Here is a 576,716-nt window from a genome sequence, read left to right as displayed (position 1 = left end):
CACCCTCCCTGTGCATCCTTTCCGTATTCTCACGCTGCGTCTTCCACCATCCTTCCTTTGCTTTATTTTACCAAGTTTCTTTTGCTTTAGTTGTCGCACGCCTCAATTTATTGTGTATTTCTTTGTAATTCATTTTGCATAATTCTGTATTCACATTCTTCCATTTTCGTCGCTCTTCCATCTTTGTAATCTTCTCATCCTTGGACCGTGGTTTCCTTGTCCTTTTATCGTTGACGGTTCCAATAGTGTCTTTTGCAGGCTTTAGACAACCCTTTCTTGATACTTTCCCATTTTTCTTCGGAAGTGCTTAGCTCTTTACCATCCTCCATGATTTCCTCTACCACCTGTATGTATTTCTTCCTTTTCAAAGCATTTAATGCGTCTACATTCCATTTTCTGACACGCCGCCCGTGCCTTATCTTTTTGAAACGGACGCTACATTTCATTAGAACTAATTTTTGGTCATAGTCCGCATCCGCTCCCGGGAAGCTGTGCGAATTTATCACGCTGTTCCTAAACCTGTGACTAATCAGGATATAATCTGGCTGTTACCTTTATGAGTTACCTGGTACTTTCCATGTATACCTGCGTCTTTTATGGTGTATACATCCTGTGTTGGTGATGACCTACCCCTGTCTGCTGCGGAACGCAATTGCTTTCTCCCAGGGGTCATTCCTCGTGCCTAAACCGTAGTCCCCGACCTCGTCATCATCTCCTCCTTCGCCTACCGTCTCAATTTAATCCCCCATTACTATCAAATGTTTCCCTGCGGGAACACACGCTATTATGTCCTCTTCCTGATCGAGTGTCTTATCGGCTTCTTCCATCTGATGGTTGCTCGGTGGCATGTAAACCTGAATAATAACTAAGGCCGTCGGTTCTGCTTTTTTCTCTACAAGTAATAATCTATCCGTTACTTGCTCTATGTTGACTACGCTTCTTCCTACCTCTTCATTTAATACTATGGCAACTCCTCGTTGTCTTTCGTCCCCGCCGTGGTATATTATTCTATAATTATCACTCCAGTAATCCGCGCTATCCTTCCATCTCATCTCGCGCAGATCTAAAATATCTATTTTTCCCCTTTCCATCTCTCGCTTAACATTCTCCAATTTCCCTGTCCTCATCATTGTCCTAAAATTCCACATCCCTATCCTAAGTAATTTGGTTTTCTTTTTCTGCGTCTTCTTTCCCGCTGCTGCTGGTTTTCCCTCGCAAGTGTTTCGTGGGATTACGACCGCGTAAGCTTTGCCTTCCCCGCTGCCAGGCAGGAAACAGACGGGGCTGAGCCCGGTAGTTGCCAGGACTCAAAATCTCCGTATTGTCCGTCATATTTATCTTGGGAATGATCATTGACGTGGTTCCCCGTTGCCTTCCTCAAATATATGATATATATATCCTATCGATGGCATCCCATAGCTGGTCCGATGTCTCATGCCAAACCACACGCACCGCCTGGTGCAGCTACAAAAAGGGGTAATTCCTGAGTATAGCCCTAGTGGCGTTCAAAGTGAAAAATCCGCTGGAATATGCTGAAGAATCAATAATGAGGTACAAACCCGGCGTTTGGGAGAAAGGAATTATAATGGCCTCACACTACTTAGGTAGATCTGACCACAAAGATAAACTAAGGGAGATAGATTCCAAGACAGATAGGTACAAATACTCATTCTTTCCACGAACAATCAGAAATCAAAATAACAAGAAACCGAAGTCACTTTAGAAATAATAAAAACGTGTAATTTACAAGTCGGAACAAAATTAAACACTGCAAAGCTGTTAGGTATACCTTCAGGTGCATGTATATGTAAGATGTAGATTGAGTGTTTGCATGTGTGTGGGGTGTAAGTGTTCATGCATGAATGAATGCCATGTTTTTTTTATATATGATTTTGGCGTTATTGCATGCGGTTTTTTTTTCTAAATTACGGGTGGTGTCCTAGCACCCCCCACCACACGCCCTTGCGGCGGCTTGCGGGGTATAAGGTAGTTGTAGATGTAGATGTAGATGTCGACCTATACGCTATATATATCCTATCGATATATATATATATATATATATATATATATATATATATATATATATATACACATTCAAACACGAAATCCCGCCAAACGGCGAATAAATACTCATATATACAGAAACAGATATAAGGAAAAGGGATAGGAACACATATAAAGGACGAACACAAGAGAGGTGGGGAAGGCGGAATCGAACGGATCACAAGAGTAAAAATATTTCCTCAACCGGGACTCGAACACCGGATCTTTCCACTTGCCGGGCGGATGCTCTTAACCACTTGAGCTATCGAGGATAGTCAATTTACCCTGAGATCCGTGGGTCTAATATAGTATGTCGCCAAGCGCCCCGATTCTTTCAGCCAAGAGATGGCGTCAGGGGGCAGTTTCACCCACCAAAGGAGAAAATAGACAATACACAAGGAAAGGAAAGGACAGTGGGTTAGAATTCATACAACATCATACAGGAAAGGAACAGTGCGTTTCGTGGCACGCATAGCCAGAAGAAAGAGATGAGCCACATTGGCCAAATACACATTCAAACACGAAATCCAGCCTTCCCCACCTCTATTGTGTTCGTCCTTTATATGTGTTCCTATCCCTTTTCCTTATATCTGTTTCTGTATATATATATATATATATATATATATATATATATATATATATATATATATATATATATATATATATATATATGTGTGTGTGTGTGTGTGTGTGTGTTTGTGTATGTGTGTATATATATACATAATCTGTGTCTTTATAAGTATGTATTTAGTGGTATTAATAAAATAAACGCTTTTAAGAACTTATTTTTAATTTCGGTAGTCGTAAAATTTAAATGCCGGGAATAAATTTATTACATATCCTCTGCAAACAAATTAACAAGTATTATTCCATCAAGTCACACCTGGGGATTGGAGTTCCCTCAATTCGGCTTCATAATCTTGGTAATTTAACCTGCTGTTTGAAACATATAAAATGATATGCTATTATCCTGTTTGGACCCAAGTGGCCTACAATTGGGGCCTGTGACGACCCCTTAGCACTGATTCCCTCTTTTTCCCTTAACTTCAATGGGGATTATTGTCTGTGTCACTGGAATTCGTTCCCGGGCTATCGGAAATTTCTCTTGCCGCTGTTATTTAACCACCATTTTCAAAAAAGGGAAGGAAAAGAAAAGAAAATTTTCATATATTTTTTTAATGCAAAATTATTTTCTCACCAACTTCTCTTCTTTATGGATTACATCTTGCCAATAAATTTGATACAAAAAAAATTAAAAATAAAAAAACATTTGTTTAATCATCTTCAATGTTCTTTGGTTATTTTGCGTTTTGATTTTTATAATTTTTTTAAGTAATTCATAACGGATGTCGCAAAACACCGTCGGCTTCGTTATTTGATGCATGGATTCATCGCACTTTTATTGCATGGTACCCCTCGACGACATCTGTACAGTTAATTGGATCAAATTACCAAATCATCCACTGAAAACTATTAAAGGGAAGATTTATGAAATTTATATGAAAATGGGAGATGATCAGTGATTTCGTGCCGTTTGAAAATAATATTCTGTCAATAACGTACAAGGAGAAATTTGATGCAATGAATTTCACATAAATATCTCTTTATTGTCTCATGTGAAGGAGTAGTAGTTGATGAAGCAACCGGACAGTAGATTGGATCTCATGACCTGAAAACAAACATGGCTGACTTCTAACACATTACTATTATTGCTCACCGCAAGATATTATTCACAACAAGGAGCAGATATGCTTCCATTGAATGGCCTTGCTGAGGGTTATTAAACCTAAACGGAAATACACCCAAGAGTGTCCATTCGAGGAAAGCATGTCTCTAACTTGGAGAAGGTCTTGAATACCCCATGCTTCGGTGACTATTTTGTTAAGCCATTAGATTTCCCTCGAGAACTGCTTCGGTAGTGAACTGACTCATACCGATGGACAGAGTACCCAGGCCCTTTATGCCTTGTCGTGGCACTTCGGCACCTTCAGGCAAATTTTCGGTGGCCGGTGTGGGTTCTCGTGGCTGTCACTGGAGTCGCTGGAATCGTGGGATGAAGTCGAAGTTGACGAATCGTGAGAGCTGGAATCGCTGCTGTGAGAATGCGAGGGTTTATGCGGCTTGTGGGGTTTGTTTTTTTCGCTGGAACTGTCTGGGCTGCAGTTGTGGTGGTGGACCTTTTTGTGATGGTTTTTTGCGTGCTTCCAGTAACCGTCCAATAACCGGCCAATTAAACCTTCCACTGCTTCCACTTTCTCCGTTACCTTTTTATCCTCTGAAAGAACAACAAACAATGGATTGGTAAAAAAATCATTCAGCTTTACGTCTCCACGAAAAAATTCCACCGAGGTTCCTTCAATGCTTTAAAATTTTAATTATAATAATGTTACTTAAGAGGTTTGTTTAAAGTAATCCTATGGAGGCAGGAAAAGTGGCTGAAGGGGGTATTGACCGGTAGAGGGACGTTGAAGACTGTAATAGAGGGGAGAATGTTAGGCAAACGAGGAAAGGGAAGGAACAGGATAGGGATGTTGGACGGGATGAAGGGAGGAAGAAAGTACTCAGAGCTGAAGAGGGACCTGATGTAAAGTAGGATGTTGTGTTTTGCTAGGGGTCACAAATTATTTAATTAGTAATTATGTCCATCCAAAAACCTACCTTAACCGGTAGATTACCTAATAAAAAAAGAAAAATGTAACGTAAATGCAAACATTGAAAAGTAATCGTTGATTATCGACTTTCTGCATTAAGGTTTCGAATTCACCAATCATGCAACGAAATGAGTGATTATCGATCGAATTTGTTGGCCAAAAAAAAAATTGCCAAATTGAGTAGTCTTCAGCGTTCAAGGACTAAATACTCCGTTAAGCACTCATGATACTTTTTTATACTTCCTAACTCTCCCATCGCACGAACGCCGTGGGCTGCGGCGGAGCAAACAGCGAACTAGGACAGCCTCAAATATGAGGACGAAGTAAACTCACGCATTAACCTACTTATTGTGAAAATGGAGGAAATTTGGCTTGCCAAACCAATATTTTAAATGTATTTAGCTATGTTTGATTCCTTCTACGCCAGAAAGAATCGGTACTCGAACCTGATGTCCGATCGGCGGAATCTTATTTACGGACCCTCGATCACGGAGATTCAATACTTTCCTGATGTTCCGGATAAAAGAGCGACAGCTAGCTAGTGCCAGCACTGCTGTCGGCGATGAAGAAGAAGCCATGTCTAGTAGGTTATTCGAAGATTCAATCATTATATAAGTCTCTCGAAACTGATACGAATATTGTTTTTAAATGTCGTCGATAGAACCTAAAAGGAGCTTTCATTGGATGAGAATATGTCGTCGAACAAAATAATTCCCTATCAGTTCAGCCCTTAAAGCAGGCACCGCAGAATAAGAAAAGAAGAATTAACGTTTAAGATGATTGCCTTGCGTCCAAACACACCGGCGACTCCGGACGCATATTCGTTGGATTCGACACTTTTGACCATGGCATGTGTAATAAGACTGGACCTTCTGGCATAAGACAAAGTAAGGCGAGTGGCTAGTATTCGCGTTAGCCTTGGAGTTAGTTCATCAATGCATATAAAATTCGGGAAATAGATGCCAGAACTAGCCGACTCAAGGACTCCTTCTTCCCACGGACAATACGGGATAGCAACTGCAGGGTTATAGATAGCAAAAATTCCACTTGCCACCCTCAGCGTCTAAAAAATAATTAGTTGTATGCATGTTAAATGCATGCTCTTCCACTAACCTTGTGTGTTTTGTTATAATAACCCATTCTTTCCGAATGACCTCATTCGTGTTCTGTTCATCTGTTTTTAAGTTTCCCTTTCAACCCCTCGTCCCTCTCCGCGGCGGGAAATTCCTGCTACCTGCAACGTTGGGTCGCATTCCCTGCCTTTTAAAGACTCTTTGGGGGCAGAGTGTTTCGTGGTGCATTTTCATGTGGTGTTTCAATTTCTTGCTTGTTGTGTCCTGGCTTCCGTGTTGTAGGATGGCTTTCGTGCCGCATCATGGGGTGCAGTTTTTTAGTTGTTTTGCGGTATATGTGTTTGCATGAGTATTGGATGAAGGGATTTTTGCATGAGCGTGTGCGCTGCTGTGGGTGTAATTTTCCGTGTTGTTTTTTTGCATGTGGTATTTTTCTTTTTTACGGTTGGTGACCTAACACCCCCCGCCACACGCCCTTGCGGCGGCTTGCGGGGTATTATGTAGATGTAGATGTAGATGTAGATCAATCCGCTTGGGTTCCCTTTACAACTGTAGCCACGAGGGTCTCTAGGATTGGAACACTTCGAGAGGAACTTGTCTCCTGTCTTATGCATTACATTGCATTTGAATCGGAACACCAATTAATTTGAATCTAGCTCAAATATTTTTTTAAATCTTATGTCAAGGTAGGTTAATGTTAATTCTTCTAGTGACTCTTTCGAAGGGTAATGCGTCCCACTCTTTACCTCTCTCTTGATTTCTCCTCTCTTGAAAACCGAATTCCCTCCCTTCCTCACATCCCCCCTCAATAACTCAATATTCTCTCTTCAAATTCATGTCCGTACCCCATTCTGCCTTTCAATACTTCTGAGCATCCCATAAGTCTTTCAACTACCGCTATTCCTCGTTAGACTTCACAGGTAATAAGGGCTGTAGCCCAATGACTGTATTTTTAATGGAATTGATAAAACTATATCATTACTTTGGTAGTGTGTGCGTCTATGTTTAAGAATAAATTATTAAACAGTTACACATAAAGATTATTAATACTCACCTGGAACTGGCAATGCGTTTATCTCAGACAGAACCACTCCCGCCAAGAACACGATAAGAACCAAACACCACTTCATTGTGTGAAATCTGGAAGAAATGAAAAGTGAAATAAATTATATTCGCATAATTAAGCCTACTGATTGGAATTGCACAAATCATCGGCCTTTGAAACCAAATGAAAAATACGGCAACTAAATAACCGGGTGGCCTTTGATAAAGTATTGACATCCATGGCCTTGCTTTTAATGCGTGAAAACTAACTTGTACGAAAGTCTATGTTATAGTGATAAATTATTTAAATAAATAGACGTCTAAGATGCCAAAGAAAGATGTCGGCTAAATAAAATATTGCAATAAACACCTAGGTCTCTACTGGAATAATACAAGAAGTCATCTTCCGAATGCTATATAAAAGTTTACTCGTGATTTGGACTCACCAAATGACTGCTCAACTCGAAGAACGTATCGGCTTCTGACACTGGCATTAGAAGTCCCAGCTTTTATATCAACCGTCTCTTCGGTGGCTTCAGGGAGGACTAAATTGGTAAGGGAAAGCGATACTTTCAAAGTTAAATAACAGCGACAAGAAAATTTTTCGATAGCCCGGGAAAGAATTCCAGTGAAACCGACCATAATCTCCATTGAAGTTAAGGGAAAAAGAGGGAATCAGCGCTAAGGGGTCGTCACAGGCCCCAATTGTAGGCCACTTGGGTCCAAACAGGATAATAGCATATCATTTTATATGTTTCAAACAGCAGGTTAAATTACCAAGATTATGAAGCCGAATTGAGGGAACTCCAATCCCCAGGTGTGACTTGATGGAATAATACTTGTTGATTTGTTTGCAGAGGATATGTAATAAATTTATTCCCGGCATTTAAATTTTACGACCACCGAAATTAAAAATAAGTTCTTAAAAGCGTTCATTTTATTAAAACCACTAAATACATTCATATAGAAGACACAGATTATATATACACACACATATATATAATTTATTATTTTATCAAAATATATATTTATATCTTTATATAACATATGTATATATATATATATATATATATATATATATATACAAATATATAAAAACACAGATGTAGATTTTTAGAATATAGAGACACAAAGAAAGGACACTCACAAATTGTTATTTTACGTTTCGACAGCACGGCTGTCGTCTTCCCGCCTTTAGGAAGACGACAGCCGTGCTGTCGAAACGTAAAATAACAATTTGTGAGTGTCCTTTCTTTGTGTCTCTATATTCTAAAAATTTACAACTGTGTTTTTATATATTTGTGTGTCGCCGATGAGCGTTCCATTTCGAAGATATTTTATATATATATACACACATTCAAACACAAAATCCCGCCAAACGGCGAATAAATACTCATTTATATAAACAGATATATGGAAAAGGGATAGGAACAAAGATAAACGACGAACACAATAACGGTGGGGAAGGCTGAATCGAAAGGATCACAAGAGTAAAAATATTTCCTTTACCAGGATTCGATCACCGGATCTTGCCATTTGCCGGGCAGATGCTCTTAACCACTTGAGCTACCGAGGAAAGGTAATACACCCTGAGATCCGTGGGTGTAATATGTCGCCATGCGCCCCGATTCTTCAGCGAATAGATGGCGTCACGGGGCTGTTTCACCCACCAAAGGGGAAATGCACACGACACAAGAGGAAAGGACAGTGGGTTGGTTGGAATTCATACAACATCATACAGGAGAGGAACAGTGCGTTTCGTGGCACGCATAGCCAGAAGAAAAAGATGAGCCACATTGGCCCGAGGATTTCAGGGTAAATAACGTTTCCTCGATAGCTCATGTGGTTAAGAGCATCCGCCCGGAGTGGAAAGATCGGGTGATCGAATCCCGGTAAAGGAAATATTTTAACTCTTGTGATCCGTTCGATTCTGCCTTCCCCACCTTTAATGTGTTCTTCCTTTATGTGTTCCTATCCCTTTTCCTTATACTTGTTTCTATATGTATGAGTATATATATATATATATATATATATATATATATATATATATATATATATATATATATATATGCTGCACCAGGCGGTGCGTGTGGTTTGGCATGAGACATCGGACCAGATATGGGATGCCATCGATAGGATATATGTATCATATATTTGAGAAAGGCAACGGGGAACCACGTCAATGATCATTCCCAAGATAAATATGATGGACAATACAGAGATTTTGAGTCCTGGCAATTACGGGGCCAATTAGTAGTGTTTCCTGCCCGGCAGCGGGGTAGACAAGCCTTCTGCGGTCGACATCCCACGGAACCATTGCAAGGTAAAACAGGCAGTAGCAGGGCAGAAGACGCTGGAAAAGAAGACCAAATTAGTTAGAATAGGGATGTGGAATTTTAGGACAATGATGAAGACAGGGAAATTGGAGAATGTTAAGCGAGAGATGGAAAGGGGAAAAATAGATATTTTAGGTCTGCGCGAGATGAGATGGAAGGATAGCGCGGATTACTAGGTGTGATAATTATAGAATAATATACCACGGCGGGGACGAGAGACAACGAGGAGTTGCCATAGTAGTAAATGAAGAGGTAGGAAGAAGCGTAGTTAACATAAAGCAGGTAACGGATAGATTGTTACCAGTAGAGATGAAAGCAGAACCGACGAACTTGGTTATTATTCAGATATACATGCCACCGAGCAAATAGATAGAGAGTAGAACAAATGATTACTTAGGGGATGATCAGTTTGGGTTTAGGAAGGGGAGAGGTACGCGTGATGCCAGAGATGAGATTATTAATCGAGAGGAATATAGAAAACCACCCTAAGGTATTTTCCTGTTTCGTAGCTTTCGAAAAAGCGGTCGATAGAGTGAATTGGGAAATACTAATGAGTATATTGCAGAACATAGGAATAGATTGGAGGGAAAGGATGCTAATCCGCAACCTTTTCATGTCTCAGACTGTTCAGGAGGGAAATGGATGAACACGCAAGAAGAAGGATACCATTAGGGCGTAGTCAAAAATGTTAATTTCAGAGCATTCATTGGCGCCTATAGCCTGACTAAATAGTTAATGTGCCACATTCGAAACATAAAGCACCCCAAAAGAAAGAAACCCTTGAAATGGTAAGATAATGGCATTTTGGTCTACTGGGTTTGCGGATAGGAGGGTGTTGGGTTGACGGATTGAAAATTTTACTGTTCAGTAGTATTTCGGGGTACCCACATTATCTGATAGACATGTCACTGGTCCAAGTATTTCTGTTAGGACGGGGTGTTGTTGTAGAGACAGAGGCCCCGGATTGAGAGTGATAAGGGGATGGAGCGTTTTGTAAGCGATGGACGGCAGCTGTGAAAATGAAGATACTGTGCTTATTGGTTGGTTAAATGTGGACAGGGGTGTAAAACCTAATATTCTGGAGGTGAATGTTGATATCTAGGAAAGTGATGTTCGAGTCAGATAAAGATGAAGTGAAAGATACCGAGGAGGAAGAATTGAGAGGGGAAACAAAGGAGGAAAAGGTTTTGCGTCTGTGGGACCAAAGAAGGAAAATGTCATCAATATTTTGGGCCCAGAAGAGTGGTTTTAGGGTTTTCTGCTGGAACAGGATATGTTCAATTTCACCCATAAAAAGATTGATATTTGCATTAGCCATGCGCGTGCCCATTTCAGCGCCTATTATTCGCAAATATATCACCCCGTTTTTTGTCGTTAAATTTGAAATTAGTTTTGATGAGGACGATTTGGCTCGATTTATATACCAATCGCCTCTTCTTGATGGTCTACTTTTCACCTTCGGCTATTCTTCACGTGGTTAATGGCTAACTTATCCATTTCGAGTTCCCCTCCAGCAAAGTAGATGTAGAACTCAACAATCTTTGGATGCATTCTTGGAATTAAAATGTCGCCCTTTTCATTTTTCTTCTGTGGTCCATGTTACACTTCGATTTAAATACTCTGTTTAATTTTTTTTACCTTGGTGGACTTTATGGAAATAATAGGGAAACATGAAATGCATTTTGATGAATGGCGGTTATTGTTTACGAATGACCTCATTCTCAATTTCGTTTGGTGAGTGGCCCTGAGACTATTTCCACGCACAATCCAAAACAATTAAAGGCTAAACTTATCGTTTGCCAGTAACGACGACATTTCATGGAACACAATGGCCTTATTCGTACATCGCACTCATTTTTGGAAGTATTATCTACCCTTTTTTAGTGAATGTTTTTATAGTTTTACTCATTCAAAGGCTAAAGGAAACAAAATATTTTAAGTACGGTGAATACATTTGTGTCAACGCGAAAATGATGATTCCATTTTTTTCCTCTTCCACGGATTATTTGGTGTCAGTGACTTTTTAAAAAATTAATGCCAAAATTAAGTCATATTAATATTTCATCAGTATGTTTGTAAAAGTTTATTATTAATAGGGTTATTAAAATTCTCTGCCGCAACTGGTAATGCATATAGGTTGGATAAAGCCACTTTGGACCAAGGCACGTTGACCGTAGAAAATCTTATTTGAAATATGGAAAACTTTTGAATAGCAAATTGAACAGCAAATTTGAATATTACTTATTTCAAAATTTGTGGTATCCAAGCTAACTTCATCAGGGTTCGGTGGAATTGCTATAATTATACTACTGTCTAATTATAGCAATTACTAGTATATATTATGTATATGTATATATATAATTATATACATATATATATATATATATATATATATATATATATATATATATATATATATATATATATAATTATATATATATATATATACACATTCAAACACGAAATCCCGCCAAACGGCGGATAAATACTCATATATACAGAAACAGATATAAGGAAAAGGGATAGGAACACATATAAAGGACGAACACAATAGAGGTGGGGAAGGCGGAATCGAACGGATCACAAGAGTAAAAATATTTCCTTGACCGGGACTCGGACCTCGGATCTTTGTATTTATTTATAAATAAAAAAAATATACATACAGATATATATATATATACATACAAATAAATAAATAAATAAATAAATATATAAATATATATATATATATATATATATATATATATTTATATATATATATATATATAAATATATACATATATATACAAATATATATATATATATATACATACAAATAAATACATATATATACATAAATATATAACATATGGCGAACTGGAGGTAAACATAAATATTCAATGTTTCAAATAAATTTGAATTTAATAAGCAGGTCATCGAAGAGTTTTAATCTCTGGCAAATGCATTCGAAGGTCGATGCGAAAGGTATGTGATGAGGTCAATACAAGGAAACTAAATGCCTTGTAGTTGTCATTAAAATAAATCCAGCATAAATGAATGCATGTGTGACTCTTAAAATTTTCATCATTTATGCCATAGTTTAGATCATTTGCCAATCTGATCATAAAACATCGCGCTTAGTTACTAGCTTAGTCTATTTTTCTCTCTCTAAATTTGTGGTGATGTCATCAGAAATCTTTGAATGGATGCTCAAAGAAGGGTTTTACAATAGAGTAATGAGAATTTTCTTTTCCAAATGTTAACGTCCCCTTCGAAATATGATTGTTCCTTCACTAGCTAGATCGTCAATTTCATTTTATACGTGAAGCGTTAAAATTCAACAGTTCGATGTAAAAGCCAAAATGTGCTGTTTTAGAACTTTTACTGAATGAATAAATAAATAAATAAATAAAAATAAATAAATCGACATTTGACCGCGTGTAAAGAGTCTTTTAGTAATTTACTCTGTCATGGATAAGTTTCACAAAAGGATCATTACTGCTTTCCGGCCATATGTCATGAATTTATTTTATCTCGGTTTTTACTTTTGTTTAACCTCCCCATTTTGGTCGACGTATCGGCGAACAATTCTGCCGGCAGCTTCAGGAGTTCATAAGCCTGAAGAAGATAAGTGATCGTGCAACGGGGTGGAAATTCGTTCTCATGAATATAGAGTCGAGAGATTGAAACACAGGGGAGGGACATAGGGAACGTGTGTGGGATATTGCAAGGAAGGTGTATGGGTGGGTGTAAGAAGAAATGAAAGAATTAGGTTTAGAAGACGGCAGTCTCCACCTACACAATAGGAATTAGGATGTCACAAGGTAGTTCGGTAGGGGTTTGTTTGTCACCAGGCATTCCCTCTGCATACAATTCCATTTGGCAACCCGCGATTAACCTAGAACCGAGTGGAAAACAGGTAATCGAACGCCATGCATACAGCATGCCTATATATGCACATATATATATATATATATATATATATATATATATATATATATATATATATCCGCAACTCCTTTTCTTTCAATAATAACCATTACCTTCAAATAAAGGGCTGCGCCATGGGTAGCAGATTCAGCCCTTCATATGCAAACCTCCACCTCGGTGTCCTGGAAGAGAATTTCCTTTCCAACTATCCTCTGCAACCTCTCCTGTGGCTCCGATACATTGACGACATCTTTCTACTATGGCCACACAGCATAGATTCCCTCAATTCCTTCATCTCCAAACTCAATGATTCCTCATCTTTGTCTTTCACCTCGACCATTTCATCCTCTCAGATTACCTTCCTCGATGTTAATATTTCCCTCAGCAACAGCAAATTCCTTACCTCTGTTCACACCAAACCTACTAATAAGCAGCAATACCTTCATTACAGCAGTTGTCATCCCTCCCATACCAAGCGCTCCCTCCCTTACTCTCTTTCTATCCGCGGTCACCGCATTTGCAACCATCCCGAATCCCTTAACAAATACCTTAACAACCTTCACCACTCCCTCCTCCAACGTGGATACCCTGATTCTCTCCTCCATAAAAAAATACTTAAACATTCCTACACCCCCAAGCCTGCGTCAACCACAGACTCCCAGCCTCTCTCAATCTGTACTACCTACTTCCCAGGCATTCAGTCTCTCAAATTCATCCTCAAAGACCTATTCCCCATCCTCAAAAATCACAACACTTCCTCCAACCTTCTCCCCAATTGCCCCTCTGTCACCTTCAAACGTCCCGCCAACCTAGCAGATATCCTCAAATCCACCAGGCCACTCTCAAAATCCCCTCACACCCCCAGAGCCATACCCACTCCATGTCATCGAGCAAGATGCAAAACCTGCCCTATTTTCACCACTCCACCCCACTCCATCCCACCATTCAACTCTCTCCCGCCCTTCCCCTATTCCTCTTGCACTTCCAAGAATGTTGTTTATCTTCTCACCTGTAAACTCTGCCTGGACTTTTACATAGGCCAATGTTCCACACCACTTAACATTAGGATTAATAACCACCGCGCCTCGTGCAATCCCTCCTCCCCGTCCGCGGGTCTCCCCATCCCTAAACATGCTTCCCATCATAATACCCCCTTCAACCAGTGCTACAATGTTTCCGTCCTAGCGTCCCTTCCTACATCCGATAACCCTATAGAATTAAAAACCCTTGAATTGGCATTCATTTACATCTGTATGGCCTATCAGCATCCGGGCCTCAATGTCGTTCACTGATGGGAGTGGCCTAAAATTGTTACTTCCACCCCATCCCTCTCCCTTTCCTCTCCCCAACCTTTCCTTCCACCCCTCCTTCGCCTCCCGTTCTCCCCTTCCCCTGGCCCCCTTCCCTTTCTCTCGCACCCCTAACCTCAACAATTCCAGCAGTCAGTACTTCTATATCTTCAGAGGAAGACGGATTGTTTCCGTCGAAATATCAAGAAATTACGTGTGAGTGTTCTCTTTTTTTGTGTTTCTATATTATGTGTTACTGTGTATTGGACTATATATATATATATATATATATATATATATATATATATATATATATATATATATATATATATATATATATATATATATATATATATATATATATGCATATATATTATATTTAAAAAATAAATAAATAAATATATATATATATATATATATATATATATATATATATATATATATGCATATATATATTTATTTATATATAAATATATATACATATATATATATATATATATATATATATATATATATATATATATATATATATATATATATATATATATATATATATATATATATATATATATATATATTTATATATAAATATAATTATTAATATTATTATCATTATTTTTATTTGGTAATCTATCGGTTAAGATAGGTTTTTGGATGGAAAGAATTACCAATTAAATAATTTGTGACCCCTAGCAAAACACAACATCCTACTTTACATCAGCATCTCTTCAGCTCTGAGTACTTTCTTCCAACCTTCATCCCGTCCAACATCCCTTTCCTTTTCCTTCCCTTTCCTCGTTTGCCTAACATTCTCCCCTCAATTACAGTCTTCAATATCCCGGTCAACTGCCCCCGGTCAATACCCCCTTCAGCCACTTTTCCTGCCTCCATAGGGTTTCTCTTAAAAATCCCCTCTCCTCACCCACCATACCATGTACTTCCTCGTTTGTTTTCTTTTCTGTCCATTTCACCTTTTCCATTCTCCTCCGCACACACATTTCAAAAGCCTCCAGTCTATCCTTCTGTTTCAATAACCACGTTTCCGCGCCGTACATAGCTACGCTCCATGTCACTTTTTTTACGAGTCTTTTCTTAATATCCTTACTCAACGTCCCCGTCATCAACTCCCTCCTCCTTGTGAAAGCCTCTTTCCCAGCGCAATTATTCTCCTTACATCCCTACTACTTTAACCGTGTTGGTCCAAAACACTTCGAAGATACGGAAACTTTTCACCTGCTCTAGTTTTTGCCCTCCTATTTTAACGTGAAGCTTAGCCTTTTTCTTTCTAGAAAATCGCATAACCTTTGTTTTATTAATATTGATTCTCATCCCATTCCTTTCGCACTGAATTTCCAATTAACAAAGCTATGCTTGCAGCCCCTTGGCTGACTGACAAACTAAAACCTGGTCATCAGCAATCCTAACTGATTTCAAGAATTTCCTGCCCACTTTCATTCCTACTTCCAGTTCTTCCCATGCCCCTTTTTTCATTTCCTCGGCATACTGGTTGAACAGCAACGGTGATAATAGGCAACCCTGCCTTACACCTCTTCTTAACACCGCCCAACCGGACTCCTCGTTCCCCACTCGCACCTGAACAGTCTGAGACATGTACAGGTTGCGGATTAGCCTCCTTTCCCTCCAATCTATTTATATTATATATATATATATATATATATATATATATATATATATATATATATATATATATATATATATATATATACTATATATCGGTATATAAATATATGAGTGTGTGTGTGTATAAATATTTTTGACCAAGAGAAAGTGCGTTCTTTCACCTGCTAGCAGACAAATTGACAAACGCCGGAGAGGAAGGTCACATGGGAAAGCAGCGTCGCGCCTTGGTGTAAAAGGTTTCAAATCTTTTAAAGGCTAACACAGCCTGAAGAAAAATGATTAACCCTATTTTAAGTTTCATGTCTTACAGGACTACAGTTAAATTTTCATCTATCTGTATTCGTTACTTGGTATCATTTTCATATCCAAGTTAAAGCAAGAAACGTATACTCATTTGGAAAATTGGGAAAAATAATCATTCGTGCGGTGAGGAAACATTACTTTGTATGAGAACTCAAAAAAAATGAGATGGCATTTGGATGGGACCTATGGCAGACATGCTCCAGTGTCTGCGTCTGAATACAATTGGGTAATTGGGTTTAAACGTTCACGTAGAAATTATGAGCCTCGTTTGGGGCATCGGGCGGGAGTGACTTCCTGCAAATTATTGAAAAAGTCCACTATATGTTTCGAATTTTTTTTACAGATAAACGTTCGTACTTTGACCAGGACTTGAGCACCGGCTTTTTTCCACTTGCTAGCCGCATTCCCTAACCAATGGAGCAATCGAGGAAGGGTAATTTACACCGAGATTTCTGGGTTTTATATGTGACCAAAACATACATCAGCTCTAAGTCCTTGTAAGCAGTTAAAATTAGTGATTACGATTCCTCGATTGCGTAATTGGTCGAACATCGGCCCGGCGTTTTCAGACATTCCAACGTTTAGCAGGCGGGATCGCTCATCTTCTCTAGGCTTCTGATTCCATGAAGCAGATGATAAATTCAGTCAATAAATTCCGAGTTCACATATCCAAATTACGGTGTTCCTGCTATTGTACATTTACTTGAAGCATAGCTTTCATCATACAATTGGCAATATTCGCATTAATTCTTTGAACAAAAAGAAAACTTTTGAAATACTTTTCCTTTACGAGTAAATTGAGTACCAAATACACATTTTCACGGATGCTCCCTTAATTACGTGTCATCGAATGAATAGGGGGCGTCGCTAAGGAATAAACTGTAGTTGAGCCAGCGCCAGATGAAACGGAATATGGTTATTAGTAACTCTATTTTAAAAAGCACCACTGCAGCATTGAATCCACCTTTTATGAATAACTCATGAGAGCATTCATTTTTAATTAATACACATGGTACATTTTATTTTAGAAAATTTTATATTTGAACTTTTCTTGTAGGAACAGAATGGCGGGAAATTACTCATCAAAAAAGACATGTAGAAGTTTTTATGTGGAATTATTTGAGTAAGGATTATTTGAGTCTCTTATATACAAGCACATTATTATATGCGATAGGGTGCTTCCGGATTGGCGGTATACCCTTATAGTCTCAATTAACATTTAAGAATAGAGCGACCTGACAAGGAAGAAAAAACCTTAACATTTTTCAGTCGCTTTGTGACAGAGGGCAACATTGTGCTTCCTAACATTGAAGTAAGTTGTGAAATGCTTAAAAAATTCCTAATGCGTTGCGTGCATCATTAAATATTTCAATATAAATATCCAAATTTGGAAACTTGGAAGAACTCATTTTATCTGAAGTAAGTGCAGTCTTGAGTACTATTCTGCATTAGTCACTGTATGATACAATAATAATTCTTCCCCTAACCTACAATTCAGTTCCAAGTTTAAGAAATAACGATCTAAACTATATCATATTACGAAAACGATTAAAATTTAAAGAAACACTCATAAACTCATGCATAAGGGATATCGCATTATACCGCCGGCGTCGATATTTGATTTAAGTACTTTCCGTACTTTAAGGTAATGTTACAGTGCGACGAAATTTATCAAAGGTTAGTTGACTCAAGTTACGATGTCCACTGTTGCTGAAAGTTGTCGTGGCGATGCATCATTACGGGAGTTCTCTGAAAATAATATTCCGTCAAAAAGGACCCAGAAACAATTCGAAGCAAACAGATGTCAAGGAAATGTCTCTTTATTTTCTCAAGTGAAACAGTAAGAGTTGTTGGAGAAACAACAGAACAGTAAATGGCGCAAAACGTTGGCACGTATGGGCTAATATCAATCATTAATGACCTCTTGCATATTGTGAGATAACATTGACCACAGATAGCAGATTGGCTACCATTGAATGGCCTTGCTCTGGATTAAATACCTCTCCGGAAATGCACAAGGCAAGAGCCATTTGTGTCCACCTGTTGAAAGTATTTACAACCCATTGCTTCGGCGACTCCTTTGTGGAGCCATAAGATCTCTCTTCGGTATCGATGAATAGGGATATCCAGAGTACATTGACTTCCTATTCTTTGCCGTGGAACTTGGGAAACTTCAGGCAAATTTTCGGTGGCCGGTGGGGGTGCTCGTGGCTGTCACGTCTGTCGCTGGAATCGTGAGAACTGGAACTGCTGCTGTGAGAATGCGAGGGTTTATGAGGCTTGTGTTCCTCGCTGGAACTGCCATGGCTGGAGCTACGGTGGTTAGGCTTCTTAGGACGTTTGCTGCCCAATCCGTCGAACAACCGGGCGGTCAAACCTTCAACGGCTTCCACTTTCTGCGTTACCGCTTCTTCCTCTGAAATATCAACGAACAATGACTTGGTTAGGACAAGGATATCAAGTTAATACTTCTAGGAAAATAAGTTTTTACTTTAAACTAAAATGGTTCCCCAACGTTCCGTCAGTGCTTCAGCATTTAAATAACAACCATAGAACCCCTTAGCCAACATTTAAGAGTAACCGACGATTATAGACTAGTAGCATATGTTTTTGAAATCACTAAAATATATCAACATGACTGTTTATCGTTCGCATTTGTTGCCGAAAGAAATACAATTGCCAAATTGAGAAATGTTCATCGATAAAGTTAACGTAATGCGGCGTTTAGCACAGATCATGCTCCGTTTAAATATTCCAAATTTCCCGCTACACGAACCCCGTGGATTGCAGCCGAGCAAACGGCGAACTACGACGGACTACGAGGAGGAAGTAAACTCGCGCTTGCGCACTAGCACATTAAATTATCGTTTTGAATGCGAGAATTAAAGAACTGTAATACTAGTATTCGTAAAGATAAATGTTGCTCTATATCATAGAAGATATAATGAACAGTGTAAAACTTACTTATTGTGAACATGGAGGAAAATATCCCACCGGGTCAGGTTGCAGCACACCGACGTTTCGATAGCTCGATTCAAAACGTCCTCGTACTGCAACCTGACCGGATGGGAAACCCGAGAGAACTTCTTAAAAGCCAGACCGTTTCAGCTGTTGTGTCGGGGATGAGAAAAAAATGTATGTCTGGTATATAATTCGAAAATTCAATCATGATATTATTCTCTGCATACAGATGCGTACATTTTTTTAAATGTAGTCATGAGAGGTTAAAATAAACTTTTATTTAATCAGAAAATATCACTGTACCTACGTATTCCGTTTTAATTCGCACCATCACTAAGGCAAAGGGGAATAAGAAAAGAAGAAATAACGTGTAAGCTGCTTGCCTTGCGTCAAAACACATCGGGGACTCCGGTTGCATATTCGCTGGAATCGACTCCTGGGACCATAGCATGTGTATTGCCTGCTGGCATAAGACTAAGTGGAAGCGTGTTGGCTAGGACCCACACTAGCCTTGGAGGTAGTCCTTGAATCCGTTTTGCGTCTCTGGGCAATCTACCCATGGAGTTCCCTAGGATTGGAACACCGCCAGAGGAACGTGTCTATTCCCTTTTCTTAACATTTTATTTGAGGCTGACCATTTTGATTCACCATATCAAATATTGGTCACAAAAATGTTATTCTACTCTCATTAGAGAGCGTACCCTTGTTGAATAATTTATCAAAGAGTACAATATGGTGTGTTCTGCTTTTTTCCGGACACAATGCTGCGAAAAATTTTAGTTTAAGAAAAACGAATAATCATTGCCAGAAAACCTCGAAGTAACGCAATCTATAAAGGTTAATGTCAACTAATGCATGCTTTAAACACCGCAGTAGGCCTACGTAAACATGGGAAATAGTGATGCATCTGGGCCGGTATTAATAAGAAATTTTATTTGATAATATTAACTTAGGGCTATTTGGAATTATATTGATAAAATACATGCAGAGGGTGAGGGGAAGGCTATAGCAGAAGGAAGACGGTGATGCAGGTAAGAAGCAGAAATACATGGGGTTGGAGGCAAGAGATAATGCATTCACTGCGAGCAGTAGTGGAAGGTAGATTGGAATATGTCAGAAAGGCACCAACGAAAGCAGCGGAGGAAGCATTCTCAAGAAGAGGAGGCTTTGATTTGACACAGAATGTGAACCGCTACAAATCTTGAGCGAAAGAAATTGAACGCAACATGACACCCTATATTTTTATCGACTATTATTACATGATACAATACAAGGCAGCGCAAGAGTATATGGTGGGGGATGATAAAACAACAGACTAATTTTTACAAATAGTACATCCCCCCCTCCTCCCCTTGTGCGTTCGGGCCACGTCAATTACTGCATTCAACTCTTGTTTTATTCTTATTTATTGCCAGTTTCCCGACTTAATCTTTTATATTTCCTTTCTTTTCTAATAATTGTATCTGCACCTTGTTGATACTAGATTAATGCGTTGAAAATCGGTCACATTCCAATTCCCATATTATTTCCCCAGCCTAAAGACCTATGCTCCCAATCACTTAAACGTGATATCACTTTACGTTGTTATAAATTTCACAGGAGTAGTTACTCTTCTGAGGGCAGCCATTACCTGCTTTAACGTATATATTCTATTGGACCGATCTTGATTGGCTGAAAAAAGTTCATTTAAACTACGGTTTCCTTGTCACCCTTAATACATACATTGCAAATTGGAGTATGGAATATAAAAATTGGTTCTGTTGGGGATTGGGACACAGGCAGAAATTATGAGAAGAATTAAAGCAAAAAGAAATTATGTCTTAGTGAATGTTCCCGAAGAGTTAACAGCCTAAACATTTGAGAAATTAAAATGCTTTTGCATTTATTTTCAAGTTAGGGTAATGCTGCTTCTTCTAAGGACTCCTTTTAAAGGTAGTGCGACCCATTCCTTGTCATTCTCTTACATTCTCATCTCTAGAACACAGAATCCTCTTCCTTTCTCATATACTCCAAAAATTAACTCAACATTCTCTCTTAGACGCCATGTCCCTATCCCATTCTGCCTTTCAACACTTCTTAGGATCTCAAAATTCTTTGAATTCACCCCGATCGTCTTCCAACTTAAAACTTAATGAGCATTGTAGTCCTATGACTGTATTAAAAAAAAGAATTCTTGGACCTAAATTAATATTTTGTTGGTATTTGAGTGAGTGTTTGAAATTATATTTTAAAACGGGTTAATTTTAAATACTCACCTGGAACTGGCAAAGCGTCTATCTCGGACAGAACAACTCCCGCCAAGAACACGCTAAGAACCAAACACCACTTCATTGTGTGAAATCTGGAAGAAATGAAAACGTTAAATCATTTAAAGTCGAGTACTGAACTCTACAGGTTTGAATAACGCAAATAATGGGTAATTGAAAAGTATTTAAGTATTAGCATGTATGACCTTGTTATTAAGAGTAAAAGCAAATTTTTTTACCCTATGTTAGAGAGAAGCATTAAATACATACATGACGGCTGGGGAGCTAGAGGAAGGTAAGGGCTAAAAGAATAATTAGAGTCAACACCATTATGTTCTTAAGAACAGTGCTAGAAGTCTCCTTCAGCTTCTGACACTGGCATTAGAAGTCCCAGCTTTTATATCCACCGTCGCTTCGGCGGCTTCAGGGAGGACTAATTTGATAAGAGAAGGCGATAATTGCGGGGTTTAAGAACAAGAGCAAGAGAAATTTACGATAGTCCAGGAATTCCTGGTTTGAATTCGCACGAAAACTTTCCTTTTAAAAAGAATGGAAAATACGTAACCAGTGCTTAGGGGTCATTTGTGGCCCAAATTACTTACACATTGGCTTCTAAGAGGACCAAGGCAAATGATTCGAAAATTTCCAAAGAGCAGGTCAAAGTACCAAGATAATGAAGCTGAAATAAAAGACATCCATTCTATAGGTATCCATTGTTGGTGTAACCATGTTGATTTCTTTGTAGGGGATGATGGGCGCTTTTTTAATACGCACCCAACACTAAGGACTACTAGCATAGGGAATACTAACCAACACTATTGTAAATTGCCATACCCTCTTAATTGTGTTTATGAAATATAAAACTGCAAAGTAACATCCTTTAGAAATGCTTATCTGTGCTACCATACGCGTTATTTTGGTATACACACATATGTATGCTATATATATATATATATATATATATATATATATATATATAGTAGTTATTTGATATGTGTATGATAAATATGTTATGTATATTTTATACATAAATATATATATATATATAATTTTAAATATATATATATACATATATATATATATATATGTAGTAGTATATACATATATATACACATACATATATATGTACCATAAATTGGACAACAATAAACAATAAACAAACACATAAAAAGATCACTCACACGTTATTTATTGATCATTCTGCTCCGACTTCACTGGAAGATATACAAGTAGAATTCGTTCGAAATGATCAAGCAATTACGCGTGAGTGATCTTTTTGTGTTTCTTTATTGTTTGTTGCTATCCAATTTATTATTCGTCACTTTCATCTTACGACGACGAAATCATATGTATAATCCTATGGAGGCAGGAAAAGTGGATGAAGGGGGTATTGACCGGCAGTGGGATGTTGAAGACTGTAATAGAGGGGAAATTTTTTAGGAAACGAGGAAAGGGATGGAACAGTATAGTGATGTGGGACGGGATAAAGGGAGAAAGAAAGTACTCAGGGATGAAGAAGGACCTGATGTAGATATTTTACTAGGAGTAACAAAATATTTATTTAGGAGCTGCGTCCATCAAAAACCTACCTTAACCGGTAGATTACCTAATAAAATAACTAATAAATATACATATATATATATAAATAATCGCGGGTTTCCAGATGCAATTGTATGCAGAGGAAACGTACGAAGGATGCCTGGTGACAAACAAACCCCTACCGAGCTACCTTGCGACAGCCCAATTCCTATTGTGTAGGTGGAGACTGCCGTCTCCTAAACCGTATTCTTTCATTTCTTCTTCCGCCCACCCATACACCTTCCTTGCAATACCCCACACACGTTCCTTATGTCCCTCCCCTGTGTTTCAGTCTCTCGACTCTATATTCATGAAAACGAATTTCCACCCCATCGCACGATCGCTTATCTTCTCCAGGCTTCTGAACTCCTGAAGCTTCCGACAGAATCGTTCGCCGAAACGTCGACCAAAATGGGGAGGTCAAACAAAAGTAAAAACTGAGATAAAATAAATTCATGAAATATGGCGGTAAAGCAATAATGATCCTTTTGTGAAACTTATCAATGACAGAGTAAATGACTAGACATACTCTTTACACGCGGTCTTATGTAGATTTGAACGCATTACGTATATAATGCAATTGACGATCTAGCGAGAGAAGGAAGCATCACATTTCTGAAGGGGACTTAAACATTTGAAAAAGAAAACTCTCATTACTCTAATAGAAAACCCTTCTTTGAGCATCCATTCAAAAGATTTCTGATGACATCACCACAAATTTTGAGACAGAGAAATAGATTCAGCCAGTAACTAAGCGCGGTGTTTTATGATCAGATTGGCAAATGATCGACACTATGCCCTATGGCATAAATGATGAAAATGTTAAGAGTCACACATGCATTTATCTATGCCGGATATCGCAAATTTCCCCCGGCTTTGTTATCCGATCCAAGTATTAATTGAACTTTTGCACCACGTTAAGCTACGACAGCATTTGCTCCCTGGTTCATTGGCTTACACTACAATGGCATGAATATCCAAAAAAATCAAATAGAGGGAAACTATTTCACATCCTTAGTTGAACACTCTTGTTTTAAAGGTTATTATTGCTTCCCATTTTTATGACAACCACAAGGCATTGAGTTTCCTTGCATTGACCTCATCACATACCTGTCGTATCGACCTTCGAATGCATTTGCCAGAGATTAAAACCCTTCGATGCCCGGATTATCAAATTCAAATTCATTTTAAACAAGGAATAATCATGTTCACCTCCAGTTCGCCATATGCCTTTTGCATTATTTACTCCTTTTCCTGCGTGGAAACACGTAAGTGATGATCTACTCCCTTGTCTCACTCATCGTCACAAATAATCCTTTCCCTGGGTTCTACAACTTGCTTCATTTCCATTTCTCGTCTGCAATTCCCTTGTACTTCACCGATATATATAAATATATATATATATATATATACATTCAGAATCCGAAGACGACAGCCGTGCTGTCGAAACGTCAAATAACAAATTGTGAGTGTCCTTTCTTTGTGTCTCTATATTCTAAAATCTACATCTGTGTTTATATATATATATGTATATATATATATGTATATATATACATATATATATATATATATATATATATATATATATATATATATATATATATATATATATATATATATATTGGAGCGAGTAGTCATCGAGCCAAGATTAGTTTAATTATAGCAATTATACAGAACCCTGATGAAGTTTGCTAGGACATCACAAATATTAAAGTAAATAATATTCAAATTTACTAAAGGTTTTCTAAGCTATCCAGATTGCAAATAAGAATTACTACGCACAACGTGCCTTTGTCCGAAGTGGCTGTATCTAACCTTTATGCATTACCAGTTCCAGCAGAGAATTTTAATAACCCTATTAATAATAAACTTACACACATACTGATGAAATATTAATATGACTTAATTTTGGCATTAATTTTTTAAAAAGTCACTGACACTAAATAATCCGTGGAAGAGGAAAAAAATGGAATCATCATTTTCGCGTTGACACAAATGTATTCACCGTACTTAAAATATTTTGTTTCCTTTAGCCTTTAAATGGGTAAAACTATGAAAGAATTCACTCAAAAAAGGGTAGGTAATACTGCCGAAAGTGAGTGCAATGTACGAATACGGCCATTGTGTTCCATGAAATGTCGCCAGTAATGGCTAACGATAAGTTTAGCCTTTAATTGTGTTGGATTGTGCGTGGAAATAGTCTCAAGGCCACTCACCAAACGAAATTGAGAATGAGGTCATTCATAAACAATAACCGCCATTCATAAAAATGTATTTCCTGTTTCCCTATTATTTCCATAATGTCCAACAAACTTGAAAAAATTAAAACAGAGTAGTTCCATCGAAGTGTGACATGGACCACAGAAGAAAAATGAAAAGAGAGACATTTTAATTCCAAGAATGCATCCAAAGATTGTTGAGTCCTACATCTACTTTGCTGGAGGGGAACTCGAAATGGATAAGTTAGCCATTAATCACGTGAAGAATAGCCCAAGTTGAAAAGTAGACCATCAAGAAGAGGCGATTGGTATATAAATCGAGCCAAATCGTCCTCATCAAAACTAATTTCAAATTTAACGACAAAAAACGGGGTGATATATTTGCGAATAATAGGCGCTGAAATGGGCACGCGCATGGCTAATGCAAATATCAATCTTTTTATGGGTGAAATTGAACATATCCTGTTCCAGCAGAAAACCCTAAAACCACTCTTCTGGGCCCAATATATTGATGACATTTTCCTTCTTTGGTCCCACAGACGCAAAACCTTTTCCTCCTTTGTTTCCCCTCTCAATTCTTCCTCCTCGGTATCTTTCACTTCATCTTTATCTGACTCGAACATCACTTTCCTAGATATCAACATTCACCTCCAGAATATTAGGTTTTACACCCCTGTCCACATTTAACCAACCAATAAGCACAGTATCTTCATTTTCACAGCTGCCGTCCATCGCTTACAAAACGCTCCATCCCCTTATCACTCTCAATCCGGGGCTTCTGTCTCTACAACAACACCCCCACCTAACAGAAATACTTGGACCAGTGACATGTCTATCAGATAATGTGGGTACCCCGAAATACTACTGAACAGTAAAATTCTCAATCCGTCAACCCAACACCCTCCTATCCCTAAACCTAGTAGACCAAAATGCTATAATCTTACCATTTCAAGGGTGTCTATCTTTTGGGGTGCTTTATGTTTCGAATGTGGCTCATTGCCTATTTAGTCAGGCTATAGGTGCCAATGAATGCTCTGAAATTAACATTTTTGACCAGGCCCTAATGGTATCCTTCTTCTTCCGTGTTCATGCATTTCCTTCCTGGCAGGTGAAACAGCTCACCGTCTCTTGGACAAATAATCGAGGTATTTAATTGCACAAACAGCTAAACCGAGTGATTGCGATTCCTCGATTGCGTAATTGGTCATACATCGGCCCGGCGTTTCGACGCACGCCGACGTTTAGTAGGCTGGATCGCTCATCTTCTCTAGGCTTCTGAGGTCCTGAAGCGAAAGAGTGAGTCGGTCACCGAAACGTCAGCAGAACAAAAAAGGTCAAAGGTAAGGAAGATGCGAGAAAAATTGATCCATCTCATTTGGTAAGAAAGCCGTAATGAATTTTTAAAACCCCCTTGCAATGAGTGTGTCATTGACTGAAACCCCATTTCACACGCTATCATAATTAAATTCCAACGGAACACGTCTTGTCTGCTGGTAACAATCTAGCGGTTTCAGGGAGGGCCATGTTTCTGATGAGTAATTTAATATTTGTAAAAGAAAATTGTGATGAATATGAACATTAACTAGGCTTTGAGGCTACTTTATTCAAATATTATTCAAATGATTAAACAACGGGTTATTCTACCATTGACATGGACTCAGTTTAGCATCGAAGCGTTTAATTTTGTGACGAGACTGGCATATGAACTACACCAGCGGTACCCAATGTGAGTGCTACTGCCCTCCGTGGGACGTTGCTGTAGGCTATGGGGGCGAAACGAGGAGAAGGAGGCGTCAGGGCGGCCCCTGAGCGTCTTGATAAAAGGGACATCTGTGAAGGTTCGTTATCCATCCTTTACCCTCCGTTCTTAAGATTCGTTTTTGAAGGTTGCATCGTCTCTCGTATCTTAAAGTGATTTAAACCATATTTTTGCTTACATTTTAAAGGAGTAACGGCTGAATAGTATTTCAAAGTCTTTCTCGTGGGAGGGAAAGTGTTAAATGAGTTACAACCCATATGGCCTCTCTTTGGCACAATTCCACGGCAATAAGTACTTAGTACACGTCCCTAAGATTCAATATGAATAAAACAGGTGTGACATTGGAGAGTAATCAGCTCATCTGACGATTAGATTCGGTGTTTTTATATTAAATATTTACCTTGATATTCGTTTTGTTGACAATTAACTTTATATGATATTATTTAGCTTTATTGGTAAGTTATTTTTTGTTTCATGCATAGATACCTTAATTGTTACATTGTAACAAATAATTTTTTTATTTATCCATCATTGCGAAGTATATAACAGAAAAAGACCAACTGATTCTTTTTGATTTCATGAAATGCCAATAATTAGTCTGAAAAGAGGACCTTTTCACTCATGCTTATTCATGCATATGACTGAAGTGTTCCTTTGCTTGCTAGTTATTAATTTGGTAAATACCTAGATCACTGATTTAAGTCACGGTTGTTGCCCCCTGCCATTGTGCATTACTTGGAGAATAACATTTTTCAACAAATGGGTAATCTTTACAAGAGCTCTTTGAATAACAAGAAACCATTGGAAATATTTTGCCCTCACGATTTAATTGCGTAGTAAGCATATTTCTTTACTAAATGCCGCTAAATAATGCATCATCAAATTAATAGGGAGCTTTGCTGTAGAATAAATTTTTTTTTACCAACGCACTCAAAAGTATCCGAAAATTAAACCAAAGCCCATTTCATGGCAAAAGTCCCTTGAGCTGCCTTTCCTATGAATACAATTTAGGGAATTGCATTGACTAAATTGTTACATAACCACAGAATAGGAGCCATAGTAAAGTTATTTCACCCTCAACCCACTAGACCAGTATAATGCATCAAATTCAAGAGAAGGGTACTTTGCAGTCGAGCGTTTGGTTTCTCTATTAATTACGTCATAAGTGGATTAGCTGACCTCGGGCACAAACGCCCTACGCACCATATTCCATATGGCGCTCACGTGATAAACATACTTCATTTGATTATCTAATGCAAAACGATTATCAAAATAAATAAACAGAATTAATATTGCCCTTTTATTCAGAAAGAAACCACTATCGTGAAAGCCCAAAAAAGCGTCTAAAAATATCCTTTTTTATACCAGGCATACAGAACAAATACATACAATCAACATTGCTTAGATATATTTGAAATGAAGCCCCAAGAAAATAAATATTCTGTTTTGATATTTTTCAAATGACTAATAGAAAAAGAATGTAAAAAGCTACCACTTAAGGGTTTCGTTCTCAATCTTTAAGTGCTTACATATGTGTATTCTATTCATGAATATATATTAAATTTCATTTTAACCGAATATAATATTCACTCCATCATTGCAGAGGAATATTGCAGGAAATGACTTTTTGAAGAGGAGCTGCAAGCATTATAATGTAGATTATCTTAATTTATGGATGCAGCACCTTATGGATGGAGCACCTTATAAAAAAACACATGATTCTCAGTGTGCCCCGTGTGCGAAGGAGTGTTTTCAAATTAGGCGGTGAAACCTTCCAGTCCCATTGACCAATGTAGAAAGGCCCATCTTGGCAAAGCGGAAAGGACTTAAAATATTTGTCAGTCACTTTTTGACAGAGTGGTATATGGCTTAACAATTTTAATGCGTGTTGTGAAATATTTCAAAGCATATCAATGATTATTTGCGTGCATAATACGAGGGTCATCCGGAAAGTAGTACCCGTTCGTGAAATAAAGACACAAAAGTAAATATTAACAAACATAAAAAATTTTATTTGAAAGAGGATACTTTAAACTACTTCTCAACATAATCTCCAAGCAAATTAAGGCATTTGTCATAACGTGTGACAAGTTTCTGTATTCCTGCTGCATAGTCCTTCGCCGCCAGCTCATTGAGATACGCGAGGGACCCATCTTGCACAAATTTTTGCATAATGCAGATGGTGTTTAACAATTTCATGAACAATTGTTCGAGAAACATTGGGAAAATGCTCACAGATGTCATCAATTGTGACGCGCCGATCGTTCCTCACGAATTCGTCAACTGAGCTCACCAGTTGGTCTATAATGACAGACGGTCTCTCCGAACGCTCATCGTCGTGTGTGTTCCCCCTCCCCATGTTGAAGTTGCGACACCACCGCCGAACAGACGACTCGTCCATTACATTGTCTCCATACACCTCCTTTAATTGGCGATGAATATCACATGGGCGAACGTTTCTTGCATTGAGGAATTTAATCACTGCCCTCACTTCACAACTGGCGGCGTTCTCAATTTTTTTAAACATTGTAAACAATCACAGAAACAACACAGGCAATGCTAGCGTCACGCAACTTGGCTCAGAGAAGGCAGACAAGCCACTGAAGCTATCTGACCTCGTCCAGCGGCTACTCGCGTCGTCAGCACTTCATGCGGCACGAACGGGTACTACTTCCCGGATGACCCTCGTACAATATTTCACTATTAATAACCAAATTTGGAAAGCGACGTACAATTGGTAAAGAGCCCATCTTTCCGCCAGTAATTGAAGTCCTGAGTACTGTCCCGCAATTAGTCACCATATAATGCAATAAATATTAACCCCCCGCGCAACCACAATTCAGTTCAATGACGAATGGATGAAATGGCTGAAAGCGTGGAAGATATACTTCGGTTCAGCATCCAGAGAGCAAAATAATTTTCATTGCAGTTGGACGAGTCAGCTTTGCAAACTGAAGAATCTGTTTTCTGGCTAACGTGCGCCAAAATAAAAATGAAAATCTTCCTGAAGGGTTGTTGCTTGAAAAAGGATAGCAAACATACAGTAAATGACCCGCTAATAAAAAAATTGCCAGCAACAAAAAATATAGAAACACATAAAAAGATCGCTCACACGTTATTTCTTGGAAAATTCGACGGAATTCTGCTCCGTTTTTATCGGAAGATAAAGATGTAATGACTCTATATATATATATATATATATATATGTGTGTGTGTGTATATATATATATATATATATATATATATATATATATATATATATATATATATATATATATACATATATAAGGTAATCTACCGGTTAAGGTAGGTGTTTTGAATGGACACCGCTCCTAAAAAAATAATCTTACTCTACATCAAATCCCTCTTCATCTCTATCTTCATCCTACCTTCATCTCATCCAACAGTCCTATCCTGTTCCTTCTCTTTCCTCGTTTGCCCAACATTCTTCCCTCTATCACAGTCTTCACCACCACACTGCAAGTCAATATCTCCTTCATCCACTTTTCATGCCTCCATAAGATTTCTCTTAACAAACCCCTGTCCTCGCCCACCATACCAAATACTTCCCCATTTGTTTTATTCCCTGTCCATTTCACCTTCTCCATTCTTCTCCACAGCCACATTTCAAAGGCCTCCATTCTACGTCTATCCTTCTGCTTCAATGACCACGTTTCCGCACCGCACACACATGTAGCTACGCTCCATTACAAAGTTTTTACGAGTCTTTTCTTAATATCCTTATTCAATGTCCCTCTCATCAACTCCATCCTCCTAGAGAAATCCTCTTTGCCTAGCACAATTCTTCTCCTCACGTCCCTACCACTTTGATCGTGTTCGTCCAAAAAACTTCCGAGATTCGTGAACTGTTCTACCTGCTCTAGTTTTTTCCTCCTATTTCAATGTTTAGCTTAACCTTTTTCTTTCTAGAAAATCGGATAACCTTTGTTTTATTTAATATTGATTCTCATCCCATACCTGTCGCACTGAATTTCCAATTCACCCAGCAATGCTTGCCACTCCTTGGCTGACTGTCAAACTAAAGCTTGCTCATCAGCGAACCTAACTGATTTTACGAATTCCCAGCTCACTTTCATTCCTAACTCGAGTTCTTCCCATGCCTCTTTTACCATTTCCTCTGCATACAGGTTGAACAAAACGGTGATAATGGGCAGCCCTGCCTTACTCCTCTTCCTAACACTGCCCATCCGGACTCCCCGTTCCCCACCCGCACCTGAGCAGTCGGAGACATTTACAGGTTGCGGATTAGCCTCCTTTCCCTCCAATCTATTCCTATTTTCTGCAATATACTCATTAGTTTTTCCCAATTCACTCTATCGAACGCTTTTTCGAAATCTACGAAACAGGCAAATACCTCCTGGTTGTGTTCTATATTCCTCTCGATTAATAATCTCATTACTGCAATGGCATCACGCGTACCTCTTCCCTTCCTAAACCCAAACTGATCATCCCCTAAGTAAATATTTGATATACTCTCAATCCTTTTGTTTATGATCCTGAGAACTACTTAAGCTGCGTGGGATATCAAACTTATCGCCTTGTAATTCTCACATGAGATAGCCTTTACCTTTTTCTGAATGGGAAATCAAATTGATCTCACAGTCCTCCGGCCAGATTCCTTCCTCATCAATACTGCGAATTAGCCCATGTAGCCTCCTCCTTCCACATTTCCCTAAACATTTCAATAGTTATGCGGGAATGATATCTACCCCTCCGGCCTTATTTAGTTTCATCTCCCTTAATGCACTGGGCGTTTTCCATGTATACCTGTCTTTTGTGGTGTCTAAACCAAATGTTGGTGATGACTAACCCCTGTCTCCGACAGAACTCATCTGCTTTCTCCCCGCGATCATTCCTCGTGCCTAAACCGTATTCCCCGACCTCATCACCATATCTTCCTTCGCCTATCGTCGCATTCCAATCCCCCATCAATATCAAATGTTTCCCTGCAGGAACACACGCGATCATGTCCTCTAACTGATCGTATATCCTATCGACCTCGTCTTCCTAATGGTTTCTCGCTGGCATGCATACGAGAATAATAACGAAGTTCGTCGGTTCTGCTTTTATCTCTACCAGTAATAATCTATCCGTTTACTGCTCTATGTTGACTACGTTTCTTCTTAACTCTTCATTGAATACTATGGCAACTCCTTATGGGCTCTCGTCCTCACCGCTGTTTATAATTCTATACTTATCACTCCAGTAAACCCCGCTATCCTTTAATCTCATCTCGCATAGACCTATAATATCTATTTTCCCCTTTTCATCTCTCGCTTGATATTCTCCAGTTTCCCTGTCCTCATCATTGTCCTAACATTCCACGTTCCTATTTAACTAATGTGGTCTTCTTCTCCTGCGTCTTCTGTCCTGCTGCTGCTGGTTTTTCCTTGCAAGGGTTTCGTGGGATGGCCACCGCGGAAACCTTGACTCCGCCGCTGCCGGGCACGACTCATTCCCGCAGACGAAAACGCACACCCCACATTCCTCTTTTCTTCCACCAACACATTATACCGAGGGCTTCTTCGCACCGATTTCTTGGTGTCATTCTAGACAACCAGCTCACTTTTCAGCCGCACCTCGCCTTTTGCCGTCAGAAGGCAATGGTCGCAAGGAGCCGTCTCGGCTGCCTTTCCTCCGTGATTTCTCCCCTGAATCACGCCGACAGGATGCAACTTTACAGGTTAATCATTCGCCCGCAGTTTCTGTACGCTTGCCCCGTGTTTGCCATCCGGAAAACGCTCTGGTGTCACCTTGAAACCATCCAAAACAAGGCTGTTCGGTCGTTACTCCAAGTAAGTCGCTTCACTAGGATGGCCGACGTGCGAGCGGCGCTTAAACTCCCATCCGTCGCGGAATTTATTCGCTCGCAAGTCTTGTCTTTTAAATCCCGCCTCGCACCGTCTGGAAATCCGCTGCTACAAACCATCTGGGACTATGATCCCGGAGAGAAACACATTTATACACTGCCTAAAGATATTACTCGCCTATGAGTCTTTACTATGTCTTTTAATTTTAAATTTTCTTCATAGTATTAAGCCGCTTCACGGCCGGACGGATCTCTTCCTCCATCCTCTAAGTTATTTTAGTATCATTTTATCCGCTTCACGGTCTTGATGTCACCCGCTTCCTCAAGCCCAAGTGTAATTTCCCGCTGTGGGAAATGGGCGACCCTCGCCTCCGCTTCCATTTTGTGCCGCTCTATGCTCAGAGTGTGCCGGTGGGCATTTAGTGCTGTTAGTGACGTACTTTTTTTTTCTTTTTTGTAAAAAGCCGTTCCCTGTCGGCTTTCCTTTCTTGTTAGATTAAGAATTCATATTTTATTCCTAGTTTTAAGTTTCACTTTCTCGCAAACCGCACTTCCACCTCAGCCATGTTTCTTTCTTCGATGCCATGCGTTTCTTATGTACAATGACCGGTAAAGGTGGGACTTCACTCACCGGGACGGTTTATACTTGCCCGCTTGGGCAGTCAATGAACTCTTGTATGTGAAGCCGATTGGGCCGAGCCCCGTAGTTGCCAGGACTCATAATTCTGTATCCATCCAAGTCCATCATATTTATCTTGGGAATGATAACTGAGGCGTTTTCCCCTTTGCTTTCCTCAAAAGTGTTTTTAACGTGACATCATCACTTATTGGCCGCCCCCCCTAGGGTCTGACGTCATTCCAACCGCCTTACTGAAAAACAGACGTTGCGTGGACTACCTTTCGTCTTGCTCCTAACCTTCGACCTATCTGGCATGGGTGACCCTACCAGGAGCAATTTTTATTACTCCCGCCAGCACAGCTCTAGGGGTCATCGGGACGCACAAGCCCTTCCACCACGTCAAGGTTGTAGTCCGGGGAGGGATACATTATATATATATATATATATATATATATATATATATATATATATATATATATAAATTTCTGTGAATAATTTTTTTTTAAATGTATTTTTTAATGCAACATTGTTTTTCACCCAAAATCTCTTCATTATGGATTACATCTTGTTAATAAATGTGATGCTACAACTATAAATCTAGTCCATAGAATAAAAAAAATATTTGTTTAGACATCTTCAATGTTTATTTTTTGGTTATTTTACGTTATCATTTTTATAATTATTTGAAAGCAATCGATTGGTCCGCGTTCATTTTCAGTTAATGGATTCAAGGAGGCGGTGGCTGGATAAAGGATGGGGAAAATTGATCAACGCTAAACACGTGAATAATGGAAATTTAAAACACACCCATGGGTTCAAACACCGTCGGCTTCGTTATTTGATGCACGGATTCATCGCACTTTTATGGTATGGTACCCTTCGACGACAGTTGTACGGTTAATTGAATCAAATTACCAAATCATCCACTGCAAACTGTTAAAGTGAAGATTTATGAAATTTAGACGACAAGGGAAGAGGATCAGTGATTTATAAGGAATATTTGTGCCGTTTGAAAGTAATATTCTGTCGATAACGTCCAAGGAGAAATTTGATGCAATGGATTTCACATAAATATCTCTTTATTGTCTCAAGTGAAGCAGTAATAGTTGATGAAGCAACTGGATTGTAGATTGGCGCTCATGACCTGAAAACAAACATGGCTGACTTCTAATAAATAATTGCTTCCCGCAAGATATTATTCACAACAAGGAGCAGATATGCTTCCATTAAATGGCCTTGCTGAGAGTCATGAAACCTAAACAGAAATACACCCGGCAGTGTCCATTCGAGGAAAGCATGTCTCCAACTTGTCGAAGGTCTTGTATACCCATTGCTTCGGTGACTCTCTTGTTAAGCCATTAGATTTCCCTCGAAAACTGCTTCGGTAATGAACTGACTCATACCGATGGACAGGGATATCCCGAGCACCTTGGCCCTCTATGCCTTGTCGTGGCACTTCGGCACCTTCAGGCAAATTTTCGGTGGCCTTTGTGGGTTCTCGTGGCTGTCACTGGAGTCGCTGGAATCGTGGGATGAAGTCGAAGTTGACGAATCTTGAGAACTGGAATCGCTGCTGCGAGAATGCGTGGGTTTATGCGGCTTGTGGGGTTTGTTTTTTTCGCTGGAACTGTCTGGGCTGCAGTTGTGGTGGTGGACCTTTTTGTGATGGTTTTTGGCGTGCTTCCAGTAACCGTCCAATAACCGGCCAATTAAACCTTCCACTGCTTCCACTTTCTCCGTTACCTTTTTATCCTCTGAAAGAACAACAAACAATGGATTGGTAAAAAAATCATTCAGCTTTACGTCTCCACGAAAAAATTCCACCGAGGTTCCTTCAATGCTTTAAAATTTTAATTATAATAATGTTACTTAAGAGGTTTGTTTAAAGTAATCCTATGGAGGCAGGAAAAGTGGCTGAAGGGGGTATTGACCGGTAGAGGGACGTTGAAGACTGTAATAGAGGGGAGAATGTTAGGCAAACGAGGAAAGGGAAGGAACAGGATAGGGATGTTGGACGGGATGAAGGGAGGAAGAAAGTACTCAGAGCTGAAGAGGGACCTGATGTAAAGTAGGATGTTGTGTTTTGCTAGGGGTCACAAATTATTTAATTAGTAATTATGTCCATCCAAAAACCTACCTTAACCGGTAGATTACCTAATAAAAAAAGAAAAATGTAACGTAAATGCAAACATTGAAAAGTAATCGTTGATTATCGACTTTCTGCATTAAGGTTTCGAATTCACCAATCATGCAACGAAATGAGTGATTATCGATCGAATTTGTTGGCCAAAAAAAAAATTGCCAAATTGAGTAGTCTTCAGCGTTCAAGGACTAAATACTCCGTTAAGCACTCATGATACTTTTTTATACTTCCTAACTCTCCCATCGCACGAACGCCGTGGGCTGCGGCGGAGCAAACAGCGAACTAGGACAGCCTCAAATATGAGGACGAAGTAAACTCACGCATTAACCTACTTATTGTGAAAATGGAGGAAATTTGGCTTGCCAAACCAATATTTTAAATGTATTTAGCTATGTTTGATTCCTTCTACGCCAGAAAGAATCGGTACTCGAACCTGATGTCCGATCGGCGGAATCTTATTTACGGACCCTCGATCACGGAGATTCAATACTTTCCTGATGTTCCGGATAAAAGAGCGACAGCTAGCTAGTGCCAGCACTGCTGTCGGCGATGAAGAAGAAGCCATGTCTAGTAGGTTATTCGAAGATTCAATCATTATATAAGTCTCTCGAAACTGATACGAATATTGTTTTTAAATGTCGTCGATAGAACCTAAAAGGAGCTTTCATTGGATGAGAATATGTCGTCGAACAAAATAATTCCCTATCAGTTCAGCCCTTAAAGCAGGCACCGCAGAATAAGAAAAGAAGAATTAACGTTTAAGATGATTGCCTTGCGTCCAAACACACCGGCGACTCCGGACGCATATTCGTTGGATTCGACTCTTTTGACCATGGCATGTGTAATAAGACTGGACCTTCTGGCATAAGACAAAGTAAGGCGAGTGGCGAGTATTCGCGTTAGCCTTGGAGTAAGTTCATCAATCCGCTTGGGTTCCCTTGACATTTGTAGCCGCGAGGCTCTCTAGGATTGGAACACTTCGAGAGGAACTTATCTTCTGTCTTTTGCATTACATTGCATTTGAATCGGAACACCAATTAATTTGAATCTAGCTCAAATATTTTTTTAAATCTTATTTCAAGGTAGGTTAATGCTAATTCTTCTAGTGACTCTTTCGAAGGGTAATGCGTCCCACTCTTTACCTCTCTCTTGATTTCTCCTCTCTTGAAAACCGAATTCCCTCCCTTCCTCACATCCCCCCTCAATAACTCAATATTAACTCTTCCAATTCATGTCCGTACCCCATTCTGCCTTTCAATACTTCTGAGCATCTCAAAAGTCTTTCAACTACCGCTAATCCTTGTTCGACTTCACACTTAATAAGGGTTGTTGCCCAATGACTGTATTTGAAATTGTATTGGTAAACCTATATCATTAATTTGGTAGTGTGTGGGTCTGTGTTTAAGAGTAAATTGTTAAACAGGTTGGTTATTAATACTCACCTGGAACTGGCAATGCGTTTATCTCAGACAGAACCACTCCCGCCAAGAACACGCTAAGAACCAAACACCACTTCATTTTGTGAAATCTGGAATAAATGAAAACGTGAAATAAATTGAATTCGCATAATTAACCCTAATGGTTGGAATGGCACAAATCATAGGCAATTGGAACTAAATGATAAATACGGCAACTAAATAACCGGGTGGCCTTTGGCTCAAGTATTTACATCCACGGCCTTGCTTTTAATGCGTGAAAACTAACTTGTATGTAAACTCTATGTTATAGTGGAGAATAATTTACATAAATAGAAGTCTAAGATGCTAATGAAAGATATCGGATAAAAGAAATATTGCAATCAACACCTAGGTATATACTGGAATAATGGTAGAAGTCTTCTTCCGAATGCAATACAATAGTTTACTCGTGATTTGGACTCACCAAATGACTGCTCCACTCGAAGAACGGATCGGCTTCTGACACTGGCATTAGAAGTCCCAGCTTTTATATCAACCGTCGCTTCGGTGGCTTCAGCAAGGACTAAATTGATAAGGGAAGGCGATACTTTCGAAGTTAAATAATGGCGGCAAGAAAAATTTCCGATAGCCCGGGAAAGAATTCCAGTGAAACCGATCATAATCTCCTGTGAAGTTAGTGGAAAAAGAGAGAACCAGCGCTAAGGTCGTTACAGGCCCCAATTGTAGGCCACTTGGGTCCAAAGAGGATAACAGCATATCATTTTAAATTTTTTAAACAGAAGGTAAAGATACCAAGATAATAAAGCCGAATTAAGGGAACTCCAATCCTTAGGTGTAACTTGATGGAATAATATTTGTTGAATTGTTAACAGTGGATGTATGCAGAATTGGTTCCAGGCAGCCAACTGTTAGGACCACTTAAATATTGAAATTAAATTTAAAATACTTCGCCTTACACCAAACCGAAACCTTAGTAGTAATAAAAGTGGTTTATGTGGAAAGACGAAGGATTTTAAATTTAATTTCAATACGAAGAATTTCCACCAAGTGACGCCAGAAACTCTTTCATTGTTACGACTACCGCCAATTAACAGTTCTAAAAAAATAAGTTCTTAAAAGCGTTCATGTAATATAAAAGTTTCAAGGGCATTCATTTAGAAGACACAGATATAAATATATATATATATATATATATATATATATATATATATATATATATATATATATATATATATATTTATATATACATACACACGCACACATATACACACATATGTTTGTGAGAATATGTATATACATTTATATTTCTATATACATATATGTATATATTAGGTAATCTCCCGGTAAAGGTACGTTTATGGATGGCCAATGCTTTAAAAAAAATATTTTGTGACTCCTAGCGAAACACAAAATCCAGCATCCTACTCTGTATCAGGTCCATCTTCATCTCTGAGTTCTTCCTTCCTCCATTCCTCCCGTCCAACACTCTTATTCTGTTCCTTACCTTTCCTCGTTTGCCTAACATTCTTCCCTCAATTACAGTCTCTAACATCCCACTGCCGGTCAACACCCCCTTGTCAACGTCACCATCCCTACTCAACGTCCCTGTCATCAACTCCCTCCTCCTTGTGAAAGCCTCTTTGGCTAACGCAATTCTTCTCCTTACGTCCCTACTACTTTGACCGTGTTGGTCCGAAACACTTCCGGGATACGTAAACTGTTCTACCTGCTCTAGTTTTTGCCCTCCTATTTTAATGTTTAGCTTAGCCTTTTTCTTTCTAAAAAATCGCATAACCTTTGTTTTATTAATATTGATTTCATCCCATGCCTGTGGTACTGAATTTCCAATTCACTCGGCATTGCTTGCAACCCCTTGGCTGACTGACAAACTAAAGCTTGGTAATCAGCAAACCTAACTGATTTTACGACTTCCCCGCGAAACTTTCATTCCTACCTCCAGTTCCTCCCATTCCTCTTTAATAATTTCCTCTGCATACTGGTTTAACAGCACGGTGATAATGGGCAACCCTGCCTTACACCTCTTCCTAACACTGCCCAACCGGACTCCCCTTCCCCACTCGCACCTGAACAGTCTGAGACATGTACAGGTTGCGGATTAGCCTCCTTACCCTCCAATCTATTCCTATTTTCTGCATAATACTCATTAGTTTTTCTCAATTCACTCGATCAAAGGCTTTTTCTAAATCTACGAAACAGGCAAATACTTTCTGGTTGTGTTCTATATTCCTCTCGATTAATAATCTCATTACTGCAATGCCATCACGCGTACCTCTCCCCTTCCTAAACCCAAACTGATCATCCCCTAAGTAATCATTTGCCTCACTCTCTATCCTTTTGTTTATGATCCTGAGAACAACTTTAGCTACGTGGGATATCAATCTAATTGTCCTATAGTCCTCACATGACGTGGCCTTTACCATTTTCGGAATAGGAACTAAAACTGATCTCACAAAGTCTTCCGGCCAGATTCCCTCCTCATAAATACTACGGATCAGCCCATATAGCCTCTTCCTCCCACATTTTCCTAAGTATTTTAAAACTTCCACGGTAATGTTATCCACCCCAACAGCCTTATTTAGTTTCATCTCCCTTAATGCCCTTCCTATCTCATTGTCTAGTATGCCTGGACCTAAGTTATCTTCCTCTACGTCATGTTCCTTTTCAATGTCTAACTTTATTGGTCTAAGCCCTTTACTACACAGTTCTTCCATATATATATATATATATATATATATATATATATATATATATATATATATATATACACACTGGTAACATAGTCAGTCGTTTGTGGATTCTAATCCTCCTCTGTGTCCTCTGGAAAAGTGGAAAATAAGATGGGATAAGTGCCTAGCTTACGAATGGAGAGTACTTTTAAGAGGAATAAATCGATGCAGTCTAATTCTTTCTAAATTAGGTGTTTTGGCTTGTTTCGCTTATATATATATATATATATATATATATATATATATATATATATATAATTATAGCAATTACACCGAACCCTGATGAAGTAAGCTTGGTCCAGCTTGACTGAAGTAAATAATATTCAAATTTGCCAAATTTTTCTAAGCGATCCAGATTTTAAATAAAATTTTCTACGCTCAACGTGCCTTGGTCCAAAGTGGCTGTATCTAAACTTTATGCATTACCAGTTGCAGCAGAGGATGCTAATTACCCTATTAATAATAAACTTTGGCATATATATGCCCACGAAATATTACAAGGACTTAATAATGGAATTAATTTTTTTTAACAAGTAACTGGCACTAATTATTCCATGGATAAGGAAAAAATGGAATGATCAATTACGCGTTGACAGGAATGTATTCACGGCACTTAAAATATTTTGTTTCTTTCAGCCTTTAAATGGCTAAAACTATAAAAGCATTCACTAAAAAAAGGGTAGATAATACTGCCTAAAATGAGTGCGATGTACGAATACGGCCATTGTGTTCCATGAAATGTCGCCAGTAATGGCTAACGATAAGTTTGGCTTTTAATTGTGTTGGATTGTGCGTGGAAATAGTCTCAAGGCCACTCACTAAACGAAATTGAGAATGAGGTCATTCATAAACAATAACCGCCATTCATCAAAATGCATTTCCTGTTTCCCTATTATTTCCATAAAGTCCACCAAGGTAAAAAAAATTAAACAGAGTATTTCCATCGAAGTGCAACATGGTCCACAGAAGAAAAATGAAAAGAGAGACATTTTAATTCCAAGAATGGATCCAAAGCTTGTTGAGTCTAACATCTACTTTGCTAAACGGGAACTCGAAATGGATAAGTTAGCCATTAATCACGTGAAGAAGAGCTTAAGGTGAAAAGTAGACCATCAAGAAGAGGCGATTGCTATATAAATGGAAAAAAAAATGATTTCAAATTTAACGACAAAAAACGGGGCGGTGTATTTGCGAATAATATGCGCTGAAATGGGCACGCGCATGGCTGCTTTAAATATCAATCTTTTTATGGGTGAAATTGAACATATCCTGATGCAACAAAAAAACCCAAAAATCACTCTTCCGAGCCCGCTATATTGGTGACATTTTCCCCCTTTGGTCCCACAGACGCAAAACCTTTTCCTCCTTTGTTTCCCCTCTCAATTCTTCCTCCTCGGTATTTTTCAATTCATCTTTATCTGACTCGAACATCACTTTCCTAGATATCGACATTCACCTCCAGAATATTACGTTTTACACCCCTGTCCACATTTTACCAACCAATAAGCACAGTATCTTCATTTTGACAGCTGCCGTCCATCGCATACAAAACGCTCCATCCCCTCCTCACTCTCGGTCCGGGGCTTTGTCTTTACAACAACACCCCCTCCTAACAGTAATACTTGGACCAGCGACATCTCTATCAGAAAATGTGGGTACCCCGAAATACTACTAAACAGTAAAATTATCAAACCGTCAACCCAACACACTCCACTCCCCAACCCAAACCGCCAAAATGCCCTAATCTTATCAACACTTTCTTACTCGGAACACACACAATTAAATATTTAATCCGTGAAATATTGCAAATTATTAATCATAGTCAGTCGACATCGTTTTTGTTCCCACATTGTCCCTCGGTGTCATTTTAACGCCCGTAGAATTTGCATGACATCTTAAAGTCGACAAAACTTGAGAGTCCCCCCATCTTTTCCCCTCCCCGGTCCGTCATCTATTTAGTCTCTTAAAATTATTTTACAATTCCATGATTTCATTTCGTCTCCTGCTGAATGAAATTCCTTCCTCCTCCCCGTGGTCATTCCATTCTCATAAGCCTTTCCTCCCACCTAGTTTTCCTACGCCCAAACATACACCGTCTTAGCCATTTACCACCAACCTTCTTTTAGGCCTAAATACGCGTTTCAATCCCTTGTCCCTTTATTCTATGTCCGTGTGAAAATATTTCGCAACAAAGCGAGTGTTTTGTGTTTCCTGTGTGCCTCATTAACGTTTTAGTCTACATCTAAATTTACTTAATTCACGCACACATGCAAACACGCACCAACTACAAACTAACATACACATGCACCTGAAAGTATACCTAACATCTTTGCAATGTTTAACTTTGCTCCGAGTTGTAAATTCAACGTTTTCAATATTTCTAAAGTGACTTTGGTTTCTTACCTTTAGGATTTCTGATTGTTCGAGGAAAGGATGAGTATTTTCTATCTACCTGTATTGGAATATATCTCCCTTATTTTATCTACATCTACATAATACCTTCCAAGCCGCCCCAAGGGCGTTTTTCGGGGGGTGTTAGGTCACCAACCGTACTTTTATCTTCCTGGTCTGATCTTCCTAAGTAGTGTGGGGTCATTTTAATTCCTTCAGTGTCTTAGTTAAACTCGTTTGATCAAAGCAAACAACAAGTCAGGCTATAGGCGCCGATGAATGCTCTGAAATTACCTTTTTTGACTTGGCCCTAATGGTATCCTTCTTCTTCCGTGTTCAACCATTTCCTTCCTGGCAGGTGAAACAGCTCGCCGTCTCTTGGACAAATAATCGGGGTCATTAATTGCACAAACAGCTGAAACGAGTGATTGCGAATCCTCGATTGCGTAATTGGTCTTACACCGGCCCGGCGTTTCGACGCACTCCGACGTTTAGCAGGCTGGTTCGCTCATCTTCTCTAGGCTTCTGAAGTCCTGAAGCGAAAGAGTGATTCGGTCACCGAAACGTCAGCAGAACAAAAACGGTCAAAGGTAAGGAAGATGCGAGAAAAATTGATCCGTCACATTTGGTAAGAAAGCCGTAATGAATAAATTAAACACCCTTAGCTACGCTCCATATCAACGTTTTCACGAGCCCTTTCCTATGGAGTATTAATATCCTTATTCAACGTCCCTGTCATCAACTCCCTCCTCCTTGGGGAAGTCCCTTTGCTTAGCGCAAATTTTTTTTCCTTGTGTCCCTACTACTTTGACCGTCTTAATCCAAAACACTTCCGTGATACGTAAGCTGCTCTCCCTGCTCTAGTTTTTGCCTTCCTATTTTAATGTTAATCTTAGCCTTTCTATTTCGAGAAAATTGCATAACCTTGGTTTTATTAATGCTATTTCTCATCCTTAACCTGTCTTACTGAATTTACAATTCAACCTGCAATGCTTGCAACCCCTTGGCTGACTGAGAGACTAAAGCTTGGTCATCAGGAAACTTAACTGATTTTACGAATTCCTCGACCACTTTAATTCCTAAGGCCCATACCTCATCACCATCTCTTCCTTCGCCTACCGTCGCATTCCAATCCCCCATCATTATCAAATATTTCCCGGCGGGAACACACGCGATCATGTCCTCTAACTGATCGTATATCCTAACGACCTCTTCTTCCTTATGGTGGCTCGGTAGCATGTATAACTGAATAATAACCAAGTTCGTCGGTTCTGCTTTTATTTCTATTAGTAATAATCTATCCGCTACATGTTTTATGTTAACTACGCTTCTTCCTACCTCTTTTTTTAATACTATGGTAACTCCTCATTGGCTCCTGTCCCTGCCGCTGTATAGTATTCTGTTCTGATCACTCCACTAATCTCCACTATCCTTCCATCTCACCTCGCATAGACCTAAAATATCTATACTTCCCCTTTACATCTCTCGTTTAACATTCTCCAATTTCCCTGTCCTCATCATTGTCCTAACATTCCACGGTTTTCTCTTGCAAGGGTTTCGTGGGATGGCTTCCGTTTCTCTGCGTCTCATTTCAATTTACGATAATCGCAATAGTTGGCAACCCAGAAAAAATTCAGTTTATATTATCTGTGAAAAATCAACAAATATCATACCATTAGTGTATACCTATGGAATGGATTTCCCTCAATTCGGCTTCATGATCTTGGTATCTTAACCTTATTTTTAGAAAATTTCAATTGATTCGCCAGAATTATTTTAAAAGCAAATTGGTAAAAAATTTGGGACATTCATGACTCTTTAGCACTAGTTTCCTCTTTTTTTCCCTCTCTTCAACGGAGATAAGGGAAGGTTTCACCCTCATTCCTTCTAGGAATTTCCGGAGTATCGTAAATTCCTCTTGCTATTGTTCTTAAATGCCGCAAGTATCGCACTCTCTTATCAAATTAGTGCTTCCAGAAGCCACCGAAGCGACAGTGGATATAAAAGCTGGGACTTCTAATGTTAGTGTCAGAAGCTGATCGGTTCTTCGAGTTGAGCAGTCATTTGGTGAGTCCAAATCACAATTAAGCTATTGTATAGCATTCAGCAAGACAAATTCTTGCATTAATCCTGCATAGACTTAGGAATTGATTCCAAAATTTGTTTTAGCTAATATCTTCCTTTAGCGTGTATATATAAAAAAGATATATATATGTGTGTGTGTGTGTGTGTATATGAGTATATTTTTCTATATTGACACACACACATATTTATATATATATATATATATATATATATATATATATATATGTGTGTACATATATACATGTGTATATATATATATATATATATATATATATATATATATATATACATGTAGGTAATACTCATCTACAAAAAAGTTTTCACGCTTCAAAGCAATGTCATGGGTGTGACTAGTTTAGCCAAACGCCACCAGTTATTAAGTTGCCTTTTTTCATTTTGTTTCAACGGCCTATGATATTTGACATTTATCACCGGTAGGGTTAAGTATACGAATTTTATTGATTTCACGTTTTAATTCCTGCCAGATTTCCCACAATGAAGTGGTGTTTGGTTCTTAGCGTGTTTTTGGCGGGAGTGGTTGTGCCCAAGATAAACGCATTGCCAGTTCCAGGTGAGTATCGATAAAACCACTACTTAATAATATAGTTTCAAACACACACCCATCCACCAACAAATTATTAATATAGATCCATTAAATAGTTTTTCAAAATAGACGGTCGTAATAGGACTGCAGTGCTTATTATATTTGAAATCGAAAGAGTAGTTGCGTGGATTTAAAGACTCTTGAGATGCTTAGAAGTATGGAAAGGCAGAATTGGATATGGACGTGGTATGGATGAGAAAATATTGAGCTATTGAAGGGATCTACGCGGAAGGAAGACAAACCGGTCTAATAGAGAGGAGAATTAAGGAGAAAGACCAAGATTGAATCACACTACCCTTAGAAGGAACTTTAGAAGCCACAAAAACCTACCTTGGAAGATGACGCAAAACCCTTTTTCATTCACAATATTTTAGGCGGTCAACTCTTCAAATACATTCATTTAAACATACGAGTATTAAACAACTCTTTCCAATTTACTTGACAATATCTTTATTCAATGCTCTCTGATATTTTACGCATCTGCACTTTTTGTCACAGAATTCAGTCAGTGAATGATTGATCAGATATTCAAGTGCTCATATTCGTGCTCAGGCAATAGGTTATTCAATCACATCCTTTAAATGTATCTGCTAACTACAGGGTACCTCTACTCTATGCCTTTTTTTTGCATTCCATAATTTCTTTTACCTAAAATTATTAATATTATTCCCCGCCAGTGCCCCAATACCATGGAAACCCTATTCTGTCCCATACTCCCATTGGCATAGCACCTATTCACCTCGCACCCGCACCTCCAACACCATAATACCTCTCATTATCTCTCTCGATATAAGAATGCATCTAGCAATCGGTGCATTGAGATAGTGTACAAGACTTCTTCAGCAGTAAGGCTGCATCTCTGACACACTACATTTGTGGGTTACAACGAACCATAGCATAAATAAACTGTTTTCAACCAAAGAAGGTCGGTCCAAAAGAATATGTTCTTTAAACCATGTAATAGATGCCCACAAAAAAAACAAACACCCCTGTGAAATTTATATCTACGTAAAGTAATATCCTGTTTAAATGATAGGGCGTATAGTCCTTTAGTTTCAGGAAATAATATGGGAGTTGGAAGGTGACAGATAAAAAACATGAAAATAATTTCGGAGTTTTACTTCTTAAAGAGAAGCCGTCGGTGCCCGAGGAGGATTTTAAGTCATCCACTAAACCTAGCAGTATCATTTATAAAAACTCGAGAGAGTTGCCGAGTCTTTGAAGACGAGGTGATGATAAGAAGGTATCTATGGAGTCCCATATGTGTTTTCTAATGTTCATCAGTAAATCACCTTTAGTAAAACCTACTCATTTATATTCCAACATTTCGGTGAATTATTATTTTTTTGTTTTGCATCAGTCCGAAAATATCCTTTCGACCTTTAAATTTGGACTTTGATTAAAATTGATATAATAATAGCACAATTCGCAATATTATACCGCCAAGCCCAAAGTTGAGTAAAAAAAACAACTTGTCGGGAATCGAAACTGCGACCTCTGGATTGGCTGACGAAGACGTTACGACGCCACCGAGTGGGGAGGCGGACTAACGGCAGTATTATTGTAGCAGTCATCGTTATTATAGTCTTACGGGTTAGAGAAGGAATAACCGTACGTACAATTACACCATGCGTCCTAATATCCCAAATTACAGTGTATTCTTGTATCTCTGCTTGTTTTCTATATCCTCTACTTCCATCAAATATAACATTCATTTTCTCACTCGCACCTCGGATATCTCGTCAGTCCCTTCTCTAAATACTTCAGAGCATCCAGCATCCCAACGCCTCTCTCAGAATCTCCTGTATCTGCGTGTCTCACCTTATTTGAATATATCCCAATAACCAAGTCAGCCATATAATGTTTATTAATGAGTACCCCGTTTACTCAGTCAAATACCTTTTCATAATCAACGATTCCCAAGTAAATAAATGTGAACCAAATTGAAGGCTGATTGAAATGAATTGGTGTTCGGGTTCAAATGCAATGTAAAGCAAAAAAGGGAAGACAAGTTCCTCTAGAGGTGTTCCAATCCTAGGGATCCCCATGGGTTGAATTGTCCTGGGACGCAAAACGGACTCAAGATCTGACTCCAAGGATAGCGAGGTTACTCCCCATGGATTTGTATTATTACTGATTGCAAAATCATTTGCAAAAAGTCGATAATTGACGGATACTTTTCAATGTTTTTGTATATTTCAATCTTTCCAATTGCGAGTGAGCTTTAAGGTTTTAATTAAAGTCTTGAATTGTTGACGGACCCTTTACGTTGAGACGTAAAACCAAATGATTTCCTTGTCCTAAACAAGTCATTGTTCGTTGATATTTCAGAGGAAAATCAGGTAACGGAGAACGTGGAAGCAATTGAAGGGTTGACCGCCCGGTTGTACGACGGATACGGCAGTGACAGTCACCAGAAACCTTACCATCACAGCTCCAGCCATGGCAGTTCCAGCGAAGAACACAAGCCGGACAAATCCTCGCACTCACACAGCAGCAGTTCTAGTTCTCAGGATTTGTCATCGCCGTCGTCAACGGCGTCAGCATCTCACGAGTCCAGCGACCTCAGTGACAGCCACGAGCACCCACACTGGCCACCAAAAATTTGCCTGAAGTTTCCCAAGTTCCACAACAAGGATTAGGAAGCCAGTGTACTCGGGATAGCCCTGTCCATCGACACGGGTCAGTTCCCTGGACAGAAGCAGTTCGGGAGGGAAATCTGATGGTTCAGCAAGAGAGTCGCCGAAGCAATGGGTTATCAATACTTGCAACAGGGTGGAGACAAGCTTTCTCAAATGGATACTGCCTGTTGTATGTCCTTTGAGGTTTCAAAATACAGAGAAAAGCCATTCAATTAAAGTATATCTGCTCCTTATTGTGAATATCATTTATCTCAATATTTTCAGCCTCAACTTTGTGGAAGTTCATTTTAATACGAGGGTCATCCGGAAAGTAGTACCCGTTCGTGAAATAAAGACACAAAAGTAAATATTAACAAACATAAAAAATTTTATTTGAAAGAGGATACTTTAAACTACTTCTCAACATAATCTCCAAGCAAATTAAGGCATTTGTCATAACGTGTGACAAGTTTCTGTATTCCTGCTGCATAGTCCTTCGCCGCCAGCTCATTGAGATACGCGAGGGACCCATCTTGCACAAATTTTTGCATAATGCAGATGGTGTTTAACAATTTCATGAACAATTGTTCGAGAAACATTGGGAAAATGCTCACAGATGTCATCAATTGTGACGCGCCGATCGTTCCTCACGAATTCGTCAACTGAGCTCACCAGTTGGTCTGTAATGACAAACGGTCTCCCCGAACGCTCATCGTCGTGTGTGTTCCCCCTCCCCATGTTGAAGTTGCGACACCACCGCCGAACAGACGACTCGTCCATTACATTGTCTCCATACACCTCCTTTAATTGGCGATGAATATCACATGGGCGAACGTTTCTTGCATTGAGGAATTTAATCACTGCCCTCACTTCACAACTGGCGGCGTTCTCAATTTTTTTAAACATTGTAAACAATCACAGAAACAACACAGGCAATGCTAGCGTCACGCAACTTGGCTCAGAGAAGGCAGACAAGCCACTGAAGCTATCTGACCTCGTCCAGCGGCTACTCGCGTCGTCAGCACTTCATGCGGCACGAACGGGTACTACTTTCCGGATGACCCTCGTAAATGAAAAAGAAAAACTTTGTTCCAATCCACCACTTTATTTCAGGTACGACTAGTATCGACGCTACGGCGTCATCCTCAGGTACCTGGATTGGAACAAAGTTTTTCTTTTTCATTTACTGTGAATATCATCATGCGGAAAGTGACACTATGTTAGAAGTCAGCCAAGTTTATGTTCAGCCCACGCGCTCAACTACTTGTACGCTCCATCTACTGTTCCGTTGCTTCTTCAACTCTTACTGCTTCTCTTCAGACAATAAATATAAATTGTTTTGAAATCTTTTCCAAATTTTCTGGGTTCTTATTGACGATTTATAGTTTTCTGTTGGCTCCAACACACCTTAGACACCCCTTATCCTCTCCCTATTTCTTTAAATTCTCATAAATCTTCAAGATAACACTCTCTAACATATGACATAGAAAATTGAGCTCATGAGCTATACAAATGTTGTCGCAAGGTACCATATTAAAGAACTGCGATGAATACTTTCATCTAATATCAACGCCGGAGTTGTTTTGAAGCATATGTTTTGCATGAGTCTATGAGGATGTCTTAAAATTTTCATCATTTAAGTCTTAGGTTATAGTTTTGATCAATGTTTCCCAAACTTTATTGGGCCACTCCCCCACACTTGGATCTATGAACTCATTACCTAAGGCCACCCCAGTCGATGGCTTTAAAATAATAATCAAAAACATAACGCAAAATGCCAAAAAGGAACATTGAGGATGACTACATAACCGTTTATTTACAATCGAATTGACCTTAGCTGTCGGTCGCCTCCCCTCAAAACTACTACTCGAATTGATGTAGAGTTTTCATATCACATTCATGCTAAAGAGTTTATGAGGAATTAAGAGAACCTAGGTGAAGAGTTTGATTTTTGCATTAAAAATATTAACGGAAACAAATAATAATGGTAAAAACCTGTTTTAGAATATTGAAATGAAATAATTTACTTTGTAATTCCAACACTAATTTAAAAAAAAACGGCCAAGGTTTAGACATTGAACGTCATCATCAGGTGGTCCTCATAGGAGCAAACTTGTTATATATACCTTCTGATCAAAGGAGGGGGGTTGGTCAGAGTGAGAGGTTGGAGGGGTAAAAAGGTTACAATATAGCAAGGAAGAAAAGAGAACTACATCTTTTACTTAGAAGAGTGGTAGATCTGGGAGTGGGGAGTGGGAGGGATACAAAATGTCGTTGGCAAGTTCATCTTTCCAAAGGACACATTTCAAAATTTCTAACTACTCCAAAGCATCGAGCCTTTGACCTTTATTTTAAAAATGAATCATTTTTGGCATTAAAAAAAATATTTAAAAATCTTGGAAAAGCTTTCACTGCCAGAAATTACAGCATTTTAATAAGTATATATATATATATATATATATATATATATATATATATATATATATACATATATACGCTAATTGCCTCTCAAAAAATATTATTTATCTTTTATCATGCAAGCATTGCACTTCCTTTTACGTAGGTGAATGCATTACCCCCTTATCCATCCGAATGAATAATCACCGGTACTCCTGCAATTCTGCCTCACTCTCTTCTCTTCCTATCCCTTCACACGCCAATTCCCACAACCTTTCATTCGACCAGTGTTTTGCTCTAAGCATCCTAGAATCCCTACCTGATTCAGCCACCAACATAGAGGTGAGAACTCGTGAATCCGCCTACATACTATCCTTCCGTTCCTTTAAAATTCCCACCCTAAACCGCCATATTTAATTTCCCTCCCAGCATTCCCTCCACACCTCCCCTCCACGCCCATAGCTCTTTCCCCTCTCCTCTGCAATAGCATATTTTCAGTCTCTCTTGAAGAAGGCCTCTGAGAGGGCCGAAAGCTCGAACAATTTACCGTGTGAGTGTTCTTTTAAATGTGTCTATTCTTTTCTATTTGTGTTATATTGTGTCAGCCCATTATATATATATATATATATATATATATATATATATATATATATATTCCAAAGTGGCTGAAGGGGGTTTTGACCGGCATCGGGATGTTGAAGACTGTAATTGAAGGGAGAATGTTGGGCAAGCGAGGAAAGGGAAGGAACAGGATAGGGATGTTGGACAGGATGAAGGGAGGAAGAAAGTACTCAGAGCTGATGAGGGACCTGTTGTAAAGTAGGATGTTGTGTTTGTGTGTCACAAATTATTTAATTAGTAGTTATGTCCATCCAAAAACCTACCTTAACCGGTAGATTACCTAATAATAAAAATATATATATTCCAAATATTAGAGAGCAAAGAATAGATCCTTGTGACACACCCGAATTTATATCATGATGTTCAATTTCATCAGTATTAAATTTAGTAACTTTATTTTAACTTTTGATTAATTAAAAACCAAAGTCTGATGGAGCCACGTCTGGAGAGTATGTGGGTTACGGGATCACGGAAGTTCCGGTTCGGGCGAAAAACTCCGCCACGATCAGGCCGTACGGGCCGGCCCGTTATCGTGGTGGAAACGCCATGCATTGTTTCTCCACATCTCCGGCCTCTTTCGACTCAGTGCGACCCTCAGCCTCTTCATAGCCTAAGTAGAAATAATCGTAAACGATTAGACCGTGAGGGACGTATTCGCAAAGAATCAGCCCTTACCAATCGAAGAAACACCTTTGGGTCGATCCTTCGGGTCGATCCAGGGCATTGACCCTTTGATTGTGTTTGCCAGAACTCCTTTGGTGAATATTTCACATATATGTAGGTGTAAGCACAAAGGACTCCCTGATTTGACAGGTAAATTGTAAATAAGTCAACGAAGATAATTAAAATAGGTTTTCAGTTCTGAAAACTACTTATTTCTTTATTTTTATTAGGTTTTTAATATTGTTTTATCAATTCAAGTGCCTTAGTGAGCGATGCATATTTTGAGTCTTTGAAAGACGTTTTAGAAAACTCTTCTCAGCATATCTTTTTTTATTCCAGCGATGACATCTGTAATTGCCTCCTGTAAGAGCTTCCGAGGTCCTTGGTCTAACTTTGTAGCCTCAGCTTTGAGATGTTCCCAAATAAAAAAGCCCCATGAGCTCAAATCCGGGGAGGTAATTGAACATTACGGTAAGGAGATCCGGCGGCCGGGAAATTGTTCTTGCAGGATTTGGCGTGACCGACCAGCGGTATGAGCCGGGCAATGTGATACGTGGCCCCATCCTGTTAAAACCATTATGCTCCTATTTTATATTCCTCGAAGTTATCTTCCATTTAGGGGGGTTAGACGTTTTCCGGTATCTCACCATACCGCACTGAGTAAACAGAAGCAATTGATCAAAAAGATGTCAAGATTTACTCAAAATTTAAAAAAATAAGGCCATAAAATACCTTTGGAGGACACAGAGCGCCCAACTGTTAATTTGGGGCTATGAAGTGGTAGAAGGGGAGAAGTTCACGGGTGTGTGTCTTGGAATAATATTCTCTGCATTCGGCTTCCTATTCTTGGTGTCTTACCCTGTTCTTAAGAAAATTTGAAATAATTTGTATGGATAATCTTGTATGCAATTCGGACGCTAAAGAGTGGTTACCTCGTTTTTTCTTCCCTTCAACGATGATTACGGGAGGTTACACGCCAATTCTTCCCCAAATCCCCCGACTATCGTAAACTTATCCTACCATGGAACTGAAACCCCGCCGGTATCGCCTTCCCTTATCAATAGAGTTCTTCCTGAAGCCACTGAAGAGGCGGTGGATATAAAAGCTGGGACCTAGAGTGGCCGTGTCAGAAACTAATCGGTTCTTCGAGTTGTACAGTCATTGGAAAGTTTTTTCGGTTAGCTATTATCTAACTACAGCGCGTCAATAGCCTATTTACGTTTATTCTGCTCCTCAATAACATAGTTGTAAATAATTTAATGAAACGCCAGCCGGCATAAAAAGTTTCAATAATTGACTTTTTTACTTTTCGTTTCAATGGTCTATGATTTGTGTGACTATAACCTAAAGATCAGACTCAAATTGCGCCTTTAAATGACTTCACGTTTCCATTTATTCTACATTTTACACAATGAAGTTGTGTTTGGTTCTTAGCGTGTTCTTGGCGGGAGTGGTTCTGTCCGAGATAAACGCATTGCCAGTTCCAGGTGAGTATCAATAATCTAACTGTTTAGTAATATACATTCAAATGTAATCCGAAAAAAAGTAGGCTCATAAATTCGTTTTTCAAAAAATAGGTCAAAGAACTGCGGTGCTTGTTATGCTTGAAGGCAAAATAGAATTGGCGTGGATTTAAAGACTTTTGAAAATTTTAGACTTATTTTAAAGACAGAATGGGATATTGCCGCACGATAGCAGAGAATTAAGGCTTATTTAGGGGGTGCAAGAGGCAGGAAGAGAATTCCGTTTTCCTCGAGAGAAGAAATCAAGGAAGAGACAAAGAAGGAGCTCGCACTATTCATAGAATGAGTCCTAAGAAGTAACATGTACCTGCCTTGAAAATACATACGAAGACCTTTTTCATTTAATAATATTTTAGGCGGTCAGCTGATCGGATATATTTATACGTGAACGTATAACTTTCCTATTTCCGTGGAAATATTTTCCATCAACAACACTCTGATTTTTTTATGCATTTGCAAATTTTTCCCCATAATTGAGTCAGTGAATGGCTGATAGGATATTCGAGTAGTTTATATTCGTGGCCCTCCCCGAACTAAAACATTGACGTGGTGGAAGGGCTTGTGCGTTCCGATGACCCCTAGAGCTGTTCTGGCTGGAGCAATAATAAGTGAGACTGGGAGTGGATGCGGACTCTGACCACAATTTAGTTGTATTGAAATGTAGCGTCCGTTTCAAAAAGATAAGGCAGGGGTGACGGGTTAGAAAATAGAATGTAGAAGCATGAAATGGTTTGAAAAGGAAGGAGTACCAACAGGCGGTAGAGGAAATCATGGAGGATGGTAAAGAGCTAAGTATTATCAAAGAAAAATGGGAAAGTTTCAAGAAAGGGTTGTCTAAAGCCGTAAAAGACACTATTGGAACCGTTATGCATTATTGTACCCTTATTCCCAATTCCATGATGTAGTACAACAATTATCTTTGCCAATACTAGGAGTATGATGTTCTAAATGCCAAATTCAAACGGTCATTTTTTATGCTAGTACGCATGAGCGAATTTACTTCGTCCATGAATTCATATCTTTCGCAGTTTTCCGTTTGTTCGCCCTGCATTCCACGGCGTTCGTGCGGCGGGAAAGTTGGGAAATATCAACAGAGTATCATGGGTGTTTAACGGAGAAATTAGTCTTTGAACGACGTACAATTCACAATTTGGCAAATGTTTTTATTTCGAAAACAATTGCGAATGATAATCAGTCCTGGCGTTGTATTTTCAGTAATTTCCAAAAAATATGCAACGAGTCGATAATCGATGGTGAGTTTGGAATGTTGGCAAGTGGGTTCTTTGATTGTTATTAATGCGTGGAAATATTGACGAAACGTTGCCCCACCCTTTTCATTGAGACATAAAACATGATGATTTCCTTGTCCTAAACAAGTCATTTTTCGTTAGTATTTTAGAGGAAAACAAGGTAACGAAGAAAGTGGAAGCAGATGAAGGGGTGGTAGATAGATCCCACCCAGTTGGACGACGAATCGGCAGTGACCGTCACAAGAAGCCTTACCTTCACAGCTCCAGCCAAGACAGTTCCAGCGAGGAACACGGCCAAGAAAAACCGGTGCGCTCCCACAGCAGCAGTTCCAGTTTTCACGATTCGTCATCATCGTCCCACGATTCCAGCGACTCTAGTGACAACCACGAGCACCCACATCGGCCACCGAAAATATCCTGAAGTTGCCCAAGTACCACGACAAGGAATAGGAAGCCGGTTTACTCAGGATTTCCCGGTCTATCGACTCGGGTCAGTTTCTTAGACAGAAACAGTTCGAGAGACAAGCATTCTCAATGGGTTTCTGCTTTTGCATTTCCGGAGAGGTGTATAATCCAGAGCAAGGCCGTTCAATGATAGCTCATCTGCCGGTCAAAATATGTTATTTGAAGCCAGTAACAGTTGATATCAGTCCAAGTTTACCAACTTATTCGCCACTCACTGTTCTGCTGTTTCTCCAATGTTACTGCTTCACTTCAGATAATAAAGAGACATTTCCTTGAGATATATTTTTTTGAATTTTTTCCTGGGTCCTTATTGGCGGAATATAATTTTCAGAGAGCTCCGTTCCGCTTCATATATCCCTGATCCTCAACCTTTTACATCAAATTCTCATGTATTTCACGATAACTTTCTGCCACAGATGACATCGTAACTTGAGTAAACTAACTGCGGACAAATGTCATCGCACGGTTACATTAGCTCAAAGTACGGGAATCATCCAAGCCGTAGCTGTCCATTCGCTGTCCAGTCCATGCGCTGAGTCCATTTAACGCTAGCAGAGTCCATTTCAGTGGAACCGAAACGCGTGGTTTTATCATTTAGTACCCTTTAATTTAAGTCTCAAAGACTAGTTTTTGTTTTATTCATGACAATTTTCTTTTTCAAATATTAAATTACCCATCAGAAATAAGACACTCGGTTTAATGGCTAGATTTCCACCAACAGGTGAGACGTGTTACAGTTGAATCTAATTATGATTGCGTATAAAATAAGGTTTCGGTTAATTACACAATAGAGTGAAAGCTTATTACAGGAATTGCCTTGCCTTCCAACGAAATGTTATGAATCAATTTTTCTCCAGACTTTCTTCGCTTTTACCACTCCATTTCCATCAATACATCGGTGACTGATTTTGTCGGCTAATTCAAGACTTGTGGAGCTTGGAGAAGATGAGCGTTTCGCATAGTGAGCGTCTTTGGGACTCGACAGGCCAATGTTACACCAATTAAGCAATCGAGGAATCGTTATCGCTCGTTTTCGCTGCCCGCAAAGAGGTGTAGCGGCGGCCATTAAGTAACCAAGCATTTTATCTACTCTCTGCTATGTACCGGAGCAACTAGCACACCAATTTCCACAAAACACCGCGTAAAAAAATATATACATATATATTTATATAGATTTTGTGTATATTATTATTATCATTAGGTAATATACCGGTTAAGGTAGGTTTTGGATGGACACAGCTCCTGAAAAAATATTTTGTGATTCCTAGCAAAACACAACATCCACCTCTACATCAGGTCCCTCTTCATCTCTGAGTACATTCTTCTCCCTTCATCCCGTCCAACATCCCTATCCTGTTCCTTCCCTTTCCTCGTTTGCCCAACATTCTCCCCTCAATTGCAGTCTTCAACATCCCGCTGCCGGTCAATACCCCCTTCAGCCACTTTTCCTGCCTCCATAAGATTGCTCCCAGCAAACCCCTCTCTTCGCCCACCATACCAAGTACTTCCTCATTTGTTTTCTTCTCTGTCCATTTCACCATCTCCATTCTCCTCCACACCCACATTTCTAAAGCCTCCAATCTACGCCTATCCTCCTGCTTCAATGACCACTTTTACGCGCCGTACAGAGCTACGCTCCATGTCAAAGTTTTTACAAGTCTTTTCTCAATATTCTTACTCAACGTCCCCGTCATCAACTCCCTCCTCCTTGTGAAAGCCTCTTTGCCTAGCGCCATTCTTCTCCTTACGTCCTTACTACTTTGACCGTGTTGGTCCAAAACACTACCGAGATACGTACACTGTTCTACCAGCTCTAGTTTTTGCCCTCCTATTTTAATGCTTAGCTTAGACTTTTTCTTTCTAGAAAGTCGAAAAACCTTTGTTTCATTAATATTGATCCTCATCCCATACCTGTCTGATTTTACCTAGCTGATTTTACGAATTCTTTCTCGCTCAGGTGCGATTGGGAAACTAATGAGTGTATTGATGATAATAGGAATAGATTGGAGGGAAGGGAAGCTAATCCGCAAGCTGTACTTGTCTCAGACGGCTCAGGTGCGAGTTGGGAACGGGGACTCCGGTTTGGCAGTGTTAGGAAGAGGTGTAAGGCAGGGTTTCCCATTATCGCCGTTGATGTTCTACCTGTATGCAGAGGAAATGATTAAAGAGGCATGGGAAGAACTGGAGGTAGGAATGAAAGTGGGCGGGGAATTCGAAAAATCAGTTAGGTTTTCTGATGACCAAGCTTTAGTCTGGCAGTCAGCCAAGTGGCTGAAAACACTGCTTAGTGAATTGGAAATTCAGTGCGACAGTTATGGGATGAGAATCAATATTAATAAAACAAAGGTTATGTGATTTTCTAGAAAGAAAAAGGCAAAGCTTAACAGTAAAATAGGAGGGCAAAAACTAGAGCAGTTAGAACAGTTGAATTGTAGTAGAAGAATTGGTCTAGGCAAGGAGGCTTTCACAAGGAGGAGGGAGTTGATGATGGGGACGTTGAGTAAGGATGTTAAGAAAAGACTCGTAAAAACTTTGATATGGAGCATAGCTATGTGCGGCGCGGAAACGTGGTCATTGAAGCAGGAGGATAGACGTAGACTGGAGGATTTTGAAATGTGGGTTTTGGAGAAGAATGGAGAAGGTGAAGTGGACAGAGAAGAAAACAAACGAGGAAGTACTTGGTATGGTGGGCGAAGAGAGGGGTTTGTTGGGAGCAATCCTATGGAGGCAGGAAAAGTGGCCGAAGGGGGTATTGACCGGCAGCGGGATGTTAAAGACGGTATTTGAGGGTAGAATGTTGGGCAAAAGAGGAAAGGGATGGAACAGGATAGGGATGTTGGACGGGATGAATGGAGGAAGAAAATACTCAGAGCTGAAGAGGGACCTGATTGAAAGTAGGATGTTGTTTTTTGCTAGGGGCCACAAATTATTTAATTAGTAATCATGTCCATCGAAAAACCTACCTTAACCGGTTGATTGCCTAATAATAATAATATACATATAAGAAAGTCGTAAATCCTGTTAGTTACACCATTAATAAATGGAGAATGGCCGAAACGATTTTCATGGTCCATGGTTCTTTCGATGCGACACATTCCAGAATAGCAGTGTAACCGATAAATATCCTAAAAGTTACCTATAGTAATATTGTATCGTAAAAAATCGTATCGCATCATTGAATTTAATGATATTTGGTTTTTTGGATTCGTCTTAACCCAGAATTGCAGTTCGTTTTCGTTATCGTACAATATCGTTAAAGTATCGCATAATTACATCGTATCGTAAAATATGAAATCGTATCGCTTTTTTTAATACTTTTCAGCGTCGGAAGCCAGGTGACGCGGTTGTTCGTGATCCGGAATTGCGTTCTACTGATGCTCTTCTTTTGAATCATTCGTCTTGGAATGAGACCTAAATTTGTTGAGATGGTTTTTGGGTAAACAAATTCCTCGGCAGTTGCTGACCATAGCCTCTCACCCAGAATAGCATTCTGTAGTAGTTTGTGGGAATATTACTTCCTCGCCAGTGACAAACACAAAAACCCAAACCAAAAGTGGAATCCTTCACAAGGTTACAGGGACTCCGTTAAGGATACCTGGCTTTATGAACACATTAAAAGTATCGCATGGTAACGATACATTGAAGAGAATTTAACGTCGGTAGCAAGGCGACCCTATTCTCTATTAAAACATTTTAAAAGTATCGTATCGTAAAATATCGTATCGCATCGCTTCATCGAAGAAATTTAAACGTCGGAAGGAGGGCGACGCGCTTCCTGTTATTCGGGACACGGCAATGGCTGAAGCAACTATGCCAGCATCTCCAAGTCAGATACGCACATTATTTGCTATCACCCTTTCGACATGCCTCCCATCCAATCCACGTGACCTGCCAGAAGACATTTTACATCGAAATCTGGTAAGTTTAAGAAATCTCGGTATGGCGGAAAGAGAGGAGATGCATAACCAGGCTTTGCTGTAGATTGAAGACGCGTTACCTCATGAGCGGCAGTTTAGTAGTAGTAGTTTTGAGGGGAGGCGACCGACAGCTAAGGTCATTTGCGCCATAGGGGATGGACAGGAAAGGATGAATGGTGGAGAGAAACCCGGCGTCGGCATTAGCCTACTCTTTACGAAAGGCGCCAAGGGGTCAACAGCTTAACGTCCCATCCGACGGACGGCGTACTCACTCAAAGTCCCCTCCACAAAGCACCTCAAGTAGGGATCGAGATACCTCTGAAAAATATTCAACAACGCCGGGATTTGAACCCGCGCCCTCAGGGTGGGAAGCCAGTACGTTAGTCCCCGCACCATCTTGATCCCCGCGGCAGTTTATTAGTGAAATTAGATCCACTATACCGATGTATATGATATTTGGTTTTTTGGATTCGTCTCAACCCAGAATAGCAGAATAACTATTAAAATATCGTAGAAGTATCGTATCGTAATATCGCATCAATGATTTATTTATTTTTAGCAATTTATTGACTGAACTTCGTAACAATTTTAAAAACATTGAGAGAATTTTGGAGAATTCAAATCGAGTTAATTCGAGCTAAGCCCAGCTCGAGTTGACACATGACCATAGTGCCTGTAAACAAATCACAGAAAGCAAACATTTCATATTATTATTCTGCGACGCAGAAGATCGAACCTTTCCCAACAAACCCGTAATGCCATTAGGCTTCGGAACATAATCAGCTCAAACGAATGTACCCCTGCTGAACCCCCAACGGAAAGAACTATATGATACATTAATGAAGGCAATTGATGATGGAAATGGTGGCTTATTTTCCTTGGATGCCCGGTGAGATCGGACATTATGGTAGCAGTTGCCTCTTCTGGAAAAGCGGCCACATTGTTGGAAGGATGCCGTGCGGCTCATTCAGCGTTGTAGTTACCCTTAAACCTACAAAATTCTGAACACGTGACAGGTAACATTTCGAAACAGTCCGTAATGGCCAACATTTTAGTAGCGTATATATATATATATATATATATATATATATATATATATATATATATATATATATATATATAATATCTTCGAAATGGAACGCTCTTCGGCGACACACAAATATATAAAAAACACAGATGTAGATTTTTAGAATATAGAGACACAAAGAAAGGACACTCACAATTTGTTATTTTACGTTTCGACAGCACGGCTGTCGTCTTCAGAATGGCGTTCTCGGGGAAGAGCGGAGAGGATGTGCGGGGGAGAGGTGGGGGAAGGAGAGGTAAAGGGACCAATAGGAAATGAACAAGGGGGTGGGGGGGATATGTAGGCAGCCAATTGATGCATTCAGTGGGCTTGGTTCAGCCCGGGCGGTTTGAATGATTGGGCCACCCAGATATGCGCCATCTCGCGGGTTCTCACTTCTATTATACTCGCAGAATATTCTGAAGACGACAGCCGTGCTGTCGAAACGTAAAATAACAAATTGTGAGTGTCCTTTCTTTGTGTCTCTATATTCTAAAAATCTACATCTGTGTTTTTTATATATTTGTGTGTCGCCGAAGAGCGTTCCATTTCGAAGATATATATATATATATATATATATATATATATATATATATATTAAATATCTTCGAAATGGAACGCTCTGCGAAATCGAAGGTCGAAATTATATATATATATATATATATATATATATATATATATATATATATATATATATATATATATATATATATATATATATATATATATAATTTTAAATATATATATACATATATATATATATACATATATGTAGTAGTATATACATATATATATATACACATACATATATATGTACCATAAATTGGACAACAATAAACAATAAACAAACACATAAAAAGATCACTCATACGTTATTTATTGATCATTCTGCTCCGACTTCACTGGAAGATATACAAGTAGAATTCGTTCGAAATGATCAAGCAATTACGCGTGAGTGATCTTTTTGTGTTTCTTTATTGTTTGTTGCTATCCAATTTATTATTCGTCACTTTCATCTTACGACGACGAAATCATATGTATAATCCTATGGAGGCAGGAAAAGTGGATGAAGGGGGTATTGACCGGCAGTGGGATGTTGAAGATTGTAATAGAGGGGAAATTTTTTAGGAAACGAGGAAAGGGATGGAACAGTATAGTGATGTGGGACGGGATAAAGGGAGAAAGAAAGTACTCAGGGATGAAGAAGGACCTGATGAAGATATTTTACTAGGAGTAACAAAATATTTATTTAGGAGCTGCGTCCATCAAAAACCTACCTTAACCGGTAGATTACCTAATAAAATAAATAATAAATATACATATATATATATATAAATAATCGCGGGTTTCCAGATGCAATTGTATGCAGAGGAAACGTACGAAGGATGCCTGGTGACAAACAAACCCCTACCGAGCTACCTTGCGACAGCCCAATTCCTATTGTGTAGGTGGAGACTGCCGTCTCCTAAACCGTATTCTTTCATTTCTTCTTCCGCCCACCCATACACCTTCCTTGCAATACCCCACATACGTTCCTTATGTCCCTCCCCTGTGTTTCAGTCTCTCGACTCTATATTCATGAGAACAAATTTCCACCCCATTGCACGATCGCTTATCTTCTCCAGGCTTCTGAACTCCTGAAGCTTCCGACAGAATCGTTCGCCGAAACGTCGACCAAAATGGGGAGGTCAAACAAAAGTAAAAACTGAGATAAAATAAATTCATGACATATGGCGGTAAATCAATAATGATTCTTTTGTGAAACTTAACAAAGACAGAGTAAATTACTAGAAATACTCTTTACACGAGGTCTTATGTAGATTTGAACGCATTACGTATATAATGCAATTGACGATCTAGCGAGAGAAGGAAGCATCACATTTCTGAAGGGGACTTAAACATTTGAAAAAGAAAACTCTCATTACTCTAATAGAAAACCCTTCTTTGAGCATCCATTCACAAGATTTCTGATGAAATCACCACAAATATTGAGACAGAGAAATAGGCTCAGCCAGTAACTAAGCGCGATGTTTTATGATCAGATTGGCACTATCAGATCGACACTATGCCCTATGGCATAAATTATGAAAATGTTAAGAGTCACACATGCATTTATCAATATAAGATAGAGATACAAGGAACAGACATACAGATATAAGGAAACTATTGCACCTCCTTACTTGAAGAACTCTTGCTTTAATTGTTATTCTTGCTTCCCATTTTTATGACAACCACAAGGCATTTAGTTTCCTTGCATTGACCTCATCACATACCTGTCGTATCGACCTTCGAATGCATTTGCCAGAGATTAAAACCCTTCGATGCCCGGATTATCAAATTCAAATTCATTTGAAACAGGGAATAATGATGTTCACCTCCCGTTCGCCATATGCCTTTCGCATTATTTCCTCCTTTTGCTGCGTGGAAACGCGTGGGTGATGATCTACTTCCTTGTCTCACTCAACGTCACAAATAATCCTTTCCCTGTGTTTAACACCTTGCTCCATTTCCATTTCTCGTCTGCAATTCCCTTGTCCTTCAGAGATATATATATATATATATATATATATATATATATATATATATATATATATATATATATATATATATAAAATTATATACATATATATACACACATACATATATATATATATATATTTATTTCTTTATACATATAGTATATATATACACTGGTAACATAGTCAGTCGTTTGTGGTTTTCCAATATTCTCTTCTTCACGCTTTGTATTTAATCCTGCTCTGGGTCCTCTGAAATAGTGGAAAACAAGATGGCATAAGTGCATAGTCTATGAAGGGAGAGTACTTTTAAGTGGAATAAATCGATGGAGTCTAAATCTTTCTAAATTACGTTTTTTGTCTTGGTTCGCATATATATATATATATATATATATATATATATATATATATATATATATATATATATATACATATATATATATATATACATACATATATATATAAATATTTATATTTGTATAAATATATATATATATATATATATATATATATATATATATTTATATATATATATATATATATGTATATATTGGAGACAGTAGTTGTCGAGCCAAGAGTAGTTTAATTATAGCAATTATACCGAACCCTGGTGAAGTTTGCTTGGACAACCCAAATATTAAAGTAAATGATATTCAAATTTCCTAAAGGTTCTCTAAGCTATCCAGATTTCAAATAAGATTTTCTACGCTCAACGTGCCTTGGTCCAAAGTGGCTGTATCTAAACTTTATGCATTACCAGTTGCAGCAGAGCATGCTAATTACCCTATTAATAATAAACTTTGGCATATATATGCCCACGAAATATTACAAGGACTTAATTATGGAATTAACTTTTTTAACAAGTCAATGACACCAAATATTCCGTGGAAGAGGAAAAAAATGGAATGATCAATTACGCGTTGACAGGAATTTATTTACGGCACTTAAAATATTTTGTTGCTTTCAGCCTTTAAATGGCTAAAATAATAAAAGCATTCACTAGAAAAAGGGTAGATAATACTTACAAAAATGAGTGCGATGTACGAATACGGCCATTGTGTTCCATGAAATGTCGCCAGTAATGGCTAACGATAAGTTTAGCCTTTAATTGTGTTGGATTGTGCGTGGAAATAGTCTCAAGGCCACTCACTAAACGAAATTGAGAATGAGGTCATTCATAAACAATAACCGCCATTCATCAAAATGCATTTCCTGTTTCCCTATTATTTCCATAATGTCCAACAAACTTGAAAAAATTAAAACAGAGTAGTTCCATCGAAGTGTGACATGGACCACAGAAGAAAAATGAAAAGAGAGACATTTTAATTCCAAGAATGCATCCAAAGATTGTTGAGTTCTACATCTACTTTGCTGGAGGGGAACTCGAAATGGATAATTTAGCCATTAATCACGCGAAGAATAGCCCAAGGAGAAAAGTAGACCATCAAGAAGAGGCGATTGGTATATAAATCGAGCCAAATCGTCCTCATCAAAACTAATTTCAAATTTAACGACAAAAAACTGGGCGATATATTTGCGAATAATATGCGCTTAAATGGACACGCGGATGGCTAATGCAAATCTCAATATTTTTATGGGTGAAATTGAACATAACCTGTTGCAACAAAAAACCCAAAAACCACTCCTCTGGACCCGCTATATTGATGACATTTTCCTCCTTTGGTCCCACAGACGCAAAACCTTTTCGTCATTTGTTTCCCCTCTCAATTCTTCCTCCTCGGTATCTTTTACTTCATCTTTATCTGACTCGAACATCACTTTCCTAGATATCAACATTCACTTCCAGAATATTATGTTTTACACCCCAGTTTACATTTAACCAACCAATAAGCACAGCATCTTCATTTTGACTACTGCCGTCCATCGTTTACATACGCTCTTTCCCATTCTCACTCTCAGTACGGGGCTTCCGTCTCTGCAAGAACACCCTCTCCCGACAGAAATACTTGTTCTCATAGCTACATTACTCTCTCAGAAAAGGTGTGCACCCTGAAAGACTGTTGAACAGTCAAATTCTCAATCCGTCAACCCAACACACTCCTATCCCTAAACCTAGTAGACCAAAATGCCATAATCTTACCTCTGAAATTAACATTTTACACTACGCCCTAATGGTATCCTTCTTCTTGCGTGTTCATCCATTTCCTTCCTGGCAGGTGAAACAGCTCGCCGTCTCTTGGACAAATAATCGGGGTCACTAATTGCACAAACAGCTAAACCGAGTGATTGTGATACCTCGATTGCGTAATTGGTCAGACATCGGCCCGGCGTTTCGACGCACGCCGACGTTTAGTAGGCTGGATCGCTCATCTTCTCTAGGCTTCTGAAGTCCTGAAGCGAAAGAGTGAGTCGGTCACCGAAACGTCAGCAGAACAAAAACGGTCAAAGGTAAGGAAGATGCGAGAAAAATTCATCCATCACATTCGGTTAGAAAGCCGTAATGAATTATTAAAACCCCCTTGCAATGAGTGTCATTGACTGAAACCCCATTAACACGCTATCATAATTAGATTCCAACGGAACACGTCTTGTCTGTTGGTAACAATGTAGCGGTTTCAGGGAGGGTCATGTTTCCGATGAGTAATTTAATATTTGTAAAAGAAAATTGTGATGAATATGAACATTAACTAGGCTTTGAGGCTACTTTATTCAAATATTATTCAAATGATTAAACAACGGGTTATTCTACTATTGACATGAACTCAGTAGAGCATCGATGCGTTAAATTTTTTGACGAGACTGGAATATGAACTACACCAGCGGTTCCCAATGTGGGTGCTACTGCCCCCGTGGGACGGTGCTTTAGGCTATGGGGGCGAAAAGAGGAGAAGGGGGCGTCAGGGCGGCCCCTGAGCGTCTTGATAAAAGGGACATCTGTGAAGGTTCGTTGTCCTTCCTTTTCCCTCCGTTGTTAAGATTGGTTTTTGAAGGTTACATTGTATCTCGTATCTTAAAGTGATTTAAACCATTTTTTGCTTATTTTTTAAAGGAGCAACGGCTGAATAGTATTTCAAAGTCTTTCTCGTGGGAGGGAAAGTGTTAAATGAGTTACAATTCATATGGCCTCTCGTTGGAAAAATTCCACGGCAATGAGTACTTAGTACACGGCCCTAAGATTCAATATGAATAAAACAGGTTTGAATCTGGAGAGGAATGAGCTCATCTGACGATTATATTCGGCGTTTTTGTATTAAAGATTTTCCTTGATATTCGTTTTGTTGGCAATTAACTTTAAAAGATATTATTTAGCTTTTTATTATTATTTTTAAGTTTTTTATTGTTTCACGCATTGATATCTTAATTGTCTTATTGTAACAAATAATTTTTTTTATTAATCCATGACTGCGAAGTATATAACAGAAAAAAGCAAACTGATTCTTTTTGATGCCATGAAATGCCAATAATTAGTTTGAAAAGAGGAACTTTTCACTCATGCTTATTTATGCATATCATTAAAGTGCTCCTTTGCTTGCTAGTTATTAATTTGGTAAATACCTAGGTCACTGATTTGAGTCACGGTTATCCTGCCATTGTGCAGTACTTGGAGAATAACTTTTTCCAACAACTGGGTAATCTTCACAAAAGCTCTTTGAATAACAAGAAACCATTGGAAATATTTTGCCCCCACGATTAAATTGCATAGTAAATATATTTCTTTACTAAATGCCGCTAAATTATGCATTATCAAAATAATAGGGAGCTTTGCTGTAGAATTAATTTATTTTTACCAACGCACTCAAAGGTATCCGATAATTAAACCAAAGCCCATTTCACGGCAAAAGTCCCTTGAGCTGCCTTTCCTATGAATACAATTTAGGGAATTGCATTGACTAAATTGTTACATAACGACAGAACAGGAGCCAGAGTAAAGTTATTTCACCCTCAACCGACTAGACCAGTATTATGCATCAAATTCAATAGGAGTGTACTTTGCACCCGAGTGTCTGGTTTCTCTATTAATTACGTCATAAGTGACCTCGGGCACAAACGCCATACGCACCATATTCGATATAGCGCTCACGTGATAAACATACTTAATTTGATAATCTAATGCAAAACGATTATCAAAATAAATAAACAGAATTAATAATGCCCTTTTATTCAGAAAGAAACCATTATCGTGAAAGCCCAAAAAAGCGTCTAAAAATATCCTTTTTTATACCAGGCATACAGAACAAATACATTGCTTAGATATGTTTGAAATAAAGCCCCAAGAAAATAAGTATTTTGCTTTGATATTTTTCAAATGACTAATAGAAAAAGAATGTTTAAAAGCTACCACTTAAGGGTTGAGTAATCAATCTTTAAGTGGTTACATATGTGTATTCTATTCATGAATATATATTAAATTTCATTTTAACCAAATTAAATGTTCACTCCATCATTGCAGAGGAATATTGCAGGAAATGACTTTTTGAAGAGGAACTGCAGGCATTATAATGTAGATTATCTTAATTTATGGATACATAGAGCACCTTATTAAAGAACACATGATTCTCAGTGTGCCCCGTGTGCGAAGGAGTGTTTTCAAATTAGGCGGTGAAACCTTCCAGTCCCATTGACCATTGTAGAAAGGCCCATCTTGGCAAAGCGGAAAGGACTTAAACAATTTGTCTTAGCGGAAAGCGGAAAGGACTTAAACAAACAAAAACCTCTATCACAGTCTTCAACATCCCACTGAAGGTCAACACCCCCTTCATCCACTTTTCCTGCCTCCATAGGATTGCTCCCAACAAACCCCTCTCTTCGCCCACCATACCAAGTACTTCCTCATTTGTTTTCTTCTCTGTCCATTTCACCTTCTCCATTCTTCTCCACACCCACATTTTGAAGGCCTCCATTCTACGTCTATCCTTCTGCTTCAATGACCACGTTTCCACGCCGCACATAGCTGCACTAAATATCAGCGTTTTTACGAGTATTTTCTTAATATCCTTACTCAATGCCCCTCTCATCAACTCCCTCCTCCTCGAGAAAGCCTCTTTGCCTAGCGGAATTCTTCTCCTTACGTCCCCAATACTTTGACCGTGTTGCTCCAAAACACTTCCGAGATACTTAAACTGTTATAACTGCTCCAGTTTTTTGCCTCCTATTTTTATGTTTAGCTTAACCTTTTTCTTTCTAGAAAGTCGGATAACCTTTGTTTTATTAATATTGATTATAATCCCATACCATTCGCACTGAATTTCCATTTCCCTCAGCAATGCTTGAAACCCCTTAGCTTACTGACAAACTAATGCTTGCTCATCAGCAAACCTAACTGATTTTCCGAATTTCCAGGCCAAATTCATTCCTACACCCGGTTCTCCCATGCCTCTTTTATCATTTCCTCTGCATACAGGTTGAACAGCAACGGTGATAATGGGCGGCCCTACCTTACACCTCTTCCTAACACTGCTCATCCGGACTCCCCGTTCCCCATCCGCAACTGAGTCGTCTGAGACATGTACAGGTTGCGGATAATTCTCCTTTCCCTCCAATCTATTCCTATTTTCTGTAGAATACTCACTAGTATTTCCCAATTCACTCTATCAAATGCTTTTTCGAAATCTACGAAACCGGCAAATACCTAATGGTTGTATTCTATATTCCTTTCGATTAATAATCTTATCACTGCAATGTCATCACGAGTGCCTGTCCCCTTCCCAAACCCAAACTGATCATCCCCTAAGTAAATATTTGATATACTTTCAATCCTTTTGTTTATGATCCTGAGAACTACTTAAGCTGCGTGGGATATTAAACTTATCGCCTTGTAGTTCTCACATGATATAGCCTTTACCTTTTTCTGGATAGGAATTAAAATTGATTTCACAAAGTCTTCCGGCCAGATTCCTTCCTCATTAATACTGCGAATTAGCCCATGTAGCCTCTTCCTTCCACATTTCCCTAAACATATCAATAGTTCCGCGGGAATGATATCTACCCCCCCGGCCTTATTTCGTTTCATCTCCCTTAATGCCCTGGGCGTTTTCCATGTATACCTGCGTCTTTTGTGGTGTCTCAACCAAATGTTGGTGATGACTAACCCCTGTCTCCGACACAACTCAACTGCTTTCTCCCCGCGATCATTCCTCGTGTCGAAACCGTAGTCCCCGACCTCGTCACCATCTCTTCCTTCTCCTACCGTCGCATTCAAATCCCCCGTTACTATCAAATGTTTCCCTGCAGGAATACACGCGATTATGTCTTCTACATGATCGTATATCCTATCGACCTCTTCTTCCTAATGGTTTCTCGCTGGCATGAATACGAGAGTGAAAACCAAGTTCGTCGGTTCTGCTTTTATCTCTACCAGTAATAATCTATCCATTTTCTACTCTATGTTGACTACGCGACTTCCTACATCTTCATTTAATACAATGACAACCCCTCGTTGTCTCTCGTCCTCTCCGCTGTATATTATTCTATACAGATCACTATATTTATATATATATAATACTTTATGAAAGTATATATATATATATTTAAATATATTTATAAATATATATATATACATAAATATAAATATATATATATATATATATATATATAACACTTTATGAAAGTCTCACGGACGTGAATAATAATGTATAACACTTAGCACTAGTGGACACCGACAAAAACACACAGATACACACAAAAAAGAGACTCACTATTTTTCGAATTTTCGGTGGTCGTGACCACCTTTATCAAGGTCTCAAAGTCTCTTTTTTGTGTGTTTCTGTGTTTTTGTCTGTGTCCACTAGTGCTAAGGGTTAGACATTATATATATATATATATATATATATATATATATATATATATATATATATATATATATATATATATGTATATATATATATATATATATATATATATATATATATATATATATATATATATATATATATATATATATATGTATATATATATATATATATATATATATATATATATATATACATAAACACAGATATAGATTTTTAGAATATAGAGACAAAGAAAGTACAATCACAATTTGTTATTTGACGTTTCGACAGCACGAAACAGCAAATAACAAATTGTGAGTGTCCTTTCTTATGTCTCTATATTCTAAAAATCTACATCTGTGTTTTTATATATTTGTGCGTCGCCGAAGAGCGTTCCATTTCGAAGATAGTTTATATATATATATATATATATATATATATATATATGTATATATATATATATATATATATATATATATATATATATATATATATATATATATATATATATAAAAATATAAATATAAATATATATACACATATAAATATATATATATTATTTATATATATATATATATATATAACACTTTTTGAAAGACTCACGGACGTGAATAATAATGTATAACACTTAGCACTAGTGGACACAGACAAAAACACAGAAACACACAAAAAAAGAGACTCACTATTTTTCGAATTTTCGGTGGTCGTTGCCACCTTTATCAAGGAGGAGAGGGACAGAACTGAAGGGAATACGAGGGCTGGAGCGATGGATGGAAGGGGAAGGTGGGGAGGGAATTCCGAAGGGACGGGTTTGGAGGGGCAGCGTTAGAAGGGTGGGGAAAATGTAGAAGGTGATGGGGGTGGAAGGGGGATGAAAATATAATTAGAACAGGGTAATTAGTGCCTAATATTGATTCCTGGCCAGTTCCAGGACTCCAAAAGCCAGATGAAGGATTGCTCTAGTGTTTTCAGTTTCAGAGGAGGATCAGAGGGTGGGAGGGATGCTATGATTGATACACTATAGCATTTATCAAAGGGAGTGTTGTGTTCGGAGGCGTGTTTGGGGATAGGGAGCATGTCAATGAAGGAAGAGTTTTTGCATGAGGCTCGGTGGTTGTTGATTCTGATATTGAGGGGTGTGGTGGTTTGCCCAATATAATAGGCAGGGCACAGTTGGCACTTCAGAAGGTACACTACATTGCTAGAAGTGCAAGTAGAGGAGGGAATTGGTGGGAGAGAGTTAAAAAGCGGGTGGGAGAGGGATGGGATTTTGGTTTTGAAAATAGGGCATGTTTTACATCTGGGTTTATTGCAAGGCGTTGGAGTGGTTTTAGGACGGGTTGGGGATTTAAGGAGTGGATTTGTTGATTTGAGGAGATCGGATAGGTTGGCGTTTGAAAGTAACTGAGGGGCATTTGGGAAAGAGGTTGGCGGTGGCATTATGATTTTTTAGGATAGGGTAGAGGTCTTTCAGGATTGATCGTATAGATTCTAAGCCCGGGAAGTATGTAGTGCAAATTGAGAGAGGGTGGGGTTCTGCGGTGGAGGAAGGTTTGGGAGTGTACGCATGTTTTCGGATTCTTTTGTTCAGGAGGGATTCGGAGGGAGGGAAATAGTGTAAATCATTGACTTCACCCACTTTTCCTGCCTCCATAGGATTTCTCACAACAAACCCCTCCCCTCGCCCACCATACCAAGTACTTCCTCGTTTGTTTTCTTCTCTGTCCATTTCACCTTCTCCATTCTCCTCCACACCCACATTTCAAAAGCCTCGAGTCTATCCTTCTGCTTCAATAACCACGTTTTCGCGCCGTATATTGCTACACTCCATGTCAAAGTTTTTACGAGTCTTTTCTTAACATCCTTACTCAACGTCCCCGTCATCAAATCCCTCCTTCTTGTGAAAGCCTCTTTGCCTAGCGTAATTCTTCTCCTTACGTCCCTACTACTTTGATCGTGTTGGTCCAAAACACTACCGAGATACGTAAACTGTTCTACCTGCTCTAGTGTTAGCCCTCCTATTTTCATGTTTTGTTTAGCTTTTTCTTTCTAGAAAATCGCATAACCTTTGATTTATTAATATTGATTCTCATCCCATTCCTGTCGTACTGAATTTCCAATCAACTAAAACGCTTTCAGCCCCTTGGCTGACTGACAAACTAAAGCTTGGTAATCAGCAAACCTAACTGATTTTACGAATACCCCGCCCACCTTCATTCCTACCTCCAGTTCTTCCCATGCCTCTTTTACCATTTCCTCTGCATACAGGTTGAACAGCAACGGTGATCATGGGCAACCCTGCCTTACACCCCTTCCTGACACAGCCCATCCTGACTCCCCGTTTCCTACCCGCACCTGAGCAGTCTGAGACATTTACAGGTTGCGGATTAGCCTCCTTTCCCTCCAATCTATTCCTATTTTCTGCAATATACTCATTAGTTTTTCCCAATTCACTCTATCGAACGCTTTTTCGAAATCTACAAAACAGGCAAATACCTCCTGGTTGTTTTCTATATTCTCTATCTCTATACCTTATCCTTTTTTTTATTATCCTGAGAACAACTTTAGCTGCGTGGGATATCATACTAATTGTCCTGAAGTCCTCACATGACGTGGCCTTTACCTTCTTAGGAAAAGGAACTAAAACTGATCTCAACATGTCTTCCGAACAGATTCCTTCCTCATAAATATTACGGATCAGCCCATATAGCCTCTTCCTACCACATTTTCCTAAGCATTTCAAAAGTTCCGCGGGAATGTTAGCCACCCCCACGGCCTTATTTAGTTTCATCTCCCTTAACTTCTTATTGTCTAGTATGCCTGGCCCTAAGCTATCTTCCTCTACGTCATGTTTCTTTTCTTTGTCTAACTTAGTTGGTGTAAGCTCTTTACTATACAGTTCTTCTATACATTCCTTCCATCTCTCTTGGATCTTCCCTGCATCAACTATTACCTTACCCGCCTTATCTCTAACTGTTAGCATAGCTCTTCCTTTCTTACTTCCCGATAACGATTTAACTTTGCTGTACAGCGCACCGATTTCACCCTTCCTCTGCAGACTTTCCATATCCTCGCACTGCGTCTTCCACCATGCTTGTTTTGCTTTATTTGTTGCCCGCCTCAATTTATTGTTCAATTCTTTGTACTTCATTTTGCCTAATTCTGTATTTATATTCTTCCATTTTCGCCGCTCATCCATCTTTGTAATCATCTCATTCGTGATCCATGGTTTCCTAGTCCTTTTAGCGTTAACGGTTCAAATATTGTCTTTTGCGGCTTTAGACAACCCTTTCTTTATCCTTTCCCATTTTTCTTCGATAGTACCTAGATATTTACCATCCTCCATGATTCTTTCTACCGCCTAGTTGTATTTCTCCCTTTTCAAACCATTAAATGCTTCTACATTTCATTTTCTGACACGCCGCCCCTGCCTTATCTTTTTAAAACGGACGATACATTTCATAACAACTTAATTGTGGTCAGAGTCCGCATCCGCTCCCGGGAAGCTGTGCGAATTTATCACACTGTTCTTAAACGTGTGTTTAACAAGAGTATAATCTGGCTGATACCTTTCTGAGTTACCTGGTATTTTCCATGTATACCTGCGTCTTTTGTGGTGTCTAAACCACGTGTTGGTGATGACTAACCCCTGTCTCCTGCAGAACTCAACTGCTTTCTCCCCGCGGTCATACCTCGTGCCTAAATCGTTGTCCCCGACCTCGTCACCATCTCTTCCATCGTCTACCGTCGCATTTTAATCCCCCATTGCTATCAAATGTTTCCCTGCAGGAACACTTGCGATTATGTGCTCTAAACAATCGTATATCCTATCGACCTCCCCTTCCTTATTGTTGCTCGGTAGCATGTATACCTGAATAATAACTAAGGTCGTCGGTTCTGCTTTTATCTCTACAAGTAATAATCTATCCGTTACCTGCTCTATGTTGACTACGCTTCTTCCTACATCTTCATTTACTACTATGGCAACTCCTCGTTGTCTCTCGTCCCCGCCCATGTATATTATTCTATAATAATCACTCCAGTAATCCCCGCTATCTTTCCAACTCACCTCGCATAGACCTAAAATATCTATATTTCCCCTTTCCATCTCTCGCTTAACATTCCCCAATTTCCCTGTCCTCATCATTGTCCTAACATTCCACATCCGTATTTTAACTAATTTGGTCTTCTTTTCCAGCGTCTTTTGTCCTGCTGCTGCCTTTTTTCCCTTGCAAGGGTTTCGTGGGATGTCAACCGCGGAAACCTTGCCTTCCCCGCTGCCGGGCATGACACACGGCCGATTGGGACGAGCCTTGTAGCTGCTTGGACTCAAAATCTCTGTATTGTCCATCATATTTATCTTGGGAATGATAAATGAGGTGGTTTCCCGCGGCCTTCCTAAAAGAAATATATACGAGGGTCATCCGGAAAGTAGTACCTGTTCGTGCCGCATGAAGTGCTGACGACGCGAGTAGCCGCTGGACGAGGTCAGATAGCTTCAGTGGCTTGTCTGCCTTCTCTGAGCCAAGTTGCGTGACGCTAGCATTGCCTGTGTTGTTTCTGTGATTGTTTACAATGTTTAAAAAAATTGAGAACGCCGCCAGTTGTGAAGTGAGGGCAGTGATTAAATTCCTCAATGCAAGAAACGTTCGCCCATGTGATATTCATCGCCAATTAAAGGAGGTGTATGGAGACAATGTAATGGACGAGTCGTCTGTTCGGCGGTGGTGTCGCAACTTCAACATGGGGAGGGGGAGCACACACGACGATGAGCGTTCGGGGAGACCGTCTGTCATTACAGACCAACTGGTGAGCTCAGTTGACGAATTCGTGAGGAACGATCGGCGCGTCACAATTGATGACATCTGTGAGCATTTTCCCAATGTTTCTCGAACAATTGTTCATGAAATTGTTAAACACCATCTGCATTATGCAAAAATTTGTGCAAGATGGGTCCCTCGCGTATCTCAATGAGCTGGCGGCGAAGGACTATGCAGCAGGAATACAGAAACTTGTCACACGTTATGACAAATGCCTTAATTTGCTTGGAGATTATGTTGAGAAGTAGTTTAAAGTATCCTCTTTCAAATAAAATTTTTTATGTTTGTTAATATTTACTTTTGTGTCTTTATTTCACGAACGGGTACTACTTTCCGGATGACCCTCGTGTGTGTGTGTGTGTGTGTATATATATATATATATATATATATATATATATATATATATATATATATATATATATATATATATATATATATATATATAGTACATCACGCAGTAACACACAATATAGAAACACAAAAAAAGAAGAACACTCACACGTAATTTCTTGATATTTCGACGGAAACACTCCGTCTTCATCGGACGATATAGAAGCACTTCTATATTCTTGACCTTCGAGTCACTTTTGCCAACAATGCGTTTAATGAATCCCAATTTTTTATATGCTTGACCGCAGATTTTACGTATGAGAGTCCCCCAAGTTAAGTCTTTTGTGAATGTAACGCCTAGCTATTTTACCGTCTCAACTACTGCTAGGTCACCTCCAGCTAATTTATAAGCAAATTCAGTTGATCTTTTAAAGAAATTTACCACTGAACATTTATTATAATTTAGTGTCAATCCCCAGTTAGAACACCATTTAGTAATGCAATCTATATCCTACGCTAGAATAAAACGATCCTCATCCCCAGATATCTCCCGATAGATCACCGTGTCATCCGCGATCATCCTAATTTTACTTTTCACTTCGCGGTTCAAATAGTTAACAAAAATCAAGAAAAGCAACGGCCCGATTACACTTCCCTGAGGTACACCCGACGTGACTCGAACGCTGTCGGAACTAGCGCCATCAAGGACTACCCTCTGTTCCCGCTCTGAAAGAAAATCTTTAACCCATTTTATGGCGCCCTTGTTTATACCCGCGACCTTTAATTTATAAATGAGTTTACAATGTGGAACCTTATCAAATGCCTTTTGAAAATCTAAGAAGATGGCATCCACTTGCCTAGCTCTCTCCAGATAAAAGTAAATCATGTGTAAATAATCCTAATTTGGTTTCGCAGGAGCGGGTTTTCCTGAATCCGTGTTGATTGTCACTTAAAAAGTTAATATTGTCAAGGTGTCTCATTATTGAACTGACAATTATGTGCTCTAAGATTTTGCAACAGATAGAAGTAAGAGATATAGGTCTGTAATTACTGGGATTCTCCCTGCCACCACTTTTAAAAATACATCTACATCTACATGATACCCCGCAAGCCGCCGCAAGGGCGTGTGGCGGGGGATGTTAGGTCACCAACCGTAAAAAAGAAAAATACCACATGCAAAAAAAACACGGAAAATTACGCCCACAGCAGCGCACACACTCATGCAAACATCCCTTCATCCAATACTCATGCAAACACATATACCGCAAAACAACTAAAAAACTGCACCCCATGATGCAGCACGAAAGCCATCCTACAACACGGAAGCCAGGACACAACAAGCAAGAAATTGAAACACCACAAGAAAATTCACCACGAAACACTCTACCCCCAAAGAGTCTCTAAAAGGCAGGGAATGCGACCCAACGTTGCAGGTAGCAGGAATTTGCCCCCGCGGAGAGGGACGAGGGATTGAAAGGGAAACTTAAAAACAGATGAACAGAACATGAATGAGGTCATTCGGAAAGAATGGGTTATTATAGCAAAACACATAAGGTTAGTGGAAGAGCATGCATTTAAATACAACTAATTATTTTTTAGACGCTGAGGGTGGCAAGTGGAATTTTTGCCATCTATAACCCTGCAGTTGTTATCCCATATTGTCCGTGGGAAGAAGGAGTCCTTGAGTCGGCTAGTTCTGGCATCTATTTCCCGAATTTTATATGCATGATCCAAGCGACTAATGTATGTAGGAGTACGAATAATTTGCGAGACCTCGGTGCTGAAACATGCGGATCTAAATTTATTTAATAATTTCAATCTTGCATTGAATCGTCTCTCAGCCAATGATTCCCACCCCAAATCCATGAGCATTTCGGTGACGCTTTGCGTTTTATCGTAGGAATTTTTTACAAAACGGGCTGCCCGGCGCTGAACCTTCGAAATTTCCCGAATGAGACCTTTTTCACTCGGTTCCCACACGCTGCATGCGTATTCTAAATGAGGCCTTACAAGAGCGTGGTAACAACGTTCCTTGACCTTCGAGTCACTTTTGCCGACAATGCGTCTAATGAATCCCAATTTTTTATATGCTTGACCGCAGACTTTACGTATGTGAGTCCCCCAAGTTAAGTCTTTTGTGAATGTGACACCTAGGTATTTTACCGTCTCAACTACTGCTAGGTCACCTCCAGCTAATTTGTAAGCAAATCCCGTTGATCTTTTAAAAAAATTTACCACTGAACATTTATAATAATTTAGAGTCAATCCCCAGTTAGAACACCATTTAGTAATGCAATCTAAATCCTGCTCTAGAATAAAACGATCCTCATCCCCAGATATCTCCCGATAGATCACCGTGTCATCCGCGAACATCCTAATTTTACTTTTCACTTCGCGGCTCAAATCGTTAACATTAGAAAAGCAACGGCCCGATCACACTTCCCTGAGGTACCCCAGACGTGACTCGAACGCTGTCGGAACTAGCGCCATCAAGGACTACCCTCTGTTCCCGCTCTGAAAGAAAATCTTTAACCCAATTTATGGCGCCCTTGTTTATACCCGCGACCTTTAATTTATGAATGAGTTTACCATGTGGAACCTTATCAAATGCCTATTGAAAATCTAAGAAGATGGCATCCACTTGCCTACCTCTCTCACCCGATAAAAGTAAATCATGTGTAAATAGTCCTAATTGGGTCTCGCAGGAGCGGGTTTTCCTGAATCCGTGTTGATTGTCACTTAAAAAGTTAATATTGTCAAGGTGTCTCATTATTGAACTGACGATTATGTGCTCTAAGATTTTGCAACAGATGGAAGTGAGAGATATAGGTCTGTAATTACTGGGATCCTCCCTGTCACCACTTTTAAAAATAGGCGTTATTTGCGCGGTTATCCAAATCTTAGGTACTTTACACTCTGTGAGGGATTTTTTAAATATAAATTCAAGGTACGGGGCAATGTTTGGAGCTAAATGTTTTATCACCCTAGCTGGTATATTTTCGGGACCCTGGGATTTGTTGGGTTTAATCTCGTTAGGCAATTTTAGAAATCCTTGTTGGTCCACTGCTATTTTTTCCATGGGTGGAGTATGTATTGTTTCTTGGAGATATGCGGTGGCAACATCATTCGAGAAAACGCTTTGGAAGAATGAATTTAGGATGTTAGCTTTACCCTCACTGTCTGTATGAATTATATTGCTACAATCCCTTAAGCAAGCCACGGTTTGTTTACTCCCATTTACTTCCCTAACATATGACCAGAAAGCTTTGGGGTCAGTGTCCAAGTGCTCGCAAAGTACTTTGCGTTTAAATTACAGTAAAGCGCTACGTAATTGTGTTTTGGTTTCAATTTTAGAGGATGTATAAGTGTCCCATAATTGTTTATTCTCAGGGGATGATGTGTTCACGCCTGCCCTCTTTACCCTAAAGTGTAGCATTCTCTGCTTTCGAAGGGCTTTTCTAACGTCTTTATTGTACCACCTGGGGTCGCGATTTGCTTTAACGTATTTTATAGGTATGAAATCTACGATTCCTTTTTGCATAATATTGACAAATTCTGTCCAAGTTTCTTCCACGTTGACATGACTTAAGCGGGTTTTGAACTTGGGTAGTGAAGAGTTTAATTGATTGGCAAAAGATTCAAAGTCTGATTTATGGTAATTATAAATTTTTCTTTTTGGTTTAACAATCATTTTTAGTTCTATGTCCAAGTGGACATTAATTGCTTTATGGTCACTCAAGCCCTCATCAGTTGATACACTAATAATACGTTCAGGCGTGTTTGTAAGAAATAGATCCAATATGTTCTTTCCACGGGTGGGCATGCGTACTGCTTGATGGAGGGAGTTTCTTTGAACCAATTTTACCATGGAATCGCAAGATTCGCGATCGTGGGTCCCAGATTTACCGATATTGTTGTCCCAATCTATACCAGGGAGGTTAATGTCGGCACCAATTATGTTGATGCTGTTATTATATTTACGTGTAAAATTGTAAATTTGATCGTTGAGGGTGTGAAGGTTTTTCAAATCTGAGTCTGGAGGTCTGTAGAAAGAGCATAAATTTATGTTGGGTTGGTCCGTATTAAGGTGCACCAAACACTTTCTATGTTATTATTTTCAAATGAAACTTGCCTGCTTTCAAAATGACTTTTAACTGCCACGAAAACCCCTCCTCCGGGTCTTGTATCTCTATCGTGTCGGTAAACTTTGAAATCTATTGGGGAAATTTCTTGGTCGTTTATGTCATTGCACAGCCAACTCTCTGTGCCTAATACTATATCAGCGGAATGAGTTTGGATTATGTGTTCTAGATCCGCTGATTTGTTCTTGATTGACCATATGTCGAAGGTTCTTCATGGTGGCACCATCCGTTGTGTTGTGAAAGCCACTAGAAGAGATCCTCCTCATGTCCGCTGATATGATATTGGCGGCCAACTGTTTCAACCCCCTTGGTTGGTTCACTAGTGAAACTTCAGAGTCCACCGACAAGTTTTTATAGAGATTTGAGGACATAGGGAGGGGCGGGGAAAATTTCAAACCCTTGCTCAAAAGCAGAAGAACGGAGGAGGGAAGATCACAGGAGGATAAATTAACCACTCTAGGGGCTCCAAACTTCACCCTGCTGAATTCCAGGTGTTCAATTTCTTTTTTTGAAGAAAAGCTGTTTGATTCCAACGAAAAACTTATTAAGAACATCGTCTATTGGTATAGGTATGTGGACGACATACTATGTTGTTGGTCTGGTAGTGAAAGGCAGTTGGGCCAATTTGTGCAGTTCTTAAACAACAGGCATAATTCTATTAATGTCACTATGGAAATGGGAGTGAACCACTCAATAAATTTCTTGGACCTCGGGATTGAAATCAAAGACAGCCAACATGTCTTTTCCATCTATAGGAAACCCACGTATACGGACCTAGTGATTCCTTCTGATTCTTGCCATCCCATTTCCCATAAGCTGGCAAGCTTCCACTGCATGCTTCACAGATTAATCAGCATTCCAATGCCTAAAACTTCCTTTGACCGAGAACTCACCACCATCAAGTTCATTGCAGAGAGGAATGGCTACAACGGCGACCTCATTGATTCCCTATTAAGGAAAAAAAACTGAGAAAAAGTGCCGTCGAGCTCCACACAACCCTCCTGCCATACTCCAATAACCCCTCGCGTAAATGGTGTAAAATCCCCTTCTCAAACTCTTTGTCCTATAGAATTGCCAACATTCTACCCAAGAATAAATTCCGTGTTTCATTCTACACCCCTTTTTCCATATCCAAAGCACTCTGCTTTAACAAAGATAAATTTGACATCGAAAAACAGTGTGGTGTTTATGAATTAAAGTGCCAATGTAATGCGACTTATGTGGGACAGACTGGACGAAATTTCGCCACACGCATCAAGGAACATCGGAAATGTTATACGTTAGGCTGTAAAGTGACTTCGGTTTCTTGCTATTATGATTACTGATTGTTCGGGGAAAGAATGAGTATTTGTACCTATCTGTCTTGGAATCTATCTCCCTTAGTTTATCTTTGTGGTCTGATCTACCTAAGTAGTGTGGGGCCATTATAATTCCTTCAGTGTCATATTTAAACTCGTTTGTTCTGAACCTTTCTAAAAGTCTAAGCCTCGCTTGTTCTCTCCGCACTTCAAGTGGTTCCCAGCCTAAATCCCCTAAGAGACCTGTCACACTTGTGTTTTTATCATAACAATTTTTAACGAATCTAGCGGATTTTCTCTGGACTTTATCTAATTCTTTTTGCCAAATTTTCTCCCACGGATCCCAAATACTTGCGGCATATTCCAAATGAGGTCTAACTAGAGCAAAATAACACCTCTCTTTAACTTTTTCATTACATTTCCCCACCACCCGTTTTATGAAGCCAAGTTTCTTTAAAGCTGATCCGCATATTGTCCTGATATGTGCTCCCCATGAAAGGCGTGGTGTTAGAACAACCCCCAAATATTTAACTTGATTTGCCGTAGTCAATACTGAACCCTCTATTTTGTAGTTTATATCCTGTTCCTCGCTTCCTTTATTCCAAAATTTCAAAACTGCACATTTATCTATATTAAGTGTTAATCCCCATTTATTGCACCATCCCGAGATATTGTCTAAGTCTCTAGAGAGTAGCTCGCGATCTAGTTGGCTCCTTATTTCCCTGTATATCACCGTGTCGTCAGCAAATAACCTTAGATTGCTACTAACGTGTGTGCTTAAGTCATTTATGTATATTAAGAACAGAAGAGGCCCTATTACACTTCCCTGGGGGACGCCCGAAGTAACATCTCTCTCCGTTGAGCACAACCCATCTATGACTACTATTTGTTTGCGGTTTGACAAGAAGTCCCTAATCCAATTAATTATTTTCTCATTGATCCCATAGTATTTAAGTTTGTGTAACAATTTATTGTGTGGGACTTTGTCGAAGGCTTTTTTGAAATCCAGGAATACTGCATCGACTTGGGTGTTGTTTTCTCCCGATCTAAGTATATCGTGAATGAAGAGACCGAGTTGTGTTTCGCAAGATCTGCTTTTCCTAAATCCGTGCTGGTTGTGGATTAGTATTTTCCTACTATCAAGAAATTTCATAATGTTAGTGACAATAACGTGTTCCAATATTTTACAAGAGATCGATGTTAAAGAAATGGGTCGGTAATTGGTTGGTTTATCCCTATCGCCGCCTTTATAGATGGGAGTTATATGGGCTAGCTTCCAGTCGCGAGGCACTGAGCCTTCTTCTATCGATTTTAGAAAAACAATATGTAAAAATGGGGCAATGTCGTCAGCTAATTCCTTTAATATTCTAGCAGGCATTTCTTCCGGACCAGGTGCCTTGTGTGCTTTGATACTACGGAGCAGATGTACTATTCCCTGCTTGGTCAGTGTAAGATCGCTCATGTGTTCCCCGGGTGGGTGTGGAGGATCGTTTGGTGCGTTTGTGTTTTTGTTGTAGACGCTCTGGAAAAAATGGTTTAAAATATTTGCCTTTTTCACGCTATCTGTAATGATTTCTCCATTTTCCGTCTTCAAAGAGTGAACAGTGGGACGTTTACCCTGTATTTCCCTAACATAGGACCAGAATGACTTTGGATTTTCCTCAAGATATTCGCTTAGCATTTTAGGTTTAAAAGAGTGTAGTGCTGTGCGCATAATACTTTTCGTCTTACTACGACATTCTTTTAATAGCTGTTTGGTTGTATTCACAAAACTTATATCGTCACTTTTTAAACTCTTTTTGAAATTTGACTGTAGCTTTCTTTGCCTTCTTAATGCCGATCTGACTTCCCCGTTGTACCATCTAGGTTCCTTACTGTCGCATTTGAGTTTGGACGGGATGTACGTCTTTATTCCTTCGCGTAAAATATTTAAGAAATAATTCCAAGTGTTCTCTGTATTTGTTGTCAGTGTTTTTGTCTTGTATTCCGGTAATTTTATCTTTAAATATTCTCTTAGTCCGTTAAAATTTGCCTTGTTGTATAGGTATATTTTACGCTTTTCTTTGTTTATTTTGACGAACTTAGTTTTTAACTCCACAAGAATAGCCTTATGGTCACTGATTCCGTCTATTATTTCAATGTTAGTAATGATTTCGGGCATAGAAGTCGCAAAGATGTCTAGTATGCTTTGGCCCCTTGTTGGTGATTTAACTATTTGTTCTAAGGAGTGTTTTGTGAATATATGAAGGAGTTCTTGGCATGAATCTCTGTTTTTGGCAGATTTTCCCACGCAGTAGTTTTCCCAGTCAATTGACGGTAGATTTGTGTCACCAGCGATTATAGTAATACTGTTGCTTTGTCTGCTGCTGATAGTGGATATTTGTTCGTCGAGCTTGTGTAGGACATCTGTGTTAGAAACTGGGGGTCTATAAAATGAACACACGTATAGGCTTCTGCCGTTGTAGTCCTTAATGTTGCACCAAACGCTTTCTATGTCATCTACGTCGCATTCATATCGTTGGCTACTAAGATGTGACTTTACTGCAATGAATACTCCCCCACCCAACCTATTTGGTCTGTCCCTTCTGTAAATTGTGAAGCCGTTTGGAAAAACCTCATTGTTTGCTATATCTCCCGTGAGCCAACTTTCTGTTCCAACTACTATGTCTGCGTTTGTACTGACAAAAATATGTTCAATATCCGATATTTTGTTTCTAATGCTACGGCAATTTAATGTTATAATTTTAATATGGCTAATAACTTCTTGTTTTTCGGTTTTATGTACGCTAACAAAACTGTTTTGAGACGATTCGTGGTGAACAGAGACAAAAGAATTACATTCACTTGCATTGCTATCTGTTATGTATGTAGAGGCACCAATTTTATTAAATTTACGTGGGTTATATGTTGTTTTAACGCAAGTGCTTGTTTGTTCAATATTTTTGGGGATTTGAGAGGCATTACCTGAACTGAATTGACAAAAAGCGCTGGATTCTACTTTATTTTTCCCAATATATGACCTACGCTCTTGCCTACCAGCTATGCTAAACCCTCGACACGTGTTCGTGTAACCTACGCGCTACCAACTGCGATGCCTCGGCAGTATAATGGACCCCGGAGCGATTAAGGGGTACCCGACACGATGAGAGGACGGGCCTCAGATCAACGAAGTCCGCTCCGATTCCCCGGCAAAATCCCAGCAATCTCTCATTTAAACCCTCAATGCGGCTCCAAACGAGCCTTCCGCGGTCTGAACGCGGCACAATACTACATATACTTAATTTAATTGGGACCTTAAACTCTGCCTCGACTCGTTTCACCTCCGAGTGCATCTCCTTAAAGGAGCGCAGGATCTCTTCAGATCCACGTTCCGAGGCGTCGTTTGTCCCGACATGAGCCACAATGCGTAGCTTGGAGCAGCCCGTATTACTGACGGCCGCATTCACCGCCAGCGTCGCCTGGGGTACCCCGCCGCCCGGTATACACCAGGACGACAAGAATCCAACACCTCGCTCCTGTTGGACTCTGCGGCGCAGCGGGTTCATTATACGCCGGACATTTGAACTACCTAATATAACGGTTCCCTCCCTCCCCGACCGCTGATGCCTTACCCTAGGCAGTGCCCTCGGAGTAGGGATAGGGGCTGCAGGTACGGTGGTGCTGTCATCCGACAGCACCTGGTACCTGTTGGAGACGGGGATGGTATCTGCCTCCGCAGAGTCCAATCCTCGCCGCAGCGTTACCTTCCCCTTGCCCCGAGAGACGACCCTCCAATCGTCCGACCTACGGACGCGAGACACTCCCTCGTTGAGAGATGGGACACGGGGTAGGTCTCTAATCGCCCAGCCACGTGTTGCATTCGGACGAATCCGTGCACCCCTATGGGCGTGGCGGGTTTTCGAATTCCCACCCTGAGCACCATCTCTCCCGAGGGGAGCCCTCCGGCCGGCGATCTCCGATCGAAGCTCCCGCACCATTCTCTCCAGCATGACGATACGGGCCCTTAAAGCCGCGCATTCGCCAGTGCCTTCGAGCATAGCAACAGGGGACCTGGATGAAGCCATCCTAATTTAATTACCAAGTTCCCAACAAAAGCTAACCTGTATACACTATGCTAAAATTTCTAGAAGGGGTTAGCTAACTTTAGCTCAAACAATAAGTTACGATTTGGAATTGAATATGAAGCCTAAGTGGAAAAAACGTTGCTTGAGTAAGGTCTGGTTTTCGGAGGACCAAAAGAAAGAAAAAGGAAAGCACTCACCGGTCACCAATCAGAGTCGAAAGACAAAAACCACCACAATCCACTAAATAAATTATTACTACCACACACAGGTTAACAAGCCACACACAAAACGAAAACTATATAAACGAAGCAACGTATACGTTGACACTACACTGCACTTCACTAAAACCAAAAGCACCAAGAATCGAGGTGGCAGGCAGGTAGTCTCTGGTGGGTCAAACCGGTTACCAGGAGCGCTCAGTAGGCAGGTCCGCTCAGGTTGAGGGCTAGAGAGAGAATGACATAAACTGTAACATGAATGATATAAACTGTACGACACTAATAGGAAATGAACTGTACGGAACGTAAAAGAACGGAATGGAACGGACCTAAACTGAACTTAACCTAACAGAACTGAACTGTAACGAACTGAAAAGAACTGAAATGAACTGACATGAACTGAGGTGAACTGAACTGAAATGAACCTAACTTAAATGAAATGAAATAAACTGAACTGAAATGAAATAAACTGAACTGAACTGAAATGAAATTAAATATACTCAACTGAACTAAATTGGACTGAACTAAACTAAACCGAGCTGAACCGAACTAAACTGACCTAACTGATCGGATCAGATAATACTGAAGACAACAACGAAAATATGCGAAGATTAACTGAAATGAACGGAAGTGAACTGAGCGGAAATGAACTGAACTTACTTAACTGAACGTAACTGATTTAAACTGAACGAAATGGAATTAAACGGAACAGAACGGAACTGAACCGAGCTGAAGGGCACGCTACTAAACTGAACTAAATTGAACTGACCATAACTGAACATAATCGAATAACACGGAACAGAACTGAAATAAACTGAGCTAAAGTAAAAGGGACTGAACGAAACTGAACTGAGTTAAAATTAACGGTACTGTACTAAACTGACCTAAATGAACTATAATGACATAAACTGACGTATACTGAACTGGACATTATTTAACTTAGCTAAATTGAACTGATTAGAACTGAAGAAACCAAACTAAACGCAACTGAACTGAAGGGTAGAGATCGGAAGAGACCTGAACGAAACGAAACTGAAATTAAAAATAATTGACGGAACGGAATAAATGGACTGAACGGAATTAAATTGAGTTGAACAGAACTGAAAAAACTTAACTTAACTGAACCTAACTTAATTACACTGAACTGAACTGAATTTAAATAACTGAACGGTAAGAAGTGAACTGATTAGTATTATCCAAACTAAAATTAACTGAATTGAAATATTTTGAACTGAACTGAACGCACCTAAACTGAACGGAACTGAATTTAATGAACTTACCTGAACGGAAAAGAACGGAGCTGAGCTTAACAGAACGGAACGGAAGTGAAGGAAACAGAAGGCAACTTCATTAACTTTTATGAACGTAGCTGAACCGCATTGAACTGCACGGATCCGAACGAAAAGGAACTGATATAAACTGACCGAATCTTATCGGAACTGAACTGATCGGAACGGAACTGAACGGAAGAGAATTGTACGGAAATTAAAAGAACGGAACAAAACGGACTTTAGCTGAACTTAACCTAACAGCACTGAATAATATTTAACTAAAAAGAGCTGAAATGAACTGACATGAAATTACATGAACTTAGCTAATCGGAACTGAACTTAACTGAACTGAATCACACTGAACTGAACTTAACTGGTATAAATTGATCGAACCTAACTGAACTGAAGGAACTGAATGGAACGGAGCGAAACGTAACTGAAATGAACGGTACTGAACTGAACTTAACTGAACTGAACTGAACGGAACTGATTTTATGGGAACTGAACGGAACCGAACGGAACTGATTTTATCTAAACTGAACGGAATTGAACTGAACTAAGCTGTACTTAATTAAACTAATATGAACGCACCCGAACTGACGGAACAGAACGGCACGGACCTAAAGAGATTGGTTCGGAAATGAACTTTACGGAAATGAACTGAAATGAAGGGAATAAACGGAAACAAACTGAACCAAACTGAACTGCACTAAACTGAATGGAACAGAACTGAAATAAAATTAAAAGAAATGAGCTAAACTGAACTGAACTGAAATAAACTAATGAACTGAATTGAGCTGACCTAACTGAACTGAACGATATGGAACGGAACTGAACTGAACTAAACTAAACTGAACTGAACTTAATTGAACGGAACGGATCAAAACGGAACGGAACTAAACGGAGCTGACCTGAACTGAACTGGAGTGAGCTGGATTAAACTAATTTGAACTGATCGGAACTGGTGTAAACTAAACTGAATGAATTGAGCCGAACTAAACGGAGCTCAATTGAAGAAACGTAACTGAACTGAAGAAAATTGAACTAATTTGACTTGAACTTAACTAACGTGAACTGAACTGAGCTGTACGGTACTGTACTATGCTGTACTCAACTGAACTGAGGTTAAATGAACTAAACGGAATTGAAATTATCTAAACTTTAATCAACTGACTGAACTAAACTCAACTGACCAAAAATTAAATAAAATGATATGAACTGATCTAAAATGAAAAAAATCAGAAACGAATTGAATTGAAATGAACTGATCGAAACCAAATAGAACTGAACGGAACTGAACTGAACGGACCGGAAGCAAACGAGATACAGAGGAACGTCGCAGAAATGCACTTAGTTGAATTTAGCTAAACTGAACTGATCTGACTGGAACTGAACTGAACGAAACCGAAATGAAATGAACCTAACTTAAATGAAATGATCTGTTCTGTACTGAACTGAAATGAACTGAACTAAACCGAAATGAAATGAACCTAACTTAAATGAAATGATCTGTTCTGTACTGAACTGAAATGAACTGAACTAAAATGAACTAGACGGAACTGAACTTAACAGAACTGAACTGAACGGAACTGACCTGAACCGAACGAAAGGGAACTAAAACACTAAGGAAAAAAACTGAATGGAACTTAACGGCACTGATCCTAACTGAACGGAACGGAAAAAAACGGAATGAACTTGAATATTCTGAACGGGAATGAAATGACCTAAACTGAACTTAACTGAACCAAACGGAACTGAATAAAGCTGATATTGAATTTAACTAAACTTCACTGAATCAAACGAAACTGAAATAAACTGAACTGAGCGGAACGGACCTGAATTAAACTGAACTTAATTGACCTTAAATAAAGGGAACTGCCCTGAACTGCACTGAACTGAACTAAGCTGTACTGAACTAAAATGCCATGTAGTGAACACGAAGGACCGGAACTGAACGGAAGTAGAAGGAACTGAATTTAAAGGAAAAAACCAAACTTAGCTTATTAAAACGGAAGTGAGCTGAATGTAACTGACGGAATTAAAAAAACTGAACTGATAGGAATTGAACTAATTTGAAGAAACTGGGACAAAACTGAATATAACTGATCATAACGGGACTGACCTGAACTAAACTGAGCTTATCTAAACTGAACTGAACTAATTAGAACTGAACAGAAAATAACTGAATGAAAGTAGGTTTTACAAAACTGGATTGAACGGAATTGTAATGAGCTGAATGGAACTGAAATTAACTGAACTGAACTGATGAAACTGAACTGAATCTAAATTAAATGAAATGATCTGTTCTGTACTGAACTTAAATGAACTTAACTCAATTGAACAGGACGGAACTGAGCTTAAGAAAACTGAACTAAACGGAACAAAACTGAACGGAACTTAACGGCATGAAGGTGAATTGAATAAAACTAACGAAACTATAAAAACGGAACTGATCTCATTTGGACTAATTTCAACAAAAAGAAACTAAGCTGAACTTAACTGGACAAACCGGAACGCAACATAAGTGAACCGAACTTAAATGAAATGAACTGAACTGAACGGAACCAGATTGAACAAACATGAAATAAACGGCACTGAACTGAATATAACTGAATGGAACTGACCTTAACTGAAATGAACTTAACGTAACTGAATGGAACTAAAATGAAGCGAACTGAACTGAAATGAACTGTACTGTGCTGTAGAACTACACGTAATTACACTGAAAGGAACTGAACTTAACTGAACTGAACTTTACTGAACTGAACTTTACTGAACTGAACTTTACTGAACTAAACTTTACTGAACTGAACTTTACTGAACTGAACTGATCTTAACGGAGTTTAACTGAATCAAAACAACTGACGCAAACTGAACAAAACCAAAATAAAATTAAATGACATTAGTGAAATTTAACTAAAGTGAAATGAACTGAACTGAAATGAAATCATCTGATTTGAATTGAATGGAACTGAAATTAACTGAACAGAATGAAACTGATTGGAACTGAACTTAACTGTACTGAACTGAACTGAACTAAATTGAACTGAAGAGAACTGAAAGACACTAAACTGAACTGAACTAAACTAAACGGAACTTAACTGAACCTAAATCAATTGACATGAACTAACCTGAAATAAAATGAAATTAATTAACATGAAATGAACTAAAGAGAAATGAACTGAACCGAAATAAAGTAAAGTGAACAATACTGAACAAAAGGGACCGAAATTATGCGGAGATTAACTGAACTGAACGGTACTGAACGGAACTGAACGGAAATATGAGGCGATTAAATGAAATGAAAGGAACTGAACTTAACTCAAATGAGCGGAACCGAACGGAACTGAATTAAAATGAACGGATTGGAACTAAATGGAACTGTACGGAACGGAGCTAAATTGAACTGACCTGAACGGAACATAATCGAACTAAACGGAACGGAACTGAAATAAATTGAGTTAATGGGAACTACTCTGAACGAAACTGAACTTAGTTAAAGTAAACGGAACTCTACTGAATGGAACGGTACGGAACCGAACTGAAGTTGAGTGAACGGAACTGAACTAAATTGAACTGACCTGAACTGAACATAATCGAACTAAACGGAACGGAGCTGAAATAAACTGAGTTGATGGGAACTCAACTGAACGAAACTGAACTTAGTTAAAGTAAACGGAACTCTACTGAACTGGACAGAACTGAACTGAACTGACCGGCACTAATCTGAAATGAACAGAAATGCCATAAACTGACGTGAACTTAGCTGAACGGATTTTAACACACTGAATTGAACTAATTTGAACTAAAATGAACTAATCTTCACGAAACTGAACTGAACAGTCGTGATCCGAAGAGTTATCAACTGAACGGAACTGAACTTAAAATGAACTGGCAGAAGGGACAAACAGACTGAACGGAATTAAACTGAGTTAAAAAGAACTGAAAAAATGACTTAAATGAACTCAAATAAATTGCACTGAACTCATCTTAACCGAAGTGAACTGAACGGTACGGAACTGAACTGATTAGTACTAGAATAAACTAAGCTTAACTGAATTTAAATATTTTGAAATGAACCGAACTCAACTGAAATGAAAATACGTGAACAAAACAGACTCTGAACTGGACTTATCTGAACTGGACAGAAACTGATCTGCACTGGAAAGAACTGATCTGAACTGAACTGAATTGAACTGAACTGAACAAAACTAAACTGAACAAAACTAAACTGAACAGGAAAGACCTGAAAGGAAGAAAACGGAACTGAACTGAACAGAACGGAAGTGAACGAAACGGAAGGGAAATTACTTTAACGGATATGAACTAAACTGAACTAAATTGAACTAAACGGAAGCAAACGGAACTAAAAATAACTGAACTGAACGGAACTGATACAAAATGAACGAAACCGATTGGAACTGAACTGATCGGAACAGATTTTAACGTACACAAGCGGAACGTAACAAAAATGACCGGAACCGATATTAAAGGAAGTAAGCTGAACCGAACTGAACTAAAATTAAGAGAACTTAAGTTAACTGAACTATAATGAAAAGAATTAAAGAAAAGGTCTAAACTGAATTGAGGTGAAATAAATGAACTGAACGAAATGAACTAAACTGAACTGAACGAAACCGAATGGAGCAGAACGGGTCTGAACAGACCTGAACGTAACTGAATTGAACTGAACTGAACTGAACTCAACGCCCCAGAAATTACCGAAATTGATCAGAACTGAACTCAATTTAAATGATCTCAACATATTGAAACAGCATGGAATACAATTGAACTGAACTGAACTAAACGGAACTGAACTGAACAAAACTGGACTCAGCTGAACGTAACTGAACTTAGCTGAACTAAACCGAACTTAACTGAACTAAACTAACCTGAAATGAACTGAAAAAAAACCAATTTAACTAAACATACCTGTGCTGAACTGAAAGAACTGAACTGAACTTGACTTAAGTTAACTTAAATGAAATGAACGGACCGTAGCAGAACGGAACTGATCTTAACTAAACTGAACGGAACGGAACTGCACTTTTCTGAACGGGACTGAACTAAGTTACACTCAACGGTACTGAACCAAACGGATCTGAACTAAACTGAATTGAAATTAACTCAGCTGCACTAAACTAAACGAAACCTAACTAAACTGAACTTGACTGAACTGAATAGAACTGGAAGGAACTAAACTGAACGGAAGTAATTCAAATGGAAGCAAGCCGAATGAAACCGATGAAACTTAAAAAACGAAACTGAAAGGAATTGAAGTGATTTAAATGGAACTAAACTAAACTGATCAGAAATGAACTAAACTGAACTATACTGAATTGCATTCAACTCAACTGAAATGAACTAGTATGAACTGAACGGAAATTAACTGAACGGAAATGGATTGCATAAAACTGAATTGAACGGGATTGAACTGAGCTAAATAAAACTGAACTGAAATGAAAGGAACTGAAAAGAACTAAAATGACCCTAACTGAAATGAACTGATTTGTACCATACTGAACTAAACTAAAATAACTTAACCACACTGAATGGAGCTGAACTGTGCTTAACTGAAATTAAATCAACTGACCTGAATGAAACTAAACTAAAATAAAATGAAATGAAGTGAATTGAATTGAACCTTTATAAAGCGAAATGAATTGAACTGAACTTAACTCAAGTGTTTTTGCACTGAACGGAACTGAATTAAACCGAACGAAACTGATCAGAACTAAACTGAACCGAACTGAACTGTCCTTCACTGAAATGAAATGAAATTAACATAACTGATAGGAACAATACTGAGCTGTTTTAAACAAAGCCAAATGGAACTGAAGTGAACTGAACATAAATGAACTGACGTGAAGTGTACTGAAGTATAATGAAATGAAATGAACTAAAGTGAATTGGAAATATGATGAAATGAACGAAACGGAATAAAAATGAACGGAACTGAACTAAAAGAAACGGAAGTGGACGGAACAGTGCAGAACGTAACTAAAAATGAACGGAACTGAACTAACGGAACTAAACTGAACTAAACTTAACTGACCTGATCTGCACTTAACGGAACTAAACAGAAGTAAACTGACTTAAACTTAACGGAACTGAACGGCATGGAACGGAACGGAACTGAACGGAACTGAACTGACCGGTACGGAATGGAATTTAACTAAACGGAACTGAAATAAACAGAAGTGAACGGAAATGAACTGAACTGATCAAAATGGAACTGCTAGAGACAGGACTGATCTGAGCTGAAAAAACTGAAGTGAACTGAACTGAACTAAATTGATATAAGCTGAACAATACTGACCTGAAATGAACTAAACTGAAATAAACTGAACAATAATGAAATGAAAGGAGCTGAACAATGCGGTACACAGGTGAATGGAACTGAACGGAATTGAACTGAATGACAGGGAACCGAACTGAACTAGATGAACATGCACGGACCTGAACTGAACTAAACGGAACGCATCGGAAATAAATGGAAGTGAAAAGAGCGGAACTGAACTGTGCTGAAGTAAACGATACTGAACTAAACTGAAATGAACTAAACGGAAGTGAACAGAAGTGTAATGAACGGAACAGAACTGAACGGAGCTGAGACGAAAGTTACAGAACTACTCTGAATTGATGGAACTAAACACATGAAAGTGACAAAAATTAAACTGAACTGAACGAAATTTAACTGAAATGAAAAGTTTAATTATGAGCTGAAATGAACTGAACTGAACTTAAGTAAACGATACTGAACTTCTAAGAGCTGAATTGAACAAAACTTAACGGAACTGAACTTCACCGAGGTAAACTGGACTGAACTGAAAGAAACGGAACTGAACTGTGCCGAAGTAAACCGGACTGAACTGAAAGAAACGGAATTGAACGGAACTGACCTAAACTGAACTGAAATATCACAAACTAACCTAAACTGGACTGAACTGAGCTGAAATGAACTGAACTGAAGTAAACGATACTGAACTGCTAAGAACTGAATTTAACACAACTTAAGTGAAATGAACTGAACGAAAGATATATGAACGGACCTGAACGGAACGCAACTGAACTGAAGACAAACAGACTGAACGGGTTAAATGGAACTCAAGGGAATTGAACTGAGTGAAACAGACCTTAAAAAACTGAATTGAACTATACTGAACTGCCTTGAACTGAACTGAACCGAATGGAACGAAACTGAAATGAACAGCACAAATCTAAACTAATCTGAACTGAAAGTAAAGGATTTGAACAGAACTGAACTCAACGTAAATGAAAAAGAAGTTGAACTGATGGCACTGGAACAAAATGGACCTCAACTGAACTGAACGGAACTTAACTGAACTAAATTGACCTGAACTGAACTGAAATGAAATTAACGGAATTAAACGGAACTGAACGAAACAAAACTGAACGGAACTGAACGTAATCGAACTAAATGGAACATAAAATAACTGAACTTAAGAAAATCGAACTAAGCGAAACAGAACTGAACTTAGCAAATTGAAACTGAACTGAACGAAACTAAACTGGGTTAAATTAAACGGAGCGGTACTGAACTTAACTGAACTGAACTGACCTAAAATCAACTGAAACCACATAAACTAACGTAAACTGAACGGAACTGAAAGGAACTGAACTAATGGGAACAAAACTGAAAGGAACGGAATTGAACTCAATGGAACTGACAGAACTGAAAAAACGGAACTGCTCGGCATTGTACTGATTTGAACGGAACTAAACCTAACCTAACTGAATTGAACAGAACGGAAAGAACTGGACCAAACTGAACAAAACTGGACTAACCTGAACGAAACAGGGTTGAAGGAAACTGAATTAAACTTTACTGAACTGAACTGAGCTGAACGTAAATGAACGAAACTAATATGAACCTAACTAAACTGAATTTAACAGTGCTTAACTTAACTGAAATGAATTGAGCAAAACTGAACTGAACCTAGCAGACTGAACTAAATGAAACTGAACTCAACTGAGGCGAATTAAACCGAACTTAAAAAAAACTGACCTGAACAGAACGAAACTAAAACGAAATGATATGAAAGTTACTAAATTTAAATTAAGTGAAATGAACTGATGTGAACTGAACTCAACTGATTTGAACTGAAGGGAACTGAACTGAACTGAACCGAACGAAACTTTTTGGATCTGAACTGAATTTAAATGAACTGGGTAGAACGAAAGGAGCTAAACGAAACTTAAATGAATTATATTAAACGGAACTACACTGAACTGATCTTCAACCAACTGACGTGAATTGAACTGAATTAAAATGAAATTAAATTAACTAAAATGAACTGAACTATATTAATATAAACTGAACAATACTGAACTAAACGGAATTGTACAGATCGGAACAAGAGTGAACGAAACTGAATGAAACTGAACTGAACGGCAAGGAGATGAACTAAGTTGAACGGAACTTAACTGAACTTAACGGAACGGAAATGAAAGAAACGGAACTGAATTCTGCAGAATTAAAACCTAACTGAACTTAAATAAACGGAACTGAACGGAACTGACCTGAACTTACCTGAACTGAAATGACATAAACTAACCTAAACTGTATTGAATTGATTTTAACTGAACCGAACAGAACTGGACGTAGCTAAACGGAACGGTACTGAAGTTAATTGAAGTTATCGAACTGAACAAAAGGAACTGAAAAAATTAAACTGAACCGAATGAAACTGAACTGAACTGAAAAGTTTAATTATGAGCTGTAATGAACTAAACTGAACTGAAGTAAACTATACTGAACTACTCAGAACTGAACTGAACAAAACTTAAGTGAACTGAACCGAAGGGAACGGAACGCAACTGTGCTGGAAAGAAACTCACTGACGGAACAAATATTGAACTTAGTGGAAAAGAACTGAGAAAAACTGAACTGACCTGGACTGAATTGCACTGAACTAAAGTTAACTGAACGAAACGCGGCTTAAGTGTAGTAAACGGAACGGAACTGGGTTGAACTAAGCTGAAATCAACTTAACGGAACTAAAATGAACCACACTGAGCTGAAATGAAATGTACTGTGCTTTATTTAACAGAAATGAACTTAACTACATTGAAGGGAACTGAAGTGAACTGAACATAACTACACTGAACTGAAATTATCTCAACTGAACTGAACTAAAAACAACTGATTTAAAATTAATTTAAAACAAAATATAATGAAATTAAACTGAATCAACTTAACTAAAGTGAAATGCACTGAACTGAATTAAAATCAACGGATTTGAACTGAATGGAACAGAAGTGAACTGAACCGAACGAAACTGATGGAAACTGAACATAACTAAAATGAGCTGAATACAACGGAAAGGAACTAAACTGAACTGAACTTAACTAAACGGAACTAAACTGAACCTAGATATATTGGCCTAAACTAACCTAAAGTAAAAGGAATGAAATGAAATGAACTGAACCGAACTGAAGTAACCTGAAAAGTTTTGAAAAAAGATAAGGATTATGCGCAGGATAACTGAACAGAACCATAAGGAACGGAACTGAACGGAAATATGCGGATATTAACTGAAATGAACGAAACTGAACTAAATGGATATGACGTGAACTTAATTGAACTGCACAGAACTGAACGGAACTGATTTAAACTGAACGAAATTGAAGTAAACGGTACTGAATGGAACTGAATGGAACGGAACTAAACTGAACTAAATGCACCTGAACTGAACTGAAATGAACGGAACTGAAATAAATTGAAATTAACTGAACTGAACATAATCGAACTAAAGGGAAGAGAACTGAACTATACTGAGCTAAAGGGAACTGAACGGAAGGAAACTGAACCGAGTGAAAATGAACTTAACTGTACTGATCCAACCTCAACTGACCTGAAAAGACCTGAACTTACCTGAACTAACCTGAACTGACCTGAAATGACCTGAACTGACGTGAACTGACCTGAACTGACCTTAACTGACCTGAACTGACCTTAACTGACCTGAACTGACTTGAATTGACCTGAAACGACCTTAACTGACCTAAACTGACCTGAAATGAACTGAACTTACAAATATTAACGTAAACTGAACTTAACGATTTAACCTGAACTGAACGATTTAACCTGAACTAAATTGAACTGATTAGAACTGAACTGAACTAAACTTAACGATATTGACCTGAACGGAATGGAACTGAACTTTAAGGGAACTTACGGAACGGTACAAACGCGCTGAACGGAATGAAACTAAGTTGAACAGAACTGAAAAAAGCTTAACTGAACTAAATGTATCTGAATTGCACTCAACTGAACTGGACTGAAGTGAACTAAAATGTACGGAGCTGAACTGAATAGTAAAAGACTAAACTAAACTTAACTGGATTGAAATATTTTGAAAAAAACCTAACCCAACTGAAATGAAAATCCGTGAACAAAAAAGAACTTTACTGATCTGAACTAAACTGAACTGAACTGATCTGAAATGAATTGAATTAAAATGAACTAAACTGAACGGAACAAAAGTGAACGGAACTGATTTTAACGGAACTTACCTGAACGGAACTAAACTGAACGGAACGGAAGTGAACAAAACGGAAGGGATCTAACCCAAACATATGTGAACGGAACTGAACTGAATTGAACTGAACGGAACCGAACGGAACTAAACCAAACTGAACTGAACTGTACGGAACGCATAAGAACGGAATGGAACCAAACTGAATTAAACTTAACCTAACAGACTGAACTGGACTGAACTGAAAAGAACTGAAATGAACTGACATGAACTGAACTGAATTAAGCTTAAATATACTGAACTGAACTGAACCGACTTGAACCGAAATAACCTGATGTAAACTGATCGAAACTGAACTGAGCGGAACGAAACTGACGAGAACTGAACTGAACGGAACTGGGTTAAGATAAACGGAACTAAAAGGAACTAAACTTAACGGAGCAGCACTGCACGGAACTGAAGGGAACAACAGTGGACTCAATGAAACTGATGGACCTTTAAAACTGAACTTATCGGAATATAAATGCTTATAACAGAACCAAAAATAACTGAACTGAAATGAACCAAATATACCTTAACTAAACTAAACTTAACTTACATTGAACGGAACTGATCTGAATTAAACTAAATGGAACTAAACGGAACAGAACGGAAATGAATTAAATTGAACGGAACGGAAGACTACGGAAGGTAACTTAACTGTACTGAACGGAACAGAACTTACCTAAACTGAACTGAACTGAACTGAACCGAAAAGAACTGAAGTAAGCTGAACGTAAGCGAACTAAACTGCACTTAACTGTACAGAACTGAAATAAACTTAACTGAACTGAACGGAGCTACACTGAACTGAACTCTAATTCACTAAAATATTTTTAAGTGAACTGAAATGCACTGAACTTGAACTGAAACGAACTGAAATAAACTGAAGTGAACTGTACTGAAGGGAACTGAACTTAACAGAACTGAAAAGAACTGAACTTATCGGAAAAAAACTGAACAGAACGTAATTGAACTGAATGGAACTGACAGAACAGAAAAAACGGAACTGCTTGGAATTGTACTGATTTGGACGGATTTGTACTTCACTGAACTAAAATGAACAGAACGGGAAGAACAGGACCGAACTGAATTTAACTGAACTCTTCTGAACGGAACTGGGTTGAACTAAACTGAATTAAACATAACTGAACTGAGCTGAACGCAACTGAACGAAACTAAAATGAACCGAACTAAACTAAACTGAACTAAACTATGCTAAACTCAACTGAAATGCACTGAACAAAACTTAAATGGACTTACTAACTAAACTAAACTCAATTAAACCCAATTGAACTGAACTAAAAAACTGACCTGAACAAAACGAAACTGAAACGAAATGGAATGAAAGTTACTAAACTTAAGTAAAGTGAAATGAACTGATTTTAATTATACTCAACTGATTTGAACTGAACGTAAAAGAACTGAACTGAACCGAACGAAACTGTTTCGAACGGAAGTGACTTCATGGAAATAAACTGGGCAGAAGGAAACGGAACTAAACTAAACTGAACTGAATTGAACTAAACGGAACTAAACTGAAATGAACTTAAATCAACTGACCTGAACTGGACTGAAGTAAAATGAAATGAAATGAATTTAACTGAACCAAAATGAAATGAACTGAAATGAACTGAATTGAACTGAACTGAACTGGTATAAACTGAACAATGCTGAACGGAACTGAACAAACTGGAAAAAGAGTGAAAAGAACTGAATAGAACTTACCTGAACGACAAGAATCAGAACTGAACTCAAATAAACTAAACGGAACGGACCTGAACTCTACTGAACTAAACCGAAATTATCTTAAATAAACGGAACTGACCTTAACTGAACTGAAATGACTTTCAATGCAACAATTTCAGAGTGTAAAAATCATTCGCCTTGACTGGGATCCCAGTCAAGGCGAATGATTTTTACACTCTGAAATTGTTGCATTGAAATGCACATTAGCGGATGACTCCGTTAAAAGTTACTGTTCATCTACATCTACATCTACTCAATCTACTGTTGCGGCATCTCCCGCAGTTTCTTTGCAATTTGAAATGACTTTAACTTACCTAAACTGTACTGAACTAAATTGAACTGAACGGCAGTGAACAGAACTGAACTGAACAGAACGGAACTGAACGAATTGGAACTGAATTATGCCAAAGTAAACCCGTCTGAACTTAAATAAATGAAACTGAATGGGACTGAAATGACATAAACTAACCAAAACTTTACTGAAATGAATTAAACTGAACGGAATTGAACAGAACTGAACTTAACAGAAGAGAGCTGGATGGTGGAGAACGGAACAGTACTGAAATCCGAACTGAACTTATGGAACCAAAAAACCGGAACTGAAAAAATTAAACTGAACTAAACAAAACTGAACTGAACTGAATTGTTTGGATATGAGCTGAAAAAAACTGAACTAAAGTAAACGATACTTAACTGCCCAGAGCTGAACAGAACATGAACAGAATCATGGTATAAAATTTTACATGACCAATGACCCAGACATTAAGGCAAGTATCGTGGAACGCTATAATCGAACACTTAAAACTAAAATGTACAAGTACTGCTACAGAAACTCAACATTCAACCTTGGCGGCGACGAGGTCGCAAATCCGTGAGGAACAGAAGGGAACTCACGCCTTGAAGCAATCGCTGACCGAAGTTAAAAGAATTAATACGGATTTGGATGACACATGGGAGCGTAAGAGCAAGAGACTAGGAGCGATTGAAAGCGTTTCTCCACCCAAAAATCGGAGAAAAGACAAAGCTACCATCCCCAAGAAAAATCCCGAGACGATGCGAGCGCGAAAGAAAAAAGAAATACTTCATTATGGAGTGGGACACGACATAATAGGTAGAATATACAACGATCCAGGTCATCCAGCTAGTTTTTACCCCGTTGAAAAAGTATACCAGGCAAATGGGGTCGGGCGAAATGAGATATGGTAATGGCTCGAGGACAGCAGACGTTTACCCGGCACAAACCTTTGAGGATAAGGTTTCACCAGAATCAATACATAGTATTATACATTGACGAATGCTAGAAGGTTGATATAAATGAATTGATATCTTTGAAAAAATTCAATCGTTGGTTTGCATGTATTTTGACGGTAATCGATTTCTTTTCGCGATATTCGTGGGCAAGAGCTTTACGCTCGAAGAAACCGGATGATGTAATTTAAGCATTCGAGGATATTTTTCGCGGGAGACGTATAACTTTAAAAATGCAGAGCGATAAATGAGGTGAATTTGTAAATGGTAAATTTAAAACTTTTCTCTCGAATCACAGTATAAAATTTTACACGACCAATAACCCAGATATTAAGGCAAGTATCATGGAACGCTATAATCGAACACTTAAAACTAAAATGTACAAGTACTTTACCATATACTCAACATTCAACTACGTAGTGGTTCTACCTAAATTAATTCAAAGTTATAATTATAGCGTTCATTCCGCAATAGGCATCGCACCCGCGGACGTGAATGAGAAAAATGCATTCCTAATAGCGAGTCGTCAGCGACGCGACAAGTTTGAACACGTTTCTAAATTTAAAATAGGAAATTACATCAGAATCAGTTAGGAGCGTCTCCCATTCACAAAAGGATACACGCCAAATTACACCAGCGAGATATTTCAGGTAAAGGGTGTGGATCGTACGAGAGAAATACCAACAAACGAGTTGCACGACATGAACGGAGAGAATATAAAGAGTAGATTTTGTGCGCAACATTTAGTCAAGGTGAAAATTCCTCCCGAAACGGAATACAGAATTGAAAAGGTTTTGAGACGTAGAGGGAGTGGACCTAAATTGGTGTATTTTATCAAGTGGGAAAGATACTCATCCCCATTTAATTCTTGGATTCCTTCCTCTGTGCGTAATAAATGAACGAATTTTATCTAACACTACCTAGCGATAGTTAGAATAGATAGCTATAGATAGCTAGCGAGAGAAGAATATAAAGTCCATTTGGGCAGTGCTAACAAGAGGTGTAAGTCAGGGTTGTCCATTGTCACTGGTGCTGTTCAACGTATATGTGAAGGGAATGATTAAAGAGTTACAGGAAGAGTTAGATAAGAGGTAAATTTGGAATCTCATTTAGGTTTGCCAAGGACCAACTTCTAGTTTGTCAGTCAGTTAAGCAGTTATAGTATTGCTGAGTAAATTGGAAACTCAGTGTGATATGGGATGAGAATCAATATTAATGAAACAGAGATTATTGAATTATTCGGAGAGGAAAAGGCAAGGCATTGGAAAAGGAATGCAAAAACTTGAGCAGGTAGAAGAGTTTTGGTATCTAGAGTGTTTAATACTGATATTGTCAAAGCAGCAGGGAGGAGAAAAATTATGCTAGGAAATGAGGCATTCTCAAGTTGGGAGTTGATCACAGAGACATTGAGTAAGGATGTTGAGAAAAGACATGTTTAAATTTGATATGTGACATAGTTGTGTATGGCATGAAAACTTAGTTACATAGGATGAACGAGGTAGATTAGAGACTTTTGAAATGTTGGTATGTAGGAGGATAGAGAAGGTGAAATGGACCAAAAAGAAAACAAATGAGGAAGTGCTGGGCATTGTGGGCAGGGAGTTGGGAGAAATCCTATGGAGGCAGGAAAAATTGGATGAAGGGCATATTGGTCGGCAGTGGGATATTAAAGACTAATTGAGAGGAGAATGTTAGGCAAACGAGGAAAGGGCAGGAACAGGATATGAATTTTTGATGGGATGAAGGAAGTACTCAGAGATGAAGAGGGACTTAATGCAGAGTATGTTACTGGATTTTATTTTGTTAGGAATTCCAAAATATTTATTTGTCAGTTATGTCCATCCAAAACCTACCTTAACTGGTAGATTACCTGAACAAAATTATAATGGATATGTAGTTAACACTAGCTTGCAAAGTATACAGCCTAAGTTGATGACTCCTCATTCTCTATTTAGAGGGCTGAGGCCTTGGTAATATTAAGTCTCAAGATCATTTTCTGTTCATATCATATTTTATTCTTTTTAATGGGAGCGGTTTAAGGTGTTTTCCAGTGTGTTGAATCATATGCAGTTACATCACTAGTTTATCTCAAAAAATAGGCTGATATACAACTTGACAACAAGTTACTCTTAGTCTCTGCATACATCAATCCTTCTCTCATCCTAACCAGCATCCCTATCTTTCATGTTCCTGCCATTACTTCCTTCATTGAGTAATATTTTAGACCGTCCTCTGACTTGCAATCAGAGAGCCGCTATCTAAACTGCGTTAAAAAGGTGGGTTAAAATAGGTTTTAAAAGATCCCAGTATGCTAAATAAAATTCAAAGGGTAGGCCGTCCAAGCCGGGTGCCTTGCCCTTTGGGAACATGGAGGAGACGCAGTCCAGTTCGTCTGAACTCATGTCTCAACAAAAATCGTCTTTTTGATCTGTGGAAAGCGTAGGGAGAGGGGGTGTGTCTCTCTCCTCGCATGGAGGATACCTGTCAAAGGTGTTTAGAATGTGCCAGCCCAGGTCGGTGTCACCGGCGGCAGACTCTGACAGGGATTCTGTCTATATCGGAGCCAGAGTTGGTTTTCATCAGCGCCGAAGCTCAGATAGCGTTAGGGGGCCCCCTATATCCGTGTCCAGTTCTTTTTGTCACTTTTGGGGAGCGTAATTTTGGAGCTCGCGGCCCAGGATAATTTTTTTTAGGGACGACTGTTGGGCGTGGAAACCCTCCGGCGCCACATCCTTACACAGGAGCTCTTCCAGCGCTCGGCGGTAGAAGGTGTAATTTTTTTCCCCATGCCACTCAAAAGTTTGCCTTTTGATGTGGGTGACAATGCGGGGTTGGGGGAATGCGTCGTTGGCGTGGCCAGAGACAGGAAGGACGCGGGATGATCCGTCCTCTTTTGACGGGGTCACGGAGATAAGGGCCGGTGGTCGTAAGAGTATATCCGAGCTGGTAAGGACCGCAGCTTGATCGATGTTCGAAATCAGCAGTGCAGTGTCGTCCGTCCTCTTCTTTTTCGGATCCCTTTCTTCCGTTAACGACTTTCGCTCCCTCTAAAATTTCCCTCCTCGTGGAGGGGGATGCGGGGGTTCGGCGGGAACAGATGGGGGCGCACCATCGATAAGTATCAGGGACCGCGCCCTCTCCTCCAGAGCCATCTCGGGCTCATCTATCTCCTCGGCGGTGTTCGGATTGGAGGCGAAAAACATTGCCTCTGCATAGCTCTTCCATCCCTGGTTCCGAGGGGAGGTCTTGCGCTCGTGGACTTCTTGGTTGCATCGGGTGCAGGTGCGGCGCTGACCCTCGTAGATGATGATGGCCCGGTTGCCGCCGATGTGGAGGTACAAGGGGATATTTCTTTCGACCCTCATTCGCACCTCTCTCTACCCTGACAGCACGCGCGCCATTTTGTCGCCCTCCCACCTGTTCTCCCACGAGCGATGGATTTTTCCAAAACGTTGAAGCTCGCCTTTTATATCTTCCAATGGGGTCTCCACGGGGAGACAAAGAACCCTGACATTACAAGGGTTACCGGACGTCTCGTCAATGGTAATCGTCGTCCTCGGATCATTTTGGGATGGAAACGGTAGTTTTCGTGGGATATTATCTAGAATCCTCTTCATAGTAGCTTCAGTTGCCAACTTCAGGAATACCAAATGGCGGTTGTATCCTAATTGGATCGCCACAATCTCTTCGGGTGTGAGGCCCAGCGACTCTAGTGTAAAGAGGTGGACAGAGGAGGGGGCTTCGCCTTCTCATCAACTTGCAAGGCGAGCGTGTTTACGCGACGTACGACCATTTTGAAACAAATCAATTGGAGCCCACCAGCGCGAAAAAAAAGAAGAGCGCACTGAAGGTACTCCAAGAAAGAGAAAAAAACACCCTCCCCGCTACACGCACCCGGCGGTAGCAAATAAAAAGGAGCCTAAGCTCTACACCAGGAGTCAAGGTGAGTCTTGATCCAGTAAACAAAACAAAGGCACGGCCTTCCCGGCGGAAGTCGAGAATCAAACTGCACACTTCTTGATGAATTAGGCGGTCAACCGCCGCTCGAAACAAAACACGATCGGAACCTCGATTTCCGAGAGAGTCCGGCAGTGCCACTCTCCGACTTCGGCGGCCGAAGCCTCGGACGCCGGCGAAATTTAGACCCTCGGTGAACACAGGCACGTCCTGCTATCGAGGCGTCCTCTTAAACTCTGAAATTTTGGGGCTTTTAAAGGAACAAGATGTGACGAAATACCGTACATATAATGTCACATGCATTCGTATTCGTGCGCGACGCGCCAAAGTCCACGAGGTTAAAGCCAACTTTCAAACACTTATGGTGTTTATATTTGACAAATTCCAAAGAAACTGCGGGAGATGCCGCAACAGTAACTTTTAACGGAGTCATCCACTAATGTGCATTTCAATGCAACAATTTCAGAGTATAATAATCATTCGCCTTGACTGGGATTCGACCCAGATGCCTCATTGCTTTAGCCACTTAAGCTATCGAGGCGTCCTCTTAAGCACTGAAATTTTGGGGCTTTTAAAGGAACAAGATGTTGTGACGTAATACCGTACAAAAGACATATTTGCTGGTGGTTCAAAATCAAGGACTTGTAAATAAAAGGTATAAGAGTCCCCCAATGTACAGGATGAATTTGTGGAAAAGTTAAATATCAGTTCAAGAAATGACTATTATTGACAATCCAATTTTGTAAGATATTTTTGATTAAAATTCATATAATAGACCTATCTTTTAAATTTTGAACTGTTAAAGAGGGTGCCTATTCTTGTATGTTTAAACTGAAAAGCATTTTAATCGAAAAAAAGAATGATTCCATAAATGATGTAATTTGCTGCTAAGCCAGTTTAGTGTTTCAAGTTCCTTCTAAATTTCATATGCCCTTGAAATATTTTCATACATTTATCATACACAAGGTCCATTATGAAAGTAATGTCCATTCTTTTTATGGTTAGGTGACTACAGGTACTGTGAAACCAGACAGGTAGGAGATCTGCCATTCAACTGGTCACAATTTTGCTCCAAGCAGTCTGAGTGGAAAGATGTTCCTCCATGCATGAAGTGTGTTTTTTGACTTTGTGATGCAGTGTACGTTATGGTCAAGCTCCAGCATGACAATACTCCCAGCCACACGTCCTTTAACAACACATACTTCCTTGCCTGAAGTACCTAGTCCCCAAAGCCCCCTGACAGTCCTACTTTGCCTCCGTTCAATTTTTTTTTCTTTCCCTGCTTACTTATGAGAGAGAGAGAGCTCAAAGGAGTCAAGCATTGGAAAAGACTGTGGATAACATCCTAAAGCATGCTAAAACATTCCTGAGAGAGATTTTCCTATCAAGAGGAGTTTCAATGTGACATCCAGGTGTGGCAGACACATCTCTACAAGAGTGTAATTAATACATAGAGAGAGTACTTTCAAGAATTTTAAGCTTTTGTACGAGTCCGATTATAAAACCAATTTTTCCCATTGAATGCACATTAGTTTTATATTGAACCTAAAATTACACCATAAAATCATTAACACAGGATTCCATCCAAAGATTTCAACGGTAAAATGAAAAATTAACAAAAATGAGTACTTTTTCGTGCACAAACCAAAGAACATATGATGTTTAAATTATTTCACCATATTTTGAGATGAAGAACTCAACGAGTGGTGAAATAAGTAGGTAAGGATATCGAAATGAAAAAGATTGAAAGAAAAAAACGCGATTTCAACAGAAACAAGAAAAAAAAATAAAAACGAGTAGACTTTTGTGCACAAACGATCAAGGATACGTTGTTAGAATTAAAACAATAATATGCGATGGAAACCTCAACGAATGGTAAAAAACGAGTTGACATTACCGAAATTGAAAAAATGCAAAGAAGAAACGCAATTTCAACTGAAACACGAAAAATGAATTTAAACTAACAGATTTCGTACACAAACCATAAAACAAACGCTGTTGCAATAAATACACTATATTATGTGATGAAAAGGTCCACTTTTGGTGAAAAAATGACATTATGGAAAAATTAGAATGAGAAATCACGATTTCAACAGAAACACGAAAAATTTACGAAGACGATAATTTTTTTGGCCACAAACCAAAAAACATATGCTGTTGGAATTATTTCACCACATTTCTGCGATGGGTGGAACAGGAGGTAAAAATACCGAAATTGAAAAAATGAAAGAAAAACCGAGTATCTTTATAGAAAAACAAAAAATTATATAAAACGTGTAGTCTTCTTGCACAAACAATAAAACATACGGTGCTGTAAGTAGTACACCATATATTGCGACGTAAAACTCAACGAATGGTGATAAAATGAGGTTAAATACTTAAATGGAAAACTTAGTAGAAAATACGCGATATCAACGGATCCACGAAAATTAAATAAAAACTATTAGTTTTTCGTGCGTGAACCATAAAACATACTCTTAAAACACCATATTTTGCAATGACAAACTTAACAAATTGTAAAAAAGGAGGTAAAAATGGGGAAATGGAAAAAATTGAAAGAAAAAACGCGATTTCAATGGAAACCCGAAAAATAAATAAAAAATTAGTATTTTTCTGCACAAATCATAGATATACTCTAATGGAAATAAAATGCCATAAATGGTGAAGGAAATCTTAACGAATTGTAAGAAACGAGGTAAAAATAGCGAAATGGAAAAAATTGAAAGAAAATACGAGATTTCAACGATGACACAAAAAATGAATAAAAAGGAATACCTTATCTCGAACAAACAATAAAATACCCTTATGAATTATTACACCATGTATTGCGACAGAAAACTCAACAAATGGTGAAATAAAGTAGAAATACCGAAACTGAACAAATTGAAAGAAAAAACGCAATTTCAACGCTAACACGAGAAATGAATAAAAACTAGTACTTTTTCGTGCAGAAACCATGTAACATACGCTTTCGGAGTTAAATATCAATGTTTTATGATTAAAAACACAACTAATACTTAAAATAGGATGTAGAAATACCGAAATGGAAAAAAAATTGAAAGAAAAAATGCCATTTCAACGGAAATACGAAAAATGAATAAAAACGAGCAGATTTTTGTGCACAAATCATTAAGCATTCGCTGTTCGAATACAAACACAATAATTTGCGATGGAAAACCTGAGCGAATGGCGATAAAATGAGGTAAAAAAATGATATGGAAAATTTGAAAGAAACAACGCTATTTCAACGGAACCACGAAAGTTAAATAAAACCGAGTAGTTTTTCTTGCGTAAACCATAAAATGTATGCTATTGGAAATAAAACACTTTCTCTTTATCTTTCCCGATGAAAAAAGGAAGAAATTTTAAAAATACAGAAATTGAAAGAAAAAACGCGATTTCAACAGAAACACGATAAATTAATAAAACAAGTAGTTTTTTTGCACAAACCATTAAACGTATACTTTCCAATTATTACTACATATTTTGCGATGCAAAGCTAAACGAATGGTAAACAATATAAGTAAAAATACCGAAATGGGATAAATAAAAAAAACGTTGTTTCAACGGCAACATGAAAAATTAACAAAAACGAGTACTTTTTTCTGAAGAGACCAAAAAACAAATGCTGTTTAAATTATTTCACCATATTTGGAGATGAAGAACTCAACGAGAGGTGAAATAAGGAGGTAAAAATGTCCAAATTGAATAAAATGGAAGAAAAAACGAGTTTTTTTACTGAAAAAGAAAAAATGCATTAAAACGAGTAGTCTTCTTGCACATACCATAGAACATACGGTGCTGGAATTAGTACACCATATATTGCGATATAAAACTCAACGAATGGTGATAAAATGAGGTAAAATTCTGAAATGGAAAATTTAAAAAAGAGCGCGATTTCAACGGAACCGTGAAAAAACGAGTAATTTTTTGAGCACAAACGATAAAACATACGCCATTTGAACAAAAACACCATATTTTTTGATGAAAAACTTAACGAAAATTAAAACAACTAAGCAAAAATACAGATATGGACCAAATTGAAATGAAAAACGCCATTTCAACGGAAACACGAAAAATTAATTAAAACAAGTAAATTTTCGTGCGCAAACCATAAAACATACGCTGTTGGAATTCTCTCACCAAATTTTCGATGAAGAACTTAACGAGTGGGAAAATAAAAAGGTAAAAATACCGAAATGGAGTTTTTTTAGGAAAACGAAAAATGAATTAAAACGAGTAGTCTTCTTGCTCAAAACATACGGTGTTGGAATTAGTACACCATGTATTGCGATGTAAAACTCAACGAATGGTGATGAAATGAGGTAAAAATACTCTAATTGAAAATTTGAAAGAAAGAACGCGTTTTCAACGGAACCAAGATGAATAAATAAAAATGGGTACTTTTTGGTGCGCAAACCATATAATATACTCTTAAGGAATTAAAACACCATATTTTGCGATGGAAAACTTAACGTTATCTGAAAAAACGAGGTATAAATAGCGGAATGGAAAAAATTGAATGCAAAAACGCGATATCAACGGAAACACGAAAAATAAAATACGAGGGTCATCCGGAAAGTAGTACCCGTTCGTGCCGCATGAAGTGCTGACGACGCGAGTAGCCGCTGGACGAGGTCAGATAGCTTCAGTGGCTTGTCTGCCTTCTCTGAGCCAAGTTGCGTGACGCTAGCATTGCCTGTGTTGTTTCTGTGATTGTTTACAATGTTTAAAAAAATTGAGAACGCCGCCAGTTGTGAAGTGAGGGCAGTGATTAAATTCCTCAATGCAAGAAACGTTCGCCCATGTGATATTCATCGCCAATTAAAGGAGGTGTATGGAGACAATGTAATGGACGAGTCGTCTGTTCGGCGGTGGTGTCGCAACTTCAACATGGGGAGGGGGAACACACACGACGATGAGCGTTCGGGGAGACCGTCTGTCATTACAGACCAACTGGTGAGCTCAGTTGACGAATTCGTGAGGAACGATCGGCGCGTCACAATTGATGACATCTGTGAGCATTTTCCCAATGTTTCTCGAACAATTGTTCATGAAATTGTTAAACACCATCTGCATTATGCAAAAATTTGTTCAAGATGGGTCCCTCGCGTATCTCAATGAGCTGGCGGCGAAGGACTATGCAGCAGGAATACAGAAACTTGTCACACGTTATGACAAATGCCTTAATTTGCTTGGAGATTATGTTGAGAAGTAGTTTAAAGTATCCTCTTTCAAATAAAATTTTTTATGTTTGTTAATATTTACTTTTGTGTCTTTATTTCACGAACGGGTACTACTTTCCGGATGACCCTCGTATATTGAGCAGTTTTTTCGTACAAACATAAAACATACGCTATGGAAATTAAAATACCATATTTTGCGATAGAATACTCAACGAATGTTGTAAAAACGAGGTATAAATCCCGAAAGGGAAAAAAATGAAAGAAAAAAAACCATTTCAATGGAAAAATGGAAAATGAATTAAAACGGGCAGTCTTCCTGCACAACCCATGAAACATACGCTGTTGAAATTTAAATACCATATTTTGCGACGAAAACTTCAACTAACGGTGAGAAAAGGAGGAAAAAATACCGAAATGGAAAAAATCAAAAGGAAAACGCGATTTCAACATGTCCACGAAAAATGAGTAGTTTTTCGTGTACAAACCATAGAACATACGCTATTGGAATTATTACACCATAATTTGCGATGGAAAACTCAACGAATGGTGGGAAAAGGGCATAAAATACCGAAATGGAAAAAATTGAAATAAAAAAGGCGATTTCAATAGCAATACAAAAAATTAATAAAAACTTTAGATCAGGCATGGGCCTTTGTTTTCGACCCAAGTACAATCCCAGTTTGAGTACCATTTTGGCATATGTTAAAGAGGCCATGACGAGGTACCTTAAACCATTTGATGCCTTACAGAACGTGTACCAGAAGTTTGGCAGAGGAACTAAGATGACAATTGTGCGTCGATGCACAAAGGGTACTATTTTTGAAGAATTTTAGTGTTCTTTACTTTGATCAGAATTAACTGTTTTCCAAGATTATTCGGGTCTCCCACCGGGTCCACGTTCGTAGGGTTGCCGACATTTCGATGGCCGAGTCGTCCATCGTCTTCAGTACCAGACCATTCTTAAAGTACCAGATCATTCTTCAGAATTAACTGGTTTCTCTAGTTTTGTTCTACTTATTTTTGAGATTGACATTATTCATAGAGGTGTGCCCACTTATGAAATAATACATCAGAGTATGTTGTAATAAACGTTAAGTCAAATAGACATCTTACATACAAATAGACATAGACCTCTTATGGCTAAAATGGAAGCTTTTGCAGATTTATGGTAAAAAAAGAATTTGATAAATCAAATTTATTACGTGATTCTACTCATCTGAAGCATAATTTCTTTGTTCTTTCTTTTATGTTCCAACAATGAACGCTTGTAACACCGTCAACCCCATTTGGTTCTATTTTTAGGCATTATTTTTTCGTGTTGTAGCCCAAGGGGGGTGGGGTTATTGCAACTTTTCAAGGAAAAACGGGAAAAACTAAATATTACAAAAATGGAAGATTTGCCTTTTCAAAACCTTTAATGCTTAATCGTGAACAAAAAAGAACCTTTAATGGCTAAAAAATGGATTTATTGGCAGATTTATAACGCAGGAAAAATTTGATGAATCATCTTTATTACGCTATTCTACTCTTACGAAGCATAATTTCTGGGTATTTTTTGTTTTACCTTCCAAAAATGAAACCTAATAACACCGTTAACATAATTTGGTTCTATTATTTACAATTTTTTTCAAGTTGAAGCCACAAGTGGGAGTATTGCTACTTTTAAAGGAAAAAAGCGAAACATGAAATAATGCAAAAATGGAATATTTGCCTTTGAAACATTTTAAATGTTTAATCTAAAACAAAAGAAAGACCATTCATGGCTAAAAGAGGAAAATTTGGCAGATTTATAGTCCAGAAAAAGTTTTGTGAATCATATTTATAACGCCATTCTACTCTCCTGATGCATAAATTCTGGGGGTTTTTATTTTAATATTCCAGCAATGAAAACTTAGAACACCGTTTACACCATTTGGTTCTATTCTAATGGATTTATTTTTTCGTGTTGAAGCCCAAGGAGGGCATGACCATATTTTTGCTTTCTAAAAACCCTAATGCTTTTATCTAAAGCAAAAGAAGGACTTTTTTCAGCTAAAAAAGAATTATTGGCACATTTAAAGTCCAGAAAAAATTTGATGAATCATATAAATTACGTGATTCTACTCTTACGAAGCATAACTGCTTGGTGTTTTTTGTTTTATACTCCAACGATGAGCGCTTATTACACCGTTTACCCCATTTGATTATTTTCTGTAGTATCTACCCTTCGGAGGCATATATATTCGGTGTTTTTCTTATAAACCAGCAATAAACTCAATATCGTTGACACCATTTGGTTTTTTCTTTAGTAGTTTTTTTCTTGTTGAGGACCAAGGGGGAGGGGTTATTGCTACTTTTCAAGGAGAAACCTGGACAAAATTACGAAATGGAAGCTTTTCATTCTAAACACGTTAAATGTTTGATCTAAAACAAATGAAGGACCTTACATGGGAAAAACTGGAAGTTTTGGCCGATTTTGTAGTAAAAAACGTATATTACGTCATTCAACTCTACCGAAGCATATTTTCTGGGTGTGTCTATATATATATATATATATATATATATATATATATATATATATATATATATATATATATATATAGTGTTAGGAAGAGGTGTAAAGCAGGGTTGCCCATTATCACCGTTGCTGTTCAACCTGTATGCAGAGGAAATGATTAAATAGGCATGGGAAGAACTGGAGGTAGGAATGAAAGTGGGCGGGGAATTCGTAAAATTACTTAGGTTTGCTGATGACCAAGCTTCAGTTTGTCAGTCAGCCAAAGCTGCAAGCACTGCTGAGTGAATTGGAAATTCAGTGCGACAGGTATGGGATGAGAATCAATATTAATAAAATAAAGGTTATGCGATTTTCTAGAACGAAAAAGGCTAAACTTAACATTAAAATAGGAGGGCAAAAACTAGAGCAGGTAGAACAGTTTACCTATCTCGGTAGTGTTTTGGACCAACACGGTCAAAGTAGTAAGGACGTAAAGAGAAGAATTGCGCTAGGCAAAGAGGCTTTCACAAGGAGGAGGGAGTTGATGACAGGGTCTTTGAGTAAGGATGTTAAGAAAAGACTCGCAAAAACTTTGATATGGAGCGTAGCTATGTATGGGGCGAAAACGTGGTCATTAAACCAGGAGGATAGACGTAGACTGGAGGCTTTTGAAATGTGGGTGTGGAGAAGAATGGGGAAGGTGGAATGGACAAAGAAGAAAACAAACGAGGAAGTACTTGGTATGGTGGGCGAAGAGAGGGGTTTATTGGGAGCAATCCTATGGAGGCAGAAAAAGTGGCTGAAGGGGGTTTTGACCGGCAGCGGGATGTTGAAGACTGTAATTGAGGGGAGAATATTAGGCTAACGAGGAAAGGGAAGGAACAGGATTGGGATTTTGGACGGGATGAAGGGAGGAAGAAAGGTGGAAAGGTGGTTAGAAAACCATTACTGAATGGTGTTCTAACTGGGGATTGACACTAAATTATAATAAATGTTCGGTGGTAAATTTCTTTAAAAGATCAACGGGATTTGCTTTCAAATTAGCTGGAGGTGACCTAGTAGTAGTTGATACGGTAAAATACCTAGGTGTCACATTCACAAAAGACTTAACTTGGGGGACTCACATACGTAAAGTCTGCGGTCAAGCATATAAAAAATTGGGATTCATTAGACGCATTGTCGGCAAAAGTGACTCGAAGGTCAAGGAACGTTGTTACCACGCTCTTGTAAAGCCTCATTTAGAATACGCATGCAGCGTGTGGGATCCGAGTGAAAAAGGTCTTATTCGGGAAATTGAGAAGGTTCAACGCCGGGCAGCCCGGTTTGTAAAAAATTCCTACGATAAAACGCAAAGCGTCACCGAAATGCTCATGGATTTGGGGTGGGAATCATTGGCAGAGAAACGATTCAATGCAAGATTGAAATTATTAAATAAATTCAGATCCGCATGTTTCAGCACCGAGGTCTCGCAAATTATTCGTACTCCTACATACATTGGTCGCTTGGATCATGCATATAAAATTCGGGAAATAGATGACAGAACTAGCCGACTCAAGGACTCCTTCTTCCCACGGACAATACGGGATAGCAACTGCAGGGTTATAGATAGCAAAAATTCAATTTGCCACTCTCAGCGTCTAAAAAATAATTAGTTCTACTCAAATGCATGCTCTTCCACTAACCTCATGTGTTTTTTTATAATAGCCCATTCTTTCCGAATAACCTCATTCGTGTTCTGTTCATCTGTTTTTAAGTTTCCCTTTCAATCCCACGTCCCTCCCTGCGGGGGGAAATTCCTGCTACCTGCAACGTTGGGTCGCATTCCCTGCCTTTTACAGACTCTTTGGGGGTAGAGTGTTTCGTGGTGCATTTTCATGTGATAGTGATGTTTCAATTTCTTGCTTGTTGTGTCCTGGCTTCCATGTTGTAGGATGGCTTGCGTGCTGCATAATGGGGTGCATTTTTTTTAGTTGTTTTGCGGTATGTGTTTGCATGAGTGTTGGATGAAGGGATTTTTGCATGAGTGTGTGCGCTGCGGTGGGTGTAATTTTCCGTGTTGTTTTTTTGCATGTGGTATTTTTCGTTTTTACGGTTGGTGACCTAACACCCCCCGCCACACGCCCTTGCGGCGGCTTGCGGGGTATTATGTGGATGTAGAAGAAAGTACTCGGAGCTGAAGAGGGACCTGATGTAGAGTAGGATGTCGTGTTTTGCTAGGGGCCACAAATTATTTAATTAGTAATTACGTCCATCCAAAAACCTACCTTAACCGGTAGATTACCTAATAATAATAATAATATGTGTAGATGTATATACACACACACATACACACATATATATATATATATATATATATATATATATATATATATATATATATATATATATATATATACATACACATATATACATATATATACATATATACATATATATATATACACACACACACATATGCATATATATATATATATATATATATATATATATATATATACATACACACACACACACACACATATATATATATATATATATATATATATATATATATATATACATATATACGTACATATATATATATATATATATGTGTATATATATATACACATACATATATATTCATATATTTCTCTATATATGTACGTATGTATACATATATTATTATTATTAGGTAATCTACCCGTTAAGGGAGGTTTTTGGATGGACACAACTGCTGCACAACTGCAAAATATATTGATTCCTAACAAAGCAAAAAATCCAGCATTCTACTCTGCATCAGGACCCTCTTCATCTCTGAGTATTTCCTTCCTCCCTTCATCCCGTCCAACATCCCATTCCTGTTCCTTCCCTTTTCTCGTTTGCCAAACATTATCCTCTCTATTACAGTTTTCAACATCCCACTCCCAGTCAATACCCCCTTCATCCACTTTTCCTGCCTCCATAGGATTTCTCCTAGACAAATCCCTCTCTTTGTCCATCATGCCAAGTACTTCCTCATTTTTTTTCTTCCCTGTTCATTTCACCTTCTCCATTCTTCTCCACACACATTTCAAAAGCCTCCAGTCTACGTCTATCCTCCTGCTTCAGTGACCACATTTCCGCGCTGTACATAGCTACGCTCCATATCAAAGTTTTTACAAGTCTTTCCTCAATATCCTTACTCAACGTCCCTCTCATTAACTCCCTCCTCCTTGTGAAAGCCTCTTTGCCTAGCGCAAGTCTTCTCCTTACGTCCCTACTACTTTGGCCGTGTTGGTCCAAAACACTACCGAGATACGTAAACTGTTCTACCTGCTCTAGTTTTTGCCTTCCTATTTTAATGTTTGGCATAGCCTTTTTCCTTCTAGAAAATTGCATAACCTTTGCTTTATTAAAATTGATTGTCATCCCATACCTGTCGCACTGAATTTCCAATTCATTCAGCAATGCTTGCAACTCCTTGGCTGACTGACAAACTAAAGCTTTGTCATCCACACACCTAACTGATTTTACGAATTCCCCGCCCACTTTCATTCCTACCTCCAGTTCTTCCCAAGCCTCTTCAATCATTTCCTCCGCATACACCTTGAACAGCACCGGTGATAATGGGCAACCCTGCCTTACACCTCTTCCTAACAGTGCCCATCCGGACTCCCCGTTCCCCACTCGCACCTGAGCAGTCTGAGACATGTGCAGGTTGCGGATTAGCATCCTTTCCCTCCAATCTATTCCTATTTTCTGCAGAATACTCATTAGTTTATCCCAATTCACTCTATCAAACCCCTTTTCGAAATCTATGAAATAGACAAATACGTCCTGATTGTATTCTATATTCCTCTCGATTAGTGATCTCATTACTGCAATGGCATCAGGTGCACCTCTCCCCCTCCTAAACTAAAACTGATCATCCCCTAAGTAATCATTTCCCCTACTCTCTTTCCTTTTGTTTATGATCCTGAGAACCACTTTAGCTGCGTGGGATATCAAACTTGTTGTCCTGTAGTCCTCACATGATGAAGCCTTTAGCGTTTTTGCAAGAGGAACTAAAACTGATCTCAAAAAGTGTTCCGACCAGAATCCTTCTTCATAGATACTACAAATCAGCCCATATAGTGTTTTCCTCCCATATTTTCCTAAACATTTCAGTGGTTCTGCAGGAATGTTACCTACCCCCACGGCCTAATTTAATCTCATGTCCTTTAATGCCCCTTGTATCTCATTGTCGAGTATGCCTGGACCAAGGATATCTTCCTCTGCATGATGTTCTTTTTTCTACATCTAACTTTGTTGGTCTAAGTTCCTTACTAGACAGTTCTTCTATATATTCCCTCAATCTCTCTTGGATCTTTCCTTTGTCAACTATTATCTTACCGCCTCATCTCTAACTGTTAGCATAGATCTTCCTTTCTTACTTCCCAATAAAGGTTTAACTTTGCTGTATAACATGCCAATTTCACCCTTCCCCTGCAAAATTTCCATATCCTCCAACTGCATCTTCCACCATACTTCTTATGCTTTATTTGTTGCCCGCCTCAATTTATTGTTTGACTCTTTTTGCTTCATTTTGCTTAACTCTGTGTTTAAATTCTTCCATTTTCTCCTCTGATCCATCTTTGTAATCATCTCATCTATGATCCATGGCCTCCTAGTTCTTTTGGCATTTGGTCTTTAGTGGTGTCCTAACCAATTGGTGTTAGTCATCACCAACTGGAATTGGTGATGACTAACCCCTGTCTCGTGCTGAACTCAACTGCTTTCTCCCTGCAAGTGTGTGTGTATATATATGAAAATGTATATATAAATATATATATATATATATATATATATATATATATATATATATATATATATATATATATATATATATATATATATATATATATACATACACACGCACACTACATCTATTGACAGGTTATGCTCGAAATTATAACCATCGAGAAAAATATTTGTCAAACATATGCAATACATATATGCCCTAGTGGGTATTGGATGAAACAATAAAAATGTGACTAGTTGATTTCTTTTGGAATGGGATACCTTTTTTTTAAGGGGAAGGTAAAGACGCTTAAGGGGTTTGGTACATGGTTGAAAAAATTTAAATTGGACTGGGTGCATTCACCCAATGAATGGGAATAGTTTGTGCAGTGAGGGATGTTAGGATCTCGACCATCCTATAGAGTTCATTATCTACTGATTGACAGATTAAGCTACTAGTTTACTAGGCTCATTAAGAGTGTGACACAGTGGCATATGGACTGATGGATATACTGATTGATGGACTGACTTAGCGAACAATACAATGACTTGCCCACCTTCCAAAATAGTATTCACTGACCTTAAGACTGCCAGATAGACCTGCAAACTGACTGTCAGAGGAAGCCACTGACAGATTAACAGATTGTCCAACACACTTACTGGCATAATGACCAACCTATAGGTTAACAGAATATCCCACAAACGAAATGCTCAACAGACACATCAAATATGCAGGCTTTTAGACCAACCTACACTCTGACAGTAACCTACACTTTCATAGACATGGTCACACAGGCACCAAAAAATTGTAAAGACACTGGCACTTGCATAGGGAAATAGAGTAATGCTCAAAAGGCAAGAGTCATTTGATGACAATTACTCATAGAAAATGCTCATACAATTGGTTATACAGGCATGATATGACATGTTTGAAGACTGGGTATAAATTTCTGAGAAATGTAAATATAAAATATTCATACCTACGGTCTTAAAGCAATGAAATTTTTGCTTTCAGGGATATTTTAATCCAATGACCTAAATGAATTACAGTTCACCTGAATTTTGATTGGAATCGCTCATTAATAAATCATGAATTTTTTACAAAACTCTAGAATTCTGGAATCTCAGATCGTTTAGCTGTGCATGAGTTCTGCAAATGTTAAAATAAAACAACAAATACATTGTGAATAAAATATAGACATTTATTCAGAGTAGGTATGCTCTTATTGAATGGGGAAAGACAATAAAAGTATTTTTAAGTTAGTGGAAAAAAGGTTTTTGGTGCAAATGTGAAGTTCCCTTCCCATTAAGAGTATTCTGTATATTTCATTTTTTAAATAATATTTTCACAGGAAATCATGAAGTCCCTTGTTGCAGCTTAACCTGGCAAACTATGGAATTATTTGTTTCCCAGGAATTATAATTCCAAACAAAAGTACCACAGAAATTCAAATTTTGTCATATAAAAGTGTTTCTAAATGAGACATTTCTTATTGCATGATTAACGCAAGTGCTTTTATCATTTGCATCAATTGGAAGATAATCAGGCTGGATTTATTTCACCAAGCACCACCCAAATGTGGTTTAGATCAAGAAACCTATTCTAAATAATGATTTTACGACTATCAAATGCATATTCTTACTTGTACATGAAAACTTAATTCTGCCGGAAGAAGAAAATTAACTTTGCTTCCTTAAATGTAACTCTTGAATCCATTAGGAATTGATGTAATTTCTAAAAGATCCACATGAAGATTACATAGGTGAAATAAACCATTTGAGCATAATTTAGTACCCAGAGATGGAAGCATATTAAGTATATATATAGTAATTAAATGGGCGGTGCTTGGGTCTGGTGAGGTATGTTTTTCATATTGAGTTTCTTCACTGCTAATCCCCATTTTTTCCATTTGTCTTGTACTCCCGTCACCAGACTGCCAGAAAACCCTGGAATACTTGGACATGGCACATGCTGGCTGCAATAACTAAATACTCATTTTCATAAAGTAATGTGTAATTTAGTGAAATACCTTTACTTTCGTTCATTGTACTGAAACAGTTTAAACAGCATGGACATGGCTTAGGAAGTTTTGTTTGCACAAGAGACATCAAAATAAAATCAGAAGAAATTTTGTCTTCTGCAAACTGCACAATTTTGCTCATAAATCACTCGTAGTAAATATTTTGATTTGAAAGGAAAGAGTCACGGAGGTGGTGATGTCGTATTTTTAATGACCACTTGAAGACTGTGATTCTTCTCATTTATTTGAGGCACACCCACCACAATGTCTGCAGATTCTTCCAATGCATTGCAAATTTTCCGTCTCATAAAGTTCAATATGTTTATTAACACTCTTTAGGGTCATGGTTGCCTTCAAAATAACAGTAAATACTGTTAAATGCCTGTGGATGCTTTGCTCTGAAAGATGGTTTCCACCCACAAAATTCAATTCATTAAAGGGAACACACAGCATGAGAGACAAGTATTTGGGGAAACACTAACAAATTTAACTCACATTTCTGATCACTTAAGAGATATGACTGATCTGGATCTCTGTGGTAAGATGATTAAAAATCAACAATATCATACTTACATATGTATGTAACACAAAATCACTCCAACTGCACTTGAGTCCCAAGTTTTAAATGTAAATGGGAGGATTCATTGAGTGTTCTTTTGTAGGATATGAAATTTCACTGATTGAAGACATGCATTCTCTCTTTCTCATTCACGCAAAACATTTGTGCAACCCTGGCACTGAATTGTTTCTCATATTTTATATTACAATTGAAATATCTTCTTTTTTTTCTTTCCTTCTACTCTTACAATAAAAGATGATATTACTTCATGCCTTAAATGGTTTGAAAAAAATTCCATTGTTTGTTTGGATTGAAAGCAGATGATCACATATTCACATATGCTTACTTAAACACCACAATTCATGGGCAAATATATTCTTTTCCAGGAGCACTTTGGAGGGGATCATGAGACATAACATTTTTAAATACAAAAAAGTGAGCAGAAACTCATGAGTAACTCCAATGAGGTCACCCATATAACATCTTTACATTTTACCATTCCTTCATGCAATTGTGTCCAAATGCACTCTGTGTACTTCCATCAAAGGTGCCATAGGGTCACCTAACCCTTACCCACAAAGCTCATTTGAACTATATAATACACACTTTTCACTGTTGGAGAAATCACCAAACAGGGCAAGGAAAAGCAAGATAGTATTTCTTGTTTTCTCTGATTTACTCATTATCTGCCAGCCCTAAAAGCCTTGTCCAATTCTTCTTATGTAATAGGTTAACATGAAAAAGAAATTGAAAGTCTTGTCAACTCATTATTCAGTTTTTTTGGTCCTATCTTACCTTGAAACATGAGAATATTAAATTAATTTGGCAGCATTGAAGGAGTGCTATTAAAAAATTGCCCTGGAGTTACTCGTTCACACAACTTTCATAATTACTTATATTCATCACTAATAATGGTCCACTTCTATGAGAATGCGATTTTTTTAAATAATTACCACTAATGTTAAAGAAATGAACATTATTACAGCATACAAAAATTGACTCCTGGGGTTTGGCGACCCACTGTTCAATCTCTAGCGACATGGATGGAATTCAGTGTAACCACTGTTTAACAAGAGCATATACTGTGAAATATATGTGGATGTGAAACAACATTTCCAGCTTATTTATACTTTCATGTTCATAGAATTGTTGACTTAAATATGCATTTTTTGATTAATCAATAAAAATAGTTAGTAAAAATAAATGTTAAGTTTAAGAAACAAATTTTTTCAGATGAATGAAAATAGTGAAAATGCATAACTCACTGGTGATTAATCCTGATTCATATTGCTTTGGAAATTTGCTGTTTCTTCTCATGATCTATAACCTTTGCAAACTATCTACTTCCATTGTAGTACTTCTGTATTAAGAGGTATTGTGCATTCCATGTACAGGAAGAAATGCACTCAAGTCCTTCCATATCATAGTGAGCCTATGTTTTCATGTCGAGAGTCCTATGCCTACTGTCAGAAACCACAATAGCAATTACAGGTATATGGCAAGTGAAGTTGTGAGACTGGAGGTGCTGGTGTATGGTAATATTCTGTCACACTGGATAAGATAACTTAGCTCTGTAAAAAATGAAAATACCTTTCTTTTTACTTGAGTAATGATATTAATACACGCTAAATGTACATGAGTGGTTCATCAGCAATGTACTCAGATGAAACAAGATTATTAACGGGAGGGTGTTTCAATGATCCAATGTCCACCAAGATCACAAGCAGTTTTCACTTCTGAGATATGAATGATTTGCAAACACTGAAAACTCAAAGTTATAATATTGCTAATGATCCAACATGTGTATTCTTACCTTGAATGAGTTTTTTCATTACTCAAAACTGGTTATTTAACATGAATGCTCCCATGATATTAGTTGGCCATTTATAACTCAATCTTTATCCTTTCTTATTAAAAATAATGCTGTTTACTGGAGCATACATGATGAGGTAGCAAGTGTGTGTACCAACACAAGTAATGGATAATGAAAAATGTTAGTGCAGTTCAAAGCATCACTGGCATTTTGTGTGCTCGCTGCCAAGTGCTTGAAAGAAGCACAGGGGACTCATGAAAGATGAAGTGAATGTATTTATCAGTGAGCCTTTCAAATTGAAATGAAATAAAATTGTCGGGGGGGTTCCTGAACCAACCTGGGCAAATGGTTTTACCACGTTTATACCAATAAATATCTGGGTTCATAGGAGTTAATAGTTGAGGCATCATCATATTTTAACATATATATATATATATATATATATATATATATATATATATATATATATATATATATATATATATATATATATATATATATATATATTATTGGAAACAATTCATTGGCCCTCTGATTGGAAACAATAACTGCATATTAGATTGAATTTATTAGTAATTGATTTTTTGATACTACTCAAAGGTGTTAAAAAGTGGTTACACTCGAAATTTGTATGCATCAAAGTTGTCCTGTTTGAAAATATTGCAAAAAACTTATGACGCTCTATGTGATGACGCTCCTAACTTTGCAGATTGAGTTGAGATCTTCATTCCAAAATATCAAATAAAAAAGAGAAAAAATAATGCCAGCTATAAAAACTTTTTACTGCAATCAAAACTGCATTCCCATGACCGAATCTTTAATATTGAGCATGCTATCTTATAAAATCTCTAAACTGTGAGTATGCACTCTTCTTTTTTTATAAAAAATTCCACTGATAATACATAAAGGCAAATGCAGAAAAGAGTTCTTTTTTAAATAAAGCACTCTACTTTAAATAGTAGTGGATTTCTGCTGCTAGAATTGGGAAAGATAATTTAACTAAGATGCTACCTACTGCCTACGAGGGGATGGTATTCTTTTTTAAGTGAGCCATTGTAAACAGCTTACAATTTCTCTAAAGAAAATGTACATCCATGCAAAAATACCCAATTAACACTCTTTCACTTGCTTAATAACGTCACTCACAAAACTTGAAAGAAGAAAATAGTTGGACAATAGTGGAGAGGTATATTATTATGCGGCTAAGAAGGTGAGTGGGGGGGAAGGATGGAACATCAGGAAAGGAGATGCTGAAAGAATTTCATGGTCATATTTTTTTAAGTTTTCCACTCCCTTTTGTTTGCCAAAATCTACTACCATTTTAATAATTTTTTTCGTCTTCTTTTTTTTCTAATGGTTATGGGCCTAAAAGGGAATTTAATTAGGGAAGTAAAATGCAATCAAATTATTCCCTAAGGATGTCTTTTAAGAGAATGAAGTGCCCAAAACCACACTCTGCATCCCCATTCAAACCTGCTTCCAACTCAATAACCACCACCACTCTGCTCGTAAACACACATTTTTCTCACTCCTTTCTGTCCATCCTACTCATTCCTTTTACTGCACCATCTTCTTTGACGTTTGAAGTTTATTGAGAATGATGCTAATCTGAGTAAATTCCTCCTTTGAGGGATTGTTTGCCTGGGGACTGGGAATGGAGAATTTGTCTGACTTATTCATTCATTACCAATCATAGTGAAAACAGACCTAATTTCTGCTCTTGAGCTAGTTCCCAAGATAACATAATATAAACACCTCTCTAAGGAGAAAACAGGAAACTAAAATTCTCTGTATATACCTTTTTCCAATGTTTTTCAGGTACATTGTTGGTCCATGCATTCGTCAATGCACACCCATACACAACTATTCAGAATATTCTACATTCACCTTGTGCCAGTTAATTCAATTTACAACATTTGCATGAATTGCATCTCCCTCTCATAAATTTGACAGAGAATACTTCTTGCAAATGCTTTGAATGATTTCCCTCTCTAATGTTTTGCATGCATGGGGATTCTGAAGAGATGGATCATTTACAACGGTGAATATTCCGCACTCACTTCAAACCAACAAAGTCCAAACAACATAATATAACATGGTGGGTGGCAACCTGCACAGCCTCTTTCAACCACCCTAACATTGTCAAGTAATAACACATGGTAAGTTTTAAAAACTGAAAAAAAGGTTTTAAAACTGAAAAATCTGCCTCAATGAAGACGTCACATTCAGATCAATAAGTGCGCAAAGAGAGATGACACATTTCATGGGGGATTTCTGATGTAGACCCTTCCTCCATGTAAGGAAGATTCAAACACAGTCGTTGGTGCACTTCCACTGAGGGAGGGCCACTTTTACCCAAACTGGTCACTGCATGTTATCAACTTTCCCTGCATCTATTTTCTCCTATTCTCCAGCATGATCATATGTGGTCATCATGGTAAACTTTTACTGCAAGGATAAGTTTTTGAAACTGCAAACTACAACAAAGTTTAGTGGTGGTGGTGGTGGGGGAAAAATAGAACACAAGGGAGGAGAGGCTAGCCGAGAATACAGCTGCAAACATCCTACTCCCTCTGCTGAGCAACATGGGCTCCTGTCCTGCACCATTTCATTTTTCTCACTCTCACACCATCTGTCTGTTGATAGTGATCATTTGTTTCCAGTTCCATCATTGAGTAACGACACCAAATGATGGGAACCAGCATAATTAATTGCCCCTTCCCATCAGCCAGCCCTCACATGCCTCAGTAGCCCAGGGGAGAGGAGGAATGGCAGGAGGCTGTAGAGGAGGAGAGATAGATCTATGATACGAGGCTTCTGATCCCGTGGCAGGAGCCAGGAAGTCGCCCCAGACCCAGATGTTGTCTTCCTGGGCAGGATGGCAGCCATCTTGTCGGCTGTAACAACAGATGAGGCAAAAGGGAAACAAAAATGGTGATCACAAAGACTGTCCATGAATGGCAGCCTAATACTCGGAGACTAAAAAGTAAAAAACATTCCTGCTATTTACTAAAAATGTTTTCTGGATTTAAAAGACCTTGGTGCATTCATTTTCATTCATCTCTTGTAGAACACGTTGTTTGTAACTTTAAGGAAATGGTAAGTACTCAAATTGAATTTAAAATTACAGTATAAAAACAGTAGGTAAAAGTCAGAAATCTAATATAATCCATCACATATCTCTGCCTAGTTTATTTAGAACACTGCTTCCTATTTGGCAGTAGTCTTGAGGTATGGAGCTGGTCTATGAAGATTATGAGAAAAGTGCCAAATTTCCGGGACATAAAATAATATTAAATTCTCTAAAGATCAATTTTCTTATTTTAGCATTGTGAGGGAATGGGAAAAAAAACAATCTCTCCAAATAAATTATGCTGCACCAACAGAGAAAACTGCTTAAGGTTTCTATCAAAAACTGTATAAAAATGCAATATAATTAGTTATAGTCTTTCATTTTCAAGGCTGTCGAATTAATCATGTTAAACTCCTTGACCCTTATTAAAAACCTGTGAATGCTGCAAAGGCTAGGGACAATTCCAAAGACACCATAGAACATTGCAAAATAATTGAATGAACAATCCTGCTAAATGAAAAGTGCTTATTTCCAAAGAAATCATAAGCTACAAATTTGAAGTAATAGATTTCAGGCTCTCAAAGCTTTGGGACTACAGGAAAGAAGGTAGCAGAAGCTGTGACTTTAATAATAAAGAAAGCAGGAGCCCTGATTGGGTCATCAGACACATAAATTTGCTCTTCTACTTTGAGTTATTACTGACCTATCAATCATATATAACTCCAGTTTTTTACAGGAGAAGGATTAGATGATTTTGAACAAATAAAAGCCATATTCTCCAAAGCCATAATCTAAGAAAACACATTTAAGTAAGAAGAATATTTTCTTCTTAAAATATCCAGCATGACAAAAGAAATAGCTAGTAATGTAGCCTAATAGCAATCACTTCCCTGTTTTAACTTTTTTTGAACAAGAAAAATCATATTGCCTGCCATGTGTGCATCTCCGCCAGAATTTATGTGTGTAAATCCATGATACATGGTGACATGGAAATACTTTCATCTGATGCGAAAAGTATGGGGTGATAGTTGTTAACCTAATATATTGGTTTTTAGAGCAATTATTTATAATTAGTGATAAAGTAAAAAGTTATAACATGTTTCAATTGTTTCTAAGTAAAAGATTAACGATAAAAATTAGATATATAAGGACATATGACTAAATAAACTTCACTAAAACAACATGAATACCAGGATATTCCTTATTTATTATGAATAGATAAGGAATATCTGGGTATTCATGTTGTTTCATAACAAATATTAATTCAATACGTACATATAGGATTCAATTGAAATTCTGATTTTGCTATAAAAAATAGTTTTCTTTCCCAAAACATAACAAATTATAAATGTTCTCTTAATTAAAATTAATTGGAAATAACTCAGTTGCTTTAAAGAATATAATTATTTGTAAAATTAATATGAAAAAATGCCTGAAAAAATTCATCATGTCTGAAGATCATTTTCTTAGGCATAAAGGTTAATTGTGCATTCATCTGTTTAAATTTGCCCTTACCTTCAAAGGTTTATTTCTTACCTTCTGAAACAAACACGAAGATGGATGCAGGTTCTGTATTTGAGGCTGAGCATGTGTAATTCCCTGAATCACCATCAGAGGCATCTCGGATAGTGAGACGTGAGTGCGTTTTCGGCCCAGGCTCCGTCTCCACAGTGATCCCTCCACGAGATGTGTCATAGTTGATCATCCTATCGTTGTGATACCAGAAAACATATTGGGGTGGCGCTGGTGACTGAAAGGTAGAAAAAAAGAGAAGCTCATTTTCAGTTGAAATAAAATGTCATCAGGAAGACTTTTTCAGCATATTGTAAAGCATTTAGTACAAAAGTTTTTTTTTATGATTCATTAATATAGTGAGAATTGCAGATAGTAGTAATGTTTGTAAATGACTCCAGCAATCATCAAGTACTGTAGGAAATTCAGAGCTCAAGCTAATAAACTTTCATTTCCTGTATCGCATTTTATTTCATTATTTCTCAATTTGCATTGATGTCTTAACAAGCCCTGCCAATGTGGTACAAAATATGCATGATGCCCAAATGGGAGCTCTGTTGAAGCTAGTTACACCACCAACCAACCAAGTAACCAATCACCTCCTGAATAGTGAAAACTGGTCCATTTGCACCTACAAAAACAATGACTTTAACAATATGATAACAATAGGAAACTTTTAAAAAAATACGTATGAAATTAGGTAAATCATAACTAAATATGTTTAATTTACAAGTCAGATAAGGGATTGAAATTATTACTTAGGCCATTGTCATAGGAATGGGATGAGAATAAATCAAAGGAAAAGTAAGGTAATCTGAAGAAATTTTACAGTTGTAGTAATATTAAATTAGGGAGACAAACCGGAACAGGTGTTGCAGTGCACCCATTTAGGAGGCATTTTAGAAGAAGGTGGGCTAAGTAGTGAGGAGATATAAAGAAGGATTGCATTAGGTAAAGAAATTTTCACCGGCTCAGAAACTTGGCCATTGTGGTAAGAGGCATGAGGTAATAATGTAAGATGCATACATATGTTGGATGAATTCCTGAATGAATCCTTGGGATGTGTGTGCAAAATATTGAAAAAAGAAAATGTATGTAAAGAAAAACAATCAATGAAGTTTTAGCCAGAGCAGACAGAAGAAGAAATGCCTGTAGGGAGACATTCAAATCAGGCAGATGCTGGAGATACAGAAAGGCTAGGGAGATACCTAAAATGGTGGAATGGATTTGAGAATGCAGAAAAATGTTGTAGAGGGAGGGAAGGAATATTCATTTTTGATAAAATTTAGCAATTTTGTATGAAGAACAAAAACTATGGTATTAAAAATAACAGTGGAGGATTTCATATTGTATTGATAGTACAGCAGTTGACATATAGTGTCATGGCACATCAAATCCCTTCTTTGAAAGAAAACTACTGAAAAATATGCCGTCAGGATTTGAGCCAAATTCATAATCGTCTTCAGTTTTCCATTTACAGGAATAAGTTATTATTCCGACATCTTTTGCAGGAAAAAATTGACTTAATTTGGGATTATGGCGACAACTTTCTTAGCCATGCATTTATTGACTTCACATGGCAACGTACCTCATGTGTCCAGTTTCTCAAATTGTATAGTCCCTTAAATCAATCAAAATATCCATGAGGGTGTAAAAAGGAACTTCACACTTCCATATGAAGGTTTAATACTTCACACAACCATGGTTTCAATGCTGCCCATCATCATAAGGTGACAGAAAAGACATACTATGTTTACAAAATGACCATTATTTTAAGGGGTTTGGTCTCTCATAAAAAGTTGCAACACCTATACCTTGAACCACAGACATTTCAAACTACCAGAAAGTTATTCACTAAATTGGAAAAACTGACCGTAAAATACTAATCCAAATCTGAAGGGAAGAATTATGAGTGCAGAGTCAATCTTTTTATCAGGCACTTCCCAAGTAAATAAATCATAATGATCCTTGATAAGGAAAAAACCTGGTAAAAGAGGCTGGTAACCTTACTGCCCCAGATTTATTTGGAAACTTGGCTTGGTGATTCATAAGAGGGGGGAAATGACAGCCATGGTGCATTTACCCTTTTCAGTCTTGGGGCACAAAAGCAAACAATGATCTATATTATTATTGTCTTGATTCAAACATATTATTATACTGATTCAATCGAGAAAAAGGGATGTTTATGATTTGGAAAAAATATATATTTTTATCTATTTATTTATTTCATTGTAAGGAGGCTAAAATCATGTTTTCAGATGATGTTTAACTTCATAATAAAAGCATTTTGAGAAAAAGATTTTTTGTGTTTTGAAAGCAATAGACACCCTACAGACTACTATGAGAGTCCTTTCAATATAGGTATTTTTGTCATTATCAACATTTATCAGAGGTTTTCTTAGCATAAATGAATAATGCCTTCCAAGTGCATAATGTTGTCACATCATTACTGCTGTCCATTCTCCTAATTTTTGGATGCGTGTTAATTTTTAAGGGCTATATTTTGGAGTTTCATTTCTTCACTAGTTTATACTTGCCACTGTTCTGTATAAAACATATTGCAAAACTGCAAAGGAATTACCTTCATAAGAGATTTTAGCATAATTTCATCATCCCCCCACTGAAAACAACCTGATTTACAATTAGAAGAAAGTGCATGCCACAGTGCATTATTATTATATAATGTGAATCAAAGTAACAAATTGTAGAGCATTAATTAATTTGTAATCACAACATCCTATATGAATAATTAATTATTTAGATAGCACTAAGGAACCTCTGAGCTTCGACACTGCTCTAGCCAATGTAACAGGAAGCATTCAGGCCATTATTGAACTGGTAAACCTAAAAAATATCTGTTGATTGGCAGTCAAGAAAGAAAAATGATGAGTCAAATACATTAAAAATGTTGGCAAAATGGTGACCAAGCAAAGAAGATACACCAACTTTTAAAATTCTCTATATAATATAGGTATGTATGCACACATCTCACATAGCATCTAATGAGAATCTAGACACATAACTTCTGACCAGTACACATGCTTCTTGCCTTCTCTCAATTTCTTATAAAAGAAATTGAAGTAGCTTGAGCAAGTAGGAATCAAAGATCAAGATGAATGCCGATATATATCTAGATGATAATGACAAATGAGCTAGAAGGTATTATAGCTGTTAGCGGTTAGTTAGTGGTCACTAGTTATTGAGATGAAAACTACTTAGAAGAATGTTAAAACCATTGATTTTACTAAGAGGTTGGACCCTTTGAATAAATTTTTTTTAATATCATATTGGTAATTAAAAAGAGATAGGCAATTGTGTTGAGTAACACGTTACCAAAAAAATGAATGGGGCATATTCATACCGAAAATGCAAAATGCAATCACACATATGAACATGCATAAATGTTCCAAGAAACTAAGAGATGCCAAAACAGTAACTTTTACCGGAGTCATCTTTTCATATGCATTTCAATGCAACAATGTCAGGGTGTAAAAATCATACCACTTGACCGGGATTCGAACCCAGATCCCTTGATGTCTTGCCGAGAGTTTAATTTAAATTTAATTTTTATTGATTTCATTTTAGAAAAATTTTAGAGTTTAAGAGGACACCTCGATAGCTTAACTAGCTAAAGCTTTTAGCCAGAGCCCAATCTGGCTTTTTTTGGTTTGAATCCCCATCAAGGCGAATGATTTTTACTCTCTGAAATCGTTGCATGCATGAAATGGATTACCTTTCACCCAGTCATTACCTTTTCTATGATACAGACAAGTGATATAGCACTGCCGACATCCACATGATGCTCCCCACTGCCGAGAATGAAAGCCTCAGGCACTACTATGTGGAGGTTGACAAAATGAGACATTATCCCAGTTCCAGTGGACACCTACAGTTTGGGACAAGATGGGAAGAATTAAGAAGATGTAAACACAAACCAATAAATCCAGATATAATTACAATAAATGTAAAGGAAAAACATAATTTATCAATAATTTTATATGCTTAAATATTCTTTTAATATGTATTTTCTATAAATCTAACTGATATTTATATTAAATAACCTACTTTATCTAAACTTAACTGTATGTAACACAATTAAAATGAAATTTAACTAGTTTTGACACAAAAGCTGCAAGGCATATTCATAAAATAAGAACCATTTGGTCATTTAAAACATATTTTTGTCAGACAAAATTTTCACGGACAGTTCTAATTCCCTCCAAACTGAATTCACTTTTCCACATAATCACAGTTTGCTTCTAAATACTTTTCATTATAATGCATCAATTTTTTTAATCCCTCAGCATTAATGTTCACCTCTTGGGAATTGAACCAGATGACAAGGTGACAACATCAGTCTTAGTCCCATATGGTCTTCAAACTGTTGTTCAACAAGACTCTGTTTCAAGTGCAGGAAGAGGTAATAGACACTAAGTGCAAGGTCAGGACTGGTTGTGTTTTGGTCGCCATGACCAAAAAACACTCACCTACTCAACATTCTTTGTGTTGATCAATGTGCACTATTGGTGCCCACCTAGCACACAACTAGTGACATCTGAGCTTTTCCATAGCAATCCGGTAAATAGTTGTATATTGAACAAGAGGAGGAAATTAATCAGCCAGAGCAGTCAGTTAGTGTCAATCATTGGTGAGACTCTAGTTCTTGGTGCACTTGTTGAAAAATGCCATGGGTTTAAAAAACTGGGCATGCCACTCTACTCTCCAATCAAGCACATTTTTTAACCATTTTTAAGTTTAACACCATTGCTTATCTTTCTTTCACTCATTCTAAGATGTATTGGTTCATAAATGAGACACAACTCCCAAATGGGTTTTGGGTCTGATAATCCCGTAGCAAATAAAAATCAAAGCACAGCACACACTTTGCAAATGGTAAGAGCAACAACTATTGTGGGTATTGTTAACTTATTCACTGACAGGTAATCGACTACAATCATTAAATGAAGAACACAATGTGTTTTTATACTGTTCTTTATTTTCGTACTGCTATGTAGTTTTAACACTTAGGCATCATCATCAGGTACAAATTAGTCAAGTTTTGGTCCATTTATATACCATTCATGTGGGAGAAGGGGTGAGTGATGGAGGGGGGGAAAGGAGAAGGGGGAGGGAGGGAGAAAAGGTGGGGTTATGATCGACGCAGATGGGAAGGAGGAGAGGGGTGTTAAGCATCCAGAAAGGCGATTGGTGGGCTCACAGGGGAGGGGGATAGTTAGAGGTATATGAACAATAAATTGTTAACCAATTAAACCGGTTTTCAAATTCTTTCTGATTTTCAGCTCTTGTTTCTGTTACACCCAGCACTTGTCCATCTGGTTCATTAGATCTGGGTTGAAATCGCTCCCATTTCTTCACATAGATACTTGGTGAAGTGAGATTGGTCACAATAAGAGGTCACAATATCTAAAACAGTATTTATATTCCTCTGCTCGTGTTGCAATGATCTCCCTGTTTGGCCTATGTGGTTAGCACTACAGTCCTTGCAAGTTAACTTACAAATGTCCCTCCTATTTTGTTTTTCCACTTTGTCTTTCATACAATTCATGAATGATTTTAAGTTGTTCGTATTGTAAATACTACTAAAAATTGTACCATTTGAAATTTTTCCTAAAGGTAGAGGTGGGCTATCTTTTGTGAAATCAATCCATAGTAAGGGAGTCTACACCATATTTTTGATCTTATACATCCACATTAACTGGTTTAAACAAACGATTGTTTGTTTTAAGGAAACGTTTTCTGGGCAGTATTTTTTCAATTAAATCTTCTTTGTAGCCATTTTTCAGTGCTATAACAGTCTTTGATTGTTTTAAGTTCTTCAACAAAATCACTTTTGGAGAGAGGAATGGCCAACAGTCTATTTAATATTAAATGAAAAGTGGAAAGCTTTTGAGATATGTGATGGCGGGAGTTGGAGGGGATGATGTGCCCTGTGGCAGTACTTATCTGGAAAATTGCAAATTCAAAACCCTGTCCCTTTGTCGGCACTTTGATATCTAGAAAATTGAGTTTATTATTTTGTTCTTTCTCACATGGGAAATTGATTTCTTTGCATTGGAAATTCAAGGTGTTCATAAAATTTTCCTACTGTGTTTCTGTGCCTGTCCGCATAGCAAAGATATCGTCTACATAAGGTAACCTCCAGTGAATGCAAAAAATGAGGGACTGCTGAGTATTTTTCTTTCAAATTGGTTCATGCAAGGGCCACAATTGAATACATGAATGACTACTAAATGAAAACAATACCTCCAGCTGCTTTGAAAACAATCAATAGATGGTGCTACATGCATACAACTTTGTTCTGGACCCACCAATAGTTCAATATAAGAAAACAGCCAATACTGACCTTGTACATTAGTAACAATAAATTTCAATTCCTCGCTCTTCCTTTTACAGAGTTTCCTACAGGATATCCTTATTAACATGAAAATATTGGGCAAACCATTCAGTAGGACACATCACTCTAAACTTAAGCCAAAACTTGGCCGAGAGTATTTATATACAAATATATATTTATATATTCAGCCTATTATTGTGCCGCTCGAGTGAGTTTTTCTGTACAATCGTTATATATAAATATAAATATATATATATATATATATATATATATATATATATACATATATATATATATATATATATATATATATATATATATATATATATATATATATATATATATATATATATATATATATAAATAAATATATATATATATATATATATATATATGTATATATATATATATATCTCTATTGTCCATCATATTTTTCTTGGGAATGATAATTGAGGTGGTTTCCCGTTGCCTTCCTCAATAGTGTTTTTAACGTGACACCATCACTTACTGGCCGCCCCACTATGGTGAGACGCCATTGCAGCCGCCTCACTGAGGAACAGACGCTGCGTGGACTACCTTTCGTCTGGCTCCTAACCTTCGACCTATCTGGCATGGGTGACCCTACCAGGAGCAATTTTTATTACTCCCGCCAGCACAGCTCTAGGGGTCGTCGGAACGCACAAGCCCTTCCACCACGTCAAGGTTGTAGTCCGGGTAGGGTACGAGGCACGAGGAATGACCGCGGGGAGAAAGCAGTTGAGTTCTGCAGAAGACAGGGGTTAGTCATCACCAACACTTGGTTTAGACATCACAAAAGACGCAGGTATACATGGAAAATGCCAGGTGACTCAGGAAGATATCAGCTAGATTATATCCTGGTTAGACACAGGTTTAGGAACAGTGTGATGAATTCCCACAGCTTCCCGGGAGCGGATGCGGACTCAGACCACAATTTAGTGGTTATGAAATGTAGCGTACGCTTCAAAAAGATAAGGCAGGGGGGGGGGAGTTAGAAAATGGAATGTAGAAGCATAAAATGGTTTACAAAGGAAGGAATACAATCAGGCGGTAGAGAAAATCATGGAGGATGGTAAAGGGCTTAGTACTATCGAAGAAAAATGGGAAATGATCAAGAAAGGGTTGTCTAAAGCCGCAAAAGACACTATTGGAACCGTTAACGCTAAAAGGACTAGGAAACCATGGATCACGGATGAGATGATTACAAAGATGGATGAGTGGCGAAAATGGAAGAACATAAATACGAATTAGGCAAAATGAAGTACAAAGAATTAAACAATAAATTGAGGCAGGCAACAAATAAAGCAAGAGAATAAATAGATAAAGAACGTACTACGGCCGAGTGCATGGAAAGAAAGTAAAACCCAAAGCCGTACACTTAAGGGCACTTATAGGTGGAATATAGAAGGGGGTGGGAAAGTTATTGTTTGGCGGGAAGCCAGAGGCCCGTGACCCGTCACTCAAACAAATGAAAAAATAAAATAAATAGTTCTACCAATTACTCCCTTGATCAGGTATTTGCACACCAAATTGACCTTCACAAGTCGCAACCACACACACACGCAGGGTTTACGGGGCGGGAAGCCCGAGCAGTGCTGGAGGGGAAAGCACTGTACTTTTGTGTCGTCCGAGTTTGAGTGACGGGTCACTGGCGCCGGGTTTCCAACCCCGTAAACCCTGTGTGTGTGTGTGTTTGTGACTTGCGAAGGTCAATTTGTTTGCAAATATCTGAGCGAGGGAGTAAGTGTTATATAATTTTTATTTTATTTTTTCATTTGTTTGAGTGACGGGTCACTGGCGTCGGGCTTCCCGCCCCGTAAACCCTGCGTGTGTGTGTGGTTGCGACTTGTGAAGGTCAATTTGTGGTGCAAATACCTGATCAAGGGAGTAATTGTTTGAACTATTTATTTTATTTTTTCATTTGTTTGAGTGACGGGTCACTGGCGTCGGGCTTCCCGCCCCGTAAACCCTGTGTGGGTGTGTGGTTGCGACTTGTGAAGGTCAATTTGTTGTGCAAATACCTGATCAAGGGAGTAATTGTTTGAACTATTTATTTTATTTTACATTTGTTTGAGTGACGGGTCACTGGCGTCGGGCTTCCCGCCCCGTAAACCCTGCGTGTGTGTGTGGTTGCGACTTGTGAAGGTCAATTTGGTGTGCAAATACCTGATCAAGGGAGTAATTGGTAGAACTATTTATTTTAATTTTCATTTGTTTGAGTGACGGGTCACGGGCCTCTGGCTTCCCGCCAAACAATAACTTTCCCACCCCCTTCTATATTCCACCTATAAGTGCCCTTAAGTGTACGGCTTTGGGTTTTACTTTCTTTCCAAAGCAAGAGAAGCATGGTGGAAGATGCAGTGCGAGGATATGGAAAGTCTACAGAGGAAATGTGAAATCGGTGCGCTGTACAGCAAAGTTAAATCGTTATCGGGAAGTAAGAAAGGAAGAGCTATGCTAACAGTTAGAGATAAGGCGGGTAAGGTAATAGTTGACGCAGGAAAGATCCAAGAGAGATGGAAGTAATATATAGAACTGTGTAGTAAAGAACTTAGAGCAACCAGGTTAGACTTAGAATATGAGCATAACGTAGAGGAAGATAGCTTAGGTCCAGGCATACTCGACAATGAGATAGAAAGGGCATTAAGGGAGAAGAAACTAAATAAGGCCGTTGGGGTAGATAACATTCCCGTGGAACTTTTAAAATGTTTAGGAAAATGTGGGAGGAAGAGGCTATATGGGCTGATCCGTAGTATTTATGAGGAGGGAATCTGGCCGGAAGACTTTGTGAGATCAGTTTTAGTTCCAATTCCGAAAAAGGTAAAGGCTACATCATGTGAGGACTACAGGACGATAAGTTTGATATCCCACACAGCTATAGTTGTTCTCAGGATCATAAACAAAAGGATAGAGAGTAGGGCAAATGATTACTTGGGGGATGATCAATTTGGGTTTAGGAAGGGGAGAGGTACGCATGATGCCATTGCAGTAATGATATTATTAATCGAGAGGAATATAGAACACAACCAGGAGGTATTTGCCATTTTCGTATATTTCGAGGAAGCGTTTGATAGAGTGAATTGGAAAAACTAATGAGTATATTGCAGAAAATAGGAATAGATTGGAGGGATAGGAGGCTAATCCGCAACCTGTACATGTCTCAGACTGCTCAGGTGCGGGTGGGAAACGGGGAGTCCGGATGGGCAGTGTTAGGAAGAGGTGTACGGCAGGGTTGCCCATTATCACCGGTGCTGTTCAAGGTGTATGCGGAGGAAATGATTGAAGAGGCTTGGGAAGAGCTGGAGGTAGGAATGAAAGTGGGCGGGGAATTGGTAACATCAGTTAGGTGTGTGGATGACAAAGCTTTAGTTTGTCAGTCAGCCAAGGGGCTGCAAGCATTGCTTAGTGAATTGGAAATTCAGTGCGACAGGTATGGGATGAGAATCAATTTTAATAAAACAAAGGTTATGCAATTTTCTAGAAGGAAAAAGGCTATGCTAAACATTAAAATAGGAAGGCAAAAACTAGAGCAGGTAGAACAGTTTACGTATCTCAGCAGTGTTTTGGACCAACACGGTCATTGTAGTAGGGACGTCAGGATAAGAATTGCACTAGGCAAAGAGGCTTTTACAAGGAGAAGGGAGTTGATGACATGGACTTTGAGTAAGGATGTTAAGAAAAGACTAATAAAAACTTTGATATGGAGCGTAGCTATGTACGGTGCGGAAACGTGGTCATTGAAGCAGGAGGATAGACGTAGACTGGAGGCTTTTGAAATGTGTGTGGAGAAGAATGGAGAAGGTGAAATGAACAGGGAAGAAAAAAAATGAGGAAGTACTTGGCATGATGGACAAAGAGAGGGATTTGTCTAGGAGAAATCCTATGGAGGCAGGAAAAGTGGATGAAGGGGGTATTGACTGGGAGTGGGATGTTGAAAACTGTAATAGAGAGGATAATGTTGGGCAAAAGAGGAAAGTGAAGGAACAGGATAGGGATGTTGGACGGGATGAAGGGAGGAAGAGAGTACTCAGAGATGAAGAGGGACCTGCTGTAAAGAAGGATGTTGTGTTTTGCTAGGGGTCACAAATTATTGAATTAGTAATTATGTCCATCCAAAAACCTACCTTAACCGGTAGATTACCTAATAATAATATATATATATATATATATATAATATGTATGTATATATTTCTACATAAATATAATATATGTATACATATATATATATGTATATATATATATATATATATATATATATATATATATATTTATATATATAAATATATATATACATACATATATATATATATATATATATATATATATATATATATATATATATATATATATATATATATATATATATTTAGCATACATACATGTATAAAATCATAACATGAGCTTATGACATGACCATTGCCATTGATATTGTAATTTTTTCACCATTTGTAAATTGGCTTAAAATGTATTTTAATTTTTCATTAGGTGTACTCGGTACATGTTATTTTTTCATTTTGGCAAAAATATGCCAGCTTGAAAAATGATAGAATCCAATAAATTCATGCAGGGTTTTTTTCTAGTTATGCTTTCAAATATTCTCTGTAAATTTATCATATTGCATTAAGGTATACACAAAGTCAGTAGGGTTTCAACTTAATTCTACCTAAGTTGAAAAGTTAGGCCGTAGAAAAATTTATCAGTGGGGTGAGAACTAACACAAAAGCCTTTTCATTTCTATTGTTCTTAGCTATCATATGAATATCTTTGCAGCTGTTGTGGATGTCTTCATGGAATGAGACACGTTAGTGTCCTAAAACTTGTTTCTTGGAAAATAAGTTCACCTGCCTATGTTGCCTAAAATATTTCTCCCTAATGCTTTCCTATTACGATTTTCCATCTGATCTTCTCCAAAAGTTCATACTTGTTGTCAGAATTAATTTTTTCTTTCATTGGATATATTTCATGGCTGTCAGTTGCAATACTTTGTAAGATGTTATTCTGTGTTTTCTTTAGAGATAGGCCTATCCCACAGTGAACTTTTCATTAGGGCGATTGCCTTTACCTTGAATAAACTTTTCTTTTAAGGCTGCACCTAGGCTGAAATTTGCTCTAGATGGTTTTCTGAGGTGTTAATGTTATTAACAGTGCCTAATATGTTGCGCAGTTTATGAAAGAGAAGATTATAAATGATTTTGGTGAAAGCATCTCAAGGAAGGACTCCTGCCCTTTTGTGAATCTGCACTGGATCAGTTTTGCCATTTTCACCAAAACCATTGCTTCACCAGTTGATGGCAAGGTTTTGGCCAGGAGGAATGCTTCTGCCAAGGATTTGGGATACTGTTGGCCAACCACCTTTCCCCCTCCCTGGCTACTCACCCCATCTCTCCTCCTGTCCCCTACCTACACCTGAAGAAGATTCTCCTGATGTGCAACCGAGCACCAAAATTGTAAGAGAAAGCCCTGAAAAACTCATTTCAGGACCTAAATAAATACCCCACTGCAACTTTTGAAGGTGGTTTGGGTTCATCCACTTTGTCCCATGAAATATCACTTACCCTTCCTAGTGCCTGGGTCCTATGGGGGTTATAATGCATGCTTCAGGTGTGATGGCAACAGTATTTGTCATATATTTATGTTTACACTTCAAAGAGGAAAAACGAATATCTAATGAAGAGCTCGGATGGAAAACTCTTTGGATGTGGAGCAGAAAAAAAGGTTTATGTGAAAAACCTTAAATTCTTTTAAAAGCAAAATGTTATGCAAATTTTTAGAGGATAAGCCAAAATGATTTTGTTTAATATCAGGAGAACCCTAAGGGAAACATCTAACTGCCTTAAGGCAGAAAACGGTCTGGGTTTCACAAGCAGTGTAAATGGTGCCAACAACATAAGCAATTTTTCCAGAACATCCAAAGCAAACAATATAATAATTATAAAAATTTATTGATCTGTTGCTCAAGTATATGTCATCGAACATGGTAAGCAGGGTAAGGAAAAGAAATAAAATAGAAATAATTCACAAAAACTTTACCACACAGAACACAACATCAGACAAAAAACATCATTCCAATTATAATTTGTCAATTAAGAGTTCATCTATACTGTAGTAAGTCATGAGGAGTATTTACTTCAAAACTTCAATTTCACAGGCAATCACATTGGACTTAATTTTTATGCTCATTGGTAGTTTCTTATGAATAAGTGAGGCATCATGATGTGGGTCTTTCTTCAATCTACTAAGCAGTTGATTTTTCAGGTGCACATTCTCCGTTCCACGTCTCAAGTGATCATGCACAGTTGAATTTCTTGGAAACAAGCATAAATTATTGCTTACAAGTAAAGAGCCATGAAGAAATATATGTATGGCAGTGTCATTAAGTTCAGTTCCTTAAAGCGATGCCGGAGACCTTCTTTCCCATCCCCTCTCATAGTCACTAGGAACTTGGTATGGGGGGCCCCCAGATCCCATATTTTGCGTGATATGGCACACTCTCACCCTGGAAGAGAGAACATGTACAGCCACCAAACTGAATTTCCTACTCCAGAACACCAAACATAATTTTTTTCCCCAACTGACTTAAAATTGATCACTCCTGATGCTAATTTGAATATAACCAAAAAGGGTAAGTTGGCAAATATATGCTAAATTAATATGGGTAAATTTATTGAATGGCCCCAGATTCATAATATTGAAAATAGCCTCATCTCTTGAGATGAGGTTTTTTTTATTTTCACATGCAAAACACCACCTTGAGTGCCTTGAGAAGACTTCAATGATGTGATCTTGTTTGTTTGTTGTACTGGTACCTGTACTTCAAGAGGTCAGCATTACAGTCATATCAAAAGGAATGCTCTTCTTTTCGACACTACTAATCCTGAACTGACATTTACAGGTTGGCAATCTCCTATGGCTCACACACCTTGGCTACTTGCAATTTCTCTTAAGCTCCCATTCCTTCCCTGCAGTACCTCATAGTCAGCTCATGTATTTCTACTTTGGAATCATCTTGAAGGAGACAGACTGACTCCAGGCTTTCATTTTTCTAATTTTCTGTGAGAACAATAAATTTCAAGCATGTCCCTTGGTTTTTAATTGCATGGGAGGCCAGACAGTGCGCTGAGATATAAGTTAGTGATAAAATGTCCACCATCTTCTTTTCATGACCTACAAATTTTGGTCGTCTCAAATTTATGCCAAAAAAAAACCCATGTCCCTCCTCCATTTGTGCCCTTTTGTTTGCTGTTCCTACACTTTATTTGCCTCAAATATCATGCCGTGCCAATAAAACAATCACAGTAATGCTAACATGCTTGTTCTGTTTTATATTGTATTACATTAGGTAATTTAATTGCTGACCGCAAATTATTCCAATATAATACATTTATCATTGGGTTTCACGGCAATAGATTTATGGCAGACATTCTGCACAAAAATGAATTTAAAGGAAAAGAAGTGATCTGGACAGATTGAAAGACTTACCTGGCACTCATATGTCCCATTGTCCCTCTTCTGCACATATTTTATTTGCAATGTCCAATCATCAGATCCCTCTGCATGCAGCACCTGGAATCTTTCATCATTGGTGTATGTGAAGAGGCCTGAGGTGAGAATGTGCCAATCTCGCCGCCGCACCCATGATATCTGCAACACCAAACAATAAGAGGGCATTTTAAAAATTTACTTTACTGCACTTTATTAATATCTAATAGCAAAATAAAAGGGCAAGCACCATAGTATCATTAAAAGTAAAGGATAATCATTATATACTAGGGTCACTCAAAGGAGTTTTACTCAAATTGTGAAAAATCATGGCAAATTCAAGGAAGTGTAAAATCTTTCAAAAAATGAAACAGTTTCTGGCGTCACTTGGTGGAAATTCTTCATGTTGAAATTAAATTCAAAATACTTTGCCTTTCCACATAAATAACTTTTATTACTTTTATTATGGTAATAACAGTGATTTATGTGGAAAGGCGAAGTATTTTAAATTTAATTTCAATCTTTCCAAAAGGTTATTTCCAAATGGTATTGCTTATCATGACAGTGTAGTTATTTATCAAAATGCTGAATACAAGGTTTGCATGAAAAGTATCGGGGGCAATTTTTTCCTAACGTGACCGTACGCGCTCGCATTGCACCGGCTCGGTGAAGGAAATCTGACCTTCAATGCGCGCCAAGTTCCAATCACTCGGGAATATTCCTTCAGGCTAACATCCTGTTTTTAGTGCATCCCTGTCAAGTGACTCGGTGCCAGATTAAAATGCAGCGAACGATTGATCAGCGCCCTGCCATCGAATTTCGTATTGGACTGGGGAAATATACTATGGACACCTTGGCCATAGTTTTACAGGAGTTCAAGAATGAAAACATATCACAAACTGCAGTTGTTAAATGGCACAAGCTCTTCAAAGATGGTCGAGAGAGTCTGGAGGACGAGCCCCGGACTGGATGGCGGTCGATGTCAAGAACCGGTGACAACATGCAACGTGTACGTGAAGTGCTGAATACAGACCGTAGGTTAAAGGTGAGCATGATTGCAGATCGTATTGGCATTGATAACATGGTAACAGTGTACACACCATTATCACTGAAAATTCGGCGATGCGAAATATTTGCAAAAAACTCGTACTGGAGATCTTGACAGACGACCAATAGCAGAGTGTCTGCTTGCGAATACCCTCTGCAATTCAATTCAATTCAATTTATTCATTCACCATAAGCATAGAATTATGTATGGCTTTGTCAATACATGTTTTACACTTCATATCAATAAAAAAAAATTATGCAAAATATCAAAACAATATGAAAAATAGATACAATTTACAATTTTTTTGGGATTAACATAGGTCAATTATACATTTAAAATGGTATGCATTAGAAAATCATCTACACTATAGAATAATTTACATGAAAGTAGTTTTTTCACGGCACACTTGAATTTAAAGGAACTTTTGATATTTTTAATATAAGCAGGCAATTTATTGTACATAAGTATTCCCTGATGATCTATCCCTTTAATCGTTTTATTTACTCTGTGCTGACTTACATGGAATGCATTTTGGCTTCTCGTATTATGACTATGAAGGTCACAATTTTTAATAAACATGTCTTGATTTTTGTTAATAAGAGACACTGTTTCAAGAATGTATATACAAGGAAGAGGTAAGATTTCTAGTTTTTCAAAAATAGGTTTACTGGGAGCTCTATTATTAGAATAAGTTATTATGCGAATAATCTTATTTTGCATTTTAAATAATTTTGGAAGGAAGGTAGAGGAGCCCCAAAAGGGAATACCATAATTGAGAAGTGACTGCACATGGCCAAAATATATAGTTCCCTATACCTGAATGGAAATGATTTCCTTGAGTACACGGAATGCATAACAGATTTGTGCCAGTTTTTGAGTTAAATCATTAATAGGTTCCTCCCATGAAAGATTAGAGTCAATCCAAATACCTAAAAACTTTGTTACCTTTAGTTCTTTTATGGGGCAACTGTTAATTATTGGGTTAAAATTTATTAACTTCTTCTTGAGATTGAAGTTTAAATAATGGGTTTAACTAATATTTAAAGATAGCTTATTGTCAGTGAGCCAGTTCATCAAATTGTGTGTAGTTTCTGTTACCTGGTTCATTAACTGAATGGGATTATGGTTATTAAAAATTAAGTTAGTATCTTCAGCAAATAGTAATGTATTGGAGAGTGGTAAATTTAAAGGTAAATCATTTATGAAGACTAAAAATAGTAGTGGCCCAAGAATGGAGCCCAGCGGAACTCCACAAATAACAGAAGTTGTACTTGATACAGATGAATTCATTTCAATATATTGTGACCCATCAGTTAAATATGATTTAAACCAGTCCTTTGCATTGCCTCTTATACCATATGTTTCTAACTTTTTTAAAAGAATTCCATGGTTAACTGTAGCAAAAGCTTTTTTGAAATCAATAAAAAGCCCTGCAACATGAATATTACTATCTAAGGCATTCCGTATATTCCTTGTAAATGAGAAAAGGGCATCATTAATGGACTTATTCCTTCTGAAGCCAAATTGATGATTTTCAATGACAGAGGATTTATCGAAAAAGGAAATCAATCTCAGATACATGACCTTCTCCAAAATTTTGGAGAAACCTGAAAGTAAGGAAATTTGTCTATAATTCTCAATGTTTTCCTTCTCTCCTTTTTCAAACAGAGCTTTAATTTTATCAACTTTAAATTTGGAGGGGAATTGACCAGCACTTAGGGAAAGATTACAAATTTCAGTCAGTGGTTCAGCAATAAAGGTGGCACAACTTTTTATAACAGCATCAGGTATACCATCAGGGCCACATGAATATTTATTATTTAACTGATTGATTATCCTCAATATTTCATTTTTAGTAACAGGTTCTAGATATATAGAGGAGGTATTGATGACCATTTTAGAAGTACCTGTGTTAGTGGGTGACTGTTTGGGAGTTTGATTGACACCTACTCGGGCAAAGTAATCATTGAAAATGTCTAAAATTTTTTGGACACTTGTTATTGTTGTGCCATTATAACATATTTTATACATTGTGTTGCTATTAATTTTATTTTTCCCTGTTTCACTACTTTTCAGATAGTGTTAGATTTATTAGATGATGTTGCTATCAATGAGCTGGTATACAGCTTTTTTGCTAGAGTAATAGTAGTTCTCAAAATTTTACAATAACTTTTGTAGTATTTTATTAACTCTGGATCATTAGAATCAATGCATTGCTTATACAATGCTCTTTTTCTATCACAAGAAATAATTATTCCTCTTGTTAACCAAGGAGTATTTTCATGTTTACTTTTATTATGCTTGACAATTTTTTTAAGGAGAAATGCTAAATCATGGTAATAAGTAATGATATTGATAAAGCTGTCAACTTTAGTATCAAGATCAGTAGGGTAATTAATATCCTCCCATGTTTCTTTTGACAATAATATATTAAAATATTGAAGACTATAAGGATCATATGTTCTTTTATAAATAATTTCTGCATTTAACTTTTTATGGTGTCCATTGCCATATGATAGGGATAAGAGAATTGCTTTGTGATCAGAAAGTCCTGTACAAATAACTTCAGAGGTCTTTTCATAAAAGTCATTCCCAATAACAAATTGATCAAGACATGAGTTGATCCTTGTTGGGTCTTTAATCGTTTCTGTCATATCATGAGAGCACAGAATAGCAAGTAAATCACGTTTAATGTAGGAATTTTTCAAGAAATATATATAGTACTCGTATTAAAATCACCACATATTAAAACTGGTTTCTTTTTGTTTTTAAGTAACCCAATAAGAGTATCTAATTTATTTAAGAATATATCTTCAAGGCCGCTTGTAGATCTATAGAAACAAACTATAAAAATACTACCATTGGGAAGATAGATTTCAACTACAGAATGCTCAAAGTTTTTTTCCTCATTTAGAAATGAAGTAAAGGATTGTGTTTTGGCTTTAATATTATTTCTGACAAGAATAGCTGTACCTCCATTTTTGCAATGTGTTCTGCAATAAAGAATAACTAGATTATAATAAGCTAGACAAAAATGCTCACTTTCTGTCTTAGATAACCAATGTTCAGATAAGCATATCACATCAATATTGGTTTCTAATGTGGATAAGATTGCTTCCAATTCAAACACCGTATTTCTGACACATTGAATATTTTGATGGAGTACATTGAGCTTCTTGTTTAGTCAAATAGACACAGAGTTTGATTCAGGTCTAGCGCCAACACATGCAGAGTAGGAGCTTGCAATAGGTATTACTTTTGTCAAAACCTTAATTATTTCATTGGAAACAAAACGTTTTCCCTTCTTGTTTAAGTGTAAACCATGAGTTGTATGGAACCTGTGATCAAGTTTACCACTGCTAAGGATCCATACATTTTTAAAACTTTGGCAAATTTTAGAGATCAGTGCATTTACCTTTTCTATTTCTATATTTACACAAGAAGTTTTCGGCAAGTCGTACCGATATGGTAAATGGCAGACAATTACATTCGTGTGTGACAACTTTGGAAGCAATTGCTTCAAGGTTTCAATTACACAGTTGGATTTGTTATGATAGATATCAATTGTTCCCCCTAGTAAAACCATGAAATCACTTCCAGTAAGTTGTCCACCAATATTCTCACACCCATTAACCACATCTTTAAATTCAGCTCCTGGTTTCACCGAACCATAAAAACACAAATTTTGGTATCCATTAATGCCATTTAGCATACCCGCTATACCTCGACCGTGACTGTCGGAGTAAATAGATACCTTCCTTTTTGTCGCGGGCCTCTTCCTTGTCCCAGAAGCTCTCGGTTTGAGTTTCACGTGATGTGCAGTCGGAAGAAGAAATCCCTCTTCGGAGTGATCAGCAGTACTTAGAAAATCAGTTCCAAATTCGTCACTTAGAAGCTGGAATTTATTTTGAAGAGAAATACTGCTGACGATTGTTTGGAATTATTTTTCGTCGCCGCTTTAGTTTTCGCGGTAGTCCATGCAGGCTTTGTAGTTGAATCGTTTGAGCGCGCACTGTATGCACCAGATATAGATCCACTAATAATACACTCGAGCTCATTTAGCCTTTGAGTTAAATTCACATTTTCTTTCACCAATTCATTGTTAATTGACTTTATCACAAGCAATTCATTTCTCAATGTCTCGAGATCAATTTCCGAGACGAGAGACGCGCACTCAGGATTTTGTTCATCAACGTGGCTTTGTTTACACCTATCACTGCAATACCACGCTTCAGGAAATGTAGCTTTTGGATCCAATTCTGTACATTTGTGGTGATACCAATCACCACAAAGACGGCAAATTATACCAATTGTAACATTCGTACGACATTTTCCACACTTAATATTAGTTACAATATTATTTTTACGGGAGCTACTTCGTAAACAGTACATTACCGGTGCCATGGCATCGTGACGATTCCCAAACTCCCTTACAGTCCCAACTTGGCACCAGCAGACTATTCCCTATTTCCACAAGTGAAATCCTCCCTCAAAGGACATCACCACAGTGCCTAAGTGCCGTCAAAGAAGCTTGCACGCGTACCCTTAAGAGTACCCTTATCCGGAATCCGCCTGCCAGGGCGCCTTCAGGTCATAGAAAAGCCGCTGGAAAAAGTGTATCGACTCTCTCAAGGGAAATATTTGAAGTTATTTGAGGTATTGCAGCAATATCTAAAATAATTCTTTTTTCCGATTCTTTTAAACAAAAATTTTAGCGAGATATTTCACATTTTGGAGTACATTTATTTAAAAACCATCTCATCAACTCTTTAAATTGATAAACCTCTAATACGAGGAATGATCTTCGTCTTAAATTCTTTTTGTCAGTCAGTCTCTTGGACATTGGCTCACAAACCACTGTTCAGAGGCACAACCATCAACTGGTTCTCTTCTCCTCAGTTCTTGTTAGATTGAGGATGAAGGTATTTAATAGTTTGAAACACCTTATCAACCTGAAGTTTGATTTGATTGGTGAGCGTAGATTTTACTCAATACTTTAAATGCAATTGTGCATGAAAATTCACCCAGTACATTAAGCGATGTTCTTTTTCCCCGTGGGTTCCCAGGAGTACCAGGCAAATCATACAGCTTGGATGCACACAGTTTTTTGCCTTAGTAATTCCATATTACTCTGTCTGGATATCATGCTACAACTACCAAAGGTTATGACATGGAGGCATTATCATGGGACTAAATTATATCGGTTGATTCGACCGCCAGAATAGAAGAGATATGGACTCCGCCGTCGCGGGCAGATACAGAACACTCATTCTTTCCTTGTACGATACACTGTTCGGGACACCCGAATATAATATATTAAGAAATAAAATTTAATAATTTAGTTAAAACCCCAAATTATTGGTTGATGAATGTATATAGGGACGTATGTGAGTGAGAACACGAGTGTTTTTGTTCATTAGCCAACATACCTTCAAATATGATCTGATAGATCTGCATACATGGCTGGTGCCCTCACATCCTCCGCCACACGCCCTTGCGACGGCTTGCCACATATTGCGGGGACGTAGGCCGATTTAGAATTACAATTTTAAAGACCCCAATCATTTCCCTTCCACTCTTTTTGCATCAAATTGACCTGCCTCATCCGAATTTCTCCCAACGCCCTCCCAATCTCTTCCCCTACCATACCCAGAACTTCCTCATTAGTTTTATTTCTGTCCACTTTATTTTCCTACTTCTCCACACCTTAATATCAAATACCTCCAATTAAAGCTTATTCTCTAGCCTAAACAGCCATGTTTCCGAGCCATATAAACATCTAGATTCAATTTTACTCTAGCGTTTTCTTTTCACTGGTAAGTCTATTAAAAGCGGTCACGCCTTGCTCCTTTAATCTTTCGCTTACCGTTTCATCACCACAGAATGAAGGCCCACATTCAGAAGTACCACCACGTCAGTATTTTATGTCAAATTAGGCTATTGGACCACCTACACACACTATTCTTAGTAGCTATTTATTGGCTAGAGTGTTGCTGCCCCTGCAAATATGTAGTAGTGTCGCCTAACGAGTTCTGCACCCTAGACAATGATGGCGGCCGAAGCTCGTCTACTTTTCTCCTCGACGATATTATCAAGGATATTACGCGTCTGACGAAAATTAAAGTATTTTATAGCATTTCGTTATTTACGGAAATGTAGCAGAAATGTTTTGAAGCAGCCGTTAGCACCGATAACTGACCACGTTTACTAAAACATGTTTTTGTCACTGTCTAAAAGTGCTCTTTCATGTTATTGAGAAATAACTTTTTAGTTCCAAGAAACTGCGGGAGATACTGCGACTGTAAATTCTTACGGGGTCATCCGCTACAATGCAACGATTCCAGATTTTAAAAGTCGTTCGCTTTAACCGGGTCAAGGCAAATGATTTTTACACTCTGAAATTGTTTCATCATAACTCCATACTTTTGATTTAACAACGTTTATTTGCATTGTAATTCGTTGTTTTACACAAATGTGATCGTATGACAAACGAACTCAAATGTTTTCTTCGAAGTTGTTGGCTAACAATGGGTATATATATAATAATAGTAAGTTAGCCTGTGCCTAGTTTCTCATGATAACTATCTCATCTAAATATCAATTGTTAGATGCATTGTATTATTACTTATTAATTATATGAGTAGCTTTTGACGTCATAATGTTTTTCTAACATCCGCATGGTACCATTTACATTCCGTGTTATCTTTTATGAATTTACTTGGAATGAACTTGACAGCTGAGCGTGTGATCTCAATGAAGTGATTCCATGTATCCTCAGTAATTTTATGATTGCTATAATTCTTAAAACTACCTCATTCATTCCGTAGCACCCACTTTAGGTCATTTTAGTCCCCATCTTTAAACAGATAAATTTTGCTTTTAGGCTTTTTTATTTCGGAGCCCATTTAGCGAGAACATAGCATTTACTGCCCTATGGCTACTAATTCATTGAATGGTTTCTATAGTTAAGACTTTTTCGTTAATATTCGTTGCTAATAAATCAGCAATATTATCACCCCTATTTGGTGAAGAAATAATTTGATTCATTTAGCTCAGTGTAAAAGAATTCAATAGCAATTTGTAGATATCTTTGCCTTAACCCCTCGTTTTAAAACTATATGTGCTCCAGTCAATAGAGAGGACATTTAAATCTCCGACGGTTATAACGTCGCGATCTTAGTGTTGGAATAAGAAACCTTAGATTTGCTGATATAATGCTGGCATTGAATTTTCTCTACCAACTGGCGGTCTATAATATGCTCATACATAAATTCCTTTGGATTGAGGACGTTCAATTGAGCACTAAACGCTTTCCAAACCATCAACTGGAATTATCTCAGCCTTTATCTAGAAAAATTATCCTCGTTTCGATGACGCTTAATTTTATGTTGAAATGATCACTATCAGCAAAATATCTTCATTCACGTGTTACATGTTACATTAGCGTCCGTTTCATTTACCCAGCTTGACCGTAGTAGATACGAAAACGACCAATTTTAAAGAAATGAATGGAATTCTTCAAATCTTACTCTCGGCAGTAAATTTGCATACTCCCATTTCATATCTCAATGGTATGTTGACAATTTCAGGTTGGCTTACAATACCTGGAATAAGCAGACGTAAAAGTAAAGTACTTTTTACTTTTTCGTTCTGGCACAATACACTCGTTGGCCGCGCCAGAGGTTATTCATGCATCCTGGATAACGTGTTTTCGTGGATTGCTTTAGTACTTGGATTTAGTCTGTTAAAGCAAGAATTTGCTTCCATCCCCGACCTTTCTCACACAGGGATCCGAGCGCTTTGCATTGATGCTGCCACAAATGGGCCCGCTCCTGAATTTAACATCAGAAAAGCAAGGAGATACGTCATGCCACTCATCACTTGCTGGCAATTTTCCCATGGCTGATGCCAAATTCAGCCATCGCCACATTGATTAGGTGTTGCCACTTCCCAGCAGCCGAGATTTCCGTCATTTATTGACCTCCGTGGACCGAATTACCAGAAACAGGGACGGCACACTCCTAAGTATCCTCTTCCGCCAGCTGAGGAAGCTCACCGGGGTTAGCCACAACAGGACCTTAGCTTATCGCCCGGAAGCCAATGGTATCAATGCAATGCTTTGACTGCCAATAGACTGAAGGCAGCAATTAGGTATCATGGTAGGCAACAGTGGGCGGACAGTCTTCCAGCAGCTCTCTCAGGCTCATGTTCTATTTGGAAAGGGGACTTCAAGGCTACACCGGCGGTGGTTAATGGGCAGTCTCTGCGGCTTCCTGCAGAGTTCCTTGCCCATCTTCCAAATCCAGTCAGCCACATGTGACTGCCGTGCGGAACAGCCTCAGTAGGTTTCAGCTACAATTAATTACCATGGTCCCAAAAAAATTAATCTTAAAAGTACTGCTGGATAGTGCATCACATGGGTTATTCTTTTTAAATTATAGGATACACAGTTCTTAGGATTCCCCTTCTGATGGACCATTCCCGAGCATCTGTCGTGGACCCAAAACATTCAAATTTATATTAGTGGACGTAATGTCTGTATCCATTGACTTGTGATACCATTGAGGAAGAGGTGATATTAATGCCGCGAAATGCAAACATTTCCACACGCAATGCACAGTGCAATGTTAATAACTCTTCCATTACAAGTCCCTGGGCAATCATCAGGCAGAAGAGTTCTTGTTCCTCGGAATCTTGCAGATTATATAGCATAGCATTACATGCTCCACTTGACTTATTTATTTCACTCTCTTGTTTCTAAGTCAAGGTAATGCTGAATTATTTTGCGGCCTTTTTCAGATTTTGTTCTTTATTTTTGCCAGTTTTGTTTTCTCATGTCACAAAATTAACGACATGCTCCGCTTCTGCCATGCGATGGTCGAATTGTTATTCATTTTGGTCGGGCAGACCAGACTTCGCTTGTTTCGATTACAGCTCAAGATGGACAAAAGTGGAAGGGCCCAGGGTCCGGAAGTCAAGTCTGAGGGGGTCATTTCCTGTGTGCACGATCTCTTGTTCGGCAGCAGCGGAATTACCATTAATAGGAGCGACTTCCATTAAAAACAATCCTCTTCTCAAATATTTGATTTCTTCCAACCTCAATGAAAATGGTACACAATAGGTTTTAGACAATTTTAACGTCAACATAACTAGAATCTCTAACCAGTCACATACGTAATTTGCTAAGTTTTGTCTATTTAATCTAAGTCAGCGTTTACTACTTTGTGGTTACCCTCAGTAATGCCGACCTCTAAGACTTTTTCAGGCATTATTGCTCCTAGTAAATGGGGAATGTTCTTTCCTCTAGTTGGCGAGGAAACTAACTGATGCAGGAAATTCAATGTCTACGTATCCAGTGAGTGACTCGCACTGCTAGTATAGCTCTTTATATTTTAGTTAATAGATCATTGGTATTAGACCTTAGTGTCTACCACCGGATTTATAAACCTTAGTGATCCAATCTACAGAGGGAACATTGAAATCACTAACACTACAGCAGCTAACTACCACTACGGAAACTCTTTCCTCTTTTGCATCTTGCTCGTTAATTTAATTTGATGCTCCATGGGTCTCTCATTAATCACCTCGGAATAAAATATATGACAACACAAAGACTTGTTTTTAATCCAGTGAATTCTAAACAGTGCAGCATATGACACAATTAGCCGTGACTACATTGATGGCGCCAACCTAAAATCGGAGCCATTCCGCCAGTATTTAATGGAATGCATATAAATTATTCATTTTTATGCTTTTTTTAAATTATAAATTATATCAACGTCCTCGATATATTGAAGGAAAAGCTAACCTCTAAGTTTATATGATCGCTGGATTGGTAAGGGAGAAATAAGTAATTCGACTTGTCAGTACATAAGTTTATATGATCGCTGGATTGGTAAGGGAGAAATAAGTAATGCGACTTGTCAGTACATTGTTCTATTCCTCTTTCTTTATCGGGCTATTATAATCTAGCGACAGTTTGTTCTCTAAAAATTTCTTGGCATTCTGAACCAACTAGAATGACGTGTGCATTCCTAAGATAATTAGCAAACTTTTGCACTTCCTTGAAGCACGTCAGATTTTATAACTGCATCCTCCTCTTTTGTGCTCTTAGCGTCGCCTTTCCTTCCTCTGATTTCAAAATAAAGCACACAAAAAGTTGCAGTTGTTTAGTGCGATTCACCTTTTCTAAATACCTTCTGGCGTCACACATCGGCCTGTAATCCCTGTATTTTCCTTATTGATACCTTTCTTCTATGGGATTAATATGACCTAACACACACTAACGCGTGATCTGGACATCGATGTTTACACTGTCGAAATTTGAAAAACCGATATCCGCAAGCTGTCTAATATCGTCAGCATCAGCATATCAAAAAGGGTCGGCATTATAATAAATAGAGGTGGTAGATTATAGAATTATTTTCCCTGGAAGTAAAAGTTGAAGCAACGAACTTGAACATTACTTAGGTCAACATGCCAACAGTAACAAAGGGTATGAAGTGATAGACACGGAATACAATAAATTATGTGCAAATGCACGAAGGTAGGCTGAAAACTAATGCACTTATGCTTGGAGACAACAAACAAAAGCAAAGAGCAAGCTCGGGCAAAAAGTATATCAAAGAAAAATTCTTAAGTTTTAAAATTATTTATTTACTTTTCAACATAGTCAGTGTTAAGGCTAACACATTTCTCCTAACGTGTAACAAGTTTTTTCATTCCGTCAATGAAAAACTCTTCCGACTTTTCTCGAATCCAGGTCTTGACAGCTGTCTTCACCTCATCACCCGAGGTGTAATGATTACCCTCGAGGTGACACTTTGAGTTTAGGAAAAAAATTAAAGTCGCAAGGCGCAAGATCGGGGGAATAAGGAGGGTGTGGAATCGATTCAAATTTCAGGTTTCGCAGAGCCTCTCCAGTTGCGGGGTGTGGGGTGTGTGGACGAGCGTTGTCATGTTGCAAGATCATTAGCGCCAGGCTGCCTTTAACACGACAAACTCGACGTCGGAGGTAGGTAGTGATACTGAGAAGAATTTACCGTTGCCCCTAGTTTCAGAAAATCGGTCACATAAACTCAGGGAGCATCCGAAAGCGCAGTCAAAAGAAGTTTAATCAACAATTATGGTATTTCCAAGCTCGCAACCACGAAATTTTACTACCCATCGATTTACAGTAGATTTATCAACAGCATCGTCAGCATAAACGGCCTTTAAAAGACGATGAATGTCAGTAGGAGTCACTTTTTCAATAGTTAAAAATTCGATAACAGCACGCTGTTTAACTCGCGTCGACATAGCACTAGGACACGTCTCCATACTTCCGCTTCTTGTAATACACTGGGTGAATGAAACGACCTCAAATCTGTGCATGCATGTTAAAGGGGAATGTTTCTTCCACATGCTATACCATGAGTGCTTCTGAAGGTAATTTAGTTTGTGTGCACTAGTTTTCAGCCTACCCTCATATATGTCACTGAGGAGTAGCATTTGATAGTTTGAGTATCAGTTTCTGGCAAAAATTCAAACACCATCTTTGATTATCCTCCTAATTTGCTAGATATCGCCCCCTGTGACTTTTTCCTATTCCCCCAAAATGCAAAAAATGTGATGAGGGGACATAATTGGGAAGATGTGGACACAATAAAGTAAGAAACGACGAAAAAACTAAAACTATTAAGGAGGACTTCCAAGGATGCTTTAAACAGGGAAAAAGAAGATAAAATAAATGCATAGCAACGAATGGAGAGTACTTAGAAGGGGTAAAAATCGATAAGGACTCAATTTTGCAAAATAAAGTTTCTATGGCCCCAGTTCGCGTATCTATTGGACAGAGTAGTTTATGGGCGGATCTGCATGGAAAAACAGCTGGAGACATAGAAATAACATATATAGAGGATGATGAGAGCGGGCATTATTTTTATAGCCTGGTAGAAAAAGCATTAAGGGAACAAATGGGGTCTGCGGATGCACGAAACTTCCGCAGAACTCCTCAATGGTTTAGGAAAACTTAGAAGGAAGAGTGAATGGACTGATTCATAGAAATTTCGAGGGAGGAATTAGCTTGAAAAAGTTTTCCAAATCAGTGCTACTGCCTATTCTTCGGAAGGGAAACAGCTGTATGTGATTAATACAGAAAAATAAGTTTGATTTTGTAAGCAGCCAGAGTGATTCTCAGGACCATCAACAAGAGAATGGAGAGCAGGACAAAAGAATACTTAGGGGGTGATCAGTTTGGGTTTAGGAAGGGGAGAGGCGAGCGCGATGCTATTGCATTAATAAAATCACTATTCGAGGGGAATAGAGAATTCAATTAGAACGTATTTGATCTGTCGAATGCCAAAAAATCCACAGAGAACACACATACACCCACTTCATGAAATCCTAGCCTCCTTTCCACTCATGACTTAAAAATTGCTTTGGCATCCCCTTTCCAAACCCAAACTGATCTTCAACCAGGAACTCATTTACTCTCTTCCTTATTTTTTGTTGACATACTAGTATATCCTTATTTTTTTCCACGATCTTTGCCATAAAAGAAATCAATCTTCCTAGTCCTATAGCCCTCTACAGCCGCTTTCTAGTAGCTAGTTAGCTCCAGCCTTACACCTGCTTTTCCCTTTGTTACGACCGTATTGAACCATGTCTGACAGTCGAATACCTCCATTTAAAATGGCACAAGCGAGCCCATAGAAAGTTTTTCTTCTCCATTTCCCATAAATATTGAGTGGTTATCGCGCATTAAAGTATTCCTGGTCCCAAGGTCACCCTTTCTATATCAAAATACACTAGTTCGCCACGCTGCTCCTTTATGCATTATGTAAAGGTTTTCGGAATCTCCTATGCTTCGAATAACATTTTATGTACAATAATCTCTAATAGTAGAAGAGGATTTCCTTTCTTGTGTCCTGGGGACAGTTTATACAGATTTCAGTATAGGGCCCCTTTCTAACCATTATTCCGCGAGCCCTTGATCTATCTTTGCACTGCGTCTTCTACTGCGCTTCTTCCTCCCAATCAGTTTCTTACTTCGTGATTATGTTAGTATGGTCCCCAGAAATGGGTGTCCACTGTTACGCGCAGTATTAAATAAAACGCATTATATATGCGTTAGAAAAGAGTGTCACACATTTGGAAAGCATTTAGGTCGCCACAAAACATCGACTGAGCCATGAAGAATACGATTACCACTGTCATTCTTCACGGAGCATTACCCTCCGTCGTTAATGTTCTTCTTTCTCGTTATCCGCCATTATTCTGTGTCTAGGAAATATAGGTGATATATAAGAACGTCTTTTCTCTCGATAATTCGAAAGGAAAGGCGTTCAAATGAGACCCTATAGTTCATTAAAAACCCATCTGAAATTTCTAAAAGGATTAACTAAAAAACAAATTAGCAGAGAATGACAAATGAATTCTCATAGAGACGCATGACTGAGATGACGATGGCCCTGTAATACGGGCAGGTCATCATCATCACTATGTATCACATTCACTTTTATTCAAAGTATTCTTAAAGGTAATTTTTGGGCGGTTTATAACGACTATTTATTTGTACGTATTGCGCGAACGTCCTCTTCCTTTGGTCCATTATATTTCTCCCTCCGTTTCTTCGTGGCGCCTTCTCTCCCGTGTGCTGCTGCCCACATCTCTTGTCTCGTCTCCGCTTCCCCTCTTGTCCGACGTGCTCCCTTCTACCTCGACCTTCCTCAAATGCACCGCTGCCTCACAATACTTCCCCTATTCTTTTTCTCAGCCTTTTTCTGATCCCCCCGGCCATTTCCTCTCCTGCTCCGCCCCATTTAAATCCCAGCCATTCGTCATCCTCTCTCCCCAACTTATTATTTTCTTTTCCCGCCATTACCACAAAATATCACTATCCACGTTCATCTTCTTCCCTTAGAGACCATGTCTTGTATCCATAAAACACTGCTCTGCTCTCAACATTAAATAAGAAAAAAAATCTTTACATACAGGGTTTGTTCCAAAAGTAAAGCTTATGTTTTTAAATAATTTATTGAACAGATTTGCACAAACACTTGAAATTCTTCAAAATACTGTCCTTGGGCCTCTATGCACACATTTTTCCAGCGTCTCTGCATTGACCGTCACGCACCCTGGAAGGCGTCCTCGGGGACCTCACGGAAGTTCTTCGTCACGGCTGATTGGATCTCTTCTATGGATGAAAAACGGGTTTCCTTCAGGACTGCCTTAATTAAAGGGAACAAAAAGAAGTCTGCTGGGGGGTGGGGCAGGGCTGACACTTGACCTTTGGCCAAGAACTCGCGGACTATTAGCGCGTTGTAGTAAGCCGCCTTGTCGTGATGGAGTTGTTAGGTAACGGAGATGTCTGTTCTCGACCCGATGACCCTTTATCGGAGTCTTTCCAGCACATCCACGTACTATGCATCATCGACTGTTTGTCCTTGGCGGAATAAACTCCTTAAGGACCATCCCTTTACTGTCAAAAAAGACAATGAGAATTGTTCTCACTTTTGATTTGCTCATCCTTGCCTTTTTGGGCTTGGTGAACTGGTTGGTGTGCCGCTCAGAGCTTTTACGTTTTTTTTCTGGGCCGTATTGAAAAATCCATGTTTCATCGCCAGCGATGACGATGTCCAAATAATCAGGTTCATTTACAATATGTGGTAAAAGTGCACTTGACATTTCCGCTCGGTTGCTCGGGATTAGAACTGGGTGATTTCTATCACCACACATAAAATGGAACTTTGACATTTTTCGTAGAAAATGATTAATTCATCCTTGGCAATGATGCCATTACATAGTCTTGATGTTTCGCTGTATAATTGAAAATGTGCTCATAATAGGGCTGGGAAAAAAAATCAATTCGTATCCTGCAAGTTGTACTATACGGCGAGTTTGTTAAGTACTGCAGGGAAAAATACATAAAAGGCGTTGGTAAAAGAACCTCAAAAAGTTCACTTGAAATTTCCGTTCGGTTGGTCTTTCGTGACACGGTCGGCGCGCAGAGGTTTACAATAACTAACATCCTGCCACTTCAACAGCTTGGAGAGCACTGAGACCAATTCTTATGTGAAGCATAGCGTTTCCTCCACCTTATCCAAGTGCTTTGATTCCACTCTGACCAATACGAGCGGCGCAGGATATTAAATTGCATTACCTTCGGAACTCATCCTGATTGATGATTTCAAAGGGAAATAGGCCTGGAATCTTGGGATCTAGGGAGAGCCTCATTTAGACCGTCCTGTCTGAAAAACACCTCCACATACAAAGTAAATTGACTGAAAAATGTTTCCTTTGAGGTGTCTTATAGTTAGTATGGATGCACTTGCTCACATGGAAGACTAAATCTCACACTTTCCTTCCGCGTGGCTAGCCAACAGTTAAGTTGCTGTGAATATGGTTTTCAAATTGGCGTTTGGAAGACACTATTCTTTCTATATTACCTTATCTGACGAGGTGCGCAGGCGCGGAATCTGCTTCAAATCGTCTTGCTCTGAATGGCCAACATATCAAATATCATAACATCTATTGATTCAAGTTCGTTGACTTCTTTGGTATCTATTTTTTACCGTAATTGTGTTCCGAGCAAATTGCGCCGTGCAAGGATTTATTTCGTTCGGGCATTTATGATTTCAGCACTAATTCTCCAAGATTGGCGAAAGTAATTGTATGCGTTTAACACAGTGGCATTCGTGTTGCTTGATCAGAGATTTTTGAAAAATATTTCAATTCTACAGAGCCTGAAATGTGTGCCCACTGGACCAAAGAGGACCAGATCAGATCAGTATCACACCTTTTCATAAGGGCGTGTGGTTTTTGGCATTCTGTCCTTCACCTGACACGCGCGGCCAGTTGATCTAATCTACTTCAGATCAAGTTGCGCGAGCTATAGAGTAGTGATTGAAGTTAATGCACTTAAGTATGGCACGGGTTCACCCCTACCAATTACATTAAAGACACTTATATTCTAATCAAATATATGTGCAACTGTTAGCACGTATTCGCTGATGGAACGGTCACGTTCCAGGCAATCATTGTGAAACCCACTATTTATAGATGAGAAAAATAGAGATAAAATATTTCTGTGAGTATTTAGTTTGGGTTTTAGGATTTTACGCGCATTTATGGAGAATTAATTCGTACTCAAGTTTACTCCGGTGATATTTGCCATTTGATAGAAAAATAAAAAAAAACCTTAAGTTTACTTAAAGAGATTTACAGACCTGACAAGTTTATAATAATACAGACGTTGAACTGTTAGACAGCTGATCCTTTCATATTTATGAATGAAGCTAGTAAATATGTTACACTTTGTGAAGATTTAAATAACATATCATCCACATGCATGTATATATATATGTATATATATATATAGGTATATATATATGTATATATATATATAAATATGTATATATATATAAATAAATAAATAAATATATATATATATATATATATATATATATATATATATATATATATATATATATGTGTGTGTGTGTGTGTGTGTGTATGTATGTATGTATACAACAAACCATTTTTTCTAAAACCACAGCCATATTTCCATATATAACTGAGGTTTTACAACACATATTAGCATTTTCTCAAACGTTTTTAAGTATTTAAGGTTGATTATTGACGATAAGGGAGAATGTCACAAACTATTTTTTTAATTGCAGAAACAGATACTTTGAAGGAATTGAATTAACCATCTTGGACATATTTTACAAAATTATTTAACAATTTTTCCACTACTGAAGTAATTTTTACGAGCGTATTTAGCGGAGAGGCTGATCGAGAGGGTCGATCACCTTTCCTTTCCTTGAGCAACCGTGGTCCCCGCCCAACATTGGCATCACGACCAAAGAAACTGCAGGAGATGTCGCGACAGTAACTTTTAAACGGATTCTTCCACCAAGTGTGCATTGCAATGCAACAATTTCAGAGTGAAAAAATCATTCACCTCGACCGGGATTCAAACCCGGATCCCTCCATGTCCTGTCAGTTAAGCTCTCGAGGCGTCCTCTTAAACTTTGAAAATCCGGGTTTTAATCCCAGTCAAGGCGAATGATTTTTACTCTCTGATAATGTTGTATTGCAATGCGCACTTAGCGAAATACTCCGTTCAAAATATACTGTCGCGGCATCTTCCAAAATTTCTTGGAATATTTCAAAGGTAAAAACAGCCTAAGTGTTTAAAGTTGGCTTTAACCTCGAGGACTATAGCGCATCGCGCGCGGCTACGAATGCCTGCAGCATTTTATGTACGGTATTTCGTCGCAACATCTAGTTCCTTTAATGCCCCCAAAATTTCAGAGTTTAACAGGACGCCTCGATAGCTAGATTGGCTTAAGCACTCGGCTGGAAATCGAGGAATCCGGGTTCAAATCCCGGTCAAGGCGAATGATTTTTACACTCTGAAATTGTTGCATTGTAATTCATAGTTAATCACGTCCCATTTGGGAGCGGAGTCGAGGGTGCGCCCCACTCTGAAGATTGCGGAATTGACCCCATTCGGCGTTTACTTATGTCACCATGGCAACAGATTCTCTACGGGTTTCTCTGCTCAATTATGACACGAATCTTCTACAATTGTGGCCGCACATAAACTTTGCCAAAAATGATGTAAACCTTAATGGATTTGTAATAACTAAAAATATGCTACGTTTTACATAAATCTTAGAGCAGTATTCGAGATAAAACGTTTACAAATACATGCCATTTTTGTTTGCATCAGAGTATAAGATTGAAAGTAGGTGAAAAAATGTTTTAATTGAAAAATTTTGTTTTTCCAATTAGTTTCTATTTTTAACATTGCTGAGTACGAATATAAAGAGTCAGCTCGCCATCAACTTATCCTCAACACTATAAATTAAAAAAAAATCACCCGCTATAATGCACGCAATTACTGCTTAGCTGTCGCTATCGATTCAGAATATGCATTTCGGCCACCCTTGCTTGCGGCATGGAATTCCAATTCCCCAGTCGCCTCTCCTTCCTTCCACTCCCCATCTACGTATGCTTACCGAAATTCCCACCAGCTTCATTAATTATATTCTATGAAACACACTGAAAATTTGGTATGTGCACAAAGACATCATGGGTATATTCCACATGGCATTCTATTATATTCTTCTCATGACTTCAATCCCCTTTTACACTAAAATTATCCACGCCTTGCCCGCCAACCGCGGATAAATTTAAAGCACGCAGTAACAAATGCGGCACAAAATTTTGGCTATAAAAATTTTCCTATAATAAATTTGTTTCTGTTACCATTTTATTATAGTTGGAACATTTTCAACCATATTTTCACTGAGGTTTTTAAATATGTTGAAACGTAGGCGTGGCTTTCACAAACTGGCCAATGGCAGCGAGGGAGTTTTGATTCTAAAAGCCTCTCATGGCAGTAATGGCATTTTCTTCTGTAATCACACTCCACGGACATTTTCACCGCCAGGGCCCATCTCTATAAAGTTTTGAATGTTTCCCACTAACATGATACTGCAGAAAGGTTTCAGGTCTCCGCCATTGCCGTGATTTGGTTCATTGAAGTTCGCGACCCAGCTGTCATCGATATGCGAACTCTAACCTAGTCAACCGTCCCAATTATGCAACGACTATTTGCAAATGGACATTAAAAGGGATTTTTCTTTCAAGTGAGTCCAACCATTTGCATTTTCGATCCATTTTAACACGATAATCGTGACTATAATTCGTGGAAGTGGTCGCGCTCGGGAATCCCATCTTGAATAGTAAATCAAAATATTAACAATTTTCACGCTTTGGCCGCTTATGGCCCGAGATCGTATCCATTCTCTCTCTCTCTCTCTCTCTCTCTCGTGCATTCGGCGACTGTTACACAATACTAGATTCCTTTGAATGCTAGAATCATTAAAATTAAACGTCCATAATATTACATACGTATATGGGAGTGATACGCACTTCGGCTCCACTCACCGTCCGCTCCCCGAGGTTCCGCACCCGGCAGTGTAGGAACGCCGTGCCGCCGAGTTGGACGGTCACGTTGGACACCGTGTTGTTGTCGAACGCCGGCTCCGTCAGTCTCTGGAACTCCTCGAAGTTGGAGAACCACAGCTGTTTTGGTTGCTGGGCGCCCAGCGTGGGGCCGACCTCACCTCCTCCTCCTCCGCCGCCCCTGAACACCACCCCCGCCGTCGGCCCGAGAGGCTGATCCCCTTGGTACGTCTCCTCCTCGCCCCCCTCAACCTCCTCGCCCCCCTCCTCCTCCTCGCCCCCCCCTTCCTCCTTCGCCGCGTGCGTCGGGCCCGCGCTTGACACCATCGACGTCGACACTATCGCCGCCGTGGCCGGCATGGAAAACTCCAGCTCGGGCACCTCCTCCGAGAAGGCAGTGTCCTCCAGGGTCCTGACCTTTGGAGGCGTCTCGCCCCCCGATCCAACCGAGGGCCTCTCCAGGTGGTCCTGGGCAGCATGCCGGTGCCAAACGGTCGGCTCCACTCTCCGTGGAACTGTATCGGGAGAGAGAGAGAGAGGAGGGACGTCAATGCAGAGAGACGACCACACAATGCATACATACACCCTCAAAAAAGGGCGTGGGACACCTTAATGACTATGATCTTTTTACGAATTACCTGTCGCGGTAATTAGCGTTATAATGCCAATGAAAATGTAGCCCGTAAACATGTTAACTACAAATGGACTCACTCATGCAACGCCGCATATTCCTGGGCACTCAACTCTCTAGTTGGAGACTTATTTTCAAAGTAGTTTCCTTGTCAGCAATAGAATACAAAAAACATTCATTTTATTGCTGAAAAACTTTCAATCTTCATGAACTCTCACGTTAAATACCGTAAACCTAATAAGAGTAATGCTTGAATTATGAAAACTGAGAAAAAATTACTCTATTTCATTCCGAGTAATCTTTAACTTGAACGCATTATCCGTAATTTACGCCATTTTACTATAATTATCCGTATTTATATAAAAACAACGTTAGAGTAAAGTATTCTGACTCATTTTTATGTCTTTCCACATCTCGCTGGAAAAATCGACTAACTTCTTTGAAAATGCGAGTTTCTGGCGATTTTTTCAATATTACATACAATATTAGTACGGTCATAAGTTGCAGCCATAGGGGTGTTATCTTTTGTCATTTTTAGGGAAACACAAACTAGGAAAGACTTCAATCGAGTGTTGCCGCCAAACTTTAAAACTACATGAATTTTTACACTACCTATTGTGAATTTGTTAAATGTTTCCATGAATATGAGAATCAATGTGAATCGAATTTATTATTTTAGTAATGCGTATTAAGTTTGACTTATATTAATATAAATAGGTATTCCGATTCGAATTAATTTTAACATTCATGGAAACATTTAAAAGAAGCTTATTTAACATAGATTAAGCACCTAACAAAATATTTCCGGGAGAAAAAACAGCGCAACTAACGATTGGTTATTTTTCGAGTGTTACATGTCATAAATAAGGAAGTAGTATGAAGGAGGAAGGAGAAAAGGAAGAAGAAGTCAATAGAATATACGATCAGCTAGAGGACAAAATCGCATGTGTTCCTGTATGAAAACATTTGATAGTGATGGGGGATTGGAATGCGACGGTGGGCGAAGTAAGAGATGGTGATGAGGTGGGGGACTACGGTTTAGGCACGAGGAATGACCGAGGGGAGAAAGTAGTTGAGTTCTGTAGGAGACAGGGGTTAGACATCATCAACACTTGGTTTAGACACCACAAAAGGCGTAGGCATAAATGGAAAAAGCCAAAAGACTCAGAAAGGTATCAGCTAGATTATATTCGGGTTAGACACATGTTTAGGGACAGTGTGATAAATTCCCACAGCTTCCCGGGAGCGGATGCGGACTGTGATCACAATTTAGTTGCTATGAAGTGTGGCGTCCGATTCAAAAAGATAAGGCAGGGGAGGCGGGTTAGGAAATGGAATGTGGAAGTATTAACGGAATTGATAAGGAAGGATTATCAGCAGGCTGTAAAGAAAATCACTGGTGAGGTAAAAGAGCGGAGGACTATCGACAAAAAGTGGAAAAAAATCAAAAGGGGAATTCCAAAAGCCGAATAGAAACTATAGGAGCTGTTAATAGGAAAAGGGCAAGGAAACCATGGTTCACAGATTGGATGATTAGAAAGGTAGAAGCGTGGTGGATGACAAAGTGCCACAGCTTCCCGGGAGCGGATGCGGACTGTGATCACAATTTAGTTGCTATGAAGTGTGGCGTCCGATTCAAAAAGATAAGGCAGGGGAGGCGGGTTAGGAAATGGAATGTGGAAGTATTAACGGAATTGATAAGGAAGGATTATCAGCAGGCTGTAAAGAAAATCACTGGTGAGGTAAAAGAGCGGAGGACTATCGACAAAAAGTGGAAAAAAATCAAAAGGGGAATTCCAAAAGCCGAATAGAAACTATAGGAGCTGTTAATAGGAAAAGGGCAAGGAAACCATGGTTCACAGATTGGATGATTAGAAAGGTAGAAGCGTGGTGGATGACAAAGTGCGAGGACATGAAAAAATTACAGAGGAAGGGCGAAATCGGTGCGCTATACAAGAAGTTCAAAACACTATCATGAAGTATGAAGAAATATTTTGAGTTAGCAATTCGAAATATGCTGGGAAAAATACTGGCTGAATCAGAAAAGATCCATGAGGAGCGGAAGGAATATAAAATGTACGAACAATAAATGATGAGCCTGGTCTTTTTCCGCGCAAATTGCCTACTTGAAGATGAGACCACAAAAACGGAAAAACAAGTCTTGGTGCTTTCATCACGACAACGCACCAGCACACTTATCATTGATTATTACGGAGTTTTTGACGAAAAACCGAATACCGGTGTTTATCCAAACACCCTACTCTCAGAGTTTTGCTCTAGCGGACCTTTTCCTAAATTGAAATCCACCGTGAAAGGAGGCCGAAATGAAACTATTGACGACATCTAAAATATGTTACCACAGAAAGAAAGACTATCCCGATAGAAGCGTCTCAGGCAGCATCCAAGGGCTGGAAAAAACTTGGGTATCGTTGAACAAAGTTTGTATAAAAAATCGGGAAATGTTTCGAAAAAGTGGATTTCATTCACATATTTCTAAAATGCCGCAATATTATTCAAAGCAAAGTCCTTGAGCGTCGAGGCACATTTGCCAGCAACTTCCGCGACTCGAAGGCTCCCTGGTAGGTCCTTAAGGTTACGCGTACAAGCTTCTATGACGGTGCTCAGGTTCCCATTGTGGTCGTGTCCTTTGAGGGAGGATTTCACTTTAATAGGGAATAGGAAATAGGTGCCAAGTTGGGACTGTAAGGTGGTTGGGGAAACGTCGCATACAGAAGGTCTTCGGATAATGGAGGTCCCTGCTCTTGGTCGTCCTTCCAAGGACCTTCGGGACGAGTTTAGCGCAGGTTATTTCAGTGATAATGGTGAGTACTATCATTTCATCTTGCATATGCATATGAGCTTCAGTATGGTGAAATGGTATTTGGCAAATTATGTGATTCTATTATGAGAATCTCCAGACAACCACAATCAAGTATAAAAGCTTTTATAGAATTTGTTCATTCTTTTGTTGATAATGAAGATCTGAAGTAATTTATTGTGGGAACAAATTGCTTTATTCGCATTTTAACTAAACGAATGCGGATTCAGACCATAATAAGCAATAATGAAGTGTACCGTCCAGTTCAAGAGATAAAATTTGGGAAGGCGGTTTGGAAAATGTAATTTTGAACAATAAAAGGAAACAAAGAGAGAGGAGTATTAGGAGGATTAGAGAAAATTATAAATAAGGACAAGGAGCTCGATAATATTGAGGAAAATTGGAAAAATATGAAACAATATATATCGAAAGCCTCAAAAGAAACTATAGAAATTGTTAATAGGAGATGGGTAAGGAAAAATGGGTCACGAACGGGAAAGATTAGAAACACAGATGAGGGAAGGAAATTGACGTATTTGAATATATTTTTACGAAGAAGAGACGTTGTCACGAGACAAATAATAACCTGAGCCAGGTAAAAATAGAGCAAAAAGAGCGTGGTGGGAAATCACAGAGCAAAGATCGCAAAGGAAGGGTGAAATTGGCGCGCTTAACTGGGAGATTAAAAACCTGTCAGGAAAAGTAAACTCCAAAATCCGTGATAAAATCAGAGAATAGTAAGGACAAATATTGCTCTAGCCCGAGAAGATCCAAGATAGTTGGAAGGAAGACATATGATGTATGAAAAGATTTAAACCAGTGCTAAGAGGTCTGTTAAAAAAATTCCCGAACATTTGCTCTTTGCAGGAGTATTGTTATTCTGTAAGTTCTGCTTTAATCTCTGCAAATCCTCCACAAAAAATTTTACGTTGAATACAAAGGCTAATATTGAGGATGCCATGAAACGTACCACGCCTTAAAAGTGGTATGCCCGGCTCTAAAAGGGGCGGCAATCCGTGGAAAACGACGAGCGTCCCGGAGGGCCATCAACGTCGACTGATGACCCCCACATTGAGAAAGTTCGTGCAAATCGACGCTTGACTGTCATGGAACTTGCAGAACAATGTGGCATCATCTCGATTGGTTCGTACTATGCAATCCTGACTGATAAATTGAGGATGCATCAAGTCGCCGCCAAATTCGCGCCTCGCCTGATGATAGCAGACCAGAAACAACATCGAGTTCAAGTGTTTACTAGGAACTGTTTGATGGAGCTGAAGAGGATGAAACCTTCTTGTCCAGGGCCATAACAGGTGATGAGTCGTGGGTAAATGGATATGACATCAAAACAAAAGTGCAAATTTCACCATGGATTGGTAAAACATTCCCCCTCCCCAAAAAAGGTCGCCAAGATGGCTCGAATGTCAAGGTGATGCGCACTGTTCTTTTTCGATGAAAAGGGGGTTGTGCATCGAAATGTCCTCAGAAGACCGGCCAAGGAACCAAGAATACTACAAGGGGTTTTGAAACTTCTAAGAAAGAGAGAGAGAATCAGGCGAAAACGGCCCGAAATTTGGAGGAGCGGTCAGTCGTTTTTTCACCACGACAGCGAGCCGGATCATTCATGTCTCAGAACTCGTGAGTTTTTAGCCAAAAACAAGACCGCTGTTCTTCCCCACCCTGCCTATGCACCCGACCGGGCCCCATGAGACTTTTTCCTGCTCCTTAAACACCTGCTCAAAGGAAGAATATTTGCCGCAATTGCAGAGATAGAGAAAAATGCAACGCAGGAGCAACATTCAGGAAGAAGTGATCCAGAACTGTTTCAAATAGTGAAACATCGGTGAGATAAGTGTATATGATGAGAAAGAGAGTACTTTGAACGGGACTCAGACCACTAATTTGATATTGGAATATTTTTTCGTAGTAAATACAGTTCGGGAACTTTTTGAACATACCTCGTATTAGATATAGAGACAACATATGTCGTAGATGAGGATAATTTAGGTTACGTTTTACTCGATGGTAAGAAAGAAAGGACATTGAGGGAATTAAAATTCACTAAGGCCGTGGGGATACACAACATTAACAGGAAAATACTTTTAAGAAAAGTTTTTAAAGAGTTTAAGAAAAATGCGGGAGGGAGAGCTTTCATGAACTAATTCGTAGCATTTCTGCGGACGGGATTTGACCGGAATATTTTTTAAAGATCAGTATAAGTTCCTATTCCAAAATAGAAAAACGCAGCAATATGGAGGACTACAGATCACTAAGTTTGATTTCGAATGCAAATAAAGTGGTACTCAGGATCATCAACGGAAGGAAGAGGAGCAGGGCAAATGATTACATAGTGTTGTAATCAGGTTGGGTTCAGGAAAGGGGGAGACGCGCACGATGCCATTGCAGTAATGAGATCACTTATCGAGAGGAATATAGAATACAATCAGGACGTATTTACCTGTTTCGTAGATTTCGACAAGGCGTTTTATAGAGTGATTTTGGAAAAAACTAATGAATATATTGTGGAAAATAGGAATACATTAAATTAGGAAGAGGTGTAAGACAGGGTTGCCCATTAACACCGTTGCTGTTCAATTTGTATGTAGAGGAAATGATTAAAGAGGCATGGGAAAACCTGAAGATAGGAATGACAGTCGGTGACTACTGCATGGCCCCTATCGGCTACTGGTCCCCTCCGCCGATGGTCATGCTTTACTTTGTCAGTAAGCCAAGGCACTACTAACTCTGCTGATTGCAGTGAAAAGTCAGTTTAATTGGCATGGAATAAGAACACAGCTAAATAAAGCAAGGGCTATGCGGTTTTCCAGAAAAAGAAAGGCTATGTTAATATAGAATATAAAAATGGAAATTCATAAACTTGTTGGTCAAAACTTTGAAATGGAGCATGGTTATGTAAGGCGAAGAAACAGGGCCATTGAATTAGGATGATAGACGTAGATTGGAGGTTTTTCTGATGCATGTGTGGATGAAGATGGAGAAGGTGAAGTGGACAGACATGAAAACAAATGAGGAAGTGCTAGGTATGATGGTTCGAGGAGAGGATATTGTTGGGAGAAATCACAAGGAGGCAGGAAAAAAATGGATGCAGAGCATATTGATCGGCAGTGGGATGTTGAAGACTGCAATATAGAAGGGAGGATACTCAGGGAAGTATGGCGTGAAACCATTGACATTTTCATCCTTCATAATACTACCTATTCGCACAATGTGTCCGCTGTAGCTACAAGAGCTTGCAACAAGATCACGCCCAAATGACCTCTGCTGTCGGTCGCCTCCTTTATTCTACAAAACAACCTAGAATACTATATGACGACGTTTCAGTGGAGATCGGAGTTGACTATAAAATTGTTGCTCAATCGGAATGGATTCAGCTCAAGTCTAAGCGATAAAAATCAAACGTGTCTCAGCAAACTACTATTTGCTATCAACGGATCGTCAATCTCATGCTCTGACAGTGCCTGACAGGCCATCCTGAGAAGCGATCGCCCGGGAAGCCATGGTCAATGACGCTCGCAACCGACTTGGAGGGTGTTCCGCGGTGCTTGCGTGGCGCACGCCTCCATGCCTATGCCTCCCAACGCGGGAAATTGATTGACTTCTATTCCCTTTGCACTGCAGACTCCCATACATTTAAGGAGAGCTTTTATTTGACGCCGCGAAGCGACAACGTGAATGGAAAATAAGATTGTCCGCTGCCTCCCCTCATGAATGTGACACCGACCCTGTCTCTCACCCCTGCCCGAAAAATGGAAATCCAGGCGATCGGATTTGGCGCCCCACCCACCCCCGCTACTCTTCTTGTTCAGGATGCGAAAATGCCAGCCACCCAAAGCATAGATGCTATAGACGATCACATTAATAAGTTCCGGTCCTTTCCTATCAAACATAAGACAATTTTCTTCGATTGGTGAGTGTTAATTGGCGAAAGTATCGTTGTACGCACGACACATGGCTTTATGAATTCCTGGAACTTTAACGATAGTACTAAATGTCATTGTTCATTTGTGTCATGTATTATCTAGGATAAAATATTTGCTCCAATTGAAACCAGAAGCTCAAGGCCTACACAAACAAGATTAGGTAGACCATATGCTACACTTGATATGATATTAGAAGATCCAAAAAGCATTTTCGTCCCGCAATATGAAAATCGCTCAAAGGTGCCTTAGCGTTTCATGTAAATGATAATTTTAATGGGAAAATTTTTGGCTCTCATTTTGAGAGATAGAAAGGGTGTCTGTGTGTGCGTGTACGTGCGAGTATCGTTTCAAAGTTATTATTAATGATAAATAACCAATATATCTGGATAAAATTTATTATGCATATTACTTTATGCTTAGCTACATAATGCTGTAAATTATAGTTGTTAATGTTGATTTGTTTAGTTTCCGGCAGCCGTAGACTGAAGTGACTCGCAGCACAGAGAAGAGAGAGACTTGGAGTGTGATCGAATTCCTTCATTTGAAAGGCTACAGTGCCACGATGAAATGATGCCTGTTTAGGGAAATGATAGCTCATCATTATTCTACGCATTGGCGGGATGGAAAATGAATTTCCAAACTGACCACATATCCCTCACAGACGACCCGAGATGTGAAAAACTATCCCTCATGGATGATGCTGCCACAGTGAAGACAGTGGAAGACTTTATCTTTATATTAGACCAGAGAGCGACTGTCCAAATGATCATGAATGAGACTGATCTTAGCTACAGCAATATTGTGGAAAATTATTCACAAAGAACTGCACATGTCAAAGGTGTCAAAGGCTCTAGGTGTGATTCATTTCATACATTTCAAAGGTTATAGTGTCCGGTAAATTTACGATCGAAGGAATGATATGTGTTTATGGAAATGGCAGCCCGTTGTCATATGGCACCGTTGTGCTGAGTGGGAAAGGAACTTCCAACACTGGCCGTTCCTCACCAAGGACGATCCAAGAAGTGGGAGACGACCACTGCTCACGGTCGGTGCTGCAGCAGTGAAGAGGATTCTATCCTAATAGTAATTTACCGAAGAGCAACCGTGCAAATGATCATGAATGAGGCTGAACTTAGTTTGGGAGAAACTATTGAAGAAGAACTGCACATGTCAAAGGTGTCAGCACGCTGGGTCCCACGACTACCGACTCCTCCTCAGAAGCAAACAAGGCGCGGCCTGTCAATGGAGGATCATGTGGAGCAAGATGAGGAGGATGTGTTGGGTCGCCTGGTAACAATGGATGAATCTTTGATCAATGAATATGCTCCAAAGACCAAGGTGAATAGCAAGGAGTGGATTCACAGCGACTGCCCCTCCCTCCCCCCAGAAGACTAAGGCGCAGAAGTCTGCAGGGATGGTAATGGTGTCTGTTTTTTTGGAACTGCCGTGGAGTCATCTTAATAGAATACCTGGAGAGGGGTCAGACCGTCACTGCTGCCTTTTACTGCGCAGTGCTGGACGAATTGCGTGATGCCCTGAAGAAGAAACAGCGCGGTATGATCACCAAACGCATCCGTCTTCTTGCCGACGATGCACCTGCCCACTCATCTCGAGGTGCGGTTGACGATTCAGAGGGATGTGGCGCCGAAATTTTTAAAAAGACTAGCGGCTCCTTCTTATTCCCAGAACTCAAGAAACCATTGTGCGGTCGGAGATTTGACAACATAAATGACGTCATTCCAGAGTTGTAAAAAAGGTTTTCAACGCAATATACTGAGACAATGACGGTCACGAGACGCCGGGAGTAATTAAAAACTCTGGATGGTGACCGCGTACAGAAGTTTTCGGTAAAAAATAAGTAAAATTTCCGTTTTGTTTATCTGTTGAAACGATTGAAGGTATGTAATTCCCCTTCGTATATGGCATAAAACTGAGATATCCATAAATTTCAAAGACTAGCAGAAAACGGATCGTAGTCACTAAGCTCTTGGAGTCGTTCAGTTTCCTTTTACCACATAGCGTGTGAAAGAAATTAGATCATGACAAAATGAGAAGAGTGGCGAGCAATTGAAGAACTCCCTCTTCGAGAGGCCAATAGCCGTGGTGGTTCCTCCCGATAACACACTTAGGTGCAAGGCTGTTTTATTTTACGGTATATGACTTGACGTTTTTGCTGTTACAAAAATAGAGTTTTTCTAAGGGCTGGTATAATAATATGCGAGGGCAAGTCATTTCTATAAAAAGAACAGAGAGGGCTACTTAAGAATTTTCTTAGTCACAAGATTAGGAAAAAACTATTGCAAGGCTGTATTTCGCATTTCTCCGTTTTTTTTGTTATCCCATTAAACCAAACCTCATGAGTTTACACATTTAAGCAGAAAAGATACAGTATTTGAGTTTGACGCCCACGAAACCCGCCAAAGCAAGCGTGTTGATTAATTTTAGAATTTTGATTTCATTTAGATTAAAATGGCATTAAAACAGACACTTTAGAAATAGCTATATGTGAAACTCCTGCTTTACGGATGTTTTTCGGTGAATAGAAAACAAAAAGGAATATAAGGCTTGCCTAAATAGCTCATAAGCGATAAAGAACTTCATGAGCATGACAGCACCAAATAGCTCACTGCCCTCGGCAAACGGTATTATCGTGGAGGACACGTATTTTGTGTAAAAAATAAGTCAGTGGGTTCGGACAATTTATCAATTGAAATTCTAAAACTGGGTGATACCGCAATAGCTTTGTACCTGAGTCATCTATTCAAAGTAAAGTTAAATAATGATACCTTGCCCAATGCTTGTAAAAAGCAAATATTACACCAATTTTCAAGAAAGGGGATAAAACAATAGCCAACAATTATAGACCGGTAAGCATAACCTAAGTTGCTTGCAAAATAATGGAAAAAAGAATCGCTGACTACATTCAGAAATTTTACTTCAGTTAGTTGGGGATTCCTTTGAATCTTAGTTCCCCTTTTTACAAACAATAACCAGACATAAGGAAACAACTTAAGTTATTCTTAAATTTTAACATCCACAGGTGCTTATATATGTTAGGAGTTAAACTAATGATAAACAATTCAAGAATAAAAAAATCACTCAATAGACAAATAGGAGAATACATTGCTACATTTTACACAAAATATTTTCCAGTTAGTTCACTTGTTGTGGTTCAGTATTTGCCGGTTTTCTTATTGTAAACTTTTCAAGCAGCTTATTGTTGTTCTTTAGGCAGAATGTTATCATTTCCCTGATGCTCGTTAGCTTCTCTTCCATACTGTCCCATAAGAGTTGTCGCTCTGTCTCATAGAATACACAATCCTCCACTCTATGTTCTGCTGTGTCTTCTTTTCCACAGTTACGCTGGGGAGTACAACATTTCCCTATCAAGTGTAAGTAAGAGTTGAAGTTCCCATGTCCAGTTAACACTTGTGTGCTTGCTGAGGAGTGTTTAATATTTGATTTTACCTGGTCATCTATGTTCGGAAGTATACGGTGCGTATGGGGGACAAGAGATAGATGGCTATTCAAACCCCAACATGGGTTAAGAACGGGATACTCGAGTGAAATGCAGCTTTTGGGATTGCGTGGTCGCGCGACCATGTCAATTTTTCTAAATATTCGAAATGATGTTCTCGTTAAATCCGACTTTTGGTGACACTTCTTGACATGCGCAAAGACCGAATCTTCATACCGTTGCAAATAAAATTCATTAAGGCGTACTACACGATCGATACAGTGCAAATATTATATGAGTTTGCTCATTGACAGTGAGTTTTACCACTGAACATTCAAATACCTGTTCAGTGTTCATGGACTGCAGATTTATCTTCGGTTTTTCATGCACAATAGTGTTTTTTACATAGATCACCACTCCACCATGGCGTTTCACTCTTCGACAATAACAGTCCCCTATCACATATCCTGGAATTGTGACATCCAGTACACTCATCCAATGCTCACAAAGGCAGATTACGTCCGGTTTGTCCATTAAAGTTAAGGCTTCAAGTTCTTGTAACTTATTATATAGACACTGTATGTTGAGAATTAGGATCCTGATCTTACTCTCCCCACTGAAATGAGATTTATTGTCTTTGCCACTTCGTATTAATTCAGTTCCACTACAGTCCGGCGCTTGAATAAAAAACGCCACAGGGTCAGGTCACATGGCCACTTATCGCTCTATAGCACTTCATCTCGAGTATGAAAAGGCATTCCAATTTTAAAGCTTGCATTTACACCCTTTGACTCAAGCTTACTCACCGTTATAGGGATATGAGGAAAGTTCTTTCTCAGAAAGCAGTCTACAGTATTTTCCGTAGTCCCACCTGCCAGTTTGCCAAGATGTAACCACGCTCTTTTTACACCAACAAGATCCGTTGACGACGTATTTTTTCCAACCACCAGTTCGCGATAGCACTTGCCAGGTTTTTCGTGGTACTCAATCTTGTGGTGGGCACGATGTGTAGCCGTCATTTTGTTGGATTGAGAGATGGAGATACTGTTGTCTACCTTTTCACTATCCACCATCCTAAACTTAACTGATTTTTTTTACCATTCTTTGTTACCGTTACCCAGTCATCAATTTGTTTGTCGCCAAACACACACCACTGCCCTCTGGACTCGTGATTACGTCTTAACGTTCGTCTACGAGAGATGCATCTCTCGAGACAATGCTGGATTCTGCTCAATTTTCACTCGTGGGTTTGCAAGATGAATCATAATCGATTCGAACCATTGATATTGCCTTGGAATCAACCTTGGGCATGCAGCTTTCAGTGGAAATACTATTCACAGTATGGCCTTCAAGCGTCAGTTTGGTGTCAATTGGGTCATCAACTAAGTTAAATAAAATATTTATTATTCAAAAGAAATTGCTTAGGTCCATGGGCAATAAACCCTATAGAGCCCACTGCAGACCTCTCTTTCAAAGCCTTGGCATCTTAACAGTCCCTAGTGTTTTTATTTATAATTCGATAATTTTTGTAAAAAACGACATGCATCTATTCCCATCAAATAATGGCACGCACGCCTATGGGACTAGGACAAGAAATCATCTGTGTGTAGTGTCTGCTAGCATGGCAATGATGTCCAAGGGACCTCGTTCTCTGTGCATCCAAATATTCAACAGGCTTCCTATTAGTTTAAAAAATGAGAAATCCCTCTCTATTTTTAAAAATAAGTTATTTATATACTTAAATGAAAAATGTCTTTACAGTGTGCACGACTACTTCAATTCTGGGTAATTTTGAATTTTATATTGTGTAAATCCTTATCTATGTGTGTAGGTGTAATTTTATTTTATTTTTCTTTTTTCTGGCTAGTAATCCAGTTACTGTACTTCTTGGCGTAGCCTATACGATTACATAATTGTATGATATTCTGTACCATACTATGTGCTTGTCAATTGGGGAAATAAAATTATTATTGTTATATTATTATTACAAAAAAGCTGAAGAAATAGTTCAATGCAGCAAAGGTATCAATGAATGGATGATTTCTCAATTTAGACAATGCATACGAGGTCTGTTCAAAAAGTATCACGACTTTTGTGTTTTTTCAAAAAAATATTCATTAATTCATGAATATCTATTTTGTCCCCTTCAAAGTAATCCCCATTAGATATTATACACTTGCGCCAACGTTTTTTCCAATCATCGAAGCATTTCAAAAATATTTTTTTGTGATTTTGTTCAGCTCCTCCTTCCATGCAGTCTTTATCTCGTCAATCGTAGCGTAGCGTCGTCCTTTCATTGGCCTCTTCAGTTTCGGGAACAAGAAAAGTTCACTGGGACAGATCTGGGGAATACGGTGGCTGCGGCATCATTAGTGTGTTGTTTTTGGCCAAATATTTGCAGCGCACAAGTAATGATTTGTGAGCAGGGGCGTTGTCATGGTGCAAAAGCCAATTTCTGTTCTTTCGCAAATCCGTGCGGGTTGCTTGGCAGATGGCTTCGCGCAAATTGCGCATAACTCGCAGATAATATTTCTTATTTACCATTGTACCCTGTGGAAAGAGCTGATGATGCACCACGACCCTGCAATCAAAGAAAACTGTATATAAAACTTTCTCATTCGACCGATCTTTGCTCGTGCTGCAGTTTCCATTGGGATGATTGAGCTTAGGTTTCCATCTCATAGCCACAAACCCATGATTCGTCACCAGTTATGACCCTCTGGAGCAAATTTGAGTCATCGTAGACAGAGTCATTAGCAATGTTACTGCGTTGTTGTTTTTGGTCAAAATTGAGCAATTTTGGTACAATTTTCGTGGCGACCCGTGTCATGCCTAAATCATTGGTAATGGCACGAGCCAATCGATATGTTTAGTCCTCATAAACTTCTCTAACGGTGATTCGACGATTGGCCAATGCTATTTTCTTCACTCCATCAATGTTTTCGTTTTTTTTTTTGACGTGCTTGGGCGTCCGGCACGCTCTTCGTCCTTCAAATCTTCTCGGCTCTCTGAGAACATTTTTTACCCCCAATAAACGTTGCTTTGGTCCAAGGTAGTTTCTCCATATGCCACACTGAACATTCGGAATACGTCCACGCACTTAATTTCGTTTTTCACTCAAAATTTGATACAAATTCTTTGATCCATTTTTTGGAACAGGCAAAAATCTAGGACAAGCCAAAACACGTCCAAGCAAAATAGCTGTCAACAATTAACGGAACATTCAAAATGGCCGAACTTTTCGGCATAACTGAGAGAGGCATAAACACCAACATAATGCCACAAAATAATCAAAAATCAAATTACTTAACCCGCGAAAATTCATAACTCGCGATACTAATGGAAGAGACCTCGTAAATACTATGATTACATCCACGTCAAAAGTGTATAGCTGAATACGACCACTGCGAAGCCGATTTTCCGCCTCGAGGACTGGGCGAGGTGGGAGAAGAGATCGGCCATTTGCCTCTGCGGTCCACTTGAATGAAATTGCACCCGCAAGTAGGAGGAAATCTGCGCTTCTCTAACACCTAATTTCCCAGAAATGTCGGCAATATAAGTTTCCGTAGAACCACGTGCTTTCGTGCTGTCAAGAGTGTTTGGGAGATCATATATGACAACAAGAGGGCATGAGTTTAACCAAAGGCAGTGAGAATCATGGAAATTACGGGCTATGAATTCAGGAACTTATACAAAATTTGTATAAAAGGAATCGGGAAGAATTTTTTCCTGAAGTAACTGCGCGTTGGAGTGCGCTCGCACGGCGCATGCTCGGTGGAGGACGGTCTGACTTACAACGAGCGCCAATCGCCAATCGCCCGCGAGCGCTCGTTTAGGCTAGGCCGTGTTTTTAGTGGACTCCTGTCGAGTTACTCGGTGACATGCGGCGAACGATTGAATAGCGGCACACCATCAAATTTTATTTTGGACTCGGGAGAAATCGGATGCGGGAAAATTGGGTTGATTCACGAAGTTTTCAAGGATTAAAGCATGTCACCAATTGCACTGCAACGAGCCCCACATCGGACGGCCGTCGACGTCAAGAATCGACGATTACGTGCACGTGAAGTGCTGAATTCAGATCGTTTCGGTTAAGGGTTCGCATGATCGCAGATTGATTTGGAACTGATACGGTGACGGTGAGAACCATGATCAATGAACATAGTATGGCGATGCGAAAGACCTATGTTAAAGTCGTTCTCCCGAAGAGAGCAGAGTCAAGTGCCTGCTTGCGAATACCTTCTGCCACGGTATCGTTACGCTTTCCCAATACCCCTTAAGTCCCGATTTGGCACTAGCAACCTATTTCCTATTCCCTAAAGTGAAATCCTCCTTCAAATGACACCATCATGGGACCCAAAGTCAAGCCGTTAAAGAAGCTTACACGCGTATCCTAAAGGACATTCTGGAGTACGCCTACGATGGAGCCTTGGAGTCGTGGAAAAAACAAATGACATAAGTGTGTGTCGACACTCTCAAGGGATACACTTTGAAGAATTCTGAGGCCTTGTAGCAATATCTGAAATGAATCAAATTTTCCGAAACTCATCCCGGTATTTTCAACATATTTTCATGTCAATATTCGTTTTTTTTAACTTAAAAACCATATTATTTTAATTAATATTCCTCCAAATAAAATGCAAACCTTAAAAAAATGTGAAGTGAAAAAAATATTGTTTACGAAATTCAAATATTTCCCTCATTCCGGAATAAAAAATGGCTTGGATGATTGCGGTGTTTGGATACTCAGGAATAAACACTTCCCACGGAGAGCACTCTCGAAAGGGGTTGGGGGGAGCGAATACTCGGTCGTCAACTCCATTTGGCCGTAATTGAGTTTTTGGCCGATGCGATTGATTACGCTGTTTTTAGCCAATTGAAACGCCGCATAAATCCACTGAAAAGAAGAAGGAATAGAAAGAGAATGAGAATGAAGCACAAAGTTGGAAGGAACGCGAGATGGACGAATGGGGTGGACTTGGAAAGATTTAAAGAGGAACCGTCTGAATAGCGTGGGAATTGCATTATGGAAAAGATGTCACACTTCTAGGGTCCAGTTCTATTTGTTATCAGTTTAGTTCGGCTACATTGAGAGTGGCAGGGTTTCGTGTCAAAGGAGTTGGAGATGGCGACCTGGTACCTTCGCGTGTGGTACATTCGCCGTGCCGACGAGGGATTGCCCCATGAGGGCAAAACTTCGAAAACCTAGCCCCGATCGGATTCCGTCGCCGTTCAACTATTGCCGAAGAGCTCGGCGGTCAGGGACGGAATCGGGTTGCTGACATCAAACATGGCGCAGATCTGCGGCCGTCCGATGCGCAAGACCCGCGTGGTCATGATATGCCAGTGGAATCGAATTCATTACAGCAATTGCGCGCACTTGGAGGGCACTGGGGAAACGACAGCGAGCAGCGATGCAGGAGAACACGGGAGAGGCAGTTTGTAAATCACGCCCCTTTTTCTCTTTCTCCCGCTAATGTTGTCTTGGTCGTTAATAGAGTACAAGTGAACGGAATAAAACGTTGGATTTATGATTTTAGAGGAGAAACACTAACATCTAAAAAGATCTTGAGAGGTGACGGTGAAAGTGTCAGAAGATGGAAAAACATGAAACAGTTATGTAGGTGAAGGTCTGTACCTTCACCTACATAACTGTTCATCCGGTCGTCACGCTTTGTAGGAAGAAAAATTCCGTTTCTATATATCTCAGACGAAGGTTTCTGTAGTTGTGTAAGAAAAATTCCTAATGCAATATGACTACAGCGAGGAGACCAGCACCTCTGCCGATATTACGGTCAACTTGGTGACCAACTACACGCAGGGAAGTGGTATGCACTCAATTGGAAAGAGATCGATCGTGGAGAGGTCAGTCGCCACGAAGGATACCCCGCGATTGCATCTGTAGGAAGTGGGACCATGCTTCTCCTCCCCTCATATTCGTTTAATGCGTTTGAGTTGGGTAATGTGGCGTTGTTTTTAGGGGCACTACGAGTAACCTATTTTTAACGAAATTGAAAGACGTCATTTCCCGTAGAAAGCGATGTTGTGAGTCTGATTTGATGCAACTGTCAGCATATTTATTCTGCACACCTCGAAATCTAATATGCCCTGGTCTTCAAAGCACGAAGGATATCCAGAAAGAAACCTCCGTTTTCGTGGGCCTTAGTGGAGAGGGTCAAATGGTCGCTGCGTTGACGTGCGCAGGAGGTGAGTGCGCCACGACTTGCAGTGGTTGAAAGGTCAGGCCGCCTGTCGTTTGTTTACAATAGCGAATCAAAAATGTTTAATACAATAGGAATTCCCGCCAAAAGTTAATTTCGTCCAGTGATAAAAAACTTCAAAGCTACTGGCATTCATCATTGGGAAATTTATGCTCCGTACGGACCCAATGTAATGGGGGACGAGAGTTGTGCGTCAGTGTTGTTATTCGTTTAAGAGTCAACGGACAAATGTCCCTGATGAAATAGAAGTGGCCGCCGGTCTGTGGTCGTGGTGAATAATGAATTGTACCTGAAAATTAATGAAAAAGGTCGTGAAAACTGGCGTTTTTCGATATCAGAGATATTAAGAAAATTTTCCACAGATTTCTACGACACTGTTGCATGAAAATACGACTTAAAAGTTAGACTAATACATGTTTTGCGCTCGCCTCGATGAGGATCTTCAAGTAATGCCGGCGTCTGTTGGCTGCGATCTCAGGCGCTACAGAATTTATAAGCTGAAGGAATTTGAAAACTAATTCAGAGATATGATAAATGCTTAAATCTGTTAATCGAATACGTGTAGATTAATAAAGATATTTAGTTTCGAGATGAAAATAATAAATTTATTACACCAATATCTGTGTATATTTTATGGCATCACGAGATTACTTTCTGGACAGGCCTCATAAGTATGCCTAAAAAAGGAAGGGCGTCATTTTGTTACTCTTCATACTAATATGTGTGCAGTATTTTTTTAAAGTAATCTACCGGTCAAGATAGGTTTTGGATGAACACAACTCCCAATTAATATTTCGTCATTCCTACAAAGCACAATACAGCAACCTACTCTACATCAAGTCCCTCTTCATCTTTGAGTACTTCCTACCTCCCTTCATCCCGTCCAACATCCCTATCCTTTTCCTGCCCCATTTCTCCCCACAAACCCCTTCGCTCACCATACCAAGTACTTCCTCGTTTGTTTTCCTTTCGGTCCATTTCACCTTCTCCATTCTTCTTTACACCCACATTTCAAATTTCTCCAGTCTACGTCTATCCTCCTGCTTCAGTGACCACATTTCCGCGCCGTACATAGCTACGCTCCATATCAAAGTTTTTACAAGTCTTTCCTCAATATCCTTACTCAACGTCCCTCTCATTAACTCCCTCCTCCTTGTGAAAGCCTCTTTGCCTAGCGCAAGTATTCCCCTTACCTCCCTACTACTTTGGCCGTGTTGGTCCAAAACACTACCGAGATACGTAAACTGTTCTACCTGCTCTAGTTTTTGCCCTCCTATTATAATGTTTAGCATAGCCTTTTTCCTTCTAGAAAATTGTATAACCTTTGTTTTATTAAAATTGATTCTCATCCCATACCTGTCACACTGAATTTCCAATTCACACAAGGAATGCTTGCAACTCCTTGGCTGACTGACAAACTAAAGCTTTGTCATCCACACACCTAACTGATGTTACCAATTCCCCGCCCACTTTCATTCCTACCTCCAGTTCTTCCCAAGCCTCTTCAATCATTTCCTCCGCATACACCTTGAACAGCACCGGTGATAATGGGCAACCCTGCCTTACACCTCTTCCTAACACTGCCCAACCGGACTCTCCGGCCCCACTCGCACCTGAGCAGTCTGAGACATGTATAGGTTGCGGATAAGCCTCCTTTCCCTCCAATCTATTCCTATTTTCTTCAATATACTCATTAGATATTCCCAATTCACTCTATCAAACCTCTTTTCGAAATCTATGAAACAGACAAATACGTCCTGGTTGTATTCTATATTCCTCTCGATTAGCGATTTAATTACTCCAATGTGATCGTGAGTGCGTGTGCCGTGTATGCTATTTAAACCGTCTACAACGTCGTCAATGTTATAATTACTTTTATTAATTATAACAGAAAAGGAAATATTACATCTGAGATTGGTAGTCGTGTTTTGGGAAAAATAAGTGAAGAGAATTCTGCAAATTTTCTTTCCCAATAGCGTAAAAATATTTGGCCACAAATCAAGGTGAAGCGTTTGCCTAGCCTTACCTTGTGTTTGTTTGTGCGTAGTATTTTGATAAAAATTTGTTTACACAAACTTTGTTGCGCCCATGGAAGATTTGTGAGGCATGAGGTGATTAATTTGTTTTTCAGGGACATATGTTTAGTTTAGGTTAGTTATTGATATGTTCCCTAGCGCTGTCATTAAAGGAACGCTGGGAAATCATTATTTCTCATCGAAAGAAGCCTAAATTTCATCTTGGGGAGCGTTTTAAGTATCGTAAGTGTTCGATTCAGTTTATAAAGGTTATGACCCCTTAGGTGTTTCAACGGGGTCAAAAACGGGGCTTTTTACTCTTTCGCGAGCCATTTGGAGAGTTTGTGGGTGGGGGAGTATGAAATACATAAACAGAGAAGAGAAACTATTACTATAACGTGGTGAAAAACCGAGAGGGAGGATATGAAGATTTTACACAGACTAAGCAAAGTGGACGCACCATAATAGTAGTATTTTAAAACCTGCAAGACACCGCTGGAGTGGGTGGCAGGGAGTGAATACACACCAGACTAATTTTTACCCGAACATGACCCTACCGTGGTCGAATAATCTTATTCTGATCCCTTTTCGTTCGTGGAAAAAGTGACATCTTATATCGATCTGTTCCACACTTGATCCCTTCAATTTTATTTACATGACCTCTCCTACCGTAGTATAATGGGGGTAATAATATATTTTCAATATGACTGCTAAATAAAAGTACTTCCAATTATACAAGAGCTTCAATCGGTAATTTAACCTTCGCTCCATTGAGTGATTTCCAGCCTAGCTGCTCTAGTATTTTGTATATACTACTAAGTTTATCATCACAACGTTTTGCAAACGTAGCTCCTCTTTGCTGCACACGTTCCAATTCGGCAATTAATCCAACTTTATATGGAACTCACACAATAACAGAATATCCTAAATAAGACCTAACCAGCGAAGATAACATTCCTCTTTGACCTAAAGATACCTTTAATAAAGGTAAAGGGACTTGAATCCCGACGACTTAAGAAAATAATTTCGTGTACACAATCAAAGATGCAATGGGAAATTAATTTATCGAAGCAGAACGAGGTTCTGAGAAGTTGGACAAAAATATATGAAGGGGTTAAACGGTGTCGTTAATGGGTTGCATATAGGAAGAGAATCATGCAGTGTAATATACAAGTTGGCTGATCCCCGGTAGTGGCGAGTACCTTCTCCTTCTGCCAACCCAGAGGTCGCGGGTTCGTTCCCTGGTTTTCTCCACTTAGGTCTTGGGTATTTGTAATTGTATTTGTTGCTATTTTCAGAGTCTAGAATACAATTTAAAGGCAAAAAATGGCTATTTTCAGATTAATTATAAATAAACTGCAAACTCTGTCCCTCCTTCTACGTTAAGTAGTTCACCATACTCCGTATCAATATTCGCATCCACGATCACCGCGCCTCATTTCAACCTTCTTCTGCATTAGCCTCTCCTCCAGTGCCTAGAAATGCCTTCCTTAGCAATTAAAAGAGCCGTTTCAGGCGTGATATGGTGTAGTATCATGATTATTAAAAATTGGAAATTTCCCCAAAAAATATTTGGTGGAAAATTACCGATTTAAAATTCCTCAACAGTGTTTCATTAATCATTTAATGATTGCCTCCCTTCCCCCCTCTGAGACTCCTCATTTAAAACTCGAAACCCCCGAGTCGGCATGCATTTGGTTCCTTAGTGCCAGCTCGAATCCAATCCTTAACGCTGCCCAGCAGGGGGCACACCCTTCTTCCTCCCGTCGACTCCCACCCCTGCCGATCACCCCCAAAGCCCTCCCTTCCCACTTTCCTTCATCCGTTCGCCCCATGTCCGTCCTGCCAATTTCCATCGCCCGTATCATCATACTTCTTCCTGCCGTTGAGATTGGTGGTCGGGCCACTTAATTATTCAAAAACCAAAACTGTGAGTGCCTCTTTGTTTTGCTTTTGGGTGCATCTGCTGCCCCCCCCCTTCTCCCTCTCTTGGTACGCCCTTGGCATAAGAACAAGGCATTTTAGGTGGTATGGAGACGTATTATGGAGAGAATCCCGAATAATACCAATAGCGTATTACGCAGATGGAAGGTAAAGAAGATATAAACCGAGGAAAACTTTAATAGGAGGAATAAAGAAGGCGATGAGAGGGAGAGGATGAAGACCTTGGAATGACCGCGAATGATGGAGATTGGGACGTATCGTAGCACCATCTTAGACCGTCATTAGTGGTAATATTAATATTTTTTTTCATTTTTTTGAAATAGCTAGGCAATCAGCATACTTAAGATGTATCTACGACGCATGCCTATTTATCTCAAAGAAAATAACTACATACTTTTAAGAAGAATCTATTCTGAAAGTTTAAAAATAACGAGAGTAATATTTGTCATTAAAATCTGTATAGCTAATTGAGTTTCAAAGGTTAATAGAAGACACGTACAAACGCCCGAATTTTATGTGGGGATAAAACGGGGAACTATCGACTGATCCTCTTAAGAAATCCATTCCTCTCAAGAAATCATACCAAATTGTAAGTTGGAGAAATTCAATTCAGAATTACGTGACAAACCAGAAGTATAAGGAATGAATCAGAATACGTGGTCTGTGCAATGAATGCGCGAACTGGCCCAATATAGTGGCCATGACGCGGACTATAGCCCCGCCCACAAGCGGCGCTTGTTGCATGAGACCCAATGAGCCGTCTGTGCTTGGCGGATCGTTGAGCTTTGCGTATGGTGCCAGTTATATTAGTTTCTGTTGTCCTCGTTTTTACTATTTTTCGAAAATAGAAATTGAAACAATCACGGCTCAACGAATCAACATCAGGTTAGTTGGTGAAAAGCGGTAAAATTCATCAAGAAAGTAATGAAATGTTGACCGCTGTTTACAATGATAATGCTCTGAGGAAAAAATCGGTTTTCAAGTGGATTGAGCGTTTTAAAGATGGCCGACAAGATGCCACGGATGATGCAAAGCCTGGACGGCCTTCAACCACCTGTGTTGACGACAAAATTGATCGTGTGCGGTCCCTTGTTCTTACAGATCGTCGAAAAACTGTCCGAATGATAGCTGATGAACTGAATTTAGGAAAATCAACAGTGCACACTATTTTAACCAAACGTTATGGATGTATTCCTTCAACATGACAATGTACCGTCACATTCAGCATTGATTTTTCGCCAGTTTCTGTCATAAAATTCAATTACCATCCTTGGCCATCCACCTTATTCGCCAGATCTCGCCCCCTGCGACTTTTACCTGTTCCCAAAATGCCAAAATGTGAAGAGGGGACATAACTGGGAAGATTTGGACACAATAAAGCAAGGACCGATGAACTAAAAAAGCCTAACTGTCGAGGACTTCCAAGGGTACTTCAAACAATGGAATAGAAATATATGGCATAGCCATACGTATGGAGAGTACTTTGAAGGGGACAGAACGATGTAGGCTAAATTTTGCAGAAGAAAGTTTTTATGGCAGTAGTACGCACATTTATTGGACAGAGTAGTATAGCAGAAAGTCAAAGTTCTACGCTGCATAGTTCATCCATTCAACCTGAAAAGAAAGGCAACGAATTGAAACCGCAGTTAATAGGGAAAAAAACTGCTATTTCCTTGAGCACGGGTCCGCGACATGGCGGCTTACCCGGCTCTTCCGGCATCACTCGCACGCGAAGCGCACGCACGTACTCACTATTTCGATTCGGTCACCGCACGCATTATTTTCCCCCCAAACGAAGATGAGATTGAGGTCTCATGGTCCCCGGTGCACGACCTCCGCGACATAATACTATGTACTTAATTTTAGCTAAAGACGTACTGGATAATTTATGGACCATTTAATACAATACGACCCATAAACGCATCAGTATTCTGTCATCATATCCATCGTTCATTGCATGGGGTCTCCTACAACAGTTCGCCTACAAGGAGGTGTTCTTCGCAGGGGCGGTTTTCGACAAACAGAACTCGTAAAACGCCGCAGGGAGGCGCCAAGCACTCCCAGATTGTTGTCGAACGTGACCACGCACCAAGAGACGAATGGCGCCTGTCAGAGTGGGCACCACACGTATCCGTCGCGACAGGGGAAATCATCTTGAGGTTTGAAAACATGAGTAGCGAAAACATGAGGAGCCAACGTCTTCTTCTGTTAAATCGGCGACGCCTTAATATTCCAACGCTAAATATTCGGTTTCCTAAAATTCTCTTAGGCTGCTCATGCGCAAATCCTTATTGGGTGAATGTGACCCGTAAATATAACCTGCTCCGTAAATTATACGGCCCGTCCCCGCAATTTTCAAAGTGAGTGAGTTTCGCTTGCTTATATATATAGCATGTTTATATAGCGAGGGTGATTCCGCGGGGAGTGCCATCCTTCGCACTTCCTTGATTAGCGGCCTCTCCCGCCACGAGATGGGCATCAGAGACGGTCGATAAAGTCCGAGAGTGTCCTTTTTGTCCTCTCCCTCCCGCCGCGCGTGTCACTCACCCATCCACGGCCCCCACCCCTGCTGCACAACAACTTGCGGAGGCGGTCGGTTAAGTTTCGGCAGTGGCAGGGGGTAACCTGCCGGGACGAACTCTGAATTCTGAGGACGCCCTCCGGGACGGCCTGGATATTGATATTGACACATCGGAGGACAGAGAGAGAGGGGGGAGGGGGGCGAGCGGAGAGGGCGGTGCCCTGCAAGCGGAAGATCGCAGAAGAGAGATGGTGGCACGGGGCTACTACCAGTGAGTGCCCTCTGGAGTGCCCCCTGTCCAGGCACAAAGGGCGGAGAGGGTAGCGGGGGGGGGGGTCCCCTCGACATATTGGGAGCGAGAACTAATGGGTTTGAAACTAGCCATTGCGAAAAGTTATATTGTTCAGACGGTCGTGGCATTTGATTCAGTCGTCAACGCTTTGCTACCCTTCATACGCTCGCCGGCTGACAGCAGCTGTACGTACATCAATAGATGGGGACCACGTGGACTTTGCGAACAAGTTTATTAGGTGGGTGGTTTATTGGTGACTTCAAGTCATATTTGGACCTCTCTTCCTGCCAAATTCTCATTCACCTTTCTGATTTGAATCGCCACACGTTTGGTCGGTGTAAACCAACGATGACTATTAGCAGGCGACACACGTCATTGTTCCTCTCGAAATAGCACTGCCATCGCACAGATGTTCTCTGGGAAGGCACTCTTTACGACGTTGAAAGGAGCAAATGGGAGGGAGTCGTGCTCACACGAATTTCGTCGAATGGGGCCTCCGCTTTAATCCAATGAACAAGCGTTCCGTTATCGCCACCGATCGAGAGCGTTCGGGAGAGGCGTCCGCATTTAGCGCCCAATAGTACTGCGCAGCCAACCTAGGTAGTACGTTCCATTTTCACATAGACGCTAGTGTCGACCTCCCAAGATCTCCCCTGATCAACCACCTTCCATCTTAGACCTCGGGACCCCTGACTTCCCTCTCCCCGCACGGGATCGGAACTTAACACCGACCCCAACCATCGATGCCTCTCTAACCGCTAAGACTAGCATAAGATCGCGAGGGGGAGGGGAGGGGTCGGCGTGAGTGCGTCAAATGTCGCGTAATGTTTTCTATAATTGTAAATAAAGCAAGAAAAAGTGATCTCAAAGTATTTCTAGCTGTCTCTTCAAATCCTACGCCCGTGTTAACATTAACCCGCTCAGCGAAGCCTCCCTTCGAAGAAGTACCATTATTGTTTCTCTTCGGAAATGCATAAAAAATTATACATTTCAAACCTTTCTACAAGATCAAGTACCCGGAAAATAATACCAAACGGTTCAGTAATTAGACCTTTTGCACAATTAATCGTAGTGGTATACTGACGAATGGGTGGGCATTGATGGACCTCTGCAATACTGTAATCCTAATCCCGGGTTGCATGACAAAAATTTTCTTAAATATCATAGTACATGATAAGGGTAGAGAAAACAACTTTGCTGTTCCACATAAAAAGGTTTAATGTATTACACGACCGTGGTTTCAATGCTGCACAACCTGATGATGATCCACTTTGAAAGAATTGAAACCATGGTCGTGTATACACTAAACTTTTTTACGCGGAAAAAATGAGTGGTTTCAGGCGTAAAGTAGTGGAAATCGAAAATAATGAATAACTGATGGTTGGACTATTCCACTGCATAAAATATATTATACAACCGAGTTTCAATGTATTACATCATCATCAGACCTGATGATGATGTAATACCCCGAAACCCGGTCGTATGATAAATGTTATCCAGTGGAAGAGGGCTACTATCAGTTATTCATTTTTCTGTCGAATAGGAAAGTTTTTTTTTCTACCCTTATCATAAAGGCATTCCACCTGAAACTGAAACTGCTATGCTGACACTACATATAAAAATAACTCATTCTTATGTTCTGCATTTTCCTTCATTTCGTCCAAAATGCCTATTCTCTCTTCCTCCCTTTCCCAGAATTATCCCCTCTCTCCTCATACGATATATCACCGTCTCTTGCTTCACCCCACTACCCCTCCTCAGTCCCTCCTCCCTTCGCTTGTCTTGCCCACTTCGAATTCATCGCAACGTCACTTACCATGCCTCGAACTTCATCGTTTATTTTGCTCTATGGTTTTTTTATTTTCTCCAATCTTCTCACAACCTATGTCTCAAACCTCCAATGTACACTTGCCTTGATGACCAAGTTTCAGGGACATGTAAAAATACTACTATCGCATTTAAGTTTAGTTTTAGTTTAGTTTTTGCTAGTCTTTTAGTAGTGGTAGTAGCGGTATTTAGGGGACACGACCGACAGCTGAGTTCATTTGCGCCATAGGGGATGGACAGGAAGGGATGAAGGGTGGTGAGAAACCCGGTGTCGGCATTAGCTACTTAACGAAAGGCGCCAAGGGGTCCGCAGCTTAACGTCCCATCCGACGGACGGCGTACTCACTCAAAGTGCCCTCCACAAACCACCTCAAGTAGGGATCGAGATAACTCCGAAAAATATTAGACACCGCTGGGATTTGAACCCGGGCCCTCTGGGTGGGAAGGCAGTACATTAGCCCCCGCACCATCTCGATCCCCTGCTAGGTCTCTGGTAAGGGAACACGCGCCACTATCTATAGAATCGAAATCGTGACGGAAAAATTAGCAACCATCGGATATCTGAACCCAGGCCTTAGAAGTGGAGTAACATCCCTTATTTCACAAGCGAGAGGCTGATTTATTGCGCGGATATCTCGGAGGCATCACGTCACACTCGGCACGGGAATCAAATAGATTCATGCAAATATGCAAACGAAACACACTCGTGGTGTGTGGGATTCAAACCCCGGACTTCCAGGATGGACGGCGCCCGTGTTTCCCTCGCAGATCTTGGGGAGGTGTCTGGATTGCCGGTTCTCAATACCGACCAATAGATGCCTTTCGGCAAGCACTTTTTTTGTCCCAAGCAGAGCAAATATAATAGCGTCATATTTAAGAAAGCAACGTTGAACAGGAGAAAGAAATGGCAATGAGGATTGCCTTCCATCCAGACACCAAGTTCAACGTCCGATGCCCTTCTTCTGCAGCCGCCCAGAGTCACTTGTTTTCGGAGTTCTCTCGAAGAGACGCTAATCTAAAATGGGGCATTTGATTCCTTTAAGATTGATTGATGATGGTATTCTGCCGGAACCACGCCGGACCGCAGGGCGCGACGGCCATGACCACTGGAAAGACAGCCACGCGACACCCCAAAATGCTCCATCGACGACCGTCCGTCTAGTTCCAATTTGCAGTCGGATCACCGCGGTCAGTGTTCGTTTGGTGCTACGATTTACGATCGACACTTGCCGCGAGAGGGCCCTGTATCAGCAGAGTGACCCCTTCTTTCCCCCTCCACCCCCCGGAGCAGGAGGCGACCGCGAAGAGGAACACGGAGATGGCGGGAGGGGGGGGGGAGGTGCGTGTTGCCCCTTCTACGGACCATATGCCCTCTACGCGTCGCACCAATGCGCGCAGAGGGCATGGGAAGCATAGTGCACCCAAGCGCCCACAGAGTGCAGCCCATGCTGCCCCGCGAGGATTCTCGGGAAATGAGGTCGCAGCTAAGCAACAGTTGTCGAGCAACAAACACGCTTAATAGAAGAGTATGGCTACTTACTACAGACACCATGCCGGATATTTACTCGTATGCCAAGAGCAAAAGTTAGGGCTGAACGCGCAGGCGACGGGTGAAGCCTCACTGGGCAACATGTCACACAAGATTTGTTTTGGAGAGCCATCTTATAAAACATAGAAAGAATTCATAAAACTGCGTAAAATAATAAAAATAATTTTAAAAAATATTCTCACCAAAATCGACAGTTGGGTGAAGAAAAACCACATGATTTTGTGTACAGCCTTCATAGCCGTATGATTACCCTTCAGCTATAATATCTGGAACTCATAGCGTTCACATAAGAATTATTCATTAAACGCCATTAGTATAAAGCAGATTATCGAAAGAGAATATTATAAAAATGACTTGAAAGACAATGCTGAAATATTATTGATGAGAAAATTCGGATATTGAAAATTCTGCAGAAACTGCCCTACATGAATTAATCCCGCAGGCACCCGAGAACTCAAGCGAAGCAAATATGTTGCTAAACACGTCCCCCACTACTACAGAAATACATGGTTCTTTAAGAAAGTAATGTGCATGATTTTATTGTGACGCGACTATCCATGACAGCGCAGTTAAACTGGTGGGGAAATGTGGTGGGGGGTCTGCCCTTTCAACGCAACCGGTCGCCAGTCGCTCCGAGAAGTCTAAGCGGGAAAACGTGCCTCCGCGTGAAGTGTTTTTTGGCTTTTTAAAACGGCGCGATGGAGCGTTCACTTGAACAGCAATAGGCCCTCAAGTTTTGTGTTCAGCTTGGAAAGAATGCTACCGAAAAATTCCAAATGTCTCAAGAGGCCCTCAAGGATGGCTGCATTTCAAGGCCACGGTCCGGGATGTGGCACAAAACGTTCTAGAAAGGCCGGAAGGAGGTCGCCCAACCACGGCCAGAAGCGGTGAAAACGTGAATCGTGTGTGCGAAGTTTTGAGTTCCGACCGCCGATTGAGAATCCAGCAAATTTTTGACACCCTACACATGTGTGGACATTTATGGTACATTGGATCGTGAGCAAGGATCTGCAAATGCGCAAGGTCTACACGAAGCTTGATGGGCGATCAGAAAGAACTTCATATTCTGTCAAGAATTGTTGAATTTTACTCCAAAAGAGCTGGACTTTCTTAACTCGGACGTAACCGGGGACGAATCAAGGTTGTTCGAGTACGACCCAGAATCGAAAAGGCAGAACAGCGGGTGGCAAACAAAATCATCCCCCCACCCCAAGAAAGCGCGAACAAGCATGTCTCGCATCAAAACGATGCTCATTGTCTTCTCTGACGTCCGAGGAATCGTCCATTTTTAGTTTGTACCGCAGGGAAACTCTGTCAACTCAGCCATTTACCTGGAGGTGTTCAAGAGATTGAAACGACGGGTCGCGGGCGTGAGGGTTGACATCAAAGACACGATCAAGCTCCACTATGACAATGGCCCCAGCCACTCGTCCTTCATCGTTACCGAATTTCTGGCCCAGGGATCCCCCGGCCCCATTAGAGTCCCGACTAGGCTCCGTGAGACTATTAGGCAAGTCTCCGCAAGTGTATTAATGCAGGGGGAAAGTATTTTGCAGAATTTTAAGCATTTGTAAAAGTGCGATAAATAAATATGTTTTTCCCAGAGAATGTGCATTACTTTTATAGTGGACCTTCTACGACTTGAACGCTTTAGGGCCAGTGCCCAAACACTCGCAATATTTTAAGTTTCAAATCTCGTAAGGTGCTACGTATTTGTGCTTTGGTTTCAATTTTTTGAAGATCTATACCTATCCTATAAATGTTTATTCGCCAAGGAAGATATGTTAACGCCTACTTTCTTTACCCTAGAGTGTAACATTCTCTGCTTTTGAAGGGGTTTCCTAATGCCTTTATAGTATCACCTTGAGTCGCGATTTGTAACGTATTTTATAAAATGAAGTCTATGATGTCTCTTTGCATGATATTGGCAAACTGTGTTTATGCTTCTTCCACGTTTTCAAGACTTAAGCACATTTTGAACTCGGGTAGCGAAGAGTTAAATTGGTTGGCGAAACTTTGAGTCTACGTTATGGTAATTATAAAGCTTCCATTTCAGTTTAACGCACTTTTTTTTACATCAATGGCAACATGAACGAATTTATGATCACTAAAGCCCTCGTCATTTGATACTTTCATAATATGTTCTGGTGTGTTCGTAAGATATAGGTTTAATATGTGTTTTCCACGAGTGGTTATTAGTACTTCTTGATGAAGGGAGTTTTTCAACATCAATTTTAATTCCAAAGAAACTGCGGGAGATGCCGCAACAGTAACTTATAACGGAGTCATCCGCTAATGTGCATTTTAATGCAACAATTTCAGAGCGTAAAAATCATTCGCCTTGACTGGGACTCGAACCCAGATCCCTCAATATCCGGTCGAGTGCTTTAGCCACTTAAGCTACCGAGGCGTCCTCTTAAACTCTGAAATTTTGGGGCTTTTAAAGGAACTAGATGTTATGACGAAATACCGTACATACAATGTCACATGCATTCGTAGTCGTGCGCGAGGCGCCACTGTCCACGAGGTTAAAAGCCAACTTTAAACACGTATGGTGTTTTCCCTTTGACAAATTCCAAAGAAACTGCGGGAGATGCCGCAACAGTAACTTATAACGGAGTCATCCGCTAATGTGCATTTTAATGCAACAATTTCAGAGCGTAAAAATCATTCGCCTTGACTGGGACTCGAACCCAGATCCCTCAATATCCGGTCGAGTGCTTTAGCCACTTAAGCTACCGAGGCGTCCTCTTAAACTCTGAAATTTTGGGGCTTTTAAAGGAACTAGATGTTATGACGAAATACCGTACATACAATGTCACATGCATTCGTAGTCGTGCGCGAGGCGCCACTGTCCACGAGGTTAAAAGCCAACTTTAAACACGTATGGTGTTTTCCCTTTGACAAATTCCAAAGAAACTGCGGGAGATGCCGCAACAGTAACTTATAACGGAGTCATCCGCTAATGTGCATTTTAATGCAACAATTTCAGAGCGTAAAAATCATTCGCCTTGACTGGGACTCGAACCCAGATCCCTCAATATCCGGTCGAGTGCTTTAGCCACTTAAGCTACCGAGGCGTCCTCTTAAACTCTGAAATTTTGGGGCTTTTAAAGGAACTAGATGTTATGACGAAATACCGTACATACAATGTCACATGCATTCGTAGTCGTGCGCGAGGCGCCACTGTCCACGAGGTTAAAAGCCAACTTTAAACACGTATGGTGTTTTCCCTTTGACAAATTCCAAAGAAACTGCGGGAGATGCCGCAACAGTAACTTATAACGGAGTCATCCGCTAATGTGCATTTTAATGCAACAATTTCAGAGCGTAAAAATCATTCGCCTTGACTGGGACTCGAACCCAGATCCCTCAATATCCGGTCGAGTGCTTTAGCCACTTAAGCTACCGAGGCGTCCTCTTAAACTCTGAAATTTTGGGGCTTTTAAAGGAACTAGATGTTATGACGAAATACCGTACATACAATGTCACATGCATTCGTAGTCGTGCGCGAGGCGCCACTGTCCACGAGGTTAAAAGCCAACTTTAAACACGTATGGTGTTTTCCCTTTGACAAATTCCAAAGAAACTGCGGGAGATGCCGCAACAGTAACTTATAACGGAGTCATCCGCTAATGTGCATTTTAATGCAACAATTTCAGAGCGTAAAAATCATTCGCCTTGACTGGGACTCGAACCCAGATCCCTCAATATCCGGTCGAGTGCTTTAGCCACTTAAGCTACCGAGGCGTCCTCTTAAACTCTGAAATTTTGGGGCTTTTAAAGGAACTAGATGTTATGACGAAATACCGTACATACAATGTCACATGCATTCGTAGTCGTGCGCGAGGCGCCACTGTCCACGAGGTTAAAAGCCAACTTTAAACACGTATGGTGTTTTCCCTTTGACAAATTCCAAAGAAACTGCGGGAGATGCCGCAACAGTAACTTATAACGGAGTCATCCGCTAATGTGCATTTTAATGCAACAATTTCAGAGCGTAAAAATCATTCGCCTTGACTGGGACTCGAACCCAGATCCCTCAATATCCGGTCGAGTGCTTTAGCCACTTAAGCTACCGAGGCGTCCTCTTAAACTCTGAAATTTTGGGGCTTTTAAAGGAACTAGATGTTATGACGAAATACCGTACATACAATGTCACATGCATTCGTAGTCGTGCGCGAGGCGCCACTGTCCACGAGGTTAAAAGCCAACTTTAAACACGTATGGTGTTTTCCCTTTGACAAATTCCAAAGAAACTGCGGGAGATGCCGCAACAGTAACTTATAACGGAGTCATCCGCTAATGTGCATTTTAATGCAACAATTTCAGAGCGTAAAAATCATTCGCCTTGACTGGGACTCGAACCCAGATCCCTCAATATCCGGTCGAGTGCTTTAGCCACTTAAGCTACCGAGGCGTCCTCTTAAACTCTGAAATTTTGGGGCTTTTAAAGGAACTAGATGTTATGACGAAATACCGTACATACAATGTCACATGCATTCGTAGTCGTGCGCGAGGCGCCACTGTCCACGAGGTTAAAAGCCAACTTTAAACACGTATGGTGTTTTCCCTTTGACAAATTCCAAAGAAACTGCGGGAGATGCCGCAACAGTAACTTATAACGGAGTCATCCGCTAATGTGCATTTTAATGCAACAATTTCAGAGCGTAAAAATCATTCGCCTTGACTGGGACTCGAACCCAGATCCCTCAATATCCGGTCGAGTGCTTTAGCCACTTAAGCTACCGAGGCGTCCTCTTAAACTCTGAAATTTTGGGGCTTTTAAAGGAACTAGATGTTATGACGAAATACCGTACATACAATGTCACATGCATTCGTAGTCGTGCGCGAGGCGCCACTGTCCACGAGGTTAAAAGCCAACTTTAAACACGTATGGTGTTTTCCCTTTGACAAATTCCAAAGAAACTGCGGGAGATGCCGCAACAGTAACTTATAACGGAGTCATCCGCTAATGTGCATTTTAATGCAACAATTTCAGAGCGTAAAAATCATTCGCCTTGACTGGGACTCGAACCCAGATCCCTCAATATCCGGTCGAGTGCTTTAGCCACTTAAGCTACCGAGGCGTCCTCTTAAACTCTGAAATTTTGGGGCTTTTAAAGGAACTAGATGTTATGACGAAATACCGTACATACAATGTCACATGCATTCGTAGTCGTGCGCGAGGCGCCACTGTCCACGAGGTTAAAAGCCAACTTTAAACACGTATGGTGTTTTCCCTTTGACAAATTCCAAAGAAACTGCGGGAGATGCCGCAACAGTAACTTATAACGGAGTCATCCGCTAATGTGCATTTTAATGCAACAATTTCAGAGCGTAAAAATCATTCGCCTTGACTGGGACTCGAACCCAGATCCCTCAATATCCGGTCGAGTGCTTTAGCCACTTAAGCTACCGAGGCGTCCTCTTAAACTCTGAAATTTTGGGGCTTTTAAAGGAACTAGATGTTATGACGAAATACCGTACATACAATGTCACATGCATTCGTAGTCGTGCGCGAGGCGCCACTGTCCACGAGGTTAAAAGCCAACTTTAAACACGTATGGTGTTTTCCCTTTGACAAATTCCAAAGAAACTGCGGGAGATGCCGCAACAGTAACTTATAACGGAGTCATCCGCTAATGTGCATTTTAATGCAACAATTTCAGAGCGTAAAAATCATTCGCCTTGACTGGGACTCGAACCCAGATCCCTCAATATCCGGTCGAGTGCTTTAGCCACTTAAGCTACCGAGGCGTCCTCTTAAACTCTGAAATTTTGGGGCTTTTAAAGGAACTAGATGTTATGACGAAATACCGTACATACAATGTCACATGCATTCGTAGTCGTGCGCGAGGCGCCACTGTCCACGAGGTTAAAAGCCAACTTTAAACACGTATGGTGTTTTCCCTTTGACAAATTCCAAAGAAACTGCGGGAGATGCCGCAACAGTAACTTATAACGGAGTCATCCGCTAATGTGCATTTTAATGCAACAATTTCAGAGCGTAAAAATCATTCGCCTTGACTGGGACTCGAACCCAGATCCCTCAATATCCGGTCGAGTGCTTTAGCCACTTAAGCTACCGAGGCGTCCTCTTAAACTCTGAAATTTTGGGGCTTTTAAAGGAACTAGATGTTATGACGAAATACCGTACATACAATGTCACATGCATTCGTAGTCGTGCGCGAGGCGCCACTGTCCACGAGGTTAAAAGCCAACTTTAAACACGTATGGTGTTTTCCCTTTGACAAATTCCAAAGAAACTGCGGGAGATGCCGCAACAGTAACTTATAACGGAGTCATCCGCTAATGTGCATTTTAATGCAACAATTTCAGAGCGTAAAAATCATTCGCCTTGACTGGGACTCGAACCCAGATCCCTCAATATCCGGTCGAGTGCTTTAGCCACTTAAGCTACCGAGGCGTCCTCTTAAACTCTGAAATTTTGGGGCTTTTAAAGGAACTAGATGTTATGACGAAATACCGTACATACAATGTCACATGCATTCGTAGTCGTGCGCGAGGCGCCACTGTCCACGAGGTTAAAAGCCAACTTTAAACACGTATGGTGTTTTCCCTTTGACAAATTCCAAAGAAACTGCGGGAGATGCCGCAACAGTAACTTATAACGGAGTCATCCGCTAATGTGCATTTTAATGCAACAATTTCAGAGCGTAAAAATCATTCGCCTTGACTGGGACTCGAACCCAGATCCCTCAATATCCGGTCGAGTGCTTTAGCCACTTAAGCTACCGAGGCGTCCTCTTAAACTCTGAAATTTTGGGGCTTTTAAAGGAACTAGATGTTATGACGAAATACCGTACATACAATGTCACATGCATTCGTAGTCGTGCGCGAGGCGCCACTGTCCACGAGGTTAAAAGCCAACTTTAAACACGTATGGTGTTTTCCCTTTGACAAATTCCAAAGAAACTGCGGGAGATGCCGCAACAGTAACTTATAACGGAGTCATCCGCTAATGTGCATTTTAATGCAACAATTTCAGAGCGTAAAAATCATTCGCCTTGACTGGGACTCGAACCCAGATCCCTCAATATCCGGTCGAGTGCTTTAGCCACTTAAGCTACCGAGGCGTCCTCTTAAACTCTGAAATTTTGGGGCTTTTAAAGGAACTAGATGTTATGACGAAATACCGTACATACAATGTCACATGCATTCGTAGTCGTGCGCGAGGCGCCACTGTCCACGAGGTTAAAAGCCAACTTTAAACACGTATGGTGTTTTCCCTTTGACAAATTCCAAAGAAACTGCGGGAGATGCCGCAACAGTAACTTATAACGGAGTCATCCGCTAATGTGCATTTTAATGCAACAATTTCAGAGCGTAAAAATCTCATGCATCTCCCGCAGTTTCTTTGGAATTTGTCAAAGGGAAAACACCATACGTGTTTAAAGTTGGCTTTTAACCTCGTGGACAGTGGCGCCTCGCGCACGACTACGAATGCATGTGACATTGTATGTACGGTATTTCGTCATAACATCTAGTTCCTTTAAAAGCCCCAAAATTTCAGAGTTTAAGAGGACGCCTCGGTAGCTTAAGTGGCTAAAGCACTCGACCGGATATTGAGGGATCTGGGTTCGAGTCCCAGTCAAGGCGAATGATTTTTACGCTCTGAAATTGTTGCATTAAAATGCACATTAGCGGATGACTCCGTTATAAGTTACTGTTGCGGCATCTCCCGCAGTTTCTTTGGAATTTGTCAAAGGGAAAACACCATACGTGTTTAAAGTTGGCTTTTAACCTCGTGGACAGTGGCGCCTCGCGCACGACTACGAATGCATGTGACATTGTATGTACGGTATTTCGTCATAACATCTAGTTCCTTTAAAAGCCCCAAAATTTCAGAGTTTAAGAGGACGCCTCGGTAGCTTAAGTGGCTAAAGCACTCGACCGGATATTGAGGGATCTGGGTTCGAGTCCCAGTCAAGGCGAATGATTTTTACGCTCTGAAATTGTTGCATTAAAATGCACATTAGCGGATGACTCCGTTATAAGTTACTGTTGCGGCATCTCCCGCAGTTTCTTTGGAATTTGTCAAAGGGAAAACACCATACGTGTTTAAAGTTGGCTTTTAACCTCGTGGACAGTGGCGCCTCGCGCACGACTACGAATGCATGTGACATTGTATGTACGGTATTTCGTCATAACATCTAGTTCCTTTAAAAGCCCCAAAATTTCAGAGTTTAAGAGGACGCCTCGGTAGCTTAAGTGGCTAAAGCACTCGACCGGATATTGAGGGATCTGGGTTCGAGTCCCAGTCAAGGCGAATGATTTTTACGCTCTGAAATTGTTGCATTAAAATGCACATTAGCGGATGACTCCGTTATAAGTTACTGTTGCGGCATCTCCCGCAGTTTCTTTGGAATTTGTCAAAGGGAAAACACCATACGTGTTTAAAGTTGGCTTTTAACCTCGTGGACAGTGGCGCCTCGCGCACGACTACGAATGCATGTGACATTGTATGTACGGTATTTCGTCATAACATCTAGTTCCTTTAAAAGCCCCAAAATTTCAGAGTTTAAGAGGACGCCTCGGTAGCTTAAGTGGCTAAAGCACTCGACCGGATATTGAGGGATCTGGGTTCGAGTCCCAGTCAAGGCGAATGATTTTTACGCTCTGAAATTGTTGCATTAAAATGCACATTAGCGGATGACTCCGTTATAAGTTACTGTTGCGGCATCTCCCGCAGTTTCTTTGGAATTTGTCAAAGGGAAAACACCATACGTGTTTAAAGTTGGCTTTTAACCTCGTGGACAGTGGCGCCTCGCGCACGACTACGAATGCATGTGACATTGTATGTACGGTATTTCGTCATAACATCTAGTTCCTTTAAAAGCCCCAAAATTTCAGAGTTTAAGAGGACGCCTCGGTAGCTTAAGTGGCTAAAGCACTCGACCGGATATTGAGGGATCTGGGTTCGAGTCCCAGTCAAGGCGAATGATTTTTACGCTCTGAAATTGTTGCATTAAAATGCACATTAGCGGATGACTCCGTTATAAGTTACTGTTGCGGCATCTCCCGCAGTTTCTTTGGAATTTGTCAAAGGGAAAACACCATACGTGTTTAAAGTTGGCTTTTAACCTCGTGGACAGTGGCGCCTCGCGCACGACTACGAATGCATGTGACATTGTATGTACGGTATTTCGTCATAACATCTAGTTCCTTTAAAAGCCCCAAAATTTCAGAGTTTAAGAGGACGCCTCGGTAGCTTAAGTGGCTAAAGCACTCGACCGGATATTGAGGGATCTGGGTTCGAGTCCCAGTCAAGGCGAATGATTTTTACGCTCTGAAATTGTTGCATTAAAATGCACATTAGCGGATGACTCCGTTATAAGTTACTGTTGCGGCATCTCCCGCAGTTTCTTTGGAATTTGTCAAAGGGAAAACACCATACGTGTTTAAAGTTGGCTTTTAACCTCGTGGACAGTGGCGCCTCGCGCACGACTACGAATGCATGTGACATTGTATGTACGGTATTTCGTCATAACATCTAGTTCCTTTAAAAGCCCCAAAATTTCAGAGTTTAAGAGGACGCCTCGGTAGCTTAAGTGGCTAAAGCACTCGACCGGATATTGAGGGATCTGGGTTCGAGTCCCAGTCAAGGCGAATGATTTTTACGCTCTGAAATTGTTGCATTAAAATGCACATTAGCGGATGACTCCGTTATAAGTTACTGTTGCGGCATCTCCCGCAGTTTCTTTGGAATTTGTCAAAGGGAAAACACCATACGTGTTTAAAGTTGGCTTTTAACCTCGTGGACAGTGGCGCCTCGCGCACGACTACGAATGCATGTGACATTGTATGTACGGTATTTCGTCATAACATCTAGTTCCTTTAAAAGCCCCAAAATTTCAGAGTTTAAGAGGACGCCTCGGTAGCTTAAGTGGCTAAAGCACTCGACCGGATATTGAGGGATCTGGGTTCGAGTCCCAGTCAAGGCGAATGATTTTTACGCTCTGAAATTGTTGCATTAAAATGCACATTAGCGGATGACTCCGTTATAAGTTACTGTTGCGGCATCTCCCGCAGTTTCTTTGGAATTTGTCAAAGGGAAAACACCATACGTGTTTAAAGTTGGCTTTTAACCTCGTGGACAGTGGCGCCTCGCGCACGACTACGAATGCATGTGACATTGTATGTACGGTATTTCGTCATAACATCTAGTTCCTTTAAAAGCCCCAAAATTTCAGAGTTTAAGAGGACGCCTCGGTAGCTTAAGTGGCTAAAGCACTCGACCGGATATTGAGGGATCTGGGTTCGAGTCCCAGTCAAGGCGAATGATTTTTACGCTCTGAAATTGTTGCATTAAAATGCACATTAGCGGATGACTCCGTTATAAGTTACTGTTGCGGCATCTCCCGCAGTTTCTTTGGAATTTGTCAAAGGGAAAACACCATACGTGTTTAAAGTTGGCTTTTAACCTCGTGGACAGTGGCGCCTCGCGCACGACTACGAATGCATGTGACATTGTATGTACGGTATTTCGTCATAACATCTAGTTCCTTTAAAAGCCCCAAAATTTCAGAGTTTAAGAGGACGCCTCGGTAGCTTAAGTGGCTAAAGCACTCGACCGGATATTGAGGGATCTGGGTTCGAGTCCCAGTCAAGGCGAATGATTTTTACGCTCTGAAATTGTTGCATTAAAATGCACATTAGCGGATGACTCCGTTATAAGTTACTGTTGCGGCATCTCCCGCAGTTTCTTTGGAATTTGTCAAAGGGAAAACACCATACGTGTTTAAAGTTGGCTTTTAACCTCGTGGACAGTGGCGCCTCGCGCACGACTACGAATGCATGTGACATTGTATGTACGGTATTTCGTCATAACATCTAGTTCCTTTAAAAGCCCCAAAATTTCAGAGTTTAAGAGGACGCCTCGGTAGCTTAAGTGGCTAAAGCACTCGACCGGATATTGAGGGATCTGGGTTCGAGTCCCAGTCAAGGCGAATGATTTTTACGCTCTGAAATTGTTGCATTAAAATGCACATTAGCGGATGACTCCGTTATAAGTTACTGTTGCGGCATCTCCCGCAGTTTCTTTGGAATTTGTCAAAGGGAAAACACCATACGTGTTTAAAGTTGGCTTTTAACCTCGTGGACAGTGGCGCCTCGCGCACGACTACGAATGCATGTGACATTGTATGTACGGTATTTCGTCATAACATCTAGTTCCTTTAAAAGCCCCAAAATTTCAGAGTTTAAGAGGACGCCTCGGTAGCTTAAGTGGCTAAAGCACTCGACCGGATATTGAGGGATCTGGGTTCGAGTCCCAGTCAAGGCGAATGATTTTTACGCTCTGAAATTGTTGCATTAAAATGCACATTAGCGGATGACTCCGTTATAAGTTACTGTTGCGGCATCTCCCGCAGTTTCTTTGGAATTTGTCAAAGGGAAAACACCATACGTGTTTAAAGTTGGCTTTTAACCTCGTGGACAGTGGCGCCTCGCGCACGACTACGAATGCATGTGACATTGTATGTACGGTATTTCGTCATAACATCTAGTTCCTTTAAAAGCCCCAAAATTTCAGAGTTTAAGAGGACGCCTCGGTAGCTTAAGTGGCTAAAGCACTCGACCGGATATTGAGGGATCTGGGTTCGAGTCCCAGTCAAGGCGAATGATTTTTACGCTCTGAAATTGTTGCATTAAAATGCACATTAGCGGATGACTCCGTTATAAGTTACTGTTGCGGCATCTCCCGCAGTTTCTTTGGAATTTGTCAAAGGGAAAACACCATACGTGTTTAAAGTTGGCTTTTAACCTCGTGGACAGTGGCGCCTCGCGCACGACTACGAATGCATGTGACATTGTATGTACGGTATTTCGTCATAACATCTAGTTCCTTTAAAAGCCCCAAAATTTCAGAGTTTAAGAGGACGCCTCGGTAGCTTAAGTGGCTAAAGCACTCGACCGGATATTGAGGGATCTGGGTTCGAGTCCCAGTCAAGGCGAATGATTTTTACGCTCTGAAATTGTTGCATTAAAATGCACATTAGCGGATGACTCCGTTATAAGTTACTGTTGCGGCATCTCCCGCAGTTTCTTTGGAATTTGTCAAAGGGAAAACACCATACGTGTTTAAAGTTGGCTTTTAACCTCGTGGACAGTGGCGCCTCGCGCACGACTACGAATGCATGTGACATTGTATGTACGGTATTTCGTCATAACATCTAGTTCCTTTAAAAGCCCCAAAATTTCAGAGTTTAAGAGGACGCCTCGGTAGCTTAAGTGGCTAAAGCACTCGACCGGATATTGAGGGATCTGGGTTCGAGTCCCAGTCAAGGCGAATGATTTTTACGCTCTGAAATTGTTGCATTAAAATGCACATTAGCGGATGACTCCGTTATAAGTTACTGTTGCGGCATCTCCCGCAGTTTCTTTGGAATTTGTCAAAGGGAAAACACCATACGTGTTTAAAGTTGGCTTTTAACCTCGTGGACAGTGGCGCCTCGCGCACGACTACGAATGCATGTGACATTGTATGTACGGTATTTCGTCATAACATCTAGTTCCTTTAAAAGCCCCAAAATTTCAGAGTTTAAGAGGACGCCTCGGTAGCTTAAGTGGCTAAAGCACTCGACCGGATATTGAGGGATCTGGGTTCGAGTCCCAGTCAAGGCGAATGATTTTTACGCTCTGAAATTGTTGCATTAAAATGCACATTAGCGGATGACTCCGTTATAAGTTACTGTTGCGGCATCTCCCGCAGTTTCTTTGGAATTTGTCAAAGGGAAAACACCATACGTGTTTAAAGTTGGCTTTTAACCTCGTGGACAGTGGCGCCTCGCGCACGACTACGAATGCATGTGACATTGTATGTACGGTATTTCGTCATAACATCTAGTTCCTTTAAAAGCCCCAAAATTTCAGAGTTTAAGAGGACGCCTCGGTAGCTTAAGTGGCTAAAGCACTCGACCGGATATTGAGGGATCTGGGTTCGAGTCCCAGTCAAGGCGAATGATTTTTACGCTCTGAAATTGTTGCATTAAAATGCACATTAGCGGATGACTCCGTTATAAGTTACTGTTGCGGCATCTCCCGCAGTTTCTTTGGAATTTGTCAAAGGGAAAACACCATACGTGTTTAAAGTTGGCTTTTAACCTCGTGGACAGTGGCGCCTCGCGCACGACTACGAATGCATGTGACATTGTATGTACGGTATTTCGTCATAACATCTAGTTCCTTTAAAAGCCCCAAAATTTCAGAGTTTAAGAGGACGCCTCGGTAGCTTAAGTGGCTAAAGCACTCGACCGGATATTGAGGGATCTGGGTTCGAGTCCCAGTCAAGGCGAATGATTTTTACGCTCTGAAATTGTTGCATTAAAATGCACATTAGCGGATGACTCCGTTATAAGTTACTGTTGCGGCATCTCCCGCAGTTTCTTTGGAATTTGTCAAAGGGAAAACACCATACGTGTTTAAAGTTGGCTTTTAACCTCGTGGACAGTGGCGCCTCGCGCACGACTACGAATGCATGTGACATTGTATGTACGGTATTTCGTCATAACATCTAGTTCCTTTAAAAGCCCCAAAATTTCAGAGTTTAAGAGGACGCCTCGGTAGCTTAAGTGGCTAAAGCACTCGACCGGATATTGAGGGATCTGGGTTCGAGTCCCAGTCAAGGCGAATGATTTTTACGCTCTGAAATTGTTGCATTAAAATGCACATTAGCGGATGACTCCGTTATAAGTTACTGTTGCGGCATCTCCCGCAGTTTCTTTGGAATTTGTCAAAGGGAAAACACCATACGTGTTTAAAGTTGGCTTTTAACCTCGTGGACAGTGGCGCCTCGCGCACGACTACGAATGCATGTGACATTGTATGTACGGTATTTCGTCATAACATCTAGTTCCTTTAAAAGCCCCAAAATTTCAGAGTTTAAGAGGACGCCTCGGTAGCTTAAGTGGCTAAAGCACTCGACCGGATATTGAGGGATCTGGGTTCGAGTCCCAGTCAAGGCGAATGATTTTTACGCTCTGAAATTGTTGCATCAATTTTAATAATGAATTACGAGAATCACGGTCATGGGTGCGAGTTTGAATGCTATTGCTGGCCCAATCTATACTGGGGAGGTTGAAGTCACACCAATAATATTGACGCTGTTATTATTTTAACGTGTAAATTGCCATAACTGTTAATTGAGTGCATGAAGTGATTTGACGTTGACTCTGGATTCCTAGAGAAGGAGCATCAGTTGATTCTGGGTTGATTAGATTGCAGTACGGTGCACGAAACACTTTCAATAATATTATTATTAAACACACGTAGTCTGCTTTCAAAAATACTTTTCACTGCCACTTAAAGTTCTCCTCCGAGTCTTGTACCTCTTTCGCGTCGGTTAACTGTGAAACCTATTTGAAAACTTTCTCGGCCGTTTATTTCATCATACTTTGTGCCTAATACTATGCCAGCGGAATAACTGTCGAATATATTCTCGAGGCGCGCTGTTTTGTTTGTGAAGCTCATACAATTTAGCACAAGGATAGATTATTTTTATTTCGAAAGACAACCGTATTTATGTCTAACTGTAATTTAATACGCGTTTGCGCAGAAGTGCGGGGCAAATATCATTATAAATAATTATCAGAGTTGCCCGTTTATTTGTATGTTTATTAATGATTTTATCGGCGCTAGCCCTAAATATTAGCAACCCACTATATGACCTACTCTCTATCCTAAAAACGGCCTACAAATGTCGAGTATCCTATCCGCTGCCTTACTCACCGCTTCCGCCGTGTAATGGACCCCAGATCGGTTACGGGAAGTCTTGCACGATAGGATGGTGTGCTTTAGGTTGAAGAATGAGGCTCCTATGTCCGAGCAGAATCGCCAAACTCTCTGGTTGATGCCTTCGACTAGGCTGCAAACTAGAATACCGCGATCCTTCCTCGAAACAATGCTGCAGACCGTTAAACCAAGCTGTACACCATTGACACCCTGGACACGCTTCACCACGGAGCTAAGTTAAGGGAGCGAAGGAACTCCTCGGATCCACGGTCCGTGACGTCGTTGGTGCCCACATGGGCCACGACCTGTAGCCTAGAGCACTTCGTGCCGCTGACCGCCGCCTCGATCGACTTCACCAACTGAACGAGTGACCGCTTAAAATACACCTGGGGGTGACCCGTTGATCGACGGCCACACAGCGTGTTCTTTCGCTCAATGGGACCATCACACGGCCGACATTCGAACTACGTTTCTCCCTTATGGTGCGTGCACACGACTTGAGGCAGGGAAGGGGTTTTGTGCAAACAGTTCGGGTGAGTCTTCTTCTCAGGCAGTTCAACGAGACCTTCGGAGGCCACTGAAGATGGCGGCAACACATCACATGCGATCCCTCTCAATCCGCTCCTCGCGGTATACATGTTTAAATACCCATTCTTTATTGCCAATGCCCTTCTTTTTTTTAAAGAGTAGGAAAATTTTCTGATTTTTCCAAAAATTTTCGTAATCTCCATGAATATACGAAAACGAGCATGGAGGTTTTGCAATTCGTGCAATCTGGTGAGAGAGGGAACTGCAGGAAAATATATAACTGTCACTGCAGCCAATAAAAAACAGAAAATACTTTGGAAAACATATTCGCGAACAGTCGACACATCATTTCCCATAAGCGGAGGGTAAAATTCCCTGGCAATATCAATTAATGTAGTAATATTGGTGTATCTTGCAAGAAGAATTGAGAAAACGATATGCAATTTTATGCATTGAAAATGAGAACACCTAAACATTGCATATTTTTAATCACAAAATATGCCAAACTCATTTTGTGCAGTGTACTATGCCTCCCTGTTCCACGTTACAATCCCACCCACGCCCGACGTTAGCAACAATCTTAGTCCATTTTCGGTTGATACAGCTATTTACAGAGGGATATGAACACTGGCAGGTTACGGGACTCTCTCCAGCGACCTACACAAATCTGCAAGGAGTATATTTATTTATTTAGGATAAATTGCTGTTAGGCGATAAGCCGGGTGGCAATGACATGATATAACAAGAGCTATAAACTATGCAGTAGTCAGTCTTAAAACATATCATAGTGTCATTTAGTCATATAGTAGACTTACATAATAAAAAAAATTAGAAAAAACAATATATTGTGATACAGCCATACACCTTCTGCCGTATTGCATTGAGCAATCCCATCATGTATACCTTTTGCATTCACGCCTAAATGATTTAATGCTTTTGGGTAAGGGCTTAAAGAGTTCATCAGGCAGCTGGTTCCACTCTTTGATTCCCATATTTAGGAACGAAAACTTGGCGGTGTTTGTCCTTTGGGGCATGTATTTGATTTTAAGCGGGTGATCATTCCTGCCGAGATAACACGTATATAAAACGTATTTGGAAAAGTTTCGGAAAATCCATTTATTTCAGATATAACTACAATGCCGCAAAATTCTTCTCAGTACATTCGCAAATTATGCCCGACGTTTCCGCCCCCGATTTCTTCGGTCCAACACAAAATGAATGATTTACTCGACAGGGGTCCACTAAAAACATAATACGGCCTGAACATACGCTCGCAGGCGATTGCGCTTGATGAATATTAGACCTCCACCCCTCCAATCCCTGAATACTGTGCGGCACGAGTGCGCTGAGACGTATTGCCACGTCAGGAAAACATTGTTCCTGATACTTTTTATACAAACCTTGTCTATGTAGGCATGGGTACGCGTTCTTATGCATATGAGCCAATATGTATTCGAATGAATCTATGAGCGATTTTAATGAATGCAATAGGCTTGCATGCGAGGGGGGACCCAAAAATAACAGGATTGTTGTCATAGATTCTCTAGTTCTCAATATATTTACATTGAATTTTGTTCCCCTTCAAAGTATTCCCCATTGACCACAATGCACTTCTCCAAACAATGCTTCCATTGTTTGAAACATTTCTGGAATTCATTTATCGGGATGTCCTTCAGGCCTTCTAGCGATTTTCTTTTACCTCCTCTACAGTGTCAAAACGCTTTCCTTTCATGCCCCTTTTGACTCTGGGGAACAAAAAGAAGTCACAAGGAGCTAAATACGGTGAGTAGGGGGGGAGGTGGACAATCGATGTCATACCGTGTTTTGTCAAAAACTGCATCACGGAGAGGGCGGTTTGAGCCAGCGCGTTGTCATGATGAAAGAACCAGTCGCCTGCGTGCCAAAGATCTGCTCTTTTCTTCCGGACACTCTGCCTCAATCTCTTCAAAACCTCCAGGTAAAACTTCTGGTTGACAGTTTCACCCGGGGGAACGAACCTTGAGTGCACAATACCTCTACAATCGAAGAAACAAATGACATTGTCTTCATTTTGGGCTTCACTTGGCAAGCTTTTTTGGACGAGGAGAGCCAGCTGTCTCCCATTTGCTTGATTGCTGCTTCTTTTCAGGATCGTGTCCATAGCACCACGACTCATCACCAGTAATCACCTAGGAAAAAAAATTAGGGTCCTCTTCGAGCTGATTTTGAAGCTCAAATTATGAACTCGATTCGAGTTGAGCTGAACTCGACGCTCCCTTTGCTCGTTAGTGAGATGGCGAGGGACACATTTGGCTGCAACCCTTTTCATATGCAAATCTTCAGATCGAATCCTCTGAATTGAACTCAATGACGCTTCAGACATCTCACACAGCTGAACAATGGTTCTGCGACGGTCTTCACGAATGAAGGCATTGATTTTGTCGACGTTTTCGTCAGTTGTTGATGTTGAAGGGCGACCTGAACGGGGTTGGTCTTCAATTGACATTTCACTATTTTTAAAACGTGTAAACCACTCGTAGACTCCGGTTTTGCTTAGGGCAGCTTTCCCATACGCAATCTTGAGCATTACATTAGTTTCCGCGGTCGATTTCCCCAACAGGAAAAAAAATTCACAGCAGCACGTTGCCCTTGATAATCCGCCATCACGTTTTACGCCGAAATGAAAAAAGTTGTTTCACTGAAACAGCTCTCATGGACGGACTGATACAGTCACAGCGACGGCGCTGTGTATACTCACGCTGGTAGCGTGAGCCTGACGCACGGCCGGCCAAACAAAGGCTTTCCCCACTCTCGCTCCCCACTGCAGCCCAATGCCCGTTACTCGTGGGTCCCCCCTCGTATTCTCTCCGGAAAGGCAAATGCCTTGTTTTTCTGTTAAATCCACTTTTAATAAATATATGTACATGGAATTACCAATAAAGGAAAATCAGTCACATGCAGTGACCTGGTCACTGATCTCCACACATGATAACCTAGCCGATGGACCCTACCGGGTCGTGCCGCCTACATCCAGTACTATGCAAGCATCGCCATGTTAGCCGAGTCGAGCATATATAGTATAGGCGGGTGGGTGCGCGACTCGGGAGTCGGTTCAATGCAATAAAAGGGAAAGCATTCGGTGGAGATCGGTGGCCAGCAGCAGCTGAAATCAAATATATCTTCGATCCGGCTGAAGCCACGTGACGTATATGCAGCAGAGTTCGTCCAGCATGTGGGGTCCGAGTACGAACAACTTTCTGAATCTCTTAAAAATGTACTCTATAAAAGAGCCCGGTTATTGCTCACGGTGGCCACATACGGCTGGCCGGAGGCTCTTTGATTGACACCCACTGCTCCCGCCGGTTAACTCACTTCACTCACGGTTTATGGTGCTCCATCGCCACTGCACCTTGCGACAGCTCAAGGGCTTATGCGCACATTTGCACTTTAAATGGAAAGCTATCACAAATTCTCTGTCAATCCTGATTCATCGTCCGCTCTGTCGCCACATATTTTCTTCCTTAATTTACATATCCGAGTGTTTACCATATAGCAACCCGAATTAAGAAACTTCAGTCAATCCCAATACCCTAGTCGTCCACAATTTTCTTATCCGCCTTTGCCCTCATCTCCCTGTCGCGGCAGTCTTTTATCCCGCAGTCGCGTAACTTTCTCGACGTATTTAATCAGAAGTTACGTTTTCCCTTTGCTCCACGTGACGACTCATCTTAAACAAAAGTGGAAAAGAGTCTCAAGAGAAGATACTTATAGTATACTGTTCCGGTCAAATCGAAAGAGCAAGAGATTTTTGGAGTCAATGGCCTTTCCTTAACGTTATGAGGGATGAAGGTAGGATACATTTAGTTTGGCAGAGGTGCGGACCGGATTTGAAATATTATTATTATTTGTAATAATGTGATCGGCGGAATTCACCGAATGAGTCGGAAGAACTCAGATCAAGGCATTGCTCCAGCTGGACCGTGTGGTCTCTTCTCACCCCGGGCGGAACTCCACCCCTCCCCCGAGGGAAACCCAAGGCTCAAGGCTCGAAGGATTCATTGGATTTATTAAGACCGGAAAAAATTGAACGAATCTCAACATTTTAAAATCCACGTTTTTAAAAGAAATGATCTTTCAAAACTAATCGCATCCTTAGGCAAGAAAAGAAACTTACGAGGTATGTCCAGAAAGTGACCTCCGTTTCCCTGTGGCAGCGTGAGAATTTGTGGAAGAGGGAACCGAATGGTCGCTACTCTATTGACACGCACACAGTCTAGGTCAGTGCGCCTCGAACGGCAGTGGTGGGGAAGGTCGCGCACCTTGTCGTTTGTTTACAATAGCGAGTCTAACTGAGCAAGATAATTGTGATTCCCCCAAGATGTGAAGTCCGTTCAGTGATAAGGTTTTTTACTGATAACAAATTTCAAATCTGCTGAAATTCATCATCGAGAAATTTGTGCTCTGTACGGACCAAATGTGATGATTGACAATGAGAGTTGTGCGCCAGTGTTGTCGTTCGTTTAAGAGTGAACGGACAAATGTCCATGATGATGATGACAGAAGTGGCCGCCCCCCGTCTGTGGTGAACAATGAACTGCACCTGAAAATTAATGCAAAAGTTCGTGAAAACCGATGTTTTACGATAACCGAAATCTTTAGAATGTTTTCCACTGATTTATACAACTCTATTGCTTGGAAACACGACTGAAAAGTCAGGCTACCACTTGTTCTGTGCTCCTCTCGACTCGAGGAACGTCAAGATGCCGGCGTCGGTTGGCTGTGGTCTCAGGCGGCAAAATTTTATACCGAGGAAATTCATAAACTAGTTCAGAGATACGGCAAATGTTTAACCCTGTTTGGCGAGTATGTATAAAAATAGAAGAGAAATATAGTTTTGAGATGAAAATAATAACTTTTTTGTATCTATTCCAGTGTATTTTTTGTCGCATAACGGAAGTTACTCTGTGGAAAGCCCTCGTAAAACACGGGATATTTTTTGCACCAGGCCCGCCACTGGTACTCTTTGGGTCCATAACCCATACCCGTCAGCAGCAGCGCTCCTAATTCATTCCTCCGTGGTCATCTTCGATTAATTATATTAAAATATTCCAGCCTGAAGTGTTCTCTTAGTTTTGGTAGATGAGATGATACTTTCGGGAGATTTTCGGATCAGGAAAACGTGGAGTGGCATTCTCATATCCAGCATATTTTCGCGAGCCCCTTGAATCGAAAATCTATCGTATTCGTAGAGAGTCGGGAAATGCGCAGAGTTTGTGCGACAGGGCAAAGAGGTGGCGTGGTGGGGTAGGGAGAGGACCGGGGGGGGGGCAGGGGAGAGAAGACCGGGGTGGAGGAGGCCACGGGCCCCAAATTACTCCTAATTCAATTTAGAACTCGGAATAAGAAATTATTTCGGAGGGAAATTCGGAGACTCCAGGAGGGAATGGGCTGGGTGGGTGAGCGTACGGGGAGAAGAGAGGTGGGGGCGAACAGAGAGAGGAGAGAGACCCGTGAACGACATCTCCCAGAACTTCTACCGGGCATTCCCACGGGGCTCTAGAGGGACCTTGTGGGGGGCGGAGGTAAAGATCGAATTTGGGGCGCGGGGTGGAAACGCGCCTCTATTTGTGCGTGGGGGGGGATCCCTACTCGAAGGAGAGTGTGAATGCCCATGGGGACTAGGCTCTAGATATCTCTTAAGAGATTATTACAAGAAAATAGTTATTCCTAACCATTCCCCTTACCTCCTTTTCCCTTACTTTCCTCCCCAATCCCCTCACTTTCCCCCTAAGTTCAGTGAAGCACACATTTTTGAGACCACACCAGTATTATTGCATACATTGCAACTATCAACACCAATAGTACACATTAAGAAAAACTAAGTAAAATTACACCGAAGCATTTGCCCATAATACGTAGCTATTCCAAAAAAATAAGCCCGAACATTTTAATGACTACCTCTCCACTACCCGACTCGGTTTCAACGAAACACTGCCATCGTCGGAGAGGCCCTACAAAGGAAGGAGGACGCAAATATTTTGATGGAAAATAGCCTCTAAACGTGTAGTTCTAGGAAAAGATACTAAAGTATTCTCCCGCCGAATGACGGAGGGGTCCGTAGTTAATAGTCCCATCCGACGGACGGCGTACTCACTCAATGCGCTCTCCACAAAGCACCTCAAGTAGGGATCGGGATGCTACTGAAAAAGTTTGCCGTCTCCGGGAGTCAAACCATACACTCTCAGTAGGAAGCCAGTGTGCTAGCCACTGCATAATCCCAATCCCCTTAAACTGTATACATTTTCATTTCCGTCTTCTTTCATGGATTTGAAAATGATCCACCAAATTTAGCTGGAAACCTACGGTTGGTTATATTATAATTGGATCCACATGTTTTCTATGATCCTTCCACCTTGGTGCGTTTTAAAGAAATATACGTATGGCAGTTGAAGTTATAATATGTGGCCTTTTCATTAAGTCATTAAGTGCTCATACAGTATGACTAAAGTAATTGAAAACATTTAAAGCAAGCTGGTGAGGAGCTAATGAGAGTGCGTTAAGTAATTGCTAACAGTGTAAGAACGAATGCAAATTCGGATGACTCGTTGCTCTAACGCCCGCTTTGAATCAATGTTTGGCTTTATGTTCTTTCATATCCACATTTAAAATGCCAGCACCTAAAAGCTCATGTTCAATTCCTTCGGTACATCACCACGCACCGTCAAGTGAATTTAAAAGTATTTATGTGACTAGAGAATAGTAGAATTGCATAATTCCAGGGCCGTGAAAGGCTCGCGCCAATTGCTTTAGTCGTGAGACTCATATAATATAACCATTAATGAGTGAGTCGATTTGACTTACACCTTAGGCAGGTAGCACGAACATTTCAATCCAGACGATATCATTTGAGCTAGACGCAGTTGGAAGTCAACCCAAACTTAATGTACCACTTCTTAAAGTAAGCATTCATTATGCCTGAAATAACATAAAAAATATATAGGCAATGATGTGATAGATATATTTATCAGATATAAGAACTTCCTTTCCAAGAACGAAGTATTTTGGATAGGTTTGATTGAGAAAGCATTACTAATACGATAGTAAGTAAGATAACCAGGTCGGATTTTTGTTTTTCTTTTTTGAGATAACATTTTAAAGCATAACAATTCTAATTGTGAGTTGGGGTTGCAATTAGTTCACTTATGAAATAAAGAAATATAGAATATAAAATATGGTGTGCGGTATTTCCACTTGAGTTGATAAGTAATATATGCAAAACAAATTCACGCAAAAACAGCGCGCAATCGAAGGGAACGGAATAATTTCGGTTCGCGCCGCTCCATAATTCGCAATACTCTTACTTTACCTACAGCTGGGGTGGGGTTAAAAATGTACCAGCTTACCCGAAAAAAGACCAAAATGAATTTATTAATGAATATTAGTCCTATAAATCAACCTGCATATACAATTATATTAACAGGTTTATTCCGGAGAAACGGAAGGAATTTCTTCCTTCCGTTGAGAGAGGAGATTGTGCCACCAAAATACTTAAATAGCAAAACTAGGAGTCCCTTTATTACGATTCCAAGTTTTATAAATCTACGTCTGATATGTATATATCTATATATATATATATATATATATATATATATATATATATAATGAATTGGAAAGCAACAAACAATATAGACACACATAAAAAGATCACTCACACGCTATGCCTTGGTCATTTCGATGGAATTCTGCTTCGTTTTCATCGGAAGATAGAGAAGTAATGACTGCTGGAATAGTAGAGGTGAGGGGTGCGAGAGAAAGGGAAGGGGGCCAGGGGAAGGGGAGAACGGAAGGCGGTTGAAGGGTGAGAGGAGTGGTTGAGGGAGAGGAAAGGGAGTGAAGAGGCTAAACGGGAGCGGAGATAGGTTAGGAGGGAGAGGAAGGAGGTGGAATTGACACAGAATGGAAAAGAAAACAATCTGCCCACCGCAACTATTGCAACATCCGAGACCCAGGTTCGAACTTACAAAGTCGTGATCAAGACCGATCAAGTCGAAATAAAAGCCACGCACACCAAAAATCATGCGGAAAAACAAAGTGTTCAACTCTCTGATATGCATCGCTTCCACAAAGTGACAATTCAGGTCATTCCCATCAGTGAACGACATTAAGGCCCGGATGCTGATAGGCCATACAGAGGTAAATGAATGCCATTTCAAGAGTTCTTAATTCTATAGGGTTATCGGATGTGGGAAGGGACGCTAGGACGGAAACATTGTAACACTGGTTGAAAAGGGGTATTATGATGGGAAGCATGTTTAGGGATGGGGAGACCCGCGGACGGGGAGGAGGGATTGCACGAGGCGCGGTGGTTATTAATCCTAATGTTAAGTGGTGTGGAACATTGGCCTATGTAAAAGTCCAGGCAGAGTTTACAGGTGAGAAGATAAACAACATTCTTGGAAGTGCAAGAGGAATAGGGGAAGGGCGGGAGAGAGTTAAATGGTGGGATGGAGTGGGGTGGAGTGGTGAAAATAGGGCAGGTTTTGCATCTTGCTCGATGACATGGAGTGGGTATGGCTCTGGGAGTGTGAGGGGATTTTGAGAGCGGCCTGGTGGATTTGAGGATATCTGCTAGGTTGGCGGGCCGTTTGAAGGTGACAGAGGGGCGTTTGGGAAGAAGGTTGGAGGAAGTGTTGTGATTTTTGAGGATGGGGAATAGGTCTTTTAGGATGAATTTGAGGGACTGAATGCCAGGGAAGTAGGTAGTACAGATTGAGAGAGGCTGGGAGTCTGTGGTTACGGCAGGCTTGGGGGTGTAGGAATGTTTGAGTATTTTTTATGGAGGAAAGAATCAGGGTATCCTCGTTGGAGGAGGGAGTGGTGAGGGTTGTTGAGGTATTTGTTAAGGAATTCGGGATGGTTGCAAATGCGGTGACCTCGGATAGAGAGGGAGTAAGGGAGGGAGCGCTTGGTATGGGAGGGGTGGTAACTGCTAAAATGGAGTTATTTCTGCTTATTAGTAGGTTTAGCGTGAACAGACGTCAGGAATTTGTTATTGCTCTGGGCTATTGACATCGAGGAAGTTGATCTGAGAGGCTGAAAAGGTCGAGGTGAAAGACAGAGATGAGGAATCATTCAGTTGGGAGATGAAGGAATTGAGGGATTCTATGCTATGTGGCCAAAGTAGAAAGATGAAATCCACCAAGCCAATAATATTCCAAATAATAATAATAATTAAAGAGCATTATGTCACCGTCCGTGATGAAAGGATAAATTCCCCGAGACTGGAAGAGGGCACTCTTCTCCGCAATCTATTAATGGTGACCATCTGAGGACTCGAAGCTAATTACGGGCCAATATCTCATAACATCAAACATCTACAGGCAGCAACACATTAGAGCATATAACATAGCACATAGTTGATGACGCGATGAACTTCCTCCACATGCTCTGCCGTAGGGTTTAGAAAGGGTACATCAAGTGACAAACGGTTGTGTCATAACCAAATAAAATCAGTATAGCAGAGTACTCAAATGGATGTGCAATGTTCCTAGAATTCAATAAAGCCTTAGCACGACTCACTAATAGCTAAACAGATGCATTACGGTATTAGCGAGAAGGCAGTTAAATGGATTTGGCAATACCATCTTACATAGTAAACAAAAGGTCGTTGCGTGACTTCAGAAGAGGTAGCTGTAACTTTTGGGATGCCGCAGGGAAGTGGTATAGGCCCCGTACTCTTCCTAATCCTCAAAACCGACTTCAATTCCAGCGTAAAGGATATGGGTATTTGCAGAGAGCAGATTTGTCCAAAGTGAAAAAAAGTCAATAGCTCATCTTCGACTACTTTCCCACAATTCTGACAATGTTTCGGAATCGTGTAAGGAATTATATTTGGATTAAAATTTAAAACATGTGGAATAATTACATTTTTGGGATAAAAAAATGGGAAACGATACCACGTGAAAAGCTGATGATGTGGAAACACAAAATTCGAAATGAGCAAAGCAATGATCGTGGAGAGAGTGAAAAGGCGAGGAAGATTTGTTGAGCGGTTTTAAATAATCTTGAGCTCAGTCGACGTGTTTGAAGGAACAATTAAGGAGGAAGTATTCAGGATCCGTTGGAGACGATAAAGGAGTAGGTGCAGATGAGGAAGCTGTTGCTTAGGGTAAGAGAGCGATGTTGACAGAGAGTGAGCGTGCTGCAAAGAGGAGGCGAGACGTACGTATATGACGCTCGATTTCACTCACGCCATCCGGAGACGATTCCTCAAGGTTACTCAACTTATAGTTTTCTTAGATTCGACCATTCAGGTGGCAAAAAGGAGATGAGGACCGTAACGGTAATTGATTCTGGGATATTTCTTTCCACAGACGTTTCGAGATCACTACAAGGACCAGGCTAAACAGTACAATGACTACGGGCGATGAATCTTGCTGCTTACCTCGAAAACTTATCCATTTACTTATTGAAGGATAGTGACCTGATAAGTTCTCTCTGCAACACTGCAAAACGGCTTGCAGGGCACTATGTTGATAACTTGAGACGAATTGCATAAACGTGGACGGATGTGATGTAGGCTCTTCGCGTTCATTGGTGGAGAGACCGTGTGGAGGGGAGGGCCTGATAACAGTGGGCATGTCCAGAGCGGTGATTAACTCAGTCCGCTTTAATTCGCCCCGAGACCTTCTTTACAGGGTCGCGCCCAAAAGTGGTAGGACTGATTTTTTTACAAGAATTTTATTGACGATAAACTTACATCGAATTAATAATCTTCAAAGTATGCTCCTTGAGCTGCTACACACTTAGTATAACGTTGCTCCCATTCCCCGTACGCCCGCTGGAAATTTTCTTTGAGGATGACCCTCGTCGAAGCCTCTTGAACGGCCTTTATCGAGTCAAAACGTCGTCCCTTGAGCTGTCTTTTCATCAGGGGGAAGAAGAGGAAGTCCGTTGGTGCCAGATCAGGAGAATAGGGCGGGTGCGGCAACGTGGCAACGCCGTATTTAGCCAGGAGCTGTTTGACGACGAGCGCGCCATGGCACGGCGCGTTGTCATGATGAAGCACCCAACAGTTTGCGATGGCCGGTCGGACTCTTTTCACGCGTTCTCGACGGCGGGTGAGCACCTGCACGTAAAAGTTCGCATTCACAGTCTCTCCTGGCGGGACAAACTCCTCGTGAACCATTCCATGACGGTCGAAAAACACAAACAACATCGTTTTGATTTTTGATTTGCTCATGCGAGCCTTTTTTGGATGTGGGGACGCGGAAGTGTGCAATTCCGCGGATTGTCTTTTCGTTTCGGGGTCATATGTAAAAACCCATGTTTCATCACCAGTTATCACATTGTCCAAACAATTTTCATCTCGGTGCAAATTGGCTAACACTTCTTCGGAAATGCGCACACGCGTTGCCTGTTGGTCGACACTCAGAATTTTCGGCACCATCTTGGCGCACATCTTGCGCATGGCCAAATCTTGTGAAATAATGCGTTGGACGTTGGATGCAGACAGACCCAACTGGTCTGCAATTTCTTCACTGGTTAAGCTTCGGTCTGTATTCAGCAGTGTCCTCACTCTGTCCACATTCGTGTCGGTTCTTGCCGTCGACGGCTGTCCGGAGCGATGGTCGTCTTCAACGAGCTCCCTACCCTCTTTAAACAACTTGTGCCACTCAAATACTGTGGAACGGCTTAAGGCAGTGTCCCCATAAGCCTGCTTGATCACATCGAGGGTCTCAGTTTCCGTCTTCCCGAGTTTCGCACAAAACTTCACGGAATAACGTTGCTCTAAATTCAGATTCATTTTGTTTTTCGACGCGGACAAAAAACTTGCTTCACTAAAAACGGTGTCCTCATTCAACGAGAGCCCGCAGGCGACTGAGGTTGGTGTCGGTCTATTGCTAAGAGCCCCCTCCACCTTACCCTGCCAGGCAGACCCCCCTCCACCGCTCCGTTCGCGCCAGAGAAAATCAGTGCTACCACTTTTGGGTGCCTCCCTGTATTTCGCTCGCTAAGGATAACCCCGGCGCCCAAAGTACTCCCCTCCTTGCCTTTGATTGAGAAGGCCTCGCATGCTTTTAACAAAAGGTGGTAATTTTTCAAAGCCGTCGTGGCCACCACACGAATTTAATTTTAATTTAAAAAAACGGTGTATTATGAGTAGCATTAGCAAGATTCCAAGCAAAGGTTACGCCATTAGGGACATCTGCTCTGCGATCGTCCAACGCTTGTAATCAACCTGCGAAATCAAAGGCTGCAACTGTGCCAAGGAAACGCTCTAGTATCCCGGGAAATTTCGCGCGCTGTATTCCAAAATGATCAAAAGCTCCAACCTCGACTGCTAACACAACCCTCGAGGAGTATTTTTATCGCTCAATAAGGCTGTACTCCTAGCGACGCACTTCATTTATTTTTCAATTAAAATATGAAGCAACATGAACTATAAGATTGAAGCCATAACTATTTACTTTGGAAGCCGGAAAATAGCAAATGATCTTAATAAATGCTATTGGAAGTTTCGTTTTAATTGCACAGACTAAGAGTAGATCTCAACAAACAGCCTCCTGAAGTAAGATTTGGTGCTTGAAAAACAGCCTCCTCATTCGGCGAAGAAAATGGTCATCTTCAAATTCCCAGAAACAGCGGGAGATGCGAATTAAAATAGAACGATTTCAAGGTGCAAAAGTCATTCGCTAAGACCGGGATTGAAACTCATATTTCTTCACAAACATCTTGTTCCATTGAAGCCCTTAAATTTATTGAGTGTTAGAGGATCCCTCGGTAGCTTGTCTGGCTAAAGCACTCGGCCGGACATCGAGGGATTTAGGTCAATACGAATAATTTTACACTCTGAAATTCCTTCATTGTGTTCGTCTTCAATTAAGAAAATGCACGGATGCACGCCTGATAATTTTTGACTAAATTTTTGAAATTATAGATTTTCAGTTATACTTACCAAAACATAAACTTCATTCACCAGTTCCAAAGAAACTGCGGGATATGCCGCAACAGTAAATTTTAACGGAGTCAGCATGCATCAGATTTGACCTCCATCTTTTGATTTCCACTCTTGAAAATGACTCGGCGGAAAACAATATGCGTCAAATGATGCAGTCATTGCCAATACGGACACCGACACCTTTGAAACCCTACTTTTTGGACGGCCGAAAAAAGTTAGAGAAACGCTGGCAAAGGTGTTTCGATTAAAAACGCTAATATATTGGAAAATAAAAATTATTTACTCTATACTTTTTGGTTTTCCATATGTTCCTAAGAGCATATTGAACGACCTAAGAATCATGTATGATGGAAACTGACGTCCATAAATGGAAAATAGAGGCGTATCTTCCGCGGTCGGGGTATCGTCGGCGCCGCATTGTGGGCGGATCGGATGCGAAAGACGGCGAACACCGAGAGCTTCGAAGTCTCGTCGTAAACCCTTATTCAACCGGATTTCAAGGTTGACCGCGCACAACTATTGGCGCAGTCTCACAGTAGATGGCATTGCCCTCGCCTTGCTAGGGTGGAGGGAATGAGAAGAGGGACTGATAAGCACGGCGACTGGAGCCGCGACGATAAACACGGGGTGCCTACGGAATCGAGGTCACGCGCAACCCCCTGCCCCCCCCCCTTCACCGCCCGCCTTTACCCGCAAGTAAATGCCCTCGTGACAACCGAAGCGAGAGCGGCGGCAGGGCGAATGACGATAAGACTTGGTCCCTTGCGGTGGCCCATTTGACCCCGGGGCAAGGCGACGCCCAGGTGACCCCGACTGACCCACCCACCAGGTCGACTTCAAACCGATCGGAGCATCATCCCGGAAATAAACCCCGAACTCTTGGTTGTTTTGTCCAGTTTTCCGAAATCACAATCTTGGCGGTGCTGAGAGAGAGAGAGGGAGGAGAGGGGGCTTTCGTGAGGTTTCGGGGGGGGGGGGGTGCGTCTTCGTGTGCGACCGCTGGGGGAGCATATGGCGCGGCGATCGCATTCGCGCATTCGAGCGTGCACGAAACAGCGCGAGGTCGACTTGAATGCCATCTCGTCTCAGCTCCGAGAACTGCAGCCCATCCGAAGCGTTGACTTCGATTGCGACAATAATAACAAGTGACCAGCGACACCTATGGCTGGCGTGGTCTAGCAGGAAAATTCTCTGAATGCATTTAGTTCCTGTTGCGTAAAATCGACAATGGTCTCCGGTATTGACTTGGGGTCAGCTTCGGGAAACATGTCCCCCGAGAGGCGAGGTTTGAGGCCTCGCGCCTCGCAGCCGCACCAACCTGGGTGCGGGGGATCTCCGGGGGGCAGGCTGGGGGGTTGCGGGGAAAGGAACAAACGATTGAGGCAAACGCAGGTCTCACGAAATACAATGCTCACACGTTTGAAATGAAAGAGCTTCCCAGTGCTACTAGGAAAAAAACAATAATACGAGTGCTCTACAGCCAAGTTAGTACGAAATAACGTATTGATTAATAGGAAGTATACGGAAATACACGAGAATAATATTCAAAATACTAATCCCACTGCCAACAAACATTGTTAGAAAGTATTGAAATGGTCAAATTAAATTTCGCAAGCCTAAAAAGTGGGAGGCAACGGGAAACCACCTCAATTATCATTCCCTAGAAAAATATGATGGACAATAGAGATATTTTGAGTCCTGGCAACCACGGGGCTCGGCCCAATCGGCCGTGTGTCGTGCCCGGCAGCGGGAGAGGCAAGGCTTCCGCGGTCGTCATCCCACGAAACCCTTGCAAGGGAAAACCAGCAGCAACAGGACAGAAGACGCAGGAGAAGAAGACCAAATTAGTTAGAATAGGAACGTGGAATGTTAGGACAATGATGAGGACGGGGAAACTGGAGAATGTTAAGCGAGAGATGGAAAGGGGAAATATAGATATTTTAGGTCTATGCGAGGTGAGTTGGAAAGATAGCGGGGATTACTGGAGTGATAAGTATAGAATAATATACAGCGGTGGGGACGAGAGCCAACGAGGGGTTGCCATAGTATTAAATGAAGAGGTAGGAAGAAGTGTAGTCAACATAGAGCAGGTAACGGATAGAATACTACTAGTGGAGATAAAAGCAGAACCGACGAACTCAGTTATTATCCAGGTATACATGCCACCGAGCAACCATAAGGAAGAAGAGGTCGATAGGATATACGATCAGTTAGAGGACATGATTGCATGTGTTCCTGCAGGGAAACATTTCATAGTGATGGGGGATTGGAATGCGACAGTAGGCGAAGGAAGAGATGGTGATTTGGTGGGGGACAACGGTTTAGGCACGAGGAATGACCGCGGGGAGAAAGCAGTTGAGTTCTGCAGGAGACAGGGCTTAGTTATCACCAACACTTGGTTCAGACACCACAAAAGACGCAGGTATACATGGAAAATGCCAGGTGACTCGGGAAGATATCAGCTAGATTATATCCTGGTTAGACACAGGTTTAGGAACAGTGTGATAAATTCCCACAGCTTCCCGGGAGCGGATGCGGACTCAGACCACAATTTAGTTGTTATGAAATGTAGCGTACGTTTTAAAAAGATAAGGCAGGGGCGGCGAGTTAGAAAATGGAATGTAGAAGCATTAAATGGGTTGAAAAGAAAGGAATACAAACAGGCGGTAGAGAAAATCATGGAGGACGGTAAAGAGCTAAGTACTATTGAAGAAAAATGGGAATGCATCAAAAAAGGGTTGTCTAAAGCGGCAAAAGACACTATTGGAACCGTTAACGCTAAAAGGACTCGTAAACCATGGATCACGGATGAGATGATTGCAAAAATGGATGAGCGGCGAAAATGGAAGAATATAAATACAGAATTAGGCAAAATGAAGTACAAAGAATTGAACAATAAATTGAGGCGGGCAACAAATAAAGCAAAGGAAACATGGTGGAAGACGCAGTGCGAGAATATGGAAAGTCTGCAGAGGAAGGGGGAAATCGGTGCGCTTTACAGCATAGTTAAATCTTTATCGGGAAGTAAGAAAGGGAGATCAACGATAGCAGTTAGAGATAAGGCCGGTAAGGTAATAGTTGACGTAGGAAAGATTCAAGAGAGATGGAAGGAATATGTATAAGAACTGTATAGTAAAGAGCTTAGACCAACAAAGTTAGACATTGAAAAGGAACATGACGTAGAGGAAGATAGCTTAGGTCCAGGCATACTAGACAAATAGATAGAAAGGGCATTAAGGGAGATGAAACTAAATAAGGCCGTGGGGGTAGATAACATTCCCGTGGAACTTTTGAAATGCTTGGGAAAATGTGGGAGGAAGAGGCTATATGGGCTGATCCGTAGTATTTATGAGGAGGGAATCTGGCCGGAAGACTTTGTGAGATCAGTTTTAGTCCCTATTCCGAAAAAGGTAAAGGCCACGTCATGTGAGGACTATAGGACAATTAGTTTGATATCCCACGCAGCTAAGGTTGTTCTCAGGATCATAAACAAAAGGATAGAGAGTAGGGCAAATGATTACTTAGGGGATGATCAGTTTGGGTTTAGGAAGGGGATAGGTACGCGTGATGCCATTGCAGTAATGAGATTATTAATCGAGAGGAATATAGAACACAACCAGGAGGTATTTGCCTGTTTCGTAGACTTCGAAAAAGCGTTTGATAGAGTAAATTGGGATAAACTAATGAGTATATTGCAGAAAATAGGAATAGATTGGAGGGAAATGAGGCTATTCCGCAACCTGTACATGCCTCAGACTGCTCAGGTGCGGGTGGGAAACGGGGAGTCAGGATGGGCAGTGTTAGGAAAGGGTGTAAGGCAGGGTTGCCCATTATCACCGTTGCTGTTCAACCTGTACGCAGAAGAAATGATCAAAGAGGCATGGGATGAACTCGAGGTAGGAATGAAAGTGGGCGGGGAATTCGTGAAATCAGTTAGGTATGCTGATGACCAAGCTTTAGTTTGTCAGTCAGCCAAGGGACTGCAAGCATTGCTTAGTGAATTGGAAATTCAGTGCGACAGGTATGGGATGAGAATCAATATTAAGAAAACAAAGGTTATGCGATTTTCTAGAAAGAAAAAGGCCAAGCTTAATATTAAAATAGGAGGGCAAAAGCTAGAGCAGGTAGAACAGTTTACGTATCTCGGTAGTGTTTTGGACCAACACGGTCAAAGTAGTAGGGACGTAGGGAGAAGAATTACGCTAGGCAAAGAGGCTTTCACAAGGAGGAGGGAGTTGATGACGGGGACTTTGAGTAAGGATGTTAAGAAAAGACTCGTAAAAACTTTGATATGGAGCGTAGCTATGTACGGAGCGGAAACGTGGTCATTGAAGCAGGAGGATAGACGTAGATTGGAGGCTTTTGAAATGTGGGTGTGGAGAAGAATGGAGAAGGTGAAATGGACAGAGAAGAAAACAAATGAGGAAGTACTTGGTATGGTGGGCGAAGAGAGGGGTTTGTTGGGAGCAATCCTATGGAGGCAGGAAAAGTGGATGAAGGGGGTGTTGACCGGCAGTGGGATGTTGAAGACTGTGATAGAGGGTAGAATGTTGGGCAAAAGAGGAAAGGGAAGGAACAGGATAGGGTAGTTGGACGGGATGAAGGGAGGAAGGAAGTACTCAGAGATGAAGAGGGACCTGATATAGAGTAGGATGATTGATTTTGTGTTTTGTTAGGAGTAATAAAATATTTGTTTGGTAGTTGTGTCCGTCCAAAAACCTACCCTAACCGGTAGATTACTTTAAAAAAAAAGCCTAAAAATTACATAAATTTAAGAGTTAAATATATTAGAAAATATGGAAATTAATTTTAAAATGCTTCGCCTTTCCACCTAAGAAACTTTTATTGACGACCTAGGTTTCGTTATGGCTTAACATCATCCGGTAAAAATGCAAGTCAAACACAGTATATATAGCTCTAGACGGCGGGGAAGATGAAGGAGGGAGGAAAGCAAGGATTGGTGGAGGTAGGAAGAGGGGGCGGAGGAGGAGGAGGAATGGTAACATTGAAAAAATAGCAGGCTGGGAGAAGGAATTAATACATTGCTGAAAAATATAAAATAACAAAAAATACATTGTTGAAAAAATAAATTGTTTAGAGAGAGAAGAAAATATACATATATTGTTGAAAAAAAGAAGTTTTGCTTGGTGTCGATTAGTTGGCAGAGGAGTGGGGGAATGGGTATTGCGAACGGCACTGGGTAATTAGGTGATTAAGTAGCAGGCTGGGAGGAGTTAATTCATAGTTGAAACGGCTTTGCTTGGTGTCAGTTTAGTTGGCAGATGGGCGAGGAAAATACAATAACGCGAAGGGTCAAGAAATTCGTTGGTCAAAACATCTCCTCCGTAATCCATGCGCTGAAGTATTTCTAATTGCTCCAGCACATCGAGGCGGTGGCCTTTCTTCTCAAAGTGCAGGATTTCGGGGATGGAATCGCTGCAGTGACCACAGTCTGTCAGATGTTTGGCGAAGAGTGACGCGGAGATGTTTTTTCTAAAGCATGCTCGGTGCTCCTTTAATCTCGTCTCAAATCTCCGTCCCGTCTGGCCTATGTAGATCCGGTTACAGTCTTTGCAGAGGAGTTTGTACACCCCACTCTTGTGTATAGGTTTAACTTGGTCCTTCGTGTGACATAACAGGTTGATTAATTTTAATTTATTGTAAAAGGCCGGTCTCACCTTTTCTTTTGGGAGGATTCTTTGTACTGCTGATAATTTCTGAGAGAAGCAGTGCCTAGAATTATGGTGAATGACTTCGTCTGTATAACACTTCTTCCTGAAAATGGAAAAATCAAACCTATTGTTTTTAATTTTAATAGAAAAATCTAGAAAGTTGAGGGATCCATTCGCTTCTAATTCCTAAGTAAATTTTATATGTTTATCTCTAGAATTAAGGAAATTTAAAAAAAACTATCTAATTGTCTGTAAGAACCCGTCCAGACGCAGAAAACATCATCTACATATCTATACCAGCAGAGAATATTCTTTAAGAGGGGATTCTCTGAGGACAACATTAGTTGCTCAAAATTGTCCAGGTAAATGTCTGCTAGTAGCTGGGAAAGCGGAGAGCCTATAGCCAAGCCGTCTTGTTGTTGGTAAATTTTACCGTTAAACACACTTTTAAGGAAGAACACAATTCAAAAATCACTGGGGTGAGAACCTTTGCTTTAACAAGGGTAACTTCTGCAAGGTTAGCTTCTGATCTTGGAACACTGGGGAATAAATTTGTAACATCAAACGATACCATTATGCACTTGGGGGTTACTATTTCTTTAGACAACACATCCACCAGTTCTTATGAATTTTTTGTTCCAAATTTCGGGGAAAATTTGGAAAAAGTTTTGAATAAGAAGTTTAACTTATTAGCTCATAAGTGATTTGGGGCTAAAACATTGGAAATCACATGCCGAATAGGAAAACTACCACACAGATTGTTCACAATGATTTTGTGGATTTTTGGCAGACCAAAAAATCTGGGCTCTAATGGATTCATTTGCATTAGGTTGCGTTTCTCCCGGGGGCTTATTATCACTTCACATGAGTTGAAGGAAGCTTTGCACACTTCCTGATATTCGGGTGTGGGGTCCTTAGTTAAAACTATTGCTTTGTTGTTCAAGATGAAATCTTCGCACTTCTTTACGCAGTCACTTCTATCCAGGACAACTACTGCGTGACCTCTTGGAAACAATAAGGTCTTTTTCGAAATTGTGTCTTTGATTGACAGCAAGGCATTATAGTCTTTTGTATTTTTTAGCATTTCATTAGATGACTACAAGTTGGTAACAAAGGATTTGATCTGTGAGGTGATACATTCTTTCGCACCGGAGACATCTTTCCGAAGGGCTAAGTCTGAATCCACGGCTAGATTTTTAAAATTACGAATCGTAATGGGAATATTCGGACAATATTTCAGTCCTTTGTGCAATAAACTAAGTTCTACAGGTTTGAATTTATGTTTGGAAAATTTAACCACTCTGTCGTTGAACACATGTGGGGTCGTCGTCGTCGCTGGGGGTTGTCTGTCTTGGGTCAGGGCAACTAGCTTTCTGGAGATAACCTCCTTTTTCTTGAAGATGATCTCACTTGCTCTTTGGCGGACAATATTATCCAAAGCGATCCATTCAGCCCAATGAAGAGAGCTAGTCAATTCTTGATATAACAAAAAGAGGTAATGAGAGATAGAGTCTCTCTTGACATACCATTCGTGAAGCTCTCTTTTAATCCATATCCCTTTCGCGGCTGCTTCTGCGAATATCCCGGTCGAAGACGAGCTCTTACACTTGATGTTCACGTAGTTAGGTATGACTCCAAGGGCTAGGCACTGGCTGTTGAAATAGATGTTTGTTGATGCAATTCGGTATTTGATGGTCAATTGCCGGTAAAGACTGGCCTTAATTGCGTTGCTCGCGCAATTGATAAATGAAACAGTTTCTGGCGTCACTTGGTCGAAATTCTTCATACTGAAATTAAATTTAAATACTTCGCATTTCCACATAAAAAGGAGGGAGCAACGTTATACTAAGTGTGTAGCAGCTCAAGGAGCATACTTTGAAGATTATTAAGTCGATGTAAGTATATCGTCAATAAAATTCTTGTAAAAAAATCAGTCCTACCACTTTTGGGTGCGACCCTGTAATAGCATCCTCGGCATGTTGGAGACTAATTCATTTGAGATTATTACAAAGGAGGGCATAGGTAAGACATCAACCACCACACAGGTATATTAGTAAAAATGAAAAATAAGTTCACGTAAGCGATTAGGAAACATGGAAAAAGATGTTCGGAAACGTTATTAGGATTTGGGAGAAATTGATACACGAACTGCAATAATTCACGTTAGAAATTTACTACACTGACACCGAACACACTTTAAAATATTCAAAAGAAATATACCGAAAGAAATTGAGAATATGTTGCACATAAGCGAAAGAAAGGTTATGAGGAATCAAAATGGAAAAAAAGAGAATTTAGGGCGGTCTTCGGGAGAAAAAGAAAAATTCACTTTATAGTATGTTTTTAGATACATTCAAAGTAAATTTTGAAAATTGCAATGAAAACTTCGGTAAGGGAACTCATAAAATGTCGCCTGAAAACAAGGAATATATTGAAAAACGCCATACTTTTCTAAAAACAATGCCTTGCAAATATATAAAGGATAACTCAAAAAATGTTGAATTTACGTCAGTGAACATTCAAGGGAGCCTCTCAAATGTTCATTCGAAACTGTGGAAATATGCAAAAAAGTTACAAGCAGAGCAACAAAATATAAATCCTAAAAAAATATCTCTTAACGTATGACAATATGTGAGCAAATAACAAAGTCCGCCACAAATATATGAAGGACTCAGGGGAGCTATTTTGCAAAAACAATCGTATCGTATCGACCGTCGACTCAGAAAATGAAGCGAGTTGCGGTCGGTCGTTCACGCGGTGCTACTACGGCCTCAGAAGATAAGTGGGAGACAGTTACCGCCGCTTTCAGTTCTTAAGTATTTATCTGTTCAAAAATTCCAATTTTGGAGTACAATAATAACAATGGGTGCAACTTATTATTATTAAGTCTGTCCAGATTCTTATAACAAATAATAAATAAATCTAAGGATGCGCATAACTAAGTTCCATAGCGAATAATTGTTTCCGAACGTAAAATATAACTGATTTTCGGACATCATATTTTTATACTCAGTTCTTAACCACCCACGATAAATGTCAGTGGCGTTACTTAAAGTCATAACTTCACTTATTAAGCGAAGGTTGTCCAGATAGTAACTCACGTCTCGGCCCAGCATGGCGGTGGGTTGGTCTAGAACCACTATCTTGGTGTCTTAATGTCAATACACTCAGTATGCATCCTGCTGTGGTAGTTTGAGCAGACTGTGGTTATTCTACTTTGATCTGTGTGAAGTGCCGTCTGTGATTAAGGGTTTCTACAGGCAAAACACTAGCGCAAACCAATTGTAATTCATAGACAACTTCGTGAACTCTACGAGGAGACGGAATAATGAGTGAAGGTGGAATGAGGCAGTGGTGCATTCAATTGAAAAAATAGCTACAGCACCAATTTTCACATGACGAGAGGACACCGCAGTGATCGGCCTATACTTCCAGGGACAAATGAACTCACAGTGGAAATCAACGAATAAAATTCGTGAAAATCGCCGATTAACGATTACGGATTTCTTGCTTCATTTTCCCCGGGTTCCACAAAGTCTACTGCTTGAAATGATGGCGGGGAAGCTGGGCTATCAAAGCAAAACAAAGATGGTCACGCACTCTTAGATCGTGTCGCAACTGGCAATGAGAAATGGGTGAAGCATATCAATTGTGAGACAAAATGACAGACTATGGAATGGGGACGCGCAGGTTCACCCAAGAATGTAAAAGGGCTGATCCCACATCACCACCCTTACAAAAAGGGTTTGCGTGATCTTCCAGGCGAAGTATTCAAACTTCTTGCATAGTGTAACAAACTTTTTTCAAAAGGATGTCATGAGTTCAGCAAGTTCCTTTAGTATTTTTGGCGGTGAGTTCTTCCTGACCAGAAGTTAATATTTTATGTTGTGGAGATTTTTTCTATTCACTCCTGGGGCGAAAATCGTTTGTTCCACAGATCTTTGGAAGACTTGGCATTGCACACCCAAATTTTTGCTGTTACTGGTCCAAAAGAAATCGCTTAGAATGTAACCATCTTTTACGCTGCATGTGGCGTCATCATTGCCTTAACAGAGTGTACAGTCGGGCTTTTCCCTTGTATACCCCTGATGCCAGACCAAAATGTTTATGTATTCCATGAATATTTCTATAACATTTTTCTATGCTTTGAACGCTTTCGCATAATCTTTTTTCTGTTTGCTTGAAATTCTACGGGTTTGCGTACCAGACAAGATCTCACGTTGGGAAATAGTGTCATCACAGGATTAGCCATTGGAAGTAGTAGTAGTGGTTTTGAGGGGAGGCGACCGACAGCTGAGGTCATTTGCGCCATAGGGGATGGACAGGTAAGGATGAAGGGTGGAGCGAAACCCGGCGTCGGCATTAGCCTACTCTTTACGAAAGGCGCCAAGGGGTCCGCAGCTTAACGTCCCATCCGACGGACGGCGTACTCACTCAAAGTGCCCTCCACATAGCACCTCAAGTAGGGATCGAGATACCTCTATTAAAAAATATTCAACACCGCCGGGATTTAAACCCGGGTCCTCTGGGTGGGAAGCCAGTACGTTAGCCCCCGCACCATCTCGATCCCCCATTAGCCGTTGGAATACGTCAGTTTATGAATATCATATTTCCAAACGTTATTGAAATTTCTTGTTTTAGAAAAGTTGATATTTAGGCGTCTGTGAAATTGTTGAGCATCCGGAGACCTCCAGACCTTATGCAGATAGACAAATGGCGATTGAAAGATGAAAAATACGCAGCACCTATTTATATGCTAAATCTTTCGGTGGCGTGGACATCGGAAAATCTTTAATGAGAAAAATAGAAAAAGAGTAAACCCTCGCCCACCAGAGGAATTAATCTTCAAATTACAATCCCGAAGACAAGACATAAGTAAGATAGACCAATCCCTTGGATCCGGGGGAGATGTTCTCTACAAGTAGTACAAAAATTACATTGGAAAAATTCCTTCCTTAAAACTTCAGGAGATTTAAGACAATGGCTTCCCTGGGCCATTTTCGACCGCTAGAACTTTATTCACACGCAACAAGACCGCGGAAATACAGGAAGCCGTTAGGTCCTTCGGATGAACATGGAGCATTGAGCACTAATAGGCAAACTCCTATTATTATCCTTATTGTTTAATGACTGCGTACACGAGTCTACGCATCGTTTCGTCACGCATTCCGGGCATCTAAAGGTGGCCAGCTACCGTGAGGTGCTGCCGTCCCTTCCCCATGAGATCGATAGAGGAACATCCCCTGACATGCGTGAGGCGCCCTCGGTGCAAACAAAACAAGACTTGGACTCTTTCCTGGAGCAGTCTCCCCTCGTTCGCTGCATACGTGGGGATAGCGTACAGTTTTCATTATTATTGATAAATAACCTTGACATCAGAATAAAATTATTTATGCACATTATTTGATCCTCTTGTACAGAGTCCTCTTGTACAGAATTAGAGCTCTTAATGTTGTTTTCTTTCAGGAAGTCGTAGATTAAAGTACTTTTTCTCGCAATATGAAGGAGATTAACAGGCTCATAGTGTGATTCATTTCGTGCATTCGGTAGGTTACAGTGTCCGGCAAATTTACGATCGAAGGAATGATGTGTGTTTATGGAAATGGCAGCCCGTTGTCATATGGCACCGTTGTGCTGAGTGGGAAAGGAACTTCCAACACTGGCCGTTCCTCACCAAGGACGATCCAAGAAGTGGGAGACGACCACTGCTCACGGTCGGTGCTGCAGCAGTGAAGAGGATTCTATCCTAATAATAATTTACCGAAGAGCAACCGTGCAAATGATCATGAATGAGGCTGAACTTAGTTTGGGAGAAACTATTGAAGAAGAACTGCACATGTCAAAGGTGTCAGCACGTTGGGTCCCACGACTACCCACTCCTCCTCAGAAGCAAACAAGGCGCGGCCTGTCAATGGAGGACCATGTGGAGCAAGATGAGGAGGATGTGTTGGGTCGCCTGGTAACAATGGATGAATCTTTGATCAATGAATATGCTCCAGAGACCGAGGTGAATAGCAAGGAGTGGAAGCACACCGACTGCCCCTCCCTCCCCCCAGAAGACTAAGGCGCAGAAGTCTGCAGGGAAGGTAATGGTGTCTGTTTTTTTGGAACTGCCGTGGAGTCATCTTAACAGAATACCTGGAGAGGGGTCGGACCGTCACTGCTGCCTTTAACTGCGCAGTGCTGGACGAATTGCGTGATGCCCTGAAGAAGAAACAGCGCGGTATGATCACCAAACGCATCCGTCTTCTTGCCGACGATGCACCTGCCCACTCATCTCGATGTGCGGTTGACGATTCAGAGGGATGTGGCGCTGAATGTTTGCCGGTGGTTTTAGAGGAAAATTCTAGAGTAACCAAACACAATCTTTGCCAGGTAAAACCTTGAGGGTAAATAAACTGTTTCTATGGTAAAACTCACTATTCTTTCGCATTATCAACCTCTTCGATGGAAATAAGTCGCCCTGGTAAGCCTGTCCTCGCTCTTCTCGGGAGCGAGGTTGCCTGCCGTGAGCGAGAAAGGGTTGTATTCGCTGGGAATTTGCCCTTTGCAGGAGCAACGAAGTAATACGGGTCAGCTATCTTCGTTCGTGGGTGACGTCGTTACGACTTTGTCATGAAATTTGAACAAAATGGGAGGAGAATCAAATAAATGAAGATAGAAAAGCAGAAGCGCAAGAATAGAGTAAGGTAGGTTTTCATAGCGTACGTAAGTTCGGGTTCATGATCTCTTGGTTCAGTTGATGTTTTCCCGCTCAAAGCTTGCATATATCTACTCAATCTTCGACTTACTGCAACTTTTACAGTGATTTGCATAATAGTGTGTATATTATTCACCTTAATCGAGAAATCTTTAATTGTACCGGACGATTGGAAGATTGTAATAGTCGTCTTTGTTTCAAGAACAAATGAGTAAAACACAGTGTAAGAAATAAAGAGCCCTGTGCGATTGTTCTTAAATTGTTTGTTGCTGTCCAAGTTTATGTACATATGAGGGTCGTGGTAGTCCAGGGGGTAGAGCGCTGGACTGCCGACCGGAGGGTCCCGGGTTCAATTCCCGGGAGAGGCACTCTGAGTACCTGCAGCTCCGCCAAAGCTAAAGTGAATTTTCGGGTATCAGGTGTCCCTGGGAAACCATAACCGGCACAGGGAAAGGAACTGGCCCCCCTACCCTGATGTGTGAATTTCACACGCCGCATAGGGCTTAGTACTGCGTGAACTCTACCATCACCTACTAAACCGACCTTCGGGTTGATTACTGCGTTTATGGTTTTTATATATGTATAAACACAGATGTAGAGTTTTAAACCATAGAGACACAAGAAAGGACACTCACAATATGTTCTCTTGACGTATGAACTGCTCGGCCGTCGAATTCAGAATGGAGTTCTCGGGGAAGAGCGGAGAGGACATGTGCGGGGGAGAGGTGAGGGAAGGAGAGGTAAGGGACCAATAGGAAATGACCAAGGGGGTGGGAGGGTATATGAAGGCAGCCATATGATGCATTCAGTGGGCTTGGTTCAGCCCGGGCGGTTTAAATGACTGGACCACCCAAATATGCGCCATCTCGCGAGTTCTCACCTCTATTATACTCGCAGATTTGGGAAGGATTTCAATCACCGAAACGGAGAAGCAGTCATCAAAAGATTGATTGTGGGAAGCAGTATGAGTAGGGACGGAATAATTAAGGAAGGTGGGAGATTTGGTGGAATATCGGTGGTTATTCATGCGGAGGGAAAGTGTGGTCGTGCATTCGCCCAGGTAGAAGGCAGGGCAGAAGTTACAGGAGAGGCGATATGTAATGCTTTTTAAGGTACAGGTGGCGACCGGTTGGGCGTTAGTACTGAGTGAGGTGAAGGGTCTTAGAAGATGACCACATTTGCAGCGTGGGCGGTTGCATGGTGCGGATAGGGGCGGGGGTGAGACGGGGGTGCTCGCAGTTGGTTTTGTTGACTTAAAGGTGTCTCGCAAGTTCGACGGGCGTTTAAACGACGGCGTTTTAGGTCATCAGCAAACCCAACTGATTTTACGAATTCCCCGCCCACTTTCATTCCTACCTCGAGTTCTTCCTATGCCTCTTTAATCATTTCCTCTGCATACAGGTTGAACAGCAACGGTGATAATGGGCAACCCTGCCTTACACCTCTTCCTAACACTGCCCATCCCGACTCCCCGTTCCCCGCCCGCACCTGCGCAGTCTGAGACGTACATATTGCGGATTAGCCTCCTGTCCCTCCAATCTATTCCTATTTTCTGCAATATACTATTTAGTTTTTGTTAATTCACTCTATCAAACGCTTTTTCGAAATCTACGAAACAGGCAAATACCTCCTTGTTGTGTTCTATATTCCTCTCGATTAAGAATCTCATTACTGCAATGGCATCACGCGTACCTCTCCCCTTCCTAAACCCAAACTGATCATCCCCTAAGTAATCATTTACCCTACTCTTTATCCTTTTGTTTATGATCCTGAGAACAACTTTAGCTGCGTGGGATATCAAACTTATTATCCTGTATTCCTCACATGATGTAGCCTTCACCTTTTTCGGAATAGAAACTAAACCTGATCTCACATAGTCTTCCGGCAAAATTCCATCCTCATAGAAACTACGAATTAGCCCATAAAGCCTCTTCTTCCCACATTTTCCTAAACATTTCAATAGTTCCGCGGGAATGTTATACACCCCCACGGGCTTATTTAGCTTCATCTTGCTTAATGCCCTTTCTAGCTCATCGTCGAGTATGCCTGGACCTAAGATATCTTCCACTACGTCCATGTTCCTTTTCTATGTGTAACTTTATTGGTCTAAGTTCTTTACTATACAGCTCTTCTATATAATCCTTCCATCTCTTTTGGATCTCTCCTGTGTCACCTATTACCTTACCCGCCTTATCCTTACCCCACCTTAACTGCTATCATTGATCTTCCTTTCTTACTTCCCGATAAAGATTTAACTTTGTTGTACAGTGCACCAATTTCATTCTTCCTCTGCAAACTTTCCATATCCTCACACGGCGTCTTCCACCATGCTTCTTTTGCTTTATTTGTCCCATCTCAATTTATTGGTTAATTCTTTGTGCTTCATTTTGCCTAACTCTGTATTTACATTCTTTCAATTTCTTCGCTCATCTATCTTTGTAAACATCCGTGATCCATGATTTTCTAGTCCTTTTAGCGTTAACGACTCCAATAGTGTCTTTTGCGGCTTTCGATAACCCTTTGTCGATCCTTTCCCATTTTTCTTCTATAGTACTTAGCTCTTTACCATCCTCCATGATATCATCTACCACCTGTTTGTATTCCTTCCTTTTCAAACCATTTAATGCTTCTACATTTTCTAACCCGCCGCCCCTGCCTTATCTTTTTCAAACGGACGCTACATTTAATAACAACTAAATTTTGGTCAGAGTTATATATATATATATATATATATACATACATATATATATATATATATATATATATATATATATATATATATATATATATATATATATATATATATATATATATATATACGCTCTACCCCTTTGACTATTGTGACCCATATATGTGAGTATGTGAAAATTATGTCCTGCATATTATGATAATGCGGGGAAAACTTTCATGCGAAACATATGAATTCATTTGAAGCCTTTCAAATCTCATCAAACCTTGTTGGTGCGTCCTTGTTTGAACTATATCAACTCAGTTAATTGTCAAGTTCCCGAGTTCTAACTCAATTATTATTTGACATATTTTCCCTAATGAATCATATGGGCACTCTCATTCTGAAGTAATTTTGAAAATATTAAAAGATTGCCGTTTGTGGTAGAAACACTCGATTACTAATTGAAAGTCCCTTAAATTAACTTAGGATTAACAAAAATTAGTATGAATTAATTTTCAATTAATGTACGTATACTCCATTGGTAACGAAGTTCGTGCATTAATGTTTACTGAGTGGTGAACATGTGTTATTCTCCAATTTACAGATTAAAATTTTGGTGTGGGTAAGATGTAAAATTAAGTTAAGGTGCATTTCAAAGAATCTAGTAAATTTTCTATTTAAAATCCATAATAGCCTAAAGTGCATAAAATATGTACAACTATCAGCACCAAAATATTACTAGTTAACACAAAAAATGTTTTCAGCAAATAATAAATACCCATTTTAGTTTTTAGAATTTCAACTAAAGTGTAATGTGTCACTCTAAAAATGTGATTTGGGTGATTAAATCACCCATATTCAATTATTGGCAATAATTATAAAGCAAATCTGCGCAGTTAAAAAAACGGCTTTGCTTTATTCATTCATTTCGAACGCATTGGCTGAAGTAATCGAATTAGTTCGTTAGAGTGACAAAAAAACGTTGCGTTTGTTTCGCTAAATTGATCGCAAAATGTTAGTGATCAATATCGAACCGTTCCTACTAGCCACGTTTGGTAAAAGTGTTTAATAATCATCATAGGTCATATAGCATAATTCCAAAATAATAGAGTGGTAATCGTGATATTAAGCACCAATGGACATGTTGTCATTTCACCGTTGGTTAATTCCCACAGTGCATATCGGAATTTCATTTTTAATGAACGACAATGATTAAACTGAGTGGACCGCAAAAATAAAGTAATAGTTGCAAATACTTAGGTGTATATTTAACTAAGGATTTAGGATGGGAGCTAAACGTGGAGTACAATTTTAAGAAAGCTTTCAAAACTCTTCATTGGGTGATGAGAAACCTCAAAGGGAGCGTAAGAGAACTAAGGAAAAGGGGTATTAGACCCTGGTAAGACCAATTTTAGAGTACGCATCTCTTGTATGGGACCCTTATGAAGAAGAACATATCAAAAAACTGGAATCGGTGCAAAGAAAGGCTGCCCGATATGTACTGGGGAAGCATAGGAGGATGGAGAGTGTGTCTGACATGCTAGAAACGCTGGGCTGGGAACCTCTACAAACTAGAAGAAGAATAAGCAGACTTTGTGGAATGTTCCGCTTTCTGAAGGGGGAGCAAGCTTGAGCAGATCTTAGGAAAGAGGCGAGGAACCCAAATTTTATAGGGAGAAAAGACCACAAGTTGGCACAAAGAACGAATAAAAAATTTTTTTTCCTAAATAAAACAATTGTTGATTGGAACACCTTACCTGCAAAACTATTCGAGCTCTTTCCTAACAGAGTGTATACTTTTAAGAAAAGATGTAAGAAATATATGTAATAATTTGATTAATGCGTGGTGTAAAATTATATGTAACAGCTTACTTTTTTAATTTATCTTTTTTTTTCTTGCTGATTGTATGATGTTAATGAGATGAGGGGTTTTCTTGCTTTGTGGAAGAGATTTGTGTTTTGGGGTTCCCTTCAAGCGTACTTTCGTTTAATGACTGATTTTATCTATTATCTTTTGTGATTACTTGGGATTTGTATGCCACCTGACACTATCTTTCAGCGCATGTGGATTTTAATAGTAAAAAAATCCGATTCCCTATATTCACAGTCGTGTCCGAAGCAGCACTGTCACATGGCACCATCAGAAAACGCAGCCCCAGGTGAACTGGCAATCAAGACGGAGACTACTCCTCTCGGCGCCACCAGGCTTAACTTTAACCTTGCTACCCTACGCCAATGGGGTCATCGTGACGCGATGCCTACGTGCGCACATCCGGGAGGGAGGAGAACCCCGACGCTCAGCCGTCGTCGCCCCACCATTCCACCGCCCCCACTCCGATTATCCGGCGTCACTGTGTACTCTTCGCTCCCCGGGAATGCGCAAGTCGCCCGTCGACTACTCACCGCCGCCGGTCGCGCAACAAAAGGGGGTGGGAGAAACGGGGGGAATTGTTGGCGGCTGAGTTGAACCAGCTTCCCATTCCCTCCCTGCCTAAACTGGCAGATCCCTTCGCAGCTACCGTACCCGCTCCGCGGCCATCGACCCCGTTACGCTGGCCCCATCCTCGGCAGAAGAGAAGCGGCGGGCGTCGAGGGAGGGCGTACTTCATTTCGCTCGGAGGAAAATGTAAATGCTTGATTCATCTCCGAGAATATACCCATACCGATACCAGCTATAGATTACAACCTACGTGTATCTCGCTAGTCGGTATGGAAAATGTATTGAGGCTATCCATTAAATACAAATGTATAAAAGGGGAATTGACGGGAATAGGATTTCGGAGAAGCGAGAAGGATTTATACGAGTAGTTCGCTTTGAAAACTAGTTCATACTGAATCGGCAGTGATTGTATACGAACATTTATTACGAAATTCTATCTTTGAGTTCACTTGCGGAATATTCAATGACTAATTTCATTTCTACATTCAAATAACCGTTGACAGAAACTTTGTACTTCTTTCTTATATTGCATCCCATGAGAGAGTTGTTCAAACACAGCGCTGTTACAAGGTAAAGGGTCTGTCCCTAAAGTAGAAGTCGATTACAAAATATTACTGCCAGAATGGATACATTCACTCAAAAGTCTTCCAAGCAGCGCCCTTGGGCGTCCACACACCGCTGCCAGCGGGTTTACATTCTTCGTACGCCTTCTGGAAGGCGGCGCCCGGAATTCTGCCAAAGTCCCTCTTCGCGACCTGATGCAACGCATACACCGAGCCTTGGTTAAGTGTCTTCAGCACAGATTTGAGGCGTGGGAAGAAGAATAAGTCTGGTGGGGCAATGTCATGGCTGCAGAGTAACTGGGGCAGGGTGAAGAAGCTCTTGGAAGATCCGCTTGCGTATTTCCTTTTTTCGTCCGAGAGCACTCGCGGCACCAACTTCCCTCGCACACCTCTCTCTTGCCCATGTTTTCGCTCACAAGTCGATGTACATCACTTTTAGGGATGCCAAGTTCATTAGAAACCATGGACACACATCATTTGCGATCCCTGTCCTAGAAGGCCTTCATTCTTGCAATTTTCGTCCATTTTTGAGGTCGAAGGGCTTAACATACGTTCGACGCCTTCCAAAGTTTCTCTACTCTCCCGAAACAATTTTTTACAATGAAAAAATCGATTTTCAATGGTTAATCACCATAAGCTGCCTTTAGCATGTCATGAGTTTCTTTCCCGGTTGTGTCCAGCGTCGTGCAACATTTGATGGTGTAGCGCGGTTACAATAACTGAGTCATGATGGGGCCTTACTTTATAGAGGTTTCGCAAATGAAAGATTCGCACGTCGCAAAGGTAGGGAATCAACTTCTCCCGGCCTCCAGCCTTTCCTGAGACTCCCGTCCCTCAAACCCAGCCAAAGAAACCGCCGCCCGTCCGTCCGTCTATTCGGGAAAAATAAGTCCTACTACTTTTGGGACAGACAATGATATGTAGATTTTTTCACTGAAGAACCAAAGTTATAACCCCGAGGTTGATTTGACAGACAGAGGCTAGAGCTTTCTCACCCAATGCCAAGCTCAACGGTGTGTGAAATTCACACATCCCCTGAATAATAAAGGGGGGGGTCAGTCCCTTTTCCTGTGCCGCCAATAGTATCCCAGAGGCCTTCCTGGGAATGAAGTTTGGGCTCTTCAGTTCGTAGCCAAGCGCTCTATCCACTGGACTACCACGTCCCGTAGTGAACTAATTCTTACTAATTAATTCCTCGGTTTGTTTCAAACGACCCTCAGACCTGCACGAAGCATCGTAACACTCCGCCACCCCCCTTCTCGTTGTCCCGCCCCTCTCCCTCACATTCCTCACCCTGCAGCCACTTCAAGCGTTAATGCTCCCTCTTCTCCACTCCACAGTTCCCAACAAGCCTCAGAGGACACTCGGGCTTCGAGAAATATCATACATATCATTTTCCCGCACCGCACCTATTGATCAAAATGAGATCAAACGGCTTGAAGTAGGTGGCTGAGACTCTATGCTTTGCCAACAAATCGGTTTCGGTGCTCTTTAAGTAGTGGAAGTGGCAGGACGTCAGTAATTGGTGTCAAGCGTGTCACGAAAGACCAACCGAACGGACATTTCCAGTAAACTTTTGCAACGTATTAAAATGAACCTGATTATTTGGACAACGCCATCACTCGTGATGAAACCTGGGTTTTTGAATGCGACCAAGAAACAAGACGCCAAAGCTCTGAGTGGCACACCGACCAGTTTCCCAAACGGCAAGAATGAGCAAATCAAAAGTGAAAACAATACTCATTTTCTTTTTTGACACTAAAGGAGTGGTCCATAAGGAGTTACGAACTACTTGTCCGCGAGTTCTTGGCCAAACACCAGGTGCCAACCCTGCCCCAGCCCCCGTCACCCCGTCAGACTTCCTTTTGTTCCCTCATACCAAGATATCTCTAAGAGGCACCCTTTTTCCGTCCATTAAAGAAATTCAATCAGCCGTGACGTAGACCTTGCGAGAGGTTCCCGAACCTTAGGCAGCTTTACCCTCCTCCTCTTTGAGTTGCCACCCGCCAATTGTCCCATCACCTCTCCGTTTGTGACCACCGCATTGCAACAATCCCTACTTCCTAGAGAACTAAGCCACTCAATGGCGTCCTAAATTAACACGGACATCCAGAAACTACTCAAATACATTCTCTCCATCTCTAATTGCACTGAAAGAGCAACAATACTGTAAATAAAATTGTAGCGTAATCACCACTGGGTTCCTCGCAAGTAACTCTGGAGGCTTATATGGTCCCAACGGGCGGATGAATTCCCTCGGCCCATTCGACGATTGTTCCGCCCCTGGAGCGAGCGGGGGAGGGGTGCAATTTGGCGAAGTATATGAGGGGCGGGGTAGGGGCGCGCCACGCAGGGCGGAAAGGGGATTAACAAATAGAGCGACAGACGCGAGATACACGCCAGGGGAGAATATTTAGGAGATCCTCGTGTTGGCGAGAAGGAAGACAAGCGGCAAGAGAAGCACTTCACTTTTTTTTCATGCCGAGGACGTTTGCTCCCGACACCCTTTGCCGCTCCCCGGGTGCGGGACGAAGGAAAAGGGCGGGTGGGTTGCTCTGCCCCACCCCGATTACACTTCCACCAGAGACGCCCTAAGTCCTTTTTAAGGGGTGGACGGGCAAGGCGGCCTTGAGTGGGCGACATGGCTCACTCAGGGTCAACTTTGGATGTTTTTCGCGGGGGAAGGTGAGCGATGGAGGTCGAGGGAAGCGGCCGCGGGGATTAAGCGCTCTCCCCCGTCGCTCGTCGTCCTGACGTGAGAGGGGAAGGAGGAAGGGGGTGGGTGGAGGGATTGGATTGGTTGCCGTGATAAATGAAGAGTAGCGTGACTGACATGTGCGCGCGTTGGCATTTAGCACATCACGTTATGTCACGAGGCGAAATGTCTGCAGGATTGATGGGGCCGCGACAGTTTCTGTGATTTCTGCGCATGCGCACGAATCTCTTCCTGCACGCCCCTGCAGGACACCCCTGGCCAACGGTACACCTAGATGCAGAGTGGAGAAAGGTGTTTCGAGGGGTTCTCACCTCCGGGGCAGATTCATTTCCGAGGGATGGAGCCCGTGGATTGCAAATATCAAGACCGGCGTCCGTTTGGGCAGAGAGATAACTCGACATTCACTTGGTTTAAATTTACGTACTCTAAAATATTGTAGTTTTAACTCTGGCTCCTGGAACTAGGTTTAAGTCTTGGAAAATGTGTCGCGGCGATGGACCTTTAAACTAATGAAAACTCCTGAGGTGGCAGAAAACTAATGGGATGTATTACTTGAAAGTCATGAAGTGCATTATAGTAAAACGCTAAATTACAAATTGAGTTTGAAAGATGTAAATTCTTCGACCGATATATTAAGGTCGTAAAAGCCGAAATCGCATGCCGTTAAAACATCATTTAAGTAGTTCAATCAAAAATGCAGTAATGGCTATCTCCAAAAAATATCGATAGCACACGTTGACGACCAAAGGGTTCAGTTGCGTTCGGACACCGTACGAGGTGAAGTTCAAGAACTTCGTTAAATATGCATCCGCTATTTACTGCCACCGATATTGGGGAAGAGGTCGCAGGAATAATAAGGGCAGGGTTAAAAATAGTCATATTTAATTAATCAACTAGATGCAAAAAAATATTTCAGTGCACGTGAAATTTTAATACAATTTAAACTACCGCATTTTTATTAATAACCCTCCCTCTTTTACATTTCCAGTGCAAAATTCTGAGTCTCGCTGATTTCTTTGTTTATTTAGGGTTCTGAATATTTTTATATAACCCAATTCACCGAATATGACAAGCCTTGGGAAGTGGGAATATTAATCGATTCTCTCGTAATGGTATCTTTGAAAAGGGTCGCGACATCAAGTTACCGTCTTACTCAATTCTAGCACAAATCAAGACACAATATTGTTTAGTTTGGTATACCATCAATTCTTCTTTTGATTTTTCTCTTATTTTTCATGCATTGCTTTATTTTAATTAACATTATTATTTTTATTAAATTAATTAGTTATGATATTAGAATTATCTATCTGTAGGTTTTCGCATGGTTTTTCACTCGCTCCTTGTTTGGGTGTTTTCTCAGTCTGGGGTTTTTTTCGTCCAGGATAATAGCCTTATTCTTTACGATTCACTCACAATTGTGCATATCTTTCTACATTCTTTGTACTCATGAATATTCAATGAAGGTCGATTGTCATTATCTAGTTCTTTTTGATATTATTTAGCGCTCAAATTTAATTATATTTTTATTGACGTATGTATTTCACTATGGGTTAGATTGAAGAAGGCACTGCCACAGTCTACATTTCACCGAAATACTGTCAAAGTATCCAATTATTATTATCCATTTAAGGACGAGAGACAGATGAGATGATGCCGAATTTGCAGGCCAATTTATTCCCTCGCATCTTCAATCACTTTGATCATTTTTCGCGGCCATTAAGTAAAGAAACATACATTATTCCCTATTCTATTTTGGCAGCCTGCCGTTTAAAGTAGGTTAAAACAGGGAGAGTGATCTTCGCAACATTCCATAGCCTTACCTAACCAAGGCACATCCTGACGCCCTACTCTCCAAATCTACATGTGCTCCATCTCCACTCATTCCGTTAAGGACACGCGGACCTTTTTTCCTCCCAACACTTTGCTTTTTTCTCATTTCATCGCCAAAGAAATGAAAATTTTGCCTCATTTTAATTGCTTCCTGAAATCCTCTCTACTGCCCCACCGTTTCAAGTAGTATTTAACTCAGATCTGGTGCTTTCCCGGAGTATTTGCTTCATGAAGTTTTCTCGGGTCTTCAACCGGGTCAGGGGTTCCATATTGGCCGACGTTTCGATGCTCGACTCGTGCATCGTCCTCATGGTATACACTGCATCGATCTACCCTGAGGATAATGAACGAATCGCGCATCAAAACGTTGGCCAATATGAAACCCCTGACCCGGTGGAAGACCCTAGAAAACTTCATCAATACCACTTAATTCGTTTTCTCTTTGCCCATTTTACTTTCTCCATCAGTCTCCACTCCATTATACGAGGACCGCCATTTATTTTTTCAGACTAATAATGAAAAGACAGTATTTTATTGTTGAAAATGGCTTTATTGTTTTTCGAAGTATTCTCCATGATAATAAATGCACTTTAACATGCGCTATAACTACTTTTCATAACAATTTTTCCACTCGGATTGAGATGCCTCCAAAACATGGTTTTTGAATGCATCAACGGCTTCTTCAGGCGCCGAAAAACGCTTGCCACGAAATTTTTTCTTGATGAACAAACATAAAAAGAAAGTCATTTGGAGCTAAATAAGGGCTTTACGGAGGATGACTCATCAATGCGACGTTTTGGCCAGTCAACTAGGTAGTTGTTTCAGCCGATCTGTGAGAGCTTGCATTGTCATGATGAAGACTGATCCTTGGTTGCCGATTCTTTCTCCGTATTTCACCGAGCACTTGTGGCAAATAAATGCTCGAGTCCTGCCATTCATAATTCACGGTTCTAAATTGCTCTTACGGTGCGGTTGCCACATGCCCAGTTACTCCGAGGACAGAGGCGATCATTTGCTTCGATGTGCTTCGTGCAACGAATCACTTTTGTCGGATTTGGCTCGTCTTGGAAAAGCCCATTCAGTGGATTGCTGTTTTGTTTCGGGCACATACGCATTAGATCCAAGATTCGACACCTGTTTAGTTGCAATACACAGCTTTTGATGCTTCGCGATTGTAGTATTTGTTGAGCATTTATTTGCACCAATTGGCACGAGCATCTTTCCGAGCTTTTGTCAAATTATGCGTGACCCAACGCGAACAAATTTTTTTCACAGCTACATGTTCAGGCAACATCCTATTGATACTCGTCATACTAATCCCAAAGGATGCCTCAATCTCACGATAAGTCACATGACTATCTACCTCGGCTAGTTCTTGCACAGCATCAATGTTTCCAGGCACAGCAACTGATTTTGGACGACCTTCACGACTTTCGTCGCTGAGCGAATGGCGGCCATGATGGAATTCCTTTTACCAGTGTATCACAGTGGCAAAAGATAGGAATTCATTGCCAGAAGTTGAAGTAATCGATGCACTTTTGTCTCGTTAATTCATGTCGAAAGTCATAAAAAATCATCGCACAAAAGTGTTCACGAGTTTACTCCATTTTTTTGCTGAGATCAAATTTTCCAGTCACTGTAAACAACACAACTTATGATCAAACGACAAAATGATCTGAAGAGAGTTAGGGTTGAAAGGGTCAAACTTACAGATGTAAACGTCAGATGACGCCTAAAGCAGTAATTGTTGTCAAGGCTCTAAGTAAAAATAGCAACCCTCGTGCGACACAACATCAAAACGCTACCTCCGTAAATAGAACTGTACTTGATCGGGCCTCAAGGATTTGTAACGGCTAAGGGTTTACAGTGAACGTTCTATTTCCTCAAATGAATGTTCAATTTTGGGCCTCCCTGCAAAAGCTTTTTCGACTAACGCAGGTGTATTTCTTACTTTCCCTTTCCGTTAACCACCTTGATTATGAACACTTCCTACATACGTACACCATTCTACCTGCCTGATTTAGTTTCCGGCATCCTTGTTTCAACATTTAACTCAGCCTTCCTCTTTCTTGAAAAACTCATTATCTTGGCTTTAGATACACTGAGTGTCACACTTAACCTACCAACTATGTTGCTTAATGCATACAACACTGAGTGTTTCCCTAGACCGAGTGGCTAACTGAAGATTGATGCCATCCTAACTCGGCTATAAACATCAAACCAACTGAAGCTATGAATTCTCTACCAATATTTATTCTCAACACATTCCTTTTTACCTGAATATTTAATGCTCTAAAAAATGGTTGCAGCCCATTGGTCGGCAAGTTAAAAAACGCCTGATAATCCACAATCCTATGTAATTTCATGAAAGCCGACTTCCACTCATATCTCCGTCTCTTCCGATGCCTCTTTAATCATTTCCTCCACGTCTACGTTGAAAATCACGGGAGTTATCCCATCCACGATATATTCTCTTTATTCCCCTACATTTTATGCGCTTAAATCGTTATCATAAATAAACAAACCACACACTTTATATTCTTTTCATCTCTCTTGAAATTTCTGTGGCTCAGTTAATATTATTACTGCCGTATTTTTAATTATCCTCGGTACTTTTATCTTAAAAGGCATTTGCATTTAACGTTTTACCGCTTCTCTGGATGTCATCCTTCATAATCTCATTGTTACAATTTTCAAGTGGACCGAGTACCGAAGTTGTCAAGACTCCTTCTTGTAATTGGGTCTAGAGTATTTTCTTGGGATAAATAATAGCGTCAGCTTCCCGCCGTCTTCCTCTATATTTTTTTTAACACAACATCACTCAAATGATCATACCACTGGGACAGGTTCCCTTTTAGCCGCATCACTGAGGGTGTGGGAAGATTACATTTCGTCTGGGTCCTAACCTTTGACTTATCCGGCATAGGTGACCTTACCAGTGGCAATTATCATTGCTCCCGTCAGCACAGCTCTAGAGGTGATCGGAATGCCCAATCTCGTCCACCACGTCCACGTTGTGGCCCATGGGGAGGATCATTTCAACTTTAGGGACCTCTAAAAGTCCTCATTCTGCGGTCGAAACATCGTGTGCAAGTTGGGTCTTAATTGAATTTCATTATTTTCATAATTTATCCATTTATTTTGAATATATGTCTAATGTCTTCTATTTCTTTCAATTCATCGAACCCCGTGTTTATGTTCTGATTCTATTTTAATTTAAGAAAAAACTAAATAAAGTGGAGGGAATGGAAATAAAAGGAGATCCTTGCGAGGACATGGGTTGGGTAAAGGTGGCTGTTGGGAGAAATTCGAAGAGATCAGGTCCAGCGGATGCTGAGAAGCCGTGAGATGGGAGAAGGGACGGGTCGGTATGAACCCGGGGAAATTCCGTAGTTTCCCCTGAAATGAAATCACTGAAATGATTTCCTATTCATTTGGATATAACGAGGGGCGTGAAGCAGCGCAGAAGAGAGAAGCGTAAATGATGGGGCCAGGCTTGATTTTTTGGAATCATTCAATGCCATAATGTGCCCAAGCAAGGAAAGTCGAAACGAATGACAAATTAGTTTAAGTTTTACCATAGGAAAGTGTGAATTCTTATTGATTAGGATTACGTAATTTGAAATACACAACTAATTTATTAATAAAAGATAATTTAAATTCAATTAATAAGAAATTTTATTCAATCATATGCTCATATATTTTTTCGTAACAGGTAAAACTTTGCGAGCGTTATTATTGGAGTTAATATTTTTTTAAAATCTTACTCTCCCGAGAAGGGGAAGTAGTGTTGCTCTCACCCTCCAATTTGGTACGCACCGCCCGCACGCACACACGCTCGCAACCCGGGGAGTGTGCGAGGTGAGGTCACACGAAAAGGATTCGACAGGGGTGTCCCCAGGGGGTGGGAGGGGAGGGGGAAGTGTGTTGCCCCAAAGGTGGGAGGAGGGGGCGGCCAATCGATTGACCAGATCCCTATCCACGCACTCGGGCGAACTCCGCGCCTGTGTGTGCGTCGGAGGCCTGGTGATGGGGCAGGTGGCTCTTCGTGTCCCGAGGGCGACACCACTCGAGCAGTACCCGTCCCTGCACCACCCAGCCGGAAGGAGGGCAGATAAGCACCAACACGGCCCGAAGGCAACAAATGAAACCACGTGGCTCATATCGGCCACGCAGCATTGCGTCTCTTCAAGAGATCAATTTTTATCCCAGTGTTACGATATTTTCCGAAGTCAAAAAAATCATAGCAAATGTAAAATGAAGATTTTTATCTAATCTACTCATTATCCGGTACGCCGAAGAAAGACCGTGTGCCGGGGGCTCGGGAATCCCCCCCAACCGCGTACACCTACGATTGGGTGCGCGTAACTTTAAGCAGGTTAAGGGTGTTGGTGTTGCTCGTCTTGCAATTTGCAGACGATATAGAACTGACTAGAACGCAGGGAAGCTTGAGAATAAGAATAAAGATACCACCTAAAGATAAATAAGATTGCAGCTACTTTAATAATATATGGAAACACTCGTACGTACAAAGGCATATGTACTATATATCCCTCCCCGGACTACAACCTTGACGTGGTGGAGGAGCTTGTGCGTTCCGATGACCCCTAGAGCTGTGCTGGCGGGAGTAATAATAATTGCTCCTGGTAGGGTCACCCATGCCAGATAGGTCGAAGGTTAGGAGCCAGACGAAAGGTAGTCCACGCAGCGTCTGTTCCTCAGTGAGGCGGCTGCAATGGCGTCTCACCATAGTGGGGCGGCCAGTAAGTGATGGTGTCACGTTAAAAACACTATTGACGAAGGCAACGGGAAACCACCTCAATTATCATTCCAAAGATTGAAATGATGAACAATACAGAGATTTTGAGTCCTGGCGACTACGGGAGTCGGCCCAATCGGCCGTGTGCCGTGCTCGGCGGCGAAGAAGGCATGGCTTCTACCGTCGTCATCCCATGAAACCCTTGCAAGGGAAAGCCAGCAGCAGCAGGACAGAATACGCAGGAGAAGAAGACCAAATCAGTTAGAATAGGGACGTGTAATATTAGGACAATGATGAGGACGGGGAAATTGGAGAATATTGAGCGAGTAATGGAAAGGGGAAAAACAGATATTTTAGGTCTATGCGAGATGCGATGAAAGGATAGCGGAGATTAATGGAATGATAATTATAGAATAATATACAGTGGCGGGGACGAGAGCTAAAGAAGGGTTGCTATATTATCAAAGGAAGAGGTAAGAAAAAACGTAGTCAAGATACAACAGTTAACGGATAGATTATTACTGTTAGAGTTAAAGCAGAACCGACGAACTCGGTTATTATTCAGATATACATGCCACCAAGCAGCCATAAGGAAGAAGATGTCGATAGGATATACGATCAGTTAGAGGACATAGTCGCGTGTGTTCCCGTAGGGAAACATTTGATAGTGATGGGGGATTGGAATGCAACGGTAGGCGAAGGAAGAGATGGTAAAGAGGTGGGGGTATACGATTTAAACACGAGGAATGGCCGCGGGGAGAAAGCAGTAGGGTTCTGCAGGAGACTGGGGTTAGTCATCACGAACACTTTGTTGGGACATCACAAAAGACGTAGGAATATGTGGAATATTCCAGGTGACTCAGAAAGATATCAGCCAGATTATATTCTGGTTAGACATAAGTTTAGGAACAGTGTGATGAATTCGCACAACTTCCCGGGAGCGGATGCGGACTCTTATCACAATTATAATTGTTTTGAAATTAAGGGTCCTTTTAAAAAAGATAAGGCAGGGGCGGCGAGTTAGAAAATGGAATGTAGAAGCATAAAATGGTTTATAAAGGAAGGAATACAAACAGGAGGTAGAGGATATCATGGAGGATGGTAAAGAGCTAAGTATTTTCGAAGAAAAGTGGGAAAGTATCAAGAAATGGTTTTCGAAAGCCGATAAAGACAATATTGGAACCGTTAACGCTAAAAGGTTTAGGAAAACATGGATCATGGATGAGATGATTACAAAGATGGATGAGCGGAGAAAATGGAAGAATGTAAATACAGAATTAGGCAAAATGAAGTACAAAGATTTAAACAATAAATTGAGGCGGGCAATAAATAAAGCAAAGAAGCATGGTGGAAGACGCAGTGCGAGGATATGGAAAGTCTGCAGAGGAAAGGTGAAATTGGTGCGCTGTATTGCAAAGTTAAATCTTTATCGGGAAGTAGGAAAGGGATATCTATGCTAACAGTTAGAGATAAGGCGGGTAAGATAATAGTTGGCAAAGGAAAGATCCAAGAGAGATGTAAGAAATGTATAGAAGAACTGTATAGTGAAGAACTTCGACCAACAAAGTTAGTAATTGAAAAAGAATATGACGCAGAGGAAGATAGTTTAGGTCAAGGCATACTCCAATGTGAGATGGACAGAGCATTAAGGGAGATGAAACAAAATAAGGCCGTGATGGTGGATAACATTCCTGTGGAACTATTGAAATGTTTAGGAAAATGTGGGAGGAAGAGGCTATATGGGCTGATTCGTAGTATCTATGAGGAAGAAATCTGTCCGGAAGACTTTGTGAGATCAGTTTTAATTCCTATTCCGAAAAAGGTATAGGCTACATCATGTGAGGACTACAGGACAATAAGTTTGATATCCCACGCAGCTGAGGTTGTTCTCAGGATCATAAACAAAAGGATAAAGAGTAGGGCAAATGATTACTTAGGGGATGATAGGTTTGGGTTTAGGGAGGGGAGAGTAACGCGTGATGCCATTGCAGTAATGAGATTCTTAATCGAGAGGAATAAAGAACACAACAAGGAGGTATTTGCCTGTTTCGTAGATTTCGAAAAAGCGTTTGATAGAGTGAATTTGGGAAAAACTAATGAGTATTCTGCAGAAAATAGGAATAGATTGGAGGGATAGGAGGCTAATCCGCAACCTGTACATATCTCAGACTGCTCAGGTGCGGGTGGGGAACGTTGAGTCCGGATGGGCAGTGTTAGGAAGAGGTGTAAGGCAGGGTAGCCCATTATCACCGTTGCTGTTCAACCTGTATGCAGAGGAAATGATTAAAGAGGCATGGGAAGAACTCGAGGTAGGAATGAAAGTGGGCGGGGAATTCGTAAAATCATTTAGGTTTGCTGATGACCAAGCTTTAGTTTGTCAGTCAGCCAAGGGGTTGCAAGCATTGCTGAGTGAATTGGAAATTCAGTGCGACAGGTATGGGATGAACATCAATATTGTTAAAACAAAGGTTATGCGATTTTCTAGAAAGAAAAAGGCTAAGCTAGACATTAAAATAGGAGGGCAAGAACTATGCAAAATATATGCATATATAAATATTAATTTATTTATAAATATATATATATATATATATATATATATTTACTAAATGGATGAATTGCGTTTTATCAAGATGCCGTATCGTTCAAGGGAAGATCGAGGACTTGAATCTGCCTGAGACGGTGCCCTTACTTTATCCTGGTCGCCGATAAAATTCTGTGGCATGTAGTAAATTCCCTCGGTGTAACAAGGAAACTAGGGTGTCCAGTACCATTCTCATACCTGTAGACTCGCCTACTCCAGTTAGTGGATCAAGGGACTCCCGATTTAAATTCATGCAGCGTACTCATTGTATGTTGCACCAGTGTTGTATAGCATCAAGGTGGTCTGTAAGAGCTGCTGTGTCCTCAGAAGCACGGCTATCACGGTAAATCCCTTGAAGTAGGAATAAAAGTCGTCCGATTGCACTTCCCTGGGGAACACGCGAAGTAAATTGAACTTCATTTGAGACAACTCCATCTATGACTACCGTTTGTATGATCATTCAACAATTCTTTGATTCTAACCTAGATATTATTATCTATGCCCTATGCTTTCTATCTTTTGAGTAGTATAACATAAAATAATTTGTCGGAGGATTTCTTGAAATCTAGAGAAAATGCGTTCATTTAAACATTACTCCCTCCCAATATAAAGGTATCGTGGACAAAAAGCACAAGATATTTCTTGCATGATTTCTTTTGCCGGAAACCGCGCCCGTTTTTCATTAATAATTCTTTGACAATCGAGATGTCTCATTATCAAACTTCTCATTGCCTTCCATGGCCTTGTATAATATGTGAGGGAAACGGATGTCTCAACTTTCAAATATAGACGTTACATTGGCCGTTTTCCAATCACTGGGAACATTGTGATCTATGAAGGACTTTTTAGCTATGATTTATTGATACAAGTGGACTATTGATTTTTTCAGACTAATAATGAAAAGACAGTATTTTATTGTTGAAAATGGCTTTATTGTTTTTCGAAGTATTCTCCATGATAATAAATGCACTTTAACATGCGCTATAACTACTTTTCATAACAATTTTTCCACTCGGATTGAGATGCCTCCAAAACATGGTTTTTGAATGCATCAACGGCTTCTTCAGGCGCCGAAAAACGCTTGCCACGAAATTTTTTCTTGATGAACAAACATAAAAAGAAAGTCATTTGGAGCTAAATAAGGGCTTTACGGAGGATGACTCATCAATGCGACGTTTTGGCCAGTCAACTAGGTAGTTGTTTCAGCCGATCTGTGAGAGCTTGCATTGTCATGATGAAGACTGATCCTTGGTTGCCGATTCTTTCTCCGTATTTCACCGAGCACTTGTGGCAAATAAATGCTCGAGTCCTGCCATTCATAATTCACGGTTCTAAATTGCTCTTACGGTGCGGTTGCCACATGCCCAGTTACTCCGAGGACAGAGGCGATCATTTGCTTCGATGTGCTTCGTGCAACGAATCACTTTTGTCGGATTTGGCTCGTCTTGGAAAAGCCCATTCAGTGGATTGCTGTTTTGTTTCGGGCACATACGCATTAGATCCAAGATTCGACACCTGTTTAGTTGCAATACACAGCTTTTGATGCTTCGCGATTGTAGTATTTGTTGAGCATTTATTTGCACCAATTGGCACGAGCATCTTTCCGAGCTTTTGTCAAATTATGCGTGACCCAACGCGAACAAATTTTTTTCACAGCTACATGTTCAGGCAACATCCTATTGATACTCGTCATACTAATCCCAAAGGATGCCTCAATCTCACGATAAGTCACATGACTATCTACCTCGGCTAGTTCTTGCACAGCATCAATGTTTCCAGGCACAGCAACTGATTTTGGACGACCTTCACGACTTTCGTCGCTGAGCGAATGGCGGCCATGATGGAATTCCTTTTACCAGTGTATCACAGTGGCAAAAGATAGGAATTCATTGCCAGAAGTTGAAGTAATCGATGCACTCCTGTCTCGATAATTCTACATCTACATAATACCCCGCAAGCCGCCGCAAGGGCGTGTGGCGGGGGATTCATGTCGAATCATAATTCATGTCGAAAGTCATAAAAAATCATCGCACGAAAGTGTTCACGAGTTTACTCCATTTTTTTGCTGAGATCAAATTTTCCAGTCACTGTAAACAACACAACTTATGATCAAACGACAAAATTATCTGAAGAGAGTTAGGGTTGAAAGGGTCAAACTTACAGATGTAAACGTCAGATGACGCCTGAAGCAGTAATTGTTGTCAAGGCTCTAAGTAAAAATAGCAACCCTCGTGCGACACAACATCAAAACGCCACCTCCGTAAATAGAACTGTACTTGATCGGGCCTCAAGGATTTGTAACGGCTAAGGGTTTACAGTGAACGTTCTATTTCCTCAAATGAATGTTCAATTTTGGGCGTCGGTTGACAGGAATGTTTAGGGAATCTAACAGAGACGTTCGGTGAGACACTGGTGGAGAAAGAAAGAATTCAATCTAACTGCTGTTTCCAGATCAACCGTCTGTCAGCAATAACCAGCATATACCAGCGCTTGAATCACTTGGATTCATCATTTGAAATCATCGTGAGCATTTGGAAATAGGTCTTATTTTTGGCTGTCGTAATTCCCTCACGGTGGAATGCTTTGCCCAGGAAGGCACACTTATAAAGCCAGATCTACTGCCATCCTTTAAATTTGGAAAGCATTCGTCTACATCTCCACGAAAGGACGGGTATCGGGGGATGTAACGGCTATGTTAGGGCACCAATTATTTGAGCCGATTACCCAATGCGACGATAAACTACGACCCTGGAATGACAAGCTCAAATAATTAAATAACATTTGTCGGAATCAAGAGTTGGCGAAGTAAGCTTCGTTGTTTCACGTGACAGCGACTGACGAGGTGGAGCGGAAGGGAAGAAGGGCGCCAGTTCGGATGACGTGTGGGGAGGTTGGGCCGGCGGTTAGCCCTCGCCCTCCCCCTCGCCACCCTCATTGACGTCCCCAGCGAGGCCGCATTCCAAAAGGCGCCCAGCGCCGTGACGCCTGCCCACGGTTGGCCGTAATTCGAGGCCCCGAGGAATGCCGGGCCCCCGCCACCCAATCTCATAAAACTAATTACCATTCCGCCAGCACCGGCGGAAGGGGGCGCGCGCTGTATAGCAAACCACCCCAGGATAACTAGGGGTGGAGTGGGGGCGATAAAAGCGCTTGAAGGGGAGGGGCAGGGAAAGAGGGACGCCTAACCCTCCTCAAATCCAACGCCCCACTCTGACATACCCTGCACGCTAAACGGAATTTTTCCAGCTGGGGGTTCCACACCGAAGTACCTGCTGCATTTCATCTTGCGCAGACATGAGGGAAGGAAAGAGTAATGCACCCACGTTGGGGGGGGGGGGGTTGGTAGCACAGCATAGCTATGGTCGTTGAGCGATATCACTGTGACGAATACAAATGAGTGAGCCTATAAAAATAGGGACTTGAAATGCTAATAAATATTGAGGAGAAGAATATTAGAGAATATAAAGCGAGATATGGGAAGAGGAAATTTATATATTATTAGTCTATACGAGGTGAGGTGGAAGTAAAGTGAGGATTAATGGAGTGATAACTATAGTATAATATACAGCGGCGAGGACGAGAGCCAACGAGGGGGTGCCATATTATAGAATAAAGAGGTAGGAAGAAGCGTAGTAAACAAAAAAGCAACGAATAGAATATTATTAGTAGAAATGAGAGCAGAACCAACGAACTTGGTCATTGTTCAGGTATACATGCCACCGAGCAACCATAAAGAGGAGGAGGTCGATAGGATATTCGATCAGTTAGAGGACATAATCGAGTGTTTTCCCGAAGGGAAACATGAGATAGTAATAGGTGTTGAAATGCGACGGTAGGCGAAGGAAGAGATAGTGATGAAGTGGGGGACTACGGTTTACGTACGAGGAATGGCCGCGGGGAGAAAGCAATTAAATTCTGCAGGAGACGGGAGTAAATCATTAGGAAAATTTTATTTATTTATTTTTTTAATTCTAATCCGCATGTTTCAGCACCGAGCTCTCGCCAATTATTCGCATTCCAACATACATTGGTCGCTTGTTCATGTATAAAAAATTCGGGAAATAGGTGCCAGAACTCAAAGACTCCTTCTTCCAACGGACAACACGCGATAGCAATTGTAGGGTTAGGTATAGCAAATATGCCGCGTGTTACCCGCAGCGTCTAGGGAATAATAAAATACGGGCAACTGCACTAATCTCGAGTGTTTTCTATGGAAATCCATTTCCGCATGACTAAATGGACTACTGCTTAATGACTGTCGTTCTCGGTAAAGTGTTACCTGCCTTTCTTTGTTGTTTTGAAGCTTCTACTCCCATCCCTCGGCTTTCTCTCTCTCTCTCTGAGGGTAGGGGTTGGGGAAACGCCTCACCACGTCCGCTTCCTACGGCGGTATGTAATCACCTTCCCTACTATTCTGACTTTAGGGGCAGAGACTGTGTTCTCATATCAAAGCATTTTAATAGGTTTTCCTCTTTTTACTTTTCAGTTCCGCATTACCTGTCATATTATCGTAGAGACCTGTCGTATAAATGGTTGTAGTCCATTTTCAATCCGTTTTTTGCATAACTAATAACTTATTTATTAGGTGAATTAACCCTTATTTTGAATTGTCTTCCTCAAGCATGTATACTTATTTGCGAATTTTTGGATATTTTTAAAATAATATTTTTTCCTTTTTCCCCCATACCCTCCCTTATCGCTCACCATTCCAACCTGGTGCTTGCACCCCTTGCCACACACCTTTTGGATGGATCTTAGGGTATTTATGTCGCTGTATAACACATGATTTAAGAACCACTAAAGGTAAAGTTTATCATGGACATGCCCGGGGATTCAGGAAGACACCATCTAAACACATACTCAGAAAAAGCGTAATTTCTTCGGTTTCCCAGAAGCAGATACGAATCACATTTCGGAAGTTATAAGGTGTAATGTTCAATTGATTAAAAGAACACAATGAAGGTTGTTCGGGAAATGATGCGTGGAAGTATTAAGCGGTTTGACAAGGAACGTGTATCAAAGGCATTAGAGAAAATTATGAGTGATGCCAGCAGAACTATAGAGGAAAAATGGGAACCTATTACAAACAGTTAATCAAAAATTGCAAACAATAGGAGCAATACTTCGGAAGACAAAAAATTTAACGATTTACGGAAAAAATAATTACCAAGATAAAAAAAGGAGGTAATGGAGGAATATAAACGAAGTCTTAGATAAAAATTAGCACAAAGAGTTAAATAGTAAACAGAGGCAGGAACACAAGAAGCGAAAGATTATTGATGGAAGACGACATGTGAAAATTATGTAAAGGTAGGGTGAAATCGGCGCACTGTGTAGTAAGGTGACCAGTTTGTCATTTCCTTAAAACAGTAAATATATATAAAAAATCAAAAATAAATAGAGTCTCACTTGAAGAAGGCCTCTGAGAGGACCGAAAGCTCGAAAAATTTACCGTGTGAGTGTTGTTTTAAATGTGTCTATTCTTTTCTATTTGTGTTATATCGTGTCAGCCCATATATATATATATATATATATATATATATATATATATATATATATATATATATATATATATATATATATATATATATATATAATTATATAATTATATAATATATATATATTTATATATATAAAATATATATATATAACCATTAATACAGTTATCAACCCAAATGTCGGTTAAGCAGGTGACGGTAGAGTTCACCCAGTACTAAGCCCTGTACGGAATGTGAAATTCACAATTCAGGGTAGGGGGGTCAGTTCCTTTCCCTGTGCCGGTTATGGTTTCCCTGGAAGATCTGGTACCCGAAAAATCACTTCAGCTTGTGTGGAGCTGCAGGTGCCCAGAGTGCCTAGCCCGGGAAACAAACCCGTGACCCTCCGGTCAGCAGTCCAACGCTATACCCACTGGACTACAGCGACCCACATATATATATATATATATATATATATATATATATATATATATATATATATATATGGATTGTCATACGGATTTCGACGGATTGTTTCCGTCGAAATATCAATAAAATACGTGTGAGTGTTCTTCTTTTTTTTGTGTTTCTATATTGTGTGTTACTGTGCATTTTACTATACATGTATATATATATATATATATATATATATATATATATATATATATATATATATGGTAATCTACCGGTTAAGGTAGGTTTTTGGATGGACATAATTACTAATTAAATAATTTGTGCCTCTAGCAAAACACAATATCCTACTCTACATCAGGTCCCTATTCAATCCTGAGTACTTTCTTCCTCCCTTCATCCCGTTCAACATCCCTATCCTGTTCCTTCCCTTTCCTCGTTTGCCTAATATTCTCCCCTAAATTATATTAGTGTTAGGAAGAGGTGTAAGGCAGGGTTGCCCATTAGCACCGTTGCTGTTCACCCTGTATGCAGAGGAAATGATTAAAGAGGCATGGGAAGAACTGGAGATAGGAATGAAAGTGGGCGGAGACTTCGTAAAATCAGTTAGGTTCGCTGATGACCAAGCTTTAGTTTGTCATTTAGCCAAGGAGTTGCAGTCATTGCTTGTGTTAATTGGAAATTCAGTGCGACAGGCATGGGATGAAAATCAATATTTATGAAACAAAGGTTATGCAATTTTCTAGAAAGAAAAAAACCAAGCTAAACATTAAAATAGGAGTGCAAAAACCAGAGCAGGTAGAACAGTTTACGTATCTCGGTAGTGTTTTGGACCAACACGCTCAAAGTAGTGGGATGATAAGGAGAAGAATTGCGCTAGGCCAAGAGGCTTTCACAATGAGGAGAGGGTTGATGAGAAGGAGATTGAGTAAGGATGTTAAGAAAAGAGTCGTAAAAACTTTTATATGGAGCGTAGCTATGTACGGCGCGGAAACGTGGTCATTGAAGCAGGAGGATAGACGTAGACTGGAGGCTTTTGAAATGTGGGTTTGGAGAAGAATGGAGAAGGTGAAATGGACAGAGAAGAAAACAAACGAGTAATTACTTGGTATGGTAGGCGAAGAGAGGGGTTTGTTGGGAGAAATCCTATGGAGGCAGGAACAGTGGATGAAGGGGTATTGACCGGCAGTGGGATGTTGAAGACTGTAATTGAGGGGAGAATGTTAGGCAAACGAGGAAAGGGAAGGAACAGGATAGGGATGTTAGACGGGATGTAAGGAGGAAGAGAATACTCAGAGATGAAGAGGGACCTGATGTAAAGTAGGTTGCTGGATTTTGTTTATTACGAGTCACAAAATATTTTGTTTAGTAGCTGTGTCCATCCAAAAACCTTCCTTAACCGGTATATTTCCTTAAAAAATATATACATATATATATTCAAACACGAAATCCCGCCAAATGGCGAACAAAGACTCCTTTACATAGAAATGGATATAAGGGAATACACACATATAGTATAGGGCGAGCACAGGAGAGGTGGGGAAGGCGGAATAAAGTAGATCATGAGTGTAAAATTGTCATATAATTTTACACTCTTGATCTGCTTGATTCCGCCTTCCCCGCCTCTCCTGTGTTTGTACTTTATGTGTGTTCCTATCCCTTTTCCTTATATCCATTTCTATGTAAATGAGGATATATATATATATATATATATATATATATAGTAGTATATAAATGTTTATGCATATGTATATATATATATATATATATATATATATATATATATATATATATATATATATATATATATATATATATATATATATATATATTAGTGAGCGTAGCTATGTACGGTGGAGGCTTTTGAAATGTGGGTGTTGAGAAGAATGGAGAAGGTGAAATGGACAGAGAAGAAAACAAACGAGGAAGTACTTGGTATGGTGGGCGAAGAGAGGGGTTTGCTGGGAGAAATCCTATGGAGGCAGGAAAAGTGGCTGAAGGGGGTATTGACCGGCAGCGGGATGTTGAAGACTGTAATTGAGGGGAGAATGTTAGGCAAACGAGGAAAGGGAAGGAACAGGATAGGGATGTTGGACGGGATGAAGGGAGGAAGAAAGTACTCAGAGCTGAAGAGAGACCAGATGTAGAGTAGGATGTTGTTTTTTGCTAGGGGCCACAAATTATTCAATTAGTAATTACGTCCATCCAAAAACCTACCTTAACCGGTAGATTACCTAACAACATATACATGAATATATATATATATATATATATATATATATATATATATATATATATATATATATATATATATATATATATATATATATATATGTGTTCAAATACATAAATATTTCTATGACCTACACCCTGCCATCCTCAGCTGGGGTGTGGGCCAGGAGGTTGTGCAGTACAATGAATGCAGCGACAGAGATGCAGTTTTACTTGAGTACGCGTATTTATATGAAATGTTTGGACTGGTTCTAAGTAGTTTTCCGTATATACCCGGCAGTATATGTATGTGCAATATATCATTGAATGTGAGTCAAGCTACTAATTAAAGAATATGCTTAGAACAAAAACTATCGAAAAAATTAATTGAAAATTCTACGAGGAGATATTAACTATCACGCGCATGCTTAATACTTATGACTGCGATCCTCGTGGTTTTCGAAGTCAAGCTTTTGAATTTTGGAAAGGCACAGGGAACCTGGGGTTTATGGCGAAACAGAGTGAATTATTAGGGCGTCATATAATACATGTATTGCTATATTTGGGCATCGGATTCGAATAAGAACGCCGGGTTACAATGCGAGTACAGCAAGCAATTATCTATATTACTGCACTACAGATACATAGAGATAGAGAGGCAGATGGATGAGGCTGCTCTAGGAGGATGTAGCTTTGTCTCCAACTGAGAAATGGAGCAGGAACAGGAATGTTATAAGAGCGCATTTCTTGAAGAAATGGAAACGGGAATGGGAGACATTAGAAAAGGGGAAAACAACTCGACATTTTCTGCCTAGCGTGAAGGTAAAAATGAAGATCTTCCTTAAAACTTACAAAGAAATATCGCAAATTTTAATAGGACACGTGGAGTTTAGATCAGGCCTCAAGAAAATAGGTGAAAAAAGGAGGGGATGCGTGAGTGCTTGATGGGGGGAGGACAGAGCAATGCACAAAGAGTCCTTTATTGCCCAATTCATGCCGAGGAAAGACGCGAACTGGAAACTATCCTTGGATATAACTTCCAACAAAGGGGGAAATATCTACGCGAGGAACTGATCAGGAAAATATTGGATAGATTTATCAACAAAAGATGAAATGGGAAGGGAGAGATTGAGGGAAACGAAGGGCATGCAACTCATATTTAGTAAAATATTAACGAAATATTATGTAGGGTTTAAAAATAAGGTACTCCAAAAAAATGAAACAATAAGCTGCTCAATTCTAATCGAAAGGAACAAATTATAATAATTATTATTAGTACTGCCCTACTAGGCCGTGGGTGAAGAGCAGCTGTGGAGAAGACGTTTTGGAAGAATCTCGCCGATGCACATCATTTCACCTCAGCCGTCGGGCGGAGAACGGGAGTTTAAAATGCCACAGTAGCCAGGCAGATAATTCATGTCCTTATTAATTCAAATCAATTGTACACAAGAACTGATAATTTTGGGAAATGAGGCGTTAGGATCGGTCACTAATTGCTCTTTAAAACCAATATATCATTGGATATTTACTGATGCGTGGAGGATGTCGTTGATTCGTCATTTTTCAAGCTCCCTTCTTTATACCGTTCCTCCGATAAGATCAACGGTAGTGCTCCTTTGGATTACGATTTATTACTTGTAATGTATATTTTCTGAAAGTTTTCGGTATACTGCATGGGATGAGAAGGACAACTTGACCTTAAATCCATATCCTTACATAATGTTTTGCTCTTGTCTTTTTGGATAAATGTTTCCTTAAAAGGATATTTTACAAAAAGGGCTACTTCCTTTCCTAACATCTTTTCAAGATGCATCTGGTATCTAAGGAAGCGCAGACCTGATCAAGTACTCGTAGTTAGGGGCAGAACTGTGCATAATATTGACTTTTTGATGGCGCGGCAGGACATCAGATCAAAGTTGATCCCTTTTCGAAATATCGATGTAGAATATATTAAATGCTATGTCGATGTCTGCTTCGCAAATTTCAACAACGCTGAGGACGACACCTAATGTCGAAATCGATTTCCAAAATCGCGTTGACGTGCAGTGTCACGTTGAAATAAAAGTCCGCAATGACATCAAATGTCGCATCGTGACCGCTACGTACATTTCCATTTCCCTTCCCGTCGCCTCAGCGGTTACATGGACCTTTAAACCCATCGCAAAAGAATTTAACTTCGAACTACGAATTGTGTTGTCTGGATAAGTTCAAAGATGCCTTTTAAACTCATCCCGAAATGATTCTCACAGGGTGAGATCAGACGGGGAGGGGTTAACTTATTACACGTAACGTTTATGAAAGAAAACATTTATCAGGGCCAGCAGATGTCAGGAGTCATCGACGTACGTGGAATCTCGTGATTCTTCTTACGTGTAATGAAGCATAAATATACAGCAAATTTGTCGTACACCTCGAAAACATACGGAAAAATTTAATTTTCTCCCTCGCTTTTTTGCAAAAGTTTCGTAACAGAAGAACAAATGTTCATCTCCTCCAAGATCACATCAACTTCTTCCTCGGAATTAATATCGACGTCGAACCAATAACACCCACCCCGACATTGACCACACCAAGCCAGTGTCAACACATTTAAGTTAAAATAAACACCTCGATACATGCAAGTGTCGCACAGCCCCAGTTGCGATGTATCCGAGTGAGACGAGGGTTTATTTTGGATTTTTGCGGAACATCTCTCTACAGAATAAATTTAACCCCACAAGAATGTATTTATAAGGTTAGATGAGGATATTTTTTTAGAAGGAAGCTATTAGTTGATTTGAAGGCATAAACCCTCAAGTTTCGGCCACGGATCGGATTCGCTCGATTAATGAGATTCACAAACTAGTTTTCCCTCTCTCGAGGCGGGGAGGAATGATGGGAGGGGGCTGTGGGTGTGAGGATTGAGTGCGGAGGATGGGAGAGAGCAGCTCATTATCTCCGGAGGAACCAGCAGCAACGAAGGAGGAGAAGGCATTCACTCATTTTCTGTGTCTTCAACTCGACGGGCAATGGCTCTCTTTCTCCACGAGGGCGCGGGTGGCGCTGCCATTAAGGATGATTGGGACGCTGATAGAGTGAGAGGAGGAAAGGGTTTGCGGGGGGTGGCAGGGGGTGAAGTTGGCATCTGCAGGTTTTGGGGGAGAGAAGGAAAAGGGAATATTACTTGAGAAGGCTCATGGAGTTTTCGAAGAGGGGAATAGAAATGCTTCCAGCCCCTCTCCAGTCCTCCATAACCCTTTCCCTCTCTGCCCTTGACTTTTGCCCGCCGGATAAATCGACGCGGTGGCCTCCTTGATGCCCTTCACCGAATCCTCACTGATCTCTTACACGAATCCCTTTCTCGAGGTCCAAACTTAAGACTTTTCCATTAAATGCGTCACTCCATCTCATTAAGCTTTCCGACAAGACAAATATCTCGGCTGCAGATGCAAATACTGATCGAATCGTTAGGCAGAATTCTGAGTAACTGCTGGTCCATAAAACCAAAAAGCTTTCCTTAACTACATATTTTAACGGAAGATAAATAACCTCGCACGAAACATTCTTGCTACTGTGTATTTCCTTAGCTACTAATAATACCGGTCTCTGAGAACATTCCTATTCTTACACACACGTAAGCGGCCTAAAGAAATGAAAATAATACGAAATGTTCTTAAATACGTATCTATACCCTCTGCATACCCCGGTGGCCATCATAAATGCATGTAGTGGGGAGGTCACGTTAACGACATTAATGCCGTGCATAAGAGTGAGACACGTTTGTTTAGCGATGATGCGATGGTGTCCAGGGATATGCGTAGTACTGAGGATGAGGTAATTTCAGCAGATGACCTCAATGCTGCACAGCACCAGTCGAACATTTGGCAATCATAGTCAAATATAAACAGTGGCAAGTGGTGATGAACATATGGAATAGGTGCGGTTCCCTCTCGAGCGCCTTGGTAATTGGCTTAATTGCGTTAAGCACGCGGCCGGATATCGAGGGATCCGGGTTTGATTCCAAGTCAAGGGGAATGATTTTAACACTTTTAAATTGTTGCATGAAATAGGAAGTTTAGAGATGAATTAATACTTGGGGCATTACCCTTACTCGCGATCACTCCACAAATGAACACGAATTCAATTTTACTTTTTCCATTCCATTAATTTCTATTACAAGAGGCATTTTCATAAAATAAGGGCCATTTGGTCACAGGGAACAATATACTCACATGAAACACATTTTGTTGACACTTTTTGTTAGCTACCAACCTACTTCACTTCTCTACATAATCGCCGTTCACTTCTAAGCATTTTTCGTACCGCTACACCAGCTTCTTCAACCCCTCTGCTTAGAAGCTCGCCGCCTGAGAGTTGAACCAATTGACATTAACGCCGTTCTTGAGTTCGTCTTCGGTTTCGAAACGTTGTCCAACGAGTCACTGTTTCAAGTGCAAGAAGAGGAAGTAGTTGCTAGGTGAAAGGTCAGGACTGTACGATGGGGATGGGGGGGGGGCCAAAAACTCTGGCCCACTGGACATTCTTCGCCCTTTGTGTCGGTCAGTGAGCATTTTCTGTACCCACCTTACACACAATTTGTGGTATCCGAGGTTTTCTGTGACGATATCGTAGACAGTAGCGAGTCCAAGTTGAGGAAATTGTTCAGACAGGCCACTTATCGCATATTTTGTTTCACTTGCAAAACAATTTCATCGGTTAGAATACTAAAATATACATAATTTAAATATGAGCAAACAGCCCTAACTTTATGAATATGACTCGTATATATCATCCTGAGTGACACAACTTGAGTTACTAGCATGGGGTCATTACACCAAATTCAATGAATAACACTAAATTAATTACATAACACCAAAAAGAATATCAATTAATAATGGCCAAAATGTGAAAAGGGAAAGATTTCATCTATATCAGTGGGCTACTTATGGCTTATTTCCACCAATAGCACAATTGATAATGGATTTTCCATTTTGGATTACATTTTCATGTATTATCATTTGATATACCAATGGTTAAGGTAACTTACGAACGGAGACACCCTCCAAAACGGTACACAATGTATTTACTTGCCTGCACTAACCAATAAACATAGCCAGACATCTGAAAATACAGTCGGTCCCTATTCAATTCCACATACTTTCATCCTCCCTTCATTCCATCTGACATGCCTTTCCTGTACATAATTCTTATATCTCACCTAGCATAGACCTAAAATATCTACATACCTCTCCATTTATATTATCTAATTTTTCTGTCTTCAATATTCTCCTAGCATTCCAAGTTAATTTTTAAACTAAATCGGTCCCCTTCTTCTGTATCTTCGGTCCTGCTTCTGGCATGGGCAATTCTGCTACCGAGGGCAATTCTTATAACTGCCGCTAGCACAGATCTAGGGGTCATCGGGACGCACAATCTCTTACAGTGAGTTGAGATTGAAGTGCAAAGGGAAGAACATTTCCCCCTGCATACACAAAAAAGATTTTGAAAGTCCTTTCCAATGGATTAACTACTTGTTTAGTGTTTCGCCTTAATACGAAGAAATTCCACAGAGAAATATTTTTAAAACTCATTCTAGATTATTTACTTCCAACACAATAAAAAGTTATTTTCCCTTTCAAAGTTTTTTAATGTATCTTGAATTTCTTTTGCATTTCACGTACACAATAGGAGATATAGGTTACAGGATAATAACTATATCCAGATGAGAAATTGATAATATAAAAGTATGCCTATAATGGAAAAAGAAGATTCTTTTCCCCTATAGCGCAATCAGATAATGTTATCGAGATTCTTTACAGTTCGTAGGACAAATGACATCTCAAATATATCTGCACTGCAATTTATTTGTAACATTTTATTTACATAGTCTTTCCTAACGTTATCGTTTAGTACAAAATCTGCAAGGGAGGGAAATCAGCTACAATGGGTAAAGTTGGAGAAAATGAAGTAACAAAATACTGCTAGTTGAAATATTTGAAAGAAATGGGTAACAGCACCACTCTCGAAGGCGCAGAAGGCGAAAAGAACGACTCGGGAAGTGGAGTGGAGCGGGTGGGTGTTGTCGTGCGAGTTGATGTGACACTCTCGATCTTCAGCCCTGTCCTCTTGAGGATTGATCGTGGACCTCTGGTTTGGAGCCAAGTGGAAGGCTTCAATCAGAGTTTGCGTCTATTCTGCAGGACATTGGGGAGTCCTTCTTCGACTTTCAGACGGCAATAGACTCGTGTAATTACACGTCTGGGGCCACCAATTGAGTAGCAAGTAGGATATACGAGCCCTTCAGTGCATTTTTAGTTTAAAGTGCAGAGCAGTGTATGTGCCAAAATGTGGGACTCAAACATCATTTTTCCTATTAATTCAGCTTGAAATGAGATAATAGTCACTGATAGAGATGTAGATATTGAGTCACTTAACGTGAATGAGATTGCATCGCAAGAAAAACTATAACAGGGATTCGATAATAATAAGATCATCCCCTCTCAATATTTAAGAACCACTGTTTCAATAAAGAATTATCTGGATCCGAAGTTAATTACTGAAGTTTAAAAATAAAGTCGCTGAATACCACCTTATTCAAAGCAAAGGTGTAGAAATACAAGGTTTTTTTGAAAATAAGTTGAGCATGCTTGAATAAACTCTTGATTGTATTAGTTACCCTTCAATCATGCTAAATACCTCCAAAATATATCCCTTGACTGCCAAAACAACGCTCTCAACGTTTTTTCCAGCTTTCGAATGCCGAATGATTCTTTCAAGAGAGCATTTCAGTCTGCGGTACGATTTTGTTGGATGTCTTCAACAGTTTCAAATCGGCGTCCTTTCAAAGTGGATTTAAGTCAATTGAAACAGGAGAATGACCACTGGAGCACGATCCTTAGGTAAAAGTGGCTATTTTTGGCCACTGCTGTGCTGTTATAATCGGGGGCGGTGTTTCCATTGAATTTAAAAACGCTAGCGTTAATAGGGCTGAAGTGATTCCAGTTAACGGTTTAGAAAATGCTCACCATTCACTAAATAGTTCTCAATCAAAAGAACCTCCACATGCATATTTTAAAGACCGAAGGCAGGGATAATTCCATACCATTACTAGAGTAGGAAATCAAAAGTTTCTAATCCCAATACAACGATCGGGAAATTGTAATCGGCACTGATTTCAATGTCCCATATTTTGATAGGAGCACAAAAAGGGTGGTATAGAAAAAGATAACTACGAGGGGTCACTTAACCAACTGCAAGCAATAATCTTCTTGATTGGTTTTCAACTAACATACCCGAAAAAATCATAAATATATAAATTATTGCGGAAATAATGACCGAGGAGAAGACAATAATACGTTTTACCTATCAAGCGACCGAATGAAGTAGCTAGCTCAAAAGAAAAATATACTAGTTTGAAGATGTGGACTATAATAGCTTGATGTGCGTGTTACAGAGTTCATTTGGTGTTGCAGATACATATACATATACATATATATATATATATATTTATATATATATATATATACACATATATATACATATATATACACACACATATATATATATATATATATATATATATATATATCTATACACATATAAGAGAGTCATCCGGAAAGTAGTACCCGTTCATGAAATAAAGACACAAAAGTAAATATTAACAAACATAAAAAATTTTATTTGAAAGAGGATACTTTAAACTACTTCTCAACATAATCTCCAAGCAAATTAAGGCATTTGTCATAACGTGTGACAAGTTTCTGTATTCCTGCTGCATAGTCCTTCGCCGCCAGCTCATTGAGATACGCGAGGGACCCATCTTGCACAAATTTTTGCATAATGCAGATAGTGTTTAACAATTTCATGAACAATTGTTCGAGAAACATTGGGAAAATGCTCACAGATGTCATCAATTGTGACGCGCCGATCGTTCCTCACAAATTCGTCAACTGAGCTCACCAGTTGGTCTGTAATGACAGACGGTCTCTCCGAACGCTCATCGTCGTGTGTGTTCCCCCTCCCCATGTTGAAGTTGCGACACCACCGCCGAACAGACGACTCGTCCATTACATTGTCTCCATACACCTCCTTTAATTGGCGATGAATATCACATGGGCGAACGTTTCTTGCATTGAGGAATTTAATCACTGCCCTCACTTCACAACTGGCGGCGTTCTCAATTTTTTTAAACATTGTAAACAATCACAGAAACAACACAGGCAATGCTAGCGTCACGCAACTTGGCTCAGAGAAGGCAGACAAGCCACTGAAGCTATCTGACCTCGTCCAGCGGCTACTCGCGTCGTCAGCACTTCATGCGGCACGAACGGGTACTACTTTCCGGATGACCCTCGTATATACCTATATATATATATATATATATATATATATATATATATATATATATATATATATATATATATATATATATATATATATATATATATATATATATATATATATATATATATATATATATATATGTATTTATTACGTAATCTACCGGCTAAGGTAGGTTACGTAATAAAGGATGTACACAGCAACTAAATGAAACAGTTTGTGACACCTAACAAACACAAAATCCAGCATTCTACTCTACATCAGGTCCCTCTTCATCTCTGAGTACTTTCTTCCTCCCTTCATTCCGTCCAATATCCCTATCCTGCTCCTTCACTTTCCCCGTTTGCCAAACTTCTCCCATCAATTACAGTCTTCAACATCCCACAGCCGGCCAAGACCACTTTCATCCACTTTTCCTGCTTCTATAGGATCTCTCCCAACAAACCCCTCTCCTCGCCCACCATACCAAGTACTTCCTCATTTGTTTTCTTTTCGGCCAATTCACCTTCTCCATTCTTCTCCACGCCCACATTTCAAAATCCTCCAGTCTGTCTATCCTCCTGCTTTAATGACCACGTTTCCGCGCCGTACATAGCTACGCTCTCTTATTATTAGGTAATCTACCGGTTAAGGTAGGTTTTTGGATGGACACAGCTCATAAACTCCCTTCTCCTTGCAAAAGCCTCTTTGCCTAGTGCAATTCTTCTCCTTACGTCCCTACTACTTTGACCGTGTTGGTCCAAAACACTTCCGAGATACGTAAACTGTTCTACCTGCTCTAGTTTTTGCCCTCCTATTTAAATGTTTAGCTTAGCCTTTTTCTTTCTAGAAAATCGCATAACCTTTGTTTTATTAATATTGATTCTCATCCAATACCTGTCGCACTGAATTTCCAGTTCACTAAGCAATGCTTGCAGCCCCTTGGCTGACTGACAAATCAAAGCTTGGTCATCAGCAAACCTAACTGATTTTACGAATTTTTTGCCCACTTTCATTCCTACCTCCAGTTCTTCCCATGCCTCTTTAATCATTTCCTCTGCATACAGGTTGAATAGCAACGATGATAATGGGCAACCCTGCCTTACACCTCTTCCTAACACTGCCCATCCCGACTCCCCGTTCCCCGCCCGCACCTGCGCAGTCTGAGACGTACATATTGCGGATTAGCCTCCTGTCCCTCCAATCTATTCCTATTTCCTGCAATATACTATTTAGTTTTTGTTAATTCACTCTATCAAACGCTTTTTCGAAATCTACGAAACAGGCAAATACCTCCTGGTTGTGTTCTTTATTCCTCTCGATTAAGAATCTCATTACTGCAATGGCATCACGCGTACCTCTCCCCTTCCTAAACCCAAACTGATCATCCCCTAAGTGATATACATCTACATCAATACCCTGCAAGGCACCAAAAAGGTGTGTGGCAGGGGGTGCAGCACCTGGAGGAAAGGGTAAGGGATGAGGGGGTTAGAGTTTTGAAATGGATGGGGAAAGGTGGGGGGAACCTGCAAAAAATATATATAAATATAATCGTATAACCATGCGCAGCCGCTACCATGTAGGTTGATACTTACTATGTCGAGCCGACTCCAGGGGGATTTCAATTACAAGTATTTTGGTCTCTTATTGTTCTTGGAAAAAATGACCATTTAAATCTGTCTGTCTTGCAGTCAATCTCTCTAATCTTATATTCGTGATCCCTCCGCCCGTAATACGTTGGGGTTCGTATTATGTCCTTGATGTTATCGGAAAAGGACCCATCTTTAAATGTTTAGAATAAGTTTAATTTATATTGTAAACGCCGCTGTGTAAGGGAATCCCAGCCTAAATTTTCTAGCAAAGTAGTTACGCTCCTGCGTTGGTCATAACAATTTTTGACAAATCTAGCCCCCCTCCGCTGAACTCGATCTAATTCTGAAATCAAATTTATCTCTTGAGGATCCCATATACTGGCTGCATACTCTAGGTGGGGCCTGACTAGGGCAAAAAAACATCGTTCCTTCACTTTTTCGCCACATTTACCTAGCACTCTTTTTAAAAAATCCCAATTTTTTATTAGCAAGACCGCATATTTCCCGTATGTGCTTTCCCCAGGACAGATCGTTAGTAATTGTCACACCCAAGTATTTAAAGGAATCTACCCTCGCGATTTCGGTTTGCTTCACTTTGTAACTAAATAGGAGGGTGTTACTCTTTTCCCAACATTGTAATATTACGCATTTTTTCAAATTTAATTCCAATTGCCATTTATCGCACCAAGTCTGAATTGCATTTAGGTCGTTAGCTAACGTGACTCTGCCATTGCGACTTCGAATGTCCCCAAAAATCACCGCATCGTCAGCACAAAAAGCTCATAATCATTATCATTTGCCCTACTCTGTATCCTTTTGTTTAAGATCCTGAGAACAACTTTAGCTGCGTGGGGTATCAAACTTATTATCCTGTAGCCCTCACATGATGTAGCCTTCTCCTTTTTCGGAAAAGTAATTAAAACTGATCTCACAAAGTCTCCCGGCCAGATTCCTTCCATAATAGATATACGAATCAGTCCATTAAGCCTCTTCCTCCAAAATTTTGCTAAATATTCCAATAGTTCCACGGGAATGTTATCCAACCCCACGGCCTCATTTAGTTTCATCTCACTTAATGCCCTTTGTACCTCATCGTCAAGTATGCCTGGACCTAAGATATATTCCTCAACGTCCTTGTTCCTTTTCTATGTGTAACTTTATTGGGCTAAGTTCTTTATTATTACAGTTCTTCTACATACTCCTTCCATCTCTCTTGGATCTTTCCTGTGTCAACTATTACCTTACCCGCTTTATCTCTAACTGATCTTCCACTGCTTTGCTTCCACTGCTTTGCTTCCACTGCTTCCACTGCTTTCTCTAACTGATCTTCTAACATTGATCTTCCTTTCTTACTTTCCGATAAATATTTAACTTTGTTATACAGCGCACCAATTTCACCCTTCCTCTGCAGACTTTCCATATCCTCGCAGTGCGTCTTCCACCATGCTTCTTTGCTTTATTTGCTGCCCGCCTCAATTTATTTTTTAATTTTTTGTACTTCATTTTGCCTAATTCTGTATTTACCTTCTTCCATTTTCTCCGCTCATCCATCTTTGTAATCATCTCATCCATGATCCATGTTTTCCTAAACCTTTTAGCGTTAACGGTTCCAATATTGTCTTTATCGGCTTTCGAAAACCATTTCTTGATACTTTCCCATTTTTCTTCGAAAATACTTAGCTCTTTACCATCCTCCATGATATCCTCTACCTCCTGTTTGTATTCCTTCCTTTATAAACCATTTTATGCTTCTACATTCCATTTTCTAACTCGCCGCCCCTGCCTTATCTTTTTTAAACGGACCCTTAATTTCAAAACAATTATAATTGTGATAAGAGTCCGCATCCGCTCCCGGGAAGCTGTGCGAATTTATCACAATGTTCCTAAATCTGTGTCTAATCAGAATATAATCTACCTGATACCTATCTGAGTCACCAGACATTTTCCCTGTCTCCTTCAGAACTCAACTGCTTTCTCCCCGCGGTCATTCCTCGTGCCTAAATCGTAGTCGCCCACCTTATCACCATCTCTTCCTTCGCCTACCGTCGCATTCCAATCGCCCATCACTCTCAAATGTTTCCCTGTGGGAACACACGCAACTATGTCCTATAACTGATCGTATATCGTATCGACCATTGCTTCCTTATTGTTGCTCGTTGGCATGTATACCTGAATAATAACCAAGTTCGTCGGTTCTGCTTTTATCTCTACTAGTAACAATCTATCCGTTACTTGCTCTATGTTGACTACGCTTCTTTCTATCCCTTCATTTAGTACTATGGCAACCCCTCTTTGGCTCTCGTCCCCGTCGTTGTATATTATTCTATACTGATCACTCCAGTAATCCCCGCTATCCTTACATCTCACCTCGCATCGACCTAAAATATCTAGATTTCCCCTTTCCATCTCTCGCTTAACATTCTCCATCCATTCTCTTCCTATTTTAACTAATTTGTCTTCTTCTTCTGTGTCTTCTATCCCGCTGCCGCCGTTTTTCTCTTGCAAGGGTTTCATGGGATGACGACCTTGGAAGCCTTGCCTTCCCCGGTGCTGGGCACGGCACAGGGCCGATTGGGCCGAGTCCCGTAGTTGCTAGGCATAAACATCTTTCTAGTGACCATCATTTGTAACTTAGGAATGATAATTGAGGAGGATTCCCGTTACCTTCCTCAATAGTGTTTTTAACGTGACACCATCACTTATTGGCCGCCCCAATGGGATCAGACGCCATTACAGCCACCTCACTCAGGAGCATACGCTGCGTTGACTACCTTTCGTCTGGCTCCTAACCTTCGACCTATCTGGTATGGGTGATCCTACCAGGAGCAATAGTTATTACTCCCACCAGCACAGCTCTGGGGTCATCGGAACGTACAAGCCTTTCCACCACGTCAAGGTTGTAGTCCGGGGTGGTATGTATATACATATACATACATACATATATGAATATATATATATATATATATATATATATATATATATATATATATATATATTTTTTTTTAAGGTAATCTACCGGTTAAGGTAGATTTTTGGATGGACACAACTACCTAACAAATATTTTATTACTCCTAAAAAAACACAAAATCCATCATCCTATTCTATATCAGGTCCCTCTTCATCTTTGAGTACTTACTTCCTCCCTTCATCCCGTCCAACATCCCTATCCTGTTCCTTCCCTTTCCTCTTTTGCCCAAAATTCTACCTTCTATCACAGTCTCCAACATTCCACTGCCGGTCAAAACCCCTTTCATCCACTTTTCCTGCCTCCATAGGATTTCTCCCAACAAACCCCTCTCTTCGCCCACCATACCAAGTACTTCTTCATTTGTTTTCTTCTCTGTCCATTTCACCTTCTCCATTCTTCTCCACACCCACATTTCAAAAGCCTCCAAACTACGTCTATCCTCCTGCTTCAATGACCACGTTTCCGCACCGTACATAGCTACGCTCCATATCAAAGTTTTTACGAGTCTTTCCTTAACATCCTTACTCAAAGTCCCTGTCATCAACTCCCTCCTCCTTGTGAAAGCCTCTTTGCCTAGCGCAATTCTTCTCCTTATCATCCCACTACTTTGACCGTGTTGGTCCAAAACACTACCGAGATACGTAAACTGTTCTACCTGCTCTAGTTTTTGCCTTCCTATTTTAATGTTAAGCTTGGCCTTTCTCTTTCTAGAAAATCGCTTAACCTTTGTTTTATTAATATTGATTCTCATCCCATACCTGTCGCACTGGTTTCCAATGCACTCAGCAATGCTTGCAACCCCTTGGCTGACTGACAAACTAAAGCTTGGTCATCAGCAAACCCAACTGATTTTACGAATTCCCCGCCCACTTCCATTCCTACCTCGAGTTCTTCCCATGCCTCTTTGATCATTTCCTCTGCATACAGGTTGAACAGCAACGGTGATAATGGGCAACCCTGCCTTACACCCCTTCCTAACACTGCCCATCCGGACTCCCCGTTTCCCACCCGCACCTGAGCAGTCTGAGACATGTACAGGTTGCGGATTAGCCTCCTTTCCCTCCAATCTATTCCTATTTTCTGCAGAATACTCATTAGTTTTTCCCAATTCACTCTATCAAACGCTTTTTCGAAATCTACGAAACAGGCAAATACCTCCTGGTTGTGTTCTTTATTCCTCTCGATTAATAATCTCATTACTGCAATGGCATCACGCATACCTCTCTCCTTCCTAAACCCAAACTGATCATCCCCTAAGTAATCATTTGCCCTACTCTCTATCTTTTTGTTTATGATCCTGAGAACAACCTTAGCTGCGTGGGATATCAAACTAATTGTCCTATAGTCCTCACATGACGTGGCCTTTACCTTTTTCGGAATAGGAACTAAAACTGATCTCACAAAGTCTTCCGGCCAGATTCCCTCCTCTTAAATACTACGGATCAGCCCATATAGCCTCTTCCTCCCCAAATTTTCCTAAGCATTTTAAAAGTTCCATGGGAATGTTTTCTACCCCCACAGCCTTATTTAGTTTCATCTCCCTTAATGACCTTTCTATCTCGTTGTCTAGTATGCCTGGACCTTAGCTGTCTTCCTCTACGTCATTTTCTTTTTAATGTCTAACTTTGTTGGTCTGAGTTCTTTACTATACAGTTCTTCTATATACTCCTTCCATCTCTCTTGTACCTTTCCTGCGTCAACTATTATCTTACCCGCCTAATCTCTAACTGTTAGCATAGGTCTTCCTTTCTTACTTCCCGATAACGATTTAACTTTGCTGTACAGCGCACCGATTTCACATTTCCTCTGCAGACTTTCCATATCCTCGCACTGCGTCTTCCACCATGCTTCTTTTGCTTTATTTGTTGCCCGCCTCAATTTATTGTTTAATTTTTTGTACTTCATTTTGCCTAATTCTGTATTTACATTCTACCATTTTTGCCGCTCATCCATCTTTGTTATCATCTCATCCGTGATTCATGGTTTCCTAGTCCTTTTAGCGCTAACGATTCCAATGGTGTCTTTTGCGGCTTTCGACAATCCTTTCTTGAAACTTTCCCATTTTTCCTCGATAGTACTTAGCTGTTTACCATTTTCCATGCATACCTCTACCGCCTGTATATATATATATATATATATATATATGTGTGTGTGTGTGTGTGTGTGTGTATAAACACACATTTGTAGATTTTCAAGCCATAGAAACTCAAAGAAAGGACGCTCACATATTTTGTTTTGCCGTTTTTATGCGTATGCATTATAATTTTGTGAAAGTCTCGCGGACGTGAATAACAATTTATATGAATTAAGCATTAGTTGACGAATAGAAAAGCACAGAAACACACAAAAAAAGAAAAGAAACTCAAGCGGTTTCGAATTTTTGGATTATATTCTCATTTACACTATAGCATTAAAGATTGTAAAAATTTTTTTAGTTTAAATTTTTTGAAAGGTTTCTGGAAATTCAAAAATACTGCATTAATTTCGGTTTTGTTTTCTCCCGATCCAACTAAATCGTGAATTAAAATACCCAATTGTGTTTTGCGAGATGTGCTTTTTCTAAATCCATGCTGGTTGTTGCTTAGTATCTTTCTACTATTGAGAAATCTCATATCGTTACTAAGAATAATGTGTTCAAATATTGTGTAAGAAATTAATTTTAATGAAACAGGTTGAAAATTAGTTGGGTTATCCCTGTTGCCGCCGTTATAGATGGCAGTGGTATGGAAAGCTTCCAGTCGCTAGTTAGTAAGTCTTCTTCTATCAAATGTAGAAAGACTGTTCCTGTAAACGGGGCAACATCTTTAGTTAATCCTTTAATATTCTATGCATGTATTTTTTCTGGATCTTGGGCTTTAAACGACGGAGTAGATATTTTATTTCTTTCTTGGTTAGCGTAATGTCGCTCATGCGTTCCCTGGGTGGGTGCGGAAGCTGTTTCAGGACGTTTGTGTCTTTATTGTGTCTTTAAAAAGAAAATAGTTTTTTCTTCTGCATATATTTTATTGCTCAGGACCTAAGTTGCGACTTACAAAGCAAATTAACTTTACCTGATGATGACTTTTTAAGTCGACACCGAAGTTCTGAATAATAAAATATGCGTGGAAAAACAACGGCTTTTCTTTTTCGGTACAGATGGACGTTTACCTTTTATTTCTCTACAATAGGACCACAGGGACTTTGAATTTTCCCCGATATTTCTAGATATTTTCAAGATATTCGCCTAGTATTTTTGATTTGAAGGATTTAAGGACTTTGCGCATGATACCTTTTTTATCACTAAATTATTTCAGTTTCTGTTTGGATGTGTTCATATAAACTACATCGTTAGTTTTTCAACTCTTTTCTAAATCTGATTGTAGCCTTTTTGCCTTCTTAATGTCGACGTGACTTCCAGTGGTACAATCTAGATTCCTTACTATTGCATTTAAGTCGGTATGGAATATGCGTTTCCATTCAATATTTCCAAGTTTTCTCTCTATCGGTTGTCAAGGTTTTTGACTTAAATTATGGTAAAGGATCCATGCTGCTTCGGGAATCACTCCTGGGTTGCGTCGCCTAGGTTGATTTTCAGACAAAGTAGGTCTAGCAATTAAGCTGTACGACGGCAATCATTCCCGGAAGCAGCATGGATCCTTCATCAGATAGACAACGCGGAAGCCTTAGGATTAATTGAAATCTGGCTTTGTTCTAAAGAGTTTTTGCGAATATATGAAGGAGTTCTTGGAATGAATCTCTTTTTTTTTGCAGATTTTCCTACGCATTACGCGTCCTAATCAATTGACGGTAGATTATAATCACCAGCGATTATAATTATACGGCTGCTATTTTTTTGCTGAGAAAAAATATTTGACCATCTAGATTGAGTAGAAGATCTGTGCTAGAATGTGAGGGTCCTTTAAACGAGCCCACGATTAGGCTTCTATCGTCCTAGTCCTTTATGTTGCATCAACTGCTCACCATGTCATTTCCGTCTTTTTCATATCGTTGGGTCTGACATGTGATTTTACTGCAATGAATCCTCCTATTAAGGCTGCCCCTTCTGTAAGTTGTGAAAGCGCTAGAAAAAACCTAATTGTTAGCTATATCTTCCGTGAGCTCTCCCTCAATTCCAGCTACTATGTCTGCCTTTACAATAAGAAAAAAATGTTCAGTATTCGATCTTTTTTTTCTTAAGCTACGGGAATTCAATGTTGTGATTTTTATTTGGTCTATCACTTGTATTTGAGGGTTTTCTGCACGCGCACAAAACTGTTTGGCGAGGATTCGTTGATCCATATTTCATTCACTCACCTTACTATCTTTTATGTATTTTGAGGCACTTAAGTTATTGACTTTATGTGGGTTGTACACCGTTTTAACGCAAGTTTTTATTTGTTCTGTTATTTTTGAGACCTGAGAGTCAAAGCCCGATCTGAAGTGACAAAAAGCGCTGTTTCTTACTTCATTTTCCCTAATATATGACCTGCGCTCTTCACTACCAACTATACTTAACCCTGGAAACGTGTTTGTGTAACCTACACGCTACCAACTGCGATGCCTCGGCAGTCAACGCCTTGGGACACATTATTGTTAGTAACGTGATGGAATTCCTCGACACTCCCGTCTATTCTTCCATCTAGTAGAACAAACGGATCCAGAAAGAAGAGATGATGTGAAACGCAGTTGGGTCATGGTGTTCTATAATTGGGGGAAAGAAAGAAACAATTAATGCGATATTTTTGGATTTCGAACAGTCCTATGATAAAGTTGCACTTACTGAATTGATTCACAAACTGCAATGGTACGGAATTAATGACAAAGTAATACACTGGTTTCGGGACTTCCTTACTGACCGTATACAAAGGGCAGTGATAGATGGCTATACCTCCAGTTGTTTGATTGTAATAGCCAGTTTCCCATTAGGTAACGTCATAAGACCACTTGTATGTCTTATATGCAACAATGATATCGCGTGTAAAACAAGAAGCAGCATTTGCTGACAGCACTGCAATCTACACGGAAAAAGCGAATGATTCACATCGTCAATCACTTATTGCTGACTTAGAAACATTAAAATATAGTGTAAAGAATGGGGGCTGGAAACATATACGGAAAAATGCTCCGTCAATCATTTCTTAAACAATAGAAAACACAACCAAACTTTACCAACTTACAGAGTCAACTAAACATGATCCGATAAAATGGAACGTGCATAGGATAAAGTATGCCAAAGGGTCAAAGCTGGATGTATTACTAAAAAGCTGGATATTACTAAATATATTTTTCCCCATTCCCAATTTAGCATGTGCTCACACTTAGCATTTTTCAATTCTGAAAACAAATTCGTATCCTGAGAAATTTAGGTCAAATTAATTTCATTAATTGGTAATATAAATGACTACGAAAAAATTATGCGTATTATTCAGCTTTCATTAAGTGAGCAGTCATATTTTATCCAAAAGTAACTTCTTAGAAAAATCGCAAATGTTTTACGGAGACCAATTTCTAACATGGACAATGCTAAATGCTTTCACAAGGTCTCAGACAATAACCTCCTAATGCTTGTTCCTATCAAATGACATCCATGTTTTAACTAGCTATCATATCATGGAATACATTTTGCTTTTAAATTAATACACACAACTGTTTAACGTAAAGATGATATTTGAAACACATATCCCTGTTTTTATCATGAACTGCCGACTCAGTCTACAATCTGCAGTCGGCGAATTCGTTAGAATACGTTAAATTTGACAAGGGCTTCAAGCGAAACGACCGTGATTTCAGATGCTCCGTGACAAATATCGTGATAGCACTTTTCAAGGGAGGTGACCAGATGGAGGATCCTAGGATCCGAGGGGGAAAGGACCATTCGAAATCGGGAAAAGATGTGCAAAATGAGGTTAACAAGACAAGATTCAGGGCAAGTTCCCATCTCCCTCGCGAAGATAACTCTTCCCTCCCTCCCGCCATCCCCTCTCTTCTTTATTTTTGCGATTTATATTATGACGCGGCCATGATCCATAAAAGAGTGGACGATTTCTTCTTCGCAGGAGAGAGAGTCATTCGAACATTCTGAATTGTGTTTTATTTTTACGCCCTTGCGACCTAAAGTTGTCTCCGTCGCTCGGCCGTAAAGGGAAGCTGGCTCTCCCGCAGAAGTGCGCCCCCGGGGCCGAGGGACAGAGTCATGATGCGGCGGGGGCAATATAAATAAATAAGAACGAGGAGCGCGCGTGTAAATAAATGAGAAGGAAGCTGGAGCGTGCTGCGAGGAGAGGGGAGGCATGCAAATGGAATGGGGGCGGTGGGGAGGAGGGCGCCATTCGGCCTCCGGGGCGCACAGCAAAGAGCTGAGAAGCCAGCCAAGAGGATTTAACGGATATAGCATTGCCATTTCCACGAGGAAGTCGCTGTTTCTTGAGGAAAGTGCAGTGTTATTTCTGCTGAATCGGGAAGAAGTCCCGCAGAGTGGGCCCATCAGCAGTTTCTCACAGGGAAATATATCTCCCCACACAGACTCGTATTTCTTCGAGGAATTTCGCGGCCCTCTAGAGCAGGGAGGGATTCGGAGCGTGGATTTCGAGTGGGTGGTTCGAACCCCGAGGCCACTCCCTCTTCCAAACAATGCCCTCCTGGCCGATCGGATCTCCCCGGCCGCATCCATCATCTTCCGTCGGCCGCTGGGGTTGTGCGCCGTTGTCCGCACAGCTGACTGACCGGCCGCCTGCCTCTTTATCGCTCCTCTCTTTCATATCGGTGCTTTCAAAAGTATCCCAAACTTCACGATAATCTGATCATGTTAAACGCAATCGCTGCTGCAGCTGGGAAACGTCAGAGTTGACCGGTGTCCCACGGTGAATTTCCTCATCAGTTCATTCGTGAATAATAAATGAAATTCCACAAAGACGAAGGGCGCATTCAACTTCCACTTTTCCATGGAATTGTGAATTATACTTCCTTTGCAAATTATTAATGAGAGGATGCAGCCGATTGGTTCTTCTATCGGCTGTTTCCGCGCTAGACCGAGAAATTGTGCAAACGATTCTTCGAATTTGATCGTTCAAACGGCGACCAAAAGTGTGACAATCGTCACAGGCGACGAAACCTGGGTTCAGGAAACGAAACCCGTAGAAAAACTGAAATCATTGAAAGTCACGTCGGAAGAGGGGGGTAACTCAAAGCAGTTTTAAATCACCGAGTCCGTCATTCAAATCACATCGATGAGATGGAAAACAGACGCCACTCGAAATTACGATTCCACAGCTGTCTTTTGAGAGAAACCCTTGCCGTTTGAAACCGTTGCCGGTAAAAACACTGCAGGAGAACTTGTAGAGGCATTTATCAATGAAAAATGCCGCATTTCGAAGCGAGCCCTACTTCAATTATTATTCATTTCACGCACGTTGAATATCTGAAGTTACATTGAAATATTTAGGGCTTCTCTAATTTCTTCAATAGAGATAATGAACAATAAAATTGCGCTCTTTTTAGAAATTGTAATTGCGATCACGCTTCGCGGGAGCGGTCATTTGGAGTGAGAACAGGCCTTCCTCGATAACCAAGTCACCAAAAGGTAATTTGATGTACGTAACCGAGGTCGACCACCCCGCGTCGCTCCTCCCAGCACTCCGACATCCCAGTCCCCCAGCAGGCGAGGAAAGGGTGGCACTCACTCTGGCTAGTGGCTGTGTATAGGGTAATCGCCAAGCGAGGAGGCGGCGCAGAGTTGTAGTAGAAAGGAGTTAAGAGTACGATGGAGTGAGGGGCGTAGGCCAATGGAGAGCGAATGTCTTGCCCGCGTGCTTACTACGATTGGGGGCGGGTTCCGGGAGGGTGGGAAGGAGTATTGGCACAATGGGCTTGGTGAAGAAGTCGTCATTCTCGTTAAAAGAATTTCACAAATTGATTTTTCCTCATTTTCGTAAAGAAAATATGTCTCGCTTCACGCAAATGTATCAAAAGCCTTGTGTTTAGGAACATACGAGAGGTTGTACAAAAAATTGAATGGAAATATGTACTTATTGGTTGGTTTAATCGATCGAAATCGATTCATTTCCAATAGTCAGATGCTCTTAGATTCGGAGTAATTCCTTAGAGAGAGGTGGCAGCAGGGAGTATTGACACCATTAGAATGCTCTTATGGGAACGAATGGCGTCTTGGGCGCAAGAAACGGGCCACCTCGTGAGCCAACGGGGAGGGGCGGGGCGGGAATAAAAGAGGGCGAAATATGAGCCGACGGTGTTTCCAAAGATCACATATCATTCCAGCATCCACGACGCGCGGGTTGCTACGACACGCCGAGAGAGAGTGGGTCTCATCACCGTGCCTCAGAGGATGAGGACCTCACGGCAGATGTGGGCGCTGCTAAACCAACGCCATTCACGTCTAGATGTGCCTCTCAATAAAGTCAAAACTGTACAAATTAGGACGCTACACATCATACGACACTGCACTCGTAAATAATAATGCCATAAGTTTCTGTTCAAATAAAATAACACACACTCTGAGCAAAAAATGCTGTTCTTCTTTTATTATTGTTACGTGGCAGTGGTAATAGTTATTAGGTAGGTGGTTGCTCTTGGAGATTCCTGTCAGTAACTAGCGGTAAACCTCGGGAACGAAATATTTAATCTTGTCAATTAGTAGATCAGTCATAAAAAATAATGGGATAGCCTAATAATATAGTCCTCCGCAATTGCACTGCTAATTCTCATTACTTGCATCCATAATAAAATAGAAACATCGTGCAAATTTGCTGACGGAAGTTGCAACTAACTCAATGTACTAGCCGATTCCAAAAATAAATTCTACCGCCACTATTAATAATACAAAAAGACTACTGGCTTTGATAGAGAAACTTTTTCAATCCATCGAAATCGTCACAATTACATAAACACTTGCGGTAAACATGAAAAGTAAAAACGTAAAAATTGAAAGAAATATGTGTATTCTATTTTATGTTGAAAAAAGAGGATAATTAAACATGTTGAGTTCATATTCAACTGCAAAAGTAGATTGAATATGACGCAGTACATTTTAAAAAACACTTTGACAAATTTCTCTTACTACTCTTAAGAAGGGAAACGGGAAAAAATCATTTTCTTGATTCCATTTGCTGATAAACAGACGCGCGAGTCATTTTTTCAGAAAATAATTCCGTCTGATTTCAATATTTTTCCCAATTTTTTGGATAATAGATACTTTTACGTAGTTCATCTCACATTGCGTAATTTTTCCCTTTCACCACTTGACTACGTAACTCCGTCTACCACCACCATTCTAAGTCTTTCCCAAGTCTTGCATGCGCGGGGGCCAAGAAATTACTTGTACTCATCTCTCAACAGAAACTTCCCTCTCACTGAGAAATCTTGACAATAATATCAAATGGACCTTTTTAAACTACATCCCTATTTCCTTTTATTTTCACAACTTCGAAGACAATTATCGATTACCAGACAGGTTTCCGAAGGAGTGGTCCTTATGTAGAATGCAAATAATAAATAACATGTTTGCATATCAAGATTTTCCTTGCTATATAGTTTCTAAAATGCGCACGCATATTTAATTGGCATAAGAAGGATGGGGCATTTATCAAGAGATTTCAATTAATGTACCATCTTTTACAAAAGGTAAGATGACAATGATACAGTCATCGCTATCATTATGAACTTCCGTTGTCACCGTTCCCCAACACAAAATAGCATCACAACTAGCAGTAATTTATGGAAGGTAAATGAAGACCTCTAATATGAGTTCTGGTATAATTAGCACTTCCGATTTAGCCTAATTAGCACTTTTGCATAACTGAAATTAATGAAATACTTTATACTTCAGCAATTGATAAAACATTCAGAGGATAGACTTGTCGTAGATGCATTAAAATATCAATATTTTTTCCAATGCACGAATTTCAAATTGTTAATATCATTCACCTTGACCGGAATTCAAACCCAGCTCCCTGGATGCCAGGCCGAGTGCTTTAGCCAGTTAGAATACCGAGGCGACCTCTTTTACTCCGAAGTTTTCGCGGCTTTAAAAGAGCAAGACGTTAGGACGAATTGCCGAGAATCCCATTTTTTGCGTTTTTAAATTAATGCCAATGAAATTCTTCTTATTTGGGCTTACTGCATTCATGAAATAGAAATGCGATGCCCTAATCCACGGCTGCCCCAAGGTTGTTGATTGTAAAGAATGGGCAATAGTTTGTGTTAAGAAGAGACAATCTTGTGACGAATTATTTTTCAAACATAAACAGTAGAATATTCCTCCCTTCAGACTGTAAGCTTGTGGTGGAAGGGGTTTCGTACGTTCCGATGACCCAAAGTGGCAAATGGATGCAAAATTACTCCTCGTAGGGTCATGACAAGAGCAATGGGTAGCAATATTCCCCGAAATTGATCGAATTAAAAACTTTTTATCAGAACGCAGTTACAAGAAAATATAACAAGATTTAAAATTCGAAGATTTCCGGAACAAAATGATGGAGACCATTAGAATTGCAATATTCCGCAAAGAAATTCCGTATATTAATTGCTACTCAGTCAAACCCAGGCAGCCCGTTATAATCTAGATTAAACAAGTCCATTTTTGGGTGCGTAACGTAATTTATTCAAGGTGTCAACTCCACGAAATATATTTCTCATTCTAAAATCGATACACAACCCGTCTGGCATTCTCATTGGTGTAACACTGTACCTAACGATCATCTCCGCGAGACTTCTGGATTAATAATGAAACCCGCGCGGTGCACTTTATTTATTTATAAAAAGAAATACGTTATTACTAAACTGGAACATTAATTAGAGAAAATTGGTCACTGACTCCATCGGCCAAGGGACTTTCCTTATTTTTTATAATACTCCTCTCCGCGGGAGAATGAGAAAGCGGAATAAATCAGTAACATTCCTTGCATTTACATTGAGCGAAAAAAGGATCAATGAATCACCGAAAAACATAGGTTTCATTACGTCTAAGTGATCGCACATGTTCGCAGGGAGATTTCCACTACTACTCCTTTCTTTCTTTTGAATTACAAAAATTTTCAATTTGTGGTACTCTCCGATCACCGTTAAAGTAAGTACCAAGTGCTACATAATTCACAAAGAAACCTTTTAATTAATATAATCTATATATACTCGACTTCTTGAGTGATAATTGAATGAATAAATCGCGAAAGGAGTTTCAAACCCTCGTCATAAAGTATTTATGACGTTTTCGTTTACGATGCGAATACCAGAAGCTCAAGAGACCAACCAATTCAAAGGCATTTTTGTCAGTAAGTTTTTTTTAATTGGCAACTGAAGATCGACGTTGCCATAGCCCCCTTTTAAATACCTTCTTTAAAATGGATCGTTTTCAATGGGAGATTTGCCAGATAAGATTCACATGAAATTTCCGGACACAAATATATCTCAAGCTTTCTTAACACATGGTCTTATGTTTCGAAATACCTACAAGCTTGTTTTCAACTAGTGTGATCCAATTTCTCCAAATATTCTCATAATATTTTTTTAATAATCTTGCTAATATTCTCCTAATTTTCTATTAATATTTCTCCGAATAACTTTCCTAATTTAGCACACTAAGTATTATATTAATGCCAAAGAAACTGCGGGAGATGCCGCAACAGTAACTTTTAACGGAGTTATCCGCTAATGTGAATTTCAATGAAACAATTTCAGAGTGTAAAAATCATTTGCCTTGACTGGGATTTGAACCCGGATCCCTCAATATTCGGTCGAGTGCTTTAGCCACTTAAGCTATCGAGGCGTCCTCTAAAACTGTGGCGCGTCGCGGACGACTACGAACGCCTGTGACATTGTGTGTACGGTAATTCATCATATCTTGTTCCTATAAAAGCCCCAAAATTTCAAATTTTAAGAGGACGCCTCGAGAGCTCAACTGCTAAAGCGCTCGACCGGATATTGAGGGATCCGGGTTCGAATCACGGCGAATGATTTTTACACTCTGAGATTGTTGTATTGAATTATACTAATTCTTTGTGTGGTAAATATGCTCGGCATTTTATGCACACAACGATGACTTTCTGCTGAGATAACTGTGCTACATATAACATACTATTCCATAACACCTTTAAATGGTACATAATCCAAGTGATTACTTGGATTATGTACCATTTAAACGTTTCCACCATGATTTACCAATCATGGTGGAAACGTTTCACTAAAATCATTTTACGTTTCGTGGACAAGGCAAATTCATCGTCATGCGACGACCTTGGTCTCGATCGTGGGTTCGCTTCATCACGAGCCAAGTAGAGAACTGATCTGTTTCATTGTGGTAACTTGGTTCGTTGTGAGTGATTTGAATGATCTATTCATTTCCATGAACCAAATCCCGCAAATCGAATCATTTGAAATGATTTTAAATTGCTCTACACGACACTGGGACTAATATTACAACGAGCAATAGCATCAGGTCACCTCGCCAGAAAATCTGTGGATATCTCCCGTCTCCCAGGGACCTATGCTGATTGTCGCCCGACAACTTTTTGCTCCTCGATCATGTCCACGGTTCGTTCGAACGAAGAAGGGAGAGCAACAAAACATTTCACAAAAGAGAGACCAAGGCTTCCGAGTTCCGTGTGTGGGTCTCCTCCGAACGTGGATTGGGGTTTGCCTCGCGGAGGATTTTTCCCTCCCAAATCAACCCCTCTCGCCACAGAGGGGGTGGCACGCCAAACAAAAGAGTGTCTCCCTCCGGGAGAGAGGGAGAGGCGGGGGAGAGGGAGGGAGGGAACACACACACGAAGAGCGATCTCTCGGGGATGGAGTATAAAGGCGCTCGCGGAAGAATGGGGAGGAGGATAATGAATGAATGGGAGGCACTTTCTCGTGAGATGAGGGAATAAAACGAAGGGAGTGGAGTTGGTCTCTATTGCGGAAGTTTCCCGACGAGGGAAGCTATCATGAGGATGAAGGGGCAAAGGAGAGAGAGACAAAAGACTTCTTCGGAGAATTCCTACAATTATTACTCGAGAAACGAATGCCCCGGGAGAACAAAGGGAGATGGCTCGCTAATGGGGTGCATGACATTTGGTGCGCTCCACTGCAGCAACGGCGATGCACGGGATTAAAGGACACACACACTCATCTCCAGGCAACGAATGAAACACATTTTGATTTTTACCGCTTATAATCTAGAAACGGTGGTGATTTTATTTTCTTACTGAGTGTTCCGACGTCTAGCCTGTGACTTTAAAGCCAGGGAAAGATAAAATACATCAGACGAATATGAATGAGGAGGGATTCGAACCCGTGCCTTCAAGGTAAACGGCCAAGCACACCTCCATCGCCTTCAGTCGGCTCATGGACCAATTAGTCCCGAAAAGGGCTTGGGATTGAAGGCACCGCATAGGTTTTTAAATATCAAATTTATCACTTTAAGTTCTTTGTAGAGGTAATCTTAAAAGTTATCTTGTGTGTAAGAACTCCAAGATGGGAAGCAAAGAGAACAGTACGTGCGCAAGCAAAGGACGTACCAGAGTATACAGAGGGAACAACGAAAAAATGGCCATGAAAGAGCAACCCTTTTTTACGGGAGAAATCCTGTTTTACAATCAAACATTGATGCTTCACCACAAAGTAACCGAGATAATAACTCGAAGAAGCAATTGCTTGAGTAATTATAATTTATTTTAATCAATACCAGTAATACCGTAACATTTTATTGAGGAATACACCTTGTGTACACTTATATTGAGTGAAGTTTGCATGTAGATGTATCCGGAGAGAAATTTATAAAGTACATTAAGTATAACTTATAAATCCAGAGAGAGATTAATAAAGTATACTACGCGTACTTTATGAATTTCTCTCCGGATACGTCTAAGTCTACAAAATACCCTACAAGCCGACGCAAGGAAGCATACTCGCGAACTATAATTTATTTATGAATCTAAATATAAAAAGCTCATTCCCAAAATACCCTTACCTAAGATCACATATCGAAATACACCTCGCCATAGCTGACTAAATATAATTAAATCTTGGGCTTTAATTCACATTCGTAGGCGTTTGTGCTCGGTTTGTTTCGATTGCGTGCGGTGCGAGGGAAGGACGATTATCTCGGCTTAAATTTTTCGCTATTTCTTTTTCTCTCGCCCCCTAATTCCATCCCGAGTTTCGAAGCCATCGGTATGACTTGTAGCGCCTTAATCATTCACTTGAGATTCTGGCAAGAACACTCGAGCTTCCGGCAACATTCTTAAAGTATCGTCTGTCCTCTTTGAGAGTCAACAGGCTACTTCAGCTTAGCTCATCTAACGTACTCATCACGCCTACACTCTTCCCGTTGCAAGAGCCTAGTGGATTTTCTCTAATCCATTTCCTGAATTACTCTTGACTACCATGGATCCAAAATGCCTCCTATCCCAAATAAGACCAAGCTAATGCGGAGTGTCACCTTTCTCTTACCTTTTCATCACATTTACAATGAAACCTTGCTTTTCAATGCAACAATTTCAGAGTGTGAAATCATTCACCTTTGCCATTGAAATGCATATTAGCGGATGACTCCGTTAAAAGTTACTGTTGTGGTATCTCCCGCAGTTTCTTGGAATTTGAGACCTTGCTTGTTTGAAGCTGACCCGCATATCTGTCTCAAGTGTGGACTCAAAGAACAATTAGATTTAATTGTACCATCCAAGCATTTGCCTGTTTTGAGATGCTTAACTTGATGCCACATATCTAACAAGTTAAATTAAATTCTTAACACGCAAATTGTTTCGGATGAAGGTGCCACGCCGCTTCCGGGGTTTTCCGTTGAAACTGTTGCCCCACCAAAGGCAATTGACGCACACTCCAGGAAGCAGCATGGTACCTTCAATTTACCTCCTTTTTACCCTATATTTTATTCTAATACTTCAGTGCTGCACAGTTTCTGACAGTTGCTTATGACCCCAAGCCAGAGCGTAACTCACAAGCTCCTGGCGTCCTTATTTCTCTAGCGTCTCCCGTTTCAGCTAAACGAGTTTCCGAACCGGATGTTGGCTGTTCAAGTTTTCGCTTCTATAAAGGCTCATTGGCATTCCCTCTAATGAATAATTATACTTTTCGCTTTCCCTTAATCATTTTCAGGAACTTCATTTTCATTTGTACAAAGAAAGCGAATTTTATTATTATTAAAACTCACATGTGCAGATAGACATTGTCAGTTTGAACACAGGTCCCAAGTATTACAATCAAACTTACCATGGAAAAATAACATAACATTTTAAATACAATCATTATCACAAAAAATAATAAATAAAATCAGTCAGAAAAAAATACACTAAAAGCAAACTTACAAGCACCAACCTCCAAGACAAAAAATAGAAATTTCCCACCTCATTAACATCAGTTTCCCAATCAAAAAAAATATCAAAACTAAGCTGTTAAATGCAATTTTACACAACATACCAATCAAATTATCATATGAACTGCTTACATCTTTTATTTAAAGTGTTTAACCTGTTAGGAAAGGACTCGAATAGTTTAGCAGGTAAACTGTTCCAATCAAATGTTCCAATAAGAAATGAAATTTTTTAGTTGTTCTTTGTGTCGGATATTTTACCTTGAATTTGTGATCGTTTCTCCCTTTAAAATTTGGGTTCCCCGCCTCTTTCCTTAGTTCTGCCCAAGCTTTCTCTCCCTTCAGAATGTTAAACATTCCACAAAGTCTGCTTGTTTTCCTTCTAATGTGAAGTGGTTCCCAGCCCAGCGTTTTTAATATTTCAGTCACACTGCCGTCATCCACGCATTCATAACTATACCAACAGAGTTGAGTTCACACCGAAGGAATTCACAAGCGTAGTATTCTAGTATTGCGCCCGTGTTTTCTGGGCACGATGAAATCTTTCAGGAAAAATTCCACCCAGCAATACATTCGGTAAACCAGGCATCGGTTTCCATGACGATGTCAGCCTTTGCCTTTCCAAAGATCTATAGACAATCTTTTATTTGTTAAGTTTTAGCATTTTATTGCGTTGTTATCTATTTTTTCTAGCTCACTATACATTGACACGTGTTATATACAAACAAATGCATCAACTAATATTTCTGCACGGATGGCTAGCGCTCAACTTCTTCCCATTCCACACTCCTGCCGACGGTTTGCAAAAGCTCATCAAGTAATGACTCTCCTCTGAGCAATCCCAAGAGAAAAAACTGCCAATTTGTCGCCGTGGCAGGGTTTTGCACAAGATATAGACAAGATATCCGCCACGTTAATCAACCCGGAGGTCGGTTTGACAAGTGAGAGTAGTGTTTATCCAGCACTAAGCCCTATACGGCGAGATAAATTCACACGTCAGCAGGGTATTAAGGAGGGTCAGTTCCTTTCCCTGTGCTGGTTGTGGTATCCACGAAATATCTGGTACCCAAAAAATCACATCTCAGCTCAAGTGTAGCTGTAGGTGCCGAGAGGATTCGAATTCGGGTTTTGGGGTCATCTACTGGACCGCTACGCCCAAATAGAGAGAGGACATGGATTTCCAAAGACGAGAGATCTAGGAAACGATGATGGGGATTGCAAAGCAAAACAAACGGGAAGGTGGCATGGCCAAAAAACGCAGAGTGAAAATCAAAAGATTCGAGGCTGAAGCGCACAAAGAGACCCACAATCAGGAATCATTATGGTAAGAAACCGAAGTCATCATTTTAAAAACATTGAATTTATAAGTCGGAACAAAATTAAACATTGCAAAGATATCAGGTATATTTGTAGGAGCATGTGTATTTTGGTTGGTAGTTTGAGTGTTTGCATGTGTGTGGGGCGTAAGTGTTCTTGCATGAATGTATGCCATGCATCCTTTGTTGTTTGTATACATTTGAGGCTTTTGCATGCGATTTTTTTCTTATTACGGGTGGTGACCTAAAACTCCCCGCCACACGCCCTTGCGGTGGCTTGCGGAGTATTAAGTAGATGTAGAGGTAGAGACACAATCAACACCACGGATCAGAGGCATTCTGATTAAATAAAAGAAACAGCAGTGGACGCGGAAACGGGTAAGAAAGGATATCCTCTCGGCTAATGGCACTTAATAAGATGCAGGTAAGAGGAGAGATTATCACCAGGGTCCGAAAATACGCCAACCATTAGACATAGCACGGTTTGAGAGAACAAAACAGCCATTTCCACGTTGCACAACTTTATTGTCCATTCAAGCACACAAACGGGAGGCACAAAACCATAAACGAGTACGTGGCCCAGTTGCAAAGGGGGTGGGATGCGTGGGAGGGGATCCGGTGGGAATGCTATTTCGATTAATAATCTCTCCTTCTGGGGTCGACTCCGCCATTGCCGGCCGGCCTCGGTGGATTCCAGTGCCCGCCATTGTTCGCCGCCTCCCTACTCTCATTCCGTCGACCTCCACGGCGGGCGTGGGGAAAGCGCCGACCAGCATTTTGAATCGCGGAACGACTCGCCACGAAAAGTAAGTGCAGGGGGAGGGGGGGGCAATAATTGGGCCGATAAAAATCCCATGACTTATGCTGGAGAAGGAGCTAGTGGAATTTCATAGATAAGCCAAGGTGGCAGGGAAAGAAGGAGAAATGACTGAGGGGAGGCGAACGAGGGAGGCTGGGGATCTATTGAGTTGTGGAGTGATCATCACGTCTGAGGGTCCATTTGAACCTCGTGAATGACATAAGATAAAACATATCTCTGCATTGAGCTCAATTAAAGGTATGGGAATGCACCAATTGATCACGAGGTTCGATGGTCATTAAACGTGTTTCAAAATAAGAAAAGCATCTAGTTTACGACGAAAATAATTTCTGCAGTCATTGTATGATGTCGCCTTTGTCTTTGTTTATATAATAGGAGTTAACTCTGATCTGACGAAATATTCCGATGAAATTCCTCCCTCATAAACGCGGGAATGTTATTAACCTGCCTGCACTGCCTTATTCTATTTCATCTCCCCCAATGCCCTTTCTATCTCATTGTCGAGTATGTCTGGACCTAAGCTATCTTCATCTACGTAATATTCCCTTTGTATGCCTAACCCTGCTGACCTAAGTTCTTTACCATAACATTTCTTCTATATATTCCCTCCATTTCTCTTGGGCCCTTTCTGGTTCAACTAATACCTAACTAATTTATCTTTGATATTTATCACAGATTTTCTCTTATTACTTCCTGGCAGTACTACCTTCTCCCTGTTGAGCGAATCGATTTCAACCTTCCTTATTAAGCACTCCATAACCTCACAATGGCACTTTTTTCCCTGCATTTCTTACTCATCTTTAATTCTTTTTATGAAAGATCCCTACTTACTTTCTAATGTTTCTTTGAACTTTGTATTAATTGCACCCATATTGTTCTTCCTTTGCAGACATTCCCTATTCTCGCACTGCATCTGCTACCAAGCTTCTTTTGCCCCATTAGTTTCCCGCCTCAGTTTATCATTCATAACACTCTCTTAATCTTAGATCATGTGTTTACATTCTTTCGTTTCTTTCTGTCGTCTATCTTTGGAATCTCCCATTCCGCAATCCTTGTTTTCCTTGTCCTTTTCCTATAAATAGTTCCTGTGGTTTTTTACGACTTTGGATATCCCTTCTTCGAGGTGTTTACGCTGTCCTTCGACAGTACCCAGCTCTCTTTCCTCGCTCATAATTTTCTCTACAGCCTACCGATACTCCTTCATTATGCTTCTGGTTAATATTTTCATATTATATTTTTTCTTAACAAATCCTTTTGAATATGATATTACGATAAATTAGCACTAAAGTTTATAAAACCGTGCCTAACTGTCATGAAACCCAACTGGCACCTTTCCAATTATTCGGATATTTACAATGTATACCTACACCTTTTGTGGTGTCTAAACCAACTATTGGTGATTACTAACCCCTGTCTCCTGCAACTCGATTTCTTTCTCCCCGCGGTCATTCCTCGTACCTAAACCGTACTCCTCCACCTCATCACCATCTCTTCCTTCGCCTACCGTCGCATTCCAATCCCCCATCACTGTCAAATATTTCCCAGCAGGAACACACTCGATTATGTCCTCTAATTGATCTTATATCCTATGGACTACTTCCTCCTCATGCTTGCTCGGTTGCGTGTATGTATAACTGAACAATGACCCTGCTTTTAGCTCTACTAGTAATATTCTATCCGTTGCCTGTTCTATGTTTACTATGACTACTTTTTGGCATAGTTGAATTCAATGATATTTCAAACACCCGCTGTCTCCCTTCCCCTCCGCTATAAACCTCCTGTCTCAACACATGCCCGGAGGCGACTGAACTAAAGTGCGCTTGAGTGGTGGGGGACCCCTCTACCGAACCGACCGGTTGGACCCTCATCCACCGCTCCGTTGAGGCCACAGCGAACCAGTCACGATACTCATTGTACGGACCCTGTAATACGCCAAAATTATTGCCGCAGTAATCCCACATGTCCTTCTATCACACTTCCTTAAAAATTACTGAATATCTCCCTCCATATCTCTCTCCTGATCTCGATGTTCTCTATCGTCTTAACAGCCCAAGTTCTCATTTCGATTTTCGCAGTCCTCCTGGGTAATGTTTTCTGTGTACATTCCGCCGATTTCACTTTCTTAGGATGGACAGGATGCACCAAGGGAGGCATCAAGAACGCTAATTTTTAATAAAAATATATTAATCCAACGGTAATCGTTTAAATATGGTGAGTTAATCAAATTGACATTCACTTGTATTTCGGAAACAAAGCAAGAGCATTCCACACACATTTGGCAGATTGCACGGGCGAATCATCATGGTGTACCATTGTATCCAATGTTACTATGAATGCGATGGCATTGCAAGTTTGAAAGTGAGCGTTGGCCATGCTTAAGAAATTTGAAAAAATGAAATGGATCCTTGTTTATCGTAACATTTGATAATAATTCTATCATGACGAAATCATTTGAAAGCATCAATTCTCAAACTCTAATACAAATGGAGATACGTTAGTAAGTGCTTACAATTTGGCATTGCCATTGGCAATTTACCCTTCATCGTTTCCACGTGTTTCTTTGTCTGTGTTGGTATTTAAACAGTCACTTGTAATAGTCTTCTGCAAAACTCCACTCCTCCCCGTGGTCAATCCTTAGTCTCATTCTTCGCTTTCCTTTAGCGTACCATTTCATTCCAATCTCGGGGTTTCTATGGATCCCTTCCAACCGTCACCATAGTGGAGCTGGGTATGGGAAAATGAATGGGCTGGAAAAAAAATGGGCTGGGGAAACTTCGTTGAGGGAGGGTCTGAAACGGTTAAAGTATTTACCTATGTGTAGGTGTAAATGAAGAACTATTTATGCTCAATATGTCGAACACTTGTACTCGAGAAATCAATCACTTGCCTGTGTTAAACTCAACATGCTAAGATGGATAACCAAATAAAAGTCGATGAATATCCTTTATGGAAACATTTTCAATTTCCAAACTTGCACTCAGCTAACCTTATATCAAATTGATACGAAAAATTTCATCTGAATCCATCCATTTTTGTTTAACGCGGTCGCAACGAACTCCAGATTATATTTTTTGCATTAGTGCATTATGCACCACTTATCATGTTTGTTTATTGATGTCGGGCGATGTAAAATATATATATATATATAAATAAAAAATATCTTCGAAATGGAACGCTCTTCGGCGACACACAAATATATAAAAAACACAGATGTAGATTTTTAGAATATAGAGACACAAAGAAAGGACACTCACAATTTGTTATTTTACGTTTCGACAGCACGGCTGTCGTCTTCAGAATGGCGTTCTCGGGGAAGAGCGGAGAGGATGTGCGGGGGAGAGGTGGGGGAAGGAGAGGTAAAGGGACCAATAGGAAATGAACAAGGGGGTGGGGGGGATATGTAGGCAGCCAATTGATGCATTCAGTGGGCTTGGTTCAGTCCGGGCGGTTTGAATGATTGGGCCACCCAGATATGCGCCATCTCGCGGGTTCTCACTTCTATTATACTCGCAGGTTTGGGAAGGATTTCAATAACCGAAACAGAGAAGCAGTCGTCAAAAGATTGGTTGTGGGAAGCGGTGTGAGTAGGGATGGGGTAATTAAGAAAGGTGGGAGATTTGGTGGAATATCGGTGGTTATTCATGCGGAGGGAATCCCTCCCTCCCTTTTCCCTCAGAATCTGAAGACGACAGCCGTGCTGTCGAAACGTAAAATAACAAATTGTGAGTGTCCTTTCCTTGTGTCTCTATATTCTAAAAATCTACATCTGTGTTTTTATATATTTGTGTGTCGCCGAAGAGCGTTCCATTTCGAAGATATTTTATATCTTCGAAAGGTATATATATATATATATATATATATATATATATATATATATATATATACATATATATATGTAAATATCACACGTAAATAAATCTGTAACTGATCTTAGAAAATGAAATACGAAAGGTTCACTCCTCTTTAGGAATATGTATTGAAAAAAAGGTCTTTTTGCGAATAACACAGTGGCGCCAGTTTAATGAATGCCACCGAATCGAGAGGAGTGGAGAGAGCCGTCGCGACGCCGTGGATAGGACGGCGACGAATAACAGCGGCGACCGTGTGCACGAGGTGCTTCGCCACCACTCACTCACTCCGGGGGAATGCGCTCCGGTTGACGGGATCTACGCACGCCCCTATCATTGCGCCTGCCGTAAGAATCGTCGTCTTCACAGCCCCTCATTCACTCATTCCCTCCAAGCTTCGTCTCCTTCCAAGAACAACGGGCTCCGCCAGGTGCGTGCGCATCCAATCTCTTTAATGGATGACCTCTCGCCCCCTGGCGCCTCGCTCTGCCGTCTCCGCCATGAGGAGGGGCTGGGGCGATGGACCCCCTCCCCCCTTTGGGAAGGCGATGGAAGAGCGGCGGCCAGTCCTTCCCCTCCCCCCCTCCTTGGCCAAGTAGTAACTACACTCATAATATCTATCTCGGCCTTCCATCGAAAATGACTAACATCTGAAAATTGACGACCGTTCCGCCAATATCTACATTTTTGGGATTCAAAGCACGCGACTCTGCACAAGCGATTGACATAAGCACGGCAAAGAGCGCACGCCGAATGCGTGGAAATCAAAGGATTAAAAAATTATTCAGAGGTTTATGAGCACTGCGGTATTAATTGAAACATTACTGAGACAAGCATCAAAATATCTTTGGACCACACCGAACGAACGACGATTTTATCGTAGAACCTGTATCATACTGCTTTATATCGCACTTATTACTTGAATTACTCGCTGCTTAAAACACTCATGCGTATTGTTTCAGAGGAGGATCAAAACCTGAGTTAAAATACTCCAAAATAAAACATAAAAGATTCTGTGGGATGAATCAATAATATAAATTATGTTGAATTCCTCGTTACACCCTCAGTTAACTAATTGGACATTTCAAAGTATTTCAAACTGCCTCAAGAAGTGGCAATTTGACCCGCGAGGTGGTTCCTTGGCAGCTTCTAACCCCGTCCTCATCCCTCATCAATATCCCTTGGCATGCGACCCTACGCTAAGGACTCGCTCCCCCCACCCGCCCCTTATCCCCTCTCCCCTCCCCCCTTATCCCCCCGATGGGGAGAGAGACATGCATTCCCTCTTTCGACCCCGCCCCACCTATCCATCCCATTCACCACCAATCTCTTTCTTTTCGCCCCGTCGTCTTTTCCCTCGCATTGTCATCGCTCCTGTCCGCTGAAAACTTTCCTCGAATGTCTCTTGATGAAGACTTTCCCATTTCCGAGCATTCTTCCTCACCCTGAGTGTATTTTTTCTTATTTGCAGGACGGCCTCGTGATGATTCACGAAACTATTTGGTGTAAGTGATTGCACACCACCGTAAGAGATAAGGCGATACTTTACGAGTCGATTGTGGAAGACTGGCATGACCACGCAAGAACCAGCCTCTTTCTCACGTCTCTCTCTCTCCCTTTCATCAATCCTTGATGCGTCTATTCATTCTACTCGAAAATTTCAAGTTTATCTCATTCCGTTCTTGAGGTACTACCCATGTTCTCACCCTTCTGTTTTCTTAAAATACCTTTTAACTTTCATTCAATGGGTCGTCCCCAGCAGCGCTTATCTTCCATTTGTCCAAACTTAGTATTTCCGTCGTCCATTTCTTATTTTTAAGGATATTTATGTGCTATTGGTCGAATATCATCCAAGAATCGTATTCCATGATTTCGAATACCGTCAACATACAATGACTGTTCCTGCTAGTTTGAAGCGCTTTTGACACAATTGAGATGGAGCTATAAATAAAACTAGTACTTTCTTTGCCAACATGATTTTACAGTGGGCGTCAACACATTTTACATCTGCCTCTTATTGATAGCACCACACTCCCATGGAATCCAAGGTCATTTGGGTTTTAAAGCTGTAAGAGTTTGATGGACTTAGACGATAAGATAGCTCAAACAATTCAATAGACTTAGACCAATGGATAGGTCAAACAATTGGGCAAATTTAGGTTAATTGCAAGCTCAAACAATCCAATAGACTTATAAGATTAGATAGCTCAGACAATGCGACAGACTTAGACGAATAGATAGCTCAAACAGTTCGATAGGCCAAGGGACTTGATGGCCCGCTCCCCACCCTCGCACTATCGTCGACCGAGGGGAAGCGAAGGTCGTGGCCGGTACCGCTTGTGGCACGGACTGGCACGTGGCGCCCTGGAGCAGAGGCGAAAAGAAGTGGTAGGAAGGAACAGTTCACAAGTGCCAGCGGTCAAATCGTAATGCCACGTTACAGTACAACAGGAGGAGGAGGAAGGGAGAGAGGGTGTTGAGAATGCCCAATCCCCATCGACAAATGGCGGTTAATTCAGGAGCATGGGAAGAGAGCGGATAGGAAAGGGAGGCACCGAGGGCGTTACTTTGTTTATATTTTTATTTTTCACCCTGCAAGCCACCACTAGATTGTGTGGGAGGTGGTGAATACACACCAGACTAATTTTTACGCGAATATGACCCTACCGCGGTCGGACTATGTTATCCTTTTCCCTCAACGTTCGTGGAAAAAATGACATCTTACATCTATCTTTTATACACAAAATTTCTTCAATTTTACTGGCATGACCTCTACTACCATAGTACGTTGAGGGTAATAATACATTTTCAGCGTCACTGCTAAAGAGACCTCCTTCCAATTTATGCAAGATATTTAATCTCCAATTTAACCTTCGCTCCTTGAGTGATTCCCATCCTAGCTGCTCTAATATTTAGGGTACGCTACTAAGTTTATAATTACAATTTTTTACAAACTAGCTCCTCTACGCTGCACGCGTTCCAATTCAGCAATTATTCCAACTTAGCGTATCCAAAATATTAGACTAGCTTGGCTGGGAATCACTCACGGAGCGAAAGTTAAATAACAGATTGAAACTCTTGCATAAATTGGAAGGGCGCCTCTTTATCAGTGATGTTGAAAATATATTATTATCCCCATCGTACTACGGTAGGAGAGATCATGTCAATAAAATCAGAGAGGTTTGTAGAACAGATAGATTTAAGATGTCATTTTTCGGCGAACGATAAGGGATCAGAATAACATTGTCCGACCGAGGTAGGGTCATATTCTGGTAAAAATTTGTCCGGTGTGTAGTCACCCCCTGCCACACAATCTAGCGGTGGCTCGCAGGATACATAATTAAATAATTTGGCAATAGCTCAAATGCCATCCACTCTGTTTAATGCAGGTAGAGAAATCGATGGCGATGCGGAAATGGCCCTTGCTGCACCGTTGACCATGTGGCACTTAACGAAACACCCGCCTCCAATTTTGTGAGAACATTCCCAGATAAGACAGCTATACGTATACAGCCACTCCTAAGACCCTACTGGCGTCCATCGTCACGTGATCGATCACCTCCACATTGCAATGTATTGAACAGCATTGTATTCCACAAATTTATTTTAGCCCGATATTTTCACGTCGTAACGCCTTCGGGTATTGCCCGGATCTAGTACGGTATGACTTTGTTTTTGCTCAGTCCACCGATGCATTAAACTTCCAGTTATTTGGTTTGCTGTTTCTCGCCTGGCGGCGTCCCTCAACTCACGCGCTGAATTAAGAACACTGACGATTGCGTCCCTGGGACCGTTCATTCTGTCGTGCGTTAGGAAGGCATGCATTGATTCGGCTGAAGTGCGGCAGACTGCGGTGGAGAAACGGGGAGGGACAGGGGACGGAAGAGCGAAAGCCTTCATCTACATCTACATGAAACCCCTCAAGCTACCACAAGGGCGTGTGGCGGGGGGTGTTAGGTCAACCTTCGGAAGAGCAAGCCGAAAGCGGGAGAATCATTGAAGAGTCATACGTAGAAATGTGATATGAGTCGCGGAAACACAGAGGGCATAGGGATATACGGAACCGCATAAATACATTTGAAACCAAAATATTGGCTACCACCCTGGTGTTATTTAGGAAAAGAGAGAACTTCGCAAGAGAGGGGCGTGTCTTGATTCAAGTCACACCCCGTCTAAAACAAATGCGTGTTCACGGAGAGACAAATACTATAAAATCGAACTCGACAACAATACACACCAACTTCCAGAAGATGAGGCGTCAGCCCCCGCTCCCCCCCGAAAGCTGACGAACTTTTTCTTTGGTCCGGAAATTGGTCTACTACAATGATCTGGTTACTATTTTCATTAATAAATAATGATTAAACTCTTTTGGACGTGAAAATTAACGTCTTATTTACCACAAGATGTTCTTACATCAACTTTTAATGAAAGATAAGTTTTTTTATTTTAATGCCGTAGATTAAAATTGAAACCTTTTAAAAGCTATCATCCGATATTCCAAAGGTCAACGCTCAAATGAAACCACTGCTTGATGCCGAATTAATAAACGTTGTCGGTGGCATTGTTCATCCCGCACTCGGTCAGCGGTCGTCACGTCGCCGACGACGGGTACACTCAACCGAGCAGATCTCGGATTACGTCCCCGGAAATGACAATGCGAGTCCTCGTCTCTCAGAGTGCAGCTGGTACACTGGCCGACCAGATAATGATGCATACATACCGCACATACTTTGTCTATTATATTCCCGAGTGGTGCTCCGTGGTGCGTCGTGGCACCCATGGCGCCGCTCCAGTCCACCATCAACCTCCCTTCTTGCCAATCCGCAAAACCGGTAGGGGCGCGCATCCCCCCAGGCTTCCAAACCCCCCCCCCCACGCGGTGGCAAAACTGCACCCGGCAGACTAAATCTCCTCTTTCCACGCGGGGAGGGGGTCGCGGATGCTGCTTTCAGCTCTCAGGGATTTGCCAGAGAATGGAAAGCGGCGAGCGAAAGGAAACAAGGAGCCAAAGCCAACAGGCGCTCGCAAAGTACATGCCTACTTATACCCTCGCTTTTCTTTTTAACCTCGATTTTGTTATTTTCTGTTTGCCACAAGTTGCCGCCGCTGTTAATCCCTGGTAATCCCCGTGCGGCCCGAAGGGGAAGGGAGACTGCGGCCCGAACACCACCGCCTCCCCATAATCCTCCCTTCCCAGTTCCTCCCCTTCCCACACTCAATACTCCAATACTCGACACACATCGGAAGCACGCGCAGGCGCGTCAAATCGAGTAACTAAGGCGAAACACAACCCTATCCCCCACCCTCCCCTCTGGAAGTACCCCCCTCTCACACCCCTACGCTCCACCAAGCGGCGGCATGGAAGTCAATAAAATAGACTTCAATATAACATGCAGCCATCACGGGTTATGACGACGAATTCAATGCAAAGCACAACTCCTAGCCGGTTCAAATATCTCAGTTTTGGGTTTTTCTCCAAGATACGATAGTTGCTGAGTTCGGTGAGCTTTTCACTTGATAGTACTGTGAAATTACACCCCTTGTGTCCAAAATATGATAAGTAATTCTTATGTAATTCCGTTTTCTGACGACGGATATATACGTAATTGTAATCAAGTCTGGTTGTGTCAAAGATTAACGAATCTTTCTTCTGGATCGTTTGGTATGTAAGTCTTGTCCAATCACAAATTCAAATTATTCGAACAATGACCTTTCTACGACTTAATTTAAGGGTTTCTTAGATTAATAAAAATTTCTGTTCCCCCACATCATTTCTACATATTTTAAAGACACGAAATATATAAAACTTCCACACATTTCGGTGAGTACCTTCTTTTAATATAAATATGGCATTGTCATTTCTAGAGCTCCAGTTCTAACTCTGAAGCGTTGCGCTCGAAAATTTGATTTTTCAGAATAGAAAACGTTGAAATGTTAGAACCATCAGAGGGAATACTTTTGATATGGCCGATGGGACAGCAATAAATACTTTTTCTGGCTCCCACAATTCCTATGGAGTCCTGCGACTTATGGAGGAGACAACAAGCCACAGCTGTGGCCAACCATCTTTCCATTCTCTAATTTAATTAAAGAAGGTTAAGCATAAACGCTAGGCACTTGAAATATTTGTATTGCATGGAAAACGAATGCCACATGCATAATGTAGGACGCGTATGCTCGATTAACTTATTTATCGGGACAAATTATTTGTAAATCTTTCTGCGTTCCTCTGGGAGCATAATCGGCAAGGTGGGTGGAGCAGTCGACTGAAGTTGATTGGTGTCATGACAATAGATGGCGCCTGTCTGTTAGCGACCCTGGGAAAGCTGCTTGAGAGGGTACTGCTGCCAAATCTTTTGAAGCACATCGCGGCCTACTCAATCCTGCCGACATCACAGTCCGGTTTTTGGGAGGAACACTCTACCACACACCAGCTCGTCCGTCTTGTGGAACAGGTGACGGCCGGATTCAATCGGCGATGCTGCTCAACGGCGGCGTTCTTTGACATCAGGAAAGCCTTCGACCGGGTATGGCACGCTGGCCTCAGGCGAAAACTTGCAAAGCAGCGGTTTCCAAATTGGCAGCGCCGCTTGCTAACATCATACCTGACAGGAAGGGCTTTCCGTGTCGCCTGGGGACGCGCGCTGTCAAAGCTGAAACAGGTCCACGCAGGCGTAACGCAAGGATCGGTGATCGGACCGATACTTTTTAACCTATACACCGCGGACTGCGCCCATCGGAGATGTCATCACCACTCGCGCGATAGCCTTTTATGAGGAGCTTGAAGGCAAAAAAGCAGAGCACTTGCGGTCGATCGGCGGCTTAAAACCTGTCTCCTGGGAAAGTTACAAACGCCCAAGAGCAGCAACGTGACGGGATGACGATCAACCACCATTGAAAAGGGAAAGGAGTTGATTGGACCCTCTTTCATTGACTGGCTAAGAAGCCGGAAACACAGCAGCTGAATGGCCAAATCATCGGGCAGCTGCAAGCCAAGCGTCAAGAGGGAACGTTTTGGCAAAAAGAAGACGAGGATAGCGTAGGAAGTTTAAGTGAAAAAATCTGACAGTCCAGCTTTAAGATATGATTAAGAGACGCTAAAAGGATTCTTAAGATGGAGGCGGTGCGAATTCACCATGGGAGCGATTGTTCATATTGTTAGTGCGAATCAGGTTTGCAACTGGGGACATGGATTACGAGAATGGTTGAAGTGCCTTCGACCATTAACGAATAATGATTTAATCACTCGCCCGCTCATTTCCCGGATTAATTTTTTCCGATTTTCACAAGAAGCAAGCCGCTGATTTCGCGATGCATCCGACTTCAAAGATTTGCACTTTTAATCGATCTCGAGGTGATACTACTTTATATGGTAAAATGTGTCCCGCAGAAAACACTTTTTATTTTATCAAACGGGATAGGCACAGCCTACGGAAATCCTCATTCGTAATTTTACGAGACGGGATTCATACCACGAGTAATGATGGAGAAAGGATGGAGCAAGTGGAGAGGAACATGTATCTTGGTACGGAGGTAGCAAAATTCTGGGGGAGTGATGAGGAAATGAAAAGAAAGATGGCGATGGCCAAGGAAGCATTCAGCAGGAAAAGAAAAGTGTTATGGATCAGAATGAATATTGGACTTAGAAAAAGACTTGAGTTAAGTATCCGGCATGGAGTATGATGTAACGATATGAATGTGGAACAGGGACTGCATTGAAAAGGGACTGGGGAAGACGGGAGATGTTTGAGATGTGGATGTGGAGGAGAATGCCGAGCGTGAAATGGAGGCAGACCAGGTGAGGAATGAGGAAGTGTTGAGGGAAGAGCGGTTGAAGAGAGAAGATTGCCGAAAACGGTTGAAAAAGGAATAAGAGATGAGCTTGAACACGCGCTACGCCTCTTCAAGGATGTGCTGGAAGAAGGTACTGGAAGGAAGGGGGAGAGGAGGGGAAGCAAGACGAGTGGGGTGGAGGGAGGGAGGTCGAAATCACGCATAATTGTTTTTTAGTCTCAATTTTAGAAAATATAGACTTGTATAAAAACTACCTATGCTCCAAGGAAGATATGGTCACGCCAGCTCCCTTTACTCAAGAGTGTAACATTCACTGCTTTTGCACCTCCAGGGCTCGCAGTTTGTTCTAATTTAATTTGTAGTGATCGATTCTGTGATGCCCCCTTGCATAATATTGTTGGATTGCGTCCAAGTTTATTCGGTGTTGGAATTACTTACGTGCGTTTTGACCTCGAATAATAATAAATTTCATTTATCGAGAAAATATATGAAGTCCACTGTTTTGTAAATATGCAGTTTTAAATTTGGTTTAATATTCTTTTTTATTTCTACGTCGAAGTTGATATATACGGCTTTATAGTTGCCCAAGTTGTCATTAGCTGCAATCATGATTTGCTCTAAGGTGTGTTTGTAGGAAGAGGTTCAATTGGTTTCTCCAAGGATTAGTACGCGAATTGCTTAATGATAATATTGGTTTCTATGCATTGGTTTTCACAATGAATTGTAACCATCGCGGTCGCGAATATATAATAAATTTTTCTCGTAAATTGTGAAGGTTAATGTCACTGCTAATAATGGTGATTCTCTTAATATTTTCTGTAAGCTCACTTTGACAAATGAAACAAGAACCACTTTTTAACCTCCTAACTCCACCATTTAGGATATATCTTGGTTCGCCTCCAAATGGTTTTGAAAAGAATACGCGTTATCGATCACTCCAATTCGCGGAAGAAAGCTGTAAATACTGAAAACAAAAATAACTTCAATGAGCTTAGCTTTAGTTAATCTAATTGTGGATTCAAATTACTTACTGGTGCTGGTTCGATCTATTTCACTTTGCAAGACCAAACATGTCTGCGATGCACTTTGAATTACTCAATATAATAATGGATAATTGCTAATAATCTTGCTTATTGAAACTATCATTATTTGCATATCACTTAAGGAATCATTTTAATTCTCTACTTAACCAAACCCTCAGTATGTAAAATTAGAATCGGAATAATCTCCGAAAAAATATCATATCTAAATATTAACAAAACTAACACAACTCACTGGGGAGATAACTGAGGCCGAGAATTTGTGGAATTCAATTCTAACGACAGAGAAGTGACACCATATCCACTTTCCGTTCCACAGATAAACTCAATGTACATACTCTTAGACAAGCTTCTGAGCTCTAGGATATCTCAAGATGCCAAACTGTGGTAGTTGAATTAGACGAGTAATAAATGCATTACCTGCGGAATTCAAACCTAACGTTAGATTTTCTTTCATGACAACAACGAAAAAGTCCATCCGCGAGTGGCCCTTGACGACTCGCCCAATGAGCGAACGGACTCCTAACTCCCGCCAAAGACTCTCTTCCGGCTGCAATTGTAAACCTAGAGAATGAATGAACCTTGAAATCTTCGTAAACATTTACTAAAATGTTACCAAATCGTGAAAAAAGCAACGTAGAAACTCAAGGAATGTCACCAAGAGACCTATCAATGAAACTTGTTACACAATCTCTCACAATAGAGGAGAAGAGATGATTTTGTCCTCCCCGGTTTCCACTAAGAACACGCGACCAGAGGAAAGCATGCAGTATCTCAGTGTAGAGACACATGATACTGGAGATGCAGGGCACTTCAATGGGTCGGGGGAGCGAAAGAAATCGAAGGAGCTTCGTTCCTCATGCGGCCGCAGCTTAGATAAAGGAAACAGTGCGAAGAAGATTAATTGTGCCAGGTGCCCAAGCATACGATAACAGGCACTGATAAAGATGCAATCAACTACAGCATCAGTATTTAATTCGAAGATTGTAAATTAAGGGCAAATACATCAATAAAATACAGCAAGGAAAAATAGGAGGAATGGCAATTACAAATTTTAATATCCAGGTTTTTCCTCATTCAATCAACACATGTGACATAATTGTATGCAAAATTTTATCAGATTCCAATTTGACTTAATCTATTTGTACACTCTATGACACATAACAAGAGTAATGAAAGATATTAAGATGGAGTTTTATATTAATGCTGTCGTAATTAGATTGAAAGGTTTAACTTATTTCCATCAGAATGTAGTGCTGGCAATAATATTATCTTCACCACTGGCTGCGTCCACACAGAAGGGGACACTCGCTTCGAGGCATTACTCTTCCCTCTGCTTTGCCGCCGCCGCCGCAGTGTCCCCATGGCCGGTTTATTCTCAATAGTCAATGAACATTTCGTGCGGTGTTCACGAATTTGCCCTTGGCCGACGCCCCCTGAAATGCCCTCGTTATAATCCATGTCACTTGCATGCAAAATTATCAAGGTTAAACGCGCGGATCTCTTAAAACCTTGAAGTCCTCATTTTTTGGAAGGAAATTCCCGATGAGGGGGAATCGTATTTCCGCTTACTAAAATGAGCCAATTATTCCGAATCGTTCCTCAATTTTCAAAGAATAATTAGCGAATGTACCCTTTTTCCCACATATGCAACACTTGGTACTTTTAGTGGTGGTAACCACAACAATACAAATAATATTTACCAGTTAACTTATCCCACTGATTTAATCAGAGTCAAATAACTTCAGCGCCGCATGATTTTCTAAGTCTTCCGCAGCCATTAATACCCAGGATTTCTTCGACAGGGTGAGTTCATGCGGCGGGTCAGATTAAGCAAACAGTTTGGCGCGGGGCCTTCGGGTGCGGCCACGGTGTGTGTGGGTCCACTCAAGAGACGGGACTTCTCTGGAGAGAGGAATGTTTCGTGCCGAGGCCGAGAGTAAGAGGAGAGAGGGTCGGATGGTATCAAATGACCTCGAGGCAAGGTTGGATATTAAACGCGCGCCGGCCCTGATATCTCCTTTGAATCACTCTCAAAGAGCACTCAGCCCCCGTCACTCCCCCTCCCCCCCCGGGCCATCCACTGCAGATAGCATTCCCTCCTCGGGTGCTTCCGCGATCGTGCGCCTCCTCCGTTCGACCCACGCACAACTCCCGATCTCTCGGGCGTGCTCCTTCGCGCAATTAAGCGCGCCTTTCCCAGTTCGCTATCTACTCCGGTGCTCGGTCGCTTAGCTAAGCAGAGGGGAGGAGATTATTTATCCGGGGCAATTTTAGTCGGGCGGCGGAAGGTCGAGGCGGTCAAACTCCGCTCGGGGTAGACTAAGCGGGCAGCACTGCGTGGGAGGGGGTGGGTTACTGGAGGGTAAAAGGGGGGGGGGGGCGCGAAGGCAGGAGACCGGGGGCGGGTCTTTTGGAGTTTTCGATGCCTTATAGTCGATTGGGACCTCAAAAACATCCTTTGACTTTCTTGCCTGATGCGGTGAGGGTTCGATTCGCGTCAACTTTGGTTCACTCAACGGGGGCGGGATCACTCGTGGGTGCGGGATCTTCGTGTTTGTCCAATGGGATCGAACACTGCTTTCGGTTCCGCGTGGGCGATACTTGCAATGGCAATTTGGCTAAGGTTAGGAAATGAAGCAAGGAGGAGAATCCGATGGGCGCTCTACCGCAACTACTAAAAAAAAACAAGAAAATAGTTTAACCTTTAAGAAAAAACACTTGGGTGAACGTATTTCCCTAGGGTAAAGAAAATACAGGTATTTATACTCCAATCGCAAATAATTAACCATATTTAGGCGAAACCTAGCTTCAAAGGTCAGGAGATCATTCCATAGTTTCTAATTTTACCTTGAAATGGATATATATGCTTTGGGAAACGGATGTTAAGGGAGAATGAAGGAGAGAAACGTCTAGCTAAGTGCCAGCGAGGAAAGAAAAGAAAGTAGTGAGAGGCAAATTAATCAATTAGAAATCCGTTTCCTTTGATACTACAACGAAAATTTTAACGAGGACGGGAAATAAATGCAACGGAAAATACATTTCGCCTGGAATCCGTTCACTGATCGCTCAAAAACCGAGTTTTGAAATTTCTCCTTTGCCTCTCCTACATCCTCATCGGAGAAACAAATTCGGATCGACGTTTGGACGAAAAAATCGAAATATCTGGCGGAGAATGAGTTCAATTACTAGCTCCCAGAATATTTTAAAAGCCATCCTCCATTCTATTGGCATCCATACACACAATGCACTCCCTCGGCTGATATCAATCCGAGATCCCATTTATCCACAGAGGCGGACAAGGGAGTGAAGAAGTAAGGGAATCAACTCATGGGAGGGGAGGGAGGGGAGGATAGGGAGGATGGGGGGGAGGGCGAGGGAGGGAAGGAGGGATAACGCATTCCCACGCAACTCTCACAAATGGGATTTTGATTCGAGACCCTATCCTCGCTCCAAAACTCTCGCGGAAGGAAGGGATTTGCACAAGTCAACGGCGAGCCGCGCAAAACTCCGACGAAGGGACGCTCGGGCGGGAGGGACGGCAAATGAAGGCTTATTGTTCCATTTCAAAAGAGGCAGAAATCCGCGAGGAGAAAAGTTTGGGAGAGGGAGAGAGAGACGGGGAACATGGCAGCGATGAATGGAAGGGAGAAGACGGGGGCGTCCCCACGGTCAGTGCCGGGCGAATGGACGGCGACGGAAAAGAGGACGGATAGAGCTGCTAGAATGGGAAGGCGCCTTCGTGCGACAAAATAAATTTCAAGTCTGCGTCCTAAATCCTCATTTTTAATGCATTTAATTACCCCGAACACCTTTTACATTCACTGAGAATAGTCCATTGACATGGGTCGCGGTAGTACAGGGATAGAGCGTCGGAGCACGGACCATGGAGCCCGGATTCGAGCCTTTCGATTCGGAGCCTTTCACTGGGACCCCCCCACCCAAGCTATGGGAATTTTCGGATATCAGATCTTTTTGGGAAACCATAACCGGCACAGGGAAAGGAACTGGATCCCTTACCCTGATGTGTGAATTTCACACGCCGGATAGGGCTTAGTCCCGAGTGAACTCTATTCTCACCTACCAAACCGACCTTTGTGTTGATTATTGTGTTTATGGTTATAATCCTGTGAAGTGTACCCTTTAACACGGCGAAGAAATTCACCGAATGATATAACAGAGAAGTGCTTTGTATTGATTTCAACCACTATTCAACATGATGAAGTTTTCTCAGGTCTTCCACCGGGTCAGGGGTTCCATGTTGGCCAGACCCGGTGGAATACCCGAGAAAAATTTCATCAAGCAAATACGCCGGTTAAGTACCAGATCTTACTTCACTATTCAGCACTATAAAGAAATATGACTGCCGAACTATATTCTCTTTATTTTGAATGGCTTCATCGTTTTAAGGAGTCCGATTAAAATAAATTTTCTTCGGATAAAATAAATGGCAATGCAGAATTAACAGATTTCGTTCAAGGTATCCACTACACGCACGCAAACAATGAAGTAATAATTTTCCACGAAAACACTTTATGAGCACTTTATATCACGAACAAGTTGTTCAACTTGCACTGGTGCCCTGCGTCCGCCGCTGCCTTCCGGCGACTTGTGGAATATAATGTAGATGTAAATTAAAATATTATTGGACCATTGATCAAAGGGAAATATACTTAAAATCTAAGTGATTATGACATTTTTTCCATTGAGAATTTAATGGACGACGTATTTACATCTGTGCAATTTCATTCGACAGTTATTAGACCCGATGAGGAAATAGGGCATTTCTGTTAATTAAAAAACCCTTTAAATATTCAAGTCCGCTTTAGAGATGAAGTTTCGCCTAAGAGAATGCATGAGCTGTCTACTCGGGTGAAGGTTTGACCATGAAGAAATCTGAACTGAGAACAAATACGACTTATCTCACATGAAATATCTCTTGGCAGTAACTTTTATTACCGTTAACTGGATTGGAGTGACCTTGTTAATCACAGGGACAAGTGATTTCCATCCGATATAATTCCATATTGCTTAAAAAAATTGATCACTTTCTCTCCTACAGACATGGAAATATTACATTTATTATTCTAAGCAGAAATGTAAGATTGTTTGAACTGAAATAACCATGAGATAGACAGCGACGTAATGACGAGACAAATAGATGCTGCTCTGGGCGTAAAACAAAGTCGAAGGTTTGCGATATAAACTATTTGACAAGACTGGGATCATATTCAGCACTTAATGATAAAACGTACAGTAGTTAAGGCATAGGTTTAATGCTGAATTATGATATCTAAGATGCATCCAAGGAGAGACGAGCTAGGGACTTTTATATCCTTCTGAATTTTAATGAAACTTGTCAACAAGGAGTTGTGTGTAGCTTGTAGTAAAATAGAATATGGTGAACAAAAATCTTATAGGATATGATCCGGGGTAGATTTATGAGTCTGGAATGAGCGTGGTCCTATTGAAATAATAATGAATTATGAGGAGGCCAAAATGTATAAAGTCGTGTCATAAGATAACAATACGAAAATTTCGCGGGGAAGGTTGTTCACCCCAAGTGAATAATAATAGAAAAAACTGTTAAACGCTTGAATACAATAATAATAATAATAATAACCCTTAAGGAAAGATCGTTTGGGTAAGGACAATAAATGTAAACAGTGACCACATTCAATGATTTTTAGCTTTAGAAAAATGAATCATTTTATGCGTATGAAATGGATTGTTGTACGAAGGGCGTGAGTATGTGAGGAGAGTGTCACTGAAAAACATTAGGGCAAAGGTACACGCTGAATGCACTATGACCCACTGCTGTTTCCTTCACAAGTGGAACATGGAGGAGGGCAGGAAGATGAGAGAGGAAAGCGGGGTTGGAGGCGGAGGAGGGGAAAATGCAAGAGAATGTCGGCTCGGTTCCGTACTCTTGAGTGGTAAAGGTACTTGGAAAGCGAAAATTTTGAAGGACGCCCGGCATAGCTCGGCACGATTTGCTGCGGAGTGTGAAGAGATGTGGAAGAGGATTGGCGCCAGATAGTGCGAGTGCAGAGGAAATCGCGAGATGGGATGGACGTCGACTGAGGTCTCCGGAGAAAGCGTATAATGTGCCCAAGGAATATAACCGAGTGAATGCGAAGAAGGATGCTTCTCTCTCTCTCTCTCTCTCTCTCTATCTCTCTCTCTATCTCTTCGGAGGGAGATGCGTCCAGCCCTCTCCCTTCTACACCCTTCCCAAAACCCCACTCCATCTCCTGGCCGACGGTTTGCTTCTTCGTCCATTTCAATTCTCGCGCCAGTAATTTCCGTCGCGAGGGACCCACTCGGCCATACACCCATTTGGGACACATTCCAAACACTTCAATTAAAGGCGTTTCGTCGGAATTAGCGGAATTCGCCGGAATTAGCCAACAAAATCCAAGGAAATGGCATCTCATCCGGTGGCTTTATTTCGTTGAGAACCCATCGGCTCTCCACGGAGAACAAACGAAGCAAATCAAACTTGGGTTTGATTTCACAGCTGATGGTAAGTCTTTCTTAAGTAGAAACGAAAATTTACATTCAAAATATTATGATTACCAATTTTCATAAATTCTGGTAATGAAATAAAATATGTTTAAAACCTGAACTCGCAACTGAAACATCCTCCACTTATTCTATCAATTCCACAGCCTGGATCAGACCGACACCTTTGATTCTACTTTAAGATAGATAGATAGATAGATATGTAGATGAATAGAGGTCTTTATTTGGGCGAAATTGAGACCAAATGGTCCCTTCTTCCATTAAACCCATCGTCGTATAATATTATATTAGACATTAAATTTATAGTTACATTCATATGCACACGTAATTACACATAGACAGGCATAAATTCATTTAGAACAGATTTGCACATTGCAAAGAAAAAAGTATATATATATACACACAAATATATACATATATATGTATACACACACATACAAGCATAAACATACACAAACACACACACACACACACACACACACACACACACACATATATATATATATATATATATATATATATATATATATATATATATATATATATATATTCATATATATATATACATATTTATATATATATATACATACATATATATATATATATATATATATATATATATATATATGTATATACATGTATATATATATGTATATATATATGTATATAATTTTAGATATATATATTTTTTTATAAGGTAATCTACCGGTTAAGGTAGGTTTTTGGATGGACACAACTACAAACAAACAACATATTTCCCTTGCAAGGGTTTCGTGGGATGACGACCGCGGAAGCCTTGCCTCCCCCGCTGCCGGGCACGATAACGGCCGACTGGGCCCAGCCCCGTAGTTTCCAGGACTCAAAATATCTGTATAGTCCATCATGTTAATCTTGGGAATGATAGTTGAGGTGGTTTCCCGTTGCCTTCGTCAATGGTGTTTTTAACGTGACACCATCACTTACTGGCCGCCCCTCTGGGGTCAGACGCCATTGCAGCCGCCTCAATGAGGAACAGAGGCTGCGTGGACTACATTTCGTCTGGCTCCTAACCTTCGACCTATCTGGCATGGGTGACCCTACCAGGAGCAATTATTATTACTCCCGCCTGCACAGCTCTAGGGGTCATCGGAACGCAGAAGCCCTTCCACCACGTCAAGGTTGTAGTCCGGGGAGGGGATATATATATATATATATATATATATATATATATAAATATATAAATATATACATTGTGTCTCTATATTCTAAAAATCTACATCTGTGTTTATATATATATATATATATATATATATATATATATATATATATATATATATGTATATATATCCCCTCCCCTACATTATATATATATGTATATATATAAAATATATTTATTAATTATATATATATTGTATATATTATATATATATATATATATACACACATACATATTATTATTAGGTAATCTACAGGTTAAGGTAGGTTTTTGGATGGACACAGCTACTAAATAAAACATTTTGTGACTCCTAACAAAACACAAAATCTAGCATCCTACTCTATATTAGGTCCATCTTCATATCTGAGTACTTTCTTCCTCCCTTCATCCCGTCCAACATCCCTATCCTATTCATTCCCTTTCCTCGTTTGCCTAACATTCTCCCCTCAAATACAGTCTACAACATCCCGATGCCGGTCAATACCGCCTTTATCCACTTATCCTGCCTACATAGGATTTCTCCCAACAAACCCATCTGTTCGTCTACCATACCAAGTACTTCCTCATTTGTTTTCTTCTGTGTCCATTTCACCTTCTCCATTCTTCTTCCACGCCGTTTCCACGTTTCCACGCCGCGCAAAGCAACGTTCCATGTCCAACTTTGCGAAAGTCTTTCCCTAATATCCTTACTAAACGAGCTTCTCATCAACACTCTTCTCCTTGTAAAAGCCTCTTTGCCTACCGCAATTCTTCTCCTTATACCCTACTACTTTGACCGTGTTGGTCCAAACACTTCCAAGATACGTAAACTGTTCTACCTGCTCTAGTTTTACTCTCCTTTTTTTATGTTAAGCTTATCCTTTTCATCTCTAGAAAATCGCATAACCTTTGTTTTATTAATATTGATTCTCAACCCATACCTGTCACACCGAATTTCCAATTCACTCAGTAATGCTTGCAACTCCTTGGCTGACTGACACACTAAAGCTTGGTTATCAGCGAAACTAACTGATTTTATGAATTCCCCGCCCAATTTCATTCCTACCTCAAGTTCCTCCCATGATTCTTTAATCATTTCCTTTGCATGCAGGTTGAACAGCAACAGTAATAATGGGCAACTCTGCCTTAAACCTCTTTCTAACACCGCCCATCCGGACTCTCCGTTCCCCACGCACACTTGAGCAGTCTGAGACATGAACAGGTTGCGGATTAGCCTCCATTCCTGCCAATCTATTCCTATTTTCTGCAATATACTCATTAGTTTTTACCAATTCACTCTATCAAACGCTTTTTCGAAATCTACGAAACAGGCAAATACCTCCGGGTTGTGTTCTATATTCCTCTCTACCAATAATATTATTACCGCAATGGCATCACGCGTACCTCTCCCCTTCCTAAACCCAAACTGATTATCCCCTAAGTAATCATTTGCCCTTCTCCTTTTGCAAATGATTCTGAGAACAACTTTAGCTACGTTGACAAACTTATTGTCCTGTAGTCCTCAATGTTGTAGCCTTAACTTTTTCGGAATAGGATCTAAAACTGATATCACAAAGTCTCCCGGCCAGATTGCTTCCTCAGAGATACTACGAATCAGCCTCTTCCTCGCAAATTTTCCTAAACCTTTCAATAGTTCCGCGGGAATGTTATCCCACCCCACGGCCTTATTTAGTTTCATCTCACTTAATGCCCTTTCTATCTCATCGTCGAGTATGCCTGGACCTAAGCTATCTTTCTCTACATCTTGTTCTTTTTCTATGTCTAATAGGATCTTTCCTACGTCGACTATTATCTTATCCGCTTCATCTCTAACTGTTAGCATAGATCATCCTTTCTTACTTCGCGATGAAGATTTAGCTTTGCTATACAGCGCACCTTTTTCACCCTTCCTCTGCAGACTTTCCATATCCTCGAACTGCGTCTTCCACCATGCTTCTTTTGCTTTATTAGTGGCCCGCCTCAATTTATTGTTTATCTCTTTGTACTTCATTTTGCCTAACTCTGTATTCACATTCTTCCATTTTCTACGCTTACCCATCTTTGTAATCATCTCATCCGTGATCAAATGTTTTCCAGTCCTTTTAGCGTTAACGGTTCCCATAGTGTCTTTTGCGGCTTTGGAAAACTATTTCTTGATACTTTTCCATTTATCTTGGAGAGTACTAAGGTCTCTGCCACCCTCCATGATCTACTCTACCGCCCTTTGGTATTCCTTCTTTTTCAAACCATTTAATGCTTCTACATTCCATTTTGTAACTTGCCGCCCCTGACGTATCTTTTTGAAACGGACCCTTAATTTCAAAACAATTAAATTGTGATCAGAGTCCGCATCCGCTCCCGGGAAGCTGTGCGAATTAATCACACTGTTCCTAAATCTGTGTCTAATCAGAATATAATTTAGCTGATACGTTTCTGAGTCACCTGGCGTTTTCCATGTACACCTGCGTCTTTTGTGGTGTCTAAACCAAGTGTTGGTGATGACTAACCCGTCTCTTGCAGAACTCTACTGCTTTCTCCCCGCGGTCAGTCCTCGTGCCTAAACCGTAGTCCCCCAACTCATCACCATCTCTTCGTTCGCCTCCCGTCGCATTTCAATCAGCTCAATTCAATCGCTATCAATTGTGTCCCTGTGGGGACATACGCGATTATGTCCCCTAACTGATCGTATATCCTATCCACCTCTTCCTCGGTAGTTCGTCGGTTCTGCTTGGTGGTATATATCCCTGAATAATAACCAAGTTCGTCTGTTCTGCTTTTATTTCTACTAGTAATAATCTATCCATTACCTGCTCTATGTTGACTATGCTTCTTCCTACCTCTTCATTTAATACTATGGCAACCCCTCGTTGGCTCTCGTCCCCGCCGCTGAATATTATTCTATACTGGTCACTCCAGTAATCCACGTAATCCTTCCATCTTCCCTCGCATAGAGCTAAAATATCGATATTTCTCCTTTCCATCACTCGCTTAACAATCTCCAATTTCTGTCTTCATTATTGTCCTAACATTCTACGTCCCTATTCTAACTAATGTGGTCTTCTTCTCCTGCGTCATCTATCCTGCTGCTGCTGGTTTTCCCTTGCAATGGTTTCGTGGGATGACGACCGCGGAAGCCTTGCCTTCCCCGCTGCCGGGCACGACACACGACCGATTGGGCTGGGCCCCGTAGTTGCCAGGACTCAAAATCTCTGTTTTGTCCATCATTTAAATCTTTGGAATGATAATTGAGGGGGTTTCCCGTTGCCTTCTTCAATATTGTTTTTAACGTGACACTATCACATACTGACTGCCCCACTGGGGTCTGACGCCATTATTGCCGCTTCACTGAGGAACAGACGCTGCGTGGACTACCTATTTTATGTATGTATATATATATTTATATATATAGAGCAGCAACAAACAATATAGAATCACTTAAAAAGATCACTCACAGTGTTTTTCTTTACCATGTCGTCGGAATTTTTCGCCATCTTAAACGGAAGATAGAGAAGTAATTACTTCTCGCTGGCTAGAAATAGTGGGTATCGGGCAAATAAAATACCCGGGGCGGACAGAAAAGCTAAAAAGGGGAAGGAACTCCGACAATAAACCAATTATGGTAGTCCTGCAGAAGGAATCAGCGTGCAGGGGAGGGATACCCCAGTACCGGCGCGGATAGGGTGTGAGCAAGCGGGCTCCCAGGCGTCGTCATACAGCGACCGCAGTGTTGCACTGGTGGGTCACTCGGCCTCTATAGCATCTAATGCTACAAGTGACTCTAAAATGAACATTGAAAGCCAAACATCAGTTGAACGGGTGGAACACTTGGCCCTACATATTACAAGTGAGGAGGAGAAGAAACAGAACCTGCGGAATTTGGTGGAATTACATGGCGGCTTGCTGCAGGAGCTGAGCGAGTTTATTAGAGGAAAGACTAATGTCCATAAGGCCATCCAGAGTAAGGTGGCGAGTCTGAAATCCAGCTGGCTTCGGATGGCGGAGCTCGTCGGAGCAACGAAGGCTGTCGAATTGAAGGCTATAAGGTTTGTAACAGGTACAAGTACCACTTCTACGCAGACAAAGGTTGTGGAACATAAGGCTACAAGTTTGGTAACAGTTACACAGACCACATCTTCGCAGACCCCGCGCGAAGAACAAGATGTGCAGGAGAACAACACAGGGACTATGGAGGCAAAGGGATCTGAAAAAAGTCGGCCCGTAGTTACGGCAAAGAGCAGGAGAACTCAGCAGATGCCGCAGTTGGCGGATCAAGTGAAAAAGAGAAAAAAACAGCTAGAGGAGTATCCGCAGCTTGTAGCACAGAAGAGAGAGAAGGTGAATGGCAGGTACAGAGGAAGAAGAGGAATCCTAAAAGAAGGCCGAGCTAAAAAATCCGCAGCGGTCTACAAAACAGCGTAGAAGAGTCATGCCGAATTCGCTCATTGTTGAGGCGAAAGCCGACATGAGCTTCGCGGAAATTGTAAGTTATATAGAGAAAGACCAGACGCTGAATGATATGAGCACGTCAGTGCATAGGATCCACAGGATAAAGGGCGGCGGTTTGCCCTTTGTTCTCACGAAGGAGAGCACCGAAAGGGCGCCAGAACTGTGTTCTGTCATGGAGAAGGCTCTAGGTGAGAATGCCACCATCGATTGCAAGTTGCAAGAGCTTGAAGTTGAAATTAAAAACATGGACGAATTCAAGAGTAAGAAAGAAGTTTTGTAGGCCATCCAGCGTGACCTTGGCGAACACAGTGGCATAACGCTGTCATCGATTAAGTCCCAGAGGTTCACGTGCGACAGAACCCAGACTGCGGTCGTCTGCGGACTGGTGGCCAAGAAGCTCTTGGAGCTTGAGCACATCCGCATTGGATGGACCTCTTGCCGTATAAGAGAGATCGTGAGGCCCCTGAAGTGCTTCAAGTGCTGGGGCATTGGCCACCTGTCTAGGAACTTTAAAAGTTAAGCAGACAGGTCAAGATGCTGCATAAAATGCGGTAAAGAAGGTCACAAAATCGCGGAGTGCAAGGCGGTGCGCACTGTGCACTATGTGATGGCAAATGCGACAAGGAGCTTCCTAGCCATATAGCAGGAAGTAGTCGACACCTGGTGTATGTGCGGGCACTCCAGGTGGCCGTTAAGCTCAGGAAATGAGGTCACTACAGCTCCACCCCCAACATTGCAGGGTAGACCAGGATCTACTCAAGCAGACGGTGCGAGAGCTAAAGCCGGACCTGGCCATCCTCTCGGAACCCTACAGACATCTGGATACCCAACCTTGGGTGTTCGATGGAACTGGTAAGGCTGTGATCTGGTCCTGCGGGAGGTCTCCATTTCAGGATACTGGCTGCCAGTTGGATCAAGGTTTTTTGAGAGTAAAGGTCCAGGGTGTATATTTTTACAGCTGCTATGCACCACCCAGTTGGACTCTGGACGAGTTCCAGGATTTCCTCACCATGCTGGTTTCAGATGCAAATGGACGCTTCCCGGTAGCCATTGCCGGCGATTTCAACACATGGGCGGTGGACTGGGGCAGCAGGAGGACGAATGCGAGGAGGCAAGCCCTGCTTGAGGCTGGGTCAGCACTAGATGTGGTCCTGCTCAACACAGGTAGCGAGCCTACCTTCGTCAAGTGAGAGTCCTCATCCATAGTGGACCTCACCTTTGTGAGTAGTAGTCTAGTGAGGGGAGACCGTTCCTCGTGGAAGGAACAGGACATTTACACCCACAGTGATCATCGGGCCATGCTGTGGGAGATAAATAAGGACGCGAAGCGAGGGGCCAAACCACCAAGATCGAACTCGAGGGGCTGGAGGGCCAAGTTGTTTGAAGCTGATCTCTTTTGCGAGGCATTGGACACTCGTCCTGTGAACTATGGATACGCGACGGAAAAAGTAGAGGAGGTCATGCGAAGGGTAACTGAAGCATGTGATTTCACTATGCCGCGGAAGAAGAATAATGACCGTCGACCTCCGGTACACTGGTGGAGCGAAGGGATCGCAAGTCTTCGAAGTAAGTGTCACCGGGCCCGTAGACTAGCTAATCGGGCCCGAGGAAAGCCCACGTTCGCCGTAATGGAGGACAAGTTCAAAGACGCTAGTAGGGAACTTAAAAAGGCCATCAATGAAGTCAAAACCGAAAGCTGGAAAGAGCTTCTCAGTGAGGTTGACAGCGACCCGTGGGTAGTAGTAGTTTTTAGGGGAGGCGACCGACAGCTAAGGTCATTTGCGCCATAGGGGATGGACAGGAAAGGATGAAGGGTGGAGAGAAACTCGGCGTCGGCATTAGCCTACTCTTTACGAAAGGCGCCAAGGGGTCCGCAGCTTAACGTCCCATCCGACGGACGCCGTGCTCACTCAAAGTGCCCTCCACAAAGCACCTCAAGTAGGGATCGAGATACCTCTGAAAAATATTCAACACCGCCGGGATTTGAACCCGCGCCCTCAGGGTGGGAAGCCAGTACGTTAGCCCCCGCACCATCTCGATCCCCGCGACCCGTGGGGCAGGCCGTATAAGGTTGTCATGAGTCGACTGAAGAGCCAGCCGATGCCATCGCCTACCTGTCCAGAGCTGCTCAAGAGAACTGTATCAACTCTCTTCACTGAACAGAAAGAGGAGAGTTATTGCATCGAGGAGAAGGCAGACGAGGATATTCCAGCCATCACGGAAGAGGAAATGATCACTGCAACAACAAGGGTGAAAAACAACAAAGCTCCCGGCATTGACGGAATCCCGAACGTGGCCTTGAAGATAGCTATCAAGGCTGCACCCGTGATGTTCCTAGATGTGTATAGCACATGTCTCTAGGGAGACGGATAAATGGAAATGGCAGAGATTAGTTCTACTACCTAAAGGGAAAAAGCCTCCGGACGAACCATCATACGCTCTGTATGTTGCTGGAAAAGTCTTCAAACGGATCATCTATAACAGGATCGAGGAGGTCGTGGATCCTTTGCTGGCAGAAACCCAATATGGTTTTAGAAAATCCCGCTCTACGTTGGATGCGATGAGCAAGGTGGTCAATACAGCAAAAGAAGCAATATCAGGAAAAAGATATACAAGAGGCTCCAAGCAGTATTGCCTGATCGCCACTCTAGATATCAAAAATGCCTTCAATTCAGTGAAATGGAAGTGGGTCATGGAGGCTCGAAAGGAGTTTAATGTCCCATGGTTTCTTCGGAGGATAGTGGCGAGTTGCCTGCGTGAGAGGTTTCTAGTATACAACACGGAAGACGGACCGAAAATGTATAGAGTGACTGGGGGGTTTCCTCAGGGCTCAGTGCTGCGGCCACTCCTGTGGAACATCCTCCACAATTCGTTACTGCTGCGGAGACTTCCGCGCGAGGTGCGCCTCGTGGCATTCGCATATGACTTAGCGGTGGTAATTACCGTTAAACTTGTGGAGCAAGTCATCGCCATATTCTGGGAGGTTTTCTTTGTGGTCAAGAAATGGATGTCCTCTGTCGGACTGTCGGACTGCATTGGCAGAACATAAAACAGAAGCGCTTCTTGTTTCCACCAGAAGGCGGACCGAGAAAGTGACTCTTTACGCCGGTGATACCGAGCTCTAATCGCGGCCGTTCATTCGGTATCTTGGGGTGACCCTAGACACCAGGCTAAATTTCAAGGAGCAGGTGGGGCAAGTCAGCGGCAAAGGCTCTGTAGTGGCGACCGCACTGCAACGGCTTATGCCCAATGTTGGTGGTCCCAAGCAGAAAAGAAGACAACTGCTGGCATCAGTTATAACCTCAGTGCTCACCTACAGGGTTCGTCCGGAAAATAAGTGTACTGACTCCTGGGCTGGGCGCGCCGCTCCAGGCGCGCCCAGCACCGCTCTGACGGGCTGCGATTGGAGGGAGGTATGTTGGCAAGCGACGCTGAAAAAGGCAGTCGGCTCTGAGCTGTGGTGTATTGAGGAGCTCTGTTAACGCGAACCTCCACGCTCGACCCACGTCACGGAACGCGATGCCGAAGTTTTTGGAGCAGCGTTATTCCATCAAATTTGCGGTAAAGCTTGGGAAATCGGCTACCGAAACTGTCGGTATGATTAACCAGGCTAACGGGGAGCCAGCCATGTCCAGAAACATGATCTTTCGGTGGCACAAGATGTTCGTGGAGGGCAGAGAAGAGGTCGACGACGAGTCTTCGAGAGGTTCCCGATGATGCCTTCGCGGGAGCGTTCCAGGAATGGGAACGCCGCTGGAACAAGTGTATCGACTCACAAAGGTCCTATTTTGAGGAATATTAGCTTAAGATATGTAAAAGTGTAATACATTTTTTTTTTCCTGAGCTCAGTACACTTATTTTCCGGACGAACCCTGTATGGTGTACCCATATGGGCTGATGCACTGCTGAGGAAGGGGTATCGCAGGAAGGTAGCAGCGCCCTACCGGATTAGTGCTTTGCGGGTGGCAAGCGCTTTTCGGACAGTTTCCGAGGACGCCATAAACTTGATTTCGGCTATAGTACCAGTGGAGCTCCTGGCAAAGAAGAGGAAGAAGTGGTATGAACGGGAGAATTCGGGTGAGACCAGAAAAGAAGTAAGGGAAGACAGTGTTAAGGATTGGCAGAGATTGTGGGACACATCAATGAAGGGAAGATGGACACACCGGCCTATCCCAAACGTGGCGAAATGGGTAAACCACTCCCACGGGGAGCTCAGCTACTACCTCACGCAAGTGCTATCGGGTCATGGGTGTTTTCGGGCGTATCTGCATAAATACAAGCATGAGGATTCACCGTACTGCCCAACGTGCCCAGGAGTTGAGGAGAATGTTGAACAAGTGATTTTTGAGTGCCCACGGTTCAGTGCATCGCGCGACGCCCTTGTATCAAGGGTACACACTCAACTGACGCCAGAGGCCTTGGCGGAGCATATGTTGGCATCGGAAGCGACCTGGAGCGTGATTTGCGACTTGATTACCGCCACAGTGAAGGAGCTGCGCCGAGCAGAGCGCGCAAGGGGTTATACAATGGAAGCGTAAGTATAGTTATAGAGGAAAAGCTACGGCTAATGGTCTCTCCCGCGAAGTAATAAGCCACCAGCAGTACCGCGGGAGAAAATAAAGACCACAGCGGAAGAGACGAGGGGTTTTAGTCGGTGGGAGTCCGACACGAGGGACAGGAAACATGAGGGTTTCTTGTCTATCAGTGTATAAAGCATTTCCCCTGAACTCTTAAATAACATACATATATACACACATACATACATATATGCATACACATACCTACACCTATGCATGCGTATCCACACACACATACATACTCACATACACACATAAACATACATACATGGATGCATACACATATAGTACATAAATACATACATAATTATGCACACATACACCTATACATACATACATATACATATATTAATTAATAATACACCTACACATACACACATACTCAAATTAAATGACAGTGAAGATAGAGAACAATAAAATAAGGAAAGTCTAGGCAAAGAATGAGGTTTGTGGGAAAAGCTAGGGAGAGCGTGGCAATGCTCAACTAGTAAAAACCCACGCAGGAAAAACGAATTTATAATCTAAAAGTAACATTAAGGATTAAATTATAATCGTTGCTAAAACACGAAATCTGCACCATATGACAAAATGTCGACAAACTTTGCTTTGGTATGAATAGCAAATAACGATATCCACCTCAGTAAAATAAACATAATGTTTAAGGGTTTGCACATACAGGAATATCTTTAAGTGTATTCGTATCTCGTTTATGATAATCATGAATGCATGCATTAAAGAATCAAATGCCCAAAGTTTCATTCGCCATGGTCTGCGTTACGCTTAACTCATCGTAACATAGGACATCCACTTGAAAGGGGGTGACACCGCTGGTTCCTTCCTTCTCTTAAAACCGTCAATAGAGTACTTTGCAAGCACTCCACCACGACTTCCCAATCACTTTTCCGTCCATGGTCATAATATTTGAAACACAGAAGACAAGCTGAATGAATATTTACGTGAAAAAATATTTCATTAACACACCGCAGCCTTTGCAGTCACTCCTTGAAAACGTATTTCGTCTTCAAAAACCAGCTTTTCTCGTAGAATAAGAAAACCACTGACAAAACTTACTAATTATTTAAAACGCTATTATTTGACTTAGCGATTCTGATTCTTGAAAACCGCCTAACCTTCAGTTTTGTTTAAACGTGTTCTCTTCTCCTCGCACTGAATTTCCAATTCACTCATACATGCTCGAACATCCGTAAACCTAACTTATTTCCTGGATTTCCCGCCGACTTTCATTCCTATATCCGTTTATTTCCGCGGATCTATAATTATTTCCTTTGAATCTACGTTGGAAATAACGGTAATTATAGGGAATCTCTGCCTTACCCCTGTTTCTAACACTGCCAATCCTGACTCTCCATCCCCCACTCGTACCTGAGCTGTCTGCGACATTACGTTTTGCGGAAGCGATTCTTATTGTTCAAGTCCAACATTGTTTTCCTGTGATATATTAATATTCTACTAAATTCATTATAGCTAACGCTCTGTCAAAACACACGAAGCAAATTCAAAATTCCTGGTTGTACGAATATTCTAAGCTCCTCATGTTCATTGAGGGTTTATCTCAGACTTCTATGTCGGATACAAAAACACACGATTGGCATCTTTGCAATAGGTTCCATCTTCTTTTAGTCTCATTCTTCGCAAAATGCGTTTCCATCACATAACTAGTAGAAATTGAGTGAATCTTTGTGTTCTTTCTTGCGAATTTTTCAAGAATCTGACGGCCTTTCACTGTGTCTGATTCGATTCTGTAGTCTGTGTTTTTCGAGCTGGATCCCATATGTCCCGTCGCATACTCAACTACTTCGGGGCTAGTTACAGACATATAACACATACTCACTTTCTCAACGCTACTTTTCTTACCTATACTTTAGACAAACGCCCGATTATTTATAGCCTCTCGACAAATAGTGCGTTTTTGTTTTCCTCGTGTAAAATCGGATTCAATTGTAACACCGAAGTATTTTTCGTAGCCTGCAACGTTCATCAGAACACCTCCAAGTTTAAAAGTTGGGAGAGCCACGTCGTATTTCTCTTATTAAGAAGGGCATAACCGTACGTTTTTAGTATTTCAATTCAAACTCTACTATACATACCACTTCTTGAATGCTGTAGGCCAATATTTAGTATTTACGATACCTGTCTTCACTATTTCGAATATATTGGTGCCGTCGGCAAACTATCTTCTTTTTTATATTTTTGAGGAGATATCATTAATGTAAATACTAAATCGCAAAACACATGGTTGGATTTTGACTCTTCTATCACTAGTGTTTCAAAGCGGTTAGTAAGGAAGCCCTGAATCCAATTTATCACATTATCCTCAACTCCGCACCCTCGCATCGGGTGCTTCAATTTGGCGCGAGAAAGTTGGTCAAAGGCCTTTTCAAAATTACAGAAAATGATTTCCCCTCAATCACACGTTTCCACCGATTATCAAATGCTGTGCATAAAAAACACCAACTGCGCTTCACGATATTTTTGCTCTCAGCATGTGTTATTAGCTGAATTATTAGAGAACATGAGTACCGAGCCCTCCCCGGACTACAACCTTGACGTGCTAGAAGGGTTTGTGCGTTCCGATGATCTCTAGAACTTTGCTGGCGGGAGTAATAATAATTGCTCCTGGAAGGGTCACCAATGCCAGATAGGTCGAAGGTTAGGAGCCAGACGAAAGTTAGTCCACGCAGCGTCTGTTCCTCAGTGAGGTGACTGCAATGGCGTCTGACCCCAAAGAGGGGCGGCAAGTAAGTGATGGTGTCACGTTAAAAACACCATTGACGAAGGCAACGGGAAACCACCTCAACTATCATTCCCAAGATTAACATGATGGACTATACAGATATTTTGAGTCCTGGCAACTACGGGGCTGGGCCCAGTCGGCCGTGTGTCGTGCCCGGCAGCGGGGGAGGCAGGGCTCCCGCGGTCGTCATCCCACGAAACCCTTGCAAGGGAAAACCGGCAGCAGCAGAGCAGAAGACGAAGGAGAAGATGGCCACATTAGTTAGAATAGGAACGTGGAATGTTAGCACAATGATGACGACAGGGAAATTGCACAATGCGAAACGAGAGATGGAAAGGGGAATTATAGATATTTTAGGTCTATGCGAGGTAAGATGGAAGGATATTGAAAATGATCAAAGAGGCATGGGAAGAACTCGAGGTAGGAATGAAAGTGGGCGGGGAATTCGTAAAATCAGTTAGGTTTGCTGATGACCAAGCTTTAGTTTGTCAATCAGCTAAGGGGTGGCAAGCATTGCTGAGTGAATTGGAAATTCAGTGCGACAGGTATGGGATGAGAATCAATATTAATAAAACAAAGGTTATGCGATTTTCCAGAAAGAAAAAGGCTAAGCTAAACATTAAAATAGGAGGGCAAAAACTAGAGCAGGTAGATCAGTTTACCTATATCGGTAGTGTTTTGGACCAACACGGTCAAAGTAGTAGGGACGTAAGGAGAAGAATTGCGCTAGGCGAAGAGGCTTTCACAAGGAGGAGGGAGTTGATGACAGGGACTTTGAGTAAGGATGTTAAGAAAAGACATGTAAAAACTTTGATATGGAGCGTAGCTATGTACGGTGCGGAAACGTGGTCATTGAAGCAGGGGGATAGACGTAGATTGGAGGCTTTTGAAATGTTTGGTGTGGAGAAGAATGGAGAAGGTGAAATGGATAGAGAAGAAAACAAATGAGGAAGTACTTGGTATGGTGGGCGAAGAGAGGGGTTTGTTGGGAGAAATCCTATGGAGGCAGGAAAAGTGGCTGAAGGGGGTATTGACCGGCAGTGGGATGTTGAAGACTGTGATAGAAGGTAGAATGTTGAGCAAAAGAGGAAAGGGAAGGAACAGAATCGGGATGTTGGACAGGATGAAGGGAGGAAGTAAGTACTCAGAGCTGAAGAGGGACCTAAGGTCGAGTAAGATGTTGCGTTTTGCTAGGGGTCACAAATTATTTAATTTGTAATAATGGCTATCCAGAAACCTACCTTAACCGCTGGATGACCTTACTGATTGATGAGTATTGAGGGATTCTTCAATGTCGGTAAAAATTATACTGGAATGTTTAAAGATTTTAAACGAGGCGATGGAAATCGGCCGTTTATTACTGGGATAATGTTGATTTCCACTTTAAAAGATAAGTGCGTCGTTAGCCAGTTAAGAGGGATTATGCCTTTCAACATCGAATCGTTAAATGTTTATTCAAATAAGAGCGGCACTATTTCGGGAGCGAGCCCTTTTTCAGTGCTCTTGAGTAAATGTCCTCTGGTCCAGGGAATTCGTTTAGCTTGTTTGTTTTAATATGAAGGATATCCTGCGCGTAATCATGTTAGCATTCATCTTTCTGATGGATTATATCGGTTCTTCACTTGCTGTGCTTACGTCGATAGTATGGATGCTTTGAAAGGAATTATTTAGAAAAACCACGGGTAATATGGACAGCTTATCCCGGTGGAGGAGGAGACGATAGGGGTTTATTCATTTCAGGAGTAAATTAGCGCGGCACCAATTATGCTAGTAAAATATTTCCATTTATTGAAGATTACTTATTTATATCACAATAATTAGAATCATTTAATGGGATGCACCCGTACATTCCATCAATTCTGCGAGTGCACAGAGCAGGAGACTTTATTTTAAAGATTGCTAAGAAGCCATTCTGGTTAAAGTTTAGGCGGATTCAACAGCAAAGCATGCAAAAGCGCCCGACATGTTTAAGATAAATTTAAAATAGCTGAATAACTTGTGATAACACGGGATTGAGGCCAGCGTTCTTTATATTATCCGAGTTCTGTTTCTTTGAAAAAGTAAAGATGAATTTAACGAGACATGAACAGATGCTGAAACCTACTGCAGGTTTTAGGACCTACTTCCGTCACCTGGCCATCGCCCACCATGAGGATCGGAGGACAATGTCTTAGATTTGGACGAGAGATTCCATCGAGGAGAAATCAAATCGAATACCTGTTCAATTAAATCATTCGTCTCGCGCAGCTATTATATGATGTGAGAAACATGATGTCGTTAGTAACTGGAAGTTTAGCTAAATCGCAGAGGGAGATCCTCTCTTCTTACCTTTGTCATATGAGGCAACAAGGTGCACTGAGGGCACCAAGTAGACCAGGAGCAGCAGCACCACGGAGAGCAGGGGAAGAGGGTATGGGGAGACCACCACGGATGCACGCATCTTGAAGGCGGCAATGGAGCCTGTGGAAACACGGAGAGAAAGAAATTAAGCGAGAATAATTAAAAAAGTTTTAATGCCAACGGGATAGATCCCAAACAAAATCAGTCACCGATTAATCCACATTTTCTGTCAATTTTAATATACCTAGGCCTAATATAGTAATGGAAGAGATTTGTCTTAGACGCAAAATATCACCGCAGCCATTTCCTTGTTTGAATGCCAATAAGAAGACTGACCTTGCAAATGATGATACTCTCATCGCTCGAGGAAATCACTTACACTTCCTTTAGTCACCGTTTTTGGATTTTGCTGCCCATGAACCGATGATCTATGTTGGCCACAAAACATTCCTCATCTGAAGTTGGACTCTATGCACGATTGAGTCCCTCTCTCTCGCGTCTCATCCCAATGGCCGAGTTTACCGATATGATTTGGGTCCGCAATAATTCCCTCCTCGTCGTAAGAACACGAGGTGTCCTCCACCTTTCCAAAAGTTACTCATTCCTGCTCTCTGCGAATCAAGCAAATCCCAACCTAATTTATGTAACACAACCGCCACTCTCCCTGTTTGTCGCGGTTTTTAGCAAACCTAATAACTTTTCTTTGAATCTTTTCAACTTCATTCATTAAAGCTTCCCCTCATGGATAACAAATATTTTTTCCTCATTTACCGAATGTCATGAATGTGGAGCGTATTCCATCCCTCTTACCATTTCATTTTAATCTTTCCTAAAATTCATCCAACGAAACTTCTTCATGACTGAGACAGGATATTCTTCTAGTATGGGCACTACATGTAATGTTACATTTCAGCGTAATTTTGACCTATTCTCTTATGCTTTACTTGATACCATCTATTTTACAATTTAGAATTTGTTCATCTTGGCCTTATTCCAAATCTTCCATCCTGTATATTTTCTGATATTTAACTCTATTGTACAAATTCCTCACACCACTCCAACATCTCAGAAGATAACTCGCTATCTGCAGGTATCCTTATTTCTCCATTTATCATCGTTCCATCTTCAGATAACCTAAGATTGGTGCTTACACGGGAACCTGGTTTGTTAGTGTTTATGGAGAATATTAGAGGCCCTTTTAGAAATTTCCCTGTAACTTTAATGAATTACATTGTGTCCTAGTGAACTGGACTCATACGCGACTACTTTTTGTGCACAGCAATATAAAAACACCATAATCCATTTGCTTAATTTTTTTATTCATTTTAAGTGTCCTAATATGTATATCAACATCTCGGGAGCGTCCCTGTCAAGTAATTTCTTTAAATCTTAAGTATCGCAACCACTTGTGCATATCCCACCACCGCTTTCATGATATCATGATTAAATAAGTCCGCCTCTGTTGATGCTAACCCTCGCATTTGAAGGCACGCGATTTGGAGTGCTATCGTTTAGTGACGCCTAGAATAACCAGTATGTGAGAACTGGGAAACCAGATGTCTCTGGTAAAATCGACGCCAGCGCTTTTAAATCTTCAAGTTTGAATGGGATTTAACAACGAATCGGCCGGCCGTGGCCTCCTCCATTTGCAGGGGGCCTCTTCCGGTCCATTCTCAGCCTCGTTCTTCGCTTGCTTTCATCCCAGGACGGTGGCGGAGGGCCCGAGCCTCGATCGGGTGTGCGGCTAGGGTCCCGTTGTACCGGGTCTCCTTCGGCGGTGCCCTCCATCCTTTGACTAACACGTGCTTCGAAATACCTTTCCCCACATCCGTCTACCCGAAATTATTGATGACCTAACCGCCTTCTCCCATTATTTCACCCGGTGGCGGCGGGGGTAACGTCATCGCCAGTCAATCCAGAGTACTCTCCATGCGTTGCTATGCTCTTATTCCATCTTCTTTTCCACTGTTTAAAGCACCCTTAAAAAGTTCTAGGGCATTAGGCTTTGTAGCTTACTCGTCGTTTCTTGCTTTAGTGTGTCTTCCACATATTCCCAGTGATGTCCCCTCATCACTTTTTTGCATCTTAGGGGAACAGGAAATAATGGCAGGGGGCGAGATCTGGCGAATAAGGAGGATGATCAAGAATGGTGATTGAATTTTTAGCCAGAAACTGGCGAAAAATCAATGCTGAATGTGCAGATGCATTGTCATGGCGAAGCATCCATCCATTCATCGCCTTGAGTCAAATTTGGTCGCACACGACGCACGCGATCTCTCAAACTCTTGAGAACTCTAAGGTAGAACTCAGCTATTTATTGTTTGTCCTTCGGGAAGAAATTCATGATGAACAACACCTTTGACATCAAAGAAAACCGGGAGCATTACTTTGATTTTCGATCGGCGTATTCTTGATTTTTTTACAGTATTTCCTCTAAAATTTGATTTTGATTTGTTGCTCCGTGATTTCGTCAATTACCATTATAGACAAACCGCAACAACAAGAGTAGCAGAAACTAACATAACAGGCACCACGCGCACAGCTCGACGATCCGTCAAGCACAGACGGCTGCTCATTGGGTCTCAGGCAACTAGCGTCGCTAATGGGTGGGGCTATAGTCCGCGTCATGGCCGCCAGATTGCCCCAGTGGGTGTATTTATTGGGCAGACGTATGTATGAATAGAGGTAGGATGGAAGAAGGAACTATTGAGTCTCAATCGCACCTCAATGAAGTCGTAAAATAAATAAACCTTTTCATGTTTCCTCTTCCGTCGCTTCCATTTCCGCCGCCACCTCACCTGGAGAGCCGGCGATCATTTCGGCTCCCAGCCACCGAAATGGAGGGAGGCTTCAAGAAACGGCGACTGCAGCGCCCCTTGCTTCTCCAACATCCCGCTATGCGAAACCTCAGTGACCAACAGCACGCGTATCACATATTCCATTTAAATTACGTACAGAACTAGCAAGAATTAGAATTAATAATGGGTGTGGGTTGCCACTTGAGTTTCCATGTGGCGCCGAGGGAATAATTATGGCGCCAAGCTTTATATCGGTAGATTCGACCACCGGCATATGATATAAGAGATGGACATCGGTTCACCCAGATTCAATCACTCGTTCCTCCTTCTAACGATACGAAACCAATGCAAAATCGAACTCAAGAACCCTAATACATATATATTAATATTTGCTTGGGACACACATTTTAATCTATTTTATTCAATTATTGATTGATTAACAGGAAATGGTTGTGTGTAGTCTGACGAGCGTTTTTGTATATGATCTATTTTTAATTCAAATGCATGTGTTGGCTCAGAGTGGTGCAGTCGGGGTTAGTGCCCTGCCAGCATCCTTCCCCCGCCTCACGCCCCTGCATCGGCTCCTTTCCATTTATTGTGCAGATGCTGACCACAAGACACTCACAATGCGGCTTTCAATCGCCACTAAAATCGCGATCCAACCATTTCAGTACGAATCTTCAGGAGGGCATTCAGGAGGGTCGGCGGAAATTTCGATCTGCTTCGACTTTGGGACAAAGTTCTTTTGACACTCGGCTGAACCATTGTTTGCGGTATCCATTCCTTTTCACCTGGCGAAGATGTTCAAGCAAACCATTATCGAGAGGCAATCAAACTAAGCGCAGCGAACTTTTCTCTACCCCTGCCCCACTCTGACTTTGTTAGCAAAAATAACACCCCAACAAAGTGGGGGGAGGTGTTGTCAATAATTTTGAACTAGAAGGCAGAAAGAAGCGTAGTGCAAGCAAGTTATACGATATTATTACCATAAATAAAGGCTGAAAAATTAGAATTAGTCATTGTACAGTTCTATCTGCCTACAAGTAACCGAAAAGAGAAAGAAAAGAACATCAATTAAAGGAGATGATTATGGGCGTTCCCAAAACAAAATACATATTAAAGATGGTGGATTGGACTGCGACGATAGAGAAAGGAAGAGATGGTGATGAGTTGGGGGATTACGGTTTAGGTACATGGAATGTCCGCGGGGAGAAAGCAATTGAAATCTGTAGGAGACAGGAGTTTGTCATCACCAACACTTAGTTTAGACCCCAAAAAAAGGCGTAGGCATGAATGGGAAATGCCAGATGACTCAGAAAGGTATCATTTTGGTTAGGCCCAGATTTAGGAACATTGTGATCAATTTACACAGCTTCCCGGGAGCACAATTTATTGCTAATTTAAAATATATGGCACACTGTACAGTTAGATTCATAAATACATGAGAGGAAAGAAGAAAAGGGAAATGCAATGTGGAAGAACTAACCGAGAGAAAAGAAAGGGGTACTATAAGGAAGCGGAAGAAACGTCGCAGTGGGGGCAGGGATAAGGGTAGAATTGAAGAGCAATTAAGAAATATAAAAAAGGGATGTCGAAATCCACGAACAAAACTACAGAAACAATTAATACGAAAAAGACAAGGAAACCATTGATTACAGATGCATCGATTATGAAGTATAGCAGGGTAAGAAAAGAGTAGACTGTAAACGCAGAATTGAAGAAAATACAAAGAGATTCATACAAAACAGGCGGTAAACTGATTGGAACTAAGAAACCTGGCGGAAGGCGCAGTAGGAGGATGGGAAAAGTATAAGTGGGGGGAGGGGTGAACTTTATGGAAAGGTGGAAAATATACCAAGAAGAAAGGAAGATTTGTGAATGTTATCAAGGAAAGTTATTCATTAAACCATGAATCAAAAGGGACGGAAAGATTACCCAGAGGATCTATATGGAGCGATATCAGGCCAGAAATGTAGACATACGAGTATAAAGAGAATAACACGTAGATGGGAACAGCCAAGGTCCAGGCATAGTATTAACGAGTTAGAAGGAGAATTAGCAATATTGAATACGAACAAGGCCATGGTGATTACATAAATAACCGCGGATTCAATCAAGGGTTTAGGAAAATGCGGAAGGGAGAGGGCCGTATGGTCTAAAAATGCAGTATTTTGGAAGAATTTGGTTGAAGAATTGAAGGTACTAGCTCCCATTTCAGACGGTCTAAAAAGCGATTGCAAGCAATCGGTACAGAGTTGCAACATTGACTTTGCATGCACGCAAGATGGTTCTTAAGATCATCAAGGAGAGGATGGAGGAAGTGGTAAATAATTCTTTGAAGATGGTCAATTTGGTCCACATAGAGGATAAGTACGCGTTCTGAAACACCAGTTATGAGGACATACTATTATAGCAACAAAGAATGCAATCTTAATTTGCACGCAAGTATTTGCTTCGTAGGCTTCCGAGAAGGTGTTTGATAGAGTAATTCTATCGAACTACTCTATCAAACACCTTATCGAATGCTTTGTGGGAAATAGGAGTTGATTGGAGGGATAGGGGACTAATCCGCAACCAGTACGTCCATGTCACAGGCTGCTCAGGAGCGAGTTGCGGATCGAAAATCTGGGTGTGCAGTGTAAGGAAGAGGAGTACGGTAGGGGTTTGCACTATTACCAATGCTCTTCATCGTGCATATTGTGGTAATGGTTATTTCTCACGTGCTCATTTGAAATATACACCATGGCAGCTTTTTAATGTCAACCCGTGCTTTTCAAAATACACGCGGATGAAATGGTAAAACATGCATAGGATGCAGTCAAGAAAGAAATGAAAGTCTGTTTGTTATTCACAAAGTCAGGTTAGCCAATGATCAAGCTTTCGGTCAAGGAATTGAAATCTTTGCTGAGGGCATTAGAAAATCGGTGTGATGAGAATGGGATGAGAATCAACGCAAACAAAATCATAGTTATGCGGTTTTCGAGAAAGAAAAATAATTAGTGAAATAATAATAGATACAAAGACCATAACAATTTTCCACCCAATAAAGAAGAGTAAAATTGTAACAGTCTTCGTCTCTGTTATTATAGCACAGTTCCACCAAATCAAATCTGAATATGTAATTTATAATAAATGAATTGTTGAAATACGATGACAAAGGTGGAAATATTATCCATTATATTAGCGTTTTGGACAAAGATGGTAACTGCTGTATGGACTTAAGTAATGATATAAGATGGCAAGAGAAGGAATTGCTTGAGGCAGACATGTTTTCACAAGGAGGAGGAAGTTGATGGCCGGAACATTGGGTAAGGATGTTGAGGAAATGATTCGTTTTAATTTTGATATTATGCGTAGTTATATACTGCTTTGCGTAGATTGGAGGCTTTTGAAATGCGGGTGCGGAGAATGATGGAGAATGTGATGTGGATAGAAAGGAAAACAAACGCGAAAGTGCTGGTGAGTGGGGAAGAGAGGGGTTTGTTGGAGTAAATCATTAGCAGGCAGGAAAAATGGATGGAATTAAATGGCACTGGGATGTTGGAGAGTGTAATAGAGGAGAGGCAGAGGGAGGAATGAGTCGGAATAAAGGAAGGAGGGATATATGTGGATTAAGAAAGGGTATATTCTAGTGACGGGTGTCAGGATTTCTTAGCAGAAGCTACAAAATGTATCACTGTACAGTCATGCCAATCCTAAACCTTCAATGATGGATTACTTAATAAAGAAATAATTCATCTCTCCCTTCTCAATTCACTCCTCTTAATTTAAAATTCTTCCTTCCACTTTTCGGTGTCGTCAAAACCAACGTATTTTTAGCCTAGTATTTCCTTCTACGTTGTGGTTTTGAAGAATTACCAGTAGAAAATACACAAAAATACCGTGTTAGTTAGAAACAGCTTGTCGTACTAAATATTAAGCAAAATTTTCGAGAGTTTCGCAGCTATTTCCCCGCCTCTGAAGCCCAATACTCGGTCATTTCCCCGCCGTCCATGCAGCCATTATTCTTTGCAATAGTCTACTACCGCTAGCGACGGGTACTCCCTCCGCCCCGCCTCGAGTCTTTCCCCTGCCCCTCGCAGCACTATCCTTCCCTGGAGGAATGAAAATCTTATCAATGGATTCAGAGTTATCACTGCCGAAGGTCTTTGGTGTGGGATTTCTCTGAAAACCAATACAAGGGCCTCATGTCATAAATGGGTTTGGTTTTAGAAACTGGTTAACGTGGGCTTGCCAGAAAAAATGGAATACCTTCTTCACGGCATGATAATGTGATAAAAAATTCGAAGAATGGCCATACACACTCACAAACTTTCAGAAAAATTCAGCTAAGTTATTGCAACAGTAATCGGGGCCCTTTCATCTATATCACATTACACTTTCTTCTCCCCAATTTTTCTATTCTTAAAGACGTCACCAGGGTGAATCAAAATTAATGCGGAATTATTATTATGAATTTTGAAAAAAGTTCTTAAAATGAATGCGTATTGCCACGTATTCCGACTCTCAAGTTCGCTGAATGGCCCTCATTTGGTACAGACGCATCGGGGGTTGGTCACGCACGACCGTGGATGTGGATAAGAACGAGAGGAGGGGGGTGTGGGAAGAGGAGAGAAGGGAGGAGGGTAAGAAATGGTGAGGGGAGGAGGAGAATGTCGTCGCGTACGACACAAACCGTTAACTGAGTGCGAAAACCAATTCTGAGGCAGATGAGCCCCGACTACTTGGCAAAGAATATCTTCAGATTGTAAACAGCAAGAGAGAGGGATAGAGTGATCTCTCCGTGTGTTGATCATCACAAGCACTACCATGCCGCGTGTGAAACAACTAAATAGTCCCGTAAACCCTACGCACTGCTGATGAGATGGATACCGAGACAAGGCCCTTCGGCTAAATTTCTCACTCAAAAATTCTAAAAATCAGCCGTTTAAAACTTTGCTTTTCTCCTGAATCCTCGGTAATTCTAAAGGATATTTATGCATTCCCACTTAGTTCTTTAATTTCATTTCCTTTAATGCCTTTTTTATCTCGCAGACAAGTAATCCTGGTCATAACGCACAGTTACCGACAGAATTTATCAATTCTTCCACATTTGAACTCACTGGAATCTTTATCCGTACCAAGCAGTTACTCCTTGCATTCCTTCTACCTTCTCAGAACCCCTTTTGTAAGATCCATTGCATCTCTTAATAATGAACTTGAATTTTCTTTTCTTGAATCCTGACAGTTTCGTCACCGTCACGTATAGCGCTCTCATTTCGCCCTAAATCTGGAGAGCCTCCACATCATCGCACTCCTCTTTCCACCCTTTTCCATATTGCTCGCTCGCCTCACCTTTTAGTTTGGCGTATTATAGAGTCTTCACCCCGATTCTCTGTTCTCGTATTTTTATCCATCTTCTCCATCATGTCTAATGTAACCGGTGGTTTCTCAACATTTTTCTATTTAAATTTCCTATTTTTTCGCTCTCTGCTCTCGTCGTCTCTTGTTTGAGATAGCCCATCATTCCAATATTCCTTCATTCCAATTCCCCTTCTAGTCCAATCTCAAGAATTATAACAACCCCCTCCTGGTACTCCTTCCTTTATTACCTTTGTTGCTTCTTCTACTATGCATTTACTTTTCCCTTCTTCTTTCTGTTATATTTAAAATCAGACTAATACGTTGTGAATACTAAATTGAGGAATGAACACTGGTATGTGGTCCGAATCCTCATTTGTTTCCAACAAACTGAGTTGTTACTCCATTCCTATGTCTATTCCTAAGCTCACTAAAAAAATCTAAATCATTCTCCATATTTTTCTTAGCATTTTCTAGGTGCACTTACGATGTTTGAGCCAAATTTTGGTTACAATTTAACTACTCCTCCGGCAAAACTCTATAGCTTTTCGCCGCTTTTATTCCTTTCTCCTAAATCGAATTCTCCTACTCGCCATCGTCACTCCCATATGCCACTTCATTCTAGTGCCAATAACCCACAACTGGGTTTCCCGTTTATTTTCCATAATTCCGTCTTAATGATCCCTTCTCACTCTTCATTTTGACTAAATGTGGGCATGCAAACCTGGATCGTCACTGTTCCGACCGCGTCTGCTCATATTTTCACTAATATTATAAATAATTTATCTTTTCCATGTTCACTAACCGCCTCTTTTATATAAAGTATTATAAACATCCAACGGCGAATCTCACAATCGTTCAATCTGTTAATCTCGCTCCATAATCCCCGCTATCTTTCCACCTACACCTAACTTTACTCTCTCTCTATCTCTCGCTTGATATATTCCCAATCCCCCATTCTGAGCATCGCCCTCAGATTCCAAGTCCTCATTTTTACGGCGGTTTCCTGTTTCGGGTCTTTTCAACTTCGGCTACTCGCTTGGCTGTGCAAGGATTTCATGTTACGACATACGCGGTGACCCTTCCTTCGCTGCTAGGCGCAGCGCTCGGCCCTGTGAGCTGAGTATCGTGTGTTTGCCGGAACTTTTGTCTACATTTGGTTATATCATATTATCTTGGGAATAATATACAACATGATGTATGAAGTGGTCTCTCATTGCCTTCTTCAATAGTTATTTTAAAGTGGCATCATAACAAACGTGACTACTGCACTGTGGTCAGACGCCTTTGAAGCCGCCTCACCCAAAAACAGATGCTGCACAAACCACCTTTCTTCAGGTTCTCAGCTTGTGGCCTATCCTATTCGGTGTAATTATCATTGCTCCGGCCAGCACAGCTCTATCGATCCTCGGGGCAAGCAAGTCCTTCCACAACCTTAAGCTTCTAGTCCAATATGAGGGATTGGAAAACATTGAATATAATTATTGTGAAAAAATTCTATTCAATATTCCAGAATTATTTAACTATTCCTTCGTTATAAATACAATCAATTTGGAGCACTCCCACCGAGTACTATTCAATCGAACGTCGCAACTCTCTCTCTCTCTCTTCACGTGGTATTTAAGCTTTAAGGAAATCTAATGCTTATTTCCTCGCCATTGAACGGCTGGCAGTGATCGAAACGTCGACAGCAGATTTACCGAATTTCGAATCTTACCACTCTTCTTCGTCTTCGCCCGAACACTCCGAAGAAAGCAGTCCGCCAATATCGATCACATGACTGTAATCGCCTTCATTGAGGCTCGAGTAAGAGCCAGTGGTGGCGCCAAACCAAAACCCTGACGTACTCGTGAGAATGGCCTCGTGCGTACCCTTAAAGGGAATCGGAGACAGCGATGGAATGGAGAAGGCCGACGGGATCCCGACGCGCCCATCAGACCGAAAGTCCAACGAGGGCGGACATGTGCGCGGCTGTTTTCATATGAGTGGGAGACACGGTCCCAATATCAAGAGCGCAATAACAAGGCGGAGCACTCGGTCGTCTCACTCCTTTCCCGTTCTTCACGTCTTTTTAAAGCACGGATTCCAAAATTTTATAATATTCCTCTGACCTACTTTCTCCGCTGTTGGCGCTCCCCTCTCCTCCCCGCCCACCCACCCCCCTCCCGCCCAAGCGAATTTGCAGCATGTGGAGTGGGGCCACCCACCGACTACTCTAGAGTCAGGAGTAGTCGGGGAATAATATGTTCGTCGCTCGCTCACCCTATCCATCTGCCGGTCCCCGGATGGAAGGGGGGGTGGGGTCGGGAGGAGACGCCCGAATGAGGCTCCATTTTCCCCTCATACATCTAACCCCAGCAAAAGGAGTACCCTACGCAATGTTCCCAAAAGCGCCCTCTTTCACCCATTCCCTAGATAATGGTATTTAATAAAGAATTCATTATCTCCCACCCATAGAGTTGTAAGCGTGACGATCCTAAGTGACAGCTTGCATTTCTGTCTAACCCCTACGATGGCAATTTTTTTGGAATCCCACACGTACCGATACGCAAAGTATAACGAAATTTGAGACGTTGTATCTTATCAACTCTTTGTATCTGCCGACCAATTATTCCCAGTAGAGATCAACAGTCTTGAACATTTAGCCAAGCGTGGAAGTGTTTTGGACCAACACGGCCAAAGTAGTTGGGACGTAAGGAGAAGAATTGCGCTAGGCAAAGAGGCTTTCACAAGGAGGAGGGAGTTGATGAGAGGGACTTTGAGTAAGGATGTTAAGAAAAGACTCGTAAAAATTTTGATATGGAGCGTAGTTATGTACGGCGCGGAAACGTGGTCATTGAAGCAGGAGGATAGACGTTGATTGGAGGCTTTTGAAATGTGGGTGCGGAGAATAATGGAGAGAGTGAAATGGACAGAGAAGAAATCAAAAGAGGAAGTACTTGGTATGGTGGGCGAAGAAAGGGGATTGTTGGGAGAAATACTATGGAGGCAGGAAAAGTGGATGAAGGGAGTATTGATTGCCAGTGGGATGTTGAAGACTGTAATAGAGGGGAGAATGCTAGGCAAACGAGGAAAGAGAAGGAACAGGATAGGGATGTTGGACGGGATGAAGGGAGGAAGAAAGTACTCAGAGATGAAGAGGGACCTGATGTGGAAAAGTTTGTTGAATTGTATTTTGTTAGGAGTAATAAAGTATTTATTTTGTAATCCTGTCCATCCAAAAACCTACCTTAACCGGTAGATTACCCAATAATAATAAGCCCTGGTAGGCCAATCAAGGCCCCATCACATTCGTTTTCGACTTCGCAGACTAGGTGACAGAATCAATGAGGCATCCCTCCGACATATTTTCTTAAAATGTATTCGAAAAGATGGAAACCCAAAATTTCAAGACAAAATCATTTCTTTTCTCATGAACAATGGTTCCTCTAAAGGAATTTTTACCACAGACATCTCTCAATCTTCACCTAGTCTCGCACACGTTATCTTCAATCCTCACTTTGATATCATTTTCAAGATTCTTAAATCCAGGGACATGTGTTGTTTCCTCCCATGCCACTCAAAAGAAAGAATCTTACCATATCAAGGGCACTGAAACGGGCAGTTCATTCATCCCCTTACGCGCTAACCTGGATCTCATTTAATTAAATATCCTATCTCGCTACACCCACCTTCCTACTATGGGTAAGACGATGCATTCCTTGCTTTTGTCGCAGTGTCTATGCCTGAAATACAGGCATTCAATTTCTTAACTCCTCCTCTGTCTCCTACACCTGCACTGCCTCGCATTCAGAAACGCGCGTCTTGAAGTTGACAATTCTCCTTCCAATTAAAAATACCTTGTATAGGTCACAAAAAACCGACCATTAAGTGACAATACCTCCACCGAGGCATTGCCATTCGTCTCATACAAAGCGCTATTCTCCGTACACACGTCCCCACCCACCGATTTTGCAATGAAATCGGATCGCTCTTGGCAAATCTATCACTAATCATTAAAATCCGTCGGTAGAGAAAAGATTGGAAAAAATCCTCAGAAATGCCTACCCAGGAAAACTTTCGCACCTCACCCTCGTCAAAACCACCGAAATTATAAACAATCAGCCAACGAACAATCCAACCAAAAAGATTATTTCCCCCTTCTGACCAGCCAAATGATCTAAAAACCCGAGCACGGGTAAAGAGATCCTTCACCACCCAAGCATCCCCTTTAATCCAAATATCTGCTTCACGGAAGGTAGAGTCTGAAGAGAGGCTAAATCACTTGCTCCCTCCCTCAAAACTCGTACCCATCCCGCTCTTTCTTCTCATGATCCTCTAATTGCTTCATCTACAGAAAACCCCGCAAGCCGCCGCAAGGGCGTGTGGCCACGTTACTATCACCAATTGAACCTAACTGATTTTATGAAATCCCCTCCGACTTTCATACCTATCTCCACCCATGCCACTTTAATCATTTCTTCCGCATAACGATGAACAGCCCCGGTGATAATGGGTAACCCTGTCTCACACCTCTTCCTAGCACTGCTCTGCTAGGAGGAGATGTGAGACAGGGTCATTGATCTTTTTATTGATGATTCTGAAGTTCACTTCAGCTGCGTGCAAAATCAAACTCATTGTTCTGTATTCCTCCCTGTTGTTGACGCATAAGACCAAGTCTTCCGGTCAAATTTCCCTGACATCCCTGTATGTGCTACGAATCAGTCAATAAAACCTCTTTCTACCACGTTCTTCTAAAGTGTCCTTCATTTAAAACATCGTCCACCCCTGCGACTCGCTCTATTTATTTCAGTACTCCTAATGCCTCTCCAGCACGGGTACTTTAGCTTAAGCTATACTCACACACGTCATAGTCTCCTTGTATATGCAAAATTGCTGGTTCAATATCTTGATACTAAAAATCCTCTATTCCAGTTCCCCTCGTATATTCCTTACAGTACTCTTTGACTCTTCTTTGCTTCAATTAATATTTTCCTGACTTAGCTTTGACTGTTTTTATGGACTATTCCCTTCCTTCTTCCTGAGAGGTCACCGATTCATTCCAGAGTAAAAATTGATTAATTTCTTCTCTTCTCTTTTCCATCTCCAGGTCCTTATTTATATGAAGGTATTTATATTAACTTTCGCGAGTTTTTATCAAATATATATATAATTATATATATATATATATATATATATATATATATATATATATATATATATATATATATATATATATATATAACTTCCCTGGACTACAACCTAGACATGGTGGAAGAGATTGTGCGTTCCGCGTCAAAGGCCTTTTCAAAATTACAGAAAATGACTTCCCCTCAATCACACGTTTCCACCGATTATCGGATGCTGTGCATGAAAAACACCAACTGCGCTTCACGATATTTCTGCCATCAGCAAGTGTTATTAGCTGAATTATTAGAGCATATCAGTATCGAGCCCTCCCCGGACTACAACCTTGACGTGGTGGAAGGGTTTGTGCGTTCCGATGATCTCTAGAACTGTGTTGGCGGGAGTAATAATAATTGCTCCTGGTAGGGTCACCCATGCCAGATAGGTCGAAGGTTTGGAGCCAGACGAAAGGTAGTCCACGCAGCGTCTGTTCCTCAGTGAGGTGGCTGCAATGGCGTCTGACCCCAATGGGGGGGGCAGTAAGTGATGGTGTCACGTTAAAAACACCATTGACGAAGGCAACGGGAAACCACCTTAACTATCATTCCCAAGATTAACATGATGGACTATACAGATATTTTGAGTCCTGGCAACTACGGGGCTGGGCCCAATCTGGGGGTGTCGTGCCCGGCAGCGGGGGAGGCAAGGCTTCCGCGGTCGTCATCCCGCGAAACCCTTGCAAGGGAGAACCAGCAGCAGCAGGAGTGAAGACGCAGGAGAAGAAGACCAAATTAGTTAGAATAGGAACGTGGAATGTTAGGACAAGGATTAGGACAGGGAAAATGGATAATATTAAGCGAGAGATGGAAAGGGGAAATATAGATATTTTAGGTCGATGCGAGGTGAGATGTAAGGATAGCGGGGATTACTGGAGTGATCAGTATAGAATAATATACAGCGGCGGGGACGAGATCCAACGAGGGGTTGCCATAGTATTGAATGAAGAGGTAGGACGAAGCGCAGTCAACATAGAGGAGGTAACGGATAGATTATTACTAGTAGAAATAAAAGCAGAACCGAAGAACTTGGTTATTATTCAGGTATACATGCCACCGAGAAATCATAACAAAGAAGAGGTCGATAGGATATACTATCAGTTAGAGGACATAGTCGCGTGTGTTCCTGCAGGGGAACATTTGATAGTGATGGGGGATTGGAATGCAACGGTAGGCGAAGGAAGAGATGGTGATGAGGTGGGGGACTACGGTTAAGGCACGAGGAATGACCGCGGGGAGAAAGCAGTTGAGTTCTGCAGGAGACAGGGGTTAGTCATCACCAACACTTGGTTTAGACACCACAAAAGACGCAGGTATACATGGAAAATACCAGGTGACTCAGAAAGGCATCAGCTAGATTAAATCCTAGTTAAACATAGGTTTAGGAATAATGTGATATATTCGCGCAGCTTCCCAGGATTGGATGCAGACTCTGACTAGAAATTAGTTGTTATGAAATGTAGCGTCCGTTTCCAAAAGATAAAGCAGGGGCGGCGAGTTAGAAATTGGAATGTAGAAGTATTAAATGGTTTGAAAAGGAAGGAATACAATCAGGCGGTAGAGGGTATAATGGAGGATGGTAAAGAGCTAAGTACTATCGAAGAAAAATGGGACAGTTTCAAGAAAGGGTTGTCTAAAGCTGCAAAAGACACTATTGGAACCGTTAACGCTAAAAGAACTAGGAAACCATGGATCACGGATGAGATGATTATAAAGATGGATGAGCGGAGAAAATGGAAGAATGTAAATACAGAGTTAGGCAAAAAGAAGTACAAAGAATTAAACATTAAATTAAGGCGGGCAACAAATAAAGCAAACGAAGCTTGGTTAAAGAAGCAGTGCGAGGATATGGAAAATCTGCAGAGGAAGGGTGAAATTGGTGCGCTGTACAGCAAAGTTAAATCTTTATCGGGAAGTAAGAAAGGGATATCTATGCTAGCAGTTAGAGATAAGGCGGGTAAGGTTATAGTTGACACGGGAAATATCCGCGAGAGATGGATGGAGTATATAGAAGAACTATAAAGTAAAGAACTTAGAAAGTTAGACATTGAAAAAGAATATGACGTAGAGGAATAAAGCTTAGGTCCAGGCATACTAGACAATGAGATAGAAAGGGCATTAAGGGAGATGAAACCAAATAAGGCCGTGGGGGTGGATAACAATCCCGCGGAACTATTGAAATGTTTAGGAAAATGGGGGAGGAAGAGGCTATATAGGCTGATTCGTAGTATTTATGAGGAAGGATTCTGGCCGGAAGGCTTTGTGAGATCAGTTTTAGCTACAATTCCGAAATAGGAAGGACTTGGTATGTTGGGCGAAGAGAGGGGTTTGTGGGGAGAAATCCTACGGAGGCAGGAAAAGTGGATGAAGGGGGTATTGACCGGCAGTGGGATGTTGAAGACTGTGATTGAGGGGAGAATGTTAGGCAAACGAGGAAAGGGAAGAACAGGATGGGGATGTTAGATGGGATGAAGGGAGGAAGAAAGTACTCAGAGATGAAGAGGGACTTGGTGTAGAGTGGGATGTTGTGTTTTGCTGGGGGTCACAAATTGTTGAATTAGTAATTTTGTCCATCCAAAAACCTACCTTAACCGGTAGATTACCTAATAATATATATATATATATATATATATATATGGTTATAGTTATATGTATAATATAATAATATCTCATATATAGATATGTATATATATATACATTAATGTATATATATATATATATATATATATATATATATATATATATATATATATATATATATATATATATATATGAGATATTATTATATATATATATATATATATATATATATTTATATATATATATGTATATATATATTTATATATATATATGTATAAATTTATTTATAGAACCGCTGATCAGGAGTCCAGAGGCCAATGGATTTCCACACCTCGTTGAAATCTTATCAATTTGTATTATTGTGTGTATATGTGCAGGGTTCGTCCGGAAAATAAGTGTACTGATTTTTTCCCGCCGCTCCAGGCGCGCCCAGCACCGTTCTGACGGGCTGCGATTGGAGGGGGGTATGTTGGCAAGCGACGCTGAAAAAGGCAGTCGGCTCTGAGCTGTGGTGTAGTGAGGAGCTCTGTTAACGCGAACCTCCACGCTCGACCCACGTCACGGAACGCGATGCCGAAGTTTTTGGAGCAGCGTTATTCCATCAAATTTGCGGTAAAGCTTGGGAAATCATCTACCGAAACTGTCGGTATGATTAACCAGGCTAACGGGGAGTCAGCCATGTCCAGAAACATGATCTTTCGGTGGCACAAGATGTTCGTGGAGGGCAGAGAAGACGTCGACGACGAACCACGGCCTGGACGCCCATCAACGACACTCACCGACGAAAATGTGCGAAAAGTTCGCGATGTACTGAACTCTGATCGTCGTCTTAGTGTTCGGATGATAGCAGAGCAGTTTAATGTGCCAAAAACAATAGTGCACGAGATTATTAGGCACCAATTACAGATGCGAAATTTTGTGCAAAGTTGGTGCCGAAAGTGCTCAGTGATGATCAAAGACTCAATCGTTTGGAAATCGCGACAAAACTTGCGGATCACTGCAAAAATGATCCACATTTTTTAGAGAACGTTGTTTCGGGTGACGAGACGTGGAACTTTGAGTACGACCCGGAGTCGAAGAGACAAAGTGCGGAGTGGCACACCCCGTCATCACCCCGTCAAAAGAAAGCTCGCATGAGCAAATCTCGGATCAAGGCGATGCTCATTGTCTTTTTTGACAAAATGGGAGTCGTCCACAACGAATTTGTACCTGAACGACAAACTGTAAATGCTGCATTTTACGTCCAAGTGCTCGACAGGCTTTGAAAACGAGTCGCCCGCGTCCGGCCAGCGATCACAAACATCTGGCGGCTGCATCACGACAATGCGCCGTCTCACACCGCGCTTGTCGTGTCGGACTTCTTGGCCAAGCACGGCGTTGCAACGCTGCCGCACCCACCCTACAGCCCGGACTTGGCACCACCGGACTTCTTTCTGTTCCCGAAGATAAAGAGGAGTTTGAAAGGAACGCGATACGGGACTTTGGACGCCGTCAAAGAGGCCGTGACGACGTGTCTTCGAGAGGTTCCCGATGATGCCTTCGCGGGAGCGTTCCAGGAATGGGAACGCCGCTGGAACAAGTGTATCGACTCACAAGGGTCCTATTTTGAGGAATATTAGCTTAAGATATGTAAAAGTGTAGTAAATTTTTTTTCCTGAGCTCAGTACACTTATTTTCCGGACGAACCCTGTATATATATATATATATATATATATATATATATATATATATATATATATATATATATATACACGCACAGGATCAGCGGTCCTGGGTTTAGCTCCTGACGACGACTTACGGCAAACTCTGCTTCGCCAATTTTTTTGATTTTTGGACGCCAGATTGGGTCTACCTGGCACAGGGGAAGGAATTGGACTCCGTAACTTGGTGATTTGTGAAATATACATGCCTTATTGAGGTAAATGCTGGCATGACTTTGAAACATCACCTGCCAATCCAAGTACGTTGTTTCATTATTTTCATTTACTGGGGGTCTAACATAGCCATAAGTACATATTCGTGACCTAATTTCGATTAAATGAAATAATTACTCCATTTGTTCTCGTATCTTCTACAACTTTTCCCAATACCTTATACGCCTAATATTATCAAGGCCTATAACTTTTCCATCTCCGATATCACAAATGGCCTAGTTCACCTCTCTTCGCTTGCTTCCCCGCCATGAAATGACATTCATTCCATCTTTCACACTATCTCTAAGATCAGTTCCTTAATATTCATGAAATTATTCTCCGTATCCACGCCCTGCAAAACTTCTTATTTCACTCTACATCAGACGCCTATCGTCTCATTCCATTTATCGTACTTTTTCGTAACCTACGAAGATGATTGGCTGTTCAGCAACCAACATTTATTTATTTTAGTGATTTATCATTTATTTTAGTAACCTGCAAGCCACCGTCAGGCTGTGTAGCATTGAACGAATACACACCGGACTAATTTTGACCCGAGTATGACCCTACCGTGGTGGCACAATATAATTCTTATAGTGTATGTTTGATTACAATTTTTCCATAGCGTCAACTTATCCTACGTAATCCTAATTATGATTAATATACAATAATTTTTAACCTAGTTTATGGATGCAAAATATTTTATATTCATTAAGTATAATAAAAAACTAACATTAATACGGAATGTAACGTTATTCTTTCAATAGGTGCCCTCCAACGTATTCCGTTCTTCAGAAATGCAAAACATAATTTCAATCAAATATCAAGAGATTATAGGCCCCCTAGTTGGCCAGTATCTAAACACACAGGTGGTGATTTTTCCGCCTGTAAAATTTCCCAATTACACTAAAATTCACTTTATAACTCTGTTGAGGGGAAGCAGTGTCACTCCAACAATGGGAATGAGTGCAGCGCCATGAGGAAAGAAGCAATGAAATAGTAAAATGGAGCCAAAATTATCATAAATTAAAAAGATAATCCCATCCGGATGGTCAAAAAACGCAAACCTTTATAATTTAATGTTGGATCTTTGAAAATAATTTTAAGAGACCAAAAGTCGAAGATCAGGCGGGTCCTTAATTTCCTCAACAAAATTTTGCATACAGTTGCACCAATTGTGCTTGGAATTCTCACGAAGATGGATTAATTGCCGAATTGGATCACGTTCAGCATAGAGAAGATAGATTAGTAAAGCGTTGTTGCGATAAACTTAGAAGAGTATTCAAAATATTAGAGCAGCTAGGCTGGAAATCACTCAATGGAGCAAATGTTAAATTACAGATTAAATATCTTGCATTAATTGAAAGGACGCCTCTTTATCAGTGATGCTGGAAATGTATTATTACCCCCATCGCATTATGTTAGGAGAGATCATATCCGTAAAGCTAAAGAGATTAGGTGTAGAGCAGATGGATTTAAGACGTAATTTTTCACATGAACGAAGAGGGATCATAAAAATATTATCCGACCGCGGTAGGTTCATGCTCAGGTAAAAATTAGTCTGGTTTGTATTTACCCCCTGCCATACACCCTCGCGGTAGCTTATGGGGTTCTAAAAAAATGAATAAATGGATCAAATTATTTACTCTTTAAACCACCTCGACGATTGCCCCAATGGTCCAGGACCGACGCATTTTGCACAACAAGGAATTCAAGTCATAAAGATACGCGCTTGTGAGCAACGGGCTACATGATATGCAACATTTATAATTTTGGTATATTTTAGTAGGAATAATATTTCCGCATTCTGTTCATTGACGAGTTTTATAGCGCTAGCTGCGGGAATCTCTGCCAGCCGGAAAGCGAAAAAACAAACGTTCGCCCCGCACGACGCACGTGATCACACTCACTCAAGGGCCCGGCCCGCACCTCGGAAAGAACAAGAAAAGGAGGAAGCCGGCGGGGTGCGTTTGGGCGAAGGAGGTAGGGGGGGGGTGGTGCGAAGAAAAGGCGGCGGTGGTTCATTAGCGGAGTGGGCAAGCGAGAGTGGTTGGTTGGGGGGAGGGGGGGGATGAGATTCGTGTCAGAGCCGGAGCGGCGCCCCCCACACCCCCCTCCCGTGGCAACCGGAGTCATTTTATTTCGCCGTGGCAAGACGTGTGGCGAATAATTTATGCGCCCCACGTCCTTCGCAGAACGGACTCCCCTCACTCAGAAATCCAACGACAAAATATGCTCTCTTTTCACATTTACATGCCGTTTCCGACCACCCGAACACGGCGAGCAAGCGCGGCAAACGGTTGCTTTGTCAGCACGGTTCCAAGACTGCGCAAAATGCTAGAGGAAGTCAAAAATCCCCCCGCCCTCCGCACTTTCCTTCGTTGACCGAGTGACTTCAGAGGAAAGCTACTGACCTATGATTCGGCGCGGTTCCTTTTTCATGCCACACCTACCCGCCTTCTGCTGCCGTTGCTCTAATGAATGTCTGTAATCACCCTTTTTTGATGGGTTGATAATGACGGGTTATAATCTAATTTTTCATTTTATTATGTACCCTTCAAGCTACCGCTGTGATGTGTGGCGGGGGTGAATACACATTAGAACAATTGTTACCCGAACATGACCCTACCGCGGTCGGACAGTGTTATTATGATCCCTCATCATTCATGGATAAAATAAACAGATAAATCTAACTGTTCTACACTTAATCTCTCTAATTTTATAGCCATGATCTCTCCTACCGAAGTACGATGGGGGTAATAATAATACATTTTCAACATCAATGCTAAAGAAACTTCCTTCCAATGTATGCAAGAGCTTCAATCAGTAATTCAAGCTTCACTTCACTAGTGATTCCCAACCTAGCTGCTCGAATATTTGGATAAACCACTATGTTTATCGTTATAACGTTTGCAAGTCTAGCTCTTCTACGCTGCACGCGATCCAATCCGGCAATTAATTCAACTTCGTGGGAATCCAATTTGATTGCAGCTTTTTCTATAGATGATGTCAAACCAGCGAAATAAAACATTCTTCTTTAACCTTTTTATCACTTTTACCTAGTAATTTTCTAATAAATCCTAAGTTTTTGTTAGCTTTTCCAAATATTCATTGCACGCGTTTCACCCAGGAGAGGTTGTGAGTGAGGGTAACGACTAGGTATGTAATTGAATCTATGATTTCTATTTCGGTGTCCTGATGCAATAGGCGTTCGGGAGGGAATCTCTTTTTCCAAATATGTTTTACCACGCAACCTTTGAAGCTTAATTCTAATTTAGTGTCGCACCAGCGTTTGATTGGATAAAGATCTTCTGATAATGCTGTTGCGTCCTCAGGATCACGGATATCTCTGTAAACCACTGCATTGTCGGCAAATAAGCATATCTAACTGGTGAGTACGGAGTCAATCTCGTTAACGTAAAGTAGGAATAACTGATGCCCGATAACACATCTATGGCGGACACTTTTAGTAACTTCTACTGCTTTTGAGCTAACTCCATATATCGCTACTATTTGTACCCGATCATTCAACAAGACCAGCCACGCATATTTTTATTTGTCATATGCATCTAGCTTTGTTAGTAGTTTACTATGAGGTACTTCGTCGAAGGCTTTCTTAAAAATCAAGACAAATCGCGTCCCCGGGAACGCTGCCGAAGTAAGAGCATCATGAACAAAAATGGCAAGTTGTGTCTCACAGGATCTACCCTTTCGGAAATTGAGCTAAGTTATCATTAATGACTCCTGGTTATCGAGGTCGACGATCAAACTAGCAACCATTTGTTCCATAAACAACTTGAAATAAATGTGAAGGAAATTGGTGTGTAATTACTTGGTCCCTCCTTTTCTCTGTTCTTAAAATTGGTGCAACATTAGTCGTTTTCCAATCTCTGGGAAGCATGCGATAAAACAGCGACTTGTTAAACATTATTTCTAGATACGGCGCATTTTTCGAAGCTAAGGACTTATATATACGAGCAGGTATTTATTGGGTCCGGAGGATTTATTATTTATTTTTAATATATTTCAGAATTCTAATCCACTATATGAGATATCCATTTTGAGCACCGGTTGGCCGGCACGATTAGGTAAGCTATATGGGGTATCCTGTGAGATACTAGTGAAGACGCTTTGAAAAAGGAATTTAATAAGTTAGCTTATTCCAAACTGCTGGTTACTCTTTCTTCTTTATCGATTTTGAGTGATTTAACAACTGACATTTTTTCCTTAACTTCTCTAACGTATGATCAAAATGCTTTTGGATTCTTTTTCAAATTTTATGCTAACCTTTTCATTTTGAATTCGCTCAACACTTTCCGATTGTTATTCTTGGCTATCGCCCTACATACGAGTCCCATTAAAAAGTTTTCCCACTTTTGTTTTTTCCAAATGTTATTTATGTATTCAGAATATCTATTTGATCCCCTTTAAATTAATCCCCATTTAACATTATGCACTTGTGTTAACGTTTTTTCCAATCCTCGAAGCACTTCATAAAATCATTTTTTCTGATCTTATTCAGCTCCTCCTTCGATGCAGTCCTTATCTCGTCAATCACAGCGTAGCGTCGTCCTTTCATGGGCCTCTTCAGTTTCGGAAACAAGAAAAAGTCACTGACTGGGGAATACGGTGGCTGCGGCATCATTAGTGTGTTATTTTGGGCCCAAAACTCGCGCACAAACAACGATGTACGAGCAGGGGCGTGCCATGGTGCAAGACCAAATTGCTGTTCTTTCAAAAATCCGTGCGGGTTGCTTAGCAGATTGCTTCGCGCTAATTGCGCATAACTTGCAGGTAATATTCCTTATTTACCGTTCGACCCTGTGGCAACAACTCATGATTCACCACGCCCCTGCGTTTGAAGAAGACGGTAATCAAAACTTTCACATTCAACCGAACTTGCCGCGCTTTTTTTCGGTTTGCCTCGCGCTGCAGCTTCCATTGGGATGATTGAGCTTAGGTTTCCATCTCATAACCACAAACCCATGATTCGTCACCAGTTATGACCCTCTGGAGCAAATTTGAGTCATCGTAGACAGAGTCATTAGCAATGTTAATGCGTTGTTGTTTTTGGTCAAAATTGAGCAATTTTGGTACGAATCTCGCGGCGACCCTTTTAATACTCAAATCATCGGTAAAATTTGAATGGTACGAGTCAATCGATATTTTTAGGTCCTCAGCAACTTCTCTAACGGAGATTTGACGATTGGCCAATACTATTTTCGTCACTTAATCAATGTTTTCGTGTGTCGTTGACATGTTCGGGCTTCCGGCACGCTCTTCGTCGTTCGCATCTTCTCGGCCCTCTGAGGACATTTTTTACCACCTATTAACGTTTCTTCAGTCCGAGGTAGCTTTTATATATGCCAGTTAACATTTGGATTGCGTCCAAACACTTGATTTCGTTTTTCACACAAAATTGTTCCAGATTCTTTGATCCATTTTTTGGGATAGGAAAAAATCTAAGACAAGCCAAAACACGCCCATGCAAAACATCAGTCAAGAATTAATTGAACATTCAAAATGGCCGAACTATTCGGCGTAGGTGAGAGACATAAGTGCAAACCATAGCGCTACAAAAAATCCAAAATCATGTGTACGTAACCCGCGAAAATTCAAAATTCGCGATACTTTTTTAACATACCTTGTACACACCAGACTAATGCTGACGCGAATATGACCCTACCTCATACCCTGAAAGCCACAAGCTAGATTTTGGGGGACAATATGATTTTATATCTGGCAGAATATTTTAATACTAAATTTTGCTAAAATAGCAATAATATGCAAGATGCCGAAAAACCGTACGATTGAAAATGAAAAATTTGTCAGATAATGGAGCATACAAATATTAATCAAACCGGCATGAACTTCGGTGTTTGAGCGTTAAATACTTTTCTACGAATTCAAGGCGAGCAACAAACAACAACGATTTTAACGTTTCGATAAAACAATGACAACATTCAAGGCTACTTAGAACTGATTAATATAATTTTTACTCTTTCGCGCGGTCATTTTCAGTCAGACCCCTTTGTCGTTCATGGAAAGGAATATGAACTCCTAAATCTGTCGGTCCTTGCACTTATTCTCTTTCATCTTAATTGCTGTTAGAAAAATTCTCTCAGCTTTTCAGTATTTTCTGTCCTTTGAAAGCGTTACGAATTGATTTTTTCGCTACGTAAGTTTCATTTCTCTAATTTTTAATGGCACGTTTTCAAATCAATGAAAAATAAACCAATATACCTTTCCGCCAAGTCCGTCAGTCCGTCTTTACGCAAAGCTTTAGTAATTTACTTTTACATTTTGAAGACTTCATTTATTTAATGCGTATTTTCTATAATAAAGTTGTTTGCAACTGTATTTATAATTTCGATGCCAACTTTTTTTGTTTTCTTATTAAGTTTCATTCTGTATTTTACTTATTTGGCACACATTCAGTGACTCCGGGTCGTTTTTGGAATTTTTTCTATTTTTCTTTTTTAACGTATTTACATTCATTTTTCTTTAAAAAACTTGGCTTGTTATAACCATTTTTAGCGTAGTTATTATAGGAAGTGTAGTAATAAATGGCAGTTATTTTTTTAAATTTCTGTCTAACTCTATTTCACTTCATAAGTGCCAGGTTTCTGACTTATCATTAGCTTCCTTTTATTCGCCACAAATAACCGGGCAAGTAATTGCACGCGAAAGTGCAGAATGCAACCATTCACATCTGTGCAATCCGAATCACTCATAGAGTGTGGAAGGAATAGAGAGGGAGAAAATATTTGGAAGGGTGGTCGTTCACGCTGCACGTTACACAAGAAGATATCATTTCTCTCAAATCTCGATAGAGAGATGTCTCATTACCTCTGATATCTCAAAGTCACCCCCATGTTAAAGAGTTTCATCCGGGAATAAAACAAAACCCCCATTTCGTAAAATTTTAATTAACCTAACACTAATGTACCTGATAAAAACAATTCACTCTGCCCTTTTACATTTAGACGCTCACAAAATATAAAGGCATCAACATAAACCTGATAGAGACATCAGTAGAAACTTGAAAGCGGTGTGTGAAATCGCAGTAATCATTGCGAAGACTGGAAAAACCAGAAACTGCACCACTTTCGATGTCATCCGCGCTTCTATGATCAAAATCATACACAATTAGTCCGTCGATATTTACTAGTAGTATTAGTATTTAGGGGAGGCGATCGACAGCTGAGGACGCAAAAAGAGAAATGCAATCTATTTGATATCACGGGTGTGAAAATGATGGATCAAACAATTAATAAGCTGATAAATACGCCGAACCTACTCTTTTATTAAAATCAAACCATTCCATCGGATCGGGTTGAAGCATAGCCATAGTGTGTGTGTTGAAACCTTCATGGCAGTATGTCCACGGTCAAATGTAAGTGGCGCATACATTGAAATGCACACGAGGGGATATTTTGCTAATAATACAGGGTCTGCACAATAAGTATCAGGACTGGTTCCCAAAAATCAAAATTTATTGCAGTTATCATTACAATTGCTAAATAATCTTCAAAATACATTCATCCTGTATCGATGCACTTAGTTCGGCGCGTCTGCCACTCGTCAAAAGCCCGCTGGAAGTCGGTTCCCAGAATACTGTTGAGAGACTTTGTCGTCACCGCTGGAACCGCCTCGATGGAGTCGTACCGATATCCTTTGAGCTCCCTTTTTATTCGCGGAAACAAGAAGAAGTCAGGTGGAGCAGGGTTGGGAATGAACTGAAAGACTGGTCTTCTCACTGATAAGGTCGATGGTTAAATGCCTGTCAGAGGCCAAAATATTTTTCACTTTGGCCACCTGAGCATCGGTACGAACGATCACCGGGCGTCCGACGCGGTGCTCGTCTTCGACGAGCTCCCGGCTTTCCTTAAACATTTTCTGCCACTCAAAAACTCTTGCGGCTTAAGGTATCATCCCCATTACCCTGTTTAATGAGTCCATGGGTCTCAAACGCGCATTTCCGAGTTTGAAGCAAAACTTCACAGCGTAGCGTCGCTCGAAGTTGCGCTCCATGCTGGCGCGACGACACCACAAACAATCACACGTCACGTAAATCCACCTCCCCTCTCAATGCATACCCGTAGGCGACTGAACTAAAGTGCACCTGAGTGGTGGGGGACCCCTCTACCGAGCCGACCGGTCGGACCTCCATGCGTTGCTCCGTTGAGGCTACAGCGAACCAGTCACGATACTTATTTCACGTAGCCTGTATTTATCAAAACCATACAAAACTTTCCTTTTAATTTGCAATATATATAAAAATAATTATAATTATACTGCGGATAATCTTTTATAATTTCAGTTCAAAACTGCAAGATTATCAATTTTTCTACGTGGCCAACAATGGGCAAGGTATTGGAAAGCGGATAGCAGCCGGTAAAGCAATTTTTGAAATGTTAGTTTGTGCTTGAAATGACTGGTTTATTTTTATCGCAGATGGTTCATTTAATGCAGTTTCAACCGTTTAATTCCCAATTTGACGAACATTTAATTGCAAATTTGAGTTATTACTTTATGTGATGTGCGAAGTGTGCAAAGAAAATAGTTCACCATAAAGTAGAAGTTCGTCACAGGAAAGCTATTTTGCTGAGGCTCTTGAATTTTAAAAATATTCCAGGTAAATTCTGATATTTCAATTTTATTTTAAATATTACGTAACTAAACGTATTCTTCAGATGGTTTCGTTAGAAAATGTCTTTCGAAAGTGCTTAAAAACTTCTGCGGAATTTTCATGACTTTTTATAATCCGGCGCCAAAGAAAATACCCGACATCCAGAATCAATTCAAAAGTAAGGAGCGTTTTACTTCATGGTTGACCTCCTGAAAAGGTGGTTGAATTCCATCCATAAATTCATTGCCTTTTTGCCATATTATGCTATAGTATAATTGGTGTCATTAAATCCATAAGAATGTTTCTAACGAGGGAGATCTTGAGACAACTCAGGCAGGACACCCATTAGATTGAGGGGAAGTTTTATTTATTTATAACCTTATACTTTTATCTGAACGAATAAAAAATAGGCGACATTTCAAGTTCGATTCATACAATTTTTTTATAACTTACGACGGTCAAATGATCGTACTAAGTAATCATTATTGAATCAAGTTCTGCGGAACACCGACTGAAATTATATACTACATTAGTTTGTATTATTATAAAAGGGAAGGAATAGTAGGGAAAAGCAGAAAAAGGGATGTTAGGGGAAAGTAAGGGAAGGTAAGGAAGGGAAAGGGTGGAAATGGGAGGAAATTGGAGGTAAATGGAGGGAATAGGAGAGAAGGGGAGGGAAAGGGAGGGAATGGGAGGGAATGGGAGGGAATGAGAGGGAAAGGGAGTGAAGAACCCGGAGGCGGCTTCAGAGCCGATCAATTCGTGGAGAGAGAAGTGTTCCACGTGGGCTGGCGGGAAGTGGGACGTGGGCTGGCGGAAATGACGTCATCGTGAAGGTAAACCTGTCGCCAATATCGTCACTCCCGAGAGACCGCCTGCTAAGGAGTTTGCCCAAGAAGCACAAAGCAACCCGAGTCGAGTCCCTCCCTCAGAGAGAAAGCGCATTTTGTGTGGTATCCTTTCTTCCGCGCGGCACCAGACTGCGAGCGAAGGAAAGAAGAATCGCTTCGCTGCGAGAGGGTGATAACGGGGAGTCATCTGGGGCCGGAATCAGCATCGGCTGTATCAGAATCTCACGACCAGAGGGCTGATGTACTTTGCCGCCATAACCTCGAGCAGGCAGGTGACAATCCCCCCCCCCCACAAAGCAACGTGCGCGCCATCTACGAGGGGGAAGGAAGATGAGACGATGAGCCAATTTTGGCGTAGGACACGGCGGGACAGACACATTTTATTTTATTAATTTTCGTAGCCTGCAAGCCAACGCTAGGGTGTGTGAATACAGACTAGATTAATATTGACCCGATAGGGACGGGAGGGGAGTGGTTGTGAAGCTATTGGGAGGAGGAAAAAGAGCATCCTTTGATTATTGAGAGGTATCCTGAAGAGGTCCACATTTCCGAAAGGAAAAAGATTATTTGGTCGTACGTGGGTTTGGCACTTGGACGCATGATTAGTATAAAGCCTTTTTCGGGCAAAAAATAAAAAGAAGGAAGTGAAATAGCGTGCAATGATTCACTGGCGCGCTACCGCCTGTGAATCAATAGATTCGACTCTTATCTTAGTCTTCTGTCAAGAGCTTCTGAGCGAATGTAGCACAGAACTTTCCCATTGCCAAAATTTCATTGATAATGGTGTGCACTATTATGATATTAGTTTCAATGCGATCTGCGATCATACGCGCACTTAGCCGTTGGTCTGAATTCAGAACTTAACGCAAACGTCAGGAAAAAATGTTACCGATACATTTTATACAGACCATGCAGTCATTGAATTTTCCCAATTCTCTCTGTCGAACGCCTTTTTGAAGCCTACAAAACGGGCAAATACATCCTAATTTTATTATATGCTCCTCTACATTAGTGATCTCATTACTGAAATGGCATCACGCGTACCTCTCCCCTTCCTAACCCAAGCTGATCATCCCCTGAGTAATATTTTGCCCCACTCTCTATCCTCCTGTTGATTATCCTAAGAACTACTTTAGCTTCTTGCAAAAGCAAATGTATTGCTCTGTAAACCTCACTTGATGAATACTTTACCTTTTTTGAAATGGGAGCTTACTCTGATCTCACAAATATTTCCGACCATATTTATTCCTCATATATACCACGAATTAGTCCATGTAGAGTCTTTCTCCAACATTTTATTTAACCTTTCATTAGTTCCACGGGAATTTTATCAACCACCGACGGCCTTATTTATTTTCATCTCCCTGAATGCCCTTTCTACCTCATTGTCGAGTATTCCTGGACCTAAGCTATCTTCTATACGTCATGTTCTCTTCCTATGTCAAACAATTTTGGCCTAAGGTCTTTACCATACAGTTCTATTATTTATTCCTTCCATCTATTTTGGAACTTTTCTGTTTCAATCAGTGTTTCTCCCGACTTTTGTCTGAATAGTTTGCACAGATTTTCTCTTATCACTCCCTCACATGGTTTCAACTCTCCTGTACGCACGCATGCGTGTGAGTGTATAGATAAATGGTGTTGATAAGAAACCATGGCTTTGGAGGCGAGATTATTTCAATGATTGCATTCAGAAAAAATCATTTCGTAGGGCCTTTTCAAATACAAAATTTAGGAGATACTTTTATAAAACACAGAAAACGTTAGAGAATCACTCTTTTAATTCTATGCAATTTCTCCGAAATGCTGCCTGAACAGCTACGCGTAGCTGCGTGAGCGCATTCCCCTGGCCCGCAGTCTCGCCTCGAGAAGGGCCCCCACCCTCAACCGCAGGCCGCCATCCCGGGGGCGGGCGAGGGGCCGCGATTTCTCTAATTGGCCGTCGTTGGATCCGCCGGAAGTGAACGAACGCGTCCCTTCAATTCCTGCGTCATCATCTCCTCCACTGCGATACAAAGACAACAACACGTGCCAGGGCTGGCGAGCACTAGGGATATGGGAACGGTGAAAGGGGGGGCACGCACTTGGCAGGCGCACGATTGCACGAGTACTCAGCCCACTCCAACCTGGGAGGGAAGTGACGGGCGTCGCGCCATTCCCTCACGTAGACGCTCCAATTATCGCAAGGCAAGTCAAAATTTATTATGAGGTAATCTACCGGTTAAGGTAGGTTTTTGGATGGACACAGCTCCTACATAAATATTTATTGACTCCTAGAAAAACAAAACACCCAGCATCCTACTCTATTTTAGGTCCCTCTTCATCTCTGAGTACTTTCTTCCTCCCTTCATCCCGACCAACACCCCTATCCTGTTCCTTCCCTTTCCTCGCCTGCCCAACATTCCCCCCTACATCACAGTCTTCAACATCCCACTGCCGGTCAATACCCCCTTCATCCACTTTTCCTGCCTCCATAGGATTTCTTCCAACAAACCCCTCTCTTCGCCCACCATACCAAGTACTTCCTCGTTTATTTTCTTCTATGTCCATTTCACCTTCTCCATTTTTCTCCACACCCACATTTAAAAAGCCTCCAGTCTACGTCTATCCTCCTGCTTCAATGACCACGTTTCCGCGCCGTACATAGCAACGGTCCATATCAAAGTTTTTACGAGTCTTTTCTTAACATCCTTACTCAACGACCTTCTAATCAACTCCATTCTCCTTGTGAAAGCCTTTTTGCCTAGCGCAATTCTTCTCCTTACGTCCCTACTACTTTGACCGTGTTGGTCCAAAACACTACCGAGATACGTAAACTGTTCTACCTGCTCTAGTTTTTGCCCTCCTATTTTAATGTTTAGCATAGCCTTTTTCCTTCTAGAAAATCGCATAACCTTTGTTTTATTAAAATTGATTCTCATTCCATACCTGTCGCACTGAATTTCCAATTCACACAAGGAATGCTTGCAACTCCTTGGCTGACGGACAAACTAAAGCTTTGTCATCTACACACGAAACTGATTTTACGAATTCCCCGCCCACTTTCATTCCTACCTCCAGTTCTTCCCAAGCCTCTTCAATCATTTCCTCCGCAGACACCTCTAACAGCACCGGTGATAATGGGCAACCCTGCCTTACTCCTCTTCCTAACAGTGCCCATCCGGACTCTCCGGCCCCACTCGCACCTGAGCAGTCTGAGACATGTATAGATTGCAGATAAGCCTCCTTTCCCTCCAATCTATTCCTATTTTCTGCAATACACTCATTAGTTTTTCCCAATTCACTCTATCAAACGATTTTTCGAAGTCTACGAAACAGGCAAATATCTCCTGGTTGTGTTCTATACTCCTCTCGATCAATAATCTCATTAGTGCAATGGCATCACGCGTACCTCTTCCCTTCCTAAATCCAAACTGATCATCCCCTAAGTAGTCATTTGCCCTACTCTCCATCCTTTTGTATATGATCCTGAGAACAACCATAGATGCGTGGGATATCAAACTTATTGTCCTGTAGTTCTCACATTATATAGCCTATACCTTTTTCGGAATAGGAATTAAAACTGATCTCACAAAGTCTTCCGGCCAGATTCCTTCCTCATAGATACTACGAATCAGCCCATTTAGTCTCTTTCGCCCACATTTGCCTAAACATTTCAGTAGTTCCACGGGAATGTTATACAACCCCACGGCCTTATTTAGTTTCATCTCCCTTAAAGCCCGTTCTATCTCATCGTCCAGCATGCCTGGACCTAACCTATTTTCCTCTGAGTCATGTCTATATTTGTTGGTCGAAGATCTTTACTATACAGTTCTTCTATATATTCCCTCCATCTCTCTAGTGTATTTCCTGCGTCAACTATTATAAAATACAATAACAAACTGTGAGTGTCCTTTCCTTGTGTCTCTTTATTCTAAAAATCTACATCTGTGTTTTTATACATTTGTGCGTCGCCGAAGAGCGTTCCATTTTGAAGATATATATATATATATATATATATATATATATATATATATATATATATATATATATATATATATATATATATATACATATACCGTGTGAGTGCCCTTATAAATCTTGCTATTCTATACTATTGGTGTTATATTGTGTCAGCCCATTATATATATATATATATATATATATATATATATATAATGGTTCGTCCGGAAAATAAGTGTACTGAGCTCAGGAAAAAAAATGTATTACACTTTTACATATCTTAAGCTAATATTCCTCAAAAAAGGACCCTTGTGAGTCGATACACTTGTTCCAGCGGCGTTCCGATTCCTGGAACGCTCCCGCGAAGGCATCATCGGGAACCTCTCGAAGACACGTCGTCACGGCCTCTTTGACGGCGTCCAAAGTCCCGTATCGCGTTCCTTTCAAACTCCTCTTTATCTTCGGGAACAGAAAGAAGTCCGGTGGTGCCAAGTCCGGGCTGTAGGGCGGGTGCGGCAGCTTTGCCACGCCGTGCTTGGCCAAGAAGTCCGACACGACAAGCGCGGTGTGAGACGGCGCATTGTCGTGATGCAGCCGCCAGATGTTTGTGATCGCTGGCCGGACGCGGGCGACTCGTTTTCGAAGCCTGTCGAGCACTTGGACGTAAAATGCAGCATTTACAGTTTGTCGTTCAGGTACAAATTCGTTGTGGACGACTCCCCTTTTGTCAAAAAAGACAATTAGCATCGCCTTGATCCGAGATTTGCTCATGCGAGCTTTCTTTTGACGGGGTGATGACGGGGTGTGCCACTCTGCACTTTGTCTCTTCGACTCCGGGTCGTACTCAAAGATCCACGTCTCGTCACCCGAAACAACGTTCTCTAAAAAATGTGGATCATTTTTGCAGTGATCCGCAAGTTGTGTCGCGATTTCCAAACGATTGAGTCTTTGATCATCACTGAGCACTTTCGGCACCAACTTTGCACAAATTTTTCGCATCTGTAATTGGTGCCTAATAATCTCGTGCACTATTGTTTTTGGCACATTAAACTGCTCTGCTATCATCCGAACACTAAGACGACGATCAGAGTTCAGTACATCGCGAACTTTTCGCACATTTTCGTCGGTGAGTGTCGTTGATGGGCGTCCAGGCCGTGGTTCGTCGTCGACCTCTTCTCTGCCCTCCACGAACATCTTGTGCCACCGAAAGATCATGTTTCTGGACATGGCTGACTCCCCGTAAGCCTGGTTAATCATACCGACAGTTTCGGTAGACGATTTCCCAAGCTTTACCGCAAATTTGATGGAATAACGCTGCTCCAAAAACTTCGGCATCGCGTTCCGTGACGTGGGTCGAGCGTGGAGGTTCGCGTTAACAGAGCTCCTCACTACACCACAGCTCAGAGCCGACTGCCTTTATCAGCGTCGCTTGCCAACATACACTCCTCCAATCGCAGCCCGTCAGAGCGGTGCCGGGCGCGCCTGGAGCGGCGGGAAAAATCAGTACACGGTTTTTCCGGACGAACCCTGTATATATATATATATATATATATATATATATATATATATATATATATATATATATATATATATATATATATATATATATATATATATATATATATATATATATATATATATATATACATATACATATATGAGATGTGGAAGCACTCACGAGGCGCAGTGTAACATTTGGACGGCAGAATATAATACAAAAATGTAATAAAAAAACACGTAGAAGGAAACAGAGGGGATATGGGGAGAGGGAAGCAGGTCTTATAAGCGGACATATTTTACATCGTGGGCGGTTTCAATGAGGGGAAAGATGAAAAAAATTGTCAAGGGGAAGCGTCAAGGGTTTGGTGGATCTCAGAAAAATCCTGACAATGTCACCACGTACTGCTATAAATGCCTGTGACATTGCATGTACGGTATTTCGGACAACATCTTGTTCCTTTAAATTCCCCAAAATTTCTAAGTAAAAGGAGACGCCTCGATAGCTTAGTTGGATAAAGCACTCGGCCGGAGATTGAGAGATCCAGGTTCGTATCCCCGACAAGACGAATAAATGTTACACTCTGAAATTTTTGTGTTCCAATGTTCAAGTTATTTTAACTTAATATCCGGTGTCTTCAGTGCAATTATTAACAAATACATAACGCCCAAGGGGAACACTGATACTTGAGTCTATGCGTGGCAGTGTCTTATTTTATCCCGATGGTTGGGTCTTCCAAATTAGTTTGGTGTCTTAATAATTTCGCCGGTGTCACTAGAATACCGAAGTACCCCGGGTCTTTTAAGAAGTCGCAGACTTTCCCTGCTCTCTTCGTGAATCAATGGGCTACAAGCTATTAAGCACATCCTCCACCCTTACTCTTTTCACGTAGCAAAGTTAAGTGAACCCAGCGGATTTTCCACGAACACAATATCTAAGTCTCTGATCAGCATTTCCTCCCATAGATCCCATACACTTGCCGCGCTTCCTAAATGTGGTGAAAGCAAAAGCGATGTATCACCTCTATCTTAAATTTCATTTAATTTTCCTAAATCCTGTCAAATGACACCTTGTTTCGTGTGAGGCGGACGCACATATTCTTCTAATACGATTATGTAATCCTTGTAATCCTCGTGCGTGTAATCCTTTAAGGGTTTGGAGTCACTGCAATACTCAAATATTGGGACCGTTCTGAATTTCTTAAATCGATCCCTTTGTCTTTATAATTCATATCTCGCTATCTATTATTTTATTTCAAAACTAAAGCGATTTTAATTTATCTGAAATTTAATTCCAATCCTCATTTTTCAGCTCTAATTGAATCTGTCTTTGGCGGCGGTGTCTTTCTTTTTCACCTTATCTCGCCATGAATCAGCAAATAAAATATGACGCCATAACGATATCCTCGGCGTTGCACGAAAACCCACGAAAAGGTCAGAATATAGCCGAGACGTTATAAAACGGAACGATGGAAATGTGAGTGCGTGAATATTGGGCTAATCGGCATTAGCATGCATGCATGCACTTTTGGGCATGAATTGATATTGCCGCTACACCACTGGTCAAACGCTTTCCAGTTGCAATGGGGTTATTACTCACAATCAGATAATTAAAAAATAATGTGCCAGCTCAAATAATTACATATTCATGCGATACGCGCTTTGGGATAGTGGTTATGAGGTACACTACAATGAATAACTACACTATTTAGACGAAGACGAATTTAGACGATTCATCTTCCAGGCGATTATTTATCGCTAGCGGATAAAAATAATATTACTATTATCCTGTTAGCTAGAATTATTCTCTGAAAGATCAATTTTTATTATAAATCGCAAATTCATAACTCAAGGACAGCAATCTCTTCGGATAATACATTTAAATCCATTTCTATATTGCGCGATAGCAAAGCGTTTGGTTATGGTGTTGCAAAGTCCCTTGTGAATACTGGGCCCAATGAGGCAAGCGGATGGGTTATAATTTTGCGTGTTTATTCGTAGGAAAATATTCTTTGCGTGTGACGACACCAGATGACGTTTTCATTAGAAGATCATAAATGTAAAGAAGTAATTATTCTTTGTCGTATTAATATTAGGCTTGCTCACACTAAATATATTTTGGATCTTAATCAAATTTCAGTCAGTGTAGCAGCTACCGTTAGAGTAAAAAGCGGTTAGACGATCGATTTCAGCTCCGAGTTCGCGATCTATCAGCGCCATCGTGTATTAAGCAAAGTGAATTATCGAAAATACGCTTTCGATGCAATATGTTTTTGTTAAGCCATTCCGAGCCTCATTTAAACTCTACCGCAATTAGAATGATGCCATGAGCTGAATGATTTGATCGTGGTTCCTAGAAATCGCAAGTCACCCTCGCAAAAGACTCGCACTCTTGAGCAATCACTGCACGTTACCCCCGAGCACAACCCCTCTCCTTTCAACGCTCCCCTTCCATCATTGCGTGTAACGCGTCTCATGCATTTCGTCCCGAGGGCGCCCTGCTTGTTTGTTTACAGGGGCGCAGGCAGGAAGGGGGGAGGGAAGGGGGATGTCCCAGAGGAAAGGGGAGGATTTAACAAGGGCAATGTGGTTCGGTTGGGGGCTCAGGCGAAATTCCTGGCGCAACAAAAAGTTTTCAGAGGTCGATCCCCCTCTATCTTCCCCCCATAAAAAGCACATTTGAATATAAATTGGTTGCAAACATTTTTTCCTTTTCCCCGCTAATCCTCCCTCGCTTCCCCCCCACCCTCGGGTAGCCAAGGGAAGAGGAGAGGGGACATGTCTTGGATTTGTTCAAAAGAGCTCAATTTTGGCGCCAACTCCCTCCCCCTTCTCCTGGGGAACTAAGTAGTCAGAGCAGCGCCCACCCCTTCCCCCAACCCGCCCTTACTCTCGCGCGGATCAAACCGCGCTAATTAAACTCTCAGGGGCGCGGCGAATCGCCTTTTAACGGCCTTTGCCTTCCCCCGAATCAAGTCTCTTTCGCCTTTTTTAAGGCCTCGACTGAGAAATAAAAAAGGAGACGGGAACGAGGAGGCTAATTGCGTAATTGCAATCGAATCTCCGAGATAGACGAGAGGTGGGAGTTGAAAGGAGTGGGCGTGTGGTGCTGAGGGTGTTCCATGCGCACCAGAGAACCTTTCCCCAACCTAATCCGCATTCCAAATCTCCCCTCATTTTGACTATCCAGTTCGATTCGATCTTACGCGTAACATTTGGTTTTCTCGAACAAATATCCCAGAATTATGACACCGAAATGCGGTCATAAATGCATGCATATGCACGGTCTTGGTTTTTACATGCTAAGGAAATGAAACAATAAAAATCGGTTTTTTAATGGAATCATTCCATTTTTTAAGATCATTACATACGAATGTAATTAATTTCGGGAAAATCGTTTGAAAATTTGGCCTGTCGGCATCGGTGAATATCCTTGGATCAATTGCCCTTTTTATTTTCAGGGTTTCGCAACCGCGGTGTTCGTTTCGGGCCTCCTTAGTCCCTGAGACAGTAGTCACCTCGAGCATTTCATCGGTAGAGGTTGTCTCTGTCCTCGATCGCTCAAGTGAAGTTAACATTCGCCGACTTTCAAACGCTCTACGCATGTGGCTTCTCGCGGCGACGCACCCTCAGGTGAAACAAGACAAGAACAGCTGCCAGAAATCTCTACTTTTTATTATTAATACGGAAATTAATGCTTCGAATTATTATGCGAGTATATCTACCATTTAAAGACTGCCGAAAACGATAATATATTAACATTTTTGTGCTCTCCTGACATCAGCACGACTCACCAAATTTATTGAATGACTTTCACGGCGTGTATGTGCCGATAAGATGGGAACAAGGCGTTTGCTCTTGAACTATTCAACCGATTGATTTGATTTTTGAAGGTTACTTTATTTAATTTAACATGTTATTCCATAAAAAAACAGCGGTCCTTGCTTTTTTAAAAAATGCACGAATACGCATGAAAACAACACCCATAAACTGATTTCCATCCCATTTTCCCCAAATTGAAAACTATTTCTTATCGTGGCCATGAGTAAGTCTTAGGTCCACGCTTAATTCAAAAGATTACACCTCCCATCATTCCCATCCTCCTTATAAAGACGTGCTTACACCGTCGGGATAAAAGGTAACTGCGTAAGACTGGCTATCTTAAATAATATTTCCTTAAGTGGTAAAGGGTTTTTTACGCTACTGTAAAAAGAAAAAAGGAGGAGCATTGAAGTTGATGTAAATCATATACGGGGATAGTTAATCTCTCGCCATTGACCAGGCACACATTTAAAATTCCAAGATGTCCACATTCACACAGGGGAGGGGGGGGTTTTCCCAAATAGTTTTAGTACAAATGAAATTAATTCTATTGCGAGGGACCGTATTCGGGGACTTACAAATACACACATATTCAACAGATTTAGGCGAGATGAAGTGGACTTTCATCATTATAAAAAACAAAATCTGCACTTTTCCACAGAGTTATAAATCTGCGGAAAAGAGCAAATTCTCTTTTCCTCATTACAAATACATACACTTGGTAGGCTACCACCCGGTTAGCGACGTGGAAAGAGATTCAAAGTTTGTCGTCCAAGGGAAGTCAGAAAGTCAATAGTTTGCAGCTAATGAATTAGAAATTCACACATTCTCCTTACGTCTTATGAACCCTAACCCATCTTGCGAAAAAACAACGATACCAACGAGAAAAAGGTCTCGCTCCAAAGGAGCGAAAAAATACTTGTACGCATATGTCTTCCAGGGTCAAACCCTTCGGCCCAAATCCCTATCCACGCTCCCTATCCAAAGCTTTGAACCGCTGTGCGCTAGTGAAGGAGTCAGCGGAGGCTGACAGGGTAGCGACCCGCCCAGAGGCCTCCCGGCGAATCGTCACGTGCGAGCGGAGAACACTCCCACCCTTGCGGTCTGGAGTTCTTCTGCAAACGTGATGTGGATGTCCCCCAAAACATTCGAATAAGTATTTACAAACAGAGCCTGACTCCTGCTAACTTTGAAATGTGACTCTCTCTCAGGGTCACCAATTGAGTTCGTCTGAATCGGTTGAGCATGGAGGTGGGAGAGTGCATCCACAAGTCCTCAATAGTTCCACTGAGCCTTTCCAGAAACAACAGTGACCTCACCCCAAAGAGGAATAAAGGCTGATTGGATATTAGGCATATTTAGGTTTCACCCATAAATTGAGGCGGGCAACAAATAGGGCAAAGGAAGCATGGTGGAAGACGCAGTGCAAGGATATGGAAAGTCTGCAGAGGAAGGGTGAAATTGGTGCACTGTACAGCAAAGTTAAATTTTTATCGGGAAGTAATCGGGAAGATCTATGCTAACTGTTAGAGATAAGGCGGGTAAGGTAATAGTTGACACAGGAAAGATCCAAAAGAGATGGAAGGAATATATAGAACAACTGTATAGTAAAAAAATTAGACCAACAAAGTTAGACATAGATAAGGAACATGACGTAGAGAAAGATAGCTTAGATCCAGGGATACTCGACGATTAGATAGAAAGGATATTAAGGGGGATGAAGCTAAATAAGGCCGTGGGGTTGTATAACATTCCCGTGGAACTACTGAAATGTTTAGGCAACAGTGGGAGGAAGAGGCTATATTGGCTGATACGTAGTATCTATGAGGAAGGAATCTGGCCGGAAGACTTTGGTAGATCAGTTTTAGTTCTTATTCCGAAAAAGATTAAGACTACATAGTGTGAGGACTACAGAACAATAGGTTTGATATCCCACGCAGCTGAAGTTGTTCTCAGGATAATCAATAAAAGAATAGAGAGTAGGGCAAATGATTACTTAGGGGATGACCAGTTTGGGTTTAGGACGGGGAGAGGTAAGCTTATGCCATTAGTGTAATGAGATTATTAATCGAGAGGAATATAGAATACAACCAGGAGGTATTTGCCTGTTTCGTAGATTTCGAAAAAGCGTTTGATAGAGTGAATTGGGAAAAACTAATGAGTATATTGCAGAAAATAGGAATAGATTGGAGGGAAAGGAGGCTAATCCGCAACCTGCACATGTCTCAGACTGCTCAGGTGCGAGTGGGGCCGGAGAGTCCGGATGGGCAGTGTTAGGAAGAGGAGTAAGGCAGGGTTGCCCATTATCACCGTTGCTGTTCAACCTGTATGCAGATGAAATGATTAAAGAGCCATGGGAAGAACTGGAGGTAGGAATGAAAGTGGGCGGGGAATTCGTAAAATCAGTTAGGTTTGCTAATGACCAAGCTTTAGTTTGTCAGTCACCCGAGGGGTTGCAAGCATTGCTTAGTGAATTGGAAATTCAGTGCGACAGGTATGGGATGAGAATCAATATTAATAAAACAAAGGTTATGCGATTTTATATAAAGAAAAAGGCTAAGCTAAACATCAAAATAGGAGGGCAAAAATTAGATGAGGTAGGACAGTTTACGTATCTCGGAAGTGTTTTGCACCAACACGGTCAAAGTAGTGGGGACGTAAGGAGAAGAATTGCGCTAGGCAAAGAGGCTTTTACAAGGAAGAGGGAGTTGATGAGCTTTTTCCATCCAAAAACCTACCTTAACCGGTAGATTACTTAATAATAATAATAATAAGGTTTTATCAGTCAGAATGTCTGGCTTATCCTTTTCAATAGGTCCGCATTTTATCTCCAAATTAAATTTGTTTCGTCGTGACGTTAAAACTATTCCATTCGAGCGCCGGAAAAATTAATTGACAAGAATACTTTTGTTTAATTTTTTCAATTTTGAAATTTAATAAAGCGGGCTTTAGAAAAATAATAAGACTTCCAAATCATCATCAAATGAGTTTCCAGTAATGAGTGTTCCTTTTACTTCTGGGCTGTACGTGACATTGTAAACAAGGAGTTTTATATCACTTTATGTACTCAAGAAGTTAATTAGTGGAGCGCCATTCGTATAGGTGACAGTCCAAACGATTTTCTAACTGAAATTTGTTGTCTCAGGCGTAACTTTATGGAATTTGCATAACATATTGAAAAGTAATGAAATAATTGACTTTGTAATTCCACACACTTTATTTTAAAAAACACATGTTTGGGCCTCGAATCGTTAATCTTTCCGGACATTACATTTCTAATAGTGAGATTTCTTTGCAAGAAAAGGGCCTAAGTACGTACCTAAAATTCCTATTTCTGTTAAAGACATTAAAAACCTGGCGATTGACCTTGAAGTTGCCCTTCAGAAAGAAAATATCGCGGTTTAACAAGTTGTTTCCCAGGAGCTCCTTAAATTCTACCGAGTACGAGGCCTTAAAGTCCATTATCCATTCTGTGACAGATGAAAATGTGATCATCCAGGAAGCAGATGAAGGCAGCGCAGTGGTTGTATTAGAACGAAGTACCGACATCACGAAATGCGAAGACTTCATCAGGGACAATAATATTGAAGTACTTCGTTCAGACCTAACCCCCAAGTTTCAACAAGAAATTAAGAAAGTGATTAAATCTTATGATATGTTATTTAAATTTGCGAAATGTTCCAACTAGTGCAAATGAATCCCTCAGCCCCACGGTTTTTCGGACTACCTAAAGTTCACAAAAATGGGATTCCGATCAGACCTGTAGTATCAAATATGTCAGCTCCCAACCACATACTAGCGAAAAGGCTTAATGTACTCTTCAGGGAGGTTTAAAAATTTTCTGCGGAATATGGTGTAGTGAATTCTTTGGACCTTGTCAACAAACTTATGAAAAAGGTCATCCCAAAAAAGTGCATGCTTGTTTCCTTCGATGTACGCAACCTTTTCACCAACATGCCACCCATGGAAGCGGTGAACCTTGCCGAAGACATCCTCATCCGGAAATCCATCCAAGTGCCAGTTATAAGTGAACTTTGTGTAATACTTAAGACGTGTGTTTCCCAAAATTATTTCATTGTTAATGTTACATATTTCCAACAACCCAATGGTTTAGCCATGGGCTCGCCCTTGTCCCCACTCCGGGCCGATATTTATATGGACAATTTTGAAAAAGTTTTGTTTTCCTCAGCTCACCCTCTCATTAATAATGTATTTTGTTGGCTAAGATATGTAGACGATGTCTTCTGTGTGTGGACAGGTTCTGATAGGCAACTAGATCAGTTTCTAGCACATCTATATTCTATCAGTTCTAATGTACAATTCACGTGTGAAAAAGCGGAAAAAGGTTCCCTGAATTTCCTCGACCTATCCATTTCTAAAGACAAAGACGGGTTACAGTATTCCATTTTTAGGAAAGAAATGTATACAGACCAATTAATTAATTCCTTTCAGGAAGAAGACTTGTTGCTGTAACTGCGGAGGAAACCATCCTGCTTTTTTCAGGACCTGTCTACGCCAAACAGAAGGAGATGAAGATGGCTAGCCTCCGAAGGAAAGACGCACCAACCCAGGGGGAGAAGAACACCGCCGCTGAAACAGAGCTGCCTTCTCATCAAGACGCTTGATGCCTTCAACCCGTGGAAGCCGGGACACCCAACCAACGCAACCCAACGTCCGACCATGTGCAAGCACATTGACTTTCCTCCACTCCCGACGCCGGCTCCGGTCGCCAGGGAGACGGCGGAAGAAATAAAAATTCCTCTTCTCCAGAAGATGCAAGCTGCAAACTCGCAGATGCCGACTCCAACTTTGACTACATCCCTCTCTTCCATCCTGGAAGCATTGACGTCTTCCGCTGCGCTATTGCAACAACAGCTGCAAGCTTTAACTGTCGCCGTTACCGCTATTTTCCCAAACCAAAATGGACCATAGGCGAGAATCAAATAAATCTATCATCCTAGCCACATGAAATGTCGGCGGCGCTTTGAAGCGAAAGACCCCTGAATTGCTTGCCTTTCTACGGAAGGCAAGAATCTCAATCGTCTGCCTGCAAGAGACTCATCTCCGTCCTGGAAGTTCATACGCCGTTCCTGGCTATGCAGTTTACTGAGATGACCGGCAAACAAGAGGAGGGGGCACGGCGGTCCTCGTTTCGCTTGACCTGGCTGCGAGAAAAATTGACCTACCAGCTCGACTGCATCTAGAGGTGACAGCAATTGAAGTAGATACTTCGCTCGGCTCTCTCACAGTGGTGTCACTCTGTCTCCCCCCAAAACGACCTCTAGCCACAGGGGATTTCGAAGCCATCTTCTCCGGGTCACGGCCGTCGCTTTTTCTCGGGGATCTAAATGCAAAGAATGCTGCATAGCATTTAATTACACCGAACCCTCGGGGTGAAGCGCTGCTCACATGGACTCAGAACAACGGAGTACGCGTCGCGGGTCCACATATGCCAACGCATCAGCACCACGGCAGGAGCGAAGAAGTCTTAGATATTGCGCTGCACCGTAGGCTCACGAGTTCGCTTTCTCTCGTGGCGACACCGACGTTGGACAGCGACCACTACCCAGTCTGCACCTATCTGGGATGCTGCCCAACGTTACTTCCCCCACGGTAGGTGCGATGTCTGGATAAAACAGACTAGGCAGGGTACAGGCAGATCCTGTCCGACATTTTACCGGAACAGCCGCCATCACTGACGTCACAAGCTATGCTGGACGAATATGCTTCTGTCATAACAGCTGGCGTGGACCAAGCATTACAGAACACCGTGCCAATAAAAGTGATCCGCCCTTTTGGACATCTGACGCTGCCGCATTCCATCCTTCGCCACATCCGCGAAAGAAATCGGCTTCGACGACGATTTCAAAGAACCAAATGTCCCGCGGATGGGGTACGGTTTAGAAGAAAACGAGCCGAAGTGAGGCAGCTCATCCAGGACCTCAGGCAGACGACGTGGGAAAGGAAGGTTGCTTCCCTCCGAACCGAAGATGGGAGCATCTGGAGAATGGCAGCTTCTCTTCGCCACAGCATTCGGATCGACCCACCGATCGACTCACCTGGTGGCCCTCTTATCACGGAAGAGGAAAAGGCTGAATTTGCAGCAACTACGCTGGAGGCCACTTTCTTGTCGACACCGGATTCACTGGTACCAGATGATCCTAATGACTTTCCTGAAGAGGATGAAACAACACCATGACGATAACGAAGGTTACCGAAAACGACCTGAGAGCAGCCCGTGTACGTCTACGCTCCAAGAAAGCACCAGGGGGGATAACGTCCCGAACGAGGCCCTTCGACAGATGCCTGTCTTGCTCGCAACTCACCTAATTACGCCCTTTACGGCCTGCTTCTCGATTTGACATTTTCCGGCCATCTGGAAATCGGCTAAAGTCATTCTATTTCCGCAGCCGCCGAAGTTCGCTCGGAACGTAGAGAACTACCGCCCGATCGCCCTGCTAGCGACCCTGGGAAAGCTGCTTGAGAGGGTACTGCTGCCACATCTCCTGAAGCACATCGCGGCCTACTCAACCTTGCCGGCACCACAGTACGGTTTTCGAGAGGAGCACTCCACCACACACCAGCTCGTCCGTCTCGTGGAACAGGTGACGGCCGGTTTCAATCGGCGATGCTGCTCAACGGCGACGTTCTTTGACATCAGAAAAGCCTTCGATCGGGTATGGCACGCTGGCCTCAGGCGAAAACTTGCAAAACAGCGGTTTCCAAATCGGCAGCGCCGCTTGCTAACATCATACCTGACAGGAAGGACTTTCCGTGTCGCCTGGGTCGCGCGCTGTCACAGCCGAAACAGGTCCACGCAGGAGTGCCGCAAGGATCAGTGATCGGACCGATACTTTTTCATCTATACACGGCGGGCCTCCCGGTGGACCAAGGGCGACATACCATGGTTGCTTTGTATGCGGATGATGCAGCAATAGTGACCACTTCGCGGAGAGCACCCATGGCGGCAACATTCCTGCAGCGAGCAATAGACAAACTGCTGGAGTGGTACGCCTTGTGGCGAATCAGCGTCAACAACGCAAAGATGCAGATGATTCTTTTTTCACCTGGAGGACTGCGAGAACCAGGAGAAATCCTCGTGGGCACCGAGGAGGCGCCATGGAAGGAAGAGGTGACCTATCTAGGCGTCATACTGGATAAAAGACTGACATTCAAAAGTCACGCCCTCGGTGCCACCAGGAAGGCAAGAGGAAGACGACTGCAACTCTCGCCGCTGCTGCGTTCACCGTCCCTCTCTATGAAGACAAAGAAGTATCTATACGTGGCGGCAATTCGCCCAATCTTGATGTACGCTTCACCGGCATGGAGTGGCAGAAAGACTCAGACGGCCTTCTACCACTTGGAGGTGACGGAAAGAGAGGCACTCAACAGTATACTGGGGCTTGGCTGGAACTATGCCGCAGAAATTCTCCACGCCTTAACTGAAACTGCGCCCATCAGAGATGTCATCAAGACTCGCGCGACGGCCTTTTATGAGGAACTTGAAGGCAAAAAAGAAGACCACTTGCGGTCGATCGGCGGCTTAAAACCTGTCCCCTGGGAAAGGCACAAACGCCCAAGAGCAGCAACGGGACGGGACGACGACCAACCACCATTGAAAAGGAAAAGGAGTTGATTGGACCCTCTTTCATCGACTGGCTAAGAAGCCGTAAACACAGCATCTGAATGATTAAATCATCGTACAGGTGCAAGCCAAGCGTCAAGAGGGAACGTTTTGGCAAAAAGAAGACGAGGAGGACCACCTGATGATGACGTTCAACGTCGAAACCTGGGTCGTGTGTTTTTTAAAATAAAGTGTGTGGAATTACAAAGTCAATTACTCCATTACATTTCAATAGATTGTCTAACTGTTGGACTAAATTGCAGAATCAAGAATATAAAGCCTAAAAAAATGATTAGGCGTCAGATAAAATAATTTATATTATAATATGAGGGGCAGGATAATATGAAAACCGCGCAACGGACCAGTCCCCGCACTCACAGGGACAAAAATTCAGCGTGCGCCTGTGAGTCATCACCATGCAGTCATACCACTGCCATGGCTGTTCGACACGTAATATCAGTTCTGCCACCTTTCGCGCGGACTGTGTTTTATGACGGTTGCACGGTTTTCGACTGCCTCTAGTACATTTTCTAGGTACAAGTAACCGAAAGTCGAATATACTCTCTGTGGAAGGACGAAAGAAGACATTGCCCCAGGAACGGAAACTTGACACACAGCCAGATTTTCCCACAATAAGTGCTGCGATTAAATGACCATGGGAGCTTTTCATTTGAAGTGGATGAATGAAATGACAGCATCTGATCCGCATGTTATCATCACTCCACAAGTCGACACTGAGGCGTGTGGCAGGGAGTTTCAGGGCTCCATTTATGGATGCATAACTAATAGTCCATATGTGCACTTGAACATACACCTTAGCTCAAGCAAAAATATCTTACACAAGCACGTATACGTGTATGTACTTCATCAATTCATCAAATCCTAATATTCAAGGTAATTTAACGTATTTTGGCTCTTGGACTCGGTTTCATCATGTTTTCGTATCGTGTGAGGGGAAGAACGGAGGCTCGGAGCTGTCTATCGCTCTCTCTTATTTCTTAAGGTCTAATCTAAAAGTGCACTCGCCACTCGGTGCCATAATTATTCCCTCAAGGTCCCTAGATAAACTCCAGTGCCATGCACATTTCTAAATTGAGAACAACATACTTTCTGAATTGAAAATTTTACACAAACATACCCATTAATGCTATACACATATGTATGCGTGCATTAGTATGTGTGTTTGCATATTTGGAGAAGTACACACACAAATTTTTGAAGACTTATTTTTATATCAAATGCTGATACCCTAACACCCCCTGCCATATATCATCCGCTCCTGTGCGTTCATTTGAGACGAAAGTTTAGAATTGTATAGGATTTTCAGGTCTTATTTACGAAACCCTTGAATTGCGCACAATTTTCAGCGTTTCCCCATTTTTCCAGCAGAAAACTTTCATCACTCCCGGGACTCGGGCTTAGTGCAGACTCGTCGTGATTTTGTTCAAAGGGTGACGATTTAGAGTGGACGCGAATCCATATTATTCCTCGACCATCAAAAACCATAAATATTCAAATACGAAAACGCGCCAAATGGCGAACACATGTGACGTGGATATACGGAAAATATCAATGGATTCACGTGGAAAAGTCATAGGAACACGCATAAAATGGCAAACACAGCGATGGTTGGGAAGCCGGAACTGAGCAGTTCACAAACGCAGACAACTTTTTCCCCTACAATTCCTGCGTTTGTCTTTTATGACTGATGTCTCATCCCTTTTCCTTATATCACTACATAAAACAATCATCACAAGGAACCAAGAATGCAATACCATGTTTATATCAACGCGAACACTTCCGCGCCTACAGAACGCGAGCCTCTTTCTTTCCCCGCAGGAGTGCGCTAAATGTTACAATCCCGTTCTGAGCAAGCACCTCACTTCGAGCACTCACGCACTGTCGACATGCGAGCAGAGAAAGACCACGCAGGACACCACCGGAATCGCTTTGTCACTGCACCGTGTTTCCCGTCGCACTTGCATTCTACAGCGAGGGCGTGCATGAAATATAACAGGAAAAGGGTTTTCGTCCAGTTATGTAGATTGTAGGGGAGACGAGGAGGAGTGCGTCAGAATCCGAAGTTGAAGGGGGAGAGGAGGGGTCTTTGACGTGAGAGTCGCGTCTCTCTCCCTCCGGGGGGATGCAACCCCCCCTCCCTCCCACCCTAAAACTCAACGGTCGTAATCAACGCTACAATCGTAAGCGCAACCGGAGAGATAGCCTGACAGCCCGGCTCTTGTCCCCTTCCCCACTTGTGTCTGCACGCGTGTCTTAGTTGAGGAAAGGGGTGGACGAGGAAGGAAGGCTGAGCGATCAACAAGGGACGTCATTTCATAATGCACGCCGCGCGGACCCCAAAAAGTGGATTATGCATTCTGTCTCCCCCCCCCCCGCTGTGGAGCCTGGCATTCATAACTGGTTGCTATCTGGGAGCACTCACGGATAAGCGCAAGTTCTCTGATTTTCGGAGTTAACTGGGTCTCTCTGGAAAATTGCAGAGTAGCAAGGATTCATTTCCACGACCACGCTGAATGTGTGAATTGCCCATGCCAATAGAAATCAGTTCAAATGGAGTCGAGGTTGGAAAAGGGACACATATTTCGCGGTAAACTATCAAGGGTTCACAAGCAGAGTGGCTAAAGAATTTATAAAGGGACACCGTCACTTCGAATTCTCATCCGCGCCCGCGAAGGCCTTTCATGCACCCCTGCGCTCCTCGTTTCCCGGCGTCTTCCTCTCCTCCCCCCCATTGCATATACATCTACATAATACCCAGCAAGCCGCCGCCAGGGTGTGTGGTGGGAGGTCTTACTTTTTGGTCCCATAAATAGCTCAATTTCTTAAAATTCGAAAGCGTATGTTACTCTGGTGGGACACGTCTGATGTGGAATCATCCCCTGCCCTACACTCTAGTTGTAGCGTGCACCAGACGATGAATGGGCAAATCCGCTGTGGAATGGTGTGGGAAGCAGCCTTTTTATTTATTTTATTTGAGTCTTCGGCTATCTCTTAAGGCATCGTTGAATTTCCTTCTATTCTATCCATTTTTTACAAAACAATATCGATGGCATAGCTTACTACCCATGAAATACCTCGGGTCAATGCCAACGAGTCAGTCGGGTCGGGTGCCTCCATCGCTGAGGATTTCAGCGAGGATGCTCAAGAGCGGAAACATATTTACGTAGCGTGATGTCACTTCTTTCCACAAACCAAATGTCCAATGTAGCCCCTTTTTTCCTGCCAGCAGCTGAATTTGTAAGCCCCTACTTCGCCACAACATTGCACTCCCGACGTCTAAAGAGCAGTTTTGTGGGGACCAAAGGTTCTCTCTATTATTTCAACGGGGGACTCTCCCGAGAAGCATAATCATCTTCAATCGAATTTCTCTCAAAAACTCTCATTAGAAGAATTTTGGAGTACTTGGTCGTCACTAGTCATGCGCCGATTCACTGAGCCGCGTTTGGTTTTGTTGGGACTACACTGGGGAGGGGGGGGGAGGGAGGAGGAAGGAGCGGGGTTGGCAAAATTATCGCCCCCCGTCCTCTCATTAGCGGCGGAAGTAACCGCCCTCCCCCCGCACACATTTCCACTCGCACCCCTCCTCCCCTCCCGGCCGTGTATTCGAACGCGCGGGCCGAAATTGCTTCTGGGCCTGAGAGCAACCCCCGCCCCCTGCGGTGCTCTCGAGGACGCACGCATGCGCGTGTTCCGCATTTCCCGTCGTCCCTCCAGCCCGCGTCCCCCCAGGGGGGAGGGACGATGTGTTTTGCCGACCTAACTCCCCCCCCCCCGATACGGACCTGGCTCTTTTCCTGCGGCAGGCGAGGACCCTATTCCCTTTCTCCCCCTACTTCCCACCTCCATGTTTCATACAAAGTACTCGATTACCGCGTCAACCCATTCCTCGAACCGCACAAGAGGCAATCCCTTCCCCCAGAACCCGCCCAGTCGTGTACTCCCCCCTCCTTTCGGTATATTCTTCCCTCTTCTCCCATTTCAAATGCCCCGTCATGAATTTTCATGAGTTACTCTTCCTCCGGCAATGTTTTCCAACTTTTTTCCCATTCGTTCTTTCACGCTCACGAATTTAAAACGTTTCAGTTCTGAACGCATTCCAATATTAAACCCCCGACCAAATGGCGCAAACAGGCCGACATACCTAAATACATGGTTTCATCCCGAATGCCTCGGCGTCGTCCGTCCGCTGAATGCGGTTCGTCATCGGGGTTTCGCGAGAGAGAGAGAGGGGTTTCCTTCCAAATGTCGGCGGCAATTGGCAGCTTACACGGCGCATTCAATTTAAACAATCCCAACCATGGCGGCTCCTCGCTCCAATATACGTCACCCTTATACCAGCATCACGTCCGATCCAATCCAATACAAGCTGGGCAACGCGTGAAATACAAGTACTTGTATTCGCTTACAATGGAGACTACGAGCAGAAAACTTAAAAATTGAATTTGGTGAAGTAATAATTATTAGGAGTAAAATACGAGTACTTCTGCTATTTTGGTAACTCGAACTTTTAAATTTTAGTTTGTTTTTCAACAGATAACACAATATCCTTGGTTTATTTACTGTTGCTGTTTAAATATACGGGCACCCTCTATGTAATTTTCGTATAAACCTTATTATTGCCGTCTCCTGATGAATTGGTGGTGGGTGGTGCAGAGACATAGTGAACACGAAAGGTGGCAATGGCATGCATGGCACGCATATTCCGCTGCCGTTCCAACCAGTGCTTAAAGGCTTGCCCGCTCGACTGATAGCTGCGCCGGTCGATGGTGGTCTAACTCACATGAGGGCGGGTTTGGGTTCAAACTGAGCTGCCTGAAACCTGCACCATGCACACCTCTGCTAATTATAGACGAGTATTTCAAATGGATATCCTCCAGCATGTTACAACATATTATTATAAGTGGACTCGAAAGTTGGAAGGCAAACTAATTATTAGCGTATTTAAAAATCCCAGAGCCTGATTGACTAACCCAAGTTATTTGGAGTGGTGAAAACGTAGTGCACGACCTCGCAGGGGTCAACTAGGATGTCATTGCAGCAACATAATGATTTTTATTGAGAACAAAGTTTCCCAACATTTTCGGCATCATGGAACACCCCACCCAACTCTAAATAATTACATGGCACAATACGAAGGAACATTTTTCTGCTAACATGAATGATTCCCTCAGTGCATTCTAGGTATTAAATTCATGAGATCTTTATATACATTTTATATTACCTTAAAAAGCAAGCATATCAGCTTGATTGCTGTTTCGGGTGAGTCTTCCCGGCCGTCAGTGTACGAAACAAAAGAGAAAGAAAGCACCCGAACTGCACATCCTTGATGAGAGACATAGTGCATGGCCCACGCGTGCAACCCAGTTATGTACTAAATTGTCAGATTTAATTGACTGTAACTATGAATAAACTTTTAGGGCACCTACTTAAGAAATGTATGCAATGAAATCAAAAAAAAATATTTATGCAAACAAAATTACAATTCTGTTGATATACTAAGTCTAAAAGTTCTTCCAATTCGTAGTATTTATGAGGAAGGAATCTGGCCGGAAGACTTTGTGAGATCAGTTTTAGTTCCTACTCCGAAAAAGGTGAAGGCTACATCATTTGAGGACTACAGCATAATAAGTTTGATATCCCACGCAGGTAAAAATTTTCTCAGGATAATAAACAAAAGGATAGGGAGTAGGGCAAATGATTACTTAGGGGATGATCAGTTTGGGTTTAGGAAGGGGAGAGGTACGCGTGATGCCATTGCCGTACAGAGATTATTAATCGAGAGAATTATAGAATACAACAAGGACGTATTTGACTGTGTCGTAGAACTCGAAAAAGCGTTTGATAGAGTGAATTGGGAAAAAATAATGAGTATATTGCAGAAATTAGGAATAGATTGGAGGGAAAGGAGGCTAATCCACAACCTGTACATGCCTCAGACTGCTCAGGTGCGGGTGGGGAACGGGGAGTCCGGTTGGGCAGTGCTAGGAAGAGGTGTAAGGCAGGGTTGCCCATTTTCACCGTTGCTGTTCAACCTGTATGCAGAGGAAATGATTAAAGAGGCATGGGAAGAACTGGAGGTATGAATGAAAGTGGGTGGGGAATTCGTAAAATCAGTTAGGTTCGCTGATGACCAAGCTTTGGTTTGTCAGTCAGCCGAGGGGTTGCAAGCATTGCTTAGTGAATTGGAAATTCAGTGCGACAGGTAAGGGATGAGAATCAATATTAATAAAACAAAGGTTATGCCATTTTCTAGAAAGAAAAAGGCTAAGCTAAACATTAAAATAGGAGGGCAAAAACTAGAGCAGGTACAACAGTTGACGTATCTCGGAAGTGTTTTGGACCAACACGGTCAAAGTATTAGGGACGTTAGGAGAAGAATTGCGCTAGGCAAAGAGGCTTTCACAAGGAGAGGGAATTTATGACGGGGACGTTGAGTAAGGATGTTAAGAAAAGACTCGTAAAAACTTTGATATGGAGCGTAGCTACGTACGATGCGGAAACACGGTCATTGAAGCAGGAGGATAGACGTAGACTGGAGGCTTTTGAAATGTGGGTGTGGAGAAGAATGGAGAAGGCGATATGGACAGAGAAGAAAACAAATGAGGAAGTACATGGTATGGTGGGCAAAGAGAGGGGTTTGTTGGGAGAAATCCTATGGAGGCAGGAAAAGTGGCTGAAGGGGGTATTGACCGGCAGTGGGATGTTGAAGACTGTAATTGAGGGGAGAATGTTAGGCAAACGAGAAAAGGGAAGGAACAGGATAGGGATGATGGACGGGATGAAGGGAGGAAGAAATTACTTAGAGATGAAGGGGGATATGATGTAGAGTAGGATGCTGGATGTTGTATTTTGCTAGGAGTCACAAAATATTTATTTAGGAGCTGTGTCCATCCAGAAACCTACCTTAAACGGTAGATTGCCTAATAACAATATTATATATATAGTATACACACACACATAAACGAGGTCTGTTCAAAAAGTACCGCGACTTTTGGGTTTTTTCAAAAATTGTATATTTATTCATGAATATCTATTTCGTCCCCTTTAAAGTAATCCCAATTAGACATTTAAAAACTTTAGTCAACATTTTATTCAAACCTCGAAAAATTTCAAAAAATTATTTTTTGTGATCTTGTTCAGCTTCTCCTTCGATGTAGTCTTTATCCCGTCAATCGTAGCGTAGCGTCGTTATTTCATGGGCCAGTTTCTTCAGTTTCGAGAACAAGAATACGTCACTGGGGATCAGATATGGGGAATGCGGTGGCTAAGCATCAATAGTGTGTGGTTTGTGGCCAAAAATTCACGCACAAGTAACGATGTGTGAGCAGGGGCGTTGTCATCGTGCAAAAGCCAATTTTTGTTCTTCCACAAATCCGGGTCTTTGTGGCGGATTGCTTGGCGCACATTGCCCATAACCTGCATGTAATATTCCTTATTTACTGCTCTTCCTTGTGACAATAACTCATGATACACCACATGCCTGTAATTACAGAAAACTGAAAGCGAAACTTTCACATTGGACCGAACTTTTTTGGTCTTGGCTCATGCTGCAGCTTCCATTGGGATGATTGAGCTTCAGTTTCAACGTCATAGCTTTAAACCCATGATTCGTGACCAGTTGTGACCCTCAGAGCAGATGAAAGCAGATTTCGGTCAGACCCTGAAAGTAGATTTGGGTCGTTGCGGACAGAGTCCAACATTAGCAATGTTAATGCGTTGCTTTTTGTGGTCGAAATTGAGCAATTTTGGTACAAATTTCTGGGCGATTCGTGTCATGCCTAATTCATTGGTAAAATTCGAATGGCACGAGCCAATCGATATTTTTAGCTCCTCAGCAAATATCCTGACGGTGATTCGACGATTGACCAATACCATATGCCTCAATCCATCAATGTTTTTGTCTGTCGTTGACGTGCTCGGCCGTGCGGCACGCTCTTCATCGTTCACATCTTCTCGGCCCACTGAGAACATTTTGTGCCACCAATATACGATGCTTCGGCCCAAGGTAGCTTCTTCATATGCCACTGTCAAAGTTTAGAATGCATCCGCGCATATAATTTCGTTTTTCACACAAAATGTGATACAGATTCTTTGATCCCTTTTTTGGAACAGGCAAAACTCTAGGACAAGGCAACACACGTCCAAGTAAAACAGCTGTCAACAATTAAATGAACATTCAAAATGGCCAAAGTTTCCGGCATAAGTGAGAGATATAAGTACCTACATAATGCCTCAATAAAATCGAAAATTAAACAAATGTAACCCGCGGAAATTCAAAATTATCGATACTTTTTTAACAGACCTCGTGTGTGCTGTTTGTGCATGTATATATGTATATATATGTGTGTATATATATATGTATACATATATATATATTTATATTTATTTATTTATTCATTACTTCTATATCTTCAGACGAAGACGGATTGTTTCCGTCGAAATATCATGAAAATACGTGTGAGTGTTCTTCTTTTTTTTTTGTGTTTCTATATTGTGTCTTACTGTGTATTGTACTATTCGGCACTTCCGTTTTACGTTACGAAAGCATATAAATTTATTTATTTATATAGTATAGAGGCAAGCTAATTCCAAATCCTCGCCGCATCGGCGAGGATTTGGAAGTAGCTTGCCTCTTTGTTTGCATTTCGGACCTAATCGACATTACTTTTGAACTCGCTCATATGTCTTCGTTCATCGAATCGGTTCTGAAAAATCCGCACACTTCTCCACACCATCCTGTGAATTTCCAATTCCGCTACTTTTCTTGTCTATTCCAAACAGATTTACCTTTTAAATGCCTTCTCAGCGATGTATTTGTTGACTTAATTCGACCGCAACATTTTTTCGGATGTTCCAATGCTATGTCAAATTATCGCCTCAATACATTTGGGCCAAGGTCGCCTTCTTCCTACTAGCTCTTGACTGAAATTAGATCATTTCCAATTGGATCCAATTTTCAAAGCAATTTCAAAGTAACTTTTGCGAAAAGTATGCAAGTTTTGGAGAATTACCTTACTGCATATTTAATTGATCCGTGAAATTAAGTAATAAATTTTCTTCACCCCACTAATTGTAACACGGAGGACCTCCAGGGGGCGCGTGGCAGGGAGTGTTAAATTAGCCCAGCCAATAAGTTCATGTGTTCCTGGGTTACTGGCTTGCAGATATGTTGGTTGGCCGTAGTTTTTACGCTATTATCCATTCTTTTCTATTGCTTTAGTAGTGAATCATACGAGGAAAGATGGCGCTGCAGTCTTTTTCATTTATTTTCGCCGAATGATTCAATCTGCTGGCGGGGATTATATTGCAACCTATATGACATTTGGAAAAAATAATACAAATTAAATTTACCAAATTAAATTAAATTACTAAATCAATAGAATAAGTGCTGCAAAGGTATTTTCCCTAATTCCTTATTCAGCCTTTTGCAGTGAATTGTGGATCACTGTGGAGCCTCAAACAAGGGCCTTTTAATATAGGGACTAGAAATAAATACGCGCCCTTGATAAATCTAACATAGGAGGAATATGCGGAGAAAAGCAAATTAAATACCAAAGAAAACCAGACAAATCCGAGAAGTAAATGACCACCTGCTATCATTGCGTACAAAATCCTAAACATCACAGAATTTATCAAAAAGCTTAGAGAACTGGCAAATGACAAAACCTTTAAAATTAAAAAGACAATTGTCGGAAACAGAGTACAGTTTAAAACCAGAGAAGACTACAAAAAATTTTTATACTTTCTCGAAGCAAAGCGAGCCCAATTCACGACATGGGCCGCAAAGGGGGAAGGCGTAGTAAGATACGCAATGCATGGCCTTGACCGCGGAATAGATGTCAAGTACATAAACGAGGAGTTGAATGGGGCTAAAATCCCGTGCCTGAGCGTAAAGCCGATGAGCGACAGAAAGGCAAACATCTATGTACGGACTGTAAACAGAGGGAATAACTTCGACATTAAAAAATAGAAGAAATTAAATATTTTTGCGCACACTCAGTGACTATATCAGCACAATTTGCACTTTTCCACAGTTTATTTAACGTACGACGCGTTTCAACTCACAGAGTCATCATCAGGTACAAGTCTTGTACCTGATGATGACTCTGTGAGTTGAAACGCGTCGTACGTTAAATAAACTGTGGAAAAGTGCAAATTGTCCTTATTTCATTATGATGAACTTCCACGACCTCAAGCCTGAATCTGTTGAACTTATTGGACTATATCAGCATTCAAATATAGCAAGCCCCAGAGATGCTACATTAGCATTCGCTACGGACACGGCTCAAGGTACTGTCAGGCCACCCCTAGGTGTTATATATGCGCGGGAGATCACGAGGGTATGAATTGCCCCCGATCAAGTCCCGTGTCGAAGTACAAAATACAAGTTTATTCATCTAAATCTATATTGTCCCCTTCAAAGTAATCCCCATCGACTGCAACACACTTATGCCAGCGCTTGATCCAATCCTCGAAACATTTTTTATATTCGGTTTTCGGTATGTCCATCAGTGCTTCCTGCGATTTTTCCATTACTTCCTCTCGGCTGCTAAAACGCGTTCCCCGCAATGGTTTTTTAACTCGATTGAACAGAAAGAAGTCACAGGGAGCCAAATCAGGTGAATTCGGTGGCTGTTGGATGGTATTTGTTGCATTTTTCGTCAAAAAATTACGAATAATGATAGCACTGTGCGACGGTGGTGCAAAATCCACGAGTTTTCTGCCCACATTTCTGGTCTCTTTCGGCGAATTGCTTCACGCAAACGTCTCATAACGCCCAAATAATACTCTTTGTTTACTGTCTGGCCTTCTGGCAAAAATTCATGATGCACTACACCGTTGTAATCCATGAAAACCGTCAGCATTGCCTTCTTTTTTGACTGAAAACGACGTGGTTTTTTTGGTCTCGGCTCATTTGGTGAACGCCATTCACTTGCCTGATGTCTGGATTGCGTGTCGTACTCATAAACCCACGTCTCGTCTCCAGTAATGATCCTTTTGATGAATGTGGGATCGGATTCAGCCTCGCAAATCATGTCTTTTGCGACGTCAACACGGTCTCTTTTTTGCATGAAATTGAGGTCTTTTGGCATGCTACACGACGGAAACCCAAATCATTAACCACAATGTCTTGGGCGGATCCATAGGCAATGTTCAAGTCCTCCGCTATTTCTCTGATGGTTAATTTGCGGTTATTGACCAACATTTCTTTTACTTTATCAATTTTTTCACCGACTTTCGATGTCGATGGTCTGCCACTGCGTTCATCATCTTCGATTGACTCACGACCACTTCTGAACCGCTCGTGCCACTGGTAAACGACCGTTTTTTTTAGAGAATCGTTGCCGAAACACTTTTCCAACGTCCGTGCGCCACTAAATCCGTTTTTTACGCAAAATTTAATACAAGTTCGTTCTTGCAAATTTAAATCCATTTCTGCAATTGTAAAAAATCGCCAACACACACAGAGATAGATGTACTCTTGGCTACGTAAGTTTTGCAAATGTCAAGTTATGACACTAAGATTTAAAGGGAATATCAACAACAGATGTACCAATTTAACAAAAAAAACAGAACTCAAATCGGAACGATGGGAGCGCCACACGGTGGTTATTCCGGGAACTTTTTAATCAAGGTAGTATGTGTTTGCATGAGTATTGGATGAAGGGATTTTTGCATGAGTGTGTGCGCTGCTGTGGGTGTGATTTTCCGTGTTGTTTTTTTGCATGTGGTATTTTTCCTTTTACGGTTGGTGACCAAACATCCCCCGCCACACGCCCTTGACCTTACTCGCCGCTTCCGCCGTGTAATGGACCCCAGATCGGTTAAGGGGAGTCCTGCAAGATCGAAGGGTTGGTCTCAGGTCGACGAAGGAGGCTCCTATGTCCGAGCAGAATCTCGATAGTCTCTGGTTTATGCCTTCCACTCGGCTCCAAACCAGAGACCCGCGATCCTCCCTCGGAACGCTGCTGACCGTTAGTCCCAGCCGAACCCCCTCGACGCCCTGGACGCGCTTCACCTCGGAGCTCAGTTCCGTAAGGGAACGGAGGACCTCCTCGGATCCATGGTCCGTGACGTCGTTGGTGCCCACATGGGCCACGATCTGCAGCCTAGAGCACTTCGTGCCTTTGGCCGCCGCCTCGATCGCCTTCGTCACCTGAGGGACTCCTCCGCCTGGTATACACCAGGCGGTCACCCGTTGATCGGCACCTACGCGGCGCGCCCTTTCCCTCAATGGGACCATTACACGACGGACATTCGAGCTACCTATTACTACAATTCCCTCCCTTCCCGTTCCCTGACATCTTACCCTAGGCAGTGCCCTCGGAGTAGGGGTAGGGGCTGCAGGTACGGTGGTGCTGTCATCCGACAACACCTGGTACCTGTTGGAGACGGGGATGGTATCTGCCTCCACAGAGTCCAATCCACGCCGCCGCGTTACCTTCCCCTTGCCCCGAGAGACGACCCTCCAATCGTCCGACCTACGGACGTGAGACACTCCCTCGTTGAGAGATGGGACACGGGGTAGGTCTCTAATCGCCCAGCCACGTTTAACATTCGGACGAATCCATGCACCCATATGGGCGTGGCGGGTTTTCGTATTCCCACCCCGAGCACCATCTCTCCTGAGGGGAGTCCTCCGGCCAGCGATCTCCGATCGAAGCTCCCGCACCATTCTCTCCAGCATGACAATACGGGCCCTTAAAGCCGCGCATTCGCCAGTGCGTTCGAGAATGGCAACAGGGGACCTAGATGAAGCCATCTTAAATAACAACCGAGTTCCCAACAAAAGCTAACTTGTATACGCTACGCTAAAATTTCTAAGAGGGGTTAGTTAAATTTAGCTCAATCAATAAGTTACGCTTTGGAAGATAGTAAAGAAAGGAAAGAAAAAAGATGGGAAAGAAAATAAAGCACTCACCGATAACCAATTAGATTCGACGGACAAAAACCACCGCAAGCCACTAAGAGTACCCACTAGGAATACCACCAAACTATTAAAAACTAATAACAAGCAACACAAAAACTAAATAAACTTAACTATTTCACAAAATTAAAGCTAACACTAAACTACACTTCACTACGGAAGAACAAACACAGAGGTACAGAAGTAACAGCAGGCACGCAGGTAGTCTCAGGTAGGGTCGAACCGGTTCTAGGGAGCGAGCTCGAGCACGTCTGTTCTCGGCAGAAGCCAGGCAGAGAGTGATATACTATCGCCTAGACACCCGAGAACTTCAAAATAGGGTTAAAGATCATAACAAAAAAATCAGGACTTCAATAGAGGAATCAAGGACTGCTAAATTTAATCAGCAACTAGCAGAACTAAATAGAAAACAATCACTCCGTCTGGAAGCTAACAAAGAAACTGCGGAAATCCCCACCCAGTGACCCAAGTATAAAAACAAAAACAGAGACCCTGACGACGTCCCTGGAAAAGGCCAAACATATGGCAACATTTTATGAAAAGGTTTTTACGACCAACGACCCGGGGGCCGAAAAAGCTGAAATTAAACAACAAAACGAAAATGACGTAGGGTCACCGGAGGGGCAACTAATAATCACACTAGAAGATGTTTTTGAAGAAATAGCCAAACTCCCAAATAAGAAATCCCAGGAGGACAGCACGACGAATGAAATAATAAAAAGACTTCCGGAAGCGGCCGGCCAATATTTAGTAAAAAATTTTAACGCGTCAATCGCCCTTGGATACTATTCGAAAAATTGGAAGGAGGCTTTAATCAAATGTATCCCCAAAAAAGGGGGGAAAACACTGAAAGAGGAAAATCTGAGAACAATATCCCTCCTCTCAAGCTTGGGTAAGCTCTTCGAAAGGGTTGTGGCACCGCGCATCAAGAAATATACGGAAATAAAGGAAGTCGCACCGCGAGAACAGTTCGGATTCCGCCAGGGATACTCAACCGAATAACGGATTCATAGAGTTACAGACTTTATAAGTGATGCTTAAAATAAAAAAAACATTGGAATATTGCTTCACCTGTCTAAGGCTTTTGACAAGGCCTGGAATGGGGGCCTAATTCAAAAGATGGAATGCAATAATTTCAGAGTGTAAAAATCATTCGCCTTGACTGGGATACGAACCCAGATCCCTCAATATCCGGTCGAGTGCTTTAGCCACTTAAGCTACCGAGGTGTCCTCTTAAACTCTGAAATTTTGGGGCTTTTAAAGGAACTAGATGTTGTGACGAAATGCCGTACATACAATGTCACAGACATTCGTATTCGTGCGCGACGCGCCACAGTCCACGAGGTTAAAGCCAACTTTAAACACTCATGGTGTTTATACTTTGACAACATTTCAGAGTTTAGGAGGACGCCTCGGTAGCTTAAGTGGCTAAAGTACTCGACCGGATATTGAGGGATCTGGGTTCGTATCCCAGTCAAGGCGAATGATTTTTACACTTTGAAATTGTTGCATTGAAATGCACATTAGCGGATGACTCCGTTAAAAGTTACTGTTGCGGCATCTCCCGCAGTTTCTTTGGAATTTGTCAAAAGATGGAGTCATGGAATTTCTCTAGATGGATGGCAAATTGGACAAAGTCTTACTTAGACAGAATGGCTTTTAAAGTTAAATGGGGAGAAGAAATAAGCGACAGTACAACTGCCAAAGCTGGTGTCCCACAAGGATCCATATTAGGCCCACTGCTATTTAACATTAACACAGCCGTCTTCCCAATGCATAGAAATGACTGGCGAAGTATAACTGCCCTCTACGCTGACGATGCCGCAATCCTGGTAAAAGGGAAAAATATCAACTCAGTCAAAGAAAGAGCACAAGACGCACTGGACGAGATAACATCATGGTACAGGATATGGAAATTGCAGATAAACAAAAAAAAACCAAAGCAATACTCTTCACCCACCCAAGATCACCTATAATATCTTGCGAATGTATCAGGATTGGACAGCAACCTATTGAATGGAGTAAAAGCATCAAATATTTAGGAGTGGATATAGATGACAGACTGAACTTCAATATACATATTAAAAAGATACGAGATAAGGCGGCCGCTATAACGTCGCAATTGGCACCGATTCTCAGACAGAACGCCACCCCTCGAGACATAAAAATACTAATAAACTCGACAGTAATAAGACCAGTATTGACCTACGCAGCACCTGCGTAGATGGGACTAGTCAGTAGATTCCTGATGGATAAATTAAATAGTAGGGAAAGGAAAACGCTGAGGCTGGCTTTTGGTTTCCCCCCCTGGGAAGAAAACGAGATGGTATAACAAAAAAATAGAAAAACTTTCAGACATCTTACTGACAAAGTGTAAAATATACTTTGATAAATCGAAAGAAAACACTAATGGGGTTATGGCATACACCAAACAAAATAAAATAGGCTCCTATGACAAATGTAAGAGACCAAATAATGTTACACTCCTAAACAATACGAAAAAATAATTAAATAAATAAAAGAGGGCAATACAACGACGCTGGTGGTGCTCCAGGAAGATATAGGAACTAAATATTGTGACACAGAGTTTAAGCCCAACTAGGCGACCTCTGAAAAATAATGCCGCTTGAAAAAACGGCAAGGCATGTCGTCGTAAATTGCCAAATTTATGCAGAAGAAGATTCTTTTAGAAATGCTTAAATTACATTACGAAATATTGTGATACTATATTTATTTCAATACGAGAGCATTTTGTCGAAGAACACAGAAGGAACTCATTTTGAAATTAAGCAACATGCAGACAAAAGCCGGCCATTTTATGAAAAATCGTGAATGACGAACGGAAAGCATCACTTATTTACCCCGTTGACTGGGTTGGTAGATGGTGAGAAAAATGAAGATCGCACCCGCGACTCATTACATATCTACGCCAGTCGAATGAGCTTCAGGGTTAGAGTGCCAATAATTTTAGTTTGGCGTCGCATTGATGGGCAACATCGCAATTATGAGCCAAGGTAAACTGAACACGGATTGAAATTTGAGAAATCATTTGTCTTGAGACAATTCGCGGCGGGGAGAGCGGGAAAAGACAGGTACGAGAATCGTTTACACTCCCTGGAAGTGCAACCGAACGAAATTCCAAGAGAAATGAGTTGATATTGGTGCTACAGGCTGCTGACGTAGCAAACCCTGTCACACACCCTTGTGGAGACCTGCAGAAATGTAGCGGTGGTTAATCACGCTCAGAAAACCGAAGGGACCAGGGTTTGAGGCTTGGGCAGGGGGCCATGGCGGACAATTGCGGTGGTGGTAAGATGCAAGACAGGCTGTCACCCCTCCCCCTGCCTCCCACCCTACCTATCCGTGGGACGGCGTGAATGCTGCCCCGCTGCGGACAGAAGATAACGGAGACGCGAGGGTAGGGGTGCTGAATGGAAATAAGGGTGTGGAAATGGGGAGAGGGTGGGTAGGGGTGGGGGAAAGCGATTGCAATGGGAGGGGTATAGCTGCGAGTGGCAGCGGAAGGACTCGAGATATTTAGAAATAAAGGCGTTTTCACGTCATTTATTCATCGTCATGTATAATGCCGTCCCCGGAGTCGCCCTTGAATAATTAACGAAGAGGAATGAAGCACTCCACTTGCACGGCGCCACATGAGGACCACTTGCGACTATCGGACGCAGAGGGAGCGGCGCAGGACAAGGAGGAGGAGGCGAGGGGCGTCCACTGGGGACCGAATGCAGGTACAGACGTGAAAGAAAGCGGCTGGCGAGCGACAGAAATGTAAACGTCAGCCGCTCGATGGTAGATTAAGATCAGGTGGAAATGTTATTGAACTTGGTTTGATAAATGGCATATACCACGGGATAAGCCAAATTTTTTGTTATCAAGGGGTATTTTTCATTAAATATTAACAATATTGTTGTTTTTTAAATCTAAACTTCCAAAATTCATCTTGTAAATGAAAAAAAGTTTCCCTTGACGTGAATTTGATGTAAATATTTACGACATAATATGCGACACACATTTGACCATTTTTACAACGAAAAAAGGGCATGGCACCTTCAGAACTTATTGATGACTTAGGGAGCCATTATATCTGCGAGGGAAATCAAACTTGTGGTTCTTCAGTTCTCACATCATATAGCCTTTACCTTTTTCGGAATGGGAGCTAACACTGATCTCAGAAATTCTTCCAGCCAGGTTCCTTTTTCATAAATGCAACGAATCAGTCCATAGAGACTCTTCCTCCCATATTTTCCTAAAACCCTTAGTAGTCCCGCAGGAATGGTGTCAAATCCCACGGCCTTATTAAGTTTCATCTCCCTTAACGCCATTTCAATCTCATCGTCAACTATGCCTGGACCTAAGCTATCTTCCTCCACGTCATATTCTCTTTCTATGTCTATGCTTGTTGGTCTAAGTTCCTTAACATACAGTTATCCAGTGCAGTTGTACAATTCTTCTATATATTCCTTCTATCTCTTCGGCATATATTGTTTCAAATATTATCTTATCCGACCTATCTCTAATTGCTAACACAGATCCTCACTCCTTACTTCCCGATAGTGATTTAACCTTGCTGTATATAGCACCAATTTCGCCCTTCCTCTGTAATCTTTCCATATACTCGCACTGCGTCTCCCATAACGCTTCTTTTGTTCTGTTTGTTACCAGTTTCAATATATTATTTAACTCTTTATACTTCCTTCTATCTAACTCTGAGTTTACATTTTTCTATTTCATTATCTCATCTATCTTTTTAACTGTCTCATCCGTCATTTTCCGGTTTCTTTTGAGGTTTTTAAAATTCATTGTTTGAAGAATTCCCATTTTTCTTTGATAGTACTGAGCTATTTTCCCTCAGTCATGATTTTTTCTACAATCCGCTGAAACTCTTTCCCTGTCATTCCAGTTAATTCTTCCGTGATCCATTTTTGAACCAAATTGCGGTCAAAGTCCGCATCGGCCCTTCGGAAACTCTGTTAATTGATCACGCGGCTCCTAAATCTGTGCCTAATCATAGTATAATCCCTTTCTGAGTCAACTGGCATTATTCGTACTTATTTACGCCTTCTGTGGAATCTAAACCAAGTGTTGGTGATGATTAACACGCGTCTCCTGTAGAACTGCAGGCTATTCACTTATTCAAAAAAGCTCCAAGCGTTACAAATGAATTCTTTTATTCACTTTAAAAGATTAAGGGAATAACAATTTTTAAAAGTGTCTGTATAGTACTCGTATACGAGGTTTGTCTGGAATTTTTCCGAGATAACAAATCAACGAAATATTATTTCTTCACATTTATCGTTATATCTCAGCATAGAGTCATTTCAAGTCGATATACTTTTTCATCGATACTCTAACTTTATTAAACCTTCCCAATAATAATTGACATATTTCACCACAAATTAAGCGTAGCGTAAGCGATTTTATCCTCGTCAGATGGAAATTTCGATCTTTTAAGCCAAACTTTAAGGTTAGGAAACAGGAATAAGTCTCTGGGGCCCAGGTAGTTATGGCGATCGACCAAGTTTTAGCAGATGTAATGTCCTAATGGGAAATCACTCATCCTCTTTAAATGCCGTTTTTTCCTATTTCTGCCTCTGCCTTGTCCTGTAATGATGCGTTATACTCTTTTGCTATTGATTAACCTCTTCGAAGATGAACACAATGCCATAACCATCCCAAACAAGTCTCTACCACCTTCCCGACCGATGGAACCACCTTCGCCTTTCTCGGAGTAGGTTCATCCATTGCAGTCCACTGCTTCGGCTGTTTAAAGAGTGCAATGTTGGATCCAGATTTCATCTCGTACAGTTGTGAATCAAAAATGCAAAATATGATTCACTCTATTGAAATTCCTACAGGGCCTTGGGAAGATTCATTCGAATAGGTTTTTTTGTCCAAAGTGAGCAAACGCGGCGCTCAACGTACGGAAAGCTAAAACATGCCCCCAATCATTCGGTCAATATCTGTGAAATGATTTCTTTTTATATTTGCCCCCCGCCACACGCCCTTGCGGCGGCTTGCGGGGTATTATGTAGATGTAGATGTATATTGCCTTCGCACTTCCTACCTCTTTCTAACCTTAGTTTGACAGGCATCTGGCAATTTTTGGTGTAATTTTTCGATGTTCACAGTGGTTGCCGCTGTTTTTCTCCGCCCCGAACGCTCATCATCGGGCCAAGCTGGTACGGCCACGTTTCAATTCGGCTATCAAAAATTTCACGGTCGTACATGATGCTGCACATTCCACGTACTCAGCATCTCATTCATCTTTGATTGGCTATCAAAAACCAATATTTATTGACAGCTCGATAGTCAAATTTTTCATTTTACACAAACCCTCCCAAAGATCAACTCAAACCATTGTCAAGCACCAACATAGTTTTCCAATGGTTGAATTGTTGATGAGTAGCTTTCAAGAACAGTGAAAACACGTTGCAATTCCTTTCGTTTGTTGAAGAATGCTGCCAACTTCATGTAGAAGTTGAAAACCTTTCAGATAACCTTATTGCGTGAAATTCTGCCCACGGAATATCTCAAAACATGGTATCAATTGAGAGGCAGTAGCTCGATGCAGGCGATAAACGGTCGGGGAATAGTCGGCCACCTCACGAACGCTTGCGGTCCAAAGACAAATGATTAATTTGTTTATAATTCATATAATATGTAAATAATGAGAGTCAGACCAAATTATTTAGAGAAAACTTCACTGAGAAAGAAACTTTCATTGTAAGGAGGGCGTGGATCCTTCGGGTCATGGACAAATATAGGAAATAAAGGTGAATGCCTACTTATAACAAAGCTGTGCTTGCATAGCTTGGACCCTTAGGACTCGATGGGAGGTTATGAAAAATTTGGCAACTTTTGAGATCGTCTTTTTAGAGAAAAGAAAAACCAGCATAGAGGAGGAAATGCGTGACACTATACCGAGTAAATGGCAACGCATGAATAGTTCGGGTGGAACACACGGAACGCCCAAGTGAGGAGTTGGAACGGACAAGTGAAGAGGTAAAGGCAAACAAACTTCATTGGCTGAAAATACTGCCGGCCGGGAAAGGGGACCGACCGGGTGTGGTGACGCATCAACTATCCCACGAGTATGTCTCCGACCTGCACACCGATTGTCACTGGCGACCGCGCTGCTAATTTGTCTAACGAGTCCTCTGAGAATGGTAAAGTGAGGGCGCGCAAACAAGTCAATCGCGCGGACAAATTTCTCATCGAAACCGAGAGATAGAGGGAGAGAGGGAGAGAGGGAGAGAGAGAAAGGGAGAGAGGGAGGGAAGGAGAGAGGGAGGGAGAGAGGGAGGGAGAGAAGGAGAGAAAGAGAGAGGGAGGGAGAGAGAGAAAGGGAAGATAGGAGAGGGAAGGAGACGGACCCGGCTATTAAGCAAGGCGAAGGCCGGCACCTGAAGTCACTATAGTTTTATTTACGGGCGTCTTTCGCGGGATTTGTTTTCTCAATAGATGCGTGAGCGAGTGTGGCTTGTTCCAAAGCAAACCTTTGCCGGACACCAATGCAACGGCGGCGGCTTGCAGAATACTCTTACTTAGGATATTGCGATCATGCGGGCAAAGGCCTCGAGGCGAGAAGTGTTACATCAACAGCCAGACGCATGCATTTTAATAGACGTGCAGCATTAATAGTCATTTAACTCGTAAAGCTACGCACATAGTTATGTACATGTACATATCCATGATGCAATAATCCTGAGAATACTGACTTAATATAGGTATGCCTTTTCTATTCACAGTTTGTTCTAACGTCGCCATTCGCGCCTTTGAGGGAGTGAACTCTTGAGCCCGTTCAGTTGAATTTCCCTTACGAAGAAACGAGATGCTTTCGGGCTCACCTCCAAATATTCGCATAACAATTTACTTTTTTGAGATCATCGAAAATTTGACGCAAAAACATTTTTGTTTTTGAGTTTCTATTCAACATTATTCAGTTTGTCTTCGTAAAATTTTAGTCGATGAGCATCTATGGCATCCCACCTATTTTTATAATTGGAGCCCAAAATCATTTGCCGCCTTAACGCCGCCCGAACCAGTCCATTTCACCGCCTCGGCGCTTTTAAGTTTAAAGGGACGACGCATATACGAGGGCGGTTCAAGTAGTACCCGTGTTTGACAACAAAGGGCGTTCCTGAGGGAAGCTTATGTTAATATTGTGTGCTGCCATCTATCAAATGACGGTGAAACAAATTTCAGACTGATTTAAAGGTTGGTTTGGATTAGGCAGCCATTCGAGTAAGACGTGTTACGTGACTTTCGCTAAAATGGAAAAAGCGCAGTATCGTTCGGTAATTCGCTTTTTGTTTTTGGATAGGAAGAAATGCGAGAAAGATAAAAGCAAAGTTGGATGCTGTTTATGCGGACACTTCGCCATGTATGACCACAGTTAGAAATTGGTTCAACGAATTTAAACGCGGGCGAACATCTGTTTTTGATGAGGAGCGACCAGGACGCCCGGCAGACGTGGTTACCGAGGAAATCATTCAAAAAGTCCACGCCATGATTCTCGCTGATCGACGAACGAGAGTGTGCGCGAAGTAGCGAAGGCCGTGGGTGTGTCGAACGGAACTGCAATTAATATTTTACATGACAAGTTGGCGATGAAAAAAATGTCGGCCCGATGTGTGCCGCGATTGCTCACGGTGGACAACAAGCACCAGCACATTCATCCGGAGTTGTCGCCGCCAAACTGCATGAACTGCGTTATAAATTGCTGCCACACCCCCCGCATTCACCCAATTTGGCTCCCTGCGACTTTTTCCTATTCTCTAACATGAAGAAATAGCTCGCGGGGAAAAAATTAGCTGAAACGAGGAAGTTATCGCCCAGACAGAGGCGTATTTTGGAGAGTTCGACAAATCCTATTTTTTGGAGGTGTTAAAAAAATGGCAGGAACTTTGGGAAAAGTACATCTTTCTAAAAGGGGACTATGTTGAAAAAACAAAAAAAATGTTTTAATAAAAATGGTTTCTTCATTTCTAACACGGGTACTTATTGAACCACCCTGGTATTAATTTTGGATATTTACGGAGGACATCAAGGTGTTCTACATTTAGAGTTAACAACTTGCTTTTGAGTTCCACCAGTTTATGAAACTGTATCCTCTTCTTTTTTAAAGTTGATTACTCAAAACTTCCATCAGTCCAACCCTGAGAATTTCCTGTACAGTACTACAAAGATCGCTCCATGATTTATAATGCCTTCAATTGGGCCTACATCTGCAATCATTTACGAGGCATTAGCGGCTAAATCATTTCCCCTGTCTGAGGACAAATAACTCTAGCACTTTTGCCTCTACAATGATTTTCTAAAAATTGACGGTCAGTTTAGGTCCCCTGTGATAATTTTTACGTTACGTATTACAATGCTGCATAATATACGAGAACTCTCGCCAAAACAACTTTATTTATATTGCCGACACGTTAACTAGGAAGGCCTGGAAAATGTGATCTACGAACGCTGCCTTGAGTTTGATACTGAGTAAAATCAATGTGATGGTAAAATACGGCCTTATTTGATTCCTGTGAACGTAACAGCCATATGCTTCCTTGGGCATATAACTTTCCTTACAGCTTATGTCGAACGTGCCGTATCTAGGCTGGATGATTCGTAAAGATTTCTTTTTACACTTTCCTTCATTCCCAACGATTTGACCGAACGCCTAGCTTTTCGCCCATGCCAATAGCTCGGAACGTGTTTGTGTAGCCAAGTAACTTAGATACCTATGAACTGATACCCATGGCTGTGGTGGTAAAATTAACCACAGAGTTAGTGAGGGGCTTTTGAAATAACGAGAGAACAGGCTTCGGGGTAACTAAGTCTCGTTTATTAACGCATGTAAAAATCCAGAATCCTCCAGGAAGAGTGAAATGCGCAAGGCTCCTCGGAAAGGTCTAACGAAGCCTCCGAGCAGAATTATTTGGTTCCACCAGTTGATGATAAAATTGTATAGATTTTCCTAACTACCACCACGCCATATTTTATTTAAAGTAAGAACGACCGATATCGATAAACGTAACATTTTAATGCGCAAAATTAGCGAACCATTCGACCAATCAACGGATTCTATATCAGCAAATTAACATTATCCAAAAATAGATACCGTACGTCAGCGATTAATTATTGAAAATTTTGATTTTACTAACAGCTAAACGTCCAACGCAAATAGGACAAGTGACATTAATGACATATTCAATGGAAATCAAATAAATCGGCTCTCTCGTTATATTTTAAATAAAAGCATGGAGAACAACAGTTGCGAAATCGAATTGAATTGAAAAAAGTACGTTCCTGGAAATTGAATTTTGGCGTGAGACTAATAAAAACATTACGATCGCAACATTTGAAACGAAAAAAATCTTCAAACTGAATTTAAAACTACGGCGACTGAATTACGGTGGAATGGGAGAACGATGACTTCATTTCTAAGCGTTTTTTCGGCCTTTCTAATTCCGAATGCGGAATACTTGATTCAATTGAAGGAGAATCAAGCGAGCGACACTCTCCGCGAAAGTCGTCACAATGAATGCGCATGCGCATTAGCGGTTCACTGATTTTATCATTTTTAGAGTTGAAAAGCTGAGACGAGGTGCGAATAGGTCTTTAAGCCTTAAAGCCTCCTCTGTCATTTTTGTTCGTATGACGGTTTCACTTTGGTAAAAAGTAAGCTAAAGCAATGCCAGTGCCATCTTTGACTAACGTAGAATAAAGCAGCAGGCATGGAAGTGGCAGGGAGTGCCGGTTGGGGAAATCCAAAGGAGGTAGGGAAGAGAATTCGGTGTTTCGATTGGTGACGGAATGTTGAAGACTGTTTTTCACCGGGGAGACCGTTTGGCATGGGCAGTGATTGGGGGGGAATGAATATGTGCGTTGGATGTAATGAAAGCAGGAGGAAAGGATACGGAATGGCCGAAGGGTCCAATGTAGGGAAGGGTGTTTGATGGTGCAATACCAGGCGAGGCTCCGAAATGTAATGGCATCAGGTCTGTGTCCATCCAAAACACTCCCTGATCGGTAAACTACATTTTAAACACATTTATGAAAACCTGGCAGATGTGTAACAGTGAATTGTAGCATTGGCAAAAGGTGCAAACACGAATCCTTCCGGTCGATGTAGATTCTTGATGAGCCCCTCGATTTAATATCCTTCACCATTAAAGCCTCCTCTACCATGGAAATAAGTACCTTGACTTATCACGATAACAATATATAATTTCGAAAATCGTCATGCCAACGCTTTGATTAAAAAGTAAACATTGATTTTTCTTCGATTTAAACCCGCTAGTTCATTGATTCACAGTGTCAATAAAATCAGGTTTAAATTTTTTTAAATGTAATTGAGTATTCATTCTTTACCCGAATACCTACCACAGTTGATCGAATTGTGGACTCGGAGAAAACTAATCTTTAGCTAATGGCCTGCTACAACTAATCTTTAGCTAATAGGGAAAGGGGGAAAGTATTTTGTTTCTAAAGTAGTCATGTGTGTAGTCACCCGCTGCCTCACACTCTAGCGTTGATTAATAGGGTGCCACGTGACTTAATGTAACTATGAATTGAAAGAAAAGTTCATTGAAGGAAGTGCATATGGCCAAACAAAGAAATGTTGCAGTGGGTGCATACTGGCAGAACCAAACGATACGGAAATGATCCTTCCCCAAAATAGGCGTGCATCATGGTGTATGAATGCAAGTGACACGTCACTATCTTTATATTTTTATCAATTCCTTATACCGGTGAGCAATGGAAAATTTTATTTTGAGCGTTCTGATCAAGTGTCTTCTTAATATTCGCCAAGGATCCGCTAGCGCACCTTAACCTCCAGCTTCCCAGACAACATGCGCCTCTGCTGAATCAAACCGTATCTAACCGAAAACGAACGCACAGGAAATGAGAATTGCTGGCGCGTTATTCATTTATGAATAAAATCATAACAGTATTGAGGCATTGCCGAAAAATGGCATTTTACCGACAACATCACGGACAGCAAAACTTTGAGACACCGTCGACATCAGTTACAAAAACAGTGTGGAGAAAGGGCCTAACATTCTTCTAAGACTTAACTTACTTCAATTCCTGTAACTTTAATTCCAGTCAAAAGATTTGATTTTTTATGCTGAAAATTCTGTCGGAGAAACTGCGATGACACATGCATCAAGCTCGTACGCATTTCTCCACAAAATGATAGACTGTAGCTGTCATTTTTGATTGAGGTCACATACAGGGTTCGTCCGGAAAATAAGTGTACTGACTCCTGGGCTGGGCGCGCCGCTCCAGGCGCGCCCAGCACCGCCCTGACGGGCTGCGATTGGAGGGGGGTATGTTGGCTAGCGACGCTGAAAAAGGCAGTCGGCTCTGAGCTGTGGTGTAGTGAGGAGCTCTGTTAACGCGAACCTCCACGCTAGACCCACGTCACGGAACGCGATGCCGAAGTTTTTGGAGCAGCGTTATTCCATCAAATTTGCGGTAAAGCTTGGGAAATCGTCTACCGAAACTGTCGGTATGATTAACCAGGCTTACGGGGAGTCAGCCATGTCCAGAAACATGATCTTTCGGTGGCACAAGATGTTCGTGGAGGGCAGAGAAGAGGTCGACGACGAGTCTTCGAGAGGTTCCCGATGATGCCTTCGCGGGAGCGTTCCAGGAATGGGAACGCCGCTGGAACAAGTGTATCGACTCACAAGGGTCCTATTTTGAGGAATATTAGCTTAAGATATGTAAAAGTGTAATACATTTTTTTTCCTGAGCTCAGTACACTTATTTTCCGGAAGAACCCTGTATTCGTCTCCCTTTTACCTCCAGAGATGAAAGGGCTTTCAACTCTATTTGGCATATCGAGTGGCCGAGGACCTCAGATTCTTTGCGAATTTGGTGCACAACATCACAGTCTTTAATTTGCGGAATGAGCGAAGAAACACAGGGACACGAACATATTTTTTTAACTATTCGTTCTGTTGAACTCTGAACTCGATGAGCCGGAATGGAGGGATGCGGAGGATGGAAACGGAAAGCACAACGGTGACTTGTTATCATGTTGGCAAGGGCGTGTGTTCCCTGGTCCCTCATACCCCAAAACACGCTTGGTTCCTTTTACATTCCAGCCCTTTTTATTTCTTACTGATTGTCACGAATCCAAATCATTACCCTTGGGCGACGCATAATATGGGAGCCATAGTCACTGTTATCACATTCACAGCTGTGTTTGAAACTTATTAATTACCCCCACATGCAGAGATTCACGTTTCTTATTCGATCTTATTGCCGTATTCGGTATCAAGTTGGATGTAATCTCTCATAAAATAGCAGCGATGAAAGCAAAGTATCGACCAATTGGCAAAAATTGGCCGAAGTGAAAAACAAATGAAAAGGACGGAGGGTGTGGCCCTTCCATGACAAAGGGAAATTATGGCCGCGAAAAACTGTTTCTCTTCTGATGAGGGTTGAAATTCCACAGAGTTAAGCCTGAAAATAATATGATTCGCTCCTCAGAGGGAGACCTCTGGGATTGGGTACATCGATCGCGGAAAACAATGCGACATGGAAGAGTAGAGGGAGGGCGCCTGCATGAGCGGCCCTCTGGCGACGCCCGGCGGCGCTCGAGACCAGAGGCAGAGAGCCTCTGGTCTCGAGCGCCGCCGACCTTACTTAATCTTCCCAAGTGGAGGAAGAACAGTTGCTGGATTGGCGCCGAAACATTGCGCTGACGAAACTGGTAATGCCATTTCCTAAATCAGGGAGGTGCAGAGGACAGTGCCAAGGGCGTTTAGTGCTTGCCCGGATACAGCACCAAATCACGAAGCGGGACGGAAGGCCAGTGGTGGGTCGCCGCGAAGGGCAGCAGGCCTCCTGCTGCCCTTCTCGCTCGCACGCCTGACAACACCCGTTCGCCGCGAAACCCGCCTCGTCATCGCCCCCCCTCCCCCTCCACCCTCCTCTCACTCCACACGCACACAATCCCCCTCTTCCCTGCTGCAGCACCCGAAGCACAACTCCTGTCGAATATAACTAGGCACTAATCGAAACCATCAATATAGAGTACAGCAAAGGCGACCAAATGTACAACGAAGACACGAAATAAGTCACAGTGCTCAGGGTGAATAATAAGCCAACTGCTCAAGCTTCCGCTAATACTTTACGGATTCAAGAACTTCGCATTCTTCATCACACAGGTTGAAAAGTTTAGAAGGGAAAAGTAAATTGGTTGGATAACAGCTCTATAAAAATATTTCGAAAAAAATCTAATTAAAAGAACTAGGAATAGAAATATTCCTCGAACCTAGTTCAAACCAGAACGGAGTTTACGGTGAAGAATTCGCAAAAATACAACACAGTTTAGGGACATGTAACATTCAAAAAGGTAGGTAGCTGAGCGTCCCTGTCCAAAATTAAATTGGGGTTAAAAGGCTTTGTTTTCAGAGAATGGATACGTACTCTTCCACAGGCATCTGAAGTCCAAGGGGAAACGGTCACAGTCAGGCTTCATCACGGTACCTGTGAATAAAATAAACGGAATTAGGAGAAATACTCGCAGGTTACTATCCCTTTAAATCATTCAATGTAGCGCGGGATATCTCAATGGAGCAAAATGTATGCGATAATATCGACATATAATAGTCATTTCATTGCATTTCTATGAATATAGTGTCATGGGGGTCAAAATAAAAATATCAAAATCTAAAAAAACTTCGTCTCCAGCGTAACTTAATAGAATTAGCATAACATATTGAAATGAAATTATTGACTTTTTAATTCCACGCACTTTATTTAACAACACGATCCAGGTTTCGACGTTGATCATCATCATGAGGTCATCATAGACCTGATGATGACGTTCAACGTCGAAAACTGGGCCGTGTTTTTAAGTAATTTGTGTAGAATTGTCAAGTTAATAATTTCATTTAATTTCAATATCAAAATATGAGTTTAACCCAGGAATGAACCGTAAAAATAGAGATTTCTTTATCTGTTAATAAGTATATGTAGCACGTAAATATTTCAAATAATGAGGAAAATGTCATTCACAGGTACAATCAGACCTCACGGTATCTTAAGCGTGAAAAACACATCTGCGCATGAGATAAAATTTGCCAAAAAGTAAAGAATATGATTGCCCCTATTCGGTGAAATATCAAGGTGATTCATTAAGTCCGGCGCAAAAGAATTTATTGAAAGATACACACGGTCTCTGCTTCATAATTATAAGTATTCCAATTTATAGCAGAAACATTAAAACACCACTGGCATTGATTAACCACCAAATATTTACGACTCGTACGTTGCTTTCGGATGAGTAGATATTGATCCAGCGGCCTAGCTCTAGCGTTGAGATAACACTAGCCTCCGATTGCCTGTATTATGCGCAAACATAGATTATTTTGAATGGTGGACTTTCAATTATAAACGAAGCAGTCATCTGAAATTATCTTAGCCCAGCTGATGAAATAGGTGTGACGTGCATATGACCACCTCCCCCCACCCCATTCCTAGTTACTCTCTCACTTCTGTGCATGAAAACAGGTTTCTTTTGAGAATTCAGCGATTCCAGCGGATAAGTAACTTTAAATTACATTATTTATGCTTGTACCTGTGCACAGGATAAGGTGATGATATTCAGCCACTTTATTTTTTTATATTCCGCACTTAATTCCTAATAATTAATTGATAGCAAACCAGACACTCTACAGTGCAACAGACTGATTTTTAATGCCGCATGCATTCTCTTTCTCTTCAGTCCGCTCAAAATGCCTGTTTCATTCCAACCGCCACCTCGCGTGTATCCTGTCATCTATCACGGACACCAGCATCCCATCACCGATCGAAGTCCTCTGCATCCATCTCTCCAGCCTTCGCTTGAGCCCCTCTCTTACCCTCTCACCTTACCTACCACTCTCTCGTTTGTTTTCCTTTCCGTCTAGAATACCGTTTTCATCCTCTTAACCCAAGGGCCTCCAAATGTACGCCTGTTGCTTCACAGACCATATTTCCGAGTCATACAAAACCATACTCCATACCAAATATTCACCAAGTATTTTATTAATCCCCTTACTTAAACCCCTGCATTAAAGTTACTCCATCTTGTGTAAGCTTTACTTCCGAACAAAGCTATTTTTCTTACGCTACTTCTACTTTGATGATCTTGGTCTACGACACCTGCAATAGGCGTTAAACGTTCCACCTGATCTAGTTTTCACCTATTCCTAGTTCAACTATTAACTTTAAAATTAGCTTTCCTCTTTCTCCAAAACCGCCGACAACCTTAGCGTTTCTTACATAAATCCTCCTCCCATGCCTACCACACTGATTTTTCAATGCGCTCAGAATAATAGAATCCCTTAGGCCGACTCTCTAACTGCAGCTTTATCATGCACTAACCTGAGACACTTTACGTATGAATTCCCGTAGCAGTCATTAACAGTATAAAAGTTGTAATTTGTGAAAAAGACATTGCATGAACGATGCCTGGTAACCCCCTTCAATGTGTCTTTTATGTAGATCAAGGGGTGCCAAGTGTTTTTGGAAGTATGAGATTAGATGTAATATGGCTAGTGACCTAACAGTCCCTGCCACACGCCCTTGAGACGACTTGCGGAGTGGTATACAGATTTACATGAACTTTTAGTGATTCATTCCTAGCTCGCCGACGAAGGAACCAACCACATGGAGTTGGGGGGAGATCATGAGGGGTGCCCTGAAGTTTATCCAATCATACGTTTTAGGGTGGACAGCGTTCAGATCCAACACGGCCTTCTGAGAATTATGAAATACCTACATATTTACACATTTCAATCCAACCTTTTGGTTGATTTGAAATATACATTAGCAGTATGTGAAGTTCTCGACCATTTATCTTACCGCTTTGTTGTCATGGTAAGTGATTTTAGCCAGTCTATAGAGAGAAAAAATGTATAAGTTTAAAAATAAACTGCGACTCTACACAGATCAAAACTACCACTTTAAGATCCTAAAAGCTGCGGGAGATGCCGCAAGAGTAAATTTTAACGGAGTCATCCGCTGATATGCATTTCAATGCAACAATTTCAGATTGTAAGAAGTCAAGGCGAATCATTTTTACAATCTTAAATTGTTGCATTGAAATGACATTTAGTACTTACTAGCCATTACCGATTATGGCCAAAAATGAAGGTTTCAATGACAAATTACCCTGTTCAAAGGATTTATGTAGGGTAGAATATATGCGGTAACTCGCTTTTTCAACAACATTCTTAAACCTATGGAACGGAAAAAGCAATTTCGATAGTCAAGAAGAGCGACGGTTTTTTTCGGTGACACATTGGAATTCGAAAGACGTGATCACTTGATCCGCAACGGCGGTGGTTTAAGAAATATATTCTTTTCTTATCGTTGATTTTATGTGTCAATTAACGATCCCTCAGATTAAAACGAAAAAAAGTTCAACACATGTTATCATAGTTTTTCAATGTCTTCGCGAATAAGGGACTGGCAAAGGTTATTTGAAGCGAGGGAAATATTAAAATGTTACCAAGGAGGGGCCAACTAGGATGTAGTTATGAAATGAAATCTTGCGAGGCACAAAAAAGACGGCGTAAACTATTGAGTGTGGAAATGTACGGTGTCAACTAATATAGAGCCAAATAAAAATGAAATGAAAATTGACTTTGTAATTCCACACATTTTATTTTAAAACACGACCCAGGTTTTGACGTTGAACGCCGTCAACACTTGATCCTCATAGAAGCACTCTAGGTTTGTATGCTTTCTGAGCGGGGGGGGGGGGTGTTGGTCAGAGAGGGAGGGTGGAGGAGTAAAAAGGTCAAGATGCAGCTGGGGGGAAAAGAGAGTTACATATTTCGATGCCAATCGTTGACTTGGAAGAGTGGTGGGTAGGAAAGGAGAGGGGAGTGAGTGGGAGGGATGCAAATTTTCGTTGACAAGTTCTTCCTTGCAACGGACGCATTTCAAATTGTTCAACTGCTCCAAAGCATCGAGCCTTTGACCTTTATTTCAAAATGAAGAGTTAAAGTCACAAATCCACTGCTGCGGTCACTTTCGATGAGGTTCTTCGCAAAGAGGGATTTTATGTTCTCATTTTTTACTGGTTTTTGGCTAGCTTTTAACTTTTCGTTAAATTTTCGTCTCGTTTGCCCAATTTACTAGTTGGGCCACTCCGAGAACTTTAATTCATACACTTTACTCCTCTCATCTTTGGGAACTTTGTCTTTAGTGTGAGAGATCAGGTTCTTAAAGCATGAACCACTGTAAAAGGTGGATTTAATTTTTTCTTCAGGTAAAATCTTTACTGCTGTTTGAGAAATATTCCTTAGAGTTTTCGTCACCATTTGGCGGTGGGATCTTTTAAATTTTCGGAGCAGTAAATGTTGATTAATGTTCAAGAAGTTCTCTCGGGTTTCCCACCGGGTCAGGTTGCAGTACACCGAAGTTTCGAAGGCTGACTCTGCCATCGTCTTCAGGGTGAAGTGAAGACCCCTTCACCCTGAAGACGATGGCAGAGTCAGCCTTCGAAACGTCGGTGTACTGCAACCTGACCCGGTGGGAAACCCGAGAGAACTTCTTGAATACCATACGCCGGGAAAACCTGAGATCCTTCGTTGATTAATGTTATTTTCGTAAGTTTCTTTCGGTTCTGTTTTTTTTATTAGATTTTTTGGATAGCCAATGTTAAGTGCTATCGTTTTGATTAAATTAAGTTCCTTATTTTTATTGGATTCTAACATAGAGATAGAGGCTAATTGGTGGATCATTGGATGAAATGCCGAAAGCTTTTGGGCGAATCAATGCCTTGAAGAGGAATTGATTAATTGGTCTGTATACATTTCCTTATGAAAAATGGAGTACTGTAACCTATCTTTGTCTTTACAAATTCCTTTATTTATTTATAAGTACCATTGCCCGGGGGTGTGGCAGGGGGCATATGCACATCAGAATAATTTTATCCGAAAATGACCCTACCGCGGTCGAACAAAGTTACAAATGGATTGATTGGTCAAGGAAATTCCGAGAACCTTTTTCCTCTTTTTTACACGTAAATCGCAAAATAGATTTTTAAGAATGTAAATGTGCTAGAAACTAATTTAGTTGCCTATCGGAACCTGGCTACACACGGAAGACATCGTCTACATATCTTAGCAAACAAAATACATTATTAATGCAAGGGTTAGCTGAGGAGAACAAAATTTTTTCAAAATGGTCCATATAAATATCGTCCAGGAGTATCGAGGCCCATATAAGGTCCAAGGTCCATATAAATATCGTCCAGGAGTATCGAGGTCCATATAAGGTCCAAGGTCGATATAAATATCGTCCGTAGACAAGGGCTAGCCCATGGCTAAACAATTGGGGTTTTGGAAATATGTACCGTTAAAAATAAATTTAGGGAAACGCATTGATAAGCAGAGTTCACTAATAACTGGTACTGAGAGGAGGATTTCTTCGGCGAGGTTCACAGCTTCCATGGGCGGCAGTTTGGTGAAAAGGTTGCGTGCATCGAAGGAAACAAGCTTGCACTTTTGCGGGATGATTTTTTCATAAGTTTGCTGACATGGTCCATGGAAGTCACTTCACTTTCTTGTTGTACTTTCTTTTGAAAAATGTTTAAAACCTCCCTGAAGAGTGAATTAAGCCTTTTCGCTAGTATGTGGTTGGTAGCTGACATATTTGATACTACAGGTCTGATCGGAATCCCATTTTTGTGAACTTTAGGTGGCCCGAAAAACCGTTGTGCTGAGGGATTCATTTGCACAAGTTTGCACATTTCGCAAATTTAAATAACATATCATAAGATTTAATCACTTTCTTAATTTCTTGTTGAAATTTGGGGGTTGGGTCTGAACGAAGTACTTCAATTTTATTGTCCCTGATGAAGTCTTGGCATTCCGTGATGTAAGTATTTCTTCTAATAAAACCACCTTTATCTACTTTTTGGATGATCAAGTACGTAATATCATTGAATGTACAATTGACTTCAAGGACTCGTATTCTATAGAATACTCGAACTTTTTTACTTCCAGTGGTTGAGATTTTAAGTAGCTCATGGGAAACAACTTGGTTAACCGCGACTTTTTCCAACTAAAGGGCTACTTCAAGGTTAACTTCAAGGCCAGGTTTTCTATGTCTTTAACAGAAATAGGAATATTAGGTACGTATTTTTGGCCCTTTTCTAGCACAAATATTTCACAGTTAGAAAAGGAATGCCCAGAAAGATTAAATATTCTAAGTTTAAACTTACAGGTATGGTCACATTTAGAACTTGTTGATTTTAAATTGGACTCTATTCTTCCAAAGTTACTCTAGCTTACGCTTGATTTTGGCTCATAAATGTAAGGAAACCTCACTGCAATTCTGGCGGGAATCATTATCAAAATATATCCACTCGATCCAATGAATTTCATGAGACAATTCCGCGTACAGCAGCACATAAATAATGAGAAATTTGCATCCCTCCCACTCCCCACTCCTAGACATACTACTCTTCCAACTCAACGATTGACACCGAAAGACGTAGTTCGCTTTTCTTCCCAGCCACATTTTAACCTTTTTACCTCTCCACCCTCCCTGCCTCACTGACCAACCCATCTCCCCTGAACAGAAGGTATATGAAACAAGTTTGCTTCTATGAAGACCACCTGATGATGGCGTTCAACGTCGAAACCTGGGTCGTCGGGGTGTTAAACGGGTGCCCTTGGAAACAAAGAGGAGGCGAGCGAATTCGATTGACTGGGAGAGCCAACAAATCTCATGGCTATTAATTAAAAATAGCAATTTTCCACAAAATAAAGTTTAATGCGATCGGTTTCAATGTTACTACATCATCATCAGGTGGCAGTTAAACCTCAGAGTCCAGTAAACGAGGGTCATCCGGAAAGTAGTACCCGTTCGTGAAATAAAAAGACAAAAGTAAATATTAACAAACATAAAAAATTTTATTTGAAAGAGGATACTTTAAACTACTTCTCAACATAATCTCCAAGCAAATTAAGGCATTTGTCATAACGTGTGACAAGTTTCTGTATTCCTGCTGCATAGTCCTTCGCCGCCAGCTCATTGAGATACGCGAGGGACCCATCTTGCACAAATTTTTGCATAATGCAGATGGTGTTTAACAATTTCATGAACAATTGTTCGAGAAACATTGGGAAAATGCTCACAGATGTCATCAATTGTGACGCGCCGATCGTTCCTCACGAATTCGTCAACTGAGCTCACCAGTTGGTCTGTAATGACAGACGGTCTCTCCGAACGCTCATCGTCGTGTGTGTTCCCCCTCCCCATGTTGAAGTTGCGACACCACCGCCGAACAGACGACTCGTCCATTACATTGTCTCCATACACCTCCTTTAATTGGCGATGAATATCACATGGGCGAACGTTTCTTGCATTGAGGAATTTAATCACTGCCCTCACTTCACAACTGGCGGCGTTCTCAATTTTTTTAAACATTGTAAACAATCACAGAAACAACACAGGCAATGCTAGCGTCACGCAACTTGGCTCAGAGAAGGCAGACAAGCCACTGAAGCTATCTGACCTCGTCCAGCGGCTACTCGCGTCGTCAGCACTTCATGCGGCACGAACGGGTACTACTTTCCGGATGACCCTCGTATATATGGTTAAAGGCAAGTAAGGGGAGGGTGGAGGAAAAGGGGGGAAGAGGGGGGAAGGTGGAAGGCAGCATGGGTGACTATGTGAGTGGGGGGGAAAGGGTTGAGGAAGACAAGGTGCAAAGACCCTAGGAGTCCGGAGAGCGCGTCGTGGCCGAATGGAGGGGGGTGTCTCGGAGATTAATCAGTATCCCCTTGTCCAAATCCAACTTCGAACGAGAGTTCAATTCGATCAAGCACATAGCCTTTAAGAACGGTTACCATGTCCGCATAAAAGATAATCTACTAAAGAAAAAACTTAAGAAACAGGCCCTGAAATTAAACTTCTCCCTTGCGGTCACTACTGTCTCAGAGCGCAAATGATGCAAATTTCCGTTTCATAACTCTGTGTCATACAACATCGCTAACAGGTTTCCAAAAGGCAAATTCCGCATTTCTTTTTATACCCCCAATACTCTGTACAAAGCCCTATGCTCAAACAAATATCCTATAGACTGCAACACCAAAAGTGGTGTATATGAAGTTTGGTGTGAGTGTGGGGCCATTTATATTGGTCAGACAGGCAGGAGTTTTTCGACACGTATCGGGGAACAAGGGAAAGGCTACATTACAGGTCATACCAACTCTTTATTTGCCAAACATCTTCTTGATTCTAACCATTTCTGCAATTTCGAATTCAAAGTACTTCACAACTTGGAAAAAGGAAGGAAGCTGGATGCCATGGAACAGCTTGAAATCTTACATCGCAAGGACTTGGAGCTGATCAACGAAGTCCAAATTTTATCATCACCCTCCCCCCTCCTCTCCATCACCTTCCCATTACGTACATGTGACCAGTGATCCCTTGCCCCCTACTCATTGGATATTTCCTTCCTTCCCCCCCCCCCCCCCTCTGCAGACGGAGACCATGCTTTCCCGGACAAAGTGGGAAACCCCGAGTCCCCACCCCCTTTCCTCACGGACAAGGAGGGAAGGTTCACCGCTGCGGGACAAACCACCCCCCTATTCGACATGTGCAAGTGATAATATTCCCTCCTACACCCTTTCCCTAAAACCTCGCTAGGGCGCCCCCTTAAAACTATACAGTGATCCCAATCTTTACCCTTTAACTCAGTGCTTCTTTGTGTATTGATACCTTGCTCCCAGACCACGACCATGGGGAAAAACCCCCGATCATGGCGCCGCACCGTGGAACACCCTTAACGAGACACCCCCCTCCATTCGGCCACGACGCGCTCTCCGGACTCCTAGGGTCTTTGCACCTTGTCTTCCCCAACCCTGTCCCCCCACTCACATAGTCACCCATGCTGCCTTCCACCTTCCCCCTCTTCCCCTCTTCCATTGAAACCGATCGCATTAAACTTTATTTTGTGGAAAATTGCTATTTTTAATTAATAGCCATGAGATTTGTTGGCTCTCCCAGTCAATCGAATTCGCTCGCCTCCTCTTTGTTTCCAAGGGCACCCGTATAACACCCCGACGACCGCTATCTCGTCAGGAAGCGAGGCACCCGACCGTACTTAGATGGAGAGTTACCACTGCTTCCACCTTCTCCCTGCATTAAATGCCCTTCCAACTCTTGCTTGCTACATACTGAAATGCTCGTTTCAGAGTGATGCCAAAAGGTGACTTCTTTAGGTTGAAGGCGGTTGCATTTATTCAAAGAAATAGTGTTGAAAGGCATCATATTTGTTACTTCTTTACATTACCAAAATATGTCATTTATATATTCTACCTGTTTTATAATCATGTATATTAATGGTTTGTATAAATAATATCGGGAAAAGTTTCGGATAATCGATTTATTTCGAATATTACTACAATGCCTCAAAATTGTTCAAAGTACATCCCTTGAGTGCCGAAGCACTTTTAACAGCGGCTTTTCCGCGACTTAAAGGCTCCGTGGGAGGCAAAAGGTCCCTAAGGGTACGCGTGCAAGTTTCTTTGATGACTTGACTTAAGGTCCCATTTTGGTGTAGTTATTTTACGGGTAGTTTAACTTTTATGGGGATTAGGAAATAGTCTGCTGGTGCCAAGTTGGGACTGCAAGGGGGTTGGGGAATCGTCGTGATTCCGTTCAAAGGTTCTTCGCAAGCGGGCACACTCGGCTCTGCTCTTTTGGTCGCCCGTCCAAAGACCTTTGGGTGGAAAACTTTCGCGCAGATCTTTCGCATCGCCAAATTGTCAGTGATATATCGTAATGGTGTGTGCTCTGTCACTATCTTATCAATGCTAATAATACGATCTTAGATCTTTTACAAATTTAACCGGCACGGTCACTTCACGCACACGCCCGGTAAAAATTGTTACCGGTAATTTTAACATAAATCTTGCATATGCTGAAAGGAATACGATTTCATTGTCGGGAGTCGTCTTTTAAAAATGTGCATGCGAAACTGTAATGCATGGGTAACGCTCGCCTACACAGAACTCCCGTTCTACAGCTATGTACTTGACTTTGACGTTGATTTAATTTGAAGAAGTAGACCTGAAAGTAGGCCCTCCATGAAATATACGAGTTAAGCAGTGGCCTTACTCTCTGTCGGTAATCAGACATGACAGCAATTCATCGTCCTTTCGGCCGAGATTTAGTTCAACGATTGAACAAAAATCACATTGGACTTGCCGGGAATCTTTTTTCTCATAAACTCTTCACCATATTCCGTTTGAAACGTTTTCAATCGTTTCACGAGAAAATATACCGATTTTTACGCGAAATTTATGGGATTATTCGTCACTCAAAATTTCTATATCCCATATTGTACAACCTTGAGTCCGTGCCTGTTTCAGTACTGATGACCCCTTAGGCTGTGCTGGAGGAAACAGGGTAATTTGCTCTTGGTAGGGTCACCCATACCACTTCGTTTGAAGAGTAGGAGATTAAATTTAGCCCGTCTAATTTCTGTTCTTCAGCGGCTGCAATGACCACATTGGGAATGCTACCATTTAAGCAATGGTATAACACTCAAAACAGAAGAGGAAGGAACCTGGAGAACGGATTAATTAACAATCCGGAAATTTTGAAATGAACACAATAATGAAAATGAAGCCTGAAAACTCTGGGACTGAGCCAAATGAGTTGTTCGTCACGCCCGCCATTGAGAGAGGTAGTGGTTCCGCGGTCGTCATCATACAAAACACTTGTCACGCGGAATAAATGGCAACACCAACCAAGAGATAGCAAATAAGAGGACCACAGCAGTTAGAATAGGATCGTGACATGCTGTGGTGATGTTGAGGAGATTAAAATTAGAAATGAGCAAGTGGGAGATGGTGGGAGAAGATGTAGACATTTCAGGACTCTCCAAGGTGAGAAAAAGGATATCAGGATTTTGGAGCAATAGGTGTAAAGTGCAAGGAATATATAACGGAAGAGGTGCAGCCTTATTGCACAAAACGCTAGGAAGGAGAGTAGAAAATATGGAGATTGTGAGCGTTAGAGTAGAAGTAAAAGCTGAACTAATGAATTTGGTCATTATTCAGGTCAACATGCCAACAAGTAACCACGGAGAGGAATAAACAGATGATCGAGGATATATGATTAATTAAAAGATACAAATGAAGGTGTCCTTAGGAAAACATATTTAATATCTGCTGGGGATTACTGCGCGGAGGTGAGTGGAATGCGAAATAGTAATTGGGCATGGCACAACCATTTAAGAAAAAGTAATGATTGTAGACAGAAAAAGGAATAAACTTTTGGTCAAGGGTCCGGTACTTTTCAGAACACCTCCGTTTGCGTTGAAAATGCCTCGAGATTCAGTAGGACTCAACCACTGAAACCATGCCAAGCTTAGATATAACTAAAAACAGCCTACTCAATTCGCACAGTTTTCAAGGATCAGTTGCAGATTCAGATCGTAATTTAGTACTAATTCGGGAAAAAGTAAATATTCCAGAAGAATAAATAGCCCACGCATATGCAAGAAGGGAACGTAGAAGCATGAACCGGAAAGAAAAGGAAAGAGTGCGAGGAATCGGAAGAAATATTTTACAGTGAAGACGGCTATATCATGAGAAAAATGGGAAGTGGTAATAAAAGGTATATCCAGAGCCGCAAACAAAGGTATGATACTCATTTTTTCCTCGAGTAGCATGATATGCTACGCCACAATTTGAAAAGACAGACTGGAAGGTGTTCTTGGAAGACGGGATATAAGGGAGCAATGCCTCCGCGTGTCGCTGAAGGGGCCAACCTCTTTTAAGGCGGATCGGGGGTCATCGTTGGCCTTTAATCTCGAGCATAAGTACCGTATCGTAAGGGTGCTTCAGAACACTGGAGGTATTGCAAAGAATTACGACGGATGCCACGGGTAGATGGGAAAATTCTCATAGATTCCGGGAAATAATATGACCAGATGCATGTATATTTGAAACGAATAGATTATCACTAGGGCGTCTCTATTTGGACGAGAGTAAACGTAACTGAAACAGTTTCTGGCGTCACTTGGTGGAAATTCTTCATTTTGAAATTAATTTTAAAATACTTCGCCTTTCCACATAAAACACTTTATTACGTCCTAGGTTTCGTTATGGTATAACATCATCAGGTCATCACCTGATGTTGTTATACCATAACGAAACCCAGGTCGTAATAAAAGTGTTTTATGTGGAAAGGCGAAGTATTTTAAAATTAATTTCAAAATGAGAGTAAGCGTCTTAAAATAATAAGGGTTGAGCTAGATAACAAGTTGAATGCCACCGCGAAGAATGTCTATTTAGGCAGGCAATAGCAGGGGGGGAACTAAGCCAGTGTATATGATTCAATTGATTCATGTTTATTGGTGGCGGCTAATCTAGGAATTCTTCCGTTTATAATATTACTCCTAATATACACATATCTGCGAAGGAAGTTACTTACACTAGAAACTAAACGAATAAAGGGCGTAGGCTAACTGATTCTGACTTGAAATGGTTAATTGCGTGAGAGTCTACTCATAAAAATTTCGTTTCTGTCTCTATGACGTGGGGCTGGGATTTATGCTAACGGGTAATCTGTCATACGGGTGACCAAAGGAGCCAATGTGTCTCTCTCATTCGAGTGGTTGGTTTGTCCTCCATTGATTATACTTGTTTAAAATGTAAATGTCATCATTAGAACTTAGCGTATTACATCGTACACTTTCCTTACATTTTTGGTATTGTTTTTCACACTTCGACATAAGGTAGAAAAATTTCATGGAGGTCAAATTGTTTGTGGGGAGGAGTTGCCAAATTGGATAGCGTGCAGTGTAGATGAACTTTATTTCTGAAAAGTTGTTATGATAAACCACGTAGCGTATCCAATATGGAAGCAACTAGGCTGGAAATCACTCATCGGAGCGAAGGTTAAATTAGAGATTAAATCACTTGCATTAATTGGAAGGAACTGTCTTAAGCAGTGATGTTCAAAATGTATTATTATTATTACATCCATCGTACCACGTTAGGTGAGATCATATCAATAAAACTGGAGTGATCATGTATAGAACAGATAGATTTAAGATTTGATGTAATATTTTCCACGAACGATAAGGGATCAGAATAACATTATCCGACCACGGTTGGGAATGAAATTATTTCGTGCCAGAAGTAGGTTGGAGCGTAATCACCCCCTGCCATACATCCTGGCGGTGTCTTGCAGAGTATTATGCAATAATGAATAACAATATGCGTAATGGGTGTGGGTGGCATGAGGTCACTGTCCTAGGTTACCTTTAGCTGAATGTATCCCGTCGCCTTCCTCCAAATTGCTGAGATTCCCTTCCCTCTCTCGGGCTGGAGTGGAGGGGGAGGGGAGTATTTGGGAAAAAGGTATGGGGTAGTAGAGCGCGGCTGCAGAGCCGGATCGGAAGGTGGGGCGACGTGAGCCACGGTCGTCAATTGTCTACGGTTTGAGTGTGAGAATTAAAGATTTTCAAGACAGCTATTTCAATGACAGATACGTAACAGTGAAATAATCTCCGATTTAGACAGCTATTTATTCCGCGAGTTTCACTTGTCTAGCTTTACAGAGGCGGATCACACTCTTACGATAGTTTTTCCTCCGTCGAATTCGAGGAAGCAATGCTGGTAGGGATTCGAGCTTTGGGAGGCTGATGCACCCTGGAGTACGGAAACCCTTTCGCTCGAGACCCAAATAATCTCTCCGCGGAGTGGACCTCCACCCACCCGATAACAGTGCGCCTCGGCACGCGCCCAACTAACCTATTACTAAGCAACGCTCAGCTTTTTGTCATCTTCCTCCTTTCCCTGAAGGATAAAAAAGTGCACCCCTTCCTCCGGGGGCGCGAGGAGATAAAAGGGTGGGGGGGGGGGGTGAGACACTCTAAGAAGCCGACGCCGAATTAATTCCCCCGGTCCTCCCCTTCCTCAGCTCCCATGGAAACTTATGGCCTCACGGGGTCGCGGTGCCCCTCCTGCCAAACATCGTGAACTCTCTCAGACCTTCCCGGAGGCCCCCGAGCGCCCTCGCCCCGGCCGGGCGAGATTGTGGTTTTTGCTCCGAGGGAGGAGATTTTTCAGCAGAAGTGAACGCTTACGCAGCGCCGACCGGCCGGACACCCCTCGCCCCCCCCCCTTCGCCACCCATATCAATTTCGTGGCACCCGTTTTTACCCCCCCCCCAACTCCTTCCTGCCCGTTTTCATCTCGTATCCTTCTCGACGTCGCAAAAAGCGGAGTCGTTCACCGCCAACCGCCCGCCCGCCTGGTCCTGTCCGACACGCCCCACACATCCCCCGCCGTATCCACTTAGCGCGGTGAGCCATTGCGTTCTCGGTCGTCTTGTCTTCGGGTGGACGCACGCGCTTAAACGCCATCGTAAAATAATCAGCTCCAAATACCTAATCGAAATAAATTTATATAGCATTCGACGTATGCTTAAGTAAAAAGATGTGAAATAATTATAAATGTTTTGTCTTTTAAAAAATATTTAAATAATGATGAAAATTATACAAGATGTAGGCACAGTCAAAGTGTATATATACATATATACATACATTAATAAATATATGTATATACACATACACAACTTAAATTACCCTGAGATCCGTGGGTCTAATATGTCGCCAAGCGCCCCGATTCTTTAGCCAAGAGATGGCGTCAGGGGGCTGTTTCACCCACCAAAGGAGAAATACACAACACACAAGAGAAAAGGACAGTGGGTTAGAATTCATACAACATCATACAGGTTAAGGAACAGTGCGTTTCGTGGCACGCATAGCCAGAAGAAAGAGATGAGCCACATTGGCCAAATACACATTCAAACACAAAATCCCGCCAAACGGCGAATTAATACTCATTTATATAGAAACAGATATAAGGAAAAGGGATAGGAACACAAATAAAGGACGAACACAATAGAGGTGGCGGGATTTTGTATTTGAATGTGTATATGTATAAATATATATATATATATATATATATATATATATATATATATATATATATATATATATATATATATATATATATGTATGCATGTGTATATGTATAAGAACACTCACAAGGTAGAAAGGACACTCACATATGTTGTTTTGACGTTTCGACGGCTCGACCGTTGTCTTCAGATTCTGAAGGCGACGGTCGAGCCGTCGAAACGTCAAAACAACATATGTGAGTGTCCTTTCTTTGTGTTTCTATGGTTTAAAAACATCTACATCTGCGTTATTATATATTTGTGCGTCGCCGAAGAGCGCCCTATTTCGAATATATATATATATATATATATATATATATATATATATATATATATATATATATATATATATATATATATATATATATATATGCACACACCTTGACTTCGTGGCTTCAACTCCGAGGCCTCCATTGCCGAGAGGACTATTATAATAATTTATGTTTTTCATAGGATTAGAGTGGATGGTATATTTAAATGCTATTAGAGGAAATAATATTATATCCAATATAATTATGAATTACGGATTTCTATGGAATCCATATTCAAGAAAGAATGAGATGGTTTCCATTTCATAGACAGCGTTGCTCCTTAATGCCTTAATACAGGTAAGTGTTTCCTTTACATTCCGGCGTCTTCCTTCCTAACCTCTGGCATCCACACTCACACCTCTGCACCACAGCACCATTTTTTCCCGTTCACTTCAGCTCGGACCACTGTGACAACACATTCTGCCTTTTCTCTTTTATTCAAAAATGGAGATATTCCTTTCCCTTTCGGCTTCAACTTATAGTGACAACTCTTATCCTTTGCCCTTTTCATTTTCCTATGCTCGCAGTGTGATTGTTGATTTTTGCTTCTCTTTTGGATATTATTAGACATATGCCTTATTTCTTCATATTTTCATCTGAGTTTAAATTCATTTGATTGAATAACATTTTAATGAGACCTGAGTGTATATTCTGCTACGCGCTTCTCTGTGTATGTGCGTGTGTAAGATCCTGCAAAATGCATAAAACGTTATAGAAATATTTATATGTAAAAGTATGCGAGACCATGAATTAGATATTGCCAAGTAGTGCTTCTCCGGGATTCTTTAAGAATGATAAACGGAAGCTCAATATGAGTCCCTGGTCCTTCACATGACTTGAGATTACATTGACCTAAATATAATTAATGAAATGTGGAGAAAAATGAAATATATAGTTGTATAGCTCTACGATAGATGAGGTAAAGAAATCACAGGCCTGATGAGGCAAATAAACTTTTCGAAAAAATGAAACATGTAGATACACACCTGAGCAATGGTACACGGAAACAAAGACTACTTGAACTTAATTCTCCTTTAACAGCTTAGTTTTACAGAATATCATTACATTTAATATTTCTCTGAACGATTAACAGTCCATAATGGACAATTAAAAACTCGCATTCGCATTTCATCAAGATTTTGAATTGTTGATTGCGACTTAGTGGCTGTGCGCTTTCTCTTAGTCATTCCCCGAAATGGTTCCCGGCAATCGACTGTTACAGCCCCTCCTTAAATTGGCGTGCCGTTCCACATCCTTACCAGCCCTGAGCTAATAGGTTCAATGCTAAGTAATTAATGTACCATTACATTTTACACTTTACCATGGAATAGCTGGTATTGAGTCCACTTATTCGACGCGACCTGCACCATAAAATCTCTTTGAAACGATGGGTAAAGGAAAATAAAAGATAGGAAGATCAAAGTATTTGCTCTTTTCTGGAAAAAAATAGTAATCCAACAAATGTAAAGAATGATATTGATAAATTAAACGTAAATGCCGTCTATTCTGAAAATATTCCAATGCTCCTTGTTATTTGTGTGAACGGTTTACACTAATGATTTCAGAAGAAAATATTGAAACTATACATTGCCGTGGCCACGGATACCCTGGCCAAAAAGCAGAATAAATATAAAACACGGGAAATAGGGAAACGATTTCTTCATTTACCAGAAACATATAAAAACGAAAAAATAGAAAGAATTTTATCCTTATTTTTGTTCAGATACCAAGTTTGCAGTAAAACGCGAGTATAAACACAAGTAAAAGCAACAAGACAAATTCTAAGTGCATTTCTTTTCTTTTTAAGGAACACACACAACCCTGCGTAAAAATCTTACAAAGAAAAAACTTTACATTTTCCCATGAGTCGTTACCAAAAATGAACTTACCCGTCAAATTTCAATTTTATATTGCATTCAAAATCATACGACCAAACAAGCAAGTGCCGAGGAACTTTGCTGTGGACGGCAAAGATTTTCGATGAAGTGGATGGAAAGTGTAACTCACAGAGAGACGCAATGGGCAATTTTAAACTTAACCCAGTATAAGTTAACGGAAAGCAGTTTTGGGAGCATATAAGTTAGAACGAAAGGGGAAATAAAGTAAAAACCCAAGATGCAGGAGACGGATTACGATTTAAGATGTTTGACTCGGCGGGTGTGCGCTATCTACATACAAATTGAGCTATTGCGTAATGGTTCACGCGGAAATAGCAAGTAGAAAAACCCATGAATCATGGAAGAGGGATTTCGGTGAAACGTGGTACATGGATTCCCTTCATCACTCCAAACAATATTCCCTTTTAGAAATAGACAAGCAACGCTTTACGAGACGGTTGCGCACATATGTCGCAAGACGTCGCATTGGGCAGATGGGTCTCGGGCAGAGGGGTGGCCGCCCAACCCACGACTAATGTGTTCCACATTTGCTTTATTTCCATTTTCGCTACTTTTGTTGTAATGCATTATTACTGTTATCCGGTAAAGCATTTTTTGTCTTGATATTTTTCGTACGGTAGGTTTTGTCTTCCTATCAATTTTTACATTTTTCTTTTTTTTATTTTATTTCTTTATCCCACAAATTACTGAAATTTATTTTCATCCCAACATAGAATCCTGGCGAGACGTGTGCCTTAATGAAAACATTGAAATAATCTGGGGCACTGCTTTTGTAGATAACGGATTTATTTGCATCGTGAACCGGGTGATTTTTCCCGAGGGCATGAGCAAACATAAATACAGACGTGGGCAGTAGGGTTTTGCAGGATGCAACACATGCAAAAATTATGCTCCAAACGCTCTATCCACTGCACTGCCACTTTCCCTATGTACATACAGATGCACTTACACAGACATACGATTTCAACCGTCTAGTGCGTCTCTATACCAAATATACACATGTGCGTACCAACATATATATATACACAAACATATAGTTGGCGTTCCATCATTAAAGGTAAATGTTGGATGGACAGACTGAACAGTGATAAATAAATTTGTCTCTCCTGTCAAATGAAACTACCACAATATACGCGTGGTACCCTGAAAGCCAAAGCTAGTGTGTGTGGCTAGGGGTGATTACACACCACACTCATTTTGACAAAAAGTAATTTTCCCATCTAGCGCGGTCGGATATCCTAATACCTTTTCCTTCCTGAAAACCTGGCATTGAAAACTACAACAAGCCATCTGAATGTTCAATTCCGCATGCTACCGTTCCCCTATCACTCCTTCCACTACGCCTATTCTTGGCCTACTTCTTTGGCTTTCGTTTCCTCGTCAAGCATCCCCTACCACACATCTTTCAGATGGATTGCAGATTATTTATGTTGACACAGAGGGAGAAAAAGGAAGAATTAGGAGGTGAAAGTTTGGAAGTGCGAGAGTGTTGTGGAAGGTGTTGGGAGTCAAGGGGGAATTAAATAGCTGAAGATTAAGGTAATTTAAGTCTAATATTGAACCCTGGCTCATTCCAGGAATCGAGGAGCCAGATGTATGCCTGTTCTATTGCTTTGAGTTGAGTGGATGGTCGGAGGTTGGCAGGGATGCTAGAATAGAGACAAAATGGCATTTATCAAAGGAAGTTTTACGGTTGGTTGCGCGTATTGGAAGTATTCTAAATAGGGAAGAAATCTTGCACGTTGCACGGTGGTTTTTGATTCTTATACATCAGGGGTGAAAGAAAGTGTTCAATGCAAAAGGCAAGGCATAGTTGGCACTTCTGGATATAAATTACATTACTGGATGTAGACGAGAAGTAGAGATATGGTGAGAGAGGGTTAAACAGCGGGTGGGAGAGGGATGGGGTTCGGGTTTTGAAAATAGGAAATGTTTTACATCTAGTTTTATTGCAGAGCATGGGAGTTGCTTTCGGACCAGACGGGGATTTAAGGAGTGGATTGGAGGAGATCTGATGAGAGGTGGAGAGTTCGAAAGTAACGGAGAATCAGGAAATATTTCCGGTAAAAGCTTTGTCGATGGTGAAAGGACCTTGTATAACACCGATGAATTGAGGCTAGTATGGGCAAGAAGCTTTTGGAAACAGGAATGGCGCAACAATGAGTACGGAGACAACTGTCCCGCGGTGCTAGCAGGAAGCGTGAGACCTTGAGATTTCGGAGGTTCAGATTTTTATGAACTACTGTTTACTCGTATCCAAGAATGTTTGCAACTACTCATAACACGTATGTATTGTAACATAGCGTAACGCGAAGGATAATAAAATGTTACGTGGATTTCATCTACATCTACATCTACTCAATACCCCGCAAGCCGCCGCAAGGGCGTGTGGCGGGGGGTGCTAGGACACCACCCATAATTTAGAAAAGAAAAATAATAAAAAAAAAAAATCGCATGCAATAACGACAAAATCATATATAAAAAAAAAAAAAAACATGGCATACATTCATGCATGAACACTTACACCCCACACACATGCAAACACTCAAACTACCAACTAACATACACATGCACCTGAAAGTATACCTAACATCTCTATAGTGTTTAATTTTGTTCCGACTTGTAAATTCAAAGTTTTTAATATTTCTAAAGTGACTTCGGTTTCTTGCTATTATGATTACTGATTGTTCGGGGAAAGAATGAGTATTTGTACCTATCTGTCTTGGAATCTATCTCCCTTAGTTTATCTTTGTGGTCTGATCTACCTAAGTAGTGTGGGGCCATTATAATTCCTTCAGTGTCATATTTAAACTCGTTTGTTCTGAACCTTTCTAAAAGTCTAAGCCTCGCTTGTTCTCTCCGCACTTCAAGTGGTTCCCAGCCTAAATCCCCTAAGAGACCTGTCACACTTGTGTTTTTATCATAACAATTTTTAACAAATCTAGCGGATTTTCTCTGGACTTTATCTAATTCTTTTTGCCAAATTTTCTCCCACGGATCCCAAATACTTGCGGCATATTCCAAATGAGGTCTAACTAGAGCAAAATAACACCTCTCTTTAACTTTTTCATTACATTTCCCCACCACCCGTTTTATGAAGCCAAGTTTCTTTAAAGCTGATCCGCATATTGTCCTGATATGTGCTCCCCATGAAAGGCGTGGTGTTAGAACAACCCCCAAATATTTAACTTGATTTGCCGTAGTCAATACTGAACCCTCTATTTTGTAGTTTATATCCTGTTCCTCGCTTCCTTTATTCCAAAATTTCAAAACTGCACATTTACCTATATTAAGTGTTAATCCCCATTTATTGCACCATCCCGAGATATTGTCTAAGTCTCTAGAGAGTAGCTCGCGATCTAGTTGGCTCCTTATTTCCCTGTATATCACCGTGTCGTCAGCAAATAACCTTAGATTGCTACTAACGTGTGTGCTTAAGTCATTTATGTATATTAAGAACAGAAGAGGCCCTATTACACTTCCCTGGGGGACGCCCGAAGTAACATCTCTCTCCGTTGAGCACAACCCATCTATGACTACTATTTGTTTGCGGTTTGACAAGAAGTCCCTAATCCAATTAATTATTTTCTCATTGATCCCATAGTATTTAAGTTTGTGTAACAATTTATTGTGTGGGACTTTGTCGAAGGCTTTTTTGAAATCCAGGAATACTGCATCGACTTGTGTGTTGTTTTCTCCCGATCTAAGTATATCGTGAATGAAGAGACCAAGTTGTGTTTCGCAAGATCTGCTTTTCCTAAATCCGTGCTGGTTGTGGATTAGTATTTTCCTACTATCAAGAAATTTCATAATGTTAGTGACAATAACGTGTTCCAATATTTTACAAGAGATCGATGTTAAAGAAATGGGTCGGTAATTGGTTGGTTTATCCCTATCGCCGCCTTTATAGATGGGAGTTATATGGGCTAGCTTCCAGTCGCGAGGCCATTTCTGACATTACAATCTCGAGCATGTAATAAACTTCGATAAACATGTCTGCGTGTGACAAGAAAATCTTTCCAACGCCTTGGCCAACCTCAAGCACACTGACTGACACCACTGACCTTACACATATGCCGCGCACATAGGTAGGTTATTTTTCCGAATTGGAAGAAGCATTATCTTCCCTCATTCCGAACTATGACCATGTTATTATTACCGGTGACTTCAATGCTAACTTTCTTTCCTCAACTCATGACTCTAAAACAATTACTGGCTCTATGTCATACCTCAGTCTTAGCATACTTCCCCTAGAACCTACCCATCATACATCTTCATCAGCCACTTGGCTTGATGCAATAATTACTGCCAACCCTGACAAAATCACAACATATGGGAAACTTTCTGCATAGGAATATCCATACATGATGTATTATTTTTAACATACTCAGTTAGATGTCCTAAATTTAAGCAGAAATTCATTCTTACTCGCGATTTCAAGTCCATAGATGACAAACACCTCGGATCCGATGCGGCTACCATTCCATGGCAGTCTATAGAATTCATCGAAGACATAGATAAAAAAGTAGAACTATTTAATATGTTCTTAAATGATCTAGGAGACAAACATGCACCGTTTAGAAAAATCCGACTGTCCAAACCACGCTCCCCTTGGATAACAGATGAAATAAAATACTTGATGCGTAGGCGTGACGCAGTCTATAGCCTGTTTAAAAAACATAAAAACGAATATTTATTCAGTATCTACAAAAAACCGCGTAAAAAAACTAAACAAGTCATTAGAAATTCCAACATCAGATATGCCTTCCAAATATCTAAAGAGCCCCCATCACATATTTGGAAAAGCTTGAAGTACCTTGGTGTCGGAAAAACTAAAAATCAACACTCCCTACCTGCTGACATTTCTCCAGACGACCTAAACCGTTTATTCACAACCCCACCGACGGAAATCGACTTTAATGCAAAAAATGAATACATATACAGTTTGCATAATTCTGAACCAACTCCAGTTTCTGCTGGAAGCTCATTCAAAATTTCTCCCGTCACACAAATGGAAGTCCTCCAGGCCCTCAAAAAAATCAAGTCCTCCTCAGATGGAGCTGACGGAATTTCAGCTATTCTCATACAAAAGGTACTTCCCATTGTACTTCCTGTTTTAACTCTTATCTTCAATTGGTCTATTCTAACTGGAACATATCCCTTACTCTGGAAACGTGCCCTCGTCCGTTCCATCCCCAAAAAGCCACACCCACTAACATTGCTGAATACAGACCAATCAGCATTTTGCCTCCTTTATCAAAAGCATTCGAGAGACTCATTTACGAACAAATTTCAAAGTTTCTGAATGAAAATAACTTACTTGATCCTCTACAAGATCCCTCAGGCTTTTGGTCCTCTCACAGCACAGCTACCGCTCCCCTTAAAATAACAGATGACATCCGACTATCCAGTGATCGCAAAGAGGTGACAATAATGGCTCTCCTAGACTTTACCAAAGCCTTCGACTCTCTTGACAAAGATCTTCTCTTAGCAAAACTTCAAAACATGAATTTTTCTTCCTCGTCTTTACTGTGGATTCGCTCATACCTAAGTAACCGATTCCAAAGAGTCATTACACCTAATTCATCCTCTAACTGGCTTCAAATACACAGGGATGTTCCACAAGGATCCATTTTTGGACCCTTGCTTTTTTCCCTGTATATAAACGATATTAGTAAATGCATTTTAAATTGCAATCATCACCTTTATGCCGATGATTTACAAATATATCACCATTCCCGCCTTCAAGACCTACCTACAATTATGAACGAAATTAATGCAGATCTAGCTGCTTTGTCACTATGGGGAATAAAAAATTTATCGAAAATAAACCCAATCAAAAGTCAGTCCATTATAATTGGATACCATAAACTACATTCTAAAATAAGTATTGATAAGCTACCACCACTAAAATTACAAGGATCTATCATACCATACCTAAGGACAGTAAATAATTTAGGCTTAACCATAAATGAAACATTATCTTGGACTGATCATGCAATTGCTATCTGCAGAAAAATTAACTCATCCCTGCATTCACTGAAAAGGTTAAAGCACATTGCTCCCCCCTCCTTAAAGATGCTTCTTGTGTCCTCTTTTCTCATACCCCACTTTGATTACTGTAATGTAGTATACCAAGACCTTTCAGGCGAACTGAAAACCAAACTCCAGAAGACCCATAATTCCTGTGTGCGGTTCATATGTGATTTTAGGAAGTACGATCATATTTCCGACTCATTTAATAGAATATCCTGGTTAAAGCTAGAAGGCCGCAGGCATTTGCATAATCTTTCAAGTTTCTACAGAATACTTTCAAACCACACACCTAACTATCCATACAAAAATTTCCTCTTCATCAGCTCAATCCACAACAGAAATACTAGGGGTAACAATAAACTTCTTGTCCCACACCATCACACTGAAATCTATCACAAATCTTTTCATATTACAGCATGCTGTCTGTGGAACTCTCTCCCAGATGACATAAAAAACTCTTCATCAACCACAACATTTAGAAGAGCACTTAACAAGTTCATTTTCCTCAGGTACTTAACTTAACCAGTATACCCTCCGTCATTCCACTCAGCTGTTATACAGACCACTGTGTCTACTTTTTTTCGGCTTTTTTGTTTTGTCATCTCAAGAGGTAGGAGTTTGCATCATTATTTTCAGAAATATTACGCCTCTCATTACTCCGCATGTATTGTCAATGTATTTAATTTCACCAATTCAATTTCAGTAACTTAATAATATGTATTCTATGTAAAAATGATTGATACAATGTACATGTATCTTTCCTCTAATTAATAGGGTTTTCGCAGGTTTTTCACACCCCCCTTCTCTTCGTGGGTGTTTTTCCTGCGTGGGTTTTTACTAGTTGAGCAATGCCACGCTCTCCCTAGCTTTTCCCACAAACCCCATTCTTTGCTTAGACTTTCCTCATTTTATTGTACTCTATCTTCACTGTCATTTAATTTGAGTATATGTAGGTGTATTCTTAATTTATGTATGTATATGTATGCATGTATGGGTGTATATGTGCGTAATTAGATATGTAGTTATGTATTATTGGAATATGGAATATGTATTATGGAATATTATTATTTATGTAATGTATATTCCATGCATGCATGTATGTTTATGTGTGTATGTGTATATGCATGTGTGTGTGGATATGTATGTATATGTGTAGGTATGTGTATGCATATAGGTATGTATGTGTGTGTATGTGTATGTATGTGTATGTGTGTGTATGTGTATGTATGTGTATGTATGTGTATGTGTGTGTATGTGTATGTATGTGTATGTATATATATATATATATATATATATATATATATATATATATATATATATATATATATACACTTTTTTCTTTTCGATGTGCAAATCTGTTCTAAATGAATTGATGTCTGTCTATATGTATTTATGTGTACATAAGAATGGAACTATAAGTTTAATGCCTAACAATGCCTAATATAATATGTAAAAGACGATGGGTTAAATGGAAGAAGGGACCATTTGGTCTCAATTTCGCCCAAATAAAGACCACTATCTATCTATCTATCTATCTATCTATGCTCCGTATTTATTTTGCTGTATGCGTCTCAACATGACATCTACAATCCACTGCATTCACTTTGTTCATCCGTTGAAGACGATCACGGTAGACCTAATAGAAATTTATCGCGTTAAAACTTGATGCCAGCATTACTTTTTATGCCCAAATGGCCAAGTCAGGGATGAGTACTCGCGTCCATGCTCCATGCATTTCCAAAGCTCCCACCATTTGTACATCAGCCTCTTTCCGGTCCTTTTTGGTCGGACTTTTTTCCGGTTCGTTTTGGTTGAAGACGATCACGGTAGACCTAATAGAAATTTATCGCGTTAAAACTTGATGCCAGCATTACTTTTTATGCCCAAATGGCCAAGTCAGGGATGAGTACTCGCGTCCATGCTCCGTGCATTTCCAAAGCTCCCACCATTTGTACATCAGCCTCTTTCCGGTCCTTTTTGGTCCATGGACGCTAAGCCTGCTGCCTGCTTTTATACGAGCGATAATCTCCAGTGGTGGAGTCCCTGCAGAGAGAAAAGCTGCTTAGTCTGATGCATATTTCGGCATCCGCTTCATGTGTTTGTTTAATAGTGTCATTCACCTTCTCACCCTTTCCATTTAGTTTTTTCCATTCATGTATTCCATTGCTCTGAGCTAAACTTGAACCCCTTAGGGAGCCATAGATGTAGCCATTCAGATCTTACTTGAACAAGGTCTTTGCCTAGTTTTCAGGAGGTTCCTCAGAAAGCCAGCAACTGATGTACACATCCTAGTTACTTTTAAATGAATAAAAAATAATTTGTAAATCAGCCTCGATCGGTCCCACATCGGTAGCACTGACTTAGGACTATTTCTGGGAGTTTTTCCTATCCCAACAGCACGACTATTTCGGTTTTTTCAGGCGTTCGTTCCTGGGTATGGTCTTGAAGCCACTTCTTCAATATTCTGTTTACGTGACTGTAATTCCTCGCAAGCAATCTTTCTGCTGATGGTGCAAACACCAACAGGTTATTATCAGAATATCCCACGAGCTGAACATATTGTAGTCGAATACTAAAGAAACCATCGTACTGCAGGTTCCAGGCATTTCGGGCCAAGATGGACCCCCGTGCAACTTCGCTTGTTACCCCATGCTTATTATTACTGTCTGTTATTCCGTCGTCAATTTACCTCATCGTATGCAACGCTGCATCACACGTAGAAGCCAGGGGTTGATTCCCCTTTCCTTGGATTGCTTGTGAAGTCCACCTCGAAGAAGCACTGCTAAAAAAGTTTCGAATATCTAGTATCAATACTTCAGGGATACATTAATTTCTTCTCCTTCCATTTTCTACCAAGTCAATCTGTCCCTTCACCAATACCTCCACCGCAGAAGAACCTTCTTTAAGGCCGCACTGTTTCACGGAAACACTCCCTCTAAGTTTCCAATTTTAGCCTCAGATGTTTCAAGAGTTTGCCTAGCATATCCATTATAGTCAGAGTTCTACAAGAGTGAGCCAAGTTATCTGATTTCCCCGCCTTCTTCAGCGAGACCAACCTCGCTACCTCCCATCTTTTCGAGAATTCTCGATTAGCGGTGATACAGTTCATTGCATCAAGATACGTTTCTAGAAGTGAAGCTGCTACTGTTTGGACGACCTCAGCGACGATTCCATCTAGTCCATGAATCTGTTTGACCTTGATTTATTTGCACGGTGTATCTAGTTCCACCTTCCAAAAGAGCGGAATATTTCAGGCAGGGATCTCCTCATGGCCCAACGGGGCATGCTTGGAAGAAAGGGTTATGACAACATATTTTTTGTCAACTTTGTCAATTTTTTCTCATGCAAGTGCTCAGTGGGCAGATCAAGTTTCTTCATTACTTTTGAGCAATCATTAAACTTTGCAGTTTTTCCGTTTTCTATTCATTTTTGCGTTAATTTCAATCGTCTTCGCATCAATTCACGACATTCTAGAACCTTCCCTATCCATCTTGGCCAAACTTTTCTTTCCTTTCCTTGAAACCGCCCAAGGAGGGTAGCGGAGATATTAATGCTTCTTATTTCTTGTAGGCCGATGAAAACTAAGAAAAACAGCAGAAGATGCATTAGGTCTGGGTTGTGTAAGAAACACTGGCGTGCTCCTTGGAAAGTCTTTGGTCATCCTCATCTTTGCAGATAATATTGACGCAACGCCATTTGCGGTCAGTATTCTCCACTGCTGCAGCTGTTTATTTTCTGTGGTGAACCAGTGGTCCATCCGCTCTGAATTGCATTGATTCGATGGAAATCCTTTCCTTGATTGCTAACTTCTTGCCTATTTCAGTCAGCATCTCCCAGCCACCTGTACTTCGACCCCCGGCGCTCGGGGATTCAATCCCACGGGGCCTTAAACGGGAAGTTAGGTACCATCGCCCCACTTCCATCATTCCTTTTACTCGTCCCGAAGGAAGCTCACTGACACACAGGAATATACCATCTCCATTCGTATCCTTAAAAGTTGAAGATGAAATCTGTTTAGGTTAAAGGGCAATCATGATGACGAAATCATGTCAAAAATCTGCCCCGGGAGAGTACTTCTCCCAACGGCCGTGGTAAACATAAAAATCAATGCGTCATACACACATACATCTGTCTCTTCAATGTATGCATCATTCGTATGAAATATTCACCTGAGTACCAAATGCTTCAAACCGATTTATAAGGAAAAAATATTGTTAGCTCACTTTTACCGCGATATAACCACTTGCTAGCCAATTCTGGTCAACTCTGCAAAAGCATGGAATTATAAAAGATCTTCCAAAGAAATTTTGAATGACGTCCATAGGAAATTACCTTAAATGGATGAAAACAAAGAAAAATAAACGAAAAAACAGATGAAACATGACTACCAAGGGGATTAACGATTTACGAAATATCTAACACTTTCTAAGTATTCTTTATTTCCGTGAGTTTGTGACCAAATTGTTTCCAGAATACGAATTCGGTTCGCGAAACTAATTACAGACGAGTCAAATGCGTGAAGAAGTATTTCCGAAAGCTCGACGCAAAGGATCCACTTTCTTCTTCAAGGCATCGCAGGTGTTGTAAAGGGTGGAGGAGGGCGGTCTCCCGTGGTTCGTCCGGCCGTCAGCTTGCGTTAATTGCGTCGGGGAACTCGCCATCCGCTCCGCCGGACGGGCGGTTGAGGGGAGGGGGGCAGAGGGATTTTCGCCGCTCCCGTACGGCCCACGCTCGTCTCCCCGGGTGATGCCCGGCCCCTTTTGTCACGGTGCGACGCCCTCCCCCGGCCATTGACCGCTAAAAAGGGGTTTCCGATTCGAAGGGTGGTCTCTTGCGGGTGTGGAGGCCAGTTGCGTCGGCCGGGTGCCCGAGCGCTGCTCCACATCTGTGGTGGAGGGCGCCCCCTTCCCATGGAAACCCAACCCTCAACCCCTCTGCCCAACTCCATGGGCAGGCCACTCCCTCGGTCCCGACTCCACCTGCTCCCTCCGAGAAGAGGAGATTATTCGGCGGGGAGATGGAAAGGAAAACAGACTGGAGAGAAGAGAAGAGCGCACAGAAAGAAGATTCCTTGATACTCATGAATACGTGTACATGTCGCAGTGCATTTATAGATTACTATCTTCAATTGAAGGAAAAATCAAATAATTTATTCGTGCTCACAAAAATGAGTATTCATTTCACTCTATAAAAAGAAGGGACCATTTGGTCTCAATTTCGCCCAAATAAAGACCACTATCTATCTATCTATAAAAGAACCATGTCCAGCTGCTGCATCAATGAAATTGCAAATTATCAACTGAAATCGTTTTTACATTAGTATGTCACCCGGTCAACAGTAGTCTATCGGTATCGTGACAAAAGATTAACCAGAAATGTAGGAAAACCCGGCGATGAGGAATATAATATCCTTTGATTTTCAAATCGGTCGAATGGGGATGCCCATATTATACACAAAGCCTTTGCGAAAAGGATATAAGTGCCTTTAATTAATTTTGCCAATTAAGGTTGGAGCGGGGGTCTCAGGGTCTAGCAGTAGGACTCTTACTTACAGATTATCATTGTATTCATTTAGGTAAAATCTATTGAAAAACAATTTAAATCATCTATACTAAATTATCTGTACTACAGATCCCACCGTACTCTAGTCTATGCGGGCGAAAAGAAGCAAGGAAGCAGGGTGGGGGGCACCGGAGGGTCCTGTCAATATGAAATTTGCGAAGGCTCCGAAATCTTCCTCTTATCTCATTTTAACCTCTCTTGTCTCTTCCCCCCTCCGGAAGCAATTTAAATCATGTGCTTACTTACTTTTAAAAGTATGAACGGTTGAAAAATATTTCCAAACCTTTCTTGCTCAAAGAAAATTTTTGAAGGGGTTGAATCCCATTTGGTCTATCGTTGGCCCAACTTCACAACACTGAGTACTTCGGCAGTAAAGTTAAGTGTGAATAAAACGGGTGTGAATGCGGAGAGGAATCAGCTCATCTAATAATTAGATTCTTCTTTCTGCGTCAAACATTTACTTGGATAATCATTTTCCAAACGATTCGGTGGAAAAGACATTATCAAGGCTATTTTGATAAGTTTTTTTTCATTCATCGCATGATATTATTCTTGTTAAAGTACTATTATATAATTTTTGGTATCATTTTATGATGGCAAAGTATATCACTAAAATAAATGGCCCGTGTATTGTTCATGTTTTCATGAAATGGCAATAGATGGTTCAAAAAGAGGACCTTTTCTCCCATGATTCGTATATATACGATCGAACTTCTCCCATTGCCGGCTAGATGACAATTAAATTAATTCCCGGTTCCCTGATCAAAGTCACGGTTTTGCTGCCATTGTGCATTTTCTAGAAGCATAGCTTTTTTCAAACAATGGGTAATATTCACAATAATTTTTCGAATAAAAAGAAAACTTTGGAAATATTTCGCCTTCACGTGTAAATTGAGTAGCAAACCTACTTCTTTACAAAGTTCCTCTTCATAATATATCGTCAAATGAAAAGGTGGCCTTACTGTGGAATAAAATTCAGTTGAACTAATGCGTGTACAAGTATCCAAAAAGTGAATCAAAGGCTATTTAGTCGTAACAGTCCCTTTAACTGCCTTTCTTACAAATACAATTTAGGGAGTTGTATGGATTAATATGATCATAATGACAAAAAAGAAGCCAAAGGGATATCATTTCATCCTCATCTGAATACTATACCGGTATATAAACCGAATTCGAGAGAAGCTTACTTAGCAGCCGAGTGTTTGGTTTCTCTGTTAAACATGGCAATGGTGCGTGTGCAGACCTCCGGCACAAACTCCCTGCGCACCATTTTTGTATTCGCGCTCGCGTGATGAATGCAATGCATTTGTACATAAAATATTCATATAAAATAAATAAATTCTATTGATATTTTCACTTCATTGAAGTAAAAGTACTACCGTTCAAGAAAATGCCTATGTGCTTACTTTTCGGAAAGGTGTTTTGAAGTGAGGTGATGAAACCTCCCAGACCAATTGACCATTTTAGCAAGGCACATCTAGACAAGGCAGAAAAGACTTTAACATTTTTTTCAGGCACTTCGCGACCCATTGCAAAATCGTCGAACACTTTCAAGTATATTGCGTAATGCCTCGAAAAATATCACCGATGGTTTGCGTGCATCATACAAGCCTTCCCTATTAACTAACAACCTGGAAAGCGACACAAAACTGGTGAAGAACTCATCTTACCAGTGGTAAGCTAAGTCCTGAGTACTGTTCTGCAAAAGCCACCGTATGATGCAATGGGAATCATTCTCTTAAGCAACATTTCAGTTCAACGACGAATAGATGAAATGGCTCAAAGTGTGGAGGCTATATTGCGCAACATCCTGAGAACAACAGACTGACTTTGCGTAACAGTTGGACAGGTCAGTTTTGCCAGTTAATGAATCCGTACTTCTAGCTTAGATACGCTTTATTAAATATCAAAATCTATCTCAAGAGTTGGTCTTTGCAAGGCAATTAGAAACTAACACTACAAGGAGTTAATATTTTGCATCGTAGAGCAGTTCTTCACGGACCAAAAAATTCCACTTTCTTACATACTTGCTGTTGCGACAGACGGAGCTCCGTCAATGGCTGGTCGCCACCACGGTTGTATTAAATACCTAAGAAAATATGTGCGAAATGTTTTTGCTATCCATTGTCTCATTCACCGACAAAATATAATGGCGAAAATACTGAGTGATCGCCTTTATAAGTCCTTAAGCATTGAAATTACAGCGGTGAACAAAATCAAAGCTTAAGGAGATTAGGAGCAATATTTCATTTTTGTCTGAACTATTTGCAAGGTTCAATAATATGAATTTATAATAGCAGGGAAATGATGCTAACCTTATAAAGGCAAAATCTGATGTGACTATGTTTATTTCCAATTGCTTCGTCAATTTCCTTCCTTGCTTAAGCTAGAAGAGCAACCTGGTATGGTTGATGATGATTTTAATCTTTTGCGACTATTTAGCTACCGTGCATAGAAGTGACGCAGCGATTTGAGGATCTTTTTTTATTGGACATTCCAGACTAAGTAATGAATCCATTTTGAGATATTGAGGAAGTTGGAGGATTAGAGGAAATATTAATTGGACTGCAAGCTGACGTTGAATTGAAACCAAAGTGTAAGATAAATTATCAAGAGTTTTGGTTACAAAAGGAGATTTCCGATCGTCATCCTGTATGACAATGGTGATTCAATACAACTCTCCCCTTCATTTTTGACTACATATTTGACGGAACGTGATTTTAGTGCAGTCGTTCAGCTTATTTCCAAGCAGAGAAGCAGACTTCAGGTTTGTGAACGCGGTGATTTAAGACTCCTGCTAATCGACATTAAACCGGACGTTGGAAAACGGGTATCAGGTCATCAAGCCCATCCATCCTAATAAAATTTTATTTGATGGAAATGTATTATTAAATTAGGCAATAGAATCCCCTCAAATGAATTCCTCACATGAAAAACTATAATCAGTAGTCACTTTATTGTTCACTAATTTTAACAAAACATGATTGGTTATTCTATTTTCATAAATTCAAAATGTTCATGTCATTGCTTAATTAAAGCAAAAAAATGACATGTAAACTTCTAAATAAAACTTTCTTATAATTATTCGTTTCGATAATTTTTTTTAATATAAAAAGTATATTCTCAGTTCCCTTTGAAGTGTATGGAGTTTTTTACAAGATTGTGATATGAAAACTAGGCATCTATCAGATTCTGAATAAACATTAGTTTAGTCATTGTTTTCATTTTAATTTTTTCAATGTTATTTTGTTGAATGATTTTGATCATTATTTTAAACCTAACGATTAGGGGGAATTGAATATAGGTCTATGCTTTGGTGGCTCAAAAAGGTGATCCTTTAGAATCACTTAAGAATCTATCAATCAAATAATTACATCGAAATGTGTCTTGCACTTCAGATTCTAATGACAGATATCTTTGAAGGCTCCGAATATTTTCAAAGAAAAATTAGCGAAACTTTAAGGGTAATTTCTGTTGGAATTGGATTTATTGCAAAGGCTTAATGAGATTTTTTCATTTGTTTAATGTGACTTGCTCGACGTGTATGCCAGCGTTGAAATGCACACAAAACAGGGGGAAAGACAGTCAGTCAGACAATCAGTTCAACTCCTTGGAGTTCACCTCGTTCTTGCAAAAATAAAGGAAGAATCGACGGGGTTTTGGGCAGATAATTCCCAAGCATTTGAATACGATGCTCATATATATTTGGGAAAACTATTGCATCAGGTATAGAATATACAGAAGGAATTTCATGGGAAATAAGTTATTTTGGATCGAATATGTTGTAATCTTCAACGTCTTAGCGATGCAAACGATTTCAGCATCTTCAATATTTCTAAAATGTATGTTTGACCTTGTTCAGCAAACCTTCCGCTAGGGTCAAGGTATCACACAGCATGCTATTGCCGAGGGAAATGAAATACAAATAGAAGAAAAATGAAATAATGAACGATATTCCTCATGCCTCAAGGAACAAACACCTTTTTCCCTTGACGCATGCGCGATTGACTCCCGGGCGAGCCAAGAGTTTCGCGAATTACTGATGACGCGATCCTCGCCTTCCGCCCAAGGTAAAAAGGTGCCCTTCTGGAAATAACTAAGATGCTTTGGAACGCCATTATGGTCTTATAATCGATGAAGGAAAGTACTGATACTAACCATTCCCGTGGATGGGAAGTTAAAACACTTATTAACAGGTCGGAAACGAGGTAGGGAAAAATGTATCCCATGAAATGTGAAGACCCATTCCATTTGCGAATCGATCATATCAGGATATCCACAGTATACGCAAATATTTCGGGGAAAGGATATAGGTGCCTTTCATAAAGTTTACCCAGTGTTGCTGAAGCCGGAGGCTCAGGGTTCTACAGGAGGACACTTACGTACAGTTAATCATGGTATTCGTTCAGGCATTATTTATGAAAAAATAATTTAAATCATCTATACTGAATCACCAAAGACGACATTGAGTACCACAGCCTCTTAGGAGATGGACATGAGTGGATAGGGCACCTCTTAGTCCCTTGAGTGGTGAAGCCTCTCCCTCTCTCTTTCTCTCCTCTCCACTCCTGAGCCTCGCAGGGCTGAGGGCGCGGTGAAAGCGTAGCGTTCTACTCACTCGTGTGATTCTCTGCCTCACTTGCCTCTCCTCTAATGTTTAGTTGTTCTTGAGACAAAATATGCCACAGTGAAATTATTGGCACAGACTGGATGGAAGGAAGAACAATGAAAGGTTCAAAAACAAAAGAAGGAAATAGTTAGAAAGACAGGAATGAATGAGACGAATCAGTCGATGTTACCCAAGGATGTAACCCGTCACCACCTCTTTTTAATATTTATGCAAAAGCGTATACTAGCAAGGTGTTAGGAAAACAAATTGGTGTTGCGGCAGGCGGAGAATGAATAAATATAATTAAATTAGCATATGAACTCGCAGTGCTGATTGAATCAGAGGAGGAGCTGCAGTGTTTCATAAGCTTTTAAAATGCAGAAAGAACTTTTTACAGCAATTAGAATTCCAAAGATCATGGAAAAAATTATTAAATGTCTTGTTTAAAGCTTCATGCCCCACGGGAACGAAACATGGACGGCTACAAGGAAAGATGAAAAGTATATTTAAATAAAATGCTGAAGAAGAAAGCGTATTTAAAAGAGGGCCGATGGACGGAATAGATGGATGGAATTGAAAGAACTGAAGATAATAAAGAAGAGAGGGTTTAGAGAAAAACAATACAATTAAAACAGTAAAGGGAAATAAATAAAATAAAGGCATCTTGGTTGTATAAACATATATAACGCCAAAATTGCTTGCTTTTATGTACCATTGAGGGAAATATTAAAGGAAATAAAGCAGAGGAAGAAGAAGGATGGGAATGGTCGTTGAGATAAGAAACGGAAGAAGTTAGTGAGGAGCGTGTGCGATTGAAACCTATCGAAAGGCGATTCCAGCCGATCAGGGGGAGGAGAAAGGGGGTGAAGAGGGGTCAGGCGGCGTCTTATTTCTTGGGCTTGCAAGAGGAGGTGGTCGCTGACGTCGCCAGGGAAGTCCTCGGCTCCGACAGGGGCACGCCCCCCCCCAGCACACACACACACATACACAAATCAACCCTCGCAACTCCCTTATCTGCGCGCGGCCGCCCTGCGACTCATTACCACTCCCCTCCCATAACTCAAGCGGGAGCACCCTCCCTCCTCCGGCCCATACACTCTTAGCGCCCTTTTTTATTTCCGCACTCACTTCTTCCTTCCCCCTCCCCCCCGACCGCTTCTGGAAATGCCATCTCGCCAAGTGGCGCGACGCCCTCGGCGCCTCCCCACCCACTCCTGCCGCTGCTTATGATGACGAGACCTCTTTGGAGGAAACTGGAGGCGCCCGGACACTCCGAGATAGAGCTTGGTTGCATTGGCCGACTGGCAATTGAGCGGGCGACGCACCAACGCAGGGAAGCAAGACCTGAGGCTTCCGACGATCCTGGATGTAGTGGTATTTCATATCGTAGCATGATAATGGATATCGTCTTACCACAAAGAGGGCTCTGCTTAAAGGAACACTGTATTGCAACGGTAACGTGCTTCCCAAGGCGAGGACCTCGAATCGCAATTTCCCGTGTTGATGACAACTTTCTTCGAGTAATTCAACCACCATTGGCTGACATCGGGGGCATTTTTGGTAAGATGCAACCTCATTGCCGTAATTCATTCCTCCTTTTTCTTCAAGCTCCACCCAATCCTCCCCCGAGGAGACATTTCGGCAGCTCGTCCGGCGCCTTGCATCTTGGGAATCGCACTCCGGATCACGGGCGATGGAAACCAATCTATCCTAACGGACACTATATCGTAGAGCCGTCAGGCGTCTTGCCCGCCTCCTCTCGTCACCCGTGTCCCACGTCACATTAAATTGCGTGGAGTTCCAAGACTTCATTGCAGGTTTGAAATACTTCTCCCGAGATGCGTTCACGAGCAACGGCGGGGAGGCGCGCGTGGCGAAAGGAGTCAACTGCCGCCATTCCCGCTAGGTCCATCTTCTTCTTAATGTGCTGCAGCCCAGGAGTGACAATTTTAATGGAGGATAATTGGAAGCTGGAATTGCAAAGATGACTTGGATGCCGCGAGACGTATTAAATGTCAACGAAATAAAAAGTGCAGATGTGTTACAAAAAACAGCTGTGGAAAGGTACGAGAATACTCAGGAAACCACAAGAAGATGGCAGGACTGGCCAGAAATAAGGAGGAGGGAAGATGAAAGTACGGTGGCAATTTACGAAAGATGTCTGGTGAACAAGATGGTCAGAGGTGAAGTGACGGAGCAGTGCATGTGCCTATGCCGGCGTCTCAGGAGAGGAAGTAGAAGGCAAATGTGGGAGAGCCCCGGAAAAGGAAATGAGAAGCTAATGAGTGACTGGCGACGGAAGTGGTCGGAAAGGGGAAAGACGGAAACAAATTGGAGTAGTTGGGACTTGGGAAGCGAAATAGCGAACGGGAGAGACTAGCAGAGCTCTTCAAAGAGAAGAATATAGTAATGGAAAAGAAGCTCTTTTAACAATGTAGGTTCATAAGATGCACCAGAAAGGTGACTGGAGACAGTTTTAGAAGTATGCATTAGTTTTACGTGAATTACCGTATTTTATTGCTGGTGATGTTCCCAGTAGCTTACCGCATTAGTTATAAGGGGAGCGTTGGACAACTAAGCATCTTTCGCGCCATTGGCCTGGATACTTGGGGGTGCTTTGGAAGGGTTATGGTATTTGGCGGATGGGGGAAACGAGGGAGAGAAAAATTGGTGCCAAGATGAATCGCCACTTAACGAAAGTCGCCAAGGTGTCCATAATTAAACATCCCATCCGATGGACGGCGTACTCCAATCATAATTCACACCATGCAGCACCCCGAGTGGGGGGGTCGGGATACCACAGCGAAAATTGCCAATTCCTGGATTGGAACCACGTCCCACGCTGGAGGGTTGGTAGCCATTGCGTTAACCACTGCACCAACCTGTGTCGGAATCATATATCAAGTGGAATACATCCCGATCATTAGAAGAGTGAAATTCAAGTGAAAAAGGGCTAGAGCTATTCTGGAGATGATGTAAACAGTTATCATGTAAATTCGTGTGTGATACAAAAAATAAAGAGGGCAAAGTAGTAAATATGAAAGGTCACGAAATCCCCTGAGGAAAAACAAACTGGCAATTGAGTCAGCAGGATCGTCGACAAAAGTAGGAGGTCGAAACGTATAAAAAGAAGGTTCATAGAACCATCTGAGAAAGGCTATTGCAGGATAAAGAGGAGAGCTATTCGTTCGCCAGAGTAATCAAAACCAGTCACCTTGGATAACTGCACAAACAAGAGAGATTATCGAAGAAAGAGGAAAACATAATAAGGGAAGATATTTAAATACGAAACCTCAAGGGACGTTAAACTGCGGACCCCTTGGCGCCTTTCGTAAAGAGTAGGCTAATGCCGACGCCGGGTTTCTCTCCACCCTTCATCCTTTCCTATCCATCCCCTATGGCGCAAATGACCTCAGCTGTCGGTCGCCTCCCCTCAAAACTACTACTACTACGAAACCTCAAAAGGAAGCGAAGGAAGGATGGACTGAAAGCTTCTTCGAAGAAATCAATAGCGGTAAGGAGAAGAGAAGTATCGGAAGGCCATAATAGAAGCGAGCGAACTTTACATTTGGAGAAGAATAAAAAGGAAAACCGACGACCCCAGGGTTGCAAATGGGAATATACGAATACAGAATGTGCAGACGTAGGACACAGATACGTAAAATCGTGCATCAAGCGCTGAAAGAACAGACGATTCATATAAATTATAACAAATAAATGGTTAAAATCATGCAGCAAGCGCAGGTAAACATTTGAAATTCCAGTAGACATATGAAGCTACCAAATTGATTAACTTGTGATGAGGGTAAGATTTAGGAATGGAGTGATAATATAATATCATTTAACCCTTACAATATCCTGGGAGCAGATCTGGATTCGGATCACAACTGAAATATGTTTGAATAGTGTTGTTATACTGAAAATAATTATGAAAGAAAATGGTCATGAAAATTGAATGTAAAAGACCTAATTATGACCAAAGTACGGTACACAAGGAATAAGTTAATAAAAAAACTGAGCAAGAGGAAGGGCACGGATTAAGTAGAAAATGCGAGAATATCTAAAACAAGGAATACAAAACGACAAATAAAAATATAGGAACGGTAGTTATAAAACGTGTTAGGAAGATATCGAATAGAAAAGATATGATTAGAATAGGAAGATTAATGAAAAAAGGACAACGCGATGAATTGGTAAAAAGTGGATTCGCAGAGCTTAACAATAAACTGATTTAATAAAGTATTCGTAATAAGGCATAGTATATGACTCAGAATGGAAAATATGGCAAAAATAGTGTAAGGATATAGAAAAATTATTTAGAAAATTTGAATTAGACGCAAAATTAGAAAAAAGGAAGGAACTGCCGCGATTTTAAAAAGGAAATTGAATTTGCCAAATCAAGATGCAACGAGTAGAATGTTAATCGAGAAGGTAGACGCTCCGAAAAGAAGAAAAAATGTAAAGAAAAATGTATAATAACATAGAAATAACAAGAAAGTTTATGTCAATAAGGATGACTCAGGTCTAGAAATACTTGACGGAGTTATAAATAACATTAAATGAAATGAGATGAACATAGCTGACACTGAAGGTTTGACAAAACAAATTATTCCATTCAAAAGGTGGAATAATGGTTTTCGACGCAATCTGCTAAGTTCTAGATTGACGGCCTCCGAAAGTTAACGAACACTTGGCTAATGAGATAGCAATCCTTAATTTGTAGATTAGATAACAAAATAATGCCTCCCTGTACTATCCTATACTTCCTAAATATTTATAGGATTTATATAAGCCGCAGGAACGATATTACATTTTTAAGAGAGTGCAGCCGTCCTTAAAGGAGACGCTCTGCCCGACCTCCTTTTCCCTGGCATTTTTCACCAAAAGAAAGAAGCTCCAACGTCGCCGAAAATTCTTCAATAAAATAGGAACATAGAGAAAACTTAGTTTTTCAAATTTTTACAAATCTTTTTCAAATTTTTTTACACCTATAATCTGTTCCTCTTGTATTCTCGTCCATTTTTTCTTTGGTGAGTGAAAGAGCCCTCTCTCCCTAAGAGCTCTAAGATCATCTGCAGGCAAAAGATTTTGAGTACTTTGCGGCATAAACCCCGCACATATTTCAGAGTATATTCCGTTTTCTCGTTAGCCCAGGAGGTTAAGAGCTCCGGCCGATCCGGCAAATCGGAGAACCGTGGTTCTAGTCCCGGTCAAAGAGCCTTTTATTCGGTTGCCATGTGCTCGATACACACACACACACACACACACACACACACACATATATATATATATATATATATATATATATATATATATATACACATAATCCCTCCTCCCCGTCTGCGGGTCTCCCCACCCCGAAGAATGCTTCCCATCATAATACCCCTTTCAACCAGTGTTACAATGTTTCCGTCCTAGCGTCCCTTCCCAAATCAGTTAACCCTATGGAATTAAAAACTTATGACATGATATTCATTTAGCTCTGTATGGCCTTCAGCATCCGGGCTTCAATGTCGTTCACTGATAATAATGGTCCGAAATGTCACCTTATGGAAGCGATGAATATCGGAGAGTTGAATACTTTGTTCTTCCGCATGAGTTTTGGTGTACGTGGCCTTTGTTTCGACTTTCAGGGTCTTGATCATGACTTTGTAAGTTGAAACCTGGGTCTCGGATGTTGCAATAGTTGTGGTGAGCAGATTGTTTTCTTTTCCGATTTTGTGTCAATTCCACCTCCTCCCTCCCCCTCCTCCCCTATCTCCGCTCCCCTCTTGCCACTCCTCTCCCTTTCTTCTCCCCAAACATTCCTCTCAACCTTCCTACACCTCCCGTTCTCCCCTTCCCCTGGCCCCCTTCCCATTCTCTCGCACCCCTCACCTCTACTATTCCAGCAGTCACTACCTCTCTATCTTCCGATGAAGACGGAGCAGAATTCCGTCGAAATGATCAAGAAATAACGTGTGGGTGTTCTTTTTACGTGTTTCTATATTGTTTGTTGCTGTCCAATTTATTATTCGGTACTTCCGTTTTACGTCGCCGAAATCACACACACACACACATATATATATATATATATATATATATATATACATATATATATATATACATACATACATATACATATATACATGCATACATATATATATAAACAAAAACCATAACCATAAATATATATATATACATACATACATACATATATACAAATATGTTTATATATGGGTCGCGGTAGTCCCGGGTTTGATTCCCGGGCAAAGCTTTTTGGGCACCTGCAGCTCCACCGGAAACCATAACTGCCTCAGGGAAAGGACCTGGGCCCCCTACCCTGATTTGTGAATTTCACACGCTGTCGGGTTTAGTACTGGGTGAACTCTACATCACCTACCAAACCGATATATATATGTGTATATATATATATATATATATATATATATATATATATATATATATCATATATATGGGTCGCGGTAGTCCAGCGGGCAGACCGTTGGACTGCTGACCAGAGGGTTCCGGGTACGTGTACCAGGCAATGCACTCTGGGCACCTGCGGCTCCACCCAAGCAAAAGTGATATTTCGGGTACCATGTCTCCCTGGGAAACCATAACCGGCACAGGGAAAGCAACTGCCCCCACTACCCTGATGTTAAGCGAAACAAACAGAAATCGCGAGGGTTGATTCCTTTAAATACTTGGGTACAACAATTACTCACGATCTGTCCTGGGGAAAGCACATACTGGAAATATGCGGTCGCGCTTATAAAAAATTGGGATTTGTAAAAAGAGTGCTGGGTAAATGTGACGAAAACGTGAAGGAACGATGTTTTCTTGCCCTAGTCAGGCCACACCTAGAGCATGCTGTCAGTATATGGGATCCTGAAGACATAAATTTAATTTCGGATTTGGATCGAGTTCAGCGGATGGGGGCTGGATTTGTCAAAAATTGTTATGACCAACGCAGGAGCGTAACTACTTTGCTAGAAAATTTAGGCTGGGATTCTCTTACACAGCGGCGTTTACAATATAGATTAAACTTATTAAACACATTTAAAGATGGGTGCTTTTCCGATGACATCATGAACATAATACGAACCCCAACGTATTACGGGCGGAAGGATCACGAATATAAGATTAGAGAGATTGACTGCAAGACAGACAGGTTTAAATGGTCATTTTTTCCAAGAAAAATAAGAGACGAGAATGCTTCTAATTTAACCCCCCTCTGGTCGGCTCGACAAAATAAATATTTACCTAATTACAAGGTAGCGACTGCGCATGGTTATCCTAGTATATTTATATGTATACATTTTTTTGCAGGTTCCCCTTACCGTTCCCCATCCATTTGAAAAACCGTAACCTCCTCATCCCTTACCCTTTCCTCCTGGTGCTGCACCCCCTGCCACACACCTTTTTGGTGCCTTGCAGGGTATTGATGTAGATGTAGATGCAGATGCGTGAATTTTCACACGCGGTATAGGGCTTAATACTGGGTGATCTCTACCATCACCTACTAAAACGACCTTCGGGTTGATTATTGTGTTTATGGTTATATATTATATTTATCATTATCAGGTAATCTACCGGTTAAGGTAGGTTTTTGGATTGGCATAATTACTACTTATATAATTTGTGACCCCTAGCAAAACACAACATCCTACTCTACATCAGGTCCCTCTTAATCTCTGAGTACTTTCTTCCTCCCTTCATCCCGTCCAACATCCCTATCCTATTCCTTCCCTTTCCTCGTTTGCCTAACATTCTCCCCTCTATCACTGTCTTCAACATCCCACTGCCGGTCAATACCCCCTTCATCCACTTTTCCTGCCTCCATAGGATTTCTTCCAACAAACCCCTCTCTTCGCCCACCATACCAAGTATTTCCTCATTCGTTTTCTTCTCTGTCCATTTCACCTTCTCCATTTTTCTCCACATCCACATTTCAAAAGCCTCCAGACTACGTCTATCCTCCTGCTTCAATGACCACGTTTCCGCGCCGTACATAGCTACGCTCCATATCAAAGTTTTTACAAGTCTTTCCTCAATATCCTTACTCAACGTCCCTCTCATTAACTCCCTCCTCCTTGTGAAAGCCTCTTTGCCTAGTGCAATTCTTCTCCTTACGTCCCTACTACTTTGACCGCGTTGGTCCGAAACACTTCCGGGATACGTAAATTGTTCTACATGCTCTAGTTTTTGCCCTCCTATTAATAGTTAACTTAGCCTATTTCGTTGTAGAAAATCGCATAACCTTCGTTTTATTAATATTGATTCTCATCCCATACCTGTCGCACTGATATTCCAATTCACTCAACAATGCTTGCAACCCCTTGGCTGACTGACAAACTAAAGCTTGGTTATCGGCGAACCTAACTGATTTTAGGAATTCCCGGCCCACTTTCATTCCTACCTCCAGATCTTCCCATGCCTCTTTAATCATTTCCTCTGCATAAAGGTTGAACAGCAACGTTGATAATGGGCAACCCTGCATTACACCCCTTCATAACACTGCCCAACCGGACTCCCCGTTCCCCACCCGCACCTGAGCAGTCTGAGACATGTTCAGGTTTCGGATTAGGCTCATATCCCTCCAATCTATTCCTATTTTCTGCAATATACTCATTAGGTATTCCCAATTCACTCTATCAAACGCTTTTTCGAAATCTACGAAAGAGGCAAATACCTCCTGTTTGTATCCTCTCGATTAATAATCTCATTTCTGTAATGGCATCACGCGTACCTCTCCCCTTTCTGAACCCAAACTGATCATCCCCTAAGTAAATATTTGATATACTCTTTATCCTTTTGTTTATGATCCTGAGAACAACTTTAGCTGCGGTGAATATCAAACTTATTGTCCTGTAGTCGTCACATGATGTAGCCTTTACCTTTTTCGGAATATATATATATATATATATATATATATATATATATATATATATATATATATATATATATATATATATATATATTAATTAAATGTTATGTTGTGCTTTAGACGTCACGATCCATTTTTAAGATGGTCTTCAATATTTTCGGATATTGAATTAAAGCAAACTTTCAATGGGTTTATTTTAGCTGTATACGCTCTGTGTAATATGAAATGACCTGTAAGGAATCTTGAACCCCTACCGAATTATAATTTATTATTATTATAAAATGTGGATCAGAATCCCAACCGCAATTAAAAATCCCTCGTTAATTCTACTGCAAGAGTGATTGACTCGGTTACTTGAGTATCCAAAGACTTGGGCGACTGCCGTCGAGGGTCCGCGTTCAGCGCTTGGAGAATTTTCGAAGAGAGAGCGCGACTCCTCGGCGACACTCCCCGGCAGGATCGGAGTCGGCTTGCGAGAGCGCATCGCACTTTCGTCGAAAGCCAAAGTGCGGCACTCCACAGTTACAGCAAAATTGTTCTCCATAAAAACTGCAATGAGAGGTGTAAAGCGCAGCAGAACTCCGCTCCCTGAGGACACTTCCGGCTTCTCTTTCCCACGCAGCAATTGCTCAACAAATTCACCCCGCCACACTTGCAGAGCGGGGATAGCAGAGAACTCTTCCAAAGACACGGAATAGCCGGAAAAAAACAGACCGAGAGAGCGGTTAATTCTTCATTGGCCTTGAGAATCGTCGAGGGAAGCGACACAAACGCCGAATAATGATGCTCGTAATGCCAGCGTGACCCACTTTGGCCACGCGCAGCAGCCAACGAAATAGGTCGCACTTGGTGCGTTCATCCCCCAATAGGGTGTGAAAACAACCGGGTTTTGGTCTAAATGATTAACTTCAAGGGGTACTTATGTTTTACTCCATGGCACAGCCCCGGAGAATTTCAACAGTGTAATACTATTACAATATTAACTGACATTCTAAACCTGCTATGCTAGTTTAGCATTAACTTCTTTTGTATGGCGTTCTCATTGGCTTTTCAGATTATCTATACATATACGACACATGGTATGAGGCATTTCCATGGTTATTTCAGACAATTTCCACAACGATTCAGATCGGCATCATTTGAAGCATGATTTCTAGTAGCAATGGTCGCCCTAGAATTTGTATACTTGTATTTTTGTCTCTTATCCGTGTTTATATGTGTTCGTATTTAATTTTCGTTGTAAGAGTTATCTTTGACCTAACTTGACCGTTGCCACCAGGAAATTCGCCTAATTGCAACGTAATTGTGTAAATAATAATAAAATAATAATAAAATTCCCAACACATCCACATGGTATGGGACAACATGGACTGGGGAGATAAAACTTCATTTCCAGGAGAAGAACTGACCATTACAGTCAGTTTTCTTTCCAAGCTAAGTATGAAATCACTTCCTTCTGATGAACTATCTTGCACTACGAGGTCTGTTCAATATATTCCCGAACCAATTCATTTATCACGAAAAATGGTTTGCTTCAGGTATTCGTGACACAAAAACCCCTTTGGATCGAAAAAAGCAGCCAACATGATCTTGATTTTCGAGCGAACTTGTCAAGCTTCGTGAAGGATTCTCGGGTCTTCCACCGGGTCAAGGGTTCCATATTGGCCGACGTTTCGATGCCCGACGCGTGCATCGTCTTCAGACCCGAGAATCCTTCACGAATCAAATACGCCGGGAAAGCACCAGATCTTATTGTCAAGCTTCTTTTGGGTGGAGAGATGTTTCATCAATCCACTGTTGAAGGTTGCACTTTTGTTTCATATCTATAAATCCATGACTTATCACCTTCAATTATCCTGGACAAGAAGGTTTTTAATCCTCGTCAGCTCAATCCAACAGTTCTTGAGAGACTTGAACTGGATGGACGTTTTTTTTGGTATGCTTTCATCAGGCGAGGTTCGAATTTGGCGGCGAATCGATGCATTTTAATTTATCAGTCAGGATTTCGTAGCACGAACCATTCCAGATGCTTCTCCTTCGTGCACGTGCCCAGGCAGTAAAATGTCGATTAACACGAATCAGATCGTCCACTATCTCGATTTAGGGTTTATCAGTCGACGTTGATGTACTTCCGGAAGGCTCGTTGTCTTCCACTGACTGCCACCCATTTTTGAAGTGAATAAATAACTCTCAACAAGTAGCACGTTTCATAGCATCAATACCATTAGACTTGTTAATCAACTCAAACATTTTCGCGATGGATTTGCAGTATCTCACGCAGAATTTTACAGAAAAACGCAGCGGCTTTAAAGAGCACATTTCCGTGGATCCGATTTTTCTCCGCACTCCACAAAAACCCCTTCACCCGAACGGCCTTAAATAATCAACAGAACAAGATATCAACAAAGTGATTAATGGTTTGTATCAGATGGGCAATGGCGGACGCAATGACTTCAATCGATTAAAAAATAATTGACTGGAGGCGTGCTTTTGGTTTGGAAAGTTTGGGAAACTTTTCAACAGACCTTGTACAAGGCGAAACATTTTGGCTGGTGTAGCTAAGATGCAACACGTGGAATACAAATATCGAGTTGGATAGCTAACAGCGTAATTTCTTCCTTTGAGCCCGTGCCCTTAACTTTATATGTTTATTTGAAGAAACTCAATTCAACCCATCCGGTACTTGATTTCACCTTCAGTTTTCAGACGATTAAAAATATGTTTTTACAAGTGATGCTATAAGATACTGTAAGCTTTAGGCATCTAATAAACATTCATAGTCTAAATATAGCCGAAATGTTACGCACACGTGCGGAGTACAATCGAAGAGTCGTTACGTATCATCGAAAGTGTTCGCGCTGGGCGTTATATTTCGAAGTATTTCGATTCTTCTTCGGGTACCCCAGATCAACTGTATTGTACGATAGTGTACCCAAGTATAATACTTTGGAGAAGTCTGGGGAAGGTTTTGCTAACCCGCCGAGGGAATCTCATTCGAGAAAACGCATGCTTGTCCGGATTTAAGTGCCGCACCCTGTATAACCCACTCATAAGATTTATTAAGAAAACTTAAAGAGGGTGGGAGAAGAATAAGAAGGGAAACTCAAGCCTAAGGATCTTTAAAGCAATATTTTCCCATTCACTATCTAGTCTCATGCGCCCTAAATTCTAAGATGTAACCTGTTGCAAGTATTCTTTGTTTGCTATAAGTACGCATAAACACCTTCCTTGTATATTACAAAGTAGTAGTATTTATGGGAGGCGACCGACAGCTGAGGTCATTTGCGCCATAGGGGATGGAGAGGAAAGGGAGAAGGGTGGAGAGAAACCCGGCGTCGGCATTAGCCTACTCTTTACGAAAGGCGCCAAGGGGTCCGCAGCTTAACGTCCCATCCGACGGACGGCGTACTCGCTTAAAGTGCCCTCCACAAAGTAGCTCAAGTAGGGATAGAGATACCTCTGAAAAATATTCAACACCGCCGGGATTTGAACCCGGGTCCTCTGGGTGGGAAGCCAGTACGTTAGCCCCCGCACCATCTCGATCTCCTGTATATTAAATGGTTTGTATAAAATGTATTGGGGAATATTTCGGGATAATAGATATATTTCAGACATTGATACAATGCCTCAAAATTCTTCAATGTACATCCCTTGGGCGTCGACACACTTTTTCCAGCGGTATTGACCAGACTCGAAGGCCCCCAGATTCCGGATAAGGGTGCACGCTCAAGCTTCCCTGGTGGCGGTAAGGGTCATGGTGGTTTCCTTTGAAGGAGGATTTCACTTTAGGGAATTGGAAATAGTCTGCTGATGCCAATTCGTGACTTTAAGAAGGTTGGGGAATCGTCGCGATGTCGTTACAGAAGCAGACAATTGACTCTGCTCTTGATCGAGTTCAGCGCAGATCTTGCGCATCGGTAAATTTTCAGTGATAAATATTTGTGCACTGTCACTGTGTTATCAATGCCAATAATACGATCTGCGATTATACGCACACTTAAACGACGGTCTGAATTCAGCACTTCACGCATTGCACGTAAGGAAAAAGTTGTTGTCGATACTTTTCATACCAACCTTATATGGTTTTTGAGGTTGCACATAGATTACATGACTTAAAGCGTCCCTCTTCAATGGGCGTTTGGCCCTAGCATCGCCAATATCGGTCCGGACATATCGGTTCAGGTATCAGCCAATGCTTGGTCAGTTAAATTTGTAATCAAATATGTATTTTTACTGAAAGCAAAAGATGACTGCTTCATTAATAATTTCTGTATTTCAGACAAGTTTTTCATATTTTTATGCAAAGAGAACTTCCCCCGAATGTAAAAAAAGTACTGATTTTTTACAATTTCCCGATGTGCACAAGAGAGTGACCACGCTGAGATTATGAAGATTACTACTCTCGCTAAAGTATAGCGAATGACGGATTGCAAAACCTTAATTTAGTCGCTGTCGGCTCTGAGATGAAAGCTAATTAACGCCAATAGCTTTCTGCGTCGCTGGCTTGACCAAGGACCGTCCCGATGAGGCGACACAAGGTCCCGAAGGCATCCAACATTGGATTCCCCATCGCTGCTCGAGATATGCCCAAAACGAATGCCGCGGCCGATGGCAATTATTCACGAGGGATATTGTGCACGACCAGCTTAAAATTTGAAGTTGACTTAAATGTAATTCGAGGACAAAATTATGTGGCTTACGTTGCCTCAATGGAGGGTAATTAAGCAAAGGTAAATTCCAAGACCATGATTTACAGTGCTTTATTAGTATGGGGAAAATATTGACTCGCTCATTGATAAAAATATTCTAATTTTACTCATTTTTATTTGAAAAAGAAATTTACAAAAATAGAAGAGGGTATCTTTACAATATTCATGATTAATTGATGTCCATGAGCCTTCCTTGAAGTTTGATTTATCGTGTGGGGGGGGGGGAGGCTGCCAACCATTTTGGAGTTCATTTTACGTCAGCGGACTTTCAGCTTATCGCATATGGTCCATTAAGTATTAACTATTTATGGGAGGAGAGATAATAGGTCAAACTTTGAAAAAACGCAAGGGTAATCTAAACTTTTCAAAATTTAAGTGTAGATGCAGCTCCTCAAAAGCAAAAAAGTCGCGATTAAAGCACACAAGCAGGAAGTACGAAGACAATGACTCGACTAAAAGTGGAAATGGGATTTAGGTGCAGGTGCATAACCGCCGTACTTCGTAAAATAAATGGGTAAATGGATTCTACCACCTCATTCCGACTACAGAGATTCACTGATATCAACAGAGAAACTAAGAAGGTAGTCAAGATTGTGTATCATTTTCAGAGCCATAAACGACTATTAAAATATCTTTCGAAGTAAGTAGATGCAACCATCCTCAAGTAATCAAGAACGATACCCGGTCTCAGCGCCAAACCACTGACTTTAAAAGCAACTTGAAGCATTATACGTACACATTATTAAGTTACATTGCAGTAAAAATTACAAGATCGAATATGGAGCATATTTACTACGCACTTAGGTTGACATCGTCATGGAAATGAAATGTTGCCCGACATTATATATAGCGGGGAGCAACTTTTTTCCGAGTGGTATCATCTTTTACAGCAAAAATGATCTAATAGGCTTATTAAATTAGTATACAGGACAGTTATTCACATATATAGTATGTAGCTCAAGTTATAATTGCGAAAATACACGAAGAAATTGAATAGAAAATTGTCACAAAAGAAAAGTGGCGCAAAGGACTTAATGAGTGAAAAATATTAATATGGAACTCTGGAGACTCCTGACTTCTCCTTGGATGCTCACTTGTTGATACCCAAATGTCCGAACTTTTCGCTAATAGTAACATCGGCAAGATAAAGTTAAACGTAACTATATCGGTTGTCAATTATTAGGAGAAATATTGCTTCGGAAAACCACTTTATACGGAAATTTATATGAAAAGCCTCTCATCATATGGGCAAAATACATAAAAAATGACGGATGCCTAAATGCAACGAACTAGAGATATTGGTTAATAAGACACATAAGATTATCACGAGCCTTGACGTCTCTGAGGGCATTATTGACCAGAAAGATTTTCTTTCACAAATAAAAACTAAGCTCGCGGAAGTGGGGTCAATAGGATAATTGCAAAGTCCATATGTTAAACATAGGGCTTGTATTTTAGTAACCTTCGATGTGAATAATGAAACGAATAAAAGTTATTTACACTGGAGACTCGTTTCGCTATCACGAGTGTACCAGAAAATTATTCCCTAATGTAATAAATGGCTATTCAGATAAATGTTTTCACACGGCTCGAACGAAATGGAAGGAAAGGATAACTTTAGGACCGAGACGCCAAAACTACGCTCAGGAGGCCAAAGAGGATTATCAAAGGTAAACGATATTTTAAAAGGCAATAGTGTAAAACTTCAAGAGGGAAACTCGTAGAATGCCCGCGGTGCCAACGTTAATTCTTATTCCGCCGAGGGAAAAAATTACATGTTGCATCTGGATTCTACACTTGATCTCTTTCATCTTATTGTCAGCACCTCTCTCTACCGTGGTACTTAGGGGTTAATTAAATATTTTCAATAGCAATGCTAAAGAGACCTGCTTCCAATTTAGGCAAGCAGAGATTTCAATTTTCATTTAACCTTTGGTCGGTGAGTAATTCCAAACCCATCTCCTCTAATAAATTAGAAACGCTGCTCTGTTTATCATAATAATATTTCTCAAATCTAGCTCCTGCAGGCCGCACGTGATCTACTGCGGCAGAGTCACGCATGAATTGGGAGCAGTTTTTTATACGGTTTGGTCGAAAATATATTATCAGTCTCATCGTTTCGAGTTAGGAAAGATCGCAAAAATAATATTAGGGAGAAGAAATGCAAAATAAGCAGATTAAAGAAGTCTCTTTTCAAGCAGTCGTTAAGGGATCAGAAAAACTGAGAAAGGCCTTGTGGCGGTGAAAAATTAGGATATACACACCTCTCTGTTCTCCTATTTCCTCTTAGAGGTACTCCCCTCGTCTTGAAACCTAGCTTTCTTAAAGGCTTTTCTCCCATTTTCTTCGACAGCGTTTTTCCACGAAAGGTTCTTGCTTTTGCTCTTCCATCTTCCTCTCCCTTTCTTTTATTCCAAAACTACTTGACTGCACTCTTTCTTATGTTTAATCGAATCTACGATTTATCACGCCATTCTGACATCTGCTCTTAATCGATAATGGTTATTACTAATACATTCATTTATTTTAATTATTTGCATGATTTCTGTACTCTCAGAGAAGAAAAATTAAACACTCATCCGCCTCAACACACTAACCTGCCACCCTTAAGAGGATTTAAAAACCTTTCTCAAATTGATTATCGTATTCCTAAAGCAACAATCCGATTTTTAGGCTTTTTTTGAGGGGAACTCTGGAGTGTTTCCTCCCAAAAATCACAAGAGAGCCTATTCCCCTTCAAGTCATCGCAATTTCCGAGGATATTGAATTTATTGATGAGCACGAAGGCCTCCACCCTTCCCAACAACAATTCAGGGCCCCCGAATCACCACGCCCCTCCCGAAAGCTCACGGCTTTGGAATGCGTTTGCTCTAACTGTGCTCCAGTTACTTTTACGGAAAACATGGAGTGGGTAATAGGTTAAGTATTTTTAGTGAAAATATGAGTACAAAACAGGCTATGGCCATTAAACAGGTCACCAGGACAACAAGCACATGAGGGAGGAAGAAAAAGACGGTCTATGATCTAGTAGAGAAGATAATTTCGGACGGCCCCTTAAAGAAAACATATGATTAATTTGAGGGAGTTTGAAGCTGTTTTTAAGTGAAGGGAGAAATTGAAATGAGGTAGAGCACAGTCATTTAGGAACAAGGAATTTCCGTCGGAAAAGATTAATAGAGTTTCAATGGCGACAAAGTTTAGTCATAATGAACACTTGTCGTAAACGCCACATAGATTAATATATTCGTGAAAACTTCCGAGTGAATCAGAGAGGTATCAGTTAAGCCATATCATTGCCACGTCGCGATTTCATAACTGCTTAATAAATTGGTACAATTTCCCGCGATCATGATGAAAATTCCAAACATAATTGAAGCTCACTGACGAAGTTCAACGTCAATTTCGAGAGGTAAACGCATGCAGGACAAATAGGGAGAGGGAGTTTGGAAGCATTAAAACGGACGAAAACAAAGGAGTAGCAATCTGCGAAAGAAAACAATATGACTTAAGACAGGGATGCGGTAAAAGTGGAAAATTATAGATAGTTTATTTGGAATGAGAATGGAAATTGCGTAAAATGGTTACAGAACAAAGGAGGAGGTTATTGGAAAATAAAAAGTGAAAAAATCAAATCTTCGAAAATAAAGAGCTCGTCATATTGCTGGGAAGACGAAGGGAAGTGAGGGGATAAGAAACGCGGAAATGCAGTGAAGAGGAAGGCCTCGAATGGAAATCAATTTGAGAAACAAGAACCGAGAGGAATGAATCCACTTTAAAACCAAATAAACGACTCAGGAATATCTTGAAAGAGAGCATCCAAAGCAGAAAACCAAGATCAATGAAATGACTATTTATGGAGCTCAACTAAAGTCACGCACGAGGTAGGAAGGCGTTTCATGGCGCAAGATGGGTTGAATGGTCAATCTCTCACTGCTCTCCATTCCAGAGCTCAAGTTACTACTCACTCTTCCAACTACAATATCGAACAATAAATGTAAAAACCGGGTCAAGGGTAAATTTTCAAGCAAAAAATGGTTAGATACAAGTTCAAAAGAGGAATGTAAAGAGAGAATCATGCTCCTAAGGATATCTACGTCAATGGAAATAAAATGATGCAAGCTAACACTAACGCCGTACATGGCGTTGAATGCATATGGTGATCCAGTTCCGCCAAAGAAGAGACACCGGAGTCTCAAATGAGTCTCAAGAAATTAAGATTCGAAGGGAAATTCAATGTTGTCTACATGCTACACGGTGAGAGATACAGGGCGATTGGATAAAGATCCCCCGCCGCCCAACGCGTTTCAACCGCAGAGGGGAACGATGGCTTTCGCCGAACGCCAACGGCAACGGGAAAGGGAAACCCAGTGGCTGAAAGCCCTTCGACTCGAAACACAAATGATTGATTTTTCCATGGATGACATTTCATTGAAATAGCTACAATTAATTCTTAAAGCACTTCTTTTACAAGATTAATGATTTTTCTTTGACCCCTCTGCTAACTCACGGTAAAAAAATGAATTGCTTGCAGGGGAAATCTTTGCTATAGGTTGTTTACTGTAAGTACATAATACTTCAAGTGAACAAACTACGAGGGTCATCCGGAAAGTAGTACCCGTTCGTGAAATAAAGACACAAAAGTAAATATTAACAAACATAAAAAATTTTATTTGAAAGAGGATACTTTAAACTACTTCTCAACATAATCTCCAAGCAAATTAAGGCATTTGTCATAACGTGTGACAAGTTTCTGTATTCCTGCTGCATAGTCCTTCGCCGCCAGCTCATTGAGATACGCGAGGGACCCATCTTGCACAAATTTTTGCATAATGCAGATGGTGTTTAACAATTTCATGAACAATTGTTCGAGAAACATTGGGAAAATGCTCACAGATGTCATCAATTGTGACGCGCCGATCGTTCCTCACGAATTCGTCAACTGAGCTCACCAGTTGGTCTGTAATGACAGACGGTCTCTCCGAACGCTCATCGTCGTGTGTGTTCCCCCTCCCCATGTTGAAGTTGCGACACCACCGCCGAACAGACGACTCGTCCATTACATTGTCTCCATACACCTCCTTTAATTGGCGATGAATATCACATGGGCGAACGTTTCTTGCATTGAGGAATTTAATCACTGCCCCTCACTTCACAACTGGCGGCGTTCTCAATTTTTTTAAACATTGTAAACAATCACAGAAACAACACAGGCAATGCTAGCGTCACGCAACTTGGCTCAGAGAAGGCAGACAAGCCACTGAAGCTATCTGACCTCGTCCAGCGGCTACTCGCGTCGTCAGCACTTCATGCGGCACGAACGGGTACTACTTTCCGGATGACCCTCGTATGTACACTTTGACCACATATATATTTTGAAAAAAACGATTTGCAATTAATATTCATTATTCTCCCGATGGAATTCATTTTCTCCGGTTCAGTTTCAGGGCTGAAGTTTACTCTATGCAATAAAGGTATCAGTTCATGGATTTTCACCAGAAAATGATGAATCTTGCCCTTTATCTGTGGTGCTCTGGAAAATAACGACTGCTCTTTACCAAATATTTACTATCTACACTTTAAAGTTGATTATGTCTCAGGTCGGTGGAGCTTTCCACTGTAAACTATGATTTTATCTATGTATATATATATACATATAAATATATATATATATATATATATATATATATATATAATATATATATATATGTATATATATATAATATATACGTATATATATAATATATATATATATATAGATATATATATATATATATATATATATATATATATAATATATATATATAATGTATATATATATAATATATACGTATATATATATATGTATATATATATGTATATATATATATATGTATATATATATATATATGTATGTATATATATAATATATACGTATATATATATATATATATATATATATATAAACACAAATGTATATATTTAAAGGTTTAAAAATCTACATCTTTGTTTTATATATATTTATGCGTCACCGAAGAGCGTTCCATTTCGAAGATATCCGTGTGTGTATATGTATATGTATATATATATATATATTTATATATATATATATATATATATATATATAAAATATATATATATCCTTAAAAATTTATTTGCTCAGCTCCGATGGTTTAGTTCCATAATGCTATCATTTTGCGTTTTGGAGACGTGAGGCGCATTCTTGTACTCAAGGAGGGGGGAGTACATGTTTAGGAAGCAAACAAACATTCCACCAAAGCTAGTGAATATTAGAGCAGGTTATTTTAGAACACGTAACGTAGAGTTCCCAATGGCACACTGTGATGCTTAGACAAGGGCGATGCGGATTTTTCCCCACGTCCTCTTCTTCCCTCAGCCAGGGATGAACTTAGCCGGCGCTGTGGAAGAGTAACAGATCTCTGGTCGGAGAAAGGGGTTCAGAACTCATCGGAGCAGTTATTGCGAGATCTCTTTTACCATGCGCCATATCGTGGAAGCTTTTCCATTCGAAGTTGAAAATCCTGCATTTTCCTTGGAGTTATTTCCAGCGTAGTCGTGGCGAGGGAAGATGAAGGTGGTATTGCTTCCAGCGGAGACCTCGGGTGACGATCCATTTCGGGTATTTTTGTGAAGGTCCTTTATGTGGCAGAGAATTGGATGGATTGGATGGAGAAAGTCGTGCACATAAGTCATTTAGCGCAACTAAGTTGCTCTTTGACCTAATAGTCATAACAACGAAATGTTGCCAAATGTTACGCGGTTCATTCTACTAAGACAGCGAAAGAACAGGGTGATGACGTCAAGTGGGCGTGAGAGAGCAGCGTTGGTAAGTGATAAGTGTTTGCACCTTGAACGCGAGACTATGTGCACATTTCAACGATATAAGACTGGCAACATGTTTTTCAAGTTCGCTTGGTGTGTCCTGGATAGAATAGAATGCAGACCGCCGTACCCATAGGAGCAGATGCGGGCAGAGAGGTGAGCGAAGGAGATAGGGCATCCTAGGCACGGAAATACCCCAAAGGTATTTCTAATTCGTGTTGTCAGAAATAAAAGTAAATAGATTGTATAAAGAGCATCTCATCCCTTGAGGGTCAACACACTTTTGCCCTTGCGGCTTTTCCGCGACTCGAAGGCCCCCTGGGCGGACGGCGGATTCCGAGAGGAGGTCCTTAAGGGTACAACCGTGCATGCTTCTTTGAGGGCACTAAGGGTACCACGGTGGAGTCCTTTGAGAGAGAATTTCACTTCTGGGAAGAGGAAGCAATCTGATGGTGCCAAGTCGTGACTGTGAGTGGATCGGGGAATCGTCGCGATGCTGATGCAGAAGGCGTTTGCAAGCAGACAGACACTCGACCCGGCAATATTTTGGTCGTCTGTCCAAAGACCTTCCGGTGGACGATTTTAGCGCAGATCTTTCACATCGTCCAAGTTTCTGTGATAATGGTGTAAGCCCTGTCATCTTGTATCAATGCCAATATAATCTGCGATCATTCACCCAATTAACAACCGGCGGTATGAATTCAGCACTTCAATCATCACACGTCGGTAAAATATTGTAATGATACTTTTTATACAAATCTTATTTTTTTCCGGAAAGATATGATCCGAGTAGCTACGATAGAGGATTCATGGAAGAAGATTCTCCTGTAAGTAGGTGGTTACTATTTATAAGCGAGTAATTACGAGCCTGATTAAACACTGCTTGATTAATCACGGTCAAATTAATGATCAAAAGTAAGAAACCTCTGGGATTTCTTCGTGAGCGCCGTTGCGCAGCGATGTGCAAAAACATCATTCGATTAAACCTTAAGTTCTGTCGTGTAATCTAATGCAATTAGGTCCTGTAAACATCACGCTACTATCACAACTGATTTAAGAATCGGAATGAGTTACGGATAACAGTGCATTCGACCGGAATGATATCATGCCAGGTGCGGCAACATAACTTCCTTTGTTCAAAAGGTAAACCCCTTTAAAAAAAATTATGACACCACACCCAGTAAATAGATGCAATACAAGAAACTCCATTAACATGAAATATATTTTCTATCCAGAAGCTGGTGCGATGGCTGTTCAATAGGTTCCTGAACGTTCACAATAACTCGCCTCCAGTTGGCTATTTTTTAATCCGTACGACAGAGTTATGCCCGCGGAAACTTAGCAAATAACCGCTTACATTCACTTTGCTGATAACTTGCTGTGCTGATTAGTTACAGTAATGTTAAGGAGTGCTCGTGGAGTGCGGAGAAACATTGAATCTGCGAAAATGAGCTCTTTAAAGGAGAAGCGTTGTACTGTGAAACTCCATAAATCCTTCACAGAAACTTTTGAGTTAATTGCCAAGTCTTATGGCAAGGATACTATGGAACATACCGCTTGTAAGTAAAATGCCCAGTTTTCAAAGGGTTGGCAGTTAGTGGAAGATGGCGAGCGTTCCGGAGGACCATTAATGTCGACTGAGGACCCCAACATCAAGAAAGAGTACGGTTTCGTTCGTGCAAATCGTCGCTTGACTGTCAGAGAACTTGCAGAAGAGTGTGCCATCTTAATTGGCTTGTGCCCTGGAGTTGAGACTGATAAATTAAGGATTCATCGAATTGCCACTAAATTCGTACCTCGCCTGATGACAGAAGACCAGAAGCACCATCGAGTTCGAGTGTCTGCTACGAACTGTTTCATCGAGCTGAAGTTGATGAAACTTTCTTGCTTAGGATCATAACAGGTGGTGAGTCACGGGTTTGTGCATATGACATTGAAACAAGAGTGAAACATTCACAAAGGATTGGTTAAACATCCCTCCACCCCAAAAAAGCTCCACAAGTTTAATTCAATGCCAAGGTGATGTCGACTGTTATTTCGATGCAAAGTGGGTTCTACAACACGAAAACCTACCTAAAGGCCAGGCAGTCAACACGGATTACTCCCCGGGGGTTATTACATGTCTATGAGAGAGAATCAGACGAAAACAGCCCCAACTTTGGAGGAGCGTTGAGTCGTTCTTTCGCCATGACAACGCTCTGGCTCTCAGAACTCATGAGTTTTTAGCCAAAAACAAAGTCCGCTGCGCTTCACCACCACAGTGCTCAACTAATCTGGCTCTAAAACCCCCCTTAAAGGAAGAATATTCTCCACCGGCATGGTGGAGAAAATTCTTCGCAGGAGTTTATGAGCATTCTGGAAGAAAAGTGGCAGGACTATTTCAAATAGTGGAAACATCGTTGAGATAAGTGTACGTTGGGAAGGAGACTACTTTGAAGTGGACCCTGACTAATAATTTGATAGTAGAGTATTTTTTGGGATAAAGAAGCTCAGGAATGCTTTGAACAGACTTTTTATGCTCTCATTTATTGTAAGTGAAGCAGTTCAGCAGTCTCTGTCAACGTTAAACATCCTCACTCAAAGATCAAAAACTTCAAATCCATACTTCTGGATTTCTACTCATGTTTTATCTAAGGAACCCTCAACGGAGTTGGATGACATTATATGAATGCGAGTATTACCTTAATTTTAGCGATAACGAGAGAATTGAGTGGTCAGGAAGGCTACATGTTTTGTATCCATAGATTTTTATGCGGAAGAATGCAAAAATACGCGCAGGCTTGTTTCACAATTTCCTCCACTCAAAGCATATTCACGGAATCAAGACCAAATGTTTCCAATAGCTTTGCATATCATTTTTGACATCCGATGCTCTACTTTGAAAATCCGCCCAGTGAAGTGGAGTACCCTGAAAGACAGTAGCCCAAACTAGCCCCTCAGGACGATCAATGTACACCTGGCATATTTGAGGACATATCCCTGGAAAATGCGCCGTACCTAGAGTTAATGCCAGGAAGCCTCTAGTAAACCACAAGGTCTCCAATTACTGGCAAATGGATATTGCAACACCTACATTAAAAAGCGGAGATAGGGAGGAACCGACTAATTACAGAAATATTTCCCTCATTTTCATATTATGAAATTCAATTTAAGTAATTGTAAAAGATCATAATTAGTAAAAAGAGACGTTTCATGCGTGATATGGTGGAATATCAAAACTAATTTAAAATTGGCAAATTTCCACAAAATAACATGAAAAAATAATTATTCCCCACCCCTACTCACATACATAGTCACATATTCTGCCTTCCACTCTCCCTCCCTCTTCCCCTCTTTTCCACTACCCTCCCCCTTACTTGCTTTTCAGCATATACAGGGAGGCACCCAAAAGTGGTAGGACTGACTTTTTTACAAGAATTTTATTGACGATATACTTACATCGAATTAATAATCTTCAAAGAATGCTCCTTGAGCTGCTACACACTTAGTATAACGTTGCTCCCATTCCCCGTACGCCCGCTGGAAATTTTCTTTGGGGATGACCCTCGTCGAAGCCTCTTGAACGGCCTTTATCGAGTCAAAACGTCGTCCCTTGAGCTGTCTTTTCATCAGGGGGAAGAAGAAGAAGTCCGTTGGTGCCAGATCGGGAGAATGGGCGGGTGCGGCAACGTGACAACGCCGTATTTGGCCAGGAGCTGTCTGACGACGAGCGCGCCATGGCACGGCGCGTTGTCATGATGAAGCACCCAACAGTTTGCGATGGCCGGTCGGACTCTTTTCACGCGTTCTCGACGGCAGGTGAGCACCCGCACGTAAACGTTCGCATTCACAGTCTCCCCTGGTGGGACAAACTCCTTGTGATCCACTCCATGACGGTCGAAAAACACAATCAACATCGTTTTGATTTTTAATTTGCTCATGCGAGCCTTTTTTGGACGTGGGGACGCGGAAGTGTGCCATTCCGCGGATTGTCTTTTCGTTTCGGGGTCATATTGAAAAACCCATGTTTCATCACCAGTTATCACATTGTCCAAACAATTTTCATCTCGGTGCAAATTGGCTAACACTTCTTCGGAAATGCGCACACGCGTTGCCTGTTGGTCGACACTCAGAATTTTCGGCACCATCTTGGCGCACATCTTGCGCACGGCCGAATCTTGTGAAATAATGCGTTGGACGTTGGATGCAGACAGACCCAACTGGTCTGCAATTTCTTTACTGGTTAAGCTTCGGTCTGTATTCAGCAGTGTCCTCACTCTGTCCACATTCGTGTCGGTTCTTGCCGTCGACGGCCGTCCGGAGCGATGGTCGTCTTCAACGAGCTCCCTACCCTCTTTAAAAAACTTGTGCCACTCAAATACTGTAGAACGGCTTAAGGAAGTGTCCCCATAAGCCTGCTTGATCACATCGAGGGTCTCAGTTGCCGTCTTCCCGAGTTTCGCACAAAACTTCACGGAATAACGTTGCTCTAAATTCAGATTCATTTTGTTTTTCGACGCGGACAAAAAACTTGCTTCACTAAAAACGGTGTCCTCACTCAACGAAAGCCCGCAGGCGACTGAGGTTGGTGTCGGTCTGTTGCTAAAAGCCCCCTCCACCTTACCCTGCCACGCAGACTCCCCTCCACCGCTCCGTTCGCGCCAGAGAAAATCAGTCCTACCACTTTTGGGTGCGACCTTGTATACTGGACTTGGAGTGATGACATTTACCTGACGACGACTTAGTTACATTGAAACCGGTCACAATTAGTTTGAAAATGACGCGACTTGATATTAAGTAGGTACTGTTGAAAAATTAGCACAGTTTGCGAAAGGTTGGATCCTGCGAGAGACCATTTGCGCTTATTTCCATGACATTTTTGATTAAGGAGAAAGTAATGTTCAAGTCGATGCGATTTTTTATGCGATTTTCGATGCGATTTCGACTTTAAAAAGTTTTAGGAAAACTCTAAGATTGAGCCTATCGCAACTTCAGAAGCCTATGGCACACGTAAAAGTATCAATGATTGAAATCAGGACTATGAACATTCCTGTACAAAGGCTTTTTATGGATGGCTATTTAACCTATTCGGTAGATATCACTTCAGATGGTCCCCAGGGAAGTACCCCGTTGAACCCCTTTTATTCCCCCTCTTCGTTAACGATATCAAAATCTTAGTCTATATTTAAGATACGCTTATTTTCCGAAGGGTTTCCTTAGTTGACATGGATATCCGAAGTTCTTAGTATATTAGCAGATGGCTTTGATAAATGAAACAGTATCTGGCGTCAATTGGTGGAAATTCTTCTTATTGAATTTAATTTAAAATTCTTCGCCTCTCCACATATAAAACTTTTATTTACGACCTAGGTTTCGTTATGGCTTAACATCATCCGGTAAAAATGCAATTAAAACACAGTATATATAGCTCTAGACGGCGGGGAAGATGAGGGAGGGAGGAAAGCAAGGATTGGTGGAGGTAGGAAGAGGGGGCGGAGGAGGAGGAGGAATGGTAACATTGAAAAAATAGCAGGCTGGGAGAAGGAATTAATACATTACTGAAAAATATAAAATAACAAAAAATACATTGTTGAAAAAATAAATTGTTTAGAGAGAGAAAAAAATATACATATATTGTTGAAAAAAAGAAGTTTTGCTTGGCGTCGATTAGTTGGCAGAGGAGTGGGGGAATGGGTATTGCGAACGGCACTGGGTAATTAGGTTATTAAGTAGCAGGCTGGGAGGAGTTAATTCATCGTTGAAATGGCTTTGCTTGGTTTCAGTTTAGTTGGCAGATGGGCGAGGAAAATACAATAACGCGAAGGGTAAAGAAATTCGTTGGTCAAAACATCTCCTCCGTAATCCATGCGCTGAAGTATTTCTAATTGCTCCAGCACATCGAGGCGGTGGCCTCTCTTCTCAAAGTGCAGGATTTCGGGGATGGAATCGCTGCCGTGACCACAATCTGTCAGATGTTTGGCGAAGAGTGACGTGGAGATGTTTTTTCTAAAGCATGCTCGGTGCTCCTTTAATCTCGTCTCAAATCTCCGTCCCGTCTGGCCTATGTAGATCCGGTTACAGTCTTTGCAGAGGAGTTTGTACACCCCACTCTTGTGTATAGGTTTAACTTGGTCCCTTGTGTGGCATAACAGGTTGATTAATTTAGATTTATTGTAGAAGGCCGGTCTCACCTTTTCTTTTGGGAGGATTCCTTGTACTTTTAATGACAAGTGGCCAAGAAAAGGAAATCTCCGCCACTTTGGCTGGATTTTTTCTGCAGATGTGGGAGAACTATACAAGGCTAACTTGGCTAGATGGGACAGTTTCTTGTTTTAAGGTTTATGAATTAGCACTTCTCTATATCCATTGTTCACCGTAATCTGTTTTATGATGCTGAGTTCTTTAAGAGTGTTCTCTTCAGATATGGGGATAGAACATGCTTTGTGTACCATTGCGTGGAAAGCTGATAATTTCTGAGAGAGAGAAGCAGTGCCTAGAATTATGGTGAATGACTTCTTCTGTATAACACGTCTTCCTGAAAAAGGAAAAATCAAACCTATTGTTTTTAATTTTAATAGTTAAATCTAGAATGTTGAGGGATCCATTCGCTTCTAATTCCTCAGTAAATTTTATATGTTTATCTCTAGAATTAAGGAAATTAAAAAAAAACTATCTAATTGTCTGTAAGAACCCGTCCAGACGCAGAAAACATCATCTACATATCTATACCAGCAGAGGATAGTTTAAGAGGGGATTCTCTGAGGACAACATTAGTTGCTCAAAATTGTCCAGGTAAATGTCTGCTAGTAGCGGGGAAAGCGGAGAGCCTATAGCCAAGCCGTCTTGTTGTTGGTAAATTTTACCGTTAAACACACTTTTAAGGAAGAACACAATTCAAAAATCACTGGGGTGAGAATCTTTGCTTTAGCAAGGGTAACTTCTGCAAGGTTAGCTTCTGATCTTGGAACACTGGGGAATAAATTTGTAACATCAAACGATACCATTATGCACTTGGGGGTTACTATTTCTTTAGACAACACATCCACCAGTTCTTGTGAATTTTTTGTTCCAAATTTCGGGGAATTTGGAAAAAGTTTTGAATAAGAAGTTGAAAAAGTTTTGAATAAGAAGTAACTTATAAGTGATTTGGGGCTAAAACATTGGAAATCACAGGCCGAATAGGAAAACTACCACACAGATTGTTTACATTGATTTTGTGGATTTTTGGCGGACCAAAAAATTTGGGCTCTAATGGATTCATTTGCATTAGGTTGCGTTTCTCCCGGGGGCTTATTATCACTTCACATGAGTTGAAGGAAGCTTTGCACACTTCCTGATATTCGGGTGTGGGGTCCTTAGTTAAAACTATTGCTTTGTTGTTCAAGATGAAATCTTCGCACTTCTTTACGCAGTCACTTCTATCCAAGACAACTACTGCGTGACCTCTGTCTGCATTGGAAACAATGAGGTCTTTTTCGAAATTGTGTCTTTGATTGACAGCAAGGCATTATAGTATTTGTATTTTTTAGGATTTTATTAGATGACTACAAGTTGGTAACAAAGGATTTGATCTGTGAGGCGATACATTCTTTCGCACCGGAGACATCTTTCCGAAGGGCTAAGTCTGAATCCACGGCTAGATTTTTTAAATCACGAATCGAAATGGGAATATTCGGACTATATTTCAGTCCTTCGTGCAATAAACTAAGTTCTACAGGTTTGAATTTTCTACACATTTTGTTTAAAGTTGTTTCTACACTGAAACTCTCTTATTTTATTGGCAAGAATCCTCTACCATATTCCAACGGGGCAATAACACATTTTCAGCATCTTTGGGTAAACAGTGATGTTTCCAAATTATACAAGATATTCAAATCTGTTATTTAATCATCACTATATGAGTGATTTCCAATCTATTTCACCCAATAATCCAGTAAGATTATCATGGCAATGATATACAAATCTAGATCTAGATTCTGTAGGCGATCTAATTCGGTAACCAAAGCAACGTCATGGGACTTGAGTATCTGAACTTCCCTTTACATGTACGCCAATGACACTACCATCGCCGCCACATTTCGAAAACGCTCCGCGAACATCTAAAGACTTACGACACACCTTAAAAAAACTGTGCCGTTGGACACGGCCCTGAAAAATATGAATCAATCCTTACAAAAGCACACATTGATTCCCGCAGACGAAGACGCACGCCCCACGCTCATCTTTTCTTACAGAAATACATTATACCGACAGCTTTTTCGCACTAATTTCTTGGTATCATTCTCGACAGCCAGCAAAGCTTCCAGCCGCACCTCGACTTTTGCCGTCAGAAAGCAATGGCCGCAAGGAGCCACCTCGGCTCTCTTCCCACCATTATTTCTCCTCTTGGACACGCAGACAGGATGCGACCTCACAGGTCGATTATTCGCCCGCAGTTTCTGTACGCTTGCCCCATGTTAGCTCTAAGGAAAACGCTTTGGCGTCACCTTGACACCACCCAAAATAAGGCTGTTTGGGCGCTACTCCAAGTGAGTGGATTTACCCGAATGGCTGACGCACGAATGGTGCATTAACTCCCGTCCGTCGAGGAGTTTATTCGCTCGCAAGTCACGTCATTCCAATCCCGCCGCGCACCCCCTGGAAATCCGCTGCTACAAACCATCTTGGACTACGATCCCGGAGAGAAACACAGGCATCCATAAACTGCCAAAAGATATTACTCGCCCATGAGTATTTCCTATGTCTTTTAATTTTCATTCACAGCAATAAGCCGCGCCGCGGGTAGACGGGGGTCTCTTCCTCCATCTTACATGTTATTTTGGTATCGTTTCATTCGCTTCACGGTCTTGCTACCAACCTCTTCCCTCTGTCCAAGTATATTTTCCCGCTGCGGGAATTGCGCGCTCCTTGCCTCCATATTCTTTTTGTACCGCTCTATGCCCAAGAGTTCTCCGGAGGGCAGTTTTTCATTGTTTTTTCCATTCCTTTCACAACCTCTTGCTTGGATATAGATTAGGTTAGCCTATTTTAAGCTCCTGGCAGAAAGAGGACGAATTTCGCCGCCATTTATTCAATTCTCTGCTTCTTAGTACTAATCATGACAATCTTAAATGTACATGTTTATTAAAAGTCAGGGTACAGGAATCAGGGTACAGTAAAAAATAGGGTACCTGTCCGCTTCCCTTTCCTGCTACGTTAATATTTCAAATTTCATTCCTAGTTTTAAGTTTCTCCTTCACGCAAACCACACTTCCACCTGAACCATGTTTATTTCTTTCAATGGCATGCGTTTCTTATGCACAATGACCGGTAAATGTAAGATTTCACTCACCGGGACGATTTATACTGGCCCGTTGGGGCAGTCAATGAACGTTTTGGGTTCAAAAATATACTTCAAAGCCATCGAATACTTGAAGAGGGTTCTTCCAAACTACCGTCAATCTGAAATAATTCACTCAATATGAATTGACCTCCAATAGATAGAGGATTTCTGAAAATAACTAAAAAAATGATAAATAAAGAACCATCAAACCTAAACTGATGTCAGAATACAACACGTCAACGTAAAACAAGACCAAATACGAATGAAAAGGAAAAGAGCACACTGCACGAAGAAATAATGAAAAAAATTGAAGGTGAGTTTATGTATTAATGTTGCGACAAAAGGCCATGATTCATTCTGGATACCCAATAGCCAGATAAATAAGTCATTATAAAGGCACGACGGATTATTTTGGTGAGTTTATGCGTGCAAATTGAAGGGCAGGAAGTGACCCGTGGACCTTGCTCGTCTTCAAGGAGTAAACGGCCGAAGTACGACATTTGGGTCATCATGGGGCATCGGGGGCTTAGGGGTGCACCCAAGTGCCCTCACACCGACGCGTTTGCTGCCTTGTCGCAAATAAACAGTGTCCCCTAGCAGAGGGCGTCGCCGCAGAAACCAACGCCCTGGAATCATAGCCAGGGTTAAGGCGAGGTCCATTCCTTCGGGAAGGCTAACGGTTGCTCGCTTCTTACCGCCACGGCTAATACGCATTGCATAAAATAATGATGCAAACGTAATTTAGGCGACGCAATCTCTTCTTATCAATCGCAGCACATGAGAGCGTATATTTATTACTTCTTTACTATCTCCGCTCATCACGAAATACATAAAAACAAATCAAATGAATCTTTCTAGTCAGTTATCGGTACGGTGATGTAACGATATGAAGGACTGTTAACTAACGACAAACAACTCATCACCATTGAGGAAAGCGCAACAATTTCCCTCAATTTAGCTGTTAACCAAAAATAAGCACGAGACTTAAGTTTTCCCACGGAGGGACCTCAGTTTGAGGGAATAATTAGGGCATCGATCCGGACTAACTTCCGCAAGGAGCGTATTTTTATGCTTCAGAAATGAGCCCTATAATCTTTTCAAAATCCCCCATTATCTCCTTTTCTCTTTAAAACCCGACCCTTAAAAAATCCGAGGAAAGATCCAACACTGTGGAGTGTGTAGATTTTCGAGTTTGCGAATCACTATGCACGAAACCAGAAAATAATTCACAATTTGTGAGACCCGATTTCTTTGCACGCCCCTCGCCGCCCATGGACGTATCTACGGGCGCTGCAGCGACGGCTGGCAATTGCTGCCAACTTGTAAGCGAACGGAGAAAATGTAGCTGGCGAGAGAGCAATTTCCGAGAGGGAATTGAGGCGGAGAGGGGGATGGGATTGGGGCGAATATAGAAGGGGTGAAATGGGGAGAGGACAGGGGGGGGGCCAAAGGGGAAAAGGAGAGGGGGGTAGAGAGGGAGTTGGCGCGGGCGGCAGATGCTCGGCACGAGTGGCCCGACTGCTGCACGGTGGCGCCTACTGGCGGCGATCCCCGCAGCACGAAACTACCCCGGACCCCCCTACCCCCAAAGCCTTTCCCCACCCTTCCCCATGATTACAAAATTCAATCAACATCCTTATTTTCGCGACGAGATCAAAAGGAGTAGATTAAGTAAGACAATTATTCTCCCCTCCCAACCCACGGGCCGAATATCAACAGGCCTTCTAAAGGCCCCTCGACGCCCACTCCCCGCCCACCGGGGAGGGGGCGTCACTCCCACATTAATTGGAAGAGCCAACATTAATTGGGCATGTTAATTGCTAATAATTCGGGGCACGGCAGCGAAGAAACAATTTTAACTCTTTCCAATCGAGATGGCGAGAAAGTATTAACGGATTACCCGGCGAGTTCCTATTACTTTGAGTGAGGGCACGAAAGCAACCCCCTGTTAGGGGTGTGCGACACCCTTCACCACGCCGCAAAACCTCTGAAGCTACAGAAACGGCCCATGCGCGGCCCAATTGAATATCTTTCCAGCAGAAATATAAAAGGGGACACCGGGGAGATAGAGGTGCGGCAGGTGGGGTGGACCCAAGGGGCCCGGGCCCCACAGTTACGAAAGGAGGAGACTTGGCGATGGATCTGCGGGACGAACCCCGTCGGTGGTACGTGCCGGATAAGGTACGAAATTTCCAAAACCAAAATTCAGGGCTCGTTGTGACAGAGAAAACCAATCCCTCGGCAGGCATATCGCGCATACAGGGTTCGTCCGGAAAATAAGTGTACTGACTCCTGGGCTGGGCGCGCCGCTCCAGGCGCGCCCAGCACCGCTCTGACGGGCTGAGATTGGAGGGGGGTATGTTGGCAAGCGACGCTGAAAAAGGCAGTCGGCTCTGAGCTGTGGAGTAGTGAGGAGCTCTGTTAACGCGAACCTCCACGCTTCGACCCACGTCAGGGAACGCGATGCCGAAGTTTTTGGAGTAGCGTTATTCCATCAAATTTGCGGTAAAGCTTGGGAAATCGTCTACCGAAACTGTCGGCATGATTAACCAGGCTTACGGGGAGTCAGCCATGTCCAGAAACATGATCTTTCGGTGGCACAAGATGTTCGTGGAGGGCAGAGAAGAGGTCGACGACGAGTCTTCGAGAGGTTCCCGATGATGCCTTCGCGGGAGCGTTCCCGGAATGGGAACGCCGCTGGAACAAGTGTATCGACTCACAAGGGTCCTATTTTGAGGAATATTAGCTTAAGGTATGTAAAAGTGTGATAAATTTTTTTTTCCTGAGCTCAGTACACTTATTTTCCGGACGAACCCTGTAGATGCGGCCCCGGGGGTGTAAAGGGCCCGAACCGCACGTTGGAGCCGTACCGGGCCGCCGTTCGCTACCTCCCGAAATTGGGAGAGGCGATTGGAGCATAGCTTGCTCGCTCCCCTATTATGAGATGACCCCCACCTATGAGAACCACTTTGAGTCACCCGAAACCGAAATCATTCACGAGTGATAAGGCCCTGGCTTTAACTCAGGGCCGTTTCAATTCCGAGGCGACATCTCCCCTTCATCCTTGCAATCGAGACTTAGTTCAGACGGCCGCAAAAATACATCGTATTTTTACATGGAACCACGTGTTCTTCTCATTGTGACCAATAAATTATGTTTGCTATCAGTTTTGATTTTTTAAGAAATGTAAACACTGAATTTCTATCATTCTGTGTCCATTCGTTCGACTTTCATCAATTCAATGGAACAAAACACAGTAACTTATTTTTCAATCTTACTACTATAGTTTTGTGCAACACATACGAACTACAGTAGCTTCAGCGACCATTTTTGACGGTGTTGTTTGCAATTGACAACATTTTCTAAACAATCTATTGATCCTATTATGACTTACATTGATTTATTTCGCTGGATAATGCTATAAAGCCTCTAAATTCTTCCAAGTGCATACTTTGAGAGCGTAGGCACACTTTTACCAGTTGCTTTTCCACGACTCGAAGGCTCTCTGGTAGGCGGAAGGCCCTCAAGGGTACATGTGCAATTTACTTTGACGGCTTAACTTCGAGTTCCATGGTGGTGGTGTACTTTGAGGGAAGATTTCACTTTTTTAGGGAATAGGTATAGAAGTCTGCAGGTGCCAAGTCGGGATGGAAAGGGGATTGGGGAATCGTCGCGATACCATTGCAGAAGGTCTTCGCAAGCAGACACACTCGACTCTGCTCTCTTGGTAGTACGTCCAAAGACCATCGGAAGGACGAGTTTAGCGCAGATCTTTCGTAAGGCTAAATTTTCAGGGACAACGGTTCATTGTCATCTTAATAATACCAATAATATGATCTGTAATTATTCGCACTCTTAACAACCGACGGTCTGAATTCAGTACTTCATGCACACGTTGCGCGTATTCGTCGGTTCTTGACGTCGACGGTCGTCTAGCGTGGGGCTTGTCCTCCACAATTCCTCGGCCATCTTTGAAGATCTTGCGCCACTTAAAAACTGCAGCTTTTGGCACGCTTTCATCCTTGAACACTTGCAAAATCATGGATTAAGTCTCCGTTCCCGATTTTCCTAGTGCAACAAAACATCTAACGGCGTGCCGCTGTCCAATCGTTCACGTCATTTTGCGCTTACACTGATTCACTCGACAGGGGTCCAATAAAACACGATCTAGCCTGAATGAACGCTGGTTGGCGATTGGAATTTGAGGCGAGTTGAAGATCAGAAGCACCACCACTGAGTCTTCGTGCTGCGTCGTACAGTCACGTCAGGAAAATATTGTTTCCAAAAATCTTAATCCATACCATAAATGCTGCAGTGAATAAAAACAGCCAACATAATGTATCGTAAAAATGCAAGTTCATTTGCCTTACGTCGGAGAGAATTGTTGATAAACGCGTTCGAAAACAATCGAGACGAGGGAGTTTTCAGGAATGGCGTATTACATAAACACACTAATTTATTTGAACACTTTTCAGTTTTGCTTCTTTTCTCTTTCCTATTACCATTTCTATTCAAGGAAGTATCACAGCTTTAATAATCACGGCAATTTCATCGACGCGTTGTTGTCGCACAATCAATTTTGAATTTCCTATTTCTTTTATTACGGAAAGTTTCAGAGTTTGTTGAAACAAATTAAGGGATGCACACTGATTTCTGTCTTGAATCCGAACAGAGTGCTTAACAGTGCACTCGGTGTCCCAAGCGGGAGTTAGATCGGTGAATGCGCATGATTGACATCCAATTAGACAATCTCCCCATGGTCAGAGATCCATTTGATCACTCCACGAAGCTAAAATGTACCTTGATTTCTTTCATTCCTCGTCATTTTACACAAAAATTCAAACAGCCAGTGTCGCTGTCTAAAAGGCCTATCTCAAATTTCCACTTCCTTCTCCCACTGCAATTGAAGGTCTTAGGAGCGAGCAAAAATAATGTACTCGCGAAAGGGAGAGATAAAATAGTATTTGAAGTAATTTAGCAATTCGGGAAGAAATCATTTCTGTTACAAGGGAACACAAATTAATTATAATATTTGAAAAATAATGTAACGATACTGTTAGTTTCAACTGATAAATATCATTGAGACGGGAATTTATTTTCTTTCGCACAGAGATACTTTAGCAAGATAACCCTGCACATCAGAGCATAAAAAATTCCCTCTTTATTTGCCCAAAAATAATGCATCTGGTAGCGAACATTCAAATTCGGCAGAAAAATAGCAACTCAAAAGGATGGCTTCCACCCGAGTTAGTTTGAAAAATTGAAACGAGTTGATACAATCGAAGATCAAATAATGTAAAACCTGAATAAATTGAAAGATTGTGGTGGACGTGACGTGAGAAAATCTGAATGCGCACGAATAGTCTTTGAGAAAGTTCTCACGGGTGGAGCGGGAGGGGGAAATATATTTGGGTGGGTGGGGGGGGGACGTCTTGACGTCAGAGATGCAAGTGAGGACGGCCCCGCATCTTTGAGTCCGAGCTCCTTGTGATTTCAGCAGGGGGCGGCGCTGACGATTCCGGCGGCGAGCCATCGCAAACCCTCGCCGCAATAAGCGAAGGGAGAGATGGAGAATAGAATGACCCCCGGAAAAGAAGTGGGTAAACCTCAAATTTGAATGAGAGTCGGAGTACATACAAAAATGATTCATTTCTATGATGGACCACGGTTTAACTTCTCTCGTGAGGATCTGACAAGAGTCATTCAGTGAGCGCTTGAAAAATGCGTACATGCCTTTGTTTGTCCGTCATATTTCGATGGATCTTCGCAATAGAATGCAATGCACTGACCCAACACTTTTTTCTAGTCTTCTGAGATATGTTGAAAGCCATATTCTGATGGGCTCGGTCAAAATATTTTGGTGTTGAAGGGTGATTTGAGATAACTTTGTGAGGTTTATGGGAAAAGGAAGTGAAAGTGTGGAGTGGTTAGGAATGCAATTGGTGCCAATCAATGAACTATTACTATATTGCGTGCTTAGATATGTTGTGATGACGTGTGAAATCAATTATTTGTCAATGAAGAATACGTCCATACTTAGAAAATTTATTTTTACGGATTAAATGTTTGTTGTTAAATAGAAAGAAGGATAATTACTTGAGAGCGGAGACGAAAGAACTGAGAGATTCTGTGCCACGTGACCAGAGAAGAAAAATTAAGTCGGTGAATCGGAGTCAGATGAGTGGGTTAAAGAAATTATTGGGAGGGGGATTGTTCGATTCAAAGCATGCACAACTTCACCCATATGTTTGGAATTCATTGGCACTCCATTGCTGTATTTATTGCCGCACCAAGAGGCAAGCCACACTTGTTTAGTGGGTATGCTTGCTTGGGTCTGGATGAATTCAACTCACCCCACCGTCCAGCCTAGTTCGTAATATCGGATCACGAGAGAAATTCGGGTCACTGGGCATGAATGGACCCGCATCGACTCTTGGCTTCGCATATATAATCAAATATGTATATAATGTTCAGTACGGCTACTGTAGAGCTTTATCTAAGACAAAGGCATGGTGAATCGAGGAAAGAGGGGCAAGACATGTAGACATTGATAAGGTTTATTAAATGTCCGCCGGATGATTGTGAGGGGAAGGAGCTCGTGTGTGTAAGGGAGGATGGGGGTCGATATTTGAGCAGGACATCGCAAATGCAATTTGGTGCGGCGGGGCTTGCTGCGTTCCTAACGATTTGCCATCGGCTTCCACGAGTGCGGGACGCCGGAGACGACAAACGCAGGGTTGACTTCGGGGGAGGGTGGGGCGAGGGAGAGAGATAGAGGGAGGAATATAGTGAGGCGAGAGATTCCAGAGGAAGCAGAAGAAACGTTGCTCACCGCGCCGTCGGGCGACCGGAGTATGAAGGGGCGGGGCGTGGGCAGCCGGAAGAGTGGGTGGGGGCAGAGGGGAGCGGAGGCCGGGTGGGTGGGGGTGGAATTATGTGCCCTAGGAAGCTGATATCTAAAGATCCCTGCGTAAGCGAGACATGCAAAGGGAAGAATGTTGCGAAAGCATTTAAGGCGGAAAGGACTGGAGTGAACGGAGGTCTGCTGATCTGCATGGCTCCCTGCAAAACACCGCGAGGGTGGGTGGCAGGGGGTTATAGATTTTACTACATACGTAATATCCATTTATTATTAGTGAATTTTCTCTAATATTGATTTACCAGCATCACCCATCGATTAATCAATCACTTGAGTCACTTTAATGGGCATAAAATACATATGCGTAAAGCATAGCATGTTTGTCTCCTTCTCCTTACGACTTACATTTCAACCACTTAGAACGCTTCTTAATTTTTCTTGAAAATGAATTCACTTCTTGCTGCTGATATTACAGCTCATTTTCTTTCTTCACTTCTTTGGCATTGTTTTTGGATTATCTATTATTTTTGGCATAAAAATTAGACACTGCCTTCAAACTTCTTCCTTGTCACTCTCTTATATTCGTCTTATCTGCAAACACTATTTTTTGTTCTACAACACAACGTCTTCTATTCTTCCCACCTAAGCCTATCCATACACATTTGCAGCAAATTTCTTATTAATGCCAGTCAAAGGCTATCAAACATCACTCGCACTTCCGTTTTCAATTCTTTCTCTCCAATAAACGGTGGGATTGGTGCGCCATACAAGAAAGTTCAAAATTTCCAGAAAGTTAAAAAGGATAGTATATGTTAACAGTTAAGAGATAAGTCGGCTGAGACAATATTTGAACCAGACAAGATGCAAAAGAAATGGAAGGTAATATATAGAAGAACTCTACGGCGACAGACCTAGGCAAACGTGCTTCGATAAAGAAAGAGAAGAGAAAGATAGTTTAGGTCCAGGCATACTCGAATGTGAGATAGACAGGGCAATAATGGAAATTAAATCAAATAATGCCGTGGAGGTAGACAATAATCCTACGGAACTATTGAAATGTTTAGGAAAATTGTGGGAGGAAGAGGCTATGTAGGCCTTTGGGGAAGGAATCTGGCCGGAAGACTTTGCGGGATCAGTGCTAGTCCCTATTTCGAAAAAGGTAAAGGCTACCTCATATGGGGATTACAGGACAATAATTTTGATTTCCCACAAACCTAAGTTGGTTCTGATCATCAATAACAAAAGGATGGCTAGCAGGGCAAATGATTACTTAGGGGATGATCAGTTTGGATTAAGAAGGGAAGACATACGCGTTAGGCCATTGCAGTAATGAGATTATTAATCGAGAGGAATATATAAAGCAACCAGGAAGTATTTGCATGTTTAGTAGATTTCAAAAAGGCGTTTAATAGAGTAAAATGGAAAGTAGTGATGAATATATTGCAGAAAATATGAATTGATTGGAGGGACAGGAGGCAAATCCACCACCTGCACATGTCTCAGAGTTCTCAGGTAGGAGTGGGAAACGGGGAGTCGGGATGGGCAGTGTTAGGAAGAGGTGTAAGACAGGGTTGCCCATTATCACCGTTGCTGTTCAACGTGTATGTGGAGGAAATGATGAAAGAGGCATGGGAAGAACTGGAGGTAGGAATGAAAGTGGGCGGGGAATTCGTAAAATCATCTAGGCTTGCTGATGACTAAGCTTTATTTTGACAGTCAGCCAAGGGGTTTCGAGCATTGCTGAGTGAATTGAAAATTCAGTGCGACAGGTATGGGATAAGAATCAATATTAATAAAACAAAGTTTATGGGATTTTCCAGAAAGAAAAAGGCTAAGCAAAACATTAAAATAGGAGGGAAAACACTAGAGTAGGTGGAACAGTTTACGTATCTCCGAAGTGTTTTGGACCAAAATGTTCCAAGTTGCAGAGAAATATGGAGAAGAATTGCGTCAGGTAAAAAAAACTTCTACAATGAGGAACATTAAAACAGCAACGTTGACTATTTTAGTCAAAAAAAGAAAAGTCTCGTTAAAACTTTTCTATGAAGCATAGTAAGGCACAGAGCGAGAACATAGTCAATGTAGCAGAATGATAAACGCAGACGTAGGCTTGCACCAACTTTCAGTGGTTTCGGCGCTTCATGCACCATTTTATCTGTGTCCTATGTCTGCACATTCTACGAGTTTATCAGTGACGGAATGAAAGAAACTTGTAACACGTTGAGAGAAATGCATTAGCCTTAACGGTGACCATGTTTAAAATAAATATACGATTTTGAAACTTAAGAAGTGTATAATTTACTTTTCACCCGACCTTGCTATTTGTTTTTGTTCGCGCTCTACAAGCAGGTGTGCACTACTTTTCAGCCTACACTCGCATATTCATACATTCCCATTTACAGCCCTAGGGGTGTCGGATTTCCTTTTTCTTCTTCTCCAGTACAGTTTACAGTTTACTCGCTTCCATTATGGCCTTTCGATACTTCTCTTCTCTTTACCGTAGTTGATTTCTCCGCAGTAGTTCTCGGTCCACTTTAACTCCACTTTCTTTTGAGATTTCTTGTTTTAATATCTTCCCTAATTATGTTTTCCTCTTTCCTCGAAAATTTCTCTTGTTTGTGCAGGTATCCAAAGTGACTGGTTGGCATCTCTCTTACGAACGAGTTACCCTCCTCTTAATCCTTCAAATGTCTTCCTCACATGGTCCCACGAGGTCTTTTCAAAAACACCCAGAACTTATTCATTGCGAAAAAATACTTCTCTCAAAATACATAAAAAAACTTCACGCGCTATTCAAAAAGTTCGGGAACCTTTTTAACATATCTAGTGTATGCATTTCACCTTCCTTTACTCCTTTCAACATGCGCGTCCTTTTTTCTTTCTCGCTTCACTATCGGTCGTTTCCTCTCCATGGTTTGCACAGACTACTGCCATCCCATTTGCACTTCATCCATCTATCCTTTGTAAGCCTCCTCTCCTATAGCAACACACCTGGTCATTCATTGTTAGTTACCCTATCTATCCATTTTAAATTCTTCGATCATTCTACACGCACACATCCCAGAAGTCTCCCATTTTTGCCCTCATCTTGCTTCAAAGGAGGAGAATAACTAGAACAAGTGGTATCCTTCATCTACTTGGGCAGCAGTATAACTTGGGATGGAAGAAGCTCGACCGGCATCAAGCGAAGAATAGCCCAAGCCAAGAAGGCCTCCATTGAGAAGAAGCAACTACTATGTTCAAAAAGAACATAAGATTGCGAACAATGAAGCAGTTGGTCAAAACGTTCGTGTGGAGTATTGCATTGTACTGATCGGAGACATAGAATATTGGAAAGGTGGACCATTGAAGAATAAAAGCATTTGAAACATGGTGCTGGAGGAGAATGCTGAAGATTAAATGGACAGACAAAGAGACGGACGATGAATTATACACGATAGAAGAGCAGAAGAGGAAATGACCATATGGAGAGCTCTATGGCATAGAATAACTAGATACCTTGAGGGACTATGGATTAGTTAGAAATATAATAGAAGGAAAAATTGAAGGAAAGATCCCGCGGGAAAGGCCAAGAGACAAGTACATAGGGAAAATTAAGAAGGATATAAATCAGGGAACCTATCAGAGGGTGAGGGAATTTTCGCTGAATATGGGAGGATGGAGGGCTACAGTAAACCACACTGCTTCCATCATTTGTGTCCAAAACACTTCCAATACAGGTAAACTATTCCACATGGTCCAGGTTTGGTCATGCATGAGACTACAGCCAAGCATTCCCCATTCTGAAAAACCTCAAACATTTTTTAGCTGAATTTGATCTCCACCTGCCTAAAACTCATTTTCTAATGCACTCAGCAATTATTTTAACCATTTCACTGACCGGGTGGCTGAAACCTGTTCATAGGCAAATCTAACTGATTTTCTGAACTAAATTCCTCCCTATTTTCACTCCTGTCTCCACCCCTCCCCATCACCGTAACCTCCGCCCTAACACTACTGGAAAGATCAGAAGGTCATCGGCAAACCCCCTCCTAGTCCCCTGCCTGGCACTGTCCTCCCCTGCCCTCCATTCGCCACTGAAAGTGTAAAGTAACGCAGGCACAGGTTGCGTACTAGTCGCCAGTCCCTTCCGTCTGCCCCCATCCACCGCAATGTAATAATTCATTATGCCCAATCGAACGCATCTGGGGAACCTTTAATAAGTGAACAACCTATTTTAAGACGTTGAATAGATGTCGAGGCGGTTCCTCGCCCAAATTAAATCGGGGAAGGCAACTCATCAAACGATGCATTCACCGAGGGCCCTGCTGACTGATCAAGGGCCGCTGCTGGATCCATCCCTCCTCACCGTTCCCGCCTCGACTTCCTCGGGCAACGGTGGAGCGAGGTAATCCCGGCGGTTCGCTGTGAACCCGGGGGTTGCCCTCCCCCTTCCCTCCCCTGAACCCCGGTGAGGGCTCCATCTCCTCCAAACCCCCCCCCCCTCGGCCGTCGTGGGAGGGGGATTAGGGAGAAGAGTGGTAGGCATTCGGAGAGGGCTTTAATTGGCCAATTCAAATGCAGCACGGATAACTCATTACAATTCATTGACTTTTTACCGGATTCGCCCGGATCCATCGAGACTGTTTTTTGCTGCGGGGGTGGGGAGGCCCGATTTTCGAAGAAAGCGGGAGGGAGGGTCGCTTCAAAGTGAGCCCCCATCGCTCCCCCCACCCCCGGGGGCGCTCAAGAAAGGTTTTTGCTCCCACGAAAGGCGGTGGCTGCGCAACCCAAATGGCCGAGAAGGGGGATCACATAACGGATTCCTCACCACGGGCGATGAATAGCGTTCGGATGGCGTGCCGATCCGGAGATAAAGATTAATTCCAGGATTCTCCTCCTTTCTCCCAACTACCGCAGGCGAATGTTAATCGGGGCCGACTCCCCCGAAAAAGGGTTAATGCGATGCACGGCACATTTTCTATCCATTCATACGCACTCTTCTCCTTCGTGGTGCGACTATCAATCACCAGCATCAGTCACACGTCGACGGCGTCCGACGGACTTTTCGAAAGACACGCAACAATTCATTGATAATGGAGCTAAGAGTTGCACATTCCGATCTGAATATGGTATCGCTGGGCCCTTACGTATTCCGGAGTCGTTGGGCGAGGGACGGGTTAAAGTCCGTTGCACACTCTCCGCTCGACCGCTGCCCTCGGATGCGCCCACGCTCACCGGTTCCATTCCCGCGGACCTTTCCCTCTCCACTTAAACAAGAAATAGCTCCGAGCAAACCCTTTACCAAAAGCTTCAATCGAAAGAACAGACCCCAACAGCAAGAAACGGAATGATGGCCCCCATTTTTCAAGTTGCCTCAACCAGACATAAAGCTGTTTCACAAAATACATTTGATTCTATCCCTAGCTAAAGCGTTTTCACCAAATCACTGCAAAAGCAGGCCATTATAAAAATGTTTCCACAATAGATATTTTAATATGGTATTTTTAAAGAAAGTAGCTCCTTAATCTAGTGAAATGGTAAAGAAATTCAATGCCGGAAAGAAAACAACAAAATGAGAAACCTTAAGGACAGGCTTAACCTATACTTGAAAATTGTCATCGGGACTGGAATCTAGATACCTACTGTCTACAAAAATTTAAACACGAGCTGCTTGTAAAATTAAAACCTCAATATGATACTTCTATCAACAAAGTAATTGAAATTTTATGCTAAAAATTGGAAATTCTTATGATTTCCGTAAATGAAAACCTATCTCTCCTTAGTATAAAAAATAGGGTCTACAGCTAAAATAGCAGTAAAAGACAATGAATTCAAGTATGTCTTGTACGAGAATTGTCAATTATGTGCTAGAAAAAATAAAGGTGACCACTGTACTAAAATGCTGAATGATGAATACGTACACTCAGATTTACTTGATTACACGTACATCCCAGTGGTAAGTGACATGGAAGTGACTACAACAAGTCTAGCTGTGAACGGCAACTTAATAGTAAATTGATGATTTATGATAGTGAACTAGAATGGAAATTTCCAGTAAATGAAGCAAACGTCAAACGACTGGCATAGTTAAGACAGATCCTATGCTATAGTTAAGACAGCTCGATATCTTACGACTAAATATTTGTTTTTTATAATTGGCATTTTTCATTAATGTTATGAAAATTGTAGACAGAATCACACTATTTGAAAATTCAATTGCTGCTAGAATGATTCAAAAACGTAAAAAGGCTAGAATTTGGAGAGCTTTGACAGAAATACAGGTGTTGAAGGCAGTATTTTACTAGGTATCATAGGATATTTCCCATTTATCCCTATGAAAATAAATTGTCTTGCTAAAGTTTGATTCTATTATGGTACTCTGATGATGCAAAATTATTGTTGTGATGTGCAAAAAATGAACACACGCAGGGTTTCCCCTAAGAGTGCTCCATTATTGTACATAGTGCTGCCATCAAATATGAAATCTGAATAGCCTATAATTATAAGTGATATAAATTACGATAAATGTTCAAAGACGGCTATTATAGAAGCACTATTAGTAAGTTATTAGCAGTTGTAAGATTGCCAGATTTTCGGCCGCCGCAGCCCGGATACTACATCCAGTTGCCACCGGAGGAGGAGTGTTTGCAGTTATTCCTATCGGTGGCCGATAAAAAGGACCAGGCCGTCTTTCGCGCAGAGACCTCCATGAGGCAAACGCTCTCTAGGCAGTGGCCGCTGACTGGGATCTCTTACCCGAAGGTTCGCGATTAACCATTCAAAATAGACTAAGAACTCTAGCTATAGTAAACTCGCATGGTTGGGAAACAGCCATTCGGCTGTCCGACGTTCCGGGAAACGAGTTCCTTCGTCTCCCACCTTCGGCGGTGCCGCCGCCGGCTTCGACCATCATCGTGCAACCCGGTTACCAGCCTTCAACATCTCAGCCGCCGGCCAGGAGCACCTCTACCAAAAGCCGTCCTCACCAGCCCTTCCGTGGCCGCGGACGAGAAGGGCGCGGTTAAAACTCGCGTCGCAACTAGCTTCGCTATTACAGGAGACTCCCAGGCTACGCGACGTGCATTGGCAAGGTATGCAGTGTTGAAAAACTATCTCATACTAATGAAGGAAGTGCTCGATCGGAACCGCCTCTGACAAGTGAAATAGATGACGAACAAGACCTGGACGGACTATTGTACATTGAGGGTTCGGGACCCCAAGAACACCCCGTCCCACTACTTGAACAGGACACCGACGAGTCTTCAACCGAAGAGGGGTAGCAAACAGATGAACCGATACCAGCGGACGACGCATCAAGTAGCGATGCAGAATTGGAATAAATGTCCAACTTTTGGACACAGTTCCTGCCTCCTATCCTTCCTTGTGTGTGCATTTGCTCGTGTGCGTGTTCGTGTGTGCGTGCTTGTGCGCGCGTGCTCGTGTGCGTGTGTGTGCTAGAGAGAGAGAGAGAGAGAGAGAGAGTATGTGCGTGCGCGTGTGCGTGAGCGTGCGTGTGTAAAAATTTCATGGTTGAAGAATTCAGAATATCAGTAATTTCAACTGCTACGAAACCACAGCTATCCAGCTGAGTGATTTGGTTTGCCAGGCGGAGGCCTAGTTCATCCGGTACTAAGCCCACCAGCGTGTGAAATTCACACAATAGAGTAAGGGGGCCAGTTCTTTTACCACCTATACTTTCCGAAAAAGATAGTAGCCTTGGATGAAATTCCCCAGAGGCATCACCCGATATGGAGCCCAAGCCTTCCAGTCAAAAGACCAGCGATCTACCTACTTAACCAATGCTTACCCTCCAATGCAACATGATGAGCAATTTATTTACAATACAGGGAGTATGCTTATATACAATACTGAATATGGTTTAATTAAACAGCAAATATTCAAAAGTGGTTGATGTCTTACAGAAAGGTAAATCCTACATTAAACGGGCTGCACAAACTGTTTCGCATTAGCACTTACTTAAAGGTTTTTGTTATCTATCTGTACCGATGCTTCAGTGAGTAGGGGGAAAATTTCTGTCCTGGCACAGTTTCGACCTTGAAACTCAAACCCGGATACATCAAGAAGTATAGGTCGCAGAGAAAAACGAATGACGTCACGTGAAAGAGGGGAAATCGCATCAAGTCAACCCAACCCACGCAGAAAAAATCATGACCCAAGGCCATCACCTCTTATATCTCAAGAAGTATCGGTCGTAGAGAAAAAAAATTAACCCACATTAAAGAAGAGACAATTTTACTTCAGATAAACGCCTTAAATTTCCCTTTGCATGGAGAAATATATAGATTTCATCAATTATCTCGTTAAATAATAACAAATTAACGGCATTAATCGAAAGAAAACCTAATTACACGTAAAAAACTTCTCAATACTTTTGTGATAGGACGTTTGGTTTCGAAGATGTATATCCTTTTAAAAATTACGAAAAATTATTGTCCTACCTGATTAACAAAATTTTTCAAATCGGCAAAAATTTAAACTTTTTCCAAGGATTCGGTTTCTTAGGTGTAAAATCATAACTCTCGGATATGCGAACCTATCAAAATCCTAAAAACATGGGCTGTAGCTCCATCTAAACTTTTTCATATCTTAATTTTATTGACATTAGTAATAACTTTGTTAATTTTTAACAAAAATTTACCATTAAAATTCGTATCATCATCAACTTAAATCCGCATTAATATGGCGTTACCAAAATTCCACAACCATAGCTGCAAATGGCCCGTATAAGAACCAACCTCAAAAAGTATACATTTTTAGTGGGATGAGGTGGAGGACAAGTAAAAGGTCTTGCTAAGCGTTACCTAGTGGAATGGGTAGTACACGCCCATTCCTCACCCCGGGTTTTATTGTTTTTAACCTCGAAAAGAGTAGTCCATCCTGGTTCTTGGTCGTGAGCAGATCAACTCCTGGCGCCGATGACATGAAGTCCTCCGATGTGTTCATACCGACGGTTTGAGCATGACTGGTTTCATAAGTAAGAGCGAATCATTAGAAATATCTCTACTTGATTGATGAAGTGCGTATGCGCGTAATAGGGATGGTCTTTGTCCGTTGATCGACTGAAAATAAAGACAACCGGCCAATCGTAGGAAAATGTAGTAGTCCGGCTTCTAGAAAATCCACGATGGCGTGTTTCAGGAACGGCTTTTCCTATCTACTACCCTAGCGATGTAATATCCCATTGGTAGTTACCAGAATCTAAACACATGAGGTTACAAAGTGACTCCTCCCACTACCGTATATAAATGACCTCGCCCGAATGGAAGCTCATTCTCCATCAACATGAGCGTGAAAATTGACTTCGCTTGGGTGAAGTATATCTGCGCGTGGAGCGAATAGAAGATGAGGTTGGGTCCTCAATATACATCCCGAGAGAAAGAATCGAAAATACCGATTTTATACTATTAGTTTCTTTCCTAACAACGTACTACTGCGTGTTTCGACACCAGAACCATGAGTTTGATATCGTCGGTCAAAAAGTGAGATCTTCCGGTTTTCAAGATGGAAGTGCAAGAGTCGTGAGATTCAACATCACCCAGGCATCTGACATCTCCGATCCTGAGAAGCGTCAAAAGGCTGAAAAGCAGCTTCCCTTAATTTGGCTGAAAGTGTACGAAGCACACCTCCCGCAATCAAAAGTAAAAGGAGGATATGTTCCAGAGCGTCGAGGAAGAACTGAGTTTGACGGTCGATCGCACTTTGTTAGCAAAGGAGAGTGCGCGGAAGTTGACGGAGTGAAGCCAGTTTGCTACACGGACCATAAAGAATCGCAAGTGCATTACTTTACCATGGACCATATCAGAGGCACCCGCCTGAAAGTGATCAAATTTGTACTTAAATTTGAAGATGAAATGTTTGTATATTACAGTAAATATAAGTTTATTATTGAACAATGTGTAATTTTTTCTCATTTTATGGGATAAAAGGGAAGAAATAAAACAGATACGGCTTTTACAATTTATCAAAGTATATATATATATATATATATATATATATATATATATATATATATATATATATATATATATATATATATATATATATATATATATATATATATATTTTACTGGTTTTGATTACAATAATAATAATTTTTACATTTTTTTATTCACAAATTTTATTTTGAATACACCATTCAGCCAACTTGAAACAGTTTTTTCTTCCACATTGTGTGGTATTCTGGTGTGCAGGTTACAAGCATCCCTCATGCGTAGTTAATTTCTTGAGCGAGGGACAGCCGTAAAGCTCGAGATTAGCAACACAAATTCCCTCGGGAAAAAGACCGGTTAAGAAAGATGCCTTTTGTACACCCTTGGTAAATAAATATTTATATGGCCTCGTATAATTGGATAATACACTCTCTCAGTCAGAATAATCCACGTCTGTAGAATATTCTGTCAAGCCGTGATAATTGTTTCGCAGCCAAGTTGACTCTTTAGTATAAAGAATTCTCGCCGGTGATTTAAATAACCACGCATTGCAACATTTGTTCTAAACAGAGATAATTGCCAATTTCTTGACAATAAATTTTCCATCGCTGGCTCTAAATCCTTGAAATTCAATAATGGCACTCATTGTGATGTATGTCCAACTTACAAGGTTTTTACACCCAATACCAGAGTTAAACTTACATCAAGACCTTTTAACTTACAGAAATTTCATTTGTGCCAAAGATTAAATAGCCTTACATTCACACACTCAGGCTGACAATTGTTTTTATGTCATAATCCGAATCATACGCTACGAGTATCATCTCCAATTCAAACCTCTGTATATCATAATTTGTGATATTATTTGCTAATTTAGTTGCGAGAAAATGTTTTATTCTTTCACGACTATCCAAAAACCTCAGGAGAAATAGATTTATCAGTTAGGAGAGTTGTATTAGAGGCCCCCGCCTCTTCACAATTCAAGTTGAAGGTGTTTTTCGTTAAATTGCTTTTCACAACCAAATGTCTCTTCCCGAAGTAATTTGCATATGCCAAGCAGGGTGATGTTAACACACCTTTTTCTCCCTTATAAAAGTACAAAATTACAGTCTCTATGGAATTCAAGATGCTTTCCCATTCACTTTGTGAAAATGTTACACTTTTTTTACCGTTAAATTGAACCACTGATTCAAAGTCACTTCCGTAACAAATGCACACGCTCTTCGTCTTTGTCTTGTTCAAATAATACACCGTTTGAAGAAGTAAATTGTTCAAAAGTCGGGGCGGAGAGCTAGTGGAATGTCCAGCGGTTCTCTTTCTCTTCACCGGTGGTGACTGGAGAACCGCATCCACCGACGACTTCATCACGACTGAAGCCTAGCGTGTATTAAAATAGCCTAAGAGTTCGGTGATGGAAGAGGGGATTGGGAACAGTGATCTGGGCAGGGCTCAACCTCAGCCTTGAGGCGGTTGTATTGGAAACACTGCGCCAGTGAGTGTGCGTTTCTGACGGAACAAACGCTACTGCGCAATTTATGACAGGGATACAGGAAGGAAAATGAGAGGAAGGTGCATTTCTCGGGAGGGGGCAAGCCAGTTCCTTTTCCATGCAAATGAACGTGCGCCACGTGAGATCAGAGAGAAACTTGTACTCTGCCTCGCTAAATGCGTAAAGCCCCGTGGCCCCCTCTATTATGGGTTCCAAAGCTGGGGCCAACTAATGTATGAGATGAAGCCGTGCTCAAACGAGGTCTCCTCTTTGCAATGCAGCGGATCTTGAAATCAAACCTTCTTTACTGCAGCTGTGAGCTTTCCTGAGCTGTGAGCTGGGGGAACTTTCGACGAAAGTTTCCCCAGAAAAGGCGATAGCTTTCCAAATCGACGGCTGCCATCTCCGTCACTCCCCCCTTTGAAAAACACACGGCCCTGACGATCTGCATCCTTTGGCTTTCTTTTCCGCGATGGATGTTTTCCTCAAATGCACCGTTGAGCTCTGGGGTGACATCTGGCACGCCGTAGTCGGTTGAAGATCAGACTGAAATGCTTCATGTCTTTGAGATGCGGTGGTTTGGTGGAATTGGTTAAGGAATTTGTGTTGCGTGTCCTAAAGATTTACTCGCGGTATAGAGACAGCAGTTTTCACCGCAAATATCCGCATGAAAGCTTTGAATTTGTACGCGATTGGTAGTGACTGTGAATGGTTTAAAAAAATGGCCTACGTTCACCACGAAGGGAGGCAGATCATAAGAATCAAAATACTCGGCTCAATAAATGTCCAAGTATATCCCCACCCAGTGAGAACCCGGTAAATTAGAAGGATCTAAATTAACAATGTAAACTCCATTTTTAGGTGATTGAGGTAACCTATCAGATGCATAGACTCCGCGAAATATTTTAAATGGTCTTAATAACCTTTCTATCTGCACGCTATCCATGACTTAAAGTTTGTGATAATGTTCCTTTCTTTATCTATTTCCAATGTAGCGTCATACTCTGCAAAAAGCAGACACGTGACTGTTTTTCCAACTCTCGCTCGAATTTAGCCTCTATTCTCACAATGCATCGATCTCCTAAATTCATATAATCCTCATTCCCACAATTGTCGGAGGATAATCAAAGACTAGCATGAAATATACGTGTCCAAAACGTCGTACGTGATTTGAATACCTCTGTAAGCGTGCTTTATTCCAGTACCCGAAAATAATGTATCTTACGCACGTGCTCAATATTTTTATCCGTAGAAATTACACTCCAAACCTTCCGAAGGAATCTGAACACCGTTAACAAACATTGAAAAATTCTCTAATGAATAATGAGATAAGGCAAATTGATTCCTCATCACACTGCTCGCATATGATTTATTATCTACCATTGCAAAAACGATTGTGTTAGGTATCCGTCCAACAATAGCATTATAGATATTTAGGGTTCGACCTCCGGCAGGAATTACAAGTCTTTAGTTCAGTTCTTTTGTAATGATATTTCGCATTTTTTCCACTTTTTAATATTTTACTATGCGCCACTAATATGGACGGATTTATTTCAAAATGCTGCTCGTAAAGAGTAGCGTCGAGAATTTTCAAAACTCCTTCTTCTCCCTCCATGAGATAGGAGGGAGGTAAAAGCATCAACCTAATTCCCACATCGACTCGATCCAGCAATAGTTGCGACTGTTTGAACGCGTCCACGTGCAATTTACCGAATAGTTCTACATCGGCACTATTCTTGAACCATTGTTTTCGTTTCGCGTACCCTGCATTGAAAAAATCAGTCTTATCGAAATGATTTCCCGTATCCAATTCCCAGACTACATTACGCAGGTGCGTTCTGCTTGCATCAACCCCATAGTTTAACACGTTTTCGAAACAGCTCTTATAGTGGTAATTATCCTCGGAGGGTGTGACAAAGACTCCATTGAAATATACATTACACTGTTCAAAGAGAGAATGGCGAATATTGTTGACGACTCACTGCTGATCAGTATCACTCTCGGTAAAGTCAGTTAAATTCTTTTTAGTTTCACTTTATGTCACAGATAAACGCTATTCAAGTCCTTGTACGCATCTCCAGAATCTTTGATTAGAAATTCGATAACGGATCCAACTAAGAGATGGGATTGTATGATATTATATAAGTCGCTTCGAGAGAATGTTCGTCTGTATCGGGGGATATGGTTGGAATACATCCAGCGAACTCGGCATTTATTCGCTCATTATGAAAAAGTATCAGTCGTCGCGACCTTACCTTGTTTCCGCCTTCTAGTCGAATGCTGTTTTTTCTTACCACCAACGGGTTTTATTTTATTTAGCCTTGGACGTTTCAAGAACCTCAGTCGTCCACCAGTCATACCTTTAAACTTATCCTCGGGCTTGCGTTTCAAGGTCTGCACCGCCTCGTTTATTCTACTGCACAGTATATGCTTTACCGGTTAGTCCAAAGGTCTGCGAGAGCTGCCACTCCCGCACTCGCTGATTCCTTACCCACATATCTCAATCCACTTAATAGTAACGGCTTGGCAAAACGCCACAGACCTGCGAGAAAACTTCCAATAACTCTTTCCTTTTGTACCGTGTACGAGGCTCCATACAACGGTCCAATCTCTTTCCCAACCTGCTTCGTATAATAACTGTAATATCGGTCCACCACCGATGCCTTCTCGACGCTTAATGATAAACTAACGTGAATTGGTTCTTTTTTATTAAAGGTAACACTATTACAGAGCTTTGCTCACCACAACGAAAAGATATGGGCTCACCGAGTCTATCAATCAGTAGAATTTCGATGCTTTTGATATTGTTCTTCTTAAAGGGGAAATAATATATCGGATTAAATGTTTGATAATCACCTATTTTAGTATTCAAGATGCTAATGCATTGACTAAGCTAATAATCCACAAACTGCGGTTTGATTATATCAGTGTAGACATTTATGTTGGAAGAGGACAAGTTATATAGTTATGTCTAGGTTTTTGCCGATGTCATATCCATAAAGCCATGACTCGTTACGTATAATGATCCTGGACAAAAAGGTTTCATTCTCTTCAGCTCAATCAAAGAGTTGCTCACAGAAATGAACTCGATGTTGTCGGCAAGAATTTGGTGGCAATTTAACGAACTATATTTATCAGTCAGGATTTGGTAGCACGAACCAACCGAGATACAAAACTCTTTTGCAGGTAACCTTAAAGTCAAGCGTCACGTTACACGAACTAAATCATTCACTTTCTCGATGTGTGGAGTCATCAGTCGATGTTGATGGCCCTCCGGGACGCTCGTCACCTTCTACTGGCTGCCACCCACTTTTGAACTGAATTACCCGCTCTCAACAAGCGGTATGCTTCATAGCACGAGGGTTTCTATTTTATGAGCCTTCAAAACACTAAGTGCTTTAGGCGCCATCTGATGCTTCCATCTGAAACTTTGACCCTTTCGACAATAACTTTCTTCACAACATTTTGTCGTTTTATCTAAACTTGTGTATTTTATAGTGACTCGAAAATTTTGTCTCCGCGAAAAAATGGATTAAACTCGTGAACGCTTTCGTGCGATGATTTTTTGCAACTTTCGACGCGGATTATCAAGACGGAAGTGCATCGATCAACTTACTTCCACTTTTGGCGATTAAGCCTTTGTCACTGTGAAACGCTGGTTGAACGATTTCCATCATGGCCACCGTTCGCTCAGCGACGAAAGTCGTGAAGGTCGTTCAAAATCAGTTGTGCCAGAAAGCATTGATACTGTGCATGAACTAGTAAAGAAAGATCGTCATGTGACTTATCGTTAGATTGAGACATCCTTGGAGATTAGTATGACGAGCATCAATAGGATATGGAATGAACATTTAGCTGTGAACAAAATTTGTTTGCGTTGGATCCCAATAAATCTACAAAAGCTGAAAAATTTGCTCGTGTCAATTGGTGCAAATAAATGCTCCAGAAATACAATCACGGTGCATCAAAAGCTGAACATAACAGCTTTTGATCCACCGTGATTGTATTTGTTGAGCATTTCTTTGCACCAATTGACACGAGCAACTTTACGACGAGCAGCTGTAGATAACAGCTTTTGATGCACCGTGATTCCTCTTCTACACAGAAGAGGAATCTTGGATATATGCGCATGAGCCCGAAACAAAACAGCAATCTACTGTTTGGGTCTTCAAAGACGAGCCAAATCCGACCAAAGTGATTCGTGCACGAAGAACACACATCGAAACAAATGATCGTCTGTTTCTTCGCAATAACTGGACATGTGGCAACCGTATCACCGTTAGAGCAACGTAGAGCCGCGAATTCTGAATGGTAGTACACGAGCATTCGTTTGCCAGTAGTGGTTGGTGAAATACTGAAAAAGAAGCGGCAATGGAGGATCATTCTTCATCATGACATTGAAAGTTTTCACAGATCGGCTGAAACAACTACCAATTTGACTTCTTTTTACTCCCATTTATGAAGAAAGAATTGCGTGGTCAACGTTTTTCGGCGCCTGGAGAAACCGTTGGTGCATTTAAAAACTATGTTTTGGAAGTACCTCAATCGGAGTGGAAAAAGTGTTACGAAAATTGGTTCAAGCGCATGCAAAAGTGTATTGATTATCATGGAGAATATTTCAAAAAACAATAAGGCCAATATCAACAATAATTTACCACCTTTTGATTATTAGGTTAAGGTATAAATAAAAAACCCTCGTATCCTTATTTCAACCTTGGTATTCAATATAAAAATATCCGTGAAGGTTTTACGGAGTTTTACGCAAAATTTCACAGCACAGCACTCCTTCTTTAAAGAGCTCATTTCCGCGGATCCGATTTTCGCCACCATTCATAAACACCCCTTTATATAAATGGCCGTAACTTATCAACAAAATAAGATATTAAAAAGTAGTTAAAGTTAGTTATTGAAAATTTACGGTGGAAACATAGATTTCAATCGAATGAAGAAATAGCTAACTGCAGATGAGCCATTTAAAAGTCAAGGAGCCTTTAGATTAACCTAGTAATGCGATTATTCATAGCAAGTCTAATAAATTTTCATTCGGTCACGTTTAGCATAATATAAGATACTCTGAATCCGTTTAAATCTCATTCCCCCGAAATAGCGGAAGTGACGGCGAAGTGGCGGACATGAAACACCAATCCTGATCGCGCTTAGCAGATTGTCCCCTGGCCTGTACCCCGAATCACTACCCCTCCCCCCTCGCTGTTACCCCCAGGGGCGTACCAGGACACCATAAACAGCAACGGCACTCGGTATTCAGGGCGCGGCAGGGAGGGAGAGCTTCCACCAACCTTAATCCTCCTCCCCCCCTCCGCCCCCGGTGGTATCGCCCTTTTAACTCGGGCGGTCCCTACTTAATGCCGCGCCAAAATCGAAATCAGCCCGGCGGTGCTGCGAGAAGGCAGGGGTCGTTCCAAGAAGGGCAAAGGGTGCCGGTGGGTGGGAGAGAGTGCAGCAAGAACGGGAGGACGGCGGCTCGTCCCTATTTGTCTTTCTCGGGTTCCGATCGCCCGATAAACACACCAAGCGCGCGCGCACACACTCTGCGACCGTGGCGCCCGGGAGCGAGGAAGAGGCGCACGACCTCGTAACACGATTCCCGTCCTCTCCATTATTCTCTCTCTTTTTCTCTGTCCTTGTTTCTCTCCCTCCCACTCTTTCCCCTCTTTCACTGCGTCTATCCATCCTTCTCTTTCTCTTCTTTTCCTACCCCCTATATCACTCCATCCCTCCCACTCTCTCCCCCACTACGCTTCTTTCTCTCTCTCCTCTTCTCTCTATCTTTCTCTCTCCTTCTTTGTCTCTCCCCCTACCTCCTTCCTCTCCCTCCCTCTCTCCTTCTCTACCTCCCTCCTTCTCAACCTCTCCCTCCCTCTCTCTTTCACTACCTCTCCATCTTATTCTCCCTTCTATCGAATTCCTTCTCCTCTTCTCCCTCCCACTCTTTCTCTCTACCTCCTTGCCTCTCTTTATCTCTTCCTCTCCTTCTCTCCCTCCCTCTTTCTCTACCTTCCTCTCTCCCTCCCTCTATAACTTCCTCTCATACTACTACTACTACTTCTACACTCATACTACTACTACATACTACTACTCCATCTTTACCTTCTTCATTCTCTTATCCTTTTCCCCTGCCTCTTTCCCTCTCCCCATCCCTCCCTCTCTCTCTTCTTCTTCCCCACATCTACCTCCCTTCTTCTTCACCTCCTTTTTCTCTAATTCCCTTCCTCTTTTATCTCTATCCCTCTCCCTCATTTCTCTCTATCTTTTTCTTTCCTTCTATCTGCTAGGAGCACACCTTATCTCTTTCAATCCTCCGTGCGCTTTACTTCTTTTTCCCTTCGTCCTTCAAACGCCCTTCTCCGAAGGAACGGTCCTCCTGGAAGGATTTTGATTGACCTCATTAGCACGAGTCTGTGGCGCGGTGCCCTCCATTCCCCTCTCATCTTTGACCCCTCCCTTCCCCATACACAGCGAGGGAGCTTCTCAGAGGTACACCGAGCGTGGGCTCCGGGTTTCGGTTGGGGAGCAATCGCCAATTACGACGCTTCAAAGCGGTCCTCCCGGAAGGATTTTGATTGACCTCATTAGCACGAGATGTCGCGTTGACACCGAGAGCGATTCGGAAAGAGGGTGTGAGCCGACGCCACAGAGACGGCAAATCAGGCTCCGCCGCCCTCAGCACGGCATGGCGTGGCGGGATGGCGCCGGCGTCTCCCCGGGGACGATAGGTGACTCGTGGTGGCCCAAGTGGCACGGCATCTCGAGCAACAAAAGAGTATCAGTCGAGAGGGAAATGTCACTCACTGGAAGAGGGGGCATTCCTTCGTCATCCGTCAAACGGCGACGTCAAGGGTGTGCGGACATTCGACGCGTCGCGAGGAAGACGAAATGTGGGTCACGGAGGCGTCTGCATTTTGCATCGGAAGGAAAGGAGGAATAATAGCGTCGTGAGAAAACAGTTGACGAAGAAGTGTGTGCAATTACAGAATACGAGATTTAGTCGGAAAATCAATTCCATATTTTCCGAGGTACACACTGACGCCTCTAAATGTAACACGCAAATGAGAAAAAAACGTAACGTCCACAGCAATGCTTCTCAGTTGTTGCACTGGCAGCATCCATTCTTAGATCAAAAGCCGCTGATTTTGAATGAAAATAATGTCCCTTTCGATTTCTTTCAAGCCTCCGTAACAGGAATGCCTAAAGGAAATATGATATATTGTTAACATAAAAAATAAATTAATGATTTTCGAGAATTCTCTTATAGGCTCAAACTTATTAACAAAAAGTTTTACTTAATAAGGTTATATTCTGTCATATACGAGAAAAAAAATAAAGCTTCCCATTTAGTTTCCTCGACTGAAGAGAGAGAGAGAGAGAGAGTTGAAAGGAAAGCATTGGAATAACGTGGTAGACATCCAAAAGCATGTTACTCTACGTTCCTGAGAGATATTCCCGTCGAGGAGTTTCAGGGTGCCTTCCAGAGGCGTGGTAGACGCATGTATTATTACGATGGTATTCTGGACCTGTTCATGTTTTTCATCATGATAGCCAGTTTTAATATCAAATTCTATTATTTATGAGAACAGTTTTAAATATTTTTACATGACACGAATATCACGCCTCTTTCACAAAACATTTGACTTTGCGTTTGACCTACTTTAGTATTGTAGCTATATGTCATTAAATTGTGCAAACATTTAACGATTTATTTTTAAGAGTACATTTAAAGCTCCTGACAAAGAAAATGGAGAATTTTATTCTAGACTCTTGCGGGCGCGAAAAGAGTTACCATAGCAAACTTAGTAGCATATTCTGTGGATAACCTGTCCGAGGGCGATGGACATATGCAGAGATAAAAAGCTATTGCCTTAGGAACGGAATTCAGGAATAGTTCTGCTACCTCAACGTGGCCATTTCTACGTAGTAATTTCCCAATTAACTGTGAATTAAGAAGGCTTCTATTGCAGTCTTTATTGCACATTTTTCTCTCGTTACACTCACAATTTGCATTCAAAATTGCTCCCACAGGCTTCTCCTGCGCCTAATAAATATTAACTAGCAGTATATAATTAAAGTAGCAAGTTTGAGACAAGTGGTTGATTCCCAATAGAGCCATATGCAAACTCGATAAGTGTGAACAGACTATCCAATGAAGAAACTTGCTAACTATTATCCCAAAGCTGATTTCCGTAATAGTTAAAATCATCAGTTGTGGATACCACAAATTATTTGAAGAGTTTCAGGTTACAGAAAGTCCAAAATCTGTAGTCGACGGAGCCTGTGAAAGTATCATTCAAAATATAGAAATCTATCGAATCATTCGATTATGACTCAGGAGATGATTTTTTACCGACTCCTGTAGCATTTTTCCTGCGCAATTTAATTTTTTTTCCATTTAAAATTTCCCTCTTTTTCCTTTTATATTCTTCTTCCTTTGTAAGATGTTCATAATTATGTTTTCAATATTGTAACAGTTTATTATGAATAGCTAATGTCACGATTTGGTCGCAATTATCTGATTCCACAATAACACACTACATTTAGATAAGACAAGTTCTGTGCGTGCAAGCGAACGCCGTTCTCCACGATATACAATATGATTTTCGCTGGTATTTCCTTCTTAGTATGATATTTATAACACGAAATTTCCCTTTCTGATGGCACATTATACTTTTTCGATATTTTCCGGGTGAACAATACGCGCGTTATCTACTATTTTTTTGGGCCATCATCAAGATAATTACGTGATTAATAATTGAACACTGTTCAGTATTGCGAACGAAATTTCGATTGCTCTAGGAGGCGGATTTTGCTCTCGAAACACTTCAAGTATGAGCAAAGGGTATGCCAGTAAAAAAAGAGAGTGAGAGGATGAAAGGTGCTATTACATTAATGAATAATTATTGAAAATAAACATCACTTAAAGGGAGGAGAGTTGGCAAACGGAATGAATGAATGTGTTGACTAGTGTGCAACAGTAGAGAGGGAGGGAAGGGGAGGGAGTGTGCGTTCCCAAATTGGCAAATGGGAGGGGGGGCCACTACCCCTCTGGTGGGTGTGCCTCCCTTCGCCAGGACTTTCTCCCGAGACGAAACGCCCGCACGGAGTGGGGCCTTCGTCGCAATCAATCGCCTCCGGGGGGCAGCAGTTCCACCCGCAAAACCGGAAGAGAAATAAATGAGAGACGAAGTGGGCGGAGGGGTCTTTGACAAGACAAACAAAGGCCGTGACGAAGAGTCTTGGTGAGGTATTTTTTTAAAGGGTTCGGCCCCAAATGGGGGGGGGGAGGAGGGCGAAAAAAGCAGCATTTGGCGTCGTTATCCATGGGGATGGTAGAGGTGGGGTGCAGGGGCACCGCCGCCTTACCGCCCCACCCTGCTACATTTTATCATCCCTGGAAGGGATTGTTGAAGCTAGGGATTGGGGGGAGCGATTTATGGAAGTCGGGATTATCCTGAATGGGAGGGGAGGGTCACCCTGTTCCCCTAAGTGGTGTCGGAAGGGGCGGTCGGCCACTCACGCCGGCTGGGAGGAAGTGGCCACAAGGACGAAATACATTTGGAGTCCACATCTACACTACCAGTCGCATGCCCTCCGCCATCGGGGCTTGCATTGAATTTGGATCACTTACCTATTCGTTTTTCGATGCATAACAATATTTAGCGGGATTTTTGGTTTCCATTTTTTCAAGCTTCTTGTTTGATGACGGGCTTTTAAAATAATGTGCTATCATTATCCTGAAATGGTTGTACTTGTTGAAGTTTATTTGATAAATATTTACTTCATTTCCTCCTCCGAATGAGTTCCATAGATGCGGATTCGAGGAACCTGAAGAATTCAAAAGGGTATCTTTTGCTGCGTCCATAAACAGCCTGGACCAACAGACTAGTATGCTCTTCTTGTAAAGACCAGTGGTCTTTACAAAATAATATTATTATTTTTTTCAAATTGAGCTTTTATTAACGGCCACCAAATGGCAACGTAGTCAACGCAGTTCAGTGAAGAATTAGCGGGAGAGAGGTGCGTGGCTGGGCCACAAGGAAATAATGGAGACGCGCTTTTATGTACGGGATCCACACTGTAACATTTTCCATAATCAGAGACTATAGAGGGAAAAAAACGCGTAAAATTACACCTATCTACTCTTAGTGTTTCATTTTAGTTTAAGTAAATCCTGTATAGGAGGAACAGGTATATATCTAGAGTCTGAAAGATAGTCAAATCAGCAGGAGAAATGAAGATCAGAGGACCTAATAATGTGTATAGTAATGTTCGGTTTTGGATGACGTCTCAATGCGGAGGAGATAAAAACTGGCATTGGTAACACGAGGGTGTGTGGCAATTCGTAAGCTCTCGAGGCACAATCGTGTGTGTCACGGCGTTCGCCTCGTGCGGTGGCTCTCTTTTTAAAGGAAAGTTACAACATTTTAATTCTATGCGCATCGTATGACAAGAGTAGGAAGAAAGACAATGGGTTCCTGTCAGCCGCCCCTGAGCTGCAAATTGCACATCTGGCGAATAGGCTACAGCTCAACCATTGCTTAAGGAAGGACACCGCTACATGCTTGGGATTTTGCAATTGATTTTCTACGTCAAGCCACGACGTGAGAAAGAGTCGAGGGTAAGAGAAGGCCCACAGTTGAGTGCTCTTCGTTGAAAAATTGCATCTACAGTGTTCCAAGAAGACAAGAAGCCGTCTTTGGAGTGAAGGGCCTTGGGTCGAGCGTAAGAACGCGATACTTGCATGACGATGGACGGGGAAGTATTGGACATGTGGATCCGTCAGCTACCTGCCTAGTATCTCCACTATCTCCACAGAACTGGAACGGATCGCCTCGTCTGCCAGTGGGATAAATGTATTGACGCTTTTCATATTTTTCTGAATAAAACCAATCCATGATCTCGTTGTAGGGGCATTCGGTTTTCATTTGACCCATTAGAATGTAGTAGCTAATTTGATTAATTTTGAGAAGACGTTTGAGATCTTCAACTCGTTAGTAATATTCAGTTTTTCACGGGAGATAGAAGAAGATTGGAGTGCTAGAACACTTATGTTTACCATGGACATGTATCAAATTGCTTGGGTACGTATGGCGGATGTAGATTCGTGATGGTCTGTGTTAGGAAGATAAGGCAGGGATGCCCATCATCTCAAGCGTATTATTCCGTGTTTTCTATGAACCCCTGTTTTTCGATGTCAAGTTACTGGTAAAAATTGCACGGAAGAACTGGAGAGAAATATAATTCGGTGGGTAATTAATACAATCATAAAGGACTTAAAGTAAGGTTTGAAAGTAAAACCTAGCTTCATTCATCCAAGGTCGTCACAGTTGTCTCGGTATAAAAATTGCGTTAGGTAAAGTAGCTTTCACGAGAAGGAATGAATTGATAGTACGGACGTATAGTCAGAAAGCTAAGAAGAGGTTCTCCATTATTTGATGGGGAGGACGGTTTTGTACGGCTCGAAGAAGTTGTTTTTCGAAGCAGGACGATGGGAGTAGATTTGGAGGCTTTTGAGAGATGCGGGCGCGGAGAAGGACGAAGGAGGTGGAGCAGACGGATAAGAAAAAAAACGAATCGGTGGTTGGCATGGAAGGAGAGGAGAGAGAGGGCGTACTCTGAGTGTGGATACTGAGGGCTGTGATAGAAAGGAGGATGTTGGTTTAGCGCGGAAGTGGCAAGAGAATGCCAGGAATACATGTCGTCAGAGGAAAACTGCAAGCGGGATTCAATCAGAGTGAATTGTAGTGTTCGGCGTGTCAGGTTTTTTCTCAAGGGCGAATCTAAGAAGAGTAAGTAGATAATTTTTATCGATAAAAAAATTTCACGCATCTTAAACGTTAGATTCCCATATGTGTATATATCACTTATTTTTCCACAACATCCTACAGGACATTACGGACTGAATGGATATTTATTGTATTTCGGAGAAGCGATTTATGAAAATGATACAAAAGGTAAGTGATAAACGCAATGGTTTGAAATAAGCAGGGTGTGAATCAATGTATTGTATTGTCTTAATGGCTTCCGAGTATGCTCACGGATAAAACTGAGAGAGACAATTATTTGGCAAAGGTAGCTGCAATAATGAAAGATATACAAATTAACCTGTCCTATACTAAGACGTTGTAATTTGATTCACCTAGAAGTAACAGCAAAAGTTAGCAAATATGAAGCTAACATGAATATGAACGTCATGGTGTATGTTTCTAAAATATATAAACTTGTAAATAACATAGAGACGACTGCAGGGTGAGGCTGTAGTTAAGAAGATCGCACGATTGTACGCTTTTGAACATATTTCATGTATACTTTCACAATATGTCCAAGCAGATAGAGAGATTGAGAGGTCCATGAATTTCAGCCAACATTCCGACTGTTGCACATGAAGTATCACAAAAAATGATTTTTTCCCTTGATCCAAAATCGACAATGTATTTTTACTCAATAGATACGATGGGAAAGCACATGATCTTTCACCGCGCAAAGTCTGTTCAAAAGGTTACAGAATTGTTTTCATAGCTCGCCTCAAGTGAACGCTTTGAAGGAGCAGCCATGTTCTGTAAAATTCTACGTGAACCTGTGCAAATTCGTCACGGAAACGTTTGAGTTGCTTACCAAGTCTAATGGTGTTGATGCTATGAAACGTGCCGCTTGTTGAGAGTTATGTATTCAGTTCAAAAAGGGGTGGCAGTCAGAGGAAGACGTGGAGCGTTTCGAAAGACCATCAACGTCGACTGATGAACCCCAAATCGAGATAGTGAACGATCTAGTACGAGTGTATCAACGCTTAACTGTAAGGGGGCATGCAAAAAAGTGTGGCATTTCGATTGGTGCTACGAAATCCTGACTGAAAAACTGAGGATGCATCGAGTCACTGCCACATTCGTGCTTCGCCCTAAAAACGCAGTCAAGAAACAATATCAACTCCAAGTCTGTCTAGAACTGTTCGATCGAGCAGAAGAGGGTGAAAACTTCTTGTCCAGGATCATAACAGGTTATGAGCCATTGGTTTATGGATGTGACATCGAAACAAGAGTGAGGAATTATATTATAATGAAGCAATGTATTGATTACACAGCCCCAAAAAAGCTCGACAAGGTGTTATGAGCTTATGAACATTCAAGAAGAATCATTCCAGGACAGTCTCAAAAAGTAAGAAGACTCTTTGGGAAAGTGTATGCGCTGTGAAGGGGAATACTTTGAAGGGAACCCTGGATAGTAAAATGTTAGTGAAATATTTGTTTATAGTAAAATTTCGAGAAACTTTTGAAAAAATCTCTAATTACCCCCTGACGTGACCTCGTATTTCGTCGATAATTGTATGGATATATAATTGAAATTTTAACTGTCGTTTCAACGATGATATAAATATTCACGACTATTAATTTGATTTAGTTAGTGAGGTGCTATGAGCCATCCCGAAGAAGCGTTCCAGGACTGTTCAAAGAAGTGGAAACATCGCTGACATAGGTGTACATGTACACGTACGCTGGAGAGGTGACTACTTTGAAGAGGAGACTGACCAATAATGTTTTGCTGAATTATTTTTTGCAAAAAAAGTTTCAGAAATTTCCGAACAAGTTTCTTTTATTAGTTGAAGATATTTTTAGTGTCTTAAACCTATCTGCATCATTCGATGGAAATAAAAATTGTTTTGCCGGTTCACGTATTCGCCAGTTCAGGTGCGGTGATTGGGGTGCTGGAAAAGTGATGAGAGAGACGGTGAGAAATGGACGGATGATGAAGTGATGCATCAGTTATGGAAAGGTGTGATATAAGTACGTGACGTGGCCTCCGTACCTTTGAGAGAATGGACGAGGGTCCAATAATCACCATAAATACACAAGCGTGAATGGCTTCGGGGGAAGGGATCGATGGAGAGCGTGTGGATGTGATCGATTATACTCTCGGACGGGGAATCAAAGAAGTTGATGCACAACATAACGAATGAATATGGCGCAGAGGGGAAGTGTGCGTCAGGAAAGAGGAACACAGGGGAATGAATCAGTTAAACGGATTAGGTTTCCGGGAATGAGTCGAGATGAGGATTATTGACTTGGACTCCCCAGAGAGGGAATGGCATAAGTGGCGAGACGAGTGTGTGCATTTGCTCCATGAAATAAATTCTTTTTGAAATCTTGCCTCAAATTGACGCCATTAAATCAGGTTCCTTTTCACATAAAAATTTTCATGTATTTCACATTCCTCTTTCCCCATTCTTTGTGGTCCCTCATGGCTTTCCATACATATAATGCTTTTGTTTATTATTATTATTAAAAATACACATGTGCTGATAGACAGTGTCAGGTGGCACACAAGTCCCAATTAATCACAAAAGGTAATAAGTGAAATCAGTCAGTAAAAAGAAGTACACCTAAGGGAAACTTCCAAACACAAATCTCTTTCACAAAACAAGAAAATATCCATCTCATTATCATAAATCAACCAACAACAAAAAATCAAGCTGTTACATATAGTATAATTTAACACCACACATCAATCAAATTAATGCATACATTGTTTACATATTTTCTTAAAACTATTCACTCTGTTAGAAAAGGGCTGGAATAGCTTTGCTAGTGTTATAATCAACAATTGTTTCATGAAGAAAAATAAATTTTTTTTATTCGTTCTATGTGCCCGGAATTTTACCTTAAATTTGTGATCATCTCTCCCAATGAATGTCCCAATTGTATTATCCTCTCTCAATTTGATCTGAGGAGGCTGCCCAATCGCCAGGACACTGAGGCTCCCATTCATCTTGGGTACGTTGTTGCGATTTCTGATTTCCGCCAACATTTTCCCTCTCCGCACTATATTACGACGAACATTTGGAACTGATGACAAATTTTGCATTTCCCCAATTTCTCCCAGTCAGCTTCCCACCTGCCTCTCCTTCCGCACTCAATCAATTTCGGTTGTAATTTTCTGAAGGATTCCTCAACGTCTCACCAAAACTCAGTTGTGCCCGGGCATCGGTGAAATGTTTTATTACGAATAATTTCCTTTGGCAGTTAAGTCAAAGCATTTACGCCCTTTCTTATTGGTTTGTCTCTGCCAGAAGTAATTCAAGCTGCACTGCTGAAAGTTTTCCTCCTGAATAGCTTCAGAGCATAATTATCTTCTCATTCACAATGAAATTGAAAACAGGAGAGAAAAATAAACGACCTCTCCTTGGGCTTACGATTTCATTACGCCTCAGAATCAATTTAGATATTCCTTGCATAACTAAATTCTAAGCACTTGATCACTTTGAGTATTTAAAAAAAAAATATGCAAATATATTGTCGTAAGTTATTGGAAAAAAGGTGAATGTATGGAAGGATTCAGAGAAGGCAAGACTCTTAAACATGTGCATTGTCCATATACGCAGGGAAAAGTATCGATTAGATGGATGAGTAGGGCGTTTCGTGATGGGTGTGTCAATGGGTTGGAAATGGGAAGGATCTTGGGATGATGAAGGTGGAAAGGCCAGAGGATAGGAGAGAAGGGGTGGGGCTGTGGTGAGGGCCGTACGCTAACGGCTTCATCGGTCAGCGGGTGGTAAATGGGAAGCATCGCAGTGAAAATATAGTCGTGCTAAATAAATATTCATGAGGAAGCTGCAAGGTGCATTCATTTCTTTTGAAAGACTTCCACCAAGTCAGGGTCTTACCGTCTCTTTCCACCCTAACCTAAATAATACGGTTCAACAACAAATTACCTTTAAATCAATTTTAAGGGGAAGTTATCAACTAACCGCGCCGGATCAATAGATAGCGGATAAAAAGGTACATTGTGGTGGCATAGGTGCCTCCTAGAAATCAAGAGGCCAGAGATGCCGAACTGATGGAAGGAGAAACATCTTTCGGGATGAAATGGGTTCAATATACGTGTGATAAGACGATTGTGGGAAGGAGAGACAGCGAGGGAGATATCACTTTTGCATTTTTTTGCAGCTTCCATTTTGATGGCCCGCCAAGCACGGAGAATACATTGTGCATCTGGGCGCAACAGAAGGCCTTTCCTCACCTCCTCCCCGAAGGCGCGCGTGCGGCGCTCGGATGTAACGGAAACGAGCGACGGTTTCGGGTGAAACTGTCTCGTAAACAACGGCTTTCAAGCTGCCCAGGAGCGGAGGAGGAGAGTGGAGGGAGGGGCCCTTCCTGTCTCGCACACTCCCTTACTCCGGAGAACGTGGGCCGCGGCGCGTGGGGAGGTGGCGGCCACCCGGGGGTGGGGACGACCGCGGCGAGACTAATTGGACCGATGGTGGAGATTAGCGACTCCGGAGGATTTACTCTTGAGGAAGTCGGCTGAGAGAGAGAGAGGGGGGGGAGGGGCCGAGGGGAGAAGGGTGGGAGGGAGTGGGGCTGCAGAGAAATGATTGGGAGAGGGGGTTCCGATGAGAGAGATGGATGGGATGGGGGCTAATGCGGGCACGGGATTTATGGAGCCCAAACGTTGTCGTCTTCGGTAGAACTATACAAGGATATTTTTCGCACGGGCGGAGAGTAATGCATGTGAACATTGAGAGAGAAGGGTGTAAACTAATACCGTGGGTATGAAAAGTAATCGAGAACCTAAGAGTGACTTGGGGTTCCTTGCAGTAGTCGAATAATAACGTAGTCCCGTATTGAAATTACTAGATGGATCTTTTGGCAAAAATATCCAAAAAATGACAAAACGGCAGTAAATTTAGCTAGTAATAACTTACACCGTGCGAGACATGCGGGATTTCTCGGATTTATCAAATACCAAAAGAACACCACTTGGTCTTCATCTAAGAAAATATTGTTTTAGGGTGATGCTAAACTAATCAGTACAACTTGGCGCAAAATGCGAGCTCATGCGTCTTTCATTTCTATTAAGTTCTAGGTCGCTCAGTAAAAATTCGCGTGATCGCTTCACCGAGAGAGTGTACATCTATCCCAATAATGATTTCGGCACAAAATTAGTAAATATATAATCGGTTGGCAACAGAAAGGTCGATAAGTGACTAATTCAATGGGTCCGAGCTCAGATGAGGCATTGTTTGAGTCTGCCAGATTCTGCATTGAGAGAGTCCACCGGCAAGTACGATACAATGACGTCGTGACGATACTTACTGCTGGTGTCCTGTGTGCGATCAACGCTTAATCTAGCATTCACCTGTCCTCCACGTGCATTTACATATCTGAGAGGGCGTGGTTAAATTTCGGAAAAAGGGTGAAAAAAAGTTAATCTTTTAGAAATACTATGAATATGATTTACGAGGGCAATCCCAGAAGGACCCGAACCAACTAAGAAAACAAAAATTTTTTGAAAATAATGTATTTATTTTTTAACATACTATAATCACCTACGCTCTACACTCCCTCTAAAGCTGTATACACTTTTCCCAGCGATGTTCAATAATTTCGATACCCTTTTCATAATAAGATCTCCCTTTTTTCTCAAAATAGCCATTAACTGCTGACATCACTTCTTCTCGGTTAGAAAATCTTTGACCACCGAACCATTTTTTCAAGTTTGCGAACAGAAAATAATCCAAAGGGGCTACAATCCGGCGAATGGGGTGCATGAGGTAGCAATTCAAACTTTTAATCATGAATTTTGGCCATTGCAATAATGGATTTGTGAGCTGGTACAATGTCTTGATGAAACAACACTTTCTTCTTAGGCAAATGCGGCCGATTTTGCTTGGTTTCTTCCCTCAAACGTTGCAATAAGTTTGTATAATACTCGCCGTTGATAGTTTTTTCTTTTTCAAGATAGTCAATGAAAATTGTCCCACGTGAATCCCAAAAAACCGACGCCATGACCTGGCATGCGGATTAAACGGTATTTTCCTTCTTTGGAGTCGGTTCTCCCTTTTGAATCCATTGTTTCGATTGTTCTTTTGTCTTAGGTGTGAAGTAATGGACCCATGTTTCATCCGTAGTTAAGAAACGGCGCAAAAATTCTGCTTTGCTGCTGAGAAACTTTGCTATACACTCAATTGAAACATCTCCACGATACTGGTTTTTTTCGAGTGTTTGCAAACGCGGCACACATCTTGCACACAGCTTTCTCATGTCCAAGTTTTCAGTTGATATGCGATGTACCGAACTTTTTGAAATGCAGACTATGTCTGCTAGCTCGCGCACTTTCAGTCAACGATCATCCAATATCACTTTTTGGATTTTCTTCAACGTTTCTGGAGTCGTCACCTCATTTGGTCGACCAATGCGATGCTCGTCTTGACAGCTCCTACGGCCTCATTTAAACTCTGCTACCCAATATTTTCCTTTAGTCAACGAAGGAGCAGAATCACCCAGAGTAAAATCGAGCTCAGCTTCACCAATTTTCTCCATTTTCCCCTATTCATTGAAAAAATTTACTATTGATGGATGCCAAACAAATACTAAACAACGTAGAGTCTTCAAACTCGAAATATATGCTTTATAGATTGCGTACTTTCTCATACATAGACATTTTTTAAAAAACTACCGCCATATCTAGGTCAAGCCGGGTACTTCTGGGACCAACCTCGTATCACTTATTTTTAAGAAATGTTAAGTGCACCGCAGACGCAAACATGAAGAACAGTTGAAAGGAATGAAGAAATGCCAAAATGTCTTCGGTTCAGTGTAAGAGAGAACGGAAGGCGGCCAAGGAAGCCGCAATGGAGTTCATATATTGCTCCCAGTGAGTCTAATAAAATGATGACGAGCCGGAAAATACTTGAGGATGCAATGGAGCGGTAAGACGGAGATTAAGACGAAAAATATGCGTGATTTCAGAACATTATCGAGAGAAAAAGGTCAGACGTAGAGTTTACATCTTGATCACAGCCTGGAACAATTATTCATAGTTTGTGGGGGAGGCAATTACAATGTTATCGAAAAGAGAAACCCGGCGAATGCGCGCTGGGAGGCAAAGTACAAGAAGAGCAAGAGTGGGAATTGGAGGCCCGCTTTTGAAGTGAGAAACCATGCTCCGATTACACGAGTTTAGAATGATTTGGCTAACACGGGATCAAACAATTTCAAAGCACTCCGTTTTAAAATTAATTTTTTCCACGTTTGACGCTTCCGATTGCTTGTGTGAAATCGGCAACCTGCATTGGTGCATTCTCCTCCTGAGCACCGGGTTTCCGAAAGGAGGCCTAGCGAAATTAGTGGGTTCCGGCGATTTTCACAAGAGCTTGGACGAATGCCGAATTCCGTCGAGTCCTCAATCTTAAATTAGTCAGTTCTTTAATTAATCTGCACTTGATGCATCTATTCTTATTTTCCATCAATACAGGTACGTATCTCTCCTACTGCGGTTCAGTACGGCTAATAATACATTTCCGACATCATCGCTGAAAATGGATCATCCTTCGTATTTATGCAAGAGATTTAATCTGTAATATAACCTTCACTCCTTGAGTGATTTCCAACCTAGCTCCTCCAATAATCTTTATACCCCGCTCAGTTTACCATAAAGCGTTATCCCAATTTAGCTTCTCTTTGCTGAACGCGATCTAAGTCGGCAATCAATAAAATTTTTTACGATATTAGGTACATAATATTTGTAATATTTGTTTCTTAAATGCCGTAAAAAATTGCGAGTTTCTAACTATTTTCAAAGATCAACCTCAAGACTTTAAGTAATTACATACTTGACATATCAACCAGTTCACCCGGTGAGCAACATAAGTCATCCTGTTTGGAAGAAGTCCGCGAAATATTCTTGCAACTACCTACTACATAGAAAGTAAGATATTGCTAAATACAGAGCCAAAGCTACCTTAACAACTTCATACCAACAATTCTGATGCCATGAAAAATCTTAATACCCGCATGCCCTGTTAAATGCTGCTAGACATCCCTGAGGACAAGTTCGTGGCATTCTCGATAGAAAAGACATAATATCTGACGTCTTGCAGAAAAAACGTCCGGCTGAAAAAACAGTCACCTAACCTACAATTGGGTCGCCAGATGCGCCACCTACTATATCTATAAGAAAGGACGCAAGCATTAAGTTTCCAGCAACAATCAAAAGACTGCATCCAGAGGTTTCTTTTCATCTGAAAACATACAATAATGAGAGGCCCTTTAATGTTTAATTACATGCCGGTAATTTCAAGCGTATTTAATGCAGGTTTGAAGTTGTAACGTATTCTGAACCCTGTACCATAAAAATGCATTAATAATTACAGCAATCCGAGAAGAAATAACTTTTCGCGAGGATTTCCGTCATTTATGTATAGTGACAGCAATGTCGAGACATGGGGCAAAGCTTTCTCAATATGCACACAGTACTTCCAAAGAGAACATTGAACGCAGTAAATCATCACTTTATAAAATTGAAGGCCATAGAAAAAGCAGACCAATTCTCAGCAATGACCTTACCACGATATATATTGGATCTCCACGGAGGTAAAATTAGGGCTGTGCAACACTTCGATATGTCAAGGGGTATCAACATTAGAATGCTGTCGTCCTGTCGCTATTGCCTCAAGTTATCGTCAACATGATAATTAGGTCACCATTGGTGCCAATGGTGATATTGATCTCGAGGTTGCAATTGAAATAGTCGGATGGCTACATTTTAAGTAGACGCATCTGGATTATGAAATTAGCATTGACGTCAAATTTGACATTGTATGTATTTGCGACTGTGACTTCGACATGTACGGGGGGTCATAAATCGTTTCGATCGACACATCGAGGTCAACGTTCCCCTGTTGCCATGACGTGGCATCAATAAGCCTCCGTCGCAAAGACTTTCAAAAAGGACATTTCTAAAATAATTAGAGAACACAAATGAGGTGAGCTGATAAAAAAGTTTCTCGAGAGACTACACTAGGCAGTCAAAATTAGATAAGTGTTGGTTGTGCATTTGAAATAGTAAATACATTGAAAAAAGCACAAATCTAACCTTTGAATAGTGGAAGCTTTTTGAACGCAACGTTTTAATGGGAAGTAAATGATTACATTGGTCATTGAAATGTCTGAGAGCAGAGAATTCTTGGTAATCACAAGGGCGGTCCAGGAAGTAAACTCCGTTTTCGTGCAGCGTGAGAAATAATGTAGGGAGCCGATGTGGTCGCTGTATTGGTGCACAAAGTAGATTACTACGAAACGACCTGCAGTGGTTAGTGGAAGGTCATGCCACTTGTAGTTTGTTTGCAATAGCGAGTCAAAATGAACGGTACAATTGAAATTCCCGTCAAACGTGAAGTGCGTATGGTGATAAAAAACTTCAAAACTGCTTTAACATCATCATTGGGAAATTTGCGCTCTGCATTGACCAAATGTGATGAGTGATAAGAGTGGTGCGTCAGTATTGTCGTACATTTAAGAGTAAACGGGCAAATGTCGATGATGATGTCCACGACTATGTCCAAGAAGTGGCCCCTCTGTGGTGAACTATGAACTGCGCCGGAAAATTGTCGAAAAGTCGTGAAAACCAGTGTTTTACGATATCTTTAAAACGTATTCCACAGATTTATACGACTCTGTTGCATGGTACATACGACTAAAAAGTTGTTTCTATACGTATATATTTCTATATCTGTTTTGTGTTCGTCTCGACGGGGAACTTCAAGATACCATCATCGTTTGGCTGCGAGCTTGGCGGCAAAGTTTTATGCTGAAGGAATTTCAAAATTAGTTCAGAGATATGAAAAAGTTTTTAATCTGTTAGGCGAATGTGTATAAAATAGAAGAGATTTGAAGTGAAAATAGTAAATAACATGTTCTGTTAACTATTGCAGTTAACTTTGATAGCATAAAGGAGGTTGCTTTCCGGACGGCCTTCGTACATCGATTCGTACGTTATTCGAGCAAAGATGTATACGAAAAAGTAGGTAAAATAGGTTCTGATGTTAAGCTCATAGTAATATACTTGGAAGAATAATGCTACCATCCAAATCCCAATTCAATTGAGAACCGGGGGCAATTTAAAGGAGATTCAACAGTCGTGGAGGGACAAACAGCGGCGGAGCGAAGAACGGAGCGCCACGAGCCTGGCCTGCCTGCTGGGGCCCATCTGGGAGAGAGGTTGACCGAAGGGGTCCAGGGAAAGAACATCTGGGGCCAAGACTTCGTGAAATTCTATTATAATGTTAGTATTGAAAGTAACACAGATTTTACGTTCCATAATGAATACAACTTTTAAAAAAACCTAACATAAAATAAATAAAACATGTAAAAAACAGTTTTCAAGGACTAATATGCAGCATTCACGAGGGAGGAATTTGGTTCGAAGATTTGGTCGGATTGGCGCCGGTTCGATTTCCTAAAAAGGTGAAGGAAGCCTTTCGCAAGGACTTAAAACATTAATTTTTGCTTTACATGCGGCTAAAATTGTACTCAGGATTATCGTTAAGAGAATGAGGGAAGGAGCCAAATGATTACTAGCGAGATATTAGTTTACATTCAGAAAGGGGAGTTTCATGCCTGATGTCATACCAATAAAAGTTGAGATCAAAAACAGACAGGACTGATTTTATAACTTGCTTAATTCGATGGATATAGCTTAATCGAACTTGTCGCCTTCAAGGTACAAGCCTTGGCTGACGACACACCTTTTGGGAACGTTTCTTCCAGCTCTCGAGCCCTGCCTGGTAAGCCGCCTTGGGGATCCCATTCAGGTCCGCCGTATAATTAATTTTCGCAATAAAGTCGAATCGACGCCCTTTCAAGCTTGATTTTAACTTTGGAAACAAGAATAAGCCTGATGAAGCCACGTCTGGAAAGTAGGGTGGTTGCGGGATAACGGAAATTCCGGTTCGGGCGAAAAGCTCTGTTATAATCGGTGCCATGTGGGCCGGCGCGTTATCGTGGTGGAAACGCCATGCATTGTTTCTCCCCATGTCCGGCCTCTTTTGACTCACTGCGACCCTCAGCCTCTTCATAACCTTTAAGTAGAAATCTTCGTTGACGGTTTGACCTTGAGGGACGTATTCGTAATGAATCAGCGTTATCAATCGAAGAAACATACCAGCGTGACCTTCAAATTGAACCGGGACATGCGAGCTTTCCTCGGTCGCGGACAATGAGGGCCTTTCCACTGAGAATACTGGGCCTTTGTCTCAGCACCATAACCATAAACCCAGGTTTCGTCACCGGTTACGATGGTTTTAAGAAACTCTGGGTCGGCATTGATTCGATCCAGGAGAAACTGAAAAATGTTCACACGTTTTTGTCTCTGTTCATCAGTCACCACCCTCGGGACGAGTTTTGATGCGAGGCAAGTCATGCCCAAAATGTTTGTCAAAGTTGTCTGACAGGATCCAAAACTAATGTTCACTTCCTCGGCCATCTCCGTAACAGTTAAACGGCGATTTTCCCGCACCAAATCGTTCAGCAATTTTACATGGTTGGCGTCTGTCGAAGTGGAAGGCCTCCCCGTTCGCAAATCTTCATCTGTCGAGGTTCTGCCCGATTTTAAACGACTGAAGCACTAAAAACAATATTCGTAGCACTTTTGCCAAGTTTGAAACAACATTTTACGTTAACACGCCGTTCCTCTAGCTCATTCATTGCTGCCGTTGCACGCGGCGACGAACAGGTTAAGACACGTACCGCTGCGTAACGACTCGACGTAAACAAACGCAACACCTCTCGTTTTAGTCGTCAGATGTGTCACTAGATGGCGCACTGTGTTTCGTTTCGATCCGTTGAACGGTTTAAGCAAAATAAAATCAGTCCGGCCTTTTTTTGATTACACCTTGTATTAAGAGGGGAGCAGAGAGTACATCAGAATGGATATATTTGCTTCGTAGATTTGGAGGTTTTCCGTGGGGGAGAAAATAAGGTAGAGTTAATGAATGTGTTAATGAAGGTTATTAGGAGTTTATTGGAAAAATAGGCAGATTATCCGCCACCTCTGCAAGTGAGAGTGCCCAGGTGCAAGTGGCGGATGGCGAGTCGGCACAGGCAGTGTTAGGAAGAGGAGTTAAGGTAGGGGTTCCCACAACCGCCCGTGCTTTTCAATATGGAAGAAGTGTTTAAAGTGGCATAGAAACTGCTGGAGATAGAAATAAAATCGAAAAATATATTTTGATTTGAGGATGATCGAACTTCAGGTTGCCACTCCGGGATGTGGTTGCAAACGTCGCTCAGGGAATCAACACCACACTTATTTGTAAGAAGAGAATCAAAGCTAACATAACTAAGGTTATGACGATTTAAAAAATAGAAAGATTAAGTTAAAAAGTAACATTGGACGGCTGTAACTAGAGCAGGTGAAATTGTTTACCGATTAAATGAAGAACACAATGTATTATTCCAATGCTCTTTATTTGGGTACCACTATTTTCAACGCTTAGGCGTCATTATCAGGTACAAATGCGGTCCATTCATGTAGAGGAAGGGATGAATGAGACAAGATGGAATAAGAGGGAGGCAAAAAAAAGGAGGGATTGTGTTCAGCATTGATGAGAAGGCGTGGAGGGATGTTTAATTCAGGAAAGGCGATTAGTGGGGTAACAGTGGGGGGAATGAAGAACAGCTGATAAATACATTGTGTTCTTCATTTAATGAACATGAAATTCCACAAAATTGAGCCAGAAATCATCTGATACCTGGTTTATCCATTTTGTAAGAGTTTCTATAGTATGAATAATGAATGAGATAAAGTTGCACTAGGCAAATAGGCTTTTACAACGAGGAGGGAATTGATGACAGGGACGTTGAGTAGGAATGTTGAGAACAGGTTCATCTAAACTATTATATGGAGCTTAGTTATACACGGCTCAGAAATGTGGTCATTGAGAAGGAGGATAGACGTAGATTGGAGGCTTTTGCAATGTGGGTATGGAGAAGGATGGAGAAGGTGAAGTGGACGGAAAGGAAAACAAACGAGGAAGTGCTTGGTATTGTGGGTGAAGAGTAGAGAGGATTGTTTGGAGAAATCATAAGAAGGCAGGAAAACTCGATTGGATTATTGATGGATCGTCGAGGAATATAGAAGATAAGATTCCAGAAGTCCTCGTTTCGCCGCCATCTCCCTTACTTTGCTTCCAAGCGTCAGTTATTCTGGCTGCGGGTGGTCCACTCACATCTTAATGGGTCATCAAGACCTGTGAATCTCATTTCAATGCATAAAATTGACCTTAAGGTTTGTGAAGGGGGACCAAGGGGTTTTATAGTGATCCAGAATTGATCAGTTTTCACGCAAATATTGTGCAATTATTTTTTCTCAGTCGCTCCATATATTTCACGCTGATGAATAAAGAAGTGCGCTCCAGTTCGCTCCCTCGCCCGCCATGGCCATTTTGGGGTTGGTGCTGGGCTAAAGGCCGAGGTTGTCTGCCTTCCCTCCTCCCCCCCCCCCCGTGTGGTTGTGTGTGTGTACGTGTGTGCGTCCGCAGATCCACCCATTCCATCTCGAGCGGACATAACTTCAACCTGCCCCTTGCGTCGCCAACGCAGCCAAAGGGAAATGATTATCTTCTGCTCGGTAAACATTTCTTAATTTACCATTTCCTTACTTCAGTCTCCTCATTAATCACAACGCGCCTCGCCCTCTATCTCCGAGGAGGGGCTGCTAAACCGATTCCGCCATATTCCGGCGCCTTTTTATGCGCCAGCGAGGGAGAGCGAGGGCATCCCTCTGCCGCCATTAACACCCCATTCCTCCCGAAAAGGCGTGTAAGGAGAGAGGGGGGATAAAAGAGGGGAAAAGGGGTGGAGGCGTTTTGGAGTGAAAGAGGGGGATTCCGTCGCGCTTAAGCAATCACAACGATTTCGCAATCCTTACACTGTTGAAATATGATTATGTTTCATAATAAGGGATTGTCTTTAAAAAACTTCAGCTCTTTTTACACAATTTTCCATTTACGCATGCCCAGTGGTATTTCAGGACTATGTTTTTTTGACATAAGTGGCAATTATGAGAGCAAATTTATTTAAAAAAAGGATACTTTTGAATTGTATTCCCCATTGCGATTGTGACACCAGCAAAGCTATATGTATGGTTTGTACAGCTGCAAGCTTCTTTGACGGCACTCAGGGTACCATGGTGATGTCCTTTGATGGACGGTGGAATTCACCTTTGGAAATAGGATACATTCTGCTGGTGCCTACACTGTAAGGCGAATGGGTAATCGTCGCGATACCATATGCGGAAGGTCTTCGCAAGCAGAAACACAACCGGCTTTGCTATTTTCGCCGTCCGACTACAGACCTTCGGGAGGACGAGTTTAGTACAGATATTTCGCATCACCAAATTTTCAGTGATTCAATGGTGTGTGCAATATAACTAATTTATCATTGCCAATAATACAATCTGCGACCCTGCACACCTAACCTGAATTCAGCGCTTCGCTCACATGCCAGAAGACAAATGGTTACGATACTTTTTATACAAACTCTGAATGTTTAAAAAATATATGAAAATTTTACTTTTCCATTATTTTTACCATCATTTATGCCAGAGGAAATTCTTTATAGTTAAATGAAACTCAGTGAAAACATTTCTTTTATTATTATTTCTAATTTTAAAGTTAACAGTTTCAGGCTTAACTTTGTGGAATTCCTTCATGATGAGGGTAAAAATAGAGAAACCTTATCGCAGCATTAGAACAATGGTCGTAGGACATTAAAAGTGTGTGGAAGTGTAAAGTTTCTCCTTTTTTATCCTCATTTCTAATTTTGCTGAAGCATAATAAGATGCATGACTTATTAACACGAAACCAATGATTTTCTAAAACAAATTGACCATTCAATTTAGCCGCAATAGTTATTTACCTTCGTAATCACACTTCATTTTTTTCTCTATATCCTTCATTTATTTCTTCCAGGAATGTGTGAATAGATCAGTCCATTCCAAACTCTCTACCAAACATAGTAAAGTGTAAAATCTTTCTCATTCCCATTGACTTTTTTCGAAAGGTATTTTGCCTAGCCCGATATTTTAACCAATTATTTGTTTTAATCACATAATTTCCACGGCAGATCCTAAATCTATATTCTCACCCAGGCTCAAGTATGACCAAAAGCCACGTAAACTCTTCTACTTGCTCTAGTTTTGGCCCTCCTATTTTAATGTTTAGCTTAGCCTTTTTCTTTCTAGAAAATCGCATAACCTTTGTTTTGATAATATTGATTCTCATCCCATACCTGTCACTCTGAATTTCAAATTCACTCAGCAATGCTTGCAACCCCTTGGCTGACTGACAAACTAAAGCTCGGTCATCAGCGAACCTAACTGATTTTACGAATTCCCCGCCCAATTTAATTCCTACCTCGAGTTATTCCCATGCCTCTTTAATCATTTTCTTCTGCATACAGGTCCAAAAGCAACGGTGATAATGGGTAACCCTCCCTTACACCTCTTCCTAACACTGCCCATCCGGACTCCCCGTTCCCCGCCCGCACCTGCGCAGTCTGAGACATATACAAATTGCGGATTAGCCTCCTGTCCCTCCAATCTATTCCTATTTTCTGCAATATACTCATTAGTTACTCCCAATTTACTCTATCAAACGAGTTTTCGAAATCTACGAAACAGGTAAATACCCCCTGGTTGTGTTCTATATTCCTCTCGATTAATAATCTCAGAACTGCAATGGCATCAAGCGTACCACTCCCCTTCTTAAACCCAAACTGATAATCCCTATGTAATCATTTGTCCTACTCTCTATCCTTTTGTTTATGATCCTAAGAACAACTTTAGCTGCGTGGGATATCAAACTTATCGTCCTGTAGTCCTCACATGATGTGGCCTTTCCCTTTTTCGGAATAGGAACTAAAACTGATCTCATAAAATCTTCCGGCCAGATTACTTCCTCAAAGATACTACGATTCAACCCATATAGCCTCTTCCTCCAACACTTAATTTCATCTCCCTTAATGCCCTTTCTATCTCATCGTCGAGTATGCCTGGACCTAAGCTATCTTCCTCTACGTCATGTTCCATTTCTATATCTAACTTTGTTGGTCTAAGTTCTTTACTATACAGTTCTTCTATATACTCCTTCCATCTCTCTTGGATCTTTCCTGTGTGAACTATTACCTTACCCGCCTTATCTATAACTGTACGCATAGATCTCCCTTTCTTACTCCCCGATAAAGATTTAACATTTCTGTAGAGCACACCGATTTCACCCTTCCTCTGCAGACATTCCATATCTTCGCACTGCATCTTACACCTTGCTTCTTTTGCTTTATTTGTTAATCACCTCAATATATTGTTTAATTCTTTGCACTTCATTTTGCTAAACTCTGTATTTAAATTCTACCATTTTCTCCGCTCATCCATCTTTGTAATCATCTTATCTGTGATCCATGGTATCCTAGTCCTTTTAGCGTTAACAGTTCTAATAGTGTTTTTAGCGGCTTTCGATAACCCTTTCTTGAAACTTTCCCATTTTTCTTCGAAAGTACTTAGTTCTTTACCATTCTACATGATTTCCTCTACAGCCCGTTTGTACTCCTTCTTATTCAGTTAATATATTGCTTCCATATTCCATTTTCAAACCCGCCGCCCCTGCCCTATCTTTTTAAAACGGAGGACACATTTCATTCAACTAAATTGTGGTCAGCGTCCGCATCCACTCCCGGGAAGCTGTGGGAATTTATCACACTGTTCCTAAACCTGTGTCTAACCAGGATATAATCTAGCTGATACCTCTCTGAGCCTCCTGGAATTTTCCAAGTATACCTGCGTCTTTTGTGTTGTCTAAACCAAGTGTTAGTGATGACTAACCCCTGTGTCTTGCAGAACTCACTGCTTTTTCCTCTGCGGTCATTCCTCGTGCCTAATCCAGAGTCCCCCACCTCATGACCATCTCTTCCTTCGCCTACCATCGCATTCAAATCCCCTATCACTATCAAATGTTTCCCTTCGGGAACACACGCGAGACTGTCCTCTAACTGATCGTATATCCTATCGACCTCTTCTTCCTTATGGTTGCTCGGTGGCAAGTATGCCTGAAAAATAACTAGTTTCGTCGGTTCTGCTTTTATCTCTACTAGTAGAAATCTATCCGTTACCTGCTCTATGTTGACTACGCTTCTTCCTACCTCTTCATTAAATACTATGGCAACCCATCGTTGGCTCTTGTCTCCACCGCCGTATATTTTTCCATACTTATCACTCAACTAATCCCCATCTTCCATCTCACCTCGCATAGACCTAAAATATCTATTTTTCCCTTTCAATCTCTCGCTTGATATTCTCTAGTTTACCTGTCGTCATCATTGTCCTAACATTCCACATTCCTATTCTAACTAACATGGTCTTCTTCTCCTGCGTCTTCTGTCCTGCTGCTGCCGGTTTTCCCCTGCAAGGGTATCGTAGGATGACGACCGGAGAAGCCTTGCCTACCCCGCTGCCGGGCATGACACACGGCCGATTTGGCCGAGCCCTGTAGTGCCTGGACTCAAAATTCCTCGTCTGACTCTTAAGCTTCTACATATCAGGCATGGGTGACGCTACCAGGAGCAATTATTATTACTCTGGCCAGCGTGGCTCTAGGGGCGTTTGGAACGCAAAAGCCCTTCCACCACGTCAAGGTTGTAGTCCGGGGAGGATATATATATACGAGGGTCATCCGGAAAGTAGTACCCGTTCGTGAAATAAAGACACAAAAGTAAATATTAACAAACATAAAAAATTTTATTTGAAAGAGGATACTTTAAACTACTTCTCAACATAATCTCCAAGCAAATTAAGGCATTTGTCATAACGTGTGACAAGTTTCTGTATTCCTGCTGCATAGTCCTTCGCCGCCAGCTCATTGAGATACGCGAGGGACCCATCTTGCACAAATTTTTGCATAATGCAGATGGTGTTTAACAATTTCATGAACAATTGTTCGAGAAACATTGGGAAAATGCTCACAGATGTCATCAATTGTGACGCGCCGATCGTTCCTCACGAATTCGTCAACTGAGCTCACCAGTTGGTCTGTAATGACAGACGGTCTCTCCGAACGCTCATCGTCGTGTGTGTTCCCCCTCCCCATGTTGAAGTTGCGACACCACCGCCGAACAGACGACTCGTCCATTACATTGTCTCCATACACCTCCTTTAATTGGCGATGAATATCACATGGGCAAACGTTTCTTGCATTGAGGAATTTAATCACTGCCCTCACTTCACAACTGGCGGCGTTCTCAATTTTTTTAAACATTGTAAACAATCACAGAAACAACACAGGCAATGCTAGCGTCACGCAACTTGGCTCAGAGAAGGCAGACAAGCCACTGAAGCTATCTGACCTCGTCCAGCGGCTACTCGCGTCGTCAGCACTTCATGCGGCACGAACGGGTACTACTTTCCGGATGACCCTCGTATATATATATATATGTATATATAAAAACCATAAACTCAGTAGTCAATCGGAAGGTCGGTTTAGTAGGTGATGGTAGAGTTTACACAGTACTAAGCCCGACGGCGTGTAAAACTCACACATCAGGGTGGGGGGGGCCGGTTCCTTGCCATGTGCCGCTTATGGTTTCCCAGAAAGACCTGGTACCAGAAAAACCACGAAGCTTGCGTGGAGCTGCAGGTGCCCAGAGTGCCTTACCCGGGCCCCTTCGGTCAGCAGTCCGACGCTCTACCCACTGGACTACCCTGACCCATATATATATGTACACACACACACACACACACACACACATATATATATATATATATATATATATATATATATATATATATATATATATATATATAATAGACGTAACACGGAAGTGCCGTGTTACGGCACTTCCGTGTTACGTCTATTAAGGGGATCGAGATGGTGCGGGGGCTAGCGTACTGGCTTCCCACCCTGAGGACGCGGGTTTAAATCCCGGCGGTGTTGAATATTTTTCAGAGGTATCTCGATCCCTACTTGAGGTGCTTTGTGGAGACAACATTGAGTGAGTACGCCGTCCGTCGGATGGGACGTTAAGCTGCGGACCCCTTGGCGCCTTTCGTCAAGAGCAGGCTAATGCCGACGCCGGGTGTATTCTCCTCCCCTCACCCTTTCCTGTCCATCCCCTATGGCGCAAATGACCTTAGCTGTCGGTCGCCTCCCCTCAAAACTACCACTTGGTTGATTTAAGGTTGGCGGGCCGTTTGAAGGTGACAGGGGGCATTTGGGAGGAAGGCTGGAGGAAGGGTTGTGATTTTTGAGGATGGGGAATAGGTCAACGAGGTTGAATTTGTGGGAATCCCAGGCAAAATGTACCAAGAAAGGGTTGTCTAAAGCCGCAAAAGACAATTTTGGAACCGATACCGCTAAAAGGACTTACCATGGATCACGGATGAGATGATCACAAAAATGGATGAGAGTAGAAAATGGAAGAATGTAAGCACAGAGTTAGGTGAAATGAAGTACAAAGAGTTAAACAATAAATTGAGGTGGGCATCAAATAAAGCGAAAGAAGCATGGTGGAAGACGCAGTGTGAGGATATGGAAAGTTTGCAGAGGAAGTGTGTAACTGTTCCGTTGTACAGAAAAGTTAAATTTTTTTGGGTTGTAAGAAAGGAACATCTATCCTAACAGTTAAAGATAAGGCGGGCAAGATAATAGTCGACACAGACAAGATCCAAAAGAGATGGAAGGAATATATAGAAAAACTGTATGGTAAAGAACTTCAACCAACCAAGTTAGCCTTAGAATAGGAACATGACGTAGAGGAAGATAGCCTAGGTCCATGCATATTCGACGATGAGGTAGAAAGGGCATAAAGGGAGATGACACTAAATAAAGCCGTTGCGGTGGATAACATTCCCGCGGAACTTTTGAAATGCTAAGGAAAATGTGGGAGGAAGAGGCTATTAGGCTGATTCGTAGTATTTATGAGGATGGAATTTGGCCGGAAGATTTTGTGAGATCAGTTTTAGTTACTATTCCGAAAATGGTAAAGGCCACGACATGTGAGGACTATAAGACAATAAGTTTGAAATCTCACGCGGCTAAAGTTGTTCTCAGGATCACAAACAAAAGGATAAAGTAGAGGGCAAATGATTACTTAGAGGATGATCAGTTTGGGTTTAGGGAGGGGAGAGGTACGCGTGATGCCATTGCAGTAATGAGATTATTAATCGAGAGGGATACAGAATAGAACCAGGAGGTATTTGCATGTTTCGTAGATTTTGAAAAAGCGTTTGATAGAGTGAATTGGGAATAACTAATGAGTATATTGCAGAAAATAGGAATAGGTTGGAGGGAAAGGAGGCTAATCCGCAACCTGTACATATCTCAGAGAACTCAGGTGCGGGTGGGAAACGGGGAGTCAGGATGGGCAGTGTTAGGAAGAGGTGTAAGGCAGGGTTGCCCATTATCACCGTTGCTGTTCAAACTGTGTGCAGAGGAAATGATTAAAGAGGCATGGGAAGAACTCGAGGTAGGAATGAAAGTGGGCGGGGAATTCGTAAAATCATTTAGGTTTGCTGATGACCAAGCTTTAGTTTGTTAGTCAGCCAAGGGGTTGCAAGCATTGCTGAGTGAATTGGAAATTCAGTGCGACAGGTATGGGATGAAAATCAATATTAATGAAACAAAGGTTATGCGATTTTCTAGAAAGAAAAAGGCTAAGCTAGACATTAAAATAGGAGGGCAAAAACTATGTATAAAAATATGCATATATAAATATTAATTTATGGACTGGATGCTAATCCGCAACCTGTATATGTCTCAGACTGCTCAGGTGCGAGTTGGGAACGATATCGTGAAATAGAAAAATAAGAATGAGCATGCAGCAGGAAAAAATAGATTGGTAGGATAGGAGGGTTATAAGAAGTCGGCGGAGAATTCGTAATATCAGTTAGATTAATTGATGACCAAGCTATAGTTTGTTAGTCAGCCAAGCGGTAGCAGGCAATGGTGAGTTAATTGGATGTTCATTTTCACACACATGCAATAAAATTCAATATAAATACAACGAAGGTCATGCGGTTTTTCTTAAAGTGAAAACTTAAGATTGACATTAAAATACTGGCGCGAAAATTTGACCAGGTGGAACAGCTTACGTATCTCAAATGTGTTTTGAAACAAAATCGTCAAGGTATTGTTGGCTAAGGGGAAAAATGCACTAGACAAAGATGCATTCTCTAGGAGAGAAGAACTAATGCCAGGGACTTTGAGTAAGGATGTTAAGAAAAGACTTGTTAAAATCTTGATGTGGAGCGTAGTTAAGTACGGCGTGGAAAGGTGATCACTAACGCAGGAGGACAGACGTAGACTTGAGAATTTGAGAGGTGTGGGTATGGAGGATGGAGAAGGTGAAATGGGCAGAGAAGAAAACAAATGAGAAGGAAGTCCTGGAAAAAAGGAAACACTTGCTGCTGAACAGTGCGCATCAATTGTGCAAGTGAGCGTCTTTCTCTGGAGAGGACGACTTTTTGGAGTTCGGACATTTGGAGTTATTCAAATTCCTATTACAGATATACCTTTAAAGACTATCATTCACAAGTGCATTAACTCCCAGAAATATGTTTGAAATGAATACATTTTTTATTAAATATTTCCCACAGAGTGGAGCACATGACAGTATTGGCAGACATAGATGAGAAGAAATACTTGCTTCAAGATTTTCCACCGGATGGATTTCACTCATTTCGCCCATGAATGATGGCCCCCGACATACATACCACGCGCCATTGCCTCACTCCGACACCCCAAGGTGTCGCAAACACCAGCAGCGGAAGTGTCACCCCTTCGCTTGTGGCACACCCCGGCCCATCTCCAACGCTCCCCATTCTCCTCGTCCAATTTCACACCCCCGCCCCTGGAGCTCCCTCGGCCGGACGCGTTTCCCCCGGAAGCAGTCCGTGCCCGGAGGCTGGCGGATGCCCGGCCCGAAATGCGTGACCTGTGCCGTCGAGGGCAAACCCCGTTGACCACTACTGTCCTCTCATTCGCATGCATGCTGTTTCAGCTCTGCCTTTCACTTGCATGTTGATGTGAAAGCCGGTGATGATGTTGGTAGTTATTGGAGAAAGCTCTAAAATACGTACTTAACATTACCGTTGCAATCTCTTTCCTAGCCATTAGCTAAATGAAACTGGACAAATACAATCAATTGCGACATTCATTTCTTTGTAAACACTGCAAGAGCCGACAAAAGCTCCATAGAAGACGGATCTTATACTAAGGGGTGAATTTGAAATACAATAAGATCTGGATAAATATGCTTTACCTCAGGCTAATATTTTAATTTAATGAACCAGGAATGGAGTATCGGACTACTGTCCTGACTGTCAGGGTGAAACTCTCGGGGATACTTCTGGACAACCTCAGTTTCACCAAATTTGTGATTTTTCGGCGAAACCATAGACGGTACTGGTAAAGGAAATGGACCGTCTGCCCAGAGGTGTGAATTTAACGCTTCGTAGGGACGTTTTTGTAGATTTTGACACTTACAGCACATTATACTTTTAACAAAATTCCATGAGCACCGGTTCCCACTTACGCATACGTTTATCTGAATTCTTAGAAACGATGACAAATGCAAAATACTGGAGCATTACGAGGCAACGGGGCCTTTAGTAATTGAAAAAGGTGAGGAGCTTCGTAATGCATGAGCGCATAAGGTGATCAAATGGCAATGGAAGGTGAGCAGAGTGCGAGGGGAGGGGCGGGGTACTTTCAGGGGTTGTCGCGGAGACCACGGCTGCGTCTTCCCGTCCGGATATGTAACTAAACAGCCTCGCTAATCGCGCTAACGGCCCCGTCGCGAACTCACCCACTGCTATGCCGGAAGGTTCCAGCCACAAAGAGTTTCTGGCATTTTTCAAATGAATTTGAGTTCACAGCACCAAGTGAGCGTCTCTATCGGGAGAGGACGAATCTCGAGTTCGGTAATTAGGAATTTTTCAAATTCCCATAAGAGAAATACCTTAAAAGACAATCATTTACAAGTGTATCAACTCCCACCAATACTTATCTCAAGAACTGCCGTCAATATTCAAGCTGCTCATTATGCCAACTCTGATCTAAATGGAAAAACATCACTCCTTAAAGAACTCCAGGTTTAAGGAGAGTAAGAATATGAAGATGAATTTTGGAAAAATGGATCCATTGATATAAGGAGTTCTTAATTCTTTTATGGATTTGCGATAGAAATACGACGTGTCCCAATATCAAAACAAGACCCAGTATTCCAAAAATAGGTTCTATGAAAATAATGACGGCCTCCAATATATACCCTGAAATTATGTGAGCGTAAAATTTAAGGTGAATAACTGATCGAAGCACTTTTCCGCTTGATAAATTTTTTTCCAAATTTACGACCGGTTTTCGATGTATTACATCATCATCAGACCTGATGGTGATGTAATACATCGAAACCCGGTCGTAATATAAAAAAAATTTTTATATGGTGGAAAATTGCTTCGATCAGTTATTCATTATGTTCGACTTCCACCATATCACGCCTGAAGCCACTCATTTTAAACTTTAAGGTGTTTTGGTGATTGATGTTGGACTGTGGAGGGTGAAGGGGCGAGTCGGGAGTAAGTCTTCTATAACTGTTAGGAAATCCACGGATGAGCACAGATATGTCTGAAGCATCACTAAACGTTGCGTACAGTGCTCTGAACCATGAATTTGAACACGCATGGTAAAGAGGGTGTCTGTAGGAAGGTGATGAGAGGCATCCGAAACGAATATCCCGCGATTTGGGTGTTCGAGGGTAAGCCGCAGGACGTGTGAGGGCAAAGGTGAGTGATCGAAATGTGAAACTCAGAGAATTGGAGGACAAAGCAGGCGATGTTGAGGGAGATTGCTTACGCGTGAGAGACGGCGGGGTGCGTGGATGAAGTGGCTAGCAATTTAGATGGCTTGAATGCGAGGGTACTTCCATTTCTGAACGATCTATCCCTTTCCCTTCAATCAAATCTTTTATTTGATGAAAAATTCACGACCACGCATACACCTTTTTATATGAAGCACATTTCACGTCCATCTGCGCCCATCTGCAACAAGTGACTGCAATCACGGTTGCAATATCATGATTGGAACGGAGCCTAAAGGCTCGACCCTTAATGAATGAGGTCATGTTTGACTTTCCCACGGTGCTTGGTAGCATTTAGGAGAGGTCCACGGGTGCAAACATTCCACGAGAGCCATTTTACCAATGAGCTGCGAATACCAACAGCCCCATCCTCCCGTCACCCAAATTAATCACGGAGCCCCGTCACCTCACGACCGGATCCGATAATAAGGGGGGGGGGGGAGTGGCGACTACTGCAGAGTAGACCAAGTGGCTCCCCTGACTTCCCAATCCACAGCCCTGCGAAATGTTTGCAGACGAGAAGAAGGCGTTCCATTTGCAATCCCCGCGCCCTCCACGCCACCGGCCTGCTCCCTCCAACGGCGCACCGACAGCACGAAATTAACACTAAAGCCGCCTTCTACATGTACATCTTAAAAAATCCCCCCAAGCCGCCGCAAGGGCGTGTGGCGGGGGGTGTTCGGTCACTACCCGTAAAAGATAACAGTACCACATGCAAAAACAACAACATGGAAAACTACACTCAAAGCAGCGCACACACTCATGCAAAAATCCCTTCATCCAACACTCATGCAAACACATATACCGCAAAACAACTAAAAAACTGCACCCCATGATGCAGCACGAAAGACATCCTACAACACGCAAGCCAGGACACAACAGGCAAGCATGCGAAACTCCACCACCACATGAATATGCAGCACAAAATGCGCTCCCCCAAGAAGACTAAAAAGACTTATTGAGAGAAAGACTTCTTGAAATAAAGACTTCTTGAAATAAAGACTTCTTGAAATAAAGACTTCTTGAATTAAAGACTTCTTGAAATAAAGACTTCTTGATCAAATCCATCCACTGCATTCCGCATTTTTAATACCCGTGAGCCCCCACTGCACGCCCCTGCACCGGGCCCTCACTTCTTTCTGGTGCTCAACCGATGGCCCTCACAAAAGTTGGGGAGGGCAAGTGTGGGCTCACGACCGCCGTCATCACGCCGGGGGCGATGTGCTTCGCCGCGGCCACTGTGAGCAAGTCGGGCCAACGCGACACCAGTCGAGAGAGCCAAGCAAACACTTTCTTCGACTGCTCTCATCGAGTAGACTAAACTAAAATAATCGAAAAGGCATGGAGAGGGAAGAATCCAGTCGTTTTCATAGCTGTAGCAACTTCTCGAGTTTATATTTCTGCAAATGATTTTTAATCTGAAGGTGTTGACAGGTTGTTTTACGTTTCTAAATCATTTCGGCATAATGTAGAATTAAGAGTAATAATAGAGGGAATCAAGTACACATCTTGCCTACGCTTTATTATTTACATTTCATGAAAAAGGAATGAAGCCAAGACACAGGACACAGTGAATGAATTTAAAAGCGCTCTCTGGAAGCGAGAAAATTCCAAACATGGAATGTGATAAAAATTATGGGCATTGCTCCTGCGGCGCAATGAAAACGGAGGGCACGCAATTAATGCGGTGCACGCCCCTTCCTCGCCGCGGGATGGATTCAATGCTATCAGGGGGGATCGGGGTGAAAACGAGAGTATGCATCGTCAGGCACATCAACTGGCTGCCAAGGATTATGTTCGGGATGGTAGGTGCCGATTGGTCGCTCCAACCTCCATTTGCCAATGCCTTTCCCTCGCGCTCGTGCCGGCCGGTCAGCAAATCACTCATTAAAATTCTTAGAAATTCAACAGGGAGAAAATGCATGCGTCACGATGGATAAAAAAAGCTCCGTTGAATTAAATACGATGACTAAGTCCAATACACACGATCTACGCTAGGGATACTTTTCCCTTGGTGTCCTATTTACGTTTACGTTTGAATGCATGTATAAGGGGGTATATATATATATATATATATATATATATATATATATATAGATATATATATATATATATATATATATATAATGGCCTGAACCAATATAACACAAAAAGAATAGAATAGCATTATTTAAAGGGACACTCACACCGTAAAAATTGTACGAGCTTTCGGCCCTCTCAGAGGCCTTCCTCAATGAGTCTCACTAGAAGAAGGCCTCTGAGAGGGCCGAAAGCTCCTACAATTTACTGTGTGAGTGTCTATTTATGTTATATTGTGTCAGCCCATTATTTTGCCGCTCGTGTGAGTTTTTCCGTACAATTGTTTTATATATATATATAATTATTATTAGGTAATCTACCGGTTAAGGTAGGTTTTTGGATGGACATAATTACTAATTATATAATTTGTGACCCCTAGCAAAACACAACATCCTACTCTACATTTGATCCCTCTTCAGCTCTGAGTACTTTCTTCCTCCCTTCAGCCCGTCCAACATCCCTATCCTGTTCCTTCCCTTTCCTCGTTTGCCTAACATTCTCCCCTACATTACAGTCTTCAACATCCCGCTGCCGGTCAATACCCCCTTCATCCACTTCTCCTGCCTCCACAGGATTTCTTTTAACAAACCCCTTTCTTCGCTCACCATACATAGCACTCCCTAATTTGTTTTCTTCTCTGTCCATTTCACCTTCTCCATTCTTCTCCACACCCACATTTCAAAAGCATCCATTCTATCCTCCTGCTTCAATGACCACGTTTCCGCGACGTATATAGCTACGCCCCATATCAAAGTTTTTACGAGTCTTTTCTTAACATCCTTACTCCACGTCCCTGTCATCAACTCCCTCCTCCTTGTGAAAGCCTCTTTGCCTAGCGCAATTCTTCGCCTTACGTCCCTACTACTTTGACCGTGTTGGTCAAAACACTACCGAGATACGTCAACTGTTGTACCTGCTCTAGTTTTTGCCCTCCTATTTTAATGTTTAGCTTAGCCTGTTTCTTTCTAGAAAATCGCATAACCTTTGTTTTTATAATATTGATTCTAATCCCATACCTGTCACTCTGAATTTCCAATTCACTCAGCAATGCTTGCAACCCCTTGGCTGACTGACAAACTAAAGCTCGGTCATCAGCAAACCTAACTGATTTTACGAATTCCGAATTTTAAGGTTTCCGAATTTATCGCACTGTTCCTAAACCCGTGTTTAACCAGGATATAATTTAGATGATACCTACTTTCTAAGTCACCTGGCACTTTCCATGCATCCCTGCGTCTTTTGTTGTCTAAACCAAGTGTTGGTGATGACTTTTCCCTGTCTCCTACAGAACTCAAATGCTTTTTCCCCGCGGTCATTCCTCGTGCCTAAACTGTAGTCCCCCACCTCATCACCATCTCTTCCTTCGCCTACCGTCGCATTACAATCCCCCATCACTATCAAATATTTCCCTGTAGAAACATCCGCGATTATGTCCTCTAACTGATCGTATATCCCATCGACCTCTTCTTCCTTATGGTTGCTCGGTGGCATGTATACCTGAACGAAGACCAAATTCGTCGGTTCTGCTTTTATCTCCACAAGTAATATTCTATTCGTTGCTTGCTCTCTCTATATGTTGACTACGCTTTTGCTACGTCTTCATTTAATACTATGGCAAACCCTCGTTTGCTCTCGTCCCCGCCGCTGTATATTATTCCATACTGATTACTCCAGTAATCCCCGCTATCCTTCCATCTCACCTCGCATAGAGCTAAAAGATCTATATTTCCCCTATTCATCTCTCGCTTAATATTCTCCAATTTCCCTGTCCTAATCATTGTCCTAACATTCCATATTCCTATTCTAACTAATTTGCTCTTCTTCTTCTGCGTCTTCTATCGTGCTGCTGCTGGTTTTCCCTTGCTAGGGTTTCGTGGGATGACGACCGTGGAAGCCTTGCCTCCCCCGCTGCCGGGCACGACACACGGCCGATTGGGCCCAGCCCCGTAGTTGCCAGGGCACACAATCTCTTTAGTGACCATCATTTAAATCTTGGGAATGATAATTGAGGTGGTTTCCCGTTGTCTTCCTCAATAGTGTTTTTAACGTGACACCATCACTTACTGGCCGCCCCATTGGGGTCAGACGCCATTGCAGCCGCCTCACTGAGGAACAGACGCTGCGTGGACTACCTTTCGTCTGGCTCCTAACCTTTGACCTATCTTGCATGGGCGACCCTACCAGCAGCAATTACTATTACTCCCGTCAGCAAAGTTCTAGGGGTCATCGGAACGCACAAGCCCTTCCACCACGTCAAGGTTGTAGTCCGAGAAGGGGAAATATATATATATATATATATATATATATATATATATATATATATATATATATATTATATATACAACATCACAAGCACATGAAAACGAACTAATGTTTTCATATTTATATACCAGAAACGAGAGAGTTCCAAATGTTATTTTCAGCTAAGCACTGCCTATGTGAAGCTTTTTGATCACATTATAAATATTAATTTATTAAAAATAAAACTAATTTTTACTTACACATAGGGCATTAAGGGCACTCAGGGCATTAAATTGTAGTTCAGCAAAATAAGGTGAATTTTACCTGAAATAGAAAAAAATATACAATAAGTAATCATTTTGTACTCCTTAAACTGCTAACATTCATAACATCCACAATTGAAATTAAACATGCGTATCTATAGATTTATATTGAAAATATTAAATGTGAGATGGCAGCAAAAATAATTAATTGTACCAAAAATTTCATATTTACTATAAGTTTTAGAAAAAAAACAGGCCATGTGGCTCTTTAACACATTGAAATCATTAGTTTATATCGTATACGATGCACCAAACGTATCTGTGGGTCAAATAATAATAAATCAAGTAATTCAAATAACGTAATTAAATTTATTTTTTAAAAATATAGCGTGCATCTACCCTTGAATCCCTCGACTTGAGTTTATTGTGTGAAACACAACCTTGGCTCTCGCAAAAGTATTGCTTTGGAATATCAATCTACTCTTTTACAAGTAATGTGTGATGCTAACGAAAATTATTTGGAGAATATTTATATTTGAATAATATAATGATAATATTACTTGATTGAAGGGCTTTTCTTGAAGAGTAGTTCATCTTACTTTCTTCCAAGCATTCATATGTTGTCCATTGTGTGATCAATTCTGACCTAATGCCTTAAACTCTCCCATAACTAATCTAAATAAATTCAGTGTATTCCGGCAGATCTAGGATGTTTGTTCTCAAATCATTCTGAATCTTGAACCTTCCTTTTCTTTCATATAAATAGTTTCTTTCAAATGTGGTATGACCAAAGGAATGTAGCACTTGTTTGCATATTAATCTCATTTTCTAATTGACAATCTACTGAAAACTAGTTGTTTAAGGCTGACCAGGATATTACTCTGATGCGTACTTCCATTAAATATTTGATGCACAAGGCAAGTGATCTTCGCGTTTGGTTGTTTTTGGGTGCAAAATCGGAGCCTCTCTCTCGCCTATAGTTTGTCTTTTGATTTTATTTTGAAATTCCACCACGCCTGACATAAGCCCGATAGCTGAAATTAATAATAAATTAATTTGCAATAGTCTCACAACTAGCAGAGGTACTTATTGTCTTGTAAATAAATGTGTCAACTGCAATTAAACTACATGTTCATCTCATGTGGAAAACTAGCTCACAAATGATTGCATTCATCATCAGTTTGGGGCACAATTGCGTTTCTTCAAGGCATACCTTCGTAATCATTAAATCTGTCCAATTCCTTTGTGAATATCTTATGAAACAAATCTCACCTAACACTATTTGCGACACGAGAGAAAGTCCGCAGTCCTGGTGGTCAATTTCTAATCACTTTCCAAATACTTTAGCCGAATAATTTGTTTTTAAGACTCGGGCAAAGAAATGCTTTTAAATTTAAAAAGACCAAATTTACTGGTTCATTTGAATCACCCCCATTTCAGAATAATATGAACAAAAGGACCCGTTTGTATTTGCCATAATCTGAGGCACCAAACACCCGTGCTATCTTCGGCAAAATGTGTCTATACTTCCGAGAAAGGACACCTTGTTCATTTTGACGACGCGTAGACGTTCTGCAAGGGTTAATATGATTCTCCCCGTGGTCACCTTTGTGGACTGAAATTCCATAAGACAGCTCCCCGTCTCGATATATGATCATTTTTCTGTGGAGTTGTGAAAAACGGGTTTTAGGTGGAATATGATCTGTTCAGCAAATTGCAGCCGGCTTTCCCACGCACGCGCCAACTTTTAAGCTGTTCCCTGTGAGGGTGCTGCTGAGGAGTGGGGCGGAGGAAGGAGGCGGTTGCCTTGACGGGTGCCGCCAACAATTCCTGCGGCACCCGTCAAGGCGAAGTGCTCGATTTTGCCCTCCTTCGATAGGACGGAATTGCTTCTCTCAAACCGAGTTTCATTTCCGAAAGGGAAAACGAAAAACTTTCCCAGCATTTCCGTCCGCCTCCCCCCTCCCTTCGTGTCGATGTCTCCTGTCAATTCCTCCCCCACCCACCCCTGATGCATGGACCGGGCCCTTGGGGGTTGAATAAGTGTGAATGGGGAGTGTGGGACGAGTGCGGGAGGCAGGTGGGCAGGCGGCGGGGAGGGTTGCGCGCGACTTAATAGCGATGGTTCCCCCTTGACGCATTTGTCCCGAGATGTAACAGTCTAATAAAATTAAGAATACCAACTAACTTTCCACTGTCCTTTATTAGCGTGCAACCGGTTTCAACGCTCAAGCGTCATCATCAGGCACCTGATGATGAGGTTGTACGGCTTGATGATGACGCTTGCCGGATGAAACCGGTTGCACGCTAATAAAGGACAGTGGAAAGTTACTTTGTATTCTTAATTTTATTAAAATGAATTTCCACAAGGTTGAGCCGGGAACAATTGAATATGTAACAGTCTCTTTATCTAAAGATTTCCCAGCGAGTCACCGCTAGGGCATGCTTGGCTTTGTTGAATGAAGATCGCAAATTAAGTGCTTACATGGTTTCTGATGAACTTGGCATCCCAAAAAGTTTTGCGCTTCGACTTGTGACATGGCATGGGCATGAGATAGGTCTCTGTGAAGTTGGTGCCACGAGTTCTTTCGGACGAAAAAATGTAACGCGCACGCAGATCCGCCAAGAGCTTCTCGACTCTTCCTCAGTTACCCTACAGGTGAACGAATGCATCAATTATGGTAATGAATTATTTTTAATGGACTCAGTCCTACTAATTTTGGGACAGACCTAGTATTGCATGTAATCTTCTTAAACGCTTCATAGAAATTAAAGATCCAATAGCACTCCATTTTTACTTCTAAAAAAAATTCCTTCCCATCGTATCATATTGCTCCCCAATTGGGTCCACCTCATTCCCAACTAATCTTAAATCCCTCGATTGCATCTCTCGCTTCTTTGCCCAAATAGTCAAACACAGAGTCCCCACATTTCTTCATTAGATCCTCAAAATGTTGTTCTGTCTTCTTTATCCATTTCTAGTCCCCAAAGCTGCAGACATAAAGCTGATTTAAAACTCCTCCACAACACCCTAAACTCGGCTATTGATTGCCCTGAACTGCTATCTTTCTTCAACTTCAGGATACCAACCCGATCCACCCGCACTCCCTCCCTACTCCATCTGCCTACTATTCCTAGAATATCTCTCACCGAGCGCTCACTGTTATTTCGCCTCTCCTCACTTCTAAATTCACTCCCTCACACTGTCGACCCCTTTAACTTATCATTCAGCAACTTCACCACCCAAGCTTTATCTCACCTTTAAACAAATTAAATTTTTCCCTTGTCCATGTTCAGTTTTCGTTGTTTATTGTTATGCTGTTATTGTATTTTGTCCTCTTTCATGTTTGATATATTTTTCACGGTAAATTGGCGCTACTGCTGTGTGCGAATAATGTTTTAAAAAAATAATAATGCAGGGAGGTAGAATACTTATATATAAACGAAGTATCAATTTCAATTTAGGTTGTCAAGGTAATTTTATGTAGCCATAGTTTTATGACGTATTCTCTGGAATACGAGTAGACCAGATAGACTTCCAAGGGAACAGGATGCGAAGGGAAGAGCCGTAAACTCTTTCTATTTGCACGACACAAGTGTCAAAACGACGGCATACCCTCAAGGACCGGTGTTTCTCAAATTCGGTATTTGACTGACCCAGGAAAGGCTCAAAATTAATCTACATACAATTGGGAGAATATCATCTCACTGTACACTGGCAGCGCTAATTTACTCAAATGGGGATTTTCAAGATTTCTTGAAAATTAGAATAAATTTAAATCTGGTGGCCCATTTATTTTTATTCGCTCTGAATTTCATTTCGATGCACCGAGGTTCCGCTAACAAGTGAATGTGGAAATAAGAACTTAAATAGCATAGTATAACAATGAAGTTCACAAAAAAACGTTCTAGCATACAAAAATTTCCGAACAAAAAGAACAACTGGGGCGTAGTCAAAGAGGAACTTTCCACGAAGTCTCCCTGGAGAGAAGGCGAGGTTTTAGTGGCGCCCTACAATGAACCACTATTGCTCTAAATGCAGAGGAAATGGCTTAATTTACTCCGACAGAAATAAACAAACCTGGCAAATGTCAGAATCACAATGCATGCAGCCTACGCTTCGAGTTCCCAACCCGTAAGTCGCAAAGTGGTTTCTGATGACAACCGGCTGGAAGAGAATACTAAAAAATTATTGAATTTGAAGGAATTTCAATTTTTAATCTTTATGTGTAAATTTTGTACATTTATGTGCAAACAATTTCATTGTTATTTAACATCATAAATAACCTTCACAAATAGGAATAGTACAGTTAGGAGTGGTTTTGTCATATTCTTTTTCAGTTGACTATTTTAAAAGCCTTTTTTTTAAATTGGTCGGTGTCGCAGATGGCTTCACTTAAAAAAATCTTGACTCGAAGAAGGTTGAGAACCTGTTACCTAAACGACATTTGCTTCCCAGTAATCTTTCATTTTGGATAAGATCTGTATGGAAATCTGTCTCAAGCGTTCTGTACGGGAGAAGGAATACACTCCTCAGTGAAATCGATTAATTTTTTATGTTTACAAATATGCTGAAGCGCAAGGAATGACAAACATAAATGAAACTTACTCAGGAAGAAATTTTCCTACAAAGTAATCAGCTCATGATTCCTACAAGTGAATGAAAATTATGCTTCTCCCCGGAGATAAAGACAAAAGCAAGATAATGGATTAATGATAACATTTATTTCGAGAATATCTTCTCTTTACACTGCGTCTCCTGCCAACACGTCTTAGTAGTTTAAAGTATTGTTCTTGGGGAACCATTCCTTTAAATAGCTACCTCACTTACCCAAAACAACATTTCAACGTCCCAAAACGCTGCCTTTACTGTAACTGATACTGCCCCCCCGGCTACTCAACGGTCACAGGAAAACTCGACGCAAACCTACATAGGAGGATATGGCCCTGTGAAATTACTGCTAAATCTTGCAGTGTTCCTCGCTACTTTATCTCAGAATTAGGACCTTCTTGCCGTGATTCTCGTTTCAGACGTCGGGGGATTGTTGTTGCAAAGCACCTCATAGATGGTAACACCACTCCCGGTACAGAGTTCTGAAGGCCAAAGGAGTACCTGCTCCCCCCGTTAACATGAGCAGCCCTCTGAAGGAAAGCATTTTCCAGAAAATTGGATCAAGGATGATTTGCGCACCGAGGCAGCCATGGACTGGCATAACTCTTTTCTCAGGCGTTGCTTTCGTTCGTGCAATGCAGGCGCAATCATAAAAAGCTTATTAGTAGAAGAACTTGGAGCATTTAAGCATTGAATTTGATTCTGGTGAAGATCCGAAATCTAAAAATCTCATCGAGGGTTGAATATTCCAAATCTAACTTTAGGACTGGCAGATAACCCTCACGAATATCCACCAGAGCACAGAGTTTCTTGAGCGCGGATGTAATTTTTTTATCATCTCAACAAGAAACCCAAATACGGGTTTGGTCAAGGTGACTATTTAAAAAAATATCTAAATGCTAAGCTTTCCTACGATGCACACACATTTGAGAATAAATTTGTTTTTTAATGAAAAAAGGAGACCTTACTTTTTGAATCGCCCTCGTATCTTTTATAATTTTTACGTACCATGTGCTTAAAAATATTTCTGTCATGGTAAATCTATTTTGCCTTTTATTAAAAAAAAGAGTGCTCGAAGTGAATAACTTGTGGCACTGGATATGTAGGCGAGTGAGAGAGAAAAATCCAAGAAGCGGAGGCTCGGCGCAAAAAACAAGTTTAATACGTGCTTGGGATATTAATGCATTTTTTTCCTGCGGAAACATTAGAGCTCACAGGTTTTTCAATATGGGCAATATAACAAAAAATATTCCCGCGAAAAATTCTCAATATAGGATACAAATGTTTAATTTCAACGCATAAAACATAAAGGATATTGGTTGCCATTTAATGCATTTTAAAACATTTTCTTCCCAGTCCTTTCGATATTATGGTAATAAAGCCTGCTTCATATTCCCAAAGAGACAGTATATTCAATTTCACACAAGATGATAACTGAGGACTGAGAAAAAGTTTCGGGAACGATTTCTAAGAATTCACTGACGAAATAATTCTCATAGTCTCAGTCAATGTCATAGTCAATAGTCATAGTCAATGCCTCATAGTCAGCAATTACATACCACTTAGTTAACAGTCAAATTTTCAAACCAATGGTTTTTCATCAAGCAAACAATAAATCTTTTAGGTATGAAAAGAAAATAATGCCCACCTTCTTTTGGATTCCCAAATCAAAAGCTGTAGGACCTATAATGGTACCCTGTCATGAGAAATCCATCTCCGAATAGTTATTTGAGGAGAAATATAACTCATGAATTGTAAATTTTGTTCGCACAAATCGGCAAATCTACTATTTCTAAACTTTCAAGCATTCAAAACATGTTACGAAAAGAAAAAAATCCTTAATATGACTTTTAGGCTTCCACTGAATTCTGTCTTCACAGCATGATTTCAGCCTCACAGTGCTGATTAATTTCTCTCTCAAAGTTTGGTTCACGATGCTGAGGGCATCATTAGAAAGGGCGATGACGCTCAGATGCATCAAGGGTCACAAGGCGTTGAGAGGAGAAAACAGAGGAAGACAAGCTAGAACATTAACAACACCCAAAACAGTTCTAGCCACCAATACGCTTCAGCTACACGCATTGCATTGCCAAAAGAGAGGCTTGTTTGATTACAAAAACAGGTTTCAAAGAAAACTGCAAGCCCCTGCTGTAGCTATTTGTCTGAATTGCGTACTCATGCGCGTGAGTGTGCTCTTTGACGCACCAAAGGAGCGCGTGAGCTACCGGTGACAGAATGAAATGGCTTCGAGGTACCGGGGATCTCTCCGCACCCTACGCCGGCAAGACGCGTTCTGAAGGGGAAATTGAAAGAAGAAGGACGTCAACTCCTCGAAGATGGAACACAGGGTGCTTTCCATTAGTAATGGAATAATTTTTTAAAGGAATTTATTGAACATATTTGCAGAAACACTTAAAATTCTTCAAGGTACTGTCTACTTCAAAGGCCTTTGGCACCTACAAATTTTTTCTCAACTCTGCCATGACCGGTACGTGCCCTGGAAGACATCTTCGGGGACCTCTCGCAAGATCTTTGTCACCGCTGCTTGGATCTCTTCTATGGACAAAAAAGGTTTCTTTTCAGGACTACCTTAATCCCAAGGAAAAAAAAGAAGGCTGCTGGGGCGACGTCAGGACTATAGAGGGGAGGGGGGTGGGCAACGTTGGCGTTTGGTGTTTGGCCACTCGCCGACACGTAGCGCGTTGTCGTGATGGAGTTTCCAGGTAGCGGAGATGTCTTTTCTCGTTCTGATGACCCTTTTTCGGAGTCTTTTCAGCACATCTACGTAGTAGGTAGTGTTATCTATCCATCCTTAAGGAAAAAAATCCCTATGGACCACTCCTTAAAGTCCTAAAAGACAATACGCACTGTTTTCATTTTTGATTTGCTCATACTTGCCTTTTTAGGCTTGGGGCACTGATAAGTTTGCCACTCAGAGCTTTGGGGTTTTGCAACTGGGTCGTATTCACAAATTCAGGTTAACAGTGATAATATTATCCAAATAATCAGCTTCATTTTCAATACTTTGCAAGAGTTTACTTAAAACTTCTGCACGGTTGGTCTTTCGTGACACGGGCGGCGCGCAGAGGTTTACAACAACTAGCTACCTGCCGCTCCCAGAGCGTCAAGAATACTATGATCTATTTCGCAGCAAAGAATAGCGTCATTTCCACCTACTTCATGTAATTTGATCTCACTGCAATTAATAGGAGGGGCACGGGAAATTAAATTGCAATACTTTTGGAACGCAACTCGTATGTGGCGAAGTGGCTTCAATTCTTTCAAAATTCGAAATTAATCCCCATTTGAACGGGGGATGTATGGACAAAACGTACCTGAAAAACACAAAAAATGTACTTGGCACGAATCAGCAATATAGAAATAATTTGATAATTCGGGACAGTGAAGCATAAACTTCAAGTCCATACTCATATACGAAACGAGAATTTTAATACGCGCCTCGAAACTTGTCTTTTATACGATAACTAACAGAAGGATAAATACGGAACAATTTTATGCGTATACGCTTGAAAATACATTTGACCGTAAAAAACTAATACGTGCATTATGTATGTGATTCCATTATTGAAACATTCGAAATTGGAGATCAAGCTTAGGGTCTTGTCTTAGTATCCTAGAATTATGTTGTCTATTATTGGGCCCTAGTTCAGGAGTTAATTCAATTATACTACCGCAATTAGGTATAAACTTACCCATTCATAGAAATCCGGTTTTCACCTAATATAAACGTCAAATAAATTTTGGCGTTTTTCCAGTGCGCTAAAACATCACATCAGAAGCCTTTACAACATCTACAACTCAATATAAAAAACGAATACGGAGGAATCGATGGTCCAATCTCAAGAAAGAAGACACGTGTAAGCGTGGCATTCAACTTCGTAGTGGGAATCCGACTTCGGAAGAAGGGCCTAATGTTCATCACGTAGAGAGGTAGGCAGCGACCTCCGAAACACAATTATGTTATTGAAGAAGGGCTCATAAAACTGAAGTAAGACAAGAACGGTGTTTGGGCAGGATTTTAATTATTTTCCTGGCAATTAAAAAATAAGTACTTTTTCAAGGAAATATAGGAATATATCGAGATTATATGACCAGAGCCTGTCATTCAGAAAAAAGTTAAAGCCGCGCGCACAATAATTACATCGAAGAAATGTCAGCGTGCGAGGCATCGGCAGAATGTAGCGCGGGAAGTTTCCAAATTGGCAGCGGGATAAAGCAGGGTGAACTGACCAGAGGTGCGAGTGGCGGACAGGTCCACCCATAGACCACCGCCCCCCCTGCCCGCCCGTTGCTGGCGGAAATTGGACGGCAAGGTCCGAATCAGGGTGGACGAGAGAACCCCCGATGATGCGATTTGACGTGTCACGGAAGCTGGGGAGAAGGGGTGAGCAAGGAAGAAATAAAATGGGACAATGAGATGAGAGAGACAGAGAAGCAGGGGTAGAATACCCACCCTTGTGAGGAGGAGGGGAAATGAATAGGGTGGAGGGGAGGACACGCGCCTGGAAAAAAAACCTTAAATATCTTAATGACGAAGGATGTTACGGTTCCCCATAGGCCGAGGAGCCGTGTAATATGTGATGCTTACAGGCCCTTGGGCACCAACTGCTCCAATGAGAAAAAGGTTATGTAAATTGCTAAAATAGTATATGTGTGCATATATATATATATATATATATATATATATATATATATATATATATATATATATATATATATACTACCTTGATCAAAAATTTCCCGGAATTTATTCAGAAAATTAAAAATACAAGTTTATTCATCTAAATCTATATTGTCCCCTTCAAAGTAATCCCCATCGACTGCAACACACTTATGCCAGCGCTTGATCCAATCCTCGAAACATTTTTTATATTCGGTTTTCGGTATGTCCATCAGTGCTTCCTGCGATTTTTCCATTACTTCCTCTCGGCTGCTAAAACGCGTTCCCCGTAATGGTTTTTTAACTCGATTGAACAGAAAGAAGTCACAGGGAGCCAAATCAGGTGAATTCGGTGGCTGTTGGATGGTATTTGTTGCATTTTTCGTCAAAAAATTACGAATAATGATAGCACTGTGCGACGGTGCGTTATCATGGTGCAAAATCCACGAGTTTTCTGCCCACATTTCTGGTCTCTTTCGGCGAATTGCTTCACGCAAACGTCTCATAACGCCCAAATAATACTCTTTGTTTACTGTCTGGCCTTCTGGCAAAAATTCATGATGCACTACACCGTTGTAATCCATGAAAACCGTCAGCATTGCCTTCTTTTTTGACTGAAAACGACGTGGTTTTTTTGGTCTCGGCTCATTTGGTGAACGCCATTCACTTGCCTGATGTCTGGATTGCGTGTCGTACTCATAAACCCACGTCTCGTCTCCAGTAATGATCCTTTTGATGAATGTGGGATCGGATTCAGCCTCGCAAATCATGTCTTTTGCGACGTCAACACGGTCTCTTTTTTGCATGAAATTGAGGTCTTTTGGCACCAACTTTGCTGCTACACGACGGAAACCCAAATCATTAACCACAATGTCTTGGGCGGATCCATAGGCAATGTTCAAGTCCTCCGCTATTTCTCTGATGGTTAATTTGCGGTTATTGACCAACATTTCTTTTACTTTATCAATTTTTTCACCGACTTTCGATGTCGATGGTCTGCCACTGCGTTCATCATCTTCGATTGACTCACGACCACTTCTGAACCGCTCGTGCCACTGGTAAACGACCGTTTTTTTAGAGAATCGTTGCCGAAACACTTTTCCAACATTTCCAACGTCCGTGCGCCACTAAATCCGTTTTTTACGCAAAATTTAATACAAGTTCGTTGTTGCAAATTTAAATCCATTTCTGCAATTGTAAAAAATCGCCAACACACACAGAGATAGATGTACTCTTGGCTACGTAACTTTTGCAAATGTCAAGTTATGACACTAAGATTTAAAGGGAATATCAACAACAGATGTACCAATTTAACAAAAAAAACAGAACTCAAATCGGAACGATGGGAGCGCCACACGGTGGTTATTCCGGGAACGTTTTGATCAAGGTAGTATATATATATATATAATTAGTGGAATAAATCAGGATAAAATGTATTGACGATAAGATTACGACTAAATTTCTGAAATTATCTGTAGCAATAAAAATAAAATAAACAATCGCATAAATGGAAAAAACGAACGCACTTGAATTGATCAATCAACATTGATTAATCCGATTTTGATAAGTAGTTGAGATTGATTGCATTGAAGGAATTGTACCAATTCAAAGGTAGGCTTTGCACGGACCGCGTTCCATTTCCACGTGCCACTACCGCTCTTTTTCTCCTAGCCCTATCCTCTTTTCTTTCAATCTTTTAAAACTTCAGCCTGCTCCTTAGCGCTGCCCCCTTCCCCCTTACTACCGCACCCTATCCTTCCCCATGCTCGCCGATAATCCCTCCTACGCTTTCAGCAACCGGCAGCCCCTCGATATTCCCTGCGCTTGAATATATCTGCCTTTTTCGGATTTACATCAAGCAGTTCAGTCTCCTCACCAACCCTTCAACTTTTTCATTCCTCCCTTCTATAATTCCCTCCTCCGCCCTCTCCAATGCCTCCCTACATGCTCATACCTTAAAATAATCTGGGTTCACATCCAAAACCTAATCGCTTACCTCGTATTTAAATCTGTATTAGTATTTTCATCGCATCTTTACCTAATATGCTCGTCATCAGTTCCATTCTTTTTGTATATCCCTTTTTCTTTAACGCCATTTTTCTCCTGATTTTCCAAATACTGCAAACACTTTCCTGTAAAATTTTGTCAAAATACGTTAACTACTTTATTTAGTCTAGTTAAGTATTGGATATTCTTTTTGGGCTTAACAATGTGGAATTCCTCCGCGATACATGGAGTGTTACAAAAAACATTAAAATTCCACAATTAACAAATTATTGACAGACCACCATGGATTCGCCTCAACCGATGAAGCTGCGCCGAAGATCTCGCGTTTATAAATGGTTAATTTTGGAATTATAGTGTTTTTTGTACCAATACTTTATCTAGAGTTGCTCCTCTTTTTGTTATCCTTAAATTAGCTTCCCTCTTTCCATAGAATCTCATTACTTTTTCTTGCAGTTGATTTTCATCCAATAGTTTTCGTATTTTTCCTGTAATAATAACTGTTATTTCTTAGCTGTTTGTTTCAATAGTGCTTGATCTTCTGTAACCTAATCTTTCATTTTGCCAGGCAACTTTCATGCCAATCCTTCCCGTACCACTCTAAGTATATCCTCGAAACATATGCTAAAAGTAAAGAAGTTCAATGAAATTCGACCAAAGTGTTTAAAGCTTGTAATACTCTTAAATTAGTACTTCATGAATCGTGACTCTATTTCCAAAAGTAAGAGTCGTATTTTTATCACTTCCATATCAAAAATAGTTTAAAGTTGTCACTTTATGTTTTGTGATACTTAGGAATGCACGCATTTATATATCTCTTCCGATACATTGATATACTTGAGATGAGCGAAATCCGGTGGGGTAGAATTGGAGAATATAGGCCCTACGATTCAGGCGAAGAAAAAACTGTAATTGAAGGAATTGCAATAATGATAGGATGAAGGATTATAGTTTAAGTGATTAAGAGAGAGCATAATGATGACAAGAAAATAATGTTAAGACTGAAAGAAAAAAGCAAACACCTCGGGAAATAGAAATATAGTACATGCCAACTAGCCAACACACGGAAGAAGAAGTGGACAAGTGCTATGAGAAGATGGGACTAACCACTGAAAAGGAGAGGCGACAGGTTTGCATAGGGGTAAAAGTGGGTAGGGTAGGGTATCGTGGGTAAAAGCGGTGAGGTTGAGATGGTGAGAAGAATTGGACTAGGAATAAGGAACGATTGAGGGCAAAGCCTTATTAACTTTTGTGGAACTTTCTGGCCGTTAGTATTATCTTATTTGAATCCATATCCATTCATATAACAGATAAATGAAGTGAGATATCAAATTGATTTAATTGTAATATAGCACAGATTCAAAAAACTACATGATAATAACAAAATATTCTCCAAGATTAAATATTAATTCTCACCACAACTCAGAATTAACAGAATTGGTATAAAGTTGAAAATGAAATACAAAGGAAGTTAAATGAGAAATTAGACATTGAAAAGCTAAAGGAATTAAAATAATCTGAGTAAATGGAGAAACTAATTATGGAAAAGTTGAAAGCCAAAGGAGAAAATCATGTGTAAATGAGATACGGGAGAACATCGAGAAATACAATTGTATTAAACCGTAGGAAGAACAAAAGAAAATATTGGATCGCAGGTGAGATATTAGACAAAATGGAGGAAAGTGGAAGTTGTAAAAATGTGAATACAAGAGACGGTAGAAGAATATGCAGGAGACTTAATAATGGACGTAGAAGAGAAACAGATGAGAAAAAGAAAACTGGATGAGTGGCAAGTACAGTGAGGTAAAAGAATTAGACAAGGAAGGGACGTAAGATGTGCTATAAAAAGAAGTAAGAGATCCAACATCTGATTGGAAAGTAAAAAAACGGGAAAACTAATAGTGAGTCGGAGGAGGTAAAGAATAGGTGGAGGATGGTTATTGAAATGGATAAAAATACACAAGGAAAGTAAATTTGAACCAAAGGTAGAAAACGAGGCGGTAGATGATGAAAAATGACATATGATACTTAAAACTGACGTTGGGGCATCAATAAAAGAGAGGATAAACGGGAGAGCAACAGGAGATGATGAAATTTCAGTTGAAATATTGAAAGCACCAATAAGAAAGGAAAGAGAGAATAAAGAAACATGAGAAACGAAATTTACATAAAGAGATAATGGATAAAGATTTCAAGAAATCTATAGTGGTTTTTACAAAAAGAAAGAAATGGTAAGAAATTAAAGGAACTAATTACGTTTAGCCTGATATCACATGTGGCCAAAATTGTTTCAAAAACGATCAAAAGAAGATTACTAGGGAAGCTAAAGAGTGAGATGGGGGAAGAACAATATGGATTCAGACGAGCTATTGGTAAAACATGCAGAAGGTCTGTTGAGAGTAATTTCCAAAAGAGACAGGGAAAATAACAATAAAATACACGTTGTCTAGATTTACTTTTGATAGAGTTAGATGGGACAAATCAATGGTAACTTTGCAAAAGTGTAGGATTGATTGGAGGAAAAAAACACTGTCAGGGGGCCTATACCTCAGTCAGTAAGTGAGACTAAGGATAGGAAAATGGTTAACAGAGGAGTTTGGAATAGGAAGGGGTGTTAGGTCAGGATGCTTCCAGTCACCAATCCTATTTAGTATATACGAGGGTGGTCTGAAAAGTTTCCGACCTCAAAAATTTCAGAAATAATGTCTTGTGTCTTTTTTAGGTTATAAACTTTATGTAATATAGAAACAAATATTACCTGTTCCAAGGAAACTGTATTGAAAATATCTACAGTAGAAGTAGGGTTTAATAAGAATAAGAAACTACTACGTAGACCTTTGAAAAAGGGAACTAGGGAAAGAGATGGGAAAAACATAACATCTTGATTGGATATTGTACGGAGCAGAGACATGGGCCAAAGACTCCAAAAGAAAAGGCCTCTATTTATTCTATTCAACTCCAAAAGATGAGTTGAATAGAATAAATAGAGGCCTTCGAAATGAGGACAAGGAGGAGGATAAAAGAAATTAGAGGAGAGAATTGAATGAAGAATGAGGAGGTGCTTCGAAGGATGGGAGAGGAAAAAGACAATCTGGGGATAAAATCAAGAAAAGAAAGATGAATTGTTTGGGGCATTGCATGTAGGATGAGTGCCTGCAGGAGACTGTGTTAAAGGGAATGGTAGAGGGGAAGAGAGGACGAGAGAGGAAGAGTCATGCACATGATGAAGACTGGGAGGAGATATGAGGAAAGGCTCATGACTGGAAGACAAGGTCGATCCTGAGAGAGCCTGCCACGCGGCAGGACAATCCAAGATGATCTTAATGATGAAGATCATGACAATATAACTAATATGCAGCCTCATCATTGAAGGTAGCCGTGGCAGAAGCGGATAACATTTTTAAAATCAGCATCCGAAGCAAAATCAAGATAAATTTCAATGACGATATAAAAAGAAACATGCATTCAACGCATTAAGAGTGTCTGCTGTTATTGGCCAGAGATTGACGGTGAGACACGCCTTTCGTGTGAACATAAATGACTATTTCAGCAATGGAATTAAGTAATATGCCATCATTGATAAAAATAAGATAATATCTTTGATAAGATAATATCTTTGATAAAATATAATAACAGTTTACTATCAAATTAGGGTTGTTTTTCATTTAAAAGACAATAGATTACGATGCGAGATAAGTTTATGACGTCCTCAAAAAGTCGGTACAACTATATGCGAATTTTTCATAATAAATCACCAGCTCGTTGCAAGAATCACACACATCAATTCAATCAATCAACACACACACACACACACAAGAATCAACACACCTGAACAGCATGAAAAGTTGGATGCGTATATATTAACGAATGATAACCTGATTAAAGAAATCAATAAAATAGAAGGAAAACAATAAGTTGATTTATTATTTTGAGAAAATGACGAATTTAAATAGATTAATCTTAAACTCGGAAGAACAGCCCCGAATCCATAAGAACCGTCGACAACTAGACCAATTTTAGCGACAACTAGTAAATTTTAGACTGCGGTGCATATCCTGGAAATTTAATTCAATGCTGAATGAAATCCTCGGGGCCATACAAGAGGCAGGAATTGACTCGCATGCTTTATTGCAATCACATGAATCCAATTTTTATATATACGCACATAAATGGCTTGTTTGGCTCGTAGAAAATAATTAATTCCCTTGCAATATGAATACGTATGCAGCTATCAAACAAACATCTTGATTCTCGACAATTTCAATTGGTTTCATGTCAAATTACCCGGACACCACACCTCAAAGGGCTCACATCAAAAAGATATTGCCAACCCTCTACCTGTTAATACGATTGCTGCCCGGAAAGTAACTTACGTTTCGGCCTACGAGGTGGTGGGCAATGCTAGAGTCACCATCTCAGTATCTAAACGTCCTTTCACTCAGTACGTACCTTGCTGCAGTAGTGAGTGCAGACTGTAGCTCTTCTACTTTGTTCACACTGCAAACTACTAAATGTGCGCTAAAATATAAAATCCCGCAAGTTGTGAAGTGGGATCTGCGATTAGGTTTTTATTGATAAAAAACTGATACAAGCCAATTCAAACTCAAAACCAACTTTGTGAAGTGTACGAGGAGACGGGGTAATGAATAAATTAAGATGGATTGAGGCAGCGCTGCATTCAGTTTGAAAATGGCCAGGGCAACAATGTTCACAGAGACGAGATGACACCGCAGTGGTCGGCCTAGCCCTGTGGTAACAAATGAACTGACGGTGAAAGTCAATGAAAAATTTGGGAAAATCGCCCATATACGATTACGGATCTCTCGCTACACGTGGCCTGCAACACAGAGCTTTGACAGTGACGCAGAATTGTATGCTGGGGTTAATAAGTGGTTAAATGTAAGCCGACAGATTTCATCAGAGACGGAATTGAAAAGCTTGCGTATCGTCATGATGAATGCCCTAAATTAAATGGCGACCATGTAGAAAAATATAATTTTACAATTGCCGTTCAAATGCTTGTAATAAAACTTTGCCTTGTCACTAGGTTCATATTTTATTGAAAAATGTAGTTTTTGGACAGCCGTTATATTTAGTTTAATAATATGAAAACCGCACCACATTTTTGAAGCCTCGTATTCAATTGTCATACAATTCGTGATTCCAGCGCTTTAAAGTCACAAATGAGGGTGTCAGTACATCAATTTTCCCTAAAATGTTGATATATAGAAATCGGTGCCTCTGTTCAAAACTTAGGCCAAAAACATAATAAATTAATCAGGTAAACAACTAAAAAATAGCAATAATGGTAAATCCGTTCGAATTCGACGTCAGGCTGAACGAAAATCTAAAAAAAAACATCTGCACAAAGCCTAGCTATTTTAAATACCCTAACTCCTAAGAAATCGCGCCTTTTACTTGGGGAGCTAATCCTCTCGCAGGCAAGCGAGAAGTAGAAGGGGGTGTGGGATGGGGGTGGGAAGGATGAGGGAGGGAGAGGGAGGGGGGAGGGAGGGGGTGGGTTGGAGGGGAAAGAGGGGGGCGAGAAAAAGAGAAATATGGGATGATTAGCTGTCACTTCCGTGAGTTCGCCTAACACTAGCAGTCGCGGGGAAAATACAGATCGCGCACACATACAAACAAATCATCTCCAGCGAGATAGCTGCGGGAGTGGGGCGAGGGCATAATCAATCAATCAATCAATCATTTGGTCGCACCCCACCGCCTTCGATCTGCCCCTAGAACACGTGCACCCTATCCCCGCACCCCCCGCGGGGTGGTTGGCCATTGCCGGCTGGCGATTGCCACCCTCCATTCTTAGAAATGGGATTTCATCGGCCGGTCGCAGCCTCCTCCATTTCCACCTTCTGATTTTCGGTCGCAGTCGAGTCCAGGCATCGCGAGGGCGAAAAGTAATCAAAAATGAGGAAAGGAAAAGGTGGTCGGCGACGGAAGGAAGTTGAAGAAATACGGCGAAATCTCACAAGGAGGAAGCACAGCACTGCGAAGGAAGGGAAGGGGGGCGCCATGTCGGAAGAGAGGGAACCAACGGGAGTCATTTCAACATCACACACACACACATACATATATATATATGTATATATATAAGGGGGGCACACATACGATGTACATAGGCAAACACACACACGAGAGCATATGGATGCATGTATTGTGCATGTGTATGTTAGTTGGTTGTTTGAGTGCTTGTATTTCTGTGGGGTGTAAGTGTTCTTGCCTGAATGTATACCATAATTCGTTTGTGGATAGTATAAATTTATGGCTTTTGCACTCGATTTTTTTTCTTTCTTAATTACGGGTGGTGTCCTAACACCCCTCGCCACACGCCCTTGCAGCGGCTTGCGGGGAATTGAGTAGATGTAGATTTAGAAGTAGACACTCAAACATATTTATTCAATTTACGGAAATCAACCGGCTAGGGTAGGTTATGAATATACAAACCTGCCAAATAATTCTCATGCCTCTATTAACAAAACATAACCAAAAATCCAACATTAAAATAAGCCCATATTAGCTTGTTTGTAGTTTATTCCTCCATCCATTCATTCCGTCCAACATACCTGTCCTGTTCCTGTTTTTCCCTCGTTTGCCTAACATTCTCCCCTCTATTACAGTCTTCAACATCCCAATGCCGATCAATACGCCCTTCATCCATTTCTCCGTCCTCATTATAATTTCTCCCAACAAACCCCTCTCCTCGCTCACCATACGAAGTACTCCCTCATTTGTTTTCCTTTCCGTCCATTTCACCTTCTGCATTCTTCTCCACACCCACATTTCAAAAGCTTCCAATCTTCATCTATCCTTCTGCTTCAATTGCCACGTTCCCGCGCCGTACATAGCTGCGCTCCATATCAAAGTTTAAACGAGTGAATGGAGCGACGGGATAGGCTCCCCTAGGCATGGGAGCTAAATAGGGATATCTACTACCATTACCTTTTCATTTCAATGTACGGGTATATTTCTCGTACGTAAAAATGACAGTAAAATGTCTTTATGGGGGTGAGATTGAGACTAGTAATTGTGTTTCTCCACCTCTCCCTAATACAGACATTAGGAAAATAATTACGGTAGATGACGGGTCGTATGCGACAGAGCGGTGGTGATGGATTATAAGCTACTGAAAGAAAGATATTAAAAATATATGGAAAACTCTAATATGAAGGGTGGTTGTTATCGGCAAAGGTTTAAGGATTTTACGGCAGGACAATGAAGAAAATTAAATTCTGAAGAATTGTTGTTGATGACACTTGATGAGGATGAGAAATAGAAATTTCGTACTTCCATTTTGAGATTAAATACTTCACACGACCATGGTTTCAATGCCACGCCTCATCATCAGGTGATGCGCCGAATCGAAACCATGGCCGTGTAAAGTATTTAACCTTTAAATGGAAGTGGAAATTTTCTTTTTCCACCCTAATCATGAAGTATTTCCTCAAAGTTAAGCCTGAGGCTGTTATGTTGATGGCAGTTGTTCAATCGTGTTGATTTAACATTGGAAACTGCCTAAGGTTTAAGTGCGAAGTATAGATTTTATGGCTCGCAAACCTTATCGTCGAGAAAAAAGGATAAGCGCTTATTGGCGGGACTTGAGATTCAAGTGTGATGAAGAATGATAAAATAAAAGCGGAATTATAAGGGAACAAATGATAAGGAACGTGAGTCAGTCCTGAGAGATATTTTTCAGAAGGAAGACTACAGGTAGGTGATTCCGTTGGCAAAGATAGGTAATGGGATGGTTAAGACGGTGATATTTAGAGGTGGGAATGCTGGGAAAGCGAGCGTGGTGGCGGAAGGGCTAGAATTGGCATTAGGGATGGAATTAAGGGAGGTTGTGGAAGTGTGCGTTGTTCAAAATAAATTTGCTATGATATGTGGCAAGGGGTTTGAGGATATTTTCTAGTAATGTAGAAAGGGTTTTGCGAAAAGTTTAGAAAATGCTTCTTCGTTTGTTTTGGAGAAAGAACTGAGAAAAATCAGAAGTGCATCGTCTCGGGAGCGAAGCAGCCCTCGGGAGAGTCGCCATCGTCTTGCAGAGACCGAAAGAGAAGACGGCTAATTACATTTTGAATGCACTCATCACTGAGTTTTCACAGTCACCGTTTTACAACTTCTCAAAACCAAATTTTCAATAAACATGGATTTTCAACGTGCGTGATTTCACGGGCTACACGAATTTGCTAGCCAGCAAAATGATTGAATGAATAAATGACGGGGGGCAATTGGAGGACGCTGACGAATGCGGATTGGTGCGCAGAGAATGCCAATGCCTCGCCATCTCTCAGCTATTAAATTTCGGAACTCTTTCGTGCGGAAGAAAGAACCCGAGATTGATTCCTTTGTTTTTAAAAGATCCGTCAACTGGAACGAAAGCAATACAGCAAAGGCCGAGGGGATGACTTTGCGTATGAAGGTCCTTAATAGGGATCCTCAAAACGCGCTTTTCCAGGATATTGTTATTTTTTGTCAAGCAATTGCTCTTGGTGAGTTTTGAGGCAACGTGAAATTTAAACCCGAGCATAGTGGCCATGGTAAAACATCTGAAAATCGTTTAAGTATCTGCATATGTGAACAAAAAAAAACCTATTTGTAGTATTTATTAGGGAAGGTGATCGACAGCAGAGGTCATTTACGGTTGAATGGATAGTTGAGTTGTTCGGTTCAGGTAGGAGGTTTTAGGGAAGGAAGGAAGGAAGGAAGGGCGGCAACGGCATTAGCCTACTCCTTACGTAATTCGCCAAGGGGTTGGCAGTTTAACGTCCCATCCGACGGACGGTGCAATCTCTCAAAGTGCCCTCAACAAAGCACTTCAATTAGGGATCTGGATATCACTGAAAAAATATCTGCTATAGTCTCCAGGATTTAAACTGGGATGCCCTCGGGTTGGGAAGGCAGTGCTTTGGCCACTGGAACATCGCGTACCTACAAAGAATTGTGATCTATGTCTTCTATTTCAACTGAAGATTTTTAATGGTAGAAGAATAATACCAACGGTTGAGTAACTAATTATTAAAGACAAATAAAATGAACTTTCGAGTGGCCCTTGTGATTCCGTACACAATGATTACCAAATATTATATTTTATTTGATGCAGGCGAGTTAAAATGATGCAACTACAAAATATAATATATTTAAACCATGAAAAGACACGAAATAAAATGTTAAAGCATTGTTTAATTGTTTCCCTACAGTCGCATTTAGATCATTTGCTTCTGAGGTAGAGTACTTCAAAGGCGACCAAGGAAAGTTAACATTTGAACAAAGTGACATTAAACCATGCATGAACGTATCGTTGAGCAAAGGAGAAGTTCCAGAGAAAATTAATTGCCAGAGAACATCACAAACGTTAATATTACACACTTCTTATATCAGCGAATTCGGACTTTCAACTTTCGAGTACCAAGAAAAGGCTTGGAGATGGTAAAGACTGCGTTTTTTACAGAAAGCGGAGAATAAGAAAGAATATTCATTTTTTTTCTTTCGCAAACATATTTCTCATGATACTTCATTCACAGGCCGTGATCAAATTTTTTGAAGCCGTCGGATTGAAAATGAAAAGAGGGTGGAGGGGACGGGGCGGGGGTAAGAGGCGTGTCGTCCCCTAGGGAATGCTCCAGCAAAGTCGGGGGGGAGATGGGGCCCACCGAAAGCGCATGACTGGGAAGAATACGTGTGTGTGAGTGCGTTTATCGCATGATGGCAGCGTGTGCCCCGTTTACCAGTGCGTTCGCATCAACTCATGAATATACAGGCACGTGTTTGCACGCACATACTACGCACATATGGGATTGCCTGGGCGAGTGTGCACATTCACTTCCTAGGCAATTGTGTCATAGGAGTAGGCAACGGAGCTCCAAAGGAACAGTTGGAAGCGGGGGGTGCGGCCTGGGAGGGGGCGGGGAAGCAGACTGCTCGGGAGGAGAGGGAGGGTTTCCGGAGGGAGGGGGGGAGGGGACGCCGGGAATTGAGTCTGGATGATTGACGGCGCTTCTCGCACAAAAGGCTACGAAATATGGAAACAGTGAGAGGCAAAGCGGGATCCCTGGGAAGGTTGAAAAAGAAAAAACCTATCAGAAGGAAATGACTTCGAGCGTCAATATTATGACTGCGCAGTATACTATATGGGGGGCAAGTGGGTTGGGCGGGAGGGGAGAGGAGGGTTGGCAAAGGGGGAGAGGGGAGGTGAAAAGAGAGAGAAATGGAAGGTACAGTGACAAGGCTGTGTGGCCTGGCGCGCAAACACGAAAATAATGCACGAAAAATGCATTCACTGAAACTTAAATTACTTACACAATTTTGCAGCCGTATTTGATTTACATTTATGTAGAAACTAAGATAAAATTCAAACTAAATGGTACAAGGTATCCGATACTTTCAGATATTCTTTGATTCAAGCAACCAACATGTGCCTATTTCAACATCTCCGCCTAGTATCTCCGCGTTTTCATTTCGTCCAACACGTTCCATTTTGTCATTTCCAAGATTTAGTAGCATTCTAAGCTCCTAAACCTCAGGCCAATATCTCTTTCAATCAAAACGCGGGGCAATCGTGTGCTAATACTTGGTGCAACGTTTCTGCCAAAAACAAATTAGAACTTCATACCTGTATATAAAGAGTTTATAAACGTTTACAAGAATGTGTATTAGATGTCGTTATGGATATTGCAGAGCCACAAAACCTTGACCGTGACATCGACAAGAAACAAAAACAAAGGATGGTTACAAAATGTTTCTACAGAATATTCAGAAATTTAGAATACAAGTCAGGGAAATTTATCATGAGGTCCTTCAGGAGTGAGGAACTTCGTCGTGGGATTTCGTCAGAATAGTGTTAGTACCAATACAAAAAAAATAGAGTAAGAACTAGAAGACTTAAAGAACGGATGGTTTCACGCGCGGCGAAGGTATTGCACGGAATCATCAGCAAAAGGGTTGAAGGAACAGCGATTAGTACTTCGTAATACTTGGGAGAGGACGTGTCTGGTTTTAGACAGGGATCGGGTTCGCGTGTAGCTAAGTGTGGGAGTGATGAGATCGTGACTAGTAGTAGGTGAAAGGAACTCGTAGGATCTTTGAGAAGGTTTTGACAGAGAATTGAGCACGATTAATGAGCATCGAGAGGAAGATGGACCGTCAGCAGAGACGACTAGTCCGAAACCTGAAAAGGTCTCAAGTGCGGATAAGGAATGGAGCGACGGGATAGGCTTCCCTAGCCATGATAGCAAGGCAAGGATGCCCACTATCACCTTTAAATTCCAATTTACGTGCATATGCGGAGGAATTGGTAAGGAAGAGATAGTATGGGCAGGAAAGAAAAAAAGTGGGAGTTCTTAAAAGTCAGATTTTCGGATTATCAAGCGTTATTTAACCGACCAGCGGAAGTTTTTCAATCATTATTTGGAGCATTACAGATCTTTCAGGACAACAGCTTGAGCACTTTCTTCACCTTCATTCTAACTATCACAGAAACTCTGGCATTGGACAATTTATCTGTTTGGTTCCCCTTCAAAGAGAAACATATAGGTCAAACGTTTGTCTTACCTCGAAAATATTTGCTTCCGGCACAAAATAACAACGCCTTGCACTGGATAACGAGCCAAAAAAGTGCAAGTACACATGCCAAAGGAAATGGAGTCCGTGTTGAACAAATCAGCGACCACGCATTGGAGGGAAGGAAGAGTAAATGACGGACAAAAAAGGTAAGAATTTCTTTGACGGATTCGTCTTCCGTCGTCTTCATAATGAATAAATGTATGAACATTTCTGCCAGCCTCAATATCATATGCAGGAGGCGAAATCAGTGAAGAAATATCTAACCTCCAAAAGCAAACAGGCCCTCAAACGCATTTGGTGTTATGAGCTCCCTTACAGCAACAAGGTTCGACTCTCAAAATGTTAGTGCTCAAAACCTAGCTCACACATTTGGATGAATAAAAGAGACTTTCATTGGGATGCAAGAAATTAACAGTGAAATTAGGATGATCATAACCAAGCATCTAAAAGCCTTCACCAAAGGTCTATTTTCGTAAAGATTTATCTTCATCATAATCTAGGTCGTAGTGTCTGGATTGATATCATGACAGAGATGTTCAGGATGAAACATTTCGAGTGTTCGACAGCAGAGACATCCTATTTAATACCCCCTACCAGTGCCACAGTGCCAATGTTCTCTTGAATAAGCACAAAATAGGGCGTCCTAATTCAATTCCCTCCCGGCGAAGTCACCGGCGACACATCCATTTCGTCGCAGAAGGAAGACGTTCTTAATTTCAAAATAGCGAACAGAAGAACTGGGCAAAAACTATAATCCACCACCTGGATGTCTATCAGAATAGGGAAACAAATAAGAACTCGAAAGATTATGTTTCTAGAACCCATGTCTAATTAAGTTTGTCTTTCTGAGCCCTATCGGGAGTATAAAACTGAGGTTTTTTCTGGTGGTTTTTTTCATTTACTCGCTGTTGTAACTTTGCCTCAATTTTTAGGCAAACGTGACGAACACGACATATAACCCTCACAATTAATAAATATAAAATCGAAAACCCGCCAAACGGCGAACATATATGAATACAGTTATAAGGAAATATCACCTGGATATAGATATAAGGAAAAGTGATAGTAACACATAAAAACAGACACAAGAATGGCGGGGAAGGTGGAATCGAGTGGATCACAGGCATTAAAAAGTTTCCTTGACAGGGACTTGTACGACAGAACTTTCGACTTGCCAGGCCGATGCTTATATGTTAGGCCAATGTGGCTCGTTTCCTTCTTTTGGCTCTGCGTGCTACGAAACGCACTGTTTCTACCCTTTATGATGGGTTTTGACTGCTTTCCCTCCTGCCTCTTGTGTCGTCTATTTCTCCTTTGATGGGTGAAATAGCTCCCGAACGCCATCTCCCGGCCAAATAATCGCACAAAGAGCACTTGGTTACATAAGCCCCCTATTTAATTTACGTTTCCTCGATTAATTGTAGACGGACGTCCCTGTTTCTACCGAGTGACTGTTCTCGCTGGCGACCGAGGTCTAGGCATCAAAGAATCGGAGAGCAGCAATTCTGAACTCTCTCGGATATTGAGGTTCCGATTGTGCGTTTTTGGTATGGCAGTTGACCGCCTTGTTTTTGAAGCTTGAGGTTTGAATCTCACCTTTCTTCCAACGGAAAAGCCTTGCTTCCGTGTTGTTTACTGGTTTAAGGCGGACCTTGTCTCTCGTAGATCTTACACTCCTTTAGTTATTTTACCGCACAGTGCGCGTAGAGGGAAGAGAGTGTAAATAGAGCATTTTTCTCTCTTGGGAGTGTTTCTTCATTCGGTGTGCTTTCCTTTTCCACACGAGCGCGCCGAATTTTATTTTCTTGATATCTGCACGCCGCGTCAAAACGCTCGCCTTGCAAGTTAACGAGATGGCGAATCCCTCTACTCCGTTAGAATACCACCTCTTCATGCTAGAGTCGCTGGGCCTCACACCAGAATAGTGGCGTTCTAATTTGGATAAAATCGCCATTTGATACTTTTGAATTTGGCGAGCGAAACTACAATTAATAGGATTTTAGATAATACTTCGCGGAAACTACTATTTCCGTCCATAGGTGGCAAGAGGACGACAATTACTATCGAAGAGACTTCCGGCAGCCCTTGTAATGTCAGGGTTCTTTTTCTCCCCGTGGAGAGCCAGTTGGAAGATATAGGAGGCCAGCTCCAACACTTTGGAAATATCCATCGTTCGTGGGAAAACAGGTGGAAGGGCGAAAAGATGGCGCAAGTGGTGACGGGCACCAGGGTGATGCGGATGGTGGTTGAAAGAAATGTCCGGTCATGCCTCTACATGAGCGACAACCGGGCCATCATCATCTACGAGAGTCAGCGCCGCACTTGCACCCGCTGCAACCAAGAAGGCCGCGAGCGCTAAACCCGCCAGGAAGGGAAGAACTATGCGGAAGCAAAGGCTACCAACACCATGGCCGCCGTGGAAATGGACGAACCCGAGGTGGCTGTGGAGGCCGGGGCACAGTCGCTGCTACTCACCGAGGATTCACACCCGGCTGCTCACGCATGTCCCCTGTACTTGGAGGGCAAGCTCTTTTGGAGTCAAAGTCGTCAACGGAGGGAAGGAAACCGAAAAAGAAAAGGACAGAGCGCCCTTACATCTTGGTTTCGAATATCGATCTAGCTCAAGTCCCTGCCACCTCGCCCACTCTTTCACGACCTCCTGCCCCTGACTCCTCGACGTTGTGAAAAAGGACAGATTACCCTCCGTCCATCTTCCCCTCGACCACGTCACCGACGACCTCTCCTCGCAATCCTTGCATTATGGGCTTCCAACACTCCATGAACCACTGGTGACAGTGGGGAAGGATACCTCTGATGGCGATAGTTTTCCATTCACAACATCTGCACTCCTTGACTCCTCTATCATTGACAATCAAGTAAGGGTCATCGACCCTGGAGGTCAACCCATGTAGAAGTTTCAAGACGTCAAAAATCCCTGGTAACCAATCTTTCTTCTCCGTTGTTGATGCCAAGGTGTCAACTATATTTCCAATATTTCTCTAGAGGCAGATCTCATCGAAATATCTCCCCTAGTTTTCCCCAACCACGCCCCTTCAGCAGATGACCCACAGTCCGACATTTTGACCTTCCCCAATGCAACCTTCGGCCCAAGAGGGCCCCCGACGAGGCACTCCCAGGGAAGTCCCCCATGGAATGCTGCCGTATCACCTGCTCTTTGTGGAGATCACGGCTGCCTCTTCTTCGTCAGACAAGGTCAAGGGGAGGGCAACCCATCGCGTCGGACAAGATGTTCCGGGAAGCGGCGAAGCGCTGGTCTCCCGGGGTCAAGCCGCGACCAGAGCGACGTCAGCCTCGACCAGAACTCTGATTTTTGACGTTTAGTGTCCATAATTATCCTTTCCTTTCAAAGATGAAAATAATTTATCAAAATATATAGAAATGTAATGAAACAATTGACTTTGTAATTCCACACACTTTATTTTAAAAACACGACCCAGGTTTCGACATTGAACGTCTTCATCAGGTGGTCCTCATAGAAGCACGCTGGCTATATATACCTTCTGATCAAAGGAGGGGGGTTGGTTAGAGAGGGAAGTTGGAGGGGTAAAACGGTCACCATTTACCTGGGAAGAAAAGACATTTACTTTTTTGACTTTTTGAAGAGTGGTAGGTGTAGGACTGGGGAGTGGGAAGGATACAAAATTTCGTTGTGAAGTTCATCTTTCCAACCCACACATTTCAAAATTTCTAGCTGCTCCAAAGCATCGAGCGTTTGACCTTTTTCTTCAAAACGGATAATTTTGGTCACAAAGTCACTGCTGTGGTCACTTTCGATGAGGTGCTTTGCAAAGAGGGATGTTACGTTCTTATTTTTTACACATGTTTGTTGTTATTTAATCCTTTCTTTAAATTGACGTCCTGTTTGCCCGAAATATTTTGTGCTCCATTCTGAGCTCTTTAACTCATTCACTCCACTCCTCTTGTTTTTGGGGACTTTGTCTTCGGTGCGAGAGATCAGGTTCTTAAGGCATGAACCACTGTAAAATGCACATTTAATTTTTTCTTATGAAATCTTATCTTAATTTAAACAAAATTATTTTTTGAGAAATAGTCCCAAAATATAGCATTCTCCGCCATTTGCAGTGGGATCTTTTAAATGTTCGGGGTTGTAAATGTGGCTTAAGGCTATTTTTGTAAGTTCATTCCGGTAAAGTTTATCACTAAGATCTGAATAAGCATTCTTTACTGCTAAGGTATTAGTTACATTAAGTACCTTAGGGGGGGAGGGGGGATGTGGCGAAATTTCGCGTCCTCGCTCGTCGACCCGTTGGACGAGGGGTCCCGGGAAACGGCGAAGCACTCGTCGCCCGGGGTCGAGTCGCGACCGGAGCGACGCTAGCCACGATCAGAACTCTGGGAAGTGATGTCCGGTAGCCACCCGGTGCCGGACACACTTCGTCCATCGTTGAAGAGTTTTTTTTTCTTTTTGCTGAATGACTGATTGAAACGATAATTTCAACCCTGCCATTGATAATTTCTTACAATACATAATTTTCCATTGCTAGCTAAAATCTCCATCCTAATATCTGTGGACCTTGTCTTCCTTTCTTTTTTCTTTCTAAATGTTAATGGTCAAATGTACGAGTATGCGTCTGTATGCATATGCTTATGCATGTGCGTGTGGATGTGCATGTGTGCGTATGTATGTGCAAGTGGATATATATGTGGTATATGCATCATGTATGTACCCATGTATACACTCAAACTAAAGAAAAACATGATGTACCCATAATCTGTGACCTGATATTATGCATAATGCTTACAAACTCTGTAATATTCTGAACCGAATAAAATAATTTATATCATAGCTCAAGTGATTAAGAACATCCGCCCGGCAAGTGGAGAGATCCGGTGGTCGAGTCCCGGTCAGGGAAATATTTTTACTCTTGTGATCCGATCGATTCCGCCTTCCCCACCTCTCTTGTGTTCGTCCTTAATGTGTGTTCCTATCCCTTTTCCTTATATCTGTTTCTATATAACTGAGTATTTATTCGCCGTTTGGCGGGATTTCGTGTTTGAATGTATATATATATATACATATAAATATATAAAATCACAGATGTAGATATTAGGCATAAGGAGACAAAGAAAGGACACTCACAACTCACAATTGTGAGCGTCCTTTCTTTGTGTCTCTATATTCTAAAAATCTACATCTGTGTTTTTATATATTTGTGCGTCGCCGAAGAGCGTTCCATTTTGAAGATATTTATTATATATATATATATATATATATATATATATATATATATATATATATATATATATATATATATATATATATAAAGGAAAGAAAGGACACTCACAATTTGTTATTTGACGTTTCGACAACCCGGCTGTCGTCTTCAGAATGGCGTTCTCGGGGAAGAGCGGAGAGGATATTCGGGAGAGAGGTGGGGGAAGGAGAGGTAAAGGGACCAATAGGAAATGAACAAGGGGGTGGGGGGATATGTAGGTAGCCATATGATGCATTCAGTGGGCTTGGTTCAGCCCGGGTGGTTTGAATGATTGGGCCACCCAGATATGCGCCATCTCGCGGGTTCTCACCTCTATTATACTCGCAGATTTGGGAAGGATTTCAATCACCGAAACGGAGAAGCAGTCGTCAAAAGATTGATTGTGGGAAGTAGTGTGAGTAGGGATGGGATAATTGAGAAAGGTGGGAGATTTGGTGGTTATATATGCGGAGGGAAAGTGCGGTCGTGCATTCGCCCACGTAGAAGGCAGGGCAGAAGTTACAGGAGAGGCGATATATAATATTTTTTGAGGTACAGGTGGCCAGTGGTTGGGAGTTGGTTCTGAGTCAGGGGGAGGGTCTTAAAAGATGACAGCATTTGCAGCGTGGGCGGTTGCATAGTGCGGATAGGGGCGGGGGAGAGACGGGGGTGCTTGAAGTTGGATTTGTGGACTTGAAGATGTCTCGCAAGTTCGACGGGCATTTAAACGAAACAGAGGGACAGTGTGGGAATAAAAGTGATGTGGACTGAGTGTTATTGATAATTGGGAAGAGGTCACGGATTAGGTGTTTAATTTTGTGTGTTCCGGGGAAGAAAGTGGTGATAAGATTAGGGCATTTTGGGCGGTTTGGTTTGGGGAGGGGAGTGTATTGGGTTGACGGTTTGAGGATTTTACTGTTTAGCAGTTTTTCAGGGTACCCTTATTTTCTGAGGGATTCATGCAGCTGGTCCAAGTATTTCTGTTGGGAGGGGGTGTTGTTGCAGAGACGGAAGCCACGGATAGAGAGTGAGAATGGGATGGAACGCTTTGTGTGAGGAGGATGGCAGCTGTCGAAATGAAGATATTGTTGCTTATTGGTTGGTTTAATGTGGACTGAAGTGTGAAACGTATTGTTTTGGAGGTGAATATCGATATCTAGGAAGGTAATATTCGAGTCGGATATAGAAGAAGTGAATGATACTGAGGAGGAGGAGTTGAGAGAGGAAATAAAAGAAGATAAAGTTTCGCGTCCATGGGACCAAAGGAGGAAAATATCATCGATATGGCGGGCCCAGAAGAGTGGTTTTAGGGTTTGTTGTTGCAGAAAGTCGTGTTCTGGTTCACCCATAAAAAGATTGGCGTATGCAGGAGCCATACGCGTGCCCATTGCAGTGCCTTTTATTTGTAAATATATTTTGTCATTGAATTGAAAAGCATTTTTGGTAAGAACGATTTGGCTCAATTCGATGAGGAAATCTGTGGATGGGGTGTGCGGTGTGGATCGTAGGAAGAAGTAATGTTTCAGGGCTGCTAAGCCTTCTTTGTGGGGAATGGAGGTGTACAGACATGTGACGTCTATCGTGGCCATGAGAATGGTCGTGTTGTGCGGAATTGGGATTGAGTGTAGACGTTCCAGAAAGTGGTGCGAGTCTTTAATGTAAGAGGGAGTGAAGTATATATATATATATATATATATATATATATATGTACGTGTATATATATGTATATACATGTGTATATATATATATATATATATATATATGCGCTGTAGAGCAAAGTAAAATCTTTATCGGGAATTAAGAAAGGGAGATCTACGCTAAAAGTTAGAGATAAGGCGGGCAAGATAATAGTTGACACAGAAAAGATCCAAAAGAGATGGAAGGAATATATAGAAAAACTGTATGGTAAAGAACTTCAACCAACAAAGTTAGCCTTAGAATAGGAACATGACGTAGAGGAAGATAGCCTAGGTCCAGGCATACTCGACGATGAGATAGAAAGGGCATAAAGGGAGATGACACTAAATAACGCCGTTGCGGTGGATAACATTCCCGCGGAACTTTTGAAATGTTAAGGAAAATGTGGGAGGAAGAGGCTATTAAGCTGATTCGTAGTATTTATGAGGAAGGAATCTGTCCGGAAGACTTTGTGAGATGAGTTTTAGTTCCTATTCCGAAAAAGATGAAGGCTACATCATTCGAGGACTACAGGACAATAAGTTTGATATCACACGCAGCTAAAGTTGTTCTTAGGATTTTAAAAAAAAGGATAGAAATTAGGGCAAATGTTTGCTTAGGGGATGATCAGTTCGGGTTTAGGAAGGGGAGAGGTACGACTGATGCCATTGCAGTAATAACACTGTTAATCGAGAGGAATACAGAATACAACCAGGAGGTATTTGCCTGTTTCGTAGATTTTGAAAAAGCGTTTGATAGAGTGAATTGGGAAATACTAATGAGTATATTGCAGAAAATAGGAATAGATTGGAGGGAAAGGAGGCTAATCAGCGACTTGTACATGTCTCAGACTGCTCAAGTGCAATTGGGGAGCGATGAGTCCGGATTGGCAATGTTAGGAAGAGGTGTTAAGGCAGGGTTGCCCATTATCACCGTTGCTGGTCAACCTTTACGCAGAGGAAATGATTAAAGAGGCATGGGAAGAATTAGAGGTAGGAATGGAAGTGGGCGGGGAATTCGTAAAATCAGTTAGGTTTACTGATGACCAAGCTTTAGTTTGTCAGTCAGCCAAGGGGCTGCAAGCATTGCTGAGTGAATTGGAAATTCAGTGCGACAGGTATGGGATGAGAATCAATATTAATAAAACAAAGGTTATGCGATTTTCTAGAAAGAAAAAGGCCAAGCTTAACATTAAAATAGGAGGGCAAAGCTAGAGCCGGTAGAACAGTTTACGTATCTCGGAAGTGTTTTGGACCAACACGGTCAAAGTAGTAGGGACGTAAGGAGAAGAATTGCGCTAGGCAAAGAGGCTTTCACAAGGAGGAGGGAGTTGATGACGGGGACTTTGAGTAAGGATGTTAAGAAAAGACTCGTAAAAACTTTGATATGGAGCGTAGCTATGTACGGTGCGGAAACGTGGTCATTGAAGCAGGAGGATAGACGTAGACTGGAGGCTTTTGAAATGTGGGTGTGGAGAAGAATGGAGAAGGTGAAATGGACAGAGAAGAAAACAAATGAGGAAGTACTTGGTATGGTGGGCGAAGAGAGGGGTTTGTTGGGAGAAATCCTGTGGAGGCAGGAAAAGTGGATGAAGGGGGTATTGACCGGCAGTGGGATGTTGAAGACTGTGATAGAGGGTAGAATGTTGGGCAAAAGAGGAAAGGGAAGGAACAGGATAGGGATGTTGGACGGGATGAAGGGAGGAAGAAAGTACTAAGGGATGAAAAGGGGTTTGATGCAGAGTAGGATACTGGATTTTGTCTTTTGTTAGGAATCAAAAAAAATTTATTTAGGAGCTTGGTCCATCCAAAAACCTAATTTAACCGGTAGATTACCTAATAATAATATACACATACATATATACATACATATATTGTACGTATACAATACATATATAGGAAGGGGAAACGAAGCAAGTGGGGGCCAGGGAGGTGAGTGGAAGAGAGTAGGAGATTTTATACAGGAAAAGATTTTATTGAGCAGCGAGAAAGTAAAAGAAGAAGATGGATGACGGAGCGGGAATCTTGCAGTAATGAAAAACGTTGACTAATAAATTTAGGGGAGTTTCACAAACATATTCAGGTCTAATTAAATAGGATCAGCGTCCCGTTAGGGGGAAGTGAGCAATTACGAAAATTTTGGAGCTAAGTGAGTAGGTATGAAAATTTTGAAAAATCTCAGCATGAAACATAAAGTAGGAAAGCTAGTTTATGGAGTTCATGGCAAGTGGTCTCACTTACATTGTCCAGCCTATGGTATGTCCCAAACAACATATTCGAGGTTCTTTGAACCTTCCTGACACTCTTCCCTCGATACTGCTGACTTTGCCAATCCATTTTCCTTAGGCTCCCATTTGTGACCGCCCGACCAAATCATTTCTTATTTACTCTGTAATCTCCAGCATTTCTCTCCTATCATATCTCAGCCTTTTGGTAAACATCAGCGCACGACGTGATGGGTTGGCTGACCTGCATTATCTCCGCATTGATTGGAAGTTTACCATTTTATTGTGAAAATAAACAAGAACAATAACGATAATGAAATTAAAAATACAAAGTAACTTTCCACTGTTCTTTATTAGCGTACGACCGGTTTCAACGCTCAAGCGTCATCATCAGGTACAAGCGTCATCATCAGGTACTGACGCTTGAGCGTTGAAACCGGTCGTACGCTAATAAAGAACAGTGGAAAGTTACTTTGTATTTTTAATTTCATTAACATGAATTTCCACAAGGTTGAGCCAGAAACAATTGAAGAACAATAACCATTTTTTGGCTGCAGGGCCACAAACGAGCCCAGCCGGCGTTATTTTATCCGACGGTAAATATCCTCTATGACCACCACAACTATCAGCAGTAACGGAATACCACGAAGGGTAATCCACGAGATTTTTTCGTATGGGTTCGTCTAACTCCCATCAACTGTGCAACCGATGACCCACTGGAATCATTTCCGCATTTCATTCTCGGGGTGTCTTCCCCGGATAGAATTTGGGAAAACATCCCGAGGTAGAGGCGAATGGAAATGGCGAGCTATCGTCCCTTCCGCAGGCGGGGATGGTGGAGTTGCGCCCTCGCAGGGACCTATGCTAAGCAGCCCGCCCACTGACAAGGGGGCAGGACGCCCCTGGGGCGGAGCGGGCGCATCCTCGGGGGCGCCTTGTCGCTGAGAGAGACACCGGAGGGGAAGTACCAAGACAAACGACGACGGCACCATGTTCAACAGTGTTCGAATTAGTGTCGCGCGCGCGAACGAGGGCGCCACTGCTGTTCTTTGGAGCCGGGAGTGGCGCCCGGGGGCACCCTGGGGTGTGAATGTTGCATGCGCGAGTCGGACGTGGAATGGTGCGGAGGGCACGAGGTACGCTCTCGGAGGTGTCGTAGGCCCACAAATGTAAGGCGAGACAGTAAGCCTGAGTCTCCAACGTGGATTAATAGGCGCACGATCCAAATGGCGCACCAATTCCATATTTATTTGACGTTTCGCCCCCGTCTATATGCCACAGCATTAAATTAAACGATTTAATTTTAGTCATGAAACAAATACAAAAGCAAGAGTCTTATATTGCATTATATAGACCCTTCAATTCCTATATTTTTGCAACACCAATGCAATGAATTCTTATCTCATATTATAGCCCTGTATATAATCTTGTTCAACCGCTGTAGCTGTATCAATAAAAAAAGTCATTATCCGTACAAAAGATTACTTTGAGCATAGTAGTCTGTTGGAGAAAGCCCTGGACTCCTGAACTTTGCCCCGGTTGATCTCATCTGAAGTCCCGTGGCAATCGTAGCTTATATTGAGTAAGCTGAGGAATAAGAAAGAGAATTTCATTCACGTTTTGTGAGATACAAAAAGAAACCCACATATTAAACGAGAAATTTAGGTCACGAGGAGGAAAAATTCCGCGGAAACGATATTAGAACTCTGAGTTTAGATGTAGCAACCAAAAATGACGATGACTTAGACTTGGGAGTACATCGTCGGGAGATGGAAAATCAAGTAAGGAGAATGATAAAGAATAAAAGAAAAAGAATAGAGAAGGGTGTGCAGAAATACGAGTACTTGGTGTCTGTGTGAGAATGTGAAATAAAAAGTGTAAGCGAATTCATTTGTAGCATATGTCAAGTAGGAAGTTAGTCGGAGGATTTAAAACAGCTTTCATGCATATTTCAAAACAGAAAAGCAGAAGTATTCGAGAGATAGAGGAAAATAAATTGGTTATCGCATGCCGCCGAGAGGCACTTCAAAAGAGAGACCGATCAGTGGAGGATGTGGGAAAAGGTAAAGATCACTTGCAACACATAAAGTTTGAATTTAGAAATTGCAGAGGCAGGATTGACACCGACTAGCAAAAATTAGGATTAATTGGAAGAATGCTGGGGACATGTGACGATGAGATCCTAGAATAATATTACTGGGTCCATACAATAAGTATCGGGACTGGTTCCAAAAATCAAAATTTTTTGCAGATATCATTACAATTACTAAATAATCTTCCAAATACATTCCTCCTGCATCGATACACTTAGTTCGGCGCTCCTGCCACTCGTCAAAAGCCCGCTGGATTTCAGTTTCCGGAATACTGTTGGGAACCGTTGTCGTCGCCACTTGCACCGCCTCGATGTAGTCGAACTTATATCCCTTGAGCTACTTTTGAGCTATCCTTTGAAGTAATAACGTTGTCGAGAAAATCTTCATCTTCCTGGACTCAGTCCTAAATTCCCACCCGCGACAGTTTTTGTTCCTCGATCAAGACTTTCAGCTTCGCGCCCACTTTCCTCATCGCAAGATCCTCTGTTACAATAGTGTGGACGGTTCCGACTGAAAGGTCGGTCTCTGCACTGATAAGGGCGATGGTTAAACGCCTGTCAGAGTCCAAAACTTTTTTCAATTTGGCCACCTGAGCATCGGTTCGAGCGGTCGTCGGGCGTCCGACGTGGTGCTCATCTTCGACGAGCTCCCGGCCTTCCTGAAACATTTTCGGCCACTCAAAAAATTTTGTGTGGCTCAAGGCATCATCCCCATTACCCCTCGTTAATGGGCTCAAGGGTCTCCGACCCGGATTTTCCGAGTTCAACGCAAAACTTCACAGCGTAGCGTTGCTCGACAGTGCACTGAATGCTGGCGCGACGACACCACAAACAATCACACGTCAAAAAAATCCACCTTCTGTCTCATCGCATGCCCGGAGGTGACTGAGCTGAAATTCACCTGAGTGGTGGGGGGGCCCTCTTCCGAGCCGATTGGCTTTCCACCCTGAGGGCCCAGGTTCAAATCCCAGCGTTGTTGAATATTTTTCAGTGGTATCTCGATCCCTACTTGAGGTGCTTTGTGGAGGGCACTTTGAGCGAGTACGCCGTCCATCGGATGGGACGTTAAACTGCGGACCCCTTGGCGCCTTTCGTAAAGAGTAGGCTAATGCCGACGCCGGGTTTCTCTCCACCCTTCATCCTTTCCTGTCCATCTCTAATGGCAAAATTGACCTCAGCTGTCGGTCGCTTCCCCTAAATACTACTACTACCCGCGTCGACCGGTCGGACTCCGATCCACCGCTCCGTTGAGGCTACAGCGAACTAGTCACGATACTTATTGTATGGATCCTGTATCTTTCGCGGGTAAGGCATCGTTTAAATATGCTGGTAGTTTGTGGAATCCTCATTAAATATGATTGATTGCCGAATTGGATCACGTACAGCAGTAGGGGAGCTACAGTAGTAATACATGTTAATGACTAACTGAGCAATATATCAACATTATTAGACCATCAAGGCCGGGAATCATTCACGGAGCGAAGGTTAGTCTATAGATTACATTTCTTGAATTTATGGGAAGGATGTCTCTTCAGCGATATATTGGCAAATTATTGCGGGCCCCGTTATACTATGATAGAAGAGATAATGTCTATAAATTTAGAGAGGTTAACTGATTAACAGATATGTCAATTTTCGTACGAATGATATTGGGTCTGAATAAAACTATTAGACCGCGCTACGGAGGGTAGGTATTTTGTGTCGATAGTATTCTGGTTAGTAATCACCCCCTGCCGCGCACCCTGACGGTGGCTGGAAGGATACAATGCATGATGTATAATATATTAGGAGTAAACTGAAGTAAGACATCGGCGTCTCAGGCCAGGAGGGAAGGTAGGACTGGCATTATTATTAGGATAAGAGGAACGGCTATCATCTGTGAAACGTTCTTTCCCATCCTTACATGCGGAAAAAGATTCAAGAAACATGGCAATACCTAAAGAAGACATTCAAATGAGTTAGGAACTGATGGTTTTAGGTTTACAATGATGAAGCTTTAGTAACTCAGCCTGATAAGCAATTGAAATCATATTTGAGGGAATCACAATGTCGATACAAAAGATATGGGATTACATTATCGTAACTGTACTGCGGAGTTTACAATTTCACGGCTAGGAAATTTGGTCGTTGACGTAGGAGGATAATAGTAAATTGGAGGCTGCATAAGAATATGGGATGGAGGGGTAGGGCAAAGTGAATAGGACGAATTAAAGTAATCAACTACAAAAATCTTGGCATTAATAAGAGAGGAGTTCGGGCATTTTACAAACATACCAGTATAAATTAAATACAGAGAAAATGAATGCATATCATAATTGGTGATCATGTCATGTTTTAGTGTTAAAAAGGCTGGGTAAAATATATTGTTGGAACAGAAAAAGGGCCAATTTGGAAGGAATGAAGAGTGACAAGAGGTAGAGGGTTTTGAAGGTTTGAAATGTTCCTTCCTTACAACTGCCATTGTTTCCTTTGCCGACACCAATTCATCCACTCAAACCACTTTTGTAAATGTTCAAATATCCCTCCTTTCAGCAAATTCCAAATTTCATTCATTATGAAAGCCTCAAGTTTTAACTATATTGTTAATCAAATACTCAACTTCTACTTGGACTAAAACAATCCATCTCCTATTCTCTTTCTGTATATGGCCACCGTATGCCGTATCTTTGATTCCCTTTATAAATTCCTTTTGATGGTTTCATGACTCCCTGAACCGACGTGCTTATCCAGCCTTGTACACTCTAAAACACAAATGCTCCCATAACAGGTACCAAAATTGCTACATGGCTCTCTCAAAAACTACTTCCCTGGCGATCAATCCCTGAAGCCAAACCTAAAATATGTCTCTCACATATTTTCTAGGAAAAATAACCCGCTAATTCAATGTCCCAGCATCCTTAACCATAAAACTCAAACGTCCCGCTAATATCTGAAATATTATTTCGACCCCTCACCTCCATCCCAAATCGACTGACCAAAATCCCTCCGGCTCCATTCGACCGCGGCAGATGCAAAATATTTCCCATGCTCCATTCCAAACTCCATTCCCAAAGGAAGCGCCTTCCCTAATTTCTCCCGTCCTTTCTTGTCCTCCCAACTCTTTCGTTCATTTCCTCCAAAGCCAACCCTTTCGGGCTTTTCATACCGCAAATCGAACCAAGCACCTCAATCTAAGAATTGTTGGCAACCACCGACCATCCAGCTCCACCTCCACATCCTCGACTTCCTCCCACCCCTCACACTTCAACTACCCGCAACAATTCATGTTTGATAAAATCTAGCTATACACTCGTAATTATCTCCCTTCCGTCTACAGCCACACCAATGTAATTAAGACCATTAGGATTGACCTGCAATTGGCTTCGTAAATCTTTCCAGCCTCCCTCAACAACTTTCAATAACTAACACACTTCCCTCTCCTCTTCCATCAACAAGCAGTCATCCATAGCCCACTCTCCTCTGTATATCCTTCTCTCCCCACATTAATCCCCATCTACTCTTTTATGTTCCCCTCATTTATTCTTCATACTCGGAACAATGTGTTTGGGACCCTCGAAATACACAAATTGAGTTGTTTTTCTTCTTTTTGGGGTTTACACAATATATTTTACCTTTTTCATGGGGAGCGTTATTTTTATGTTTAATTTGTTAAATTTAACGAGAGATGACCAGTGGGTAACTTGGGTTTCGGCCTAGCGTGGCCACGGTGGATAAAGCTGGAGCAAATGTCATTGTGTCTTCAAGTGCCTACACTCAGCACACATCCTGATGTGGTGGTAGTGTGTGTGCTGAATGTGGTTCTTCTTTGCTCAAATTGCGAACTGTTAAAATGTGTTTGTAAAAAGTTTTGAAGTACGACCTGTAATTAGATTTATACTGGCAAATAAAAACCTCAAGCCGATTGAAATTCATATGGCAACTTTACGAAGTAAAGTACGAGTGTACGAAGAAACGGAATAATGAGTGAAGACGAAGTGAGGCAATGGTGAATTCAGTGTATAAATACGGCAACAGTGTTCACGACGAGGTCCGCAGTGTTCGGTCTAGGCTTGTGGCGACAGATGTGCTGACGGTGAAAATCCAGTATAAAATTCGTAAAAATCACTGATTCACGTTTACGGATCTCTCGTTAGACGTGGCTTGCAACACAGTCTTTTTACACTGTCGCAGAATTACATGCTAGTGTAAAGAAGAGGTTAAAATACACATAATGCGGTAGATTTCTTCAGAGACGGAATTGAAAGGTCTGTGTATCGTTATAATAAATTACCCAGTTTGAATAGAAATTATGTAAAAAACAGCTCAAGAATTTTTCTTTCAAATGTACATAGTACAATTAAAAAAACTATGGGTTGCGGTAGCCCAGGGGTAGAGCGTTGGACTTACTGACCAGAGGGTCCCGGGTTCGATTCCCAGGCCAGGCACTCCTGCAGCTCCGCCCAAGCTAAAGTGATTTTTGGGGTACTAGGTTTCCCTGTGTCCCACAGGGAAAGGAACTGGCCCCCCTACCCTGAAGTGTGAATTTCATACGCCGTATAGGGCTTAGCACTGGGTGAACTCTACCATCAACCACCAAACTTTCGGGTTGATTGCTGTGTTTATGGTTTTTTATAATAAACTTTGTCTTGTCACTAAGTTTTTAATTTATTTCAAAACATAAGTTACTTTCTGGACAAACCTTGTTTGTTTCATCAGTCTCCTCTTGCATTGCTCCCTCCCACCCTCAAAACTGCATGTGCTTGCGTGCGCGTCGTTCTTGCCTTCCTGAAAAGTCATAGCTTTCCTCACAGATTTACCTCATAATCCACCACTCCAAGAGAAGGGGAGGTGATTTTTGGAGCGCGTTCTGGGCATCTGGCGAAGAAGAGTTTAGCTGGACCCGCGAGAGAAAAAACATTCCAATGGGGAAGCTGAGGCAACGTGGAAAGGTACGTAATATGACGAAGGAGGGAGGAAATGAGGGAGAGTGGTTGGAAGGGACGGTGGTGGGGACCCCGGGGGCGGAGGAGACGAAAGAGGGAGGAAACGAAGGGGAGAGGTTGGGAGGGACAGCAGGAGGGACGCTGAGGGTGGAGGAGATGAAAGAGGGTTTCATTTTGCCTCTAGAATGAAGAAGGTTAAGAGCACACACTTGAATGTTTCGACTGCTGATATTCACAAATTCTTCCTGCTTACAATAAACCCAATGACACCTAAACCCCACATTTAGCCTAAAATTTGCTTGAAAATGTACTGAATCTATACTGTTGCATACATTTTTGCGTAAAAAACCAATGATTATCATTGAATTTATGTCATCTTATCAAGGCATACAGTTGGAAAAAAAAGTGACTAACTCATAAATCATTTCAACAAAATGATGGAATTCGATTATATAGGGCGCGTTCCGAAATTAATTTACTGAATATATTTGCAAAAACACTTAAAATTCTTCAAAGCACTGTCCTTTGGCCTCCACACATATTTTACTGCGATTCTGCCATGACCCGTACGCGACCTGGAATGCGTCTTCGGGGACCTCTAGCAAGATCTTCGTGGCGACGGATTGTATCTATTCTATGGACAAACAATGGGTTCCTTTCAGAGCTGCTTTAATCCGAGGGAACAATAAGAAGTCTGCTTGGGTAGCGTCAGGACTATAGGGGGGGTGGGGCAGCATTGGCACCTGGTGTTTGGCCAGAAACCTGCGGACTAGCAGCGCGTTATGGCCAGGCGCGTTGTCGTGATGGAGTTTCCAGGAAGCGGAGATGTCTTTTCTCGTCCTGATGGCCCTTTGTCGGAGTCTTTCTAGCACTCCCACGTAGTAGGTAGCGTAAATTGTCAGTCCTTGAGGAGCAAACTCCTTATGCGCAACTTCTTTACTGTCGAAAAAGACAATGAGCATTGTTTTCACTTTTAATTTGCTCATTCTTACCTATTTGGGCTTGGTGAGCTAGTCGCTGTACCACTCAAAGCTTTGGGTTTTTTTTCTTGGTCGTATTCCAAAAGCGACGGCAACTTCGACCGTAACAACGCGTGAATTCGCAGCAGTGTTTAAAAAATTACTTTTAAATAAAAGGAATATGAAACCTTTGAGAAAGGGTAGCACATTAAAATGCTAGTCATAGAAAGTAGCAATGAAATCGTTGATTTTTTATGAGTATACTTATTATTCCTTATGCAATGATCCATAGGGAAATATTTCAACGAATCATCGGCAGAAATGGTTTGTGGCGGAGTGCCTTACAAAGAGTGAGGGGAAAAGGTAAAGTGGAACCAACATGACGGTAAAATTTATGCAGGGAAGTAGGAGAACCACTCTATGGGGGAAGGGGGTTAGAAGAGAAGGGAAAGGGGCAGCGGAAGGCTTAATATGTAATAAGAAGAAGATGATGGAGAGAAAGAAGGAAGAGACTCCTACTCGCAAGGAAGAAGATGTATAGTGTGCAATGAAAGATTTAAAGGATGGGACTAAAATGGGAAGAGGAAGTTTTTAAGTCGGTTGGCACGGGTGGAGGAAGAGAGCGGGAAAATAGGGCTTTAAATATGAAAAGGATGGAGTCGGGGGGGGGGGGGAGGAAGAAGGGGTCCAAAGGGGGGAGGAAGGCTGAGCGCCGTTGAGGAAGTGAGGGCTCGGGGAAACTCATTTGGCTGAGCCATAAGAGCAGAGGGGGAAGGGGGATCATGCTACGCGAAATGGAAATGAAAAAGAAACAACCTATTTAATTCACGATCTCATAATGAGAGAATGAGAGGCTGTAATGCGCCTCTCCCGGCAAGTCCTTTTTATTACGAAATACACCTTGATTATGACTCCAAACAAAAATACATTTGGGAACCAAGGGGATGAACATTGAGGGAAAACAATTTTCAACAATGATTAACTCACACGCTCTTTAATTCGAATTGCTAAAAGCCACATGATGACTTTTAGTCTCGGCAGGATGTGTTTTAAATAAATTTTGAAAATTATTGGCTCTTCTGTTTTTACTATAGCTTCCCGTGAATAACGGAAAACTAAGGAAAGCCCGGAAGGAACGAGGAATCCCTGACTCATCTCCACATGTCCTTCTTACTTTAGTAAATCGTCATCTGTGCAAACGGATGCCTCCAGACTGGTGAACATTTTACCTTTTCATGGAATGCATTGTGAGGTCTCTGCTGGAGCACCAACGACTGCCCCGGAACGGGTGCTCTCGAGTTTGAGTGCGGCAAGCGAAATTCATGGCAACAAGTCACGTGGTAATTAGACAGAATTTGTCGTGTGCGTTGAATAATTTTGGTTTTGTAGCGCTTTTGGAGTGATGATTGAATATTTAACTTGCTCCTAATTGAACAAAGAGATGCTCACAAAAGTGAGGATGTACTCAATAATTTGATGCAAGTTCGACCACCAAAATATTCTTACATTTCAAATAATGTAGCATTTGTGGCATCTGATAATCCAGGTAAAGTTAGATCTTAGTCTCGAATACAGCACAGTTTATGCAAAGATTTGATTTAGATATTTTGCATATAAAAGTCAATATAGATGAAATAGCAAACCGATATAATTGTAGCCAGTTTTCATCAACGATATGGTTCATTCACTGTGGTGTATCTTGATAAAAATAAATTTCCCGCTTTACAGCTAATGACATCATTTAAGAACTTGAAATGGGATTTGTCCATGTGATTGAATGCAAGCACAATACGCGCATTTTTAAAATTAAATTTTCTCGCGGAGGAGTATTTCATACCACTCTTGCATGAATAATCATGAGAAAAACATATGGCAGATATACCGCAAAATAATTTTGAAGAAATCTTTAGTTCAAGTGTCGAAAAATATCTTCCCAATGACTTAAAATGTGATTTGTAAGGTGACATACAGGTACACCAGCTGGTCTCGATTCCGACAATCTATTTGCCTTCTTTGCCATGATTGAGGTCGCGGAACAAACAGGTCACTGAAGACATAAACTCCAACGTAAAAAACGAAAGACGGTGACTTATGCTGCCGCAAAGTTATCTAATTTCTTGGATAAATAGATAAATAAAGAAAAAATCAAGTCAACAACTAAGTTTATCTCAGAAATGATAGTTATAATTATGTCATTCAGTACAGCACAAAACATGGTAAATCGAGTCAAACGGGATAAGGACTTGCCACTCACGCTCAAGGGCTCCTTGCATACTTGCTACCGGAATAAATCTTATTGACGGCGGGCGTATCGTGTCATTCTATAGGAAGTTTCCTTAAGTGAAAAAAAACGAATGCTTGAAATATATTTAATATACCATGATGAATTAATCATTCCTACACCGTCAGTTGACGTCAAATATAGGAAATAGTCGGCGGTTGCAGCCCCCTTAGAGCTATTGAGAAAAGTGAAATAATGAATCAGAAAATTCCTTCGCACTTAAAAAGTTAAGTCAACTGAAATAGGAGGGCATTCTCATCGGAAGAATGGACGGAGAAAAAATCTTCGCGACCAGCCGACGGAGGAGAATGCGTGTCTAGGAAATAGGAGCAGAGTATTCAAAACGGCGCCGAATCAAACCACTGCCGAATGCAGACAGTTCCTTGTGTGTGTTCCCATGGATCCATTCCGTTTTGGCTTGCGAGTGGGGGCGGGGGGGGTGGAGGGGCACTCACCGAGATTGGATCTGCAGCCGCGCCCTCCAAGTGGCAGAGAACTGCGCAGTTCAATCGCCGAGCGACAGCACTGGCGACGTCCAAAAGGACCGCCGCTCTAGAGCAGTGGAAGGCCCTATGCAGCAGGGCGGTGGTGAAAGGGGGGGCGCGAACTGAGAGAGAAAGAGAGAAAGGCGCCCCCCCCCGTTGATGGCATCTCCCCTCGGTGACCCCTCCCCAAGAACGGGACACGCGTAATAGAATATTTAATGCGAGCCTCTCTTCTGCCGCTGATGAATTAACTACCAGTGGGCCCAATGGGAGGGGGGGCAAGGCACATTCCGAGTTGGGGGCCGCTCATTCGCATCAGAGTCCAGCCCCCTGCGTGCCCCCCCCCCGGCCAAGCGTGGAAATAAACGAGAGGAACGGAGGACACCCTGGGGGGAGGGCACCGTGCGTGCGAGCGCTTGCCCTCGACGCGACATGCGAGGGCGCCTCCGACACCGCCCCCCGGGACCACGTGGGCGGGAGGGGGCGGAAAGGGGCGGGTCGGCTCTTTCCGTCGACCGAGAGAGAGAGAGGGAACGTCGGAGGGGGCGGAGGAGGTCTTGTCTTTTTAGGGCGGGGTCCGAGAGAGGGGCCCCACGAGCGACGGCCCTTCGCCTCGAAAACAAGAGGCAAACGCAGCACGCGAGGGAATACACCGGGGGGAGGCGGCGAGGGACCCAAGGGGGATGGGGGGGGGAGTTTTCATTTTGGAGCCAAGGAAAATGAAAAGCTGCGCCGGGGAGCGTGTAGGTCCCGGATCGCTCCGACAGCACACATTCTCTTAATTTTCCACGTACGTATCCACTTTCATTTATTTCCACATTCCGTTTAATTGCAAATTGGAGATGTACACAGTCCTCCGAAGGCAGATATACGCACCACGGGGAAGCGGGGCGAAGTGCTCTTCTACAAACTCCAGAGGACAGTGATCAACACCACCTGGCCCATTGAATGGGAACGGAAACAATTCTAATGGAATTTACGAAGATACGGTTCAGTTCGTAGGGGAAACAAGTTCGATTGGCCCCGTGCATCACGTGCACCTGGGTCAGCTCTCTCTCACTAGCCGCGAAGAACGTCCCAAATCCGTTTCCCGGGGTATATAAAGTTAGTTTAGTGAATACATGATTTGTATAAAAAGTATCAGGAATATTTTCGTAAAAAAAAAAAGATAAATTTCAGATATTACAGTCATGCCTCGAAGCTCTTGCATCCCTTAAATATCGATGCACTTTTCATGACAGTGACTTTTCCAAGACTTGGAGGCTCCCTGGTAGGCAGAAGGTTCTCAAGGGTACGCGTGCTAGCTTTTTGGACGGAAAATAGGGTCCAATGGTGGAACACCTAGAGTGAGAATATCACTGTTAGAGGGAATAGAAATAATAGCCTGCTGGTGCAAATTAAAGAATGTAAGGGGGTTGGGGAATCGTCGCGATGCCATATGAAGAAGGTATTCGCAAGCAGACAGACACTCGACTCTGCTCTTTTGATTGTCCGTCCGTAAGACCTTCGGGAGGACGAGTTTAGCGCAGATCAGATTTCGCATCGCCAAATTTTCAGTGATTTGAAAGGTATGTGCACTATTACTGTCTCATGAATGCCAATAATACGATATGCGATCATGCATACACTTTATCGACGGTCTGGAATTCAGCACTTCACGCACACGTCAGGGAAAAATTGCTAAAGACAATTTTTATAAAACACTTTTATATGCAGCATTGCATGCTGATATCTCCTTCAATTATGGTCTTCTTAAATTGCCGTGAGGGTGGTTCTTATTACCATCCCTATTCTCAATTTCAAGTGCCGTCCATATGGTTATCCCCTCCCTGATTCCAAGAGTTTATTTTGATTAACCTACAAAACTATTTCATAAATACCTTTGATCAATTCTTTAACTCTTGCAATAATGATGACTAAGCTCCAGTTTTGCATCTTGATAGCGTGAAGAAGGTGGACCGCTGCGGTAGCGATGAATGCTTCGAGTTGACGTTCACCGCACAATGACGACCGTAATGATGACGATACAAAACAGCCATTGATATAGTAATCATGTAAAGGCATAGCAATATGATTTGAATGCGTACTTTTACATAAACTATTTTAATATTCATCAGAAAAACGTAAAGATTAATCATTAAGAACAAAATAGGAGTTTAAAGGCAAATTGAAGTATTTATTTTCAAGAAAGTATTCATTAAATGATTAAATACATTTTTAGCATGTCTTGAGGGAATTAAATTTAATAAAAATTTAAAAGTAGACCAATTAATTGATTTGGTGTAATCTGGACTACAAAATGCTATCATACATTATTAAAGGTTTTTACTTAATATTCGTACTTTTTTCTCCAAATGCTAAGTCGTGACGTAGAAGTGACTAAAACACTAGCATGTCTAGATAATCGATTGATCTGCTCTACGGGGAACAAAGATAACTGCCAAACGCCGGAAAGTCAGCGCAGCGTCAGTTAATCAGGAAAGAGGCTGTAAAGACACCAGAGTACAGATGGGCAGCCATTTGAGTGATGGCGTCACGTTTAAAATAAAGACAACGGGACACAATCTCAATTATTTAGGAAAAATCAAAGTTTACATGAATAAATGAAACAAATGAGCCCAAGGAACCAGGAGATCAAGCCGTGTGACGTGCTCGGCAACGAGCGGGACAGATCTCCGCGGTCGTCATCATGCAGCCGTTGCAATTATTGCAGAGCTAAGTGGATAGCGAGAGAAAAGAGGGCCGAGAATTGCATCGTTGAAGATTAGCACAGGGATTCGGTATTTGAGCACGATGGAAGTCAGCAAATATCAGTGGAAGAGTAAAAATATGAAATGTGAGTCCAAGCAAGATAACTGGAAGAACAGCGGGGATTTTCGGTCGATAGTTTATATGCGAAGTCACTGTGCGAAGTGACTGCCAATGCACGTGCCCGGCAGTGGAGAGGGATTTAGAATGCGATGGTAGTCGAAGAATGAGGCGGGAATAATGAACAAACTAAGATTAAGAAGAAGCACCACAGCATTGATCAAAGAAGAGATGAATGGTAAACCGGATGAAAGAAGCAAGTAGGAGGAAAGTGAACGCAAATTTTGGAAGAGGAAGTACAAGGAGGTAAGTACATTCCTTGGGAAAACACACATATAAACCAAAAGAAATTTCATGGGAATATCAGCAAAATGGGAGAGAAATGTTTCAAAGCTAGGACATATGGGTGCGCTATAGTAAGTTATATGACAAGACTAAATTAAAGAAAACATTTTAGTACAACTTAACATTAAGATACTGTTTAGATGAAACAGAATAACTATTTTTCTAAGCATGAGATATTCTGGAAAGATATGAAGAAGAACTATACGGTAAAGATGAAAAGAGAATAAACTACGGCCAGAATTTAGATACATCTACATAATACCCCGCATCCGCCGCCGCAAAGGCGTGTGGCGGGGGGTGTTAGGTATCCAACCGTAAAAAGGAACAATACCACATGCAAAACAACAAAGTGGAAAATTACACCCACAGCAGTGCACACACTCAGGCTAAAATCCCTTCATCCCACACTCATGAAAACACATATACCGCAATAATACAAAAAACTGCTCCCCAGGATGCAGCACGAAAGCTAATAATGGAAGGGTATTTGATTTCAAAAAAGAAGTCTCAGGGCCAGGAATACTTAACAGCGAGACAGAAAAGACAATAAAGAGATTTGAATCACGTCAGACAGAGAAGCTGTTAAAACGATAGCAGTATTGATCATGAATATAAGGCAACGAGTGAAGGGGTTTGCCATGGACTTATTCGATTATTATATTCTGAAAATTAGAATTGAGGGACAAATTTAGAACAGTTGTGTCAGTTCAGATACACGAATATGAATTGTTTCCGCAGAGGGCGGGAAGAGCAGTATGGGCACAAAAAGAATTTTGTAAGATGAGGAAGAGGTTATAATTAAGTTGATGACAGGAAGCTCAAGTAAAGACGTAGACAAAATGACAATAAACATTTTGATCATAAGTGTAGTTTAACATGGTCCGGAAATGTAAAAGTCGCGGAAAGATGATGAGCAAAAATTTCAGGCGAGAGCGTGGAGAAGAATAGAAAATGGATGAATAAATAAATATATATGCACATATATATATATATATATATATATATATATATATATATATATATATATATATATATATATATATATATATACATATATATATATATATATATATATATATATATACATATATATATATATATATACATATACACCTATATTTATACATATATATTCACAATATATCTGTCCGAAAAGGATCCAGCCTTGAAATATTTTGAGACAAATAGCCTTCAATGGAACAATGAGGATGCCTTAGTTGCCCCCTTAGAAGTATGTACTCCTCGTTTTGGGACCTCACACACTTATCATAACGTCTCTCTTCCACTTTCCAAACCAATCGGCCATGTTCTTTATATCGGAATGTTGGTCATTAGCTGTCTCGTTGCATTCTCTTTCATTTCGCCAACCGACCGTCAGGAAGACTGGGCTTTCGTTTCCGGGGTGTCATCGCCGTAGACCTATGACTCATCTTTTGTCTTGACCTTATATAGAAAAGCCGGGTCATCGTTTGTGGCTTAGATAAGGCCCCCAAGGGCAACCGTAGTACGAAATGTTTGACGTAGGCGAGATGCAAGAGAATGTGACGACGATTTTCCAAGAGGATCTTGGATGAATCAAGGGGTGTCCGAAGGATTCACCGGGATTTGGATCCTTCTTGTCGTCAGGACTACCGCTACGCCAAATAATTGCCGTACGAAGCCAATGTATTTGCTTCGGTTGTCATTTGTGGCAAATACGCAACGTGTAATAAAAGTGTGTAATGTGATGTGAAACCTGGCGCGGTGGACTGGCTTCGACTGCGAAGAAATGATTAGGGCGGTGTCCAGTCGCCGTAGATCCTGGGCCGACGCTCCGTGTAAGGACCACGTGAAGGCGCAGGGGCCGTCTCGGTGGGTGCACGGGGCATTGAAGAGACGGCCGTCACTCGAAAACAAATTCCTACACGTTTTCATTCCTTTGTCCACCCCTTTTCTTATCGACTGCCCCTGAATAAGTGATTGCGACTCTCCCATGGCCCCGGAGACCTCTTGCAGTCGCAGGGAAAGGTGAATAATGGAATGGTGGAGAGGCCTACGGAGATGGAGCATGAGGGTCGCTCCCTTTCCCTTTGATGACCCCACACCCCACCAACCCCTCATCTCGCTTAAATATTTAATTCTAGAAAAGTGTTTGTATTTTTATTTGGTGATTTTTAAATTTTTGGGGCAAAGATTTCCAATTGTTTAGGTAAAACCTTAAAAAAGGCACAAATATCCTGTTTACGATGAATTCATTCTTCTTTCGGGAATTACCGCCGCGTAGGTGAGTTGATGGACAACTGTTTCGCCCCCAGTCCTGGAGGCGTCTTCAGGTCGAAGTGATTAGTGCTAGCACGGTTGTTTTTTTCAGTTTTCAGTTTTAAAGCTTTTTATTTCCGTAAAGCACAGTTTTACAAGAATTGATAAAATATGCATTGAAACATAATAAAAACAAAACGGAAACCCCGTTTTAGGATATACTCCTCTTTGGGGTGGAAAAATTAAATAAAGGAAAGGCTACAAAGATGGTAGCGGTTGCGGAAAACCTTTGATATTTCTTTTCTAGCACGGTTGCGATTTGTCATTGGCGCCCTTGGTGCCAAAGGGCGTGCTTGAACCGTACCTGTGAGAAAAACTCACCCTTACCGGTCAATTTACATAAAAAATTACAATATGGCATTTGAGGAACATGATTGCTGTGTGTGTATATGTTTGCGAGAAAGAGAAACTTAAGAACTAATCCGGGAAAGAAATTTATTCCCAGCTAAAACTAATATAGAAAATAGAATTAAAGCTAGATAATCTATTTTTTTCCTTTTTTTGTAGTATTTATTTTTTTATATCCTTTGTGGAGTTTATTATTATTATTATAACTATTATTATTATTATTTTTTGTTTGTATTATAGTTTTAATATTAATGTTATTATTTATTTCTTCTTTATTTTAAATGAGTTTTGCGCGAAAACGCGTCGGTAGACTACCTGGCTGTCGTACCGGTTTGGAGCATGTTTCCCGGGTGACGCTAACTCCGGTAAATCGGAGTGTAGCGGAGGGAAATGAAAAGAAACAGGCGTAATCGTAACATTACCACGCCGTGAGGCGGCTCATGGTGTAGGGGGAAAAGAATATAAATTACTTAAACTAACTAAATACCATGGGCGCTGACTAGGCGCAGCGGAAAGCCGTGAAGCGGCATGCAAGTTATGATGTAAGGGAGAAAAGATCGGGGCGGAGAACAAATGTTTTCTTAACCTTAAAAGCAAAAATAATGCCGTGAAGCGAATAAAACTAGGAAGAGATAATGTTATTAAATTAACAGACATAGGAAAGACTCATAGAAGAGTAATATATTCAATTGTTTCTGGCTCAACCTTGTGGAAATTCATGTTAATGAAATTAAAAATACAAAGTAACTTTCCACTGTTCTTTATAGTGATAAATTCCAGTGATTTCTGTGATTTAGAGTGATAAATTCCAGTGATTTCTGTGCACAGCTCTCCAAGAAAGGTCCCCCACCCTCCAAACATATCCTAGTGTCTTTTGATGTCAAAAACCTTTTCACAAATATCCCGGTTTTGGAAGCATTGGTAGTGGCGGAAAGAGTGCTGCAAAGTGCTGGGTCGGAACCACCCTTCCTCAGCGAATTCATGTCACTTTTGAGATTGTGTGTGGAACAAAATTATTTCCAATTTAACAATGATTTCTTCAAACAAGTGGATGGATTAGCCATGGGGGTCCCCGTTATCACCACTACTTGCTGACTTGTATATGGACGATTTTGAAAGTAAATTATTCAACAACCCCTCAATTTGTACCAAGAATATTCACTGTTGGTTTCGATATGTAGACGATATCTTTGCTATATGGACAGGCACTGATAGACAATTAGATAAGTTTATGAACAACCTGAATTCCCAATGCGAAAGTATCAAGTTCACTTGTGAGAAAGGACAGAATAATCTATTAAATTTTTTAGATATCACAGTGTCGAAAAAGGGACGGGACTTTGATTTTGCAATTTTTCGGAAAAGTACCACCACAGACCACATCATCCCCTCCAACTCCCGTCATCACATATCGCATAAGCTTTCCACTTTTCATTTCCTTTTAAACAGACTGTTAGCCATCCCCCTTTCCAAAAGTAATTTTGCTAAAGAACTCAAAACGATTAAGGGTTTAGCAATGAAAAATGGTTACAAAGAAAATTTAGTGGACAAAATGCTACAAAGAAAATGTTCCTCCAAAGCACACAATCTTTTGTTCAAACCTTTTAATACGGAGGAAATAGGTTACAAATGGTGCAAACTCCCATATTATGCTTTAATTTCACAGAAGTTAGCCAACCTTTTTCCTAGAGAGAAATTTCGGATAGCTTTTTATTATAATAATAATTTAAAATCATTCTTGAATAACACTAAAGACAAAATATGTACGCAAAATAAAAGTGGTGTGTATAAGTTAACTTACGACGACGAAATGCCTTGCCGTTTTTTAGGCGGCTTTTTATTTCAGAGGTCGCCTTATTTGGGCTTTTGCTCTGTGTCTTGTGTATTTTTTCCATCTTTTCCTGGACTACCAATCCAGCGTCGTTTTTTAATTCCTTTTTTCCTTATTTATTTGTCATTATGATCAATTTTTATATATTGTTTATTATTATTATTTTTTCCTATGTTTTAGGGGTTTAACACCATGTTGGTCTCTTGTACTTATCGTATGGACCACTTTTGTTGATTTTAGTGTATGTCATAGCTTCGTTAGAATTTCCTGTCAGTTTTTCGAAGTAATTCTTAGTTTGCCTCAGTAAAAAGTTTTGTAGTGTCTCTATGTCTATTATTTTGTATATATTTTCGTTTTTCTCCCACGGGGGGAGTCCAAGGGCCAGTCTTAGTATTTTCCTTTCAGTGGTTTTTAATTTTTCCATTTGGGATCTACTCACTAGCCCCGTCCATGCAGGTGACGCGTGGGTTAAGATTGGTCTGATAGTGGTTTGGTAGATTAGTATTTTTATTTCCTGAGGGGTGGCGTTATTTCTTAGAATTTTTGCCAGTTGTGATGTTTGTATGGCCGCTTTTTGTCTTACTTCCTTAATATGGCTGTTAAAGTTTAATTTATCGTCAATGACAACTCCGAGGTATTTTATGGTGTTACTCCATTCAATCGGCTGCTGTCTGATCCTGATGCATTTGCAAGTAGTTTTTGTAGTTCTAGGGGGCGTGAATAGTATGGCTTTTGTCTTGTTTGTATTTATATGCAGTTTCCATTTTTTATACCATTTCACTATTTCGTCCAGTGCATCTTGCGCTCTTTCTTGCATCGAGTTTATATGTTTTCCTTTAATAAGGATCGCAGCGTCGTCCGCATATAGGGCAATTATGCTACGCCAGTCATTGCTGTTTCTTGGGAAGTCGGCTGTATATATATTAAAGAGGAGGGGGCCTAGTATGGAGCCTTGTGGAACGCCGGCTTTGGCACTTGTGCTAGTACTTGTTTCATCCCCCCATTTTACTTTAAAGGTTCTTCCGTTTAAGTAGGAAGTCGTCCACTTTACTGTCCATTTCGGGAATTTCCATTTTTCCATTTTGTGTATAAGTCCCCAATGCCATACCTTATCAAAAGCCTTTGATAGGTCTAGGAAGATACCAATGGTTCGTTCCTTTTTGTTAAAAGCGTCGCTGATGAAATCTGTCACTCTGTGAATTTGCTGGTCGGTGGAGTAGCCCTGGCGGAAACCGAACTGCTCTTTCGGAATTACTTTGTTCATTTCCGCATGTCTCCTAATATGTGGTGCAACTACCCTTTCTAATAGCTTACCGAGGTTGGAGAGGAGGGATATGGGTCTTAGGTGTTCTTCTATTATGGTTTTTCCCCCCTTTTTAGGGATGCATCTAATTAGTGCCTCCTTCCATTTTTTTGGGTAGTATCCCAAGCAGATTGAGGCGTTGAAAATTTTAACTAGATGTTCTCCTGCCGCTTCCGGGAGCCTTTTTAATAGTTCATTTGGGATGTTGTCCTCCCCAGGAGATTTCTTGTTAGGAAGTTTCGATATTACTTCGGTAACATCTGTGGGGACTGTGGTGCTATATATATAGGTCAAACGGGGAGGTCATTAAAGACACGGGCGGAGGAACACAAACGCTGTTTTAGAACTTGTGACCTAAAACAATCGCACTTCGCTAAACATTTATGGGAAGAAAACCATGGGAGTGATTTCAACCCAGAACTGTTACATAAGAGTGAAAAAGGAATGAGGATGGACAAGTGGGAAGCATTTGAAATCAAAAAGAACTTAAAAACGGGTCATGTGGTTAACGATATATTATTTGAATACCTCTCCCCAATCCTGGAAGTACCCCTTTCCCTCACAGATAGACCCGACAAACCCCCCCACCCCACCCTAAACCAACCGAGCACCTGTCCTGACACTTAACACCCCTCTCCCCCCTCCACATCAACGCCAATCGCAACTCCATTTTCTTTCGCCTCCTCCTCGTCCCCCCCCTCTCTCACCCACCCCTCCTCACCCTCATGATTGGTACATAAGTGGAACTGCGACTGATTTATTTTGTACCTGATGATGACGCTTGAGCGTTGAAACCGGTCGTACGCTAATAAAGAACAGTGGAAAGTTACTTTGTATTTTTAATTTCATTGAAGAGTAATATCTTTAGGCGGTGTGTATTTTTTCTTTCGTGGGGGTAGGTAATCCCAGATGTTACGGAGGAGAGGGTTACCAGTTTGCAATAAACGTGCGCGAAATGACGTCACTTGTTTGCGGATGAATTCCGCGACGGAAGGGAGCTTGTGGGCGAAACGGACATCGGCCATCTAGGTCTGTTTGCTGATACGTAACAGGGCCCGGATGGATTTATTCTGGGAAATTTCCAATTTTGACCAGATCGACTTGCGGACGGCGAAAACCTCGCAGCCGTAAAGGAGCTGCGGTCGGATAATCGCCGTATGCAGGCGGATTCGCTCGACTGGGGAGAAAGAGGAACCACTGGCGGCAAGGCAGCCTAGTTAGTTCCTCGAGACCAACGCTTTTCGGCGGCAAAATTCGAAATGCGGCGAGAAAGAAAGTTTTGAATCTAAGATGACACCCAAAAAGCGATGAAAAGAGGCTCGCGGAATTCAGTGTTTATGGAAGAGTAGAGGGATGTAGGAGGGCAGTTTACGCGTGCGTTCGAAGTGGATGTGTGTACTCTTGTCTGCGTTGATTTTTATTTTCCAGGTTTTTGTTCAGTTGTGTATTTTCCTGAGGTGAGCGTCAAGTTTTGTGATGTTGGTATGTCATTGTCGGGATGTGGCAGCGATCGCAGTATCGTCAGCGTACATGTGTATTGAAGCAAGTGGAGAAAATGGTAAATCGTTCTTTCTAGCACGGTTGCACTACCAGTCATTGGCACCCTCGATGGTAAAGGGCGTGTTTATACCGTACCGGTGAGATCTAGCACGGTACCAGACCAGAATCCTTATTGTCTGGGCAGTTGCCCTTCGTTTTCAATGCTGCTTCGGTGTGACAACGTCCACCCCTTCAGCTTCAGTGGTTGTGCAATTGGCACATGGGAAACAATGGCGAACGAAAGTGTAAGTGACGAACGTGTACCTTTCCAGGGTTAGTGAAGGAGAAATTGAAAGAAGGACCACTAGTGGGTTGGCAATTGGCCTTAAATTTATGCAAGAACTAAATTTAACTTAATTTTAAGGGCGGGAACAATTTGCCCAAAACTCGTCAAAAGGACGGGATAACATTTTCTAATCCTAAAAACTTAAATTTAACTTATAACACTCTGGTCTAAGCTATGTATATATAATATATTTTGTTTTCTTTTGTTTCGGGTTTTTTTTAAATACTTTTTTCAGTCTTTTTTTATATATCTATTTAGATATATATTGTAATTTGGCCGCTATATATAGGAGACGCTGGCTAGGAGCTCTCTGATTGGCTCTCTCTTGGCGGCCAATGGGAATCAACCTTTTCCATGTGGGAGCCAGGGTGCAGTCGTCCTCACGGTTGAAGTTGTTCGGATTCTTCATTATTTCAACTGCTTCTCTTGTTAGTCTCGGGAAATAGTGCCCTTCTTTTGCCAGCACTTTGTTTGATCAAACTTGATCGTCTGCCCGGGTTCCGACCATGCATGTTCGGCAATTGCCGAGAGACAGAACTGTTTTTATCTATTGCCCTTTGGTGCTCTTTGGTCCTTCATCTGATGGACCGTCCTGTCTGGCCGATATAGGACCAGAACCAGACCAGAACCCCTTTTGTCTGGGCGTTTGCCCTTCCGTAATTAGCTGCTTCGGTGCGACAATGTCCACCCCTTCAGCGGCAGTGTTTGTGCAATCGGCAGGTGGAATACAATGGCGAACGAAAGTGTAAATGACGAACGTGTACCTTTCCAGTGTTAGTGAAGAAGAGCTTGAAAGAAAGACCACTAGTGGGTTGGCAATTGGCCGTTACTTAAGAAAAAGAACTAAATTACCTTAACTTTAAGGGCGGCAACATTTTGCCCATATACTCTTCAAACAGGACGGAATAACATTTACTAATCCTAAAGCCTTAAAATTAAACATTAACTTTTTAACTCTGGTCTACAAACTATTTTTTCCTGTTTTGCATGTGTTTTATAATTTTTTCCAATCGTTCATCTTTTTTATTATTCCTTTTTTATTTATTTATTGAATCTTTTATTATTATTTTTAAATCTTTTTTTTTCAAAGAATTTCTTTTGGCTATTTTCTTTGGCAGTAGGGGCCAATTGCCCCTACTGTTATATATACAAGTGGCAGCATGATGCCTTCTTATATATAAACTTACAATAAAAGAATTTCTAGTTTAACAAAGTATTTACAAAATATTTACAAAAGAGAAACCCTTGTTTATATACACTAAAAATTGTTATACTTATATAAGATATAATAGTCATAGGAAAGAATTCGGTTTTGTTGCCGAAATATAATTTCTTTTGGAAGTCTGTAGCTCGGACGGCGTTTCCTGTGTAGGGAGTAATCCCATATGTTTTTTGTAAGCGTGTTACGTGGAAGGGACCTCTCGAGTCGTTCAGCTTGCGCTCGAATGAAGTCGTGTACTTTTGGTAATTTGTGTACGTTTCTGATCTCCTGTATCGGTACGACTTTACTTTGGTTTGTGAGGTAGCGAAGTGTTTTATTCTGGAATGTTTCTGAGCGATTTTTGTCTGTTTTTGTCGCGTTCCCAAAAATTTCGCAACGGTACAGCATCCTGGGACGGATATAGGAAAGGTACAATCTGATTTTAATTCGGTGCATGAGGCGCATTTTGGAGCACTTTTGTCTCCACTCTTGTGCCCTGTGCTATTTGTAAGGCACGCTGTACGTGCTTGGCCCATGTCAGTCTGCAATCGAAATGTATCCTTAAGAATTTGCGTGAGAATTTCGTCGGAATACTCACGGATTGGAAGGTTAAAGGTTTTTTTGGGAGATAGCTTCGTTTCCTCCGAAAGTCGACAACAACGCTTTTCTCGGCATTAATTGTGACTTTCGAGTCGACGGTCCACTTTTCAAGTAAAGAGAGGAGGTTTTGGATCTGTCGGAAGGCACTTGTGCCGCTCCAAGATCTTGCCGCGATGGCAGTATCGTCGGCGAACAAGAAAGTGAGAGTGTGGAGAAGAAGGAAGATCATTGACATAGCAATTGAAGAGAATAGGAGATAATATGGCGCCCAGAGCCACGCCACAGTTTATCTGTTTCCTGGCTGACAGAGCTCCGTTTTCGGCGACATGTATAGCTCGTGAAGCGAGAAAACTTTGGAACATCTTGATGAGATGTATTGGTACCCGGATTTTAATTAACTTATGTATCAACCCATCATGCCAGACTTCATCGAATGCCTTGGCCACATACAAGAACAAAACCGCAATGTGTTGGTTGTTCCGCATGCCGTGGCTGATGTACTCTGCCAGTCTGAGTATTTGCAGGGAGGAGGAATGTCCTTCCTGGAATCACATTTGTTCTGGTCGTATTACGTCATCGGTCCGTAGGAAGAGGTCTATACGGGCTTTCAAAATTGATTCAAACAGTTTTGAGATAGAGGAAAGTAAAGGTATAGGGCCACGGTTTGGAGGAATTGCCAGGTCTTTGCCTGGCTTAGTAAGCAGGCAGAGTTTTGCTATTTTCCAAGAATCTGGAAAATTGCAAGAGGAAAGACAGTTGTTAAATAAGCCCAGCAAGTGACGAACGGCCGGGAGTGGCGCGTTCTTTGAATGCCTGTTTGAAATGCCATCAATACCCGGGGCTTTTTTTGAGTTTAAGTATTTAATAGTCATTTTTAGCTCCGCCTCTGTGACTGGTTGGAACGGAGGAGTCGGAAGAAAACTTAGGCTACTTGCAGTAGCTTCGGACTCTTTGTCCTCCTCCGTTCTTGGCCGGTCGTTTCTTAAAGTCATGGTTCCCTTGAACGCGTTGGCGAGGATTTCTGCCTTTTCGTTGGCGTCAAAATACAAGTGGTTGTTGTGCCTGATGGGCTGGTCAGGACGGCCTTTTTTTGTCAGTTGCTTAGCAATCTTCCAAAGGGAACCATCGTCGAAGGAGAGGTTGTCGATTTTGTCTCTCCACTGGTCATTAAACCGATTTTTGATCTCGCATTTGACGCAGGACGCGAAAAAGTTTGCCGTTTATAGGCGCCATCCCTGGTTCGCGCCCATTGTCTGCGAGCCTTGTTGCACTGTTTTATGAGCAGCAAGATGTTGTCAGGTAGGGCGTTTGAAGGAGGAGGTGGATGAGGATACGGGAGCGATGCGAGTGCATGCGCGCGCATTGCGTCCGTGATGGCAAGGACATGAGCGTCAATGTCCTACCGGTCTGAGGAATGTGGGTGGGGATTACAGAGAAGGCGTCTTCTGCAAGGGAGGCGAACTGTTTCCTGTTCGTCCTCACAGGAATGAAAGGAGGTTTCTAATAAGGGACAGTGGCAATGTCGGCTTTAATCGGGTAATGATCACTGGAGAGATCGGGTAGTACCGTTGGAGTCGTTATAATGAACCATTCGGGATAGCGACCGTGAAATCGTTGCAGGAGAGAAAAGGCTGTGGTGGATGATGATGAGAGAGGATAATGTCATGCCTCGATTCAAACCTGAAGCAAATAATTTAAGGGACATGGAACCAAAAGGGATCGAATAAATAAACTTATAAATATTTTACGCACATAGAGTATTATTTGATGTTGCCTACGCGTACTTTTAACTCTTATGTTTCTTATTCATTAGACTCTCATTCATGCCATGTTGGCTTCATTATCTTTATTAGATCCACTTTATGCATTTGACATCCACTAATCTCCTTACTGTAAACTACAAGCTCCTTGTGATATCATAGTTTGTCAGAGCCTTTATCTTAGCCAACTCATCATACGCCCCATGAGTTTTGACCGTAATACAAGTTCAAAGTGCAGAAATCATCCATCTTGACCGGAATACGGACCCAGATTCCTCGATTTCCGGTCGAGTGCTTTAGCCAGTTAAGCTATCGAGGCGTCGTCCTGCACCTCAAAATTTAGGATTCAAAGGAGCAGGGTTTTGTGACGAAATACCGTACATACAATGTCACAGACATTTGTATTCGTGCACGATCCGCCACAGTCCACGAGGTTAAAGCCAACTTTAAACACTTAAGTTGTTTAACAATTGATACATTACACGAAATTGCGGAAGATACCGCGACAGTAACTTTTAACGGAGTCATCCGCTAAATTTGAATTCAAAGTATCAAAATCAGATGACAACGTTAAAATTCTCTCTATCTATACTATCTCCCGTACTTTCTTGAGTTTTGACCCTAGCCCTTTCTTGAACATCATGAATAGCAATGAGAGTTGTGGATAGCTCGTTGGCCGATACATCATTAATGTTGCAACTGGTTTTTATTTGTGCGCTAATCTTTTATAAGCAGCCCCTTGATTCATAACCAGTCGACGCATTTCTTTTCACTCGCTCTATTACTTGGTGAAGGCCCCGCGCGGCTGCCCCAAACGATCGCGCACCAAATCTTTGATCTTCATCCGCTCGTTCGATAAAAAAAGAAAGCAACGCATGAATTAGACACATCTGAATTCGTCGGCGATTGAAGAGGAAGACTGGAGGCGCCGAGGCGTGCCCGAGGGGGGGGGGGAGTGGCGCCTCATCCTGGGGACATTTGTGCCCCATTCCTCACCCCCTCACGCCCCTTCGAGCACCCTGCCCCCTCATTTCGTTATGGCATTTCATGAACGCGGCCGTGTGCAGATATGGACTTGAGTGGCGCAAAATGAGGCAGTCCTTCGGGCGACTATGAACGGTGCCCTCTCCCGATTGCGGGGAGCACTGGCAGAGGGGAGCGTGTTATCCCACGGGAAAGTGCAGCACGCCGCCAGACCAGATTCGCTGAGTTCTTCCTTACCTGGAGTAAGTCCCGGATTTGAAGCCCAAGGAATTGCGCAGAATAATTACCCTTTTTGTTTCCATCTCTTTTGTCCCTATAGATTTCCATCCGGTAACTAAATTTCATAAACGGATCTGAGCGTCACACGAATCACCCGAATACATCAAAGTACGAATCCAGAGAAACCAATGGCTTCGGTGGGTCTGATTTCGCCTCATGTTATGCGCGCTCTAATGGTTATTCAAAGAAACTTCGATACTTATAATCCTGAATGTCAGAATACAATTGCATTTTTGAATTTATTTTGGACGATTTAAGGTAGAATGTTAACCAAACGTAGGCCCAACCACCAACCAAACAAATCAACCAAATCAACCGCCCAGCTCCTGTACCAATAGTGCTAAAAAACAAACACGTGCACGCAGCGATATTTTGGTGATCTAAAACACTTTTAAATTTCGTTGGCGTTCTATCTGAAGATTGGTTACGTTTCCAACCAGTTACCACAATATAGTATGGCGTAAAACCGTGACAGATTTCTTTTCTACGTATACATCTACTAAATACCCCACAAGCCACCGCAGGAAAAAAACCGCATGCAAGAACCACCAATTTATGCATCCAAAAAAAAACATGGCATACATTCATGCATGAACACTTACACCCCACACACATGCAAACACTCAATCTACATCTTACATACACATGCACCTGCAAGTATACCCAACAGCTTTGCAGTGTTTAACTTTGCTCCGACTTGTTAATTTAATGTTTATAATATTTCCAAACTGACTTCGGTTTCTTATTATTATGATTTCTGATTGTTCGGGGAAAGAATGAGGATTTATATCTATCTGCACTGGAATCTACCTCCCTTAGTTTATATTTGTGGTCTGATCTACCTATAGTATAGTGTGGGGCCATTAGAATTCCTTCAGTGTCATAGTTAAACTCGTTTGTTCTGAACCTTTCTAGAGGTCCAAGCCTCACTTGTTCTCTCCGCACTTCAAGTGGTTCCCAGCCTAAATCCCCAAAGAGAACTGTCACACTTGTGTTCTTATCATAACAATTTTTAACGAATCTAGCGGATTTTCTTTGGACTTTATCTAATTCTTTTTGCCAAGTTTTCTCCCAAGGATCCCAAATACTTGTACTTGCGGCATACTCCTAATGAGGGTCTGTCTAGAGCAAATAACACCTCTCTTTAACTTTTTCATTATATTTCCCCACCACCCGTTTTATGAAGCCGAGTTTCTTTAAAGTATTTCAAGTCGACACCTATCTCCCATTCCTTTCTTTTAAAAGATTTGCACTTCTCAGTGTTATTTGAACTCGTGATGGATTTATTAAAGGGATCTGCATCACCACAACAATGCACGGAAAATGGTAATATATTGATAGTTTAAAGTAACGGTATTCACCATTTTATATCCCCTCGGAAATAAATACTATCAACTACAGTAAGAGATGTACTAATTATAAATCGCAAATAAGGAAGATATATTCGTGGTTATCCTGATATTTTTATTCCCCACCTTTATCATTCCTTCATTCTTTCAAATGCTGCTTGGTAACCGTTTAATTTCACATTAATCCGAAAACAGCACTTCTGCCTTTACAGCTATTATATAACAATAGACAATAACAAACACCCAATACCTGGATAGAAAAAACTCACCTAGGCGCAATTCGAACCCGCGACCTCTGGGTTTGCAGGCCATGGCGTTACCGGGGCCGGCAAAGTTGTATTTGTTCCGGAATGTAAACAATTTGAACTAATTTGACGCTGCATATTCTTGATTTAGCGGAATACTTGTTCATTTTAAATCCAAACACTGTCATTTTTATTTGAATCTTAAATGTATGCCCGAGTACTGTGAACTTTTTTAATATTTGGTACGTTTAATTGACGTGAAGTCATTTTGGTATTTTTCGATATATTTGTGTTATGATACCCGCGAGAAATTAAGGTCTTCCTTCAACACACTATTCACTGATTGAGTGTTCAACTAATTATTGTGAATACATTTAATGCTTTATTCGGTAGAGATTGAGACTGCGGCGGTTCCATCCAACCCTGAAACGGAATATGTGCCACGATCCACAACATCGAAAAACTTTAAAGCACCGCCGATCTTCTACAATTTTGCGCTCTTTTGGACAATACAATACAAAGGATTAACATTAGAATTGATTTACTATACGAAGCATATGAGCAGGTGAAATCATTGAGTATAGTTTAAGTTAATCTAGATAAGTTACGGAGGGAAGATTGATCTTTGTAGTGTTGCAAGAGTTTTGCTTGCCTTCATTCTCCCTTTCTCTCCCTACAACCAATCAAAGGTAATAAGGGTTTCGAAGAGGACAAATTATAATTCAATTAAAAAGAGTAATTTGATTAAGGTATCGACTGAAAGTTTAGTTTAATTCTAATTTCCTATACTTACTATGTTCTCTCTTTTTCTTTCACTTGACTAAGAAATCATTGAAAGAGGATTTTTTAATGTTTATAAAGAAACGAATATTCATTCGAAAAGCAATGGTCCCCGCCAGGTTACTGAGAGCGATATGACGAACAATTAAAAGCCGCCTCATGCGTTTTTATTGGCGAATAAATCATGTTGAAGTCAATATATTGTCAGTTTTAAAATGAACACGTTAAAACTTTGATATAATCAACAACCATATCATTATATATTATCAACAGCAAAATAAATTCTTAAATAGTATTATAACCTTTTCCCCATGCATAATTTAGTTTCACATAAATTAAAACATTCAGACTGAATCGACAAGTTGTGGTAAATGATGTCTCAACATTTATTTAATATTTTTGCCAGAAGAATATATTATAAATTGTTACACTTCCCATTTCTAAGAAGTAAGTTGTGATTCCTATTGCTTGTTAAGTACTATAAATACACAATGCACTTGTATGTGTGTGAAGAGGTCAAACTTGAGGCAAAGCAGCTCTAAAGCAGTACAAACAAATTCTAATATTCAATGTTCAAGCTAGAATAATTAAATATGCGGAAAACATGAAATTGCATTGAACCGTTACGTAAACATTTTTTATATTTGTCAAATGAAGAACTTAACATAACACATTATAATGAAAAACATAGCTATGGATTAAAATGTAGTTTAAGAAGCCTTCTCAATTTATAATATTTAATTCCATTCTACAGCATTGTCTTATACTGGCATTGAGATGACGCCCCCAAATTATGATGAAAAGAAATTTTAAATTCCTATTTACAAAATAGAATGGGAATTCACTGCATTATGACCGCAGAGCAAGGAACCATTTTGGGCTATTTCCCTGGTATGACAACCAAACGCTGAAAGAGTGTACTTTGCTGTCATTCATTCACTTAGGATTACGCCACCTGTGATGGAATGACTGGATTTTGCTGGAATGCTTTTCAGTATCCCGGACTGAAGTTGATTCAACTTGCACCACTTTAACTCAAGTATATGAGTATAGTCAAGTCCCTTTAGTAACATTCTCATAGTAGAAGACAACAAAGCAATATGCACAAGTTATACAAACTTGTTTTTATTAATATCAGCCAATTCCAGTTTGGAGGAATTCACGTTAAATTGACTAATATTATTAACTTTTGCTCCGTCTTCCTCGAACGAAATGAGTATTAAGGCATTAGCGAATATCGAGGAGTCATATAAATATTGGACGCCGAATACAGAGCACATTCCACAAGTATCGAAGATTGAAAATAGATTCCATTTATTCAGAGTTTGGAAACAATTTGTAGATTGGCAAAGGACAGGGGAATAATTTTCTTTCATAATCTCTCAACATTAAAATTCAGAGTGAAAAATGAATGATACTCTTGACAAATGGTGACGGAGAATTGTGCATGCATCTAGTCTATGGGATCCGAGTGGAAAAGGCATCATTCAGGAAATTGAGAAGGTTTAACGCCGGGCAGCATACTGTTTCGTTAAAAACTGTTGCGATAAAACGAAAACCTTCACTGAAATGCTTATAAAGTTGGGGTGGGAATTATTATAAGAAAGACGATTCAATGCTATGTTGAACTTACTAAATGAATTCATATCCGCGTGTTTCAGCGACAAGGTCTCGCAAATTATTCGCACTCCAACATACACATTGGTCGCTTGGCTCATGAATATAAAATTTGGGAAATAGATGTCAGAACTGGCAGACTCAATGACTCGTTCTTCCCACGGACAATACGGGATGGCAACTGCAAGGTTAGAGATCCCAAAGCGAAAATCCCACTTGTCACCCACAGCGTCGAGGGAATAATTAATTCTACTCAAATTCATTCAATTGCATTAATATCGTGTGTTTCGTTGGGAAATTCCTTTCTTTATGACTGCATGGAACTGCCATTTAATAACTGCAATGCTCGATACAGTGTTGCCTGCCTTTCTTTGTTATTTTCAAGCTTTTACTTCCATCCCTCGGCTTTCTCTCTCCCTCTCTCTGTGGGGGGGGGGAGGGTAGACGCCTCACACCGTATGCTGCCTAGAGCGGTGTGTCGTAACCTTCCCTACTATTGTGCCTTTAGGGCCGGAGACTGTGTGTTTTCATGCCCATGAATAATAATAGAATTGCCCCTTTTCACTCTTCAGTTCTGCATCACCTGTCTTTTTATGGTGGAGACATGTCGTATACATTGTTGTGGTTCATTTTCATCAAATTTTTTCACATAGCATATAATTAATTTATTTGGTGAATTAACCCTTGTTTTGAATTGCCTTCCTCCAGCATGTATACCTATTTGCGAATTACTGGATATTTATTTGCCAAATATTCTTTCGTTTTTCCCCCATATCCTCCCTTATCACTTACCCTTCCAATCTGATGCTTGCACTCCATGCCACGCCCCTTTTTGTCGAATTGCGAGGTAATTATGTAGACGCACATACACAGAATCGGTTTAAAAAATAAAAATGAAGCAGAGGAAAGTTTTTGTTAAGCCGGAATGATAGAATTGTAAGTGACCACGAACAAATTAAATGCTATTTTTAACATTTTAAAATAATTTTCGAACAATCTGCATTGGATGAATAATGGCAAAAAGGATTCTTCGTTAAAGTAAACTTGAGAAAAAACTGTTAATGTCATTAAAATGTATTGCAATATAACTGGTTTTATCACGCTTGTGTGACAACTTCAAATATAATAGGTTACTTTAGGCAAGATATTGCACCAGGAGGCATCACATATGTGATTAAAGCTATCATTTCGCAATTAGTTTGATGTAATGAACAATATTTTTCCTCATGCCTTAACAAAAAACTCGGCAATGTCGAGCCTGATTCCATCGAATCAATAAACCGTGGTTTAAAATCAACACAATGATTAGAAGAAGGTCATCTTCTGAGACAGCGTGTGTCACATAAGCTGAATTTATTTAAAAAGTAAAAAACTCTAAAGAAATTGATTTTTAGATGCATCCCGCTACGTGACACGTCATATTGATTTACATTTGCCCACGTTCCCTGGCGTTCGAAAGAGATTTCTGAGAGAAACGCTATTAGGAAAACAATTCATCACATCGAACAAAATCAGCCAATAGAAATACGTCAAAAGCTAAGCTAATTCGAAAAGAATTTGGAGATGAGGAGAGGATGACGTGAGCGTGACGGAAAAGTTTACTTTGCTTAAAGGAGATAACTTCAGGCGTCACTTTGTGGAAACGATACATATTGCAAAAGAAACACTTGGTTTTTCCACATAAAATATTTATTCACGACCTAGGTTTCGACGCTCAGCGTCATCTTCAGGTAATCAGGACCTGAAGATGACGCTGAGCGTCGAAACCTAGGTCGTGAATAAATATTTATGTGGAAAAACCAAGTGTTTCTTTTGCAATATTTACTTTGCTTGGTTGCTATTTGAGTCAATTTGACGTGCTCAATCTCTAAAATTCCAAAATACAAAAATATTTCACGACACATTCATCCGAAATGTTTCGCTCTTAGAAACGTGATTGCCAGCGCAATCGCAAAAACAGTCGCGGATAACGCGCCAATGGTGAGCGCCAATTATTGATCAGACCCAAATGAGACCAGGGCAATAAAATGACCGTAAGTATTTCAAAATAGCGACGGAGAAAACACCATCCCTGAGATCAATCACGATGATGATTATAACATCGAGTGGTTACGGAGGAAGCACGTTGCTTCGAGGTTTCCCCTCCTCGGGAGAGAGATTGAGTGGTCGGGCAGGACGAAAGGGAGTGCCCCGACGAGGGACGAGAGGCGTTCGTGGGTGAGGGCGAAGGCCCCTTCGGAGGAGAAAGCACTCTCCCTCGCCTTACTTCACGCGCGATAATTTGAAGGGATGTGAGACGAAGAACTACCAGCAGCAACCACCCTCCCCATCCGAACCCCCAAAAGAAAGGAGCGCAAATCCTTCAGAAGTGAATCATATAAAGGCTTCTGATTTGAGAGAATAATGCCATCCACTATTCCCTCCCTCGGAATCCATCGTTGGCGGAGGGCGAAGTGATGACACGACAAGGGAGTGTAACGTATGTCCTTCGGGGGCGCTTCGCGGTCAACACACCCTGCTGAGTAATGAATTCGACTTAGATATGGATTTGCACGAAACATTCGCATTTTCTTAAGTTTTGTTAGTCTCGTCACATTCGATTTTTTTCCCCACGCGCCATCACAAATGAGAAAAGGTTCACAATTTATTAACATCGGACTTATGAATACCATTCCCGTATGATGCAAGTGAATATTGCCATAATCTGTATTAGAATGACTTCCGTAGATATTAAAAACTTCTTCATTGGCAACCAACACAGGAAAGAATAGAGATATTGCCCTCTAATAAATACTTTGTTCATCGAAAAATGCAAAATTATCCAAAACTTGGTCATTGAAGACTTTCACATTATATATAAGTTTTCCAAAAGTTCCACGTTTTGAACTCAATAATATCATAACATTGTCGGTTCATGCAATATTAACTAAGCGCAGGCATCGCGAGTAAGGAAATATTACCCACAGCTCTCAAGGAGTGGTGGCTCACGGAATAAAGAGTCCGCCATGCCATAGACGCGCGTTAAGAATGCCCAATACCTGGGCGTACTCGACACTTGCATCGGGGGGAGGGGGTGCGAGATCAGCGCTTGCCCCCCGAGAAGGAGGGCGGAGGAGTGTTCGGAAGGGACGCGGAGAGGTCGCCTTCGGCTCGTAAATGGAACGCAAGCTTCGTCCCCGGCGTGCTCCGAGTTCGTCATCGCCACACCGCCGCTCATTCATCAAAGAGAGAGCTGTCGGCCAGGAGTCGAGGCAAGTGGGAGGCCCCGACCCTCGCACCCTCATATACCTCACGCGCGCGTGCCCTCTACATCTACTTCTACACGATAACCCGAAAGCTTCCGCATGAGCGTGTGGCGGAGGGTGTTAGGTCTTCAGCCACCCATGCTCAATCCCAATAATCTCACATCTTCACAAATATTCGTTTGATTGTGCACTCAAAAAATACTAATCACACGAAAAAATGTACTCGCATGCAACAATAAACAATAGCAGCACACGTAAATTCAAATCATGCTGCAAAACTTTGAAAAAGATGGGTCCATTGAACAAAAAAAAACACTCAGAAGGGAACATGCAGGGTATGGACAAAATAGATAAACTTCCAATTCTAATTATCTCCTACGCGATCGCTGTCATATTTATTTTGGTCTTTAGGGGTTTCAAAAAAAAAACGAAATTTTAAATCTATTCGTTCTATCTATCTCCCTAATTTTACGGGGGTGATCGGATCAACCATAGTAACTAAGTCGGGGCCTGCTATATGCCTTTAACATCCTTAGATAAGTAACCGGACTTCAATTGACGGAGTAAATTTAACCTGTGTGTAAGCTTACACTCAACTAATGGCTCTCATCCTAATTCTTCCAATATTGACTCAATCCATCCAAATCTATCCGCTTGACCACCCCGGCCCAATCATTCACCCATATCCTCACTTAAACACCGCTCGCATTGTTATTGAGCCAAGCGCGCGTTTTCACCCCCTACCCTTTGTTTCTCATTCGCGGGTTCGTCCCAGGGGTGCCTTGAACAATAGAGGGGTCGAGGAGAGAGGGCCCAGGGATGAGGGGTGGCTCCCGGGGTGAAAGGAGTGCGGGAGAGGGGAGGGCGACGGAATGATCTACATCTACATCAATACCCTGCAAGCTAAAAAGGTGTGTGGCAGGGGGTGCAGCACCAGGAGGAAAGGGTAAGGGATGAGGGGGTTAGGGTTTTTCAAATGGATGGGGAAAGGTAAAGGGAAGCTGCAAAAAAAATATATAAATATGATCGTATAACCATGCGCAGTCTCTACCTTGTAGGTTAATACTTATTATGTCGAGCCGGCTGCTGGGGGATTTCGATTACAAGCATTCTGGTCTCTTATTGTTCTTGGAAAAAATGACCATTTAAACCTGTCGTGTTGAATCGCTTCGAGGTGTATTGTGCGGCCGAGGTGTCACCTTTGGCGGTGCATAAGTTGGACGAACACGTTTCGAGAGGAAACATAATTGGTAGGAAAGAGCGGCGGTCATACATTCGGGAATGCAAAGTAAAATCCATCAATGTTGCCACTGTTGCTGTTGCCTATGACTCTCTAATCTCCAAAATAACAAAACATGTAAACATTTGCATTAAACCGACAAAATTTTGAGGCACTAATCCTGTCGATTCTACGAAAGCAGAATCAAAATCATTGGTGCCATGAAAAGGGTAAAGACAATGTTAGTAAATATATTACTATTGTCACTATTATCAATGAATCCTCACGAAACAGGTTTGTGAACATACAGAAAACACTCAAACAAAAGGTGATGGACCAAATAAAAATTATAATATGAAATACCCTTAGCATTAGAAACAAAATATCGAATATTGAATATAATTTTATTATTATAAAGGTAGGCATAGCGGCTGGAACGGAGAGTTGGCTCACGAAATATAAAGAAAACCTTAAGGGTTTCGCAAAAGGTCTCACGATTTACAGAAAGGACAGACCTAATGGTCTTTGTGGGGGAAAATTTATTGCTGCAAATCCACGAATCAGTAGCCAACGTTAAAAATGCGATGAAATTCATATCGCTGGTGATATTTATCTACCGTTAATTAATCTATACCCGTACTGCATGGTAAAACCTGATAAAACACATATTGATACAGAAACCTCCATATTTTCGCAAAACACTCTTTAGAACTAATTGTTAAATCACCAACACGGGGCCACAGCATACTTGATATCTTCGTGACTTCTTCGCCCGAAATCATCACAGAAATTGAAAAAGATGGACGGTATCAGTGGTTATAAATCTTATAGAATTATATATTAAGTTCGTGAAAATAAACAAAGAAAAGCGTAAAATATACTTAATCAAAAAGGCAAGTGAAAACGGCCTTGGAGAATTTTTAAAGAACAAAATGCCAGTATTCAAGACAAAAACCTTACAAATCGCTAGAAACACACAGAGATATTAGGAAGAGAAAGAAGGTTATGATGAGCTTTAAAAAGAGTTTAAAAAGAGTCCACATAGTTTATGTGAGTACATCCAAGCAGAAACTAAAAAAATCACATAAATACATAATACATTGAATACTAAGTAAAATCATTAGAGCGCGCGTCACTCCAACTGATTTCAACTCTCCTTACAATACTTAGCGTTAAACTTTATTCCACGTTGTCAAAAGCTTTTCCCAAATCTGAGAGCTCTCCTAATCCAATTTTCAGAACTTATTGCAACATTTTATCGCGTATAGTTCCTTCTTAGAATGTAGCATCTTGAATTCGCAACGTGGGCCTCGAACAAGGTTCCAGTCTAGCAGCGATCCGTAC

General features: G+C 41.1%; 1 protein-coding gene across 1 annotated transcript; it reads right to left on the bottom strand.

Annotated features, from left to right (window-relative positions):
* Positions 1-119,629: 119,629 nt before the first annotated feature.
* On the bottom strand, positions 119,630-390,049 carry LOC139687203 (uncharacterized). The gene is made up of 8 exons (XM_071584325.1): positions 390,043-390,049; positions 387,362-387,421; positions 315,786-315,917; positions 157,520-158,052; positions 137,530-137,691; positions 127,429-127,563; positions 123,702-123,915; positions 119,630-121,989 (listed from the first exon to the last, which is right to left on the bottom strand). Exons 1-8 carry the CDS (start codon positions 390,047-390,049, stop codon positions 121,817-121,819), a joined length of 1,416 nt encoding a protein of 471 aa, XP_071440426.1. The 3' UTR covers positions 119,630-121,816.
* Between the last annotated feature and the right edge of the window lie 186,667 nt (positions 390,050-576,716).

This window comes from Hetaerina americana, unplaced genomic scaffold, assembly GCF_022747635.1.
Source record: "Hetaerina americana unplaced genomic scaffold, ioHetAmer1.1.p SCAF_18, whole genome shotgun sequence".
In the NCBI taxonomy this organism is placed as follows: Eukaryota; Metazoa; Arthropoda; class Insecta; order Odonata; family Calopterygidae; genus Hetaerina; species Hetaerina americana.
Note: the sequence above shows the minus strand (reverse complement) of the source record. Positions and strands in the feature narration are given on the sequence as shown.

What these genes read in the sequence shown, in the direction of transcription:
- LOC139687203 (XM_071584325.1), bottom strand. An exon ending in CTTCAGATGCCTGTGGAAGA is followed by an intron (nt 315,918 to 387,361) that starts GTACGTATCCAT and finishes GTGTTTCCACAG; the next exon opens with GCTCCATTGCCGCCTTCAAG. An exon ending in ATGGGACATATGAGTGCCAG is followed by an intron (nt 127,564 to 137,529) that starts GTAAGTCTTTCA and finishes CCCAAACTGTAG; the next exon opens with GTGTCCACTGGAACTGGGAT.